Source organism: Caretta caretta, chromosome 5, assembly GCF_965140235.1.
Source record: "Caretta caretta isolate rCarCar2 chromosome 5, rCarCar1.hap1, whole genome shotgun sequence".
Classification (NCBI taxonomy): domain Eukaryota; kingdom Metazoa; phylum Chordata; order Testudines; family Cheloniidae; genus Caretta; species Caretta caretta.
Genome location: NC_134210.1, coordinates 53,337,937 through 53,819,777, shown reverse-complemented (window position 1 = coordinate 53,819,777; position 481,841 = coordinate 53,337,937). Strand labels below are relative to the sequence as shown.

The 481,841-nt window shown below is 41.2% G+C and overlaps 2 protein-coding genes across 7 annotated transcripts; one reads left to right on the top strand and one right to left on the bottom strand.

Annotated features, from left to right (window-relative positions):
- Positions 1-47,486: 47,486 nt before the first annotated feature.
- On the bottom strand, positions 47,487-338,286 carry XRCC4 (X-ray repair cross complementing 4). Of its 5 annotated transcripts, none has more exons than XM_048849577.2 (8): positions 338,035-338,286; positions 299,996-300,145; positions 289,808-289,995; positions 186,917-187,083; positions 178,935-179,087; positions 178,057-178,163; positions 134,804-134,948; positions 47,487-48,415 (listed from the first exon to the last, which is right to left on the bottom strand). In XM_048849577.2, the coding sequence occupies exons 2-8, from the start codon at positions 300,132-300,134 to the stop codon at positions 48,307-48,309; spliced, it is 1,008 nt and encodes a 335-aa protein (XP_048705534.1). In that variant the 5' UTR covers positions 300,135-300,145; positions 338,035-338,286; the 3' UTR covers positions 47,487-48,306. The 5 variants fall into 5 exon arrangements, with proteins under 5 accessions (XP_048705534.1, XP_048705532.1, XP_048705531.1 ...); XM_048849575.2 differs by lacking the exon at positions 338,035-338,286 and adding an exon at positions 337,692-337,779; XM_048849574.2 differs by lacking the exon at positions 338,035-338,286 and adding an exon at positions 337,389-337,665.
- TMEM167A (transmembrane protein 167A) lies at positions 337,870-367,423 on the top strand. Of its 2 annotated transcripts, none has more exons than XM_048849580.2 (4): positions 337,870-337,973; positions 355,947-356,056; positions 360,321-360,355; positions 366,989-367,423. In XM_048849580.2, exons 1-4 carry the CDS (start codon positions 337,971-337,973, stop codon positions 367,057-367,059), a joined length of 219 nt encoding a protein of 72 aa, XP_048705537.1. In that variant the 5' UTR covers positions 337,870-337,970; the 3' UTR covers positions 367,060-367,423. The 2 variants fall into 2 exon arrangements, with proteins under 2 accessions (XP_048705537.1, XP_048705536.1); XM_048849579.2 differs by lacking the exon at positions 337,870-337,973 and adding an exon at positions 354,843-354,914.
- The last annotated feature ends 114,418 nt before the right edge of the window (positions 367,424-481,841 follow it).

Below are 481,841 nucleotides of genomic sequence, written 5' to 3'. Positions count from 1 at the left end.
GTAGTTAAATGGTACTCATTATCTTTACAATTCTGTTCGTAGCAATTCACCCGGGCAATTCAAATATTAACCATGGAGCTAAATTGGGTTATAAATGATCGAATATTATCGAGGTCAGACCACTCTTTATAGTCTAAACTTTTTCTCACCTGCCTGTTTTCGATAGATCTTTACACTGTTGTCTATATTTGTTATACTGTCCTTCCCTGTCCCTAGGGAAGTAGCGCAGGTCTGGGGGGAATGACCAGGTCTGTCTTTTCATCGCCTCTCGACACCATTGCCAACTGAAGATTAAACAATTGCTCTTGGCTGTCAGAGGAACCGAACGGAAGAAACGCCCGGGCACGCCTGCTTTTCTTTTAACTCCTGGCCAGATCTACCCTTTCCAACTGTCCAAGAGCGATCCATTGGGCAGCATGAGGAATTACCCTACTGCAGCCTTTGGCTACGTTTATAGCAAAGGGGGGAAACACACGGAGGGGGAACCACAGCCATTAGGCGAGGCGGGGTCACCCACTACAGCCCAGAAGTAAACGCGCTCTCTGCTTCCCCGCCCATCGCTCCCAGGTCTGAGCTGGCCCGGCGAGGAAATGACCGGGGCAGCTGGAAAGCACGCCATGGCCATGCCCGCCCCACCAGCCTCCCGCGGTGCCCGCGCACTTTGAAGGGACGTCTCGCGAGCGGGGAATCCTGTATGCAAACGGCAGCGCCCCACGTGGGGATTGGGACGCTCAAGCGCTTCATTCATAGTGCCGAAGAAAGCACAGCGCGAGGAGCCGCCCCCTTCCCGGCCCCGGGAATACACTGAGCGGGGCGCCGGGGCCTCCCGCGCCAGCTCGCTCGCTACACCGGGGGGAAAGGGGGGCTAAAGCGGCAGGATCCTCCCCCTGGAGGCGACGGGGCTCACGCAGCCCTCACTCCCTGCATTAGTTACTTACCGAGAGCTAGACCCCAGGAGTTTGCCCCCTGCTTGTGGGGGGAGAAGGGGCTCATTAGACCCTAAGACCTTCCCTTTCCCTGCACGGGCCCTGTAGGAGCAGAGGGGGGCTCGGACTCCTGGGTCCCATCCCCCCCTCCCAGCAGACTAGGGGTGAAGGAGCGGGGTTACTTTTCAGCTCCGTCCATACAAACGTTTCAGCCCTGGCGAGGAGAGTGGCCAGAAAAGCCCCTCTGAAGAACCCGCTCCGTTCCGGTGAGACCCTACTGTAAACACAGGCTCTTTGCTGTGCCCCCCCCCAATCACACCAGAGAGCGCTAAACGCTAAGTGGGGCTCAGCGCTCTGCACGGAGATCGAGGTGCCTGGGACCAGCCCATCCCTGGCGCGGCCACTGGGACGGCAGATTCAGTCCCACCCAACAAGGGAGCCGATTTTCTCTAGAAGGGGATTCCTGGAGCTTTCTGGCGCAGCGGCGCTTGCCGGGGAGCTCGACCAGTCAGAGACGAGAACGTTTCGCTCCTTCCCCCTTTTTACGAAGCCAACACTTGCAGGCGAACTGCACCGCTTCCCCTCACCCACAGGGAGGCTTCCCACTTGCTAGGGCTGGCCCCGCTTCTCAGGGAGTCCTGAAGCGCTCAGGAGTCGGAGCCGGACCCAGACAGAATCCACCCAGGGCCTCCTGAAGTTGCTAAATCAGAACCCGGGCCATAGCCTCGGTACGGGGCCCTGTTAATTGAAGTTTCCCTCTGAACACGAGGAAGCAGCAGAGATCTTAAAACAGAGCGCTACAAAGGCACATCAGAGGGGCATGAGGTTGCACCAGTGGCCTTTTGCTAGCTATGTATTCAATTAAGGCACAGTAGGACTGGGGGGAGAGATTCCCTAATGAAAGGTAATTGCTGCACTGATTACAATAGGAGATTTGACTTTCTGCAGGTTGAGGGAGGGGGATTACAACACAAATCAAATGAACGAGACATTAATATACACAGAACCTAATTTATCCAGGGAACAATGTAAATGCAACAGGCATAACTCCAGTTTTCATCTCAGTAGCAACAGGACTCACAATTATATAGTGAATATTGATAACAGAGAGAGCTTCAGAATCTAGTATAGAAGATCGGAATGGCGGCTTTTAAAAGCAGAACTCTCCCACAAGAGGGTTTGGTGTGCTTTAAATTAACACCATCGACGTGTATTATCCTTAATTGCTAGTAATAAAATATCTTGACTGTGACAGAGCATTCTGTAAATAATATACCCTGATTTTAAAAAAATCAATTAAATATTATAAAGAGGGCTTCTGCCTCTTTGCACCTGCCGCTGTCTTTTCAGCAAGGGAGAAGAAAGTGGCTATAGGGAAATAGTGAAATTGACTATCCAGCGAACGCTATTGAATGCACAAAGAAAGTTTATATCTATCAAGTGTCTCAACTTTCAGTTCCAGTAATTGTAGGTATTATTTACAACTACAGTAGATAGCACATTTTAAACCCGAAATGAGAGTTTGGAGCTGATGTGTCCCTTTAAATTTAAACTGGGACAAAGGAGCTCAGAAGAGTAATATAAGTACCATAGCTTACTCCTGTTTCTTGTTTGCACAGTATACTTCAATCATTCGGTGAAACTTAGGGGGTGGGAGAGGAAGTGATCCACAATTTCGTAAGTCCAAGACGAAAAGAAAACAGAAGAAGGAAACTGATTTACTCTAGAGACCCTCAGGGTTTCTGAGACTGGTGAGCAGTAATGGGAAAGGTGAGGAGTTAGTCTGAATAGAAAAACAAACCTCCTCTACAATCTTTTGGTATTTTAATCCTGCTTTTATTTAGCGAAGTTTTTTTTTTTCTTTGGGGCTTAGTTTTCTGCAACTCAATCAAAAGTCAGCTGAAGAAGGTGACATTTCCCTCACTACGAAACTCTCATTAAACATTCTATATAAATTAGAATGTGGATGTTTTAGATCTCAACTTCTGATGATTTTGTTTGTCCTTCTTGCTGTAAATACTTTAGGAAGATTATAACTGGTGATAGTGAAAGCTACAAATTAGGCTGCTAAATGTTTTCCATTAAAAATCACTGTTTTCAGACGTTCACATGATTTTTGTGACAAATGTTCAGGAAAAGGTCTATACTTTTTCTCAGCCCAAAAGTGACATAAAAGAAGAGTTTGAGAAAAATTCTATTCAGAATTTTGCAGTTATGGGATGGTGAAAAATATTTTTTCTCATTCTAAAAATACTTTAACCACAATTTTTATATCACTGGTTAAAAATGGTAGTCATTTGAACAGGAAGCCATCTATAAATGACCCTTTGTGAGCAGTGTTTATTTTGAAATTAGTTTTGATTGAACAAAGTTGTGATCATGTGAAAATACCAAACTGAGCATGTGCAGAGAAAATATCACCGTGTTTAAATAGGACACTATTAATGTGAAATATAATGAACGAAAGGAAAAATATTAAAAGTAGTTTAATATACTAGATATTGTCCCTGCCAATTTCTATGGTTTTACAACCACATTTTCCTGTTTTAAAAATGCATTTTTTCTATGTTGTTGGGCGTGAAAGACACACAAATCAGGTTTCAGAGTAACAGCCATGTTAGTCTGTATTCGCAAAAAGAGAAGGAGTACTTGTGGCACCTTAGAGACTAACCAATTTATTTGAGCATAAGCTTTCGTGAGCTACAGCTCACTTCATCGGATGCATACTGTGGAAAGTACAGAAGATCTTTTTATACAAATCAGGGAAAGGGGACAGTAAAAATGACTATATAGAAAACAGGGTCAAATGCACAATGCAGGATGCAAAGTCTATTGAAGTCAACGGGCATCTTTCTGTAGATTGAGATAGGCTTTGGATCCCATGACCAAAGTAAACAAACTGGAAAAAGAGAGAAAATACTATGTTCTCAAATCTCTTTTAGGTTTAGTAGTCTTACATTTTGCTTGTAACATTAATAGGTAAAAAATATTCCAGAAAGAAGTGTAATTTTTACGGTTATGTCCTTTTAAAAAATGTGTATGTCCTGATAAATGCATTGTACATGTCTATGCAACTCAGAAAGCACTCACAATTAAATGAATAAAATAAATTAACTGTATCTTGCCCATTAAAGGTTTGGCTTCTGGAGCAAAAGTCTTGCTTACCCTACTCACAAGCAGGCACAGCGAAATCAGGACTACTCCCTTGAGTAAATTTGGATTTGGCCCATAAACTGAAACTCTGCATGCTTAGCCACAACCTGAATGGATATTTTCCTGGAAAGTTTCTAGGTAATATTTTTGGCAATCCTTGAATTACTTGAGCAGATGGGCATGCATTTTTAATGTTTAACTCAAACATGGGTGAAGTGTCATGCTTCAGGCTTGGCACCTGGCTATATCTTAGTGCAGGGATAGACAAACTATGGCCCGGACCAGTCGGGAGCCGGACCACACAGCTCGGCCCTGCTCTGGTCAGGCTGTGTCGGGGGGCCGCACCACGGCCCTGCTCTGGTTCCTACGTGCTCCAATGGGAGCTGCAGGGGTGGTGCCTGCGGATGGGGCAGCATTGAGACCCACCTGGCCATGCCTCCACTTAGGAGCTGGAGCAGGGACATGCCACTGCTTCCTGGAGCCACTTGAGGTAAGCGTTGCTTGGAGCCTGCACCTCCGAGCCTCTCCCCATGCGTCAACCTCCTGCCCCAGCCCTGATCCCCCTCCCGCCCTCCGAACCCCTCCGTCCCAGCCCAGAGCATCCTCCTATACCCCAAACTCCTCATCCCCAGTCCCACTCCAGAGCCCGCACCCCCTCCCACATGCCAACCCCAACTTTGTGAGCATTCCTGGCCCACCATGCAATACAATTTCTATTCCCCGATGTGGCCCTTGGGCCAAAAAGTTTGCCCACCCCTGCCTTAGTGAGAAGTAGCTGCTGCTGTAAATTTGGAAGAACTGAAAGAAAAACAATTAGCAACCGATAATCACTTTGTTGTATTTCCCCTTGTTTTTTCCTAACCCCCTCCCCCCCAGACGTTCTTGTTAAACCCTGGATTTGTGCTGGAAATGGCCCACCTTGATTATCATACACATTGTAAGGACAGTGATCACTTTAGATAAACTATTACCAGCAGGAGAGTGGGGTGGGGGGGAGAGAAAACCTTTTGTAGTGGTAAACACCCATTTTTTCATTTTTGTGTGTATAAAAAGATCTTCTATACTTTCCACAGTATGCATCCGATGAAGTGAGCTGTAGCTCACGAAAGCTTATGCTCAAATAAATTGGTTAGTCTCTAAGGTGCCACAAGTACTCCTTTTCTTTTTGCGAATACAGACTAACACGGCTGTTACTCTGAAATTTGTTGTAGGCACCACTTTCTAGTTACACAATTAGTCCAGTGTACCTGGCAACATGGAAATGAGTTAGACTTTCACAGTGGAGTTTATAGTGCTCAGGGGGGTTTAGAAATTTTTCACACAGACACAAATTCCAAATGTAAACGCACCAAAACTGACATTCCACACCTCATATTCTTACATCCTATAGTTTAAATAATAGAATAAAATATACCTAGCTCTTGTATAGCACCTTTCATCATTAGATCTCAAAGCACTTTACAAAGATGGTCAGTATCATTATCCCCATTTTACAGATGGGGAAACCAAGGCATGGAAAGGTGAATTGACGTCCCCAAGGCCACTCAGCAGGCCAGTGGTGGAGTCAGGAATAGAACCTGGCTCTGCCACTACTAAATAATAGTATTTACATCCTTAGGTATATGCCCATCTTGCATATTACTCATGCATTATGATGTAATCTTTTATTACATGATCATATATTGTTTTCTTCACAGGACCCTGCCTCATTCAGTGTGCGGGCTGGATAGCAAGTGAGGCATTGCTGTGTAGTGAGTGAGGATGGGGCGTGGAGCATGCTGGCCTGTTGGTGCACAGGGGCAAGGTGGTGCAGCCTGCTCCCCCCTATAATGCAACAGACCCACTCAACAGTCCAGTCCAGAGCAGGGCAGGGAGCCTGCAGGACCATGAGCTTGCATAGTTCCCACCACCTGTGGGTTGCCAGATACCCCCCAAGGGCATACCGAGGGAGCAATCCCTGTGTATACTCATAGCATGCTCCAGCAGTCACACAAGAACCTGTCACAGTCTGGACCTTAGATTCTATAATCTTGTAGTCACCCTTTAGGAACCAAAATTCAATTCAGATAGAGCATCAGGAATTACAAAGGTCAGTTCAAGCAAATCAGGGTTCCCTGCGAGGCTATTCAACTTGGCCTCCTGGCTCTATGGCCCACAATTCAGACTGCAGCCCTCTCCTGCCATTGTACTTTCTGCAAACTCCTTTGCAGTGCCAGCTGTGGGGCAGTCATTCCCTGGTACAGAGGGAAATAAGCCAGATTCTCCTTCCAGTTATAGTACTGGTATAATAGTATAGTATTGACCTTGATGGAATTACTCCCAATTCATTCCAGTGAAGGTAAATCAGGTCTCCAGAATCGGTGTAACTGAAAACAGCAAAAACTTTCAAGACAGTAGAACTTTTAAGTATATTCACTGTATGGTTTAATTTTGTTTTCCAATTTTGTGTTTTAAAAAGCCCTCCTTGTTAATGCTGTATTCTAAGCTTTGGCTCAGAACACAGTTTTTACAGCCGAATAAGACACCCTGGGAAATATTCAGGCTTAATAATAGCAGTGCTTATTACAGCCGTCTAAGATGAAAAAACAGATGGCTTATGTTATTGTTCATGTTTCGTGCATGGCAAAATTATTCTTTACCTGTCTATTTTTACTTTGTATTTTATTTGTTGGCACAGAGATCATTAAGTTATGAATGGCATGTTTCATCTGGTAAAACAACAAACCATAACTGATGGTTCACTTTTATTGCTGCATTAAATTTAATGATGCAGACACCAAATTATCTTACACAGATAGTAAGTTTCCAGGACTGAGTTTATCAGGAGGAAGTCTGGGACACTCGGGCTTTACACAGCAATTGTCTATGGCTCAGACCCCTTCAAAGTGATAACTTCCTCAACTGCATGCTGGGGTTTGTTTGAGATTTTTTTTTTTTTTTTTGGTTTATTTCTTGGTACTGTGTTCTGTGCTAAGTCTTCAACTCTGAAGCTAAAGACCAGATGATACTTTTTCTCATGCTGAATAATATTTACTCTGTGAGTAGTCCCTTTGGAATCTGTGGGATTCATGGAGTAAGGTCCCACTCAATGTGAGCAAGGTTATCAGCTTCCGGCCCTGAATTAGGTTTATAAGGCTGCATGCTCGGCCAGATCTGAGTTTTTAAAGAATAGTGGCGTTGTAGTTTATAGGGGGAACCTTTAGAGAGGTTCAATAGGTCACTACTCAGTTCCTTCTTCGCTCTGATTTGAATGAGAACAGAACACAGCACCAAACCGAGGGAGGGAGAGAAACTTGTCAGTATCAAGCGGTCTCAGCCACAGTCAAGTGCTGTGTTAATCCTTACTGTCTCAGACTTCCTCTGATAAACTCCATCCTGGACACACATTATTTTTGTTTTGATAAGTCAGCGTCTGCATCATAATGCTCAATTGTGGTTTTGTTCACTTGCTGTTACCACATGAAATAGCCTTTCATAACTTTTCTTTTTTACGATATGAAGGTACTATCATTGAGGAAGGAATAAACTGTCCAGGTCTGGTTCCACACTGATACGGCCAGCTCTTGAAATGGACTAAAAGAGATTTTCTCAGTACTCTTTTTCCTGAGCCTCTATCAGTCTCTGACTGTCTGGCAAAATGACAACAAATGTGCACTATGGGCCAGACCCAAAGCCCATTGAAGTCAATGGAAAGATTCCCATTGACTTCAGTGAGCTTTGGATCAGGCCCCGTGTCCTTATGTTCACCTCTTCTGTGAGGCATATATGGGGACAGATATCAGTAAAATGGGACAGAAAAGCCCCAAAAGCTATAGAAGAGGGAATCAGAGTCCACGCAGCATTTATCCGATCTCTTGGCAACTATGGAAGTCTCCCCAGTGCACCCCAGCTATTTCCAGGAATTCTGTCTGGCGATAGAGAGAGCAGATCATAATATGAGAGGAGCAATTTGGGTAGCTGTGATTGGAGTTCTCAATGTGATGTAACACTGTAGTTTGTGGTGGCAGGACACAGCAAGGGGAAAACAATGGAGCAAGAGAAGAAATATACATGAAAGGAGTTCATGTCTCCAAGCAGGGCCATAACTAACCAACCAAAAGTGTGCATGTCTGTCTTTAGACTAGACCAGGATGGAGGATCTGAAATAGAGTAAATATTCATAAACAGAGGGGTTTGGCAGGCTTGGCTGCAGAGACATTTTGAAACATTAGGTGCATCTTAGTGGATTTTTAGGCATGTTAAGAAAAAAGATTTTACACACAAGAATCTATGGATTATTTATCTGCCTTGCCCATCCAGAGGGGAGCCAAAGCTCGCAATAGCAGGGAGAGTTTCCTTACCTCCTTCCCTGGTGGACAGATCTCCCTTTGGAGGAGAGCAGACAAATAGGCAACTCCTGGCTTCTCCCAGAAACTGTGACTGCTGCTCCAATGACCACAGGAAGACTGGGAGCATTATAGACTTCCCAGCTAAACACTCACTCCTCTTGCTGCTCTCACACCAGATCCCCCGACACGATGAGAGGAGTGGTGCCAACTATTCCGATTTTACTGCAAGTCTTGTGATTTCTGGTGGGTTTTCTTTAAAGCTCTTGCAACCAGAGTCACAGTACTGCATGTGAACCTCAGCTTTCATTTAAAACAAAGAAGCAAAGACTTTCTAGCCATCATTGTTGTAGAGACTATCCTAAAAATGTGAAGTAAGTGCACCTGAAAGGCACAAACACCAGAAAGCAAAGGGGGAAAATGCACATTTATTAATTTTTTAAAATCTCATTTTAAGCCCATCTTATGATTTGGGGGTGGGCTGGGCTCATGATTTTTGAGCATTTGGGGTTGGCAACAGTGACATGGGGCAGAAATAGCAGCTGATCAGTTCCAGTTTCTGGGAACAACTCTTCTCTGAGGTGCTGCTGACCCACCCATGCCCCTGATAGCACTCCTTTGGAGCCCTCCTAAGCTATGGGTAGACCAGGAGTGTAAACAAGACTCCCCACACACATACACAGAGAAGGGAGGCTTGTCAGGTCTCAGCAGAAGGGAAGAACAGGCAATAACAAGTGCTACAATCCCAGCTCAGTCTGGGGGGAGAGAGGCTCTTCTCCCACCGCATATGGAGAATGTGCTGCTGTTGGCTGCTCAAAGGGCATGGGGGGGGGCAGGGAAGTATGCCCATACACACACACAGAATACTCTTTATCCCAGTGAATGAGGGATCAGTAAAGCAGAGCTACTACCATAGATGCTGACTTTTAGTTTTCCCCTGGGGTGCTCCATCCCCTCTTCACAGCCCTGCCCCCACAGTCCCGCCCTCGCTCTGCCTCTTCCCACCCCCATTCCACCCCTCTCCTGAGGCCCTGCCCTTGCTCCATCTCTTCCCACCCCGCTCCAGCGTCTCCCTGAGACCCCTGCCCACCCGCTGGTCTCCGCCCTCCCCGAGCCGCCAAACACCTGTTTGATGCAGCTGATCAGCAGCGGCTGGTGGGTGCTGAGCACCCACTCTATTTTTTTTCTGTGGCGCACCCATGGAGTTGGTACCCATGGCTACTACTAGGGGGCTGGAGGTACAGAATTCAGCTGGGAGAAGGCACAGGGGAACACGGGAGCAGCCAGCCAGAGGTACAAGAGGGGAGCTGAGGGACAGGACTCCGGCAGCAGCAAGACACACGGTATATTGGAGGCAGCAAGGCAGAAGTGCAAGGAAGAGCCTGAACAATGCATAATGGATGTGGAGGTACAATGTGTTGGGGGCAGTAAAGTTGAGCTGCTGAGGGCAAAGTCATGTCAGAAATGTAACCTTCAAAGAACAGTAAAAGTGTTTTGTTTCCTTACCATCCTCCCCACAATTATACTAGTACTTGAGGGGTGTTAGGGATTTCTAAAAAGAGGGTTTGTTGCTGAGCTGTTGCTGGTGTCCTGCCCCCATTTCTGTCAGAATTTGAGTTCTAAACTGCAGAGTCATCACACTTTGTCCTTTGCCACCACTTATGTTTGAAATTCCTTAAACAGCAAATAACTTTCCTCTCTTTAGTCAGATCCCTCCTTAACCCCCTTCTTTTATTAAGATTTCTATAGTTATTCATAGTGAATAATATTAACAGAATGAAATGAAACTTAAACACCATAACTAACTATATCCAACATCTGCATCTGAACTGCATAGTCTGATTTAGAAGACTGGGAGTTCATTGGGACAGCAGTTTGCCTCTCTGTTTGTTCCGTGACCACCACTGGCATTCAATAAACAAGTAATATATTAGGCTAGTAATGTGGGCTGTGCTAGAAAACTGCATTTGCATATTATAAGATAGCAGAGACCTCAGGCAAAAGAAATTGTACTTCAGATACATCAAGCTCATACAATTAGAGCAATGACAGGATTCTTTTCCACTAGGTGGTGCTTGGATTTCTCTTACATATTATACAGTAATTACACTGTAATTGCATGGTGTTAATAGTTACTGGCTACTTATTTAGGTAGGTTAACGAGATGCCACACCAAACTTTACTACAAAAGGTTTGCACACATTCCTTATCTTAGTCTCCTCGCTTAGCTTTGGCTTAGTTTTTCAGATCTTAAGATCATATTGTGAATTCTTGGCCTCTGCATAGTTACTTAGTTGAAACTAGCCTGCCTCCTACATTATAATGAGGTTTGACTATTTCATTTAGAAAAAAGTTGCTGAATGATATGCAGACAAATTTCACTCTGAGTTTTAGGAAGCACTCAAAATCTTGAGCATTGCTTATTGGGTGTTCTAAAGCCAGAATCCACCAAAACACAATAGCAAGGAAGGAAGAAAGGATGGAAAGATAACAGCATGCTCAGATTAGGTCCTGCCATCAGCCCTTTCCTGCCATCAGCCCACTGGGAGTTTAGCCCCAGTGAAGACTCAAGGATTTCAGCCTAGAAGATCCATACGGTTTCATGGTAAGAAGCTACCAAAGTGATTTAAAATATTTTACCATGCGTTACATGGCATTCATTGAGGTTCAGGTTTTCACAAAGCCCAGTTTCAAACTTAGCTCAGACTGCTGAGTTGTGCTTGATTTCAGGATGAAACTAGGCAACACTCAGAGTTTCGTCTAGCTCTCACTGAAAATATAAAGCAGTCAAGAGGTTCACTTGAGGTTCACGTTTCCTCAATAATCAGGCTCAAGGCAGTGAATCTGACCTGACTTTCACACACACAAAATCAGAAAGCTGCAAGGGTAGGGAAGGGGAAGAGAAAAGAATAAGCATGATTTGTCTTTTCCTTAATTCAGAGGATAGGACCCACAGGCGGTGGGAAATTTTGACAGGCGGTGGCAAAGAATTCTCAGTATTGAGTTTAGATGATATTCAGTGGTTTAGTGCAAGCATGTTAGATACAAATGGAACAGTGATAGGGAAAGATTTAGAAGGATTTTTTTTTAGTGTGTGTGTGAATGCACTGATATTATAGAGCACATGCTGCAGCTAGAAATATATATAACCAGCATAGGTAACCACTGGCCCATATTATTTGTACCTTCATGTGCCATCCCCCTATTTTCCCTTCATCCAACCCCCTTTGTTTATTGCTTTCTTCTGTGGCATCATCCTGCAAAGACTTATACAATATCAGTAATTTTATGCATATGAATAGTCCCAAATGGTTCCCATTAAGTTTAATGGGATTGCAGGAGCAGGGCCTAATATCATGCACTCCTCAGGGTAGGGGCCGTGTGTGTTAAGTGCCTACCACTCTGTTAAATAAATAAATACTCATATTCATAATTTGCCACAGAGAAATCCCATTTTGAATTCGGGGCTGATATATCAGCCACTTATAGATTCAAACAACAAGCGTTTGAATAAATTAGTTTTTCTCAAACATTTTCTCAAACATTTCATCATTCATTAAAAATTGAACAAAAAAAATCAGATTTGTCTTGTAATATGTGTTTTTTGAGGGGTGGGGGGAACTTGAAAGACTGAGACTCTAAGGAGATTCTGTTTCTGAAACAGTTAACTAACATACGTCCTCACTGATTTTCTTCTCTCCTGTTTACAAGCAGTTATTTTCCACTTCGATCCATTCAGAACTTCTGCCTGTGACTCTTCACTAGTCTCCTGGATTACTTAGTTTTGATTTACTAAAATACTTCTCCCCCTCCCCCAGCCTTATTCTGTAGCTTTCAGCATAATGCAGAATGCCTGCCACACACCTCTCTGTGCAACATGATCAATTCCATAGTCACAAACACCAATTACTTGCTGTCAGCATGCACTAGGATGCTTTTCTTGTATGCAGTCCAGCTGTGCAAGATGAACAATGGTGCAGACAACAAGACGAAATGGTGGCTGGATGAAAGGTGAAGGCATTTCCTCCCCTGCCACACACACACACATTTTAGGTATGCAAAGTTGAAAAACCCCAGGATGGGCACATTTGTGAATTCCAGGTCAAATTTGGCCTACAGTGCACTAGCATAAATACAAATGGCTCAAAAGAGAGTTTCAGTGAAATATTTAAGGACAGAATTTGTCCCCTAACAGCAGAGACTACAAACTGTCATTGTACTTGTCACCATGACTGGAGAAATCTTTTCATAGAGTTTGCCTCTTCTTGCAAAGTTTACCTACTATTTTATGTACATGTCTTTCTTGAAAACATGGAGTATCTGTCTTCTTTCCTGGCCCTCTCCTTTCCTTCTACAAACACTTTTTTTTGTTGTGTTGTAAAACCCCCAGAAAAGCCGGATTCTTCATTTCTGTTTGAGTTCCCACACATCAGTGCTTACAATATCCCAGGGCACTCCTGGAGAACAGGATCTTACTCCATGGCAATATCTTTTTTCCACAGGATCCGCCTTCAAAGTCCAAGTGCTAAAGAATAACTGGTTATGTGTTTTGACTTTCTGCCTCACAAGTTCTATTTCTGGAATCATAATCCTTGTAATGCTACCGGCACCTTGGGGAAAACTTGTCAGAGTCAGGAGTGATTGAACTGCAAGTGCTGGTGGCTGCATTACCAATACCTTCTTTAATTGCTTGGTGTTATTGGGCCGTGATCCCTGGACACCACAATAAATAAAATTAGAATGGTGTGAGAAGAAGGAAAAAACTCAGCAAGAACAAGTGTGAAACAAAACAGAAGAGGGAGTCATTTGTGGAAACCAGAGACAGGAGAATTTTACATTCATTGCCCTGTGGCAATTTTTTTCCTCGACACTTCCTTTGAGATGGGACTGGAGCTGATTCCATGACAAACAAAGCAGTCGAGCCTGGCAAGTTCTCATTTTAAAAAGTAGGAGGGTTGAGAGAAAAGAAGTCCATGGGGAAATGTGAAAAAATAAATTAGGTTTTAAAATTTGTTTTCATCCTGCATTGGAACAAAAACCTGAGACGTTTTCATGAGGGGTGGGGGAAAGAGGACAAGACCTCAGAATACCCAGTAGCCTAATGAATCAGGCACAGCAGGAACTAGAATGTAGGTCTCCCACATCCCAGGTGTGTCCCTGACCATCAGGATAGACAGTCAACCTCTCTCAGCCCAACGACTATTATTTATACAAAGTAGAACAAGCTCCTACAGGGGAGATTGAGGGGGATTGAGATTCAAGTTCCTGTGCCAAATCAGGCAGAGCACATACTTTTGAACATGGGTCTCCCCCTTAGGCAAATGTCCAAACCATTGGGCTATTGACTATTCTAGTGTGGAGTGCTCGCTCCATCCCAAGAACCTTCCCAATGAAGGTCTAATCAAAACCAATATGAACTTTCTGACAAAAAAAGTAATGTCGAGGCATTCCCACCCAGCTCTATTCAGCAGACTTCAGGGAGCTGTGGCACCCTTAGCTCTGAATTTCCTGATTCCCAAGGATTTCAGCCAGTTCCTTAATGCTAACTTCTTGTATATTTTTGTCTGAGTCTATATCTCTATCTATATACATATTATCTGTGTACTTTTATTATGTATATATGAAATGCATGCATATTTCAGAAACATCATGAGCCCAATTTTCAAACGGTGTCTTATCAGGGTATCAAAATGTCACATATGAGTATACACTTAAGTGTCCATTTAGAGCCTTAGGCAAAACTTCCATCGACTGCAATGGGCTTAAAGCACCTAAGAGCAGATTTAAAATGCCACACATGAGATTTGGCTGCCCTGATTATTGAAGACCCACATTTGAGAAGCAGGCCAGGTTTAGGAGTCTGTTTATCTATAACATTGAATGCATTCAAATAGAAAAATGTCATTTTGTAGAAAAACCTTTTAAAGGCGGGTACTTATATCTCCCTAAAAGACTGCAGTTGCACCTTACACAATATATTAATTATTTTAATATGGCAGAAGTAATAACGGGGGTGCACTAACATGCACACATGCTGTTACCTACTGGGGAAGTGAATGGCAGTCTCCAGATCTCATTACTCTGTGTATTATTATAGAAAAAAAATACATTAGTATTTGTTGGCAGAGCTTAGTTTTCAACTCTCAGTTTGAAAGTGGAAAGCTGAGCCCTGTGTTAACGTAGAGAAACTATGATGAATGGCAAGATAAGCCAGCATTGATTTAAGGAAACTAGCTGCTCCTTTCATTTAAGGGTGGAGAACTCCCATGGGAAACTGGAGACCACCTGGGTTTTCATCCTATCAACCCAAGGAATCACTGTGTGTACAGCTGCCTATCAGAAAAGGTGAGAGATGTCTTCAAACGATGTGTTTGTAATCTGGTCAGAAATTGCATGGAAGATTGTTTCTTGTGTGAGCTGGTCACTAGGACAGCAGCCAAAATGTGTTTTAAACTAAAAAAAAAAAAAAAAAAAAAAACGAACAACAAAATAGTTTACCAGTACTCCTGGTAAATATAAGCAAATGCAAAGTGTTTTTGTGTGGTGGGGGGGTCTGTAACTTAAGTGCAGGGGCAGTCATTTTAAAATGCAGTCATCACTGAAGTCAGGTGTGGAAATATATACTATAGGGTGAGGTTTCCAAGCACTGAGGTCTAGCGCATTGAGACACATTTACAAACAGCTATAATGGAAGATGCATGACTAAGATCCCTAAATGGATTGAAATGATGCTCAACCATTGCCCTTCTCTAAGAATTGGGTCTGGTAACAGTAAGGCAGGAATTCAGAAGACATGGGTTTAAATCAACCAGGACTGATTCTCATTTGCACTAAGGTCCCTTTATATTGCCAGCATGGTATAGAGAAGCCTTTGTGCAAATAAGCATCAGGCCCACCACATAAGCATCAGGTCCATCCACTCACAGAACTCCTGGGCTCAGATCCCCAAAGGTCGTTCAGACTTGGGTATCTAGGTCCCAGTTTTAAGCTCCACTGTGAATCACAAAGCTCCTGCTTAGCTGCCATCAAACCCCGTAGGCACCTAAACTCACTTGGCACCTAAGATTTTTCAGTAAAAGTACCCTAGGTGTCTAAGTTTCTGCCTCTGGGCATACACACTACTGTCTCCCCCTAGGCATCTAGACACCTATCTCCTGCCTAAGCTCCAGAGAGATCCACAAACTGGGGTGAGATAGATGTTTGGGTGCTGCAGGCAAGATAGGCAGGCGCACTCAGAGGCAAATGGGTAGGGGAGGGAAGGGAAGGGAGAGGTGATGAGAGTGCCCATCTTACAACTTTTAGCCCAGTGGTTAGAGCACTCACTTGGGATGTAGGAGACCCCCCACCTTCCCTCACTTGATGGTGAGAAGTGAATTGAACAGGGGTCTCCCACACCTTTCAGGAGAGTGATCTAACCAGTGAGCTATGAGATATTCTGATGTGGGGCTCGCTTGGTCTCACCTGTTGAAGCTGTTCCACTGTGGATAGAGACTTACAGATTTACTAGGCCAGGGCAAACAAGCAAGCACGAGAATGACTCTGTTGTAGGCTTTTGGTTAGAGCACCCAGCTGGGAGGTAGTCCCTCTATTTCAATGACCTCAATGATTCATCCACCACCACAGGCCATCATGTTTGGAGTGAGGAAGGCACCTAACTCACCCTCACCAAGAATGACTTAGACACCTAAACCACTGCCATTTCCAGTGTGGTGTGCAGTGTGATTCAAAAAAAACAACAAAAAAAAGCTTGCCATAACATTACTTTCTAACCCCACTCCCATACAAATACTCCATGTGCCTAAATTTGTAAGGCAATCTATATAAGGCCAGCTTTCTAGCCAAGTAATAGCTTAGTATAAAATATAAAGTGCAATGACACTAACAAAAGTAACCAAGATTTAAAATATATCTAACCAAACTAATTCACCCCAGTGTAAAGAAGGCAAAGGCTCAGAGTTGGGTTTTTTTAATCTCTCAGCAATATAAGAGCTGATTTTAAATAGCATTATGATCTTAATTTATCATTCTGTTATGATTTTTCAAACAAGGATCAAGAAAAATATCCTTTTGAGATTTAGGGCTGGAGAAGACAAATGCTAAGATGTCTTCGGAGATAGCCCTGTGATATACAGTTTCACTAGGACAGGTTTCAGAGTGGTAGCCGTGTTCATCTGTATCAGCAAAAAGAATGAGGAGTACTTGTGGCACCTTAGAGACTAACAAATTTATAAATTTATTTATTAAATTTATTTATAAAATTTGTTAGTCTCTAAGGTGCCACAAGTACTCCTTGTTCTTTTCACTAGGATAGTAATCTGTTATTCATGTCTCAGTAATAACTTAAAATTGCTTAGAGACTAATCAATTTATTTGAGCATAAGCTTTCATGAGCTACAGCTCACTTCATCGGATGCAGCTGTAGCTCACGAAAGCTTATGCTCAAATAAATTGGTTAGTCTCTAAGGTGCCACAAGTACTCCTTTTCTTTTTGCGAATACAGACTAACACGACTGCTATTCTGAAATCTTAAAATTGCTTATAACTTTCCTGATGAGCTCCAGTTTAAAGAGAAGACTACCATAACAAAAAAAATAATTCTTTAATCTGAAAGTGCTGAATGATGATCAAATGTATCTTTGGAAAGCAAAGCAGAGATGCCTGCTAAATCCCAAGAAGACTGAATCCCCAGTTTTATATTTTTGTATGTGAATGTGTGTGCTAGATGGTTTATGGAATATGGAGACTTTCACCTTTTGATAGCAGGTCAAATGCAGCTCACATCAACTGTAACTAGAGCCTGGGCTGTCCACCCACCCATGCAAAGTGAACTGCTGATTTCAGCCCCATTCTTAGTCGCATCACAAAAACCTTCAGTGCAACTGGCACTAAATCAACCCTTCTTGGGAACTGCACTCAGATATCATGGTGACAGGCATGTTAAAAATAACCAAGGACTCTCAGCAAAAGAGGCCAAGGACTGAATGAAACCGGAAACTGAATTTGGAGGCTCCCACAAGTAAACCCTACAGGTCAGCAAAGAAGCACAGTGGTGGGTCAGGGTAGCATGGTTTCCAGTTGAGCCTTACTTATGCTTGGGTTAACAGAGAGCATGAGTTCTCTGGCTGCCAGTCCAACACCTCTCACATTATTATTTATTTATTTATTTATTTATTGTAGTCAAAGACTAGCTGGCACAAATTGATGATTTACACCCTGGTGCTTTTTAAATAGTGGATTATTGCTGCAGCCAAATATGAGTTTGTCTATACGCCAAGCTGCACCAGTTTAACATAATGCGTGATTTTAAATGACTTAAATCAGTGCAAAAGGCTGTGTATTTCAGTTTAAACTGGCCTTATTTTGGTCTAGGCCTTAATTCCATGGGAAAGTTGCACTGGTTTAATTTAAAATTGGTTCTTAAACAGATATAGTTAGACTGGTGTAAATCTATTTGGGTACTCTTATTTTAGTTTAAAGATGGCTTATTTCAGTTTAACAAGCTTGTTTCTAATCAATTTAAGCTAAATTGAAAAAGGCCATTCTTATGCTAAAAGAAGTGTGACAACAAGGGTTTGCATTGGTTTAGCAATATTGGCTTAAACTCACATTAGATTATACTGGTGCAACTTTCCCATGAAGACAAGGCTTTAGCTTAAAATAGATTAGGAAGAGGTTTAAAATAAAGTGAAATAAGCCATTCTTAAACCAAAATAAGTGTCCTTCCCAGAGTTTCAACCACATACAAGTTTTTGTATTAAACATGTCTACCCAGTAACTTCCTGGAGATTGGTTTGTCCTGATGTAGGAAAAATGGATTATCTTTTACTGTGTCCAGTTAGAACCTGATTTTCAGAATCAGGCATAAAGGACTCAGTACCACAGGAGTCCGAATGGAACTGCAGGCTTGTCTACATGGGGAAGAATCCCACACTAGTGTGCACTAGCTACTGTGCACTTACTCCCCATGTGGACACTGTTATGACACACTCAGGCCTTGTCTACACCACCAGGGTAAGTGGACCTAAGTTACGCTACTTCAGCTATGTGAATAATGTAGCTGCAGTTGATGTAGCTTAGGTTGACTTATTGCGATGTCTACAGCGTGCTGTGCGTCAATAGGAGACGCTCTCTTGTCGACTTACCTTCCTCTTCTTGTTCTGGTGGAGTACTGGAGTCGACTGGAGAACGCTCTACCATCAATTTAGTGGGTCTTCACTACACCCACTAAATCAATCCTGCTGCATTGATCGCAGCAGCGTTGATCCTCGGTAAGTGTAGACATGGCCTTAGCGTGCCTTTGTATACAATAGCTTACTGCCCTTTGGAAGTGAGTTAAGCTAAACCACCCAATGGCACTCTTAGTGCACATGAGGAATTAGGGCGAGTAGCTGATGCACTTTAAATTCACAAAGCTTACTGCACACTAACATCCCCAGGAAGATAAGCCCTGAGACACTGCATCTTGCTCTCCACTGGAATAAGATAAAATCAGATCGCTCCTATGGGAGCAAATTGTTCCCTCGGTTAAACTCACTTAAAGTCACTGCAGTTACATCAAGGATTAATTTAGTCAGGAAATATATACATCACTGAATTTGAATTTCATTTAAATACAGAAGGCCAGCTTTTGCCTCACTTATTCATGTTATGTAGCACTTTATTCAATAAATGGTCTCATTGATTTCACTGGGACTATCCATGGAGTAAGATACTATTAAGCATAACTGGCAGAATTTGGTTCTTAAAGAACAGAGGGTACTTTTCCCAACCCTTATGTTACATATCTTTAGTTTTGTTTTCACCAATCTTTGCAGTGGTTGAAATTTCTGTATATGCTTCTTTCCTTTACTTTATGTTTTATCGCACCATGGTAGTAATGCTAATGTAGAATGTCAAAACAATAAGAAAAAACATCGAAGAATTTAGTAAATACGGTTTGCAAGAATAATTTTGCTGTATTTTTTTACACATATATTTTTCCCTGCTTGAATTGCTAAGGGCAGAACCCTTCATGTGGCAGTACCTTCTGTTGTTAAACCAATTTCTTTCTTTCTTTTTGGAAAGTGAAAAGTGTCAGAGAAACATATCTAGAAACTGGTATTTTAGAAAGAAAAAAAAAGTCTCTTTCCTAGCCTATTTAGGGAAAAACATAAGCCTAGCAACTGTAAACTTTATCTGTATGTGTTCGTTGGAAACAGTGATCTATCTACGATAGCCAATTGCTATTCAGCTGTGATTTTTGAGCCCAAGCTATGATGAAATTGAGGAGTCATTTCACTTATAAATTATGAACTAGCTACTTCCATTGGAAAGTTTTTAGTTTCTTTTATTTTCTCACATGAATATATGTACAGCTGCTAATTAACAATCCCATGTGATCACCTCAACAAATATTATTATATCATTTCAATAAACTGCCAGTGTCCAAAGGATAGTTTTATAAGGCTGCGTTTCTCAAATCCCATTTGTCTCTCTTCCACTGCAAAAAAATCTGAGAATGTAATTGTTTGCCAATGTTTCTGGAATCCATTTTTTCAGATTTTGTAAGGGAACGGTAGCATTTGTCAGCCAGCTTTGCTTGTACGTTCCGCATGATAAAAAACTGTAACAAGATAATAACAATGTCTCTAGATAATAGGGCAGAATTAAAAATAGCATGACCATGATGGCATAATACTTGGATTCTTTCTCCGTTTGGTAGAAAAGGTTTGGTTAAGAGCCAGCCACAGCCTTATAGCTCTGTTCACAATTTCTGAAAAGGTCCAGCTGATGTGCAAGTGAATGGCCCCGTCCAACAGGCCTGCTTATGGGCTGCATTGGCAGATGTTCTCTAGTTATAAATGATATTAACTCCGACCAGCCTTGTACTGTAACTGTTGTGATTGCTCATCCTTATTGTGTATCCTGGTCACAGTCATTTCACCTCATGTTATATGTATGAACATACTTTGTTATTTTTAACACTTTCCAGTCATAATTTAGAATGTTTTTATAATGTTTCAAACTATAACAGCCAACTAAAGGACCACATGAAATATCTTGTTAATACTAATGGGGAAAGAGGTAAAAATTAGAGCAATTGTTTTAAGAATTAGCTCACCTGTGAGGCAAATCCTGCTCTCTCCCCGCCCCCGCCCCCACCCTTCCCTTGTGTATGCAGATGGCTTCACAGACAGAACCAGGAAACAATATGGAAAGCTCACACTTGCCACTGCTTCCCTCAGAGAAAAGCTCAGCATCTCTCATCATGATAGAGATTGTAATAAACTAAGCCAGCATTTGGAAGTCCAGACTGAATTAGGCAATGGAGTAAATAATAAGATTTGATGGCTGGAGGTAGGAACTAGGCAAATTCAGAGTAGAAATAAGGCATATCATAGAATATCGGGGTTGGAAGGGACCTCAGGAGGTCATCTAGTCCAACCCCCTGCTCAAAGCAGGACCAATCCCCAATTAAATCATCCCAGCCAGGGCTTTGTCAAGCCTGACCTTAAAAACTTCTAAGGAAGGAGATTCCACCACCTCCCTAGGTAACGCATTCCAGTGTTTCACCACCCTCCTAGTGAAAAAGTTTTTCCTAATATCCAACCTAAATCTCCCCCACTGCAACTTGAGACCATTACTCCTTGTTCTGTCATCTGCTACCACTGAGAACAGTCTAGAGCCATCCTCTTTGGAACCCCCTTTCAGGTAGTTGAAAGCAGCTATCAAATCCCCCCTCATTCTTCTCTTCCTTAGACTACACATCCCCAGTTCCCTCAGCCTCTCCTCATAACTCATGTGTTCCAGTCCCCTAATAATTTTTGTTGCCTTCCACTGGACTCTCTCCAATTTTTCCACATCCTTCTTGTAGTGTGGGGCCCAAAACTGGACACAGTACTCCAGATGAGGCCTCACCAGTGTCGAATAAAGGGGAACGATCACATCCCTCGATCAGCTGGCATTGCCCCTACTTATACATCCCAAAATGCCATTGGCCTTCTTGGCAACAAGGGCACACTGTTGACTCATATCCAGCTTCTCGTCCACTGTAACCCCTAGGTCCTTTTCTGCAGAACTGCTTCCTAGCCATTCGGTCCCTAGTCTGTAGTGGTGCATTGGATTCTTCCGTCCTAAGTGCAGGACTCTGCACTTGTCCTTGTTCAACCTCTTCAGATTTCTTTTGGCCCAATCCTCCAATTTGTCTAGGTCCCTCTGTATCCTATCCCTACCCTCCAGCATATCTACTTCTCCTCCCAGTTTAGTGTCATCTGCAAACTTGCTGAGGGTGCAATCCACACCATCCTCCAGATCATTTATGAAGATACTGAACAAAACCAGCCCCAGGACCGACCCTTGGGGCACTCCACTTGATACCAGCTGCCAACTAGACATGGAGCCATTGATCACTACCCATTGAGCCCGACAATCTAGCCAGCTTTCTATCCACCTTATAGTCCATTCATCCAGCCCAAACTTCTTTAACTTGCTGGCAAGAATACTGTGGGAGACAGTGTCAAAAGCTTTGCTAAAGTCAAGGAACAACATGTCCACCGTTTTCCCTTCATCCACAGAACCAGTTATCTTGTCATAGAAGGCAATGAGGTTAGTCAGGCATGACTTGCCCTTGGTGAATCCATGCTGACTGTTCCTGATCACTTTCCTCTCCTCTAAGTGCTTCAGAATTGATTCCTTAAGGACCTGCTCCATGATTTTTCCAGGGACTGAGCTGAGGCTGACTGGCCTGTAGTTCCCAGGATCCTCCTTCTTCCCTTTTTTAAAGATGGGCACTACATTAGCCGTTTTCCAGTCGTCCGGGACTTCCCCCGATAGCCATGAGTTTTCAAAAATAGTGGCCAATGGCTCTGCAATCACATCCGCCACTCCTTTAGCACTCTCGGATGCAGCGCATCCGGCCCCATGGACTTGTGCATGTCCAGCTTTTCTAAATAGTCCCTAACCACCTCTATCTCCACAGAGGGCTGGTCACCTCCTCCCCATGCTGTGCTGCCCAGTGCAGTAGTCTGGGAGCTGACCTTGTTCATGAAGACAGAGGCAAAAAAAGCATTGAGTACATTAGCTTTTTCCACATCCTCTGTCACTAGGTTGCCTCCCTCATTCAGTAAGGGGCCCACACTTTCCTTGACTTTCTTCTTGTTGCTAACATACCTGAAGAAACCCTTCTTGTTACTGATAACATCTCTTGCTAGCTGCAACTCCAGGTGTGATTTGGCCTTTCTGATTTCAGTCCTGCATGCCCGAGCAATATTTTTATACTCCTCCCTAGTCATTTGTCCAATCTTCCACTTCTTGTAAGCTTCTTTTTTGTATTTAAGATCAGCAAGGATTTCACTGTTAAGCCAAGCTGGTCACCTGCCATATTTACTATTCTTTCTACACATCGAGATGGTTTGTCCCTGTAACCTCAATAAGGATTCTTTAAAATACAGCCAGCTCTCCTAGACTCCTTTCCCCCTCATGTTATTTTCCCAGGGGATCTTGCCCATCAGTTCCCTGAGGGAGTCAAAGTCTGCTTTTCTGAAGTCCAGGGTCCGTATTCTGCTGCTTTCCTTTCTTCCTTGTGTCAGGATCCTGAACTCGACCATCTCATGGTCACTGCCTCCCAGGTTCCCATCCACTTTTGCTTCCCCTACTAATTCTTCCTGGTTTGTGAGTAGCAGGTCAAGAAGAGCTCTGCCCCTAGTTGGTTCCTCCAGCACTTGCACCAGGAAATTGTCCCCTACATTTTCCAAAAACTTCCTGGATTGTCTGTGCACCGCTGTATTGCTCTCCCAGCAGATATCATACAATTTCAAGAGTGAGAGTAATTAACCATTGGAACAACTTAGGAAAGGTTGTGGTAGATATCCATCACTGGGAATTTTTAAATCAAGGTGGGATGTTTATCTATATGTTCTAGTTCAAACAGTAGTAAATTCAAGAAGTCCTATGGCCTGTGTTATACAGGAGTCTGGACTGGATGATCACAATATGTCCTAATACATTACACAGACCTGCTTGTTTTTATTTTCAGTTACAATTTTAACGAAAGATAAACTTCCTAAGTTGACCTTATGCTATCTTTCCTCTTGTTGAGTTGTGTTCTGTTACCATCCCTGCTGTTTTCAATTCCAATTACTTTATTATCATGGTAACTATGCAAACATAGCCAAAGTTAATAGAGCAAGTGGATAGGAAAAGGTTTAGGGTGGGATTTTCAAAAGCACACTGCAATGGCCTCACTCTGCCTCTTGGCATGTCTTCTGTTGTATGCTGCATTACCCAGTTGATGGCAATGTTGAAGAGGATTGCACACAATACACCTCTGACGTACTCCTGTTTTGACTTCAAAACTGAGCGCACTGTGATCAACACTGCATGTAAAGTTGAAATATAAGTGTAATAGAGCCGGACTCACCCAGCGGCACCTCCTGCTGGTTGTCCTTGGGAATTAGCTCGTCAGCCTCTGGAGCACCCTCTGCTGTCTGGTGATCCTCCTTACCGCTAGTCCCAGTCCCTCCTAGGACCCAGTGCCTCCTCCCACTGAGGTGCTGCCCCCTGGCAGTACCCCAACAATCCCTGAGGGTCTCCCCTCCCCAGGAAACCCCCACCCACTACCCCCACCTTGCCTCAGTCTTGGCTACTGCCAGTCATCGCTTAGCCCCACTCCCCAGGGCAGATTGCAGTGTATCAGCCACTCATCACAGGCGAAGGGGTTTGGACCTGCTGCCTCTGTCTACCCGTGGGCTGCCCCCTCGTAACCCCAGTACATAATAAGCCCTAATCTAGGCCTTGCAGCCCGGGAGTTTCCAGGCCGGAGCTCCCTGCTCCCAAGGCCTTTCCCCATCAGCCCTGCTCCAATCTAGGTTTTCCCTCAGGTCCCTGCAGCCAGGTCCTTCCCTCTCTGAATGCAGAGAGACACTCTGGCTAAGCTTCAGCTTAGCAGCCCCTTTATAGGCCCAGCTGTGGCCTGATTGGAGCATGGCCCAGCTCTGGCCATTTCCCCAATCAGCGTAGCTTTTCTTGCCCTCAGCCCTGGCTCTCTCCCAGGGCTGGTTTTTAAGCCCCACAGGGCAGGAGCGGGTAACCACCCCACTACAAGAAGTTTTTGATGATGTTGATTATACAGAGAGGGATTCCATATGCCCTCAGAATGCGCCATAAGCTGGTCCTGTGAATGTTATCAAAAGCCTTCTCAAAGTCTATGAAGTTTATGTAGATTTGCCATTGCCATTCTAAGCATTGTTCTGTTATGTTTCGTAGAGTGACAATCTGGTTTGTGTATCCATGCCCTTTCCGAAAACCGGCTTGCTCTTTTTTTGAGAACATTATCAACTGCCTCTGATATACGCTGGACAATGATCTTACACAATACTTTGCTTGGCATAGATAAAAGTGTGATACCATGCCAGTTATTACAATCACTGAGAGTTCCTTTCTTTGGTATCTTCTCTATAAACCCATTGGTCCACTCATCTGGCACTTTTTCCCTTTCCCAGACTGGGAACTCTGATGCATGTTAAATATTTGAAGTGTAAATCAGGTGAAAATCTAAGGGTACATCTACACTGGCAAAAAACACCTGCAACAGAAATTCTCGGAGTCCTGATCAGCTGACTCAGGTTTGCGCTACGGGGCTAAAAACAGCAGTGTAGATGTTCACACTTTGACTGGAGCCCGGGCTCTGAGACCTGCCACCCTTGCCAAGTTTCACAACCCAGACTCCAGCCCAGGCGGGAACGCCTACATGGCTATTTTTAGCCCATAGCATGAGCCTGAGTCAGTTGACCCAGGCTTTGAGACTCACTGCCCCGGGTTTTACTTTGCAGTGTAGATATACCCAGTGTGGCTATTCGCACTAGCAGGTAGCTTATTGGCACATACAGTTGTATTAATCTGTGCACACAAATCTTTGCCTGTAATTCTAGTCATTGGTCTGTTTGAAAACCTGACCAAGTGTGTCCATCTTTTATTATTATTTCAAATTCCATGGCACACATTGTGAGGCTGTTTTTGCAGCCACTTTCCTTCTTGCCCAATTTTTTCCATTCATCCTCCTCACTTTTTGATGGGAAATCCTTTATTGTTTCAGAGCTTGTTGCAGTATTTTCCTCCCTTGAATTTTCACTAGGGCTTTAAGGGGGTTTGTGATCACGGCTGATGTGGTAGTTTGGTGAAGGTGAAGCTTTTCTGTAGGGATCTGGAGAAATACAGAATGTATTTATGTTTCCTACTTACTTGTTAAGTGTTATTTGTTTTTTAGTAAGTCTGTTTGTATCCTGGGTCTGAGCGTTCATGTGGTTGAAATCTGGGAGTGATACTAAGCATAGACGCATAGACTGTCGGTCCTTCATCAGTTGAGACTGAGCCGATGACAACACGTCTTCCAATCTTCTCTCGCTCTGGCCATCCTTCGCCATGCTTGTCCATATCTCTTTATTAGGAAGTCATCCCATCTCTTTGGAGGCCGACCGCGTGGTCGTTTCTGTTCTCGCGGATACCACTCGGACATAGTCCATCTGTTGTCACTGAGTCAGGCCACATGTCCTGCCCACCGCATTTTGCTGAGCCTGCTTTTGACAACAACGTCTCACACTCCAGACGGCTGCTTAATTATTTCATTGGGGATGTGATCGTGGAGTGAAATGCCCAAAAATGTTCGTTCCATCGCCCTCTGTGTGACAGATGGTTGATGTTCTTCAATCTTTGTCAGCAACCATGTTTCGCTGCCATATAACTTCACTGGAAGCACAGTCCAGTTAAAAAGATTTGCACAAGTTGTTTTGCTGATCTTTCCTTGGAGGATGTCCTTGATGTCATTGAGTGCTCACCATCCAGCTTTTTTTCTGCGCGACAGTTCACCTTTCTGATCGTGGCACATGTTGACTTCCTGGCCCAAATAAACGTATTTATCAACCTCTTGGATCTGCTCTCCTCCAAGAGTTATTTGGGTTCTTGGCAGAACATCTGATCTCATGTATTTCGTTTTTGACTGGTTCATTTTTAATCTGACTTGACTACTTTTCGCCTTCAGTTCTTTAAGCATTCTCTCAAGCTGGGTTGTATTTTTGGCTATCAGCACTATATCATCTGCAAACCTGAGATGGTTTAGCCACTCACCATTGATATTAATCCCGCCTTTCAAGTCTGCTCATTGAAAAACCAATTCAAGACAGGCTGTGAATAGTTTTGGTGAAACGGTATCTCTGTTTCATACCTTTCTCGATGGGGATTCGGAGGGGAGTATCGAACAGTGATATGTCTGTGCTGCAGCCAGAGTTCACTTCCTTTAGTAATGTGATATATTTCACGCTGATGCCCTGTTCTGAAAGAGCTTCAAGAATGGCGCTAGTCTCTACACTATTGAATGCCTTCTCGTAGTCCATGAAGGCAATGCACAAAGGGAACTTGAATTCCCTTGAACACTCTAGTAGTTGGTTCAGAGTGAAGATGTGGTCTATTGTGCTGTAATTCCTTCGAAAGCTGGCCTGCTCTCTAGGTTGCTGTTCATCCAGGTTTCACAACAGTCGATTAGTTATTATTTTAGTGAACAACTTATAGATATGCAAAAGCAGGCAGATTGAGAAAATCTAAAGAACTATCACCCAATCGCCTTGCTTATGCAGCAAGATGGTATTGGACTCTTTCCAACTGGACAGTATCATCTGGATTTCCAGGTAGCGGTTGAACCTTTGGGCAAGAGCTTTCCAAAGTTCTGACGTCCCACCTTAAACATTTCTGCTGTCAGACTGCCCTTGCCTGGAGCCTTCCCCGCTTTCATTTGATGGACTGCATGACAGACTCCGCTGATGAGAACCGGGAGTATGTGTTCATCAGTTTGCTGAAGTGATGGCATTGGGACATCTATATGGGATGCAAACAACTGGGTATAGAAATCCCTGCAAATTGCCTCCATCTCTGTTCGATCAGTTACTGATTTTCCATCCCTGTTCTTCAAAGCCAATAATGATGACCTGTACAACGCCAGTCCTGTTTGCGTTTTTTGAGACTTTTACGATCTTCAGCAGCCTTTAGGAGCTTTTCGGTTCGAAATTTCTCAAAGTCTTCCTTCAACTTCAGTCGTATGAGTGATACTATATAGAAGCAAAAATGTGTTTTATTAGTAATAAATCAAGATCAGAACTATATTTTTGGATTAAAATTAGATTTAGGTTTTGGGTACAAGGTAAATATCAGGGCTAGGGTTCGGGTTTGGATCTAGATTCAACAGCACCAAATTCTTTCAAGATTTTTGCCTTAAAGGGAAGCAGTCTTCTAAGATCATTTGAACATTTTCACCATTTCAGGCTGAAATCTCACATGTATAAAATGTTTTTGTGAGATTTCAGCTGTCTGAACGAAACCCAGAAAAATAGGCCTCTTCTGTTTTGGATCTCAACCAGAACCCCAGATTATAGATGCATGCTGGATGTGTGAAAATTTGCTGGTCAGGTTTGGGTTTCATAAACCAAAAGTAGAGTGTGGTTAGGATCTGATCTCCATTTTATCTGGATTGCTGCCATTTGTCAGTGCTTTACCTTCTGCCCATCTCTTTTCTATTGTTCTTATCAAATTTGTTTCTGGCCTTCTAGTCTTTGTGAAAGAGGGAGAGACTGTTACTTTGATTAAGATGGTACCATGATCTGTTGACATCATATACATAATAAAATAATAATACCCTTCTCAGCTTGTTAAAGGTATTTGACATAACACAGGAGTTGACAAGTTCCATAACTTTGCATAGTTTTCATTTTAATACAGGAAAGTGGGATTAGAATGCCTATTCTATCTTTTTGTGCAAGCATAAATAGTCAAGACATCTTCTAGTCTAGTCTAATTTGACAAAGAAAATATGTCTGTATATTACGTCCTTAATATATGTAATCTTAGCACAGAAAAACATGGCATTTTTTATATCACATATCTTAAGCCTATTTTTCTCTAAAATAATTCGCAGAATCCTCAAGGAAGTTGTGTTGCAGCATCTAAATATTTTATTTGTCTGGTTTGCTGTGGAAAACTACACATTGTCAGGTCAATGGCTAACGGCCATTCTTTTTACAGCTGCCTCCTCCTGTTTATCTTTATCTGTCAGTAAAGTAAACTGTCTTGTGCTTGTTTAGAAACCGTTGTATCTTACACTGTCCTCTCTCTGTGCTTTTGTGTGTTCATAGGCAAGCAAGGGTTATGCTCAGTTTATATTGGTACTTAAAGAGACCCAATTCTACATGAGTAAGTAAAACTCCCATTGACTTCAATGGGAAAACTTATTGCGCCAAATTCGGAGGCTCTGGTAGATGGCATGGGTAAACCTCCTTTCACCCAGATGGACTACCTTAGACCTGCCTAAAATGTGTAAGGGTGGGAACAATTTAATTTACCCTTTCTTGCACCTTCCTGCTCCACTCCTCTATGCTGGTCCTTCAGCATGTTAGTTACATCGCCACACATTACTCTTATAACCAGTTAGGTTCAGTTGACCGAATTCAGAGGCAATGTGTAACGGAGGGGTGAATTATGTGCTAGTAAGTAGGTGTGAGTCTAAGTGGATCTTACGGCCCAGTTCTTCAACCTTTGCTCACAAAGCATAGAGCTTTGTTGCAGTGAATAGTCCCAGTGAAATGTGCATAGTCCCACTGCTGCTACTCAGGCAAAACTCCCTGCTACAATGGACCAAATCAGAGGGGAGCCTAAGCTGATATTACTCTGAAGGAGACAGGATTGAGAGTCAGATCCTCACGTAAGTCAGTCGAAGGATTTGTCTACACTACGGGGTTACTATGGTTCTAACCCTGTAGCGTAGATGCACACTACAGCAACAGGAATGTCTTTCATCACTGTAGTAACTATCTCCCCAAGCAACAACAGAAGAATGCTTCTGTTGACCTCGCCACATCTACAGTGGGGGTTAGGTTGACTTAACTACACCTCCTGAGCCCTGTAGTTATATCAATGTAAATTTTAAGCGTAGACCAGGCCTTTGTGCATCTAAGTCTAAGGTAGGCCCGAGAGAATCTAGTAACTGTAATTCACCTCTGAACCTGGCACACTAAAGGGGAAAGTTTTGCCTCAGTAGGGGCAAGATCCTATAGTCCCAAGTGTACCCAATTAAAGAGCTTCCTAGTATGCGTATAAATCTCCAACATGACAGCTACACAATAGAAACTGAATGAATTGTCGCTATTCCACTTAATGTGCCATTTGGAGTTTGCGCTTTTGAAATGTGTACACACTGTAAAATTTGGTCTCATGTTTTAAATGTGTATGCAATTGTCTAACGGTGCTTTCTTAGAATATGGAGATATCCAGAAAAGGGGTTATAAATATTATCTTGATGGTAATTGCTCAAATTTGATCCATTTATTAGTCCGAAAATGTTTCTCCAACTTTTAGGCTGCATGGCCAACTTTGTATGTGAACACTGAAGCTGTGTTTGCTTCATAAAATACATCCTCCGCAATGATCAGTTAGTCTCTAAGGTGCCACGAGTACTCCTTTTCTTTTTGCAAAAAGATTCTGGAATCAGAACTCATCAGGCAATTTTGTTTAAGATCCATTAGGAATAACGGATGGCAGCTTGTTCTTCTGAAGATATTGGCTTTATAGTGCTAAAAGAGCATGGGGGGCGGGGCGGGGGGTAAGTCTCCTTTTAAGTAGAACTAGGGAACACATAGGGCCCGGCTGTGATGCTGCTATTGACGTTGAGTAAAACCTTGTTCACAAAGGCCCATTGAGCTCAGTGAGACTACTCATGGAGTAAGGTACTATCCAGTGTGAGAAAAAGGTCTGATGCGGTTTGGCCTCCAGGGAGAGCAGAGGTACAGTTAGCCAGGGACAAAGTCCGTGCTGTCTCTTACCCCTTTTTTGTTCCCTGATTTTGTGCTCCAAAAGCAGCACACACAACAAGTTCAGATTCTGCCCTAAAACTCACATCTCCCACAATGCTTATTATCTACAACCCTCCACTGAAACACACTTCATGTCTACAGTGATATGCTTATATATTTTATAAGTAAACAAAAGCAGTAGCTACCAATGCATCTATGATGCAACCAGCTTTAACCGCTCACTTCTGAAGGGCTGTATTCTTCCTCCTTTTATCTGCCCATGTGCTCTCCCCATATCTGTGTATATGAAGGTACAATCTGTGGTTGCTAGTCCAGATAGAACTGCTGCCATAAAGACATATTCCAGAATAGCTTTAACCCTAGAGCACCCTGGAAGCTGCATTGTAAGCGTCAGCTTCCGGCACCAGAAAAGCAGCAACTATGCTTGTTCCTCATATAAAGAAAGCTCCTTAAAACACATTTAAGCTCACTGTGGGAGAACAATTCTCCTTACATGTATCAAAGAAGAGATTTGTTTGACAGAAAGGTATTTGATTTAAAGTCAGCTCTCTGGATCGTTTTGGCATTTGTCCTCAGAAGAATATTACAGTTATGATGTACACACTACAATATGAAAAGGAGGACTTGTGGCACCTTAAATTGGTTCGTCTCTAAGGTGCCACAAGGACTCCTTTTCTTTTTGTGAATACAGACTAACACGGCTGCTACTTTGAAACCTGTCACACTACAATATGTACATGTACATGAAACTAACAGGCTTTTGGAAGACAAAACACTTTTTGCCACATCCTGAAGCTATAACTCACTTTCTTACTCACTGACTGAAATGAAGTCTTTAGTAAGGTAACATTTTCAAGTTTTGGCCTTGCTCCTGCACTTTAAGGAATAGAGTTTATATCTCAAGACCTCACAAATCCTTACGAAGTCTTCAAAGTCTCAAGCTGAGGACTTTCAGTCTGTAATCAGCGGATGTAGACAGCCACCATCTGGGCATGACTAAGCTAGTTTTACACTGGATAAGCTCAAGCCATATTTAATTTTCATTTCACAATGTGCTCATATTTTAGTATGCTAGTGTGAGATGCAGACAGAAAACTAGCCCTTTTGCCCCTCCCCCCATCTCCCCTAAATTGAGAGGTTTGGTATGCTAATGGACACAGCTAACTATACTCATGTACTGGAGCAATCCTGCTAACAAATTGAGCAAAAAAAGTTGAGAAAGAGATGAGGGGAGGGAACAAGCAGCTTCTGGGGATGTTCCCTGAGCCAATGACTATTATACATTTGTCATGAAATAAAATCATAATAATGGTAGCCTAGGAACACAGACATTACATCATGAAGCACTTTACTAATAAGGTTAAATAACAATTCACTCTGGCCATTAGTGAAATGCAGCTAGTTCTGGGGTAGAACATGACAACTGTTTAACAGTGTATAACACCACACACACGAAACAGGAAGTTAAGATGAAAGCCATTTGGTAGTGAAGCTACAGGGAGGAATTCAGGTAGGCAGAACATAATCTTGCAAGTTAGAATTTGGCCAGAACACTAGGGTTAATCCCCCCCGATCTTGTGAACAAGTAACAAGTATAAAATCTATAGGGCCTGCTTTTAAAAGAAACTGGCTTGAGTTTGTGCCTAACTTGTTACCCAGTGTTTGCACATGCAACTAGTACAACTGTCTGCAAAACTGGCTAGGTAGGCACTTAACTAGTACTTTGCATGCACAAGTGTAATATCTACATTTGCAATAACTGTGCACATATGAAGGCATACAATTGTAAGAACAATTTATCACACAGAGGCTGTCAGCTTTGGTTCTAAATGGCCACAAGTAGTCAGGACCAAAGATTTGCAATTCACCTGAAACACAGCACCTCCAGAAGCACAGTGTCCTCTTAACAGTGGTTAAGTAGAAAGTGATTCAGAGGATGGAACTTGAACAGCCATACTGCCACACCTATTTGTCAGTGGAGATCTCCTGTTTACTCTTCCAACCCTCCTTCTCCTGGGCACTCAGAAGATAACACACAAGCACGGCCTTTGGAAACAATCCATTGATAAAATGCAGTCACTACTTACTGAGCAGCACACTCGTGTTCCGTTACAACCCCCTTCAAACATCACTCTTGTTCTGTCCCAGTTATGTTGCCTCTGTTGATCTGACACCATTAACTTCAGTGGATGCTGGATTGGGCCTCAACATTTCTGCCCTGAACTTTGAAATAACCAGAGACTGCTTCCAGAGAATCCTTCCTGGGGTTTTACTCTGAACCCAGTGCATGCTGGAACAGGGCTATGGGAGTTAGTGCTGTATGGATACTCATGCAAGGCAGACACGATCAATTAAACTCTCAGTTATGGTGCTTCACTGAGTGCCTTGATTTCAGGAGTGCAGTAACTGTGCACATTGTTCATCTTTTCCTGGTTTCTTAGGCAAAAAACTTCACATGTGTGAATATCATGGGAGAAATTGCTGTAAAATATGTTTATACCAAGCTTGGGATAAATGCATCATAGCCAGAATATTCACCACATCCTTCATAATCACCTCCCAGCTGCTCCAGCACGCTGCACCTGGAGCTTGTTGTCCATCTGCTTAGCAGTGGAGACTCCCAATTTCAAATCTATGTGCTCTTAAGAACTTTTTAAAATGCTTGGGTGAAATCCCAGCCCCATTGAAGCCCATGGGAATTTTGTGGTTGACTTCAATACGGTCAGTATTCTACACATTGTCTCTCCTAGTATAAGGCAATAAAATAATTATGGGCTACAATACAAGCCAATTAATTATAAACATGAGCAGACAAATAAATATAGCCCCCAAAAAATTAAAAATGCACTTTTGGCACTAATATTTATTGAAGCATTTTATATTAGTAAGTTTGGAGGCCTTCAAAGTGGTTTTATTTAATGGTTGAATAGCAATTTTCCACTCTAGTTGTAATTGGTAAAGAACTGGGTGTGGAATAATTTCTATTTGGCAACTAGTTCTTTGTGGGAGAAGGGGTATGTGTTATGATTAAATCACATGTAATAAAAGAACAGAAAGCCTCCAGTGAGCCTAAATGAGATATGAACAGCCAATTGCTCAAGTCTTTTCCCCCTGAGCTGAGCAGGGATTCAAACTCATAACATCAGACAGCTGATGGAGGGAGAGACCTCAGATGGGCCTCACTGACTTCAAGTTGGCATGTCTTTTTGGCATCCAAAATGTGTTTGTAAATTAGAGGGGGAAAACGTTATTGTGAAACCGACTGTAAAAATGTAGCTTTGTTCTTCTTGTTTTACTTCCATTTCATTTAACCGTTTACACTGTGTGCTGAAAGTAGAACACCTGACAACATCCATTTGTTTTGGAGTTTCCAGCGGCTGTCATGAATGCTTTGGTGTTAGCAGCATCGTTTCTGGACTCCATTAACACAATGAGACCCAAGTCTGTCCCCAGGCTAAACAAATAGGCTTTGCAGAAGGCAAGTCCATGGGATTCAGAAGATAAAGGGATAAGGGAAGATGGAATATTCCCTTTAAAAGTTGAACTTCACATTCATTATACTCTCCCCTGACGCACATACCCCATGGGTCAGTTCCTCCTCAGTCCAGATGCAGCTGTGGTAAAGAAAGCCTATCTACTTTGTAACTGGGAATGCAGGCCTGTAGTCCACCTATACTGTGACTGAAAACAATCAATATTAGATGCACTAATCAGAGGAAGGTACATAACTCCCATGCTACAGATTGAGCTGGTCCTTTAAGAGACATTAGGCCCGCCTGTCAATTTTGAATCTTTCCTCTGATTGACCTCAGGCTGCCCTTATATTTCCCAGCAGGCCTGGTGCCTGTCACATGCTCCCATTACAACTCATGGGCTGGGAGATGAATTAGTCACAAGCAACCATGAACTTAGGGCTCCCTTAAAGGACCAGCTCACCCGTGAAAGCCCATAATAGATAATTATGAAATAACCAGTTAGTAGTAGTTGGCATATACACGGCAGCATGAGGATTTATGTAGGTTTTTATCCTGTCTGGATAAATGACAAATAAGACTCTAGATCTGTGTTGGATTCTGACCCCCTACTTCTCAGAGTTCAGGTATAGTCGGGGGGATTTGGTGTTTTAGTGGGGGAGCGGCTCTCTGATAGCAAATCCAACATGGGAGTCCCTATATCAGTTCCATGAGCTGCAGTTATTAAAGCAAAACTTGAAAATATGCTACAGCCTGCTACTGTGTATTAAACTAAAAGCAAAGTCACCCTTTAAAAAAACAACAGCTTAGAGTGGGCTTACTACAGCTTATTACTAAGGAGTTACCATAAATCGTAATCGTGTTGGGCTGCTCTCTTCTCGCCTGATTGCTGCTCCAAGCCTAATAAGACTAAACAAAATACTCATATGATTTGTTCGTAGGAGAATTGCCACATCTTCCCAAAGTCCAGCTAAGAAGGAGAGACAGAGCCTGCTGAAAAAGCAGAAAGGGAGGGAAGAGAATATTTTGCTTCCTTCACACTCTTGCAGCACAAGGCTGATTGCCCTAAAGCAGCCCAGATTAGTTTTTCATATATGTTTTTCATATATGTTTCATAAATATCTCAATTGTTCTTGAGAATCCAGTCTTATTTTTCTAGATATTTATTTGTACAACTTGGAGACAGCTGATTTCATTTCCCATTTGTTACTTTGCTGGCTGCGTTGCGGGAAATGCTGTGTCATAAAACTGAAATACACAGATTCAAGAAGCCAGGAGTATGCAGGCGTTTTCCCATCTCATACTTAGATGCGGAACTGTTTGATTAGCAGACTTTATGGACAGGCTATGAGATAGCTGAGGGCTGTGTTTTCGGGTGTTCCTTGCCTACAGACATTCTGCATTCAGTGATAGAAATGAAGCCAAACAAAGTCTTTGGATACATTCATTGAGTTATAGATGCCCTAACACATATTGTATATTAGGGTGTTTTTCTTCCCTCTGAGTCTATGGTGCATATTGTAAACAACAGCATATATAATTCTGTGCCTCTCTAGCGTGTAATCAGGAAAGGATGTTAACATTGTCATATAGTCCATGTCCCCTGTCTCTGATATTAATTCACTGCGTCTTAGCTTCCTGGTGTGTAAATGAGATGGAAAATGACCTTGTAATTGGAGCCAGGGACTGGTTATTCAGAGTCCTGGGCTCTCTTCTATTATGTGGCTGATCTTGGACAAGACACTTAATTGCCTCAGGTTACCCTGTGCAACACTTACCTCTCAGGGATGTCGTGAAGATTAATTTAACAAATGTTTATAAGGGGCTTTGAAATCCCCATATGAAAGGTGCTGTAGATATGCCAATTTTGACTTCAATTTTGAAACATGGGTGCCTAAAATTAGGCCCCTAAATACTTGTATTGGGCTCCTGAGTGCTGATTTAGGCTCCTACCTTTAGATACCCAGGTTTGAGAATTAGTCACATGAGTACACTTGCTATAGTAACACCTAATATAACACTTGTGCTTGGCTTCCGTATAAACTGTAGAAAAGAGGGTGGAGTGAATTTTACTTCAGCATGTCTGGTAACAGTTCCCCACAGACTATATCTAATATATTGTAAGGGTTTGATTTTCCAATATAAACTTAAAGCAACTAATACAGATACAGAATGTTCTCTGTTCAGAACACTTCCCTCACACAAGGAAATCTCACTACCAAGGGGTCTGTTAGCCTTACTCCTGCATGTAGTTTAGTTGCTTACAGTGAGGATTAGATGCACCAGACAGGTGAGCAGGACTGAGCCATATTAGATTTCACAGGGCCGTGTGCTGCTGAACCCCCTAGATGCTACAACTGGTGTGCCTGGTGCACCTCATGCGGGGACATTCATGCACAAAACAGATCATACAGTATGCTGCAGAATGCTATGACTGACACCTTGAAGAGGCTGAGTTAGCAGAACTCTGATCAGTGCACTCCCATGATTGCCAAAACACCTTCCAGTAACAACAGAAGAAAGGGAGAAAAGTGACCTCTTCCCTCCATGGTTAGGGAGCAAGAAATGCTGTGTTGCACCCACTCTCTGAAAATCAGGCCCTTTTAGTGTGTCTCAAAATGGCAGTCTAAAAAGAGAGGTACTCAAAACCACTAGTCACTTTGGAAAATTTTGGCCTAGGACTCCCCTGGGCCATTGTGAGGACATATGGAACTCAGACCTGAAGCTTTCTGCTGATTCACTGTCTATGCACCTGGACTTCTGTGTCTGATTCACGTTCATTAGCCGTTTTGATAAAATCTTCCTGCTTTATGTTTGGATTTACCAGTCTGGCTCTTAGAGAGACAGAATTGAGCAGTGTCTGAAGACAAACAGAAGTATATTTCTATAGTGCCTCAAGATCCTTCATCATGGCCAGAGAAAGTTCATTATATGTCTTGTCTGTTGCAGTTCATGTCATTTAAGAACATGTGCTGTTCATTACATTTATATTACATAATAAACACAATTAGCACCTCTCTGTCCATGTTTAATGCAGGAAAACAGTCTATCAGTCATCCCGCATATAGGCTTTTGTTGTTAACAAGCATTCTATTAAAACAACAAATCACAAATACATTTTAATCCAGAGAAATGGAATCCATTCTCCCAATGCTGTCCCATTAAAGTGTCTGTCCTGATTAACTGCATCCCACTTAAGTGGCTTTGCCTGTACAATGAAATCAATGTTCTTCTATTTGATGCATAGAATTAGGTACGTACGTCCCATTCAATTATCACAAGCTGTTTGTTTTCCCTTTACTTGTTGCCTGTGGAGTTTTGAGCAAAAGGTCCTCATATCTTTGTTAACAAAACATGTTAAAGGTGTCCAGGGCAGCCTTAATTAATTAGGGTGACTGTGTTGGGTATCTGTACTATTCATGAAGACCTGCAGAATTGAGAGCAGGAAATTCACTTTATTTATCAATGGGAAACTGATATTTTCCCCGAGTACAATATGGATTGAGTATTCTTGCATGGAGAACAGAATCTTGTTAGTTTCTTGGGTTAGATGGTGGCAGATCTTGTGTGATTATATTGGGATTGGGCACACAGAGCCTTTTCCTCCTTTGCACCCCTCTGCTCAGTGACTGACCAAATTGCAGCTTTTGTGATCTCCCAAGTGCAATGACTACATAGGTCTACAACCTGAGGCCACTAGCCTCTCCAAAGAGGCCTGGAGGAGGCAAAGCAGAGCTGGCCAGATATGGAGGGGAGTGCACACTGCATTCTCCTCAGACGTGGCATAGCAGCTGCACTCCCCAGGAGCTCCCGGAGGCATTCTTCCTCTTGTGGCACATGGCCTCCCACAGCTCCATACCTTATCGGTACAATCTGGCTGGTTCTCATGTTCTACTCAAGCCAATTCTCTGCACAGCACTGGCAAGAAGATGTACAAGATGATCTAATAATGCAGGTCTTTTCCATCTCCAATTTCTATGATGCATATGACACTGGTTTTCCCTTGCTCCTTTAAAAGACTAACAATATCCAAAAATTCGGAGAAAACCTTAGTAAAAGCTGTGGTTTCCCTCTGTTACGAGCAATGGGAGTTGTGCTGAAATTAATTTATTTGGATAGAGATTTCAATTACTTTCTGGGATAGGTCATCCATACTGACTATATGCCTAATACAGTATCGGAAATATAAATTGCCTCATATATCTTTCACATATTGAGCAAATTGATGTTCATATCTCAGTGAGTACAAAGCCTGAAAGCACAACTGTCTCTGGAAAACTGGTGTGTAATCCCTCATCTTCTTCCATTGTCCTGAAATGCTGCATCAACTGACACAAACACAACTGTGTGCACCTATCTTCCCCTTTTCAGCTTGGAACTCCTGCTCTTGGTGAAAATAAAATTGATCTTTAAAGCTACACTTCAATCACCTTGTTAAATGAAAGAGGACATTGTACTGGCTCCGAAGGCAAAATGGAATCTAAGGGCTACAGGAGAAAATGAGGGTGAATGCTTTGATCAAATCCAGGGTTCACTTTTCAGCAGACGTAATCGGAACCATGTGCTGAAAATGGAAAACAGGATTTTCAGCTGTTCTTTAATTAACTAGAATAAAAATGATCGCTTAACTTCACTTTTTACCCAGCGGCACTTTCCATAGTGCTTACTTTTCATGCTTAATAGTATGCTAAGGAGCACTGTAGAAATAGCCATTACATAAAAATAAAACTAAGTAAAAATACTCAGGACCTGCAAACACTGCTGGAGTTGACCTGCAATCTGTGGACCAAATTCTTCTGTTGGATATTCATATACAATTCCCAGTGAAGTAGACAGGAGGTTTGCATGCATACGCAAAGGTAGATTTTGGCCCTTTGTAATACTACTAGATGATGATCCAGGTGCCTGCATGATAAAACTTTAGAGGCAGTGGGACTTTTACTATTAAATGTTAAAATAATCCATTTATTCCTCAGTTTATTCCCTAACTGCCCCCAGAGGACTCTTTGGCAAGGGTCCTGGGGCTCTATCCCTCATCTATACAAGGCTTGATCCTACAGAGATTTACTCACGCACTTAACTTTACATACTGTGAATAATCCCATTCACTTGGGACTGCTCATAATGCACAAAGTTAAACACATAAATAGATCTTTGCAGCACTGGGACATAAGTAAACCTTACTCATTCAAGTAGTTCCATTGTAGTCAGTGGGACTAATCTCATGAGGAAGGGCTTTGAAGCATTGAGCCATGGCTCTATTAAGTTAAACAAGCAGGAAGTGTGATCAAAAACCACCAGTAGTGGGAGACAAATTGAATTTCACATTCGAAACTCCCAATTATTTTAAAGCCTTTTGGAAGATGTGTATGAATTTTATTCTGTGATCAAGTTAATGGAATCATCTTAAATAGAAGTTTCTTCTAATGTATATTTTTGTTGAAAGCAACATAGAAAATATTTATAATATGAAATGCAATTCCACAGCAAAAATAGAACAGGAATAACAGTAAAAAATGGAAATATATCTATCTTTTCCTGTCACAGAAAGGAAATAACATGTTATTGTTCATCTTCTTTTTTTTCAGGGCATTAGTAAACTACTCACCCAAAATATCACCACATCATAGAATCATAGAATATCAGGGTTGGAAGGGACCCCAGAAGGTCATCTAGTCCAACCCCCTGCTCAAAGCAGGACCAATTCCCAGTTAAATCATCCCAGCCAGGGCTTTGTCAAGCCTGACCTTAAAAACCTCTAAGGAAGGAGATTCTACCACCTCCCTAGGTAACGCATTCCAGTGTTTCACCACCCTCTTAGTGAAAAAGTTTTTCCTAATATCCAATCTAAACCTCCCCCACTGCAACTTGAGACCATTACTCCTCGTTCTGTCATCTGCTACCATTGAGAACAGTCTAGAGCCATCCTCTTTGGATCCCCCTTTCAGGTAGTTGAAAGCAGCTATCAAATCCCCCCTCATTCTTCTCTTCTGCAGGCTAAACAATCCCAGCTCCCTCAGCCTCTCCTCATAACTCATGTGTTCCAGTCCCCTAATCATTTTTGTTGCCCTTCGCTGGACTCTCTCCAATTTATCCACATCCTTCTTGAAGTGTGGGGCCCAAAACTGGACACAGTACTCCAGATGAGGCCTCACCAATGTCGAATAGAGGGGAACGATCACGTCCCTCGATCTGCTCGCTATCCATGCTGTGCAGGCAGCTATGACTTGCTCAGTACGTGGGAGTCATGATAGAATCTGGAAAACTGATAAACTGCAATTTATGGTTACAAACACAACATGCTCCTGGAATATTCATGCTTTCTCTTTCTATAGGCAACATTGTATACCTTGGGTAAACAAGCCCCATCCGCTATGCCTAGGACTCATGGAAAGTAGGCAATCTTTTAGGATTCCTGCATTATTTCCAGTTTTTTCGCGGGGGGGGAGGGAGGAGTTCCCCTCAAAGAAATGAGTTTTCGGGTGTTGGCCTTGAATGGGAGGGTGATCATTTGGGAAATAAGGAAGAGGGAGTGAGGTCCAGATGTTGGCAAGCATTGCATGGAAAAAAGTCTGATGAAGGTTGGAAAGATGCCAAAGGGATATTTAGGAGAAAGGTTTGGTAGAAGCATAGGCAGTGGGAAGGGAGGACAAGAGACCGAAAGCAGAAATATAGTTATTGGCGAGTGGTGCAGAACAACGGAGTTGAGAACAAAAAGGCTGAATGGGAGGGATATAAAAGGTGACAGGAAGTGGAGGAAGGATTCCAACTGAAAAGATGGTCCTAGTTTATGTAGTGTTTTTTTTATGAGGGCAGTCATTTCCTGGCTCTCCTTTTTTAAAGTCCGTTTTGCTCAGAAAAACACTCACAATTGTTGGGGCCCCTGAGTGTGCGCATGTATTTGTATCCACTTTTGTTTTCCTTCCATTTTCATTTCATTTCTTTTCCTCATTTTTCCCCCCTACAGTATGGCTGGCCAAGCCTTTTAAAGGCTGTTTTGCTAAAATTTTGCAGCAACATCAGAATTACCCTGTGTCAAGGCTTTTGAATTTTAGATAACAGGTACTCCCCCTCACCCATCCCTATTGACTAATAGTCTGCTAGGAAGGCAGTAATGCAAAACTGTCTCACTCAACTGGATTGCATTTAGCATTTCAAGAGAGTCGTGTATATACTCAGTAGTTTACATGTTACAAGGTACAAAGCAAGAAGAAATAATATGTTGAGCATCTAGTGTATACATTGGTTTGTATATATTAGAAAGAGTGATGGCTTTTGAGAACAATAATGGGAAAGGCCAAAACATTATCTCAAAATCAAGGTAACCTTTCTTTCTTAAAGGCATATTTTATGCAGCAATCATTCAAGAAAACAGTAACTATTTAGTTTATTACACTTCTCTCTCTCTTTAAAAAATGCTGTAAATCTTTCAAACCTTAAAGATTTGTTGGACAAACCCAGACTTCAAATGATGAATGGTTATGCATAAAAACATATAATCTGAATAAGTAGTTATTTTTAAAGCATAAAACACTGCAGAAGTCCAAAAATTCAATGAAAGAGAGCATGTTTTCCCCACTGTAAAAGAGTTACACATTTTAGCCTGCCTTAATGTACATTTATAAAGTACTGTTTCAACCAAACACTTAATTGGGGAATGAAGGATGGTGTTTGAGCTTTAATCTGAGTTTCTTCACTTTGGTTGCCTTCTTGAAAATTTTCTGTTTTTCTGTTTTTTTAATTAGATTCTCTTGGTGCTGTGTTTTTGTGTAATCCCATACTGCTGCAGAATTTAAACTTTCATTTAAAAATTTATACATCTCTCTCTCTCTATTTGTTGCTAGGCTCTCATCATTGTGAAGAGAAACTGTGGATATAAATTGAAGCAGTGATGACAATGAGATTCCATGCACACAGTGGGAAAGCCCAGTATAGGAATCAAGGGATGTTGTGAAGATCTGTTTGCAGAATTTCATCCTGTCATGGAGTGTAGCATTTTATGGTACCACAAGAAGACTTAGATTTTTTCCATATCTTATTGACAGCTATTACAGAGATCCCTTCTCCCAACCACCACTGATTAGATTGGAACAGCATTTGCTCAGTGTGGACTATAAGACACTGGACGTATTAGATTTACTGCTGTAGCTATAGTGGTGGAAGAGTTTTGAGGATAAATTGGACCTCACAGCCTTTAAGGCCAGAAGGGACAATCATGATCATCTAGTTTGACGTCCTGCACATTGCAAGCCACAGAATCTCATCCACCTACTCCTGTAATAGACCCTAATCTCTGGCTGAGTTACTGAAGTGCTCAAATTATGATTTAAAGGCTTAAAGCTACAGAGAATCCATTTTTACTCTAGTTTAAACCTGCAAGTGGCCCATGCCCTATGCTGCAGTGGAAAGTGAAAACCCCCCCAGGGTCTCTGCCAATCTGACCCAGGGGAAAATTCCTTCCTGACCCCAAATATGGTGATCAGTTAGACCTTGAGTATTTTGGCAAGATCCAAACAGAGGGAAATCTGGGAAAGAATTTTCTGTAGTAACTCAGAGCCCTCCCCATCTAGTGTCCCATAACCAGCCATTTTGCTACTGGCAGTCACAGATCAGCTAAATGCCATTGTAGGCAGTCTCAGCATACCATTGTGACAGTCTGTTTTTTCCCCTATTTTTACCCCTTTTACAAAACTATATTACAATTTGTACCAAGTCTACTGTGTAAGGTATCCTTCAAAAACTCCTTATTTGCTGATCTATACTGTCCTGTAAAACATGTGTGGCAACATTGTAAAAGTTATAAGATTCCACTGTATGATATTACCCAGAATATGTTCCAACATATTCTGGAGGGCAGTCACAAACAAGCTGCCCAGAGACAAAAGGTTAGCCCATGCCTCAGCGAGGTGTCAACAGAATCAAATGGACCACCACCTGATTAAGTGACCACTCTTTGGCAGAACAGAGGTAGGGGGCAAAAGATCTACATTTTGACAAAGAAGCAGCTTAAGGTTCCTGGCCACACCAAATTTCTGTCTGAATATCATCTGTAAGTAAAAGGCGCACGAGGTTTGAGAACTGAGGGGCCATAGCTGTTCATCAGTCCAGATTGTACCCTGGGGAATGTCACAACCATCCCCTCCATAAACTTATTCAGCTCAGTCTTTAAACCAGTTAGTTTTTTTGCCCCTACTGATCCCCTTGGAGGCTGTTCCAGAACTTTACTCCTTGGATGGTTAGAAACCTTTTTGTAATTTCAAGCCTAAATTTGTTGATGGTCAGTTTATACCCATTCATTCTTGAGTCAACATTGGTGTTTAACTTAAATAACTCCTCTCCCTGGTATTTATAGAGAGCAATCACATCTCCCATCAACCCATCAACTTGTTTAGTTAGGCTAAACAAGTGAAGCTCTTTGAGTCTCCTCATGTAAGATAGATTTTCCTCAGATCATCCTAGTAGCCCTTCTCTGCACCTGCTCCAGTTTGACTTCATCTTTCTTAAACATGGGAGACCAGAACTGCACACAGTATTCCAGATGAAGGTTCACCAGTTCTTTCTATAACAGTACTAACAATTCACTGTCTCTCCTGGAAATACCTCACCTGATACATCCTAAGATTGCATTAGCCTTTTTCACAGGTGCATCCATGGAGAGAGACTGATTTGTCCCCACATGGCAGTATCTCCATTGCCCTCATTCAGAGGTTCTGGCAGTGGAAGACAAGCTTTAAATTCTGGCATTACATTTGGTAGAATTTCCAACTTTAAGTTCCATAGAAACCTTACCAGTGGAAGCTGGCCAGGAAAATCACTACCTTCTTCACATCTCTTAAGCTCCACAAAGGAGAGAGCTTCTTTCATGCATCTTCACATGGGCCCCCTGTGGAGACAGATACATAAAGTGTGGACCGGGTGCGGTAACTCACGTGAGTGGAGCACTGTCAGGATGGGTATAAACTGTTCAGGAAGGACAAGTAGGGGAGAAAAGGTGGAGAAGTTGCACTCTATGTAAGAGAGCGGTATGATTGCTTAGAGCTCCAGTATGAAACTGGAGAAAAGCCTGTTGAGAGTCTCTGGGTTAAATTTAGAGGTGAACAACATGGGTAATGTTGTGGTGAGCATCTGCTATAGACCACCAGACAAGGAGGATGAGGTAGATGAGGCTTTCTTCAGACAACTAACAGAAGTTTCCGGATCACAGGCCCTGGTTCTCATGGGGGACTTCAATCACCCTCATATCTGCTGCGAGAGCAATACAGCAGTGCACAGACAATCCAGGAAGTTTTTGGAGAGTCTTGGGGACAACTTCCTGGTGCAAGTGCTGGAGGAACCAATGAGGGGCCATGCTCCTCTTGACGTGCTGCTCACAAACAGGGAAAAATTGGTAGGGGAAGTAGAAATGGGTGGCAACCTGGGCAGCAGTGACCATAAGATGGTTGAGTTCAGGCTCCCAACAAAAGGAAGAAAGGAGAGCAGCAGAATACAGATTCTGGACTTCAGAAAAGCAGACTTAGACTCCCTCAGGGAACTGATGGGCAGGATCCCCTGGGAGGCTAATATGAGGGAGGCAGGACTCCAGGAGAGCTGGCTGTATTTCAAACTGGGCTTAACAAAGAATAAACACAAAAAAGAAGTGGAAACTTGGACAGATGACTAGGGAGGAGTATAAAAATATTGCTCAATCATGCAGGGGTGTAATCAGGAAGGCCAAAGCACAATTGGAGTTGCAGCTAGCAAGGGATGTGACGGGTAACAAGAAGGGTTTCTATAGGTATGTTACCAACAAGAAGGTGGTCAGGGAAATTGTGGGACCCTTACTGAATGAGAAGGCAACCTAGTGACAGATGATGTGGAGAAAGCTGAAGTACTCAATGTTTTTTTTGCCTCGGTCTTCACAGACAAGGTCAGCTCCCAGACTGCTGCACTGAGCAGCACAGTATGGGGAGGAGGTGAGCAGCCATCAGTAAAGAACAGGTTAAGGATTATTTAGAAAAGCTGGACAAGCACAAGTCCATGGGTCCAGATCTAATGCATCCAAGGGTGCTGAGACAGTTGGCTGATGTGATTGCAGAGCCATTGGCCATTAAATTTGAAAACTCATGGCGATCGGGGGAGATCCCGGACAATTGGAAAAAGGAAAATATAGTGCCCAGCTTTAAAAAAGGGAAGAAGAATAATCTGGGAAACTACAGACAAGTCAGCCTCACCTCAGTCCCTAGAAAAATCATGGAGCAGGTCCTCAAGGAATCCATTTTGAAGCTCTTGAAGGAGAGGAAGGTGATCAGGAACAGTCAACATGGATTCACCAAGGGCAAGTCATGCCTGACCAACCCAATTGCCTTCGATGATGAGATAACTGGCTCTGCGGATATGGGGAAAGCAGTGGACGTGATGTACTTTGGTTTTAGCAAAGCTTTTTGATACAGTCTTCCACAATATTCTTGCCAGCAAGTTAAAAAAGTATGGATTGGATGAATGGATTATAAGGAGGATAGAAAGCTGGGTAGATCGTCGGTCTCAATGGGTCCTGATCAACGACTCAATTTCTAGTTGGTAGCTGGTATCAAGCGGAGTGCCCCAAGGGTCAGTCCTGGGGCTGGTTTTGTTCAACATCTTCATTAATGATCTGGATGATGGGATGGATTGCACCCTCAGCAAGTTCATGAATGAAACTAAGCTGGGGCGAGAGGTAGCTACCCTGGAGGGTAGGGATAGGGTCCAGAGTTACTTAGACAAATTGGAGGATTTGGCCAAAAGAAATCTGATGAGGTTCAACAAGGACAAGTGCAGAGTCCTGCACTTAGGATGGAAGAATCCTATGCACTGCTACAGGCTGGGGACCGACTGGCTAAGCAGCAGTTCTGTAGAAAAGGACCTGGGGATTATAGTGGATGAGAAGCTGGATATGAGTCAACAGTGTGCCCTTGTTGCCAAGAAGGCTAATGGCATATTAGGCTGCATTAGTAGGAGCATTGCCAGCAGATCGAGGGAAGTGATTATTCCCCTCTATTTGGCACTGATGAGGCCACATCTGGAGTATTGCATCCTGTTTTGGGGCCCTCACTACAGAAAGGATGTGGACAAATTGAAGAGTCCAGCAGAGGGCAATGAAAATGATCAGGGGGCTGGTGCACATGACTTATGAGGAGAGGCTGAGGAACTGGGCTTATTTAGTCTGCAGAAGAGAAGAGTGAGAGGGGATTTGATAGCAGCCTTCAGCTAACTGAAGGGGGGTTCCAAAGAAGATGGAGCTTGGCTGTTCTCAGTGGTGGCAGATGACAGAACAAGGAGCGATGGTCTCAAGTTGCAGTGGGGGAAGTCTAGGTTGGATATTAGGAAACACTGTTTCATTAGGAGAGTGGAGAAGCACTGTAATGGGTTACCTAGGGAGGTGGTGGAATCTCCATCCTTAGAGATTTTTAAGGCCTGACTTGACAAAGCCCTGGCTGGGATGATTATTTGGTGTTGGTCCTGCTTTGAGCCCTGGGTTGGACTAGGTGACCTCCTGAGGTCTCTTCCAAACATAATCTTCTATGACTCTATGACTGGGGGCAGGGCAGCAAAGGTAAATAGACCTAGAGTCCCAGAAACCAGCATAGAGATGCAGGTACCCATACTGAAAAATGATCAGTGTTCATATAGCACAAGACATGTTCAATGTCACGTTTTTCTGCCCAACTCTCAGCTTGATTCTTCAGACCTTCAACAAGGTAAACATTCTCTAGGGATTTATTACATTTGTCAATTGGCAGCAATAGTTGCTATTTATATAACATTTTATTGGTAGAAACTAACAGCTTCTTGAGAGTGGAATTTTGAATGACATTCAGCTTAGGTTAGCTAATTTTTTTTTTTTTTTTTTTTGCTTCAGGCACAATTAATTCAAGCATTTATATTTCAGGTTAAGTCATGGAACATTTTAAAGTTAAAGTTGAGTCTATATACAAACATTTGCTGCAGCAATCAGTCAGATCAGCAGTGAAAGATTTTAAATCAGGCAATGTCTATGAATGGATGTATGAATGAGCCTTTTGTAGCCCTGTCATTTCTCAGACATAAAACTTTTGTAGCAAGCAAAATATGCTAGCTATTTATGTTTTTACTTTGTGATTTATAACATTGTTCTAAAGCCCATTGTGAGTTTCAAATGTTGTGCCAAAGTTCTTCAAAAATGGGTGCCTTAAGTTAGACTCTTAAACCCTCATTTAGGCTCCAGCGCTGCAAACACTTACACAGGTGATTAACTTTAAGCACATGAGCAATTACTCATGTGCTTATAGTTAAGCACATGCACAAATATTTGCAGGATCAGGGCATGAGTAGCCAGTTTTTCAAAAGTGCTGAGCACCCAACAGTTCCCACTGAAATTTGAAGCAGTGCACAGGCTTCAGTCCAGCAAAGCACTGAATAAGTTCTTAATTTTAATCGTGTGAGTAGTCCTGTTGATTTCAGTGAGACTATGCACATCCTTAAATACTTTGCTGGATTAGAACCTTCCTGGGACAAATGATCTGGTCGCTGTTAACTTAAATGTGAGTTGGAGCAGGCCCTGCCTTTGCAGGCCCAGCTCCTGCAAAAACTGAAGCCCATACTTAACTTTACACACTTGTGTTGGCCCATTGCCATGTAAGCATGCAGGATCAGTAACACAAATGAACTTGGCTTTCTAGGACAGGAAAAGGTCGGCCATTTAACTTTGCCAACTAACCCCTTTACATTTATGGCTCCCAACCTGAAAAATAAAAGCAAGCAAACAAACAAAAAAATCCAGGAAAGGTGTCTTTTTATAAATGCATTTATTCTTTTTAGAAATCACCTTGAGAAAAATCAGTAAAGCATTACATAAATGACTATATTAAAAGGCTATGTCAGTGTCTCAGTACAGAAGAATAATTACTTTGACAATATTCAATATGTTAGAAAAAACAGACAATATCAACTTACAGCCATTTCACTCCCAAAGCCAAAAATACATCTCAGAGTGCATACTGAAGTTATGTTCATGCTAGAAAGGTGGCCTTTGAGCGCTTTAAAGAGCAGCCATAAATTAAACTTATACAGGTGTTTTCCATCACAAAGTACAATTTCTAAACTAATTCTTTTAGAATAAACACCTCAATAATGCAGAGAACAGTCCAGTCCCTGAGCTGTGCTTTGTGCAGCTCGGGAAAGGGGGTGATGGTGAGGCGGGGAGGGCAAGTATAAATTGGCTTTAAGCCACCAGCAGGTCCCCACTGTAATGTAGAGCAGCCAAGGATTGCTGGGGTGTAGAGATCTCTCGGCCATGCCCTCTTTCCCCAAACACACTCCCTACACTGGAGATGGTAGTATAGGGCCTCTGATTTTAAGACCTCACCAGAGTCACACAAATCAATCTAAGGATCAGGTCCAAGAGCTGGAATGTCCGTAGTGAAAGATTTTGACAACTGATGTGATTATACAGATAGGCTAGAATAATTTGCCATCCCCATTTATAAATAACCCTCTCTGAATAAGGGCTTCAACTCAATGTGTAATTAAACTTAATGGTTTAACAGCTAGAGTTGAACAGGAATTTTGTTCTGATAGTTTCTCAGCAAAAACAGAATAAAAAGCCTAGTTAGATGTCATCAAAGAGGTCCTCTGGCTCAGCAGTGTTTTTCTGAGTTTCCAGTGATGACACATCTGACGGGTGCTTGCCTGATGCCTTTGATGGGGCAGGATCAAGTCTGGAAATGTAAAGAAAATAAATTTATTTGAAAGAAATTTAGCTACATAATTAAAAAATCAGATACAAACACATGAAGGGAAGTTAATCCTTTAATAGTCTATTCTAAGACTTTTTGTTAAGACTCAGCACAGGATGAATATATCCTTTGAATGTGTCCTTTGTAAGACATACTAGTAACTTGCTGAGATGTCATTGGCAAAACAAGCCGATGAAATATAATCTTATAATTATTTAATCTCTAATTGGTTTTCTGTTTAATTTGTCATGACACTAAGGACACTGAAAATTACAACTCCATCTGCAGAGCCAACATGAAGAATTTGATAGAGTCAAGAAAGGAAAGAAATATAGAGGCAGCTGTGCAGTATTTATGTCAGTTCCATGATAGGTCTATCGATAGCCATTCCTGCTATCACACAGAACGATGCAGAATTAATTGCTCCCTTCTCATTCCCTAATGTTTGAATTGTGGCTGTTGTCCAAAATGTTGGCATTTAGGAATAACTTTTAGTCCCTGACCTCTACTTGTGTGCATTCCATGTTTGAAGTTTTATGTTAGTATACGGGTGATTAGACTTGTGAGCCATGGGTGCATGGACATTTTGCTCATGCACAGGTGGAAGGTACATAGAGCTCTAGCAGCAAATTTAGGATCAGATTCTCATACTCTTACATTATTCTATTCTACATAGCTTCTTATACTGCCCTCATCATCATAGTATCTCATGACCTCTGATTAGCGCATTAAGTGATGTAAGTAACATCTATGGTTCATTCTCTCTCCACCTCTCCCAGGGGGACAATTGTGTGTGCAATGTAATATTTTGTTTTGGCAGTGTTTTTGTTTGTTTGTTTGTTTGTTTTTAAATGTATACAGTATTATGCCTTTATGTTAGAGAAGACAAGCTCAAAGAATTGCACTTTGCATTTGCAATGGAAGGTAGTGAGGTTTGTGAAGGTACTTAGTTGCTGTGGGAGTTTATTCTCAGCCTCAGACCAGCTCCCTGGGAAAGTTCTGTCTTCCGCACAGATGAGTTTTACCCTTATGGTAGAAAGTTCCATTGTGCCTAAGGAGCAGAATTACTGACACAGTCTTCATCCCAGAATTTCAGGAAAACCCTTAGATAAACTGGGCCCAGGTGATAAGGACCAAAATCGTGTATTGAACTCGATATTCCATGGGAAATCAGCATAGAGAGGGAGGACAGGTTTGATGTGCTCATGGTAGCGAATGTTGCTGAGGAGACATGCTGCGGAGTGCTGTACTTGGAGTTTCCTAAGTGCTGGTGGCTTCATGCCCAGCTATACTTTATTGCTGTAGTCAAGACAGGAGGTGACAAATGTGTGTATAACTGAGGCCAGATCATCATCTGCCAGGATGGGATGAAGTCTTCTAGCCAACTGAAGATGGCATAAAGCATTAAATGCTGGTATGTGAGAGCTTAATGTCAGCAAGGAATCGAAGAGCACTCCTAAATTACAGACTGATTTGACCGATTGTGGGTGTGTGATCTTCAACCAAAGGAGACAAATCCATGGCTGTAAGCTCTTCAAAATATTTTCCTTTACCCACCAGCATCACATCTGTCTTACTCAGATTTAGCTTCAACCAGCTATTCTTCATCCATGAGCTGACCTCATCCAACCATTAGGTTATCTTGATGGTAGTAGTCTGGTCATATGTGGTGAAGGACAGGCAGAGCTGTGTTTCAACAGAAGTCAGTGGAACAAATTGTAGAGGAAGGGCACCAGAATCTGGCTTTTAGCCCATAATCTCTGGCAAGCAGGATCAAGCAGGCAGATTTATTCAGATACCAGTTGTTTCATTAGCAGTCATCCAATTAGTGTTTTATTCTTCTTTATGTACACTGTGATATTCAAGTTTGCCTGTTGAAAATGCACTGTCTTTTCATCAGTGGGTTGGTTTAAACGATTATACCGCTAACTCCAGTACAGGACTGCACACCTGTTGAGTTTGAATCCCTAGCTATCAACTACCCATATCTACTTTACAAATTAATGTAAAGACTACAAGCTTGAAAATAGGCCTTCAGTGTTAATTTCAGCAATAATTTTATGTTCCATATGTAAAGCTAATTGTTTTAGGCATTAAACATAAAATCAGACTTATAAATCCCTTCCAGAAATCTTTACACTCTGCAACAAAGAAAAGTGACATAAATTAGATTAAACAAAATAGATCATGAGATGAAGAACCTGGCTACCGATTAATTTTAAACTTATTGGTGCTACTGATGCCTCTGTGTTTTTGTAACAGTTAAACTGCTGAAATGATAAGACTGGGTCTGTGAAGCTAAGTTTGTAAACTGAAAGCATTAGCCATACAGAGGAAATACATTTCTTACAAGGAAGTCTCATATGGAAAACTGAATTTTGGCTTTAAAACTATGTGATTCATTATATATTGAGATTATTTGTTAAGTGCCTGCAGTATGCTCTGTGCTGGGCACAAAATAAGGACTGGTCCTGCCCCAATCTGACAAAAATGGATATTATAGTGAAGGACAGTCTGCCCAATAACACAATCTAAGGTGTGTAATGCAAAAATCTGAGCAATAACATGGACTGGTTTCTTCTGAAATCAAGCCATGGAGAGATTCTGACAAAGAGCAATTCATCCAGTGCACTGAATGACCCAATAACAACTATGTGGGTGAAATGAGACAATCATTACACTCTCGAATGAGCTCACATAGAAAAATAATAAAAGACAAAAACACCATATCACTTGTGAGTGAACATTTTTCACAAAGTGATCACTCTGTATCTGATCGGTCAGTCCTCGTCCTCAAAGGAAACCTGCACAACACCTTCAAAAGATGAGTCTGGGAGCATAAATTCATAACTTTGCTAGACACAAAAAATAAAGACTTAGAGACACTGGATTTATGGCTTATTACAACAATTTATAACCCACTGACTATCTACTCCCCTACTGCCTTTTTTCTTCCTGCATAGGTGTTAACTAGCCACTTCACCTTGAATGGTCACTTGAAATATTATGTAACTGCTGATGCTAAACAATCCGTTCCATATTGTATTTAGCTTTGAGACTCTGAGGACATTTCCCACACCCTAAGAAGAGCTCTGTATCTCGAAGGCTTGTCTCTCTCATGAACAGAAGTTGGTCCAGTGAAAGATATAACCTCACCCAGCTTGACTCTCTTAATATCCTAGGACCAATACGACTATGACAACATTGCCAAGAGCAACTAAATCAAATTTCAGTATAGTCCTGGATTTATGCAGGGATTAGGGACTATATTTACAACCTTAGGCAACTGGGGACCCTTATGTTTACATGGAGTCCCACTGAAGTCATTGGGTCCTGCATTAGGCACAGGAGTTCTCCTGTGTGGTGACGATTGCAGGACCTGGGCCTTAATTTTCCCAAGTTTCAAAGAGAGTGCGTGCCTGTTGGATCACTTATTGAAGACTTGCCTTTTGGGAAACTTAAACTCCATTAATGCAGCTGGAAAACTGCTAACTCAATGAGATAATTTCATATTTTCTGACATTAAATTCAAACAGGAGGCCAGATCTGCAGAAGGTGTAAATCAGCAGAGCTCTCTTAAAGTCCCTGGAGCTCTGCTGATTTACACCAGCTGAGGTTTGAACCCACAATTTGGAAGAAACTAGTTGAATTACTGGATATTTCTTTCCACAGCTGAGGATGAGCCCCAAGAAAGAGAAGATACAGATGCACTACAATACTTGACACACTAGTGCAGCACTGCATAGCAGGGTGGTACAATGGCATTGTATAACCTGGTGATAAAAGTATTTCCTTCTATGCAATGAGATTCAATACATGCCATTTATTTCAAGTGACTTAACTATTTCTTTGTTCACACAGACCCCCACAGGAGATCCCTGCAACACAATTCCTGATGGAGCATGCAGCCAATTCCATTTTGTAAGATCTCTGAAGGGGGCTGAAACAGAAAAACATTTTTTGTGTGACTGCTCCATTACTAAAAAGAGCTTTCCAGTGGCAAAGGATTAAATATTTTTACTTGCACTGGAATAAAATCAGGTCAAAGGCAGCCAAATTGGCACAACTGCCAATCTTAACATACCATTTGCATATGCTGGGAACATGCAAAGTACTTGTATTTAGCTATGTTGGTTTATCCACCACCAGGGTATGTTGACACGTCTATTGATGGTTTTGTTCTGGCTTCTAACATGGGATTTGAAGCAATAAATATTGCAGTAAATTAATATTTTAAAACTTTTTCCAAAAAAATTAAATCAATTTTGGAGATGTATTTGTGTCCTTGAATCCTCATGTTCTCAGCTTTTCCTTAGGTTATTGTCTTAACTACTTAATGTCAGAAGGTGACATTTTGCTAAGAGAGGAGATGTCTTCCCCAGTCCTCAAGATGTGGGGTTGCATCTCAGACTGGGGCTGAAATCTTCAATTTCAAAGGTTTGGGGATGCCTTTTCTTTGTGTGTGTGTGATGATTCATGACAGTTTTGCATAACATTTTATTTTTTATTGATTGACAAAGAATGGCCTATTAAGGCATAAGAAATTAATAATATTAGAGGAAAATCTGATTTAATATATACTTTCTTTGGAGTCATCATAAAAAGTAGGTGGCAGTAGTAGCCCACAAACAGAAAATTAGTATTCATTTTAATATTCAAGTTTAGACAAAGGTATGAAATCTCAAACAGCCACATTGTAAATGTAAATATAGCCACATTGCATCTAACAGAATAAAAGACAGGAGCAAAATTTGTGTTACAGAGGCAACATTTAGTGCCAAGAGGCAAACTGATTCTTTGATTGATCAACAGGTTCGTGTCTTATTGGTATTAATGGTGGCCTCATAGATGGTCCCCTCTGGGAAAAACTGTCATTACTAAGGAAGGAGCATTAGGAAAGGAGTTTAGAGTAAAGGCATAGGAGAAAGCTGCCCAGCCCTTGTGGCTATGTCTGAGATCCTCAGCCTACAATGACAGAATCTCCCTTTAGTGTAAGTTCTTAGTTAAAGAAAACAGAAGCATCGTATTGATTGCCTGGGGCTATTCACCAAACAGAGAGAAATGCAAAAGTGACAAGGAAAGAAAGACAATGAAGGGAGGTGAAAACATCTTATATAAATACATGCATCTACAGTGCTATGCATAGGACATTTTTTTCCCCATAGCTGAATTCAAAAGTGTAAAGTAGATAAAGTGGAGTTCACATGTGACTTAAATATGATCAGCTGTTCTCCCTGGTATAGGTTCCAATGATTATAAGGTATAAGTCAGTCATTACAATTTTTTATTTTTTTTTTAAAGAAAAACCTCTCGAGAACCCGGTTTAGGTTTTGGCAGCACTAATGATTTCAGCACACTTCCAAGCAGTCATTTTCCAGATTTTGTCTGTTCTGGCATTTAGTTCTGGAAGGAGAGTGTAAACTAAGCCATAAATTTCCAATTGACCTTATAAAGTGAGAAACCCACTCCTGGAGTCCTGAGAAGCTTACTCGTTGAAACCAGCAGCCCCAGAAATTACCGCTGATGAGCTCTCCCCGCAACATGTGTCAGTAAAGAACCTGAACATTAATTCTACAGAGTTCAGTAGTCTTGGATGTAATTTCATCGGCTCAGGGAAAGGATGAACGAACAAGTTGGAAAAAAGCCCCTTTCTGGAAACTGTAGAATGATTAATGTGTTAGTTAAGTCATATGACATTTAAGTTTTAAATAAGATGTTAAAAGCCAAATAATTGATTTCTGCTTAACTTTTACTATGAAAAAGAAGCAAAAAAGTGTATTTGGGGTATAGAAAACATACCAATATGTTTCATTTAAACGTGGACTATCTCTAATTCAATGCAACTTTAAAATGACATTTTAAATGTTTGACTTAGCTTTCCTTTCATTCACACCAGTGTAAATCAGGAGTAATTCCACTGAGATATACTAGTGTTAGCAGAGAATAGCCCCTATATCTAGCTACCTTAGCATTTGTAACACATCCATCGCTAAAAGAAAAGGAGTACTTGTGGCACCTTAGGGACTAACCAATTTATTTGAGCATAAGCTTTCGTGAGCTACAGCTCACTTCATCGGATTTTCTTTGGTTAGTCTCTAAGGTGCCACAAGTACTCCTTTTCTTTTTGCGAATACAGACCAACACGGCTGTTACTCTGAAACATCCATCACTGTAACATCTTGTCAACTGCTGGAAATGGCCCACCTTGATTATCACTACAAAAGGTTCCCCCTCCCCCCACTCCCTGCTGGTAATAGCTCACCTTAAGTGATCACTCTCGTTACAGTGTGTATGGTAACACCCCTTGTTTCATGTTCTCTATGTATATAAATCTCCCCACTGTATTTTCCACTGAATGCATCTGATGAAGTGAGCTGTAGTTCAAGAAAGCTTATGCTCAAATAAATTTGTTAGTCTCTGAGGTGCCACATGTACTCCTTTTCTTTTTGTAACATCAAGGTGACAGGTTTCAGAGTAGCAGCTGTGTTAGTCTGTATTCGCAAAAAGAAAAGGAGAACTTGTGGCACCTTGGAGACTAACCAATTTATTTGAGCATAAGCTTTCGTGAGCTACAGCTCACTTCATCGGATTTTCTTTTTTCATCAAGGTGACAGTAACTCTTAGTAGAGACAAATCACTGGCAAATTTAATTTAAACTGCAGGTATGTGTGTCCACTATAACCAGTTTTTTCCGCAATGGACAAGCCAAATATTGTGGGCTCACTGAGCACCAGGGTTCAGATTGTGTCCAATTCCAATACAACTACACAGGTGAGAGTTCTCCACACCGCCAACACACCACCCAGCAGAGCTGCGATGGCATGGGAAAGTGGAGAGGAGTATGCTTTACTCAAGAAATGGCTACAGCAAAATACTCCCACCCCAAAGAATTATCCATCTCCCTCCAGGAGCACTTCCTGGGGGGAGTGCATCTGCATGTCACCCCATACTTCGTGCACTGAGAAAATATTCCATGTAGTCCCAGCTAAGGTCAGCAGAACAGATTATTATGAACTTGTTGAATTACATGGTTAATGAACAATATATTCAAGGCAGAAACCACAAACCTAATGTTCAGACAGGGAATCAATATCTCTTAATCAGCCTCAACCTTTGGCTGCAAGCCAGACTGTACCTGCATTCATCATAACCACTATGGAGAGTATGATAAATCTGGAAGTTTCCCAACAAAAAAAACCTAAGGCAAGCCCTTGCACGAGCCACTCTTTGTTCCATGAAATGGTAAACTATCAGGAGCTACATTTAAATTATGCACGTAGAATGAACTTTCTATAACTATCCTTGTAAAGGGGGCAGGATGAGTTGGGAATCACTTCAAAATGATGAAAACAGATTTACTGGTTGCTGTAACAGCTAACTGGCACATCCATTACACTAATATGACATTCATATACCTCTTAATTCTTGTCAAGATGGGTTCATACAACATTAATAAGAAGCTATTTCATAATTTAATCTGAAAACATTATAAATGTGTTAAGAACCCTACGAACTCTATACACAAGATTTATTAATTGCTGTTTAGACAACACTTCACCTAAAAGAACAACAATGTCAATGCTTTTTAAAAAGACCGGATCTTGCTTGATGGCAAGATTCCCAATGACTTCACTGGTCCTTACTCAGTATAAACTACAAATTAATAAATATCCAGGGGGTAAAATAAACATAGTGATGGATCTTTTATCTGATCAAACACACTTATGATTCCTTACTAATAAATGCTTGCTTTAAAAACTAAGCAATAGATGTAACAAATAAAAAGCTGAAATCATGTTTGTTTGAGACAAGTAGCATACATTTCTGTGGCTCATTTCTACTTAAAATCCTTTTTACTTAAATAAACTAGACCACACACCTAGTTTGAGAAATATATTTGTAGCCACTGTCTTCAGAGGAAAAAATTAAGAATCCAATTCCTAAGTCATAACCACAAAAGTATACGCTGCAGGAAAATTGTAGTTTTCTTAGGAATTAAGAGCTTTTATAAAACCAGTGAATTATAAATGCATCAGTTTAAATTTTAAAAGTCATTTTATATGATTGGTCCTGTAGTTGGTTTCATCACATTTACATTTATATACTAATAGTAAAGGCCAAATTCTGGCCTAAGATTCCTCCGTGACGCAGAGAAGGAGCTGTTCAGCCTGGCCAGACATAGCACCTGGAAATCCTGAGATGGGGCAGACACAATCCCCTTGAGCAACTGTGTAGCTTCTATGCACTGCTCAAATATTTGCCTTGCTCAAGGGCAGAGTGTATGACCCTGCCTCACTGGGTACTGAGAGGTGATGCCAGGGAAACTATGAACAGACACAGTACTGGTTGGTAGATTTCTGTCTGGCCAATTCACAATCAGCCGTGGAGATGCTTAAAAGGTCCACATGGCCCAAAGATGAAGCTTTTAGCTGAGAACCAGGAAGCACATGCAGGATCTCAAAGGTAAAGAACCGAGGCCAGTTTGAGGAGGATAGAGGAAACGGCAAATTTCAGCACCCTGGTGGGGGTTACTGCAGCAGCAGCCTTCATGCTTCCAGAGCAGTGAAAAAGGGGCAGGATACACAGGCAAAAGGGGCAGGATACACAGGCACTGCTGTTCAGTAGTGGACAGGGACCACATTTATAGGAGACCTCCAGTCCCTCCAAGCCAATCCAGAACATGCACAGATCCACTCCATAACCCTCGCAGAGCAAGCTCAGTTGTCCCCAGAAAGGTCAGTGTGGTGTGTTATTGAATTGTGCGGCAGTGGAAAGCTAGCTAATCCCTGCTACTGAATAGATCAGTACCTGGATTTGGTACTGAAGTATCCTTTACTGTAGGTATTTAATGCCTCATTATCACAGTTCAGCTCCTTACTGGCACAGATAACTTCAGACTGAAATTAATTACTGTTTTGCTGCTGAAATGTCATTATTCACATGGGGCTAGGCCATGACATTTAAGGCACAGGCCTCTGAAGAGACAAAATAGAGACGTGCCCCAGGACTGTGACTGAGTCCGCCTCCATGCACACTGAGGGTGGCCAGTCTGTTCCATAGTGGTGGATGAAATAGTTGCTGCTCTCATTGTGCCAGCCCTACTCCACAGGATAGGGCCATGACCAAGCCTCTTGCCCACCCCTGATTTTGGTGTCCTGATCTGGGGGGAAACAGGAGTCCCTGCACTCCTCAGAGCACAGCGAGAGTCGGGAACAGCCCATGCCCAGCTGTGTGTGGTGAAGGGAAGGTTCACTCCATGCCTATCCGCTCCCATACACCTTCTCAGTGATCACTCACTATCAGGCCCATGTTGTGCACTGCCCAATGTCAACACAACCGGGGGTCATGAGCACTGACCCACCCCACAGGAAAAGTTTTAAAATACATTCTGGTTTTCATTGGGTCTTGAAAACACAGAATACACAGATGGCAGCTACCGCAGTGAAATCATGCCCAGTACAATCAGAGAAATAAAGCTCCCAAAGCTGCAGGAAATCCAGTAATAGGACTAGTTTTGAAATCTAGCCTTGAAACTGCATTTCGTCTTCCATGCCTCAACCTTTTCTACTTTAGTTTGTGCTATTGAATCCCTAACTCAGGAAAGCATTTAAGCACATGTTTAAATCCCATTGACTTCCATGGGAGCTAAGCACATGCTTAAAGTTACACATGTGCTTAAATGCCTTCTTGGATCGAAGCCTTAGACTCTAACTCTTTGGGTAGAAATCATGTCTTCACACTTTCCTCTACAGTACTTAACCTACAGTACTGGAGGAGGGATAGCTCAGTGGTTTGAGCATTGGTCTGCTAAACCCAGCGTTGTGAGTTCAATCCTTGAGGGGGCCATTTAGGGATCTGGGGCAAAAATTGTGGATTGGTCCTGCTTTGAACAGGGGGTTGGACTAGATGACCTTCTGAGGTCCCTTCCAATCCTAATAGTCTAATTGAATACTTTATAAATAATAATTTAAAAAATAAAAATAAATTCCCTTTTAAGAGCAGAGGACCAGTGTTTCTCTGATGTAAGGTCACCTAGTACTGACAGAACAGGGTATCCCTATATCTATTACAAAGTAATGGGTGGCTCAAAATACACCTGCTGTCAGAAGGATGTAAACCCACAAGCTCCTTTAAAAAACAGAATCAAAAGAAAAAAAAGCCACTTTATACACACACAACTGGCATCTGTCCGAAACCTGTTCCTAGGTTAAATAAACCTGCTCATAAGGTTTGAATTAAGAACATAAGAATGGTGATAGTAGTCAGACCAATGGCCCATCAAACCCAGTGGTCTCAGGTGGCGATTTAATGGGTCTGGGGCTCCAGCCGCTGCTACCGCAGTGGAGCCGAGAGCCTTTTAAATCACCGATGGCTCTGGCAGTGGGGCTCCAGTGGCAATTGAAATGGCCCGGGGCTCTGCTGCGGGTAGCGGCGGACGGGAGCACCTGGCCCTTTAAATGACCACTGGAGCCCTCTGCTGCCGCTGCTACCCCAGGACTCCGGTAGCGGGGCTCTGGCGGTGATTTAAAGGGCCCAGAGCTCCACTGTGGCAGTGGCAGCTGGAGCCCAGGGCCCTTTAAATGGCTCCTGAGCCCTGGGGCTCCCAGCTGCCTCCACAGCTGGTAGCTCTGATGGTGATTTAAAGGGCCTGGGGCTCCCCACCGTCTCTACTGCAGCCGGAGCCCCGGGCCCTTTAAATCTTGATTTAAGGGCCCCGGGGTTCTAAAGGCCCCGCCTCTTCCGGTCGAGGCCCCACCCCTTCTGGTCGAGGCCCCGCCCCCTGCTCCGGACTTGGGGGCCTCAGTACGGTTAAGTCCTTTAAGTTACTTTCACCCCTGCCAATGTGATTTATAAACACATTTTTCACCAACACCATTCACCTGGATGCAGAAAGCAGCAGTGCATTCTTAATAAACCTGGAAGCTATTTAACCTGGGAGCAGAACTGATATAAAATACAGTAGTTATATATTTTTACTGGGTCTGAATTCCACCTAGAGTTCTTTTGGCATCCAACAGAATTGTACTTCATCTCTCCCCACTCAAACTCACCCATGCTCTTCCTGCCTTATCTTCAGCTACAGAAATAATTTTTTCAATAGTGGGGAAATCAGACCTTTGATTAATCCTGAAATATGTATGATCATTCCTAGGGAGACTGACATCCTTATGTAAATTTCAGAAGTGAAATGTGATAAAATGGAGCACTGGGAGGGAGAGGAGGGTCAACACCCCACATTCCCCCCCCACCCAAAAAATAAATTACATCCATGGAAAAAATGTAAAATAGATACAAAGCAGCCAGTGGGTGGTGGATAGGAGAATGGAGTAAATAGCTGCTATAATAAGAGGGTGGCTTTTCATCTTCATCACAGTGCCACCTTTTCTTGACATGCCACCTAAGCCAGGGGTAGGAAGAGGGAAGGATAGGAGCAATTTCTACCAGCTCTGCATCAGTTCAGAAATCTCTTCCACCTTTTACATCAGCTGCCAATGGATCATGTCCCCTTCATGCTGCTCAGGTGGTGCAAAGGGGATGGAAGTGGGGTTGAGAATCTAGCTGAGTGTATTTAACCTGTTAATTGCCATAAAGCATTCTTCTTAGAACCTTCTTGTTCTTTGCACGATGTTCCAACGTCTTTCCCTTTAAAAAGTAGACATACTAAAATGCCCATTAGATGGAGGAAGGGACTCATCACAAAGGATTTTCATTTATTTGCATATGGAAAAGCAACTCTCTGGAGTTCCCAGTGCTATACAACAATTATTTGAAAGACATACTATTCCACAGGTCAAAAGGACCACACAAAAAAGACCTCCATTCTCTTCAGAATGATCCACTTCTCTCACTCCAAAACTCTAATTGGCCCTCAGGCCAGTCTTGTTCCCTGTGCTTGCAGCAGGGAAGACAGCTCAAAATCACCAATGACCATTTAACAGAAAAGTTTAACAAAAGACCAAAGAGCTGGGTCATTACTGTTTGGAAGGAGGCTGCAAAGAGTGCTGGACCCTAGGAATTTTAGAAAGGATTGTACCATCTCCATAAACAACAAAACCTCAACTAACCAGGACCATTGTACTTCTTTCATGAATTTCACATAATATATAACAGATTTCTCCCAACTAGCTTCTCTATTACTTCTTTGTAGATGGTCCAAATTCAGAATAAGATTCATTAGCTCTCTCTCTTTCACACACACACACACACACACTTCTTTTCAGTACAGGTATTTCCCCAAAACCTTTATTTATACAGATAGAACGTTAGATGCTCAAGTGGTGTAAATCAACATTGAGTCAGCAGTGTGCCCTTGTTGCCAAGAAGGCCAATGGCATTTTGGGATGTATAAGTAGGGGCATAGCGAGCAGATCGAGGGACGTGATCGTTCCCCTCTATTCGACATTGGTGAGGCCTCATCTGGAGTACTGTGTCCAGTTTTGGGCCCCACACTTCAAGAAGGATGTGGATAAATTGGAGAGAGTCCAGCGAAGGGCAACAAAAATGATTAGGGGACTGGAACACATGAGTTATGAGGAGAGGCTGAGGGAGCTGGGATTGTTTAGCCTGCAGAAGAGAAGAATGAGGGGGGATTTGATAGCTGCTTTCAACTACCTGAAAGGGGGTTCCAAAGAGGATGGCTCTAGACTGTTCTCAATGGTAGCAGATGACAGAACGAGGAGTAATGGTCTCAAGTTGCAGTGGGGGAGGTTTAGATTGGATATTAGGAAAAACTTTTTCACTAAGAGGGTAGTGAAACACTGGAATGCGTTACCTAGGGAGGTGGTAGAATCTCCTTCCTTAGAGGTTTTTAAGGTCAGGCTTGACAAAGCCCTGGCTGGGATGATTTAACTGGGAATTGGTCCTGCTTTGAGCAGGGGGTTGGACTAGATGACCTTCTGGGGTCCCTTCCAACCCTGATATTCTATGATTCTATGATTCTATGAACATAGCCCAATTGATTACAATGCAGTTATGCCAGCTAAGGATCTGTCCCAAAAGATCAAATGGAGGGAACTACAGCATGGGAGCTGGCCAAAACCACCTCAGACTCCATGCTGGCCCTCCGAGATTCTGATGTTTTTACATAGAGTCAACTCTTAGAAGAGGGACAACTTCAGCTTCCAAAGGGTGAGCCATAAACCTTGCTAATGCACATTTTCTAATCCATTTGTAAATAAAATAATTCTGTAATTATACAGAAGCAATAGCCAATGAAAGTATATATTGTGTAAGATTATCTTTACAGGCTTCAAGGAAATTAAAATTTAAGAGCCTTAAAAATATCTCTGAAAATCCTTTTATGTCATTGCTTAAAGTAGTGTTTCCCAAACTTGGGACACCGCTTGTGCAGGGAAAGCCCCTGGCGGGCCCGGCCGGTTTGTTTACCTGCCACGTCCGCAGGTTTGGCCGATTGCAGCTCCCACTGGCCGCGGTTCGCTGTGCACAGCCAATGGTGGTTGCGGGAAGTGGTGCGGGCCGAAGGACATACTGGCCGCCGCTTCCCACAGCCCCCATTGGCTGGGCACAGCGAACTGTGGCCAGTGGGAGCTGTGATTGGCCAAACCTGTGGACGCGGCAGTTAAACAAACTGTCTAGGCCTGCCAGGGGCTTTCTCTGAACAAGCAGCGTCCCAAGTTTGGGAAACACTGGCTTAAAGCATCCTGGATTGAAATTTTGGGCATACTGCAGACAATATATCTACATAGAGTAATTGATTTTACAAGACATGAGTTGATAAGTGTTGCATGCTGGATGACTGCAATAAACTTTATTTTTTAATTATGAATGTTCCTATTATTGATTTTTTCTGTGAATTTAGTGTTCATAAATAGCGCTGGATTGATGGGCCTCAGAGCTAGACTGCAGAGAGAATGGATGCCACAGATGGCAGTAGCTGAAGCTTCTTCAAACTGCAGTGCCAATGTGCATCAATCCTGATTTGGAGAAGTCACAGTACAGATGAGCGGGCAGTTTGGTTTCCATGCCCATTCAGTGTTTAATGTCTCTCTTGTGTTCCAAGATTCAGATATCTGTCACACTTATTTTACACAGGACACCAAACAAACTTCAGTGATTTTGGTCACCGTGACCTCATCCAGATTCAAATTGGTGACCTAGTAGGAAATAGGTAGTGAAAGGAGATCACTTCTCAGGTCAATACGGAATCAAAGCAACAGTACAAAATCATTCCAACACAAAATTAAGGTTGTTTTCCTTACAAAATCTTCTTGGGTCTATGTGTTGAATCAGACTCTGATCTCAGTTATGAAACATCAGTGTAAATCTGGATAGCTTCCCTGAAGTTCACCTGTACTAATTTGATATTAAAATGACAGTTCAAACCACTAACAGCAAAAGTAGTATCGATCTTTCGGAGTCTTTAGCTCCTTGGTGATCAGTAACTGCAGTGCAGGATTACTTACTGCCAAACATGGACTGACTTTCCTTTTTGCAAGCTTCAGCATGGTGTTCTAAAGGACGTTTTGTCTGTACAAGCACGTTAAGGAAGAAGGCAGCAGCACACATCTGTGCAACTGGGACTTTATTAGGAGACTACAGATGTCAATCAAAGTAGAATAATCACAGTGCACATGTGAACCAGATGCTGCCTATGTAAAATAACCCAGGGTGTTATACAGATGAATCATTGAAAACGTAATTACACATCAGTCTTAGGTTATTAGTATCAAGGCCACTTATTTGAAACCCATCTGGTTTCATCAACCCTGCAGTACTGGGAAACAGGAAGAGAGGAACTGAAATTTTTCAAGTACAAGCCCCTCATTTGATGGCTTCACTTTCTTTCTCTGAAGGATAAATAAGTAACAATTGTATGTTCACAGTCCTCCATCTCAGAGTTAGTCCCCATCTGCTGTCTTTAATTAGTTAAGATTGTGTCAATGTTTATATTATGAATCCTGTTTTTGCAGAAATCTATATCTTTATTGAAAAAAAGAAGTGTTCCAAGCTAAACCATGACACACAAGGTCTTGACCCTGGGATGAACTTTGATGCAGAAAAGATTCAGAAAGATCAGTTCAGATATAAATTAATGTAGGTACCTAATAGACTTATGGTTTAAGAAGCATTTTTTTAAAGTACTACTATAAATAAAAATGGCTATTGGAAAAATTAAATTTGGCACTCAGCTTTTTATACAGTGTAATCACTGTTGGCATTTGGGAAAAATACAGAGAGTGGGATTTATAAAAAGGTTCACAGTTGACCTCTCTCTACTATCAATGAATCAACTTGTTTAGGAGCAAGGTTAAGTCAATGCTTACGCACTTCTGAAAAAGAATCCCACCCAGAATTAGCTTTCAGTGGTGGCTTGGGCACATCAGCATTGAGGATTCAGTCCCAGATCCTAAGAGGTATCCAGGGGCCTAACTCCCATTGAAATCCACGTCAGTTTGACCCCTAAGTACCTTTTGAGATTCTGAGCCTCAGCCCAGCAAGGGGCTGAGAGGTCCCATCTCCTATTCATTTCAATGGCAACTGATGGTGCTCAATAGCTCTTTCAGTGAGATTGCCAGCATGTTGCAGCTTCAGTCCTGATGGACTTTTCAAAAAAAAAGTTTTATTACTATTAAGTATTTGAGGCTTAAACAATGTTTAAATACACAAGTAATTTCTACTTACATATTTCCTGCCTGCTGCATTTGGGCCTCATTCAAAGTGCCTTGAAGTCAGTGGGAGACTTTCCATTGACTTCACTAGGCTTTGGCTCCTAAGTACAGAATATACTTACATGAGACTCTCTCAAAGCTCAGGAGGGTGTCAGTGGAGTCAGAGGTACTGGAACTAGGGGTGCTGGGAGTGCTGCTGCACTCCCCTGGTTTGAAGTGGTTTGTATCATATACAGGGTTTACAGTTTTGTTCAATGGCTTTCAGCCCTCCCACTATAAAAGGTGTTCCAGCACCAATGGGTGGAGTGTATTTTTAATCTGTATTTATTTACAGAACACACTTTGCTTTTTCCAAATGTCTGCAGATACACTGACAAGAGAGTGCTGTGAAACTTCTCAAAAGTCAACTGTTGTACATATCAGGGAGATTTTTATCTTTTTAAATAACTGTTAAAATAAAAATAAATAAATCAAACCACCCTTTTTTATGCACTATTAAGACTGTGATACAAACCAGAAGCAAGGAAATTCAGAGTTAAACCCAGGACATTGTATTTAACTCACCCTATCTGGTGAAATTTAAGGATGATCTTTTGGTGTTCACTTTGAGTGTACTTGCTTGTGCTTTGCTGTGTTAGAAATTATAATTATCCGTATATGAATATACAATACCACTCACTATGAAAAGTAATAGAATATACTGATATATACTGAAGGGGGAGAATGTAACCTCTACATCTTCAAAGGCCATAGTCTTTGCCTGGACTGGTAGGGAAAAGGCGAGTGGCTCTTTTAAAAAAAGCTCACGAAAGCTTATGCTCAAATAAATTGGTTAGTCTCTAAGGTGCCACAAGTACTCCTGTTCTTTTTGTGAATACAGACTAACACGGCTGCTACTCTGAAACCTGGCTCTTTTAAGGATCTCCTCTACCCCAGGGCTTGCTGAAAAGGGAGGAAGGCATCACTTGGGCTGGAGGCAGGCCGGTGGGGTTCAGGTAAGTCATTGGCCCCATGCTCTGGGGAGGGTAAATGAACCCTGACCCCCCTCCCCGCCCCCTCCATGCCAGGATTAGAAATGAGATGTGTTCTTAGGAAGCAGTCCCACATAATTGGGTATCAATATGCAAAACTGCAAACTGCAAAATCGAGACACAAGGTCAAAATTTAGTGCGAAGCCCTAAACTGGGAAATATTGAGACTACTTAATAAGCAACATGAGCTTTAATACTAATTTACAATCTAGAGCTAGCCACACACTGTAAGAAAACAAATTCTGTAATACTATATATTGGTAATTGTAATAAGATATGCAGGCAACAGCAATAAAACTCTTCTGAAATCTGGTTGGAACTGCTGAAAGCAATTAAGGAGTGGCTTGGAACTGTCACGCGTCAAGCTTAATGTAATTCTTTTGAGTTTGCATTTTTTTCCACACTCTGAGGAAATCGAGTTCAAGCCATTTTCTGGAGAAAATGCTTCTCAATGAGACCAGGAGAAATTGAATTGTGCAGTCCAGAAACACCATATAACGCACAAATAAAATTATACTCCGTGTCACAGCAATCCTTCAGGAAAAAACCCACATTGTGAGTATCTTTGGTGGAAAATATGTGAGCTTGGTTTATTACACTGATCCAAAAGAGACTTTTACAGTGAGAGCATGAAAATTAACTCCTCAGGTTTGGTGAGCCCATTTTTTTTTTAAATTATATCAATTGTTTTTTGTTTTTCTAAGCTGGAGAAATGCTCCATTTTGGGGGAAACAATGAAAAAATAAAAAATAATGAGTCACTGGCTTCGGCTTGAATACCGTCATTTATTAGCGGAATAGATTCTGGCTAAAGGAGAGCCTACAGCTGAGTTGCCACTTTAGAACTGAGCAGTACTGTAAAGCACACAGGACTTCTCAAGATCCTTGGGAACATGAGCCAAATGACCAGCAAGCACCCCAACAATTACCAAAGCCAGAAATTCATAGTTATGTGCTGATACGACATTGAGATTAAATAAAATATGAACAAACGTGTATTTATGATTTACTATTTAATGGCAACATTGAAAAGAAATTTAAAAATAAAGCAGAATTCCTAAATATTTTTAATGATGATTATTATTTGTACAGATTACACCAAGCCAAATTTTGTTTTATTTATTTAATTAATGCATTTATTTTTAAAGTTCAGCGAAGTACATGGTCATGAAAAGTGCCAAATTATCAGGGTGGAAGACCCAGCCTAATTCCTTTTTTATCAACAGACCAGGTACAACATGGGCAGCACTCGTGACACTGGTCACCTGACAAAGCGCCTGATCCAAAGCCCGCTGAAGTCAGCTGGCATCTTTCCATTGATTTCAGCATGCACTGGATCAGCCCCATAATGCTTAAAGGGACCGTCCCTTCTGGTACCTGTTCAGTCTACAGTCTCTCAACTGAGGCTGCCCACAACAGTGCTAATTAGCACAGTGTTTTCTGAGATGTAGATACCTATCTAGCAGGATCTCAAATGATATAATTTACTTATTTCACATGTGCCAACAACTAGCTATCAGATAACGATGGCTTTCAGGCACCAATGAGTGGGGCTGGATTTGAATGGGTAGCACAGAGGTGAAAGGCTCAATGTCCCAATACCACTGACTCTCTTCCCGCTCCTCCACATGTTGAATTGCCACAGGAAAGGGGAACCTGCATGATCTTCAAAGAAGTCAGCAACAAACAGATTGGAACTATTATACCAAAGTACTTTTCAAAGTCCTGAATGTTCAAGAAATTTCAGATTATATGGATATCAGACTTGATACACAACAGGCTATTTACTCCCAAACTATGGTCTACAGATCACTTACACGTGGTCCATCGAAGGCTGGCCAGTGACATGCTCCTTGCTCTTCCCTAAAGCTACTAAATTACATTCAAGACAGCTATAATATATTTAACACATTCCTAATATTTTTCCAGGTAAACAATTTGTGAACCCTTGCAACAGGCTATATTGCTCTTTAGAGAGTGGAGGGCGGTCTTGTGGTTAAGGCAGTGAACTGGGGTTCTTTCCCCAGCTCTGCCACAGACTTCTTTAGGCAAGTCACTCTAATTTCTCCATGCCTCAATTCCACATCAATAAAATAGGGATGATAAGACTTCACAGGGTTGTTGTGAAGTTTTAGGCGGCACGCAGATATTATAATGATGGGGCTATAGAAGTACCTAGATAGATATAGAGATGGTATACATACGGTAATGGCAGAAGGAAACGCTAGCTCAAATATTAAAAGAGTGTTAATGTGCCTTCTAAACTGTTTATGTCACATCTGTTTGACTGGGGCAAAGAAGACGTGTACAAATTATACATAAATCTGCACAGTATATCAAGCACAAATAGGACTTTCATAAAACTTGCATTAATGGCTTTGGCTGGTGAAGCTGGCAATATTTCTTTTTTTTTTTTTTTTAAACTTCCACTGTTAGCCAAAATGGTGACAAAAAGAGCAATGTACTGATCTGCAGCCTAAGAGACAAGACGCTTAAGGGAATTAATTGAAATGAAGTTGCCAGACAGACTGCAGTGGCTGAATGCACTAAAGAAAAAAACGCAGCTGAGGGGTGCAGTCTCATCTGGACGCACAAGAATTTGATCCCTAAAACTACAATAGAGGATGTTACTGATGGACTCTTTGCAACACAGATGTTGATTATTATAGATGCACACAATGTCATTTTGGAAGCAGCTGTATTACTAACCCCTCTTCCTTCCATTAGGAAGAAAATGTAGTAGAAGGTGGAAGGAAATAGGTGAGTTGGGAGCATACAAGATACATAGAGTAAAACTGTTTTGTTTGGTCAGTAAAGTTACTGTATGTTCTGAAATGAAGGTGGGTAGAAATGCCTGTACTTCTAGACTGAATATGGCCAATAGAATATTATCTTGCTTCTTGCAGGAAATGCAGGCCAATAGTCCAATATTATGATTATTAGGTATGAGCAACCTGAAAAGACTTAGAGTCTGGATTGGGTGTTTATCAGACTCCCCCGGTTCCCAAAAATGGGCTGAAAATCTAGCAAGAATAGATGTTCCTGTGAGATTTCCAGCCTTTGAAAGTGGAGCTTTGATCTAAAAATGAGTAGAGGCTCAGGAGGAGAAGGGGAATTCCTATTTTATCTTCATGAGTTCATCCAGCTCTAATGCAGATCCGTGTGTTTATGAAGGGTATGTCTACAAAGCAATTAAACATCCACTGACTCGGGTTCGTGGGGCTCAGGCTGCGGCGCTGAAACCTGCTGTGTAGAGGTTCAGGCTCAGGTCGGAGCTCTAGGACTCCATGAGGTGGGAGGGTCCCAGAGCCCAGGCTCCAGCCTGAGCCTGAATGTCTACCCAGCAATTTTTAGCCCTGCAAGCCCAAGTCAGCTGATCCAGGCCATTCGCAGCCAGGCTGGGGGTCTTTTAATCCAGTGCAGATGTACCCTAAGTGTCAGCAACCAGAGATAAGCCTAAGGAAGAGTGGTAGAACTTGGCCTATTGTACAAGAAAGCAAGTTGCAAGTGATTGCTCCTTGAAATCACTCTCTAGAGAAAATGTTTAATTTGGTGGTTTATGTGTCTTGTTGCTGTTATGATGTCTCTGTGTGTGTGTTTAATTATTTGGTTAAAAAGATTAAAACTGCAGTGAAAATGTCCCTTGTGAACAACTGAGATAAATATGAGACTAAGGGTGTGAATTAAAATCAATAAAAGGAATAATGAAGCCAAAGCAACTTTCTTTAAATCAAGAACCCAGGTGGCTCAAACTCCCTGGGAGATACTGTCCTGCTTCACTAGTGTGAGTTTACTGATCTATCCAAGTCTGAAATCTGACTTCTCTTTGCCTCACTTTATTGTCTAAAGAACAATGTAGAGACTAATCTGGCCTTGTGTTGCATGGTTGTGCTAATAGGGAAAAAAGAGCTGTAGGGCAGGATTTCAATCTAGTACTTGAAAGTACAGGGATGGAGGACAGGCTTCTCAGCCTTTGTCCCACAGCCCCAAGGATATTCATGGTCTGCCAGCTAGGGGACTGACCAAGGCGTCAGAATCTGGTCCTAAGGATCACTAAAGTAAACCTCCCCAAGAGCATTGTGCCAGCACTCACTTCTCTAAATCAACCAGTTATAACCTATAATTATAAAGAGTAGAAATTGGAGTGCCTGGAAAACCAGGAGAGGGAAAGAAGCACATGGGTCTCCAGAGGACCACCTGAGGCAAAGAAGACATAGACAAATTTACATTTATGGAGAAGATGACATTGGCAGATTGAAGGTAGACACTGAGGAGACATTGACAGATGTGATGCTGTTGTGTAATATAAAGATGTTATTGGCATGTGTTTGGGATAGCCACATTGCACATGTGTCTGAGCCACAAGTGAGTTATGTGGCTTATCTCAACTGAATGCCAATAACACCTCCTTAACCACCATGCCTCATTATGTATTTTGTTTTTTGCTTCCACCCCTGACTTCCAGCAATATAAATGTCAGAATCTATGCACTTGCACTGCCAAAAAGTGGTAAATCTGACTAGACTAGGAGATGGCTGGCATAGATCCAGGGTGGATCCAAGCCAGGAAAGGCCAGGGCCAGGCCAGATGCAGAATAGACAGCCTTTGGTGTCAGCAGCCATAGCCATATGCCATACACTAGCAGAACCTCCAGGGGTGATGTATTGACACCAACCTCTTCCAAGTGTGAACTCCCTTTATCATAGAAATGTACGGCTGGAAGGTACTTCAAGAGGTCATCTAGTCCAGCCTCCTATTCTGAGGTAGGAACATTTATACCTAGACCATCCCTGACAATGTTCATCTAACCTGTTTTTAAAAACTTCCAATGACAGAGACTCCACAACTTCCCCTGGAAGCCTATTCCAGTACTTAATTACTGTTATAGTTAGAAAGTTTTCCCTAATACACAACCTAAATCTTCCTTGCTGCAGATTAGGCAAATTACTTCTTGCTCTACCTTCAGTGGATATGGAGAACCATTGATCACCATCCTCTTTATAACAGCCCTTAACATATTTGTTAAGTCTTCTTTTCACAGGATTAAACATGCCCAGGTTTTTAAATCTTTTCTCATAGGTCAGCTTTTCTAAACCTATCATCATTTTTTTTTGTTTTCTTCTGGATTCACCATAGCCACAGAAGGATTTGCTGAGTTAATAAGCTGTGGGTTTTTTTTTGGGGGGGGGGGGGTCTTTGTTGATAAAGAATGTCTCCTTAAAAATCCTAAAATGAATGAAACAAAAAATACTAAGACACAAAATTCCCAGAGGTATCTGTTGAAAAAACTGAGGAATGTTGTGTTCAGGGTTCTGGTGGGTAAAACAACACTGATAAAAGTGTATATAAGAATATAATGTTAACAAAAATGAAAATGACAACTAGTATACACTGTAGTGACAGGTGTTATGCTAGGCCAAATTCTGTCCCACACCATGCAAAGTCAGAATAAAGTAACCTTAAACAGGTGAGATGAAAATTGAATCTTCCAACATATCTTGCTGCCAGATTACTAAGTAACTGTACAGTCATTCTGTGGTTGCTCTTGCAGTCCCTGGGTTACAGCAATCACCACCTGCACCGGTCTATATCTATATAGTAGATATACACCACCTGCACCAGTAGTCTAGTCAAGGTATACTTCTGCTATACTTTTAAAGTAACCTTAAACAGGTGATATGAAAATGGAATCTTCCAACATATCTTTCTGCTAGGTTGCTAAGTAATTGTACAGTCATTCGGTGGTTGCCCTTGCAGTCCCTGGGCTATAGTAGTCACCACCATATATATACAGATAAGATATACACCTGCACCGGTAGTCTAGTCAAGGTATACTTGTGATGCATGGACCCACCAAGCATGTCTCCTGTGCATTACTTTAGTGAGAACTATAGAGAGAGCTGTGCAGTATGAAAGGTATACTCTAAAGCCTGAAGAAAACAAGCACTTGTGGCACCTTAGAGACTAACAAATTTATCTGGGCATAAGCTTTCGTGAGCTACAACTCACTTCATCGGATGCAACAATGACAATCACATACTATCCAAAATTGGAAGCTATTGAGCAAATTTCTCAAGGATAAGTTATTGCCAACTGTTCCTGGAATAATTAACTTGCATGAGATTACTTAGCTGTGTAGCCAGTAGGGAGTTGCCTAGCCACAGTTTTTACAAATTTTTCAGCCAAAACAGAGATCCATATAAAATATCCATGGCATGGGGATTTCAAGTTGGGGCAGTAGGACTTTGGGTCCATAATCCAATGACCTAATTACACTCATCTACTGTGACAGGGTCGGGCCAGATGGCTATAGGAGAGTAATAGAAGGCAGACATATTAGCCCCAGGCTAAGTAGGTCCCTTTTCTCTGAGTAAGGTAATGGAAGATTCCAGAACAATCAGGAACCTTCTGGAGACAATTAAGACAGGCTGATTAGAACACCTGCAGCCAATCAAGAAGCTGCTAGAATCAATTAAGGCAGGCTAATCAGGACACCTGGGTTTTAAAAAGGAGCTCACTTCAGTTTGTAGTGTGCGTGTGAGGAGCTGGGAGCAAGAGGCACTAGGAGCTGAGAGTGAGAACGCAGACTGTTGGAGGACTGAGGAGTACAAGCATTATCAGACACCAGGAGGAAGGTCCTATGGTGAGGATAAAGAAGGTGTTGGAAGGAGCCCATGGGGAAGTAGCTGTCGCACAGCTGTTTCAAGAGGCACTCTAGACAGCTGCATTCCACAGGGCCCTGGGCTGGAACCCGGAGTAGAGGGCGGGCCCGGGTTCCCCCCAAACCTCCCCACTCCTGGTCAGACATAGGAGGAGTCGACCTGGACTGTGGTTTCAGAAAAACGGCCAAGCTGAGGGCTGCAGTGAAGCTCCAAGGCGAGCAAATCCGCCAATAAGCGCAAGACCCACCAAGGTATAGCAGGAACTTTGTCACACTACATACACCATTTTTCCTATTTGTTACAGGTATAATATGAATAATATTATCTATTCACCTTCCTGAAACCTGTTGTGAAATGTTTCTGTCACAAATGGCTGCTGAATTCCTTCTTAGAGTTGTCTGCATTTCAGTGATGGCTCCCTATACTGCACATATTGTCTGAAAAATACTTCGGGATCACTCAGAATTTAAACTATAAAGTCTGTTTTTTAAAAAAGGGAAAGTACATTTTAAAATGCTTACGAGATGTAATACTATCTGAAACGATTTAACATGCATATTGCACACGTCATATTAATGAATACCCGACATCTTGTGTTCCATGAGCTAATACATATACCTTAGTGGGCCTGAATTTTGAAGTCTACACACAAACGCAGATGCAACTAGGCTCCTAATCTGAATACACAATTAGAGCAGTTGATCATGCAACTGCAATAATAGTACATGCAAAATATGCTCTCATTTGCACCTGTGTTCTTGAAAACTTCCTCCCGTTTGCAAAATCAGGCACATTGTGTCAGATGATATCTGATGATAGATGATGATACCTCTGTGCAACAGGGAGTGTGTGACGTGGAAAATGGACATTTATATTTTCATGTTTTCCACATACAATGTCAGTAGCAAATACCAAACTACAATTTTTATGTAGATTCTTATGAGAGCAAGGCAGAGATTAGCTATTCTATCTGTAGTTATGCAGATAGCCTTGTTATTCTGCTATTTCAATTTCTGTCATACTGTTCAACCCATTACAGTACTTCTGGGCATCTACATTTGATATACTCTGGAGAGTTAACAATAAACTACTAATTGACAGGTGGAGAATGTAAACTTTTTTTGAAGCATTTTCAAATTCAGAGCTAATGGTTTCAATACATTAATCCCACTATGTTAAAGACTGCTGAAAACATCTTTTGGAGAAGGTGCATAAATGAACATGTTAGACTATTAAAAGAACCTAGTAGGGTTGAAGGATCAAATGTCTTCCTCTCTTTCTCTCCAAGGCTAATATTTAAACAAGGACTTTGGTTCACACAGTCATGATTGAACAGTTAAATAGCACTTTTGAAGAAACTAACAGTTTTGAAGAAACTATCAAAACAATGTAAATGTTAAAATACTACTGTACATTTTTATCATACAAATTCACTCAAGTATTATCTCAGGATTTAAATAGCTAGTTTTACAATAGCAAAAGTACAGTATCTCAAGCTAAATATTGGAGACATACACTGTACAGAAAATAATTTCAAATGACAAAACTGATTTTGGAAGATTGACATTCACGGCAGAGTTAACTGTAAGTATTCCTAGGCTTAGCTTTACCGCCATATGATCTGATCCAACCTGAACTATAAACTATTTCTTGGTTTACCAGCTCTATATAATATGAGTTTAACATGGTTGTGTCAAGTATCCCATAGTAAAAGAGCAGGCTGAAGGCATGCCTATTTCCTTAGACTACTAAACAGCCTCTCCCTGTACTGATGTCATTGTGAGAAAAGCAAGACCTTTGACTGAAAGAATTAACACTTCATTGCTTAACAAAAAACACATTTTGGACCCCTCTGCATGCCTACTTTGTGTTAGTCTTAATCTTGCATAATATATACTTGAGGTAGATATTTTGCTTCTACATATTGTATATATGCATCTCATAGCATAGGAAATGATTTTCCCATAGGAAATCTGACTTGCATATAATCCTTATATTTGAGTTTTTGCCTCCTGACACACAACTTGTGATTTTCCTCCTTTCTATCCTGATGAGTTCCTTGGAGATTATATACATCTCGACTAGCACCATGCAGGCCGCTCCCTTAAAAATGTATTCTCCATCTTCACTGTCCCTGGAACTGAGAATCTGAGCCATTCTTACAACCATGCTCTCCACACATCCAATCACCATCACATGCTGTCAGGCTTCACCAACATTAATTTATCAGAAGATAACAGGAAATGATTGATTGATCTTATGTAGATATCTACAAATTACACAACCTTCCTTCCTTCCTTCCCTTTCAGCTTTTGATCCATACTCCTCTCTTCCTACTTCTCTTTACTCTGTCTTTCCCTTTCCACTTCTGTTACTTTCTTTTCCCTTTGCTACAGTTCCTTTACTGTTAATGCACAAACAGCTGAGCCAGGATTTGAAGTTTCTCCTACTTAGTGGTCTGCCAAAGCTTGTGAAAGTCCAGCATGAAGAAGCAGTTCAGTGATCCAAAGTTCCTATTGCCTAATCAGTCCTTTCACCTTAGCCAAGAGGCAGCCGGGCCTCTGCTGTGGTTTTGCAAACAACATGAATTATATGGTTGTACGATGTAATATCAATTACACCCCAACTTTCTGTGCTGCAAATCAAATCCCAAAAAATCCAAAGGATCAAAGGAGGATTGTATGTTGAAAATTCAATTGCTGTATTTTTACTGGAACACAGTTTACTCCTCCTAAAATCTTCCACATTAACACAATACTTCCATGGTCTGGAGTCATTTAAACAAGCCCCCACTTTGCAAATCAATTTTTTCAAGGAAATTAGCCAAGTAACAAGACAAAGCATTTTCTCAGAGTATTTAAAAAGTTTTGTAAATATAACTTTTGACCCTGGAGCCTTAAGCTAAAACACTTTGGAAATCAATCTTGGGTTTTGGGTATTAAAAGACTTTTGCAAGGGATTTTAGACTTAAATGAATGAAAAGCACTATAGAATCTGTTAGGCATTATAAAAGCAATGCAAATAATTTACAGATATGTAAATCCTACCATTTAATTTCTTGTGTATTTGGCCATTGGTATTTAAAAATTAATAACATTTCTAAATAACCCCCCCGCATCAAAACAGGGAGAGATAGGATTTAATTTAACCTGTAGAGCGAAATGTGAATTTAATAAGTCAGCGTAAGGACTGTCTATAACTTTCAGCCACTCCATTTTCATTTTCATATTTTCCACTCAATGTCTTGTTGATTGAAAATCTGACTGTGCATTGTACATATTCCTGGAAGTAGATGAAGTACAAACTTGCAACACTGGTGGCATAGCCAAGATTTAAATACATGAATTTGCTGAGCTCTCCATTTTGTTGAGCTACTTTCCTAGCTTTCACACAAACGCTGAGGTTCAAAATTAAGACTAGAAATGAAAGCCTATTGGGGTCACATTCCAATGAGGTTAACTCTCCGGGACAGATTAAGGCAAGCTGGGGTCCTATACATACCATGACATACATGCGACCTGTGGCTCTGGCCACACAGCCACCTCCCCACCTCACACTCAGAATGGTGGTGACAGAGGGTCCACCCCCCTCCCTTTTTGGATGGGCAGGAGAAGAAGGGGTCCCCCAGCATTTACCCCTTACAGCCAGGGTGTATTTGCTCGGATGGGCAGGCCAAAGTAGCTCCACTCTCTTCCTGTCATACAGAGTGTTCTTCTGGAGTAGAGTTGGTGGGGTCCCCCAGAGTAGTGGGGCTTGGAGATAACACCCCATTAAGAGCATTCTCTCTTTCTAGGCTCTTATTTCAGGCTGTCTGTGAACTCAGACATGGATCACAGTTTCAAGCTTTCCTTCACAACCATGAGGGCTAGAAACTTTCAGTTTGTTTTTTAAGTGAAAGCTGAATTTCTAAAGTAATTACATGGCTCCAGGAGCTGGGGCTCTAGGCATGTGCCTTACTCTGGCCCAGATAACCCTCCCAATAAGAGAGGAGAGGAGAGCGACTGAGTGCTGCCCCCAGCTGACAACAGGGTTGGGGGGGATTAAAGAGACTAATTGCCTTTCCCCCAACATATAGCAGCTGGCAGGAAGGACAGGTAGAGTGCCCCCAAACCAATAGGGACAAGAACTGTTCCTCACCAGCCCACCGAAGAATCTGAGAGAATAGGAGAGATTTGACTAACCCAAAATCTGACCACTTTTAGAATTTGCTATGAGAGTCCCCTTTTCAAAAAAGGTTTTCTTTTAATATTGAATATTAGATACATATACTACAAGCAGAGCTTCCTAGAATCAGGGAAGAGCAATGAGAAGAATCTTCAAGTCTACCATCGGCTTTGCTGTATAGAGCTAATTTGCCTGCATTGCCAGTGATGGGCACTACAGAAAACTGATAGATAAGAATGCCACAGAGGTCTCCTATAAGTATAAGCCCCCTATACGATTAGGGGCTGCATGTGCAGTCCATAAGAGCCTAAAGTATGACTCTTATAAAGCATGCATGGCTAAGTGTCTGAAGTAGGAATTTGATAAAATGCACATTTTATTAGACATTAGAGCTTTTCCCATATTCAGCCAGATGTCCCTTACAGATCTTATATGATATACATGCCTTAAGAGCCATGCTTTGCAGCTCTGACTCTATGCAGAAACCCTAGTAGCACTTCTCTCTGTTGCTGCTTCTAAAAAGGCACACTTGAGAAAGCTCTCGATCACATCTGTTATCTTAGGGGGACCCCAGCAACGCTCTTTCCCCTTCACTTGCTGGTGTGGGGAGATAGGGGACACTCAGACATCCTCCACTTCTTCCACAGGCTGCTGAGTTGCTCCAATATGTTTATGAACTTTAAGCCTTGTGAACGCCGGAAAATATGAGAAGTTTGCGAACCCAAAATTCCATCTGGTTCACCTATTCCTATTTTGTAATGCATGAGAGACATTTAGTGAACTTGCCACAGGGTAACATTTTCAAAATGTACTTAGAACCTTAATCCCATTTTCAAAAGAGACAGGCATTTAGGAGCCTATGTCTCATTGGTTTATTCCCAAGATGCAGTAAATACCTTACTAAATGTAGAAAAAAGTGTGTTTTTCAAAGTCAGCTCATCTCGCTTGAATCCCCCATCCACTTTTCAAAGCCCATGTAGACACAATTTAACACCACTAATGGTACAACTACACTGGAATAAAAGATCTGCGGCACAGCCCTGGCTAGCCCAGGTCAGCTCACTTGGGCTCACGGGCCTCGGGCTGCGGGGCTAAAAATGTCTGTGTAAACATATGGGGTCAGGCTGGAGCTAGGTCTCTGACACCCTCTGCCCAGAGCATCCATGCAGCAATTTTACAGCTCTGCATTCCAAGCTCCCAAGCCCAAGTCAGCTGACCTGGGCCAACCGCGGGGGTTTATTGCTGTGTAGACATACCCTAAGATTATTTCAGCTGGTTGAGTTGTAGCCTCGGTGAGATTATTAAGGGGCATTAATTGGTGGGGAGAAGGTGCTTCAATTGAAATTATTAACTCAGTTGAGCTAAGTCCACTGAAAAACATACCTTTTCTGCCTGTATAAACAGACCCTCAGGGTATGTCTACACTGCAATGTAAGTCCAGGGTTAGCAGAACTCGAATTAGCAGACCCTGGGTTTGTTAACCGATGGCTTGAGCATCTGCACTCACTTGTAACCCCATGTTAGGAATTGCTGAACTCTGGGTTTCAACCTAGAGCTCCCGTGTCTACACTGCATTATTCAGGGCTGAGTTCAACCACCCATATCCCAGACTTCCTACACTCTCCAAAAATGTGGCAACTCTAGTCCTTTGTTTGTGATGCAAGGTGGGAAATTTTCCTGTACATCAAACTTGACTGTGAAGAGGACAAAGAAAGTCAGCCCATGGTATTGTGGGATACTTTTGGAGGACTCCCACAGCATGAGTCCGGTGGAGCTGTGTCTATACTGCAAAGATATACAGCCTAAATCCTGGATCCCATGGGGTCCTGGTCTCTGGGTTAGCACAATTTGTGTATAGACAGAAGGGAGGTAAGGCTTGAGCCTGAGTTCAAACCCTGGTCTTACATTGCAGTGTAGACATACCCTAAGAGAGCAAAGCATGGCTTAAGAACAAGACAGGGAGTCAGGAACTCATGGGGTTAAATCCTGACTCTGCTGAAGTTAATAGGAATTTTCCCACTGACTTGAATGGAGCCAGGACTTCACTCCTGCATTCTAATTCCAGCTCTCACACTGCCTTTCTTGTTGGGCAGGTTACTTAACTTCTCTGTCTACCTCAGTTTTCCCATTCGTAAAATGGGTTTAGAAGAACTTATTCACCTGTGGTTGTAATACCTTGCAAAGGCTTTGTGAAGATGCCTACCCCATACAAATGAAATAGATATATTAAGCCATCTAATCCATATTCTGATAGTGCAGGATTGTTCCCTATTACTACTCAGGGCCAATTTACCCCTTATGCTCCCCTAGGCACAGCATCTTCAGCATTCTACCCTCCCCTGCCTCGCCTACAGCTGACCTTCATGTTGCACAGTTTTAGAAGGTAAGGTGCCCCTACTGTGCCTAATTAGAAATCTGGCTCTGTTACTACTAGTGTTTGTTCAGTGCAATTTTGAATGAAGCAAAGGATGGGGCTTCCTCACTTCACAAGACAACAAATCCACTGTCAAACAATTTCCTGAATATTTAGCCCAAATTTCCTTTTCCTAATATCATCCCATCACTCCTTAGCTATATCCTCTTTTATTATGCTAAGTCCTCTCCCTCCTTGGTGTTTACGCTGTTCAAATATTTCTAGACTATTATCAGGTTTCTCTTTTGTTGTCATTTAGCTGGGCTCCACATGTTTAACTCTTTTAATCATTCCTTGTAAATCAGTCACTCCACCCTGTTAATCATTTTTGCTGCTCTTCAGTGAACTCATCAAAATCCTTCTGCTAATAAGGTTCCCAGATTCCATGTGACACAAGGCCTCTGCTTATTCAGCCTAAATGTGAATCAGTTTTTATTGCTATCATATCACATTCCAAACTCATTTTTAATTTGCTGTGAGCTGCTGCCCCTAAGTCTCTTTTGGCATTACTACTTTCCAATGTTTCTTCCACTCATGGAATATCTGCATCTCAGATTATTTCCCCTCTTCCCCAATACACTTTAACTTAATTAATAAAAAGGAGTGCCACAAGTACTCCTTTTCTTTTTGCAAATACAGACTAACGCGGCTGCTACTCTGAAACGTAATTAATGTTTCTACAACACTTTCAAGATAGAAAATACTATATAAATATTAAGAATTCTTATTTGTAACATGAAGCATGTTCCATTACCCTTATCACATGAGTTTAACGTGTACAGTCCTTGACCATGGACACTTAATTCCCTAAAAACATTTTGAACTGGACAAATTGATAGGAAATGTTTCTTTGCAGAGTATCTGTACACAAGGACTGGAGTATACGTTGCATGTGTTATGCAAACAAAATAAAAATGCAAATGATTCCATCATCTACTACATGTTTATTTAGCAGGAAGAGAAAGTTTAGGCGACTGCGCAGTTGTGTGAGTAATTCAGAAAGAACACAGAGAAATTTAAGACACTTTCATTACACAAGTGTGGGAGTGTGTGTGTGCCAACAGTCTAATAACTGTCTAACTACCAATGACTGGTAAAGGGCATTATTCAATATTTAGTGACATGACATCTTGTAAGTGCGCATGGCATGAATAACTACTCCAATAAATGACATGGCAAAGTCTCACCTTCCAAAAATCCTTACTCTCAATCCCAACCACTTCATTGGTGTCGATTTAAATGAATATCGTTCTAAGTGGTTTATTCCACAAAGACACTCAAAGTACACCACTACCTTTTTACCTTTAATCTGAACGGTACATAAGGAAACTTATCTTCAACTCTCTACTCTGTAAGGTCCAGCTCTCATTAAAGGGAGTTGATGATGCTCACTACCTAACAGGATCAGGCCTTCATGTATTAGTACCTAACGTGCATGTCTGAAAGAGCTGGAGAAATAGACAAAGGAGAGAAACTGGCCCAAATAAATAGTAAATTAAAACCAGAATAAGTCATGTTTATAGGGCTCAGTCTCTTTGACCTTATCCGTTAAGGTGCTTAAGAGTGTCCTTAATTTTAAGCACACAAAGTAATCACTGAAGTCAATGGGATTATTCAGATGCTTAAAGTTAAGCATGTGTTTTGCTGGATCAGGGCCCAGAGTATTCCGCTCCTTGCATGATCAAGCTCATAATTTGCATAATAGGCATTCAGGCTAAATCTTGCAGACTTTGCCAGTTTTAAACAAATAATTTTGGTTTTCATTTTTGCAATTTTTCTGCAAGCCTTTCTTCAAAATCAGGCATATGGCCATCTCTTTCCACCTATATTTCCTTCAACAAACCAAGCTAGGGTGGACAATGCAAAGAATGCAAAGACAATGCAAAGACAATGCAAAGAAAATCTCCATTCATGTTTTAGTGCTCTATTCTCTTTGCAACATTTCAGAGCAGTATCACAGTATAGAATATTCTTGTACATTGCCTCTTTTCTATAGTACAGTGTCCATCTCAAGCTGGGCCAGAGAACAAATGGTAATATTTATTGTTCCTCTAGATCTTGCGAAAGCAGGTCTCATATCTGTTTCTTGAAAATCCATGTAACTATCTCTTGTGCAGTATGGTGTAATACGTAGAATGGCTCTCATTGTGTCTAGATACTGAATAATGTGTACATTGCAATTTATAAATTTCCATTCTTCCCTTCTATGGTTAGTGGTCAATATGTCTACATCATGTTTTCAAAACTGTATTGCAACACACCTTCAGGTGAACTCAGCCAGCAGACTGCTTATTTTGGACATTATTTAGGCAGAACACCACACAGCCAATGCATATGTCATGTTGCCATAGGATCAAAAAAAGGTGTGTTTGCATACCTTATAAAAATGCAAAACAGGGCTCGAAAGTCATATAAAATGTCTAGACTCTATATAAATAGCAACTAAAGCCACTGCTGCTGCTAGTTACTGAATTGCTGTGAAGAGAAAGTGCTGTTATATTCTGATTATTAATATCGTTTATATAGCACTGTCTATTTACACGACATAGTGTTAAGACTTATTCTCAGCCCCAGAGGACTCACAGTCTAAAGCCCCAGTCACGCAACTATATGCTTGTGGGCAGCCCCTTGAACCCCATTGACTTCGGTGGAGCTTTGCAGGGGTCAGCCGGCTTACATCATATTGCTGGACTGGTGCCTTGGAGAGACATGTCAAAAGGTAACAGTTTGGGGTAAGATAAAAAAGGCACCCTAATAGAAGTGTGTTTTATGCACAGATCTGGAAGGAGGAGAGTAAACTTGTGGCTTGATCCTATGCGTTTCTGAAATCCCTTAATTCACATTGACTGTAATGGAAACTGTGAGTGTTGACCACCTTGCTGGATCAGCCCCGGGGTGAACAGGAAGGGAGGTGGGAAGTAAGAATGAAAGAAGAAAAATGAGAGCGGGAGGAGACCAAGGGAGCAGTAAGGGGAGAGGACTGGGGAGAGCAAAAGGATAAGAAGGATCCAGTGCTTTCTTTTATCTCCAATCCAGCTCTTTGCTTCTCTCTCATTCTGTCTCTCTCTCCCAACAGCCTTACAGTTCTGACCATCTGTGTTTTGCCCTGGCAAATTTTCCTCATTCGTTTGACCAGTTCAGTAATTTCTTTCTCTCACTACTCTTTCCTTTCCTCTTCTTAGAAAAAAAAACAATTAATCTTTAATCTCCACAAGCCTTGCCTTCTCATCTCCCAGGGTGAGGACAAAGCAATGCATTCCACTACGCATATACTGTATCTGTATCTACAGCTTTTCTAACTATCGTGAATATAAATTACTTTAATAGTTGAGAAAAACTAGGTCATTGAAGAAAAACAACCTCCCTTTATTGAAACAACTGTTGTGTGTTAATGTAGAGTCCAACATGGCATTAACTCAGGCATTTTGTCAAAGAATGACTTCAGCATTTGTTTATAGGCAGAACATAGATACCCAAAGAAATACCCATATGTTTTCAATGTGCCATCACCTCAGATTGCTAAGTATGATAAAGATGTAATAATTAGCTGCTCCAGTAGATCTCTTTATTGTGCTGTCTTTGGAATTAATACAAAAGTGGGATATTCCTTTGTGAAGGAGGAAAGACTAAAGAGATTCCAAAGGCAGTCACATCACTAGATGCCAAAATACCCAGGTGACATATAGAAAAGAGAAAGTTCGCTGAGCATTGCATATTGCGAGAAAAAGACAGAAGTAGAGGCAGCATTGTCTTAAGTCTGCAAAAGAATAAATGCTTTGTTCCTAACCAGAAATGCTTGCAAATGACGCTTTGTTCATTTAAAAAGAAGACGCTACATAGGACACAAGAGCAAGCTGTCAAAAGCTAGCTGCTGATGTCCTTATGGACAAATGCCAGTGATCAGCTAATGACAAGTTATTCCAAAAGTTTGGAAGCCCCTGCAAACAGATAGCCACTGTTTGGCTTCTGTAGATTGCATCATCTTTGCTGTAGTAGTAAAAGCAGCTGGAATCTGCCAAAAGGAGAATTGTCTCATTTGTCAGTACTTGCCAAGGGACTTAATGTGTATGCGGAAAAGGTATACATTGTCTAGCACCATAGTACCGCGGAGCAACATACTGTGCTGTAAATTTACTGTATGTTATCATGAAGTATCAGCACATCTAGGATGTGCAGTTTACTGCTTTTGACTAATTCTGCAATTATTTTCTGACAATGCGTTTACAGTATATGTTAATAGTTCGACAATAAAAAGATATTTGAATAGGGTAAAGAACCACTTTTTTTTTAAATATGTGGGGCTTGATTGAGAAAGGAGCCTCAACTTGAATTTCTTTAAGTGCCCCTAAAATGACACCCACATATCAAATAGTTAGAATCTGAAAGACATACTTACACCCATACATAATGGCAGGCATTCTGCCGAGGCCACAAATTGCAGGCACAAAAAAAGAAAGAGATGGGTTTTAAAAATCATGCTCTGAAAGATCAACTTTTCAAAGGGCATCATAGATTGCATGTGGGGTATTTGAAGGCACAAAACCTGCATTTGTGAGCACAGGCAGAGGTGTCCATTTATATGTGTAAAAGCAAGTAATTGCAGACACTTTTTAAGAATATAATCTTGGAGGCCCTATGAAATGTTGATATTAAATCCCAATGAGGAAATTTTCAGAAGCACCTAAGTGACTTAGAAGCACAAGTCCCAGTGAAAGTCACTGAAACTTGTGCTCCTAAATCTCCTAAATATTTTTGAAAATATCTGCTCAAATGTTCTGCTGTGAAAAAGGAAAAGCATCAATTTTTAACTCTTCCCTCTCATAGTCAGAACTGCTGAAATTCATCCACAGACTTCAGGATCCTAAAGTAAAATTAAAGTGCAGTTTTTTTCTTTGATATAACTTAAAAAAAAAAGAAGTTGAAAGTCAGGGTAACTGACCCATCTTGATATTTAAAAAGAAAGCAAAACAAAAAACCAAAACAACCGCCCCTCCCAGACTATAATGCTCGGGGTGAGAGAGGCAACTGAATTCATCTTTAACTTCCAAAGAAGCCCTGCTCAGATCATTTAAACATCGTTCGGAGATGGCAAAGTGAAGATGTAGTGGAAGCAATACCTTCCTGAAGGCAAGAGACTGGTACAGCAGCCCAAAGCGGGATTAAGGGAAGATAAAAGAGAATCTACAAGTCTACATCTAACAATCTGGGGAACCCCCATGCCCTTCAAGATAGACAGGGTAGTGGGAGCACCTGTACCCCATCAAAAGATCTGTGGAATCTTCTGTGCCTGTGTTGCTAACTCTTGTTTGTTTCCAGCTCTTACTCATGTGAGCAGTCCTGTTGATTTGTTTTTAAACAGGACCGAGATTAGCTATTTACTCACCCCAACACCAATTTAAAAAAAAAGAGAGAGCCAGTTAGTTTTTATTTTAGATATATTAGTGCACTCCTTAGCAGATTACTGCAGCCAATTGGAGATAGCAGGCCAAATATCCTAGCTATGTCATTAAGGTAATGCCAGGACATATCTGACTTTCTTTCTATACTTGTGTGAATTTGCTACTCATGAATGTGAAGGACTAACAGCACTGGTCAGAGTGTAGACAAGGCCTGAGACAGATACATAGTGGGTATACCTACGCCAGCTTCTCACACACATCTACCAATAAATTCATACTTCCCACACACATAGAGCAGTCCCATCCACTCCAAATGGCAATATCAGAGCTAGCTCCTCACTTGAAAATGACCAGGCTGAATATTATAAAGTTGTGTGGTGGAGTTTTGTGATGTAGATGAATGATCATAGGGAATCTGATAACATCAGATTCATTTTCACTTGGGATGTAAACAAGGATTTGAACTCAGATCACAGTTGTGAGAGGCTAGTGGAGGAATCCGCTTTTCCACTTAACCCTGCTGATATGTTGAGTTTACCAGAAGCACAAGCAGGCATACACAACAGTAAAAATCACTTTGTTTTTATTGCACTGCAAGTCCTTATAAATGGCCAATTTCTCCCCACCACCATTTTAAAGAACAATTTGCTCCTAGTCAAAAATTTCGTATGCCAAATTTCAGCACAGAATGAAATTTTTACATCCAAGTTATACATTTTCGGGAAGTGGGTTCTAGGTACGAACATACCCTTAACTATTGCAATGATAGCAGGTGGTACCATAACAAATGATGTTTAAATTGAATTTAAACATCACAGAACATGCTGAAATACTTTGGAAAGTGCTGCAGCCCACCAACATTTTATATGAAAGAAAAAATAAGTAAAAAATCCCCAACTCCCCTCCCTAACATTTATTTTTTTCCCCCCAGAAGGCAAAGTAAGGAAAACAGACACAAATTCTTTGTAATTAACGGGACTGTGGTTTTACAGCCAGACAAGAGCCAAAATGTGAAAAGTTAACAAATCATTATACAACCTACATTGCACTCTATGAGAACTAAAGCAATCTGCAAAATAACTTAAGATATATGAACATGAGGTCAACTATTTTCAATAGATAATTGCATTTATAAGCATCTTTATCTCAAGGATAAGGCACGAAACATAAGACAGGAACATTCTGACAGTTTCAAAACAACTATGTTTGTCTTCAATGTTGTTTTAACAAATATAGAAAGTAAAGTCACTAATCATATTTATGATCTAAGCAACCTTGAGTAAAACCCTTCAGCTTGCCATTTATTCTTTCTTTTCCTATTACTTCCACTTTTCTGCAAGTCATCATAGTTTCCATAACAGCAATGCTGTTTATAGCATATGGATTGGGGGAAAACGAAGACATTTTCTACCACTAATTTTTTCCCCAAATCTACCAAGGCCCTGATTCAGCAAAGCACTTTAGCAACTCCTTAATGCTAAAAATAAGAGTAGTCCCATGGAAGTCCAAGAGTTTAAGTGCTTTGCTAAATCAGGACCTAAAATACTTGAAGGGGGAGTCGGGGTGTAAACCATTTATTTACCCACAGAATATTCTTAATTTTCTAGAATAGTTTTCCAATTAAGTTTCTTAGGGGACAATTGAACTTAGAACACTCTGTCCAATTTCCACACTAGGAAAGTCCCCCAATATCAATTTAGTGTTATGAATTGAATTGAATTTGGTAGGTGAGACTGTTTTGTTAATATCACTTCATGAAGAAAAGTTTCACATTGTGTTTCAGTACAGTAAAAGGTTCAGCTGCGTTATTGTCAACCAGCATGATCCAGCACCATCTGAAACACTCTTATTGAGTTCAATAGGAGCTGGATGCCACAGGGCAGCTTTATATAGACTTTGTGAGGTAATCAGCTCAATAGTAAGATCCTACAATGCACAGCTTTCTAATCTGCTCAGTGACAAACTGACTTGGATGAAAACTAAAACTCTGATGCTAGGGCAAGTTATGCTGTGCTGAAAACATATTGGGGAATGACTTTTTTTAAAATGAAATTTTATAAAAGTAACAGCTCAGAGATTGAAATAGCATACCTCAAATTAACAATTCAAGTGTACATAATGATCACCGTATCTCAGAACTCCTATGTATCCCAAAGACTTTCATTTTGTGAGCAGACCTATTCATGATTATTGGCCAGGTTTATCATATATTTTACAGTAACTCAGTAATATACACACAAAGGGCCAACACCTGGCAACATGCCCAAAAGCCAACGCAGCTGCATGTAACTGGATACTAATGTGAGGTAAGGCTAGTGCAAGAGAAATTCTGCTACCACAGTGTAGCGTGCCAGTTATTGTGGTGGCTAAATACACTCCATTATGGTATTTTTACTGTATCTCTCTACAGGAACTATGTGCTCATGTCTACTAATTTTCCTCTTGCACTTGCTGTGGATGGCAGCTTATAGTTCACTGTAAACTACGCCTCTCTTTCTTAAGCCACACACACTAGTCAAGATGCACATCCCATCGTCTTAGTGGGGTTATTTGCTAGCACATCCAGGCCTCCAACTACTTGGACATTCACAACATGCACACGCTTGTGCTTACACCTGTAATCATCTCACACTACCCATCTGGGCCTTCATATTTTACCCTGTGTTCACACAGCGTCTCTCATTGAGTTTCAGCCAGTTTCACCCACTGAAGTTATAGTTTCTTTGGGAATTTTGGATTAAGACCTACAATTTTGATCCATGATCCACTTGGCTGCCAAAAAACCAATAAAGCAATATTGGGGGACCAAGTTGCCAGCACCTCTTAAATGAGTAATTCTGAGGCTCTTCATCAAGTAGCCATCTCTTGATATGGACAATATGATCTAGAAAGTACTGTACTATCTGATGGACCACTCTGTTGCCCATTTCCTGCTTCATGTTAAAGACTTAGGGCCTGCTCCAATGCAGCACTTAAGCATATGCTTAACTTTAAGCACACAAACAGTCCTATTGAAAAAAAATGCTTCAGTTAAGCGTAAGACTGAGACATGCACGTCAGTGTTTTGTTAGATTTGGGTTTAAATTGCAGGAAAAATTTCCATTCATACTGTACGATATAAACATCAACCCACGAGCAAGTTTATACATTTGATTTAAAAAGATTTTCTGATAGCCAACCTTTAAAGAAGCTTCAAAGCAGAGCATACAGATTTCCTTCCTTTGAAGGAAACTACTTTTAGCTAGCAATCCACGAATGAAGAGTGACAATCTACTGTAAAGAATGAGTGGTAATTTTTCTGCCAATCATAGCTGCTGTAATGAAACCAAGAACTCCTAGTTAGTTTCAATAAATTAGATGATATTGTTTTGAAATATCTCTATACTCAGATGTGGGTTTTTTTTTAGCTTTTCCTTCATTCATTTTTTCTCCTAATGTGCAGTAATTCATGCCATCAGAATGCTCTAGACCACGCGAATGTCAATATGACTTATACATGTATTAAATCAACTGTGTTTTGCAGTTTATTTTAATATTATTTTTGTGGGAAACTATTATGATTTATATCACCGTCTTCCCCAGTGCATCTATAAAAAGAAACTGAAACTTTATACTGCTATGTTTTGAAAAAAAACTATCCCAAATAAACATTTTAAATGGCAAACAAAAAGAATAAACATGGTAAAATATTTTGTATTTTAGACACTGTGGGCCTCAAGTCAATGAAGTTAACCCAATGTAAATTCAGAGTGAGAGGAAATCATACCCAGTCCGTGAGAAAATATTGTATTGTTTCACTTTAATATCTATTAGGGTGAAATAGCCCTTGGTGTTTTATACTATGATCTCTGACAATGGGCAGTACCTGGAAGCTTCAGAGAAATAGAAAAAACCTGCATAAGGCATGTAACCAATTATGTAATATTGTGTTTCTGTGGCGAAATTCATTCCTAACTCCCTCAGGAGATCCGCTTATGCCCCAAAACATGAGGTTTAATTGTCCATATCATTGTATTTAAATGCATAGTAAAAAACACTGCATTCTTCTGCCTTCACAAAGAATGTTACATTTAATTTCAATGAAAATTTACTTGGCCTGGTTTACGAAGCAAAAAATATGTATGACAGCTATGATTTTACATTTCACTGGCCCACTTTCTTTGAGACAGTGGGTGTCATTAAAAAACAATATTTATGGCACTGAAGTATTTACTTTATCAAGGTATTTGCAATATTTTTTTATGGAGAATAGATAATAAAGTAATTATAAGATGTGACAGGGTCGGACCAGATGGCTACAGGAGAGTAACAGAAGGCAGATATATTAGCCCCAGGTTAATTAGGTCCCTTTTCCCTGGGTAAGGTAACAGGGAAGGTTCCAGAACAATCAGGAACCTTCTGGAGACAATTAAGACAGACAGGCTGATTAGAACACCTGCAGCTAATCAAGAAGCTGCTAGAATCAATTAAGGCAGGCTAATCAGGGCACCTGGGTTTAAAAAGGAGCTCACTTCAGTTTGTGGTGCACGTGTGAGGAGCTGGGAGCAAGAGGCACTAGAAGCTGAGAGTGAGAACGCGGACTGTTGGAGGACTGAGGAGTACAAGCATTATCAGACACCAGGAGGAAGGTCCTATGATGAGAATAAAGAAGGTGTTGGGAGGAGGCCATGGGGAAGTAGCTGTTGCACAGCTGTTCCAGAAGGCACTCTAGACAGCTGCATTCCACAGGGCCCTGGGCTGGAACCCTGAGCAGAGGGTGGGCCTGGGTTCCCCCCAAACCTCCCAACTCCTGGTCAGTCACAGAAGGAGTCGACCTGGACTGTGGGTTCAGAAAAACGGCCAAGCTGAAGGTTGCCGTGAAGCTCCAAGGCAAGCAAATCCACCAATAAGCGCAAGACCCACCAAGGTAGAGGAGGAACTTTGTCACAAAGACGAAAGCCAAATGACAGGCTATTTTTTAAATCACCCTGCACTTTAACTTTTTCTGGCCATTATCATTTAGATTATTATTATTTATCAATGAATAACAGGGTTTTCCCACTTCCCCCGAGACTCGATTAGAATTGAATAATGAAATTGGAGAAGAAAATCACTTAATCACCCATTAAATTATTTTACTAATTGAGGATCTAGCTCCCAGATTGGGGATATATCAGAAATTAAATTGATACTACATTTAATTTTAAGAAACGTTAGACCTTTTATGGCTTAACATGGAATGTGGGTTTGAAGTCAATGGAAGTTTCATGTGTTGAAAGTATGCAGAATCAGAGTATAGCATCTTTAGCATATCAAGATACTTTCAAATGCTTTATTTAGAAGAGAGAGGTGTGACTATACTGGAAATAAAGATCTGCCCCCACGCACCTTGAAACATGGCTCTGGGTATTGCCTATGGAATGCAGACCCAACTCCCTCTTGCACATTTGCCAGTTCAGTATGTGCAGAAATATCACAAGAACTATTTTTCTTATGAGATTTCTTTCATTTTCCATTGAAATTTTGCAAGCATGACTTGCAGGATTTCAGGCCCAATAAAGACTCTGCCCAATTCCTAGTCCACTGTCCACAGACACTGGTCTGTTTTCAGTGGAGCATCAGGATGATGGGGGAGCAGCGAGCATTGTGTGACTCACCTCAGGGGCAGTGATAGAAGAATGTGTGGAGGGAAATACTTATGGGACAAGAAACAAGGTGAGTGTATAACAGAGAGGAAGACATGAGGAATGGTAAGAGAGTGTTTTCCCTGAAGCTGCCAGGAGACAGCTGCCTGTTAGATATGCACTCTAAGAAGCCTCTACCATCCCTCCTCTCTAGCGATTCAGACTCAGTGATATCCATACAGTAACCTGAGATTCAGAAAAACAAAATGAATTGTATTACTATTTATACGCACAGTACTCTGTTCACTCAGTGTGCAGGAAATAAGAGAGATTATCAGCAAAGCACTTTAATTATCAGAATCCATGTATTGAATGGCTCAACTGATTAAAAAAGAATAGAATTTATTTACACATTAGTCTATGTTAGAGAGACCCATCAATAAGCAAAGAGCAGTGTTTTATATGTTTTAATTCATATGGGACCTGTCCATGGAGAGAACCATTACAATATTTTATTAATGTAGGTTCATAGGAGAGCCCTGGACTGGAACTGATTCCATCACCTAAAGAGTTTCTTTATTGTTAAGACACTTCCAGTGATACTGTGATTACACTGTTTATGGCCAGATGTAGGCTGCTAGGTAAGAGATTGAAGTCCGGGACTCCAAGATAGCAATCTCTGAAATGCTTCCAGTTCCATGGGCCGGGTTAGTTAGACAGACAAAAATACAGGGTCTCAACGCATGGATGAGATGATGGTGTTCAGAGTAGGACTGAGGTTTTTTAGAAACTGGGAACCTTTTGGGAAAGGAGGAAGGATGGGCTCCACCTAAACAAAACAGAACCAGCAGTCAAAAAAGCTAATGGAATGTTGAGAAGCATTAGGAAAGAGACAGATAAAACAGGAAATATCACAGCACACTATATAAATCCATGGTGTGCTCACACCTTAAATACTGCATGCAGTTCTGGCTGCCCTATCTAAAAATGATATATTAGAGCTGGAAAAGGTACAAAGAAAGTCAACAAACATGATTAGGGATATGGAACAGCTTTCATATGAGGAGAGATTAAAAAAACCTGTGACTGTTCAGTTTAGAAAGGAGATACTGGGGGAGATATGATACAGATCTGTAAAATCACAAATGGTGTGAAGAACGTGAATAGGGAAGTGTTATTTACCTCTTGAAATGACACAAGAACCAAGGGTCACCCAGTGAAATTAATAGGCAGCGGGGTTTAAAACAAACATAAGGAAGTACTTCTTCACACAACGCACAGTCAACCTGGGATCAAAAAAGAATTAGTTAAGTTCATGGAGGACAAGGCCATCAATGGCTATTAGCCAAGCTGGTCAGGCACACAACTCCATGCTCTGGCTGTCCCTAAACCTCTGACTGCTAGAAGCTGGACAACAGGGGATGGATCACTCAAAATTGTCCTATTCTGTCTGAACCACCTGACACTGGCCTCTGTTGGAAGACAGGATACTGGGCTAAACGGACCATTGGTCTCACCCAGTATGGCCTTTGTTAAATTCTCATCTACTGAATTCATCTCTGTTAGGGATATACAGTATACTGATGCTGTGCTCCCATCATTCCATACCGAGGCCTTTTCTGTTATAAAGTGCTTCTACAGATGCTTTGTTCCCAAGACCTATCCACAAAACCTTCTTTGTTATAAAAGACACTTTCAATCCAGCACTTACACAATGATGCCACTTTTCTTTTGCTTGGATTTAAGTCCATCCGAGGTTTTAAAAGACTGTCATGTCACAGATGTCATTAAAGGGAAATGAAAAAGAGCCACCCAGTCTTTGCTGCCCAGAACTATGGAATCTTCATTTTCAGTTGTAGGTACCAAATCACGAGCACTGAGGACAGTGCAGCCCAACTCCATGCTCCATTGATAAGCTAAAATACAAGCCAATACCCAGGCCCTCCCCAAAAACCACAGCTACACAATGTGGCAACAAGCCAGTGGCAAATAATCAGATTACAGGGAGCAAAGATATTGCCAGAGGTATGAGAGTGAATAAAGAAAGAAAAAAAAACCCTTACTCCACTTTTGCTTAACATACATGTGTTATATCACCAGAGAGTACATGCCAGATGTGTTAGCATCAACACAGACTCTGCATACATTCCTCAGCCTGTCAGAATGAGAGTCTCTCCTCAGGGTCAGCAAGCAATGATGAGGAAAGAGATCCTGTTATTTTCTGTGTGCTTGCAGACAAAACAAAACTAGTGAAAACTAGGAACTTAGGATAGGATTTGCAGAAAGTCCTTGAGGACTTAGGAACACAAGTGATTTAGGTGCTCCTGCCTGAGATGTGAACATGTAAAAGTGCATTGTCACGCTGATGGCACTGGATGCCACTTTCAGTGACAGCAGCAAAACACAGTATTCTGGGGTAAGAGAAAGGCTATCAGCTCTTTCTCTCGACAATACACAGAATGCAGAGATGTTTACCTTAATGTGGAGACACAGAAACTAGAGAGACATCTGCCAGTCACACTCTCATAGTTCATTTATGTTATGACTTGTATTCATCTTCTACAAATGTGTAAGCCTAACAGCCACATGATTGGCTGAGAGTAGCCCCCTACTTTTCTTTCAAATCAGTTAATCATACATCAACTTCCATTCACATTCTTCCGCCATTGTAACAGACTTTAATAAATGTGCATACGGGAGCTTGAAGGAAACTAGGTTTAATGATGATTAGCTGACTTGATGCAGAACACCATTTGTTCAGGGCTACACTGACTGCAAAGTCAGCTTCAGCATCATATCAACTAACTCAACTCTATAGCGTTCAATCATGGTGCCATTTTGAGGCGTAGTCCCATTCTGAGAACAATAATGACAATAACAGAGTTGTGCAAGTTTTCAAAATGGGAAATTCAGCACACAACTTCAATGAACTATAAGAGAACTTGTGCCTTAGCAACCTGTATCCCATGCTGAAAATGTATTCCAATGTGTGACTTAACTGCCATAATTCAGAAGATGCTTCAACCTTCCACCCTTAACTCCACAGTCAGAAGGCAATATTAGAGACTAATCAGGCTTGATAAAGTGAAGGAAAGTTTCCAACTGTTATTTTATCATCTCATTTGTTGAACAAATATTTTCCAATCCTCACTAAAACTACATCATATCGATTCATGCAATAAACCCAGGTGAAAATTCTGTTCTGTTTTCAGTCTTGAGGGTGATTTCAAATTGGGTAAAATAATATAGCTTTAAATAATTGTGTCAAACAACTTGTAACTTCCAGTTCAATAACATGTCTGCACATGTGTGTAGCTGTGAAGCAGTCTAACTACAAAAATAAAATAAAATAAATCAATCAACAATATAGGCAATATTTGCAACAGATCCTTCCCAACAAACTTCAGAAATAAAACCACCCTCCTTCACTTTTTCCATTGGCTGTACTTGGATTAAAATTAGGGCTGTCAAGTGATTAAAAAAATCAATTGTGATTAATTGAGCTGTTAAACAACAATAGAGTACCATTTATTTTAATTATTTTTGGATGTTTACTACATTTTCAAATATACTAATTTCAATTACAACCCAGAATACAAAGTGTACAGTGCTCACTTTATTTCTGATTACAAATGTTTGCACTGTAAAAAACAAAAAATCGTATTTTTCAATTCACCTCACTGCAAGAGTGCAATCTCTTTATCATGAAAGCTGAACTTACAAATGTAGAATTATGTAAAAAAAACTGCATTCAGAAATAAAACTATGTAATAGTTTAGAGCCTACAAGGCCACTCAGTCCTACTTCTTGGTCAGCCAATCACTCAGACAAAAAAAGTTGGTTACAATTTGCAGGAGATAATGCTGCCTGCTTCTTGTTTACCATATCACCTGAATGTGAGAACAGGGCGTTCACATGGCACTGTTGTAGCTGGCGTTGCAAGATATTTATGTGCCAGATGCACTAAAGATTCATATGTCCCTTCATGCTTCAACCACCATTCCAGAGGACATGCTTCCATGCTGATGATGGGTTCTGCTTGAAAACCATCCAAAGCAGTGCAGACTGATGCATGTTTATTTTCATAATCTGAGTCAGATGCCACCAGCAGAAGGTTGATTTTCTTTTTTGGTGGTTCAGGTTCTGTAGTTTCTGCATCAGAGTGTTGCTCTTTTATGACTTCTAAAAGCATGCTTCACACCTCGTCCCTCTCAGATTTTGGATGGCACTTCAGATTCTTAAACCTGGGGTTGAGTGCTGTAGCTATTTTTAGAAATCTTACATCTGTACCTTCTTTGCGTTTTGTCAAATCAGCGGTGAAAGTGTTCTTAAAACGAACATGTGCTGGGTCATCATCCAAGACTGCTATAACATGAAATATATGCAGAATGCGGATAAAAAAGAGCAGAAGACATACAGTTCTCCCCCCAAGGAGTACCGTCACAAATTTAATTGATGCATTATTTTTTTAACGAGTGTCAGCAGCATGGAAGCATGTCCTCTGGAATGGTGGCCGAAGCATGAAGGGGAATACGAATGTTTAGCATATCTGGTATGTAAATACCTCGGAACACTGGCTACAGAAGTGCTATGTGAATGCCTGTTCTCACTTTCAGGTGATGTAAATAAGAAGCAGGCAGTAGTATCTCCCAACAATGTAAACAAATTTGTTTGTCTTAGTGATTGGCGGAATAAGAAGTAGGACTGAGTGGACTTGTAGGCTCTAAAGTTTTACACTGTTTTGTTTTTGAGTGCAGTTATGTAACCAAAAAAAATCTGCATTTGTAAGTTACACTTTCCCGATAAAGAGATTGCACTTCAGTACTTGTATGATGTGAATTGAAAAATACTATTTCTTTTGTTTATCATTTTTACAATGCATATATTTGTAATAAAAATAATAATATAAAGTGAGCACTGTGCATTTTGTATTCTGTGTTGTAATTGAAATCAATATTGAAAATGTAGAAAAACATCCAAAAATATTTAATAAATTTCAATTGGTATTCTATTGTTGTAAGTGCAATTAATTGCGATTTTTTTATCACAATTCATTTTTTTTAGTTAATCGCATGAGTTAACTGTGATTAATTGACAGTCCTAATTAAAATTAAGCACTATAGACTCAAAAGATGAGTGGATTAAATTTACAGCCTTTTTCATAACCTTGCAGTTAAGAAGACAATAAGGAACTGACAGGTTTCAGAGTAGCAGCCGTGTGAGTCTGTATCCGCAAAAAGAAAAGGAGGACTTGTGGCACCTTAGAAACTAACAAATAAATTTGTTAGTCTCTAAGGTGCCACAAGTCCTCCTAATAAGGAACTGAGTCTTTCATGCTTACCCGCATCTGTGCTAATATATATTATTGTGAAAAAAGGGAAAATTATTGAACAAAGAGAGATTGATTAGTACCAGCTATGTTGTGGCAGGGTCTTCATTCATTACATACATTTAATTTGCCATGGACACTAAATTACACTAGCTCAGCTGTACATGCCACATCAATGAAAACTCTTTCCAGCACTGCTATAAACATTTTTGGTGATTTACACTGACAGTGAAAGGACTCTGACAGCTGATTTTTTTATACTTTGATTACACAATGCTAATACTTTTTCAAAGGGGCAGTTTGAAAATTGTTTTTATATTCCTTCACTGGTATCAAAATTGTATTCTATTAGGCAATGGCATCTTACACAGGGGTGCTTGACCAATTTTTACAGAGGGGGTGCTAAAAGTGGAAACCATATATTTGTTCATTATTACTAGTTCAAGCCAGGGGGCTGCTGCTGCACCACCGGCACCCCTAGTTCGAGCACCCCTGATCGTACATTTTTCCATTTTCCCCTCTATAGTATTAACCCCTAAATTCATCACTGTTGTCAATAGATTCATAGATACTAAGGTCAGAAGGGACCATGGTGATCATCTAGTCTGACCTCCTGCACAACGCAGGCCACAGAATTTCACCCACCCACTCCTGCGAAAAACCTCTCACTTATGTCTGAGCTATTGAAGTCCTCAAATTGTGGTTTAAAGACTTCAAGGAGCAGAGAATCCTCCAGCAAGTGACCCGTGCCCCATGCTACAGAGGAAGGTGAAAAACCTCCAGGGCCTCTTCCAATCTGCCCTGGAGGAAAATTCCTTCCCGACCCCAAATATGGCGATCAGCTAAACCCTGAGCATATGAGCAAGATTCACCAGCCAGATACTACAGAAAATTCTTTCCTGGGTAACTCAGATCCCACCCCATCTAATATCCCATCACAGGCCATTGGGCCTATTTACCATGAACATTTAATTACCAAAACCACGTTAACCCATCATACCATCTCCTCCATAAACTTATCGAGTTTAATCTTAAAGCCAGATAGATCTTTTGCCCCCACTGCTTCCCTTGGAAGGCTGTTCCAAAACTTCACTCCTCTGATGGTTCGAAAACTTCGTCTAATTTCAAGTCTAAACTTGGGCTGTGTCATTCAGTTCACTCCCAACATTCTCAGTCACAGAGGGAAATCTAGTATCTGTTTAAGTGTTTTGAACTGGTACCCATCACTGTAACATCTGAGCACCTTCCCGATTAACTAGCTTGGCCTGGCGATATCCCTAATAGACTTCATATAGTCTAGTTCTTCTTCTGCCTTTAGCTCTGCACAGGGTAGGGTTGACTTTGCTTGCTTGCATTTTTATGGTGGTCAGGCAGTTGGAGTAATAAACAATCTTTCTGGTTATCATGCAAAGGTTTTATCAAATGAGAAGATTGTCATGAGGTGGCCATATAAATTCCCATTCACTCGATTATGTTTAAGGCTAAGATTTTGTCACGGATATTTTTAGTAAAAGTCATGGACAGGTCATGGGAAAAAAAGAAAAATTCACGGAAGCCATGACCTGTCCCTGACTTTTACTACAAATATCCGTGACAAAATGGGGCTCTGTGGGGCCCCACATCACCTGAATCAGGGCAACTGCGCAGGGGTTAGGAACTTCCTGCAGCAGCTGGGAGCTACAAGGTGCTCCTGCTGCCCATGGGGGCAGGGAGCTGTAGGGTACCCCCAGCTCTGCTGTCAGATGGGAGCTGTGGGATACCGCCTCTGTCCGCAGCTTCAGGGGCCTGCAGCACCTGGGAGCTTGGGGGTTCCCCTGGGGCTGCTGTGGCTGGGAGCTGTGGGGTGCCCCCATGCCCGTAGGGGCCGGGAGCTCAGGGATTCCCCCACCACCTACGGCGGCTGGGAGCTCGGGGGTTCCCCCACCCACAGCAGCCAGGAGCCCCACCGCCAACGGCAGCCAGGAGCTGTGGGGTATCCTGCCGTCCACGGCAGGTGAAGCTCCGGGGGCTTCCAGAGGCGGTGGGGGTACCCCACAGCTCCCTGCCCCTCAGGGCAGCAGGGGACCCTGAAGCTCCCGAACATGGAAGGCTAAAGTCATGAAGGTTGCTGGAAGTCACAAATTCCATGACTTCTGCAACCTCCATGACTAAATTGTAGCCTTAATTATGCTCTATGTTCAGTCTCAAATTTAAAACAGCAGTGTTTATAATGAATATATACAAATACATGAGTGCACAGATTTATTTCTCATATATTAGAAATATGTATGCTATCTGGTATCATCTATGCTGGAAGTGGAAAGACATTTTTGGTCTTGTTTATAAATGATAATTATTGTGGAAGTAACATTAAAATCAATGTAATAATTGTCAGGCTTCCCATTTCAAGAATTACAGGAACAGTTACGAAATCAGTCTTTAGCAATTTATGCTAAAGATAGGTAAAAATAAAATAGGTGATTTAAATTCTTTATATTATTGTATCATTTATTACAGGTAATGTTAAATATAGGTAAAGAATGCTCTTTTTACACAGAAGGTAAAGAAAAATTTTCTTGCCTCTTTACACCGGTTTTTATTCTTTTTTAAATGTAGCTGCCTTTTTTATGTGCAAATTTTGAGTTAAACCAGTAAAAATACATTTTTAAAAGTGCATTGTTTTCTCCCTCATCCTTCTCCTTCCCATGTTGTAAACTCTTCCTGTCTGTTCTCATCTTAATTTAAGTCCCAGTCTTGCAAACACTTACTCCCCAGGTGTTTTGCTTATTACAATGAGTAATCCCATTGAAATCTGACAGGATTGTTAAAGATAAATGCATCCCAGGAGACCAGTTCAGTAGGAACTAGATGGACATGCTTCTTATAGGGTCCTGTACAATGAATACAATAAAGGCTCATATGAGAGAGGTAGTTCACAATTTATAAATTAATTCTATGGAGTCTTTCACTGGAAAAAGTACGCACACTATTATAAACTAACTCTAAAGTCCTTAGAAAGTGTCAGAGTTATATTTACACTAGTCTATTATTATATTCAAACACTTGTAAATGTAGATTTTGGACTTAGATTTAGGATAAAATTTTTCTATTGTTTTATCCTTACATTTTAGAAGGTCCCATATTTACCAGAATTGAACAATGAAAGATATTCTTGCACAGTTGCACTAAGGAAACCTTATAGAGAGTGTTTCCTATGAAATTAACTGAAAGCTAAAATCCCGAGAGGCCAGATTTTCAAAAGAGCTCTGTGCTAGATTTTCTAGTTCTTAGATTTTCAAACAAAACAAAACAAAAAACAAAACAAACAAAAACCAACCAAACAAACCATCAGCTCCCAGTTAGAATGAAGTGGCCAGATTTTCAAAACTGCTTAGCAGCCAAACTGCTGAGCTCTTCTGAGAATCTGGCCACTTATTTTGGTGCCTAAATGGGAGCTGAGTTTTTCAAAAAATGGGACACCGATTAGGTATACTAAGGATTTATAAAAATGTGGCCCTGACTTTTTACTGCAATTCAGAGGATTAGATTAGCTATTTGTCTCCCATTAAAATCAATGCCCTGTGCACTACTTTGAAAATTAATAACCAAATGGAAACACACTTATTTTAAAAAGAAGAAAAGACAAAAAAAACATGTGACCACATGAATTTATTAGAGTTGGTGGGGGAGGAATACTGCTGCATCAGTAGTCATCATCATAGCAGTGTGAATTGTGGGTGCCGAAAGACAGCTGAGAGTCTCCTGTACAAAATGCCTTTTCTTCCATTTGATGAACCAGTGAGTATTGTACCATGCAGAATAAGAGGAACTGCCTGCGCAGTATCCAAACATGTGTTATCCCACATCAAACAAGTAACTTAACTAAATACTCACACTGCATCACATACAAGTGTAACTGTTATGACTCACTATACTCCATGGAGGATAAGTAAGTGAACAATGTTTCTCTTTCCTTATTAGTTTGTAAGAAAACAAATCACATAGGACATACTATAAGGAAATATAAAGGCAAGGAAACAATTACCCATTAGACAACTATGAAAAAGGACCTTTCTGCTAAAAGGAAGTTTTTCTGAAAATACTTTATTTTACACACTCTCTATTTGTTATTTTAAATGTTACCAGGAATTTTTTTTGTTGTGAATCAAAAACAAATGTACCATAATGTTTTATTTACAGCATCAGAAAAAAAAGACTTCTTAAATGAATGGTCTCAGCATCCTAAAGGTATCTTCTTACAGCAGAATTTCATTTTTTAGCAAATATCTCACAAATGTACCTGTCAAATGTCCTTCATTTTGTAAGTCACTCATTTTAGATGCAAAGTCACCTGAGTTAAACACAAATTTAGTGACCCTGCACTTTTATTATTGAAAATTATTTACATCAGCAATGCAAACTCATAGAATGGAGGTTATACAGAGTTATTTATAATAAAAAAACAACTTGCACAGCATGAAGGATTTTTGCATGAATAACATTTTTGTGCCCATCATTTTGAGTCTTTGTAACACATTGCATCCAATATTTGGCCTTGGCAGGCTGAGAAAAAGACTCACAAACAGCTGTGCAGAATCAGCCTCATCATCTCTTAAGGCAATACAGCTTATGGACTATTTGGAGCATTCTATTTCTACTTTCATTCCTTATAATGTAGAATGCCTCTCTGACCCATTATACTCAGATTCTTTTATGACAAACCATGGACATTTAAATTAGTATTCAGGACTCAACACTGGCCTTTAAGGCTTCCATAACCCACTCTACTCTCCACTTGGATCCAGAGATACATTTCCCCCTTTAAATTAAAGATGGAATTATCCACAAATTCCACACAGTGCCCTGAAATCTAGTGTGTATGTATGAACAAGCTTTGTTGAGAAAAAGGCAGGATCCTAAGAGGCCAGGTGAAATCACAGATATCGACTCAGACTTTTCAAGGGATTCACAGAGTGAAGACGTAATATTAATAATAATCTGTAGGGCAATGATCAAAGAAATAAAGAAGTCCAGGAGAAAGAGGGAGAGAACAAAGAGCTATGTTTTCTCTATTAATGAAGCCGGCAGCATAAAGTTAATTGATCAAATATGTAGCATTATGAAGATATTTTGTCTTTTTATCTGCTTGAAAATTACCATGAACACTGGTGGACCTCTATTAAAATAAATAAATAAAACAAACATAAAAACATTGTGAAAGTATGAAAAATACCAGTCTTGCCAGTTCTTCTTATCTAATTCCCCCAGTCAGTCTCCAATGGTGTTCATCTCTTCTATTGTTAAATTATTTCAAACTATCTTCAGGAAAAACAAAAAACTTAATGGATCAGATCCTCAGTTACGTAAATTGCTGCATTTCTGTTGACTTCACTGTCGCTACAGTGATTAACACCAGCTAAGGATCAGACCAAATCAGTGTGTACGTTCTAAACAAAGTCAGGTTTCAGAGTAGCAGCCGTGTTAGTCTGTATTCGCAAAAAGAAAAGGAGTACTGGTGGCACCTTAGAGACTAACAAATTTATTTGAGCATAAGCTTTCGTGAGCTACAGCTTACGAATGCATCCGATGAAGTGAGCTGTAGCTCATGAAAGCTTATGCTCAAATAAATTTGTTAGTCTCTAAGGTGCCACAAGTACTCCTAAACAAAGTCAGATGTCTTCTGTTTCCACTGTTTCAGCAAAAGATGTTTTGTGTTATCAAAATGGCACTGATAAAATGACAGGAAGTGAAATGCTACACAAATGCCTGACTACTGCATAATGTCACTTACATGCCTTCTTTCAGAGCACCTTGTATCATGTTATTTTTCATCTGATATATGAACATAAGTAACTCTCATTAATACTAACTATTCTATTCTTAATGATTTATTACTCAAAGATTTTTTTAGGATAACGCAGAACTATTTCCACATAAATAATTAGCAAATTAAAAGCCAATTAATCCTGCTAGGGGAAAGAACCTCTCCAGATTCTCCAACTACAATCCAAAACCACGACAAAAACTACAGATCAGAATAGGCTATATAGGCCCTGATCCTACACATACTTATTTAGCTCAATGGGACTGTTCAGGTACATAATATTATACATGTTTTGGAGAGTCAGGCCATAAAAAACCCACTTCTTAGCATGAAGAAGGAAGCTAAATAGAAAACCTTTAAAAAACTGAAGCAAAACATATATTTTTTGTGTCTTCTCAAGCAAGTAATAAAGAGTACTGGACTAAGACTTAGCAGTTTTTACACATACAATCAGATCTGCAATTACTGTCTCAGTCCATCCCAGCAGGTTAGAGAATGAAACTTATTACCTTTTGATTGTTTGGTGGCCTATATGAAATGAACTGATTGTCCCAACCCGAGACCAGTTGGGCAAAACAAAATTCACCATGATAATAGCACTGTGTGGCACACTGCTTGGCAACCTCAGCAGACAAAATCTCAGGTCTGTACAACAATGGGGCAGAGTGGGTAAGATTGTAGTATTGTTGCCCGTGTTGTTCCAGTTCTATGGAGAAACAGAGGATCTCAACCTCTGTCCAGATGGATCCTCTCTCATCATCTCGGATGACGACTGTCCCCAAATCCCTGGACAAAGTAAATGTGTCTTTCAGCAGAAATCATCAGGAGACTATGCATCAAATTATTGTCCTGCATCTTCTGTAGACATTTATACCAATGATAAGTGAATGCAAAGAGATGCATTCTGATCTGGCAGTGTTTTACCCCAATTTGTACTGGTGTGAATGACTACACAATGCACAGGGCAGCAGTGAATTAGGTCTTAGGCAGTTAACAATAGCCATAAGCAATGGGAACATTGTTGGAAAGGTTTCAGTCGTGTCCTTGTGCATAGTTAGCCCAGTCTCTGCTTCCTGTCTTCACTAGAACTCTTTATTTTTGCTAAAATCTGTTCTACTGTGTTAAATTTTTAGAAGAAGTTTGCTGATTACCTTTATTGTAAATGTAGATGCATGTCACAGGTTAGTAATACTTTAGATTTTACACATACTCCTGGTGTATGCAATGAATATTAGTAAAGTGTATCTCCTAACAAATGAAGGATTGCCACTTAAGTTAATACCTTGCCATGTTCTGAAGATTTACACCACTAAAGCCTTAGTGATACTTTCATATGTGCATTTCATCTCTTTTCATTCATCTGTTCCCATCCATTTCCTCCCCATCAATCCTGCTAGCAGGGGTCCAAGTGTTATTGGAAAAAGTGATTAAAAATAGCAAATAAAATGTCAAAACTCTGACCAAATACTCTTTTATTACTGCATTAATTTTGTATCTTGTGCAATTTAATTTATGGTAAGGTTTTAGCTGATATAAATTTAATCTCCAGCCTCAAAGACTTCATCTGCTCTGACTTCTCAGTCTTATTCCTTGGCACTGAAAGAAAACAAAAAAACCCCACTCCTGGATTTGACTGCAGCTTTCCCCCTCATGCTGCTGTGGAATAAGGTGGCAAGTTATTCCCTAGGTGGGCCTAAATCTGTATTTGGAACATGGCTCACAGGGAGAACCCAGATATGATTTAAAACAACAGTAACTTACACCCTCAGGGGAAGCTTATGTAGACTCACTGATAATACCATGTAGAATGACAACACTTTAGAGTAAACATACTGCTTGTCAGTGCATGTCTGCTAAGAGATGTCTTTTCTCATAGTACTATCTTTAGAATAGAATAGAATAGAATAAATAGAATAGAATAGAATATCAGGGTTGGAAGGGACCTCAGGAGGTCATCCAGGAGGCCCACTCCCTGCTCAAAGCAGGACCAATCCCCAACTAAATCATTCCAGCCAGGGCTTTGTCAAGCCTGACCTTAAAAATATCTAAGGAAGGAGATTCTACCACCTCCCTAGGCAAAGCATTCCAGTGTTTCACCACCCTCCTAGTGAAAAAGTTTTTCCCAATATCCAACCTAAACCTCCCCCATGGCAACTTGTGAGCATTACTCCTTGTTCTGTCATCAGCCACCACTGAGAACAGTCTAGATCCATCCTCTTTGGAACCACTTTCGGGTAGTTGAAAGCAGCTATCAAATCCCCCCTCATTCTTCTCTTTCGCAGACTAAACATTCCCAGTTCCCTCAGCCTCTCCTCATAACTCATGTGTTCCAGTCCCCTAATCATTTTTGTTGCCCTCTGCTGGACTCTTTCCAATTTTTCCACATCCTTCCTGTAGTGTGGGGCCCAAAACTGGACACAGTACTCCAGATGAGGCCTCACCCATGTCGAATAGAGGGGAACGATCATGTCCCTCGATCTGCTGGCAATGCTCCTACATATACATCCCAAAATGCCATTGGCCTTCTTGGTAACAAAGGCACACTGTTGACTCATATCCAGCTTCTCGTCCACTGTAACCCCTAGGTCCTTTTCTGCAGAACTGCTGCCAAGCCATTCGGTCCCTAGTCTATAGCGGTGCATGGGATTCTTCCGTCCTAAGTGCAGGACTCTGCACTTGTCCTTGTTGAACCTCATCAGATTTCTTTTGGCCCAATCCTCTAATTTGTCTAGGGCCCTCTGTATCCTCTCCCTACCCTCCAGCATACCTACCTCTCCTCCCAGTTTAGTGTCATCTGCAAACTTTGTATCATGATATTCTCAACCAGCTGAACTGACACAAGTAACTGTATTTTTGTTTTAAACTTTGCCTTTGCTGAACAGTATCAAATAGAGTAATTCACTTTTAAGGTGTGACGATATACTGAAAATGATTAAAAATAGTATTGTGGAACTGAGGGATGAGACAGATTTGTTTAGGACTATTGGTTTCATGTGAGTAAAACTGTCCTAATCTGGGGGCTCCCTTTTTATGTTTGATTACTAATAAAGGGAAATAAAGGAAGCTCTAGTGAGGCAGGACTGACCAGTCTCTTGTAGGTCTGGGTTTCCTCTTTTGGGGGTGAGCCACACCATGACTCAGAGATTTCATGACAGAATATGGGGAGCTGAAGGCCACACAGTCTTATTTTCTCTTCAGACAAGGTGTGTGATCCAGTCCCTGCAGTGCTCTAGTCTTAATCACCAGATGGCTTTAGATATGGAAAACAATTATCCAGATAAAAGAAAAGGAGTACTTGTGGCACCTTAGAGACTAACCAATTTATCTGAGCATAAGCTTTCGTGAGCTACAGCTCACTGCATCCGATGAAGTGAGCTGTATTTCATGAAAGCTTATGCTCAGATAAATTGGTTAGTCTCTAAGGTGCCACAAGTACTCCTTTTCTTTTTGCGAATACAGACTAACATGGCTGTTACTCTGAAACCTGTAATTATCCAGATGTACTAGAGGGATAAAGAGAGCAAGAGACTGCACTGAAGCCACAGGAGAAGGTAAATAATAGGCAGCTTTTTATAGATACATTGGCTGTAATGGCTGATACCTAAGAATAGTTGACACGAAGCATATCTAGAGAAATCTAGTCATGGCCTTTCTGATCCAAAGGTACGATTACTTTTCAGTCTGGGTCATGGTGTACCAGAATATCCTGTGTCTAGAACTTCACCCTGTGGTGAGCATTATATTATTAACCAGGAATTAAGAGCTGGATCCTTACGCTAATCTCTAGAGAAGCATGCCAGGTGTTGGGTATAAATCACTGCTCCTCCATCGTAGACCTCTAATAATTCTGACAATAAAATTGCTTGTGTGGCAAGTAATGTTTCCAATTTTGATGAATCAATTGCAATGTTCCAGGAAGGTGGAGAGGGCAGAATGAATTGCAATGTGCCTCCATCCATGAGCAGATCTCAATAGAATAAAGCCCAACGGAATTACAAGAATGGCCATAAAATCATACTTTTAATAAATGAACACTGTTTGTGTTTTTTTACTTAAAGGTTTGCTTTTAAATCTCTTAGGCTGTCACAAATGGAGACTGTAAAAAATAAGACTAGAGAAATTGAAAACTCATACCAAATAGAGCACTACTACTCATAGGGCTTGTCCTGCGTGACTAATGTTCAGATTTTGGCAAGAAATATGATTACTAATAAAGTGAGGGTTTATGTTGTTCCTGGCAACAGATATCTATTTTTCTGCTGCACCTCAGTTATACCCTTTACCAAAATCCACACTCAACATACATAATTGATGCTTTTCTAAATACAGCATGTACCCAAAATTCAGTTACTGACTTACAAAGATCTCTTTCCAGAACAATATCAGGAAAATAAATAAATATTAACATTTTAGTTCTATGGTGTTACCATAAAAAGACAATACTTTGAGTCCAAATTCCTATGATAAGCATAAATCAAGCAAACAATCTTAAGTTGTGAGGCTGTATGAAATTAACATTTTTTGTCAGTGATACAGCTTTCAACATGCAGCATTCTAGCTTCTATTTGATACCATGTAAATGTGGAAGGAAACTACCACAAACATTATTTAAGGTAACAGAACCTAGAAAGAACCATCTAAGTTTGTCAATAAGATAAGACTATAAATAAATATAAAGCTACATATTAAAACTTTTATAAATTAAATTTAGTTTTGTATTACTGTTATAATTATTGCTTTCATTACTCTTATTAATTTTATCATTAGTAATTAAACTGAAGAGTTCCCAAATTTTACAGCACGCTACTAAATTAAAAACAGTCCACTGTGCAAATACCTAGAAACGAAACCACAGATTTGCCAAAGTGTTTTAACTTATAGAAGTAAATCCAGCTGTTACTTTTCAAAATCCAGTTAAGACTTTGGAGAATATAACCATCCAAGCTTTTCTGACACTTAGAAACTTTGACTAAAGCAAAATAACATTTGTGGTTGTACGAGGTGAAATGACATAATTTTCCATCTAGTGCACAGGATGCTTAGATCAATAGTAATAGCTAGAATGGAAAGGCAAAGGGGTTGAGAAAAACTCAAGAACTGCTATCCTTTGTCTCACTGATAGATACAAACTATTCACCTGAAAAAAAGAAACAAACAAAAATGTGTGAAGATCTCTACAGCCCACGCCAGTGTGTCTAAATAGCAAAAAGGAAAGGAAGGGTAACACAAATGCCGGAAGAAAGGAAATTGTGTATTATCAAAGGACTATTAATTGCTCCCAAAGTAAGAGCAAATTATGATCTTCTTCCTTTATTTACCCAGAGTTTCAGCTGTACAATCAAAGAAACATTGTGTTGGCTGTGTTAAAAGCTGTGGCTTTTGTTTCAGTTATGACCAACAAGAACTTATGAGCTTTCACTTGATTGATTTTATAGCTTGTTACTATAGAAACAAGGAGAATAGAAGACAGCTCACATGGTTAGTAAACAGGAACAGGATTCCAAAGCACCCCACGCAGCTCACTGAGGATTTGTTGGTACTATTGATTGACTAGCCCCTCATGCAAGAATGAAATTTGTCTTGATGGCAACTTCACTGTACTTCGAAATCTGACGTCCAATTTATATTTTTACCTTTAGAGACAAGAGATCAATATAGTAATTCTAAAAGCAAAAGGCTCTCTATTGCCTCCTGGGTGATCAATGGGAGGCTAGGCCTTTAGCGTAGAGGCCATGTGTTTCTGTGCCAAGTCTATGCCTCAGTAGTACAATCCCCGTTCCTTGGCAGAATGGCTTGACTACAACTTTACTGCCAGTGCTCCTTCTGCAGCCAGCAGCTGACCAGGAACACTTAAAGTGGGTTTCCAACTACAAAAAGGGCATGACAGTGGCCTAGGGTGAATTAAATTTCTGTTCTCCTCACTAATGGGTACAAGAGGTGGAGGAGATGGAAAACGATGCACATCTACCTCCTCCTTTTGCCTGCCCAGTCCTGGCCTTCCTTCACGTGGATCTCCAGGTGCACAGACTGTCCTCCACAGTCCTGATGGATTGGAGGAGGGCAGTGAATCCTGCTAGAAGCTGTCTGAGTCCCCATTCCACAAAGGGAGGTGTGAGACCCATGTGAAGGATTGCCTTTGAATGAAGAACAAGGTGCATGATTAGGCTCAAAGGTTCTTTAATGTTTCTGGCACAAAAACACCACTTGAAGATGATTTTTTCTTGAGAAAAGGTTTTACACACACACCCCTTTGCAGATAGGAAAGATGTTCAAAGTGCCGTACAAATAGAGAGCTCCACTACTAATGTGCAGATTCTTCATCTAAATCCGTTCCATGCTGTATTCATAAGCCTTGTTTAACTCGAGAAACGTACCTGTTTCTAACAATGGGTGCCAGCAAAGAACACAGCTGACCTGCACTGAAAAAAACAATACGAGTATTTCCTAGCCTGGACAAGCCTTTATATTTACTTTTATTTCTTTTATAATAAGGACCACATCCATGAGTGGCATTTGGAAGCAAGAGAGTGATGTTTTTATCAAGAGAAAAAAATATTTTTTCCTGATATTGTTTGGGAAATGCAGACCTAAATAGTATACCTTGGGGATTTTTTTGCATCTTTAGGGACTGACCCTAACAGGTCTACATGCCTGCAGTCCGGACACTGGGGTGCTAACTGCAGTGCTCACTAACATGTTGCATTGTGACTGCCCCGTGCAGACCTGTTAGCATGAACTAAAAGGTACCGAGTTCATGTTAATGTAGCGTTGTTTAAAGTGTAGACAAGCCTTGAGATTGCCGTTCGAGGAGCAAACATTTGTATATGATGATGATGATGATACAGTATTTAATTGGTGTATTCTAAGAAGCATTAAGATCAGGAGAAAGAGCAAACAATGGATTTACATGAGGATGGATTAGTGAATTCTGTTGTGCCTAATTAGGTTTAAGAACTAATAATAGCATTTGTACTGTACATATTTATGACTGATCTTCTTTTGAGAGTTAAAATGATCTACCAACATATATATATATCTTTTTAAAACAAAGGGTCCTTTGTGAAGTTCCTCAAATGTTAACATGGGAGCCTCATCTCCCATTTAGTTTCTTAAAGAAACATTTGAGGAAATAATCAATAAATAGTTCTGTGAAGAACTCTATTGACCTAACTTAACCTTGCTTATCTACTGCATTATCTGATTTTTGGGAACTCAGCACAGCGTTTTACCTGGAAGCAGATTACCAACTGTGGTCAGTGACAACATCTGCTGCTACAAAGTGCAGGCTTCTTAGTCATTCTAAAAATATTCTGATTTTTAACCCTCATCAGTTTGTAATCCATCATTTTTGCATTATATCTAGTATTAGATATGTACTTATCAAAAACCATGAAGTTGAACAACCCTGAACTTTGGGAAAATGTGGATCTGAGCCAAAGGATGTACAATATTCGCACTCATGGAGATCTGAGTTTGGTTTAGATTTTCTTGGGGGCATACAATATAATTTCAAGGAACCCCTTGTTGAGTAAGGATTTAAAAAAAATGGATTGACACCTTTTAGGAAAAATAAAGGAAGAGTTACCTAGAAATATAAGGACTATGAATGTTGTCCAGCATGTAAATACACTAAGATCATCAACTAAAGAGGTGGTTAATTTATAGCCTCTGGAGATGAGGAGCACATGACTTTGTGATTGACTAGCTTTTCTAATGTTGCTCTCTCTCAGTTAAAACATAGCCTCAACAAGCTAGGAGAAGTATGCGGAGGAGAAGAGAAAAGTTGACACACTCCTCTGACTGTGGGGTTGAAGGCTGAGAGCCTACATACTAATTCAGAGCTCAATCCTACAAGGTGCTGAACACTGTGGCCCTGATCCAGCAAAGTACGTAATCATGTACTTAATTTTAAGTACATGAATAGTCCCATTGACTTCAAAGGGCCAGAGATGTAGAGGTATTTAGGTGCCTAAAGATCCAGGGAGGTGCCTAATGGGATTTTCAAACATGACTAGGCCTAATTTATTGATTTCAACAGGAGTTAGATGCATAGGCACATTTAAAAATCCCGCTAGGCACCTATCTGCATCTTTAGGCACCTAAATACCTTTACAAATCTTGCCCAAAGCACTTAAAGTTAAGCACAAGCTTAAGTGCTGTGGTAGATCAGGGCCACAGTTCTCAGTACCTTACAGGACTGAACCCTAAACAGGGAAAGATGGACAACTCACGGGGCAGGTTTGGCAGAACAGTTCCACTGCAGGTTCACCAGCTTCTGTTAGTTTACAGCTCAACCCCTGATCTCTCCCAAGGGACGGCTGGTGAGATGAAAGGGGAGTCATCAAGTGCTATAAAAGCCTGACCTAGCTACCAGTGAGGGAGAGAGGCCTTCTGGCTGTAGCTGTAAGGGGAAGCAACTCCTCGAGCCAGGCTCTTCCTCTTTGTGTTTCAAACCTGTCCTGACAAAGGCTACCTAATTATCCTATTTACTTTCTTTTGGGTAGTTTTGTTTGTGTGTTTAATAAACTGGTAATTTTAACTATCACAGTTAGCTCCTCTGAGGAGACCTCCTGCCCCCCACCCCCAAAGTAGCTTGAAAACCATGCACACAATTCACAGATTCCTAGGGTTCAGATAAGTGCAGCCATGCAGAACCCTTCATAATGATTTAGGTACTTTTAAGATAATTTCTCCAACTTTGTTATATAAAGTGTCATGTTAAGTAGTCATACAAATACTATCCTGCAGCTTTAACTACTCCTGGCTAAAGCTACAAGCACGGAGGGTCGGGCAATGGAAATATTAAATAATTCAGATCATCTATTTAGTAGAATGCCAAATAAAGTATCAACCATAAAAGCAGCATTGTACTGTCACAAAATATTGCCAAAAATTAAGTGCAACAGCTCCTGTGATGTTTTTTGTCTGTTTCTGTGCTTAAGATATTTCGGGGAAAAAATTAATATACTTATTTGCTTATTTTTCAGTTAATATATGCACTAAATAGAAAACTGGACCAATTTAATCCTGTACTGAAATAAAACAAATTACAAAAGGGTTGAATTTGACTCACTTAGCTCAGAATTAATGTACTCAAATAGAAGTCTCAAATTCATTAGCTTTCATAGAATCATAGAATATCAGGGTTGGAAGGGAGTCCAACCCACTGCTCAAAGCAGGACCAGTCCCCAACTAAATCATCCCAGCCAGGGCTTTGTCAAGCCTGACCTTAAAATCCTTTAAGGAAGGAGATTCCACCACCTCCCTAGGTAACCCGTTCCAGTGCTTCACCACCCTCCTAGTGAAAAAGTTTTTCCTAATATCCAACCTAAACCTCCCCCACTGCAATTTGAGACTATTACTCCTTGTTCTGTCATCTGCTGTCACTGAGAACAGTCTAGATCCACCCTCTTTGGAACCCCCTTTCAGGTAGTTGCCAGCAGCTATCAAATCCGCCCTCATTCTTTTCTGCAGACTAAATAATCCCAGTTCCCTCAGCCTCTCCTCATAAGTCATGTGCTCCAGCCCCCTAATCATTTTGTTGCCCTCTGCTGGACTCTTTCCAATTTTCCCACAACCTTTTTGTAGTGTGGGGCCCAAAACTGACACAGTACTCCAGATGCAGCCTCACTAATGCTGAATAGAGGGGAATGATCATATCCCTTGATCTGCTGGCAATGCTCCTACTTATACAGCCCAAAATGCTGTTAGCCTTCTTGGCAACAAGGGCACACTGTTGACTCATATCCAGCTTCTCGTCCACTGTAACACCTAGCTCCTTTTCTGCAGAACTGCTGCCTAGCCACTCAGTCCCCAGTCTGTAGCGGTGCATGGGATTCTTCCGTCCTAAGTGCAGGACTCTGCACTTGTCCTTGTTGAACCTCACCAGATTTCTTTTGGCCCAATCCTCGAATTTGTCTAGGTCCCGCTGTATCCTATCCCTACCCTCCATCATATCTACCACTCCTCCCAGTTTAGTGTCATCTGCAAACTTGCTGAAGGTGCAATCCACGCGATCCTCCAGATCATTAATAAAGATATTATTAATTATTGAAGATATTGAACAAAACCGGCCCCAGGACCGACCCTTGGGGCACTACGCTTGATAGCGGCTGCCAACCAGACATGGAGCCATTGATCATTACCTGTTGAGCCCGATTATCTAGCCAGCTTTCTGTCCACCCTGTAGTCCATTCATCCAGCCCATACTTTTTTACCTTGCTGGCAAGAATACTGTGGGAGACTATATCAAAAAGCTTTGCTAAAGTCAAGGAATTCTTTAATTGGCACCTTACTTCTATATCAACATTTACAAATTATCTCCATCTCGCACCAATGAAAAAGTTAAGCAAAGTTATTGAACCCCTGATTCAATAAAAGAGGGAAACATTTTCAAAGGGGTTGGACCACTGAGTAGAGCCTGGAATAAAAGGGCTAAATAGCTGCCTACACTCAGGTGGCTGAAAAACTTTGCAAAACCAAAGAGAAAATATGGAACATATCTATAAATGCTGGTCAAGATTTTCAGAAATGCATATCCAGAGGTAGGCACCTAAATCCATATTTAGTCATCGAAAAAAATCTGAGCACCCACCAACTCCAGCTGACTTCAGTGGTGCTCAATTCTTGAAAATCAATTCTCTTATTTAGGTGCCTAAATATGGATGTAGGGGAGGAGGTTTTCAAAGGCACAAATGAACGTAAGTCAGTCATAGAAGCATAGAATATCAGGGTTGGAAGGGACCTCAGGAGGTCATCTAGTCCAACCCCCTGCTCAAAGCAGGACCAATCCCCAACTAAATCATCCAAGCCAGGGCTTTGTCAAGCCTGATCTTAAGAAACTCTGAAGGAAGGAGATTTCACCATCTCCCTAGGTAACCCATTGGGTTCCTTCACCACCCTCCTAGTGAAAAAGTTTTTCCTAACATCCAACCTCAATCAATGGGAGTTAGGTCCCCAATAGCCATTTGTGCCTTTAAAATTTCCCCCCCATTTTTAAAGCTTTATAGTTGTGAATAATTACATATACACATTTTCACAGAGGTTCACTGATGACCCTCAACTGCTACAGTTAAAACGTTCGATCAGCTCTAACCAGGATGAAATACTTGTTAAAATACAGACGGTAATTTCTGTGTACCTAATGTACTATTTCTCTGCTTCTGCCTAGGCTCACATGTGGTATCTAGGCATTGCCTCTGGCACACTATTTCATTCAAAAAGCTGTGATAAGTTCCTCCTCCTATTAACTGGCCAGTTTTGCAGCACATTACCTCCTGTCAGTTAAGCAGGTGAATGGCCTCCGTGCTAACCTATTGAATTCATTGAGGTCCTGCTCGAACTCTTATTAATGACAATGGGAAGGCTCCTATTGATTTCAATGGGAGCGGTCTCAGGCTCTTCAGGAGCATAAAGCCAAAGAGAGGGAATTTTTGAGCTCAGTATTTTTTCATAGCAGCACAAAGTATTTATTTCTCCTCAGCCCCCCTCCCCCCTGAAGCACCTATCATAGTAGTGTCTAAGGTGCTGATCTTGTAAATTAAAGCAGTGGTTGTGACCTTCATCACTGCACAGAGTCCCATTCAAGCCATTGAAGTCAAGGGAACTTCACATGGGTATCTGAGTCTTCACCAGTGAACCAGCTCACAGAATCTTGTCTTATACACTGTTCCTGAATAAAGCCAGCTGGCTGTTTATTTTTTTAATAATACTTTGTGCCAATTTACACCAGCAGAGAATTTGGCCCATGTTTTAATAGCATAAGAACTTCTTGGCTAGAAACTTCATTTTTTTCAAAATGGCAAATGTTTCCTATAGAACCTGAGGCTTGTAAGAATAGTATGCTCCAGGGATTCTGTGAAGTTTTGCTGAGAAATTACACAAAAGAGCTAATGTTTTCATTTTATATTGTGACTAGACTCTGGCAATCTCTCAGTGAGCCAGGGGTATTTCAAGGCTTTTTGTTTTCCTCTTGCTATCATTCTATTTGAAGGGACTTTATAGGTATTGAACATCAAATTAGATTGCCACCACAGTTATTCTGATTGGGTTAAACCTGCTTCTTTTATGAAATACATCTTCATGAAAGCCCTAATGGGCCATATGACAGCAGAGCCTGAGATTATTAAATATATTTCCTCTTGTTCTTTTGTATTAGAGAACAAAAATGCCTTTATTATTTCCAATGAAAATTTTTTCAGGTTACTTAAAGTCAGAAAATTCTGATGAAACTCTGCCTAAATAGGAAGAGGAGGCTTTAGTTTAGAGATTTCTTTTTCAAAAAGCATAAATATTCTTTGAGAACTGTGAGCTTTCTGGACACAATCCTACTTTCCTTAGCTCAAAAATCTCCCACTGAAATCAATTCCTAAGAAGTGTAAGATCAGAATCTGGTGACGGTTTAACCACATGGATCAAATTCCACTCATTTACTCTGGTCCAGTATGGTTAAGTTAGTGCCTGTTGAAGCCACTGAAGTTAACAGGGTTGCATCCTGATAAAACAGAGAATTAGGTCCCCAATATTTATATTTTTATGTACACTCTATTTTTAATAAAACAAGCGCCAATATTTAAAATTGGTATCTATTCTAGAGCTTTTGATAAACACTGACATTTTAGATATCTTCTGCTAATTAAACTAAAGGAATTTTCATAATTTATTTTATTAAAAATGCGTTAAGCCATTTTCCAGTTTTTCCTTACTTGGACTTCACCATACATGAAAAAACAAAAAATGCAGCATCTATGAAGAAAATGGAATTCAACTCCTATTTAATTGCATGGGAATCAGGGCAAATAGCATCTACCAGAAGAGATGAAAGCAGAAATATGTTGCTGAAACTAATCTGTTTACAGGAAGACAAAGTATACTGATGCAGTATGATTTTTTTTAAAACGAAACAAGCCCTGAGCAAAGCATTCTGGGAACTGCACTGATAACAGAAGTTGTGCATGTAGTGTGATGTATGTGCAAACACATTTGCAAGTGCAAGATAAGTGCCCACATTTGAACAATTTTCACTATCTATATGACTCTGGAAGTCAACACACTAGTTCTACACATGAAAGTAAAATATTTATTTCAAATATGATCGAGAGCTGTGTCTGTCCATTAAATTACAGCAACTATCTATTTGCTATGGATTTTTGTCCCTGAGGTAATTTGAGCCCTTATTTATTGGCCCATCTTTTTTAACCATCCAGGTTCTCTGTCTCCCTATCCATTTTTTTCCTTCTTTTAGGCTGGGATTTGTATGTAATTTAGGTTGGCATTCATATGTAATTTTTCACCTCTAGATGAGAATGGGGAGTGATATAAAACACACCCCAGAATACTTTTAAATCCTACTCACTGTTTCATCTGTACTCATTGACGTGAGCACATCACTTACACAATAATTTTGCAGCCTAGGAACCAAAAATCCATCATTTGAAATCTCAAATGGTTTTCCATTTGATATTTTAGTAAAATATACAGATCTATCAGACTCATCTGGAATCTATAGGACGTATAAGAGAACCAATTCTGCTTTCATTATTTTCCGAATGCAAAGAAAGAACTATAGGTTGCAAACAGCCAACCTTCTGTGATGATTAATAGCTCCAGGGACCAGATGTCATGCATACAATATTTATACATTGTCCTTTAGTTTTCAGAGGCAGGTATATAAAATACCTAAAACAATGTAGCAATTGTCAGACTGGCCTTTGGAGATTTATGTGAAAGAAGACTCTATTGATGGGAATGGTAATATAAATAAAAAACACATGATAGTTTTCATTGATCTAACCCACTGAAAATGTATAACCCATCAGGGTGTTTGAGAACATTTAGATGCCTTGTTTCAACAGCGATCCATGTCTGTCAGCAATTTGAATTTTAAATTCATACACTTGCTTCAGGAAATAGCAGTGGGAGTACTTAGCAGGCTGGAATATGAGGATGAAAAGATACGAAACCCTTATAAAAATCCCCTCACCAAAGACTGTCTATTCCAGTGTATGTACTCTGAATTAATGGACATATCATTGATTATATGCTGAAGAGAAAATGCACAAATATTCCTGTTATGAGGTTTTATCTCCTCAGGTTTAGAAATACATTAAACTATACTCAAGATGGAAAACATTTGTTAGAATTGTTTTCAATCACCTGCTTTATTTTCCATTTTACATAGTATTTTACTGTGGTTTTAAGAATTCAATTCAGACATTCTTTATTTAAGGATAAAACTTCAGATCTCCTTGTCAAAAGCCATAATAATTTTGTTGTGGCCAGTTCCTACCCAATTATTTCCAGTGATTCACAGAATTAATAAATCATTTTTGAGGTGTACAGAACAAAGTTTATTCTGGACTAGGTGCAAGGCTGCATTAATCAAAATATGAAACAACTCAGGGGGGAGGTACAAAGCGTACTATAGGGAAATAAACACTGTTGGCTACAGTGATACTGCATTGTCCCAGTGAGAGCTCCAGGAGGCATTGTGTCTCTTGGATGCACAATGGCTCCTGGAGCTTATTGGTACACAGTAGCAGTGTGCTCATTGCACAACCGCTTATGATGGAGCGGCATGCACTCCCCTCCACAGCAGCTCTGCTTATTGGTCTATGTGTGGTGGCGGACCATTCCATTTTGGTATGACTAACAGACTGGTTCAGTACAGGAACTACAGTTATATCTGTCTTCTGCTTCTGCAGGGGAACTGGGAAAGAAAGGGGGAGGAGGAAGGAAGTCCAAAGACAGAGAAAGAGATCTTATGCACCCAGTCCCCCCATGTACTCTCTAGGACCAGGCAGCTACACATCACACATATTGTATATTAAATGAAATACAGGGAATACATGATGTATTAAGCACTGCACTGACTGGATAGGTTTACAACCTGTAATTCATAATCTACCTAGGAAAGTATCTTCGTATTTATAAGATATAACAGGTGTCTTCTTTCCAATATATTTTGTGGGATCTCTTTCTCTTCATTTTCAGTTGCCTGATATTAGAGATCTCTCTTGCTTTAATTAACAACATGTTTTCACTACAACATGGAATTCACCTCTCCAGAAAATGAGAACTTGTTTAACAAGTACGACCAATTCTGTAGCCACATTATGTGGGAACTCCCATTTAAATTTCAGATACAGTTAAGTCTTCTGTACCCAGTTAAGTCTTCTGTCCACTAGAGAATGCTGCTTTAGGTTAAAACTGCAACAACATACATTTAGCTAAATTTAGGAAGATGATGAAAATCTGGGTATCTATTGCAGGAACTCGGACAGGCAGGCATTGGCCTGCCCAAAACTAAGGGCCCACCCCCTCAACCAAGGGGGATGAAAATCTGGATAGATGTCTCAATCAAACTTTTAATAAAACTTTAACTTGCCAGTTATGTCTTAAAGTTCCCCCGTCATTTCCTGTCTCTCTGTGCAGATTCCCTCTCTGACTTACTAAAATGAATTTAGTGTGGTGTACAAAGGGTGGGCTTTGCAAGACGACTTTTATTTTCTCTTCTAAATAGGATATCAATTTTCAACTATGCCTGAAGGTTTATGAGAAGGATAGTGAAGAAAGAATTTTAATATCAGATGTTAGAACTTAAAATAAAGGCCTTGATTGTGATTTCACATCAGTTTTATTCAGGTGTAATTCCACTTACAGCAGTGTAAGTGAGAAGAAAATCAGGCTTTAGATTGTAATTAAAGGATAGTGTCGTCATTTTTTTGCTACTCATCTTGAACATTTATACCTTTTCTTTCTGAAGTGATTCATCAAAAAGCAATGTCAGGTTGTCATGGTGATTCAACATACTACATTGGTAATATGTCAGTTCTAGCTCAGAGATGCAGTGTTTAAGTCGAAAAGCTAACCCAAACCACTAATAGCATAGTTATGAGGTAGGCCAAGAAAAATCTGTAGACGTGGATTTTCTGATGTTCCTTCTTTTATTTCAGAGCTTTTGTTAGTAAACTTTGCCCTTTCTTCTTGCATCCCTCATTTCTGTTTAAACACATTTCTTAATATAGCAAAATAGTATGTTATCAAATGCACTAGGCACTGATACCTGACTTCCTCTTCCCACCCCCCCTGCTTTCTGCATATTCAATAATCTATGGAGTCACGTTTTTCTCTTGCACACAATAAAGACTGTGTAAAGCATACAGTGTGCTTTTGTAAGATTATACAGTGGAAGAATAAGATCTGAAGATGTCAGATGATGGTGAATCAATTTATAAACAGGTGCACTTTTACGTAGATAATTATGTCAACCTATTCAATCTGACATGAATTCAAAAGTCAAACTACATTCATTTTGCTCAGCCCCACAACTGGAAAGTCCACAAGGTAAGTAGCACTTGTCAGCATGACTCAATGCAGCAATATATTTAAAAACTGAGAACCTAATTACATTTGGTATAGCTGATCCTCCTGGTTGGTGCCCCCGTATCAAAGATGGGACAGCAATTGCGGCATTGCCAATATGGGAGTCCTACCTAAGACTCAGTTTTCTGGATAAATTGAATATGGTTTTAACAATTATAAGAACCATCGGAATGTTTTAAAATTAAATATTACATAATACAATTTTTCTTCTGACTAATATTGGGTTTAAATAAAGAAGTTAGGAAACTGGATTAGACTCAGACAGACTAAGCCCTAACTCACAGCCATGAGAAAAGGTTTGCCTTCAGTCCTAAGTCCAGATGAAATCAAGCAAAATTCAGGGTTATATTTTATCGTCTACAAATGTTAACAGACTGCCCCTGATGTACCCATGTGCCTCAATCAGCACTTCAAACCCCTCAGAGATTCCTTCTAGTGTAGGAAATACTGCCATTAAGTTGATAAGCTGTGAAGCCTAAATATTTCAGGGGAGAATTTTGGTATTTGGCCCTGGGTTCTGACATGAAGGGGAAAAAAAAGATGATTTTGAAAATGCTTTAAAGTGTAATTTAAGAACCAAATGATCCTCACAAGAGTTTTGGGGGGACATCCTCAGAATACCTTTGAGATGGATGGGGATTCACAAGCACTTTTCTTCCTTTTATGAAAGCATATTTTTTGAACCTAGTGATTGTAATAAAACATATTTAATATCTTCCTGTGTAAACATGTATCTTTGTCTCGGTAAGTACTCCAAAGCCCTGTCTTTGGATCAGTTATTTTTTTTAAAAAATCACAAATTGCTTTAGTTCTTTCTTCAGACAGCTTGGTTTTTTCAACAATCCTGTAAGACATTATTTTCCCAGGAAATTTCTGGAGAAACACAAGCTTGGGAATGTCAATTGTTTTATATAAACAAAAGTTCCTTTATCCTAATGCAGAACTCTCCTTTTCACATCTGTATAAATGGCATAAAAAGTATGGAGGAAATATATTTATGCTCTTAAACAATTGTATTTTTTTTTAAAGTAAAACAACTCACATTCAATTAGAGGAATCACCCATTTCTACTCTGGCAGAATTGAATCAGTCTTAGGAAACAAGAGTAGTGATGTTCACATGTATGTTTTTGTGCTTTTAGTAAGTTTATTATTATTATGGCTCTAAAGGTATTGGGTGAAATCCTGGCCCCAATGAAGTCAATGGCAAAACTCTCATTGGGTTTGAGTTTTTCCAGGAGGCAGTGTCATCTGAACCTGTGCATTTACTTTGAATAAGAGCCTCTTTAGGCTCCACGCAGCTTTTCTTTTTATGTCATAGCTATGACTTATTTTCTTTCCTTCCCTTTGAAAACTTACATTGAAAAAATATATGTTTTGCTTTAAGTTTGTCTTTAAAGGTTTTAGCACTTTCATTTCACTTAGGACTCCAGATCAACCTGAGTTTGTAAAAAATTCTAAGCAACTAATACTTGTACTTCATTCCAATTTTATTGTATTTATTTTTGCTTTCCTATTTACTGATTGTATGTGTGTGCCTAAATGATGTGATGTAGGCATGAATATTTTTGTGAATGTGTTTGATTGTTGAACTAAATAAAGAAGGATTTATCTGTTGTTAAATAATCAAGAGAATTCTCTAGCAATATTCCATGTAAACAAGACCTATGTATGTTTAAATCTGTTCTGTTGCAGGTTTTAATAAACCATTGTTTACCCTCAAGGAAGGGAGGTTAAAGTTATTAACATCATTGCACTAAGTTATGAGCATGAACATAATAGTGTAATTTCTCCATGTTTCTGGCATATTTTACATTTTTCTTTAGAAAGTTTGCAAAAAATGGTCTACATTCAATCCTACCGACAGTAGAACATAGCAGGGAAGAAACTGAATACTATCAACCAGAATCTTGACCCCAGTTGACAGAAACAGATGAGTCTTCCCAAAGGCCCATGAAAGTACATTTGTTCATATTGTATGGACTAGTCACGCTAGAAAAGTTTATGAATATTTATCCATATTAACCAGATCTGGAGATTTTCTGAGTATTATTGATGACAATGAAACTATAAGAGACTTAGAAATATTTGATTTATTGCATTCTGGCTCCATCTATAAGAGTAATAGAGAGGCAAAAACACAGTTCAGTGCCTCATACCAACCTTGCCACCATCTGCTATCTACCTGGCTAGATGCCATCTCTGTTCCTTTTCCATGCTGCCTTTTCTATGCAGAATGAATTCCCTGGACTGAAAGCCCCTCTTCGCTTCCCCTTCAAATCCCTTCAAAGGAACCACTTATTTTGTGAGGCTCACACACAAGGAAAAAAAGAAAAAGAACCAAGGATTTAAAAAAAATAATAAAAAAAATCTACAGTCAGGTTTTCCTCGGATCTCCTGGAGGACCTGGTCATGGTATGTTTGTGTTCTAGACTGTAAGCTCTCTGGAACAGGAACTGCCTTAATATTTGTATCCCGTATGGTTTTAAGCACACCATTGGTGTTTAAGGAAAAATATAAGAAATAATGACATTAGTTTAATCAGTTCTTCAACCGCCTTACACATGTATGTCTACAAGCTGTTGGACTCCTAACAGAGTTTTATTTTGATACTCATAAGTAGTTCAGTGAAGAACTGCCATGAGGGAGAGGGGGGAATTTACAAGGGAAAGTGAAGCACTGTTGTCTTAGATACACGTCATTCCTTTAAAGTTATCTACAATTTGATCAAAGGTTACTCTTTGAAAAAAATGACACTGAAATATAATACACTGAACATCTGAGAGCCATCACGTCATATTTAGCTAACATGACATGGAAAGCTTTCATATAAATAGTAATGAAATCCATAGTAATGCTATAACTGAATCTACTCTGTATTATACATTACATGTAGGGACTCACAAAACAGTGCTGGAAGCCATGAAAGAATCTATATCTAAAGATACATTGCACAATCCCGATTCTGTTGTCTTGTGCTGTGAATAGTCATTTTACAACAGTATAAAGAGGGTATGAAATGCTAGTAATTCAGAATGGCAGCATTTTACCCCCACTTTGCACAAATGTAAATGACAACACATGGTACAGGGCAACAGGGCTCTCCCTAGCCATTTTGGTGCCCTATGCAGCTCCACCAGCCTCCACGGGGGCCAGAAGCAGGCTTTGGGAGCAGGGCGGAAACCGCCTCCCAGCACGAGCTGGTGGAACAGAGCGGGTTGGGGCCGGGACGCTGCACCTACCTCCGCTCAGCAAGGCAACTCCCATCATTTCATATGCTGTGTATTTATACCTCTCTACTGTGTTTTCCACTCCAAGCATCTGATGAAGTGGGTTTTAGCCCACGAAAGTTTATGCCCAAATAAATTTGTTAGTCTCTAAGGTGCCACAAGGATTCCTCGATGTTTTTACTGAAATGCAAGTGACCACTAACTGAGTCTCCTTTATCTCAAGCATTTAAATGACTAACCCTCTTGTAATGTGCTGTTTGTCTAGATATCACATCTTTAGATGACTGATATTTTCTGTTACTAGCCAGGATTTTTTCCATGTGAAATATATTAGATTTGATACACTGGGTGCCAGTAAAAGCTAGACATTTCCGAGATGGAGTGATTAAAGCCTCATTCCTCAAGAACATAGTGCATCATTTTCCATCGTGAATCTAGTTAATTGTTAGGGAACTTAGAACATTTTTTGTATGGGTCTTTTTGATGGTTATTTAAAATGACAGAAAAAAATAATATATCAGTAGTGCAATATGACTGAAAAGGTAAATATTTTTGCGCAATGGCTCCAGCACAGCATCATAGGAGCTGACCAGAAGAAAGAGCCTAACAGGAGCATTTTCAACTCTCTGCAAGCGAACCATTAAAAATTTTTTTACAGTTCAAAGTATTTTTTTCATGTAACATTTTACATCCTATAAGATATTTGATCCAGAACACTCACTGAAATCTATATAAAGTTGATAATTTTTAGGTTAGAATGACAATAAAATTACGGGACTTCACTAAAGCATGGTGTTACTGGATTAAATTTTGCACCTAGACTGATCAATCAAAACAGATTTTTTAAAGCTATTTGAAGCAGCTCCATCTCATTAATATATCAAAGCTTTAGTATCAAATTCCTGTATGCTGTCTATTTCAGTATCATGGCTCAGCCACTGGAGCATGGTAGTATAGGCTTTCTGTCAACCTACTCTAATCTCCTGCCAAAGCACATAATGAAAATCATAGGCACCTACATTGCCTGTTTCATCCTATTAGGAGCAATGTGAAAAGAATTCTGCTTGAGTAGCTGTTTTAGAAAATGTAGGTTTAATTAACGGCCATTGTAAAGAGAATTTTATAGAAACCTTTATAAAAATAGCACATATTTCCTGCTGTATACAAGCGTTAGGATGTACAGGAAAGGTTATTAATATGTCTTTCTTTGTTGTTTTTTAATGAGAATTCCTTCTCCCCACCCTTCCCCCCAAAATACTGAAAATATTGCAGTTTGTTCTCCATCCAGTAGCACAGATTAGTTCAACTGCAGAAGGTCTTTCTTCTTTCTTACTTTAATTTACTCTGAAGGGCAGTCCCTTTGCCTGCCACATAAAAATAAACCTACAGGGATCACAGCGTCCAGATGAAATCAACCCATATTGCTATGATTTAAACCACACAAGCCCACTGGTCATTGAACAGCTGGAATACAAATATAAATTGCATATTAATATACAAGTCCTGTTACAAAGGCAAGGAAATGAGACTAATTTGCCGAAGCAGCAGACAGGAGGAAATACTGTTTTAACTTTTTAAGGCTACCTATTACTACTATACTACAGCTACCAACCCCAGTGAAATCCACTATAAATTAACTTTTTGGGCATACAGCTTACCAGATCTATTATAATTGTTCTCGTGATGCACCATGCTATAGAACAGTCCATCAAAAAATGAGCACAATTTTGCCAATCTTACTCATATTGAGTAGTGAGTTACCAGGCAAATAGTCCCACTGAAATCATCTGGAGGGCCACAGAATTAGGCCTGATGTGCAGCAAAAAAACAGCACAGAGAGGCTTTGCTCAGGAATTAATGCAGTCTCAGAGGTGAGGGACATGATGCACATTCTCCCCTGAGCTTTGTCCCCAGCCCTACAACTTCCCTTGCTTGTGGACCCCAGAGAATGGGGGAAACAGAGAAGAAATGGTGCTGCAGAATTGTCTAACACCCTTACGCCTTCTGTGCAGAAGATCCTGGCCATGTAGCTCACCTCCACCCACGGATCCCATGGTGAGAATCCCCTCTAATTATCTACCTTCGGATAAGGCGATGAGGCACTCTGTCAATGACAAGGTGAGAGACTACTGCTGAGTGGAAAGCCAGGGTGCCACAACTTGCCAAGTCCTCAGAGTTATCAGAGTTAGTTATGTCTGCCCGATTTATTGCAGCTGTGTGCAGGACCATTTTAGATTTTGTGCAGCTATGGGGGTTGGGATGGCACCAGACAGCTAAAGCATGATATGCTAATTTTTCTTTTGACCATGCTTCTTCTTAGTTCACCTACAAGTCAAATAACAGGTGGATGAGTACACCTGCCATTTTTCATAACCTTGCATTAAACTAGAAAGACATACACAGGTGAGGTTCGGAAGATGCATGTGTCATAAATATAAAGGGAAGGGTAAACACCTTTAAATCCCTCCTGGCCAGAGGAAAAACCTTTTTACCTGTAAAGGGTTAAGAAGCTAGGATAGCCTCATTGGCACCTGACCAAAATGACCAATGAGGAGACAAGGTACTTTCAAAGCTGGAGGGGAAGGGGGGGAGAAATAAAGGTTCTCTTGGTCTGTGTGTTGCCTTTGCTGGGACCAGAGCAGGTCAGAACTCCTGTAAAGGGTTAATAAGCAATCTAGGTAGATATGCATTAGATTCTGTTTTGTTTAAATGGCCGATAAAATAGGTTGTGCTGAATGGAATGTATATTCCTGTTTTTGTGTCTTTTTGCAACTTAAGGTTTTGCCTAGAGGGATTCTCTATGTTTTGAATCTGATTAGCCTGTAAGGTATTTACCATCCTGATTTTACAGAGGTGATTCTTTTACTTTTTCTTCAATTAAAATTCTTCTTTTAACAACCTGATTGCTTTTTCATTGTTCTTAAGATCCAAGAACCCAAAGTTCGGGTCTGTGTTCACCTATGCAAATTGGTGAAGATTTTTATCCACTCTTCCCCAGGAAAGGGGGTGTAGGATTTGGCAGGATTTGGGGGGGGGGAAGATGTTTCCAAGTGGGCTCTTTCCCCGTTATACATTTGTTAGACTCTTGGTGGTGGCAGCAATAAAGTCCAGGGGCAAAAGGTAAAATAGTTTGTACCTTGGGGAAGTTTTAACCTAAGCTGGTAAAAATAAGCTTAGGGGGTTTTTCATGCAGGTCCCCACATCTGTACCCTAGAGTTCAGAGTGGGGAAGGAACCTTGACAGCATGCCATTTAACCAGACTCCCATTGGGTCACGAAAGATTAGGATATAACTTGGAATGTTTGCATGTTTAGAATTTGACTTTCCAAACAGCGTTCACACTCTGCAATTAGAAATGTATTGTTTCTGGCAAAAGTCTTTGGATAGTTGGTATTTTTTTCACTTCAGCTAAAAATTAAAATCAGCTTAAATTCACCTTAAAATTAGCAGGAATCATTTTATTAAGTGATTAACAGAAATGGGTGAAATCCAGAAGGTTCAGGGCTCACTTCAACTTTTGTACAAACATTTGGGCTGGTTCTTATGTTATATGAATCTACTTGTCCACCTCTAGTGATTTCCTAACCTGCTGATGTTCAAACCTACACGAGTATTTTTGACAGCTTTCTAAAAACTCCATTTTATGTGTTTAATTTGGTAGGAATCATTTTATCATTCTGTTTTACACATGTTACGGCGAACCCTTTGTGAGGTACCAGTAACTGTAGCACTTTGTCACACTATGCAGGACTGTACAAATTCTCTTTCCAATTACATTAAATAAATACATTTAAAGTATAGAAAACTAACATGTTAACATGTGCTTTCAAAAGAAAATAAGATCAATTTTTTTTTAAAAAAAGGGTGACTGTGGTATAAACTTTATACTGTCATTGGGTCATGATAGGTTATGGTATCATTTAAACTGGAATTTAATTTCACGTGGTTACACTTTTATTGGAAAGTATTACTTCATGTGAGAGACAGTAATACTGACGTCTGCATGCCCCTCTGAGAAAGCTGAATTCCAAGATAAACTTATGCTCTTGCTACCTGAGTCACTGGTGGTGGCAAACCACATTTTAAATAAACCTTGTGTTAGAACTTTAAAAATGTGAACCACAAGCTATAAATTAAATAAATGCAGAGACAGTCCCAAGAGGATTCCTGACACACCACAGGCTCTCAGTGTTTTAAAGGAGCAACGGATTATCAAAAGAAGGCTGTCTAGCTACTCACAACATTTTAATATAAAACTAAGCAACATTTTTTTTAACAGAAATGTAGAACTCAAAATGATACCTGCCTATCTAAGGTTTAAAACTCTTTTGAAAGGTACCAGAAGAAAAGATGGTGTGAAGGGGTAAGGCCCATTTTTAGTTACCATGCAACAAACTATATGCCTGATCTCGCAAACAATTACTTGCATGAGCAACTTTAATCAGGCAAGTACTCCCATTGAGTCAGAAATGGGCTCCATGTTTGGGGTTTTTTTGTCCAGAAATTCTTTGAAATTTTGCTTTTGGATCAGATTGTTGCACTACAGATTGTACAAAATATCATACTCCCATTTGTGATGCTTTCAAAAACACAGTTAACATTTTATCAAGAAACAGGATTCTTTTTCCTGACTCTGACTCATTGTGTGACACAGAGTAAATTAGTCTCTGTGGGTTATATTCAGAAAGGGACTTAGGCATTGTGACACTGATTGTTGGAAGACCTCACTTTAAGATGTCTAGAAAATAATGGGAATACACTGTGATTAACAAAGCCTGAGTTAGGTGTATAGGTTGGGAAGGTAAGTGTGGTAATCAGTGGTTTCTTGTATATAGTTGTCGCTAGGGTTCCTTTGTTGATTCCGGCACAGAACTGTTCTAGAGAGATTTTGATGGATGGTTGGCGGTTCTTGAAGTTGTGGTGGAAATCTATGGTAATTGACAGCACTTACTGGAGGAATATCAGGACTCATAGAAACCATTCTCAAACCACTCACCACACAAAGGGCCAGCTTCCTCCAGGGCACAGCAGAATTCCTCCAGAAATTCTGCAACATTAACAACCTCCCTCACAACCCCATGGATGTCACCTCCCTATACATCAACATCCCTCACGACAGCATCGCTGCCTGCCTCAAATATCTACAAGACAATGGACATCACTCAGATATCCATTCCAGACACATCACCAAACTCATCCATTTCATCCTCACCCGTACCAATTTTACATTCAACAACAAACACTTTGTGCAAACCATGGGAACTGCCATAGATACCAGAATGGCTCTCCAATATGCCCACCTCTTCATGGGCCACAATGAGGAAGAACTTCTGGACAAAAACACCACAAAAGCAATGATATACCTAAGAGACATCAATGATGTTTTCATCCTCTGGATAGAGGACCTAAACTCCCTGACAGACTTCCACCAAAACATCAATAACCATCATCCATCCATCACTCTCTAGAACACTCTCGCACGAGCATCAACTTCCTGGATACCACAATCAGCTTCAACAATGCAACCCTATAGACAACTATGTACAAAAACCCGACGGATCAACACACTTACCTTCACAGTAACCACCCCAAACACACCAAGAAATCTGTTATCTACAGCCAGGTCCTCAGATACCACAGAATATGCTCTGAGCAGAATATCCAGGATATATACCTTAACACATTTAAAACCTCCTTCACCAAACAAGGACACTCCATCAGAGAAGTACATCGCAACATGGAACGGGCCACCCAAATATCCTGAGAGAACCTGCTTCAATACAGAAAAAAAAAACCTCTGATAGCACACTCCTAGTTGTCATCTACCACCTAACTCTGGAAGCCATACGAGGTATCAGCAAACAATTACAACCCAAACTCATGGGGTACACACACTGAAAGAAATCATTCCTCCTCTTCTGGCCTTCAAACAATTCCCCAACCTCACCATGCCCATCATCAGAAGCAAGCTCCCCACAGACCAGGACACAACAACTCAAAATGGCACCAGATCCTGCCAGAACAACAGATGCAAAACCTGTAGACAAATCTTAACTGCTACAATGATCAATACCCTGCCCCCCAACACACCTTTCAACATCTAACATCCAATCCAAAGCCTGAGCAACTTAGCTTCACGGGGCCCCCTGAGGTGTGGGGCCCTGGGCAATTGCCCTGCTTGCCTCCCCTTAACACCAGCCCTGAGAATAGGAATAGACTTAGGCTGTGTCTACACTACCACTTTTGTCAGAATAACTTACTATGGGGTGCAAAAAAAAATCATCCCCCCGATCAACATAAGTTACACTGACAGAAGTGACAGTGTGGACAGCGCTATGTTGGTGGGAGAGCTTCTCCTGCTGACATAGCTATCGCCACTCATTGGGGATGGTTTAATTATGTCGATGGGAGAGTTCTCTCCTGTTAGCATAGAGCGACTACATGAGAGATCTTACAGCAGCACAGTTGCATCGGTACAGCTGTGTCATTGTAAGCTCACTAGTGTAGACATGGCCTCAATGTGGAGAAAAACTTAATGGTTGCTGTAGCTTCACTGCCTCCCACAACGACAAGGCTCACAAGTGAAAAACAGGCTCAAATATCACACTGAAATGTAAGTACAATATTTATATTCCAATCGATTTATTTTATAATTATATGGTAAAAATGACAAAGGAGGCAATTATTCAGTAATAGTGTGCTGTGACACTTTTATATTTATAGGTCTGATTTTGTAAGCAAGTAGTTTTTAAGTGAGATGACACTTGGGGAACACAAGATAAATCAGACTCCTGAAAGGGGTACAATAGTCTGGAAAGGTTGAGAATCACTGAGTTACAGAATCTAGCAAACCTAAAAATCTAATACTTAGCTGACCATCCATATATTTCTTTCCTTTTAAAGAACTATCTCAGCACATCATTATATTGGATATTTAAGTGAAATTTTTTTGTGCCATAAATTTCATCTCAGCTGTTGCAAATTCCATTTCCATATCCAACAGTATTTTCTTGTAGTTTAAGAATGTCCCTATCACTTTTTCAGTTTTCCTTAACAGTGTCATTTTATTGACTGGCTATACTGTACATTAACATATGGTAGACAGATGCTTTAAAGGTGATATTCGTTTTGTACTAATTTCCATATCGCTGACACCTTTTCTTCCTGTCCAGCTCCTTCTTTTCAGTCTCCTTGCTCAGGTTTAAAGGTATGTTTTCATTCCAGAAGTCTGGATTGTTACTATATGACCAGTCTCAAAAGCCAGAACCCTAACACAGTTGGTGGAACCAGGATGCTTTCATTTTGCATGTCCACACATTTGTGCTCATGAAAGGCTCTCCCACCTTTAACTTAATTTAAGATAATATAAAATTAAACAATTGACTGGCTGTAGGGCCAGTTCCTCTGGTGGTGTAAACTGGTTGGTGAACAGAGTTACACTGCTGGAGAAACTGGTCTATATTTAATAAAATTTCCAAATTTTCTTAGGGGCTCACATTAAGATCAAACATTCTTACCAAACTTTAAATTTTTTTTATTTTTAGAAATTTCCTTATATACTTATTATCGTGCAATCAAGTAACCAAACATTTCTTGATAATAAGAATTAGGATAAAGTCTCACTATATGATCATAAAGACTGTGACGAAAAATACTATGCTATAGTTCTAAAATTTTTTGAGATTTGGGTTATTTTATTGTGGAAAACATTTTTAAATTTCTGCATCCATTTAAACCAATATTGAAATATTATTTCATGACTTGCATTCTGAAGTCACTGTAATCAAAAGTTTTTTGATATGAATAAAGAAGAATAAGATCAACTCTTTTTTGGCTGTTTTTGTTTGCTTCTTATGTACATAAAGGAAGAAAAATAATGAATTGAGCAGAGGAGCTGGAATGAAAAAAACTGCTCTTTGATTAATGATAAACATGGAGTCACAAATAGCCTTTTATCTTTTCACTTAGTCACTCAACATGTGTTTTTTATTTTGATTTGGGATCTTTCCTGCACCAACTGTCCTATATTATAAAAATTAAGAGGCAATACAAAGCACTTGGTGTGGCATGTATCTACTCGTTAATCGGCTGAGGAACATGAAACATGCATTGATGTGATCATCAAAACTTGTAAATGGAAAAGAGCACTAAATAAACTTTAGTGTACTGGGGATATTAAGGGATTGGGATGGATGGGAAAACAAATTAAAACATTTACCCGTATAACAGCGTGCCAAAATCTTTTAGCTCTGTGAAGTTAGGAGTATGTCACTCATTTGAGGATGACATCACAGTCTCTATGCCAAACATTTGCTCTCCTAATGTTATGTTATCCTCCCAAAACCTGAACATCCTCCATGTTTATGATGGTGCGTCTCCAAAAGGTGATGGAATTTGGAATTCTGAGCAGTTATTTTTAAAAAGGGTTTTATTGCAGAAATAAAACATTCCCATGACAGAGTCTGAAATAAAGATTTGTTGCTAGTTTGGGTTCTATTTCTACAAGATGCCAAGTATCATCAGCTCAAAATGAAGCCTCAAAAAGTGCTTAGCACCATGCAGGGTCAAGCCTGTAGTGAGTATAAATTACAAATGGTGAAGAAGTTTAACAATAATAGATAATGGATCAAATATAATCAGTTATATTGGGAAGCTGGATAATTATATCAAATCTAGGTTTTCACATCTACATTTGGCACACAGAAGAGAAATAAAATTATTACCTGAGCAAGCTGACAGACCATTCAGTCAGCAACCTTATGAAGACTCAAAATGAAGTTCAAAGAAACCAGAACTCATCAGCAGTGACAGCAAGGAAAAGCTTCTCAATAGAATGGAAATTATATTATTACAGTTTTGTTCTTGTACCTCATCAGATATAAAGGTAATATAGAAACATAGTAACTGGGCTACATGATTGAAAACAACAACTCATTTTCAGTTAAGTTAGGGATTCAAATACATAATCTAGCAACAAGGGAGATCATGTGGATTTGTGATACTCACTTTGGGTTCAAAAATAAGCATGTGGAAATGTCATAGAATCATAGAATCATAGAATATAAGGGTTGGAAGGGACCCCAGAAGGTCATCTAGTCCAACCCCCTGCTCAAAGCAGGACCAATTCCCAGTTAAATCATCCCAGCCAGGGCTTTGTCAAGCCTGACCTTAAAAACCTCTAAGGAAGGAGATTCTACCACCTCCCTAGGTAACGCATTCCAGTGTTTCACCACCCTCATAGTGAAAAAGTTTTTCCTAATATCCAATCTAAACCTCCCCCACTGCAGCTTGAGACCATTACTCCTCGTTCTGTCATCTGATACCATTGAGAACAGTCTAGAGCCATCCTCTTTGGAACCCCCTGTCAGGTAGTTGAAAACAGCTATCAAATCCCCCCTCATTCTTCTCTTCTGCAGGCTAAACAATCCCAGCTCCCTCAGCCTCTCCTCATAACTCATGTGTTCCAGACCCCTAATCATTTTTGTTGCCCTTCGCTGGACTCTCTCCAATTTATCCACATCCTTCTTGAAGTGTGGGGCCCAAAACTGGACACAGTACTCCAGATGAGGCCTCACCAATGTCGAATAGAGGGGAACGATCACGTCCCTCGATCTGCTCGCTATGCCCCTACTTATACATCCCAAAATGCCATTGGCCTTCTTGGCAACAAGGGCACACTGCTGACTCATATCCAGCTTCTCGTCCACTGTCACCCCTAGGTCCTTTTCCGCAGAACTGCTGCCTAGCCATTCGGTCCCTAGTCTGTAGCTGTGCATTGGGTTCTTCCGTCCTAAGTGCAGGACCCTGCACTTATCCTTATTGAACCTCATCAGATTTCTTTTGGCCCAATCCTCCAATTTGTCTAGGTCCTTCTGTATCCTATCCCTCCCCTCCAGCGTATCTACCACTCCTCCCAAGTTTAGTATCATCCGCAAATTTGCTGAGAGTGCAATCCACACCATCCTCCAGATCATTTATGAAGATATTGAACAAAACCGGCCCCAGGACCAACCCTTGGGGCACTCCACTTGATACCGGCTGCCAACTAGACATGGAGCCATTGATCACTACCCGTTGAGCCCGACAATCTAGCCAGCTTTCTACCCACCTTTTAGTGCATTCATCCAGCCCATACTTCCTTAACTTGCTGACAAGAATACTGTGGGAGACCGTGTCAAAAGCTTTGCTAAAGTCAAGAAACAATACATCCACTGCTTTCCCTTCATCCACAGAACCAGTAATCTCATCATAGAAGGCGATTAGATTAGTCAGGCATGACCTTCCCTTGGTGAATCCATGCTGGCTGTTCCTGATCACTTTCCTCTCATGCAAGTGCTTCAGGATTGATTCTTTGAGGACCTGCTCCATGATTTTTCCAGGGACTGAAGTGAGGCTGACTGGCCTGTAGTTCCCAGGATCCTCCTTCTTCCCTTTTTTAAAGATTGGCACTACATTAGCCTTTTTCCAGTCATCCGGGACTTCCCCGGTTCGCCACGAGTTTTCAAAGATAATGGCCAATGGCTCTGCAATCACAGCCGCCAGTTCCTTCAGCACTCTCGGATGCAACTCGTCCGGCCCCATGGACTTGTGCACGTCCAGCTTTTCTAAAAAGTCCCTAACCACCTCTATCTCCACAGAGGGCTAGCCATCTCTTCCCCATTTTGTGATGCCCAGCGTCGCAGTCTGGGAGCTGACCTTGTTAGTGAAAACAGAGGCAAAAAAAGCATTGAGTACATTAGCTTTTTCCACATCCTCTGTCACTAGTTTGCCTCCCTCATTCAGTAAGGGGCCCACACATTCCTTGGCTTTCTTCTTGTTGCCAACATACCTGAAGAAACCCTTCTTGTTACTCTTGACATCTCTGGCTAGCTGCAGCTCCAGGTGCGATTTGGCCCTCCTGATAACATTCCTACATGCCCGAGCAATATTTTTATACTCTTCCCTGGTCATATGTCCAACCTTCCACTTCTTGTAAGCTTCTTTTTTATTTTTAAGATCCGCTAAGATTTCACCATTAAGCCAAGCTGGTCGCCTGCCATATTTACTATTCTTTCGACTCATCGGGATGGTTTGTCCCTGTAACCTCAACAGGGATTCCTTGAAATACAGCCAGCTCTCCTGGACTCCTTTCCCCTTCAAGTTAGTCCCCCAGGGGATCCTGGCCATCCGTTCCCTGAGGGAGTCGAAGTCTGCTTTCCTGAAGTCCAGGGTCCGTATCATGCTGCTTACCTTTCTTCCCTGTGTCAGGATCCTGAACTCAACCAACTCATGGTCACTGCCTCCCAGATTCCCATCCACTTTTGCTTCCCCCACTAATTCTACCCGGTTTGTGAGCAGCAGGTCAAGAAAAGCGCCCCCCCCTAGTTGGCTCCTCGAGCACTTGCGCCAGGAAATTGTCCCCTACGCTTTCCAAAAACTTCCTGGATTGTCTATGCACCGCTGTATTGCTCTCCCAGCAGATATCAGGAAAATTAAAGTCACCCATGAGAATCAGGGCATGCGATCCAGTAGCTTCCGTGAGCTGCCGGAAGAAAGCCTCATCTACCTCATCCCCCTGGTCCGGTGGTCTATAGCAGACTCCCACCACTACATCACTCTTGTTGCACACACTTCTAAACTTAATCCAGAGACACTCAGGTTTTTCTGCAGTTTCGTACCGGAGCTCTGAGCAGTCATACTGCTCCCTTACATACAGTGCTACTCCCCCACCTTTTCTGCCCTGCCTGTCCTTCCTGAACAGTTTATAACCATCCATGACAGTACTCCAGTCATGTGAGTTATCCCACCAAGTCTCTGTTATTCCAATCACGTCATAATTCCTTGACATCACCAGGACCTCCAGTTCTCCCTGCTTGTTTCCAAGGCTTTGTGCATTTGTATATAAGCACTTGAGATAACCTGTTGATTGCCCCTCATTCCCAGTATGAGGCAGGAGCCCTCCCCTCACAGACATTCCTGCCTGTGCTTCCTCCCGGTATCCCGCTTTCCCACTTACCTCAGGGCTTTGGTCTCCTTCCCCCGGTGAACCTAGTTTAAAGCCCTCCTCACTAGGTTAGCCAGCCTGCTCGCGAAGATGCTCTTCCCTCTCTTCGTTAAGTGGAGCCCGTCTCTGCCTAGCACTCCTTCTTGGAACACCATCCCATGGTCGAAGAATCCAAAGCCTTCTCTCCGACACCACCTGCGTAGCCATTCGTTGACTTCCACGATTCGACGCTCCCTACCTAGGCCTTTTCCTTCCACGGGGAGGATGGACGAGAACACCACTTGCACCTCCAACTCCTTTATCCTTCTTCCTAGAGCCACGTAGTCCGCATCAGTAGTCATCATCAGGTATACCTATCACACTACTGGCAGACATGCCACATATCAAAATATCCTGCAATCTCTACTGCAAAACAGTTGTACTATAGATGTGCAGATACTATGTGTCCTGTTTCAGAGTAACAGCCGTGTTAGTCTGTATTCACAAAAAGAAAAGGAGTACTTGTGGCACCTTAGAGACTAACCAATTTATTTGAGCATAAGCTTTCGTGAGCTACAGCTCATTTCATCAGATGCATACTGTGGATATACTTTCCACAGTATGTATCCGATGAAGTGAGCTGTAGCTCACGAAAGCTTATGCTCAAATAAATTGGTTAGTCTCTAAGGTGCCACAAGTACTCCTTTTCTTTATGTGTCCTGTATTGCTGAGCTACATTCAACTGGAATTGTAAAAGATAATAAAGGATTGACAGGCAGATATTGGTAAGGAATGAATTGGAACATTTCTTGTCAGGTGATAGCCAAGAAAACTACTCACACAGGTTCATGGAAATCAAAGACCAGATGTCTATCATAACTTGCTCTACAAACACAGTACGCACAGTATGTAACGTCCAAAATCTTTCCCTGTCTGATATTTGTATTTATTAGCTAAAGAATTAAGAATAAATAACATTACAATCATCTCAAACCTTCTCCCCAGGCTTGGCTTTTCTCTTCAGGACTGCTCAGCCCAAACCCTAGATACTCTCTTCCCCAGAGCACTACTCTTCCCCCATTCTTTATATCCAATCACCTACCTCAGGGAGTCCACTTCAACTTTTCCCAGTAGAATCAACACTTGCCAACCGGGAAGGGTGTTTCAGGCAAACACAGCCAGCCTGTTACAATGTCACACTGACTGTGGCTACCACAACTACATACAACTGGCCACCAAAATTATCAACCTATGTACTCAGAACTTCAGAAGAACAGAACAGCAGACTTTGGCTTTGGTGAATATGGCTGCTAAAAATAGTATCTTTTTCCCTAATAAAATAGGATTCTAAATTTAAACAAGCTTGTTGGCATCAAGCCATAGCTCTCTACATCAAGATAGGATATTTGTTGAGTGATTTAAAATAGCAAATCCTCTTTAATAACAGGAAATGTCTTTGTAATGTATTTGTTTCCATATCTGTTTAGACAGTTTATTATTTATTAAATATCACACATGAAAGGAGAAATTAATATTTTCAAAACTAATTTAGCACAGATCTCAAAAGAAGACCAGTTTTTGAAGCAAACAATTCCAAACACTTTCAAAAGCCCTTCCATAAGTCCCATATATAATTTCACCCCCCTTGGATCATGTGAAAATATTTCCACAAGTCAGTATCAATATTTAAGGAAACAAAAACTTTGCTAACTGTTTATATTACAAAATTTGAAATATTATCTTAAAGCATGAATTATTTTTGCAGTGATCATCACTTTGTCAAAGAAAGATCAGTATTAGTTGCAAACCATGCTTGGCCTATTAAAAATTCTATTAATTTTAATTTTTCTTTGTTTCAGAATCACCACTAGTTATCTCAATTTCTTTCTACCAGTTCAGAAGAGTTCTGAGCCCTGCTGTTATGCCTATTTGTCATATGATGTTACCATCAAGGAGAGAGAGCTGAAAGTGAGAAGAAGCCTCCGTGATGACTCCTGCAGAAATCTGCCAGTTGCACTGGTAAAAAAAGGTGTTAGGGGATGCCCACATGCCTCCCAAAGACATTTTCCAGCTAGGAGTCTAGGAATAAGAGATGGGAAATAGAGAGAAACCAGGAAGTGAAGACACATGAGAATAAACAATGGTTTTTTTAAAAAAATGTTAGAAAAGTTTTGGATCATTTGAAAAAGAAAAGTTTTTGTTACTGCTGGTTCTGATCTGATCTAGTGCATCTATCCCTCTTAAACATGTGATACTATAAATACAGTACTAATGCTACTCTTTCCTGTGGTGTCAATTAGTCTGTGTCCCTCACCTTAATTTAATCCTTATTGCTAATGCACTCTTTTTTACTTTCATGGAAATATGGTAATTCATAGATTAAATTTTAGGCTTATTTTGTTTGCTTGACCAAGTGAATGCCTTTCTTTCAATGGCTTCCTGCAAGTTTGACTCTGAAGATTCATCAGACTTAGTAAGTCCTTGGGGCTGATTCTTCACTACCTTGCTCCTTGTGTAGTCATTTACGACCAGTGCAAAATGGGTATAAAAGGCTTCCAAATCAGAATGCCAGCAATTTTACACGCATTTTGCACAGGTGTAAATGACTGCACAAAGTACAAGATGATAGAAATTAGGCATTTGCGATCTTACAGTGCTTGCAATGAATGCAATTAAAAAAGGGAACCTCTATCACTCAGAGAGAGACAGACAGACAGACACAATGTTATATCATTACTTGAATGAACTTTCAAAACTCCCTTACTTTTCCTTTGCCAGTAGCTGGGTCTCATATGTAGCCACCTTAGGTTCCACTCCAGCAGGTTTTTGTATCCTTTGTCTCCGTTTTCTACTTGGTGCAATATCAATGACATCTGGACTATTGAGAAGGGAATCCCTCCTTGGTGGAGCTGCCGAAATGAAAGCAAAAAGACCAAAGCTTGACAAGATGCCCAAAAAGACAACATTTTAAAATAATTTCCCAGTTCTACATCTTTTCTGTGAATACCTCTTTGCTGGTAGCATGTGCTTAGATACCATGTTAATGGGAGCCATGTAAGAACCTAGATAGACAGATAGACAGACGTCAGAGTTACCTACAAAGATGATAGCAAAGGACTCGGAGTCAGGACTTATGCATTCTAATTCTGACTCTGCCACTTACTTGCTGTGTGGCTTTAGGCAAGATATTTAACTTCTCTGTGTCTCAGCATCCCCCTCTGTAAAATGGGATAACAATAGACATCTAGCTCCCAAGGGGGTTCTAAAGATTAATTAGCTACTAGGCTCAACCTTTGAGAGGAGCTCCTTTGCTGACCATGGTCAAGAAGGAACTGACTGGAACTTTCAGAGAGCAGCATTTCTGCTCAACAGAGTTTGATGTGCGATGGTTGATATTCAGCCTGGGTTACATGCCGTCATGCTACCTCTGCCTTCAAGGGTCAAAAACCATAAGAATTAAGGGAGTTCTGCTAATACTGCAGTAAGGAGCTAAGACCCAGACTGAGAATCATGCATAATAGTGTCCTTAGAGAAATAGGTCTTACAACCTCAACAGCAGAAATACACACATGGGGTCAATTCTTGGCCCATGCATCATTGTGGAGATGCAGCATAAACCTGGGCATCAGACTTGGCCCAGAATTTATATGAGAAAATCCCTTAAATTCCTAAAGGATTCATAGAGTTTAAGGCCAAAAGGACCATTACATTGTGTAATCTGATCCCCAACACAGGCGATAGAATGTCACCTAGTTACTGAGGCCAATAAATTGGGTTTGACTCACGCTAAAACTAAAGCTAAAGCCAGGCCCGCCGACATCAATTCCAGGCCCCAAGGCCAGGGCCGTCCCTAGGAAGGTGTGGGACCTGGGGCGGAAATGACCAATTCGTCACTTCCGGGACCGTTCCGCCACTTCTGGGACCGCAGTCCAATAATACAGCATTCCAATAATTTTTGTCTCTGCCCTTTTCTGAGCCCCTTCCCATTTTTTAACATCCTCTTAAAATGTGGAAACCAGAACCAGATGCAGTATTCAATTATCAGTCTCACCGATGCTCTAAACAGAGTAAAATCATCTCCCTATTCCTGTTCACTTCTCCTGTTTATATCTCTGAGGGCTACATTAGCCCTGGCCACAGCATCACACTGAGAGCTCATTTCAACATTTTTGATTAAAGTTTTTTGGAACAAGTAAAAAAAAATATTTTATTTTGTTTTGACTTGACTTAATTGTCGTTCATTCATTTTAGGTCAAATACAAAAGATGATCCCGCCCGCAGCTCCAACAGCTATCTGATTATTTAAAGTATGCATGCGAAGACTCACCTCTATATATACACATCCAATGTGCCCATATTTTTCTGCAAGTCTTCAACAGTCAGCAGCGCACTTTTATTTAACAGGCATATTTTTAATTGTAAAAGCTTTCATCATCTTTAATTTTTAATATAGCACTATCCAGACTAGCATGGTTTTCAAGGGAAATGCAACAAATTACAAGTTGGTGACTGAGAGCAGTGGTGCTAAGGTAACTTTCCCTGGCTGTTATTCCCCCCATTCATCTTCAGAAGAGTTCATTTCTGTGTGGATGAAAGGCATGCTTGAGAATGAAGATTTTTACATGAAATTACACAATTTTTCTTACTTCTTCATGGTGTGATCCTTTCTTCACAAAAACAACATACAAACAAAGGAAACTGGAGAATGGTTTTTACTCCCTTTACTAATCTTGCACAATTTTTTTCATTACTTCTCTCAAAACTATGATCCTGATTCAGCATAGCACTTAAGCACATACTTACATTCAAGTACATGAGTAGTCTTATTGAAGCCAAAGGGGACTACTCACATGCTTAAAATTAAAAGCATGGTGAAGTGTTTTTTTCTGATTCAGGAACTAAAAGCTGAAAACAATCTGCATTTTATTTATTTAAAAGAGACTCACAGGCCTTGTGTAGGTATGAAGCTAATGCGGTAACACGTTTTCAAAGTCTAGTATAGACAAGACACACTGTCTTTAACACATTAAACTGTTTTGAGCTAAAACCAATGCTGCGCCACTCCTCATGCTTTAACTTGAGTAGTTTAGCCCACATATTAAAAGGCAATGTGCCTCCTTTATACTAGACTTTGAAAACCTGTTAGCTAGCATACCAACCTCACATCTTAAATCTTAGTCGTGACAAGGCCCTAGAAATTAACCCTAATAGTAACATGGCAATAAAGCAACAGTAGCATTATTACTATTTACTGATAGTGTGTTCAGAACAGTTCATCCAACACCCATATTAATCCCATCTAGTCCCTCCCAACCTCAGCTGTTAAAAATTATCTCCTTTGCTTACCAATGTGTATAAACAACAATAAAACAGCACACCAGCAAGTCCTGCACATATAGCAACAAACTGGAATCAGGGTAAGCTTATTACTTTAAGCCTTATAGTCTCTGCCGCTGCTATTCCTCCTCCATATTATTTACTCTCACTCTTTTATTCATACCCAATATTGCATCAGGCTAGGGGCCATAGCTTTGTATATCCATTCTGTAATTAATTTTGTACACTTTTGATGTTGTATAAAGAATGCACCTCTGTGTTTACATCTGTGTAACATATAACAGTGAACGGTAAACCTGGGCGTATGCTAAACATTGCTGAACATTTACAGGCAAATCCTGCTTAACCTCGCACAGAAGTCCTGCTAAAGCTTACGTGAGTAAGGTGAACAGAAAATGCACCCATATTACATCTGCCTTTAATTTCAGATTGACAGTAGACCATAGTACTTGTAATTGAATGCAATTGGCACAGACGTTTAAAATTATCTCATTAAAAGAAAATTTGGTTTGAATGACATGTTGAAGCCAAGAAGAGGAAATATTCACCTAATCAATTAATCTGAACATCACACAATGAACAGAAATTCCTCTTCTGAGAAGATTCAATTTCATGACATAAGGAAAAATGTTTCCAATTCAGATGGCACAAAAAATGATCTTATGATAAGCAAAAATAGGCTGGCTTATATCGGATATTACACTAAAGTATGTTTTTAAGCCAAAAATGAACACCTTCATGTTAGAAACATTAACTGAAAAGCTGTAGTATGTTTTGAAGCTCAAAGACTCAACTACCACACCAAAGTCTTCATAATGCATACTCCAGCTGCTCAGAAATGAATTACATTCAGGCGTATGAAATCGTGATTTTTGGCTAAGGGCCAAGCAAAGCACAAGCAGATACATATCTGTTTAGTCCTTGAGAAAAGTGTATGTGGCACAATTGGACTTGGTCTTGAATCTAAAACCCGCTTTCTGGAGATTTGTCAAACTCAGCATTTCCCTCGAGTATTCAGTGCATTGTAATTAATGGGTTCTTTGGGTTCTCTCTGAATGTTACTTCTCAGTCTTAAAAAGTTTTTATTACAAAAGTGGATGAGCATTGCTAGCATTTTGCTAACAGGCACAATTTTGAGCACAGAAAGGATTAATATTTATGAAGAAAATTGCCCAGTTCATCCTGAAAAACAGCTTGTATAAGCTTAGAAAAAAAAGTGTTCCTGATATACAAGATGCAGCTGACATGTCAATTGCTGCAAGTGACACAACTGATTAGAGATCAGGAACATAAAGCCTAGTTCAAGCGATAAGGTAATTTATGTGTAAATAAGATTAAAGATCTTATCAAATATAAATCCTTGCACTCCTAATTTTATCCCTGTGCAAGAGAGCTATCACCGTGTTGTTTTTGTATACAAGCATGGCAGTAAACAGTCAAAAAAAGGACACTGTAGAACAGAACTTAAGGTGAAATCCTGCAGAACCCTCCCTGACTTGGGAGAGCCCAAATTCAAGGAAACCATTGCAGTTCTGAGGTGTGCATGGGCTAGGAAGTAGAAAGGCTACATAGTAGGGATTTCGCAAGCCTCTCCATGTCATGAATCCAAATTCCACAGTGGAATGGGGCATGGTGAGTGGGCCAGGGAAAGGCTAAGGCCTAGTCAGTAGTTCTATGAACTACAGTACATGGATGCAATGGTCATAAAATCCAAGATGGGATGGGTGTCAGCTGATTAGGGGGCTCTATAAAAAGGTCATTCAGCTGGAATGGATACGTTTGATACTGCAGTGAAGTACAAGATAGTCAGTAACCTCAGGATGGAAAAAAATTGAAAACTTGTATCATGTTTAAATTAATAAACATATATTTATTATGCCACATAGGAGCCATCGCTAGGCTGCACAGATGTCCCAACTTTCAGACATGAGAAGGATTCTATTTCCTTAACAGCTATGCTAGTTCCCTGTGCAAAGTTTATTTTGGGGGGCTGTAAGTGGTGTGCATGAACTTCTCCCCTACTTACAAGTATATTCAAACCTCTTAATTTGTTCCTCTAGCAGTGTGATAAATAGCCATAAATGGTCCTATGTACTGCCTTGCATTATTTTTCTCTGTAGTGTTTCTGAAATCAGTTTGCATGAAAGGCACTATACAAAATAAAGCTGTAATGTATTGTAATCTAGGTGTTGGTATGTAAGTGACAGTGTCAAGTGCTCTCATTTTCTTTCATAATTCCTGTCCTGTACTGGTACAAGTAGGTTTTGAAACTGTGTGTTTGTGGAGAGAAATGTAAATTAGAAAACTGTAACAGAATAGCAAAAAGGAAAGATGGTTATTTTCCCTTCTTTCAAGTAAACTTAGCCTGACAATGATGATAAAATATGAAGTGAATGGCAGTATTCACACATGTTTCTGAAATCAGAATTGGACCTTGGGCCTATTTATCAGGGTGGATTTGTTTTAAATCACTAGTCAGGAAGACTCTGTTTAATCATGGATGTCTACATAAAAGTGCATTCTTATTGGTTGTTATAACCTTAATACATATTCTTCACAACTCAGAGATAGTTGTAGGTTTCATTTTTAGAAGGTACACACTATACATTTTTAAGTGATTTATTCTGAAAACTTTTCAGATTAGTTCTACATCTATATCATAAAATGAATTATTGTTGGGTTATTTCATTTACCAAAGGTAATTGAAGCAGATATTTATGAAGTCATTGGGAGATGAACTATCTCCAATTCAACAGGTCAATCATTAATATTTGGAGGATTCTCTTGCCATGCTGTATTAGGAGGAGAACATCACCAGACAGACTTTTAAATGGTTTTATTTAACTAAAACAATGTTACGTATTCTGGATTTTTTTCTTCAACAGCAAATATATATTTTAACAAAACAAGCATATAAATTTTTGAATTTAGTTAAACATTCAAGTTTTTTAAAGTCAGGTTTGTTTTTGTTAAAATTGTTTTTAACTAAAATAGTTAAATGAAATATTAAAAAACAAAAATTAAATTGACTATGTCAGCCAGGTCAACATGAGAAACTTAAAATATTGGCTTCTGCAGTTAACTGAGTTGTCTTCACCTCATTTTCCTGTTTGTTCATAATCTGGAAAAGAAAAATAAGCTTTCCTGCTTTTTCAGGTCCCAAACGATTTCTCAATTTGGAATGAATTAGTCCAAAGGAAGAAAATATTCTTTCTAAACTGGCAGAAGAAGCTACTGCTATTAAAAGTGAGATTATCACTTCAACAGTCTCTGAATCCAAGCGTTTAAGTGACTTCCACCAGTTCACTGGTGACTTTCTTTAAAACATCATCAGGAAACATATATTTCTTGAATGGTTCTTATTCCCAAACTGGATCTCTTTTACGGCCTGCTGCCATTATAGGTTTCCCCTGCTTGTGAGAGAATGGTACGGTAGATCTCAAATCAATGAAGGCTACACTCAGAAAGACATCAAGACTTCTGGAATATGCTGCTCTAATGGTTTCACTTTTGTTTCTACTGCTTGTCCCTCCCGTCTCACATTTATCTCCAGACTTCTTCTCCTTGTCCAGATCTATTCCGCCCCAATAATCTTCTATTCACTGACCTTTTTGAAACTTTGCACTTTTAGAGAGAGGTAAGGGATTGACTTTGTGTACACAAATTTTCAGAGGGACAATAGGGTTGAGGTCTGTTATTTCTCACCTCTATATATTATTTATTTGTTTATTTATTTATTTTTGCTGTTAACAAGCATGTTATCTCTGGAGACACAAATCCACCGTTTGAAAACTGCAAAACTAAGCATCTCTGATGGTATCTTCTAGACTGAGCCCCATTGGGTAGATAGAAAGATTAACCTAAATAATCTATACAGAAGCCCCTGGAACCCCATAAAATTGGGTCCCTAATCCATGAACTATTGGAACTCATTTACAAAATGTTTCTTAAACATTACACAAATATATTGTCTCATATTATAGAATTAGAATTTATAATCCCTATTCCATGATGAGATATCTTTGAGCTGTAATGTATCTTAATTAAAACTATCTTTAGACAGGCTTTTTCCTCAAAAAGCATTTTATCAAAAAAATCAGATTTAAATTAAAAAAATCTGATAAAAAAAATCATTGACTTTTATCCACCTTGTTATTTACACACTGCTATAGCCTCTGTGGAGTCATTAGCCCTTTTGAGAAGGCAGAATACCAACATCTTTCTTGCTATAAAAGTATATTTACTAAAATGAATAAGGGGTAAATTTACCAGCAGTACAAAAATCACATTATATTATATAAATATATATGAAGGGACTGTTGACTCCTTACTAAAACTTCATGGTGTTTTTTTTTTTTTATTAGCCCTCTCCCCATTCCAGGAGAAAGGGGAAGGGCTGAAGAGGAGTCAGGACTCTGGAACTGACAGGGCCTCTGCTGGTATAGCCTCAGTAGGTAAATAAGGGGAAGCAAGTCCTCTAGAGATACTAGTGTCCAACTCCTGCCCACAGACAGGGAACCACACCTCCTAGCCTGTTCCTCTGAGTAACACCAGGGGCAGTGACAGATGGGTTACTTCTTGTCTCACCAAGAAAACTTAGAATAAGATCCCATTTTACAATACTCCCTGGTTCCTAACCCCGTTACACACACACACACACACCATTTATAAAATACATGTTTATACATACATTGAAAGACAATAAAAATGGAATGCCACAATGTAATCTATGTGTAGTTACACTTTAAAACGTTTATTCTCTCTCACTGACTTTTCAATTACATTTGTTTAATTTACAAAGAAAAAAATATGATTTTTTTAAAACTTCCAGCCCTTTAACTCAGCTTTGCATCTGAATATCAGATGTAATTCTTTGCACATCGTCACCTATAATGAAAATTCTACATTTGGAACTTAGTTAACAACTCCATTGATGCTGCACTGGCTCTGTGGTGTTAACGGGAGTAATAAGTAGTAAAAACTTAGCTTGGTCACAAAAGTAAGTAAATATTACTCGGAATATACACAGTGAGCAGATCTTTTGAGTAAGAATGTTCCAAATTTAAATACTCTATTTTCCTACAATAACCACACTTCAGATGTGTAGGATGAGAACTCTCAGTACTTGTATTTCTAGAAGTTGCTGTGCAAGCAAAAAGGAGTAATTTTTTGTGAGATCTGACCAGCAGAGAAAAATGATCATGGAGACATAACTCTTTATTTCCCTTAGTGCTTGTTAAAACATGAAGCCTTAAGGAGTAACCAAAGATAATCACTTTGATGATTTCAGTTAATGCATTCATCTCCAAAACATCTGGTAAAGCTGCCACATGTGCTCCTTTTATATTTAAACAAACTGCCCCTTGTAGAATATGTTTTAGAATATATATTTTAACAAGTATTTACAAATGATCTAAGGCCAAATTTTGTTTTGATTTAAAGACCACTGACTTCTGTGGGAAGGGCATAGTGTAAATGAGCACAGCATATGGTCCCTACTGCTTATTGTTGATAAAAAACAGTACTGTTGTGGATTAGAAAAGGTGTGTTGATTGTGTGTGTATATGTATATTTACTAATATACATATATCATCATCAAACATGAATAGTCCACTGAGGACCATTGCACCAGCAGAGTGACTACGGTTGTTGGCATCATACCAGGCATCATAAAGTGAAGTTCCCAGATCTGGCTTAATTCTGTGAATTCACAAATCTCGGATGGCCTTGGCGGTGATTCCAGGTAGGAAGAAGGCATTCTCCCCGTCTCACATTGATGGACAATTTAAAAGCACAGTGTGCTGGGGTGTTTTTTTGTCCATCCTGGTGACATGGCTGAAAAGCATGCAATGCCACTTTTGAATGTAGTGAGCAACTGGCGGAAGGCCAGATCTATGCGAGACTATGGCATTTCGCACAAAGTTAAACCTCTTTATGCTCAGGATTTGGTACTGACAGGGCATAGGGAATGCCTCGACAAGACAGTCCAGATTTCTGACCCATATGGAAATATGGGCAGTACACAGATTTGACAGGATTGTTTCAGCGTAGAGACATACTTGTGTCCACAACCAAGACTCAGACTTCATGATGGTGGAGGTCATTGGACAGCTGGTTTGCTGAAACTGAGCTCTGTTTGCAGCCTAGGCAGATGAACTTTTCAACATTTTCCACCTGCCTGCACCTGGCGTCCGGTGGCCCAGCTCTAAGATTCTGGACCATGAGCCATTCAACCCTATAGTGTGGGTAGTACCTTGGAAACCTTGAGTGGCAGGGCTGAAATTCTCTGGCTTCTCCACAAGCAAGGCAGCAGCATCAGTATAGTCTTGCTCAGTAAACTTCTTGACCATCCTTGCTTCCAATGTGTGAGTGGAAAGTCATAACATCTAGTCGCTAGCTTGACAGAATAGTAATGGGGTGAGAATGCATTCCTGTTGCACACCTGAGATTCGGTAGACATGTGGCGAAAGGCATGAATCAATATGCACACTAGTGTGAGGATAATGCACCACATTTAGCAGTACATCTGGGACACCAGCTCCCTTCAGTCAGAGCCAAAGTGCTGACCTGTCAACTGAATCAAAAGTTGCTTTGATGTCCATATATGCTATGTGAAGTGGACAGTTAAATTCTCAGTGCAGCTCAGCCAGAAGCCAGAGGGTAATGACAGGGCCCATTGTTGACCATCCAGCAGTGAAACCTGATTGCTGTGGATGACGATGTCAGTTAAGGACTGGCTGCATCCTGCAAAGCAGAATGTGAGCGATAATATTTCCGGGGACCAATAGCAATGAGATCAGCCTATAGTTGCCACACTTGTTATGAGATCATGTTCCCTGTACAGGGATGTTATGATGCCATATTTCCATTCATCTGGTACTCTGCCATATGCCCACACCAATTGATGTGGGCCAATACTCACTAGTTCTAAGGTACCTTTGAGCAGCTTGGGTGGAATACAATCAGGTCCAGCAGCATGTCCATTTCACAAGGTCTGGATGGCCTTTCACACTTTCTCAAGTCACAGAGGATCAGTGTTCATCCCTGGGTCTACAGTTGTATAGTTTGCCAGGTCACATGGCTCTAAACAGTCATCAACAGACGTGTCATTCAGCACACTTTCATAATGTGTTTTTCATATATAGAGAGGGAGTCAGATATTTCTCTTGTAAAAATACCACAATCTAACAATAATTAAATTCAGGGGATTAATCCTGCTATTTACTAATATTTTAGTTCCATTCTAGTCTAGTCGAATACCCTAATAAATAAAACCATTGGGAAGGAAAACATATGCAAATAACTATCATAATCATATAAGACAAATGGTCAATATGCAAAACAATCAAAAAGATATGATAATTCTAAAGCTAATTGACAAGAACAGTTAATTCTGTGGAACAATTAAACTCATTAAGACAATAACCAAATAAAAGTTTCAGAGTAACAGCCGTGTTAGTCTGTATTCACAAAAAGAAAAGGAGTACTTGTGGCACCTTAGAGACTAACCAATTTATTTGAGCATAAGCTTTCGTGAGCTACAGCTCACTTCATCGGACTCATTGCATCCGATGAAGTGAGCTGTAGCTCACGAAAGCTTATGCTCAAATAAATTGGTTAGTCTCTAAGGTGCCACAAGTACTCCTTTTCTTTTTGCAAATAAAAGTTTGTTATTCAATGCCTGTTTTTTGCTCCCGATGAGGAGCTGTAAGATAGAACAAATTCTTGTCTGTCTACAAAAGGCAGGTGCTCTCTTTCTCCTGGATATTTCTATGGGGAAACACTGTGGCAGAAATAGAGATTTATATAGGACACAAACACTTTACAGTCAAGGAAAGGTCAGCTTGGCTCTCTGAATCACCCATTTTAGGGGTACCACAAATGTTTAGAGAGAGTGTTACAAAACCTATTCAGATTTGATAGCTATTGTAAGCTACTGAAGCTCACTTGCTCCTTCCTTCTTTTGGATAATCCAAAGTAGTACAAATGTATTAATGATATTATGGAGACTATTCAGACGATCATCAGATGCACACACTTCAGTCTGCTAAATTTCTCTCCGAGTCTGGCTGTTGACTGATCAGAAGCTTCCAGCTGAACTTGTTACTGTTTAATCTAAACAATGTCTCTTACTCTGTAAAGTTAGTTGACTGCTCTTTCTTCAATGCTCTGCTGTCTTTCTACAATGAGAGACGCTACTTAATTTAAAATAAGTCCCTTGGATAATATTTATTTTTTTCAGTTTGGGGAGCTGTTGTTCAGGAGGTACAATAAATGCTGGCCTATATTTGTTCTGTCATCAATGCACTATAGGCAGTGGTTAAAGTAGATAGAAAGGGACAGAAAACTCTCACTGCCATCATCCAAGGAGTGGAAGCTAGGGGTGAGAGCTGCTCCCCAAGCCAGGGAGAAGAGAGGTGGTTCTCCCTGTGATTTTTGCAGAGGAAAAGGAGTTGAACTCCTCCTTACGTTAATGCTCAATTATAGTATATAACTTAGGTAGCTATATGACAGACATTGGTTTGTAGTCTCAGTCCACTTCCTAATGGACCATTATAGTTGACAATAATTGGTACCTTTGTTGACAATCTCAGTGTGGAGGCTATTAAAGGAATGGGTATGGAAATTCATCTCTCTCTCACTGTTCTAGGCAGTCGCTTTAAATTAGGACTACGGGGTATTAGCAAGGCAATTTAGGAAGTCTGCCATTCTCCACGCTATAGCTGTTCTGCAGATAGATATAAGCACTTCAGCCAGAAATGCCATCAGTCTAGCACTTTTCATGACTGATAAATCCATAAAATCATTCAATGGTCTAAAATAAAACACATATTTATGGCTCATGAATATTCTCCAGTAAAAGTAGCAGAAAGAAGTCTCTATTTTAATTTTAGGAAAATAGTAAGTATCACAGTTCCTTCCTCTTGCCACATTCTCTGACATATTTCATTCTTTGTATAAACACGTACGTACAGTATTGTAATACCCTGGTGTCTAAAGGAGGCTTGAGACTGCTGTATTATAAATTCTGTGACAGTTAATTATTAACATTTATTTTTATAATATCTCCATGGAAAGAGCTTACTAAGACACATGTTAAAAAAGCTGTAGCAAAAAGTTTAGATTCGTCTGTACAAAACTGTATAAATTGTATCCAGTTCAGTAAGGAAGTTTACATTTACACAGTAGTGGACTGTGTTACCATGGCATCATTGGTAATGTGTGCTGAGACATAAGTACTAGCCTCTCAAGTTTGCATAGGCAATGCCTAGTCTTTTTCTGAGGTCACCTTTTTTAAACAATTCTTTATAGAGATGTAAAAATATTTTTATTATAATTAAAACAGCCCATCGACTGCCTTCAACTGGAGGGGAAGGAGATAACCTCAGGGTAAGACAGAAATTTGGTTAAAATGTGTTAAAATAATTTTTCCTCAGCATTTATTTATATAGTGATCATTCCGGTGCCCATCTGCCTCCTTTGTGTTCTTCAAATTGTCTGGTACTCTTGCCAGATAAACTGTTTGGTACCCAAATGAATACTGTGGTTGGGTGAATGGGAAAGAGGTCTTTTCATATATCAGTGGGGCTTCAGAAAGAAAATAAACATCCCTTCACAAATAGTAGCAAAAGGTCCCTGAACCCTGCTTATATATTATATATAAATACAAACTACCAAAGGAGCTCAGCGCTTGAATCCTGGTACCCATGACTTGAAATCCATGTACTGTTACTCTTTTACTCTTTAAAAATAATGCATTGATAATGTGATATTTTCAGTGTCAACAATGCATGCTTCGTTGGGTGAAGTATTCTCTTTCAGTAATCCATAAGAATAATGGCTGTGATTTTTTATTTTACTAATGCCATAATTCCAACAAAGTACACCTATTTCTAACATTTCCATAAATTGTGATTTATAAATATCTAAAAAGGAATCTTAAAAATCCTTGTTGTACGGCGCATGAAGAAATGTCACAAAGTCCCTGGAAGTTAATACCTGCTTTACAATACAACAATGGAAGCTTTATAGTGTGTTCAAAATCCTTCATGACATGGGTCACAGGTAGAGCTCCATTATGAAGCCGGTGAAAGCTAAAAAACGGTAATTTTTGTTATTTGAAACCTATAAACCATTAAAGCTGCTTTCCGTGGTTTATTATTTATAGCTGCTTGACAGAACGGTTGGTAATATTGGTGGCTCAAACATTCTTGTTTTGTTTCTTGACTAGCCAAAAGCAGTTCAATGAACAGTCAGACTGTTCAGCAGCAACATGCTCTAGGCTTTCAGTGTTCTATTGAAAGTCAGATTTATTACCTGCAACCTTTTCCATCTCTGATTTATGAATAATTTCAATAATTCACAATAATGCTATGCTGGTGGAGTTAGTTCACTTCATTGTGCTGTCATCCAGCACACCAGCACATCCAAGTTCAGCAATGACTATGTATTATGAGGTCCTGATCTGAAAGAGGCTCAGATGAGCTCATTGCTCTGAGTGTGACTATTGGCTGCATCATTTTCTGGAACCTGTTGCTGTCTTATTTGGATCCTCCATACCTACCAGGCTGGAGGTAAGAGGATTTATTAGTGGTTTCCTCAGGAGAAACTAAAGGGATTAATATGTATGACAAATAATCAAAAGAAAATTAGAGCTGTCCTAAAATGAGAAACAAACAATCATGGGAATAAAGGAAATGAAGCCAAAAAAATAAAAGCTTTTGGAAATTTTCTTAGGTGCAATCATTCAATTTCATGTTAAGGAAACGTAGCTGAAGTTTCTACAGGTAATATAAAAACAGGCAAATATTAATGCTTAGAACTCATGCTTATTATTGCCACCTTCCAATTTTTATGCCTTGAACTCTTCTGGTAACGGTAGTTTACCTTTCCCAGCCCACCCTGGAGACCCTGCCCCTGACACTGTGAGTGTTGGATTTCCAAAGATCACCTCAAGGGTTATTCTAAATGTCAGGTAGTACTTCTCATTATGTCTAACCTCCAGCTGTGTGGAGTCTGACTTCTGAAAAACAGTCTTAAAGAAGATCTTGCACACTGGTAATTGTATTAATTATTTACAGATTGAAGACCACTAATAGGTTAGTGTGTTGACCCTCTATGCAAGATGGTCATCACCACTGCTATTCATGTTAAGATATGAAATCATGCTTTGAAACTGGACTTCTGGATTAATAATAAAGGAAAGCCTAATGGTTCCTAGGAGAAATTATTATCCTAGATTATTGTTAACCTAGAGTTGGAGTATTAACTCTATCCCAGAAGAATGCATTTAGAAAACTGAAAGCCTGAGGTGGGTAACTACTCGTATGTCAGCTTCTTAGCTCAAAATCATGATAACCCTGACAATGAATACTAACAAAAACAAAAAGGATTTGTAAACAGTAAAGCCTTTTGATTCCTTTACTGGAATAAGTATTTGAACGCCCTTATACTTTAGTAGTCTTATCATTTTGTATGTTGGTTCCTGGAAACCTCTGCCTATTAATTTTAGGACAGCCCTGGAAAACTGCTATTGAATTTTTTTCAATATACTATATTTCTCATTGGCCCCAAGTTTGTGGGTAAGTCACAAAGCCTGAGTAAACAAGAGTCAGTTCAGGAATTCTTTCCTCCCACCCTCCTCTTGAAGTTGGAGCCATGGTGCTGGGCAGGCACCCTTGCAACTAGTCTGTCGCTGCTTTTACCATTATGATCTATTGGCTATAGTAGCAGCCATGGCCTATTGACGTCAGTGGACTTACACTCACGTAAAACCAATATGAGATCAGCATCAGACTCACAGAGTTTCCAGCATATGGATCCATGTTGTTCACAAATCCGCTATGCTATGCTATGGCTATGCTCTTGCTTGCCCACTCCCAGCACTCCTCTCTGAACTCCCATGAAATTAGCCACCACAGAGCTTGACTCCTCGGTGTTCAGAGCACTGAAAAGTCCACCTGCATGACCTTGCTTCATTCTGGCTCCCTCATGGAGTGGATGTAAAGTAAGACCACTGCACTTTGGGACATCTGGAGCCTGGATATATCAAGGATATTTTTTTAAATTCTAGTGAAATCAATAAAACTGAATACATTTACGTTAATAAAAGGCATAGAAACCTGTCCAGAAACACCACATATGGTGATGAGAACAAGCAGATGTTTCACTTGGTCCAGATCTGGCAAAAACATAAATTTTGTCTGACAGTTTTAACTGACTTCATGGCAGAGGCTGAAAGTAACTTTGACAAGCATATGGAGTCATGATCCTGGCATTTTAAAATGGATAAAGTACTGAGCTGTACTTATAACAATATTGTGTACTCTGTACTAAGCTACCCTCACAATTTTTGAATTACATTATAAATACCAAGTTTTCAATATATAATCTTCTGGGCTTTTTTGAATTTTGAGTAAGTGTCTTTCTGGTGCATTCCAACACAGACAGCAGGGTCCAATGGACACTGCACTGGACTAGAAGTCAGGAGACATGGGTTTTATTCTTGGCTGTACCGATGACCTACTGTGTGACCCTGAGACAATCACTTCCCCTTTTCGTGCCGCACTTTCCTCAATTGTAAAGTGGAGCTAACAATACTTATCTTTGTGAAGTACCTTGGGATTTAAGGATCCAAAGCACTAGGAGAGTCTGAGCCAAAGCATGTTAAAGTAACTGGGAGAGACGCCACTAGCCATATCAAGAGCTAGGTGTTCTTATTGTAGGCACTGTTATAATAATTAGGATTTACTAGATCTACTCCAGTTGTGAGCTCATTTGGTGGAAAGTGGGTGAAAGTGTATAAAACATTACAACAACCTATGGCAATCAATGTTGATGGAAAGCATATGAAAAGAAACAGAAAGACTGGAGTAGTGCAAAGAAAACAGAGGCTACTGATAGCACCCACAGTGCTAAGGTTGTGATTTAAAAACAAGATGAAAGTAAAATCAGAAATCAATGGACCAAAATCGGTGTCAGAAATTAGACCTAACTGATGAACAAAATAATGAGGGAATAACCTGTTCTGCCATCATCCCCCCTTTTGGGTCCTTAAAGGGGGCACATTGGGGGGTCAAAATGGCCTAACAAACTCCTGGAGGATTCCCTTGGGAAAAAGCTGACAGGTGTCTGCTTTGCTCCTGAGGCTCAACAATGAAAGACAGAGTCTCTAGCATCATTATGACACCCAGAACTCAGTGCACAGTGGAGATGATTGGCCACCCAGTAGACTAGCAAAGACCCCAAGGTTATACATGCAAGATGCAGCTCTGTCCTCTCTTGCCTTGTGTGTTCCTTTCCATCTCTCATTATCTTCCTTCTCCACCTTTGCCTCCCCTCCAAGCTTTTGACCTAATCCTGAGACCAGCTGCATCACACAGCAGTAGCATAATGAGATAAGGCCCGCTCAGCTCTGCTCAGCCTTAGAAGGACTGTTGAAAGAGAGGAACCTGCCCATGCCTGTCAAATGGGGTCTCAGACTGGGTAAATCAGCCAGGCTCCAGAACAACAGTTGTCATCACCAACTTGCCAGCCCAGAGCATCTATCCATGACTGACCACTTTGTACCCTGAACACATACACAAGAAGCTGTACTTCACCCACTTTTACAAACCTCTCTCTTCTCACTTTGTGTCTATCTGTTTTGTTGAAAACAGGAAAAGTAACCACCAAACTCACAAGGCCCATTCAAAATTCAACCACCAAACTGGCCCTTTGTTTCCCATTACAAAGGATAGTTTGACTCTAACTGATATCCTCTTTGATAAAAAAATGTTGATTATGTTTGTGTTGCATAACTACTCAATTTCAAAATTAGGGCTGTCAATTAATCACAGTTAACTCATATGATTAACTCAAAAAAATTAATCATGGTTACAAAATTAATCACGATTAATTGCACTGTTAAACAATAGAATACCAATTGAAATGTATTAAATATTTTGGTTGTTTTTCTACATTTTCAAATATATTGATTTCTATTACAACACAGAATACAAAGTGTACAGTGCTTACTTTATATTTTTGATTTCAAATATTTGCACTTTAAAAATGATAAAATAAATAATAGTTTTCAATTCACCTCATACAAGTACTGTAGAGCAATCTCTTTATCGTGAAAGTGCAACTTACAAATGTAGATTTTTTTGTCACAGAACTGCATTCAAAAATAAAACAATGTAGAACTTTAGAGTCTACAAGTCCACTCAGTATTACTTCTTGTTCAGCCAATTGCTAAGACAAACAAGTTTGTTTATATTTATGGAGATATTGCTGCCCGCTTCTTATTTAGAATGTCACCTGAAAGTGAGACCAGGCATTCGCGTGGCACTTTTGTATCTGGCATTGCAAGGTATTTACATGCCAGACATGCTAAACATTTGTATGCCCCTTCTTGCTTCGGCCACCATTCCAGAGGACGTGCTTCCATGCTGATGGTGCTCGTTAAAAAATAATGTATTAATTAAATTTGTGACTGAACTCCTTGGGGGAGCATTGTATGTCTCCTCTTCTGTTTTACCCGCATTCTGCCATATATTTCATGTTATAGCAGTCTCAGATGATGATCCAGCACATGTTCATTTTAAGAACGCTTTCACAGCAGATTTGACAAAATGCAAAGAAGGTACCAATGTGAGATTTCTTAAAATAGCTACAGCATTCGACCTAAGGTTTAAGAATCTGAAGTGCCATCCAAAATCTGAGAGGGACGAGGTGTGGAGTATGCTTTAAGAAGTTTTAAAAGAGCAACACTGCGATGTGGAAACTACAGAACCCAAACCATCAAAAAAAGAAAATCAGCCTTCTGCTGGTGCCATCTGACTCAGATGATGAAAATGAACGTGCATCGGTCCACTCTGCTTTGGATTGTTATTGAGCAGAACCCGTCATCAGCATGGACGCACATCCTCTGGAATGGTGGTTGAAGCATGAAAGGACATATGAATCTTTAGCAGATCCGGCACGTAAATATCTTGGGATGCCAGCTAGAATAGTGCCATGCAAATGCCTGTTCTCACATTCAGGTAATATTGTAAACAAGAAGTGGGCAGCACTATCGCCTGCAAATTGTAACCAAGCTTGTTTGTCTGAGTGACTGGTTGAAGTAGGACTGAGTGGACTTCTAGGTTTTACAATGTTTTATTTTTGAATGCAGTTATTTTTTGTATATAATTCTACATTTGTACATTCAACTTTCATGATAAAGAGATTGAACTACAGTACTTGTATTAAGTCAATTGAAAAATACGATTTCTTTTGTTTTTTTACAGTGCAAATATTTTTAATAAAAAATAAATATAAAGTAAGCACTGTACACTTTGTATTTTGTGTTGTAATTGAAATCAATACATTTGAAAATGTAGAAAACATCCAAAATATTCAAATAAATGGTATACTATTATTGTTTAATGACATGATTAATTGTGCGATTAATCATGATTAATTTTTTTAATCGCTTGACATTTTAATCGCTTAAAATTCTTTTTCTCTTGTGTGTCCTAATCAGTACATTTCCAAACTTTGGAATGAATTTCCTAATGTGCTTGCTGTGGCACAAAGCAAGCAATCTTGAAATCATAACCCTGAACCATGTTTCATGGTTTACTGTTGCACAGTAATAGGGTCACTTTGACTCTCTGAGCCCACTTATTCCATCAAAATTAACACAACCCCACTGCTGAACCAAGTGTATACTTAGACTACTTTATAAAAATTTCTATCAGCTACCTACTTTTTTCTGATGTGCAGCGACTTCCAAAAGGCTTTTTATACAGTGAATTTAACGACAGCATTTAAGATGTCATTATGGCATATCTGGGAATATATTGCTGACATTAAGTCTTAATAATGGATTCAAGAGTGATGTACATAGAAGGTGCACGTGTCTTGATCAGACATATGACATTAACACTAATGTTTTTATGGGAGATGTGCTGGCACAATTTCAATCAAAATTACAAGAGAATTTTTCTATGGAAAAAAAATTACAGGTAACTTTGTTCAATCTAAAAGCTTTTTCCCCTGATAATGTAGGTATATAAAGAAAGAAACTTGAAATTATTGTTCTAAATGTTGGAAGAACAAGGGAGCACTATCATTAATAAATATACTTATTGAGCACTGTAAGTATACTGTACCTATCCAGTAAGGTCACAGTTTATAAAGTGTTACGTGGCTAACTGAAACTTTAATAATCAGTTGTTATGGACAATTCAGGTTCAACAGGTCAACAGGATGGTTATAAGTTGGGTTGATAAACATCTATCATACCTTCTAATGATGTGCTTATAACTATCTATACTACAGATTATGTATCCTTTGTGACAGGGTCGGGCCAGATGGCTACAGGAGAGTAATAGAAGGCAGATATATTAGCCCCAGGCTAAGTAGGTCCCTTTTCCCTGGGTAAGGTAACAGGGAAGGTTCCAGAACAATCAGGAACCTTCTGGAGACAATTAAGACAGACAGGCTGATTAGAACACCTGCAGCCAATCAAGAAGCTGCTAGAATCAATTAAGGCAGGCTAATCAGGGCACCTGGGTTTAAAAAGGAGCTCACTTCAGTTTGTGGGGTGCATGTGAGGAGCTGGGAGCAAGAGGCACTAGGAGCTGAGAGTGAGAACACGGACTGTTGGAGGACTGAGGAGTACAAGCATTATCGGACACCAGGAGGAAGGTCCTATGGTGAGGATAAAGAAGGTGTTGGGAGGAGGCCATGGGGAAGTAGCCCAGGGAGTTGTAGCTGTCGCACAGCTGTTCCAGGAGGCACTCTAGACAGCTGCATTCCACAGGGCCCTGGGCTGGAACCCAGAGTACAGGGCGGGCCCGGGTTCCCCCCAAACCTCCCAACTCCTGGTCAGACACAGGAGGAGTTGACCTGGACTGTGGGTTCACAAAAATGGCCAAGCTGAGGGCTGCCATGAAGCTCCAAGGCGAGTAAATCCACCAATAAGCGCAAGACCCACCAAGGTAGAGGAGGAACTTTGTCACATCTTATAATATTTACTAATCATGTATTAACCCTTCATAAATGGAAACTTAATATAAGGTTGAAGCCTGAGGCGTGTACTTTAATCCACCCCTGACCCTTCATCAAGATGACAAGCACAGATCCCTTGTGCAGATGCAGAGTCCCACTGATCTTCAAGGTATATACACTGACCTTTATGGAAATTTACATATGTACAAAGGTCAACATTCGTGGATCAAGATGAAAAATCAGGGCCTGGGACAATAAGATATTTAAGATAAGAGTGCAGATACCAAAATCAGTGAAAAGATCAGATTAGGAACACTTCGTCTATGTCATGGAATTACCTATGAAACCTATTGTCACTGATGAGTTTAAAATCTGTCAACCTTTCAAGACCAATGATGAAAGTAAACTACAAAAGGACTACATCCTGACCCCAAGTTAGTCATATAATAACTGAGTAGTGTTATCAGGATTAAGGGGGAGGCTAAGATTTAAGATTAAGTGCTTCTTTTTAACTAATGACTCCAATAACTGCTGCTACATTTTTAAGGAAAGAGGAATAAACTCCTTATAAATTGCTTAAAAGTAAGAATAAATCAGAGGATTAGAACCAGCAGAAACAATTTAATTCAACAGACTCCTCTATACTGAGGGGAAGGGTGGGGGGAGAAGGACTTTCCCTGGGCACTTGTCTACAGTGAGAAGGAAGGGATGAGTTTCCACAATATAAAGCAGATATTAACTTTAGTGAAAGCATATTATAGAAACTTAATATTCCTAGTGAAAGGATATAATAGGCTCATTCTGTGACATGATTTGCCAGAGAACAAAGACAGTAAGCATCCATTATTTTATAATATTGGAAAAATTTACGAAATGACATTTACTGAAGACCAAAAAGGAAAATGCATATGATACAGGCTGCACATAGATATGTGATAAAGGTTCATTAAAAGTCAGATTGGAATAGAATGCCAAAACTTATTGAGCCATATTCTGGTTTTGATCACAGTACGTGCACTTAGAAACCACTGACTTCATTGGGTGTTGATGTAAAGCCAGAACACGATCCTATGTAAATTGTATGTGCTCAGAAAATATATTGTACCATTTGACTTTAGTCTTTTTCCAAGAAAGGAGAAACCTGTATAAGCAATGCTCAGTAAGTCATTTATTTTCTTCTTGGGCAGAAAGTTGTGGGATGAAGTACTACACAATATTCCAGCTTATACCCAGCACCAAAAAGCACAACCAAGGTCCTGTAACATTAGAACTTTTGTCCTGCAGATAACATGTTAAATCTATATTCTTTCTGTCCATCTTTGATGACTTTCTAAAAAAAATGTTCAAGACCCCATGCCTGACCCTTTTCACTGGACCATATTCTAACAATCCTATCACGCTGAGTAGAACCTTATTTCATGAGTTGGTCCCATTAACTTTAATTGGATCACACATGGAATAAGGTACTATTTAACATGAATAAGGGTATCAAAATCAGGTAGGGAATAGCTCTGAATGTCACACCAACCATATACTCTCCGATAAATGCACTCTGTCTCACTCAATAAAAAAGCACTTTAGTGTCCAAGGCTGAGTGTGAAACATTGCTGTTTGAAAATGCCTTCATGGCACAGGTAGTAGTAAACACATTGGGCCAAATATTAAGCTGCCATAAGTCAGTGTAGCTCCAATGAAATTAATGGAGCTATGCTGATTTACACCAGCTAAAGATCTGGCCCATTGTTTCAAAATACCCCCACTATTAAATGCACTACATGAAAATGTCATGAGAGATTTTAAAGAACAGGTTAGACAAACAGCTATCAGGGATGATCTAGGTATATTTAGTCCTAACATCTGTGTAGGGGCTAGACTAGATGAACATTTGAGGTCCCTTCCAGCTCTACATTTCTATGATTCTATAAAAGCTAATTTTGTTCAGTAGATGAACAGAGATATTTCCTGTTTCCATATTTCCTAAACAAGTAACTCAATAATATGATTACTGTGTAGATTATGCAAAATCATCCTTCCCCCCCCCCCATAAACATTAAGGACTTTCAAACATTTATACTAGTGTGTTAGTAGCTGATTTCTTTTTTCCTGCAGCCTATGAAGTAACAGAGAGGAGGAAAGATTTTCTCTGAATACTATCTCAAACATTCTCTCTTAATTTGTTAATCTTTCAGTAATAAATTCTGTCCATCTCTGAATCTTGTCTATGAGCAGTAAGGAAGATTATGGTGGTTTCTAGATTGCCAGTAACCATACGTTTTCACAGTTATTCCATTTCAGGCAATAAATCTTTTTCAAGCTTGAAAAACGTCAAACTGAGTTGTTTGACCAAACGTTAAAGATCAGTCTTAAGAGGACATTCCCTACTGCTACTAAGGCCTTCCAGTTATTGTAGCTGGTATCTGTTTTTCTGCTAGCCTACATGGTTGCACATGAAGAGATTCATTTTAGAATCTCTTATTTCAGTCATACAAAAAATACTGCATATCCCAATGATTTACTCTCTTACTGGCTCTTTACTACTAAAACACCTGTTATTTTCTCCTAAACTATTTTCACTAATAACAAAACTGTTGATATTGTTACCCAGGGATATCAAAAGATAATAAAACAAACTCTTCTATAACAGGAACCATGTTCAGATTCTCTTGATATAAATCACCATCTAAAGCAAGTAATCTAGCATGATGCTTTCCCTCAGATTAGGATTTAAAATGTGTTGGGTTAATATTTAAAGCAGGCATGATTTACAAATGAATGCTGTTTTAATCATAACAATAGTGGTATGAAATCAGCTTAAGTAATTAGGACAAGCATATGCAATTCAACTTTGTCACACAAGAGTAAGAGGCTGGTAAGAGGCTGTTTTTTATATTTCCTGGCCTTGGTTACATTACATGGGTCAGGGGCTACAAAAGGCTATGCCCTGTCATAAAGCATGGGTCAGTATCCATTGACTCCAGTGGCTACTGTTACAAGCTAGATTTATTTTTTTCTATAACTTCACATTTTAGCAGGAGAAATCCATACAGGGGGAGAGGGGATGGAACAGGGGAAATAGTTCCCAATCTCATTGAAGTGCTATCCACATTTGGTGTTATTTATTCCACTTAGTTTAAACAAAACAAAACAAAACAAGGAAATGTAAAGTTTTTCTCCCTCTTTCAAATCCTTGTTCATAATCCACTTCTTCCACAAAGCTCTGGCAGTGATCTCACCAACAATGGTTCTGTTCCCCTCCGTATCTCATGCATATTTGCCTATATTAAGCTTTAAACGTCTGGGAAGGAGGGACTTTATACTCTTATTGCTTTGACAGTCCATGCCAGCAGAGCTACAACCCCATGGAGTAAAGAGTGAGCGGTCATGCATGGTGAAAGCAGTGAGAGCAGTGCACAGGGAACCCACTGATTCAAGGTTACCCAGCTGCATTGGAAGGTACTGCTGCACACTAACTTTAACTCACCGCAGTAATGTCCTTCAAGGACCTGTGTTAGTGGAGGATTGAACATAGAAGAGGTCCATTCTGCCAGGCCCTCTTCTTCTCTGTCCCACTCACTTCTCTCCACCCTCCTTTGCACAGCTTCCACCCACCTGGACCTTTGGGCTTGGGTGGGGGAGGCAGCAAACCATCCCCTCCTCCCACTAGACTTCTGGGAACTTATGTCCCCTTTACACACCTTCTCAATAGTCTGTAGCAGGAGAGAACATAAGAACAGCCATAGTGGATCAAACCAATGGTCCGTCTAGCCCAATATCCTATCTTTCGACGCTGGCCAATGCCAGGTGCTTCAGAGGGAATGAACAGAACAGGCAAACCTTGAGTAATCCATCCCGTCGTCCACTGCCTGCTTCTGGCAAACAGAGGCTAAAGACAATCAGAGCATGGTGTTGAATCCCTGACCATCTTGGCTAATAGCCATTGATGGAGTCTATCCTCCAGGAATTTATCTAGTTCTTTTTTGAACCCTGTTATAGTTCAAAACATTATTTTGCTTGGCATCCTTCAAATAAAGGTAATTGGCTTTTTCTTTCCTGAAGATATAATGGGAGAGATGACTGCTGCTTTTCCACAAAAGGATGTGTGAATTATCCACCAATTAATTGTACTGATGAATCTTGATCAATATGTATTGACACCTCAAACATAAGCAGACAGTCTTTAGCTATTTTAAACAACTTTGTTACACTCATGTGATTAGGTTCATGGTTTTCTTTGACATAGAAGATCAAAAAGATTAAGTATGTCACCAGTTGAGGAATGAAGCATCCATAGATGTTCAGTAACCCAACAAAGGAGCATAATTCACTCACACAAAGCCTCCACCTATAGCCTTGACCTTACTGACACTTTATGAAGACCAATGACATCAATCTTATGGTCTACATACTCTAAGGAATGCTTGAAAAACTCTTATTGTACTTGAGAATTCTCAGTGATAATGCTCCAACCTTTGTCATGCGTCACAGATGACAGAATCCTGTCTTGACTGATGGCACAAATTTGTATTCGCCTTTTGGTCTGATGATGCAAATATGTCGTTGCCTTGCAACAGTTGGACTGAATGTCCAGCTTAATGATTAGCAGTCTGGTGATGTCTTTCATGCTTAGCATTTGGATTTCAGAGGTAGGCAACTAAGTTCAAGGTCTCCAGTGTCTCCACTTTCAAATCACCTCCACCTCAACCCACAAAGAAGAGGCAAATCTATTCCCTTCATTATTGCTAAAGGTCTTCACCACATCCTGGGTCCCTAGAACCACTTCCCATACTTCTTTGGATGCCAAAAGTCCTAACTGTTCCTCGCACATGTAAACCTTAAGGGCAGGAGCAACAGAGGAAAGAGCTTTTCTACTCCCCTATTGGTGAAAAGGGAAAAGTACTGCCAAAGAGAGATTAATTTGCATAGGCTATCTACCCACAATTCCCATAGTGACACTTGATGAGTCATAACTATACATGAACTCAGATTTTGCAGGGCAATGGAAGGGGAGATTGGAGAGGGGAAAGAGCTCTTGTTTTATGGCAAAGAGCTCATTTCCAAGCAGCCAGGACTCTATTCAAGGGTCCTAAGTGCTCTTGACTCCTCTCCCATGGGAACTTCATTGCAAGAGATAATGTGGACAGAGGACTTTGTTGCAAGAACTGTCACAGAGCTGAGTGGATTTCAGTGAGGCCCTGCCTACTCAGCACCTTAATAAAGATAAATTCCTCAGTTAGGTGGTGGCGGGACCAGACAAGCAGCTCCCGTGGGACTGGAGACCGACCTGCAAAGACACACTTGAACTAATACTACTCACTGATCCAAACTATGAGTGGGGTTTGGGGGATGGTGAGTGGTGTGGCCAAAGGATTATTATCTGTTGCCATTCTCACTGGTGGTTGGAAAGGGAGTCAGAAGGACTACTGTCAAAGCTACTGAAAGGAGTGGGGGATATTTTACTTTTTGCATGCATGTGTATTTTGATGTTATGTTTTCTCAAGCTTATGATTGAGTTCCCTGTCCACTAATAATGATTTTCTTCTTTGTATGCAAATCTCAGAGTGCTTGCAAGTGGGAAAGTGGTGCCTGTTAAGGGCACCCAGGGAGGGTGCCTTCAGTTTTCAGAGGTTTCAGGATGGGGGCTTGAGCTGGTTTAATTATTTGTCAACAAGGACCATAGACATATTGAATCTGGCTGAAGGGTTACACACGGATGCCACTTTTCCCTGACAACTTCCACAGTACATTTATCTTTAGTCAATGCATAGATTTGTGGTACATTTAAAAAAAAAGTGAACAGCATAACATCAAAATCAACACATAGAACACTATACTGATTGCATATGCATTTGTATATTTCAGTTAAAAACCCACAGATTTTTAAATCTACCCACAACTTTACAGTTCATAGTTTTCACCAGAGTACCACGGAAACCAACATGTCTTGCCACAGAATGCAAATTCAGTGTACAACAGAGGGTACAAGGCCTTGTCTATCAAACGATGCATCTGACATAAGTGATACTGCAACTTATGCATCCCATTCATCCAAAGTGGTTGTACTGCCAATAACAAAGGTGTCATAAGGTGATCCCGCACCTGGAGTGCCCTCCTGTGACAGGCCATTTCAAGATCAGTGTGCCTGCCTCAATTTCCCCTCCAATGGTTCCCAGAAAATAGTCTACACAGTCTTTGACTATAAGTAGCTCTTGTGGCATTACTTTATTACAAAAGAAAACCCTGTGTGTATAAACCACACAAAATTAAGTCCCCAACAGTCCATCAATGTACAGTCCATGTGTCTCTCACCAGGCTTAGGCTTTCTTCAGCTCCAACATTTCTCACCATGCCTCATCCCAGCCTTGAGCTATCTCTGGCCCTCTGGTTTCAGCTATCAGGCTCAGAGAACCAGCAGGCATCTCCCTTTACTGCTCTTCAGAGCCTTCAGTCCTCTACAGCATTCTCTGGCCATGGCTCTCTAGCACAAGAAGGTCAGTAGGTATTTCCCTCTGCTGGCTTCCTGGCAATTCCTCCATCTTTCCAGGGAAGCCCTGTAGGGCGTTCTGCATTCTCTGCCACCCCCACCCAAGGTAACTCTCTGATGTTCTTTCTGTTTCCCTCTAGCCCACGTGCCCCCTTTTAAGCCTAATGGGGGGTGCCAGATAACCAGTCACAGGTAGACTAGCTTCTTCCCTCTTAAAGGGCCAGAAGCACCCTGCAATAGTAGTCATTCTTACTGAGAATCTGTAATGAATACTTGGCCTAACATAAAGCCTAATCCAGTCACTTGAAGTCAACAGATTTCTATGGTGGTTGGATTAGGCCTGTAGTAAGACTGTGTGAAGTCATTTCTTCCTCTTCTGTGCTATTGTCTCGGTGTTCCTCCTGGCCCTAATGAAGGGATGTAAACACTTTTTCTTACCATGACATTGTTTTATTATTTTTCTTAACTCAGCTTACCAGTATCAGGCTGTATTGCAGTCCCTTTCTTCCATTTATTGGCATGCCTATGATATCTCTTTTTATCACAACCGCTGTATACCACAATTGTTTCAGAATAAGCCAACTGCCACCTTGGCTCCTGAATAGCTGACATTTTGCTTTTAAGTTCCACTATCTATCTTGTGGACTTCTGTAGGTGTTGAGGACCACATCCTCAGCTGGAATAAGTCAGTATCGCATCATTGTCCAAATTATACCAGCTGAGCATCTGGCCCTAATAATGCTGCCAGGTTCTTAACTTTCACAGTATTGTTGGGTGCTGTAAAATATGATTATAACTAAACATTTAATGATTTTTTTTGTTGAGGGGAGGGCTAATTTATATTAATCAGTATATTCTAGTCAAGGCAATTGTAGATGGCAGAGCTTGAAGGTGGCATCATATAGGTTTAAGGAGCTTTTTGCTACATAAGACCAAAAGAGAAATCAGAAGGATTTGGTAAATAGCTTCACTGGGGGTGGGGACAGCATTTTTAATCTTCTATAAAGTAGGTCATTTCTGCTGAACTACCATACAAATAAAGCAGTGTTGGTTTGTTGGGAGTTTTGGTAAGCACACCTTATTACACATTATAAAATTAGTTAGCACTGGGAATTGTGACTCAGATTTGCTGTTGTAAAATGAAGGAACAGGCAGCCTACAATTAATCATACTTAATGTAATCGGTGAATAAGTGGCAGATTCTAGCCAAGGAGCAAGTAATGAATAGAGTGCTTTTAATACTAATTTGGACCAAACAGCAATGTTTAAATAAGTGTTATGATGACGGTTGATGCACAACAAGCAGCATAAACCACACTTTATAGTGCAAAGATAAGCAGGTGATTTTGCCAAATGCCATAAACTGCTGAGCTCTGTTTAGCACTGTGCAAAAACATAAAATAAACTATTATACATTAAAAGAAAAGGAGGACTTGTGGCACCTTAGAGACTAACCAATTTATTTGAGCATAAGCTTTCGTGAGCTACAGCTTACTTCATCGGATGCATCCGAAGAAGTGAGCTCCGATGAAGTGAGCTGTAGCTCATGAAAGGTTATGCTCAAATAAATTGGATAGTCTCTAAGGTGCCACAAGTCCTCCTGTTCTTTTTGCGAATACAGACTAACACGGCTGCTACTCTGAAACCTGTTATACATTGTTTCTATGTTATGCCAATGAAAGCAGAGTCAGGTAATTACTATAAACATTTGACATTAAAATAATATGCTTTAACTTTTTTGAACACACTGGCAAGTAAAATGATTGTCAAAAAAGCTTCTAGTTCCTATTGTACTTCCAATTCTTCTGTTTCAAATAGACTAAAACTACATGCCAGGTAGTACATTGTCTTACCAATATTTCCTAGGCTAAAGAACTAAGATAATAGTAATCTCACAGTTAAAATTGCTGTTTCTTTGCTTTCTGCTTGTGGAAAAAGTACTTTCATTAATAAAACTAACAGACTATTTGTATTTGATGGTGCAATAAAATAGTTTTCCTCGGCTACAGAAAAGTAGGATTTGAATGAGATAAATTAGACTCTCATTAATGGAGCTCTGTGTTACAGGCTGCCTGAAGGTACTTCCCTTTTCAATCCCTGATAATAGCACAAATTAGATTCGCTGATATAATTTTACGTGCGCTCCTTTAAATGGCGACTAGTTGCTTCATTAACATTTTGTTTGGCTGTCACTTATGCTGATCGGTGATGCAAGAAACTAGCATCTCAGGTCACACGGAGGTGTTCCAGGTCTTCCCCTTTGTGTTGGCAGTGACACATTTCTTTCAAAACACCTTCTGGGAAATGACTTGAGATTTTTATTATACAATTCTTAAAGAGAAAAATAAAAGCTTCAAAGGTATTTCTTACCATCAGAATTAGGAAGTTCTTTTTTAAAATTAAGAGCCACATAGCAATACTTTTATACATTGATATAAATGGGAGTGATAAAGTTACAAGTGAAGTGCTTGGTTAATGATACACATTTTATAAAAACTATGTAAAATAACTGAAGGTTTTATAGATAATTGAAGAAGTTAATATTTGAAGAGGTGTATTGGGAATTCAACTGTTTTTAACAGGGAATAACTGTCAATTTTTATTTATTCATATTTTACCTCTTGGCATTGCTTGGTTTAGTTTTTATGCTTAAAAACCTTAATTAGTTAAGCTTTTTTCTTGATATATGAAAGGAACTGAATACATAAAGATACAAAATTTTGAGGAATAAGTAGCCCCAGTACTGCAATATACTCTTCTGCTAGAATAATTTAAGGTTGAAATGGGTTACATAGGTTGTTTAGACTAATCTGACAACTATATAACTGTTAAAGGGAGCTATTCTTTCATTGGGAAATATTTATTTTACTGTTATTAGAAAATATTCTTACCTTGGAGACACGATAGTTGAGAAATATACATATTACACTCCGAAGTACTAACATATGTAAACGTATATGCCAATTTCTCCCATTTTATTTATATTATGCCCCATGTAATCTTGAGTGCAGTTGATAGACACTGTCTCTCTCTAAAGGGCTTGTCCTGCATTCCTTGAAACCCAAAACTCCCTGGCCAAATTAAAAACAAAACAAAACAGGTACCTAAAGTCACTCCTTATATAGGCACCTCAATAACTGACGAGATTTTCAAAAGTTTTGGGTATCCAACAGCTCACTTAGGTGCCCAACTCTATGTACCTAATTTTTTTTTAAAATCATAGTCCCAGAGATCAGAGTAGCAGCCGTGTTAGTCTGTATTCGCAAAAAGAAAAGGAGTACTTGTGGCACCTTAGAGACTAACGAATTTATTTGAGCATAAGCTTTCATGAGCTACAGCTGCATCCGATGAAGCTCACGAAAGCTTATGCTCAAATAAATTTGTTAGTCTCTAAGGTGCCACAAGTACTGCTTTTCTTAGTCCCAGAGATGTGTCACTGAGTGTTTTGAGTGTCTGAGGAATACAGAATTAAGTCTGAGGGTTTTAGCATCTTGGTTAATCCCAGGTGAGCTAAATCAATCTAATAACTCCTATCTGCAAAAAAAAGAAAAAAACATTTATTAATTTATAATTTTGAATTGAGTAGGGAAAGTGCAGAAAGATGTCTGTAATCATACTTTGCCTTATACCCATCATTCTTCAAGCACAGCTAGGTTCTCAATTTCTAAAGCAGTACTTAGCAATGGTCAGGATGTACAGACCTATATTATCATTATGTCTGACCATATACATGCCAAATGGAGACTTAATTCATCCTTAGTGAAAGATATCCAATTTCTAGAATATATATTATCAAATACCAGGGAATGTTTTGTGATAAATCCAAACTGCCTTTCCACATGTAATTTGTGAAGCTTGGAATCTCATGAATTAACTCTTAGCTATTAATAGAGGCTTTGGACTTGTCACATTGAATATGTGATACTTGAATGAAATAAACAGAACAGAGAAGTAACCATGTATAAATAGGTTTTTGCAACAAAGGGATCCTTTTTTTTCCTCAATATCACGTACCTTTGATTCTGTTTCTCTTTTTGATTTTAAAAAGCAGAATGTGGAGTTTATGATGCTTTTGGTTTGGCTTTGTATCTTTTCTTCCTTTTAATTTATACAGTAAGGCAACGCGCGAATACTAATAAAGCCGCTGCTGCCAACTCCAGTTTTGAAAAGTGCTTCCTTCTTGTAAAGTTACATATCAGTAGATGTTTTTCAAAAGATTTGTTATACGGAAATATAACATGTGATTGCCTGGTACAAAGGTTTTTGAAGAAACAGTTTCTCCTTGGAGCACTTCTGTATATTAGTCAGAAATGCACACCTTAAATATGTCTTATTTACCTTTAGAAACAACTAGGAAATAGCTAGGAGTTTGTATAATAGAAGATGAATTTAGAATGACTTTTACAGAGCAGCAATTTTTGTTGTTATTTATTGCTGTTGGACTGTTTTATTTTAGAACCCCTTTTTCCATCTTTGTTTTACAAAGCTTTGATACCCAACCTCGAGTGTGTGCATGTCATGTTATGCAGATCTAGGGAAAGTGCCCTGTGGAGAGCTTTTCATCATGAAGCTGAAAGAGAGCTTCCAGGCTTTCCAGCATGAAGCTCACTGTACCGGTTTTTCAAAGATAGAAATTGTCTGGTAATGGCAGTTACCAGTGCAGCTTGGCATCATGCCAAACCATTCCTGTGGATTTTTTTCATCACTGAGGACTGACATTAATTAAAGCTTCCTTTTAAAAAATTTAATTTATCTACTTCAGTACTTCACTGTCAACATCTTTCATACTGATGTACATGCTGCTTCTTTGAGGATAAGAACTAATAATCCTTGGGACAAAGAGGGAACTAATTTTATGAGAGAACCTATCATCATGGATGAGAATTTAAATTCAAAAATAGTAAAATGAGCTAAACAGTAAATAGTTGAAGCACATTAATGGATTTTGGGTGTAAGTCAAACCCAAGTGAAGATAAGGGAACATTTCCATTGACTTCTGTGGACTTTGGATCAAGCCCTTAGTATACAACAATTTTCTTTATTATTATTATTGTATGTATTATGGGGCTTTTGAGTTCATATACATTTGAATGAAGTTTTATATATATTGCCTATAGTGCATCACAATACCAACATTTTTCTTTATCGTCATGTTTCTATTATTCTTATTTTTAAAGGGCTTCTACAGCAAATGAACTATAAAAATTGTACTACACTACTTGAGTTAGAAAGAGTGAAACAGATATTTTGAATAAATCACCTTCTTTCAGGTTTCCTACTCATGCACTACATTAGGGAAGATCACAGAATAAACTGACAAATTCAAAAATTCCTATTAATCCTTTGTAGCTCAAAACTTTACAGTTTTGCTTTGCAATTATTGCAATAAGGTAGAAAAAGATAGCAAAACACTTTTCTTTCTTTTTCATTTTTGCATAACTTGCAATCAGACTTTCATCTACCCCAAATCTATGCACAAAGAGGCATAAACTTTCTAGGGTAGTACAATTTGGATATTCATTAAAATAGTCACTAAATTCAAAATTTGAACTACAAATTAGGCGTATACTTCATTTCCCTCCTCAGCTTCTTTCAACTGGCCAGAAGTAAGATACCTATTCCTCTTCCCTATTTTAAGCACTGATCAAAATTCATTAGAAAAAAATCTCCCAAACACTTTTAATTTACTTGACTCAGTAGTAATGCTTGGCATTTATATGGTGTTTCCAACATCCAAAGCACTGTATGAATATTAACTAATAAACCCTCACAACATCCCTGTCAGGTAGGTGGATAAGTATTATACCTTTTTACACATCGGGAAACACACGGAAAGATGGAGTCACTTGTCCAAGGCCAGTACAAATACATAGTAAAAGATTACTAGAACTCAGGACCTCCTGACTTCTAACCCCATACTCTACTCTCAAGCCACCTTATCTGATTCTTTTCTGATCTATTAGCCCCAATGTACAACCCTTCCAAAATTGACAAAAGGGCTTGATTGAACATGACCTTATAGATCAGTTCAAGGAGAGTGTTCTATGCATAAAATATGGTATGTAAGGAAGCACAAAGATGTTTGTTGGATGAGCAGGTAAACTGGTATCAAGGATCAGAAGATCTTGTTTGGAAGAATGACTCAGAGAACCCAAAGTCTGGCCTGGAAGTCATAGAATCATAGAATATCAGGGTTGGAAGGGACCTCAGGAGGTCATCTAGTCCAACCCCCTGCTCAAAGCAGGACCAATCCCCAATTAAATCATCCTAGCCAGGGCTTTGTCAAGCCTGACCTTAAAAACTTCTAAGGAAGGAGATTCTACCACCTCCCTAGGTAACGCATTCCAGTGTTTCACCACCCTCCTAGTGAAGAAGTTTTTCCTAATATCCAACCTAAACCTCCCCCACTGCAACTTGAGACCATTACTCCTTGTCCTGTCCTCTTCTACCACTGAGAATAGTCTAGAACCAACCTCTCTGGAACCACCTCTTAGGTAGTTGAAAGCAGCTATCAAATCCCCTCTCATTCTTCTCTTCTGCAGACTAAACAATCCCAGTTCCCTCAGCCTCTCCTCATCAATTCCCTGGGCTACATCCCCACAGTAGCCCCCACTTCCTCAAGCTCCACTTCACCCTTACCTCAGGGCCTCCTTCCTTGTGCCTGATATGGTGTGTACTGCTCATTCTCTCCAACAGCACAACTTCCTCCCACAGCTCCTGACATGCACACCGGTCTGACTAACTGGGAGGTTTTTAACTAGTTTCAGCCAGTCCCTGATTGGCTTCAGGTGTCCCAATCAACCTAGCGTTCTCCCTGCCTTCTGGAAAGGTCTTAATTGGCCTCAGGTGTCTTATTTGACCTGGAGCAGCTGCCATTTAACTTATCCTGGTACCAGGGATTTGTTTAGCCTGGAGCTAATATATCTATCTCCCACTACTTTTCTATAGCCATCTGGCCTTGTCCCGTCACAAAGGGGAAAGGAAAAGGGAACGGCCAGTGTTTTGCCATGGACGCTGTCAGATTCTGACAGGGAGCCACCCCTTGAACACTTCCCTCCAAGAGACACAGGGCCTGGGTTTAGTTCTTAGCAGAGGAGCAGCCGCCCACAGAAAGCCCTGCTGCAGTGACACTAATTGCCAAGCGAGCAGAGAGGCCAAGGACTGCATGGTCCAGGGAGACTAAACTTCACTGTCAGCAGCACAGGTGGGCCCTTCACATCAGGACTGAGGCCCGTCACTGCGGGGAGTTTACACTGTTGCTGCCCAGCTTGTACGTGTCCAGGAGAAAAACAGAGAGCTTCACTCACTGGGGCCCTCAATCTGGCACCTTCTGCCGGCAAGAAACACTCTCTCCCTCCCGTACATGCACACTAAACAGACAACAACAACATCCCCCTTGGCAGCAGATTTGGTGTTGATGGACACTATGAAAGCAGTCTACAGGCCAGAACCATCCCACCATGAAGGGGACTCGGGAGACAGAGATCATCCTAGGGACTGGGGAGATAGCGATCGAGAGCGGGGACAGAAAAAAGGGGAAATGGGCTCCTGGTCTGTGTCTAGTAATCCTAGCCACTTCGGTAACACAAACAAACAACGATGCTTCCAGGAGCACGGCACCCCTACCACCACACTGGACGCTAGCTCAGTACAGATCCCGAGGGAAGAATGCTTCCTACCAGGTCACCCTCACTACACCCTGCAGCACCCAAGCTGCAGTTGGTGCTCAGCCATCCACGTACTGACCAAATCTGTCATACCTCATAGATATAACGGTACCTAAGAATCCCCTTAGGAACTGCAGCACATCCCGTGTGTGTGTCCTGCATGGGTACAACAGGGAATCTGCAATGTTTTTAACTCCTGGGCTATCACTGGTTCACCTCCACTAGTGCTAGTGGAAACTCTCCTCATTTCTTTGGCTGTTTCGTTAGGAGGAAAGGGGAGCTTGTTATAAGTCATAAACACACCAACATTTGTTATCCGTGCAGAATAAGCAGGCAGAAAAGGGAAAGGTCCAACAGGTTCCATCTCGTCCTTCTCCCTGCCGTGGTCCCTACGGGGATGGAATTAAGATCGACTAGTCTGAGGGAGAGGCAGGAGTCTTGCTGTTGCCACCTAACTGTAACCGCCTCCAGCTGCCATCGCCTCGTGCCTGCGTCACAGGAATCTCTCCCTCTTTTAAGAGCTCACTGGCCCTGAGAGAGGGGACCGCCACTGACTGGGCCGAGCAGCCAGAGGGGCATGCAAGTGCCGGAACATCCAAAAGGCCTGTTCCACTCTGGGCAAGCGAGGGTTAAAAAGTGAAGCACAGCTCCGTGCATCCCACCTGGGAGCTGAGAGGATTCACCCAGCTTCAGCGGCCTCCCGCTGTGGCACAAGAACCTAATCCATAATTCTTCCTTTCAAGTCCTTTACTTTGTGAGATAAATCGGGATAAAAACAAGTGGAAAACACTCATTTCCACAGTCCTCTATCTGAAACAGACTATACCACAAGAGTCATGACAGAGTGCATGCAAAGCATTAACTCTGAAATCTAAAAAGACACCATATCAAGGATTCATGTTAAAAATCATTGTTTTTAAATTTGCAATCAGTTGCAGGCATTATGTTCTTCCACCAAACTATAGTTGAGTGTGCTGCTCTTCAAAATCTTCCCAGATTTCTAGTCTGTGAAATCTAGTCTGGCTTTGTTGATTGCATCTCATATGCAGCCTTCTTCAACAGCTGAAAACAAAGGCGTTATCCAGTTGCTCAGGATTATAGCACCTTGCGATCAGCTCTTCTCAGCAACTCTCTAACTCAAGAACTGATTCTTCCCATTGATGAAAGGATACTCCTGCAAGTGCTAATTCTGACAAAAACTAGAGCTGCTCCCTCCTTCCTTGGAACATGAATCTTGTTCAAGAGTTTACGGTTTTTCAGATCCAAGGTTTTGGTTCAGACCCAGGTCTACTATAAAACAGCCCACTTGGACCAGCACTAGCGCTCAGGAGACACACAGTGGGTCGGTACATTTTCAGTTCAAAATTGTTTGTGAAGTATGACTGACAGCTAGGTCTTTCTGGCTTTATTCTTCCAGGTCACTCTCAAATAGAGTCAACTAGTGCCTAGAAGAGCCATTAGCACTGTTTGTGCATGTGATATGATAAAGGAAAAGGAAAGCTACTGACATAATCTTCCTTCACCCTCCTAAAAACAAAGTTATATTGCTTCTTTATTTGAACTGCTCTTTTATTGTATTTTCATCTTAAAATAGGCAAAATTAAACGTATTCATGGAAGTACATCAGGGTTGGGCGTTAGAATTCAGTGAGTTCATGGTTTTTTCCAAATACAAATGTAAGTGAATGTAAAAATAGATACTGAAATAGAATCTCGGCAACTAGTGCTTTATTAATACACCTGATCCCATAATTTGCATACAAAAATCAATGGCCTCTCCCCAATTTTCTGAAATGTAACAGGGCAGTGCTGTAGTGAAATGCTGGGTCATCACAACAACGTACTAAGCTTTAGAAAAAGAACTACAGAACATTCGCTAATACGAACCAGTGTAGTCACAACTAAACTACAGTTGTCAAATAAAATGCATGTTGTGATTCGCTATTTTGGTTATTTGCTTATTCATAAAATTCAGTAATCCACAATGGTTCTTTCAGTCATCTCTGCAAATTATTGATGTTCTAGTAGATTTATTCAACAGACTGCAATAGCTCATTCAGAGATTAGGACTTTCAATTATACCACAATGTTAATATCAATATAATAAGGAATGTGCAAAAGAAGTGACAGGTGTATGCAGAGTAGGCTGTTTTCAAATGTTAATATAGCTATTCTAGATTAACCCCTTCCCTAATGCAACATTTGGAACAATAGGATTGTGAAAAGAAAAGAACAAGTTTGTGAAAGCAGCACTGTGTCTGCATTTTGAATCAAAGACCTGGTGTACTATGCAGATGGGAAGCAGTTTTACAAATGTAAACCCAAAGTGCCTGCAAAATGTCAGGTTACAGAAGAAAGTAGATTTTCACTACAATTTAAGGGAAATGCATCTAAAATCATAAAAGCAAAAATCTGATTTGTTTCATTTAAAACAAAGAAAAGAAAAGAAAGGACAAAACAATTCCAATTACATCTTTTTTGGGGGGGGAGGGGGATGGGAAGGCATTTCAGCTTGAAATGAATTAAAGTGCCCAAGTTCTAAACTCCTTAAAACAGGCTTTAAGAGAGAAGCCCTGACAGACTGCATTTTAACCGCAGCAGCACAGTTGGGTGCTGTTATAATAGACATTTTTTTAATAACTTGGATCAAAGCTTAAGAGCCAGCAGCATCAAGCCACTAGTGGCTTGGACTACACAAGAGAACTAATTAAATGTAAAGGGCCATAGCCTCAAAAAGGCACAACATGTAATCCCCCAAATGGGAACCTGAGTGAGAGGGCTGAAAACATTTGCACTTCACAACACTGCAAAATGGCAAGAGGCTCGCTATTATTTATTTTGGGCATTAGACTAAGTTTCTTACAACCACCTCCCAATGTGTGCTCATAAGCAAATTCTATAGAAATGTACAGGTGTGGAAAATATGAGGATTCAGTGGATACAGGCTCTTTCCATAGAGCTGGCTGTTTGCTGCAGAATAGAAGCTTCCGTTTAAACATAATTGTAAACCCTGCTCAGAATGTGGAGCAGTTACTCCCATAAGTAGTTTCTCTGATTTCAGTGGTTCCCCAAGGTGAGTAAGGGGTTCGCAATCCAGACCAAAAAAAATATTTAGCCCGTCTAGTGATGGAGATTGTGTTTACACTATAAATCAGTGCACTATTGTTTCGTTTCCTCCACAGCCAGCTAAATAGGATAGCACCATCACAGATCTGAACCTCCCCTTTCCGTTCAAAGGAGTACCTGGCAAGTGGAGAGCGTGGAACAATGTTATGTTGTGCTCTGAATTGTCCATGTCTAGAAGGTGGACTACGGCACCAGGGGTATGTGTACCCCTTGGGGTACGCAGACCTCTTCCGGGGGTACATCAACTCATCTAGATATTTACCTAGTTTTACAACAGGCTACATGAAAAGCACGAGGGAAGTGAGTACAGACTAAAATTTCATAAAGAAAAGGACTTGTTTATACTTCTCTAAATACTATATACTGAAATGTAAGTACAATATTTATATTCCAATTGATTTATTTTATAATTGTATAGTAAGAATGAGAAAGTCACCAATTTTTCAGTACAGCATGCTGTGACACTTTATGACTGATTTTATAAGCAAGTAGTTTTTAAGTGAGGTGAAACTTGGGGGTACACAAGACAAATCAGACTCCTGAAAGGGGTACAGTAGTTTGGAAAGGTTGAGAGCCCACTGGAAAGGGCTGCAGCATCCTTGTGGGCCTACACAGTTAGTCTCTGGTAGAGTGTATGATAATAGTACAACCTGAAGTTGATCACTGTGATCAAGACACTTGGTCCTAATCAGAGAACAAGCATAGTCTCTCGGCAAGCCAAAGATGGGGAAAAAAGCTTTTTTTTTTTTTTTTTTTTTAAATGACTGTTGCTATCTACTAGGAGCACTAATGAGTGCAAAAAGACGCTGAGACTATATCACCTTGTTGATCGTAAGTAAGGCTGTGAGTTTGTCATGGAGCTCACGGAAGTCACAGATTCTGTGACTTCTGCAGCAGCTGGTGCGCCTGGCCTGAGGGCAGCTCAGGCAGGACCTGCACCAGCCGCACCGGCCGCTGCTGGGGCAATCTCAGGCCACTGTGCCCCACCGCCCAGCAGCAGCAGAGTTTGGGTGTGGGGGGACAGGGGATTGGGGTACGGAACAGGGTGAGGCAGACTCTGGGGAGCGCTTACCCAGGGGGCTCCCTGGAAGCGGCGATATCCCCCTCACTCAGCTCCTAGGCGGAGGTGTGGCCGGGCAGCTCTGCATGCTGCCTCTGCTCAGAGTGCCAGCTTCGCAGCTTCCATTGCTCGGTAACCCAAACTCTGCTGCTGCTGGGAGGGGGAAGGTGCGGAGCCAGGTAGGGAGCCTGCTGGCCCCGCCAACATCCCCCACCAGCACCAGCGGGGGTCCCAGGCCACGCGCCACCACCCAGCCCTCTCCCCCAAGTTTTAGTCAGGGGTATATAGTAAAAGTCGTGGACAGGTTACGGGCTGTGAATTTTTGTTTACTGCCCGTGACCTGTCCATGACTTTTACTAAAAATATCCATGACTAAAATGTAGCCTTAGTCATAAGTCCTTTAGAGGACAGAGTCTGAAATATAGCCAACAGCTTAAAGTGTTTCCTTTTTCCAACCAACATCTCTTCTAGTTTACCTTGGCTGAGCTTGCACCATCCATGTACTTACATATTATTATTATTTACTATTTTCATTACCGTGCACTTAGGAACCCTAGTCATGGACCCCATTGTGCTCGGTGCTGTACAAACAGAACCAAAAGGTGGTCCCTGTTAGGACATAGATATTCAGGCCTGTCTGCAAAGGCCTGTACTTTAAGAATTTAGGTGTATTCTTATCACTTGGCTAGTTCCAGAGGTATAAAAGAAAGAATCAAAAACACTGTCTGCCAGTGTAAGGGCCTTCTCTTACTGTGACAGTTTGTGGCCCTGTGCTTAGGCTCAAGCCTTTGGCTAAGCAGCAGAGGCAGCCATAAGCTGGGAAGCGAACAGTCACATCCTCACATCCAAACTAGTCACATTGAAATAAGGTGCTATTGGGCTGTTAGGCACTATTAGGACAGGATTGTATTCCTATCACCTCCAGAGAAAGGGAAGTGCCTAGAAAATGTAAAAGGAAACTTAGTTTGATAGCATCCTGTCTGGCAAGAACTCACTTATCAATAGCTGGGATGTGAAATCCTCACTTCTGTGTTGTCTTGTCATTGTAGTTCCCACTTTGCTATTGTTTGTCTGTATAATCTCTGTCTGGTTCTGTGATTGTTCCTGTCTGCTGTATAATTAATTTTGCTGGGTGTAAACTAATTAAGGTGGTGGGATATAATTAGTTACATAATCATGTTACAATATGTTAGGATTGGTTAGTTAAATTTCAGGAAAATGATTGGTTAAGGTATAGCTAAGCAGAACTCAAGTTTTACTATATAATCTGTAGTCAATGAGGAAGTGACTGGGTGTGGGTGGGGGTGGGCATGTGGGTGTGGAAAATGGGAGCAGGGAATGGGGGTAAGAAAATTGGAATCATGTTTTGCTAAAGGGGGAAATGGGAACAGGGAATGGGAGTAAGGAAGTTGGAATCATGTTTGGCTAAGGGTAGGAATGGGAACAGGGACACAGGTGTAAGGCTCTGTGGTGTCAGAGCTGGGAAGGAGGATACTAAGGAAGGAAACTGGAATCATGCTTGCTGGAAGTTCACCCCAATAAACATCGAATTGTTTGCACCTTTGGACTTCGGGTATTGTTGCTTTCTGTTCATGTGAGAAGGACCAGGGAAGTAAGTGGGTGAAGGAATAAGCCCTCTAACAGTCCCTATCCCAAAGAGCTTACAATCTAAGTATCAGACAAGAGATGGATAGACAGACTGATGTGGGAATACCAGGGAACAATGAGACAACATTGGTCAGCATCATAGGCAGTGGTCTCAGCTTACCAGCAGCCTTAGCACTGGGTCAGTAAGGTGCCAGATTCTCATCGCATTCACTGATACCTAATAGCTTTGTGAGCAATAGCAGTGAAAGTGACCACAATATTGTAAATTTCTCTTGGGAGCAGTTGGAATTCTATGCACTTCAGTAACAGCAAGTAAAACAGAAATTCATTCTTCCACTGCTGGAGTGCTTTGCAATGGAAGGGGAGACTTAAGTCTTTTTCTCCTTCACAGGTAGAGCATTTTGGAGTAGCACCACAGTGAAATTTGCAAGACACTGGTCTGTGTAATACAACTGCTTCTCAAAAGCTATTGAACCCTTATGAAACTGATGATCTTCTTCTCATTTTCTGTCTGCTACATTCACCAACTCCCCAGGTACATTTCCCACTCACCAGGGACAAATGGGTGGATATATTTTTACAGGTCTTGTTTAGCAAGTAACATAGAATATTTTATGAAGCTATACTTCTCAAATATATCTGATGTTTCTTTGTTTGTCTTATATTAATATTCCTTCTAATCCAACTGTAACTGTCACATTTTTAAACACAAAGTATTAACGTAATGGTGTGCAAATTTGAGGAAAAACATTTGGATATTTCTGTTGATGCTGGCCAGGAGCCATGAATTAGGCACTGCAGTTATAAAATATTCTATAGATCATACAGGCTTGCACTGTCCAATATTTTTATTGCAAACAATGGAAAGACCTAAATTTCTACAGGTTATCAAACTGTTGCATGGAAGGGACCCTGACAAAAACCTCACTTGAATTTGTGCACAATCAATACTTCAATCAATATTTTGTGGAAAATACAAGAGCTTGTTTTATTCTGTGATTCTACGTTACCCATGCAATGTTAAATTGCAGATCTAAATGGGAGGAAAATGTAAATAAATAAATAATTGAACAGGATGTAGTAGAGAGACAGAGAGCCTGGAGCACTGGGCCTGGTGCAAAACCTGGTGCCTAAACCACAGGCTGTGAGCCAAAGTCAGGCCACATATTAAAGCAAATGCTTACAAGTTCACCGTCCGATACATAAACTTAGCAAAGTTGCCTCTAGCATTACTAAAATACAGGTGTTCCTAAGAAATACTAGGCACTAGATATTTACATAAATATATTTCAGAAGGCTAGTACAGATACACCCCAATCTGGTACAAGATAAGATGGTTTGACAGAATAATGAATAGGGATGTTTTGTCCAAGATATCAGGACAAGGTACAAGAGAAAGTAACAAACAAATGCTATGAAATATGTAAGGTGCTACATAACTTGTTTATCCCAGTTATTTGTCTCAGTCTGTAAATGACAGTGTACCTTGCCTTAACCCTTTGTGTGGCCGAGTAGACAGCAGAAACTACCACTGCTGACTGTGCCGCTCCTTGCCATGGGGCACTCATGGGTGAATGTACTTGTACAAGTTGTGCAAGTCGCTAGGACTGTGCCTTGAGGGCAATAAACCTGGCTGACTCCCTTTGTCACTGAACCGTGCCTGTGGTCTTTCCCTCGGAGTAACATCGAGGTCTGCTGAATTAGCAGTCTGTGCTCTCTGCTAGTGCTGATAACACAAGAGCTCCAAGGACAGAAGCACTAAGCAGCTGTAACAGCTTAGGAGCCTTGACAGTGTTGCAACAACAACATTCCTCCCCAACTACACAGGAAACATAAAAGCAATGTTATTAAAAAAAAATCGTAGGTGTTGTTTGCTCCAAGGAGTGAGTGCTACAAGGAGAAGCTAATACAGTCTGGGACGGAATCATCTTTTAGGCCTAAGGTCTGTGGAGCCTGAAGGTGGACTGTGTGCATCTTCCCCTTCTCTCCCCAAACCTCATCCCTGAACCACTCACCTCCTCCCCAAGGTTCATTCAGTCCCCACCCATCCCCCAGCATCGATCCTTGGAAAAGTGAACAGGCCTGAGTAGGGCACTGGGAAAGGAGAGCAGTACTGCAGAGGCATATGTACACTTCTTCCTTGTGGGAAGGGAAGACTATTTTATGGAGGAAACCTGTTGTGCCCAGAACCAGGAAGTATTATCTGGCCCCAACTTCACTACATGTTTAGTGCCACAGAGTTAACATTACTATAAAAAACTTGACTTTTTAAACACATTACTTTGGAACAGTTTGTCTGTTACCTGAACATCACGTTCATGTTATTTTCTCTGATAGTCACAGAAAGCAATTCTGAACATATCTGACTCTCACAGGCAAGTGGAGTAAACATGTTTCATAGCTAAAAGATTATGCACGTGCTTTTCTCCCTACAAATTCAGGCATCAAGTTCAGTCTCTCATGCTAGGCAGTTAAAGGAAATGCTACACAGATGTCTGTCATAAAAATGCTATCTAGCAGCTTAATTATTACTGGATCTAGCAAAAAGTTGATAATTGAAGTTATCCCTTCTCCGTGCCATTTTACTAAATGGAGTATTTCTCAAGACATTGTTTGTGCCACTGATGAAATACAGATTGAAAGCAAAGAATTATCAACTAAACAGATACTTTACCACTACCAGTTTGTCAACAGAAAATTATTTCTTTGGATAGTGTCTGCACTTCACATTCTTTCTTCACTTAAATGCATGCTACAAGGCTGGCTACTTTCTAAATCTATTACCTATGTCAATTGTGTTAGAAGGTCTTCAGCAAACCCATACACTCGCACTACAGAGTTGGAGACTAATTACACTATGGTGCTGAGAACCTCAGCTCCCACTGAAGACAACAAGCATGTCAGTTATCTGCTTATATCTTTCTTTGATTATCTTACCCTATAGTAGAGATAAATGGCTCAGGTGAGAGAAACCATACAAAATCAATAATCCTGAAGGGAAATCCTTAAGTATGTGGTAGCTGTCAGTGTAAGGCAGTTTTTATGCCCTGACAGCATTCCCTCTACAGAGATTTGCACACACAGCATTTGACACACCAAGCTGAAAATTCGTATGATGTGAAGTTTTATAGAGTGTATTGTGAAATGGGTAATCCCTATACGATGTACTCCCACTTCTCCAGTTTTAGGCGGATTAATCAACTTAATTTTCACACTCAACTACCTGCGGCTAAGAGCATCCCAGTAAATTTCAATGAATTCTGCTGGATGTTATAAAAATAGTTTTGCTCCATTTGTGCACTACAAAAATAGAGCAAAAAACTCTCCTGATTGCAGTTAAAGCCTTTTTTTATTTTTTACTACAGACTATGAACTGTCAACAATTACATTTTAAATCCCAGCAATCTTTACGTGTACATAATGATTCCTGGAACTTAAAATGTAATTGACAGTTCACATACTGTAAAAAAGGTTCAGATACTGTAAAATGGCTATTGGTTATGCAAAGTATGTAATTTGTCATTTCATAAACAATGACATTTCCTTCATTTACGCTACATGTTTTTTAATACTTCCTTTAATTTGAAATGTCAGCATTATACTCTGCTTCAATAGAGGGCTTTTTTTTTAAAATGCTTGTAAATTGGCTTGTCACAAAGCAATTTGTCAGGTAGTGTTTTGTCGTCATTATAGTTTATTCATGTAACATAATTGGCCTGCTCGCAATATCGCCAATGAGAACAACATATTCTGTCTTACCTGATGCTAATGTAGAAGGCTGTGTTAAATTTTCACATTCCTCATCTGTGCTGCCATCATAATCTCTTTCTCTTTCAACAGCAGTTTGGACTGTAGCCATGCTATCCCTAGAACAACAGAAAGGTAATTTTCCATCTGTTAGCTGCTATTTCTACAGCACTTTACAGACAGAGGTCAATACTAGGTCCCTATCCTGAAGACTTCACAACTTAGATAAACAAACTAGATAGATAATGTCCTAAAAGGAAGTGGGGTCAGACCAGATTAAAACAATGTCATTGATTTAACGTGTGTCTCTTGGCAGTTCCATGATTTTTTTTTGGTTTGGATTTTTTTTTTTCTAAGTAAATGTTATTTGCTTCTTAAGTAAATATTTCCAATCACCTCACTATTAACACTTCTTTCAGGAGGAAAGGCATTTTGGAAGAAGAGAGTTTTTAAGAGGCACTTGAGGAACTAGTGAAGGCAGGTTGGAATTGGTCTAGGGATCAATTGTACTCTGACACAAAACACTATCCATTTCCACCCCCTGCTCCCCGCCCAAGAAATAATTTGAAATATTTCAGGAAACATTTACAGTTAAGTAAATCTCTGTATTCAATTTTAATTAAACACCTTTCATTGAAGCCATACCACTCAGAAACTTAGCCCTGGTCAGTGCTTATATAAGAGACATTCAGTGACACCTCAGGTAGTGGCTAATTTACTCTTCCTTTTGAGTCTGTATTTAACAAAGCACCTCATAACATATTATGATTTATTAATTGTTATTACATTGAAACAATGATTACACTACCATCTATTAAAACTTAGTAAATACAAATGAAACCTATGTATGTGTCAGGCACAACAAATAACTTGAGCAAATTAACAAATACCTTGCATGTGTTGTATCCTCTGCAGGTTCCTGAGCTTCTTTTAACAACTTTTGTAAATTTCTTATCTTTGCTTTCTTTTCATTGAGCACAAGAATAAATCTTTTGTAAAGATCTGCCTCCAGTTCTTCTTTAGCTTCCACACATTTTTCCAGCCTAAAATATAACAATAGTTAATATCTTCACATTTTACTAACAATGTTCTATAGTAATACCAGCCCTCCTAAAATATAATTAGGAAGAGAGGTACATAGGAATTGCCATTATGGATCACACCAACTGTCCATCAAGTCCAGCGTTTTGTCCCCAGAAAGGTCAATAGAAGCTGCTTCAGAGGAACATGAAAAAAGTCCTACAGGAGGCAGTTATATAATAATCTGCCCATAGGGAAAGTTTCTCCCTAACCCGTTTCTTAGAGGTTAGCTTATGTGTATACTATACAGACAGCTACATGTTAGATATCAGAGTTATTTAGATTCAATGGTGAATTCAGCATAGCGTGTATAATTTAGAAGGATACACTTACTGAGATTATAAATAGAGAGTTATGGTCAAATTCCATGGGCCCAAAATTTAAGCCTATTCATTCTGATTTGCATTTTTAATGTATATTTATATACAGGAAAAAAACAAGCCCTCCAAATGTGTTGAAACTATCTTAAAATTCCAGCTGATGTTCCTGGCAACTCATGCAAAACCACTTAATTTTTATCAGGATTCCAGAAGCAGGTGTGTATGGTACATGAACATTTGCCCACTTATTGTCCCTTTCATCCTCTGAAGTCTTTGTTCCTCTGGTGCAGCAGGATATTGAAACTGATTCAGCAGAATCACTGAAGCAGGATTTGTGACAATTTCAATTTCCTACTGGAATACAAACAACTACAATGCTAACAAATCCTATGTTGTGCTGTTTGTTTTATTTGAGTTGTACAGCGAGACAGCTGAGATTTTTAAGACACTCGCAGCCCTAATTCTGGAGAGTAAATGACTTTTTTTCTGTATCTAATGTAAACTACTTTTTAGAGGGATACCTAATTCTATATGTAAAAATCTTAAGAGTTCTGCTGAATGACATCTTGGAATAGGGTCAACCTCAAGTTTTTATACGATATCTAAATATAAGGGGGTTAGTTTGTTTTGGTTTTTAAATAAAAAATGGATTGACCTTAAATTTCAACCAAGAATCTAAAATCAACAAAATAAATAGTGTATAAATAAATATATAGTGTCCAGTAAATAAGGAATGGGGCCACAATATGAATAAAAAAGTCCTGTGCATTGAATGAAGCAGAGGTCCTGTGAAAAACATGGTAATCTAACAGGCAACTTTAATGCTGGTATTTCCTAGTTTTTTAGTTCTTGACTTTGCAACCTTAAGTGTTTTTAATGTAGATTTGTGTGTGTAATATATAAATAAATATACAAGCTAGTAATGATCTTACTGCTCATTGCAGACTTCAGAACATAGACATGGTAGGTAAAATAATAAAGCAAATGATGATTAAATACCACAAATGTATGGACAATATCAGAACAATGTCAGAGATGGTTCAGGTGTCCTTAATCCTGCTTTTGGGGAGTGGGGGGCGGAGGCTGGACTAGATGGACTCTTGAGATCCCTCCCAGACCTACATTTCTATGATTCTATCTTCCATTGGACTAATATATAAGAGAGTTGTGATGAAGAGGCTGATTCTGGAAGACATGCCATTTTTCACAGTTAGAACATTCAAAAGCATTGTTCAAAAATTTGTGGGTTTTTATTCAATAGCTATTGAAAAACTACTGGTAAGTTATAAAAACGGAAGTGTCAACACTGTAATAGCATTATTTTTTTCAATGTGTATTTAAAACAAGTATTGGTTATTTCATCATTTTTATATGAAATGCCTATAAAATGAAAAAGACAAAAGAAAGGAATCTTATGAAGTATTAACTTAGTCTGCTGTGACATGCTTTTGGGATATGTTTGATAGTTGATAAATAATTCATCTAATTTAAATGCAAATCATGCTGAACATCATTACCATATAGATCGGTTCAATAATTCTTAAAAGAAACATCATATGTACTAATCAACTACCAGGAGACTTTCCATCTATAAATGGGAATTTTAACCGTTTAATGGAACAATATACACCAAAATGTTAAAGCACAGTACAAAGAGTCACAAGCCCTAGCAGTGACATCTTTATCCAGTTTTGGGGTGGATGGAGAGTGCCAAAACCCACTACCTGATTAAATAAAGATTCAGCATAAAAGCAAGATGGTTTAAAATGCCAAGCCAAATTAATCCTTGGTGTAATATCATTGACTTCAACAGGGTTGAAATTAACCATTATCTCCATTTACATATATGAACTGCATATACAAGTGTAGGTTTCAGAGTAACAGCCGTGTTAGTCTGTATTCGCAAAAAGAAAAGGAGTACTTGTGGTACCTTAGAGACTAACCAATTTATCTGAGCATAAGCTTTCGTGAGCTACAGCTCACTTCATCGGATGCATACTACGGAAAGTGTAGAAGATCTTTTTATACACACAAGGCATGAAAAAATACCTCCCTCCACCCCACTCTCCTGCTGGTAATAGCTTATCTAAAGTGATCACTCTCCTTACAATGTGTATGATAATCAAGTTGGGCCATTTCCAGCACAAATCCAGGTTTTCTCTCCCCCCCCACACACACAAACTCACTCTCCTGTTGGTAATAGCTATTTCTAAAGTGATCACTCTCCTTACAATGTGTATAATAATCAAGGTGGGCCATTTCCAGCACAAATCCAGGGTTTAACAAGAACGTCTGGGGGGGGGGGGAAGGGTTAGGAAAAAACAAGGGGAAATAGGCTTGAATAGAGACTGGGAGTGGCTAAGTCATTATGCAAGGTAACCTAAGTTAATTGTATCCAATTTGCAAATGAATTCCAATTCAACAGTCTCTCGCTGGAGTCTGGATTTGAAGTTTTTTTGCTGTAATATCGCAACTTTCATGTCTGTAATCGCGTGACCAGAGAGATTGAAGTGTTCTCCGACTGGTTTATGAATGTTATAATTCTTGACATCTGATTTGTGTCCATTTATTCTTTTACATAGAGACTGTCCAGTTTGACCAATGTACGTGGCAGAGGGGCATTGCTGGCACATGATGGCATATATCACATTGGTGGATGTGCAGGTGAACGAGCCTCTGATAGTGTGTCTGATGTTATTAGGCCCTGTGATGGTGTCCCCTGAATAGATATGTGGGCACAGCTGGCAACGGGCTTTGTTGCAAGGATAGGTTCCTGGGTTAGTGGTTCTGTTGTGTGGTATGTGGTTGCTGGTGAGTATTTGCTTCAGGTTGGGGGGCTGTCTGTAGGCAAGGACTGGCCTGTCTCCCAAGATTTGTGAGAGTGTTGGGTCATCCTTCAGGATAGGTTGTAGATCCTTAATAATGTGTTGGAGGGGTTTTAGTTGGGGGCTGAAGGTGACGGCTAGTGGCGTTCTGTTATTTTCTTTGTTAGACCTGTCCTGTAGTAGGTGACTTCTGGGAACTCTTCTGGCTCTATCAATCTGTTTCTTCACTTCTGCAGGTGGGTATTGTAGTTGTAAGAATGCTTGATAGAGATCTTGTAGGTGTTTGTCTCTGTCTGGGGGGTTGGAGCAAATGTGGTTGTATCGCAGAGCTTGGCTGTAGACAATGGATCGTGTGGTGTGGTCAGGGTGAAAGCTGGAGGCATGTAGGTAGGAATAGCGGTCAGTAGGTTTCCGGTATAGGGTGGTGTTTAAGTGACCATCGTTTATTAGCACTGTAGTGTCCAGGAAGTGGATCTCTTGTGTGGACTGGACCAGGCTGAGGTTGATGGTGGGATGGAAATTGTTGAAATCATGGTGGAATTCCTCAAGGGCTTCTTTTCCATGGGTCCAGATGATGAAGATGTCATCAATATAGAACAAGAAGAGTAGGGGCGTTAGGGGACGAGAGCTGAGGAAGCGTCGTTCTAAGTCAGCCATAAAATGTTGGCATACTGTGGGGCCATGCAGGTACCCAAAGCAGTGCCGCTGACTTGAAGGTATACATTGTCCTCAAATGTAAAATAGTTATGAGTAAGGACAAAGTCACAAAGTTCAGCCACCAGGTTAGTCGTGACATTATCGGGGATAGTGTTCTTGACGGCTTGTAGTCCATCTTTATGTGGAATGTTGGTGTAGAGGGCTTCTACATCCATTAAACCCTGGATTTCTGCTGGAAATGGCCCACCTTGATTATCATACACACTGTAAGGAGAGTGGTCACTTTAGATAAGCTATTACCAACAGGAGAGTGGGTTTGGGGGGGGGGGCAGGAGAAAACCTGGATTTGTGCTGGAAATGGCCCAAATTGATTATCATACACATTGTAAGGAGAGTGATCACTTTAGATAAGCTATTACCAGCAGGAGAGTGGGGTGGAGGGAGGTATTTTTTCATGCTTTGTGTGTATAAAAAGATCTTCTACACTTTCCACAGTATGCATCCGATGAAGTGAGCTGTAGCTCACGAAAGCTTATGCTCAAATAAATTGGTTAGTCTCTAAGGTGCCACAAGTACTCCTTTTCTTTTTGCATATACAAGTGTAAAATATGATATTAAGTGTATCAAATCCTTCAGTGAGGAAAAAGAAGACTCCCTTCCCGCAATGGGAATAGTAACCAAATAAAGGGTAAATCAAAACAACACTAGTCAACAAAAACTAATGTTGTTTGGTACCATAGCCTTCAGATCATCTGATTTATTCAATTTACTAGTAGCAGTCTCCTGATTTAACCAAAGGCGGGTTGCATGCAATGCAATTTCAGTGAAGGACCCTTGACTCTGGAAATCACTTTCCCCCTTAATATGGCAAGAACCAAAGGGCCCAATCCTGCAAAAAGTTCTACTTGTGCAGACCCTTACACCTGTGAGAACTAAGCAAAGGATTAAACTTCAGTATTTCACCAGCTACAAACGCAACCTTTCATTGCAATTTGTCACCCACTGGTGCCTATATGGGATTTGTTTCACAGAAGTCACATCTCCACAGGCCCATGTACATAAGCTACTCATCTCAAACAAAGCTTTTAAATTTAATAAAAAAGTGAAATCACAAGTGAAAAAAGCTAATGGCCATAGACATTTTTATTAGTCTTATTTGCACGTGCTTTTCGAGTTCCATAATCAAAGCGATCTTGGAGTTAATAGAAGCATGATACTTTTAATATGTCAAGTTGGGATGATAGTAGTCAAAACACAACCACAACCTACTGAAAACAACTGGTGTTAGTAATGGTTGCCATTTGAAGACAAGTAATACTGGTGACCTAAATCAAGGATTAACTGTCCATTTCTCAACCTCTTCCATTTCTGAAGAGGGACACAGGTATAACACAAACTAAAGAACTTGTGGCAATTATACGTGTGGGGGTTTTGTATCCAAAGCCTGGCTGAAAATGTAATCTTATATGTATAAGGTTGTCTGTGTCTTAGAATGGTTCTGGCATTTACATCATCTCCTTCTTACATTTTAGCTGCATCCGATTCCCTTTTTGTTCTATAGCAGTGGTGTTGAATGCTGGCAAGCTAATGTTGATGAGTCATTTTCAAGTGATTTATTTATATACTAAAACACCAAACACTCATTTTTATGCGTAATTTATGGTTCCGATTTTCTGCCACTACATTTGACCATAATATAAATTGACAGTTTACTTGACTATAACTCCTCTATATTAATTTTACCTGGTTAGTATAAAAGACACACTACATACAAAACAGAAATTTATCTTTATTTTCCAGGATTAAGGAAACTTTTCTATTAAAGATGCTTAGTATTGCTCTATATTTACCAATGTAATAATCTTTATAAAACAAAAACATTGTCTATTCTAGTTTGATATTTTAACTCACCTGCCCAGTGTGTGTGTTTGTATACTCATGCACAAAGGATATTCAAGATAATCCTTACTGAATTTTCTATGTATGTTAAAACACAAGGAAACTGAACAAATTCATATTTAAAAAACAAATGTTAACTAGATTCCAAAGTTATTATGTAGCTAAAAGCAGTTAGGTGGCAAGAACTCAGTTCAGTCCAGCACCTAATTAATGGCAATGGTTTCCATGGCGTTCATCTCTATATGTGGATATTGCCGATTAATGACTCGGGGTAGCAGTATTTTATTTATTTATTTTTTGAAAAAAATTAGTGCAACAGTTCAAACTTGTAAACTATAATTTCTCAACTGCTTTCAGCATATTCAACTGTAAACTAGATAGGTTTGTTGATTAATTTTAATATAAGAAGCCTTGCAATGACACCATCTATATCATACCTCTAAAACAGGAAAACTGCTTTACAGTTGAATCCTGCACTTAGCTGTTGGCAAGTAGAAGACAGTTGACTAGATGGGAATCGAGGACACCCAGCTCCTCACTGGAGATGCTCAGCACATTTTGTATGCTATATAATTGTGACTAGGTATTTAAATATTTTATTTATTTATTTTAAGGTCAGGCTTGACAAAGCCCTGGCTGGGATGATTTAGTTGGGATTGGTCCTGTTCTGGGCAGGGGGTTGGACTAGATGGCCTCCAGAGGTCCCTTCCAACTCTGTTATTCTATGATTCTATGAAATAGTTTAAAGTTAAGATGTAATAATCACTGTTTTTGGAGGGAAACCCCTCCTGTGAGTTTGTTGTGGAATTATCAATTACAAGTGCCACAGCACTACACAAAACAAAATGGCATTTAATGCAGTGCAACACATTAATTATACAAAGTTATTGTTTACTACGCTGTTAAACTATTAAGTAGTCAAACACTACTAGTGAGGCTGTATATTTGTCAGGTTTCAGAGTAACAGCCGTGTTAGTCTGTATTCGCAAAAAGAAAAGGAGTACTTGTGGCACCTTAGAGACTAACCAATTTATTTGAGCATGAGCTTTCGTGAGCTACAGCTCACTTCATCGGATGCATACCGTGGAAACTGCAGCAGACTTTATATACACACAGAGATCATAAAACAATACCTCCTCCCACCCCACTGTCCTGCTGGTAATAGCTTATCTAAAGTGATCATCAAGTTGGGCCATTTCCAGCACAGTGGGGTGGGAGGAGGTATTGTTTTATGATCTCTGTGTGTATATAAAGTCTGCTGCAGTTTCCACAGTATGCATCCGATGAAGTGAGCTGTAGCTCACGAAAGCTGTTGCTCAAATAAATTGGTTAGTCTCTAAGGTGCCACAAGTACTCCTTTTCTTTTTGTATATTTGTAAGACAAAACTTTCAGGACAAACTCTGTGACCATTTTTTATTCTTCTTTTTTAAAAAAAGATATGGCCTTTGTCGCCCTACCCAGCACACCACTGAGTTAATTTCTTCCATGAGTATTTCTAAATTTGGCACTCTATTGACAAATACAAATATCTTGCTTAAAATAATGTGATCGTGTGCAATTTTTTTTTTAAATTTGTGTCTTCCTCCCCGCTCCCCTGCAAGACATTCACGACCCTTCTGATACTTTGACAATATAGCTGGCTTTAATTACTGTCAAATTACATTCTCTCCCCCTCTTGCCCCCCATGGCCCCAGGAATAATCTAGTTTAAAATGTAAATCACAACTAAAATAGAAATCAAGACAGGCAAAATAATACTCATCATTAAGGGACCTATGCAGAAGAAAACGCACACTGCATTCTGCAGGAGGGGGAAAGGGCGAGTGAAGATATTTCTGGCTACATAAAGCTACAATCAGCATTATATGTTAGCAACTCAGGTGTTGCCTGCCACCTTGAAATAAGAAGAAGCCTCTACAGCTGAGTAACCTATAAGCTGTTACGGCCCAAAACACTATCAATAGGTGCATTTCATTTTGCAAATATCTTAAATATATAGTGCCCATCAGTATAACCTACATTTTGTTGCATAGGTAAACTGCAAACACATAGTATATGAAGAATATCTTATTGATGCATTTTTCAACCTACAGTCCTTGCATGTCATTCCAATCACTTAGAAGCCTTTCATTTTCCTTTTGCAGATGCTCCTTTTCGGCATGTAGTTCTGCTACACAGTCGAGGCAGTGGCAAATCAGCTCTTTGATGACTTCAGTTGGACTTGAGACTTTTTGTAGCTTCAGTGATCCAAGTCTAAACTGGGACACAAGGAAAAACTGAGTTACTTTGCTGGATCTAAAAAGGTCAAAAAACCCAGCTTCAATCAACTCCAGACATGCGCTTAACAAGCATCAGCAATTGTACAATTACAATCCCTTGAATACTTTCCTGTTAAAATTACAACAGAATGGCAACAAAAATAAGCCTCTTGAGTAAGAATGTGGCAAGTGGGATAAAGCACCATTTGCTTATATGTCTAATTTATCTACATTTGTATACAGTCTTAGGTGCATATAGGGTATCCATTACCACAGTATCTACACACTGATAAATCAGTACCAAGAGAGCCGAGTATACGCTACACTAACAATCTGCTCCCTAACGAAGAGAAAAAATTAACTGCAGGAAGATGCAACAAGATGTCTCAGGTGCTGAGCAAAAGGCAGTTTTAATGTAGTACAGAGCTATAGGAAAAGAATTCTGTAAGGCATTTATAACATTATTCTTATTATACTAACTGATGAAATATCTAGAAAGCTATTTGCCACCTATTGCAAGAACCAGAACAGCCATAGGACAACAGAAATATGAAGAAGTCCAATGAGCATTATGTAAATTCATAATAAAGACCTCTGGGTTTAATATAGCACCACAGGTTTCTTTGGTGCTTTAAAGACCTATAAGAAGGGAAGAAGCCCATCCCAGGAGCTTTCCCTCCAGGGACCCTCTCCAACAAACCCTTAATCATGCAAGTAGTCCTTTATTCATGCAGACAGTCCCAATTACTTCAAATGGGATGACTCACATAAGTAAAGATTTACAAGATAGGGCATTTTGGCAGCAGTGAAGTTTCTTTGCTGTTGAAGATGCTATCGAAAATGTAGAAATGGTGTTGTAGAAAGGAATGGTTGAAAATGTAGAACAATTCTTACTAATGTGAATGTTCCAATATAGAACAAATTATTAGTTTTTTTATTTTAAAGTAAACTATTTTATTTTATATTTGGACTCATTGTCCTGTGGAGAATCCTGACCTCTATAGGATGCAAGTGATTCTGGTATGGCTAGCAGTTGCAACTGTGGTGAAATGACCTGAACTAGATGAAGTTTGGCTGGACAAAATTTCATTCAGATCTGACAAGTCCTTCTGAGCTTTTTCTAGAAACTCACCAAAAAGTTTTACCCAGAAGTTGGGTCTGCATCTGGAGCCCACAGCCACATATTTCTCCATGCAACGGTGTTGCACCGGAGAGATCAAGCAGAGAATCTAATGATGTCTCAAAAAGTATCATAGATGAAGACTAATCCTTTTGTACGGGAGTTTTTGAAAGAAATCAGCTTTTTCTTATTAGTGCTCTCCTAGTCTTATGGGACCTCTTCTGAGAGTGCAAGACAAACTTCCCCAAAATAATTCCTACAGCAGGTCCTTCAGGAAAACATCCAACCTTGATTTACAAACTGTCAGTAAGGAAGAATCCACCATGACTCTGGGTAAGTTATTCCAGTGGTTAATGACCATCTCTTTTAAAAAATGTACACCTTATTTTCAGTCTGAATTTGTCTAGCTTCAACTTCCAGCCATTGGATCGTGTTATACCTTTCTCTGCTAGATCGAAGAGCCCATTATTAAATATTTGTTCCTGATGTAGATATTTATAGACTGTGATTGAGTAACCTCAACGTCACTTTGAGGTAGCTGGTATGAGGAAATGTGAGCCATCTTAGGAGGTGAAAGGTGCCCACTACTGGGAGCATCCATATGACTTACCTTTGTATAGGCATGGCCCAAAGGGATAGTAAAGTCAGCCAAGGATATCTGCAAAGAGTGTAGACTCTGCCTAGTCTCTTGGAATCCTTAAAAGATTCACAAGACTGTTTTGGTATTTTGTGACATTATTAATTAACAGTCCTCTTTTACAGCATAAGGAAAAATAAAAACAACAGGTCTTCAGAAAACACCGGCAATTTTACATGCCAAGGAAGGGTTTAGTCTGCACAGCATATCTTGCTGCACAAAGAAAACAAGACTTTAAGAGGGGTAGGTCATCCTGTCTATCCCATTCTCACTTTTCCTCTGTTTTCTCTCTACTCTACTCCACCTTAATCAGGAAAGGCTGGCAGGTAATATAAAAACAGTCAAAGGGGAAAACTGACAACAGCATTATATTAATTCTTCAGTCTAGATTTAACTTTTATTTAATTAATCATTTCAGTTGTGCAACTTACTGCAAACAAGCAATGAAACTATCATAAAATCACTGTCTTTAGTAAGCAGAGATCATCAGGAAATGTGTTGAAAATGAAGGTTTAGTCTAGCACTGAGCATGTAAACCTGTTCTAAATGTAAATGTACACTTCACAATACACAAGTTTCCTTCATGTTGTACAAAACTGCTATTTAAGGTTAAATAGAACAGATGACAGGATGAGTTTTATTTATTTTTAGAAGTTAGATTACATTATCAGTAACCCGCCAAGTGACATTGTATTCCCTGGATATCCGACTTGCCCGACAACATTAACAAAGATAGACTTGTGTAAAGGAAACTGTTTTTCATCACTTGCAAGTCACACCAGGCCAAATGGATAAAGAATTCATGCCACACTGATACTAGACAAAGATGTAAAAATATAGTAGCACAGATAAATGAAATGCAACCTTTCTGCCCTCTTAACTTTGATTAGAGAGAAAAGATCTAGAAAGTTTAAAAGCTTTTGCCATGTAAATTACCTGGAATATAATGAATTCAGACAAATTAAATTAAAATGTTTATTCAGAACAATGAAATGTGGTGCATCTTACAGTTTACTTTCTGTTGTTACATGTTATGTAATGAATTCTGATTACAAGACTAACAGGAAATGAAATTTATTTCTACAAAGCAGACCAATAATGAAATATTTTATTTGTAAGATTTCAAGATAGCAAATACGATGTGATTACACTGATGTAGCATCACTCTCACCCATATTTTTCATGAACTATGTAATCCCACCCTGACTAGTGCAGTGAGGTAGAGATGAGATTCAGCCAGGTACCTCCTTTCCTTCAGGTATTCTACCTGCTATGGAAGGGTTCCTCAGGGCAGACAGGGGAGGTCACACTGCAGAAAACAGTAGAGGAGCAATATTCAACCTAATGAGCTAATCAGCTAGGACAGGGTGCTAGACATATCTCCTGAGGTGCATATTGCAGCTACTTGGAGATGAAGTGCATTAGCTAGAGCACTAGCTGGCTATCTCTTTTTAAGTGGTTTTTTTTTTAATGCTATGGGAGATTCTGCCGTGTTCTTTGAATGAGGGTGCGGGAAGTGAAAAAAACTCTCTACATCCCTTTCCCTGCTGTAAACCAGTGCAGTAAAGGGCAGGATTTAGCTGTATCACTTTAATAGGAACTGCTCATCATGGTAAAAGCAATGGGTATTGTGTATCTTCTTACATAAAACAAGCTTAAGACAGAGTAAAGCATAATAAATAAAAAATTATATCATATCATCTATATCCTTTTTCTTCAGCTAAGTGTTAGATAGCAGGGTGGTAAGAACATTCATCCGGTCTACATTACAGCTTCCCCTACGCCTACCATCAATAGAGATGCAGCAGTTAAGAAAACACTATCAAGTTTTTCTAGAGTACATATGGCCCCAGTGAGATAAAAATGTCACGACAGTGACTATATATATGCCTTTGGTTAGATTAAGGCAAGTAAACCTTCTTCTTACAGACACATACACCAAATATGCTGAAGAGAGCTCTTATTGTGTTTCCTGAATATAAAACTATTTGGTTCAATGAGCCATCGTACTGTCAATTTAACAAACATAGAAAATGTTAACATGCACTATCAATAGTAACACTATTATCTAATTAAGATACAAACTGGTTTCATTTCTCTCTTGTAAGGAGGCTAGTGCTGAGAGACTGATAAGTAATTCATAAAGAGTGATAAAACTGCTAGATTAGTTAAAATGTTCATCCCTCATTTCTAGCCATTTGTTTTCACGCAAACTACTGACTTTTCACAAGAGAATAGAGAGAGAGAGAATAAAATCTCAAGCCAGTTGTACTCTGAGGTCATATTTATTGTACAGTCACTGAATCTCAAACTGGAAAGCAAACAGCTGAAAGTACATAGACGTAAAAAAAAGCCACGAAGACGGAAGTTCAAAGAACTTGAAAATAAAAGTGCAGTTATAGACTAGAATACTCATTACATATTTATACTGCTGTATCTTTCAGAAGCTCCATTGTAGTGGGCTTTCCACAAATACATAGTAGGAGCTAGTCCCCGCCTGAAGGAGTTTACAATCTATCCATTTAGGGGCTGCACTGCCCTCTCCCATGCAGGAGAAGGATAAGAGGAGAAAACTCAAACCTTGCAGATCTCAAGTGATCCACAGAAGCCAAGGCTGTCCACAGAGCGGCCTTTGCATCTATAACAGCTCTGGAACTCATCTCTGGGGTAAACTGAGGGATAGTGCCACAGAACCATCCCCATTTTTGCAATCCAGATATTTCAACACTCTGCTGGTGCATCAGAACCAGAAACTAAACAGCTAGACACAATCCATAAAAGTGAAATCAACTAGTTTGTTTTCATTATTGATGGTGAGAAAAGTACAATCAAATGTGAATATAAAGTGAAAAGTAATTTCAATTCTCAAATTTCTGGCAATGTTGAACATTTAAGGCCCAAATCCTGCAAAGATTTACACACATCACTTTACTCACATGAGTGGTCCCAATGGGATCAATAAGACATTTGTGTGAGTAAAGTTAAACATGCAGCACTCCAGCAATCAGCTGCAACACAGGAGCTTAAGTGTGCACAGAATCAGAACCTGTTACTGTAATACAGAGACCAAATTAAAAACAAAACAAATGATTTTTAAGCTGACATTGATCCTTTACATTCATATATATTTTTTCACCACCTATGTAAAATATTGGTATATGATATATCTTAAAACTATTTCAATTATTACTATTCTTAATTATTGGTAGCACACAAAGCCCTTAATTGATTGAGGCCTCAACAAGCTAGATACTGACAAACACACAGTAAGACATAGGGCCTGTCCTAGAGAGTTTACAATCTAAATAGACAATACAGAAACAAAGGCACAAAGTGATTAAAGCACTTGCCAAAGCTGCAAAACTCAGATTAGAACAGGAGAGTTGGAGGTTTTGCCATTGATTTCAGTGGAGCCAGGATTTCACTCCAGGCATCCTCATTCCCAGCCCAATGCCCCAAACCCTGCTGCTTCCTGACATTTATTTTAAAATGTTGCTGAATCCAAAGCAAAAAGAAACAGAAAGAAACTAGTTCTATTACTAAGAGAGGCGAGGACAAAATCATTGATAGCTGTAAATTGGATGAGATTATGGACTGATATTTTTTCAAATCTGATTTAAATATGGAAGTTGGGACCTTGCAAAACTAGCTAATGATTAAAAAATGGGAAAGCAAATATGTGGAAAATATGCAGAAGCATCTTTATACAAAGAAAAGGAGGAATTAGTCTCTCTGAGAATAACTATGGTGAGACCACAGTGGAGTAAGTAGTTCAGACCTTTGCTCTTCATTGCCAGAAAGACAGCAAAGCTGAAGAGAGTTCTTGGAAGATCAACCGAAGTGATTAAAGGGCAAAAATGTGCATACAAATATGGAAGCTGGGGTAAGATCTCACTATAAATCATGTCCTGAACTTTCTGACTAGTGTGTGATTGAAAGCTCAACTTTAACCCTGTATTAATGCAGTTTTGCATGGCTTGGATCAATTTTCCCCTTAAGAGTATAGGTTTCATTTTACCACATTAAATCTCACTTGCTAATTTCTGCATATTATTGAAGTCATAGAATCATAGAATATCAGGGTTGGAAGGGACCTCAAGAGGTCATCTAGTCCAACCCCCTGCTCAAAGCAGGACCAATCCCCAATTTTTGCCCCAGATCCCTAAATGGCCTCTCTAGATCAATTTGTATTTTCTTGCTATCATTCCAGCTGGTTGCAGTTCTAGCTTTGTATCATCTGCAGATGTAATTAACTCACTTTCTACTTCCTCTTTCAGATCATTCATGAAAATATTAAATAAAAAAAGGACTCAGCATTGAACCATTAAGCACTTCACTCAACCAGGGACTGACCAGAACTGCTGAAGGTCCCAACAGACAATGAATTGCCTGTTGCTGATCCATCATTTCTGTCATCACCCTCTGTCTTTGGTGGTGGCGCTGGTTTTTATTTCAGAGACAGAGTGACAGAGAGTGAGAACTCTTTAAGAACATGCCACCTCAGCTTCTCATGAAATTATGCTCAGCCCCAGACCAATATCTTCAAGTCTATTAGAAACTTAAGAGTGACACTTTTCAGAGTAACAGCCGTGTTAGTCTGTATTCGCAAAAAGAAAAGGAGTACTTGTGGCACCTTAGAGACTAACCAATTTATTTGAGCATAAGCTTTCGTGAGCTGCAGCTCACTTCATCGGATGCGTACTATGGAAAGTGTAGAAGATCTTTTTATATACACACAAAGCATGAAAAAATACCTCCTCCCACCCCACTCTCCTGCTGGTAATAGCTTATCTAAAGTGATCACTCTCCTTACAATGTGTATGATAATCAAGTTGGGCCATTTCCAGCACAAATCCAGGTTTTCTCACCAACACCACCCCCCACACCCCCGACACACACACACACACACACAAACCCACTCTCCTGCTGGTAATAGCTTATCTAAAGTGACCACTCTCCTTACAATGTGTATGATAATCAAGAAGAAAAGGAGTACTTGTAGCACCTTAGAGACTAACCAATTTATTTGAGCATGAGCTTTCGTGAGCTACAGCTCACTTCATCAGATGCATACCGTGGAAACTGCAGCAGACTTTATATATACACAGAGAATATGAAACAATACCTCCTCCCACCCCACTGTCCTGCTGGTAATAGCTTATCTAAAGTGATCATCAGGTGGGCCATTTCCAGCACAAATCCAGGTTTTCTCACCCTCCACCCCCCCACACAAATTCACTGAATTTGTGTGGGGGGGTGGAGGGTGAGAAAACCTGGATTTGTGCTGGAAATGGCCCACCTGTTGATCACTTTAGATAAGCTATTACCAGCAGGACAGTGGGGTGGGAGGAGGTATTGTTTCATATTCTCTGTGTATATATAAAGTCTGCTGCAGTTTCCACGGTATGCATCTGATGAAGTGAGCTGTAGCTCACGAAAGCTCATGCTCAAATAAATTGGTTAGTCTCTAAGGTGCTACAAGTACTCCTTTTCTTTTTGCGAATACAGACTAACACGGCTGTTACTCTGAAACATGATAATCAAGGTGGGCCATTTCCAGCACAAATCCAGGGTTTAACAAGAACGTCTTGGGGGGGGGGGGGGGTAGGAAAAAACAAGGGGAAATAGGTTACCTTGCATAATGACTTAGCCACTCCCAGTCTCTATTCAAGCCTAAGTTAATTGTATCCAATTTTCAAATGAATTCCAATTCAACAGTCTCTCGCTGGTGTCTGGATTTGAAGTTTTTTTGTTGTAATATAGCAACTTTCATGTCTGTAATCACGTGACCAGAGAGATTGAAGTGTTCTCCGACTGGTTTATGAATGTTATAATTCTTGACATCTGGTTTGTGTCCATTTATTCTTTTACGTAGAGACTGTCCAGTTTGACCAATGTACATGGCAGAGGGGCATTGCTGGCACATGATGGCATATATCACATTGGTGGATGTGCAGGTGAACGAGCCTCTGATAGTGTGTCTGATGTTATTAGGCCCTGTGATGGTGTCCCCTGAATAGATATGTGGGCACAGCTGGCAACGGGCTTTGTTGCAAGGATAGGTTCCTGGGTTAGTGGTTCTGTTGTGTGGTATGTGGTTGCTGGTGAGTATTTGCTTCAGGTTGGGGGGCTGTCTGTAGGCAAGGACTGGCCTGTCTCCCAAGATTTGTGAGAGTGTTGGGTCATCCTTCAGGATAGGTTGTAGATCCTTAATAATGCGTTGGAGGGGTTTTAGTTGGGGGCTGAAGGTGACGGCTAGTGGCGTTGTTATTTTCTTTGTTAGGCCTGTCCTGTAGTAGGTGACTTCTGGGAACTCTTCTGGCTCTATCAATCTGTTTCTTCACTTCTGCAGGTGGGTATTGTAGTTGTAAGAATGCTTGATAGAGATCTTGTAGGTGTTTGTCTCTGTCTGGGGGGTTGGAGCAAATGCGGTTGTATCGCAGAGCTTGGCTGTAGACAATGGATCGTGTGGTGTGGTCAGGGTGAAAGCTGGAGGCATGTAGGTAGGAATAGCGGTCAGTAGGTTTCCGGTATAGGGTGGTGTTTATGTGACCATCGTTTATTAGCACTGTAGTGTCCAGGAAGTGGATCTCTTGTGTGGACTGGACCAGGCTGAGGTTGATGGTGGGATGGAAATTGTTGAAATCATGGTGGAATTCCTCAAGGGCTTCTTTTCCATGGATCCAGATGATGAAGATGTCATCAATATAGAACAAGAAGAGTAGGGGCATTAGGGGACGAGAGCTGAGGAAGCGTTGTTCTAAGTCAGCCATAAAAATGTTGGCATACTGTGGGGCCATGCGGGTACCCATAGCAGTGCCGCTGATCTGAAGGTATACATTGTCCTCAAATGTAAAATAATTATGGGTAAGGACAAAGTCACAAAGTTCAGCCACCAGGTTAGCAGTGACATTATCGGGGATAGTGTTCTTGACGGCTTGTAGTCCATCTTTGTGTGGAATGTTGGTGTAGAGGGCTTCTATCAAGCATTCTTACAACTACAATACCCACCTGCGGAAGTGAAGAAACAGATTGATAGAGCCAGAAGAGTTCCCAGAAGTCACCTACTACAGGACAGGCCTAACAAAGAAAATAACAGAACACCACTAGCTGTCACCTTCAGCCCCCATCTAAAACCCCTCCAACGCATTATTAAGGATCTACAACCTATCCTGAAGGATGACCCAACACTCTCACAAATCTTGGGAGACAGGCCAGTCCTTGCCTACAGACAGCCCCCCAACCTGAAGTAAATACTCACCAGCAACCACATACCACACAACAGAACCACTAACCCAGGAACCTATCCTTGCAACAAAGCCCGTTGCCAACTGTGCCCACATATCTATTCAGGGGATACCAGCACAGGGTAATAACATCAGACACACTATCAGAGGCTCGTTCACCTGCACATCCACCAATGTGATATATGCCATCATGTGCCAGCAATGCCCCTCTGCCATGTACATTGGTCAAACTGCTCAGTCTCTACGTAAAAGAATAAATGGACACAAATCAGATGTCAAGAATTATAACATTCATAAACCAGTCGGAGAACACTTCAATCTCTCTGGTCACGCGATTACAGACATGAAAGTTGCTATATTACAACAAAAAAAACTTCAAATCCAGACTCCAGCGAGAAACTGTTGAATTAGAATTCTTTTGAAAATTGGATACAATTAACTTAGGCTTGAATAGAGACTGGGAATGGCTAAGTCATTATGCAAGGTAACCTATTTCCCCTTGTTTTTTCCTACCCCTCCCCCCAGACGTTCTTGTTAAACCCTGGATTTGTGCTGGAAATGGCCCACCTTGATTATCATACACATTGTAACGAGAGTGATCAAGCTCATGCTCAAATAAATTGGTTAGTCTCTAAGGTGCCACAAGTACTCCTTTTCTTTTTGCGAATACAGACTAACACGGCTGTTCCTCTGAAACCTTTAGATAAGCTATTACCAGCAGGAGAGTGGGGTGGGAGGAGGTATTTTTTCATGCTTTGTGTGTATATAAAAAGATCTACACTTTCCACAGTATGCATCCGATGAAGTGAGCTGTAGCTCACGAAAGCTTATGCTCAAATAAATTGGATAGTCTCTAAGGTGCCACAAGTACTCCTTTTCTTTTTAAGAGTGACACTGTCATTTCTCTCATACTTCCCCCCCACCCGCCCAAATCTCTCTTCTGATTTACTGATGACAGAAATTCTGCTATTAGCTAACTGTAATGGTGTAGTACGGATACAGGCTATCCTTTCAAGTAAGCTAGATAGTTTACAAATATTTCATCCAACTTTCTTTTAAGTAAATTCTTTCTAAATTACTGGATATTCAAGGGACTACATTCATTTGAGGCAATATCTCACACGTCAGTTAAGTATGATGAATTGCATCTTTGGATGAAAAATTTGCAAAATTGCAGAATCCTATGATTCTCTAATTGTCCTGGGATTAATTCTTATGTGAACTTTAAAGAGATACTAATTAGTATATCAGGATGAAAATTTGCCATTGTTGGAAATTACCTTGAACAGTTGAGGTGGCTACAGTAATCCATGCATTCATCGTTTCTAGGCTCAACCAGCTCCTATCAAGGCGAGGAAGAACAGTTTGGGTTTGTCCACTCCCATTGCTATGGTTCCCACCATTAGGCACCTCTGCTTCTGTGCTTGAACCCTAAAGTAATAAGACTTAGATCGCTATAAAATACTACACCTCTCTCTATCTGGCCTGGACTAGAAATTTATTGAAGAAGCTACAACTGGTACACAATGTGTTATACCAATAAAATAAAAACCATCAGGATCTTATTAAAGGGGAAAAGGCAAAATGCCACATTTATTGTGAATACAGAAAGAATCATAGTAAGCAGTTAGTTATAGCTATAACATTCCATTCAATTTCATATTTATTCACACATTCATTCATACACACACACATACACAGGTTCTGCAAGGTTGTTATCATAAGTTACCAGCCTTAGAGTTGCTCATGCCAAGCCACTGGCCAGATGGCCTGGACATGAGGAGGGAGCAGGGCCTTGTCAGATGCTCATCTGATGTTCCTGGAAGTTGGTTTGCAGAATCAGACCCCAAAGTTCCCACTTTCTAGAGTCCATTTTTATAGGAATTTCTTCCTATGCCAGTCTATGGGAATTGCTTCATCATGCTGTTGCTGAATCAATCAGCAGATGGCACATTCCTGATGGCTCCATGCTGCCAGATGTTATCTTGTTCTTTGGTTCTCCCATTCTTGAGGCTGTTGGGTGGATTCCAGTGTGCCCTCCGGGGGTCCTCTGGTTATTTCCACTTGACGCCTTCTTCAGCCGATGGACACTGGATTCTTAGGCTGGCACCTCCCTGATCATTCAGTTATTATCCACACCAAGCATCCATCCACATACATCCTCTATCTCTATTTTAATACAATTGTTAACATAGCAAGATGAATACAACAAAAGGGCGGGGAGTCTCTGGGTGCTGTTTCTGTTGTTACAGAGTATTGCTTTGAGTCTCTCTCTGTGTGAGTAGTTGTTGTTACAAAGAATTGCTTTGAGAACAGACTATGTCTCCGAATGTACTAACACAATTAGCAGCTTGCAAGTTTCACACATAGAGGGAGAGAAACAGTACCAAAAGCCAAGAGACCTCTTAATTAGTAATACCCTGGAATTTAAACTATGGGGAAACAAATTCATTTTTGATTTTAATACAGAACATCTTTAACATGATCCAACAAATGCAGTAGCCCATCTCCTGAGTAGAAGGATTCAAAAAGCACATATCACACCAGTACTCAAGAGCCTGCACCGGTTCCGCATGCACTGCTGCATCCAAGTCATGGCTCCAGTACTGATGTATAAAGCATTCAATGGGATTGGCCCACATTACCTCAAAGCAGTGATGAGCTACCAAAATCTAAACAACCGGTTCCCTATAAAAAGTTCTGATTTAAGGGATGTGCCCCAGTATGTATTTTTTGTACCAACATGGTTACCATACGTCCATATTTTCCTGGGAGGAATTTTTAAATTTTAAAAATTCCTCCCGGACGGCGATTTAAGAACCAAAAAGCCTGACCTGCCTGGGAAAATACGGATGTATGTTAACTCTGCCTAAAGTTTTTTTTTAAAAAGATGGGCCTGAACTAGAAATGAGCTCTGTTTCACATGTGTGGGTCCCCACCACTCCCTGGGGGTGTGCTAGGGTGACCAGATATCCTGATTTTATAGGGATAGTCCCGATTTTGGGGTCTTTTTCTTATATAGGCTCCTATTACCCCTCTACTTCCTGTCCTGATTTTTCACACTTGCTGTCTGGTCACCCTAGGGTGTGCATATGTGTGGGTCCCAGCTGCTCCCTGCCCCCCATCATTGAAGCAGGTGTGCAGGGTTACTGCCCTGGGAACTGCAGGGCACCAGTGGACATGGGGTCAGCTGCAGACAGGGGCGTGGGGCAGGGCTAGCTGGAGGCAGGGGGTACAGGGCTGGCTGCGGGCAGGGGGTGCAGGGCTGGCTGGAAACAGGGCAGGGGGTCTGTGCGGCAGGGCCTGGTTGCACGCAGGGCAGGGGGTGCGGCAGGGGCTGGCTGCGGGCAGGGCAGAGGGTGTGGGGGTGGCTGGAGACAGGGAATGGCTGCAGGCAGGCGGTACAGCAGGGGCTGGCTGGAGGCAGGGGGTGCGAGGATGGCTGGAGGCAGGGCAGGGGGTGGCTAGAGACGGGGGCGGCTAGAGACGGGGGCTGACTGCGGGCAAGGTGGTGGGTACTCACAGGGAGAGCAGCAAGATGCAGCCCAGGCCCAGCAGAGCAGCCGGGGACCCACCAGGCAGCATCAGGAGCCCCGGGGCCAGGGGAGCAGCAGCAGCAGGGCTTGTGCCCAGGGCCAGGTGGCAGCCCACATGGCTCCCGCAGCACAGCGCCCCCGGCGGCCGGAGGAGGAATTACATCACTTCCCAGCCGGAGCCCATCAAAGCCTCAGCGCCCCCTGCAGGGAAGCAGGTTAACAACCGGTTCTAAAACTGCTTCAAAATTTAACAAGCGGTTCACGCGAACCGGCTCCAGCTCACCACTCCTCAAAGACTGTCCTTCTTCACACTATCACCACCAGGCACAATACATTTACAAGAACCTAGACACATACTCAAGAGGCAGAAACAAGAGGCAGAACCTTCTCAACAGAAAGCCTAAGAATGGGGAAAAGCCCTCCAAAGGAGAAACCCTACCCTTGTCATCTTCAGGTCACACTGTAAGAAAGATGACCTTTTCAGAGCATCCCTCCCACAACCAGAACAGAAGAACACTTGATAGCACATTCAAAAGTAATAAAATGATAAAACCAAGAATAGGACAGAGCAGGAAGATAAAAGACCTGCTTACAATTATAGTAAACAGAACACACACACAAATTCTCACTGATCCAAATTCTCTTCTGATATTACTCTATTGAAGCCAGTGGAGTTAAACCAGCAGAGAATTTGGCCCACTATGATTTTCAATATTTGTATAGAACTCAGATGCTGTAGAGACAAGCATTCAGAAACACTGACAACTGAACAGACAAATGGACAAGAATATTAGAGAGATTATTGTTATTGATGAGGAATTATATCAATATACTTGTTTGCAGTGTTGTATATTGTGGGACCAATACAGCTACAACAAGGGAATATATTTTACCGAATCGACTTCTGTTGGTGGAAGAGATGTTTTTGAGCTCCACAGAGCTCTTCTTCAGGTCTGAAGAACAGCTTTGTGGAGCTCAAAAGCTTGTCTCACTCATTAATATAGTTATTAGTTCATGATCACTGGTGTCAAGATTTTATTATACATTATATCCCATTATTAAGAAGTAAATGTAGGATCCTTTTGTTGGGTCTGAATTTTTGGCTATGATTTTCTCCACATTACTTAAGCATCTACTTGACAATCCTTTTTAGCAGTATTTGTTGCAGAAAATCTGTTTAGGGAGTTAAAATCTCCCATGAGCACAATATCATATGAGGAGGATCTTTTATACTTGGTTCAGAAACTCAGTTCTTGCTCTCTTTCAGTACTGATGGTCTACAGCAGCTGCATACTGCGGTTTCTCTTTTGTATGCTGTAATCTTAAAACTTGACCCACACTGTTGTTGATGCCGTCTCCATTTTGAAACCGCATCTGGCTCCATAGGTGCTGCGACTTGGAGTGTGTGGATTGATGCCGCACCCCCTGGCTTGAATAGGTTTCCATTATATGCAGGGTTTACGGTTTGGTTCAATGGCTCTCAGCACCCCCACTATAAAAATTTGTTCCAGCTCCCCTGTCTGTCTGCTTTTGAAATCATTCTCACATACATTTCTCCACCTCTGTCTCTTCCTCTCCGATAAGGATTATACCCATCAATATTAACATTCTAGTTGTGTGAATGATTCCATCAAGTTTAAATTACATGAGCTAAACTGTATTTCTCTATGATGTAGAATTACCTTAAGTTCATCTTGCTTGTTTCCCCTTTTCTTTCTTGCATCTGGAAATGAGTGATTTCTTTTATCACACTCCTTTTCTTTTTACAAGAAAAGGAGGACTTGTGGCACCTTAGAGACTCACAAATTTATTTGACCATAAGCTTTTGTGAGCTACAGCTCACTTCATCGGATGCATTCGATGAAGTGAGCTGTAGCTCACGAAAGCTTATGCTCAAATAAATTTGTTAGTCTCTAAGGTGCCACAAATCCTCCTTTTCTTTTTGTGGATACAGACTAACATGACTGCTACTCTGAAACCTTTTCTTGTAGTTACTTCTGAGTTGAGCTTCTGGAGACCCCTAATTTCTTCTTTATTTCTAGCAAAATCCTCGTATTTCGAAACTGCTAACAATTGGCTTTGTTAGCATCATTCATAATTTTTGTACACTTGGGGACAAATGTTGCCTTCCGCCATGTAACGTCTGAATAAATATCCTTTTCCCAGGGAAATATCAGAGGGGATGTGAAGGATGCAATCCTATACTCCAGACCACCAGCTTTGCATGCAACAACTGTACAAGCTCTCCACTATCTGTATTATATCACATGGTCTGTAATCGCAGGTGCAGCCCCTAGATTTCCCCCTGCAAGGAGGACTTTTCACTTCCAGATCCTTTTGTCACTGCCCCAACCCCACTCTCCATCTACATTGCCATGGAGAGAGCCACTATAACACCGACAGACTCTGGTAGTTGGCAGGTGGGATCGAACCTGGGGCCTCTGGAGCTTAGTGTATTAGCCTCTACTGCATGAGCTAAAAGCCAAGTGGCTGTTAGCTCAGGCTGTAGACCACATTCAATCTCTCTCTCTCCAAGTGGTCTCAGTGCCACTAGATCGGACAGAACACTACACTCAGGAGGTGTGTGGGTTACACCACCACCACCAAGAATACCAGTAGTGCCAGTTCCAATGCATTTTGGTCTTTGGGCACCCTCCAAGGGGGTGAACTACATTTAGGCAGTTATCAGTAGTCTGAAATCTTACATAAATATAGCAATTGTCCAAAAAAGCTGAAAAAGGAATCTTGGTCAGGAAACTGCCCGGCCAAGAGAAGAAATACTTTAGAAAGCAGCAAATATATGCAATTAAACTAAGAAAGAATCCACATACATAGGAATTCCAGTATTCTGTATTCACTAACAGACACAAAATAACTTCCATTTGGAGCTGTCTGATTTAACACCATACCCAAATTTATTTTCAAACTCATTTGTAATGTTTACATTACATGAACATCTATACCTAGAATTTTTTACTGGGATAAGGTATTGAAAATTTGTCAGTACCAAACAAGCTTTCCCTCTTATTGCCTTTAGAAGGGGAGGACCTTCACTGGACAGCTGGGGAATAAGAGAAATCCAAACACTTCCATGGCAGGAAGGAGGATGTTCCTTCACCCAAACCTTTGATTCTTCGATTCTCTGCTTGGCCATTGTCTGGGTAAAGCAGGATGGGGCCAGGTAGGGGACTGCTGCGTGCTCCCCTTGCCTATCTGAGCTAAGCTTGGGCTTTGCACTCCTGATATGTGAGAGCTAGGGTAGACAATGTAGTGATCCCTTCCAAGGTAAATTAATTAAAATTGTGGTTTGCCATTTAAACCCATCTCATCTGTCTGTCAATCCTTCAGCTACTTATTCTGGTCAATGATCTTAGCTATAACTGGCCCAAAAAATAATTCCATAAAAGAAGCTTACAGAGAAAGTGGTGACTAAAAACTGGTGCCAATTAAGTTAGGCAGCCTATGACAGACTCAGGGTGGAAAGAGCTGCCATTCAGGTTTGAGCTGTGACATCCCTATCCAAGTCATTCGAAGTTTGTGAAAATACAAGTCCTCCAGTAAAAAAAGACCCACTAGTTATCATTTATAAAACAACATGGAAAATGCCTATTTTGAAAAAAATGTTGTAGCCAGCATTATGCATTAGAAAGGAAAAACAAAGGCTACCAACTTTTTTCCCTTTGCAACTCACCTTTCACCTTTTTTACAGTACAATTTATATCAGCAAAATTATGTCCTAAAGCCAGTTAGCATTTTTATTTCATTAAAGTGGAGGGAAATTTATCAGACAACTTAGATCTTAAAAGAGAAATGTTCCCCTTTGGTTGAAATAGATTTAACACATTCTTCTAAACCAAGCATTTTGGTGATCAGAAGATGGAAAAGCACAGTCCTATGGTAAAGGGCTCCAGTCAGAGTGGATCTTGAATACTGGATATTTGCCTTCAGCCATTTTAAGGTTTTATGTGTGGGGGGAGGAGGGGAGTGTTCCTAGCCCCGGGTGTGTGTGTGTGTGTGTGCAGGCTGGCAGACACACTATCAATGTCCTGCTGTTTTCATAGGGAGCTTCTATCTAAATGTATCTCTTTTAACACCAAGAGGTGTGCTAACTAACTATTAACAAGGAGTTAGAGCAACAATAGCTAAGAAATCTCTTGTGGATTGACAGGTTTCAGAGGAACAGCCGTGTTAGTCTGTATTCGCAAAAAGAAAAGGAGTACTTGTGGCACCTTAGAGACTAACCAATTTATTTGAGCATGAGCTTTCGTGAGCTACAGCTCACTTCATCATGTGGATTGAAGAGATGCAGATATCACAGGGTTCTGTCTCGCAGCCATGGGTGGTAAAGCACTGAGAGTTAATTGAAGCTGCCCCACACTTTCTACCCTCAGCTATGGAGATTGTGATGGATTCCCAGGTACAGGCATGGCCTCAACAGATACGGCTATTCAGAAGAGAATCTGAGCTTGTGTACAAGGAGCACACACATACCAAGAGTGAAATCTGTGTGGACAATCATTCCAAAAAGAACATTTATTTATGCGCATCAGAACCTGAAGCATTCTTCCACTCATATTATACATTACAATGTGCTTTTTTTTTTTTATGGACACAACCACATCCATATTTTAATGCTTTAAGTGCAGAGTAGAGAGGGAGCACTATTAAATAAAAAGTAAAGGTATGTAATGTGACCAGCCTAAACTAATTTTAAAATTAGCCATTTGTAAATTGATCAGAAATCATTCCTATTCCAGAAATGTAAGGAGTATTGAAATAATTTCCACAGACAGAGGTGTTTTTTAAACAGACTTTATTTTATTTATTCAAATCCCATAGGAATATTTTCTGTAGCTGTTAAAAGACAAGACGCTTATTTTTTCAGGACTGAGTATACCGAGGGGATTGTATCAGACTTCTTTGACAAAACCGCTCTCAGAATACATTAAACTTGCTCCAGATACTCCAGACAGAAAATAATACTATACCTCCACTATCTTGCTTATTATCATCATTGTTTATTAAATTCCAGCAATGTACCCTATGTTGGATATGGTGCAAATATAAAGACAGTCGCTCTGTAATGTAGAAAAATTAGACTTTAATCAAGTAAAGATTTTCACAATCAAGATTCAAAGGGATTAAAGAGATTTAAAAGCAGAAAATGTTAATAAAAAGGCATCTCGTGGGTTAAAGAACATGAACCTACAAATGAATGATGATGACACTTAGCTCCTTATATAAAGAAAGTATTGTTCTTACAAATTTGGATCTGGAAAGCATTATACCATTTTATTTCCTAAATCCATCAGCTAGTGGTCTTGATTTTTTAAAGCCGTGCCATCACTATCTCCAGGGAAATCATTCAGCAGTAACCATGACATCTGTAGGTGGGGCAAAGAACCAGTAATAGCCAGAAAACTAAGCTGTTTACATCAGTCAATATAAAAAATATGATTGAGAGTAATTAAATCACATTTTTGAGACGATTTACACCTTCCTCCTTTTTTTTTTTTTTTTTGAAAGAACATTTGTAAGGAGAAGCATTGTATTATCTTCCTGTTTGACACAGAACACTTTCCCAATTGACAAAAACATATTGCACATTTACCCTGCAGAAGTTTGACCATTCTGCTGACACAAATTACTACCCCATTTCAGTTTTGCTAGAAATTAAAGAAGCTTTCAGCATAAATTGCACTCACATTTGCTGCACATCAATTTAATTAGTGAAGTTACATCTGGTTTCATTATACTGGATGACATTATACTCTTCAAACACTGTTCTTCTATTGAGCCTGGGAAACTGTTTGTGATACCATGAGCTTTATTCTCATCCCAGAGGTGGAGCATCAGATATCACTTCCTTTGTAAAAGGAAAAAAACCCACCAACATTACTTCGATGATTGCCTTTAAGTTTCTAGTTGATACCCACCTATAGTTGTAAAATTTGTCCAGATAGAGTGAATGCCCTTAAAAGGTGAATTTCAGCTTTAGAGGTCAAACTGGTGCCAGCAGTATTTCCTATTTTAAGAGGAGGGAATAGTGCTGGAATTGATATTTCTAAAACTGAAATGAACTATTTAAGTGTGACAGGTTTCAGAGGAAAAGCCGTGTTAGTCTGTATTCGCAAAAAGAAAAGGAGTACTTGTGGCACCTTAGAGACTAACCAATTTATTTGAGCATGAGCTTTCGTGAGCTACAGCTCACTTCATCAGATGTTTACCGTGGAAACTGCAGCAGACTTTATATACACACAGAGAATATGAAACAATACCTCCTCCCACCCCACTGTCCTGCTGGTAATAGCTTATCTAAAGTGATCAACAGGTGGGCCATTTCCAGCACAAATCCAGGTTTTCTCACCCTCCACCCCCCCACACAAATTCACTCTCCTGCTGGTGCTAGCCCATCCAAAGTGACAACTCTTTACATAATCAAGTCGGGCTATTTCCTGCATAGATCCAGGTTTTCTCACATCCCCCCCACCCCCATACACACACAAACTCACTCTCCTGCTGGTAATAGCTCATCTAAACTGACCACTCTCCAAGTTTAAATCCAAGTTAAACCAGAACATCTGGGGGGGGGGGGGTAGGAAAAAACAAGAGGAAACAGGCTACCTTGCATAATGACTTAGCCACTCCCAGTCTCTATTTAAGCCTAAATTAATAGTATCCAATTTGCAAATGAATTCCAATTCAGCAGTTTCTCGCTGGAGTCTGGATTTGAAGTTTTTTTGTTTTAAGATAGCGACCTTCATGTCTGTGATTGCGTGAGCAGAGAGATTGAAGTGTTCTCCGACTGGTTTATGAATGTTATAATTCTTGACATCTGATTTGTGTCCATTTATTCTTTTACGTAGAGACTGTCCAGTTTGACCAATGTACATGGCAGAGGGGCATTGCTGGCATTTAAGTGTGACCACTGTATGATAAAGAGCACCTACTACCATGCATGACTTACCGTAGGAAAGCTTACCTTTTAGTGGGTATTTGAATTTTTTTAAAAATGTATTTTACTCAATACTGGGAGCAGCAAAACATATGGACTTTGTTATAAATCTGTCACCTGCTCTTCACAGGAAGACTCTGTGCCTGCATGGAGTCCTGTTGATTTCAAAGAGGCTCCCATATGGGCACTGGGGTCTGCCCACACAGTATAATTTGCAGGACGGGGTCTTATTTTTGAAGTGCTTGTGAAAGGGTCTGGAGTGACATCCCTGAAGGCTGAAGCACGCTATCTTCCCACAGGAGAAGTATGATACATGCAACAAAAAAATTGACTTCCTCATCACTGTGCCTCTTCCTCATCACTGTGCCTAGCCATTGTTCTAGAGGTATCACTTCTATTCCTTAGCCCCTGCTGACATTACTGAAACTGATTCCAATTAGTTTCACTAGGCACTGGACTGAGAACGCAACTCACCTCACACAGACCACAAAAATGCTATCACATGACCGTAATTTTTAGATACTAACAGCCTAAATTCATTTAAATTCATTAACTTTACCTATACCACACACTAAGCATATTACTTATTTAGACATTACTCTATTACACTCTAATTACCAGAGCTGTGCACAGGGGAGACCTCTCTCCTGGAATCATGTGGCCCCATACCCTCCCTAACAATGTGGACTCAGGGAAGGGAGAAACTCCCAGCAAAGAGCTAGCCAACTTGTCTCAAGGAGCAGATGCAGCTGGAGAAGCAGCTTCACCTCCACTGGGGATGCTGATGTGGATTAGAACACATCTTCTTCAGTTTCAATTCTAGACATACTTTCCCCTAGGATGATTGGCTGTTTGCTGCAATGTCCTCATGTCTCCTGTTTTACAGTCACTTCTCTTCTGCCCTCCAGGCCCCTCTTCTTCCCTCTGCTTTCCTCTCCTATCCCATTTCCCTCCTTCCTCTTTCCTTTTAGGGAATCCCCTTTTACCTTCCTCCTCTAACCACCCTTGCCTTACTATAAAATTTATATTACATAATAAATAAAGTAAAATAAACAGAAATCCATAGGGAAAAATCATGCAACTAAAGTGACATTTGCAAATCATCACTGCTCGCTCTGTCCGTTACTTCACTTTCTCCCATCTTTTATCTGTCTTGTCTCCTTAGATTGTAAATCTTTGGGGCAGGGACCACTTCAGCTCTTAGCATAATGGGGCCCCTGTTCTGAATTGCATTGTCTAGCTGTATTTGGAATACAAATAGTATATAATAATTACAATATTACCTGAAATATGTCGTTGATATATATATATATATAACAAAATTTAGCAACCAAACAAGGTAATAAAACTAGTTCTGTGCGTTAGCTAAAATGATGGCCTGCCAATGAATTATTTGTAGTTTAATCCCAATGCTGCTGAAGTGACTACATTTTGACTACTGTATGATCATTTGGACAAGCTCTAGCCAGGCTATGATTCACAATCTTAATGTGGTCTATAATCATTTTGCTAGAATCATACTAACAAACACATTTTTTTCCATCTACAGTAAAATAAACCAGTTTCCTGTGAGAGATTACATGATTATATCATAATCTTGAAATATTTCTCTAATTTGGCATCCTTGTACTGCAGAGAAAGACTGAAGCCCAACTTATGGCTTTACTTTTGAAACTAGATCTATTTCTAATTTGAAATGCACTGAGCACAGCTATGAAATAATTATGGCAAGTCAGTGTTTGCTTTTTGTACTGCTAAACTACAAAATATATTCCCACTTCTTCTCAAACTATTTGTATCCTCCTCATCACCCATTTGAATATTTTCCAGTTAAAATCATCATGCACCATAATGTTCTGGCAAAAGCAAGATTCTGTATTTGTAACATTAACATTAAACATTTGTTGAAATTTGCAGTTATTTTCCAATGAACATTATATGTAACATTCTGCTAAATAAACCAATAACAATTTGACAGTGGTTAGGCTGGTGAGTTGAGAGCACTGCCTAACATGCTGACCAGTGTTGTCACACTGTTTCCTTGTCACACTGTTTCTTCCATTTAGCTAAATCCATCTGCTGTCTATTTTCTTATACATCTCTACCCCAATATAACGCGACCCGATAGAACACGAATTTGGATATAACGCGGTAAAGCAGTGCTTCGGGGGGGGGGGGCAGGGCTGCACACTCCAGTGGATCAAAGCAAGTTTGCTATAATGCAGTTTCACCTATAACGCGGTAAGATTTTTTGGCTTCCCGAGGACAGTTATATCGGGGTAGAGGTGTACTTAGATTGTACATTGTTTCGGGCAGAGACTGTCTTTTTGTTCAGCTCCTAGCACAATAGAGCCTTGGTCCATTACTAGGGCTCCTAGGCACTATGGTTGGTAGGTAGGTAGATAGAAAGAAACATCAGTGGAGTAGTTGCAGCAAAACACCCAAAAGCAAAGCTGAAAGGTTAACACTGTTGTTAATACTTTTTTAAAAAGAAAGAACTTAGGGTAAAATTTTCAAAAGCCCCATAAGTGAGTTAACAGCTTAAGCCTATTTTCAAAAGTCACTTAGTCCCATGACTTGCTCTTCAAATAAACTAAGCAACTTTTGAAAATGGGATTTAGGCGCTTCTGAAAATTTTATCTCCACATCATTTATTTTTCTACCCTTCTGGTATACATTAAAAATTGAGTTTTGGTTCCTAGCATTAGTGTCATAGAGATGCACTATATCATTACTGGTTTCATTAAAGATGACAGGCAATACTAGTGTCACTCATCTCCTAATTCTGCTTCTAATAAAAGTAAGATTTTTTGATGAAAGTTCAGTTATGTTTGTTGTTATTAACTGAATGATAAATATAGAATAAACAGGGAACTTCGAAATATGGGGTTATGATTCCATACACAGGAAATTCTACCAACATAAATCATAAATTCATGACCATGAGAATAAAAAGTGTGAATGGTTTACATAGTCACCAGTATTTCAGAGGAAGTTACAATCCCAAAATTCCCAGTTTGCCTGGTTTATATTTTATTCATACACCCAATATTTTTATACCCTTTATACTTTTCCTGTTTGTTCTTTCATGAAACTGCTACCATTTTTGAAGTACCACCAAAATGGCTGAAGTACCTCTGGAATAACTTTTCAAAGGCTGCTGAAGTGGCTCAGCCCCAGAGTGGTTTTTTCTCATTGGCTCAACAGCTCTATGAACAATCAGCTATGTTTAGACCTCATTTCATAAACCCCCTCATTTCTGCATGTTTTAAAAGGCCTCTTGATTAATTAAGTAATTGGATTAACTTTAAAATCCACTAGATTTTTTTTTATACTGAACTTTCTATAGTCGTTAACTCACTGTAAATACAACATATGGGCTTCAGCCATAACCTTCAGGTCTGGATTTTGTACTCCCAAAATAGAAAAGTGTTCAGATCTTGGGTTTTGGTTTGCTCTATCAGAATTAGTTATGAAGGAATTTGGATTTGGGTTTAGATTTTGAACCCCCTACAATTTATTTTAGACTTTAACTGATTTTAGAAAAATCTTTGGCTGGAAAAGTAAAGATATATTGGTGGTCAATAATACTAACCTGCAATATAGTTTGAATGCTTTCATTTAACACCAAAAAAAGTATGAAACCCTTTTGCTGACCTCTAGAAAGTTTCAGCAATGTTATGAATTGTTACAGATCCAGATAAATGTGCTTTTAGCCTAGATCCTCAATATAAAAGCAAGGCCTACCAGAGTGATGGTGATATTACTGTCAGTACAAGTTACAAGTTAGCAAAGTATGAATGATTAACATTTTCAGCTTTAAAAAAAACCCACCATATTATGGGCTAGCTGCTACATAATGGGAGCATTTTAAAACTACCTCTCAATTGATCATATTCATACAAGTGAAACCCAGACTAAGAGGTTTTTTTTAACCTTAATAAAACATAACTGAAATGTCTAGAGTAATAAATGTCAGATATGAAGAGAACTTGTCTTGGGAGCTACTTCCCTTCAAGTGTTGACCTTTACGTTTGGGAAGTAATGGAAACTATAAAGTGCTTCTTGAATACACCCTTGGAACTAACATACCAAGAATATGCAGTAATTTAAGACTGCCTCCCCTTGAACATGCAGTACTCTGAGGGTTAAAGTCTCAATGATTGTGCTTTAGATTTTCTAGCTTGGAAAGTAAGTGTACACCCACGTGAATAAGCATGAGATAATGCCTAGACTGAGGCAAAATATAAAAGTGTTCCCAAACTAAGCACTACAAACAATTTTCCAGTATGAGTAATAACACAGGATACATTTAGAACAACCATAGGCTGTTTTGACTGTGTTTTCTTCTTTGTTTACAACATCCTTTTAGCATCTCAACAGCATCTTGCTGAGACCTCTTTAAGATCTAAATAACTTACCAATAATAAAACTTCACAAGATGTACATTTTATATATAAACATAAATTATGTTAGCCCACTTTGGTAAATTAGAAACCTGCCTTTGAACTAAATTCATCTCCCTGAACTGCACTATGAACATCAGCAGTTATTGTGTTCTCCCTAAATACATGAAACCCCTCTGGCATCAAGGTGTGAATCCCATAAATGGACCTAAACCATAACAAATTCCCATGCCAAATCAACACAGTGCTAACTATGGGGGAAGAAGCAGAAATTTATCCAATAGAACGGAAAACACTAGCTAAAAGACTAAGGTTTCAAAAATAAGAACCAATTCATTGGGAGATGTGGGGTGCATTTTGAAAATCAGGCAAGTGCCTAAATATGGAGTTATTAGCCTATGTTTAGGATCCTACATTTGAAAATCTTTGCCTAAGAAGAATTCAGTTCAAATACTTAAGAACTATTAACATTTTCAAATGTAAGCAATTCATGTAAAAAACATTTTAAAGAAGGTGTCCAACTGTGAACTTTATTTTAGAAAGTTTTGAACTCTAAAACTATTTTTATTATTATACTTTGAGATCATTCTATACCAGTGCTAACTGTGTTACTTGGACCTCTGCCTTTTGAATGATTACATGCACTATACAGTAAATGAGATACCACACACCATAATGCAACATTTAGGAAACTTTCCATTTTCAAATGTCACCTAATTAAATATCATTTTGTTGAGGCTGGACAGCACATACAGTCTCTTTTCATCCAAAGTATATATTATATATAAAAATGGTACCAGGACATGCAGTTTTCATAACATTCTAGACTCTCCTTTAACAGAAAAACAAAATGAATTGTGAATAAAATAAAATTTCTCCAATCAATTAATTCGTTATTTCCCTCCCACCCCCCGTCAGTCTCTCCAGCTATGGTCTGTAGAGCAGTTGCTTGTGATCCCAGGACAGCTGACTGCTTACATGGTGCTGGATCTCTTTCTTGTGTCCAGTTTTTATAGATTGCATTATTTACAAATATTAGTTTTCCATTCAAGCAAATGCATGTACGTTACTAGAAACATGCGTGTTACTATTGTGAATGAGAGGTGAGGTGCCCCCACGCAATCATGCAGGACAAGGGAGGAGACTTATGAAACGCTCTCAAGACAGAATCCCAACTACGATCAAAGAGACATCTAAAGTTAAGCTTGTAGGACTGGAGTTCCAAGAAGGGGGAGTCTGAGGAATTTTGTGGGTCAATGTTATCTTGTATGGCGATCCCATGTGCATTACAGGGTGAAACTCACTATTTTCCTTATTAAAATTTGCACGTTTGGCTGCAGTTTGCAAAGATCCCAAACTCAATATTTAAACTCAGGGAATGCAAACTCCAGTAAGACAAACTCATTGATGTTGGTGGGCTGGTACTCTGCACAGAAATCATGCACAGCTCTAACCAATATCTCTTCCCTTTAAATGAAAATAGCACAAAGAATACATTTAATATTTGACAGATGTCTATTATGTACCTTCTGGTTTCACTGACACTTTTTCCCCCTTTTGGTTATATTCATGAGTTTCTGAAAATTCACATTCAAATACAAAAGAGTTTGTTTACATCTTAATATAAAATTTTAAAAAGAAAGATCATATTGAACATAATTATATAAACTTTAATTAGCAAAAGTGAATTGATTTAATCAGAAAAGTTCTGAAAAACTTTTTCCTCTCACTGGAAAGGAAGTTTCTGCTAAGGGATTCAAAAGTGGGTTGGCTTTATTTAATTGAAAACACTTTCCCTGATTTTCATATGATCCCATCTGCAAAAGAAACGTGGTTAACAGATACAGTATTTTAGACTAAGACCGGGTTGCTAGCAACACAAACAAAACATTTACTTTTTTCCACATAATAAAATTATTTTCAGAAGTTGCTATAAGACTATTTAATGAATCATGGGTTTGGAAGTCCTCAGCAAGACAATCAGGAGGGATGGGAATTTTTTCCCTCATAATTAGAATTCTATAAAAGTATGATTGATTATTTAAAGGGACTGTGTTTTAATGTACATTACTGGCCTGTTTGCTGAAACTACAGAGTTTCAATACACTAAAAACTGTGTCTAGACTTGCCTTGCAAAAATTCTACTCACTCACATGCCTAGAAAATGTAATTTTTATTTTTAATGAGTACATTTTTCCCCATTATCATCAGAGCAAAGAGAAGGCAAATAGGTTTTGTGTTGAGGCTGATCAATTTTCATGAGCGTTTGCAAGACAGAAACCATTAGAAAAATATGTATTAGCTGTGAATGAGAATGCAATCTGACTGGCTTAATAAAGTTCCAACCCATCTTACTATAGTTCCAAGGTTACTATAACAACCTATTTTTCTGTAACTCTAAAAGTTAATTATATCACTTTCAGCATAACATCATAAATCAATCACATGCTGTCACCTGGAATACTGGGTTCAGTCCTGGTCACCCTATCTCAAGAGAATTAGCAGAAGTAGAAGGGGTTCAGGAAAGTGCAGCAAAATTATTAAGAGGCACCAAAAGACGTCCATAGGACAGGAGTTTGTAAAATTTGAGACTACCGTTTAGATACAAGACATGTAAAAGGGATATAATGGAGATATACAAAATAATGAATGGTAAAGGGAAAATAAAGGTAAAGCTCCTTTTTTGCCTCTTATAATACAAAAAAAAGGGGACATTCCATGAAACTGAAAAATAACGTATTTAAAACTGATAAAAGGTAATACTGTTTTACACAGTGCATTAACCACCCATGGAACTTAGTGCCACAAAATATCTTTAAACCAACAATTTAGCAGAAGGAAAGAAAAGATTATACCTTTACATGATAATGAGAGCATCTACAGTTACATTAGACAGAATAAAAGATGTAAAACCTTTGAATCTCAGCAAAGCATGAGATCTATCGTCTTTCAATTTTTGACTGATATCAGCTCATAACAAAAACTCTTGGACAACTGGTTTAAATATATGTAAAATAGTATTATTTATTACTTAGTTTAGGCATATGTGGTAGGGCAGTGGGGATTTCAAGTACTAGAGTGAATACCAAAGTGAAATAGTCTGAATAGCTGAGAGGTGAGTGGTAGGTGACTAAATCAGCCCACACAAAAGGCAGTCTACACTTAAAATGCTGCATCAGAATAGCTGCACCGATGCAGCTGTGCTGCTGTAGTGCTTAAATGAATATGCTCCTACAGTGACAGAAGAGAGCTCTCCCGTCGGTGTAGTTAATCTACCTCCCTGAGAGGCGGTAGCTATGTCAACAGGAGAAGCCCTCCCATCAACACTGCGCTGTCTACACGGGAAGTTAAAGTCGATATAACTACACCACTCAGGTGTGTGGATTAAACCAACATAGGTCTGTAGTGTAGACCAGATCAAAGAATAGTTAGGGATGAACCATAGTGACACAGCAGATTAACATGGCTCTCAACAGCTGCCCAACCCAAGGGAGCAAAAATTCACAAGAGAAACCAAAATGAACCCATATAATTTATTTGCAATCTGAAGTTCACACCAGAAATATTCTCCATTCATGAACCCAAATCCCATGTATGTGCTTCAAAACACAGCATAAGATAGTAAGAAACTTACAAGAAAACACCCCAGACAGGGAATGTCAATGTTGCTCTATATTTGCCAATTAGGGAATATTATTTTGCAGTGTTCAGTGTGGTAGGGTTAAAAAAAGAACTAGATACATTCTAGATGGAATTCTGGATGGATAGATCCATCAATGGCTATTATCCAGGATGGGCAAGGATGGTGTCCCTAGCCTCTATTTTCTGGAAGCTGGGAATGGGCAAAAGGGGATGGATCACTTGACAATTACCTGTTTTGTTCATTCCCTCGGAGGCACATGGCATTGGCCACTGTCAGAAGACAGGACACTTGCCTAGATGGACCTTTGGTCTGACCTAGTATGGCCGTTCTTATGTAGTATTACCACTCTGTAGTCAGTGACCAACTCCTCTCAGTGGTCTCTTATTTTTTGGCAGATCTGCAAACTCAGCAACAAACCCTATTTTAAAACCTGGTTTAACAATCATTAAAATAGCTAATGCTCAAACACAATGTTGCAATATTTAACAGTAAAGTTTGTTATCTCATATTAAACCAGTAGAAACTAATGACCCACACTACAACTAATCTTGTCAGGTGCTCGCCAAACTTCCAAGGCACTTCAAAGAACATGAGCAGACATGATAACTGCCTTGTATATTATTGTTGTAATACAGAATATGTGTCAAGGTGCCTAGAGATTTGCATATGAATTTTTTTATTATTTATATTGAAATAAATGAATATACAAGCACTTGAAGAGACTAGAAATCAAAGAGAGAGAAGAATTGTTTAGGGTGGGGCTAAGGTAATTAACTAAGAATAATAGAATGAAAATTCTTAAAAAGGAAAATTTAAGCTGAATAGAAGGAAAAACTTCCTAATGCTGGAGGTCCAATAGACGGTGGACCAATCTTCCCAAAAAAAGCAGCATAAACGTCATTGCTTGAGATTTAAAAATAGGCTGGAAAATTACTTGCATATACATATTGTAAGCAATAATTCTCTACTAGATGCGGAGAGGATCTGTTGATCTAATAAATTTTCACACCTCTGATTTCTATGTTGTCATGAATATTCACCTTAAATGTCCAAAGTTAATTAACTGATTCTTTCTAAATTCCAATTGCCAGTGAGGCATCTTGACCCCAGCTTTACAGAAAGATAAGTTTAGTGAACTGGCCCACTGTGCCACCTAGCCCTTGGTATACATCTGCTTTTCTTGACCACAGAGATTCAAATGACTTGTATCAACATGACCATGAACTACAGTTGTAATTATCTTCAAAACAAAATCCCCCCCGCAAAAAAGTTAATCCCAAAATGTAAAGGTCACGATGAACTCACATAGAACATAAGAATGGCCATACTGGGTCAGACCAAAGGCCCATCTAGCCCAGTATCCTGTCTTCCGGCAGTGGCCAATGCCAGGTGTCCCAGAGGAATGAACAGAACAGGTAATCATCAAGTGATCCATCCCCTGTTGCCCCTTCCCAACTTCTGGCAAACAGAGGCTAGGGACACCATCCCTGCCCATCCTGGCTAATAGCCATTGATGAACCTATCCTCCATGAATTTATCTAGTTCTTTTTTGAACCCTGTTATAGTTTTGGCCTTCACAACATCCTCTGGCAATGAGTTCCACAGGTTGACTGTGTGTTGTGTGAAAAAATACTTCCTTTTGTTTGTTTTAAACCCGCTGCCTATTAATTTCATTTGGTGGCCCCTACTTCTTGTGTTATGGGAAAGAGTAAATAACACTTCCTTATTTACTTTCTCCACACTAGTCATGATTTTACAGACCTCTATCATATCCTCGCTTAGTTGTCTCTTTTTCAAGCCGAAAAGTCCCAGTCTTATTCTCTCCTCATACGGCAGTCGTTCCATACCCCTAATAATTTTTGTTGCCCTTTTCTGATCCTTTTCCAAGTCCAATATATCTTTTTTGAGATGACAAGACCACATCTTCACACAGTATTCAAGATGTAGGCATACCATGGATTTATATAGTGGCAATATGATATTTTCTGTCTTATTATCTATCCCTTTCTTAATGATTCCCTACATTCTGTTCATTTTTTTGACTGCCGCTGCATATTGAGTAGATGTTTTCAGAGAATATCCACAATGACTCCAAGATCTCTTTCTTGAGTGGTAACAGCTAATTTAGACCCCATCATTTTATATGTACAGTATGGATTATGTTTTCCAATGTGCATTACTTTGCATTTATCAACATTGAATTTCATCTGTCATTTTGTTGCCCAGTCACCCAGTTTTGAGAGATCCTTTTGTAGCTCTTCGCAGTCTGCCTGGGACTTAACTATCTTGAGTAATTTTGTAGCATCTTCAAATTTTGCCAACTCATTTTTGTTTATCCTTTTTTCCAGATCATTTGTGAATATGTTAAATAGGAGTGGGCCCAGTACAGACCACTGGGGGACATCACTCTTCATCTCTCTCCATTCTGAAAACTGACCATTTATTCCTACCCTTTGTTTCCTGTCTTTTAACCAGTTACCAATCCATGCAAGAACCTTCCCTATTATCCCATGACTGCTTACTTTGCTTAAGAACCTTTGGTGAGGGACCTTGTCAAAGGCTTTCTGAAAATCTAAATACACTATATCCACTGGATCCCCCTTGTCCACATGCTTGTCGACCCCCGCAAAGAATTCTAGTAGATTGGTGAGACATAATTTCCCTTTAGAAAAAACATGTTGAATATTCCCTAACAAATTATGTTCATCTATGTGTCTGACAATTTTATTCTTTACTATAGTTTCAACCAGTTTGCCCGGTACTGAAGTCAAACTTACCGGCCTGTAATTGCCAGGGTCTCCTCTGGAGCACTTTTTAAAAATTGGTGTCACATTAGCTATTCTCCAGTCATTTGGTACAGAAGCTGATTTAAATGATAGGTTACAGATGGTAGTTAGTAGTCCTGCAATTTCACATTTGAGTTCCTTCAGAACTCTTGGGTGAATTCCATCTGGTGACTTATTACTGTTTAGTTTATCAATTTGTTCCAAAACATCTTCTAATGACACCTCAACCAGGGACGGTTCCTCAGATTTGTCACTTAAAAAGAATGGCTCAGGTTTGGGAATCTCCCTCACATCCTCAGCCGTGAAGACCAATGCAAAGAATTCATTTAGCTTCTCCGCAATGGCCTTCTCATCCTTGAGTGCTCCTTTAGCACCTCGATTGTCCAGTGGCCCCACTGGTTGTTTAGCAGGCTTCCTGCTTCTAATGTACTTAAAAAAAAAATTGCTATTATTCTTTGAGTCTTTGGCTAGCTGTTCTTCACATTCTTTTTTCGCCTTCCTAATTATATTTTTATACTTCATTTGCCAGAGTTTATGCTTCTTTCTATTTTCCTGATTAGGATTTAACTTCTACTTTTTAAAGGATGCCTTTTTGCCTCTCACTGCTTCTTTTACTTTGTTGGTTAGCCATGGTGGCTCTTTTTTGGTTCTCTTACTATGTTTTTTTAATTTGGGGTATATATTTAAGTTGAGCCTCTATTATGGGGTCTTTAAAAAGTTTCCATGCAGCTTGCAGGGATTTTACTTTTGGTGCTATACCTTTTAATTTCTGTTTAACTAACCTCCTCATTTTTGTGTAGTTCCCCTTTCTGAAATTAAATGCTACAGTATTGGGCTACTGTGGTGTTTTCCCTGCCACAAGGATGTCAAATTGAATTGTATTATGGTCACTATTACCTAGCAGTCCAGCTTTACTCACCTCTTGGACCTGATCATTTGCTTCACTTAGGACTAAATCAAGAATGGTCTCTTTTCTTGTGGGTTCCAGGACTAGCTGCTCCAAGAAGTAGTCTTTTAAGGTGTCAAGAAACTTTATCTCTGCATCCCTTCCTGAGGTGACATGTACCCAGTCAATATGGGGATAGTTGAAATCCCCCCCATTATTATTGAATTTTTTATTTTAATAGCCTCTCTAATCTCCCTGAACATTTCACAGTATTACTGTGTCCCACTGATTATCCTCATTCCACCAACTTTCTGTGATGCCTATTATATCAATAGCCTCATTTAATATGAGGCACTCTAGTTCACCCATCTTATTATTTAGACTTCTAGCATTGGTATATAAGAACTTTAAAAACTTGCCACTTTTTAGCTGCCTGCCATTACATGATGTCATTGAATGGGACTTTTTTTATTTGACTGAAAGATTCTGTCTTTCTACCTCTATGTTTTTATACCATTGCCAACACCATATATTGCAGCTAATATATGTGAGCTCACACGATCAGAACATACAAATTATGCCATAAAAAAAATGACTCTACCCCGGCAGCAAATATAGCTGGCTAATCAAGAAGGGTTTCCGCAGTCAGTAATGAAGCAGCTAAGGAAGAACACGTATCTGTGTTTTTAAATATCTGAGTATATTATGTTCTACATCCCCCTGTTCCGTTTGGAAATGGCTATTAGTTTTTTCATTAATCTTGATAAAGAAATTTACATTTGTGGATCAACAATAAGAATACTATGTATATGGTTTATAAGAGTAATAATATACATTTTTAACTGGTCAAATAAAACTGAACTACAAAAGTTAAGGAGCCTCTGCACTGTATTTGAACTGCTTATTATCTAATCAGGATTGATACCACACAGAATGGTGCAGTCTCCTTCATCACTCATCTTCATGAGTGTGGAAGCTTGTAACAGGGTGCTGGCCAGGAGGTCCTGACCCAGGCCCCTGTTAGTCCAGCTCCAATTAAGTAGTATTAGCCAGGGGACTATATAAGGCTGGCAGGAAGAAAGGGGGGGGGGGGGAGAATGGAAGAGGAAGGAAAGGGAGGAGCCAAAGGCTGTGTAACCCTGCTGGCTCTCCAAGGTTGCTGGTTTGGAGCACACTGTAAATAGAAGGTGGTGGGAGCTGACACTGAAAATAAAAAGCACTGGTGACTGCACTCAGAAGGGGTCTCTGGCTGATTTGTTGCGAGGGCCTCATTACAAAGCCTCTAAATGCAATGCAGCTGCCATAATTCTGAACATGACGGAGGTAGCAGGGAATCTTAACATGGTCTATGAGCCATTAAGTAATGTTCCACAGCAGCATGATGAGGTCTCTTGAAGGTGGACCAGGGTGCAGATTTGACTAGTAGGCCGGAAACTAAATGGATATACTGCCCCAAACTCAACAAATTAGTAGGTACAACAGCTGTGAAGCAGTTCAGGAAGATATTCAGTGGTGCTCCATTACATGAGGGAGGATACTTTGCCCCCTCTAAGTATCAGTGGAGGTCCCCTGCACCAAAGCCCTTCATATCTGGAATTACCAGAGAATCATAGAAATGTATGGATGGAAGGGACCTCAAGATATCATCTAGTTCAGCCTTTCCCCCCAGCCCCATTTTGAGGCAGGACCAAGTAAACCTAGACCATTCTCTGACAAGTGTCTATCTAACCTGTTCTTAGAAACTGCCAATGACAGAGATATCACAACCTCCCTTTGAAGCCTGTTCAATCTCTAATTTGATCTCATGTTTCTGAAAGTATGGTGCCCAAACCTCGACACAGCACATAAGCTGAGGCTTCTCCAATGCCAAGAAGAATGGGACAATTACCTCCCGGGTCTTATATATGACAACCCTTTTAGACCCTATACCCTACATCACAACTGCATCACATGGTTGACGCATATTCAATTTGTGATCCACTCTAACTCCCACATCCTTTTCTGCAGTTGTATTGTCTAGCCGGTTATTCACCATTTTGTAGGTGTGCATTTGATTTTTGCTTCCTACATGTAGCACTTTGCACTTTTCATTACTAAATTTTATCTTGTTGATTTGAGACAAAGTTTCCAATTTGTCAAGGTCATTTTGAATTCTAATCCTGTTCTCCAAAGTGCTTGCAATTCCTTCCTTGTAAAAAGACTCAGAATTGCATAGTTATGCTCTGATCAGCAATGAATTCCAGTGTGATCAGGGTGGTTCTATTAAAACATACATTTTCTGGCAGTTACAACCACAGTCTTAGCCTTTTTAAACAGATGTATTTTTAACAAACATTTTCTGCATTCCTCTACTCTAATTTTACTCATTACTTTTTTGTAGCAGGTAGGTGTCGCTTCCCTACCACTCAAAACTGTTTTATAATCTGTCCAGCTCTGTATCTTAAGCATTTCTAATGCTCCCAATTCCTCAGTATGAAGGCATCATTGCTAGACCTGGATACTGTATTTTGACCTCTGGAATAAGTTACTATCTAGTTGAAGATGCCAGTTATCTTAACTTTAAGAAATGCCTAGGCAATATATCTTACAGCACCTGTTTCTCTAGAAACTCATCATGTTGCCAGCTTTGCCCATTACTTTGGGGTATGTTTATTTATTAAGGTTACTCTTTTTTTTGGGGGGGGGGGTCTGTACTCCTATCAATGTACTGCTTGTGTCACTTGTGTTCTCATATGGAGCTCTACTTCTCCCAGCTGCAAGTTCCCTCCCAATGGAACTATCCTGCAGGACCTAGGTTCCCCAGGGCTGGGTTCTTCCAGCCCCAGAATCAGATGAACACACACACACACACACACTAACAGAGTACATCTGAGAGGATCGGGTTAATCAGCACTCCCAAGCTGACCTATTATATGTCCCTGGACTCAGTAGGCTTGGTCGAGCAGCACTTCCAAGCTGTCACCCTCTTATGCCATGGGCACTGCACCGGAATAGAGCATGCCTGAGCAGACTGGGTCGAGCAGCACTTCCAAGTTGCCACCCGCATATGTCCCTGGACTCAGCACGTCTCTATCCCCACGTTCACGTTACTACCAGAACAAGTGTAACCCAATTGAAGAGCAAACCCCACATGACTTTGGGGCCCTGCAGGGATCTTTTAGCTTAGGTACGAGAAGCGCTGCTGCAGAGCTAATGAGGAAACCAAAAAAACACCCGTGGGGGTAGGGGAGGGGAGAGAGAGAGAGAGAGAGGGAGAGAAGCAACCAGCTTAATCGTGAAAGTTATTTATTGCCAAATAATAACCATAGGGGAACCAAACAAACAAAACAGTTATAATATTAAACTTAAATTGGATTATAAAAGGCAGGTTTACAAAACTATAACTGCTCAAACAAGTCAGGATCAGAAGCCTATACTGAGAGTGAGAGAGAGAGAGAGAGAGCTGGGTTCTCACCACTCCATGAAGCTTAAATTAATCAGGGATCCCAGGTGGTGGTGGAAGCTGAGGGTCCAGAGTGCTGGACTCAGGCAGAGCCCCCAGCACCATCAGTCAGGAGAAGATGAAGTCCCAGTGGAACTGATACGGATTTTGGATCCAGGCATCAGAACACTTACTTGAGCATAGGTAGGGGTTTTTGTAGAGAAACAACAATGGTTCAAGGGAGAACACTAGGTTTGTTTATGTGTAAACAAGGGACAATACGAAAGTTGTTTTGTTCAATCTAGACATGGGAACTGATCATTCCTGGCTTTGGGCAGTGTTCCTTGGAGGGAACTCACAATGCAATTAGGGAGCTTCACTATTTTGGATACAAATAAAGGATTTATTACTAGAATTGGTCTGATACCTACTGAGCTGGGTGTGTGCAGGTGTGGGTTCATTAACATCTGGAGCAGAGATTCCCCCATCATGCAGTGCTTCCCTGCTTTTCTGGTTCCAGAATTCCGTGCAGTTCTTGCCTTGGAATCTCTGTTCTCCATTCTGTTTGCTAATGGAGATGCCTCCTTGTCCCATCTTCGATGCAAATAAGGCTAGGGGAGTTTCCTTAATTCTGTCATCCTTATCCCAAGGGTTTAGGTGTGTCTCCCACTGCCTTTTCATTGCTTTTTGTAAATCTTTCTTCTGATGCAGATTTGGTTCAAGCAGAGGCCGGGAGGGCGGTCTTTCGTGAGTCAGACAGGCTAGGTACTGCGTCCTGGTTCCCCAAGAACACAGAGCTGCTTGGTAACAACCATGATGCTGCCATTAACTTAGGAGAACTTGTGTGTCTGATTCACTGTCAAGTAGCTGAGAAATACTTTGTCTCCTGCATTCAGACTCAAGGAGGCACAACTCTTTGCATTTATAACAAAAAGAAAAGGAGGACTTGTGGCACCTTAGAGACTAACCAATTTATTTGAGCATGAGCTTTTGTGAGCTACAGCTCACTTCATCGGATGCATACCGATGAAGTGAGCTGTAGCTCACGAAAGCTCATGCTCAAATAAATTGGTTAGTCTCTAAGGTGCCACAAGTACTCCTTTTCTTTTTGCGAATACAGACTAACACGGCTGTTACTCTGAAACCTGCATTTATAACGTCATTCTTCTAAACGTGAGGATGGACTTAGTCCCCTAAAAAGGCAACAGTCAAGGATGTCTGTGCACTGCCTGAATGAGCATTATGCAGCTGATTCCAAGGGAGAGGTGATAATCCACTCTGAATTGGGTGCAGCATCCGCAGTTGCACAGCCTGTGCAGATTAAAGAGTATCTTTGGGGAGCTGCCAAAACGGCTGTTTTCTTCTAGATAAAGCCTTTAGCATAGGGAAGTTACTTATGACGTTCTGAAAGTACATCACACAATAGAATGCTCTACAGTAGTATTCTCTGAAGCCATAGAACAGCCACTTAAAATTGTGCAGTTACAAAATAGTTTTTAGGGACATAAATCACTCGCCCCTATATTATGAGACAGCTCTCATCATAGAGAACATGACACTTTTGTCAAAACTCTCCAGAGGAAAAATAGCTCTTCCCTGGAAAACTGGACATTTCATTTTAAATCTGGAAGAAATCCTAGTTACTATGTAAACAAATTCTGTATCTCAAACCCCACTGGGCTGAGCTTGTTGTGCAAGAAGCCTGAAAAATTGTTTGCTTATTATGACTTAAAAAGTCTTGACCAAGAGCAAAGGGTAGTTTATAACAATGAGATCACATCTCTCTCACTATAACTATTCTTTCTTTGTACAACAATTAAAAAGGACTCATTTTAAAGTCTGTTTTATCTTCCATTGGTTCTTTCAAAACAAAAAACAAAAAAGCAATGACTGAGAAATAAAATCCAAGGAGCAACAAATTTTCTCTGATTTTTCTCTTTGCAGGATTAGAAGCAGCAGATTTAGCTATTCAAATAAAGTTTAAGAACAGCAAGAAATGAGTGAAATAATTAAATGTAGTAATCCAAACATCTGGAAAGCAATCATTTTCTGAAACATTAGAGGCCAAATTGTGGCCTGGTTAGCAAGGCAGTGCAAGAATATAATGAGGCAGAAAACCACCCCTCAGAAGACAGTTCTGGCTACTTCCATCCTGGATTGCATTGTGGAGGGAAAATAGGCTCCAGACAGCTGCTGCATCCCATCCTTGTACAGGTGGTAGGAGGAGATAGCATGGAGACTGGGTGAAGCCTTGGTAATAACACGCCATACCTAAATCAGGGCTCCAGTACAGTAAATCTGTGATCCCTGAACCAGAGAGAAAGCAAACACCACACAATACAGTTTCGCTATAAACCTGTGCCCGATATTTGTGTGATTCTGCAAGAATTCCCACATGGGTGGGCCCTTGTGCCTTTGTAGAGCCCAAATGACTTCAGTAGCTTTCCATACAGGTGCAGGCATCTACCCATGTGGAGCACCTGGCAGCACCAAGTTAAGTGAATCTTTATAAGTTAAAGAGATGAACTTGCTGGATGAGGAAAATAGTTTATTACTTTATAAAATGATAGGAAGATGGGTTAGGGCTTTGAAGAGGGAATTTTGGAGGGGAGACTTATTTGGGCAAAGAAAACATTGCTATCATAGCAATTCCAACGCCTTTAAAATTAACAGGCTATTTACAGTTGGGGTATAGAAAAACACATAATAGGTAAGGAAATACTAGCATTAGATGACTTCAAGTAATGGGTTGAGACTACAATCTATAGGCAAAATTCACTAACAGAAATACTAACTTCCTACGTATGAATTTCCTACTCTGCAGTCATTGTAATCTATAATCCTTACACAAAACAGGGAATCAGGATAACATGTTATTATCTAATTCTAACCGTCGAATCTCTGTTTTCTTATTTGATTGACTACAACATGAAAAACTCTCAATGACTTCTGTGGGCTTTGGATCAGGCCCATAATGTATTATCAAAGAGAAAGATTCCAGATTCCACAAGTTCTGAACACAGCACAGAAATTTACTATGGGTTTTTATTCTTGTATTTAATTAGCATCTCTTCAATTGCATTAGTTTCATGTCCCAGCTGATAAAATATATTTGCAGATAAAAAACTATTTGGTATCCCTTAAATGAGTTCCCTAAAGCCTGAAGATTACAATGAGATGATCAAATTTTGGGAAAAAATATACCCACAAATATTTTCTTCAACTTTAAAGAGAAAATAAATATAAAGATGGACATAGAACATAATCTATGTTGAGAAAACGTAGAGGTATAGAGTTAAGTACTCAAAAGTCATGATAAACCAAAATTAAGGCTGCATAGATAGCCTTCTACTCTCCCCTTATATTTATGCATTATGATACAATCTAATTTACATTTTTTTTGACAACCTTAGATGTTCTTTGACCTTTCCCTCTCTCTCTCCTCCCTCCCCCGCAACTAACTTTGTTGTTGTAACATCCACTATAATTTCATTGTGTTTTTACACACATTTGCTTTTAAACTAATTTAGTAAGCAGCCCCGTCAATCCATTTTTAGCCTAATTTTCTGAGGTATTGAGCTTCTGCAGCTCCCATTTACTTTATCTAGATTTGTGGGTGCTCAGCACTTCCACAAATCAAACCCTAGTTGTCTCATATTAGGCCACCCAAAAAATCAGAGGCCATTTTTGAAAATATGGACTATGACCCCTTTTATTTAGAACTATAGTTCATGCAATGTAGGAATCCTTTGGCCCATCAATGAAATGCAGCCTTCTCTATGGTAGAATACAGAAAATGTTTAACAGCAACACCCACAATAGTTAACCACCCAAAGTGCAGGATAAAATATTTAGGCTGCTGGGTTGGTATGAAGAAGTGAATTACCAAAAAAGGGAATTTGGGCTTGATGTTTTGACTAATACCCTTACTCTTTTAAAAGTGACATGAGACTTTTAATCATCGCAAGTTGTCAGGCTTCTATTTTTTTTTAAGTTTCATACAAGAAGAGCACCTCCACCCATAATACCATGCTAAGGTCCTGCTTCAGTATTGACTCAGACAAAAGAGTGCCACATATTTCATCACGAACACCAAGAGTTCCTGAGAAGTCTGTTCAAATGCAGACCCTGCTTCACTGTCCAGCTTGTGAGATCAGATGCAATCATAGTCTGGCAGGAGATAATGCAGTAAGTGTGTGTGTGGGGAAGGGAGTCAGGGACATGAGGAGATACATGATCACTGTTTTTAAATATGTAAAAAGTTATTATAAATAGGACAGTGATCAGTTGTTCTCCATGGCCACAGAGCATAGGCTAGAAGTAATTGGCTTTGTTTGCAACAAGAGAAATTCAGGTTAGATATTAAGAAAAGTTGTATAATTATAAGGATAGTTAAGCACTGGAACAGGTTACCTAGGTAGGTTGTGGAATCCCTGCCATCAGTGGTTTTTAAAAACAGGGGAGACAAACACCTGTCAGAGATGGTCTTGACCCAATGTGGGAAGATGGACTGGCTGGTCTCCTTTCCAGCCCTACATTTCTGTGACTTTTTCCTATGGATTTTTCTAAATCACTTTGTCACCACTGTTTTAAAAAGGTCACTACATAGTGATATTCTATGTGGTATTTTGTTATAATCATGTAAATAACTTGTGACACTTACAGAGTACCTGGCTGTTAAGCAAACACAAAACCCCTCCCACAAAAGACTCATTCAAGTTTTGTACAATATCAATCACTTCTACAGAACACACTGTATAGAATTCCACCTACGATAACTTCAACCAATTTATGGTTCTCAGAGTCATTCTTGTTTCAGAAAGTTTGTATGTTTACAACACCTTACAATAATACCCCAGCCATAGAAGAGTTTCTGATGTCAAGGGATCCATTATATTTTTGGGTGCAAGTTCAATGACAACAGCTGTTCCAAATTTAATAAAGGTGGTACTCAAGGGACAGACATTTCCTTGATTTATTTATGGGAGCTTATACAAAATGTTCAATATGTACCAAAATATACATTGTTCAGAAACGTTCATGCCTGACAGTGAAACTCCCAAGGTTTGATTCATAATGACTATTTCATGAGGACTTACAGGAAATAGAACTGTTTGTTTTAACTGCATATAGCAAAAGGTTAGAACAGAAAGATTTATGTTCCCCCAGCTACAGTGAATGTTTTGGATTGGATGGTCATGGTTACCATGTACATAGCATAAACACAGGAATAATATTTCTACAACTTTACTCAGATTTTCAGATAACATAAGAACTTGTATCATCAAGTACATAGGGCCTGATTTTTTTTTAAATTTTCATCTAATGTGTCAACATTTATGTATACCCCATATCCCAGTTTAGTTGGAAGGGTTTTTATTTGTTTTGTTTTTATTAAAGTTCCCCACTAAGAGGAAATAAGAACAAACAATAAGAATACAAGGATTCGTTTTTAAGTGGTTTCTAGCTGCACCTTTAAAATCAAAGCAGTGAATTTCCTCAGGATAGTGTGATGCAGCAGGAGAGTGTTAGAATGGAGCCTTATTCCCTGTAGAGGGAAGAAAGTTTGCTATAAATTAATTAAAGCACCTGAAGCCAATCACATGATAAAAACCCCCATGCTTCAACCAGACAGGAGGAGGAGTTGAAACAGAGTGGGTTGGTGTTTGAGCAGACAGCAGTTTGGAAGATTTGAAACAGATTGGATTGGTGTTGGAGCAGAGAGCAGTTTGGAGGGAAGCAGAGGAGAGCTTGGAGAAGTGCTGTGGTGGGCTAAGAAGACCAAGACCCTAGGTAAAGGGACACCTGGTTTGTGCAGAGGGAGGGCAGGAAGCCCCACAAGTTGAAGGGCAGGAGAGGGAAGTAGCCCAGGGGAAGGAACCGCTAGTTCTAGTGGTTTACCGCTATCCCTAGGACCCTGGGCTGGGAACCGGAATAGAGGGCGGGCCCGTCCTCTAGGACACTAGTGGGGCAGTTAATACTCCAGGTCAGGGGCAAGAAACGGTGCCCTGAACCCCCACCCAAGAAGAGAAAGCATGAGACCCATCATAGTAGTGCTGTCAATTTGCCACAGGTGGTGTTAGCAGTGGGATCTACACACTGGGGACTTAAACCAGGTTAGCTGAAACCCACCCATCCCTAAGATGTACGACGTGGTCAAGGCCCTAATACAAGTCACCGCAGCCCAGCAGGAGGCTACCCGGGTCCAAACAACCGCCCAACAGGAGGCAACTCAGATGCAGCAAGAGACTAATCATCTGTTGATGAGTCAGGCTGCCCAGGACCGAACCCTGCTGCAAGAGCTGGTGAACCAGATGAAGGCCCTTATGGAGCTGAACCGCAACTGCAATGGGACCTGGACCATACGGGCCAGCCACTGCCTATAGAAAATGACATGGGAGGATGATGTGGAGGCATACCTCCCGGCTTTTGAAAGAGCAGCCCTGTGGGAGGCCTGGCCCTAAGATCAGTGGTCTGGTATCCTCGCCCCGTTCCTGTGTGGGGAGGCCCAGAAGGTCTACTACGATATGGCCATGGAAACTGTGGCAGATTACCCCCAGCTGAAGGCAGAGATCCTGGCCAGAGCCGGAGTAACGACGGCGTTGCGAGCCCAGAGGTTCCATGAGTGGCAGTATACAGAGGACAAGACACCCCGACTGCAATTGTTTGACCTGATCCACCTGACAGAAATGGCTGCACCCTGAGGCCCTCAGCTCTGAGAAGATGATGGAGCTCCTGGAACTGGACCGGTATATGAGGGGGCTACCACCAGGCCTCCAGGCTTGGGTTGGCCAGAATGACCCCTTCACCTATGATGAGTTCATCTCCCTCGTGGAAAAACAGCTGGCAGCCCGCGAACTGTTCCAGACCCCGGGGGTGGAGACATGCCAAACCAGGAAGCCAGTCCCAAACCCAAGGCCCCGGCCTGTCGAGAACCAGGAGAATCATAACTGGGAGGAAAGACACTGAGGAATGGCCTGAGGCCAAGAAGCAACCTGGGGGTTTGGGAAGAGAGGACTTGGGGGGAAGGGGGCGACCAAATAGCCCCAGGCAGAAGGTGGCAACTGGAATAAGGGAGCGGTGTTATGAGTGTGGGGAATTGGGGCATATAGCAGCCCAATGCCCCAACGGGAAGAGCCTATGCAATGTAATCTAGGGGATCATGGGGAGCAATGTGGCCTAATCGGCCTGGTAGGGGTCGCAAAGACCTCGCATGGGTATACAAGATCAGTAAAAATGAATGGTATTGAAACCATGGCATTAATAGATTCTGGGACTGCTGTCACTCTGGTCGCGGGGAAGTTGGTGGGGCAACTAACCCAGGCCAAAAACCCAGGGGAAACGTGCATACATGGCACCATAAATTTCTACCCCACAATCCCGGTATGGATTGAGATCCAGGGGAATACTACCAGGGTGACTGCAGGGGTGGTCCCCAGGCTCCCCTACCCTGTCTTAATTGGTAGGGACTTCCCCGGGTTTGAGAGCTTACTCCCCCAAGTAGAGCCAGGGGAGAGTAGCAACCCCGGGTTGAGACGGAGGCACCTACAGATAGCCTCACCCCAATGTTTGCTGAATTTGCCCCAGAGTTATTCTCATCCCCCAGAAAACCCCGAAAGTCTAGGCGGGAAAGGAGGGCAGATAAAAGATTGGGGACCAGGATTTCAGCAGAGAACCAGAAAACCTCCCTTGTTGGTAGGCGAACCTGTTCAGGAGGCCAGGAGATAATTCAGGCCAGTGAGGACTCGGAGGCGGTTCCTAGCCCAAGTAGGGGCAACCCAGAAGGCAGAGTAGAAACAGGCCCCCTGGAATTAGGTCAGATTGGTACTGCACGTGAGAATTTCGGGCAGGACCAAGCCAATGACCTATATGCGAATGTAAGGGAGGAGGTAGTGGAAGTAAATGGCTTACCCGTGGAAAGAAAGACCAAAGACCCCAGGCCATATTATGTACTCAAACGCGATCTGTTGTACAGGATAGCGCAAATACGAGGGAAAGAAGTAGAGCAACTCTTAGTCCTGCCCTTGTGTGTTTCTGCAGGACTAGAGTTAGCTCACAGTCATCTATTTGGGGGACATCTTGGAGTAGACAAGACACTGGATAGAGTCCTAAGAAGGTTTTATTGGCCAGGAATACGAGCAGAGGTTCAGTGCTATTGCGCCCCCTGCCCGGAATGCCAGTTGCATAGCCCCCGACCTCACTTGCGGGTCCCAATAGTACCTTTGCCTATTATTGAAGTCCCTTTCGAGAGGACAGCCATGGACACAGTTGGCCCACTGGAAAGATCGGCATGGGGCCACCGAAACTACGTGACTACGCCATGCGGTATCCAGAAGCCATTCCTTTAAGAAACCACACAGCCAAGGCAATAGCAAAAGAACTACTCCAGGTTTTTGCCAGAGTGGGCATCCCTAAGGAGATCCTGACAGACCAAGGAACCCCTTTCATGTCAAAATTAATGAAAGACTTATGTACCCTACTCCACATCCAGGCCATACGGACTTCAGTCTACCATCCACAAACAGATGGACTGGTCGAGCGGTTTAACCATACCCTTAAAAGTATGATCCGGAAGGTGGTAGCTCAGGATGGAAAAGACTGGGATACCCTTCTACCATATCTAATGTCTGCTATACAGGAAGTTCCCCAGCTGTCCACTGGTTTCTCTCCCTTTGAACTACTATACGGACACCACCCACGCAGAACATTAGATATTGCCAAGAAAGATTGGGAAGAACAACCCAACCCAGGAAAGAATGTCATTGAGCACGTGACACAGATGAGAGATCGAATAACTCGAGTAACTCCTATAGTACGAGAACACTTGGAAAAAGCACAAGAGGCCCAGCAGACATATTACAACCGTCGGGCAAAAGTACGGAGATTTCAGACGGGGGAACGGGTGATGGTGCTAGTGCCGACAGCAGAAAGCAAACACCTAGCCAGCTGGCATGGATCATATGAGATAGTGGAAGCCATTGCGGAGGTGGACTATAAGGTCAGACAACCAGACTGCCGAAGGCCAGAGCAAATCGACCACATTAACTTACTGAAGCCCTGGCGTGACCAAGAGATGTGCCTGGTCATTTGGGGAACTCCACCCCAGACAGACGACCCACAGGGGCAGGTGACGATATCTCCTGAGTTAACTCCAGAACAACGAACAGAGGTCATTGATATGATCCAATGGAACCAGGACATGTTCTGTACACAGCCGGGCCGTACGACACTGGTCCAACACCATATTGTCACCAGGCCCGGAGAAATGTGACAATAAGACCGTACCAGATACCGGAAGCTAAAAAGGGAAGAAATTAGGACAGAAGTGAAGAAGATGCTGGAACTCGGGGTTATTGAAGAATCCCACAGCCAGTGGTCCAGCCCTATCGTCCTAGTCCCCAAGCCTGATGGCACCCTGAGGTTTTGCAACGACTTCCGGAAGTTGAATGAAGTATCTCAATTCGATGCCTATCCGATACCACGCATTGGCGAGCTAGTTGATCAGTTAGGCAAGGCCCGATACCTAACCACCCTGGACTTGACCAAAGGATATTGGCAAATTCCACTGGCCGAGAATGCCAAGGAAAAGACTGCCTTCTCTACATCCGATGGCCTGTTCCAATAACTGTCCTCCCTTTCAGACTCCATGGATCCCCTGCAACATTCCAACGACTTATGGACAAATTGCTGCGACCCTATGCCAAGTATGCCGCCGCCTATCTAGACGACATAGTCATCCATAGCCCTGACTAGGAAACGCACCTAGGAAAAGTAGAAGTGGTGCTAGATACCCTGCGGAAGTCCAGCCTCACTGCCAACCCTCTCAAGTGCGTGATAGGACTAGCTGAGGCCAGATACCTCGGGTATGTAGTAGGGAGAGGTTTGGTGAAACCCCAGTGGAATAAAGTGGCGGCAATACAAGGTTGGCCTCGACCAGTCCGCAAAAAGCAGGTCAGAGCATTTCTAGGGATAGTAGGATACTATCGGAGATTCATCCCTCATTTCACCACAACAGCAGGGCCATTGACGGATCTGATAAAGGCTCGGGGCCCCGAGATAGTGAAGTGGACTGATGCGGCAGAAGGAGCATTTGCAGATTTAAGGACAGCCCTTTGCTGCCATCCAATACTCATAGCCCCAGACTTCGAGAAGGAATTCATCCTACAAACAGATGCCTCGGAGGTAGGGCTAGGAACCGTCCTTTCGCAGATGGTAGAGGAGGAGGAACACCCAATCTTGTACTTCAGCCGGAAACTCCTCCCCAGGGAACAAAAGTACATCGTTGAAAAGGAATGTCTGGCGGTAAAATGGGCTATCGAGACTCTCCGCTACTACCTACTGGGGCGACGGTTTACTCTCGTGACAGACCACGTCCCACTCCACTGGATGCACAGAAACAAGGAGAAGAACGCAAGAGTGACTAGGTGGTTCCTATCCCTTCTATTTCCGGGTACACCATAAGGCCGGAAGCCAACACGGCTGATGGCCTATCACGACAGCACTGCCTCTCATCCCAAGTAGCCCAACCCCATGGTGTTGAGCAAGCGGGGGGTGGGATATGTGATACAGCATGGCCAGAGGGCAGCAGGAGGGTGTTAGAAGGGAGCCTTATTCCCTGTGGAGGGAAGAAAGTTTGCTATAAATTAATTAAAGCACCTGAAGCCAATTAAGACACCTGAAACCAGTCACATAATAAAAAAACCCCTGCTTCAATCAGACAGGAGGAGGAGTTGAAGCAGAGTGGATTGGTGTTGGAGCAGAGAGCAGTTTGGAGAAGTGCTGCAGTGGGCTAAGAAGACCAAGACCCTAGGTAAAGGGACACCTGGTTTGTGCAGAGGGAAGGCAGGAAGCCCCACAAGTTGAAGGGCAGGAGAGGGAAGTAGCCCAGGGGAAGGAACCGCTAGTTCTAGTGGTTTACCGCTATCCCTAGGGCCCCTGGGCTTGGACCCGGAGTAGAGGATGGGCCTGGATCCCTCCCTCTCCACTCCCCTCCTCTAGGGCACTAGTGGGGCAGTTAATACCCCAGTTCATGGGCAAGAAACGGTGCCCTGAACCCCCACCCAAGAAGAGAAAGTGCGAGACCCATCATAGTAGTGCCGGCAATTTGCCACAATAGGTATACTTTTATTAATTTTTCTGTCTAATTTTTATGTATGTCTATTTTAATTGTTATAATAAAGTATTCTCAGAAAACAGCTAATCTTATTTATCTTATTTAATATGTATTATATTTCCCCATTTAATACATATCTTCAACTCTTCTTAGTTAATGTGTGTACACTGTTTTGAGATACTTTGATGAAATGTAGAAGTACACACCATTAACAATGTTAGTGGAATCTGTGCACATGAACCAAGAGAATACACAGTATTTATTTCTAAATATCTTAGGATGTGTCTACAAGGCAGTGGGGGGAGAGAGAGCTAATCCAGAGCATCAAGTAACTCACAGTATGCAGTTAACACCAACAGCATGCATATGGAACACCTGTTCGATTTTCAATTTGCATTGCATGAACATATGGCAGTGCTTTGCTGTGAAGTGAAGGTGTAGCATTTGCAGGGAGTCTCCTATGGTCCTTTGCTTGGTTGCTGAGCAGCGTGCATCCTGGTATTGTTTTTGCTGTGAATTGTGGGAAGCTAAGTCGGTTGAAGTTTTTAAAAAATCCCTCGTTTCTGGTCTCTCTTTCCCTTTCTGGATGGCTCAGGCCATCTTCGAGTTGCTGTCTGCCAACATGGACCCAGAAATGCACCATGCCACTATCGTGGCAAGGGCAAATAGGCACAGTCTGCTTGAGTGGTATTAGAGCAGTCAAAACCGGACACATTTGGGATTGGATTTCCCCCATTGCACTACTGAGCAGATGATGCAGGTGCAGAAGAACATCCTACAGCAGCAGCAAAACACTTTGCGGCAGTGGCAGCAGGTCAAAGAGGAAAAACAGGAACATGCCAAGCTGTTTGAACAAGAGGACTGGGTCCTGGAACACCTACATGGCATTTAGTGCCATTTCTGGGCCTGGAAAACATGTGTGAATTGGTGGGAGAGGATCTTTCTGCAGACCTGGGATGACCAGCAGTGGCGAGAGTATTTTCTGTGCAGAACTGACCCTGGACCTTCAGCAACAGTGTACCACACCCATGAGGAAACAGGTCTTCATTGCCATCTGGAAGCTGGTCACCTCAGAACATTACCAGTCTGTAGCCCACCAGTTCAGCTTGGGGAAATCAACTCTTGGGGCCATTCTCATGTAGGTCTCCTATGACATTGATAAGGTGTTGTTTAACAGGGTCATAAAGCTGGGAAAGGCTCAGGAGATTCGTGGTAGCTTTGGGCACATAGGTTCCATAAATTACCCCAATAAAGTTTGGGAACCCCATGTGCCTATCATTTGCCTCCCCTGCAGGGTGCAGCATTTATAAACACAATGGGGTAATTCTCCAGGGTGGTTCAAGAAGTGGTTGATGACCATGAGAAGTTTACAGATGTAAATGCAGGATGGTGTGGAAGGGTGCATGATGCTACAATCTTTTGGAACGGAGTTCTATTTAGATTAATGGAAAAAGGACTGTTTGCCCCCAGACCACAGTGGACATTAACAATGTGGAGGTTGGTCTGGTTATTCTGGGAGACCTGGCTTATCCACTGATGCCTGGCTAATGGAGTCATACACAGATCGCTTGGACAGAAGGAAGGAACATTATAAATATTGTCTTAGAAGTTGCAAAATGGTAGTGGAGTGTGCTTTTGGGTGCTTGACAGGCAGATGGCACTATTTATGGAAAAGGTTGGAGCAGCGGGGGGAAAAACATAACATGCAGTTGTAATGGCTGTAATGTTCTACACAGTATTTGTGAGAACTGGAGAGAGAGCCTTACTGATAGATGGGAGGCCAAGGTGCAGAGATTAGCTCAGTGATTCAAGCAGTCTGCTAGGCACCTCATAGAAGACACTAACACCAGGAGGATTGTTGCCAGGGATGCATGTTGTTCATATTTTGAGTCTCATGCCTGAACACGTTAGTCCATGGAGGGGAGTGCTGGCACAGAAACACTGAGCACACTTGGGTACTGTGTATGAATAGTGGAAGTGGAATGTTCCCCACGGACTTTTGTGAAACCCTATGAATTACTTCAGCTTTATTTAAAGGTACTTGCGGTAAATGCAATAACTCAAAATTGACGCTTTGTAAACGGTTTTTATTATAAAGAACCATAAAAACAACAGTAAGAACATTGCAAATAGAACAATCTGGGCGTTGGAGGTGCGGGAGTGCTTAAAGTTACAGCCACATATACAATTTCTCTCTAGCTTTTCCTGTCCACATGGGTTCTGAGGTGAAGCGCCGTGGCTCAAAATTGTCAGGGGCATTGCAGGGCTCAAAAGAGATGAGCTCCCAGGTGGCAGTGTTCTCAGTGCCCAGAGGTTGGCTCTGAGAGGGGAATGGCTGCAGGGAGCACTAGTGCAGGGGTACAGTAGCAGGAGCTGCTGCTGTTCCCAGTACCAACTATTGTGCAGGGACTGAAGGACACAGCTAGGTCCCAGATTACAGGACTGCAGGCCAAACAGAAGCACGTTTTGGAGGAGGGTATTGTGACTCAGGAGAGCATCCATGAGTTGCCTCTACATCTCCCTTTTTCCATGTTCTCTTTGGTCCTGGTGATGTTGTCATTGGTCACATCCACCCTGTCCCTTGCCATTGCAACATTATCTTTGGCCACTGCCACGAGCTTGGGAGAGCTGCATTTCTTTCTCCTTCTGGGTCCTCAGGTATAGCCTCCACCTCTCAGTCAGTGTGGATTTCCTCTGGCAAGTTGGGAAAACATCTTGCCCCAAGTCAGGCTGGCTAGCCTCCCAGCAGTAGATAGAGGCCCTGTGCTTGATGGTCTGGCAGTTGTAAGTGCTGTGGCTATGGCAGTATTGGGGGGAAAGTCACAGACTGTCCATATTTCACTCAGTCACATATACATATGTAAAAAATGCTATCATGGCCTACCTGCCTGCAACTCTTTTCATTCTTTGGGAATCTCTGAGATGGTAAATGGTCTGCGTGTGAGGACACCACTGGGTGCACTCAGATTTCTGTCTGCGGTATATGCTGTTTTTTGGGGGAAGGGGAGTGCTGGAATTATGTTCAGGTTTTGGTGTACAGTTTTGTTTATGTGTTTGAGGCACTTCTGTGGTATTGGGACAAATAAGGGTGGCATCAGGATCTGGAGAGTAATCTCCTCTATATGCCCTTTAGGCTGTCCTGACTCTTGATGAAGTTACACTGGCGGGAGGAGGGAAGAAGGGTGACTAGGAGGCAGAGATTGGTCCTATCAAAAAAGGCAAAGGGCAGACCAGCAAGATAAGTTGTGAAGTTATTCACCAGGAGAGTCCCTCCCAGAAGTGCTGCAGTAGTGGAAGGGGTTTGCAAGATATAAGAAAGGGGGGTGGGGGGTGATGGGTGCACGGATTAATGTGCGAAACAAACAAGGAAACAAAAATTGAGAAAATTCTGTCTTAATTTCTGCTGTATGGCATAGAGAATACACTTATAAAGTTTGTGGACGATACCAAACTGGGAGGGGTTGCAAGTGTTTTGGAGGATAGGATTAAAATTCAAAATGATCTGAACAAACTGGAGAAATGATCTAAAGTAAATAGGATGAAATTCAATGAGGACAAATGCAAAGTACTCCACTTAGGAAGGAACAATCAGTTGCACACATTACATTCCCCATTACAAAATGGGAAATGACAGCCTAGGAAGGAGTATTGTGGAAAGGGATCTGGGGGTCATAGTGACCACATGCTAAATATGAGTCAACAGTATTACACGATTGCAAAAAAAAGCAGACATCATTCTGGGATGTATTAGCAGGAGTGTTGTAAGTAAGTCATTCTTCTGCTCTACTCCGTGTTGATTAGGCCTCAGGTGGAGTATTGTGTCCAGTTCTGGGCATCACATTTCAGGAAAGATGAAATTGAAGAAATTAAAGAAAGTCCAGAGAACAGCAACAAAATTATTAAAGGTCTAGAAAACATAACCTATGAGGGAAGATTGAAAAAAACTGGGTTTGTTTAGTCTGGAGAAGAGAAGACAGAGGGGACATAAAAGTTTTCAAGTACATAAAAGGTTATTACAAGGAGGAGGAAGAAAAATTGTTCTCCTTAACATCTGAGGATAGGACAAGAAACAATGGACTTAAATTGCAGCAAGGGCGGTTTAGTTTGGACATTAGGAAAAACTTCCTGTCAGGGTGGTTAATCACTGGAATAAATTGCTTAGGGAGGTTGTGGAATCACTATCATTGGAGATTTTTAAGAACAGGCTAGACAAACACCTGTCAGGGATGGTCTAGATCAGTGCTTCTCAAGCTATGTGATGTGGGGGACCGGCAATTTTTTTTTCCAATGTGCGTGCAGACCGGCAGCCGATGGCTCGTGGACCTGCACCGGTCCACAGACCACCACTTTGAGTAGCAATGGTCTATATAATACTTAGTCATGCCATGAATGCAGGGGACTGGACTAGATGACCTCCCAAAGTCCCCTCCAGTCCTATGATTATATACAAGCATTTTCAAACTGAATTTACTCAGTTTGATCTGATTTAAAACCCCTTTGTAGACAAGCCAACGAGTTATTAACACCATGCTCCATCCACAACTTCTGTAATTTTATCCTTGCTGGAACCTAGATCTGAAATGTTTAGCATATATTTTGACAGCATTTTGTTTTTAACAACACAGTCAAAAACCCTGTGTGAGAGACTGCAGAGACACTATCTGGCCCCCAAGGTCCAGGTATTGAATCACCTTTCCTTTCCTCTAAAGTGTAGGGCCAGCAGCTGAAAGGACAGTAAGAGAAAAATCTTGCCAACTATCACAATATTTGATGTTTTATTTAAAGACCTTAGTCCTGGAAACAAGAGATTATGTGAGAATCTCAGCTTCTATTAAAAAAATGAAAGTTTCTAGTCCACATCTTTGCAGAGAAAAGCTTGAACATATGACCCAAGTGGCTCAAAAATTAGAAAAGAAATAAAAGGATCCCAACTAGTATTTTTTAAAATGTCATGATTTTTAAGCCACTCATGATTTTGGGGGTCATGATTTTTGAATTTCTGGGGTTGACAATAGTGGGAGAATACCTGGTGGAAGTCAGAGCTCACTGCTCCAGCCACAAGGGTTGGATTGATTTCCATACTGGGGAACTATTTTTGTTTGTTACTCTATTTGCTTATTTACCTTCTTCTGATTCAAGATTATAAAGACTCTGTGACATTTCTTGGGGCACCAGGAACATGAGTCACCTTGTTACTCCCTGCCTCCAGCACGAGGGAGTCTTGCCTGTGCCTGGCTGAGTATCAGCTTCCTAGCACCACTAGCCTTTTCACCACTCACATACTCTCCTCTGGGCTATGCCAGCCCTGTCTTCAGCTTGCAGGTTAACAGGAGGTGCAACCCAGTCTCTCTTGAATTGTTCCCTTGTCACAGCCAGCCCCTGACACTGGCTACTCATGAGGATTCCAGATCCTCTGCCCTCCCCCCATCCCAAGGGTGCAGTGTCCAGATTTACCTTAAACCACCACTCGTAAACCACACAGCACTTGGGAGCACTTTCATAAAACAAAAGTAAGTTTATTTAAGAAAGAATAACCAATTTATTTGAGCATAAGCTTCCGTGAGCTACAGCTCGCTTCATCGGATGCATCCGATGAAGCGAGCTGTAGCTCACGGAAGCTTATGCTCAAATAAATTGGTTAGTCTCTAAGGTGCCACAAGTACTCCTTTTCTTTTTGCGAATACAGACTAACATGGCTGTTACTCTGAAACCTTAAGAAAGAATAAAGATTTAACTAGAAGTGAAATGTAAACAGGTTACAACATAAAACAAAATCATAAAACAGAACCCTGGGCCAGCACATATTAGCAGTTAGCCTACTTTATTAGATAAGAAAGGTTTCTCTCCAGAGTTCAATCCATTGCAGAGCTAGCTAGCTTCACAAGAACCAGGATCCACACATTCATGAAAGCATCCCTCTTTACGGGGTTTCCTCAGTGAATGGATACAAAATGCTTCTCCCTCTTCTGTGTTATATTGAAAACATAACCTTTTGTTTTTCTTTACATGTAGGGCGAACTCCTGTGTTGTAAAGCTCCTTTTTCACCTCCAAGTGGTTTTGATCGTGGTCACTGTCTCTGATGGTTTTCCATTAATAGTCTTGAGAGGGAACAAGGCTAGACAACTGAGCCTTGCATTACCCCATTGGGTAAATAGGGAGGAGAGACAACTCCTCCTTGCCTGAATGGGCCACACTACCAAGACATGTTAGCATTGGTGACCAATTTTTATTCTAAGTCCATAAAGCATATTTTCAATTCCTTAAATATTACTTGCAATGATTATGAATCTAACAAGTTATGAGGTTTCTGTAAATACTTTACATATTACTCTTTGTGGATAATTATCCTGTAAGACATGTGTTTGGTGTGGTGAGTTTGTCAGGTCTGAGGTGAGAGAGCTGTTGGCAAAGAACAGGAAACCCTTTTGCCAAGGAGTCTCAGTGTCACATCCTCCCACGAGTCAAACTTTACTGACTATTCCTCGGCTTTGTTTCTGCTTGGTCATTTTCCCAGTTTATACCCTGATTATGAAAAATTAGGTTATTAGAGATGTCTTCTGTTTGGCTAACAGCTGATTCCAAACCTACTTCTTCATATTCTAAACTGCCAGCTTCTGCTTTTAACAAAAAGAATGACAGATTTTCCCATTAAGGCAAAATGCAAGCACTACGACAATTCAATGCAGCATAATTTCCAACAATTAAATCTGCAACAGTATTCGTAAATACTAAGAATAAACAAGTGAAAAGCATTTATTAGTAGTAAATATTTATCATACTGTAAGTTTTAGTTTTACATCTGCTCTTTAACGACCAGGAAACCACTAGCTAAACTACAATTCAAGACATTTGATTCCTGTGCTTAATTGATACACCCCTGATTAATACTCTTTTTTGAACAACAGCCTCTATCATTAGATGTTGCACCACCCAATGTAGCGACTCAGGGCATTAGCTAGTAGCAGTGAGTCACTTGGTTTTTACCGGAACTTTCATGGTGTGGCTGATATTTTTGCTAAGGTTTTTCTACCACTCCCAGTGTGCCATTTGCCTGATGTAGCAAAACACCGCTTCTCTATCAGAAGTGTCCACAGCCACTCCTCAGAAGCACCCACCTGCTAATAAGATAGGACAAAGCACTGTCTTGATCCATTTAAATTCAGATTCTTTACCAGCCAATAGGTGGTCATTATTGTAGATTTGCAAGGTTCACCTTTCCAACCCCTTGCTCTTGAAGGGCTTATCTTCATTGAAAAATTAACTCGAGTTATTACTTAAGTGCTGACCCTAACTCAAGTTTAGGTTATCCTAATATCAAGTATGGTGGTGCTTTTAACTCAAATTGGCTGGTCCATTTTGGTATAGACTGAGGCTCCGGTTCGTACAACTCATAAGCTGCTAACATGACTACTCTGAGTGCAGACACAAGCTAGCTTCATTCAAGTACCACTAATCCTCCAGTGCCTTCCCACAATTGCCCAGTGTGCCCACAAAAAACAGACAAGTTCTCCCACAATTCATTGGTAAAGAATTCATAGAGTAGCTCTTCTTACTGCAAAGAACCAGAGGATATATCCCCCAAAAGTTTTACTTCACCTATGAATCTGTGCAATGCTAGTTTGGACACAGTAGCTCGAGTATTATTTTTTGGTGTGGCCACGCCCATTCGAGGTAGGCTAACTCAAAAGAAGTAACTCCAGTGTAGATAACTTAGTTAATTCTGCAGAGAAGATGTACCCTAATTCTGAAAGGAGACAGAGCTCATTGAAGCATACTCAATGAAGCTCTTTACAATATTCACGGTGCTGTTTCTGCATATAAAATCTGCTGTATTTAAAATGGTGCTTTTCCACTAATGATATAAATACACAATACAATTTATGGATGGAAGAGAGTTGTGGTTTAAACTGGATCTTTTACCTCTTGAGAAATGCTTACACGGTATGGTGTGTGGATACTTAGAGACAGAGCATAGTATTCTCTCTCTGTTCTTTAAAGTCTGAGAGCCAAGAAAGAAAGAAAATTTACTTTATACGGAATCATGATTCCCTGGGTCACAAGTTTAAAGGAAACCTCTTTTGACAATGTAATAACTTTTAACAAGACATCTCTCTTCAGCAACAACAAAAAATAATTGCCTGTTTGTGGAAGACATAATTAGAAAGAACAAAAGTTAAAGCAAATGAAATGTAGGCCACATTCACAAATATATTTAAAAAATCATAAAAATAATCAGGAAGATCCAAACTACCAGCTTCCATGGTGCAGAGCCTGCAGGAGATCCAGGGAATGCAGTGGGGACAGGAGGCAGAGGCTGCCAGCTGAGGCTGCCACCCAATACACAAATGTCCAAAATCCCTACCTGACTGACTTCTTTCATTCACTTGTATTACTTATGAAGAAATAAACAATGACAGCTGATGTAACTGCCACAGAGCTGATCAGCGTTTGTGTCCAAGTTTTGTCCCTCAGTGCCAGGATGAACAGGGAGGTTTGTGTTGCTCTGGGAGGTTTGTGTTGCTCTGGAGCCATCCTCTAAAGCCATTCCAGAAATGGCAGACATGAAAGCTGTATCTGCCCTTTTAAATCAGAAAAACAGGTTGGTCAATGCAGCACCTTGAATGGGAGAATGAAGGAACACTTCCTATTCCTAAAGTAAAATAAAATAAAAAATAATGGAATAGGGACCATGAATAGGTAATAAACATAAAGAGAAAACTATAAAATTTTGTTTTAGCAACTTAAGTTAAAATGATACTCTGAATCCATAAAAGAAAAAGGAACAATGATACATATTACAATATGGAATCAGAGTTGGTTCTGTGGCCTTATGATGGCTGAAAAAAAGAAGTACAAAAAGAAGTCCTTATAATTCAAAAGTGTTGTGAAGACAGCAATGATGCAAGCTTTTCCATTGTTATTGTCCAGTCAGTGAGTGACCTAGAGGAACCACCCTGTCTTGGACTAAGCAGAAGCCTTCACGCCAGTTAAGTCACAAGCTTCTTTTCAGCAGTAACAACCAATTGCAGTTGCAGAATGTTTAAGGTAGACAAGTCCATTATAAACTGAGTTTACAGCTGTCTGGTGGTAAAAAGAAAAGGCATCAGTTTTTTTCTGGCAGGATTCTAAAACTGTGATTGCGTAAGTAAATCGTGAGGGTGGCAATCATTTTAGTTTTCATGTTATAATCCAATAAGCATTGTTCCATTATACCACTGAAAGACAAAGTCTGGAAATATCAGAGAACAGGGACATTTTTATAAATATTTAGGGCTGTGGTAAAACAATCGTTATACTTTGCAGAAGATAATCCTCTTAAATGAACTAACTACTCATATGATAGATTTTAGAAAGATCTTTTTTCAATGTTGTTTACTGTCTGGTTTCCATAGCAATACACAGCCTGTTTGTTAAATATTACCGGCTGAGTACATTAATAGAAGGCACTTTTCCCCTCAGCTTTATACTGTACATCTACTAATTGTTCCAAGCCAAACTGAACACAAGAGGTTGAATGCATAAAAAACTAAAATGATCCAAAATGAACTCTAGCCAATCCCCAGCACAGAAATGTCAAACTACAGCTGTTGCAGCTTAACGCAGGGATGCACATCCCTCTTCAGCCCAGCGTTTCCCTGCCTTTCCCTAGAGCGGAAAGAAGTCCATGACCTAATGTCAGCTTTGCTCATTAATGTATATATGTTAACAAGAAGTATGACCTGCTTTACATCTTGGTTCCCTCTTATAATCTACTTCTCTCTCTTAGCCAACAAAATGCACAATAGTCCTCTTGGGAACAAAAGTCTCATACACATCTTTCAAAGACTTTGAAGAATTGTTCATTAAATTAGTATAATATATAGAAAATAACATCCTAGAAAATTGACATTCTTTGTAAAATAGAACTGTCCACAAAATGTGCACTATATGGAAGTGAAATCTAATTTCTTAATCGTGTATTAGTTTGTCCTTTTGTCTTTTAAATTTTAACATAAAATTCTCACCATTGGGCAATAAAAATAATATTACATATTTAAAAAGAATGGCCAAAGTTCAAATAAATAATGGCAAAAATAATGGCCGTTTATATTGTGACTGTTTTAAAAGTAAATCCTAAATGTAATTTCCCATACAGAAAGTTCAATCACACAAGTAGATTGAGAACGACTGATGCAACAGAGCTTTGTAAATGGGATTTGTAAATGTCTGAAAGTCTTTCAATATTGCTCTCTTCATGCAATACATTATGTGATGCTATACATTAGTATAGATTCTAAAAAGCTAAAATCTTGAACAGATTTTTTATTGTTTTTGGACATTTCATTTGTCCTCCCAGACTCAGTGCAAGCACAGCATTATTTGGGTCTCCTCACAATGTTTGCCATCCTAAAGGAATTTGGTGCACTGGTCCTACAGAATTTGAAACCTAGCATGACAAAGATTTTAAGGCTACATTTAAATCAGTCTCAACGTGGCTGGTTTGAGTGTATCCAGAACGGTTGACTATGTTACTGAAACTCATTTCTTCCTAATAAAATAAACTAACTCTTTCAAAAGGTCAAAATTGTCAAGACAAAATATTCTCTTCCACTAACGATCTTTTAAACCCTTAAATAGTATTTTAATTAAGTTATCTTAAAATTCCATTTTACATTTTCTCACAGCTTTAGAGAGTCAGACTTACTTTCTTAATACAACAGAGCATGTCACTCGTACACATACACTTTAAAACGTCAGAGTAAGAGTTTTGTAAAGTTCACCTAGAAAGAAATTAAACCATGTTTAGACCATTAGGGGTGAAAAAACTGTGGTTCCATCTCGACAAAACATCATATAGAGTACCCCGGAACCAATGTCACACACAGTAAAGTGCATGGACCTTGAAAGTACATACTAAAATTATTATACAAACCATTGTTAATCATTCAACTCTTAATAAAATCCATGGGCATTGCACAGATAAAAGAGAATACAATCCTTTGAAAATGCACCCCTGTGTGTTGGCCCATTCCAACATAAAGAAAGAGGCCAGCATTAAATGAGCCCAGTTGTGGGAAGCCAGGAAGGATGCTTCAGAAAAGTCAGATATACTCTAACTGGAAATTTTTCATTATTACTTAAAATACTGGGGGAGAAAACTATCATTTAGTCTCAGAGATCCAAGCCTCCCAGAGTAATACAATAAAAAAAGTTGGGAACAAGCCCAGAAACTACCTGAAATATACTTTTGAGAGCTGAATTTGACCATTGATAAAGTGATTATGGACTGGATGCTTTGTGGAGGCATTATATTCAAACCACCCGGGGCGGGGTGGGGGATGGGACCTTGCAATATTTGATTGGTTGCCTGGTTTTGGGAGGAGTATGGGAAAGGCATACTCCTCCCAAAACCAGGACAAAGCACAGATGACTTCAATACTGAACAAACTAGCCATACCCTAGGATCCTTAGGCTACTAGACCAGAACCAGCTCAGGGAGCTGCCTGCATTTCTTGTGGCTATGCCCAGGACGAGAGGGTGATTTCCCTTTCCCTCTCAGAACTTCCTCACTACTTCCCCTTTTCTATTCCCATCTATGTCAAAGTAATCACATTTGTGGATCGCTCCCTTTCTAGCTGGCAGGATAAGCAACTCCTCTGGTGCAGAGCAGTCACTCTAATGGGTTGTCTTGGAAGCCAATTCATGCTCTCCCTGGTATAGGGTAGGGTATGTTCATCTCATCACACTTAGATTGACACTTCTACCATGCCACCTACAAGAATAAGCCACCTAGCGATGGCTCATTCTGAAACAAAACTCAGCGTGTTTGAATGATTCAGAACCCTCAAGTTGTTCATATAACTGCAACCAAGAGAACTGTTACCGACCTTATCCTCATTCCAATTTGCCATATCTTGTCTCAAATTAGACCATAAACTAAACTCATAAACTGTAGCTCACGAAAGCTTATGCTCAAATAAATTTGTTAGTCTCTAAGATGCCAGAAGTCCTCCTTTTCTTTAAACTAGGGATGGTTTCTTCCTAGGTGTTTCAACAGTGCCCAGCCCAATGGAGTCTTTATTGGACTTTATGGGTGATACCCACAATATAAACAACAGCAATGTTGTTGAACTAAGTCAGTACTTGGGTGAAAGATCTCCAGGGAACATAAGGTGCTGCAGGCAAGTGTTCTTTGCTCAGTCAGTACTAAGCCAGTGGTAGGGGAGACCGTACAGAAGGTGCTGCCTCTCAGATGAGACATAAAACTGAGGTCCTGTCCACTTGACTGAGGTCCTGACCTCTTGTAGTTAAGGATTCCATAACACTTGACAAAAAAGAGTAGAGATGTTAGTCCCAGTACCCTGGTCAAAGTTCAATTTCCGTAATTACATTTTATCTATCTACTGTCTGATTTTCCCCAGAATAAAAGTGTTTTCATTTTCTGTCCAAAAAATGTTGAAGCGTTTGTGCTGTTAAACATTTGACACATTTCACCCGGTATTGGCAATACTTGACAGGTGGATTATGTGATCTGTGTGCATAGTTTTGTTTACTTTAATCAATCTGCAAACATTTTGGGACTTTAGGCATGAAAAGCATATAAGTATGATTATGCTGCTGCAAATAAAAAATGTAAATATGGTGATATTAGAACTCCTATTACATTTTAATATTTTACTGCACAAATGCTTTCAAACTGCTAGTTTGCCCTTCACAATTCTCTCTATCTGTTCAATTTCAGATATTTTGCATAATGCATATGTAGGACACAATTACTGCACCAAGTTTTAAATATTGCTCAGATATTTCTTAAGTGATCAAATAATTTAACTGGTTTCCATATAAAGTAAATGGCTCACCAGTTTCCTCATGATAACCCACTGCCCTCTCCACCATTCACAAAAGTATACTTATGCACCTCTTAACCTTGCATGTCAACACAAGTGATTCTGCATTACTTCACTTTGTAGCTGATAAACAAACCTTGCAAAGACATATGAATGTAGAGTGAAATCATTTCTTAAGGCATTGAAATGTGTGGTTTCCAGTGTATTGCATATCACAGGTCTTCCATTACTAGCATTTCTTTACAAAGCATAAACTTCTATGGCTTGTCATTCATGGAAAAATAATAATCACTTTGTGCATACTATGTGTGAGAGGTTATATGAGTATTTACAGTACTGCAGGAGGGTGAAATCCTGCAAAAGGACGGCTAAAAACAAACAAACAATCAGTGGAGTGACTTTCTGGGACAGCCTTCGAAGGGAGCAGTGGGAGCAAAAAATCTAACTTGTTTAAAGACTAAGCTTGTTAAATTTTTGGAGGGGATAGTATGCTGAGATTCCCTACAGTGGCACATGGCCCATCCACAACTACTATTATCAAATATCTCCTGTGGCCAGAGATGGGACACTAGATGAGGAGGGCTCTGAGTTACCACAGGTGTTTAATTTGTAGATTTTGCCCACATGCTCAGGGTCTAACTGGTCACCATATATGTGGTCAGGAAGGATTTTTCCTCCAGGTCAAACTGGCAGAGAGACTGGGCAGATTTCACCTTTCTCTGTAGTGCAGTTCTTAAATCAAGATTTGTGGACTTCAGGGTCTCAGCCAGACGTTATGTGCCTATTAGAGTAAAGGGTGGGTGAGGATCTGTGACCTGCAATGAGCAGGAGGTCAGACTAGATTATCATGATGGTCCTTTCTGGCCTTAAAGTCTATGAGGAAGTATTAAAAACTTGATGGTGAGGATGCTATGGCTTATTATCTCTGAACAGCTCCTGGTAAATCAGGAACAGGGACTAAAATGCATGGCTGTGTGTGAGAAGGAGGTGGGAACAAAGGAGAGGGGCACAAAATTCACAGATGTTCATTAGATCATCTAGTCTAATCTCCTGCACGTCACAGACAATTAAAATACACCCAGTTACTTTTCTATTGAGCCCAATTACTTGTGTTTTGACCGAACCATATCTTCCAGAAATGCATTCAGTCTTATCATCCTCATGTGATCTGAGTACATCATACTGCTTCTTTTTCAAATACAGAACAGAGATATATTTTATTTTGTATCATTACTAACAATTTTATCATCTCCATATGATGGACCTATACTATTATTAGGAGTTCTCTTGTTCCTAATATACTTAAACAACTCCATATTGTCTTTAGTACTGCTAGCTGTGGATTTTCCCCTGAAATCTTTATCAATCTTCTACCCTTTATAACTTCTAATATTTATTACCATTTCCCCTTCTCCCTGCCCCCACTTTAATAATAATAAAAAAAACCTATTTAAATTTTTCCTCACAAAAATATTAGAACCTTATTTGTTTCTTCAGATTTTCCCAAATCTAGTTCGAGGATAGACTACTTGTCTCCCAGAAAGTGTGTGAATAATATCTGAAATCTCAGAATTGTGTATTGAGAAGAAATACAGCACCTCACTCTAACTTCTTTCTGACTAAATCTGTCTGTCTATCCTACTGAGGTATTTATATGGCCCTTATCACCTAAGTTACTGAGCCTTTAAGAAAAAAGAAAAGGAGGACTTGTGGCACCTTATAGACTAACAAATAAGTCCTCCTTTTCTTTTTGCAGATACAGACTAACACAGCTGCTACTCTGAAACCTGAGCCTTTAAGCAATCAACTTTTCTGACAGCAGTATTACATAAGGATCATCTAGGATTCTAATTTATGCACACAAAGTTTCTACTAATTTTTACATAAAATTACAATCCTTATGATCATTCAAGGGGGGAAAAGAGGGGAAAAGTGGATTTCAATGAAGAGTATTACAATCTAATTAAAGATAAAGTCCACACATGCAATATGGATTGTATTTCTTTGCTCCTATTTGATTATACAGTATTTAGAACTTTAGTAACTTTTTTTCACAGTCACAAAAAGAGAAATTCCAAAAGTTCTAGAATGAGCCATGAATAAAGACAGAAGATTAACTCTGAAGTTGAGAGTCCCCCATGCATCAAAACATGCTGAAAAAGCATACTGCAAAAGGCTACAGATGTACCCACATGAGCTGCTAAAACTTGATCATGAGGGATACAATCAAAGTTCTTTGGTCACAATGCAATCACGTAATTCTAAGGTGCAATGTGCATCTGTTCTATATTTATTTAGGTATTTATTTAAAGTAGTAACTTCAGAGATATCTAAACAAAGGAGTGTCTACTATAAAAAGCATAGGGGAAGAACTCCAAAAAAACAAGGGGAATAAAAAACCATAGGGTGACAACAAAAGCAAGATGGTGAGAATTATACATGGTTTGAGGAAAATATAAAAAGGTGTTTCTGCTGTCATTCACCTTGAAATCACACTTTCATTTTAATGATGGAATTATATATTTCATCATTAAATCCATAATCCTAGTTGTAACAAGGTGAGATTTTAGCAAGAATAGGAAGAGAGGCCTTCTTCTAGTCTCAGTTACTCCACTTCAAATTCAGAATACTCGCCCAGACTTCCAGGTTTATATCAGAATGAATTTCTCTCCTCTTTTTATTACTACTTGAGAGGCTGTCTGCAGAATGTGCTGAAAACTAGCTTTCACAGCACTGCTTAATTTCATGTGACCAGTTCAGCAGGAGATGGAAATCCATTTGGGTTAAGTCATTGCGAAGGAGAGGTGTAGAATCTTTATGGTGCAAGTGCAAAGCTATACTGAAACACAGACTAGTTGGCCCAGTAGCCATTGTGAGGCTCTCCATTATCATATGCAGGAAACAGGTTCAGTCTTAATTCCTGACTTTTTCAGTTTTCAATAAGCAACAAAGTGTTTTGAGCCTTAGATTCACATTAAGTAGCTCAATTCCAATAGCATGTCAGAATTCAGAAACTTCATCAGAAAAAGGTTGAGGTGGAATTGTATTTGATGGCATCCAAAAAAAAAAAAACACCCAACAAAAAAAAATCTAACACTTTTTAAGAAAACTCAAACATTATAATTTCTTCAAGTAAACAGCTAAGGGATCCAGGCTGCTCCACGCTGTCATTTAATCTTTTATAACTCACAGTTCACTGATATTCACTCAGTTCACAGCTGACCATCCAAACTTAACCTTGTCAGCTAACATCTGCAAAAATATACACAAAGGTCAAAACAACAAAAACACCGAATAGTAGGGTTCAGATTTTCAAAGCAGACTATGGGATTCAGTCACACAACCTCCACTGAAATTAAAGAGAGTTGTGTGGCTAAACCTACTAGTCAACTTTAAAAATTATTGTTATAAACAGATCCCTTGACCTGGAAATGGGATTTATACTCTCCTAGTTCCACACCATAACAATTTCCAGTGAAAAAAAGAGATTTTACTCTTAGCTACATAATTTCAAACTGATCTGCCTGTAAATAACACTATTGTTCAACGATGTGCTAAATGCCTTAATATTTCAGTCAATAACTACTGCCATTGCTGGCAGTTACTTCTTTGCATGAAGTAGAATGAAGTGAGACTGTTTTCAATTATTTGTCAGAATAAGCACATACTTAAAGGCATTTATTTTCTAGCAAATGTTCTAAAATTAGTTTCCTTGTTAATAGGAAAGAATTGAAGGAAAAAGTCAAGATCTGTCTTCTGTAGGTGTCAAATTGATAATGAATGGAAATTTTAAACACTTGATATGCAACCAGCTATTCCCCAAATACAAGTGCTGAAGAAAACCAGATCTTCTCTCTCAAGCAAACCTCCTTGATCAATGCCAATCACTACTGAAAATAGCACTTCTTTAGAATTGTGACTGACAAAGGAATGTTTATTATACAAGATCAACTTAAAAACCTGATTTGATAGGAGGTACAAAAAGTTCATTCATCTTGACCAGAGCATGAGAAGACAATGGAAGCTGAAGTATAGGGGTATAAGCATGACCCTGTCTCATTTACAACATTAGATAAAACATCTTTCAAAACTATTTAAACATGTTAGTATTTTAAAACACAAAGTGGATATTAAAGGAAAGAATGGCTGTTACATAAAATGGATGTGTACAATGCTGGCAACCTTATGATAGGTTTTTAAATTATTTAATTTTCTTTTTCAGAAGTTTTAACATATCCATACAGATATCAAATGCAATGACAAAGAAAACACAGCAGAAGTATGGATTTAACAAAAACAAGGTATGCAATATTAATAGATAAATATTCCTGACCATTATAAGATAAATAATTCCCTAACAAGCATCAGAAGCCCAATCCATCCAATCCCAATTTGTAATGCTCTCATGAAAGACCAAGTATCTCCATAACTGGATCTTGTGTCTTTATAGACTGTCAGTTTTTCCATGTGGGCAGTGTTGGTTAGCTCAGTTAGACAATCCAAGACTGTGGGGAAAATAGCAGACTTCCATTTTTGCAAAATGACTCTTTTGACCATTATAAGTGGTGCAGTAATCTGTTTCCCGGCTTTGCTCAAACAGGGCAGATCTTCTAGAATGCCCAAAACACAAAGGCTTGGCATGAGGGAAACCCCTAAACCGGTCACCTGATAAAGAGCACCACACGCTTCCTTCCAAAACATAGATATCTTTTGACACTCAAAGACTATATGAGGTAGGTTTGCAGTGGAGTTTGCAGTGGAGCCACTCCATTTACTATGTGGGGCGAGTCCAACTTTATGAAATTCAGGAGTCCAATAATATCTATTTAAAATTTTGTTAAGAAACACAAAAACAGAGAACTGTATGTTCTGCGTATGTTGAGCTAAACATGATCTCACCTGTCAGAGGAAATGGAGATGGTTAGCTCCTTTCCCATTTTTCTTTTATAGTATAGTAGGCTAAATCAAGGAATTCAGCCATTAGTATGTCACCACAAAATGTGGTGGAGTGTTAACAAGTGGAGTGTTATTCCCCAGCTCTTTTAGAATTTTGAGTCAAAGCTTATTGCAGAAAGGACCTTGCTCAATTGGCAGCTGATATTTATCATGATGATATGTGAAGGAAGCTAAAGTTGTCCATTCAATAATATCTTTTATAGTTAATAAGCCCCTGGTAAACCACACAAGTTTTAATCTATTAGTAAATTTAAATAGGGAATTATTCCTGATTAGCATGGAAGAGGTTGGTTGGTGAGGTTAGATATGGTAATTAACTTGATTTTCTGAAGAACACTCCAAGAGGATGTAAATATTGTTTTTTCTTAAAGGTGCAGGCAACCGTTTTAAAAATGGAAATGCACAGAGAGCGCCAAAGGGATTAACACTCTAATTTTTCTTCAATCTCAAACCACCCTGAGGTTTGGGAAGAGTTAGTGGGAGAGAACAATTGTATTTCTCATTAAAAATCTTAATTGAAGTGATATAAATACAAGTCAGATAATCCTATCCCCCATATTCCATAAGAATTGTACAGTAACTCCTCGCTTAATGTTGTAGTTATGTTCCTGAAAAATGCGACTCTAAGCGAAACGATGTTAAGCGAATCCAATTTCCCATAAGAATTAATGTAAATGGGGGGGGGGGGAGCTAGGTTCCAGGGAAATTTTTTTCACCAGAAAAAAAGACATACTATATATATATATATATGTATATATATACACAGACACTATAAGTTTTAAACAAACAATGTAATACTGGTACACAGCAATGATGATTGTGAAGCTTGGTTGAGGTGGTGATGTCAGAGGGTGGAAGAGGGTGGGATATTTCCCAGGGAATGCCTTACTGCTAAATGATGAACTAGCAATTGACTGAGCCCTCAAGGTTTAACTCACTGTTGTTAATGTAGCCTCACACGCTACAAGGCAACACAGATGGAGGAAGGGGAGAGAGCATGGCAGACAGAGAGCAGAGACATACACCGTGTGTGTAAGAGAGAGAGATGCGCATTGCCCCTTTACGTACACTGACCCCACTCTAAGTATACTGCCTTGTTAAGCAGATCAGCAAGCTGAGAAGGCAGTGGCTGCTAGGAATCTCCCTCTGTCCTGAGCCCTGTCATGTAACCCCCCTGCTCTATGGAAGATGGGGTAAGCGGGGTGCAGGAGCACGGGGGAAGGGGACACCCTGACATTAGCTCCCCTCTTTCCCGCCCCCTCACAGCAAGCAGGAGGCTCCCAGGAGCAGCTCATGGGGAGGGGCAGCTGAACTGCTGGCAATTGATAGCCTGCTGGGCAGCTGCTGCACAGGGAACTGGTCCACCCTGGTTCCAAGCCCCCCCCAGCTAGCTGCACCAGGATGCTCTTCCTGAAAGCAGTGGACAAAGCAGGCAGCTACCAAATGACGTTCTCAGGGAGCATTGCACAACTTTAAACGAGCATGTTCCCTAATTGATCAGCAAAGTAACAACGTTAACCAGGACAACTTTAGGTGAGGAGTTACTGTACAACTATTTATTCTTGTGAAAGTTGAAGCAGGAAATTTAAATGGCATTAAGCTAAATATACACATTAATCTTAGTCCTATATTAATTTTAATAGCTTCTACCTTTCCCAGTAAAGTCATTGGTAGTGAATGCCATTTCTCCATGTCTTTTGTCCCTTCTCCGAGTAGGACATCCATGTTTGCAGATATTATCTTTGATCAATCAGAGCATATTCTGATGCCAAGGTAATCTCATTGCATGAAAGGAGAATGATTGTATTTGAGATGGATTTGGTCTACAAGAAATATCCAGTCACCTGAGACTTGTTCCAGTTTATCCCAAATCTCGATATCTCACAGAAGTAGTTCACTGTAAATAGTGGCAGTGGAATAGTAGACAAAGGATTTTTGACAGTGAGCAGAGTATCATCTGTGGATAGACTAATCTTGTACTCCTTCCTGCACGGTAATTCCTTCAATGGAGGATGTCTGGCTAATATATGCTGCTACAGGTTCCATGGCTATGTCAAATAGTAGAAGTTGCCAAGATCGTCGGGCTCAACAGGTAGCGATCAATGGCTCCATGTCTAATTGGCAGCCGCTATCAAGCGGAGTGCCCCAAGGGTCGGTCCTCGGGCCGGTTTTGTTCAATATCTTCATTAATGATCTGGAGGATGGCACGGATTGCACCCTCAGCAAGTTTGCAGATGACACTAAACTGGGAGGAGTGGTAGATATGGTGGAGGGTAGGGATAGGATACAGAGGGCCCTAGACAAATTGGAGGATTGGGCCAAAAGAAATCTGATGAGGTTCAACAAGGACAAGTGCAGAGTCCTGCACTTAGGACGGAAGAATCCCATGCACTGCTACAGACTAGGGACCAAATGGCAGTTCTGCAGAAGAAGACGTAGTGGTTACAGTGGACGAGAAGCTGGATATGAGTCAACAGTGTGCTCTTGTTGCCAAGAAGGCTAACGGCATTGTGGGATGTATATGTAGGGGCAATGCCAGCAGACCGAGGGACATGATCGTTCCCCTCTATTGGACATTGGTGAGGCCTCATCTGGAGTAGTGTGTCCAGTTTTGTGCCCCACACTACAAGAAGGATGTGGGAAAATTGGAAAGAGTCCAGCAGAGGGCAACAAAAATGAGGGTTGGAGGGGGCTGGAGCACATGACTTTTGAGAAGAGGCTGAGGGAAGTGGAATTGTTTAGTCTGCGGAAGAGAAGAATGAGGGGGGATTTGATAGCTGCTTTCAACTATCTGAAAGGGGGTTCCAAAGAGGATGGATCTAGACTTTTCTCAGTGGTACCAGATGATAGAACCAGGCGTAATGGTCTCAAGTTGCAGTAGGGGAGGTTTAGGTTGGATATTAGGAAAAAGAATTTCACCAGGAGGGTGGTGAAACACTGGAATAGGTTAGGGGAGGTGGTGGAATCTCCTTCCTTAGAGGTTTTTAAGGCCTTGACAAAGCCCTGGCTGGAATGATTTAGTTGGGGATTGGTCCTGCTTTGAGCAAGGGGTTGGACTAGATGACTTCCTGAGGTCCCTTCCAACCCTGATATTCTTTGATTCTACAAATGACAGAGGGCACCACTGAAACATTCATCTATTTAACTGAAAAGCAGAGGAGATAACATCATTTGTCAGAACAGAGGCAAGGGGTAATTTGTAATTAATATCAATCCAGGTCAGAAATTTAGATCCAAATCCTAATTTTCTCAGGATCACTTGTGGGTATGGCCATTCCATTGGATTGAAGACTTTTTCAGCATCTCACGATAAAATAGCAGCTAAAGCATCAGTTGTTTGTGCCTGGTGGATTAAGTGGAATATCTTTTGAGTACTGTCTACCACTAATCTGTGCGAATAAAACTCACCTGATCTGCAAGAATGATTGATGGAGCAACGTTGTTTAAGTGTGAATCTTTGTCAGAATTTATAGTGTACAACAGAGAAACGGGGCAGTAATTGCTACACCAGCCTTGTTTTTTTTTTTTTTTAAGAGTTGGGTAATTACCACCATCCTCATGTCTTTTGTAAACATTATTTACATTATTTTCTTTTGTAAACATTTCATTATAGACTTCTGCCGGTATAAGTACTAATTGATTGATAAATGTCTTATAAAATACTGCTGGAAAGTCATTTCACTCAGGTGCTTTGCCTGAGTTAAGTGAGACAATTACCTGCTTAACTTCTAGTCGAGAGGTATCTTCCTCCACGTAACCAGTTTGAGATAGCAAAAATGTATTTAGGTTAGTCACTCCTTGAAGTGGTTAAATAGATTGGAACTGAATTCACCAGGAGAGGAATAAAAGGATTGTCTGTTAATTGTACCAGGTTCCAGTACGGAAAGACTTCCTATAGCAGAAAGGATATACACTTATTGGATGAAGCCATTTTAATTTTCCACTCTAGGACTTTGCCTGCTTTATTTCCCCATTCATAATGCCTCTGTTTAACTCTATTAAGCATGAATCGATCTGGGTGGACACATTCACTTTATTTTATTTTGAGGTAATGTGTGGAAAAGCTCATTATTCTGAGTAATTTTTTTTTCCAATGTAGCAAACATTCTTTGCCAAAGTATTAAGCATTTTTTCCTTTCTTCTTTTCAGATGAGAATGTTATGCATTCGTTCCTTAATGTAGCCTTTAAAGCCTCTCATAAAGTTGTAGTAGAGGAGACAGTATCTGTATTTTCCTTTAAGAAGCTGGCAATGAATGTTTCAGTCATCTGAAGAAATTTAGGTAGATGTGTTTTAACTTCCATCTTGTAGATCTTGTAGCACTGTTACCAGTATCTCTGTGAAGAGAAATTTGAGCATGATCAGAGATGGTGATATTACTGACTTCTGCCTCCAGAGATGCTTAGCAGGTGCAGGACAGTGGTGGAATGTGCATAAGTTGGCTGAAGGCAAGATGGTGTTGCCTACAAAATCATCTGGGTCTCAGTGTCGCCAGTGCCATCCATATGATTACAGCCTGCTATGCTCTGCACAACATCTGGTAAAGGTGAGTATTTTCACTTGGAGTGGGCTCATTACACTGCTGGTTTGTAGCCCTAGGACAGGTAACCAGAAAGTGCACCAATCACACCAGCACTGGGTCCAAGTGGGCAAGGGAAATAAGGGATGCTGTGTGGTGCATGAACATAAGACTGCTGCAACTTTTAGCATCTTTGGAATGTCTAGATCTCTCATTTGTGGAATCATCTGTTCAGAAGTTGCTTGCTGCAAATGTTGTAAGACCAGAGACACATTATGATAAGAATAATTTAACAGTCATTACATTTTTTTTTATTTGGGCCTGGCTGAGCAGGGATATGGGGATGATGGAGAGGGGCAGTTAAAGTCCTACCAAGGACTCTGTTACCAGTTTTGGTTATAATGTTTTTTCAGGCTGGCAAACCCCTTGAAAATATAGATCTCTTACAAGTACCAGATGGAAAAGAAATGTAGCATTTCAAGCCAGTGGTGAAGTTCCATGAGAGTGGGGTTCCATTTCCAAAGGAAATTTTGAGGCATTTTTTGGTTGAACAGCATATCACTGAATGGAGAGATTTGGTTAGATGGTACGAGCAAGTATGCCCTCCCCATTAATCTGCTTGACCAACTAGGATTCCTGCTCAATGAATAATTTGCAAGCATAACCAACCAGGAGAGGAAGAAAATTAGGAGGAACATCAACAGAATGCTGAACTAGGATGTAGAGGACAGAAAACTGTGGAGTTCAAATACACTCCCCCACCAAGCTCTTTCAGCTTCCCAAGAATGAACAGACCGAGAAGTAGCAAGGATGATGTCAAACCAAACTAGTAGCTTTCTTTGACAAGGTAACAAGCATTGTGGATGTGGGGAAGCAGTGGATGTGGCAAATCTTGACTTTAGTGAGACTTCTGATACTGTCTCACATGACCTCATAATCAAACTAGGGAAATACAACCTAGATGGAGCTACTATAAGGTGAGTGCATAACTGGTTGGAAAAACGTTCCCAGAGAGTAGTTATCAGTGGTTCAGTCAAGCTGGAAGGGCATGTTAAGTGAGGTTCCACTGGGATCAGCTCTGGGTCCAGTTCTGTTCAATATCTATGAATGATTTAGATAATGGCATAGAGAGTACACTTATAAAGTTTCAGAGTAACAGCCGTGTTAGTCTGTATTCGCAAAAAGAAAAGGAGTACTTGTGGCACCTTAGAGACTAACAAATTTATTTGAGCATAAGCTTTCGTGAGCTACAGCTCACTTCATCAGATTCATCCATCATGGCAAAACCCACTTGATCTGAAAATAATACCATCCAGGTTGAGGATAATACCATGGATGATGGTGGTAGGCTCTGACATGGAGACATTGGAAAGCACCCAGTCAGGAGTCTCACAGCAAGGGCACATGGAGCAGCATATTGCCAGTTTCTACCCATGGCTCTGTGTTACAGGTGCTTCAGATGCTTTATCTGTTCCTGGCACTGCAGACCAGTCTTTCAGTCTCTCCCCAATTTGCCTGTTTAAAGGCTTTGACTGTAGCCAGTGGGGTCAGGTTGGGCACCTCCAAATGTCTCAACACACAAAGAGCCTGCAGCACAGACATAAGATCTGGAATAGTCTCAGGTGTTTGGTATACACCCAAGGCCAAGAATAGAGTGAGAAATGCAAATTGCTTCATAATTTTAATCAAAAGGTGAAAAATTCTAACAGCTCTCATTGGTGAAAATGGCTTTTGGGGGGGAGGACTAAAAAAACCTATATCCACTTCTAAAAAGTTAGTTAACTAAGCCACCAACAACCTCATGGTCCCACTCAAGTCAGTCAAAAGATTTTTCTGCTTCCATTCAGACCAAACTACGAATGTCACCTTGGTACATCAGTTTCATCCTGATCAATGAGGAAGGGCTGGATTACTTTCTGGTTCAAAGGGAAACAGTGTGGTTTATGCACAGCTCTCAGGATTTTTGGAGAAGGGAGAGACCATCAAGATTTCATGAGTGGTTGAGAAAGAACTCTCAAAAAAGGACTGGCTGGATACATTTTTAAAGTCATAGATGTAACCTGTTGTACCAAAAGCTTGTAAAAAATATTTCTGTTATTCATACTGACTTATGACCTTACCAGAATTCTGCAGAAAGGCAACAGCAATTTTCTTCAACCAGTCTGACTAATCCAATTTCCCCCTACCTCCATCCTCACCCCCCCACCCAGACTCCGTAGGATTCATTCAATCTGATAAATTCAAAAAATACGAACACTGCTGTATTGTCAGTGGTTGCCTAAGAATTATGGGAAAATTCTGAACACCTTTGTGTGTGTCATTTATTACTTGTGCCATCAGGACCTTTGCATTGTTGAAATCAATTTTTGACCGTATCCAAGTAAGGACTCATTTTCTAGATTCATTAATTTTTAAAAGTTATGATTAACAGTAAAATGATGCTCCTGAGATTCTTTCTTCGAAAGTGGACTTTTAAAGCCAACTTTATTTGTGAGAAATCTTTGGAAACTTGGCTTTTGCCTCGCTAGCAATAAACATTGTGATGGGGTGGATCACGGAAACCCCCTTGAGACTGCCAACTGATGAGCTGAGATTACCTCTAAGCCCATTTTCCCTGGAAGCTTGGGACTTCAGTACCCTGCCTGGTTGTGACAGACATGCTTGCCTGCTACAAACACAGACCCAGGTCTGAACCACATCCCCCAAAGCTGAAGGCTTAACTTAAAACAGCTTAAGAAGTGCTCCTGTCTCCAACACTCAAGTACCCAACTCCCAATGGGGTTCAAACCCCAAATAAATCTGTTTTACCCTGTATAAAGCTTATACAGGATAAACTCGTAAATTGTTTGCCCTCTGTAACACTAATAGAGAGATATGCACAGCTGTCCCCCACCCCTCCAGGTATTAATACATACTCTGGGTTAATTAATAAGTAAAAAGTGATTTTATTAAATACAAAAAGTAGGATTTAAGTGGTTCCAAGTAATAACAGACAGAAAAGTGAATTACCAAGCAAAATAAAATAAAACATTCAAGTCTAAGCCTAATACAGTAAGAAAGTGATTACAGATGACATCTCACCCTCAAAGATGTTCCAGTAAGCTTGTTTTACAGACTAGCCTCCTTCTAGTCTGGGTCCAGCAATCACTAACACCCCTTTGGTTAGTGTCCTTTGTTCCAGTTTCTTTCAGGTAGCCTCTCGGGGTGGAGAGGCTATCTCTTGAGCCAGCTGAACACAAAATAGAGGGGTTTTTCCAGGGGCTTATATAGTTTCTCTCTTGTGGGTAGAAACCTCCCTCCCTCTATGTAGAATCCAACTACAAAATGGAGTTGTGGAGTCACATGGGCAAGTCACATGTCCATTCATGACTCAGTTTTCTGCAGGACTTCCCAGGAAAGCTCAGATGTGGATTGGTGTCTATTAAAGTCCATTGTTGCCAAATACTCCCAATTACTTGAATAACCCCTTGTCATAAATATAAAGGGAAGGGTAAACACCTTTAAAATCCCTCCTGGCCAGAGGAAAAACCCTTTCGCCTGTAAAGGGTTAAGAAGCTAGGATAACCTCACTGGCACCTGACCAAATGACCAATGAGGAGACAAGATATTTTCAAAGCTGGAGGGGAGGAGAAACAAAGGCTCTGTCTGTCTGTGTGATGCTTTTGCCAGGAATAGAACAGGAATGGAGTCTTAGAACTTAGTAAGTAATCTAGCTAGATATGCTTTAGATTCTATTTGTTTAAATGGCTGAGAAAATAAGCTGTGCTGAATGGAAAGGATATTCCTGTTTTTGTTTTGTTTTTTGTTTTTTCAGGTTCTTAAAAGAAGAATTTTAATTCAAGAAAAAGTAAAAGAATCACCTCTGTAAAATCAGGATGGTAGATACCTTACAGGCTAATCAGATTCAAAACATAGAGAATCCCTCTTGGCAAAACCTTAAGTTACAAAAACACACAACAACAGGAATATCCATTCCATTCAGCACAGCTTATTTTCTCAGCCATTTAAACAAACAGAACCTAACGCATATCTAGCTAGATTACTTACTAAGTTCTAAGACTCCATTCCTGTTCTGTTCCCGGCAAAAGCATCACACAGACAGACAGAGCCTTTGTTTCTCCTCCCCTCCAGCTTTGAAAATATCTTGTCTCCTCATTGGTCATTTGGTCAGGTGCCAGCGAGGTTATCCTAGCTTCTTAACCCTTTACAGGTGAAAGGGTTTTTCCTCTGGCCAGGAGGGATTTTAAAGGTGTTTACCCTTCCCTTTATATTTATGACACCCCTTCACACTATGTTGACTACATCTGCCTTAGGTGCTTTCTACAGCAAACACTTTAAATACAAGCATAGAGCCAACACTCATGACTTTAGATATAAAAATGATACATGTATACAAATAGGATGAATACATGCAGAATAACATAAGCTTTGTAATGATACCTTACAAGAGACCTTTTGTAGGAAGTATATTCCAGTTGCATCATATTTACACTCATAAGCATATTTCTATAAAGCATTATGGTGTACAATGTCACAAACATAACCTCTAAAAGCCTCTGATTGAGTTTATTCCACAGGTAGGCATGATCATCCCTATAAAACAAATCTTGATGGCTTCCCAGAAAAGTTGTGGGTTAATGTTTGAGTCTCTTTAAACTATTTTTAGTGGCATACTGGCCTTCTAAACTAGAAGACTGTTTTTAGGAGACCCAGTATCAGCCCTGCAGAATCCTGAGACTATTTTTAGGAAGCATTTTGTCCTGGTTTTAAGCACACTGTCTAAATCCATATAACACCATCCTAATTAGTTCTAACAAGGTTTGGGCAACTAGACCCATAGTTAACCTTAGTTAATGAATACATGAGCACAAAAAATAGTTGAAAAGTGAAAATCATGCTTCTTTAGATGTAACTGTCTCTAGACAGCTATTAGAGAAAGCACTCTAGTCTTTGAAATGGCCTATCATGGGGTACTGCCCTCCAGCATACATTCATAGATTCTATGAATGCCTATTTGTGACCCCTTGTAGCCCTTCAAGTGCACTGCACCCAGCGCCTCTTGGGTTCTTTCAATTGACTATCGAGACGTAGGCTGCTCCAAAACACATGCCTCCTTGTGGGATCTGATTTATTAAGTCATTCTACAAAGTTTAACTCACTCTGTTAGTTGCTCCAAGTCACCCCACTCTAAGTCCATATAAGAGTTCTGGGCCACTCTCATCCCAGTTCAGAAGACACACCCCGCATCCCCACCCAACACCCTTCCTAAAGCAGGAGTAGTGCTTGCTCAGAACAGGAGTCCCTCAGCTCTCCTCTTTGGAGCTGGGTTGTATGATCATCAGCGCTAAGCCTCTAGCCAGCTTCTGCCTCAGCTAGCCCCTTTTCCGCAATTAGTCTCAGGTTCAGGGGGTTCTGCAGGCCCATCTTCTCTTGCTGGTGTCTGCCCTGCTATGAGGGAGGAGGCAGCATTTATGCTGGTCCCCTTCTCCCAGCTCATCTCAAACTGCTTCGGTGAGAAGGAAGCCTTGCCCCACCCTCTCCACAAGGCTCCTGGCCCTGGGTCCTGAAAGACACAGTGATGGGATTTCCTCCCAAGCACTACTTATTCCCAAGATCGCTTCCCCTCTATCAATACGTTTTAGGTCTTTGTATGCGTGTATATAGCTATCTCTACCTACCTCAGACATTTCAAAAACTCAAAGGGCCACACCAGAATGGGTTGGGGTGACCACTAGGCACCACTACTCTGAAGGAGGAAAACTACATCAGCACAGGGCTTAAGTAGGCAACTCTTGGAATAGAAGATGTATAAAAATTAGGAATTATGACACAAAATCTCTCACACACATTCACAGAGTGTCCTACAACTGTATAATGAAAAAGTAGTGATTTGACTCTGTTGGGGAGTGGTGGGGGGGAAGCAATCCCTAATCTATGCTTTTGGGGGCCTTCACAGTGGATCTAGGGTCTATCAAAATTAACAAAAGAAATGTTAAAGAGTCACATCTAACTATCTCTGTGTCCAGCAAACTCCCAGGCTGAGTGTATTCAGCCAGAGGACATGAGCTAACTCCTATAAAAGGAACAATGGTATAGAGCAAAATCAATCACCATATTAAATCTAAAGAAACAAAAATATCACTGGTGACAGAAACATGATGGGGAAATCCCCCCCCCCCCCGATAATTATGAAATAACACACGTGACCTTCCCCCCCAAAATGATCCAAGATTTGTGTATAAATGTGAATGAAACCTTACCGTCTTGGGTTAACACCTGAGAGATAGATGCCAGGCCAGGAGGGATATGTCTGAATATGTAAACTAGCCCAATCCAAAGGATTTACAGTGAGTCCTGGACAGAGGAAGAGTTTACTTGATATTTGGACACAAGTCAGAGGAGAAAAATGTTTTCATGAGATGCAAGCAACTGATTTTTCTTTCATTCTCTGTAACTAAGCTGAAGAGCGCTTACCCAGTTTAGTTTATGCAAAGCGCAAATTTAGATATGTTAAGCAACTTGCTTCTTTTCTTTTAATTCCAATTGTGTTTTTAGTTCCATTTGTGTTCCATAAATCTTGGTTTTTGTAAGGATCCCTGTTGTATGTAGACACCCCTGGAAAACAGAGAACCTCATAACTTCTAAGGAGAGGTCCAGAGGGGTAAAAAGCCTTCTGGAACATAGATCCCCTCTCAATCTTGGTCAAAGAGCTTGGACAGACAGACAAGTCAGCTCTCAGACAACTGTGTTGCCATCAGCCTGTGAAAGGCAAACTAGGGTGACTATGGACACCTGGTCGAAAAGGGATCCTGGCGGCTCTGGTCAGCACTGCTGACCAGGCCGTTGACTGTCTGGTTGGCGGCGCCATGCAGCAGGGCTGGCAGGCTCCCTGCTAGCCTCCGTGCTGCTTGGCTCCCGGGGATAAGGGCAGCCAGGAGATTCTGCACACTGTCCCCACCCCAAGCGCCACCCTCACTGTTCCCATTAACCAGGAATTGCAGCCAATGGGAGCTGCAGGGGCAGCACCTGTGGTCAGGTTAGTGCGCAGAGTCGCCTGGCCGCACCTCCATGTAGGAGCCGAAGCGGGACATGCCGCTGCTTCTGGGAGCTGCTTGAGGTAAGCGCTGAGCAGAGCCTACACTTCTGACCCCCTCCCGGGACCCAACCTCCTGACCCAGCCCCGATCCCCCTCCTGCCCTCTGAATCCACACAGACACACCCCTGGAACCCCGACCTGGGATATTCTATCTACTACCCAAGATCCATAAACCTGGAAATCCTGGGCACCCCATCATCTCAGGCATTGGCACCCTGACAGCAGGATTGTCTGGCTATGTAGACTCCCTCCTCAGGCCCTATGCTACTAGCACTCCCAGCTACCTTCAAGACACCACTGACTTCCTGAGGAAACTACAGTTCATCGGTGATCTTCTTGATAACACCATCCTGGCCACTATGGATGTAGAAGCCCTCTACACCAACATTCCACACAAAGATGGACTACAAGCCGTCAAGAACACTATCCCCGATAATGTCACTGCTAACCTGGTGGCTGAACTTTGTGACTTTGTCCTTACCCATAAGTATTTTACATTTGGGGACAATGTATACCTTCAGATCAGCGGCACTGCTATGGGTACCCGCATGGCCCCACAGTATGCCAACATTTTTATGGCTGACTTAGAACAACGCTTCCTCAGCTCTCGTCCTCTAACGCCCCAACTCTACTTGTGCTATATTGATGACATCTTCATCATCTGGACCCATGGAAAAGAAGCCCTTGAGGAATTCCACCATGATTTCAACAACTTCCATCCCACCATAACCTCAGCCTGGTCCAGTCCACACAAGAGGTCCACTTCCTGGACACTACAGTGCTAATAAACTCTTCTGGCTCTATCAATCTGTTTCTTTACTTCTGCAGGTGGGTATTGTAGTTGTAAGAAAGCTTGACAGAGATCTTGTAGGTGTTTGTCTCTGTCTGAGGGGTTTGTCTCTGTCTCTGTCCCACCACCAACCTCAGCCTGGTCCAGTCCACACAAGAGATCCACTTCCTGGACACTACAGTGCTAATAAACAATGGCCACATAAACACCACCCTATACCGGAAACCTACTGACCGCTATTCCTACCTGCATGCCTCCAGCTTTCACCCTGACCACACCACACGATCCATCGTCTACAGCCAAGCTCTGCGATACAACCGCATTTGCTCCAACCCCTCAGACAGAGACAAACACCTACAAGATCTCTGTCAAGCTTTCTTACAACTACAATACCCACCTGCAGAAGTGAAGAAACAGATTGATAGAGCCAGAAGAGTTCCCAGAAATCACCTACTACAGGACAGGCCTAACAAAGAAAATAACAGAACGCCACTAGCCGTCACCTTCAGCCCCCAACTAAAACCCCTCCAACGTATTATTAAGGATCTACAACCTATCCTGAAGGATGACCCAACACTCTCACAAATCTTGGGAGACAGACCAGTCCTTGCCTACAGACAGCCCCCCAACCTGAAGCAAATACTCACCAGCAACCACATACCACACAACAGAACCACTAACCCAGGAACCTATCCTTGCAAAAAAGCCCGTTGCCAGCTGTGCCCACATATCTATTCAGGGGACACCATCACAGGGCCTAATAACATCAGCCACACTATCAGAGGCTCGTTCACCTGCACATCCACCAATGTGATATATGCCATCATGTGCCAGCAATGCCCCTCTGCCATGTACATTGGTCAAACTGGACAGTCTCTATGTAAAAGAATAAATGGACACAAATCAGATATCAAGAATTATAACATTCATAAACCAGTCGGAGAACACTTCAATCTCTCTGGTCACGCGATTATAGACACGAAAGTTGCTATATTACAACAAAAAAACTTCAAATCCAGACTCCAGCGAGAAACTGTTGAATTGGAATTCATTTGCAAATTGGATACAATTAACTTAGGCTTGAATAGAGACTGGGAGTGGCTAAGTCATTATGCAAGGTAACCTATTTCCCCTTGTTTTTTCCTAACCCCCCCCCCCTCCCCCCAAGACGCTTTTGTTAAACCCTGGATTTGTGCTGGAAATGGCCCACCTTGATTATCATGCACATGGTAAGGAGAGTGGTCACTTTAGATAAGCTATTACCAGCAGGAGAGTGGGTTTGTCTGTGGGGGGGGTGGGGAATGAGAAAACCTGGATTTGTGCTGGAAATGGCCCAACTTGATTATCATACACATTGCGAGGAGAGTGATCACTTTAGATAAGCTATTACCAGCAGAAGAGTGGGGTGGGGGGAGGTATTTTTTCATGCTTTGTGTTTATAAAAAGATCTTCTACACTTTCCACAGTATGCATCCGATGAAGTGAGCTGTAGCTCACGAAAGCTTATGCTCAAATAAATTGGTTAGTCTCTAAGGTGCCACAAGTACTCCTTTTCTTTTTGCGAATACAGACTAACACAGCTGTTACTCTGAAACCAGTAAATAAAATGTTCTTTAAAATGATCAACCTTAAATGCTAATTGATATATGTATGAAGGAAACAGATAGCTCTAAGAATGCAAACTTCATTTCTGCTGGAGCTCTTTGGATGTGTATTTCACTGCCTCAAAAATGTATGGACCATTGAACTATAACAAAAGGAAACTTAAAAAAGGTGAAAATACTCTACTTCAGTATATCGTAAAAGAATGTATTGTGAGCACTGAACAGAAGTTAGCTCAAATGAAAATAATTGTCCAGATAATATACAAACTCTGAAATCAATTTGATAGACCCAAGAGCATATATCAAAATGAAAATTCAAATAGTTTCCACGGTGCCATTGATAAACACACATTTTGCCTCATCCTACAGAAGGATGGTACACGAAGTAAGTGTGCTTAACCTTGAACTAACCATCAAGTTTGAAAAGCTTTTGTGCCACCATCCAAAAGTTGCTTGGACTACCCTTGAAGGGGGATAAATTCAAAGAGTAAGGTGGGCCTCCTTTCTAAGATAAGTAGTATGCATCCAATATTTACCTTGATTTTTAAGAAGGATATCGTAGCAGTAAAAGAAAAGCATGTCTCTTTTATGCAGAGGCAAGATTTTGTTCTGTTCTATCTCCCACATGGGGCCAAATCCTGCTCACCTTACTCACACAACCAGTCCCATTGGAATCAACAGGACTATTCACCTGAGTTAGGCAAACAGTTTGACCCATTTTCTCCCTTACACTCGTCATCACCATAGTTGCTGGAACTAGGGGTGTGCAGCTTGAAGTAGTAATACCAACCCAAATACATGGTTTCCGCTTTCAGCACCTCCACTATAGAAATTATTCCAGCACCACTGCTCACCACACGCCATAGACAATAGAAACATAATTCACTAAGTTATCAGATTTGGAATACCATACTTTACAAATTAAAAACTAAATCATGGACCTGGAATAATAGATGTTAATTAAGTGGAAAATCTTGATTCCAAGTGTTAGCTATATGAATGCTGCCTCTATAAAGATTTGTACTGCAAGTCAATAAGAATATAACTGTTCACCATGTATTTTACTAAAAATTGCAAGCAGAAGGATCAAGACTCAGTATACTTTTGTCAGATGGTAATTGAAACCTAAGCAAAATATATCTTTTTCTTCTTGAGATCAAGGTATATTTCATGAAGCTAATGATGAAATCTACTTGAGATCAGAGAGATCTTAAATAAAATCTGATTCTTCTTGGATTTATTTCATGTACAAAGCTTTCTATGCTGTTCTGTCTCATGAAAATAAAGAAATGGGACATGTGTTGAAGCTAACTACCTCTCTACCAACCTTTTTCCTTATCACATGCCCTGAAAACAGACACAAAGGTGACAATATCTGCTGCCAGCCAGACCACTTATGTGTTACAACTTTTATCCTTCAATTACAGATAAATACATACAAATTTAAGCATTTTACAAATATTAGTAAAATCTTTACCACATGGAAATGAATTTCCTTCCAAACTTGCAGTCCTAATTAAATTGAAGTTGTAGTTTAATGGAAAATGTTTGCATATTGCAAACTTCACATGTTAAGGAGTGCAACCTGAAATGTAGACTTTTTAAAAATGTAGCTCACTATTATTAAATTAAAAACATCATCTTTTCTGACCAAATGCTCAGTAGCAGTACAAATACCACTTCTATTCATATACATCACTGTTTTGTTATCTTACAAAAAAGAAATATGATGGATGCAACAGTGATTGTTGCATTTTATGGATTATTATTTGATGGTAAAAAGAGAATAGAAGTTATTCTTTAAGGTCCAAACACAAAATTGTCCCGCAGAACAATTCCTGTCAGTGTTTAGGGACCACCACGGAGAAAACCACAGAGACTGGGAAACAAACTTAGAAAGAACTTGGTCATATTAAGGACTTGATTGTGGATTAAAGCCACAGAGTGTGCTAAAGGGAAGCGCAGAGAGGCCATTCTACATTTGGAGCACATGCTGCAGGGGCAGCTCTGCCACATTGAGAGTACTTAAACAAACAAACAAACAAAAAATACCACCTACTAAAGCTGCCCTGACTCTGCTTTTGAGGAGGCTAACTCAGCTGTGCACAATCCCACATTATGGTATTTGTATGATCTTTGTGGAAAGGCCTCCTTGTAGCTTCTCCTCCCCTATATGCATCTAGGGGGCCAGCCGCCATCTACCTGTATACTTTCTGAAAAGTGCATGTTTTGCTACATTCAAACAACACAGGACTGACATTAATACCTGGAAACACCAGACTGATAAAGAGTTTGAAAATATCCACATTTTGGACAAGTTCTGCGATAGCTAATGAAAAAGATGGCTTTTGTGAGAACCATAGGCAACAGTTAACTTAATATGTTTTGTCAACTTCTAAATTTGAGGGACAGCCAAGAAAAGAACATCCAATGAATATAATAAGGTAGGATTGTGAAATCCTCAAGCCCATCCATGAAAGGAAGAGAAATGCATTAAGGTGTGTGTGGCTAGATCCCTGGATAGATACCTGGCAAAAAGACCTGCCATTGAGTCAGTTTCAAGCTTCTCTTCCAGCAAAGAAATGGCAAAATCTCTGAGAAACCATTGTGAGAGATTATGGATATATTTGGAAGCATCCAGGCTGGGACAACTAGCCTTTGACCAGCCTTCAGATCAAACAAGGCAAAGAGAAGAAAAGCATTTCCCAAAGCAACCATTTCCAATAAGGAAAGAGGCCAAAGGAAGATACCCAAGCCAACTCTGGGGATACTTGGACAATGAGTTTGTACTGTGTCGAGTAATGTCAAAGAGCTCAAAAAGATTAAATAGTTTTCTCTTGCCATTGGACAACTGAGCTTCAAAATGACTGACTTGGCAATGCAAGTGGTATTGTTAGAGCAGAACATTTTTATTTTGTGTATAAAATGACTTTTCACACTATGTATTATTCTTATCGGCATTTGAATGTTAGCAGCACACCATTTCCTACTCAGTTTGGTTTAACTCATTTAGGCATACTAAATATTGTGACTACACTAACATTTCCCCCGTTTTTTTGGAATCTTGTATTTATAGCAAATTGTAGGTGGCAAGACCGCTCCTCATTCATGACACAGAATTATAGTTTCACATCTCTAAGCGAATTATGTATTCCTGCTCCTTGAGTTTCATGTACAGACACAAGTATTTTCTGATTACTAATAGGGGACTCAAATCCCAGTTCCTCATAGATGAGCTAATACTGTAACTTAAAATAGTTAGCATTCTTTCAATATTATTTGAATATCTGTTCTATGTATCAGGTCATGCACTGTGATCCAATTAAGAAACTATTACAAAAGGAGAGGAATAAAAGCTTGTTCTTTGATAAAACCAATCTTGGGTACACATCAACTGTGAATCAATTTTACGGATGCTGCTTTTGAAACACTGGATCTCATTTTCCTATTCTGAAACTTTATATTGAGAGCAATGCAAAGCGCAGGAAAACAAAATATACTATCCAGCTCATCCAAAAGCAATAAAAGTTCTCAGTGACGACTGTGGGTCCTTTAATCAGAGATGCCGACTCTGTGAATTCCCAGGAGGTGCTTGACCGTTGCTTCACCCCAGGCCCTGCCCGCACTCCACACCTTCCCCGAAGCCTCCACCCTGCCTCTTCTCTTCCCATTCCACCCCCTCCCCAATGCCTCCTGCATGCCACTGAACAGCTGATCATGGCTGGGGGAGGTGCTGGGAGAGAAGGGAAGGAGCTGATCGGTGGGGCCTGCTGGTGAACAGGAAGCACTGGGGGTGGGGGAGGGGGTGGAGTTGGAGCTGATCCGCAGGGCTGCCGGTGGATGCTGAGCACCTAGTATTTTTTTCCCCATGAGTGCTCCAGACCTGGAGCACCCATGGAGTTGGCGCCTATGACTTTAATGTTTGAGGCTCTGACCAAAATATACAGGAAGTTAAAGTTAGTATAAGCAAGGCCCGGATCTAAAATAGACCTAGCAGCACCCTATGAAATCAGTTTGTTAGGGTTAGGAAAATATATGTATAATTCTAAGTCTGGCATCCTACCAATTTTGTATACTGATATTTCTAGCCTTTCCATAATAGCGGCCTTGATTCAAACCCATTGCTCATGAAAGGAAATACATGCATTTCCAGATGGCATAAATGTGCTACAATGGCTAAACAACATTTGATGAATACATGCAGTCCTGGCGAAATGCCAGAAACAAACCTTTGTGTTATATAAATACTGTCTGGGAAATCTGAGATAGATTTACATCCATATGCCTGTAGGCATCCCCAGGTTTAGCCCATCCGCACTCCTACCTCTAAACTACAAAAAACGGTTTGGCACTAAGGGTCAAACAGAGTATAACAACAGAATTCACTTAAAAGGGTAGGACAAATTATTCAAGACATCACTTTAACTTCTCCGAGAAAAATCTTCACTGCTTGAGAGAAATGAGCCTGAATCCTGATGCCTATTTCTGATCAAGCATTTTAAATTATTAGCTTACAACAAGGCAAGACGTTGCCTGCTTTATATTTTCTGGATGCTGTTTTAACTTTTCATCTCAAAAACTTGGAAAAATATTTTTAAAAACTGAGCGAAAGTGAATTTTGCAGCTTGTTCTCCCTTCAGTCAATAGATCTGATTTATTAAGTAGGCATACTGGCCAGTGACTGGAATAGCACAAAGAAGTCCAGTCTTTTTAATGGTAAAGGTAGCTCACTATATGCTGTGACTTTTTTCACAACCAAAACTTTTACTCAGTCAGTGGACTGTCTTTATTTTAATCTTTGATGAGTCCCACACAATCTAATACACTCCTGCAATTCTTAGCCCAGGTCTACACTACAAGTTTAGGTTGAATTTAGCAGCATTAGATCGATTTAACCCTGCACCCGTCCACACAAGAAGCCATTTTTGTCAACTTAAAGGGCTCTTAAATTCAATTTCTGTACTCCTCCCCGACGAGGGGATTAGCGCTAAAATCGACATCGCTGGGTTGAATTTGGGGGTACAGTGGACGCAATTCGACGGTATTGGCCTCTGGGAGATATCCCAGACTGCTCCATTGTGACCGCTCTGGACAGCACTCTCAACTCAGATGCACTGGCCAGGTAGAGAGGAAAAGCCCTGCGAACTTTTGAATTTCATTTTCTGTTTGGCCAGCATGGCAATCTGATCAGCACAGGTAACCATGCAGAGTTCATCAGCACAGGTGACCATGGAGTCCCAGAATCGCAAAAAAGCTCCAGCATGGACCGAACGGGAGGTACTGGATCTGATTGCTGCAGGGGAGATGAATCCATGCTATCAGAACTCCATTCCAAAAGACGAAATGCCAAAATATTTGAAAAAAATCTCCAAGGGCATGAAGGACAGAGGCTATAACAGGGACCCGCAGCAGTGACGCGTGAAAATTAAGACGCTCAGGCAAGCCTACCAAAAAACCAAAGAGCCAATTGGCCACTCCGGGTCAGACCCCCAGACATGCCACTTCTATGATGCATGCAATTCTAGGGGGTGCCCCTACAACTACCCCACCCCTGTATGTGGACTCCTGCAAGAGAGTCTCACACCACAAGGATGAGGATTTTGGGGACAAGGAAGATGATGAGGAGGAGGAGGTTGTAGATAGCGCACAGCAGGCAAGTGGAGAAATCCTTCTCCCCGACAGCCAGGAACGGTTTATCACCCAGAAGCCAAGACCTTCCCAACCCAGGCTTCCCGGACCTTCAAGGTGGAGAAGGCACCTCTGGTGAGTGTACCTTTGTAAATATAATACATGGTTTAAAAGCAAGCGTGTTTAATGATTAATTTGCCCTCAAAGACTTGGGATGCATTCGCAGCCAGTACAGCTACTGGAAAAGTCTGTAACGTGTCTGGGGATGGAGCGGAAAACCTCCAGGGACATCTCCATGAAGCTCTCCTGGAGGTATTCCCAAAGTCTTTGCAAAAGGTTTCTGGGGAGGGCAGCCTTATTGCCTCCTCCATGGTAGGACACTTTACCACGCCAGGCCAATAGCACGTAGTATGGAATCACTGCATAAGAAAGCATGGTAGTGAATGGTCCCGGTGTGTGTTGCCATTCAAGCAACATCTGTTTTTTATCTCTCTGTGTTATCCTCAGGAGAGTGATATCCTTCATGGTCACCTGGTTGAAACAGGAGAATTTTATTAAGGGGACATTCAGAAGTGGCCGTTCTTGCTGGCCTGTGTGTCTGTAGCTGAAAAGAAATCATCCCCGCTGTTAGCCACGCAGCGGGGAAAGGGGTGAAGTGATCATCCCAGAGAACTGGGTGTGAGGGGGGGTTTAGTTGGGTTTGTGCTGCATGTTAACCCGAAAACTGCAGCCCCTCCTTTTAAATTGCCAACCCATTTTAAAGGGTCAACCAATGGGTGCTTGGTATGGTAAATGAGGGTGCTGCTGTTTGAAACCACTCCCACATGTTATGAAGGTTAAAGAAGCCAAAAGACTGTGACGTACCATGGCCACCTACAAGCCGAAGTCTGTTGCCCGGCCCTGCGTGTGTGATATCTCACACCAAACCAGCAGGCCCTCAATATAAGAGGCAAAATATGACCTTATAAAGAAAGCACATGTGCTTCCCTCCTCCCCCACCCCTCCCGGGCTACCTTGGCAGTTATCCCCCTATTTGTGTGACAAATTAATAAAGAATGCATGAATTTGAAACAATGACTTTATTGCCTCTGCAAGAGGTGATCAAAGGCGGGAGAAGAGGGGAGGGTGGTTGGCTTACAGGGAAGTAGAGTGAACTGGGGGGGGGGGGGGAGGATTCATCAAGGAGAAACAAACAGAACTTTCACACCGTAGCCTGGCCAGTCATGAGACTGGTTTTCAAAGCTTCTCTGATGCGCAGTGTGCCCTGCTGTGCTCTTCTAACCGCCCTGGTGTCGGGCTGCGCATAATCAGCGGCCAGGCAATTTGCCTCAACCTCCCACCCCACCATAAACGTCTCCCCCTTACTCTCACAGATATTGTGCAGCACACAGCAAGCCGTAATAACAATGGGAATATTGGTTTCACTGAGGTCTAACTGAGTCAGTAAACTGCACCACTGCACTTTTAAACATCCAAAGGCTACCACCATTATGCACTTGCTCAGCCTATAGTTGAACAGCTCCTGACTATTGTCCAGGGTGCCTGTGTATGGCTTCATGAGCCCTGGCATTAATGGGTAGGCTGGGTCCAAAGGATAACTATAGACATTTCAACATCCCCAATGGTTATTTTCTGGTCTGGAAAGTAAGTCCCTTGCTGCAGCCGTTCAGACAGACCAGAGTTGCTGAAGATGCAAGCATCATGTACCTTTCCCACGTTGATGTTGGTGAAATGTCCCTTATGATTCACCAGTGCTTGCAGTACCATCGAAAAGTACCCCTTGTGGTTTATGTACTGGCTGCCTTGGTGCTCCGGTCCCAAGATAGGGATATGCGTTCCGTCTATAGTTCCCTGTTAGGGAATCCCATTACAGCAAAGCCATCCACTATGACCTGCACATTTCCCAGAATCACTACCCTTGATAGGAGCAGCTTAGTGATTGCTTTGGCTTCTCCAAATTGATTCCCGACTGACCGGTAGCTATCTGGCGTTGCAAGCTTCCAGAGGGCTATTGCCACTTACTTGTGAACCGTGAGGGCTGCTCTCATCTTCGTATTCTTGCGCTTCAGGGCAGGGGAAAGTTCCATGAAAGTGCCCTTACGCATGCAAAACTTTCGCAGCCACTGGGAATCATCCAAAACCTACAATACTATGCCGTGCCACAAGTCTGTGCTTGTTTCCCAGGCCCAGAATCGGCATTCAACGGCATGAACCTGCCCCATTACGACCATGATGTCCAAATTGCCAGGGCCTGTGCTTTGAGAAAAGTATGCGTCCATGTCCTCATCACTCTTGTCACCACACTGCTGTCGCCTTCTCGCCTGCTTTTGCAGGTTCTGGTGCTGCATATACTGCAGGATAATGCGCAAGGTGTTTACTGTACTCATAACTGCCGTGGTGATCTGAGAGGGCTCCATGCTTGCTGTGGTATGGCGTCTGCAGGAGAGCAGAGTGGCAACAGAAGCGGTTGTTCGATGATGATGGTTTGCAGCCCTTCTGCACCATCTGCTGCCAGCAGCACCCAGAACACAATAGCGGCGGCTGAGCTGAGTGGGCTGCATGCTTGCCATGGTATGTCATCTGCACGGAAAAAAGGTTTGAAAAGATTGTCTACCGTTGCTCTCACGGAGTGAGAGGCGACTGACAGCATGTACCCAAAACCACCCGTGACAATGTTTTTGTCCCATCAGGCATTGGGAGCTCAACCCAGAATTCCAATGAGTGGCAGAGACTGCGGGAGCTGTGGGATAGCTACCCACAGTGCAATGCTCCGAAAGTCGACGCTAGCCTCGGTACTGTGGAAGCACTCCGCCAGCTTAAAGCACTTAGTGGGGACACACACAATCGACTGTATAAAATCGCTTCCTAAAAAATCGACTTTTATAAATTCGACCTAATTTCATAGTGTAGTGGAATTGCAAGAGCTTTATGAGAAAAACAGACAGAAGAATTTATTAGAAAAAGAAAACCATATTAGTGTTGTCAGTACTAACATGTTTGCAATATGGGCTAAGGACACCAATAGGATCTAAAATCTGACAATGTATGTAAGGAGTTCATTGCAGTCACACCAAGCGTTCACCTAACTTGGTATTCTCTTACAGTCAAATCCATGGATCTCCTGCTTCTCATACATCTTGCATTTGTTTTAGAACATTTTATCGAGCTAGGTATTATCAAAACAATTCATAGAATACCTTCAGAAAAAAGCATCTGGTGGGAATAATTTTGCATAAATTAAGGACAACTTTAGTTGAAATACATTTGGACTGTTTAGAACACACTGCTGTTAAGTCACTAAGGAACTGTCTGACTGAATGTGTATGTTTCACATCTGTCAGCTAAATCAGAATTCCAGATGCAAAAAACTACCACTAAGGAACACTATCTGAATTTGTGTCATTCCCTGGACGACTTTTGATCCACACACCAAAGAATGGATTCTAGCAAGACAAATATAAACACCAAGAATGGAAAGGAATTGTTTGGGTTGTCTAAGGAGCGTAAATAAAAGTAGAGGATGAAACTGAACCAAACAAAAAATTTAACTACAGTGAAAACTGTTAAACTGTGGAATAATATTCCCATTGCTGAAGTCACCTGAAACTGAACAGGACAAACTCAAGAATATATTTATATCAATCAATCCTGAATGGTTGGAGATGTGTCATTACTGATACCAATTCAGGTATATGTGTTACATTAAACATATATAAAAGGCATGTTATTGTCAGGTCTGGGCAAATCTGTGAAAATTTCACAATTGTTTTGTTAGCCAATTCACAACATTACTCAAATTTTACATTGAAGTCAGTGGAATAAACACAACAGTGAATGCCTTTATGTTTAGATGTCAAATCCTTCAAACAGGTGCCAAGGCAACACTGTTTCAACTACTTAAGTGGGTCTGGGAAAGCGTGATATGAAAACAATTCACTTCTTTAATTGCTAAGCAGGAAAACCTTTAAAAAGAATCAGACGTCTATGGGTTATTAAAAAAGGAAACATTCAGAAAATATTTTCTTACAACGCAAGATTACTCAATGATTCAGACTGGTCCACGGGATATTTTTATTTCTATTTTAAATGTGTTTAATATTATTTTTATCTGGCTTAAATATTTCAGTTCTGAACCATAGAATAATATTTATATTTTTAAAAGGCTAGATTATCTCATGGATTTCCCCCCAAATATAGGTTGAGAGATTTCAGTAAAAGTCTACAAACTATTAGAATCATAGAATATCAGGGTTGGAAGGGACCCCTGAAGGTCATCTAGTCCAACCCCCTGCTCGAAGCAGGACCAATTCCCAGTTAAATCATCCCAGCCAGGGCTTTGTCAAGCCTGACCTTAAAAACCTCTAAGGAAGGAGATTCTACCACCTCCCTAGGTAACGCATTCCAGTGTTTCACCACCCTCTTAGTGAAAAAGTTTTTCCTAATATCCAATCTAAACCTCCCCCACTGCAACTTGAGACCATTACTCCTCGTTCTGTCATCTGCTACCATTGAGAACAGTCTAGAGCCATCCTCTTTGGAACCCCCTTTCAGGTAGTTGAAAGCAGCTATCAAATCCCCCCTCATTCTTCTCTTCTGCAGGCTAAACAATCCCAGCTCCCTCAGCCTCTCCTCATAAGTCATGTGTTCTAGACCCCTAATCATTTTTGTTGCCCTTCGCTGGACTCTCTCCAATTTATCCACATCCTTCTTGCAGTGTGGGGCCCAAAACTGGACACAGTACTCCAGATGGAGTACTCCACAGTACCCCAGGCCTCACCAATGTTGAATAGAGGGGAACGATCACGTCCCTCGATCTGCTCGCTATGCCCCTACTTATACATCCCAAAATGCCATTGGCCTTCTTGGCAACAAGGGCACACTGCTGACTCATATCCAGCTTCTCGTCCACTGTCACCCCTAGGTCCTTTTCCGCAGAACTGCTGCCTAGCCATTCGGTCCCTAGTCTGTAGCTGTACATTGGGTTCTTCCGTCCTAAGTGCAGGACCCTGCACTTATCCTTATTGAACCTCATCAGATTTCTTTTGGCCCAATCCTCCAATTTGTCTAGGTCCTTCTGTATCCTATCCCTCCCCTCCAGCGTATCTACCACTCCTCCCAGTTTAGTATCATCCGCAAATTTGCTGAGAGTGCAATCCACACCATCCTCCAGATCATTTATGAAGATATTGAACAAAACCGGCCCCAGGACCGACCCTTGGGGCATTCCACTTGATACCGGCTGCCAACTAGACATGGAGCCATTGATCACTACCCGTTGAGCCCGACAATCTAGCCAGCTTTCTACCCACCTTATAGTGCATTCATCCAGCCCATACTTCCTTAACTTGCTGACAAGAATACTGTGGGAGACCGTGTCAAAAGCTTTGCTAAAGTCAAGAAACAATACATCCACTGCTTTCCCTTCATCCACAGAACCAGTAATCTCATCATAAAAGGCGATTAGATTAGTCAGGCATGACCTTCCCTTGGTGAATCCATGCTGGCTGTTCCTGATCACTTTCCTCTCATGCAAGTGCTTCAGGATTGATTCTTTGAGGACCTGCTCCATGATTTTTCCAGGGACTGAGGTGAGGCTGACTGGCCTGTAGTTCCCAGGATCCTCCTTCTTCCCTTTTTTAAAGATTGGCACTACATTAGCCTTTTTCCAGTCATCCGGGACTTCCCCCGTTCGCCACGAGTTTTCAAAGATAATGGCCAATGGCTCTGCAATCACAGCCGCCAATTCCTTCAGCACTCTCGGATGCAACTCGTCCGGCCCCATGGACTTGTGCACGTCCAGCTTTTCTAAATAGTCCCTAACCACCTCTATCTCCACAGAGGGCTGGCCATCTCTTCCCCATTTTGTGATGCCCAGCGCAGCAGTCTGGGAGCTGACCTTGTTAGTGAAGACAGAGGCAAAAAAAGCATTGAGTACATTAGCTTTTTCCACATCCTCTGTCACTAGGTTGCCTCCCTCATTCAGTAAGGGGCCCACACTTTCCTTGGCTTTCTTCTTGTTGCCAACATACCTGAAGAAACCCTTCTTGTTACTCTTGACATCTCTTGCTAGCTGCAGCTCCAGGTGCGATTTGGCCCTCCTGATATCATTCCTACATGCCCGAGCAATATTTTTATACTCTTCCCTGGTCATATGTCCAAACTTCCACTTCTTGTAAGCTTCTTTTTTATGTTTAAGATCCGCTAGGATTTCACCATTAAGCAAAGCTGGTCGCCTGCCATATTTACTATTCTTTCGACTCATCGGGATGGTTTGTCCCTGTAACCTCAATAGGGATTCCTTGAAATACAGCCAGCTCTCCTGGACTCCTTTCCCCTTCAAGTTAGTCCCCCAGGGGATCCTGGCCATCCGTTCCCTGAGGGAGTCGAAGTCTGCTTTCCTGAAGTCCAGGGTCCGTATCCTGCTGCTTACCTTTCTTCCCTGAGTCAGGATCCTGAACTCAACCAACTCATGGTCACTGCCTCCCAGATTCCCATCCACTTTTGCTTCCCCCACTAATTCTACCCGGTCTGTGAGCAGCAGGTCAAGAAAAGCGCCCCCCCCTAGTTGGCTCCTCTAGCACTTGCATCAGGAAATTGTCCCCTACGCTTTCCAAAAACTTCCTGGATTGTCTATGCAACTTCCTGGTTTGTCTATGCAAGGGTTAGACACTAAGACATTTTCCAGACTAGAGTTTTTGGTATTGTTGTAACTTGAGTTAATTGACTACCAACTAAATCAACTAACAAGGCTGTGAATGCTAAACTAGACACTTCACAAACTTTTTTCCTGGCCATGATTCAGAACTTGTCTACAGGAGGACACTCAGGAAAATTAAGGCAAATTAGTTAATGGTGTGGCATTAATTAACATAAATTAACCCTCCCACCCCCCATGTGGATGCTTTCATTCAGGGATAAAGCAATCAGAGGCTATGTCTATACTGCCCCAAAGTTCAGACCAGAGGAGGGGGGGGAAATAGGAGAGCACAACAAAGTGCTGTGCTGTAACTCCCCTGCATGGACGCTGTGGGCACGAATTAAAAAATGTGTGGTTTGCATTAATATAATGTAGTCTGCTTTGAAGAAGACTAAACACAAACTAGGAACCTTTTGGTTTGTGCTTGCAGCATCCACACGGGGGAGTTACAGTGCATCACTTTGGTCCACACTGCTATTTAGACCCCACAGTCTGAACCATTCACCGAAGCCCTTAGATTGCTGTAACTTAATCCATATCCAATTTAAAAGAAATCACAATTCTATGTATATGTTGTTCCTGGGGTGGCACAGATAAGCACTATCCTATACTCGGGGCTCAGAGTCTCCTCTCAATCTAGCTATAAGTGAGTAGCAACAAATATGCATGCATAGGGCACTAAGGTGATTTTCCACTGTCTTCCAACTTGTGTAACCGTTCAATAAATGCACAGAAAGAGGGTGTAAAATGCTACCATTTCCTCAACTACAGTTTTGCTATCCTCAAATGTTGAAAAAAAAATCATAAATCAGGATGTTTTAAGAGGACTATTTTAAACAAGATAAGATTTTTTTAAAGTCATATATTTAGGGCTTGTTTAAAATTTGTCTTATGTTTTTGATCCTTAGGGTTCACATTTTCAAACTTTGCCCTGCAACATTAAGTCTAGAAATGAATCTTTTTTTTTTTAAATGAAAGCAGAGTTTCTCACATAACAAGACTCCAGGAGTTGGGGCTTTAAAAAATAATCACATGTACCATTTTATTCCCAATTTGATTGTAACCATCCATCTAAAAAGACAAGGACGTAAGTACCAAGGCAATTGTTACTATGTGTCATGCTGTAGCATAAAGAGTGGCTAAAGAAATCCAAATTTCAAGCACCAGTCCTTGCCACAGAGCATGCAGGCATATGGTGCAGGGCCAGTAAATGAAAACTGGTGCATCTAATCAAATTTAAGGGACCTTATTTTTCCACTGCCTCACTCCCTGTGCCATCATGTAAATGGAAAAATCAGGCCCCTTAAAATCTGATTAGACTTTAAAAAAATCCATTTCTTCAAATTTCAACTTTAGTAAATTTGAAGTGTGTTCCTAGCTCCACAGAAACTCCCTTTCTGACTGCTCTGCCCAGGAACATAGCATGTGCATTTTCAAGCTATGGAGCTCCTAAAGAATGAAAAATAGCTACTCCATCCTGCAGCCCACTAAAATGCACAAAAGGGGACCTGAACCCCACTTGGACACATTCACAAATGATGTACTTTCCAAAGCTGATGAGCTCCTATGATTCAAAGAAGAGGAGCTCCATGCTGCTGACCAGGAGTGTAATATCAGGAAGTTTTGTTGATATTTCCAGCTTTTAAAATTTATACTTGCTGTTTGCAAGTTTTTTGCAAGCCAACAAATTTCTAAAACTTAGATAGTGAAGCTATTTTTTTCCTTGTATCCCCAAATTTACTCTTTTTAAAAACTAGACAATTGCATACAGAGATTGTAGAAACTATACTACAGTGCAGTAGTTAAACAGTATGTGATCATGTGATTTCAGTGGGACTGCTTATTGATTTTGATCCTATTTGGTGAGTAAGGGTGGCACAATCTATTTCTATATTAACAGAAAATTAAGGATGCATGGTTAACCTCTCAAGTCATAAAATATTCAAATATATATTGCATCTATGCCCTTAAGTCTACATTTTGTGCATATATATGGTACAACTTTTATATCCTATTACATGAAAAAATATATTAAAAACGTTAACATTGCAGACCCAGCAGACCCAGAATGGCATATGCTCAATCCCTCTCTGGAGACTCTGCTTGCACAGTCTGGCCTAGTCTAAATGTAGGAGCTGTGACTAGTTGGTGTATGCTCAGTGCTGATGGAATCTTCAAAGAATTAAACTGCAAGACTACCAAGTCTACCAAACATGTATGAACTGAGATTTTCACAAAGGTTTATAACTTGGCCAAATTTGGGGAATTTCTTTCATGTGAATAAGAAAATAACATCATTGTTACTCCCTGGCAAATTTCAAGCCTCTGCTCCAACACATGGAGTCACTAAAGCTTTTAAAGAATAGTAATACAACCAATTTGTTAATATTGGCAAAACAACTTATTTTACCCTAATCTCATTCTCAGAAATGAATGAAACATTTGTACAGAAACATTAAAATATAAATATATAAAATTAGTCTGAAGCACACAGCCAGCATGGAAATTTTTAGCCTGAATGCTTAAAGTTTGGGAAAGTAATAATCAATTGAAAACGGGGTCTTATAATGGAATCACCTTCACTACAGACATTGTTACCTGTGCCACATATAATGATCACATAATATTTATTAATTTCCACAATATTGTATAAAAATAATTTCTACAATCTTTGAGCCTGTTCCCACTGAAGTCACAGAATTTTGCCTGTGGCATCACTGGAAGTAGAACTGAACCTACAAATACATGTGTAACATTTTTTAGTATTATATGCTACTGTGTATATGCCAGGCAGAGTAAAAATTTTCTGGTATTATCAGGTATTAGGCCAGCATATATGTCAGACAGAGTGAAGTTTTCTGGTATATACAGGCCACCTAAAGCTGCCAATCCGACAAAGACTTATGCACCTGTTTTACTTTACACATGAATGATCCTATTGAATTCAATGCGTAAAGTCAATACAGAATTGGCACATGAATAAGTTTTTGAAGGATAGGGGACTTCGTGATTGTAAACTATTTGAGGCTGAGACTGTTTTTCCCTTGTGTACGGGGTGTATGAGTGGCACTAATTCCCAGATGGGGCTTCTAAATATTACTCCAATGCAAATAATAAACTAATTGACAGTTAACTACAAAGCTAGCAGTTTCATTCCCTGTATAGCAACTAATGAAGACTGCTCAAAGTCTGTATTTATCGCCTTGTTTTCTCATCTGTTTCAAAACACATTTTACAAATAATTAAAGACAATCCTAATTTTATTTTGATATATTGTACAGCTTTACTGTTCTTATTGACTAGTCAATAGCTCTACTAAACATTTATTTTGAACCCCTGTTTTTTTAAAAAAGTAATAAATTATAAACATTCTCTCTAGCAGGCCTTGAGCTCCAGACTGAACAGTAAACAAGTATATTTTTCTGTGTTTTTCCAGCTCTTAGTTATTTCATTAATTTTTCAGGGGGTTCTAGGGTTGCCACCATGACAGGCACCAACCGCCTTCAGGCTACAGCTTTTCGTGGCTGTCTCAACAATTGAGGCCCTGAACATGGTCCACTCACACTCCATGTCCAAGATCTCATCCAGAACACAAGAAAAGTTCTTCTAGAGGTGGGAATTGAAGTCTTTACACACAGGGTTTCCAGGTGACTCACACTGATTGTTTGGGCTTCCCATATCTATCTGCCTGGCATCCTGTGCATTGGATCCAACTGACCACTAAGTGGCGATCGGTTGCCAGCTCGGCAACTCTTTTAACTTGAATGTCCAGAACATATGGCCTTAGATCTGACGAGACAACTATGAAGTCAGTCATCGACCTTCAGTTCAAGATGCTCTGGTACCAAGTACATTTATGAGTAACCTTGTGTTCGAACATGGTATTTGTTATGGATACTCCATGACTAACACAGAAGTTCAAAAACAATTCACCTCTTATGGTCCAGACCAAAGAGGCGTTTCCTCTTAATCACTCCCCTCCAGGTAACTCCATCATTCCCCATGTGAGCATTGGAGTTCCCCAGTAGAATTACAGAATCTGTAAGTGGCACTCTATTGAGCACTGATCCCACCGTCTCTAGAAAGGCCAAGTACTCTGAACTGCTATTAGGCGCACAGGCACAAACAACAGTTGGGGTTTACCTCTCTGAAGCCCGAAGTCTCATTGAGGCAACACTCTCATCTACTGGGACAAACTCTCAACTGTGCAGCCCCCAGCCAGGCACTTGTTAGTATCCCCACACCCACCCAGGGCCTCTCATGCGGGGCCACTCCTGAATAGGAAATAAACCACCCTCAGTTGATAAGTTTGTTCCCAGAGCCAGTGCTATGCGTGGAGGTGAGGCCAACTATATCTAGTTGGTACCGCCCCACTTCTTCCACCAACTCTGGCTCCTTCCCCGCCAACAAAGTGACAGTCCATGTCCCCAGAGCCAGTTTCCATTGAGGAGGGCCAGTCCATTATGGTCCATCCCTCCTACCACCATTATGGCATCTCACCCAATCTTCACCCTTCGCCTCATTCACGTTATACAAGATTTATTTATATGAAACAATCCTAACTCCCTTACTTCTATTATTTTAGAAGTACAGAAGTAAGGGTCTTACGACAACATTAACTTGGCCACGTTGCACATATTTCTATCCCTGTTTATCTTTTTAAACACACCATCTATCTATCTAATTATTAACAGAAATATATTAAATAACATTTCTATAGAGAAAAAGAAATAGAAATGTGTACAACATGGCAATGTTCTGGTAGAAGCATTAATTTACATTATCTCCTTTATTGTTATTTAAGCACCATAGAAGCTTGATACTCCAAAAATTCACAGAACTGAACAATGCTGTTATCACTAAACATCTGTCTGTTAAGTGTACAAGATCTTTAAAATGAAATCTAAAGGAATTTGTCTTAAGCAAAGGTATACCACAGAGTTATTCAAAATATAAAACAATATTTTTACTAAGTTACACAGAACATGCACAACAGTAATTGGGTATGCAAGTCATGTATTTTATAATTACTTTTAAAATTATATGGCATGGTGACAGGCAAGTTTTTCTGTAAATGTAGAAACACTACAATATCTCAGGAAAGCTTCAGGTATACAAGTATAGCATAACTGCCACAAATTGCATTAACCTAAAAAAAAATCATTCATCAAACTTTTAGAGAGCGAAAACATGTCAACTGAGAATTTAAAACTAGTACAGACTTTACTTTAGTGAAAGCAAAAGTTTGCAGCACATTATTATTTTGAGCTTTAGGGGGTTCCTGCATCTGCTGAGGTAGGAAGACAAATACCTAGAGCTGTGAAATCCTTGCAGAAGAGAAACGTAGATAAGATACTTGCTGTTCTGCAGGTTTAGACTGTTATGCTTCCTTATGAAGGATATGGGAATAGATTTTTGTGGTAGAATTAAAAAAAACCCACTCAGTAATCTCTTTTGCAGAACATCTACTGTCTCCAATCTTTTTCTAGGGAAACCAAGACTTGTCAATAGACAGTGATTTAAAGTTTTGCCTCTTCAAAGGAAAGTGATTCTAACTCAGCAGTACAAGTAAAAGTAAACCTTGATTTCTATACAAAGAAATGCACAGCACATATTCCAAAATGGGAAAATCGGAAATGCAATAATAAATAAAATAAATAATAAAATAAAAATAATAATAATAATCTCACAGACAATTAATATTACCAGTGAGAAAAGGACCACAGGCAGGAGATAATGCTGATTTGAGAGTTTTATATATTTTACTGTTCTTAATGTATATTTAAAAGTGCTATGCTTTTCTAATAATAGATCCATTTCACATCCATGGAAAGACATCTAGAAATTACAATCTCTAAAGATATTGTACAGTTTGGGCATATCAGGTGTAATCAGTGTTCAGAATTTTTTTTTTCCCACCCTAGTGCAGCAGTCATGACAAGTAGGGAGTGGGTGGAGGAGAATTTATTAATGCCAACCTTTTATAAAATGCTTTTCCTTTTTGCCGTGCAACCTCCCCTTTTTCAAAAACGTATTTTATTGGTATTTAAAATCTCCTTTATGAAAGCAAAAATATATTACATGACAACAGTTAAAAAAAGAAAATGTCACCTTCTGTGAAATAATAAGTTTTGTGTTTTTTGTGTGCCTTCAAATACAGCAAAAAGGACTCTTAAAACTTCAAAACCAAACGAAAATAAAGCTTTTATGATTCAGGTCTGGAAAGATGACTTACACTTATATTCACATCATGCAGGACTACTTTAAACTTCATAAAGTAAGTGTTGGGGAGCGGAGGGGGGAGGAAAGAATCCTGTATTACACAGAAGTCTTTCAGCAGGCAAGCAACATCTATGTTTGTCTCAGGCACAGTACAGTAGTAAAATATTCCTAAACCAGATGTCTTGGAAAAAATAATTCAGATACGTTCTCTTATACTCAGAAGTATGTAGTTAAGAGTAATATAAAGTAAATTACCTTTACACTGACTTACCAGTTCATCTTCTTGTCTTTGTGCAAGATTTCTTCTTTTCCCTTTCCATTTTTAATTAATTAGTTAAATTGCCTGGGAAACTATCTGAACTCTGAATGACCTTTGTTACCCAAACAATGTATCTTCAACCATTAGAGCTAAGCACCTATTCAAACCTTGGACCAAGACTTCAACATTTGGGAAACTTTTAGAACCATACCAATTCTGCTTAATTCACTCAACACATTATGATAAGTTATATTTCATGCACATATGTCAAGGTACTTTAACCATAATGAAATTACAATGATCTCAGATTCCCTGCACTATATTTTAGAACGCACTGTAGAAATGTTGCCATGGAAAACTAGAGAGACAAATAATAGCATTTCTTTCATCAGCCCAATTAGTAATGGAGTTTTGTACCTAGTGCTGAAACTTCTTAGGCTAACATCTTGCCTATTTACTAATTTTCCTAATAAGCAAGGAACAAATATAATACCTGCCACATTATTGTAAAAAAGTTTGCTAGCCCTCCAATGTTGTTTATCAAAGGCTATTTAATCAATTTAATTGCCAGTTTCAAAAAGAGAATCTTGCAGGAATTCCATTATTTATCATATGTGGAGTTACTAGCTAAAGTACTTGAAAAGATTTACTTGCAAGTGGTCACCTACTTAGATCAAGCGCTAAATCACTGACTCTGTGATGATGTTTGTTTAGGTGGCAGCAGTTTAGCTGGCCAAGTCTCAATGGCTCCTTACTGAGCTCTGTGTGTGTGGCCCATTTTGCATTGCAGCTGGCTTGACACACAAGTCCCACTGTATACCAAACGTATTGTTATTTTAATGTGACTCTTAACAGTCTCCTTTGCCCTTACCACCCTAAAAACAGCTCCTAAGGGCAGTGTGTTCAATACCCTGTGGCAAACCACCTGTCATAAAGAAAATAAATTGTATAAATTTAAATTAACTGGCACAATTATCAGGCTGAGATGCAGCTAAGACAAATATTTCCAATATTTTGAGACAAACACATCTTCTTTGATCACTGTTTCAAAAGACTAACAACAAAGAACATAGAAATAGTTCCGTATGACAGACCTTTTTAAAGTTTTTCCTTTTGTCTAAATAAATTATATTCCTTATTTAGAAAACTGCTTTCAATCATCATCATGCTACTATGAAATTGTAACACGAATGTGTCTATATTAGAAGTAAAAAGAAAAGGCGCACTTGTGGCACCTTAGAGACTAACCAATTTATTTGAGCATAAGCTTTCGTGAGCTACAGCTCACTTCATCGGATGCATAGCTGTAGCTCACGAAAGCTTATGCTCAAATAAATTGGTTAGTCTCTAAGGTGCCACAAGTACTCCTTTTCTTTTTGCGAATATAGACTAACACGGCCGTTACTCTGAAACCTATATTAGAAGTGTTTCCTAAGACTGAGAAATGAAATATTTGGGACAACGGGAAGCTTTCCCCCCCTGCATATAAAAATTTAGGATATAAGTGGCACAGCCCCTACTAAGGAAACCTTCTACCTTACAATGAAGAGGCAGGGTCAAGGCAAACCCACTGCCCCCAATCCCTCCACGTTGCCTGCAGTAGGAGACTAAGCCATACCGCAGAAAGGGATGTCACACTGGGTTTACTGTACAGGAGCAGAATACTTTCCTGCACTCCCTCTGGGTTGATTTGGCTCCCTCACAGTCTTCAAGGGAGGGCTGTACCTAAATAGTGTCATTGAACCCTTAGTGATTTGGCATAAAAGTTGAAAAGTGTAACATTTCTAATGATCTTCTGACAAATTAATTGTTTTAAAAATTAACCTCTGTCCAGAAATGAATGTAATTTAAGTTTACTCCCATATACAAATCAAGGACCAGGTGGGATTATTCTTCCCTATCAGTTAGAAAATGCAAACCAAGCTGATCTAAAACAGCTTGTTTTTAACTTCCCCTTGGCCAGAGGATGTTTACAATTCTGATTGATTTTTTTTTTTTTTGTAGACGTGGAGACTCATCTGTCAGATTTACCACTGTCAAACATTCCATCTAGACACCAAAAGGCAACATGAGCCCTGAACAAACAACCTAGGGCATCTAAAAGGGAAGGGCAATCCTATTTTCATGCAGTGACTTGTAAAACCTATTTTATCCTTTCCACCACTTTCCAGACTTCTAAGTGCGGTTTTAGGATGTGGATATTACTTCTCTAGAAAAGTTTAGGATGATCAATGTACTGCTCTCTGGATGACTTTTATGTCAAAGATGTTCTACCTACGCAACGAGAGCATCAGACTTTTGAGATGGAAAACGCCTATTAGGTCAGCCAGCGTACCCCACTACCAATGCAGGATTGTTTACTAAAGTGTATTTTCAATTGCTTTGTCCAGTCAAGTTTTAAATGACTCAAGGAATGGAGTTACCACCATTTCCCTCGGCAAAACACACACTTCCACAATCAAACAGATTTCACTATTAGAAAATGTTTACTGATAATGAGCCTATATTTTCCTTTTCTTAAGTTGATCCCATTATTTCTGCATGTACTTCTCTGGACCATTCTACACCAGTCATGCTTTGGCATATGATACATTTGAGTTAATTATATTAACCAGGGTTTCCTTAGTAAGATTCAAAAAGGTAAATATTGCCATTAAAATACTTCAGAACACACTATTAGGAATCTGAATTTTGCTTTTGGCTATAGAATCCACATGCTTTCAAGTTTGGGTTTTTATTAAATCACTACTCTGAACCACCACTCCAATAGTACATGAGAATGCATTCTTTCTGCTCTAGTGGCATTATGCTACTCTCACAGAAGTCAACAACAAAACTCCCACTGATGTCACTGGGCATAGCACCGGGCACCAAATGTACAAACTTTCAAACAGAACACCACAGAAACTCTTGAAAACAAATAATAGCATTTTAAGGTTTCCAAACTCCTTTAAATCTATGAATATTCACAAACAGAAACCACCCCTAACAACTAGAAACCATGTTGGTACTGAAACTAACATTTAATTCTCAGTTAAAGCAGTCAGAATATGTTCAACAGTTTTAGAAAATACACCTGCATCATTTTAAAAGTCAACATTCAGTTCTTTTGCCATTGAAAGTGTGTTTTCCCTGTCCCTTACGGGTGTGTGTGTGGGGGGGGTGAACAAGACCCAAGTGAGTGGCTTATATTATTTATGATAATTAAGACAGTTCATTAAGGACCCAATTCTGCATGCAATGAGACTTCTCATGTACATAATGCTAGTCAAGTGAATAAATTTTTACAGAATTGGGGCTTAAGGGCTTGTCGATTTAGATTGCAAGCTCTTTGAGGAAGGGAGAGTCTTTTGTTCTGTAGTTGTACAGCACCTAGCACAGTGGGGTCAATGACTAGTGATCCAAGGTGCTACAGTAATACAAATAAATAATATTATACAGAAAAAAATAGGGAATAAGATATGCCAAAAAGTCACTTAAATGCTACATAAGGGTGTCCACAGGGGTAGTTCTACTGACATAGCTATAGCAGTACAATTATAACTCTATAGTTCTGCTGGCCAATTTCCCTGGGTGGGCAAGCCCTTAGATCAATAAAGCAAAATAACAATTAGAAAGCAATCAGAGTACTATCATCATCATCTCCTGTTAATTCAAAAATGTCATTCTATTTCTGAAGAAAGTCAATGGAGACACTTCAATAATCAGATATACACACAAAAATTTAAAAGCATGGATTTTTCTGAGTAATGACAGAGACGGAAGGGTTAAATAAAAAAAGTGAATGTTGATAATTTAAAAAGCATTCTTGGAAAAACACCTCATTCTGATGAGCACCATCCATGCCTCTATTGCTTACTGTATAAACAAAGAAAGTCATCTCTCTGTGGTCACAAGCAACACACAGCATGAAAGAATGAAAGCAGAAAAGTAAAACAAACACTGTAACAATATTATTAGTGCCTTAATTAACTGCTATTTTAACCAAGTTGTCACTCTTCCTGTTTGTGCCCACAATTGATTTCATTTGGGCTATACTGATGTTAGAAAAATATATATCCAAGTTCTGAGCAAGTTTTCATGAAACAATGGTAAAAGCACCTGAGCCCCGTCTACAATAGTAAAAAGAAAAGGAGTACTTGTGGCACCTTAGAGACTAACAAATTTATTAGAGCATAAGCTTCCGTGAGCTACAGCTCACTTCACCGGATGCGTAGCTCACGAAAGCTTATGCTCCAATAAATTTGTTAGTCTCTAAGGTGCCACAAGTACTCCTTTTCTTTTTGAGAATACAAACTAACACGGCTGCTACTCTGAAACCTGTCAGTCTACAATAGTATTTACACTACTTGCCGAAAGGCTGCACCTTCAATGTAGATAGAATAGATACTAATTTTCCTAGTGTATGCAAGGTATGTTAGACATGTAGGCGTGACCAAAACTTGTATTTGCATGAGCAAACTAGGTACCTGTGTACCTAAGCAGCCATTTTATACCACTTAAAAACTGTATTCTGTCTAGTAACTCATATTTGTACATAAGACATACAAGTGAGATGACTAGCATGGTTGTTTTTAATTTGTGCTAAAGTAATACTCTCCGTGTAGTCACATCTTCCAAAAACAAAGGAAAAAATAAACATTTCTGGCCTGTATGTTGAAGCTGATGGATTTAGCTGAACACTGCTTTTCAGCATTTTCAATTTAATGAAAAAATCTCCGAGTAATCTTGCTCCTATTTAATGCTTTAGGATAGGACTTTCAAAGCACTCAGCATCGGCTTAATTCTGGTTCCCCCGTAAGTCAATGGGAGTTAAGCCAAGAAAATCCCACCATAATTTATAGCGAAAAAAAGATGCAAGTACCAACTCCTTTTTCCAAGTTTGTGTAACAAAGCAATCGTTACCACACTTCTCTAGGAAATTAAAGCAAATTTGACAGCCAAGCACCAAAGGAAAAACATCTTAATGTTTAGGCATGTTTCTGTAATGATTTTGCTACTCATCAAATCGTAAAACTGCATTGAATTAATAAAAGTAATCCTATAATTGTTCTCAGTAATTTACTGGATTTTTCTCAAATGGTGATGATTGATTACATAATGGGGAGTGGGCGTTTTAGAAGCAGTGGATTTACACAAAGCATACTATGTAGCATTATCATTACTGGAACTCATCACTTCCTTTAATTGAACCTATATTTTAAAATAAAAACAGCCATGCCAAAACTTCTCTCTTTTGCTGGAAGGAATACATTTAACTAAAGAACTATGAAATACTTTTATTACACACCAAAGAACTGATCTCCCCAAAAGTGAAAATGATGAGAAAGATTTCAATATATACAGTAGAACCTTCAAATTACAAACACCTTGGGAATGGAGGTTGTTTGTAACTCTGAAATATTCGTAACTCTGAACAAAATGTTATGGATGTTCTTTCAAAAATTCACAACTGAACACTGACTTCATACAGTTTGAAACTTTACTATGCAGAAGAAATATGCTGATTTCTTTTTATTTTTTTAGTAGTTTACATTTAACACAGTACTGTACAGTATTTGCTTTTTTTCCCTCCTCTGCTGCTGCCTGATTGCATACTTCTGGTTTCAAATGAGGTGTGTGGTTGACTGGTCAGTTCTTAACTCCGGTGTTCATAACTCTGAGGTTCTACCGTATAGCAGATGTACATACACAATCTTTTTAGAGGGAATAAAGATATATAAATACACATTTCACAGTAATTACAATATTGACACACAGCAATAAGTTCCAAACACGTACTACCACAGGGGTGGGTACCATAGAAAAAAGAATGTAATCCTCAACCTCTCCTTATGTGAAAATAAATAAAGCATACGTATTGTTTCAGTACGAGACTGAACTGCAAGAGCAATCTGAACCGATCCTGTGCTTATGGAAAACATACAATTACTAAACTTTTAGAACAAGTTATTAGAGGAACACACAAAGGAAACAGTAATCAAATTAACAAAATAGGGTTTTGATCCTACAGCTGTTACATACTCAAGACTCAAATTGCAGCCAATGGGACTTCCAAGAAGGGAGAGGCGACCATATCAGCCTCAAGGCCCCAGTCCTTTTCCAAAAAGAATTTTAAAAGGTCCTGGAAACGATTCTGTTTTTCGTAAGTTTTGTGAAAACTTATTTTTACAAAATCTTAATATTTTGGGCCATACTGGAGTTGACAGTATCTATTTAACTCAAGGTTTTTGTTACAACTTATAAAAAGTACTGGCCATGTTTTTAAAAAGAAAAATTTATTAAACTGAGGGATGTGCTCAGCAAAAGGCCCTTTTTCATATGTATTGCACCAGATATAACTTTTTACAACATGTAGTGTTACAGAAATACTTACGGAAACATCTTTCAGATTTTTTTCATATGAGAAATTACAGCTTTCCACATTTTCTTCATCTTTAGAAACATCAAAGTTGTACATATTGGCTGGGCCTGCTCCCAATAGTGCTTTCCTCAGTTCTTTAACATACTTCTCTCTTTCCATTTCCATGTCATCGGCCTCCTTAGAAATCTCAGCTTCAGCCACTGGGGAGGGAGGAGGAAATTGGAGAAGTCTAAAAAAAAATACACTTTAATTCTGGAAATATATACTAATATTAAAGGAAGGTTACTAAAAACTATTTAAAAAGGTAAATCTAAATTACTATTTTTAACTAAAACTAAACTAAACTTAACTAAAACACATCTCTGAATGTGGTTTATTACCACTTTATCCCAACACTTTTGCTTAGCCAGAGTAATGATAGATTAACTTCTCAACAACAAAAGAGAGCTCTGAATAACTTTGTATGTTGTCTTGTATCTCACAATTTTCCTTGGGGGGTTTCTTCCAAACTCCTAAGAGATAGTGGCCTTCGCTACACTTATTTCCTACCCTCACAAGTTACTTATTACCTTCTCCAAGTTTAAAGACCACCCTACCCTCTGGTTATTCCCCTCTTCTGTCTTCAAAATCCATTGCAGGCTGCAGTTGACTCTCTATTGGACTCCAGCACTTCCCACAGTGAATTCTCTCACACCCTTGAGCTTTAACCATCCCCAATTTCATTCCATGCTAAAATGTGACAGAAAGGATTACGGAGGCATTGAACATGATGCGCCTCGTGTGAGGTTTCAGGCACAAATGTTTTGGGTTTTTAAAAATATTGCAAATAATTATTGTAAATCTCATTGCTATGTGAGTGTAACTGACTCTCCATAATGGGAAGCTCTCCCCAGAGTCCTGCTGCCAGCAGAGAAGGAATATGCACAGACCTCTGCTCCAATTGTCATGAAGTTATTACGGGTATTCAGAATTTTTCTTGAAACAAAAATCTATGTATGTGGCTGTTTAGAAACAATAAAGCTTTCCTTAAATGATTCACATCATCTCTGTCCTCATAAAATATGCATGTTTTCTCTTAGTTTTCCATTTCTCACTTGTTAGCATCTCCCTTCAGCATCAGTAATAGTGGGATCCAAGCCTCTTTGCAGTTCATATGAAAATAATTCAGATTTTATAAAATTCTATTCAAAAATGTTTTGCAGACTAATTTAATCACATATTAATAGTCTGATTTGAGTTCTAATAGTCTAATTGTTATTGGAGTGCAAGATCTATTGTTGAGCCAGATTTCACTGTACTCTATTGTATGAGAATGTATAAGGACTCAAATGGAAGAGAAAAAAAATGCACTACACTTTTTTTAAAAAGTATTCCACCTGGGTCAGATCTAGCCTTATTCTATAGGCTATCAATGCTCTATGCTCTTTATTGGGTTCATAAGTGTTTCACTTTCCAGTTATAGCACCAATCTTCTGCAGAACATGATAGACAGTCATTTTTCTCTATTTGGGACTGAAGGACTACCCAACATTTGAGCCAGTGAGGGGGAAGAGAAGAGCCATAACTTGTGTCAGACTGAAATAAGCTCTTAACAGCGAAGTGAACTCCCAACTGAAAAATGTCTCACATAGTACTTTAGTTAGCTGTATTTCTTCTTTTCACAAATCTCGTCTTGACGACTGTTTCACCTCAAGAGATACACTTGCATACATATCCTGATCATGCAGATGAAAACAGAAGAGCTTCCAAGCAAGGAAACCATGTTGTAATTGCCTCATTCGTCTCTTATTTATATTATTGACAGCATAGATAATCTGGTATTGCAATGGAAGCACTACTCGTCAAATCATCAGTCATCCAAATGTATAACAGTGGGGTGAATGGGCAATTATTTGCTACACACAGAGGTAGACATATCTTCTCCCACAATTATTTTTAAGCAGTTTTGCACATCATCTTTTTTTTAATCAGCATTGATAAACATGAGATCACATCCTTCACAGCTAGTTTCAGTATTTTCTCTGTGGCTTTTTTAAATGCACACACATACACACACAAACTCCCTTGTAAAGGTGGTAACTATACCTATTCATGCACTTTGACAGAATATGGAAAATATGTGGACACTATACATTTTTAAAAATTTTAAATCACACAATGGATCATGTTTTCAGACAGAAAGTAGTAATGCATTTGCACAGGTATGAATGCACTAATCAGTGATTTGCATACAAAAAAACTAGATAGGGACCTATTTGCCAGATGTGCAAATCAGTCATTTTTGCATGCATATGCATTTGTTCGTGAATATTTGCACAAATAAAGCAATGACCAATTTCTGACTGAAAATCAGATGCAAAAATATTTGCAAAAGCTTTAAAAAAATTATTAAACCCAAGATGACTAATAACAGTAATGTGTTTCTTTCTTTTGGAATTGTAATGGGTTAACTCCATGACCTACAGAAGCTACTATCTGTTTAAACAGAGTAAATTTGTAAATTCTGCTTGGACACAGGAAAAGAAAGATAAAACACATCAAAGTTCAGAGACAGCAGAGGAGGGACTGCCTAGGTTCTGTTTTGCTCAGTATGTCCTGAACAAAACGTAATTGAGGAATTACAGAATTTTAAACTTTTAGTAAGGTCCAAGTAATAACGCAAGGACCTTTCAACACTAAGCTTATAGAAGGAACCTCACTGGGACAATCATGTGGGCATGGGGAATAGTTGATATCATGGTAGTCTCAATAAGGTGGAGTTTGCCCACCATTTTAGGAAAACTTCTAATATAAGTCTATAGCACCATTTTATGCTCGTAAAATCTGGTATAAGGCAGGTCAGCCATTAAAGCCGAAATCCGTGCTGCAATCTGAGGGACACACAAAAATAGTGGAAGGATGGGGAACCAGGACTGAGACTGTATTAGTGCTACAGCTGCACTGAATGGGACATAAAAGTAGTGGGGAAGAGGGAAAGGAAACACATCATCCTTATTCCCTCTGGTGGTTGCACCTGTGACATGAAGCTAACTCTCTTTACTGGCTGAAGTCCCCTGCACAAGGAAAAGTTATCTGTTCTTTATGAAGCTTGAACTCACAGGTATACAATTGGTCAAAAATACCCTTCATCAGGCTATCCTGGATCATATTAAATATCCTTTAGTACCATGGGTCTTCCAATAAGTGTTTCAAATGTGTTACGCCCTACATGAACCTGACAGCAAGGGGCCACAGAGACATCGGTCTATCTTTGACCGGTTCATAAAATAAAATAGCTACCAAATAAACAGGGATGGAATTAGTCTCAAGTAAAACAAATAAGAAGGTAGCCAAACAATGCTTGTGGAGGCATTTAAAGAGCTCCATGTGGGTCTTCTGGTATCACACTACTCACCTTAGCATGACAGGAGATCCCTTCTCTCTTACACTGGAGAAACAAGACTCAAAACTGAGAATCCTTAAGTGATGGTATCTTTAAAGAATTCCATACAGATATTATATACACCATCTTTACTTACAGTCAAGGACAAGGGCAGACTATAGTATTTTATAAGCATTGCAGCACTACAGGAAACACAATCAGATACTACAATGGAGAGTACTATAGGTATGTCTATAAATATGCAAAGCAATGCTGTGAAGCATGTATGGCAAAGAACTGGGAGTAAAATAAAAAGTTAAACTTTTGAATTCAGTTTTGGTGAATTGAAAAAGGAAGACAAGCTTAGATTTTCTAGATATGAAAAAAGCAAAAAGGAAAGAAAACAGAATGAAACAGGATAGAGCTCAATATCCCTACAGATTTTAAGGCACAATAAAATAAATTTGATTAATCAAAATTCCTGTGATGGATATTGTGTTCTGTTGCCTATTACAGCACAATTAACAGCTAATAAGACATGATGAAGTTGACTAGGTTTTTCACTGAACCTCTTAGCTGAGCTAAATTAAAATAATATACACTGTTGTAAAAGTGACAAGATCTGTATTTGTACCTCAGCATACAAGACCTTCTGGCAACACAATTTTTTTTGTTTTACTTGGCCTATGTTTTTTGCAACAGCAACAAAATTCAATTTTTTTGTTTGTTTTACAACCTATTGATAGAGACATTAATGTACAGAAAAAGACACATCATAGTGCCATATACAAAGTTGAATAAAAAAGTCCTTTGTGTGCCAGAGTACATTTGAGAGACAGAGACAGAAACAAACATGCTGGGAAAGAAGGGGGGAAAAATCCTTCTCCCAATTCAGGGGAAGAAATTGGTGCAACTGCACAGGTGGGCATAGCCAGTGCAACCCAGTACCCATAGCGATAGTCCAGTGGATCCACGCAGTACACTGGATATGCCTCCAATACTGTCCTGTCTTGCCTGCAAACCACCCACCTCCATGTTCCATTCGATACCTAAAGGAACCAAAATACATACAAATGGCTTTGTATCCCGGATAATGAATTGCAAGTGTTTTTTCCAGATTTTTTAAAGGCATGTTTTAACCACATTGAGAACATAATTATAAGGTCACTAGGAACTAGGAAACATTTTAACAGTTACTTTTTTCCCAAAAAAGGTTTTGTACGATGTAAACACCATTTCTAATGTTCATAGTAGCAACTGCTACAGTTAGTTTATATATGAAATTCTGTTATAACCCTCTTTTTCAACTGTTCTACATTTTTTTCAAAATCCTGTTTTATATTAAGGTAGCAGTCACAATATGCTAGGCATTATACACACTAAGGCCCAATCCTACAATGACTAACTTTGCACATGTGAGTAGTTCTACTGAAGTCAATGGAACTACTCATGCATTACATGAAGCACGTGTAAATTTTTGTAGGATCAGGGATATATAGCAATACAGTCTTCACCCCACGAAGCTCAAAATTAAATACAAATGGCAAGCAAAGGATATGGGGAAAGGGATAATATTTACAATCCAAAATTGTTTTTTAGTTTTAAATTGTACGCAACAGCCCACAACCTAGCCATTATTAGCTAGCTGCTTTCTTATAGATATTGCAGTGGAAGTGGGTCTTGATGACGAATTTAAAGGAGGAGAGGGTAGTGGCCTCACATGTTTGTTCAGGATGGACAAGAGACAGTATGGAAGAAGGTCTGGACATGTCTCTGGGCACATCAAAAACAGGAGCCGAGTGCTTGTCACCATTGGCAGAGTGTTCGGGGGAGTGATGCCACAAGAGACAAGCAGGATAAGCAGAGAGGGGCAAGAAAGAAAAAATAGGTAAAGAAATTTTGTTTTCAACTTTAAAGTGGCTATTTAAAATAATGATTTGAAGATTGAGGAAACAAGTTACCGTATTATTGAAGAATAAGTCAACACCAAGAACATAAAATCATTATTTGTGGGCTATAATAAAGGGATCAAGGGGATTTTCTTTTTGTAGGTGTTTGAGTACGTATGTCAAACATGCTAGATTTGTATGTCAGAGCTATAAAAGCAACAGGAAATCAAAGTTTTTTCAGAGAAACCTAAGTTATAAATGGAAAGTCTCTATAGATCAGTGGTTCTCAAACTTATTTGATTGTGCCCCTCTTTTTTGTGTCTGTAGTTGCTTATTCCCCGCCTGCCCCCAAATACATATACCACTGCCCAGCTCCGAAGGCAGAGTGAAGAGCAGCAGCTGGTAGTGGGCATCCAGCTCTGAAGGCAGCACCGTATCAGCAGCAGCGCAGCAGTAAGGATGGCAATGTGAAATATTTGTCAAGTCTTCTATGAAAAGTGGTATTAACGCCCCATTGCCACCCTTACTTCTGCGCTGCTGCTGCTGCTGTCGTCAACCCAGAGCTGACAGCTGGAGTCCCGCCGCTGCCTCCCAGCAGTGCCGGATTTACAATGGCACCAGTGGTGCCATGGAGCCGAGCCCATGCTCAGAAGGGGCCCTGTCCTGCTCTGTGCCGCGATCTCGCCAACCCCTGGCTTCCCCCCGCCGCCCACCACTTCCTCCTCTCGGCCTGCCCTCCAGTCGGCTGAAGGCTCCTCTTCACATCCTGACCTCACCCTCTGGCTTCTCGCTGCCTCCTGGATAGACCCCAGTGCACCTCCGGCTCCGGACAGTCTCTGCTTCCTGCCACCTGAGGGGCCCCGTCTGTCCTGGAGCTGAGCCACCCGGGACTGGTGCAGAACCCTGGCCAGCTCAGTCAGTTTTTTGGGGGGTGCAGTGTGGGGCGCTTGGCTGGGCCCCTCCAGGCAAGTGGGTCCTGAGAGAGCCCGGCCGGGGCAGGTGCTGGCCTGGCTGATCGCACCACTCCCGAGGGGCCGGAGCAATTCCCCGCCCTGGGACTAGCCCTGGCTGCGCTGCCAGCTCAGCCTGGTAGACAGCTGCCTCCCAGCAGGGCTGCTGAGTGCGGCCGGGTGGCAGACCTTGGGGGAGTGGGTCTCTGGAGGGCCTGGGCAGGAGGGTGCTGGGCTGTGAGAGGCCAGGAAAGATGTGTGGTGGGGCACTAGGGAGTGGGGGTTCTGTGTAGGGTACTGGGCAGTTGTCGTGGGGCTGTGGGCATGTAAGCGCTGGGCAGTGGTGGTGGTATGCAGGGCACTGTGCATTTGTGGCAGGGTCGGGGGGGTGCTGGGCACAGCAGGTCTGGGGGGGCTCTGGCCATAGGGAATTGGGGGGGCAGTGTTCCGGTGTTGGAGGATGTGTGGCGCAGCATGGGGCAGACCACTGTGCATCTGGCAACTGCCAGTTTGTAAATAGTGCCCTCGTACTGGGCTGGGCAGAGCAGGACCGCCTCTGCCATGCCATTGCCCCTGGAAGGCCCCTCACTCCGGGGACTGACCCCCTGACGCCATGCTCCATTGCCCCTATAGGGGCCCAAAAATATGTTTGGCACTGGGCCCACAAAAGATTAATCCGGCCCTGCCTCCCAGTGGTGGATTGGGAAGGGTGAGAGATGTAGAGTCTGGGCAGCAGGGCTTTCTGGCTGTTAGCCCCATGGTGGCGGGGCTCCGGCTGTCCCCTTTATCCCATCCCCCCAACTCCTGGGTATGCACATTTTTCTGAACAAGCCCCAGCCACCCAGGACTGACAACCAGAGCTCTCTAAAAAAAAAAAAAAAAATACACACAGTTCGCAGCTGGGAGGCCCACCCCGTAGTTTGAGAACCACTGATATAGATCCTTTTGTCCGCCTTCAAAAGTCAATACAATATTGGGTCATACAGTACATTTTGTAGGACTTTTGTCAAGTTTTTCTATGGTTTTACATTTCTTAAACAGTGAGGCTTCCACCACTTTTCATCATCACACTAGATCCATAAGAACTAGAAAAGACAAATCCTTCAGCAACTCTTACTCATTTCCTGACCTGGTTTGCCATGCACAATATCCCACAACATGAGAAACTGAAGGGATTTCCCACTGTTTAACAAAACAAAACCTAACTACTGCTTTCTCCCTCAAGCAAATAGCTCCAAAACAGCTGAAATCTGAAACTTCAAAGTTGAGATGTGAAAAGCTTGAATATGCTTCACTCACTTTGAAAAATGGTCTTAAAACAGTTATGAATTTCTGAAAATGAAGGACTAAGTACGTGTAGTAGAAAAATCTTACGCTGTTAACTGTGCACTTAAAGAGAAAGATCGTGCACATGCACTTAACCGTGCTATTTAGTTAAGGGAAGTTTCAAGCTCAACTGTTGAAGCAAAAGAACACTGAAATCTTGAGAGGTTTAAAACAAAACAAAGCGTGTTGTTGCTTGTTTCTTCAGCAAACAGCTTAGCTCTGGAATAAGAATAACACAGCCACATTCATAGCTACGCAAAACAACTCATTCTAGAGCAAAGGGATGATAAGCTCAGCTAGTGTAATCAGGTTTCAGAGTAGCAGCCACGTTAGTCTGTATCCACAAAAAGAAAAGGAGTACTTGTGGCACCTTAGCGACTAACCAATTTATTTGAGCATAAATAAATTGGTTAGTCTCTAAGGTGCCACAGATACTCCTTTTCTTTCTAGTGTAGTCAGTGGATCTTGTAATATGAACAAGATAAAGTTTTCTGGATTTCTCCTTGTTGTCCACTTTTTTTCCTACAACAAACCAGGAAAACTAATTGCAAAAAGCTAGCCTCAGGGCAAACAGATTGTAAAACTAGGCTGCTGTTGTAACAGAGGTAGTTCCACCTAATCCCATCCAATTGACACAACAGCACAAGGAGTTCAATTCAGCTCCCTTTCAACTTAGTGAAGGGACTAGAAAGTTAATAGGAGTCAATATGAATTGGATTGGCCTTAGGAGAGGAGGTCAAAGACCACTCCCCCCTTTGTTTTTCTGGTGCTGATGCTGGACTGTGTTTTTTTCTTCCTTTGAGATAGTGATGTCCATGATCCCATCCTTTGTGAAGTGCCTATACAACAGGTCTGTCAGATGAAAAATGTTAAATTGAAAACAAAGGGATAGAAATGTTCTTCTATATTCTCTTTCTATTGTAGGGATGCTAGGTTTTACTTAGAACAACAGTAGGTGAACATAAATACAAGCGTGACTTTAAGTTGGTAGTCTCCCTTAACATAAAACAAATTTCAAAAGCCTGCAGCCAAAAATATTGAAACAATCACCAAATACCTAATTAACAACAACAAAACAAAGCAAAAATACATTGATATATTTTGGCCACCCTTGCAGGCAAGAGAAAGCTTTCACATGTAATCAGTATGCATAACCAGTCACAATGTTGGCAAATATTGCCTTTTTAACCTGTACAACAACTTCTAATTATGTTCAAAATATATTTGAAACATTTCATATTTCAACAGAGGATTTAATTAAATGAAGATAAACATTAAAATAAGCCTGGTTTCATATGTCTAGAGTATTATAATTTAGTTTGAAATGAAGAAAAGAGTCAGAAAAATAGTATTAAAGGAGAATACTAATTAAGTATGAGTATTAACTTGTTCATGATGGAAGAGCCAAATGGACCCACAATGGAATTAAAAAGGCCAAATAAGAACAACATAAACAGATCGAAAGAAAGTCTAAATGGAACACACACAAACACTGTCCGAAACTCACTGCCACAGTACATCACCGAGTTATATAGCTTAATAAGATTTCCAAAAGGATTAACCACATAATTTGTATAGCCAAATTTTTCATAGATTTCCACTGAGTTTTGGTGCATTGGTTTTTGGGAGCCCAACTTGAGATACCTTAGATGTGATTGTCAGACAAGTTGAGCATCCACAAATCCAACTTTAGTGAATAAGAGCTGAGAGTGCTCAGCACTTCTAAAAATACAGTCCAAAGTGTTTCAAGATGGTCAGCCAAACACTGAGGCCCCCAAAACCAGTAGTCACTTTTGACAGTTTGGTTATATATAAATAACAGAAGCCAATGCAGTAATATCAGTTAGAAAAAAATGGCATGGGTATCAGTTCTAATGAATCAGGACAAAGGGTTAGGAAACACTTTTCCCGGGATATACTATCCACCTTTATGAGCTCTTCACCTGCACATCCCCCACTGCCTCTCTCCAAGACATGTTTACTGCTAACAGAAATGCTCTTGATCAGTTAAATGATGTGCAGTTCTTCAGGAAAACACCAATATTTTCTTCTCTCACTGTGCATAAATGAAAGTAGCGTGCCCTTCTTAAGGAACGGACACCTCTCATTTGGGTTTCTGGGCAGAACAAACACAAAGCTATTTTTTTCCTCACAGATCAACTCCAGGAAAAGCAATAATGTACATTTTATTCATTTCCTATGCCTTTCCCCTCTTCTACATATATTGTGACTACTGCATTCAACTACATTTAATAACTAATAGCTTTAATAGATCATCTGAAAGGACTAACACAGATAGTTCATGAACTTTATAATTCACAGATGAAATTAGCTTGTCACATTTGTTCAAAGAGATTGAGAAGTTGCAGAGTCCTGGGGTAATATCACAGGAAATTATATTACTGTGAAAAATATATACAACTATTGCATAGCCATATGTTAAATTAATTAGTATTTGTTTTGACAGTTGAGTCTTTACATGGATTTCAAAGATAGATTTGAACAAGTCCTGTGACCATCTTTCCTTCCTGGCTAGATGGAGGGGGAATCAGGAAGCTTTCTTCTAATGTAACATGGGGTCACAGAAAAAGTCAAGAATCACTGCTCAAAAGCCAATGGAAAAGAGTGTATAATTAAAAAAAAACATCTTTTCATCTTTTGTTTTCAATATTACCTGTCCCAGTCCATGCTGACTGACCATCACTAAGTGTTATAATAAAGCCAGTGCCTAGGTCTTTTTCCCAAGTGACTTGTAGAAAATATATTGTGCTTGGCTCAGAAACTGGATAAATCCTGCTCACTTTTTTCTCCATTCTTTAGTGACCTGTTTTGGAAACAAAAGAAAGTAATCTTGTTTTTATTCCATCTCACAACAGATGAATTCCCAGTTGCCCATTGAGGGCAGCTTAAAGACCACCTTATAGCACCAGAATAGCACAAAGGAAATTTAGAAGGGGTGAGGAATTGGCCTTTAAAGTTTAAGGGCACACGAGGTTCCAGATGAGTGTTTGCCTTGGATTCGTGTCTGTGTTGCCAGGGAAGCCTTGGACATGGAGCAGTAAAAAGGGTGGCAGTGGGCTAAAGGAGAAGAAACCAAAGCAAAGGAGACAAGATTAGAAAGTGCCTCCAAGAATAGGACTCAGGTCCATTTCTCTTTGGTCCAGGTTGTTCCCAGTAAAATAAAACCACAAAACTCTAGACCAACCCCAAGTTCAGTTTGGCACTTCACTGGGAAAGGTTCTTTTCTTTGGATCCAGACTTCTCCCTTATGCCCCTTTGGCCCCTCAGGTCCATTATCACCAGGCACTAGCCTAACATACCCCAAAACAAGCCACTTGCATTTGCACAGCCCAACAGATTATGGTGACCAGGTGTCCAGTTTTCAACGGGAAGACCCAGTCGAAAAGGATCCTGGTGTCTCCAGTCAGCACCACTGACTGGGTCATTGACTGTCTGGTTGGTGGTCCATGCAGCAGGGCTGGCAGGCACCCTGCTAGCTTTTACGCTGCGCGAATCCCGGGAAGCAGCCGGCATGTCCCCCCTTAGGTTCCTATGTGTAGGGGCAGCCTGGGGGCTCCGCAAGCTGCCCCAGCCCCAAGCACCGCCCCCGCAACTCCCATTGGCCGGGAACTGCATCCATGGGAATTGTGGGGGCGGCACCTGCAGACGGGGCAGCGCGCAGAGCCACCTGGCCATACCTCTGCATAGGAGCAAGAGCGGGACATGCCACCACTTCTGGGAGCTGCTTGAGGTAAGCACCACCCGGAGCCTGCACTCCTGACCCTCTCCTGGGCCCTAACCGCTTGCCCCAACCCCAGCCCTGATCCCCCTCCCGCCCTTCGAACCCCTCAGTCCCAGCCCACAGCACCCTCCTGCAACCCAAACCCCTCATCCCCAGTCCCACCCCAGAGCCACCACCCCCAGCCGGAACCCTCAATCCCCCACCCTGTGCCCCAGCCCTGATCCCCCTCCTGCACTCTGAACTCCTCATTTCTGGCCCACCCAGGAGTCCACACCCCCAAGTGGAGCCATAACCCACTCTTGCATCCCAGCCCTGTGTCAGCCCGGTGAAAATGAGCAAGTGAGTGAGAGTGGGGAGAGCGAGCGACAGCGGGAGTGGGGAATGGAGTGAGCAGGGTGCGGGGCCTCGGAGAAGGGGTGGAGCAAGGGTGTTCAATTTTGTGCAAGTAGAAAGTTGGCAACCGTACATTAGATGCCAGAGAAATCTGCCAAAGGTAGCCATGAAATCTTGGTCACTTATACTTTAAAACCAAAGTTTTCTAAACATGGATGCAGCTAGCCAATAAAGTTTTTTGTGCCAACTTTCAGGGCCCCTCATATTTAAGACCTATGAAATTTCCACAGAGAAAACTTGTTTAAAATAATTAAAGTTGAAAGGATCCTAAGATTTACTGCAACCAACATACAACCAAAAACATTTAAATCTTCCGACCATAAAAAGAAAAAAACATCAAGTGTGAAAAAGTCTGGAAATGCAGTGTTAAGATATATAGGCAATTCCCCACTGCCATATAATAACTGAACATTCACTGTCACCCAAATGTACATCATCTGGAATACGATCACTGAAGAGCCAGTGTGCTATTGGATGGAATATTGCCATTTAAAAGAATGCTATCAAGCTCCACTGCAAACTGAAGTTACCGTGGATACCAGCAACAGCAAAGGGAATTAAAAAATGAAACTGGAGGCTGAAGCTGCAGCTTCAGGAAACTGACTTTATGATACTGTGGTGGGTTTTACAGCCCAAAACAAGAACAATCTAGTAGTCTGCACTTTACTTGAGACCTTTTAAATTTTACATTTATTTATATATTGTTGAAATACAGGTCTTTACTATTTCTCAGTTGCTTGGTACATTAAGTATAGCGTTTAGGCTTGCTACACATACTTTCATAAAACTGATGAAAGTTTCCTACCAAAGGGACCAGACTCAGGCCTTACTAATTTTGTGATTATATAGACATTCATTAACATTGCAAAAGCCATGGAGCCATGTAACAAGTCAGTGGCACTATGTAGCACAGCAGTTCTCAACCTGCGGTCCAATCATCACACAGCTGCAGCCCATATGACATCCTCAGGGCCATACAGATAGCATTGGATGCAGCCCACAATGGTAAAAAGGTTGAGAACCCCTGATGTAGAGCCTACCCCCACAACACAAATTATACCTGCAGGTAATGGGAGCAGTCTGCACGAGATGCGGAATGGCTGCACCAGGGACGTTGTATGTGCTAAAATGCTCTATCAAGCTTTCAGTTTTAGGTGTTACAAGAAGTTATTGTGGTTGATTGCAGCTTAGTCCCCCAGGGGACTGTATTCTACATTAGAAACCCCACAAAAGATGTGGAATATAGTCTTTGATCAGAGGTTCAGACCTAAATTTGAACTGAGATTTAATCACTACTCTGACTCTGCAGAAGGACAACCTGACAGGAAGTAGGGGGTAGTTTTAACTCCAGTTGCCTGCACTGTATCTGACCTTTGTTCAAGTATGTGTCTTAAAGCAGCTAGAAATGCCATTCCCTTGTCCTAACAAGCGTAAAGTGTTCATAGAAAAACGAAACACAGGAATCTTGGATTCATCACTGGCGCATAAACAAGTATTAATACCTAGAAAACAATCCCCTTGCCAATAACGTACTTTGCCAATAACCTACCTTTCCACACCTGCTAAGACTGAGTAGTTGATCTTCAGAGTCCTTAACTCATTAATTTGAATACCAAATATTTCCAAGAGCTAATCAAACTATGATACATACACAGATACTTAGCTAAATCAATTAAATATTATTTTCAGTTGTTTATATTTTCTCTACACAGCAATAAGACAATACACTGTAAAAATGTTTTGTATAGCACCTGATACGAATTCCTTGTTGAATTTTGGTTGAAAGCCTAGAATTGTTTATAATTTCTGACAACACTTTTGAATATCCGGTAAGTGAATATCTTTTTAAAATATCTCATAGAATGAGCTAAGTTTATTTTCTTCAGTTTAAAATGTAAACATGTGTCTTTAGCAAACTAAAGAGGTATTTCTCTGCTTTTGCAAATAGAGGAATAAAAAAAGAAATCCAAAACCAGAACTTATAAATAGGGTGACCATAGGTCCTGTTTTGGCCGGGACAGTCCCTTTTTTAAGCTTTTTGTCCAGGTCATCCCGACTTTTTTTCTTTTTTTTTGCGCAAAACTGGGCATTTGTCCCATATTCTCTTGCCAACCGATGATCAGTTAGCAAGAGAAAAATGGGAGAAATGCCCAGTTTTGCAAAAAAAAAGAGGGGGGGGAAGGTGCAGCCCCTACTGGGGTGCGGAGGAAGTGCTGGGGGAGGGGAAGTGGCAACACCTGCCCTGCGTGGGAGGGAGGACTAGGGAGAGTGGGTTGGGCCGTGACAGCCGTGCGCAGGGCGAAGAGGTGAGCCTTGGCCTGGCCCCGTGTGCAGGCGGGCAGAGGGAGGTGGGGTCGCACAGAGGAGGGGGGACGCATGGGCCGGCACCATGCAGTGTTATGTTTTCCCTTTGGGAAAATATGGTCATCTTACTAAATAGCCTAGAAATGTCAACACTGTGACTAGGTTGAGAGGAATAAGCAATTTATACACACTAGATGCCATAAATTCTCTTCATCTTCAACAAACAACGACAATGTCATTACTGTCTTCAGCTGTAAACTACCACTACTTGTATTACTATAAATGGCTGTATTGTGAAAGGTACACAGAAGCTCAAGGCTCAATTCACACTGAAAGAATGCCGAGGGCAGAGAGGTTACTTAAAACTGATAGTATAAATCACGGTTGAATTCATCAGTCTAAACCAGATTCTTTTATATTCCATTCCAGATTTTAAAAGATCAATATTTCACTCCTGAAAGTGTACAAAAACCTATAATACACTGTACCACCCCCACACGCCAAGCAGCAAAAAACAAAAAGGTAGGGCATTGAGGTCTGTAGCAAGTCACTTGAAATTACTGGTTTATCAGGGAAATTCTTGTTTTAAATATTTGTGATCCAATATCTGCCCAGACGGGGCAATGAAAAGCATGCGACAGGAAATACTGGTCAGTGTGTGGGGTGTATATGAACGAATGGGATTCCTCCCTTCCCCCAACTTTTGCCTGCCACAGATTTTTCCTTTTCTTTTTCTGGTTGTCCTAGAGTGAGCCAGAAACCTGCAAATCTTACCCAGTGGCAGAAAGCATTCTTGATAAAAAGAGATTTAAAAGGGCACTGTACCTTTGAGAGGACTTTGGAATTTAGGAGCTGTTTATTTCCTCTGATGATGAAAGAATAATTAAAAGGCTGATTGTTAAAACCTAGAGAGAGTAGTTGTGCAACATATCGAAATATGCATTAATAGATACCTTTTGTTGTTTGCATTTTTGATTGTTGCTGCATAAGCAAACATGCGGGTCAGTGAAAATTATCAACACTGCATGCATTCCTTTCAATTTGGAGTTTCCTAGGCTATGTCTACACTACAGCTTATGCCAGCAGAATTTGGGTGAATAAACCACCCCCCGAGTGACATAATTACACTGACATAAGGGCCAGTGTGGACAGTGCTATGTCAGCAAGAGAGATTCTCCTGCCAATATAGCTTCTGCCGCTCACAAAGGTCGTTTTATTAGGCCAACAGGAGAGCTCTCTCCCGTCTGCATAGAGCATCTTTACCAGACACGCTGTACGTGTAGACATGCCCTTATAATGGAAGCAAAGTTAGGGACTGGGGCCAGGTCCATACCACAGATTTCTGCTGTCAGAGCTATGTTGGTCAGCAGCATGAAGAGGAGTAACCCCTGGTTAACATAGCTGTGTCTGCAGAAGTCTCTATGCTTTTACCAGTACAGCTTGTTAAGTTAAGGATGGTTCTACTACACCAGTACAAAGCACACCTTTGACAGTATAGTTGTGTCCTCACTAGGAGCGTCTGCCAGTATTGCATACCAGTATTACTGTCCCGGTGAAGCACTTTTCGTATAAAAAGCCTCAGGCATGTCTATACTAGAAGATAGCCTGAACTCTGATCTTAAGTCCTATGGCCCTCAGGAAAAATCTAGTTGAATAACTGTTTGGGAACTTTATTCAATATAACTGATTACCAAGAAAAAAACCTTGAAACAATGTGGTATTACTAAGAAAATTACATAATCTGGGTAGAGTCAGATCAGTAAAATGTGGTTAGTTCAGACTGCAGAAAACAAGTGTGGGCGGAAAATGTGCCCTCTGATATAAACCATTGAAGACCCTCTGCCCTTCCCCAGCAGCTCAGACATCGTTTATTTTTCCTTCTACATCCCCCTTTCTCTCAGTGCGCCACAGAGATAAGCCCAATAGAAATATATATGGTGAAATTGTGGCCTAACTAAAGTCAATGGCAAAACTTCCACTGACTTAAATGACACCAAGATGTCACTTATAGACTGCCTGGCTAGCTCAGTCGGTAGAGCATCAGACTTTTAATCAGAGGTTCCAGAGTTCAAGTCCCTAATGAGGCAGTGTGCCTTTCCCCCTGTTGCATGTCCCAGCAGTTATAAATGCTCTCTCTACTGAGTCTTCCTTAACATTACTAGTTTGCCAGAGCCTGGAGTGGGCAGCAGGGGATGGATCACTTGGTAATTTCCTATTCTGTCTGGGGCACCTGGCAATGGCCACTCTTGGAAGACAGGATACTGGGCTAGATGGATCTTTGGTCTGACCCAGTATGGCCAGTTTTATGTTCTTACACCAGATTATTACACTATTTATTTATTATTACCATTACCATTATTACCATTTACATCATTATTTAATGTAGTCTAGAGATTTCCATAGGGGTTACACCTGCTGGTAAAAGATCTGAATTTCACCCATTTCTATCTGTTTGGTTCAGTATAAGTAAATCCCCAGTACAGTTCCACTGATGGTAGCCATTCATTGCTCTGGCCTTCTTATGGTAAACATATTTTATATTTAAATTGAAAACGGTTACCCATTCAGCAGTCCAATTGCTGTTTCACAATTCTTCATTTTGAAAATTCCAGCATGCTAATACAGTGAGCAACTAAATGTAGCATATTAGTTTTTACAATAATTTGCATTCAAAGACAATTGATAAGGTTTACAATTAATCATGAATATTTTTAGCCACGAGATTTCCTGTGCAGATCCACACAGATCACAAGTGGGAAAAAAAAAAGTGGGCAGACTTTAGTCATTGATGGAATTTTGGTATTTGTGCTATAGACTAGTCAAGAGAATCTGTTACTGCCGTAAAAAATGAGACACATTTGCAAAATAATGAGGAAGCTTCCGCAGTGTTTATCTGCCCTCTGCCAAAATATTACCTCAAAAAACAAAACAAAAACCAAACAACATAAGAGTGTTCAGTTAGGAAGAGTGGTGGTTTGGGGAGGAGGGACAGTCTAGTGGTTCATTAACCACACTGGGATTTAGGAGATCCAAATACAACTTCTGATTCTGCCACAAATTACATTGGGTGACTTTGAGTAAGTCACTGAATGTGTCTTTGCCTGAGTTCTCCAACTGTAATAAAGTGAGGACAATACTACTACTTTTTTCCCAGCCTGTGTCTAGCCCTGATCTTGGCTGGGGTCTCTAGGCACTATTGAAATACAATTAATAATAAATAGATAAAACATAGATTTCTTGACTCTATATAAATCAAGGCCAATTTCCATTCTCTTTAAACCCTTGCCACTATTTCTGAGAAGATTGATTCCTTCACACAAAGGCCAATAAGCTTGAGCTATGTAGTATATTCACCACTACAGAGTTAAAAATCAAAGTAAATGTTGTGGCTCTTTATTTTATAGCAAAGAGTAGTCCATACGCTATGTAGCTAAGATTACCATTGCAGATTGCTTAACTTTGCAAAGGAGCAAAAGCACCAGTCTTGCATTGAGCTCCTCATGGGCAAAAGTGTGCCCAAATGAAGCCCCACTACCAGAGCAAGGGTCTGCCCACCCAGAGCTGATTGCATGAGTGGGACCTATGAGCAGATAAAAAAAAGAAATCAAGGTGAATTGCAGAGTATATTTCCCTCCCACTCTTCTTTTTACACATGTAGAATACCGGTAACAATACAATGTATTGTACTGTAGCTAATGCACTGTGGTAGATTTTGTAAAAATAATCAAGTCTTAATATGAGCAAAATGCAGGTAATTAGGTCTATTACAGATTTGCTGCAAAGTAGAAAACGACTGCAATGATTTAGTTAGAATTATTAGGTTTGCACATTAGTAAAGTGAGAATTAATTAGATTGATTTTTGTACATTAATAGATAAAGAATATGACTATATGGCACATACTGAATGACTATCAACATCTAATCACCCAGTTACTAACTATGATCCTAACCATAAAGAGAAAAACAGACAAAAACTAGGTTTGCCAGAATATTCTGTCTGTCTTTCTTGCTCTTTCCTTTCCTCTGAGCCAAGCACACAGACAATTGTATACTACCTCAGCTGACCTATAAAGCTGTAATTTACTGGAACCAATAATTCAGGGAGAGGAAGCTTCAAAAGTCTGCAGCTGTGTACCTAACTGCCTGAATCTTATGAATTAGCTTGATACTCACGGGGCCACAGAATTGTCTCCTTGACTACCCTAAAACAGTGCAAAGCCCATTTTTACTTGGTGTAAAAACAAATTAAAATCCCCCTTCCTAGACAAAATATCTCTTAACCCCAATCTCTCTTATCTCCTTACTGTATTACCTCATCACCTAACATCCTTCCACATAGCAAGCCTAGGTCTCACTTCACACATCTGTTACATCCTCTAATCTGAAGGAGGTACCTACCAAGTCCTTGCTAGAGCTTCTGCCCAATGAGTATCAGTGTGTGAAAGCAGGGTATGTTGCTGAGGGCTGGGGCTCTGAGAAGGGAAGATTCTCCCAAGGATATTCTTATTTTAACTGATTAAAATAAAAAGGCTGTAAATATTTCAATTTAACTGCAAGTCATTGTGCTTGCTCCGAAAGTACAAAAAGGGCAACCATATTTCCTACGTTTGATTGATCTCCCTTGTTTTGCGCTGACATAGACCTTGATCCTGCAATCATCTCCATGTAGTCAAATCCCCCGCACCTGCATGGAAATGTAGGCTTGGGGCCACAGTGCACTAATTTTTCCATTATTGTTACCTTCCATTGCCATAAGTGCAGCAAATATAGGAGAATGGTTTTTTGTTTTGTTTTTTAATTCTTTGGTTAGCACTAATCTTGCTGAAATCATTCAGTCAGAAGACAATTTCTTATGATTTATAATTAGAATTGGGTGACATTTTCTGGCCTAAACTTTTTTTATTTTAAATATGCACATTCAGATCAACCAAACCATGTGTCCAATTCGCTGAATTGTTCAGTTGAAAACAAAACAAAATCTGAAAACAATCAGAACATTTCATCTAGACATTTTCAAACAGAAGTGTTTCATTTTAAAATGAGCTTTTGTTTCGAATTTTACTTCAATTTTTTTTAAAGGAAAAGTTTAAAAACATCAAAACTAAGAACCCCAACATTTTGTTCTTGGTTAAATAAAATGTTTTTTTTTTAAACTCATAATGATTTTTTTAAACCTCAATTTTTCAGTTCAGCCAGCAAAAGAAAAAAAAAAAAATCACAGCTCCTTTCCCAACAGATCCCTTTGCCAGTCATGAAGAGATCTTGGGTACTGATTTTTAAAAAAAAAAAAAATTTGGGAGGAGGGGCATTCTTTTTTAAAGCACCCTTTATTTAAAAAAAAATCATTTCAAAATTAAAGTATTTCTACTTCCCAGCTGTGTTTAAGTGTCTGTGAGCAACAAGCCCAAAACACGCTTAGCCCCACCCCGCCTTCCCCCTTTCCTTTCTCTCTATAAACATGCCTGCCTGCTGTCTCTTCAGTTGCACTTTCAGATTTGTTGCTACCGTTACTGTTAAACACTTTCTTTTAGAGATAAGAGAAGACAAGAGATTCATATGAGCACCCCTCACAGCAGGATACTGATGACCAACGAAACAAAGATGGCTGTCCAATGCACACAAACGAACAGGAAAAAAATATTACAAATCCAATCATCGTAAGGGTTACTTGTAACAATGATAGGTTCAAAATGTTCAGATGGAAATGTGATTTTCAATTTGACAGGTTCTCTTTAAGTGTCCCAAGTGATGGGATACCCACTTTTTGCCTGGAGACTATACCGAGATCTACTGGATCTCTTCAGGATCAGGACGTTTTCCCCTTTTATTCTGCTTAAAATGTTTTTTTAGTATCCTCCTGCTTCTCCTTCACAACATTCTATTTATTGCTGTTAGTGTTTTTCCATCTTCGAAGTGTTTTTCAAATATCTAACTCAACAATATAAGTTAATAACCATTACAAGATTCAGCCATTAACTGCCAGACTCAGGCTCTCTTTAAGTATCTTTAAAAAAATCATGTTACTCCTGCCATAACCCTCCACTGTAACTAAACTATTTTGTAGTTTGCTACTTTTTCATTGTACAATAGAAAATCATTATAGGCCCCAATCCTGCAAACGCTTACGTGTGTCTTTAACTTTATGCATATAAGTCAGGGGCGGACAAACTTTTTGGCCTGAGGGCAACATCGGGATTCCAAAATTGTATGGAGGGCCAGTTAGGGGAAGCTGTGCCTCCCTAAACAGCCAGGCATGGCCCAGCCCCTGACCCCTATCCAACCCCCACCTCCTTCTTGCCCCCTGATGGCCCCCTTGGGAATCCTGCCCAATCCACCACTCCCTGGCCCCTGACCGCCCCTAGCGTGACCAGATAGCAAGTGTGAAAAATAGGGACATGGGGGGGGGGGGGGGGTAATAGGTGCCTATATAAGAGAAAGCCCCAAATATTGGGACTGTCCCTATAAAATTGGGACATCTGGTCACCCTACCGCCCCCAGATCCCCTGCCCCTGACTGTCCCCTGTCACCCGATCCAACCCCTCCTCTCATTCCTGACTCCTCCCCCCCCCGGGACCTCTGCCCCCATTCAACCCCCCTGTTCCTCACCCTCTGACTGCCCCGACCCCTCTCCACACCCCTGCCCCCTCACCACCCTACGAACTCCCCTGTCCTCTATCCAACCCCCCCCCCGCCCCCTTACCACGCTGTTTGGAGCACTGGTGGCTGGCGGCACTACAGCCAAACCGCCCGGCTGGAGGCAGCCACACCTGCGCAGCACAGAGCGCCGGGTCAGGCCAAGCTCTGCAGCTGCACTGCCCCAGGAGCTCGCAGCCCCGCTGCCCAGAGCATTGCACCAGCAGCACAGTGAGATGAGGCTGCGGGGGAGGGGGAACAGCAGGGAAGGGGCCGGGGGCTAGCCTCCCGGGCCAGGAGCTCAGGGGCCAGGCAGGAGGGTCCCATGGGCTGGACATGGCCCACAGTTTGCCCACGTCTGATATAAGTAGTCCCTTTAGATACATGAGTAGTCCTTAAAGGCATTCTAAGGTACTCATTTCTGGCAATAACTAACTTAGATGCTAATTGTACCTCATAATAAGAGTCTGTAGCAATTATGAGATCACACATACCACCACAATTTCTACACATGCAGGGCAAGACACTCAGCCAGTGCAAATAATCGTAAATCCACTGACTTCAGTGGGGCAGAGTGATTTGCAGCAGCTAAGGATCTCTTTCTGTGACTTCCAGGAAACTATTTACATGAGCAAATGTAAGCAAATGCTTAAGTGTTTGTAAGAACAAAGCCTTAGCTATTCATTTATTATTTAAAATTCTTAATTATATGTGTCACCTATACTTTAATACCGAAATAAACACTTTGGGGACAATGGTTTAAAAATTTTTAAGAGGCAGCGTAGTGAGAATTGAACTGTCAAAACCAGTTTCACCTTTCAGTTCTTCATATGTACAGAGAGATAATAATACTGTTTCAAATGCTTAATATTCCTGGCACACTGGTCAGCTGAACAGTGAACTTTTGTACCTTCACAGCTTGATATTGTACTATCCATTGACACCTCTGAGAAATCGTTTCATAAAAATATACCGTTTTACCATGCCACTTCAGTTTAAGTTACTGAAATCATCCCTTTACTATGCAGTATAATAAACATCTATAAGATAATTACACCAGAACGGAGTATCTTGGAATGCCTTTAAAGATTCAATAACATTGCCCCTGTAGTCTCTCTGAATTCACTAGCTCGGTAAAATGAGAACAGTCCATCTTCTTTTTTCTCCCATGATTGCTAGAAAGAAAAGCTTCAGAAGAACTGATTGATTAGGGCTATAAGAAAGCCAGGGTTTTGTTCCTAAGGGCACAGAAGGTCGCACTACATCTCAGCACCTCACCATGTAATAGCCAAGGAGCTGAGACAAGCCTGCAGGTGGGGACAGTTGAGTCCCACCCCAAATTTGTACATCAGTAGTTTTATTGAGGCCAGAACAGTTGAGGATTGAGCTGTTTATCTTTAGCACTTTGTGTCTTTGGTGTTTGGCTTCTATGAGCTATATTAGGCAATGTTTCTTCCTAAGGAAAAAAATCAGCTGTTGGCTGGTTTGCAATTGGATTGGGGTCTACTTTCTGAACAAACACTGTACACAGTTGCTTCTAAATAAACAAGACACCTTTTAAATTAGTTTACAAAGAATTTTGTATGATGTTTTGGATAACAGTAGGGCATGGAGAAGAAGCCAACTCTCTTAAGTCTGTTCCAGCTATCTACAACAGTGTCACAGATAACATTTTGAACTTTGAGCTTTTTATTTTAATTTATGCAGAGCTGGGGCTTCCCTCACTCCCCTAAATTGTTTTTGCTGCAGGTGTTTCGAACTGCAGCAGCTATGCATGGAAAGCTACCTACAGATTAGAAAGAGCTACTGTACATTCCTAATAGAGCAATTAACTTAAGTGCTTTCTTGTTAAGAAAAATAGGCCACTATCTGAAGTGATTTCAGAATAAAAGATTAGCACACAGAGCACACTGCTATTGAATTCAGTTTGATCCCTGGTGTCACAGTTCAATTTGACCATGGTAGAAAATGAGAGCCTGGATCTGAAATGGGGGAGGTGAGAAACCCTACCACGAGAGGAAGAGAAGCCACAATAAAGGGAATATAACGTACATTTATAAATACACTCTTTGGCATTTAAACCAGGAAAGAAAAGCATGTCGATTGCTTGCAATAATCATTTATTTGTGTCATGCTGGTCTTCTGACAGAAAGAAGGGTTTTTATGATTTTGCAGCACAAGTATTTCTACTGCTTTTAGTCAAAGCTTATTTCTTCCATGTTAAACTAGAGGTGATGAATAGAATATAAGGTTTTAAATGGAAAAGCAGAACAAAGGCATAACAAAAAAATCTGTAATTACAATATCTCAATTGATTTACAAAACTTCCCCATGTCATTAGCAAACAGTTTAAGATATTATTAGCCTAAAGCAAGAGGAAATTCTTACTTCATGTAAAGTGGCTGGGCCTATAAGTGTCAATAAGAGTAGAGCATTCTTGAAGTATCATCTCTCACAAAACAAGCCCTTCATGCTTTCAGGCAGGATATTGGTTCTGTTTGAAACTCTCTTCAGCTCCAATTACAGACCTTCAAGTGGAATTGAAACATACTTTTCACAACCAAAGAAGAGATTTTAAATGCCAAGATTCCTTATTCTTTAGACTAAAAGAATTGATAGATTGATAGATTTGATAGATTTAATTGATAGATTTCAAATTATACTGAACTTAGTCAAAACTGAACAGTCCCTCATTTTTACACGGTTCCATATTAAAAGAGCAAAGGGTTTCTTGATTAGTCAATAATTTAAAACACCTCTGCAAATAAAAGGAGTAAGAGTCAAACGAGATAAAATGTTGGCTGAACGATTTACTAACCTAGCAGAAGATTTGATTGCTACCATCTAAGGCTTTGATTCTGCAAGTTAATCTGTATCAACAGAATTACTTTAATGGTGTTCTGTGCAAGCCCAAGACTCTGCCTACCTGGATGCAACTGCAGGATTGAAGCTTTAGACAGAGGCAGATTAGGGATTTGTGGGGCCCTGGGCCAAAGCAAGTGGGGGCTCCTCCCCACCCCTTCGTCCCCCCCTTCCCACGCTGCTGCCAGAAAAATGCGGTCAGGGCACAGGGACTAGCCCTTCTTCCCCCCCCCCCCCCCCCCAGTACTCCTGGCAGGGAACAGGGTCAGGGTGCAGGGGGTTCCCCCACTCCCCGGCAGGAGTGCAGCAAGCCCCTGCACCCCGACCCCACTTCCCCCAGGAGTACCAGGTGGGGGGAGGGAGGACGGGGCAGGGGCAAGCCTCCATGCCCTGACCCCATTTCCAATTTTCTACTTGGGTGGAGCAGGTTGGGACACAGGGGTGCCCATTTTTCCAGGGGCCCCCAACTGACCAGGGCCCATGGGCATGTGCCCATAGGCCCAGTGGCTAATCCGCCAATGGCCTTAGATAGTACCAGCTATTATCAGATGGGTCACTGAGGGATCATAAACACACACACAGTTTTGCACAACTGTCCAGGTAAAGTATTTTGTTTTTTTACCTTCCCTTGAAATATGAGGCATAAGCCAAAACCAAAATACCAGACTTCATGAGCTAACATGATATGCAAAATTTCCTATAACAGATTTCTAATTTTCTAAACAGCAATTTCCCCTAAATAAGGGTTCAGTAACCCTGATAAAGATTGTATTGCCTCCACAGTTCTTTGTTGCTCCTCCTCTCTTTAGGGTAGGAGTAGTGAGAGCATGCCTGTGTAGTGCAATGGTCCTAGTCACGTGAGGGGAGGTGTGGGATTGATCATGGGTTTAAGAGTCAGATGAAGTCAATTACAAAATAGAAAACTTCTTGAAAATCTGCAATACTCATACCACAATCTTTGTACAAGTGTTTCTATAACACTGACCCACATTCTGTAAACAAGGGAGAGTCAACATCAGTTACAGCCTAAAATGGGCCTATTTAAAACAAATATTTCCAGGGCTTTTGAGGGGCTACTAGGGAGCCCCTCCTCTGCCTCAAAAGAGCTCCTTCTCAGCCCTGGTCTGCACAACAAACTTATGTCGGTATAACTATGTCGCCCAGGGGTGTGGAAAATCCCTGACCATCGCGCTATGTCCATGGGATGGCTTCTCCCATCGACATAATTATCACCCATAATTATCACCTCTCCTGTTAGCATATGTAGTGTCTTCACTAAACGCTAGAGTGGCATAGCTGCACCACTGCAGTCCTGTAAGTGTAGACAAGCCCTCAGACATAATCTGAGGGAAAGATAGCAGAAGTTAACCCAGCTGTGGAATGTGAAGCTTTTTAGATGCTTTAGGGAAAGGGGAGCAGGCCAATTCCCATCCACCCCACCCCCCCCGCAACCTTCCCCCCTGCAGCCAGCAGAAGTACTGGGGAAAGATCAAACAACCCCATTCCTCATTATTAAGAAAGGATCAGTGTTTCACACCCTTGAGGTAGACAGCATACAGACATTTTGTATCACAGCAGATATTGCAAAAAACTAAAGCAACCTTCTCTCTTCAGAAACAGAATGCTGCAGTCACCAGGGGAAGATAAAATAGGGGGAAGCAGTGCAAACCACAGCCAGTCCAGCACTCCAGCCAATGGGAACTTTACCACCCAGGCTTTGATCATCCCTGCAGCCTGGAGGCAAGGTCATCCTGCTGCTTCTCTCTTCGCTTTGAAGCATCAGGTCCATCCCACTCAGATACTGCTGGATAGATAGGTGGGAGCCAAACAATTGGCTGAATCTGCCCAATTCCCCTCTTATGGCTTGTCTAAACAAAGAAATTATACAAGCATAAGACAGGGTGTGAATTTAAAGAACTACAGTCAGACTTGGATAACTCTCCTTGTGGACACTTCTTCCAGGATATGAGGATGGTTTTTTTAATTTACTTTAGGCATTTTGGAAGCAGCTCAAGCTAAACCAAAAAAGACATTCTTATTCCGGAAAGGGTCCACATGGTGAAATTAAACCACTATAGTTATATTGGTGTAAGGGTATTACTCCCATGTAGACAAGCCCTTCTTCCCACACTCCCAGAAGGAGAAGCCCTTTAAAGTACTCTTCCCAGATTGCATTCTCCAGAGGAAAAAGACAGATCTGCCAGGAAGGCACTACAGAAACAGAAAGCACATAGAAAAGGAGTACTTAGATCAGAGCCCAGCCAGCTGGTCCCAAGTAGCAGCTAAATGGCCGCAGCTCTTCCCTGGTGACTGAGTGAGGAACAGGGAATATGAATACAAGGTATTTTTAGACGGATTGCCCAATTGCCAGCTGCTGTATCCTAAATTAGCCCAGACAAATTTATATACAAATCTAATGCCATGTCCACACTACCTTATCTCGGCAAAATTTATGTTGCTCAAGGGTGTGAAAAAAACACTGCGCAAAGCAACATAAATTTTGCTGGCATAAGTGGTAGTGTTCACAGCACTCTGTCAGCAGGAAAGCTTCTCCCACGGACATAGCTACCGATGCCCGCGGAGGTGGTTTTATTATGTCAATGGCAGAGCTCTCTTCCATCGGATTAGAGAGGCTACATGAGCAATCTTACAGCAGCCTAGCTGCACTGGTACGCTTGTGGGTATCACTCAAAACACAAATTCTGGAAGTTTGTCCCAGAAATAGAATACGTTAAGTAAATTCTGACTACCTGGAAAGAGAGTAAAATTAAGTCAGTTCATACAACTGAAATCTTTGCAGATGAAAAACAAAAGCAGTTACTTCATTTGAGAACAATTTGGCTGCCTTACAAGCTTAAAAAGAGTGATTATTCCCCTATAATACCCTAAAAAGACAAAATCTGAAAGGATGATTTTTAGGAAATGAGAAAAAAAAAAAGAAACAGTGCTGTATTGTATTAACAGGAAAAGTAAAGGGGAAGCTCTGTCATACAGATCTATTAAGCCTGCATATAGCATAGACTGAGAAAGGCAAGGGCTGAAGCCACGAATTCCTGAGATCTAGTCACATTTCTGACAATCCCTCCATGGCACTGGAACACTCCTCCATTTCCCCATGCCCAAAGAGGTGTTATAAAGATTAAAAAATTGAACAGACTTTGGAAAATTAAACAGTACTAATTATGTATTAATAGTATGCTATGTTTTCTTCTGTGTTTATTTGGCTTCCCAAACACAGCTTTCTACTGGATGAAATGTTATCGTCAGACCTGATCAAGTGCTTGTGTGTAGGCTTGGTAGAATTCTTTTTTTATATATGATTTTGATGGATAATAATGTTTATTGTTAAGCTTTTTCTTTGTCAATTTAAATTTTTTACAGTTGTGCAAAGTTCTGGGGTCAGACAATTATTGAATGACAGTAGATGTTGAGATTCAAAAAGTTAAAGCTTTATAACTTTTAAAACACAAACTGTCAACATCAAATGTCAAAATATACAAAGTAAATATCCTTACACAAAAACTAGTAAGTTCTAAACAGCATTTTTCTTACTTTGTTTATCTGTAAACTTCAATTATCATTGGAAATATTTTTTCATCAATGTGTGTGTGTGTGTAAATCAATGTTTACCAACATTTACCAATAAAAATCTAATCTTTCCAAGACTAAGTATGTGTGATAAGCCCTAAGAGGTAGCAGGAGAGAAAGGGAGGAGAGATTTAGAGGTTGGAAAAGGCAAGGGGAAGAAGAGAATAGATAAAAAGAGGGGAGGAGAAAAAGTATCAAATCTGGTGGAATCTATTAGATTCTAATACCATTGTCAAGCATGGTGCTGGCTGACTGCAAATGGCATTCTTCATCTGCCAGACATCAAATTAAGGAGACGCCAGCTTTTTCAAAGAATAACATGTGCAAAAGCACCTAAAGAGCCTGACTTTCAATGGACCTTAGAACTCAAAGGGTACGTCTACACTGCACCCTAAGTCCAAGCTCTGACTCAGGTTTGAGCCCAAGCCCCCTTCCATCAACACACAACTCAGTCTGACTCAGGTCAGAAAACACTAAGGATTCAGATCCTAGCAGGCTGGTAGAGGATAGCTCAGAGCATGAGTCCTGCTTTGATTCGGGTCCAAGCAGCAGACCCAAGTCAGAAGGTCTGCAGTGCAGTATGAACACATTAGCACAGCTGAAAGACCTGAGGCCAGCAACAGTAAGACTGAGTTTACAATGCAGTGTGGACTCTCAAGCACAAGCTTGGAAACACTGCATCCACAAGCCCAGGGCCCAGAGATGTAGGTTAGCAATGCAGTGTAGACATACCCTAAGGCCTCATCTACACTACAAAGTTAGGTCAATGGAAGCCATGTTAAGTCCATCTAATAATATGTCTACACTACTGAGTCCCTTCTGTCGACCTAAGTTGCCTGTAAAGTTGGCTTCTGTACTCCACCTCTGCAAGAAGCATAGCACTTGATTCGACATCCACGGGTCGACATGGGGATAGTGTAGACACTGCATTGTGTAATTCGAATGAATTGGCCTCCAGTAGGGTATCCCACAGTGCTCCACTCTGACTGCTCTGAAGAGCACTTTCAACTCCACTGCACAGCAGCCAGGTACACAGGAAACAGCTCCTCCCCTGCTAAAGCTCTGTGAACTTTGGAATTTTCATTTCCTGTTTGATCAGCGTGGAGAGCTCACCAGCACAGCTGATCATGGAGACTCAAGGCCACAAACACGCTCCAGCATGGAGTACACAGGAGGTGGTGAATCTTATTGCTGAGTGGGGAAGAGAGTGTGTGCAGGCAGAGCTCTGATCCAGCGGAAGAATCACTGACATCTATGCCAACATCACGCATGGCATGAGGGAGAAGGGCTACACCAGGGACATTGAGCAGTGCCACATGAAAATAAAGGCGCTTTGGCAAGAATACCAGAAGACAAGGGAGGCAAACGGTTGTTCTGGTTCTGCCCCACAGATATGTCGCTTTTACGAGGAGCTGTATGCGATTCTCGGTGGCAACCCCACCACTAACCCAAAAGGCAGCATGGATACCTCCCAGGAATCCCGGGCCACCTTGGGCAACAACAAGGAGAACATTGTTGACACGGAAGAGGAAGAGGAGAAGGAGAATGGAAGGCAGACAAGCGGAGGATCCATTCTCCCCAACAGCCAAGAACTGCTTTTAACCCTGGAGCCCATCCCTTCAAAGAACCAGGTAGCGACCAAGTGTGATCAAAGGCACCTCTGGTGAGTACACATTTCCAATCAAACTTTAGGGGTTACATGCTATTATTTTTTATGTATGATATGAACAAAAAAGGAGGTATAGTGGGTATCTGCTTCCCCGTGGCCACTCCAGCTATGCAGAGGGTGCTCTCCCAAAACGACTGTTCCATGGGGATGGCCCTGGAATCCTCCATGGAGATCTCTAGGAAGCTTTCATGGAGGTACTCTACAATCCTTTGCAGAAGCTTTCTGGAAAGGGCTGCCTTATCTCTTCTACCACAATAGGACACTTTCCCATGCCACTCCAGTATTAACTCTGCTGGCATCATTGCAGCACACAGCACAAGGACCAGGTCTGTACCCAGACGCTTGCAACATCTGCTCCACTGCCACCTCTGTTACCCTCAATTAATTTTTGTAATCGAGTTAATCGCTTGAATTAACTGTGATTAATTGACAGCCCTAATAATAAATAAAATAAGCCTGGATTTTAGACTGTTTTATCTTACTAAATGGTTTCCTAAGGCATCTGCTTTGAAAAGCATACCTACATTTTACACACACACACACACACACACACACACTCTCCCTCAGCTTTGTTATAGTTTTCTTTCCATTTTACCTTTAGAAACTGGAAGAGATTGCCACTGATTTTTCCAATAAAACGTATTTGCTACTTTAACGTACTAATTTTGCTTTATACAGCCTACACGGAAAAATTATTTGTATAGAACTTTAGCTGTGATATTCATGTGCTTTGCAAAATGGCAACAAACGTGATAGACTTACGTATGATAAAGAAATTAAGAATCTCATGGCTGGCAGAAGTTTGTCTGGTTTGTCACCTAATACATTAATCAGCAAGATTTGAGTCCAATAGAGCATTAATGCCCCAATTCTGCAATGAGCACTGATTTCAGTGGGGCTCTGTGTACGTATAGGGGCCTGCCCTTGTGGCACACAGTGCAGGCAGGAATGGGGCCTTATACCATAATATCATTCACTTCAGTGGGTATTGGATCAGGCCTCTGCAGTATCAATTAAAACAGCCAAAGGGGAGTCTCTGTTCCTGTGCCATACTGCTGGTACCTCAGATCTGGTCAACTTGATGTCTACTTATTGTGCGCACTGGAAAGGGGGGAAGGGGAGGAGATGAAGAGGGGAGAGAAGAGGGTCTTCAGGAAAAATAAGACATTTGTATAAATTTTCAATCTTTGTTAAAGCTCTGCATGCAACTCACTGTTTTTCAGTAAATGTCAGCTCACTGTTTTGCTAATTAATTTTTCTGACACTTTCAAAGCTTTTTTTATAAAAAAAAAAGAAGAAGAAGAAACTTTTAATCCCCCCAGACACTGGATACCAAGCAAGGGGTAGTATTTAAGGAACTTGGCTCTTCAATATTAGTTTTTCTTTACAAGCATTAAGGTATGTTGGATTACACTGCAGTGAAAAGAAAGTTGCAGTCCAACAATTGTATCAAAGACACAGCACGGGCATATCAAAGGAAAACTGCTATTTTGCTTGAACAGAGAGGGTGGCTAGGTACTCATTAGGAAAGCATAGCACAAGATTGCTTCAATATTCTATCAGCTATGAGTTATAATAATTTATCCTTTCCAATCTCTAAACAAGGCAATTATATTGAGCACTGGCATCTAGTTCTGAAAGTGTTTGTTTAATGACAAGGTCACTGTTTTCACGTATATTATGTGACCAGTAAAGAGATGATAGCATAGAAAATTGAGCAGAAAAAGGTGAGAAAATCGGGAGGGATTTTTGTTAGTTTGCATTTTTCTTTTTAAAAAAGCAATTTTGCCACTTTTCCATAACATTTTAGAGACCTCATATATTATACAAGTAAAATCATGTTAGAGTAGCAACTCCTAAACTTGCATTTTAGAGTCTTTCTAAACCAAATGGCATGCATCTCTATCACTAAATTAATTGGATATTATTGTAAAGTATGTTTTGTCAAGCAAAGTCTTATCAGTATCTGTTTATAGTATTTAACTGTTAGCAAATTACTTATTTAGAAAAAGGCCTTGCAGTCATTAGTGCACAGTTCTTTTATATGTGCTTTTACTATGTATGTACTGAATAAAGAAAAATGAAAAGCTGCAAAAAGTTCAATTAATTTTTCGGTGATTTTTGCCCTAAAACTGAACTATTCAATATATCACTAACCTTATACTACTGGACACTGAAAGGATATTTACTGAGCCTTGAAAAGTAGAGTGCAGATATCATTCTTCCTGGACATTAGTTAAACGTTTGCAGTGCATTCAACATTACCAAAAAGCTTTTTGTCCCAGTTTTTGTAAACCCCTGCTAACACTAGCTGACTCAGGCCTTGTCTACACTACGGAGTTTTGTCGACAAAAGTTATGCTGATGTACAGCCACTGCTTTAATTAAACCACTGTTGCATGTCCATACTATGCACCTGCACATCTACCAATGTGATATATGCCATCATGTGCCAGCAATGCCCCTCTGCCATGTACATTGGCCAAACCGGACAGTCTCTACGCAAAAGAATAAATGGACACAAATCTGACATCAGGAATCATAACATTCAAAAACCAGTAGGAGAACACTTCAACCTCTCTGGCCACTCAGTAAAAGACTTAAGGGTGGCAATTTTGCAACAGAAAAGCTTCAAAAACAGACTCCAAGGAGAAACTGCTGAGCTTGAATTAATATGCAAACTAGATAACATTAACTTGGGTCTGAATAGAGACTGGGAGTGGCTGGGTCATTACATATATTGAATCTATTTCCCCATGTTAAGTATCCTCACACCTTCTTGTCAACTGTCTAAATGGGCCATCTTGATTATCACTACAGAAGTTTTTTTCTCCTGCTGATAACAGCTCATCTTAATTAATTAGCCTCTTACAGTTCCTATGGCAACTTCCACCTTCTCTGTATGTATGTATGTATCTTCTTAGTGTATGTTCTATTCTATGCATCCAATGAAGTGGGCTGTAGCTCACGAAAGCTCATGCTCAAATAAATGTGTTCGTCTCTAAGGTGCCACAAGTACTCCTGTTCTTTTTGTGGATACAGACTAACACGGCTGCTACTCTGAAACCTGTCACTGTGCTCCTTGTGTCAGCAGAGCGCATCCACACTAGCAGCTATTCCACTGTGCAACTGGCTGCAGGGTGCTTTGGGAAGGGTTTGCAATGCCTCATGCAGCAGGTAGTGTCACATGATGCAGGTTTCTCAATTCCATCGTTCCATGGGCATCCTACTAGATTGCCAGCTGCTTTTCCACTGAAGTATGTGGGGGAGAGTGTGTGACAGGGAATGTGGGGGGTGGGGAGTGTGTACGTGAGAGACAGTGTGTATTAGGGAAGTGTTGGTGTTGGGGAAGAGTGAGTGTGTCGGCATGCTGTCTCTTTAAGTTCACACAGCAGTCGGAATCAACCAGTCCTGAGACAGGGGGAGGGAGGGCCCAGTACCAGGTTTACCATGGCGCCAGGCCCAGAGTCAGAAGGCCAGCTCGATCCCCCGGCTGGCTGAACCAGCCAGAAAGGCTGCCCCCGCCCCTGCTCCTCCCCCACCCTGCTTCTTCCCACTCAGGCTAGGCTCCGCCCCATCCCCACCCCCACCCCACCCCTTCTCCTGAGCAACGTCCCGGGCGACTGCAGGAGGGGGTCAGGCGCTCCCTACACTCACCAGGCGGTACAAAGTGGAGTGGCCCAGCCCGCTCCGAACTGCTGGGGGGCAGTTCCCCATTGCCCCCCAGTCCCAAGGCTAGGAGCCAGGGGAGCAGAGCGAAGCAGGCTGGGGCCAGGTCACTCCAATTCCCGCCACACCATGAGTGCGGGATCGGGACCACCCTGCAATCACCAGGCGACCCAGCCCCAGCCTGCTCCATTGGCTCGTGCTGGGGGGTGGTTTCCGCCTTGCCCCCCAAGCCTGGGGAGGAGATGGAGTGGTGGGAAAGAGGCATGGGATGGGGAAGGGGGAAGCAGAGTCAGGGGGAAAGAGGCAGTGGGGAAGGAAGAGGGTGGGATGGGGAGGAGATGGAATGGTGGGGAAGGGACATGGGGTGGGGAAGAGAAGGGGATGGGGAAAGCGGGGGCCCAGCATGTGGATCCCCTTGGCAGCAGCTGGGGCTCCCCCGTTAAGCAGCCCTATCAAACCCTCACAAGCCCCACCTCCCCTGTATCTGTACCACCCCAACGAGCCACCCCAGACACACTCCTCACTGAGCCCCAACCACCTACACCCACCAAAATGAACCCCACCTCCTCTGTACCCAGACCCTCTCCCCACTGAGCTCCAATCACTTTCACTTGGTTCCCCCTGCAGACTCCCATTGCCCCTGCACCTGGAACCTCCCTGTGCATCCAGATCCCCCACTGAGCTGTCTGCAACCAGACTGCCCAACACAGACCCTCTTGCCCCCATCTGGATCCCCACACACTAAGTCCCTCTGCACTTGGATCCTGCTGCCAGACTAAGCCTCCCTGCCCACATCTGGTGTGCCTGGCGCAAAAGGGGCAGGACCCCAGGGTGTTTCTGTGGCAGGCATGGCCCTTGTGCTGCGTCAGGTTCAGCCTCACTGCCAAGTCCCTGTCCCGGAGTGGGGGGGCAGGGGAGAGGAGAGGAGGCTGAAGGGTATTCTCCCACCTCCATTCAGCCAGTGCTCCCCGCTGCCATGGTGGAGCTTCCACATTTATTTATTGTAAAAATAGAAAATTGCAGAATTTTAAAATTCTATGCACAGAATTTGATGCAGAATTCCCTCAGAAATATGGGGCGCTGTACAGCTGTGATGGTGAGACTGTGAAGGGGGTGCTGGACAGTAAGGGATCTGTGGGTGGGGGAGCTGGGCAGGGGGTATGGTGTGCAGGGTGCTGTGCAGTTGTGGTGGGAGGTCAGCGGGAGGAGTCTCTGGGCAGGGGGTGCTGGGCAAAGCAGGTCTGGGGGCATTGGGCATAGGGATCTGTGGGAAATCTTTGGGTGAGCATGTGCTAGGCATAAGGGCAGGGCACTGGACAGGGGGCAGTGTGGAAGGGGCATGCTGGTAGCGCAGGGCTGGGCGGGCCAGTGTACATCTAGCAGTTGTGGGTTTGTAAACAGTGCCCTTGTGCTGGGCCTGCGATCTGCCTCATTGCCTCCAACCGGCTCCTCGCTCTGCACCCCCCATCACATGCCCTACTTCCCCAATGTGGGCCCACAAATATGATTGGCACTGGGCTCACAAAAAGTTAATCCGGTGCCGAGAGGGCCACCAACCCCAACATCAGCCCCCGCTTCCCTTCCTGTCTCTGCACATCACAGCAGTCCCCGCCTCGCAGCAGCAGCAGCCTGAGTGCCAGAAAGCAGGATTCCACCTTAATGATTTGCATTTTGCTGCCAGAATGGAGTGACATACTCAGTTGTCAGAACTTCCAAGAGCTCTGAAAGGGGAAGGGTGCATGCCTGTGTAACATGCCTGTGCCTGCAGGGCAGCAAAGTTCAAAACAGTGAGCAGAGCAGTCACAGCAGGCATTGTGGGATACTGGGGAAGGCCTGTTATAGCGACATAATGAACAGCAGCATCTACACTGACACTTTGTTGTTTTAACTTTGCCACAAAAAGTTTTATGCCTCTTGTCAAGGTGGTTTTATTTTGCCGACAAAAGTAGCATTGCAGTGTGTACATCTCCGCTATTTTGCTCACAAAACCGTGGTGTAGACAAGGCTTGAGCTGGTAAAGCTGTCAGCACGCTGCAGTGCTGAGTGCACGTGGGTTTAAAGGGAACAGTTTCAACAGGCCTGGTGCTATGTCCTAGCCCTTTCCCTACTAGCAAGGCCTTCTGGTGATCCCAGCTACGGTTGCCAACTTTCTATGCACAAAACCAAACATCCTTGCCCCACCCCCTACCCGAGGCTCCACCCCTTCTCTGAGCCCCCCCCCCCCCCACTCACTCCATCCCTCCCCCCAGTCACTCGCTCTCCCCCTGTCCCCCTAAACTTTCACTGGGCTGGGACCGGGGGTTGGGGTGCAGGAGGGGGTGAGGGCTCCAGCTGGGGGTGCAGGCTCTGGGGTGGGGTAGGGGTAGGGGATGAGAGGTTAATCAGTGCAGGAGAGGGCTCCAGGCTGGAGCTGAGAGGTTTGGAGTGTGGGAGCGGGCTCAGAGCTGGGGCAGGGGTTGGGAGGGAGTGAGGGCTGGCTGGGGGGGGCAGGCTCTGGGGTGGGGCAGAGGTATGAGAGGTTTGGGGGGCAGGAAGGGGCTCAGTGCTGGGGGCTGGGATGTGGGAGGGGTTGCAGGGTCCAGGAGGGAGTCTGGGTGAGGGAGGGAGCTCAGGGCTGGGGCAGAGGGTTGGGGTGTGGGCTCTGGGAGGGAGTTAGGGTGCAGGAGGGGGTTCCAACCTGGGGCCAGAGGTTGGGGTGCAGGAGTGGGTTCGGGGTGCAGGCTCCAGTCAAGCAGCGCTTACCTCAGGGGGTTCCCAGTTGGCGTCACAGCGGGGCTAATGCAGGCTCCCTGCCTGCCCTGGCTCTGCACGACTCCCAGAAGCGGCCAACATGTCTGTCTCCTAGGCGCCAGGGCGACCAGGCAGCTCTGTGTCCGCAGTTCCTGGCCAATAGGAGCTGTGGAGCCGAAGCTTCCCTGATTGCCACTGCGCCTAGAGGCCACAGGGATCTGACAGCCACTTCTGGGAGCTACGCAGAGCCAGGACAGGCAGGGAGACTGCCTTGGCCCTGCTGCACCGCCAACCAGACTTGTAACAGCCTGGTCAGTGGTGCTGACCAGAGCAACCTGGGTCCCTTTTCAACCAGGCGTTCCAGTCAAAAACTGGATGCCTGGCAACCCTAATCCCACCTCCAGATAAGACTTCAAAAGCTGCCCCTACCCTGTGTATAATCAGATACAATTGGAGTCAGACTCTGGGCTGTCCTGAAAGTTATGAGCCTACAAGCAGTTCAATTACTTCACCACGATGTACAGACAGTGACCCAGCCTGAGCACAGTAATGTTTTGACACCATGAAATGATTTTGTTTCTTGCATGATTATAAACCATAGACAGTAGATAAGATGCAGTCAGATGACTGACTGATGCGGTCAACTGCATTTATTAATGCAGGATTGGTTTCTAAAAATAACTGCACCACAACCAACCATACAGATTTCTCTAAGATGTAACTGCTATACCTATTCTTAGGGCTCGTCTACACAGCAACACTCAGGAGAGTTAAGGCAAACTAACTAAAGCTGTGAAAATTAAGACAAGTAATTAAAAGCATACACGCTGTGTAAATGTTCTCTTTCAGAAGTAGTGTGGCCTGAACAGTTCTACCTAGGCAAGCCCTTAAACAGAACTTGCAAGGCTAACACTGCTGAGTCACCAGAGGCACCAGTAAATTACAACACTTCTTATCTCCTCTCATCAGAAATAATCACTCAATTGTGCCAAGGCACAGGGTGGAAAAAAGGAAGCCCGTGTGTAAGGCCTTGTCTGCATTGGGTTTTGTGCACTGGCATAGGTACACCAGTGCAAACCGCTAGCGTACACACTAAAAATTGACTTACGATGGTGCAGCTGACCCTGGTTTTAAAACAATGTTTGTCATCTAGACAGACTGGTGTAAGATTTTTGGTGGTGGTTTTCTTTTTTTCTTTTAAATACTGTGAAGCAGTGAATCTACACTAGAGTTTGCACGGTGTAGCTACGCTAGTGCAAAAACTAATGTAGCCAAGCCTTAGTCGGGGGGAGATGAGACAAAGGACTATGGGTATATCTATACAATAAAACAAAAGTGTGATTGTAGTGTGGGTAGGTATACCCATGCTATCTTTAATCTAGCTAATGACTTCAGCACAGGCTAGCAATCCAAGTTCATACCAAGGGTCTCTGGCAGGCTTGTACTAGGATTACTAGCTGAGCAGAACCCTCTGCCCCCACCTCTTCATTACTCATTACCCGTGCTGGATAGATTTAAAGCAGTGTAGGTATGCCTTTCTGTTTACAATCACACCTTTGTTGTACAGACATACCTGAAAATGTATGGAAGAAAGAAAAGTCTGGGGGAGGGTGAGAAAGCAAGACAAGAGACAGAGAATAAAGACGGAATGGGGTATGATCTAACAGCAGTGAAGGATGTGTTTGGTTTTTTAAAATTCTTCTACTCAGGTTTATTTTCTCAGACTGCTGTACATTTAAATGGTCCTAGCTACACTTTAAATAGAATTAGCTAGACTTTAACACCTGACTGAACTGAATAGGTGATCTACTTCATACTTTTCCTGCTGTTACAGTTTTTATGGAGAGACTTTTTCCATTACATTGTATTATATTAACCTAGCAAAATCTCATGTACAAAAGACTCTTTCCACAACAAGTAATTATTAGGAATGGGTATTTTAAAAAAGTGAAGGAAAGCGTAGATTCTGTAAAAAAGATAAAACTACAGAAAGACAACGTAGCCTATTTTCCCACTGCTCCAACTAATGATACTATTAAGTATGAAGAGGGATAAACTTCGATAATATTGATTTTATGTTTACATTTGGGTTACAAGTCAGTAACTAACCTAGCTTTGGTGATCATTCAATATTCTTCAGCTGTGTTTCTGATTTTAAATTAATGAATTTGTAATAACACAACTGTTAATCTGTCTTGCTTAGAGGTGAGGTCTGATATACTTGGGTTATTCAAAGACCAGAAAGTCTATCCCATAAAAGCAAAAAAAGTAAGCATTAATCCTTCGAATGTTACTACTTTAAGAGTCCAGTTCGGTAAGTCAATGTGTTACAAGGACATCCTGAAAACGCTCAAGAGCAACATAAAGATATCTAAAGAAGACAAGAGAGTGTGTGTGTCATTTAAGATAGTGAGTTGAGTTAAACCAATAGATAGGAAACAACAAGATGGTTAATACTCTGGTATAGGATTTAAGTATTTTGGCTCTTGAACACTTTGCCAGTTACCCAAGGAAAGAGAGAGGTTGGAAGGTTCTTGGGAAAATTTTATTAACGTGAAAACAAGATTTTAATTAAAAAATAGTAGTTACACACCTACTCCTACTCCCCTCACAGACATGCACTATGGGAGGGAAAAAACACATTATCTTATGTAATTTGAGACGTAAACACAAGAGGTTATTTTAGGCCCTGATCCTGCAAACCTTATGCATATCCTTAACTTTGGACACAGTGAATAGCCCCATTGTTTTCAACTGAACTTTTCATACTGCATGCAGTTAAACATCTGCAGAACTGGAGCCTTGGACTGTAAACTCTGTAGGGCAGGGAACATATCTGTATATCTGTACAAAGTCTATGCAGCAGAGCGCTGAACCTGGTCAGGCCTTCTAAGCATTTTATCAAGAAAGTAAAATAATTCAAAATAGCGACCAACCATGGAATGTTTGAAACTAAACTAATTTTAAACTGAACCAGGGACTCTATTACCACATAGGTGCTATAATCCCTTTAAAAAATTCTGTTTAATTGCTACTACCTATATTGCTTTATTCTCAGCAATCTTCACTTTTTAACAGTATTAGGGCCCATTCTTGAGCAAGCAGAGTCATTCTCTTCAATGGGAACATTCATGGTAAAGACCATGTAATGCTTCATCTAGGCTAGGATTTAAGGTGTGACATTATTGGGTTAGTTAACTAACGTGCTAACGTCACACCTTAAATCATAGCCTAGACAAGGCCTCAGTGTTTTCAAGACTGGGTCCTTAATTTTCAGTGTACTCTTCACTTAAGCACTAAATATACCATACACAGAAAAAACAATTTTTCAATCTGTGCAATCAATTCCTGTTTAGTTTGCAGTTACTACCCTACCATGACGTTTCAAATGTTATTAATACTATATAGCTCTCTAGTGTTATGCATTGCCCACTGCATTGTTAAGCATGTTCATGTAAAGCTAAAAATCAACTTTTATTTGGTTTGCATCAAGCAGACGAAATCATGATAAAACTCCAACTAAAATAATGTATGTTGTAAGCCATGGTGGAAAAGTCTTAGGAAAAAATCCAGTATTGCCAGTTGTCAAGATTTTATCACTAGTCTCATGGTATTTAAAGCAGCAGCTCCTTGAGTCCTCTGATTATACGAGCAGCTCAGTTTGCATTTACCCAAAAAAAGTAAGTTTCTAGCCATCATGTTTGCAGAGAAAAGCTGGAAGATATGACTCAAGTGTAACATAAAGGCTCAAAAATCAATGATGATTTGAATCAAATGATTCAATCAATCAAATGATTTTGGAGGTCTGGGTCATGCTTTTATAATACTTGGGGTTGGTGATAATGAAATCCTTAGTGTAGACAAGATCTAAGAAAGGTATTTCCCTATATTTAAAATATATATTTTTTTTACCTGTGCATGAAGAAATGTAGTTTCTTGACTAAGGATAAGGGAAAACAAGCTCTCTTGTTCTCTCTAAAGGTGTGTTCAAGAGGCTACCAAAACTGAGTCTCCTGTCTTGAGAATTCTCTTTGCCATCTATCCTAGTGGTACTCCAGTGAAAAAACTGTTGATGATATTGGGAGAGGGAGGGAGGGAGAAAGGAGAAGCAAGTGACAAATTTTGCTCTCTGATGTGCATCCATGTCTCTCATTGAAATTAATGCTTCAGCCCAGACAGTCCTCATTGCATCCATGGGCATTTTAAGTAATACTCCCAATATTACTTTTTTATTTCAAGATTAATTTTCATGTGGTGAAATTTAATATAAATCCACACAATACAATTTGCTTCTAGCAACTTTCTAAACTGTTTTAATTTGTCCAGATACAAAAACCTTAGGAAAGATTCACTAAAAAACTTCCTCCATAAGCTGAACACAGCTGACTGCATATAGAAACCCCTGTGCTCCCTCTATCCTGTCCAGTTACTATATTGAAAACAGTGGCCTGTAAGATCCTTTTGTAGACATATAAACAAACAATCCCTTTCATAATTATTTGCCTTATTTGTAAAAACAAATGCAGCTTGTGATAGGATAGACAGCCTCACTTTACTCTTACATTAATTTTTTTCTTCTGATATAAACAAATGATTTGGCTAAATTTTTGTCCTTATGCAAAGTTATCATTCCCGCTGTCATTGTGTGAGTGAACCAATTACAGCTAAAGATCAGACTTCCCCCTCCCCCCATCTCTGATCTATCCATCTGGTCTGTTTGAGGACACCCATTCACACAATGCTAGACTGAAAACTCATCTACAAGTCTGTGTAGCAGATGTAGGATTGTTTGTATTATTCCAATGATATAATTCCCAAAACTTTCAATCCCTCAGTACCTTTTATCAAACAATCTTTTGTAAGGTTACTAGGACGTCTCTGAAGGGAGTAACCTTGGTGGTCTCTGCTTATTCATTTGATGAAAATACTTTATTGTGTAAGTCAGAAGTTATCTCCTCATGTTGAGTTAATATTCCTTAAAACCTATTGCGTTATATTAGCAAACTACAGTAACTTTTTAATAATTCTCTTTTGAATGTCTCCTAAACTCACATCAATTTGCTGTCACAAATAATCCAGTAGTATCTCACGACAGAAGGAAAAAAGGCCTATATCATAGTAATAGCTTTAACATTTAATTCTAGGAATAATCTTTGCACACACAGGGCCTTTCCTCCAAGGAACCCAAAAAAACACTTTAGAAAACTACATATTGTCTCAATTGCAGAGTTGGGGGATGGGGTAGGGAGTGGGGAGAAGCTAAGTAACTTGCACAAGGCCACAAAAGTCAGTATCAGAGTAAGGAACAGAACTTTTTTAGTGCAAAATTTTCTACCTTTTCAGATAATTTTAACCTTTTTCCTAAAAGGCAAAAACAATTTGAAAGATAATGTAACAAAAGATTCAGAGTTTTCAAAAAGTAATGTGCCTTTCTGCTAAATTGCTTTACTCTATTATTTTTTTTTCTTCTAGAATGATGCTCTTTGGGATGGTCTGCACTGGACTTCAAAGAGCATGCTGAAGCTGTTTAAATATATGGCTTGTGATACCATTATTGTCTATTTTAGAAATAGCCTTCTAACCTAGTTGTGTAGTGGGACATAGTCTAGGGCATGATTAGTCCTTATTTATGTGCTTTATTTTATTCTTCTATCTTTTTCCTAGTAACTACAACTACCATGGTCCATTCTTTGCCAGATGTACAGCTGAGGAAGTCAACTGAACCTTATTACCCACACAGATATTCATACCAGCTCAAGATAGAATTTGTGCATAAATTTAGCTGATTTTACCTACCTTTCCAGAAGTAGGACATCCCTGAATCTGGCTAAATCTTGTTCCCCTTATTCATGCAAAACTCTCATTGGCCAATAGCAAGATCTGGCATCTATTTCCCACATGCCAGAAAAATCCCTCAAGGAAAGTAATTTAAATTGAAATTTCTTTACTAGTTTGACAGATTAGGCTTATGAGGTTCAATACCCACAAAATATAGGTTAAGGAGTACATTTTAGTTAATGTCTTACTTAGAATCTGCCACCCAGAACAGATGCAAATACAACCATCAAAAGTCAGTCACATCCAAATGGCACAGAAACACGTGTATGCTATGAGAAGGCATCCAGACAGAATGATGTATGATCCAGTGAGGCTCACATCATGGATACAATGGAACAAAATGAAATGCAATGGTCAAGGTTGTTCATTTAAGAGAACATAAGAAAGGCCATACTGGGTCAGACCAAAGGTCCATCCAGCCCAGTATCCTGTGTACCGACAGCAGCCAATGCCAGGTGCCCCAGAGGGAGTGAACCTAACAGGTAATGATCTAGTGATCTCTCTCCTGAAATCCATCTCCACCCTCTGACAAACAGAGGATAGGTAAGTCATCACTCGTTTCAATCCTCTGTTAAACAATGTCCAACACTCTAGGTGCTTTGTTCAAATTATGAGGTCTGAAGCAATATAATGCCTTCGGGCCAGATTTTTCAAGGTATTTAGACGTCTAAAGATAGCACAGGTACCTGTGACATTTTCAGAATCTCACTGGGCACCTATCTTCATTTTTAGGCACCTAAACAGCTGAGAAATCCAGCCCTTTGAGACTTTATGCCTGGTACTGAAATACAACTATGAGGGGTGCACTAGAAGCGTATTTATTATATATCATATCCCTTTGGAAACTGCACAAACTGATGTATAGCATATCTGGCTACTACCTGTGTGTACATGTGCTAGAAAGTCTCAGACATATTTGAATAGCATTTTCTATTGGGAAAAGGCCTACCTAATGTTGTAAGGAATATGGCATCTGCTGTTCCAAACAGCATCATTCATACAGCCATTAAACATGTCATTGCAACTTTCTTTGACATATAGTTCTGTGCCCCTATATATGCTGAGGTATTGTATTGTGCTCAAGAGTCAAGACTGCAATACATATTGCTGCACTGCTGTGATAATAATGCATAGCTATTGTCTGAATCTCTCTCTTATGGTATATCAACGTACAATGTACTTGCCATATGTCATTGCAAATTTTTGTTCTTCGAGCTGTCCTGAATTCAACAATTTATTGACCAAGCTAGGTAGGAAACACCTAGCTATTTTTGCAGTAAACCTTATGACAGACCTCAGCACAGCTGCCCTCTTCTGACACCATCTGTGATGTCCTTAACTGTTGCGACCTCACTATTAAACTCTCATGAAGAAATGATGCCACGTGTGGTCCCACCTGCTGGCCACTGACGGTCACTCGCACATCCAGCCATCACAATCTCCATTGTGCCTTTAACATTCTCATCAAAACCCTATCTGAGACAGGTACACCAGCTATTTATGTCATTCACAGAATACCATGCTACTGACACTGGGTGTTGATTTGCATGGGCCTTGTGATTTGTCATTCTACAAAACATGACACTTCACCTTGAATGGTCTCTTGAAATGTCAACTATTTACATTAAACAATCTATCACAGCTAAATACAATGTGGAACACACAGATTACATTTCTCAGACCTGAAGAAGAGCTCTGTGTAAGCTTGTCTCTCTCACCAACAGAAGTTGGTCCAACAAAAGATATTACCTCATCCACCTTGTCATTCTACGAAATAAGCAGTTTAAGGGAGGAAGGGAGAAATCAATGTTACACACATGACTCCTGGTCATAAAATTGAGGACACTGTCTGAAGCAAACAGTTCTAATCAGGTGTGTAGTCACACTACTAGCCTTACACACACCCCATGTGTATTCCTATAGCAGAAGTGGCAGAAGTATGTTTTTTCTGGCTCAGAATAAATTTTGTCCCCTATATTCTATTCATCGATTTATAATTATAATTTGAAATTGCGGCAAGCTACATGAACACGTTTTTTATGCATTTCAGGACTTATTTTAAGGCAATAAAAACTAGCAATGGATGTGGTATAAAAATATGAACTGATTTAAATAAATCACACCCTTATTCCCAGCTTTAGACTTGCTCATGTAAAACTTGCAGGGTTCCACACCATGTCTCAGGATGCACTGCTTTATCAGTATGCAAAATGATTGTTCTGCCCTTATGTATATGCAATCGTTTTCTAGAGCACATGCACATGTATCTGTCATGTCAAAACACCATGGTATTTTTCACTAGAGTCTCATTTTAGTTACTATTAATCTAAAACAGCTCTTCTCCCTCTCAAGATCCTGTTAACCTTTATGAAAGGAGAAGAAAATGCCAGGAGCTAAAAAAACTACATCATGTACAACTTGACACGCATTACTCAGGATTGTGTGTGCATTTTACGGCAACCTAAAACCTTATTCTATAGACACTTTTCAGCAAATTCATTGATATGCTCTATCGCTTAAACAATTCAAATGGAACACAGAGCAAGCCCTTCACTTTCAGCTGTATTTGACAGTACAACTAACAGAAGAGTTTCTGCTGCTTATTTTTTATTACAAAACAGAAACCAAACACTACTCATTAAAACTGGTTTATTTCACTCTTTAAAAAAAAAAAAAAAAACAGGCAGCTGGTATCTTTTATGCCTGCATTTGGATCAAAGACTGCAATCTCACCAGATGTCTCCATCCTAAGCTAGACACAGTGAATATTTGGATGGGAAAACGTTGAGGAAAACTATTGCAGGATGTGGTGTTGGTAGTTCATAAGTGGCACTCTTCAAATCTGCATTGAACCTATACCATAGCACCAACCTAAGGGGCATTGTGCTGTTGGAGATGTCAGTTTTCAAATGAGATATTACTGGAATCCTCAGCATCCAGGATTATTAATGATCCCATGGCACTTTATCTACAAGAGCAGAGATGTTAAGCCTAATATTCTAGTCAAATTCCAGTTTAGGTATTTACAACCTACATTTCCTCTGCAATTTCCAATTAAACTGAAGACAATATTCTACTTTTCCTATAGACTCTAAGCTGTATGCGGTAGTGATTATCTCTTAAAAGTGAAATTCTGTGTTTAGTGATGTTGAAAAAAGTTCCAAATCATTTCAATGCATTGCAATTTTGGTTATAGTGAATTGCCACTGAAAGCCAAGTTGTTCTTTGGGGGGGAGAAAAAAAAGATTGCACTGTCAGGGCAACTTATTTGTTTAAATGTAAAAGCTGCTGAATACGTTTGTTTCACTGGCCCATAAATCTCTATAAATTATATTGCCATGTTCTGACTTCCTAAAGCAACATTTCACAGGAAATCAACTGATATCCAGGTGGGGTAGAATTATTCTTCCTTTTTTTCCAGTGATAGAAGAATACTGTCACAAGATTCTGTATTGCATGAAGACTCCCACCGTCTTTAGACTGACGCCACTAGGAAGTCCAACACTTGAAGTATGAACCTTAAAAAAGAGAGGCCCCAAATCAAGACTATCATTCTTGAACTGGTGCTTTTAAAGTTATTTAAGCACCAGCAAACTTGAAAGTGGGAAAATGATGTTCAGTTCTTTAATAAACTTTCAGAAAACAGATCAGTGGTGACAGCAACATCCAGTCATCTTAATGTAAATAGAATATTCATGATAAAGCTCTTCCACCAAAATTGACATTCACACATATAGTCTTGTCTTACTGAAATTCCTCAGAGGATCAAAGCTACCTGCTTACAAAACAAATACACACCACATCAGTTTCATTGTGAGGCAGCAAATTAAATCCTGTCCACTACAAAGACCCTGGAGGTAGATGTAGACCCTCTTCAAAATCAGGTGCCAGATGAAAGAGTTACTATGGATTTCATAATCTAACAGGCTTCCTAATGCATATAATGATTTCAGGGAGCCAACAACCTAAAACAGCACACTGAGCAATTAAAAAATTAAGAGGTTTTAATTAATGTGTGCCTTTTAATAGTTAGTTGTGAGAAAACGTGTTGTAGCCCTGACACACATAAATATTATCTTTATTCAAGCATTTCCAAGTTGACCTCAAGTCTGGCACATAAACTTAAAACCCCCACCAAGGTAGCATTTCCACAAAAGAAAGGAAGATAAGGAAATGAGCAATCACACAGGAGCCGCAGTAAGACCTGAACAGGGGTGACTGATCGATGATGAATCTACCTCTTTTTTTCTTTCTAAGTCTACTCTGCTGTCACATGTACTTCCAGTAGTGAACAATGAGGATCATTCTAAATATACCTGCAAAACCAAACCAGTTGTTAAAATATCCTTCTTTTTTGTGCTTCATTAAAACAATTCCTTGCTTTATCACATTTTACAATAAAACTATAAGTCCCACTGTTGATGAATTCATTAAGGCTGTGTCTACAAAGCCATCTTCAGCACTTAAACTTTAGTCGTTCAGGGGGTGAAAAAACACCCCCGAACGACAAAAGTTTTAGCACTGAAAAGTGCCAGTATAGACAGCGCTTTATTGCCGGGAGCTGTGCTCCCGGCAATAAAGCTACCACCCCTCGTTCAGGGAATTTATTTTTTATCGCCAGGAGAGCTCCGGCCACACTGTAATGTGGGAAGTGTAGACATACCCTAAATAAAACAAGTAGAAGATGACGTTACCTCAGCACTGAAGTTCTCCATTTCTGAGTCACGGTTATAAAGAAATTATTTCACTTTACGCACTTCACACAACAAGAAGTAACCATGCAAGGGTTCACAAATACTAGAAAATATTTTAAGTACCGTATCATGGTCATGGCACAAAGCATGATAAATTAAATCTTTACAGGTTCCCTTGTCTTCTACAGGATACCAAGCAGTTCTACTATGAATTAGAAAACAAATCAAGGGAAAATCAGATGCATCCTTTAAATCAGAAACGTTCACAAAAATGTATTAGAGCTGCCCCTATTTTTTCAAAGAGACAGGTGGGGTTTTAATCGCATGATTCCCAATTACAGTTCTTGGATTTTGTATCTATAGCTTGTTCTGTCTGAAGTGAAACAACAACAAGATGTTCTAGGATAGGTCTCTCATGTATGAAAAAAAAGCAGATATTTATTTAGAGAATGGGAGCTGGTGATATATATTCTTACAGATGAGGATAAAAAGATGACAAATATTCCATTACAATGGTAGTTTACAGCTGTTAAATTAAATGGAATATCATTTGCCAGTAAAGACCTGCATCTGTATATATGAATCTTTGCTTGTTAACTTTAGAAACAATTTGCCCAGCATTGAACAGCAAGAAAAACTCTTCATTTACAGGTACTCAGTGACAATAAAAAGGAGAGATTCATTCTTCATCCCAGCAGCTTTTATCTTAAGAGGGCAAAAGGAGGCCAAGTCTGATGCATGTACACCAAGTGCACTCATACCGTTAACGTAAAAGCAGACATCTGAGCCAATGAACGGAGCAGGGCTACCAACTGTGGCGCTTCAGTGTAGACACTACTTATGCTGACAGGAGGGGTTCTCCCACTGCTGTAGTTAATCCACCTCCCAGAGAGGCAAAAGAATTCTATCAACCTAGCACTGTCTACCCCAGGGGCTAGGTCAGCATAGCAATGTCATTCAAGGATGTGGACACAGTAACTCCTCACTTAACATTGTAGTTATGTTCCTGAAAAATGCGACTTTAAGTGAAACGATGTTAAGCACATCCAATTTCCCCATAAGAATGAATGTAAATGGTTGGGGTTAGGCTCCAGGGAAATTTTTTTTGCCATACAGTACAGTACTATCGTTGGAAGGTGCCCCTGCCTTACCCCACACAGGCACAGCCCGCTGGAGACAATAAGGCAGGCAAGGAAGCTGAATGTGCTGTAGGTTAGCAGAAGCAGGTTGCGCAGCAGCAGCTTCCCTTACTCTGCAAGCATGGGTGGGGGGCCTCAACCCTCGGCCCGCCCACTCTACCCCTTCCCTCCAAGCCCCCCCCTTTACTCTGCAGGCTATGTCCTGGCTCCTCCCCCCTCCCCGCAGCAATCAGCTGGTTTGTGCATGGAGTCCTTGCTCCTCCCCCCTTCCCTCCTGAACATTGCAAGCCAGCTGATTGCTGCGTGCAGGAGGCGGGGGAAGGCGCTGATCTGTGGGGTTTGCAGGCGGGCAGGAGGCACTGTGGGGGGTGTATGTAGGGGAGCTGATGGGGGGCTGCCAGCTGTGGACAAAGCATGCAGCACACAACGTTATAGCGAAGCATTGCACAACTTTAAATGGACCATGTTCTGTAATTGAGCAGGGATGTAAGCTGGAAACAACGTTAAGCAAGGAGTTACTGTATTTCACACCCCTGATCTATGCCAATGCATAGATGGACCAGTCTAGAGGATAAGGAAGAAAAAACCATCCTACCAGGGCTTGAAATGCTACCACACACACGCCTGCTAGAGCGGGGCACAGCGTCCCAGCCACTGCCCCACAACCCAAGCATTGCTTCTGGAATTACCCCCACGCTGCTACCCCTAGACCCTGCTCAGGCGGGGTGAGAGAGGTAAGGCCCCGGCACTCCGCTCCCACCCCCAGAAATCCCCCCGTCGCTGGTGGAGAAAAAGGTGCCCATTACCCCACAGCTCTGATAGCCCCTGGGAGGCCCCTGCCCTTCCCCTGCTTCAGTTATATGCCCCCGCCCCGGCAGACCAAGGCGGCAGCGCGGACGCAGTGAATCGGTTGCTTCGCAGTTTCTCCGCTGCCCCGGGGGGCGCCGCCAGCGCTACGACCCGAGCAGGACGCGACCCGCAACTCGTTGGCCAGCCCAACAGCAGGGCCCGGGGCCGCCTGCCCGCAGGCTCAGGCAGAAAGTCGGCCCGGCCTCCCCGTCCCGCTCCCGCGGACAGTACCCAGCCCCGTGCGCGCCTCACTTCCCTACCTCACTGCCACAGCCCGCTTCCGCGTTCCCGAGTCCCGAAGAGGAGGGGCCTTGCTGCAGCCAATCAAAACCGCCAGCTGCCGCGCGCCGACACAGTCGTGACCTCCTAGCCCCACCCCCTCTGGCGGCCACCTCCAATCAGAGCGCGCAGCGGCTTCAATGATGTCTGTCAGTCACGTACCGGCACTTCCCTGACCAACCAGGAGAAAGCTAAGCACCGTCCCTTCCGGCTCCGCCCCCTCGCTCCCGGAAGTGTGATGTGGCTGGAAGCGGGGAGCTATGGTAAGCACGGAGGGTGCTTGTCCGTCTTGCTGTCCGCGCGCGGCTGAGCTCCCCTCCTTACCTGCCCTTCTCCCCCAGGCTATGCGGGGCTCCGACCGCAGGAGCTCGCGGCCGGCCGGTCTTTGCGAGTGACGCGCTCGGCTTGTGGCGCCTGCCCGGGGCCCCCTCCCACTTCAGCAGCCGAGCTGGAGGCTCAGTCTCGTGGCCGGGGCGGCCGCGCTGTAGGCTAGGGGCGGCTGCTCCTCACCCCTCCCTGCTCGGCGCGCGGAGCATCCCGCGAGCCTGTCCCGGTTCGGTCGCCAACGCCTGGTTTGAAAAATTAGCTAAGAGCGTGCCGGTGACGTCATTCAGCAACCCAGACCGGAGCAGGGGAAAGACGGGAGAAATCTGTCCCTGGCCCCCTTAACTAGCACGTGATGTATGTCAGATTCTGTGGTTCTCACCCAAGAGCCTCAGCTCTGACCCATGGCCTGGCGTCTTTGACATTTGTACCTTGGCTTCATTTCTTTAAAGGGCTAAATATACTTAACCCACTTTTCCTATTTGTCAGCTGGCAGTTTGATTCTTGATAACACACCAGTGACTGACTGATGTTTCTTGAAAATAATGAGGGTCGTTAGAAAAGAATGACTATATATGTGGACTTACACGTGAGGCTAATCAATAAGTGTTATTAATTACTTCTGATTCAGAAGGATTTTTTGTGTTTACATTTTAAGAATATGGGCATAAATATTAGTATTTATTTTGGGGTCAGAGTTAAGGTTGTTACAGTTCGATAAAATATTCATTTTCTGTGCTGGATAAGGATAAAATGTTTGAACAGTGTAAGATTAATGATCTAATTACTTCTTTCCTTGCTTTTAAGCGTTTGATGTTAATGTGAGTCACGTAAGAAAGTAATTCATCAAAATAAATCTTCATGCTTATGATGCCTTCTGAGTTACTGAAGTACAAGTTGACTAGTCTCATCTTCGTGAGTTTTTGTCAGGCTGTAGTTCCCGACTGTGATAAGGTATCGCTTTCTGTCCGCAGCCCTGCTTTATGGTTCAACAGAACCTTAATCCTGCTTTGAAAAAGGGGGGTAAAAGACCTAAAGAGGGTTTCCAGTCTGTGGATCATGACCCCAGTAAAGAGCCACTAGTAGTTGCTTTTGTAAGCATTCCTTGGCAGATCTTTCTGATGAGCTGTGTCTTGTAGGCAGAGTGGGTAAAGTGTCAGACAAAGCAGTTATCTGCCTGATGTGTTGCATGGTCTCTGAAAATACACGGACATTATGGAGGATGAGCATAAGTAAAGTTTTCCCTTTTCACCAGAAGCCTGGGAGAGCTATAGAACTTTGGTGTCTCTATGACTTTTCCAATGGCACTTTGAAGGATTTGAGGATGTAGGATCATAGTAGGAAAAAAACTGAAAATTCCTGCCTAAAACATAAACTAAGATAACCACATTGATCAAGGAGTCATTTAATTAGTTAAATTTGGCTCTTTAAGTGCAAAATTGGAGAACAATTTGGGGGTCTATATCTACCGTGAGATAAATTTTTCTGAAAAAGCAATATAAGTCCAAGTAAGGGCATGTTTTGCATAGAGCAACTACCTAGAAAAACAGTGTTCTGACCAATGAAACATACTGCTCTGAAAAAGTTGGGCTAGGTGTTCCAAGGGGCCTAAAGGAAACTGGGGGGCTTACTTTGTGATTTCCTCATGCTTCACAACAAAGGAAAGGGATTGGGGGCAGTTCAGGCAGGTGATAAGAACTGCAAATCACTGGGAGCCCTAGACTCTTAATGGGAAGTCAGGCTCCATTATGGCAGATCCTAGGACTAATTAAATAGGAAGCTGGCCCTTCTGTGGTGCTTACCTCTGGTAGCATGACTGTGAAGAACTATGCTATTGCATGTTGCTCATCTGTGAAGATCATCCTGTGGAGCTAGAAGAAATGGGCCAAGTTTCATGTTAGCGTGATGAGCATTATCTTCCTCCTATCTTTAACTGCTGCAGTATAGTGGGGAGGTGCTGGAGCTTTTCCCCAGAGCTGCAGCCTTTTCCAACTGCTTGTGTGTATAGAGAGCCATGTACAGTACATACATTAAAGGTTCAGGCGTGTGTTTACTCGCCGAAGCCATGCCTCATGGTCTAGACTGCTATTTATGCCCATGCTACAGGGGTGAGAAGCGCACATACGTTACCCATTGCTGTAAGGAATGTGCAGTATAGACATACCCTTAGTGTGAACTGGGGAGAGTAGAATGGTCAGAACCACTTACATTCTACAATTCTGTCAAATTTTGCCACAAAACTGTACAGCCCAGAAACTAAGATGTTAGTAAAAGCCAAAAATTAAGTTTCTAACTTTTGTGACTGGGGGGAGGAGGAAGACATTGCAAATATGATTTTGAGTGTAAACTTAATTCATTATGGTCTTCCTGAAACTGCAGATATCTTTAAACAGTAGTTCTGTGAGGTGTGAACTGCTCCCATCCATCTCAGTATTACTGTTGACTTTGAAGTCTTATTAATGATTGCCTTTTAAATGCCAACATTAACATTTTAGCAGAAGCAGTCAGATAATGTGCTTGATCATAGTTACTGGCTGCAGTGATAAATGTAGATGTGGGGGGCCGCAGGTCGGATGCTGACTTGAGTTGCTGATGTGGGAATCTTGGGGTTCAAACCCACCAAAAAATTTCAAATTTTTACCCTGTTCACAACAGGGGCGTGAAAGAAGAGGGGCATCCTATTCCATTGCCAGATGTCTCACCTGCCTCTTAGGTGCTAAAAATCCAAACCACCAAATCTTCCCAGTGCTTCTACCTGACAGCTTCTACATTGCAGTCATATATTGTCGATACAAAAAACTGTTGTAAACGGAAAACCTCTAAGTTTGGATGCAGTGTAGAATCAATGCAATTTTAGAATAAATAACACAAGGCTCCAGCTTCTCAGCTGTGCCAGGGTGATTGTTGCTGCTCTTGGGATCAGGATAATGTAGGTATTTTGATACACCTTTATGCTCCCCGATCCCCAGGGCTGCTAGAGGCTATTCTGGCACTTAGCCTGTTTTGTAGGATCCTCAGGGCTGCTCTAAATTCCACACACGTACAGTGGTTCCACAGGGCTATTCCAAGAATTGTCAAAGCAAAGCACAGTTTGGCCATGTCCCCAGCTGTGCTTCATAGGAGATCCTTTATGCTAGGGGAATCCTTAACCAGATGTTGAATCTGCTTTGTGCTGATGGTGCTGTGCTAATCAGGCGGGGATGTAGGCAGGATCAAGTCCAAGGAATTCCATACTTGTTTTCATGGAAATACTGAACTAATTCATTTTCATATGTTCAGTAAATATCTCACATTTTTAAAATTTACTTTAAGCTGCTGCAAAACGTCCAGTTTGCTACAGAATTGTGCACAACACTGGTTTAAAAATCAAGGGCCTTAACACAGAATAGGCAAGGCTTTGTCTGTGGCAGTTGGTGCACATTGTAGTCTTTAATTCTGGGACGTTCCCCCTTCCTCCAGGGATGTGGTGAGAAGGGTTTAATCAGTGGCAAGTGTGAAAGTCGTCATTATTTGCCTGTGGTCATAAAAGTGGTGTGTATTTCTGAAATTGGGGTATATTTAATATTTATGCAACTTGTGATGAATTCAAAAGTAGCAGTAGTTTTGGAAAATACTGACACAATTCTTTGGAGCTATCTGTTTTACACAATCACTGGATCAGATGTTTACCAGTTTTTTTCATAACTTCTTGGGCCAGTATGGTTCATCCTGACAAGAACATTTTATTATTTTCATGTTTCACATGTTAAAGGAAATGTCTTTAATATTTAAGAAGAACTGGATGCCATAATGTAAGGTAAATATTATTCATCCTTAATTTATTAAAATAGAAAGTTTCTTAACATAATTCTTGGGGAATGTAAATCATTTGTTCCTTTTAAAAATGTGAAGCACACCTAAAATTACTTTTGGCTTAATAGTTAGGCTGTGTGTTGGTGAAATGGAAGAAAGATCTCTTTACATTATCCAAATTTATTGCCATAGTGAAATTTTCCTGTGTAGTTCTCTTTACACTTAACAAAAGTTTAGCATCATGTTAATAGAAATTATACATTATACCCTTATTCAATTTCTGATTAGTTGCAGAATATAATAATTGTGTTTGGGTCTGCATTATGTAATCTTGTAGATGACTATCTTCCAGGGGAATGCAGACAGCCAGAAGATTTGAGTACTTTGCTATTGAGTTATGGAGCAAATCTCTGATCTATTCCTGGTTCTCAACTGTAAATTTGTCAAGATAGCAAAATTTTCACCATAGTCCTTTTCTTTGAGAGCCCAATTTATCAAATATCTAGTGTTAATACAGTGATTTTCAAGTATGTCAGTATGTGGGTAAATATTGAGTATAACCAAGCAATGTCTACTCCTGGGGGAATTTTGCATCACTGCACGGGACCAGAATTCATGGCTCCCGCAGATTTCTTTGCTTCCCCGCAGACAAATGACTTCTAACAGGGAAGCAAAGGGAAGCCACAAGAGCGATCATGCACCCCTCCCTGGCAGTGCAGACAGGTCAGTTTGGGTGCCCCGAGCAGCCGGTAGAGACATAAATCACCTCCGGGCGGAGTAGAGGGGGGCTGGTCAGTCGTGTGTGTGAGAGAAAGAGAAACTCTGTCCATCTTGCTTGCTATTGCCGCACGTTCGGCCTGGAAGGGCAGGGTTTTGGGGTGTTTCTGAGGAGATAGGTGCAGGGCAGACTCTGTTCCCTCAGGCAGAACAGAATGTAGTAGCCTGCCTGCTTAGTGAATTATTCCTATTGTTCTTATAGTGAATTCCCCCGGGGGTATAAAACAGTTGTAAAAATTTTAAGGCTCCTTTACATTGCCAGAGTGGTGTAAAGGAGTCTTATTGTAAAGGACATCGTGGCCTTATAAATGCTTATGGTGCTTTAGTGATTAGAACTGGTCTAAATTTTTGGACTGAAAAAATTTCCTATATAAATGTCCTCCATGAACTGTGTGCTACTGACGTTTCTGTAGATGGTCAGTAGCCAATATAAATTGTGAGTTTGAGTCCCCAGCCCTCACTTGTTCTTTGGTTGCATATGAGGTAACACTGAGTGTATGGCTACATATATTTGCTGACTAATAGCTAGAAGTAAAGGGTCAATACTAGCTACATTAGATGGAGAGAGGGGTGTTGGGGATTTCCTCCAATGCTCCCCACTCCCATTCTCTATCCATTGTATTGTAGTTTAAATAAATTACCAAAATAATTGAAACCAGCATGATTATATTGCCTTATTTTGACAAATAAAATATGCTGAATTTTGCAGTATTTTAAAATAAAATATAATAAAATATGCAGAATTTTTAATTTTTTCATTTATAATTCCCTGGGAGTAAATGCCATTTTAATCTCGACCTTTTTAAGAATTTTAGCTATTTCATACAGAGTCATCCTGAAAACTTGTAGTACTTTCTACCATTATACACAAGTCAACCTTTCACTCAAACCATTTTGGATGCTTTATTAGGGTAAGAATATCATAAAGCTATTTTCACATCAATTGTACTCCAGGACAACTTAATTCTGCCACATATCCATGAAGTTTCTGTAACACATTTTGAGTAGAGAGAAGAAACTTGAAGCGATATAACTTGCAAACCTGTGTAGCTCAAAATATAAAAAGTGTACCATCCTCTGTTGTTGAGGAGTCCTGGATCCAAGAATCTCCCTTGATAAACAGCAGTGATACAAAGAAATAATAATAACAACCTGGATTGCCCTACTGATCTGCAAGAAAAAGGAAAGACAAGATTACTCATCATGGAGTAATATCTCTTTCTTTTCCCAAGGAGAACTTCTGTCTGCTCATATTGCAAAACAATTATCAGTTTCTTTTTATGAGATTCCCAGGACAGACACAGCAAAGGAGTTCCAGATCAAGATTTAAGTGCATCGGAAGAGTTATGTGGCAATGACTGAACATCCCCTGCCCTAATGACTGGTTCCAACAAGTACTATTAATCCGTTATTACCAAGAACATCATCTTTGGTTCGAGCCTCAAAAAAAAAAAAAAAAAAGTCCTGGGAATAGTTCACGTTTTGAGGAAAAAAATTATGGAAAAATTAGAATAAATTCTATTTGTTATATAATACATGCAGAGTAGTACCAAAGGTATCTTTAAATTTTACTAATATGTCTGGCAACAGAATGTGTTAGATTGATGAATGTAGACATGGAAAAATAAAAGCTCTGCTTAACAAAGCATAGTGAGGTATTAGGCTTTCTTTACTGAATTTTTTACTTGTTTGCAAGTGTAACTTTAGATAAGCTATTACCAGCAGGACAGTGGGGTGGGAGGAGGTATTGTTTCATATTCTCTGTGTATATATAAAGTCTGCTGCAGTTTCCACAGTATGCATCCGATGAAGTGAGCTGTAGCTCACGAAAGCTCATGCTCAAATAAATTGGTTAGTCTTTAAGGTGCCACAAGTACTCCTTTTCTTATTGTACATCTGCTAGCTCTTGGCACTAAAAGAAGAGCTATGAGATTGTGTCTATCGTATATCCAGAATTGATGTGTGAGTGAATAAATATGATGGTAAAGAATTGAAGTGAAGCATAATATTTCAGATTTGTGACCTTAAGAATCTCATGGAGTTATCTATATTTTTAGTACAAACTGAAGTATTTTACAACCAAAGGCAAGTTTTATAGATTGTCTTATTGATTTAAAATCATGCAGTTATGCTTTAAAACAGGATGTGCAAAAGAGATATTGCTCTTAGTTGGCTTGTAAGCATATCAGTTGTTTCTCATGCTATGTATTTATTATTGTATCTATAGACAATATTGTTCCTCCAGTTTTTGCAGAAAATTCCTCCAGTTTTTGTTAGGTTCTTTGAAAATTAAAGCATTTATTACAGTCATCCGTCCATTTACATCTCCGCCAGTGCTCAGCAGTCCTGGCCACTTTTATGCCCATGTAAAACATTTACAGGCTTTGTTAGAGGAACAATGCACAGTGCTCTTTAAAAGAAAATCCTTATTCACAATGCGGCAGCAAAGTGTGCCGTAGTGTTCAAAAACTTTTTTCAAACTTCAAACCTCTTTTCAACACAGGTGTTTGCATAGTTTAGTTCATTAGTGTGGACAATGGTTTACTAATGGCTTGTCTCCACTTACCGTGGATCAATGCTGCAGCGATCGATCCACTGGGGTCTAGTAAAGACCCGCTAAATCGACTGCCGATCGCTCTCCCGTTGACTACGGTACTTCACCGGAGTGAGAAGCATAAGCTAAGTTGATGGGAGAGACCCAGCGTGGTGTAGACATTGCAATAGGTCAATTTAAGGTATGTTGACTGCAGCTACGTTATTCACGTAGTTGCGTAACTTAGGTCGAGTTAGCCCCGTAGTGTAGACCTGCCCTCAATGACCACATAAAATTTACACAAGTAACCAGAATACAAAGTTTGTATGTTAACCCATTGACCCTAATTTCTTAGAAAAGGACTTTTCTCTGAATACTTCCCTACTTGAAATATATTAATCCCTTCTCCATTCTTATTTTCCTGTTCTGAAGTAGCATGCTTTCCATTCGGCGTTCAAAAAGAAATGGTTAAAGATTAATTATATTTTTAAACAAATTCGGAAAATTATCTTTGGGAGTAAAATACACCAAAAGCAAGGGCATTCATAGAATCATAGAATATCAGGGTTGGAAGGGACCCCAGAAGGTCATCTAGTCCAACCCCCTGCTCGAAGCAGGACCAATTCCCAGTTAAATCATCCCAGCCAGGGCTTTGTCCTTGTAGTGTGGGGCCCAAAACTGGCTTTGCTAAAGTCAAGAAACAATACATCCACTGCTTTCCCTTCATCCACAGAACCAGTAATCTCATCATAAAAGGCGATTAGATTAGTCAGGCATGACCTTCCTTTGGTGAATCCATGCTGGCTGTTCCTGATCACTTTCCTCTCATGCAAGTGCTTCAGGATTGATTCTTTGAGGACCTGCTCCATGATTTTTCCAGGGACTGAGGTGAGGCTGACTGGCCTGTAGTTCCCAGGATCCTCCTTCTTCCCTTTTTTAAAGATTGGCACTACATTAGCCTTTTTCCAGTCATCCGGGACTTCCCCCGTTCGCCACGAGTTTTCAAAGATAATGGCCAATGGCTCTGCAATCACAGCCGCCAATTCCTTCAGCACTCTCGGATGCAACTCGTCCGGCCCCATGGACTTGTGCACGTCCAGCTTTTCTAAATAGTCCCTAACCACCTCTATCTCCACAGAGGGCTGGCCATCTCTTCCCCATTTTGTGATGCCCAGCGCAGCAGTCTGGGAGCTGACTTTGTTAGTGAAGACAGAGGCAAAAAAAGCATTGAGTACATTAGCTTTTTCCACATCCTCTGTCACTAGGTTGCCTCCCTCATTCAGTAAGGGGCCCACACTTTCCTTGGCTTTCTTCTTGTTGCCAACATACCTGAAGAAACCCTTCTTGTTACTCTTGACATCTCTTGCTAGCTGCAGCTCCAGGTGCGATTTGGCCCTCCTGATATCATTCCTACATGCCCGAGCAATATTTTTATACTCTTCCCTGGTCATATGTCCAACCTTCCACTTCTTGTAAGCTTCTTTTTTATGTTTAAGATCCGCTAGGATTTCACCATTAAGCCAAGCTGGTCGCCTGCCATATTTACTATTCTTTCGACTCATCGGGATGGTTTGTCCCTGTAACCTCAACAGGGATTCCTTGAAATACAGCCAGCTCTCCTGGACTCCTTTCCCCTTCAAGTTAGTCCCCCAGGGGATCCTGGCCATCCGTTCCCTGAGGGAGTCGAAGTCTGCTTTCCTGAAGTCCAGGGTCCGTATCCTGCTGCTTACCTTTCTTCCCTGCGTCAGGATCCTGAACTCAATCAACTCATGGTCACTGCCTCCCAGATTCCCATCCACTTTTGCTTCCCCCACTAATTCTACCCGGTTTGTGAGCAGCAGGTCAAGAAAAGCGCCCCTCCTAGTTGGCTTCTCTAGCACTTGCACCAGGAAATTGTCCCCTACGCTTTCCAAAAACTTCCTGGATTGTCTATGCACCGCTGTATTGCTCTCCCAGCAGATATCAGGAAAATTAAAGTCACCCATGAGAATCAGGGCATGTGATCTAGTAGCTTCCGTGAGCTGCCGGAAGAAAGCCTCATCTACCTCATCCCCCTGGTCCGGTGGTCTATAGCAGACTCCAACCACTACATCACTCTTGTTGCACACACTTCTAAACTTAATCCAGAGACACTCAGGTTTTTCTGCAGTTTCGTACCGGAGCTCTGAGCAGTCATACTGCTCCCTTACATACAGTGCTACTCCCCCACCTTTTCTGCCCTGCCTGTCCTTCCTGAACAGTTTATAACCATCCATGACAGTACTCCAGTCATGTGAGTTATCCCACCAAGTCTCTGTTATTCCGATCACGTCATAGTTCCTTGACATCACCAGGACCTCCAGAACATTATTAACTTTAGACTAGTTTTCAAATTTATTAATTTCTGCTCCCCAAAAAATCATAATCAGTCTCCGTTCCTTCTCAGAAGCCATATCATATACCCATGAATATAAATATTTTAAATCAATTAGCAAAATAGGATCATGCTATAATATGTGCTGGATCCGTAGTCCCGCTGGAGACATTGTTGCATAGCTGTAACATGACCTCTAACAATGCATTATTATGTGAAAATAGACCTTACTGATGTAACTTTGGGGGAGCTCAGGTGGAGAAAAAATCAATTTGAAATTAGTTGAATTGAATTCCCCTCGTATTATTGATATTTGGGTCATTTTGCACAATATATATATAATGCAATTTATTATTAATCTTTGTGAAAAAACTGCTGTATGGGAAAGGGAAAAGAAGTTCCTCCAACATGTATTTCAGAGTAGATTAGAGAAATGTAGAATTCGTTGCACGTATTTATTCATTATTTCCAGCAGTGATTTTAATAGGGTTTTTTTTTATTATTCTCATAATGGGAATAGTTTCTATATATTAATTTCCTGTTAGAGTTTTAGGGGTAAAACATTGGAAGTTTACTGTTAGTTTTAAAACTAACTGCTTTTTTCCCCCCCTTTCAAAGAGTCACTCTTCCCAATGGAGAGCTCTGAAATAACGTGGATCCTTTTTAGCCCCTTCACAAAGGTTCTGTTTATTAAAATTTTATGTGGGTTGATTTCACCTTTTTATATGATTGAGACTGTAAATTGTACTTCTGAGTCACACACATTTTACTGTGGATTTTTTTAGGACCGTGTGGGTACATTTTAACCGCTGCTGCTGTTTGATTAGATATCTAATATGGGCCAGGAAAAACATCCAATATAAGGTCTAATCACTCAAACAGAAACTGGGATTTATCAGTTTTGTTCAAACAATCACCATCATTCTTCCCTTTTAGCTTTTCTCAAGATAAAATAATAGTATCATAGCATGTGATCCCACACACACACACGTAAGGTTTCCTTTGTACCCTTTGTCATTTAAGCGTAAGCTTTAACTGTCTTTTTATTACAAAAATGGTCTTATAAAATTTCTGTGCAACAATCCATTTTTGTAGTTATGTCCGTTTAAGCAAATTGTTGGTAGTTTGACAAGTCATAGTAATTTTGGGGAAAATTTGCTTGATGGCACTGCAGTGGCCTCTCATTGACAAGAGGACCAAACTGTGAGACTGACCCCTTAACTCATAGGGTAAAAGTCAATACATAATTCCCATTGACTTCAGTAGGGCCAGATTTCACCCCTACTTCCGAAGAGTGAACATTGAACGTTTTCTTGAAATAATATTGTTACTCTACCCATTAGGGTGCCGCTTACAATGGAGAAGCATTCACAGCAAGTTACAGCAAAAGAACGTCTGTGTTAGTGTTGAGGCCTAAGGTGTACCATGTTAAGCTGGTCTGAATCTAAGTTCTGCAATAAGATCCTTTGATTCTGCAGCATTCGTGTGGAAATTTTCCATCAATTTCCAAAAAATTTATAAAAATTAGATTTTCATTAAATTAAATATAATTGAGTAATTCCATCCACAGAGTACCCCCCGTGTTGTTTATTTTGCTAGTGCAAGAATCTGAATTTAATATCTCCACCTTTTCAGTTTTTTATATGCCACAGTATTTTGTATTGATAACGCACAACTACATTGTAAAAGTCAGGGAATTAGGAGGTTTTGGTATCTGGGGAGGTCTGGGAGGCAACTGGTTCAGCTTCACCAGAGGTAACAATAATTGGAACATTAGAGTAGATGGGGCTCCCAGCAGATAACACCATCTTATCTGTCTTGATGTACACCTTCCTTTAGTGCAATGGTGGGCAACCTGCAGCCCATCAGGGTAATCTATTGGCAGGCCACCGGACAGTTTGTTTACATTTGCACGGCCGCCTGCAGCTCCCATTGGCCGAGATTTGCCATTCCCGGCCAATGGGAGCTTTTTCTAGTTCAGCTGAGGCAGCTGGTGCATCAGGATCCCTTGTTCTGTCTTGGGGCTTTGATGTGCCCCAGTGTCCTCAGGGCTGGCTGCCATGGTGTTTACATAAGGACTCTGATATGAATAAATTTGAAACCTTTAAATTACAATGTATTTTATCTTAACTATTGTATATATTCATCTGAGTATCTCTAATGTCTCACTCAGTAGTGTGGCACCTGAGTGCAAACAGATTTGCCTAAAGCAGGCAATCAGTTAGAAAGATTTTCTTTCTGTATGTTTTCCTTGTGTGGTATGCTGCGGTATGCTATGGATTTCTTAACTATTATTGTATTACTTGATTTGTTCAGGGAAGTAATGCTAGGCCATTTTTCTGGCTATCGTTTTGGGAAAATTACTTCAAAGACCGCTGTCTTGCATGTGGCTCATAAAACGTTAAGATATTTGGTCATTTTGATTTCCAAGGAAAGTATTCTACAGCTGTGGGCCAGCCATTGGAAAAACCCTTGCTCTTGCAAATTTCACCTAAAGCATTAACAGCCTCATTGCCCTAGATGTGATAACAGTCCACAAATATTTAGAGACAATCACAAGGAGAGAGGAATAATTTAGCGTAGTACAAGAGAGTATATTCTGTATTGTGAATTTGCTCCGATTCCTGTAAATGCTTACCAGCCACAGATGTACAAAACCCAAGCACAGACAAGGAAAGCCACAATGTGCACTGGTTGAGCTTTTCCTTGTTTAAAATCAGGATAAGCTCTACCAGACCAAATTCCTTGTCTACCAGTGCAGCTGTATCCATGGCTCGCCATCAGTTAGGACTGTGCCTTCAATCCTGCATTGTAGACAAGGCCTAGGAGTAATGTTACAGCACCAGTTCTTCCCTTCTGAGTTTCCGTTATAATAGGACACAGGCTCATGTGACCCTATATAAGCCAGTTACTAGCATGTGAAGTTTTAAAGGTAGGGCAGTATTTTAGGTCACATGACCCCAATTCAGCCAATTAGATTTAGTAATCCCAACATATATGTAATAAATGCAATATTAAAAATATATAGTTCAGCTATTTGGAAAAGGAATCCCAAGTAATATGTGTTTTGTTATAGTAGCTTTTAATTATACCAATGTCAGCACTTGTATTTAAAATTCCCTTTTCTATTAGTTTGACTTAGCCATAAAAATTCCTTCAGAGCTGAAACGTGAAACTCCAGGGATGAATTTTCATTTCCAGTTTTTAAGAAGAGTTATGACTTCTTAAAAGTCAGCATGGATTCACCAAGGGAAGGTTATGCCTGACTAATCTAATCGCCTTCTATGATGAGATTACTGGTTCTGTTGATTAAGGGAAAGCAGTGGATGTATTGTTTCTTGACTTTAGCAAAGCTTTTGACACGTCTCCCACAGTATTCTTGTCAGCAAGTTAAAGAAGTATGGGCTGGATGAATGCACTATAAGGTGGGTAGAAAGTTGGCTAGATTGTTGGGCTCAACGGGTAGTGATCAATGGCTCCATGTCTAGTTGGCAGCCGGTGTCAAGTGGAGTGCCCCAGGGGTCGGTCCTGGGGCTGGTTTTGTTCAATATCTTCATAAATGATCTGGAGGATGGTGTGGATTGCACTCTCAGCAAATTTGCGGATGATGCTAAACTGGGAGGAGTGGTAGATACGCTGGAGGGCAGGCATAGGATACAGCGGGACCTAGACAAATTGGAGGATTGGGCCAAAAGAAATCTGATGAGGTTCAATAAGGATAAGTGCAGGGTCCTGCACTTAGGATGGAAGAACCCAATGCACAGCTACAGACTAGGGACCGAATGGCTAGGCAGCAGTTCTGCGGAAAAGGACCTAGGGGTGACAGTGGACGAGAAGCTGGATATGAGTCAGCAGTGTGCCCTTGTTGCCAAGAAGGCCAATGGCATTTTGGGATGTATAAGTAGGGGCATAGCGAGCAGATCGAGGGACGTGATTGTCCCCCTCTATTCGACATTGGTGAGGCCTCATCTGGAGTACTGTGTCCAGTTTTGGGCCCCACACTACAAGAAGGATGTGGAAAAATTGGAGCGAGTCCAGCGAAGGGCAACAAAAATGATTAGGGGTCTGGAACACATGACTTATGAGGAGAGGCTGAGGGAACTGGGATTGTTTAGTCTGCAGAAGAGAAGAATGAGGGGGGATTTGATAGCTGCTTTCAACTACCTGAGAGGTGGTTCCAGAGAGGATGGTTCTAGACTATTCTCAGTGGTAGAAGAGGACACGACAAGGAGTAATGGTCTCAAGTTGCAGTGGGGGAGGTTTAGGTTGGATATTAGGAAAAACTTTTTCACTAAGAGGGTGGTGAAACACTGGAATGCGTTACCTAGGGAGGTGGTATAATCTCCTTCCTTAGAAGTTTTTAAGGTCAGGCTTGACAAAGCCCTGGCTGGGATGATTTAATTGGGGATTGGCCCTGCTTTTGAGCAGGGGGTTGGACTAGATGACCTCCTGAGGTCCTTTCCAACCCTGATATTCTGTGATTCTATGACTTTTTAAAATTGTACAGTAATGTTTTTAAAATGTGCGTATTTGTCATTTTAAGTCATGTATGTATTTATAACTCAAAGCCTTTTTTAAAATGGAATTTTTGTAGTATTTAATCATATTAGTGCTTTAAGCTATTAACATGGGGAACAATTTAAAAGTTCCACAGCTGAGGCCTCAATATGAGCTACTGCACCTCTTCATTGATTATTGGCAATTAAAATGCTATGAGCAATATAAATGTAAACTAGGATAAATTGTGGACAATGAACCAAATCTGAATACCCGGGTTTGATGCATAGAGATTTCACAGGGGCTGAAGGAAGGAATTCCTCCTTCCAAACTGTAGAGCATCAACTGAGCCACGCTGCTGGAATCTCTCCCCTAAACATGTGAATGATTAGTACGTACCTGAGGATGCACCTAGCTTGACCTAAAAAGCTATTCTGTGGAGAATCACAGGTAACCTCTCACAGCGCTGAGCCTTGGCTTTCAGATTTTTCTTTCTGCTGAATCCTGGTCCTTCTACTCTTGCAGGGTCAGGATTAGCTTTAGTGTTCATTTGTGGTAGCCTTAATAATAATACAGTCTGTAGCAAGGACTAACTGTTTATCACAATTGGGGGAAATGATAAATGGCAAAAATGTCAAGTTTCAGAATTTAATAAAAAAATTAATTGTTGGACAAGATTTCTTCTACTCTACATTTTTAAAATGTGTTTCTCCACATAGTTTTCATTCTGAACTTCTAAATCATGTTTCAGCCCTGTCAGTTTTTTTGGGTGTGGTACAGTTTTTCCTCTTGTTGTTTGTACAGATTTTATAGATACTGTCAAATCCCTATCTACTTATGATACCTAAAACCTCAACAAATTATCATAAAAGTTTATTGACTTCTTTTTGAATCATTTCATTTGTAACCATAAAACTCCCCTGCCTTGCTCTCCAGCTAAGTCACTATTGTACAATATGAACATTTTTTTCATTTCACGTAGTTCAGAAGGGTTTGTGATTCCTGATCTGTTTCTCCCTCAGCCAGGTAGAGATGAGAATTGAGCAGCGGTAGAACATGTATGTCTTTGTATACTCCTGTGGGAGTTCTGCTCATGCACAGAATTCATGTCCCCTGCAGATTTTTCTCCCCCTGCAGAATAATACATTCTGCTGGGGAGGCATTGCAATTACAATTTTCGCCCACCAGGGACTGATGTGGTGCCAGAAGAGAGGGCAGCCCACTCAAGGTTGGAGCAGCCAGCCAGGGAGAGGGAGGGAAAGAGGCTGCCTTCCTCACAGCGCGCTGCCTGCAGGGCCAGGTGAGGAGGCACGGGATATGTGGGGGAGGGATGGACAGAACAGGCTACATGTTGTTGCTGGGGGTCACATAGACAGTGGTTCAGAAGGGCTAGTGGTGGGGGGACAGACTGGGGTGGGGGCACAGGAGCTAGTGGAGGACAGGTTTGAACCAGGGGCTGAATGGGTATGGGGGTGCATGGAAACATGGGGATGGAGGAGAGGGTGCAAAGACACATGGGGACAGGGACAGATGTGCCTGACTGAATGAGAGAGGCTGGGGTCAGCCAGGGTCTGCATGGGGAGATTCCTCAACTCCCTAACCATCCTTCCACTGCTAAAAAAAACCTCTCTTCCATACTCCTCCAGCCCATACCCAACTACCCACCAGGTTCACTCCCAGGCTCCCACCCAGCAATTACTTCCGTCTCCCTCAACTCCTCCTTTACCCCTTACTCCCTAAATCCTTTGCACTGCTTCTGAGAGGTGCAGGAAATACTTTTCTGTATTGTTGTTTAAATGAATTATTACTCAAAATTGTGTATTAATATGCCTTGTAAGGAATCTATTTGTCAAAAAACATTTCCTGAATCTTTTCTGCTGTCTGTACTGTTACAGACATACTTGCTGACAGGTATTTTGAAATAAATTACCAAAATAATTGAAACTGGTGTGAGTATATTGTTATTTTGAAAATTAAGATATGCCATATGTTACAGAATTTTAAAATATTGTGTGCAGAATTTATCATTTTTTGGCACAGAATTACCCCAGGAGTACTTGTGGCAGTGGAAAGAAAGTGCCATGGCAGTTCGTGACCCCATGGCCTTTTTAATAGTAGCACTGATGAGGTCTTAATGAATCCCATCCAGTTCTCTGCTAGAAGATTGAGACTGCATCATGAAGGCACACAATAAGTGTTGAGTACATACAGATACAGTATTAACTAGTCTTTTATAATGAAGCCTCCTGGGTCCAACAGGAGGAAAAACAGGTATTCAGACAGCAATCTTTCAGGGACCTAAAACCCCAGAAGGAAGGAAAAACTTAATTCTTTACTTGTTTTGTCCTTTCTGGAGTTGAGAATAAATAAGAATTTAGAGCATAAAGAAAATAAGGCAATTAGCAGTTGTCTAATATACTTCCCACAGTTAGCTTCAGTGAAGCATAATATGCTATTGAGTTAATCCAAATACTAGCTGAGCAATATTAAGTAGGAAGCAATAAAACTACAGTCTCAGATAGGTGAAACATTTGCACATTGTAAAAAGAAGTTAAATAATTTGAATCTGACACTATGAATCACAAGCAAGAGGCTGACTAACGTCTTTTTAGAAAATGTAACTTCCTGTGAGCCCACTACAAAGAAAAGTGCACCACAGAGATTGCTAGTGTTTTATTAATTGAAATAATGGCTTGGCACTTACAGCAAATTAGCATCAGTATAGATAATGTGCTTGCTAATGGAAATATAGAAAGTCATAACTGAAGGTTTGTTTTCCCTGCATAGCATCTGCAGTTTCATAAAGGATGCTATATATCTCATGCCAGCAATGGTAGTCACAGTCTCTGGTTTGTGAATAGATAACACAATGTCCAGACAACATACTGAAATTAAGTGCACAAGATGAATTTGCTGCGTCTTATCAATGTAAGTCAGACTAATAAACTTGGTAATTTTATATTTCATTGTTTGTTTGTTTTTTTTAACCTATAGTAAATGGTTTTAAAATAAATATTTCCCAGAGACAAGAACAGATTCTCAAGAATCATTCCGGGTTCTTATGGCCTTTAGGCAGTTAATTAAAATCCCGACCAAGTGTTAGATGTTTACATTCCAGTAGCTTAATTAAAATACTGTACCTTATTTGTGCAATATTTACGATACAATGAATGCCTTGAGATGTGTTGTTTATATGAACGCCACCTTTTGAGTTTCAGAGAAAAAGATAATTTGAAAATGGTAACTGATTAACACTGATATGGCTTTAAAAGACCACAACTGAGTAATGCTTTTAGTTTATTTTATGGGGTTTTTTAAATGATTGGATTAATGTAAATTAATTGTATCTATTCTGCAGAAGATCTTTTGTAGGTAGACTGCTGATCTTGATAAAATAATATATGAAAATTTTAATGGCTGAATGGTTCTGTTTTTCTTAGCGGCAAATCCCTATTTTGATGCCCTTCCACATAATTTGTGCCTTTTATTCTGGGGCTATCACTGCTTTAATTGTCAGTCTTTTTCCCCTCTTTCATCACCTACTGATGCAAATCACAGTTTCATTTACTTTTTGGCTGAGAGAGGACAGTATCTGTATTCTTTAAATCTGAGGATGCAATTTAGGGGTTTCTCTGAAGCAGCTTGGAAACAGGTGTTGGAGCAAAAAAGTAAAGTATACCCGCCCCCCACACCATACCAAATGAGTGTGAATAAATGCTGAGTTAGGAACTAAAAATCTTGACATCACTTAGGCATTGTACATTGCATATGGCTGATACAATCCCAGTGAACCAGACTTGTTTAGAAGAGCACCCATTTTTTAAATGAGTATTGTCTCCTTGCTCTCTGGTGTGTGTGTGTGTGTGTGTGTGTGTGTGTGTGTTTAGAAGAGGTAGTGGGAGACTTTGAAATGGCTTGTAATGCAAAAGTGTAATTGTTTTTTTTAACTTTCTTTTTTAGTCTGCGATCTTCAACTTTCAGAGCCTACTGACAGTAATCTTGCTGCTCATATGTACCTGTGCTTATATCAGATCCTTGGCTCCCAGCTTACTCGACAAAAATAAAACTGGGTATGTTATTAAGTCTAGTTGCTTCTAAAAAAGTTTTATAGATTGTCTACTCACTTTGTTATGAACTGTGTATATAATTTGTGTTTTCACACAAGATGTTTAAGAGAGATTGAAATTTTGGTACTAGGCATTTAAATAATTTTTACATACTTCAGAATGTAAGTCAACAGTGTTGTAGTTTGCTCATCCTTACAGAAGATTTTTCTCATCTTAAAATTAAAAATGCTGCTGACATAAATGGGTATCTCCTAAAATGAAGAGGATGAAATGGCATTTGCAAGTGACCATGGAATTTTATAGTCGAGATTTTTATTATATAAAATAAACCCCAGCAAATCTTGCCGGTAGAACTATTCTGTAGATTTTTAGCTTTCTGCCTGAACCGGTGCTTATTAACTTCAACTCTCAGAAATTCGCTATAGAAAAAAACTTATTTGGTCATCTACCAATTTTTCTACTTCCATTTATTCTCACAGATGTGCATGTATTATGTCTGTGTGGTTTTTAAGGTGGGGATGGAAAGAAAGGGGGAGAACCTTTTATTATAGTTCTATTAAATTAAGTCTTTGAGGGTACAAGTATTAAGGAAAATAGTACCACAGATAGTTAAACATTTAACTAGGAATTCAGATTAAAATGAATTTTCAAAATATCGAACAAAGCCTCATTATCTCCATAGAAGTGAGTAGTTTCATCATGCCGTTTTAATATTTTTCAATGATAAGGAACTTGCCTTAGAACCAGTGTTACCTCTAAGCTGCGCACCTGGATGGCTGTACAAGAGTCAGGCACTTGATTAGTAGAGCCGCGCACATCCAGCGACTTATGTTCAGGTGCCCTTCCCCCGTTGCTGTTCGGCTGCACTGCTCCTGCCCTCTGCCTTGGAGCCCTTGGCCAGCTGCTCCCAGGACCCTCCTGCTGCTGTGCAGAGGGGGAGGGGCGCTGATGTCAGGGTGTCCCCCTCCCCCACCCATGTACCCCATCTCTGAAGAGCAGGGGTGAGGGGACAGGACTTGGGAGTTAGAGCCGCTGGCAGCCGCTGCACTCTGAATGAGCCTTCAGACTGGTGAGTGCGGCTGTGCTTAAAGAGACAGTGCATGGTCTTTCATGCACTTCCCCAGCAGCCCCCCCACACACACACACACGCACACTGCCCCTCCTCTTCCCCCCCTCTCTCTCTCACGCACACAGTCTCTGTCTTGCATGCACGCGCACACATACTGTCTCGCGCACACATACTGTCTGTGTGTCACACACACACACCCCTTCCAACATAAACTTGTGTTGTTGTTACTTCTTGGTACTTCCTGCAATGCACCTATATTCTCTGTAGTTTTACTCTTGCAAAGTGCCGTTATTTTTGTTTTTTGGCTGGTCTATGCATTTCATCATTTTATTTCTCTCTTATGCTTAAATTTAATTCTTTGAGTAGTGAGTTCAAAAATGCCTAACCTGTCCTGGCTGGAGTAATTATCCCTATTATAACTTTTAAAAATATATATATTATGTCTAGGTTTTTTGTTTCTTCTGGTGGCACATATCCGCACATAACCTCGATATTGGTGCACATAACAAAATTCACTCCGCACAAGGATGGAAAAAAATAGAGGGAACATTGCTTAGAATAACTTTAGAAATTTCCTACTCTCCAAACATACAATTGGATTTTGCTGTTTTTGTCCTCCTTTGGCTGCCAACATGGTATTGTCCACTTTGAGTCTTAAAGTCTGGTTCTATTCTGGAAAATGACAGTTTGAAAAGGGCACTAACCTATTCAACAAATTTTCTCCATCTGTGTACTCAGTCATATCAGTATTTATATTAGTATTTATTACTTATTTCTGTTAATATTGCTGGGCCAACCGTTGTGGGAAAATGAGCTGGATTCTGTTCTGGTTGCTTCTCAACAGAATGGTAAATGAGGTACCAATTGCTGGGCTAAATCCTGCCCTCGTTTACACACGTGCAACCCCATTCATCAATTATGTTTGAGCCAGGAAGAGTAGAGCTTGATATTTAGATCCCATATTGAGTTTGCAGGGCTGTCATTTAAAAATACCATCTTTTTGCTTGAAAATACAGCCAATTTGATCTGGAAGCCTTTGAGAACAATAACTATATATTATCCTGCTGTTTCTACATTTACTTTTTAGAACAGACCATTTTTTAACTAATTCTTTACTAAGAGAATTGTATTTGTAAAATCCTTAAGAATGATTTACTCTGCAATGCATCCGATGAAGTGAGCTGTAGCTCGCGAAAGCTTATGCTCAAATAAATTTGTTAGTCTCTAAGGTGCCAGAAGTTGTCCTTTTCTTATCACACTGGGGTTTTCTTTTAACTTGTATTTGAATGTCTATATAAGAAGATGCACTAGCTTTTTCCATTTATCTGTCCTCACACAAGAAAATCATACCATTACCATTGAGATGAGGTTCTTGACATTAATAAAGAAGGGAAGACATGAAGATTTACTGAAAGATTTTATTTTTTATCTGAGTTTCTGCTAATGGAGGATAAGACAATAGTCAATGAGGTGAACACAGTAAAAAGTTAGAATATTTATTTTACTGATTAAAATTCTAGTGCTGTTTTTGGCATGTAATACTTCCTTTAATCTGGAGCTACTATGTTTACTCTTGAAGCAAATCTCTCTCAAGTACAATAGAGCTGTCTTTATATCCCAGGAATGTTTTCAAAGGGTGCTATCACAGTGGATGACTTAAGCATTTGATCTGTAGGGTTATATTTACATAGATGTTGGAAGTGCCATTTTATTTTTGTTATATAAAATATTGAATACTTTGTACTAGAAAATGAAATGTCATTGCTTCCAGGCCAACACTTAGTTTCCTGAAAGTTAGATATTTACAAAGAACTAATATACTGTAAAACCCCTGTCCCTTAGTGCTAGAATATTCCATGCTTAGTTGGGAAAGTCTAGACATACTGGATAAAATGAATTCTAGTGATATTTCATCTTACCACAGAAAAGTAGGTACCTCATTATGCCTGCTCCAAATTAGGACCAGCAAAGTAATACTATTTCCTGTTCACTACTCTTTAGAAATGATCAACAGTAATATTCATTAGCTACATTTCTGTACTAAGAAAGAAAATTTGCATATGTTGAGTGTCTGTTACTTTAAATACAATCTCATCTTTGATGGATGGGAGATGATACAGCAAAGTGATATAATATACCCCCATAGCCTTTAAGAAGCCCCTTGTATTTTCTGCTGGCTTTTCTCTTTGCCAAAATAGTATTGAACTGTATCTAGCTACCACCGCAAAACAAACTTTTTAAAACCTTTTCTGACTCTGAAGTATTTTGAGTAGTCCCATGTGCTATATCCTTCCTGTACAATGGTCTTTCTGATATCATTTGGGATGATGGGATGGAAAAAATTCAGGAGTTTTAAGCCTCTGAAAATGAAGCAATTTGTTTTCATCTGCAAACTTTTTAATAACAAACAGCTCTGTCATTTCAATTGAGTACAGTACATTCTTCCCCTCAAGTCATCAGTTTTAAGTGATATCTTACTTGCGATGCCAAAGCTTTTAAATTGTGTGTCACCTATACTCTGCTACTCTTCTGAACATGCCTCTGGACATATTGTTAAATCACAGTTCAGTAAAAAAGTAAAGGAAAAGCCTGTAAAAGGCTTAACTTAAAGGAACCCTGTCAAGGTAAAATTTGGCCCCGTATCTAGATTTTCAGAAAAGTTTTTGGAAAACACCACCAATAATAATGCTTCCATGATCAATTAATTTCCAACGAAAACTGATTTGTTTAAATGTAAACTTTCCTCTCTTGTGTGTGCAACACAAAATGTGTAGCATTGTTACATATGAACCTCAGAAAGATACTTTCTCTACTTTTATTGCCTAACCTGAGAGGAATGCAGAGTAAAGAACATAAATAGTGAAAACAATTAGATATCAAAAAACCATTAGGAGATGGTTATGAGAGCAAATACCGTGTAAGTTTCCCCTCACAGGTTGGCAGAGCACCACTTCTACCCTGGCACTTTGTTGGCAGAGACTGCCATTTGTGTTTGGTGTTTTGGGAGGGCAAGCAAAGGATGAGTTGATCAAATTAAACATTTGAAGTCTTCAGAGGTGAAAAGTTAGTGCTCTAATGCACTGTTTCCATATGGAGAAAAAACTTAAATAGTACATCATGCATCAAATGTCATTTAAATTATTTTTAAATTATCATATTAAATGTAGAACTTTAACAACTTTTTATATATCTATACAGATTATTGGGCATATTCTGGAAGTGTGCCAGGATTGGTAAGTGTGTTTTTTCTCCTTGGCTCTGATAGCTAGCTCAAACTCTTTCCATAATATACAATATTATTACAGTGATTATAGCTGTATGTAGACATGAAAAATATATATTCATATATCAGCTTAAAAATGCAGGATGGTATGAGATCCTGTGGGATTTTGCAGGACTGGTTTTGTAATTGCAGGTTTCTCTAGTGCTAAGTGGACTTGTTACTGAGTGCTTATTAATTGTTAAATTTACAAAATCCTTTGGACTAGGCCTTATTAATTCCTTATATTACATATTATTTCTTTTGATTTATAATAAATGTGTGCAAAAATTACCTATATTGTTAAGAGTTATTGCCCATTAGAAATTCTAACTATAAATGTCTGGCTTTGGGCAGTAATTTCTCATCATAATAAAGGGACCTGGAATTTTTCATGTAGTAAAGTTCTATTTCATCATAAATAACCTTTTTCATTCCCCTTCTTGGTTAGCTTCTCTACTCTTTTCAGCTACTCTTGAAAAGCCATTGGTGCCAAATGGCAAGTATAAAGAGCTTGGTCAGCTGTTTTTATGACCTAGAGGGAAATTTCCACTTTAATTGAAGTCATAATTAATTTAGCCTTCCATGATGCCAGTTGTGGTTAACTTTATATTTCAAATGTCTTTTGGGGAAATGGTACAGCTCAGTGGCAGTTCTGTGTGGGTGTGCTAAGTAAAGAACAATCAGGTATACTTTTCTTCTGTGAATAAAGTGTTTAAAAGAAAAATGAAATGCTAAAGTTTAGATTGTACAATATGCATATAGCCAACATATACTTATTTGTGTAGTTCTTGCTAGTTGCCACTCAAACTTAAATGAAAACTAATTGTTCCCATTTTTCTTTGTCTAGTTATTTAAATGGTAAGACTTATTTCTCACTATAAACAAAGTGCTGGTGTTGTCTATCTTGCCTAAATGAGAGGTCAATTGTGATACTGACATCAGGGAACTCAGTGTCGGAGACTGCAAACAATTTTCTTTTCTAATTCAACACAGTGGAACACTTGCAATCAAAACTTGAATCATTAAAATATTTGGTTGAAATATTTTTCTGCAGCCGAGTGTCTTCCACAATTCTGAACCTGTGGATTGCTCTCCTCTCTCTGCAGCTCATGGAGGTGGAACAGTGTCTTGGTGTCGTTCAGTCGGGCCACACCCAGTTTGCTCCTACTTGCTGCAGTTTCTCTGCCTCCACAGCAGCAGACAGTGGTGATTTCTTTTTGCTCCCACCCTTACTCCTATTTTAATGTCTCTGCCCTGTTTTCTGGGCAATGGGGAACAGTGTTCTCCCACCTTGACGTTCCTCTTGCCTGGGTTGGTTAACCTGTTGGGATATAACCCTTCCTGAGCCTCCACTGCAACATCGACCTGCAGGCTCTTCTTTGCCTGATAGGCATGGCAGAACAGCCAAGAAATCACCAGGTCAAATCCAAGCATTGCTCTATATATGAGGCAGCTTTCCCATGCTCAGCAGATGGCGAGTTGTGCTCAGCCTGGACCCAGCCTTCATCCTTACCTCCATTAGGTTGTGGGGCTCCGAGTCAGCAGACAGGTGGAGACTCCTACCCACCAGGGCATCCAAAACTCCAGCAAAACAAAAATGGACTAGCAACCCCAGCACAGAGCAGGGAGAGGCTCCAAAAGCAAGGAGGATCTGGAGCACTCAATTCAGGGGGTAACTCCTAAGAGTGCCCTGCAGTACAAAGAAGTTAGGTTTGTGGGGCCGCCAGTTCCTTCCCTCCCTGTAAGTTTCAAAGTGGATCTTGAGTGCCCTTGACAAAGAAGCAGAGCTTCTAATCAGTCTCCCTCCCTCCCAAGCAGATCAGGAGGGCTCTGACAACAAATTCCCCCCTTGCTGTGGGAATGGGACCCAGTGTGGGAGGATTTTGAGACAGACCTCTTGAGAGGTCACCAGGGCTGTATGGAAGCCAAGCTGTCAAAGGCCTCACCAAAGTAACAGCAGAGCATCTGCGCTCCCAATGTGCGCTAAAAAGCTTTAAAAAAAAATGTAAAAGGTTAAAATTCTCCTTCTCCTCTGACGAAGGTGAGATTTCTGAGTCTGATACCTGAACAGACCACTGAGGATAAGCCTCAGTAAATTCCTCCCTTGAGGTTGCGATACCTCTTCAGTCTTCCTTCGATGAATAAGCCTAATAAGAGCAAGTTTGGGGAAAACAAAAGTGACCTCAGACTCTATAATATTCGAGAACCAAAGGGCTCTATTGCTGAGACACCGAAGGTTGATGCCATTGTGGCATCCCTCACTAGGGATATGGTTATCCCCTCAGAAGAGGAATCCTGTCCTAAGGAACCCACGGATTGAAAGATGGAGTCCACTCTCAAAAAAGGGCTCTGAAGCCGCCTCCTCCACCCTCTGAGCCTCCCTGGCAGTTAGCTGTTTTTGCAGGAGTATCTATTTCCTGGCTGGAAGATCTTAAAGCCCTTAATGAGAGAGATCATCCTGACCTTTTCTCCACTTTAAAGAAAGTCTCCCTAGCAACAGCATTTGTAGCTGATGCCTCAATAGATGCAGTGAGGTTCTTAGCCCAAGCCACAACTTTCACCTCAGCAGCCAGGCATCACCTATGGCTGTGTCCCTGGAAGGTAGATACGTGTTCTAACTAGGCCTGGTGGTTGGCCAGGTTTACAGGCTTCTTCCTTTTGGGCAAAAAGCTGGATAAGGTGTTGGCTGACAATACAGCAAAATCCAGATGGTGTCCCCCTTCCCCACTAAGGACTCTCAGAATAGAATATAGATAGTGCTTCAGAGAGAGCCACTCTTTTCGCTCCTCTTCCTCTAGAGGTACCAGAAAAGGGACAACAGATTCCCCAAGGAAAAACAGTAGAATCGAGATCCAAAGGGAAAGTCCAGAGGGACCTGGCACCCTAATACACTTTATGACAAAGGTCACATAGGCTTCTGCCTAATGCTGAAGCGAGGCAGGATTTTCCATTTCCTAGAGAAATAGTTTTCATTGAGCACAGACAAGTGGGTCAGGGAAATAGTGAGCCAGGGATATTCCTTCAGGCTGAGTCACCAGCCCATCCATTCTTCATCCAGTCACTCATTTCCAACAACCCATAAAACACAGACTGATCCAGAACAAAATATCTCATCTTCCAGATATGGGAGAGATAGTGTTCCCTCAAAAGAAAGTTTCTCCAGGTTCTACTCCATTGCCTTCATTGTACAGAAGTGCATGAGGGATATCAGGAAGTATTCTCAACCTCAAAAGGCTCAATAAGTAGATGAAGAAAATTAAATTTTGGATGGAGACCTTGACCTCTACTGAGACATACCTGTCTCAGGAGGACTTCTTCATTTCAGTATATCTAGTAGACACATATCTCTATATCCCCATCAGACTGCAATCACAGACTTCTGAGGCTTGCCTGTGGCAGGAAACATTATCAGTTTCAGACATTCCTGTTTGGCCTCACACGGCCCCCAGGTTTTTTTTACAAAGAGTTTGGTGGTGATAACATCCAGACTCAGGTTTCACACAACTCACCTGTATCCTTTCCTGGATGACATCCTGATCAGAGCTCCATTGCAGTCAGCAGCACACAGGGCCATGTCTCAGACATTGAATATCCTCCATGCACACAGCTTCATCTTCAGTGCCAAGAAAAGTTCTCTGATTCTATCCAGGAATTTATTTTCTTGTGCCAAAGCAGCAGAGCCTATCATACACTATGCCTCCAACTGCAAGGGACTCCTGATGGTGTGCGTAGGGATCACTTCATCAACACAGTCACCCATCAGGAGTTTCATGACTTCATACTAAAGATGTGGGACCACTCCCCAGAGCACATGAAAGATAAAGAATGGTTACGACACAGATGTGCATCTATCTGTACGTACAGTGTGGGCTCAGACATTGGTTTTTTGGTCTCATGCAAGATTTTATATTTCTTTTGTCTGAGAAAAATAGGTTAATAAAACATTTCAGCATGTTCACTGCGTGGTTTGGTTTGGTTTGATTTCCTTCCCTTGGATTATGTTTCCTGACATGGTAGGTTGCATCTTGGCATTTCTGCTGTTCACCCCCTCCCCTCTTCTATGACGTCATGACATACTCAGTGTAGGAAAATGGCTTTGGAGATGTTTATATACTATTCTTATCAAATAAAATGTTAGAAGACTTGCACAAATACTTCTACCAAAATGACAGGTTTCAGAGTAGCAGCCGTGTTAGTCTGTATCTGCAAAAAGAAAAGGAGTACTTGTGGCATCCTAGAGACTAACAAATTTATTTGAGCATGAGCTTTCGTGAGCTACAGCTCACTTCATCGGATGCATGTAGTGGAAAATACAGTGGGGAGATTTTATATACACAGAGAACATGAAACAATTGGTGTTACCATACACACTGTAATAAGAGTGATCAGGTAAGGTGAGCTATTACCAGCGGGGGGGGGAGGGGGAAGGGGGGACTTTTGTAGTGATAATCACGGTGGGCCATTTCTAGCACTTGACAAGAACGTATGAGGGGAGGTGGGGGGATAAACATGAGGAAATAGCTTTACTTTGTGTAATGACACATTGACTCCCAGTCTTTATTCAAGCCTAAGTTAATTGTATCCAGTTTGCAAATTAATTCCAATTCAGCAGTCTCTCACTGGAGTCTGTTTTTGAAGTTTTTTTGTTGAAGAATTCGTGAGCTACAGCTCACTTCATCGGATGCATGTAGTGGAAAATACAGTGGGGAGATTTTATATACACAGAGAACATGAAACAATTGGTGTTACCATACACACTGTAATAAGAGTGATCAGGTAAGGTGAGCTATTACCAGCGGGGGGGGGAGGGGGAAGGGGGGACTTTTGTAGTGATAATCACGGTGGGCCATTTCTAGCACTTGACAAGAACGTATGAGGGGGGGTGGGGGGATAAACATGAGGAAATAGCTTTACTTTGTGTAATGACACATTGACTCCCAGTCTTTATTCAAGCCTAAGTTAATTGTATCCAGTTTGCAAATTAATTCCAATTCAGCAGTCTCTCACTGGAGTCTGTTTTTGAAGTTTTTTTGTTGAAGAATTGCCACTTTTAGGTCTGTAATCAAGTGACCAAAGAGATTGAAGTGTTCTCCGACCGGTTTTTGAATGTTATAACTCTTGACGTCTGATTTGTGTTCATTTATTCTTTTATGTAGAGACTGTCCAGTTTGGCCAAAGTACATGGCAGAGGGGCATTGCTGGCACATGATGGCATATATCACATTGGTAGATGTGCGGCTGATGTGATTAGGCCCAATGATGATGTCCCCTGAATAGATATGTGAACACAGTTGGCAACGGGCTTTGTTGCAAGGATAGGTTCCTGGGTTAGCGTTTTTGTTGTGTGCTGTGTGGTTTACTGGGTTTACAACAACCCAGGAACGAGTCTGTGGGTGGAGGCCCTGGGGCAGAGCAGTAACTAGGAATTTTGGCACCTGGGGCAAGAAAGCATATTTGCGTCCCCTACCAGAGGCAATGCATGGGCGAGGGGGGCACATGGGGTCACTCCACTCACTTCTTTTTGGTTGCAGCCCCCCAACCCAGATAGACTGGGTGGCCTGCTGAGGTGAGTCAGGGGGTGTAGGTGGTGCTCCCTTCCTGAATCCCACTGTGCTACGCTGCCTGATGTCACTGCCCCGAGCCCTGACGCACTCGGCCTGCTCTGGTTAAGAGCATGCCCTAGGGGTGGTTTCAGTCAGATCCTGCCCCATGGGGTGAGAAGGGCAGTTTGAGTCCTGCCTGGCATTCACCCCACAGTGGCGGCTCCTGCAGTTCTTATGCTGTGGGGCTGGCGGGGCTTGGCTCTCTGCTGTGGGCCTTGCAACCTTCAGGCTTGCAGCGCTGCTCAGTTTTGGCCCTGCCCCCCTGACTGGACCAAATGTGTGAGAGTGGAGTTGTGACCTGGCTCATGGGGTTGCAGTGCCACTCACTCAAATTTGGCCTACCCAGATTCCTGGCAACATGACGACTGGGCCAAACCTGAATGGTGCTGGGACACCAGAGGTTGCAGTGCCTGGACCAGGGAGGTGAGCCCAGCCAGCCCTGTGGGACCAGGAGCTGCCACATGGCCCTTTAAAACGTTCTGGTGACCCAATTTTTGGGCCGACCCACAGGTTGAGCAACGCTGATGTAGAGGGTGTAATGGGAGGGAGCATGGCCAAGCACTGATGAGCTACATCTATTCTTAACGGCTATAGAGCAGCTCAACGGCTATAGGGAGCTGTTTTAAGCTAAACTGTGCTGGGACAGAGCTAGGCAGAGATTTGGGGAACCATAACTGGCTTCTTGCTGACCTCCTCTCTGTTTTACCAAGTGGACTTTGGATGCAGCAGCAAATCTGCCTCTATCTTTTACTTATAATTTTCCCCTTCTCCACCCTCTCTTCCACCTTCCTTCAACATCCTAAAGTAGCTACATTCACATCCTTACAATCTTTCAACTATTGCATATAATTTTCTATTTTACTAATTTAAACAGGATTGTACTCCTTATATCATACATTATATATCAATATATTCTATTAAGCCAGAACCAGTTAGATATAATGTCTGCCTGCTCCTGTGGTGACATCTGGTCAGTAATTCACTTTAATTCTTTCCACCAGGTGAACGGAAGAGTCCATATGTAGCTGTGTGCTGTATAGTGATGGCTTTCAGCATTCTGTTCGCACAGTAGCAACTGAAGAATGTCAAGAATATCTTGCTATCAAGCTAGTGGCTTAACGGACTTTGGGCAGCAAAAAAGATAAAAAGCATATTCTAACCCCTCTATCTCCTTGTTGCGTGTACTGGATGGGCCATACTTTTGGCAAGCATTTCCTTTTTTATTTTTGTTAGTGGACCATGGTGTACAGTTTAACAAAATGTAATTTTGGAATTGAAGACCTGTATTTTGATTACGTAACGTTAATTTAGTAGTATTGATACTGATGTGTTAAATTCTGCAAAAGTCATTGACATGCATTGTATATTGGATTTCAAAGTGGTTATTTTTAAGCCATGCAGTTGAAAACGAAGTTAATAAATATAAATCAGTTTGAGAGGTCTTTTTCTGTGTGTTTAAAAAGATATTCTTAGAACAGGAAGACCTGATAGGAATAAAAAATCCACATGATCATAGAGTATGGTTACAGAAATGCATTCAGTTCACTATTAATTCATTTAATGAATTCCTGTATATTTCATGGCCCACACATTTATGTACACTAATCATAATACCTCTGGTTTAAATGACATCTGCAACTTTTAATACTTTTTTAAAAAAAATTCCTATACAAATATGCAGTAATAGTCGATACAGGTCTTACCAAATTTAAAAAGAAGCTTTCTACAGTTAAAGATCATAATCATTGCAAATCATGTAGCTTTGCATCTAACTACCTGATTAGAATACACAAAGCTCAAACCAGTAGGTGTATAAACTGTACATGTACACTTTTAGAAGGTAAAGTTCTCCAAATATTTTCAATACTGTACCACAAAGGAATTCTAATGACTGTACAGTTGAGTATTTGTTAATGAGCTGTTTAGTACATCAACTCTTTCTAAACTGAAGATTTTATGTAATCTAGCCATTCATTTAACTGTTTCAGCAGCCTTGTAAGTGCCAGTGTTCTAAAGCAGAGGTGGGCAAACTACAGCCCGTGGACTGTCCTGACCAGGCCTTGAGCTCCTGACTGAGGAGGGTAGCCCCCCTCCGCCGTAGCCATGCTGCCATGCAGGTAGTGCAGCTGGCTCTGGCAGGGCGTTGCGGCTGCTGTCAGGACGGGGAACAGGGGTTGGATAGGCGTGGGAGTCCCGGGGGCCTGTCGGGGGTGGGGGTGTGGATAGGGGTTGGGGCGGTCAGAGAAGAGGGGGGGGTTGGATGGGTTGGAGGTTCTGAGGGGGCGGGAAGTGGGAGGGGGCGTATAGGGGGGTGGGACCAGACTGTTTGGGGAGGCACAGCCTTCCTTACCCGGCCCTCCATACACTTTCGTAACCTCGATGTGGCCCTTAGGCCAAAAAGTTTGCCCACCCCGTTCTAAGGGATAAGAAAAGCTACTGTAATTAAATTAACTGCTGTATATTAATGCATGCATTTTGGGTTTATTCCAAAGTTTTAGTCTTTAAAAAACTATCTAGTAACTTATTTTGATAGCATGCCTGAAAGGCATATTTATACTTCGTGACATTTTTGCCTGCATCTGAGAGTTGTCACTGTCACTGTTGAGATTTTGAAAAGCTAAGCTGTGTAATCAGAATGAGCAAGGTGGCAATAAAACAAACTGGAAGATGTACAGAAGTCACTGATTCTTGTTAGAAAAATACATTTCAGTTCCTACAGATGCCTAAGTTACATTGAATGCAAATTGTTTTACATCTCAGAGAAGAAGTGACTTCTATAACCCATTAACTGTTATAGAAGCAGGCCATAGGTATAGCCCAACTGATGCTATCATGCAGTTCTGAATACTAAGATTCATTTTTCTAGCTCCAAAATACAAATATAAGTAAGACTGAGCAGTTGAGAATGGGTCACATTTTTGGCTGCCGTTTGCTCAACTTATGCCAAGCAGTTGGTTCGGTATGCAGCAAGCTAAGATCAGAAGATTACAGAGGTGAACTTTATGACCATTTCACATGCATGCGCACACATGCCCTGACCTGTGCTTTGTGTGTTTTGTCTCTGGTCCCCAAGATTTGGTCCTATGTTTAAATTTGGGCTCCAATAAGCACTTTCAAAGTTACGTGGTTACAGGTTTCCTTTTCCAGAAGATTTTTAGAAACAAAGAAAAAACATATTGTTGCCTTTGTCACATGTAAATTATGCATCCCAAACAAAGAATTATTTGATAAAGCAACTACTGCATGTCTCCTTACGTTAAGAGATTCATGTTTAGTTGTATTTACAGAATTCCAATTTTTTTTAATATTCATGTATAGCCCCACCTCATCTATGGAATTACCCATTTAAACATATTAGTTCCTAATATTCCCTTCTATTCCAAGCCACAGGTTTAACCATATGGTGAAGCAATCCAGTGTTTGTTTTTGCATGCTCAAGTATCCAGAAACATAGCAACTAATACTTTAAAAGAGCTCTCTGGAAAAACCTTTATTTTTCCTTTTCAAAACAGTTGTTACAGGCCAACAAATTCAAAAATAAAAACTTCCTTGGACTATGCATAGTATTGCTTCATTTTAAAACGTTTGATACTTTATGCCTACAAATCTAATTAATTTAACATTCTTGCTGTACAAAATACTTCTGCATATTAACTATGCCTACATCCATCTGTATCCACACTGCAGATGCATCTGCGAATTCTTGACATTGGTTCCCCCGGTGTTTTATAGGAAGCACCACTGAAATCAGTTTCCAGAGTAGCAGCTGTGTTAGTCTGTATTCGCAAAAAGAACAGGAGTACTTGTGGCACCTTAGAGACTAACCAATTTATTTGAGCATAAGCTTTCGTGAGCTACAGCTCACTTCATCGGATGGATTTCCAATGAGGTGAGCTGTAGCTCACAAAAGCTTATGCTCAAATAAATTGGTTAGTCTCTAAGGTGCCACAAGTACTCCTTTTCTTTTTGTGAAATCAGTTGTCGTTGTTGGGACATTGCTTCTATGCTAGCTACCTGTTGGCTGAGCAGTCCTGCTTCTGCAACAAAACGAGAGAAATATAATTAATGGCTAGCTAGTTGCTAACAATGTACACATTAAGAACCAGTAGGGTATCCACATAGCACAGTTTGTTGTGCTGTGCAGTGAATAGTGCCACCTATTCTTAAGGTTGACCATTTCTTCCCACTGTAAGACCTTGTTTCCAGCTCCTTTTAACTTTGCCAGTCTTTAACAATTGAGGTTGAAATTTGCTCTAACAGGCTGATTTTCTGGGGCAAGTTTCAGCCAAAACAGTTCAGTTCTCTCAGAGAACAAGGGTAGCAGAAAATGTTTTTAAAGAAAATATCCATTTTGTTGAGAAGCTTTAACACTGTCCTGTGTTCTGAAGCCCCACCCTTCCCCCATTAGGCAACCTGCAGGAGAAAGGATCTTGACTCAAATGCAGAGGGGAAGGAGTAGATTTGGGCATGGAGGTGGCAGAGGGAGAGACTTGAGATTGGCTAATCAAGTTGACCACAACTGGGAGCTAGGGAACGGGAGGACTGGGAACTACTGAGAGAGGAGATGAGCAGGTGGGGGAAAACTGATCTGATGAGCTGCATTTTGGGGGCAGAACAGGGACTAATTGGGCAAAGACACTGTGATCCACTGATTGAGAGAGAGAACTTCTGGCTGGAGTGTGTGGTGAGTACTGGAGTTAGGAAATGCTTGACTTAAGGTTGCCTGTAAACGTTTATTTGGACCTCTTGTGCATATGTATTATGCTACAGTCTATAATTACATGATCACATAACCATTTTTTTTTCCTATAAGACCCCTGTTTCATTCAGTGCACAGGATTTGACCAGCTTTGGCTTCTTACAACTATCTTAAATGAAAGGTGGTGGTTTTGCTCAACCCATAACAAAAACATTGTTTACAAGTGACATCAGCACTTCTGTAAAGCCCTAGATTAATGAACCCTGAAGAGATTCGTGCTCTTTAGCAGTAGGTCAGATGAAGCACTGAAAATTGTAAACTGCGTTCTTTAAACTAGACTAATTGCCTTGTCGGTAAAAATGTTTTCTTCAAGTCCATGTCATCTTCAGTCGAGCTCTCTGAGACTGTCATGAGAGCATTTGTGTCAATATAGGTAAAATGGGGACTTGTCTCCTAGGAACAGGATTAAAACCACCAAATAAATTTCACATAGGCCACCAAAGTGCTCTTAGATGATATCCTACTGTTCATTACTGAGCTAAATTGAATTAGTGGTTGCCTCTTAAGGGTGAAAGACTATCCCATTACCAGTCAACACTATCTTGTTTCCTTTTAGACCAAAACGTTATTTGATGGTAAAGGCTCACATTTCTGAGCCTTTCCTCTGATTCTCTGTCCAACCATGGGATGCAGATGTGAATATTTTCTCCTCATTTTGGAAGACTGAAGGAGAGGAATGGTGTAAGTTAGGATGCACCAGAGATTCCTGTCAAGAAACTAGTTTTTCTATAGATTTCCAAAGATAAAAAATAGTTTTTTTTTAGAAGCTACTTTCTTCTCAGTATTCTGTTTTGCAATGGGATTGTTAACCTCTTATTGTTAATCATCCCTTATATTTGATGGGTAGGACAGTGCACAGAGTGCTATTTCCAAAGCACTTGTGGGGGACTAAGCACCAGAAACAAAATTAGAGTTTATTTATTTATTTATTTTTTAAATGAAAAGCCTAATGCAGTTTTCAAATTCTTTGCAATGTTTATTTTAGCAATATCCAAAATGATCTGTGAGGCAGATAGTGCTGGTCACCTGGTGCTAATGGCTATTCTTTGCTTCGGTGACCATCCTAACTCGTCACAACAAACATTTTTTCAAAAATGACAATACTTGTTAAAGATGCATGCCAATTTTTCTTCTATTACCATATCAGGTGAACAATTACTGTTGCCACATGGCTATTGAAAGACACTGAGAAACAGTCTGTTCCTGACATACACCAGGCTATGCTTTTTATACTTATTGCTGATAGAAACACTGTGGTTGTTTTAACTGTGGGTGCTTTTACAAAGGAAAACAATGTCCACTGAAAAGGTCCAGATTAGAAATTACTCAGAGATTGCAAACCAATAAAAAGCATTTTGGTATTTGTTCTAATTGTCTCTGCCAAACGAAGGCTGCTTTGAATTGTTTTGTCAGGTAATTAGCCTTAAAGTAACCATGTTGGAGAGTCTCTGTGTAGAGCAGGGGTCGGAAACCTTTCAGAAGTGGTGTGCCGAGTCTTCATTTATTCACTTTAATTTAAGGTTTCACGTGCCAGTAATACATTTTAATGTTTTCTAGAAGGTCTCTCGCTAAAAGTCTATATATTATATAACTAAACTATTATATGTAAACAAGGTTTTCAAAATGTTTAAGAAGCTTCATTTAAAATTAAATTAAAATGCTGATCTTACACTGCCGGCCCAGGGTTCCATTCACCTAGGCCGGCAGCAGGCTGAGCGGGGCCTGTGGCCAGGACCCCGGCTGGCAAGGGGCCAGCAGCCAGAAATCCAGACCGGCAGCAGGCTGAGCAGGACTGGCGGCCGGGACCCCAGACCAGCAGTGGGCTGAGCGGCTCAGCCCACTGAGGGTCCGTCCGCCGGCTCCTGCCAGCCAGGGTCCCGGCTGCCGGCCCCGCTCAGCCCCGCTGCCTGTCTGGAGTCCCGGCCCTGTCCACATAGAGTGGGTACCTACCTTCTCCCTGGTTCTAGCCATTCTCTTCCTCTCTCTGCACTGAGATGAGTGTGGGAGTGCGCTGAGGACAGGGCTGGGGGTGAAGGAGCAGGCTGGGGGTTGGGGTGCAGTTGTCTGGCCAGGAGCTAGAATGAGGGAGGGGGCTCACGGTTGGGGCAGGAGGTTTGGGTGTGGAGAGCTTACCTGGGCAGCTCCCATTTGGTGTGAGGGGTACAGGTGGGAATGTGGGTGTGTGTGTGTGTGTGTGTGTTCAGGAGCTCCCGTTTGGTGCTCAGGGTGGGGATGCGGGGGGTGCAAGAGTCAGGGCATGGGGTGGGGGGGCTGGGTATGTGTGGGGGTGCAGGAGTAAGGGCAGGGGGCGTGTGAGTAGGGTGCAGGAGTCAGGGCTGGGGGGGGGGCTGGGTATTTGTGGGGGGTGCCGGAGTCAGGGCTGGGGTTGTGGGGGGGGTGCAGGGGTCAGGGCACGGGGCTAGGATGTGTGGGAGGGTGCAGGGGTCAGGGAAGAGGGCTGAGTGTGTGGGAGGGGGGTGCAGGAGTCAGGGCAGAGGGCTGGGGGTGTGGGCTGGGGTCGTGGGGGTGCTCCCAGCCCCCTTCCCTGAGCAGCTCACGGCAGGGGGCTGGAGGGGATATGATGATTCCACCCCTTTCCCCCAGGTTCCCGGAGCAAAGAGCACGCTGCGGCTCCGCTTTTCCCTCTCCCCCTCTGTAGCAAGGGCCGTCAGCTGTTCAGCCACAGGGAGGAAGAGAAGGAGGGGCAGGAACCTAGCAGTCTGGGGGAAGAGGCAGGGGGAGGGGGAAGCTTGCCTGCCCTGCAAGGAGAGAGCGGTGGAAGGGGGGTGGAGAAGAGCAGGCCAGGCCGGGCAGGATTTTTAGTGGCACACTGCTGTCTGCCGGGGTCCCCGCGGATAGTACCATGCCATTAAAAATTGGCTCATGTGCCGTCTTTTGCACGAGTGCCATAGTTGCCAACCCCTGGTGTAGAGTCAGATGCATTCAAGTGTTTTCAGTACATACACTGAAAACTTTTTCCCCCCTATTGAAAACATTCAGTGGTTCTGAAACATGCAAAATGTATGGGGGTGGGGGGCGGCGGGGAAGAAGAGTGGGGGGAGTGGAGAGGTTTGGGAGGAAAGGTCAGGAGTTCAGTTTTAGCTATATTAAACTTAAGCTGGCAACAAGGCATCCAGGAACTGTCAGAGAAACAAGATGAGATATGTAGGTTTGGATAGAGGGAGACAGGTCAGGACTGGAAAGGCAAATGTGTGTGGAATTAGCATGAAGATAGTAAGTGAAGCCAGGATAGCCAATAAGATCACCTACAGAAAGGATGTAGAGAAAGGAGTAAGGCAAGGACAGGATCTGAGAGTCACTCAGTGGAGGATGGAAATATGTGGACCCATAGAAGGAAATGCAAAAAGCAATGCCCTGACAGTCAGGAGAACCAGAAGAGGCTGGAGTTGTTAATACCAAGGGAGGACAAGATTTCAAAGAGGGTATGACAGACCATTAAAAACAGTAGGAAAGTCAGGGAAGATGAGGATGAAAGAGAAGCTCTGAATTTTGGCCATTAATAGGTCACACAACATCTGTGTGAGAAGTTTAGAAGAATGGAGATGATGAAAGCCTGCCAGAGGGAATCCGGAGTGGATTAGAGAAGAGGAACTTAAATCAATGGCTGTAGGTGATGTATGCTTAGATGTGAAGGGAGAAAGGAAGATGATATGGTAGCTTAGGAGGCAGGTGGGGTCAAGTATGGACTTGTTGTTTTTTTTAAAGGGGGAGTCAGATCAGCATATGCTTATATTGTGATGGGAAAAAAATCACAAAGAGATGGGGCTGAGAGTGGAGATAAGGGAATGGTTGGTCTCACTAGAGTAGATGGAGGGAACTAATAGGAGGAGAGCAGACAAGAATCCATATTGGTAAAAGTAGGCGTAGAAGGACAGGCGAGGTGGGAGGTCAGGTCATGTCTTGTTAATCTCTTTGAAAAAGTCAATAAAATACTGTGTGGGGACAGAGGCGTTTGCAGCAGGTGAAAGCCACGGTGACAGCTAGATGACTGAGCTTGGGCACAGTATTGTTCTGTGAAGGTGAGTAGAAAAGTAGCACTATTTGACAAAAAAGGTGGTGGCAATGAAGGAGATAGGACCACATCTGTAGTGGAAGACGTTCACCTGGTCATGAGATTAATTCCATTCAGGCAGCAGAATGAAAGCTGTTTTTAGTCACTAGGCAATTTTGTTTGCATTACATCAACCATAATAAGTCCATTTGTGATGAAATACATATTTAAATTGGGATAAAAAGAGCAACGTATTGCAATAAGGCAACTTTATTTCTTCATGGTAAAACAGCCCATGGTCTGAGCTGGGCTAAGGATATGAAGCCAAACTGAGACTCTGCTGACAATTTGGGCTGGTCTACACTGATAAATTACATTGGCTTAGCTACCTCTCTCAGGGTTGTGAAAAAATCCACACTCCTGAGAGATGTAGTTAAGCCGATGTAAACCCTCGTGTAGACCTGCCCAAATTGTCAGCATGCCTGTAGGATTAGGCCCTGCATAAAAGACCGTAGGGGCTGAGGGAGAGATCCATTAGTCCCAGTGTACCCAGTGGCTCAGACACTCACCTAAGATTTGGGAGACCCAAGTTTGGGACTTGAGGCCAGGTCTCCCACATCCAAGCAAGCATCCTAACCACCAGGCTATTCGGTATTCTGAGATGGGTCTCTACCTGCTTTTTTTTGCAAGGAAGGGCTCATCTAGCTTAGGAGACGGTTCATGCTCAGAGTCTCATGCAGAGGGAAGTGCCTATCCAGTTGGCACCTGACTCCCAGATCAATGGGAGTTAGATACCTAAGTGCCTTTGTAAATATGGGCCCTAAACTCTGCATTTCACTCCTGACTAACTTAGGTGAGTCCCTGCACTGCTTGCTGGCTTTTGAGAATCCGTTTCTTAGGCACTTATCTTTCCCTCTACAATGATTGGGGAGCCTTGGCACCTAACTTGGGGCTGGGAATTCCACTAGGCAACAGCGCACTAGGGGTTAGGCATTGCAACCTTTGTGAATCTGGCCCTAGTCTCCTAAATCCCATTCATTTTCATTGGGAAGAGTCAATGGGACTTGGTAACATAAATCACTTAGGGTAAAATTGTCAAAAGCACCTATGAATAATGGAGTCGCAGAGTTAATTTTTCTCAGATGCTGTGGGTTTTCTTTTTGAAAGAAGTATTGTCTAGGAAGAGAGAGAAATGTTTTTAAGCTGAGTTTGAAATGGAGAATCAAGCAGACAGAGAAATACAGGTAAATTCTTCCAGATTAGCATTTTATGCTGCAAAGGAGAAGGCTCCTCACCACCTATGACAAACCTACACTCAGGGAAGAAGAGGGGTCAAGTGTTACGTGAGCAGAGGGAACGAGGTAGGGAACGCGATCTTGTGGTTGACGCCAGACAGACTTAGATCTGGGTTCATTCACCAGCTCTGCCTTAGATCTCATGTGTTGTTTTTAGGCATTTTGCACATAGCAAAACTGAGGCACTGAGAGGTTAAGTAATTCAACCAGCGTGTCAGAGGAATTCTGTGACAAACGAGACTGAAACCCAGATTTATTCTTCTACAAGCCCACTACCCTGCTCGACATAATGCACACAGGTGAGCATGTCACAGTTTGGAAGCTGGACTAGACACATGATAATACTGTTTCTATAGTTCAGTTTAAACTCAGTGCTTAGTGGTGCAATACACTTGTGATATCATGCAAAGATTTCATCTCACAGGTAAAATCCTGACAGATGGCATGTCATTTTTTGGATAAGCAAAAGTCTTTGCATCCTTCCCCAAATCCAAAACATACGAATATTAACTTTTGTGCATAGCAACACTTTAAATTCAAAGTAGTGATTTTGGAAGGTTGTGAAAGAGGAAATTGCAATAGTCAAGCTGGGAAATGAATAAGGCATGAAGAAGAATTTCACCAGACAGGGTCAAGATAAGGATTTAGTCTGACAATGTTCTGGAGAGACTGATAAGCTAATACGCAGACAAGGGAGATGCAGGAGGAAAATGTCAAGTTTGTGACCAAGAATGATTCCAAGATTTCTGGCCTTGAAACAAAGTTACAGTTTTGTGAATGCATTTACTACATTATTAACTAGAACGAGTGTGAGCAAATGGAGTTATGTTGTAGCCAAGAGGTGAAATTACAGTATGGTAGAGGAAACAACTATTCTATTGTTAGTGCTGTAAAGCATTTACTTTTCCAAATAGTTCACAAATTGCGTAAATTCAGGGAGACTGAAGTTCTGTGAGGTACAGTACTGTATTTAATTCTAATTACTATTGTACAGCACATTTGTGTCAGATACAATCTCCAATATTATGAAAATTGGATTGTTTCATCTTCAGAAATGAAGTCTGAAGGTAATTCAGGTGTGAGTAATAACACTGGCCAAAAGGCTAGATTTGTCAATAGATAGTGGTCCATTAGGTTGGCTCTTCAAGGAGGAAGCTACAGAATGGGAAATCCTCTGTGGAGATTGACAGTGAGGATGTAATCTGCTGCCACTTCAAGATGTTGTCCTGGCATGACATGTTTCCACTACATAGAAGCAACCTGCAGTACTCCTTGTAAAACAAATTACAGCAAATCCCCTGGAAACTCTAGTGGAGTTATGCTTCTGTTGGAGTTTCTATTCAAAATCTTTTTTCTAGCATTTCAAAACTCAGTTGTTAATATGTGCTATAGGCTAAACTCTGATGAATATTTTTCCCTAATCTCCTTAGCAATTAAAATCCTGTTTAAAATTTGGCAAGGACTTTTACGGTTATTTTTTCAGTGTGATGATCACTACCTTCCCCCACAGCTCCCATTAACAATAAAAATAAGGTGGCTGGATCTTAAAGCAATGAATACACTTTAGAGTGCACTTCAGAGACTGAGCAGCATGCAATTCCTGGCAACCAGATGGTGTTCCACTGAAGTGAATTAGAGCTTTGCAATTGCAGGATCCGACACAATAAAAGCACGAAAAGACATAGTAATGAAAATGGGCTTCTTCTTTTTCTTTGTGCTTTAACCTTTTTGGAAATAGAAAAGTAACTGATCTTCCTAATAATATTTTAAAACATTATGGTTGCAACAAAATAACAAAAGCCAGGAAAGTCTGATAGAAGCCTGCAGCATTGTATACTTAAGGAGTCCTTTGCATTATCTGGTCAAAACATTTCCAGTGAAGGTAGGCGTTTCAGTCTTAGATCTGATTTTCTTGGCCTTTGTCTAGTTAAGGCAGAAAACTACATTTTTACTTCAACATGGTCAGTCGTTTAATTCATGGACTTTGTGACAAAGTGCTGGGAACCAACAGATGAGCCAGCACCCTGGTCATTTAAGCAGCAATTAATTCCCCCCAGGATGGACCTGACATGGCCTAATTAGTGGATTAGAATGGGCTGGGGGACAAATGACAAGCAAATTGGCCGATTAACACAGGAGGTATCCGGCAGCACAGGAAGGCAGTGCAAAGACAGATGCAGGTTAGAAGAGCGAAAGCCAAGAAGGATCTCTGGGTAGAGAGATTGTTTCCCTCTCCTCAGCAGAGAACTGAGGAGAAACTGAAGCTTGAATAACTATGGTATATGGCTCATTAAGGCGGTGGGAAGAGCAAATGTAAATAAATTGCACTGGGGTGTTTAACAACCCAAGGTCTTGGAATCTGTGTCAACAGGGCAGAAGACAGGAGCAGGACTTCACCCTGCCACAGACCTACACGCAGTAGGTTTCATACAGTTCTGTTTGTGTGTTTGACTTAAGTATTATTTGTAATGTGTGTGCTTTATCAAATGAGGAAAAAGCACTTTTTTCTCTTGTGCTTTTGTAGAAATTTAGGTACTGATTATGGGCATGGCAGGAACACCTAGGCAATAGAACTGAAAACGTAGCCTATAATGTTTGGCTGTTTGAAAATAATTTGAGTGAGTTTTATACTAGGTTCTTACATATAGTTATATAGTATGAGAATGTAATCTCCAAGAAGCAAGCCGTTGCTTTACTCTCCTCTAAACAGTTCAGTATACACCATTTCTTAATGTAAAATTAAAGGAAATTTAAGTGAAAAGTCAGTTAGAAACAAAGTTTTTTCCCTTTTTAAAAAAAAAAACCACTGGAAAAACTGACAAATTCATTACATGTTTTGGTGTCACAGAATCTTCATTATTCACCAAAAAATATTTGTCCAAAAACTTTTGCCGAGCTCTAATTTGATACTTGCAAGGGGAGTTTTGGAGGTCAGAGGCTCAGTAGTTCTACCAGGTGAGCAGAAAGGGGATTTCCTCTCCCTCAAATCCAGCTGAGTCAGTTGTTGCTCTGCACAGCTTCTCTCAGATATAAGTCACTATGTGTACCTTGAAGCTACATCCTGACTTCAGTCAATTCACCCATATCTGGGTAGCTCATAGTTTGGGGCCTAATTCAGATCCAGCAGGACAACTTCACTGGCTTCTAGCTTGATCTAGCAGCTAATTTAAAACTGAAACTCAGTGTGCTTGATTTGTCATTATTCTGTACCTTTTGTTGTCATTTCCACCACTGCAAAGTGAATGGAAAATGCTACCAAATCAGCATAGTGTCTACCATATCACTACAACATGTGAAATGCCGAGATTTGCTCTTCAGCATATACAATTACTAGTATATACGATGCTCATCTAAAAGAACACTTGAAGAAAGAGTTAGTGAATATGATTTTAATGACCAAATGTCCGATTGCATTTTTAAAAAAAATACCAAAAAACAAAACCCCCAAACGTTTGTTTCTAAAAATACAAGATTTTTTTAAAAAACAAAGTCAGGCCCAAATGTAGAAATATTCCTTTTCGTTCTAAAGTCTTCACAGCTGGACTTTCCCACATCCAAACACATAAATAGCCTTCCAGTGGTGCATCAGGGCTGAAGAAATGTCCAGTAAGATCATAAATGTGTTTGGACACCACAAGCATCATCCCCAGTGGAGTTATAAGGACATAAATAGTCATTTAAAGGCACTGGCAAGATGCTCTTCTAAATATGTAGTACCACCAGCATATTTTAAATATGTATCACTGCCCTGAATAAGTCAGGCTAGACATGTGCATTAACAAGGCAGATTCTCTTAATGGTTTTACTTCCTATTAAGACCACATGCTGCTTTTCCTCCCCACCACCCTTTTAATTGGTAAAGTAGACCAAGGGAATGCACTGATCTGAGTTCTACAGGAAGTCCCTTCAGTTTACTCAGACTAGTAGGACTTTTGGGAGCAGGAGGAGATCTCCTTTTATAGTAAGGTACCATTTTTGGTATTGAACTATGCATAACTTATTACAGACAAAATATCAATAGCTGAGATGGCATTTAGGACTATTATTATTCGTATCAGCATTGGCTAACACCAGTGATGTACGTGGAGTTTTACAAAGCACAAAATGCAGACAATCCTTGCAATGGAATCTAAGCAAGGGTTCACAAACACTGTACACTATCCTTCTACCTCCTGCTGTTCTTCGCCCTCTTCCCTGAAACTCTTCCTCACGCAGAACTTGAATCTCTCAGTGCTGAGACCAATCCATCAAAAATATTCCTAAATCTATTATTATTCATTAGACCTGAATTCGGGAAAAGACCTTGCTCTTTTGTCCTAGGGTGAATCATGGAAGTAATACAGCCTGTCTCTCCCCCCTGAAAAAGAGAGGAAAGAAACACAAGCGCAAGGTCTCTGGGCACAGCTACCTTTGTGCCTGTGGGTAAATCCTTTTTTCCAAGAATTTCCAAGAAATCCTCTTTTCTATAATTCCCTTCCAAATCTGGCCCCTTCTTCCAAAATCTGATCTTTTCCTTCGGTCCGCCCTTGGGGCTCATCATTTCATATCTTGATTAACATAGCCTCCTCCTTCTCTCCAGCTTCCCAACAGCCATGCCATTCTAACCCCCACAATCCATTCAAAATGCATCTGTCGCAAATCAATAGCCTGACCTGTTGCTCTAACCACATTGTTCCCCTCTTCAAATCCTGCTACTAGTTTCTTGCTTTTCCCTACCTCAAATACTTCTCCTTACTTTCAAGGCTTTTCACAACTGTGCCCTCATATACTCAACCACTCTCACCAGTCATCTCCACCAATGATGCCAGACTTGAATGTCAATTTGCCTACTTCTCCCAGTAAACATCTCTGTGCTTTTTCCCATGCATGAAATGCTCTGACTGAACTGATGTATGAGGCACATCTCTCTCTATTTCCTCAAACTCATTGTTAAAAACCATTCGTGAAATGGCACCTGCAGGAAATAAGCTAACCAATAATGGATGACTGAATGGTTATCTGGGACAGACAGATTTGATTTATTCACAAAACAGCAGGGAAAAGCTTTTGAATTATTTGGAGCTATCTCAGTTAACCTCTGTACCCATGTGATCTTATTCAGTAACTCTTCCTTTCTGCTCCTTGTCACACTCCTTCATTGCATTTTGTTTCAAATTAGGTAGTAAACAACTCCTGTGTGTTTGCTTAATGCCCAAGCACAGTGGGAGTCTGAACCTGAGTGGTGCCTTTGGGTGCTATCACACTATAAATTGAGAGTAAATACAACAGAAATTGAGGCATTAATAGGCAGCAGGTTTAACACAAATATAAGGAAGTTCTTCTCACACAATGACTAGTCAACCTGTGAAACCCATTGCCAGAGGATGTTGTGGAGGCCAAAATTATAACTGGATTAAAAAAGAATTAGACAAATTTTTGGAGGATAGGTCCACTAATGGCTTTTAGCCAAGATGGGCAGGAATGCAACCTCATGTTCCAGATGTCCCTAAACCTTCGACTGCCAGAAGCTGGGACGGGATGACAGGGGATGGATCATTTAAGATTACCTTATTCTGGTAATTTCTTCTGAAGCAGCAGGCACTGGCTGCTGTTGAAAGACATGATACTGGGCTAGATGCACCATTAGTCTGACGCAGTATGGTCATTCTTATGCTCTTAGGAGAGCTGACTGTGATGTTCATTGTTGTTTTCATTTTTATGCTGCTTTCCTCCCCCCCCCCCCCCCCCCCCATTTCATCCTCATGGCTTGTCAATTTTAAGGCACTCTATATGGTGGAGTAATGTGCTGTATGGGGGGGTTGCAAATTCTAAAGCACTCTGTGTTTGTGCATTAATTGGTTTGTAAAGACCCTGCTGGCGTGTTCTAATGTTGCGCTGTTTGAAACAGTACTACATTAAAGCACACTAGGGAACTTCTAGTGCTCACCAGCAGGGTCTACATGGTCCAATTAATGTGCATCACATTAGTGTATTTTAGAAATCACACCCCTATAGATCACTTGAGCCCACCGTGTTGAATGTTGTACCAACTTTCTATGGCTAGAAGCTGCTTAAGACCAAATGTGCTTGAGACTCTCCTCACAAGCCTAACAACATAATTCAGGGACCTCTTCAGTCTTTTTTGATTATGGAAGTGGAGGTTAGTGTAAGCCCAGATGGAAAGGTATCAACCAGAAATGCATTGTGCATCCAGCAAGCCACCTGGCAGCTAATCTCTATCCTCAAGCGCCAGAATAGTTACTATTACTCACATGCAGCAGTCTTTCAATTAAATATAGAACTACACACTGCCAATACCTGAGCTGACCATCTGCCCAACCCTGGCAGGGGAGAATGCGCACCAGCAGAGGATGGAGAGAAAGTATAGCATTACCTGAGGATGATTAAATGAAAGTTTAGGCCCTTAGGTTTTTCCCCTACCTCCCCTAGTCTCTTTTCTATGTCTCTTACTCGTTTGGATCCAAGACTGCCACACTTCTGCAGCTGCTTCCTACCCCCAGCCTGTAATGACCACTGTGATCCACATCTTGCTTTTCCATGTTTATTCCCCTTCATGTGGTGGGGTAATGACCTGGCTGGTTTGCAAACCTTGCAACTTGGTAGAATGATTCAATATGTGTTCACAGAAATCTTAGCCGAACAGGCTATTCCTTGACTTCATTCAGTCTACTCGCCTCACGCTTGGAACATATATTTGAGAAGGAAAGCAGGTCACACACCACAAAAGTGCTGCCTCAGACAAGTGTATTCTATTGATTTAGTATGCCTTGGTGAGGCTCTGCATTGAGTGTATACAAACAATCTTCATCTTTTCCTGTCATAATAATGTACAATGTAACATATAGCCTAGTGTTCCAGTGCTGTGACCTATGTACTCGGAATAGAAACATGGTACTCCCTGATTCCATTACCAAGTAATTCACTATTCTTGGAGGATCATTCATCAACTCTTTGCTGAGCTAGCAGCCTGTCTTAACAAGCCCAACAGCAGCACCTGCCCTTTATCAGTCTCTAGGTTCAGACTCCAGATGGAGAAGCAGGAATACAAAGAGCCTTTTAAGCCTAGTTTTAACCCCACCAGCTAGTAACATCTGAAGGTCTAATGTATGCCTACTGTGGTCCTTGTCTCACAAATGATTGACTTCGTTATTTGTTTGATTAGACTAGAGACTTCCCTAACTTGAGCTTTTTTCTTTTCTTTTTTTTTTTTGGTAACTATCCCTGCAGAAACAAGTTCATACTTACCTGGGGACTGACTAACTTATTTTGAATCCACTCAATCAATTGAAGATTATTGAACATTAATAATGGTGTTCATTCCTCTCAGAGAGTTTGAAAAAAGGAGCAGAAATGGGACAGAGAGGAAACACCCAATGAAAAACAGTGTGAGGAACGGTCAGAAAGCAAGCAAAATGAGAAGCAAATTGTGTTGGCTAGCTCCTGGCCCTTATTATGGGCCATTTGTGAGGTTTCATCATGCAAAAAGGCTATCAAACAAGTTTAATTAGCTACCTTGGAACTGCCCAAAACAAGGGGAAATTCTCACTGGAGATTCTCCGTGTCATTCAGTATCTGAATATATTACACACAAAAATTAAGTTAAAAGAACATTAAATGTATAAAGTCAAACACTCAAACATTAGGAAATGCCAGAATTAAGGTTGTCTGTGCAATCTTAATTTGGCCCCCTTTTGTGTATGCGTTATTTAATTACTTTTACTTTTCCACAGGATTCCTGCCTTATTCAGTGCACAGGATGGATTATACTGACTCGATGAGTAACTATTCGATGTTTGTTTTATCTATATTGTTCAATGTGTTGTCCTCAGCCTTATTCACTGCACACTCTTCAAGCCCTTTCCTGATTGCACAATTATTCATTTCCTTGTGGGATTCTCTATCGTACTCGTCACTGTAGTATCTTAATTTTTCAGAAACATTAATGAATTTATTTTCACAACTCCCCTGCGAGGGGAGGGAGTGATATTATCTCATTGTACAGATGGGAAATGAGGTACAGAAGGATTAAGGTCAAGAGAGCCCACTAACTTTGGGAGCCCAATTCAAAACACCTAGGACCTGATTTTTTTCAGAGTACTTGGCATTATATAGAACTTTTTATGTTTAAAGCACTGTTCCCTTTGACTTCAGCTGTGCTGAAGCGCTTAGCACTTCTGCAAATCAGACCTGAGGGGCTCAAGCTGGGTACTCGAAGTGAGGAATACACAGAGAGCCACCTGTGAAAATACATACCTGCTCATTTATGTATATTCGCACTAGCAGTGTAGTGGCAGCAGAAGCCCACCTGAGCTTTCAGGCAGGTTTGTACTTGGCCTGGTTCAGCTGTGCTTCTATGCTTGCTACCATGGCTATACCACTGTTTATACATGCGGTAGCATGCATATGTGTACATAAGCAGGGGAACACACCCCTAGCTCATAGTGTGGATGTAGCCTTGGCCATGAGTCCATGCTTTCTCTTCCTGCATCCCCTTCCTCATTCACTACACACCTTCCAACTTCTGCAACAACTGAGTCAGGGTCCTACAGACGACAGTCTCCTTTACTACATAATCCTGATTCACCCCAAAGCTGGTCCATTCTGTGCACTGAATGAGGCGGGATCCTGTGGAAAATACAATATGTGATCATGTGATTGAAAACTTAATATATGCTCGAAAGGTCCAAATTGACTACCGAGGAGATTGACACTGCTGCAATCGATGCAGCAGGCGTCTATTTAGCAGGTCTAGTGAAGACCCACTAAAACCTGCAGATCATCCTTCTAGTTATCTCCCACTTGAATAGTGGGCTAACATACGGCTTTGGCCCTGGTGTGCTCAGAAGTACAATGACCTTAGCTTCTCTCCAAACATGGGGGATTTCACCAGTCTTAAGGATGCTGGTGAAAACCTGCATCATCCGTTTGTGCGCCAGTGGACAAAGTTATATAGGAACTCAGGATAGATACCATCTTTTCCTGTTGCTTTTCCCAAATTCATGGTTACATCAGTCTCCTTACTTGTGAAAGGTCCAGACCATTGGGACACTGGAGTGCATGTGGACATCACCTGCTGAAGTTGATGCTGGACTTGTCTGCAATTTGTCCACTGGCTGTTTTGATGCCCACAAAAGTTTAGCTGTGATAGCATTGGCTTCTGTTTGTGACTAGTGGCATGTGTGGGATTTGCAGCCCCCAGGTGTCTCTGCAGGTTCCAGGCACATCTGCTCGAGGTGTAAAGATTAGACCTTATATGCATTCAAGCCACCATTTCCACCTTGCTGCAGTGATGCCAGGAAAGCTTTCCAGTTTCTGGGTTTCTACACTCATCATATCTATGGAGGAGCTCTTGGCTCTCTGCAGTCCAGCAAGGAGTGTACAATGACCTGTGTCCCCAGGGGATATTCTTCTTTGTGGCGCTGATTAGAAGGGCAGTAAAATAGTCAAAAATCTTTGCTGTTGGGGGCATTTGGGAGACTGTTGAAGGCTTTTTGGAAGTTTTAGCATGGCGCTGGTTTTGAGTAGAGAACTAGGATTTGAATGCCAATATGGATCAGTACTGGTCAGTGCTGGCTGTTTGGGAAGTCATCAAGGATGATTTGTGATATAGGCACACAGATACCTGCATCATCCTTACAGATGAACGTCAGGCCAGGGCAGTATCCTCTGCCCCATCTTGCAGAATGGAAAGTGAAATGCTGTTTCACATCAAAAAGGAGGTGCATATTATTTGCTGATACCAAGTGTGTCAGTTCTTCATCTGCAATGTTGTTTTCTGTATAGCCCCATTGTGTGTGGGGAATATTGGTCTCCCACAAATACAGCATCCTGTGCGTTCTGCAGAGCTTGTTGAGGCCATTGTGCACCAGACGGGTTGTATACTTTAATGACGGTTAGCTTGCTGACGTGCAGAGATTGTAGTTGTTTCTTTGTGAGCTATAGGGGCTAGGACCACATTTGTTGATCTGCTTTATGTAAACTGCCAGCCCATATTCTGGGGGGTAATTGCTGGCTGTGAGGTTGTAGCCATTGATTTTGTAGCACAGGGCTTTTTCTTCGTTTGTGACATGGGTCTCCGGGGACATCAATGTTAGTCTTCAGCATTTTCTCCAGTACTTCACACTTGAACTGTGAGAGGCTTCAACATTCAGTTGGCAGATCTTTACCCCAGAACTGATCTGCCTCGTACGTTGGCCCTGAGAAAGCAGGCTTATTCTGTTGCCCTTTTGACTGGGAGGTCGACAGTCGACTAATGTCACCAAATCAGCAACAGAACGTCAACTGTCGATCTCCTGGTCAAAAGAGCAATAAAATAAGCCTAAGCCTCTGGTTTAAGTGAAATAATGGCCAATATATATCTGTGTGAACAGCTTCTGAGCCAGATGACATCAATTAAAGTTTGGTTTGCCAGTGTTTGTGGTAACCTGCATTTCTAGACCTCGAGTAATGGTAAGTAGTGTCTGATCAGTATTAGCTTGACTAAGATTCAGCATTTATAGTACTGTAGTTTAACAACAGATTTGTTGTGCTGTTTCCATTTTATCCCAGCAAGTCCAATTCTGGAAATCGCATTGCAACATTTGATTTGAATTGTGCAAATGAGTGCAGAGTTTCTATTAGGTTATTCTTAATATCATATTTGAGTAGGATCTTACTTTCCTATCAGGATCCTAAAGCACTTTAGAAACATTCAGTAAACCTCAAAATATGCCTATTTAATAGGTATTATCCCAGTTTTACAGACTGGGAAGCTGAGGCACAGAGAGGTTGAATGATTTGCCCCAAGTCACACAACACATTGTGGCAAAGAATAAAGACACACTTGTCTGATTCCCAAACTAGTGCTCTAATCACTGGCTATATTCCTCTCATACCTGGAAGTGGTAATTTTGATCTTGTGGCTAAATTACAGAACAGAAATCAGAATATCAGTGTTCTTTTCCTGCTCTGCTGTGACCTTGCACAAGTCTCCCAAGGCCAGATTTTCAGAAGTCTTTAGGTTTGTAAAGATGCAAATAGGTACAGACAGCTATTTTTGTATTTAAATCCCACTGTTTTCAATATAGGTTAGGCACCTAAATAACTTGGAGGAGTTGGGCCCTAGTGGGATTTTTAAAATTGGAGTTGAGTCTAGGGCATCCGGAGGCCCTAAATTCTTTTAAAAATCTGGCCTTTAATCTCTCTCTTCCTCAACTTCCCCATGTGTAAAAGTGGGATAATAATGCCCCTACTTCACATGGTTGTTCTGAGGTTTGATTCATTAGTGTTTGGAAAGTGCTTTGACTTCCTGGGATGGACGGTCCTGTAGAAATGCAAAATATTATTGTGACGGTCAGCTCTTCAGACCAGCAGCTGTGCCTTCCTTTTGTCTTGCACAGCCCTGATAACCTAACCAGCAATTAACAGTAAGCAGCACTGCAGCCTCATTTGTGTTAGGCTGACTCATAGGCTCATTTCTCTCACAACCTTTACACAAAAGGGGTATGATTTGGGCTATAAACAACTAGTACTAAAATGCTAACCACCAACAGCCATGGGCATTTCAGATGAAATTGTTAATATTAGCTTTTGCATAAGTTACTGGACATTGGACTAAAGACCATTCAGCACAGTAGCTGAAAGTGAGAAATAAGAAGCTCAATGGATATATTAGAAGAAATATATACTAAGACAATCATTAGTGGTAAATTGGAAAATGGTAGAGAAGTGCACTAAGAAAGATGTACCTCTTATATTAGGTTTCAGAGGAACAGCCGTGTTAGTCTGTATTCGCAAAAAGAAAAGGAGGACTTGTGGCACCTTAGAGACTAACCAATTCATTTGAGCATGAGCTTTCGTGAGCTACAGCTCACTTCTGAAGTGAGCTGTAGCTCACGAAAGCTCATGCTCAAATAAATTGGTTAGTCTCTAAGGTGCCACAAGTCCTCCTTCTCTTATATTAGGTGCTGGGTCAGGTACTCATGCAAATGACAAGTGTTAAACATCCCATGTTTAAGACAAACCAGGTAACTATGTTTCTGCTCTGTGACATTTAGCCTTGCAACCTTAAAAAGGGAAATAACCTTAACGGTTAGTAATAAGTTACCTTACTGTGGCACCTTACACCGTTGCCTGAGCTATTGGTGGTACATGGATAATATGACTGATTTAACGTTCCCCATTTAGCACGCTGCAGTTTGGTAGGTTCTTGTCTCAAGATCAGGCCCAGTTTTATCAGGATTATTGCTTTGGGAGCCCCTGAATCAGGTTAAGCCATGACAACACCACACACACTCTGGGAAGATTTTTTTTTTTAATTGCAAAAGTTTTATTATGACCATGATTAGTCCTAACACCCCACACAAGTAAAGTGAGCTAATACAACCCTGTTTATATGTCCTGCACCATTACACATGTACACTCACCCTCTCCCTCAGAAGAGCTTGAAAGGTTGAGACAGATCCTCGTCGACATGCTGGAGGTAGACTAAGAACTCCGGCAGCTTTATCCAAGGCCAGATGTTTTGTAGGCCTTGATGATCCTTAAGCATATATATGAATAGCACCACCCTCCTATGCCATATCTTAACTTTCTCATCCTCATAATGTTATCCTATATGTTCGTATATTAGGTTAAGCTTGTTCGCATATACATCAATCACATTTCGATGGTTACCTGCAGCTAGACATCTGCTAATCTTCCCCTCTAAAAAACACATTACACTGGCACAAACTGCCTTCTTGTGGTTACCCGTCTGCAGTTTTCTTTAATTCCAGCACTTGTGATTATTACAAAATAAAGTCTGATGCCATCTTATGACTTAAGGTCATTGTTAGTTTGCTTACTTATGACGACTTACTAAACAACCACTTCTACTCAGGCTATAAGGCCTTGCACTTATGCTAACTGCTTAAGCTGTTGTTTTAGGTCTCGGCCTATAGATCTCATGCGTTGCTATTATGTTTACTTAACAACCAACCTGTGGGTTACATCATGTTAAAATGCTTTACACACTGTGGGCCAAACTCTGGCAGGTCAAAGAGTACAGAGTAGCCCCAACAAGACACCTGGGGAGTCCCCACAGAAAGGCAAACATCCTTGGATGATGTAAAGTTACCATAGATGGATTCATGTCATCCACTTACTCTACTCTGCCACCACCAGGCATTCGGGAATTCCTGGGCAGGCTGGATGCATATCTAACTGGGACAATTACTGTGTCTTGTTTTGAATGTCTAATACAGTGTTGTTATTAAATTCTCTATTAAGTAATAGTTTCTTCACTCAAAATAAGTGTTTAAATGATTGATTTTTGTGGGAGAAAGCAACACTGATTTAATTTCCAAATTTTTAGGAATATATGAATCAAAACAAGTTAAAAATCAATCATTTATGCCTTTAGTTTTAGAGCAATTTTATGCATACATTTTTGAGGACTTGACCCTGAATGTAGTATCTTTGGCTCACTGAACTTACACATGACTTGCACTGGTCACTAGTGAACTGATTCAACAGAATTACTGCCTCAGTAAGGAGATTCTTTTCACACAAAAATCCCTGAAACACACTTGGGGGGGGGGAACCACTTACATTGTTGGTAGCCTTAAAGAGTGATGATTCTCTTGCAAAAATTTATGTCCTTAAAAATTGCCTTTCACAAATGTGTCCTATGTTACCACAGAACACACATAAGGAAGTGCAATAAAAAGAATACCCAATCGAATACTTTATTTTTCTCCAAAAGTGCTAACTAATCTTAAACTGTTCTTGTGATTTACAACGGTTTTAATGGCAGGTTTATTGCCCTGTGCTCCTGTGTATGAAAGAGACAGATCATAGCTTCACACAGGAACTTATGTATGCAATGAATCCTTAATAGCATGGAATTTGCACCAGGGGGGGAAAAAAAACAAAAAACAATTTTATCAGCCAAGAATGTTGGCAGGAACATTTTGTATGCAAATGTAATTAGAATTGGAGTCCCTAATCCTCTGGAGTTTTATTTGTTTGCATTTTAAGATTTTTTGACTATCTTGTGGCAAGTATCTGAAGCATGTTCTCTTCTTGTGAGAATGGAGTTAGCAGCAACTTTTGATATTTGAAGTTTTATTACTGGTCATATATCATCAGTCTGTACAAGACGCAAGTAGTTTTGCTTTGAGTCACAGCTGTTTGGCCAGATCCTCTGCTGCTGTAAATTCCTCCACTGAAGTTAGAGATGGGCAGATTTAAACCTGCTGAGGTTCTTAGCTGTTCTATTTAGTGAAATCATTTACACAGACCAGACTGTTTTGTGAGACCAACACCCCATTATTTCTATTTTTCGGGGGGTGGGGGAACCCATCTCTTCACCCTCAGTTCCATTTTCCTGGCATTTCTTTGTTCTCAGGTGTTTGACTATAAAGCTGCTGACCCCTTAGGAAGGGGACAACAACTTGTATATCCAGGTATCCATGGTATTTTTACTGAACTTGCTAACTTATCATTAGATTTGGCCCACCATTTTCCTCTTATTTTATCTCACATACCAAAGAGCATTTCAGCCTCATCTGGAAATAACAATCCTGTCTGTAAGAGCAATGAGGACCTGGCCAAAATGTTGCAAGTCTTCTCATGTCAAGAGCAGGATGCAGGAGCCTAGTGGCACAGAGCAGAACTGCTGGGCTATGGTGTCACTCCTTCCAAATAACGTATAAAAGGCCTTCAAATAAAAAAGGACCCATGATTTTTAAACAGGTTATATTTAAGGTATTGTTTTGCTTGAACACACCCCCATTCAGTCTGGTGCTCTGCCCTGCCTCCATGGGTGGCTGGGTCACATATAGTTGATAAGCCTACTGCAACCTTGGTTAACATACCTGGATTTCTTCACTCAACAGTACAGGCTCGTGCTTTTAGATCCCTGCTCCTGGGTGGGGTGTTGGCAGCAGAGTTCAACAAGTGGTGGCCTGAATGGGAATTTGAGCTGGGTGAATGGATGAAGCTCAGGAGGAGCTTACCCAGCCAAGAGGACTGTGTAATCCAGACCCACTCAGTGTAGCTCTGTCCCCCGGTTATCCTGTACCCCTGGGTGGGTCATTAACAGCAAGGATCTAACTTGGGACTTCTGGATCTTAAAATGGGATCTTCTATTGCCCAACCTGTGAGAGGAAACTCAGACCTATGTTCCCTTGAGCAAGACAATGAGACCAAGATTTTTCAGAGATGGGTGCTTAAACTTAGGCACCTAAATCCATATTGAGGCACATAAATAAATGGCCTTATTTTCTGACAGTATGAAGATACATGATTCCTATCAAAGAACTCACTAATTAAATCAATGCTGTTTTGCTAGTGCTAATTGCTTGCAGCAAAGACATTGGCCTCAGTTTCCAAGGATGTACTTTTGTTTGTCTTACTCCTTTGTTTCCTACGAACAGCCTTCAAGAAGGATTCCATGAAAACTGGGAGGCCATTAGGGAAATAAATGGCATAATTACAAACGACACAAACAGTAAATGAAAGCCGTTCCTTCCTCCAGTCCTTTACATTCCTAATGACTCAGATGAGTGAAGTGCCAGAATACATTAAATTCAACAGCAATTAATTCTTCAGAGGTTAACCAGTTCTGTGTTTGTACAGGCTGAAACATAAGAAACCGCCACCAGCTAATAAGGGAACAATATTTCTCCTCACCATTATACCTGGTAGAAAATGTCATCATGTTTATTTCTAAGCAGGCATGAAAAGGGAGATGAAAGGGGGAAATCTTTCCTGTTAAAGAATGAGACTTTTGTTTATGCTTAGGGATGGGAAAAAATGCAACAATAAATTTGCTTCTAAGATGCACAAATATCTTTGCTTCTTGGTAAAGCAAATGATCAAAAAAAAATCAAAAAGTGAGATAAATATTTGCCCATCCCTGATCAGGGGCTGCTTGCAGGAGAAAGACAAACAATCAGCCAGCTATGCCAAGGATTAGGTAAGGTTTCTCCTGAGTTTATAGACCGTATCTCCTTGCTTCCCATCTCAGAGGGAAGGGTGTAGAGGAACACCCAACTATTTAATTCTCCCATGATAAAAACCATGAAGCGAGGGGGAGGAAAAAAATATGAGTGAAGGGCCTTTCTAGCAAACGCTAACCAATATTCCTAATTCCCATCCTAGTTTAGTTGAAGTTTCATGGGGCTGCCTCCTCAATCCCAGAAGTATGTACCCATTCTCCTCCAACCGCTTCATGGAATGTAGTTTTCCATCTTTCCTAACTCTTTACAGGGTAGCAAGCTGGCTGCCAGTATCACTTTGTGCATTGTAAGGGGCAGAAAGCCAGAGCTACTGTTCATCCACGTTTACATGAAGGTACCTTGGCTTGCTTTCTCCCTGTCCTGCAGCAGCAGGAATGGAAGCTACCTTGCCCCCATTGCTTCAACTTCCAGTCATTGGAGCATGTTATACCTTTCTCTGCTAGACTGAAGACTATTATTAAATATTATAAATTAATTTCCCATGCATCTGAAGAAGTGGGTTTTTTACCCACGAAAGTTTATGCCCAAATAAATCTGTTAGTCTTTAAGGTGCCACTGGACTCTTTGTTTTTGTGGATACAGACTAACATGGCTACCCCCTGATATCTGTTCCCCATATAGATATTTATAGGCTATAATTGAGTTACCCTGTAACTTGATCTTGGTTAGGCTAAATGGATTGAGCTCTTCGAGCCTATTACCATAAGGCATGTTTTCTAATTCTTTAATCATTCTCATTGCTCTCTCTGAACCCCACCAATTTATCAACACTCTTCCTGAATTACAGGCACCAGAACTGGATATGGTATTCCAGCAATAAATCACACCAGTGCCAAATACAGAGGTACTATTACCACTATTCCTACTCGATATTCCCCTATTTATGTATCCCAGGATCACATTAGCTCTTTTGGCCACAGCATCACATCGCAAGCTCACATTTGAGCTGATTGTCCACCACCCCCACCCAAATCTTTTTCAGAGTCACTGCTTTCTGGGGATGGAGTCACCCATTCTGTAAGTATGGCCTACATTCATTGTTCCTAAATTTATACATTTACTTTTAGCCGTATTAAAATGCATAGTGTTTGCTTGAGCCCAGTTTACCAAGGGATCCAGATCACACTGAATCAGTGACCTGTCCTCTTCATTATTCACCTCTTACCCAATTTTGGTTATGATTGTTTTCTTCCAAGTCATTGATAAAAATGTTAATGAGAATAGGGCTAAAAACCAATCCTTGCAGGGTGCTACTGGAAACACACCCAGTCAATGATGATTCCCCATTTACAATCATATCTTGAGATCAATTAGCCAGTTTAGTCCAATTTGATGTATGCAGTATTAATTTTATGTTCTAGGTTTGTTTTTAATCAAAATTCACGTGGTACCGAGTTTCCTTCTGAATCATCTTAGCTGTTTGTAATAGCTTTGGTAATACTGGCTTTTCATATAAAACCCAAATGGGCTTTTAATATTTTTGTATTTTGTCTCCTAGGCTTTTTGGAATATTGTGCCTCCCTTTTATATTTTTGTGCTTAAAACACTCTAAAATTCCAGGAAGTTTCTATTTGTCTTTTTAAGCTTTCATCACTTCCAGCAGAATACCAAAACAACAGAAAGTACTGTTTAACAGCGTCAGATCACCAGCACAACCTCAGAAAAATCAAGAGTCTTTTCAACTGTCTCACAGAAAACACATGTATATAGATATGTACTGCAGTAATATTTACATGTAAGCTGTAAGAAAGTTTGTCTGCATGTGAATGTAGAAACAGTGCTCTAAGAGAACCAGATCCAAGCACTAGTTTAAAATCCCATACCATCATAATTAAGCTGACAGTTTGAATAAAGCCTAGTCAAATGTTTATATTTTAATTTTGTCAGAGACTGATGTGTGCTTAATCATTGTTGCACCATTAACTGCAAGTTGAGAGCACATACAATTATATTTAATTTTATTTCTTTTTTGATTTACTTTAAAATACACCTACCTGGAGATCTGGAAAATGGTACAAAAATACCACATACAACATGCCTGAGGTACATAGGGCCTAAGCCATTTAGAGCTTTATAGGTTAAAATCAATATCCCTAGAAATAGAAGCCAGTATCGATCATGGAACATACCTGTAAATTTGGACAAGTGGAAACTGCCTAGGGGAGCAAGTCAGGAATAAGTCAAAGACTTCTCAAAGCCGAAGTGAGAATATGCAAAAGCACTGAAGCCTTGTCTGGATTAGAGGTGAAGACATAGCCCCACTGAAGACAATAGCAAAACTCCCATTAACTTCAACCGGGTAAGAATTTCATCTCAGGTCACTAAGCCTGAGTTTGATTTCACACCAGTTTTACACTGCAGTTAACTCCACTAACTAGTTGAATTACTTCCAATTCACCTGACAACAGAATCAGACCCTCCGAGCTTAGAGTCCTAAAGAAAATTGACAACGGGACCTCCCTGTCTCTGGTTTTGAATGTAATAATTAAAGTTGAAAAGAGTTCAAGCCAAGGGAAGCACCCAGCCAAAACTAGAGTACTCCATACACCAGGAAAAATTACCAATAGCTGACAAATGGTGTCAGTAAGCATAGATGAGAAATAGTTGCTTTCAGCACCATTTGCGACACCATAATTAAAGCCTCCCAGGCCCTGTCTATGCTATATGGAATTTTAGGGAAACATCCCCACCAGTGCTACCTCAGATTCAGCTGAGCTGGTGTTCGCACCAATGGGAGCCTTAATGTAGATGAGGTTCTTGTGGCCAAAGCCATTTCTACCACCGTGTCAATTAAACCTGCTGCTCAACAGCTTTACTAGCATTTTTAAGTGCCAGAAGCAGCTAGAGTTGTGTATACTGAGCTCTCCCTGTTGCTATCCCAAGTCAATAATTCAGTGGCAACATCAGTGAGAATTCTTTTCTAAAATTCCCTAGTGCAGATGTAACCCATTGGTGAGTGTGTGTTACAGCCATAGCTAGAGGAGTTTGAGGTTTTTAGCTTATGTTGCAACAGCTCATGCTTTTAGCTCTGGAGGTCCCTGGTTCATTCAGTCTCTGGTATGGCGGGTATCACACAGTGCCCAAGCATCTGCTAGAACTGTAGGCTAATAGTGGGATTTGCAAAAGCACCTACATGCCTATGAGTTACAGATATGCATTTCAGTCTCTGCACATGTATACCTTTTATAGATTTAGATATTTTAAGGGTAGACGAGATGATAATTTAGTACGACTTTCTGATCAGAGGCTATATAAAATTTCACTCCGTTCTGTATTGAAACCAACCGTATCAGTGTGCAGTTTAAGAAATCTTAAGGATGCTTAAGTCTCTCTTGGACTGTTCCCCACTTACCATTTAGGACCCTCATTGTCCTCCCCACCTCTTTGTGTTTAAGGATTTTTTTGGTCAAATTTAATTTTTCCAAGGCCTTTTATAAATCTTAGGTATCTAAAGCAGATTTCCAGCTTTAGATCAATTTCAGCTGCATTAGACACTTTAAGGCCTTACTCAGAGCAGAAATCATTTGAGTTAACAAGGCATCAGGAGGCTGGCCATGGTCTGACAGAATGCAGGTGCTGATTAAAGCTGTAAGGGAACTGGAATATTTGTCCCATGGAAATGGTGCATTTCCAAAATGGTTGTCCTGAATTGGAACAAAAAGTCAAATGCAAAATTTTCCATAGGATGGAATTTTTTTAAAAAAAAGATTCTGAGCAGGGAGCCAGCTGCCTGGCGAGACAGGGAACCAGGCAGCCTGCCCACCTGTCTGCCAATAGGGCACCCTAGGGAGCCCCTTACCAGCCTGTTGAAACTTGACAGAATTGACACATTCCTGCAGAATGTTTCAATTCCACCAAATCAGCATTTTCCAACAGAAAACTGTTCCACTGGAAAATTTATGATCAGCTCTAGTTATGCTGCAGCAGCTGAGCTAAGCACAACTGTTGCCTTCTGGTGAGATTTGAAAAGAGAACATGCCCAAGTTTCATTTCTCTGTAGCATGGGCCTGATTCATATTTACATGTACTCCCAAAGCAGTGAGGAGGGGGCTTTAAGGGATCTTAATGTGAGTGGGAATGGAATTTATTCCCACTTTATGGTCCCTTTACACTGCCCCCTTACACAGCGGGCAAAGAAAGTCATATACTATATCTTTCTTTACCTGTTCACCTTCTGATTTGGGTTGGGACCCTGCTCCCTTTGACGTTAATGGCAAAAGAGATTCAGGCACTTGGGCCTGGATCCACAGAAGAACTTAAGTGCTCTGATGCTGAGAATTGCAAGACCCCACTTTTAGGCACTTAGGAAGCCACTGGAACAATAATGGGATCCACAAAGCCTGAGTTAGGTCCCTAGGCTCCCTGTAAGATGAATGGGGAGAGGTAGGTGCCTTAGAATGCCATCCACAAAAGCCAGCACACTAGGCAGGAAGCTGTCTATGCTACCAAATGGGAGATGTTGAGGAAAGCAGTGTGTCTTAAGTCCCACCCATCTCACAAAGAGAGAAAGCTAAATCCAGGCAGCAGGCAGGCACCTATCTCGGCTTGTGATGCACAACTAGGAGCCTCTCTTCTGCAGTCCGGTGGCTCAGGCACCTAAGTCTTTACAAGTTAGAAAGAGTTAAGCGCCTGCCTCACTCCACACAAAATGGCATGAGGATGAGGCCATGCTCATTTTAAGAAGTTTTAGCCCAGTCATTAGAGCGCTTGCCTGGAACATAGAAGACCCAGGTTCAATTTCCCTCTCTGCCTGACAGGAGAAACGTAGCAGACCCCTATTCAAAGCCTCTCCCGCACATCAGGGAGTGGGGTGACCTGACCCCCGGTCTCACACTCCAGTGAGTGCGCTAACCCCTGGGATGGAAATTAGAAGGTGGATAGTGCCATTGCCACCACATCCTCCTAGATTTTGAATGGGACTCAATCTGGTAGGTATGCTCAGAGCCACCTACTAGATGCATCTTTCCTGGGTGGATTGCATTGGGGCTTAGGCAGGAGATACTCGGGGTATCTACACCCCGAGTAAGAAAGCAGTGTGCATGCCCAGCTGCAGAAAATTAGGCATTTGGGGAACTTTTAGAGTGGAAATTTAGACAATAAGTGAGTTTAGGTGGCTACAGGGCTAGGTGGTAGCCAAGCAGTAGTGGTGGCTCCTAAAACGAGGACTTAGATGCTTAGATGCACTTTTTGTGCAGCCAGGCTCTAGTGACTAAAAATTTAGTGTGAATGCATAATATACAAGTAGCAAATGCTTATAAAGTTCTAAAATTAAAACCAATTTTCTTTCAATCCAGTCATCAATAGAGAATGTCCAAAGCTTGAGTTTCAACTTCCAAACTTTAGCAGGGCTCTGTCAAAAACAGCTAAATATATGGGACGAGGATACATTAAAGAACAAATATTTCCCACTCTCTCATAACTCAAATAGTTGAAGGAATTTTGCTCAAAAATGTTCCAAAAAGAGCTCTCCCTTGCAAAGAGACTGACCAAGGACAGGAAATCTCGACCACAGTGGTGAATATTTCAAAGTTATGAACATGTTAAAAGGAATTTTAATGAAAAGCATTCGCCGTCTGAACTGGTGTAGTCACCACCAGCTTGACCACTGTAATTAATCCTCTGTCTCTTTTTATGTGATTAAACACAAGGAAGGTTATATAATGGCCAGCAGGTGTTGGGAGAGTGGTCCCCAGTATTGAGTGTAAAGACAGTATGACATCTGGTGCTGAAGTCTAGGACACTAGTGATTTTTCAAGATATAGTTAACATGCAATTGGGAATATTAGCAATATAAGCATAGATTAATTTTTAAAATAAATAACAAACCAACCTTGTAGTATGCTGGGAAGTTCCTTGCTTGCTCCCAAATTCTGGACGGTACTAGAAAGGGGAAGATCCCACCCTCAAAGTTGTCTTTCCAGTGGGCTCAGAGCATACTTGAACACCACTTCGGGAGTTGGTCAGGACTTTGTAGACCGCTGTACAGCATAGACATGCTTGTCAAAATTGTTATATTGTAAGTACTAGTTGAGATTTACAAAACTGGACTAGTGGATTCAGCCGCACAACTGCTATGCATTTCAGTGGGAGCTGTGTGGCTCAATCCTTGAGCAGGTTTTGAAAACCTCTACCACGGTGGCTTTTTGGAACCCAGTCCTGCAAAGTGCCAAGTATACCTCATTTCCATTAGCTCAAACAGCAGCTGAAGGCACTGATTCCCCCTTATAGGCCATTAGTGTATATTAATACAAGGAGATTACAGGAACCTGTGACACCATTAAAAAAATTTGCATAGATGCGAATATCTGAAGTCAACTAATACGGACATTAGGGGAAATTAGGGACTGATCTTTGATCCCTATTAAAATTCAGAGCTAGACAGGTTTTTTCTAAGGAACAGAATGGGGAAAGAGCAGAATAACTGCTAGTGATATCAGTTCCTCAAGGTGGCATAAATCAGTGCATTGCTACATGATGGACCAATGCCGAGGACTAGCCCGCCTAGTTAGTAGTTTGCACAAGAGACCTTTCATTAAAGAATGAATCCAAATCCCTACCCCAATTGAAACATGGAACTGGTAGGAAATTCCAACTACTGAATTGGCTAAAATCAATAGTTTCTCAGCTGAAAGCTGCCATTCTGAATAAGAATTGCATGATGCAGTGGTGGTAAATTTTAAGTACAGAAATCAGCTGAGGTCCAAATGCCTCTTTTTACCAAGGAAACTCAGGTCAGATTCTGAGCTCATGTATGCGGATTATAACACAGCATAACTCCAGTGAGACACTCCTGACTTAGAAGAAAGCAAGACTGGTATCAATTTACCATAATGTTTTTTATTTATTAGTTTGGTGTGTACAAGACAAGCCTGATGTTGTACTCGTGTGTATAGAGATGAGACTGAGAACCAAAGATAGGAGCAAACACTGAAATCATCTGAGACATAGAGCATGAAGGATCAAATGTTTGCAGTGTAAGCCTGACTGCTGCAAACATTTCATATTTAGAATGATTTAAGCTTTCGTGGTTCTTGTTGTGAAATGAGTGGGGTTGTTTTGGTTTTTTTTTAAGGGGTGGGGGGAAGCTTGCTCATCTGATGGACTTGCCCAAATTCTTCCAGTTCTACTACTAACATTTCTTGAAGGAGTTTCTCTTGGACCCCATTTGTAATACTATTCCCTGCATGATATTTCTACATCAATATACAGCATACAATTCCAAATAGTATGTAAGGGAAGACGTGAACATAAGAACAGCCATACTGGGTCAGACCAAAGGTCCATCCAGCCCAGTATCTTGTCTACTGACAGTGGCCAATGCCAGGTGCCCTAGAGGGAGTGAACCTAACAGGTAATCATCAAGTGATCTCTCTCCTGCCATCCATTTCCACCCTCTGACAAACAGAGGCTAGGGACACCATTCCTTACCTATCCTGGCTAATAGCCATTAATAGACTTAACCTCCATGAATTTATACAGTTCTCTTTTAAACCCTGTTATAGTCCTAGTCTTCACAACCTCCTCAGGCAAGGAGTTCCACAGGTTGACTGTGCACTGAGTGAAGAACTACTTCCTTTTATTTGTTTTAAACCTGCTGCCCATTAATTTCATTTGGTGGCCCCTAGTTCTTACATTATGGGAACAAGTAAATAACTTTTCCTTATTCACTTTCTCCACGCCATTCATGATTTTATATATCTCTATCATATCCTCCCTTAGTCTCCTCTTTTCCAAGATGAAAAGACCTAGCCTCTTTAATCTCTCCTCATAGGGGACCCGTTCCAAACCCCTAATCATTTGAGTTGCCCTTTTCTGAACCTTTTCTAATGCCAGTATATCTTTCTTGAGATGAGGGGACCACATCTGTACGCAGTATTCAAGATGTGGGCATACCATGGATTTATATAAGGGCAATCAGATATTCTCCATCTTATTCTCTATCCCCTTTTTAATGATTCCTAACATCCCGTTTGCTTTTTTTTGACTGCTGCTGCACACTGCGTGGACATCTTCAGAGAACTATCCATGATGACTCCAAGATCTTTCTCCTGATTAGTTGTAGCTAAATTAGCCCCCCATCATATTGTATGTATAGTTGGGGTTATTTTGCCCCATATGCATTACTTTACATTTATACACATTAAATTTCATTTGCCATTTTCTTGCCCAGTTACTTAGTTTTGTGAGATCTTTTTGAAGTTCTTCGCAGTCTGCTTTGGTCTTAACTATCTTGAGCAGTTTAGTATCATCTGCAAACTTTGCCACCTCACTGTTTACCACTTTCTCCAGATCATTTATGAATAAGTTGAATAGGACTGGTCCTAGGACTGACCCTTGGGGAAAATCACTAGTTACCTCTCTCCATTCTGAAAATTTACCATTTATTCCTACCCTTTGTTCCCTGTCTTTTAACCAGTTATCAATCCATGAAAGGATCTTCCCTCTTATCCCATGACAACTTAATTTATGTAAGAGCCTTTGGTGAGGGACCTTGTCAAAGGCTTTCTGGAAATCTAAGTACACTATGTCCACTGGATCCTCCTTGTCCACATGTTTGCTGACTCCCTCAAAGAAATCTAATAGATTAGTAAGATGCAATCTCCCTTTACAGAAGCCATGTTGACTTTTGCAAACAATTTATGTTCTTCTTTGTGTCTGACAATTTTATTCTTTACTATTGTTTCAACTAATTTGCCCGGTACTGACATTAGACTTACTGGTCTGTAATTGCCAGGATCACCGCTACAGCCCTTCTTAAATATTGGTGTTACATTAGCTATCTTCCAGTCATTGGGTACGGTAGCTGATTTAAAGGACAGGTTACAAACCATAGTTAATAGTTCTGCAATTTCACATTTGAGTTCTTTCAGAACTGTTGGGTGAATGCCATCTGGTCCCGGTGACTCGTTACTGTTAAGTTTCTCAATTAATTCCAAAACCTCCTCTAGTGACACTTCAATCTGTGACAATTCCTCAGAAGTGAATACGAAGTTACAGCAAGATAGAAATCTTCAGCATGGTTCACAAGAAAGCCCAGTTAGCATCTGCCACTGATCGAGGAGATATTTGAGAAGATGCTTTCTTAAAGCCCCTACAGACTAGAAGTAGAATTGCACACTAGAATGGTGACCTGCCATGATCATAAGCAAACTAGAGTAATATATACTACATTAAGTTAAGTGTGCAGCTGGTGGAAAAACTGTATTCAAGGTGTAGTTACCAACTGCTCACTGTCAAACTGGGAAGATATATCAAGTGGGACCTTCCAGGGTCTATGACGAGTCAGTATTAAGGACTGGGAAATGGGGTTGAGAAAAATCCTTGTTAACTTTCGATCACTTCTCCAATTTAACAAGATGAAATTCAATAGGGACAAGTGCAAAGCACTACACCCATGAAGGGGGGCGGGGGAGGGGAAATAGATCAAATGCAGACACAATAGGTTATAACTGGCTAAGCAGCAGTACTGTATGAAAGGATATGGGGGGGTGTTAGAATGGCTTGCAAATTGATTGAGCTAAAAATGTTATGTGTTAACGAAAAAAGGCTAATATTGCAGTGGGTATTAAGAAGAAAGTTGTATGGGGACATGGGAGGTGGTAGTCCCACTCTGCTCAACACCAATGGGGCCTCAGATGGAATACTGTATCCAGGTCTGGGCACCACATTTTAAGAAAGATGTGAACAAACTGAAGAGTGTCCCAAGGAGAACAATCTGACGTATGAGGAAAGACTTTTAAAAATGGGGGAGGGGAGGAAGGGGGTATTTAATCTTGAAAAGAGAAGATGGGGGGACTTGAAATCTTCAAACATGTTACGAGCTGTTAGAGACACTGATCAATTGTTTTTTGTCCTACCCTCAGTGGACATCAACTAATTGGCTTTGTGTGTTTAAAAAAAAACAAAAAACAAAACACTACTCAGATTTAGGTTACATATTAGGGGGAAAACAAAAACAAAAAAACCCTTCCTAACTATAAGCGTACTTAATTCCAGAATAGGCTTCCAAGGGAGCTTGTGGAATCCCTGGGTCACTGGAGGTTAAAAATGCATTAAGCAAACAAATGTAAGGGTTGGTCGAGATATACTGGGCCCCACCTCAATATGGGGGGGCTGGACTAAGTGACCTCAAGGACCCTTCCAGCCCTACATTTTTATGATCAGGGGTATCCATCTTAAACATTTGAGTGCTAGTTAGGAGTAAACAGCATGATGCTATTACAACACTTGCTTTCATGGTTACATCTTTATGAAAAACCGACTGGTGTCACGGTAAACCCTTAATTATCAACAAACTACATACATAAATGGAGGTAACAAAGCTACACTGCAGCTATGGCCTTTGACTGCTTGTCCTGGGTGTCTTCCTTTCTTCTCCCTGGTAGGAAGTGTGTCACAGGACATGAGACTGCATCTAGAATGCACAAGAAGTGTGGCATTCCTACACTTTGGGGGCGGGGAGGAGGGAGATGAAACTTATTTTATAGTCTGTCAGCCCTTTTTTTGATCCATAAGTTTCCTGAAAGAACTAAAAAACATAATTAAACTAAAAGTATAACAAATACAATAACTGACTTAATCCTTTAAGATTGTGTTAAAGCAATCTAAAGTGCCTCAGTCAGTCATAGGGCACTTGAGTAATCTTCCCACTCTGCTGAACTGCAAACCTTCCTTAGGCAAGGTTTTGTCTGCAAGAGATGGTTCAGTGTGGGACTTGTTTTAAACTTGTAGGTTTGTTCACTTTACTTGTCTCAGCCAAGTTCTTGTGGCTCTTGAGCAGATACAGATGATTCCTTTGTAAGATTTTGGCCTTTATCTGTGATTGCTGCAAATGAACAATGTGACTTTCTGATCATCGTAGCTCTGACTGGCAAATGCCTATCTTGCCAAATTCTCACTGGTAATGTTTAACTGTGGAAGAGATCTTGCTCTCAATGTACCTTTGTCTGGATTGTACTTCTCCAGGCCTTTCCTCACTATCAGACTCCTTAGTTATCCTTTGTCCCATATCAGGTAATTGAGTATTTATACTTCTGTCATAGAAGTGACTTTCCACATTGCAAAAGTGTAGTTTCACAGCTGAGTAGTGCTAAATATGGATCTTCTCTTGCCTCCTTTGTTTTTTTTAGGACATTTATTCACCATACATACTACATTCAGCTAATCCATTTGTTTGAGGATACCTGGGACTAGATGGCTCATGATGAAAATCATATTTTAGCAGAGTCCAGGAATTCCCTGTTCTTGAACTGCAGTCCATGGTTGCTTATTACTGTTCATGAAGATTTAAATGTGCTTCACAACTGTTACTGCTATGGTATCTTCAAGTGTAAATACTTCTGGAAGACTGGTAAAATAGTTCATCATAAACCAGATAATTTGTCATCCAAGACTGAACATATAAATTTCCCACTTCGTCACATGGAATTGTCAGTTCTTGCAGTATCAATGGTTCTTTCTGCTGGGAATCATCATCATGGAACACTAATGTAGGGCTTGAAAGGACCTCGAGATGTTATCTAGTCCACTCTCTGCATGGAGGCAGGGATGGTGTGAGTACATTTGGTCCTAACAGGAATTTGTGCAACCTGTTTTAAAAACCTCTAGTGAGAAGGATTCCACAACCTCCCATGGAAGCCTATTCCAGTATTTAACTAATCCTTATAGTTGGAAAGTTTTCACTAATATCTTCTCTTTTGCAGATCACTTTCAGTGATTAGAGAACAATTGATCACCATCCTCTGCATAACAGCTGTTAACATATTTGAAGACTTATTGGGTTCCCCCTCAAATGTAAACATGCAATTATCTCAGTGTCCTCAAAGGTCAGGTTTTCCAGTCTTTTTGTTGCTTTGGAATCTCTCCAGTTTTTCCATATGTTTCGTAAAGTGTGGTGCCCAAAACTGGACACTACTCCAACTGAGGCCTCACCAATCCAGAGTAGAGTGGTACCATTGCTTCTCATGTCCTACATACAACACTTCTTAGTACACCTCAGAATGATTAGCCTTTTTGCAACTGCACCACATTTGTGAGCCACAACACTCTCCCCCACTCCCCCACCCTTTCTACTGCCTAGCCAGTTATTCCCTGTTTTGCATTTGACTGTTTTCTTCTTTGGCATTGTACTGTGCATGTGTCTATCTAATTTCATAATGTTGATTTCAGACACTCCAATTTATCAAAGTCATTTTTGAATCCTGTCCTCTAAAGTGTTTGCAATTGTTCTCAGTTCTTTGTACATCTGAGTCTACACCTGCTCACAATTTCTTTGAAGTCAAATTCATGTGTCCAGAATACTGCTTCTCTAGATCTCCTTTTTTGATTTCATCATTCCCAGATGCCTTTTGTGGATTTGTTCGAAGATTTTCCTTCCTCACCAGGATCAGTGTTCCCTGCAAGAGCACTCCTGAAATCACTGAAAGCTCATTTTTCTAGTGGGAGCATGAAGATGGAAAGTGCTAATTTTCCTCTTCCTTTACTTATAGCTTGTATTACTGATTCCAGCATTAGCTATTTGTCATGTACTGTATCTGCAGACATATGGGATGATTGAAGACATCATCATTAGGGCTGTCAATTAATTGCAGTTAACTTGTGATTAACTAAAACATTACTTGCGATTTATCAGTTTTAATCACACTGTTAAACAATACCATTTGAAATTAAATATTTTGGATGTTTTTCTACATTTTCATATATATTGTATTCTGTGTTGTAACTGAAATGAAAGTGTATTTTTATTACAAATATTTGCACTTTAAAAATGATATTTTTTCAATTCACCTCATTCAAGTACTGTAGTGCAATCTTTGTTGTGAAAGTGCAATTTAAAAATGTAGATTGTTTTGAGTGAAGTTATGTAACAATGAAAAACTTCAGACCCTACAAGTCCACTCAGTCTTACTTCTTGTTCAGCCAATGGCTAAGACAAACAAGTGTGTTTACATTTATAGGAGATAATGCTGCCCTCTTCTTATTTACAATGTCACCTGAAAGTGAGAACAGATGTTCACATGGCACTTTTTTAGCCGGCATTGAAAAAGTATTTACGTGCCAGATATGCTAAACATATGCCCCTTCATGCTTTGGCCACCATTCCAGAGGACATGCTTCCATGCTGATGCTTTTATTTATTTTAATATAAAAACAAGCATTAATTAAATTTGTGACTGAACTCCTTGGGGGACAACTGTATGTTCCCTGCTGTTTTATCTACATTCTACCATATATTTCATGTTTAGCAGTCTCGGATGATAATCCAGCACATGTTCATTTTAAGAACACTTTCACTGCAGATTTGACAAAATGCAAAGAAGGTACCAATGTGAGATTTCTAAAGATAGCTACAGCACTTGACTCAAGGTTTTAGAATCTGAAGTGCCTTCCAAAATCTGAGAGGGACGAGGTGGGGAGCATGCTTTCAGAAGTCTTAGAGCGACAGAAACTACAGAACCTGAACCACCAAAAAAGAAATTCAACCTTCTGCTAGTGGCATCTGACTCAGATAATGAAAGTGAACATGTGTCAGTCCACACTACTTTGGATTGTCATCAGCATGGACTCATGTCTCCTGGAATGGTGGTTGAAGCATGAAGGGACATATGAATCTTTAGCGCATCTGGCATGTAAATATTTTGCAAGGGTGCCATGAGAATGTCTGTTCTCACTTTCAGGTGACATTATAAACAATAAGTGGGCAGCGTTAACTCTGCAAATGTAAACAGACTTGTTTGAGTGATTGGCTGAACAAGAAGTAGGACTCAGTGGACTTGCAAGGCTCTGAAGTTTTTCATTGTTACATAACTGCACTCAAACAAAAACAATCTTTTTTAAGTTGCACTTTCGCAACAAAGATTGCACTACAGTACTTGTATGAGGTGAACTGAAAAATACTATTTTTTTTTACAGTGCAAATACTTGTAATCAAAAATATAAAATGAGCACTGTATACTTGGTATTCTTTGTTGTAATTGAAATCAATATTTGACAATATAGAAAACATCAAAAAATATTTAAATGGTATTCTATTGATCACACGCTTAATTTGTTTAATTGTGGGACAGCCCTAATTATGTTCACAGGTATGTTTTCTGCTTGTTCCAGATCACATTGTATATGGACAGATTGAGCATAGGCTCTTGAGGGGTTGGATCTCTAGGGTCACATCATACTTCTATATTCTTTAGAATACAGACTTTGTCCTTGCTGGTGCTTCTCCAAATCCCTTTTTAGGAGCAGTAATTTGTGATCAGTTTCTGCTTTGAAGCTACAGCCATAGAGAAAAACATTAGTCCTGAACATCCATGTGTCTTTTTCAATTTGTGCATACATCTTTTCTGTGGCTATCATAGCCCTAGATGTATATGCAACTGGCAACCACTCCGTTCATGATGCCCAAATAGTGCTACTTCCAGCTCTTCTTCAAGGCTGGGAGTCAAAATATTGCAGTCTGGAGCAAATGTAGCAAAATGCTTTAAATCATTGAACTCTTTCATGCTCTGGCATCCAGGCCCATTCAGTGTCCTTGTGCTCACCTAGGTGAGTTGGGTGAGCAGTGGAGTCATGTTGAATGACGATAGTATGTCCGTACCTCTCTAGCAGCCTTTTAATTCCCTTTATCTTCAGGTCTTGATATATTCAGTATTCCCTGAATCTTTGATTCATTGTGCAAGATTCCTTTGGGGGCCAGTCTCTCTAATAAAACTGTTATTTCCATTGTTCGTAATTTGACATTTGGCCTGGTTCAGTTCAAGGTTATTAGCTCTTGCAATTTCCAATACTCTCCTCAGTCATTCTTGATGTTCAGTGGACGTGTTGCCCAAGTTGTATCAATGTACACTTTCACACCTGTTAGACCATCTGGCTCATTGTACAGTGTAATACTTCTGGAGCCAAACATTCAAAAGGCACTAATAGCATTTGGCAGATAGGGCTCCAAGATCTGCACTGAGTGCCCAAGAGGATCCGTCAAAATCTAGCTGCTGCATCTAGTTTGCTGAAGAATCTGACTCTTGCTGTCTCAGACAAGAGTTCACTCCTTATGGCAAATGGAAGTGTTCTTATGTTTTTGTTCAGCTTCTTATACAGTTGTAGTCTTCTCTCCCCTCCCCCGAGTAACTACTAAGGCATGAATGCAGTCTATTGACTCTTCTATTCTCCAGGTAATACCATTTGAGGTCATGTTTTGCAGCTCTTCTTCTAGCTTGTTTAAGGCTTATGGAACTTTTCATGCACCACACGTTCTGCATCTTCTGTTAACGGTATCTTGCCTGTTATTAGGAAGCACCCATTTCCAGTGACTACATTTTCATATGATGCCCCAAGGCTGGTTGCTTTCCGCTGCGCACTACTACAAACTCTTGTTTTATCAATCTCCCTTTGTACTTAAGCGTCAGTGCACGCTTTCCCAACTCTAATTGTCTGCGCATTATAGCTACATCTGCACTGCATGCATCTTCTGGTTGGATGCAGAGTACATACGCATATAGCCCCCAGCACACGTATAAATAGCAGTGTAGTAGAGGCATAGCTTAGGCAAGTAAAGACCCATCTGAAGGGTGTAGGTATAATATGAGCACATACCCTGCATGCTCTATACTCATCCAAACCATGCCTCCCCACCTTCCCTGCTATTTTTAGCAGTTCAGTGTCCCACTCCTGCCCTGCTGGAGTCTTTCCCTGTGGAATGGAAAGGGTCTAACAGAGGAACCGGGCTCAACGGGTAGTGATCAATGGCTCCATGTCTAATTGGCAGCCAGTATCAAGTGGAGTGCCCCAAGGGTCGGTCCTCAGGCCGGTTTTGTTCGATATCTTCATTAATGATCTGGAGGATGGCGTGGATTGCACCCTCAGCAAGTTTGCAGATCACACTAAGCTGGGGGGAGAGGTAGATACGCTTGAGGGTAGGGATAGGATACAGAGGGACCTAGACAAATTAGAGGATTGGGCCACAAGAAATCTGATGAGGTTCAACAAGGACAAGTGCAGAGTCCTGCACTTAGGATGGAAGAATCCCATTCACCGCTACAGACTAGGGACCGAATGGCTAGGAAACAGTTCTGCAGAAAAGGACCTAGGGGTTACAGTGGACGAGAAGCTGGATATGAGTCAACAGTGTGCCCTTGTTGCCAAGAAGGCCATGTATAAGGGATGTATAAGTAGAGGCATTGCCAGCAGATCGAGGGACGTGGAAAATTGGAAAACGTCCAGCAGAGGGCAACAAAAATGAGGAAGGGACTGGAATACATGATTTATGAGGAGAGGCTGAGGGAACTGGGATTGTTTAGTCTGCGGAAGAGAAGAATGAGCAGCGATTACCTGAAAGGGGGTTCCAAAGAGGATGGATCTAGACTGTTCTCAGTGGTAGCAGATGAGAGAACGAGGAGTAATGGTCTCAAGTTGCAGTGGGGGAGGTTTAGGTTGGATATTAGGAAAAACTTTTTCACCAGGAGGGTGGTGAAGCACTGGAATGCGTTACCTAGGGAGGTGGTGAAATCTCCTTCATTAGAAGTTTTTAAGGTCAGGCTTGACAAAGCCCTGGCTGGGATGATTTAATTGGGGATTGGTCCTGCTTTGAGCAGGGGGTTGGACTAGATGACCTCCTGAGGTCCCTTCCAACCCTGATATTCTATGATTCTATGAAAGGCAGCAAGGAAAGGCTTGGGCAGCTCCCATTTACTGAAGCCCTTCCCCAGAATAGGGGAAGACTCCAGTAGCTGAGGGGTAGTGGTTGAAGATTCCACCACCTCCTAGAGACTTTCCCCTCTGCCGGGACAGTCGGCTTTCCCAGCTGCCTCCTCCCGCCCCCCATTGGAGCCTTGCCTCGTCCCCAATGAAAGGACTCAACATCAGGTAACAGCTGAAGCTTTTACCTGCTGTTTCTTTCCTTCCAGAGCCTTTCTCTGACACTTGTAGCTACTCACCCTAGCGAGGACAGCGGCTGCTCTTCACTGCAATGTGTAGCTACAAATACCCTAACATGCCACCACTGCCAGTGTGTAGCATAGACTTAGCCTCTGACACTTGATCTGTCAACCTTTAAGTGCTCCTTACATTTCAGTTTGTTACTATATTTACCTGTGGCCCACTGTCTGTTTCACAAGTGCCATCTGTGTACATTTTAATTAGCCAATTATGAGTTTTCAGCCTCCTCCATCATTGTGCTTAAAATAGCTCTTCAGGTGATGAGTCCTTGTGTGCTTACTACACGAACCTTCCTACTTTCTGTGCTCAGTTTAGCATAAAAGGCAGGTTTATTATAGCTTCTAATTACCAGAATGCTGCACATTGTGTACTCATGTTGGTTGCCTCATGGTTGATGGTGTTTCCTGTGTTCTATATTTCTGACAGGGGCACCATTTCAGATTTTTTGGGGGGAAGGGAGGTGAAGAGGAGAGTGGAGGGGGGAGACTTAACCATGATCCCCAGGGCTACTTAGGCACCTGAAAACTCTAGTGTGAGGTTTATGCTTTTTTTTTTTTTGGCACAGATAAGTGACTTGACACAAGTTAAGGGACACTGGTTAAGTTTAAAATTAATGTATATTCTTACTTTAAACTCACGGGCCCTTGCCCTAGTAGGATGTTTCCAAAAGTTAAATGATCTATTCCAAGCTTGGTGAACTGACAAAACAAAACAAAACAAAACAAAACAAGTGTGATGTAGAAAGATCTAGATTACTTTCTAATTGTTTCAGTTATATTCAAGAGTTATACTGCAGCTGCCTGGGCTTCTAAGGGTATTAGACTAGACACTGACCTTAAAACAGGAGTGAAACTGACACTTTCAAATCACTTTCATAGCATTGCCAACCCCAAATTTTTCAAAAGTCATGAATCAGGCTCACCAAATTTTTTTACATAATCTCATGATTTATTTGCCTTCTGCTTTGAGCCTTTACGGTGCACTGGTCTCACATTTTGAAGCTTTCACCACAGCCACAAGGGCTAGAAACATAATTTTTCTTTAAGAATAAAGGCTGAAATCATCATATCCACTTGACTCCAGGAGCTGGGGCTTTAAGGAAAATCATCATCATGAGAGTTGGCAACACTGCAAAAGTTTCATTTCTGTTTAACGCCTATTTACTTTCCCGAAAGCTCTTAAATATAAGACTACAGTGACTGTGGTTCAGATCTTAGAGGGAATAGTTAAAACCAAACACCAAGAAAATTCCATATTTTCAATTTTTTTCCCTCAGCTTTAGACTTCTGATGTCTATCAGGGCCACTGCAGGCAGAAAAAAGAAAGTAACAGGGGCTCTGGGCAGCTCTTCCTCTTGGAAAAAAAGCTGAAGGGTTAAATCTCCTAGTCCTTAATAAAATAAAACTTCTATTGCCATTAGCACCTCCACTCTCATATATTAGCATGTGCTCAATAACTATATACTTCGTACTTAAATATCTGAGCCATCTTATCTAGGGCTACACATCTTATATACATTGACTCAGGAACTACATTTTCTCAATAGTGCTGAGCACACAGGTTGTGTCCAGTGAATAATACAAATCATGACAATAATTGTTGACTTTATGGACTCTTTGGATGCAATTTGTTTTGTTCTGGAATAGGCCTGGATACAGCTGAAACCTTAATAATTTGAGCATAAACATCGGTTACTCATTCCTTCCTTTTCTTGACCTCAGAACAAAAAAACAAAACAAAAATGGTTCTCTGTCAAAATGTAAAATTGCACAGCAGCTATTGCTCTACAACCCAAGCTGGGGCAGAACCTGCCCCCTTTTGGGGTTAAGTGATCTCATATAATCATAGAAGATTAGGGGTGGAAAAGACCTCAGGAGGTCACCTAGTCCAACCCCCTGCTCAAAGCAGGACCAACCCCAACTAAATCATCCCAGAGCGGGCTTTGTCAAGCCAGGCCTTAAAAACCTCTAAGGATAGAGATTCTACCACCTCCCTAGGTAACCCATTCCAGTGTTTCACCACCCTCCTAGTAAAATAGTGTTTCCTAATATCCAACCTAGACCTCCCCCACTGCACTTGAGACCATTGCTTCTTGTTCTGTCATCTGCCACCACTGAGAACAGCCGAGCTCGATCCTCTTTGGAACCCCCCTTCAGGTAGTTGAAGACTGCTATCAAATCCCCCCTCACTTCTCTTCTTCAGATTAAATAAGCCCAGTTCCCTCAGCCTCTCCTCAGAACTCATATGCCCAAGCATTTTCGTTGCCCTCCGCTGGACTCTCTCCAATTTGTCCACATCCTTTCTGTAGTGGGGGAGGCCCAAAACTGGATGCAATACTCCAGATGTGTCCTCACCAGTGCCAAAGAGAGGGGAATAATCACTTCCCTCAATCTAATGGCAATGCTCCTCTCATCTGACACTCATTCTCTCTAGTCTTCCTGACCTCTGTGCTGCTTTTCATGCTGTTAGTCATGAGATCCTCCCCAATCCCCTTAGCCTACTTGCTGGAGTCTCAGAACTGGTCTTGGTTCTCCCCAACCCTTAGCAGCATACAGCAGAGAGAGGCTGGTCCAGTGGCCATGAAAGCCCTGAATTCTACTTCCTCCAGGGGGAAAAAGACTGATAGATGGGAGCAAAACTAAGACCAGATCTCCATGATCTCAGGCCAGTGCCCTAGGGACAGAGTTTTAAAGGTTTTTAGGCACCCAAAGATCCCACTAGATGCCTAGCTGTGTCAGGAGTGCAAGTAGGCAGTACCCTCCAGTGTGCAGTACCGGCAAGAAATTTTTAGCAGGAATGGGGTACCGGAAAAACTTGGGGCTAGCTCCCCCTCCAGAGAGGGTGGGGTGGGGCTGCGCTCTGGTCTTTAAAGGAACAGAACATGGCTAGGGAGGGCATTCATTCTTTATATGGCTTTAACAGCACAATACTATGCTAACAAAACAAAGGCTTTGTTTAGGTTTGTTAGCATCTGTATTGTGCTGTTACTTTGGTCAGGAGTCCTCAAGAGGGGAGCCGGGGGACAGAAGGTGTTTAAACACTGTTTTTGATTCTGTTTATACCCATTGGTCTGAATTATCCATGACATCCATACTGCATCACTTCAAGTCCAAATCACTAGAGGAATGCCTCTGCTTGCACTGACCAGAGGATGTTTGGATTCTGATGTCAGCCCAGTTCTGCAGCCTGATGGGAATCAGGTGTTGTCCCCAGTGTACATAGAATTCTTCTTTGCAGCCAAACTAGTCTAACATGCATTTTGTTAATTGGAGCAGCAAAGCAAATAAAACAAATGCCTCATTTTCCAGCTTTGTGGGTGAGAGAACTATACGTGAAGATTGTAATGCCGGACACTGATAGCCTTGAACCAGCTTCCTCAGGAATCTGCCAAGAACTTTGCTGAAAATATGTTCCTCATTTTAGTAACGGAGCTAAGACTTATCACAATCTGCCCACCTTTATTCAAATGAAGCTCCTTTTGATCTGACAGCTCAGGCATTGTCAGTTTCATCCAGAACAATTTATAAACTTGGAACCTAATCCTGTAAACCCTTAATCATTTGATCAATCCCACTGAAGATAATGGGACTATTTGCATGACTATGGACCTCTTTTGTGGACTGGTAAGAGTCTCAGGAGTCTGTTCCTATAAAGGAAGTTGAATCCCCCATTGCAATGAAATGTTTGGGTACAATGCCATAAAGCAATTTAAGATACAGTTCTACTTAAAATTTGTCTTTTAAAAAGTCATAACATATGCTGAAATGGCTCTTCACCCAACTCCTATATTCCATATAAACAGACTGAATACTAAATATTTGGGAGGAAAGTGAGTAGTTAAGCATGCTGATGTTTCTATATACAAAGGGGGAGTGTCGGAGGTGACAGGGCAGGGACCAGTCACATGGAGGGTCATGTGCCCCCCCCCTTGTGTCTCTCCCATGAGTGCATTACCAGCAAGAAATGATTTCTACTTGCACCACTGAGTGGGGTTTACAAAGCACCTAACCTTCTAGGAACTTTTGAAAAATCCCACTAGGTGCCTAAATACCTTTGAGACAGAGAGATTAAGGGCCAGAGTTTCATTGCCCCATCTGTACAATGGATACTCGACCCCAGAGAGGCTGTAAGGATAAATAAGTTAATAGTGTGTGGCACCATCTCCATAAGTAGCACAGGTAGAGTGGGAACTTGTCTATCCCATTACTATCCCTTTCCTGGGTTTTAAAGTCCGTTCTTTTCAGACTGGTTTCAGAGGAACAGCCGTGTTAGTCTGTATTCGCAAAAAGAAAAGGAGTACTTGTGGCACCTTAGAGACTAACCAATTTATTTGAGCATGAGCTTTCGTGAGCTACAGCTTTTCAGACTGTAACCTTGGCTCAGAGGGCTTGGCTGTATTTCTTCTGAGTCCCCTGAATTCTCTCAATGCCCCCCACACCCCACAGATTCCTGTTTCACAGGCTCATCTGACTTCCAGATCCATAATGAAATTACCAGCCCTTTCTTATCTTAATCACCCTGCCTCTGTTTGTAAACAAAATAGGGACTCCCTGCCCCAGGGGCACATGCTGGGAGCAGCATCTCTCCTCTGCAGAACTCCCATTCCACACTAATGTTGTGCTGCAGTTAAGAGCTCCACCTGGGAGCACACCACCTGTATGAAACTGGGGGCGGGGGGGGGGCAGGAGCCCCCTCATACCCTCCCCCACATGGCACCCCTGGTTTCTGGCCCTGGCCAGAATAATTTCTATGAATTTTTCCCTTTCTGGTTTAGCTATAGTGCTCAGTCATGTATTCTGTGCCTCTCTAGGCTTTTTGTCGGTCAATTGCCATATACTAATCTCCCTTAGTAAGCTGGTCATTATGAAAGAGGGTCTTAATATTCTGTATTCAGAAGACTGATTTGTTTTAAGTATGACAGACAGACCCCTCTGTTCCCCCTTCATTCTATATTCTGCTCCTAATCATCTTTTGAAAGAGATCCTCAAACATTTCCATTTTTGCAAAGTTTTCCCACCTCTCTTCTCCCCCCGCCCCCGGCTGTACAGCATGCACTGTAGACATCTAGGGTTTCTTCTACCCTCCACTGGGAAAAGCAGAACAATCTTTTGCTCATCTTTCAGTCTGTTTGCCCCTAGGGCTTTCATACACAGTTCAATTTGCTGTTTGAAAATTTTCCAGACACAGTCAGCAGTTTCCTCTTATTCTTGGGGGGAGTTAGCCTGTGCAACTGCACTCTGTAGCTATCATTGCAATGTTACCTCTTCCACAGGATCTTTCACTATGCTGTGCCCCAGTGCTGGTACTCGATAATATCTTGTTGATGATCACACCATGACAAGACAAACCCTTTCTTATGAACAGGAACTATATACAGAGTGAGGTAACAAAGCTTTCTACCATAGGCGCCAACTTTCCCCAGCCCTGGTGGGTGCTTGTGCCCCCCGAGCCCCGCCCCAACTCCATCCTTTTCCCGCCCTGGCCCTGCCCCCATTCCAACCCCTTCCCCCTAAAGTCCCCGCCCCAACTCCGCCCCCTCCCCGCCCATATTGGACCCCTCCCCAAATCCCTGCCCTGGCCCTGCCTCTTCTGAGCATGCCGCATTCTCCCTCTGCTCCCCGCCACGCAAAACAGCTGTTTTGTGGCGCAAGAGCTGGGAGCTCCAGGGAAAAAGCAGGCACATGGCACACTCATGGGGGAGGCGGAGGCGAGGTGAGCTGGAGTGGGGAGCTGCCAGTGGATACAGAGCACCCACCAATTTTTCTCCGTAGGTGCTTCAGCCTATGCTCCAGCCTATGTGGAATCAGCGCCTATGCTTCCTACTACTTTCTGTAGCTGCAGCCTGTGACTGCCATGTCCTGAGCTGCTTTGTTTCTGTCCTAGCAGGAAGTGTGGGGTCACAGGAAACCAAAGTATACAGGATATGAGTCTACATATCCTGGAGGACTTCTATGGCACAGTTATAACCTAGACCCAGGGAATGAAAAGTGTTTGTAAGCACTTTCTCCACACACATCCCATCTCCCTCATTCATCCAGTTCTAAGTATAAATTCAAGCCCCAAAATGAAGTTTGAACAAAAAACAAGCTTATGGTTAAGAGACAAAAATGCAATCACTGGACCAACACACAAACCACAAATACACTTCAGGTATTTTAGTCTACTGAAGTGGGATTCATAAGTGCCATTTCTGTCTTTTTGGCACTTGTGCTTTACAAATAAAAGGTGTTTTTTAATAGTCTTTCCAAAATTGCAATGTGTGTTTCTATAAGCAACTGTTGGTATTGTGCAGACATGCTGCATCTATAAATCTGTCTGAGTGTTCCAAAGGGCTACATCAAAAAATGAATCCTAAGTTCAAACATGTCTATAGTCTGATGTTACCTACTGTGCTAAGAAAAATCTTCTTAAGAATATATATCTAAATACAAAACTGGCCCCTCCCTGTAAGAGGGAATCTGAAAGCACAGCCAGTTATGCAGACAGTAGCATTGAAATCTGGTAACAGTTTCATATTAATATGGACTTAAATTCTTTACTCACTAATCCTGAGTCAATCTTAGACATGGGGGTAGGGAGTGTTCTCTCTTCAGGTGGCTATGAATGCTAAGAGTTTAACAGGCTGCATGTAGTATATTCAAGTTGGGAGGCCTGTATTAAACACAATATAACCCCAAATGTTAATGGTGTGAACCATGAGGAAGTACTCTATTTTCTCAGCAGAGACACAGCTTTGTTAGGTTTCAGAGGAACAGCCGTGTTAGTCTGTATTCGCAAAAAGAAAAGGAGTACTTGTGGCACCTTAGAGACTAACCAATTTATTTGAGCATGAGCTTTCGTGAGCCACAGCTCACTTCATCAGATGTTTCCACGGTAAACATCTGATGAAGTGAGCTGTGGCTCACGAAAGCTCATGCTCAAATAAATTGGTTAGTCTCTAAGGTGCCACAAGTACTCCTTTTCTTTTTACAGCTTTGTTAGTCATCTATTAAACATTGTTAGTAATTTACCATACGGTATTGATGGAAACAGTTAGCACCATATTCTTTACTGAATGTTTTCCAAATGGCTGATTTACACTTTAACATCTGGCCTGCAGTAAGGGTTTCAGCCAGTTGCATCATTACTGTGGCAGTCTGGTCAATCGTATGAGGGGAAACATTCTTAAAGCACAAAATAAACCTAAGGTTTAATACCTTAGACAGGATTGTCAAGTGTGGACCCTATACCGGGGAATGTTAGGATACCTCTACTACATTAATTCATATCTATGTTTACTGAAATGTACACAGTCCCTTGATACAACAGCAAAAACTGTAAAACCCTATAAATGTGGAACAGACAAGCTTACATGCATTAGAGACAACTGAGAACAAGTACAGCAAAGACTGACTTTTTGCTAGCTATCAAATTGATAATGCTATTTTTTAAAAAAGCAGCAAATACACACAATGCAAGTGATGTGATAGGAGCAAATCAGAATGTCTTCTGTGGAGGATGAGTGCCCCTTTACTCTCTCTAGTAGAAGTGTGCCTACAAAATAGTGCCTAGAAGAACAAGCTGACAATATGGACTTTCAAAAGGACATCACAGGAGGCTATTAACAAACCTAAGTAATAATGGGTGAGAGGTTAAAAAAAGAAAACGGTCATGCATCAAACTGGCTCAGACACAGAAAGTAGGAGGAATAGGCACAAAGCAAAAGGTTAATAATGGGAATCCCAAATGCTCTGTGCTAGAATAGTGGGGTGGCAATATTTGCAGTAATACATGTATTTAGGTTAGTCAAAACTAGAGAAGACTGAGGGACTTCTGAACAATAAATAATCCTTAAGTCTTTGCTTAACATGTATTGGGGCCTTCTGAACATGAAATAAGATATTCTGGAAGGCATAATTTGGACTACTCTAGGTTCTAAGGTCCGGATCACATCCAATCCCATTATACACAGGAGTGAAAAGATTCTACATACATGGATCTTCCCTTCTCCATATGGAAACGGATTTTGGGTGCCTCCATAGCACCATCCCTTCCATCTCCCCAGACCCTGCAAAAGATTCTCCCCACTATGCCTGGGCTCCAAGTTAATTGGATCTCTTATGCAGTAAGAGACTCATGAATAGTGTGGGCATCATATCTAAACTGAAGTGAATGCTTAGAAATACATTCACAGTGACCATCAGTTTTCAAAGTGATTCACAAATATAAATAAATTTTTGGGGTTACTGTGTTTGTGCTATCATGCAGCAGCTTTAGATTCTGTAGTTGGGTGGGGATCAAGTTATCTAGATAGCTCATTTGGGCCAGCCTCCCCTCCTCCCGCTTCCTCATTATTGGCCCTTGCCCACTGTCTCAGCAAGCATTATAAATGTACAGCAAAAGAAATCCAGCTGGCTGAATAAAAAGTTTACATAAATTAACAAAATCATGACAACTTTTCAACTAAATGTGTACACAAGTCTGAATAGAATAAGACCTTGTGTGTTCAGGCTTCCATCAGACGATTCCCTAGAGGCATCTACTGTTGTGTATCTGGCAGGGATTCTACAAGTGTAACAATGCATCTACCAATCTCTTCTTTTTTCTCAATACAGAAGATATTAGAGTTTAAGACTATGGCTATTCAGTATTCAACATATGACCTACATGTCCTAAAAGAAAACTGAAATATGCAAAAAACCACAAGATCTGGAAATAATGGGGGACTTTAGCTATGCAGATATCTGTTGGAAAAGTTAGATGACAAACAAGTGTCCAATAGGTTCTTGAAATGTATTAGGGAACATTTTGTTTCAAAAAGTGAAGGGAGTAGCCAGAGGAACAGCCATTTTAGACTTCATTCTGACTAGCTTTGCTACCACTTCCTTCCTGTTGAAGGCAGAAGGCACTCTGGATTAAAGCAATTATGAAGTGATAGTTTTCATGATTCTAAGGAAGGGAAGAAATAAGAGCAGCAGAAAAAGGAAGATATACTAAAAAAAGTAGATTAAGACTCAGAACTGATAGATAAGGTCTCATGGGAAGAAAAATATCTAAGGTATAAAGGAGTTCACAAGAGTCGGCAGTTTGAGAGACAGTATTAAAAAGGCATAATTACAAACTATCCCAATGCAAAGGAAAGATAGGAAGACTAGTAAGAGGCCAATAGGAGTCCATCAGGAGCTATTTAATGACCTGAAAAATCAAAATGGAATCCTAAAAGTAGTGGAAACATGCCCAAATTGCTAAGGAGGAATATAAAAGGATACCAAAAGCATGTAGGGACAAAAAATCAGAAAGGCAAAGGTGCAACATAAGTTACACCTAGCAAGGGACATAAAAGGCTATGAGAGGATTCCATAAATTCTTTGTCCCTTGCTCTTAATGTAAAGTGTAGGTCCTCTACTTAGTGGGTAGGAGAGCTAACACATCAAGAAGGCTGAGGTGGTTAATGCCTACTTTGCTCCAGTTGTCACTGAAAAGATTAACTGTGATCAGATATTCATCACAATGTTAACAAAAAGGGGGAAGGATAGCAAGCCAAGACAGGAAAAGATGTTAAAGAATATATAGATAAGTTGAATGTACTCAAGGCAGTAGGGCCTGATGAAATTCATCCTTGAGTACTTAAATTACCTGAAGCAATCTCAGAACTGTTAGCCGTTATCTTTGAGAACTCATGGAGGACAGGTGAGATCCCAGAGGATTGGAGAAGGGAAAAAGATACCTGTCTTTAAAAATGGGAACAAAGATGACCTGGGGAGTTATCAAAGTTAGGCTGAGTCTAGCCAGGGAGCCATGCAGTGGTCCCTCCACTTGGCCAGTGTGGGGGGCCCGTAGCAGCCCCCAGCCCATGTCCCTGCCCCATGGCCCCCCGTCCATTGCAGGTGGAGGGTCCATAGCTCCCCATGTGATTCTGACCAAAGCCAGGCTGCACCCACCTCTACCAGAGCCAGGTCAAAGTAAGAGCACGCAGGCAGCTGGGGCCCAAGGGGCAGGGACACAGGCAGGGGGCTGCTCTGAGCTCCTCCACCCTGGTCAAATGGAGGGTCCGCAGCTCTCAGCCCCCTCCAGCTTTCAGCTTGGAAGGGAGCGGGGCCTTGGGCAGAAAAGGAGGGAACCCGTGCCCCCCCCACCACCACACACTTTTGGGAAGGTTCCACTGCCTCTGCCCTGCTCCTGACACACTATACCAGCACTCGCAAGGGAATATGCAAAGATCATCTCGTGGTCATCTGCCTCATCATTGTCTATGCCAGGGGAATTCTCCCCAATCTGTAACCAGGGGTTCAGCTCCCCTCTATGCAGCTCCAGCCTCTCTATCTGTAAAATGGCCAGAGCAGGGGGTGAGAATATCACTCATTAAAGCCAATGTGAGATTCGCTTTAATAGGAACTGCAACCTTTGGCTCAAATGGCTTAGAAATGTCTTTCTTGCTACTATGTAAGTAATGAATTTTTGTGATAATTGCTGAGATAGAAGGAAGAAAGTTGAGGCAAAGTGATACCTGAACCAATTATGTGAATATTGCAGAGATAAACCTGTCCTTCCATGCTGTGTTAATTTTTTTCCTTGTCGATGTGAAAATGGAACGCACACTTTAAACTGATGAGTGTTTTAAGATGGATAATAAAGAAAAATGTTGAGTGGTTCTAACTTTGTCATCTTAAAATCCAAGTCAAAGAGGAGCTAGATGCTGAAATCCCAATGAATGCAGGGGATTTTCATGGCCTACAGAGTTAACATGACTAAATCCCCATCTATGTATTGTGACAGGGTCGGGCCAGCTGGCTACAGGAGAGTGATTTTTTTTTTGATTGATCCTTAGTCTACGGAGGCCCTGGACCTTTCAAACGCCTAAGGGCATGTCTACACTGCCCCACAGTTTGGACTAAGGGGGTGTGAATAACCGTGAATAGTAGTCAAAGAGGACTACACTAGTGTGAGCTTGGGATCTGTAAGTTCATGTCTGTAGTATCCGCATGGGGGAATTACAGGCAAGCACTGCTCTTCATACTCCCTTAGTCCAAACTGCGGGACAGTATAGACATGCCGCTAGTGAATAGCACAATTGTTATCAATATCAATTTTTCCTTTCTTAACACACACACAAGGTATAATACAATTGTTGAGGTAGAAACAGAGCGTTATGGCCAAACTTCACTCTGTCAAGGGGAATCAGAAGCAGAGCTGGCCAAAGAACTAATGTCTTATGAGTCTCAGTCTGTTGCCCAACATCACATGCACCTGAAGCAGTGCAATGAATGCAGTTTCCTGAACTGTTTTTGATGTTGTTCATCAACCATTGAAAGAGACACACCTGATCTCAAGTCCTGACAAGTAAAAAGCCTTTTCATTTCACAGTTAGGACTATACGTTGAAATGAACAAACCAAGATTACTCGCGTGAAAATGCACATACACTTGTGCTTTTTATAATGCCCATATTTGATCATTTGCTTGTGTAATTCAAGCTCTTGTGATCTTAACTACCTAATTTGTGTGGATAAATGTCTGGTTTTCCAGACACAACAGCTGCCCCTGCTTGGAAACTTGGTGGTACATGTTTGATAGCTATCAGATGAGGTATCGTCTTCAAGGGGTTGGTCAATTCACTAACCTCCTTTGAAGAAATTAGACAAGCTCGAGGAAAGCTCACAGCTACATAAGCAACTCCAGATCTTTTTCTAAGTTACAGAGCTGTCCCTCTGACATGAATGGTCTGAAAAGCATTTGACCCCTCAGGGTTAACAATTTTATCACCTTTGCTTCGTCTTCTAAATACACTTCATCAGTAACACTTTTCTAATAATTAATTGTTATTAATTCAGTAAGTCGCTTTTTAAATGTAAAGAGGTAGATATTTCGTAAGAAAGGCTATCACAATCTTGCCCAAACTCCAGAGTAGTACCTTACTCCATAGTGGATCTGCTCATGGAATAAGGTATTAATGTGCCTGAATCTGGCCCATAGTTATTTGTGTGTGTAGATTTCTCTGTTACATTGGGTCGGATCTAGCACTCCTTGTACAAGAAATTCAAGTGAATTTAAGTCCATGGGAAATTTTGTTTCAGAAGGAGCACTGAATTAGGTTCACACAGTATAGTAGTTAATCCCAAGTGATATATCTGAATAATGAACAGATATTTAATTCATAATCTCTGTCTCTCACACACACTCACATGAATCACTTTTGCTTCCAGGCATTGAAACATGCTGCTGTGCATTCAGTGCTATGTAGTGATCACAATAACACAATCACTATAGCTATTGTGACAGGAACAGGCCAGATGGCTATAGGAGAGTAATCCTATTGGGATCCGGGAAGTGGCCGGGCAAAGCCCGCCCACTGTTAAAGGATCCCCCCCCCCCCAGCCAAAGAGGGGGATCCACAGAACCTGGACACCAAATAAATACAGGGGACAACTAATGAAATAACAGGGACAGGAGTGTGGTCAAAGGGTCAAATGAAGGGAACCAGACAGGGACACTGAACAGAGAACCCCAGACAGCACCCACTGCCCCTTAAAGGCATCAAGGGAGTCAGTGGATGCTGCCCAGAGGAACTCTGCCCGGATATGTGAACGGACTACAGGAGAGTGACAGAAGGCAGATATATTAGCCCCAGGTTGAGTAGGTCCCTTTTCCCTGGGTAAGGTAACAGGGAAGGTTCCAGAACAATCAGGAACTTTCTTGAAACAATTAAAACAGACAGGCTGATTAGAACACCTGCAGCCAATCAAGAAGCTGCTAGAATCTATTAAGGCTGACTAATCAGGGCACCTAAGTTTAAAAAGGACCTCACTTCAGTTTGTGGGGCATGTGTGAGGAACTGGGAGCAAGAGGCACTAGGAGCTGAGAGTGAGAACACGGACTGCTGGAGAACTGAGGAGTACAAGCATTATCAGACACCAGGAGGAAGGTCCTATGGTGAGGATAAAGAAGGTGTTGGGAAGGCCATGGGGAAGTAGCCCAGGGAGTTGTAGCTGACACACAGCTGTTCCAGGAGGCACTCTAGACAGCTGCATTCCACAGGGCCCTGGGCTGGAACTCGGAGTAGAGGGTGGGCCCGGGTTCCCCGCAAACCTTCCAACTCCTGATCAGACACAGGAGGAGTTGACCTGGACTGTGGGTTCATGAAAACAGCCAAACTGAGGGCTGCCATGAATCTCCGAGGCGAGCAAATCCGCTAATAAGCGTAAGACCCACCAAGGTAGAGGAGGAACTTTGTCACAGTATCCACATCTTTGTGGTGAACTAAGGACCTGATCATGTTGGCTGAACGAATTCAACTTATTGTGCCATGAACAAACTACTTAACTGGTTTATAACAAAGTGCTCTTCACATCCAATTTTAAATGTACATTCATGAATTCTGAGGGATCACTGAGCCCCACTGTCTACGGACCAAATTCTACTCTAAGACATAGTACACATTTGTGTAAAGACAGAATTTTGCCAGATTTGGTGGCCGGCCAGCAATATTTAGCCTACCTTTTCAGGCCCACAACAGTAGCCATTGATTACCTGTTTTCTACCTGTTTGGCCAGCAGATATTCTGAACATTCAAGCATGATTGGACCTTCTCACCTTGGATGAAGTGCAAATCGTAACTTCAGAAAGGGTGAAATCCTAGCCCTGCTGAAGTCAATGGCAATACTCAAATGCATAATATTTGTCAATGCCTCAGTTTTCAGAGGTAATTTATTGTTTGAAATTCTTCAGTGAAGTTTTCCGCCTCCCCCATTTTTTAATGTATGGATTGATTAGAAATAGCTCTTTGAGCATGGGTGTTTCATATAAGAAACAATCTGCTTAATTGTGCTTGGTCAGAACTCACATGGTATTGTTCGTTCTGATTGGATCAGTGCTCAAACTTTCAATATTCAAGTACAGATTGAGAATTCACTTTCCACTCAGAAAGTGAGCTCAGTTATTCATGAACAGTTGTATTACTAAGTCTCAGTGACACAAAAGATCAAACCAAAGGGGTGGGATCATGGGTGAAGCAAAGTCTTTTTAAAAAAGAACAAAATATGTGTTTGCAATATTGGTCTGGTTCTGCTACCTGTTCTGCTAGCTGAACTGTTCATGCAAACCAATATGCTTATGTTTACTGGACTAGATTAAGCATTGATGGGACTGCCACTCCACTTATTTAGTGGAGGACTATAGTGTGGTTATCTGTTTGTTCACTGTATACAAATCTGCAGAATACAAGTATGCTATCGTGTCTGCAAGTTGACACCTGGAGACAATTTGGCCCTCCTTTTCTTACAGGTCCAAATGGTCACTGAATTGGAAACGACTCTCTCCAGGGCTTGTGTCTCATCAACCCCAAGGTGCTCATTAGGGTTTGAAAGCTAATGTATCTTCTAGATCTGAAGATATAAGTATGCATGTGTAAGAGGATGTTTGTTAGCACAACATCTGCAAATGGAATAATTACCACACCATATTCTTGTCTTTTTAAAATTATGGATGTACAAAGGTTTTGTATGGCTCTCACTAGGCATAACAGGAAGATTTCTCTGTAGTTTGGCTGCATTTCACAGTACAGTACTATTCTGAATGACAGAGAGATGGAACAGCATGCTAGCATGGAAGGATGTATGTACTGCTTCTTTTATTTACTCTATAATAAGGATCCAGGCAGAAAAGGGTCTGGGAAAAACAGTGAAAGGAAAAAACAGTGAAGCAGAGAGACTGAGCAGCTTCAGGAATAATACTGTGATGATCTCCTTATGCTAACAACATTTCCTTGTTCAGGATTAGAAGAAAGTGACTCTTTACCCTTGTCTCATAGCAAGGTCTTGACACACAAGCTCCATGTACCTATAACACTTGACAGCTTACAAGTGTTAAATAATTCAGTAATGATAATAGTATACCGAAGGGTGACTCACCAGCCAGCATTCCTCTCCTCATGGTTTGGCATAACCTATGTAAGCGGGGGAATAGTCCCGCTCTTGTGGGGAACTTTCCTGGCTTCTGCACTACCCCAATGAAGTGGGCTAGAGAAAGGATCTGAGTCCTCGCTCCCACTTCCTTTACCCAGTGGCCTCCCTGCCCTTAAGGACTCCCCTTCCACTCTCCTGTCTGGCAGAGTCCTCGTAACCCCAACAAGGCTGGGCCCAGGATTCCTGGGGGGCTCGACCCCCAACCCTGCTGCGGTCACCTAGGACAGGGGCTAGGGTGTCCCCACTCCGGCGTACTCTCTCTGCACTGAGCACTTCTCTGACCCACTGATTATTACATACAATTTGAAGCAAATGCAAGTTATTTAATCAACAATTAATTTTAAAAAGAATAAGGGGAAATGGGAAAGGTTAAAGGAAACACATCAACCCACTCTGTGGCAGGGAACATCACAAACAGCGTCTCTGGAATGTCAGGGCAGTTCAGTCTGTTCCTTGTAAGTTCCAGGCCTTCTTCTCAGGCTCTGGCTGTGCTGCAGGGATGCTGTGGGTTGGACACTCGCTCTGGTGGTGGCCACAGGCTCTAGGTGGCAGGGCCCTTCCTCCCAGTGTTGCCCCCGCCCTGTCGGAGTTACCAATCCCCCTTAGAGTCTGGCCTGCAGAGCCTCCTGGCTGAGGCATCTCCCTATGTTGGGCCCACTGCCCAGGGTCCCCCCTCGCTCTCCCTAGCTGCTCACAACACCCGGCTCCCGACTGCTCCAGCCCCAGCTCCAGCGCCACTCTGTCTTAGCTCCAGCTCCACTCTACCTCAGCACGGCTGCTGCTCTGCCTCCAGCTCCCTGAGCTGCTTCTCTGGCCCCTCTGGCTCTGGTTGCTACAGCTCTTCTCCCAGGACAGGTCTGCTCTGCAGGCTGCTTCTGTGACTCTACTACCAGCACTGACCTGCTTTGTGGGCTGGTTTTCTGGCCCCTCTAGCTCTGGTTGCTGCAGCTCCGCTCCCAGGGCAAGTCTGCTCTCTCTGGGCTGTGCCTCTGACTTTGGGGCTGCAGCTCTGCTCCCAGGGCAAGTCTCCTCTCTCTGGGCTGTGGCTCTGACTTTGGGGCTGCAGCTCTGCTCCCAGGACAGGGTCTGCTCTCTCTGGATCTGGCACAGCTCTGCTCCACAGCTCAGCTCAGGCCCCTGCTTTCTCCTTAGCTCGGCCCCACTCTGTCTGACCCAGGCAATTCCAGCTCACACGGAGGACAGGACCTCCCTGGCCTCCTGACTCCCTGGTTAGCCTGCCCGCCCTGTCATTCAGGCTGACCTGGAACATTGGCCTCTCCCCTTTGTTCCTGGGGACTGTCAGTCTCAGGGTCCTGATTCCCCATCAACCCTTCCCCTTTGAGTACTGGAAGCTAGCAACTAAAACACCCCCACTGAATGTTAGTAAGGGGGCAACAGTCCCCTTACACATAGGCCGGCTCTCCTCTTCAGGCATCCCTGTTGGCAGCTGCTCCAGCCATTCAGCAGTTTACTTCTTTTGTAACTCACCCTCTGGCCATGTCATGTTCAGTCTCAACCCTTCAAGATGAAAGGAGAATCCCACAAACAGTCATCCAATGACCTTAGACCAAATCTTCAGCCTCTAGGCCCAAGCAGAGGAACCCAGGCCACTCCCTTCCACTGTCCTGAAGTCATTCACGTTATCTCCTTAGTTGTCCTGCATTATTATTAGGAATCCTGGACCTGTGGATCCTTCCCTTTGGCTGTGGGGGGAAGTCCTTTAGCCTTATTGGGATCCAGAAAGTGGGCGGGCTGCTAAAGGATCCCCCCCAGCCTAAGGGGGGGTCCACAGGACCGGGAAAACCAATTAATTATGGGGGACAAATAATGAACAACAGGGACAGGAGTGCGGTCAAAAGGTTAAATTAAGGGAACCTGATGGTGACAGCGAGCAGAGAACCCCGGACAGCGCCCACTGCTCCTCAAAGGCGTCAAGGGAGTCAGTGGATGCCGCCCAGAGGAACTCTGCCCGGAGGCGTGAATGGACAGAGGATCGGAAATAGGCCCCACAGTCGCAGGAGACTCCATCGGCCAACCTCCTCACCCTGGTTTTATAGATGGCCACTTTAGCCAGGGCCAGGAGGAGGTTGACCAGGAGGTCCCGCGACTTAGTGGGGCCACGGACAGAGAGTGCATAGATAAGGAGGTGAGGGGAAAAGTGCAACCAAAATCTTAACAAAATATTCGTGAGGAGCCGGAATAGGGGCTGCAGCCTGGTGCACTCCAGGTAGACGTGCTCCAGGGTTTCTCTCACGCCGCAAAAGGGGCAGGTGTCCGGGATTGGGGTGAACTGCACCAAGAACACGCCCGTGCTCACGGCCCCGTGAAGGAGCCGCCAACTGATATCCCAGGCGGGCCTCAGGACTAAGGTGGAATAGAGGCTGGCCCATCGGGGCTCCTCACCCTTTAGCAGTGGGCAGGCTTCCTTCCACCTACCCACCCACTTCTTGGATCCCAACAGGACTGTCTTGAATTCCTTTATTAGTACTGCACTCCTTACAGCTGAGACATACTTCATTCAGTCACCAAGCTCCTCTCCAGCTAGCCTGAATCCTAAATTGGGCATGGCTAATGCTCCAGGTATAACTAGGGAGTAGGTGTACTAATTGCTATCTGCCTCTAATTCATTCTCTAGGGCAATGTGGGTATATGCTTCAGCACATATGAGCACACCAAACATCAGTTTCCTCCAATGCACAACTGATCTTGCTTAGCTAGTGAAAAGCTCTGTGACAGAGCAGCACTGGATTTATTGAAGGAAGCCTTAGTCTCCATACTTTAATTCAGAATAACCAATATAATGAAGTATTCTAATATCCACTTTAAAGTTGCAATGTAGCAAATGTAGCAAAGATTGCAATTGCAATGTAGCAAAGATTGACCCATATTTGTTCTCTCTTTCCTTTAGGAAATGTTAATAGGAAACATTTATACTTAGAGACAGTAAACCCATGACCCAGCAGTATTTGCAAAACGAGCTTATAAAGCAATCTGTGTCTCCTCTCCCATTCCTAGCTGTTAATACACAAAGGAACAAGAAGCCTGGATGAGAGTCCTGTAAATGTTAGCTGTATAAAGCCAACCATATGCAAAAGAGATTAACTGTGAAATCCACATAAGCATTTAGGCTACGTTTAGAATAGGAAATGGAGTCTCTCACAGAATACATTGAGGGATGGGCAGCACACCTCAGACAAAGAAAAGTATTTGTTATAACAAATAGATCTCTCTCTATAGAGATTAATCTGTAATTTATTCAAACCAGCACAAATGGAATTGAATTTTTGGCAATCAAATCATGTGAACCAATCTGGCAGATGAAGAGCCATATCTGGTCCTAATTTCCCAATCCAATACCAGATGTTGTTTTGAAGTTACATTGTCCTGCAAGACTACTCAACTATAAAACAATAAAGCAGACATTTCAGCTTCTATGTTTCGGCACCTCATCGTGGTTATTACCAAATATTGAGGCAGATTTCATATCTGTAACATTGCCAAGGATTCTTATGGTGGCCAAAAGGGGATTTGCAGTAGGGTTAAATTATGGCTGTAAACCACAGCCCTTTGTGGGATTAGGGCAGCTCCTAGAGACTGTGTGTCTGACGCAGGCACAACATATGTAGGAGCATGGACCAGGATGACTCCTGATACACTTTTTGAAATGGTGAAGCACATACTCTGCCCAGAGAAGGCTACTTGTGCTGAGTATGCAGGGAGGTGATGGGCAAGATCATGACGCTCTCCTCTTTTCTTCCTACCCTTTGGGAAAGATGTACTGCTGACAGCTCTAGCCTCCATCTGTCCTGTGCTCACAGGGCCAGATCACTGTGCTCACAGGTGCCAAGAGCCCTCATTTCCCATAGAAATGAACGGGAGTCCCACATTCTCAGCTCTGCAGAATCAGCTCTGTGGATCATGAGGACTTTGGTTGTGACTAGCCCTGGGGCAGGTACACAAAGGGAAAACTTCTTGTGCAATCACAGCTCCATATACCGGCACTGAGCTAATTCCAAGGTAGCACTTAACCCTCTTACATGTATTCTTAACTTCTTCTCTACAAAGAAGTTTAAGTTAACCCTACTGAATAAGCTGTATCTTATGGATGGTAATGCAATGTTAACACACACACACAATGCTAATATATATTTGTTACTTCATAGCTTCTGGGGAAAAGGGAAGACTTTCACAAAAGCCTAGTGTAATGTCATTACTCACTCAGCCTTTCTCCTAAAAGGGAGTTGCTGCTGGCCTGCTTTCAGATCTGAATGCTGAGGATGGAGCTTCAACTGCTGATTAGCTCTTTCAACTACAAAGATACCAGGGAAAAGATGATGATTGAATGCTTAACTAAACCCACTTACCTCTTAAAAGGTCTAGGCTTCACTCTGAAGGTTCCAAGTTTCCCTTCTGATCAATGCAAACAAGTTATTTTTGCCCTACACAGCTAAAGTTACAATGACCACAAGTTACCTCTATTCTGTTTCCCAGAAGAATGGAATGAATAATTGATTGTCATTGTTAGGTCAGACTAACAATACACAGAAGTGTGAACCTACAGGAGACTAGCTACTACTATAATGGTCTGTTTAACAGCTACTTTGTATTCTGCCTGTGGCGGTTCAGTACATTTGAGTTTAAACGTAACAGAGCCATAATGGAGTTTAAACTTCACTGTAAACTACAATGGAGTTAAAATTGGTGACAGGGGATGGATCACTTGAAAATTACCTGTTCCATTCATTCCCTCTGGGCACTTAGCATTGGTCACTGTTGGAAAACAGAAAAGGAGTACTTGTGGCACCTTAGAGACTAACCAATTTATTTGAGCATGAGCTTTCGTGAGCTACAGCTCACTTCATCAGATGAAGTGAGCTGTAGCTCACGAAAGCTCATGCTCAAATAAATTGGTTAGTCTCTAAGGTGCCACAAGTACTCCTTTTCTTTTTGCGAATACAGACTAACACGGCTGTTCCTCTGAAACCTGTTGGAAAACAGGATACTGGGCTAGATGGACCTTTGGTCTGACCCAGTATGGCTGTTCTTATGTTCTTTATATGATATAGAGTCTGAAATGTCTTCTATGTAGTAGTGAAATCAACATTTCCTTCATATTCTCCTATGGTCTAACAGCTTAGACAGTCTGTGTATTCTTCTCAATAAGTAGTTGGTGTAAAATTCTGTTCTCTAAGTGATGCCTGAACTATTAAAAAAAAAATCACACAGCTTGTATTTTACACTTATCAGGATTCTCTCTACTTCCACTTTCCACTTTTACTGCTGACAAGAGGTTAGGTTTGGATCCTGCGATCACTGAAGTTAGTGGGACAAGTGTATAAAACAAGGAAAGTCCCTGCTCACAGTGTAGGATTAAAACAAGATGCAACAGTGGAAAAAACACACAAACAAGAGTGGGGTGAAGCTGAGAACAGCAATGGTAAAGACAGATGATGGCACAAATGAATCATCTCACCTGATCCAAGCAATCAGGTCTATAGCATCTTTTGCCCTATAGGATCCCATTTCTAGGTGGGAAGAGAGCAAGGTGGATGCTTCCCTGAGATTCAGTGCCCTTCATGCTTCAGTAACATCTGAGATGGCCCCATACAGTAGTGAAATCTTTGGGGAAGGGTCCCCCTTATATGTGGGTGGCCTGTAACAGTAAGCTTTGGAGGCCTCAAAGCCAGTCCTGGGTGCCTGGAGGAGATTAATAACCCATGAATTTTAAGAAAAACCATCATGACAAGTTTTACACTTTTAATATTTGCATTACAGTAGCCCCTAGAAGCCTGAATCCACTGTGATCGGTGCTATAAAAACAGACAATCCCTGCCCTGAAGATTTTACAGGATGAGTTCACATTTACAGTTATTCTTTCAACAAAAGACTAGAGAGTATGTTTTAAATGAAAGCTAAGAGGATTAGCATAAACATTTTAAGGGTCCTCTAAATGGGGAACCCATAGCATGGATGAGTGTTCATAAAGCCCAAAGACTAACTCTAGATTCAGTACTTGTCAAGAGGAAAAAGTTCCATTTACTGAGCCACCAACATTCCAGGTGATTAAAAGTGTCACTTAATAAAGAGGACTGTTTATTCCTCATAGATTCCATGGCCAGAAGGGACCATTGTGATCACCTAGTCTGACCTCCTGTGTAACAGGCCCTAGATAGAACTCCCTCCAAAATAATTCCTAGAGCACAATCCTTGGTCAATCATTCCAATGCCTAATTAACCTCCCTGTTAAAAGTGTCCAGTTTAAATCAGAACAAACAGTCACATTTGTACTATTTCCCTTATGTAATATACTAAAAGCTTTTGTGTTCAACAAGGTCAGCAGTGTTGTCAGTCAACATTCCAACCACCAATCTTTGTGCCCCCTCTGAGGTGCTATCGGATTCGGTGCTACAGAGGCAGCATGATCCAATGGGCAGAGCACTAGAATAGCACATCATTTCACCGTTCTGTTTCCTGTCCTGTCCTGTGTCTGTTTAGATGATGTATAAATTATACATTGTGGTCCAGGTAAGAAGAAGATGACGACAGACATATTAAGCAAAGAACTGCACAAATATTGTGGAAAAGCAGAATATGTCAGTAAATGCCCTGCCATTTCATTGTGCAGCTTTGAGAATATTTCTAAACATTTTGCTAAAAATATGACAATTGCCTGTTCTGTATCACTGATCCGTATACCTCAGTTATCTGTGAAGAGAAGAATACTTCCTTTAACTGTTTGTGACTGTGAGGGAAGGGAAGTCCAAGGGACTGTAGGGGAAGAAGAGCATTTCTAATCTCCTAAAAGAAAGAGAAAAAGGAAAGCACAATATGCTGATCAATGGAGGAACAGGTTAAAAAGAGATGACTAAGGAAAGAAGACAAAGTACTCCTCTGAAGAGATAATCATTATTTATTTCAGTAGCAGCTCTGATTGGCACACCATGGTGCTAGGCTGTCAGGATCCAGTCAGTGTCAAGGGTCAGAGCAGGGGCAAATTTGAGACTGGGATTAGCAGAGAAGTTCATAGTCAGGTCCAGGCAAGGGTCAATGCCAATGGTCAGAGTCCAAGTCAAGTTTCAGGGTCCTAGTTAGGAGGCAAAATCCAAATCAAGCCAGGAATTCAAGAGCAATCACAGCAGATACAGAAAATCTACACTGTTACCTGAGCACTTCCTGGAATGCCCCCTTGGGTTTATATAGGTCAGGGAAGCCAATCAGAAGCTATGGGGCTGCTGTCTGTCATGCCCTAGAGGCGGAATGTCACATGATCTGTGTTCACACAGGAACTGGAGCACAGGGTGGTTACAGTTGCTGCTGGGTAGCAGCCTGGAGGTATCAGCTGCCTAGTAGACAGGCCCTGGGTTCTAGACCTCTGGGGCCTTATGTTGGTACTGTACAAACACACGTGTGAGGCACTCCCTGTGCTAAGGAATTTACAGTCTAAATAGATTAGAAGGGGAAACAAATAAGTGAAGTGTCTTTTCGGAGGTCATGCAGCCAGTCAGTGGCAGAGCTGGGAATAGAACCTGTGTTTCCTGAACCCCCAAACCATCTAGGCCAATAAAAGCAGCAGCAATGGCACGTTTTTTTCCTTGCCATTGTACATTCCTCCTTAGGGAACCCATCATCTCCTGTCTTCTGTGTATTCATGCTTATATTTATATCACTAACTTCTTTGCTATGCTCTGTGATGCGTGGAAAGAATGCTGTGTTTTGTTGCATGTTGCAGCTGATACCACACAAGCCCAAATGTGCCAGCAGTGGTTTGTTTTGCTGGTTTATTGGGGGTAAGGATGGCCCTTGGGGATCACATTCATTCATTCCTGTTACATCTCTTCCTTTACAACTTTGTTTTGGTTTCAAAAACCCTCTGGGCTGCATGTAGCCCTTCCCTGTTCTATGCTCCTATGGTTGAACTCTGTTTATTTACTTCTGTCTCATCTCTGATGTTTGTGCTTGGCCTCCATGCCAGTGGGCAGATTTTCTTGCAGACCTGCACTCAATCACCATGGGTGTCAGCATCAACAAGATCAAGAAGGTGGACACACAAATTATTTCCTAGCCTATGCACTGTGTCTCACTCTTATACGTTGTTGCTTTAGGTTTTACCACTGCAGGTCTCTCTGCTCCTCTCATTTCTTTTCCAGTCAACACTACCTAGTGAATAATATTTCTTGCTCTATGAGCTCCCGCATTCCTGCACTCGTGTAGCCCCTGTCACCATAGCCTCTGAGTGTCTCACAATCATTAACATATTAATCCTGGCAACAGCTCTGTGAGGTAGCATACTATTATTATCCCCATTTTATAGATGGGGAACTGACGCTCAGCGAGATGAAGTGACCCATCCAAGGTCAAACAAGCAGTCTGTCGCAAAGAAAAGAACTGATCCCAAGTGTCCTGGTCCCAGGCCAGTGTCTAGACTATTCGATCTCTCAGCTACCTTCTTGTACAAAGTAGAGAAACCTTCTCATCCTGTTAATTGGGAGTTTTGCGTAAGAACAGATTTAGGCATTAGGCTGTGAATGTGCTATGCCGATGATGTAAAACTAAGCGCAGAAATATTTAAATTTACAGAAAAAGGGAGGCAAGTTACTTCAGTAGGTCAGGCATAGAAATGGGAGTTGTGAGGCGTGGGCTCTAGGCCCTTTTTGGACACAGACAGGCTTTAACCTTGGGCAAATCACTTAGCCTGGCTTTAGCTCCGTTTCTCCACCTGTAAAATGCTGCTGCTGCTATTTAGCCCCTTCTGCAAGGCACTTTCAGATCTATAGGTGAGATAGGGCTAATTCTGAAGTGTTGTTAACCCTTTCCTAACTGACCTGTTGTACAGAGCAAGTGCACAGGCTGTTTTATCCCTTGTAACGTTCCAGCCTGCTCCCTGCAATGTGCTGGGTGCAAAGGGGGTGGCAAGGCCACAAATCCACTTTCTGACCACACCTCTCCAGCCCCTTATGGTGTGCTATTCCCCTCCGCCCCTATGGAGTGTGTTTGGAGCAATCATGTTCCCTCAAGGGCAGGGACTGCAATTGCAAGTACAGGGACTGTGGGTTCTCACCTGGGTTGTACAAGAGATAAGGGACGCCTTCTGCCTTCACACACTCATGTGAGAAGGAGCCACAATCCAGGCCAAAATGAGTAATCTATGGAAAAGCTTTTAAACTAATTGAAAATATAACAGGATCTTTGGGACAAGTATATTGTTTGAAAAAGCAGCCAAACATGTAATCTTTGGTGAAAGACTCTTGTTTAAATATTTTGCCCTCTCCACCTTGATGGTTTGATTCAGTCCAGATGTGTTTACTGTATCACTGGTGTGTATTTCCTTTCTGCCTCTAGCCCTACTCCAGAAACCACTCCAGACAAGATCCTTGGATTTCCCCCCTTCTTTCTGTCTGAGATCATTTAAATCTGTTTTTTCCCAATCTGTTTGATCACATTACCCCTAGAAATAGGAAAACCAGAGCAGGTATGGTAATTGAGCTTGGATAAGCACGCAAAGTTTGGTCTCTTAGCCAAAATTAACCCAAATATCCAAAGTTTTTTCATTTGCATATTTGGGCTGGAATATAACAATAGCAGTCTTTCAGCTTCCGGTTTTGCTAAATAAACTCTGAGAACAGCTTTTTTGTGACACTTTGCCTCTGATCTCATCCAGAATCAGGAAGTGCAGAGGTGCGCGGAAATAAAAAATCATTTAAATAAACAAGTGAACCAAACTTTTGAACCGCAGAAAAAAATTGGTTTGGACTTTGGCCAGAGATTTGGGAATGATTCGTGTTTTATCCAAGTCAGCATATTTAACTACATATTATTGCCTTTGTTTTCTGTGCACAGTACCCTTAAATTCTTAAAGACTCTACTGTCTCCCCATACAAACAGGCACTTTGTATCCAGTACAGTGCAGACTGTCACAGAGAAGATGCACACAAAGTATACTCTCTCATGAGGCCTCTACTTTTGTTATTCCTTCTTTGTTCTCATAATATAAAAGATAAAGGTCATTCTGGCTGAAAGTTAGTGGTTGCTCTTTATATAATGAAAAATGTAACACGTATTGACTCCTTGCAGGTGGGGTGGGATGCACAGCCCTTTCTGGCACTGCACCAATGCATTCCTTAAGCTGGACAATAGGGGATATTTGCAAACAGATGTAGTTTGTCCTCTTACGCCAGGACCTGAACATAGTTTCTCTGTGACATGTCCATTCTTTACAAGCAGAGGCAGGGCAGAATTAAGAGAGCTGTCACATCTGAGTGCTCACTGCATGCTGTTGACAGGCCACCAGCTCAGAGGCATGAATCTAAAAATGTTTTGTGTCTCTGAACACAGAGCACATTTACACTCTTATACAGTAGAACCTCAGAGTTATGAACACCTTAGAATTATGGTTGTTCTTTCAAAAGTTTACAACTGAACCCTGACTGAATACAACTTTGAAACTTTACTACGCAGAAGAAAAATGCTCCTTTCTCCTCCCCCTTATTTTTAGTATACGTTTAACATAGTACATAGTATTTGCTTTCCCCTCCCCCCCTCTACTCAGAGGCAGATTAGTGGGTTGTGGGACCCTAGGCCAGCACAAGTGGGGTCTCCTCCCCACCCATTCTGCCAACTTACATTTTGATGTTTCAAAAGCACTAGCCTCATGTAGGAAAGACAGGAAAGTGAAATGGTGAACAAATAAGCTGATTAGCCTTATTCATTTCAAATGCCATGTCTACACTGCCGAGTTTTGACACCAAAAGTTATGCCTCTTTAAGTAAAGCATTTTAATTAAACCGCTGTTGCATGTCTACACTATGCTCCTTGTGTCAGTAGAGCACTAGCAGCAGCTCTTGTATCGACACAGAGAGCAGTGCACTGTGGGTAGCTATCCCACTGTGCAGCTGGCTCAGGGTGCTTTGGAAAGGGTTTGCAATGCCTCATGCTGCAGATATAGTGTCATGTGATGCAGGTTTCTCAATCCCATTGTTCCAGGGGCATCCTACAAGATTGACAGCCACTTTTCAACTGAATTGTGGGGGTGAAGGGGGGAAGAGTGTATGACAGGGAGTGTGGGAGGGGGAGAGACAGATTGTGTGTTGTGGGGGAAAGTGACAGTGTCAGGATGCTGTCTCTAAGTTCAGACAGCTGGCTAAAGCAACCAGTCCTGAGGCGGGGGATGGGGATGCCCCCAACATCAGCCCTCGCCTCCCTCCCTGGCTCTGCACAGCACAGCAATCTCTCTCTCTCTCTCTCTCATACACACACACATCCACCCCTGCTTGCCTCTGTGTTCAGAGTGCGGAAGAGAGAAACATTCCACCTTAAGGATTTGTTCTTTGTTGGTAGAGCAGAGCAGCAAACTCAGCTGTCAGAGCTTCTCCGAGCTTTGAAAGGGAAGGGTGCATGCCTGCAGGGCAGCCAAGTTCAAAACAGTGAGCAGAACACTCATGGCAGGCATTTTGGGATATTGGGGGAGTCCAGCTATGGCGATATAATGAACGGCAGCGTTTACACTGATGCTTTGTCGCTTTAAGTTTGCTACAAAAAGCTTTATGCCTCTCATCGAGGTGGTTTTATTTTGTTGCTGAAACTGAAGAGTTTTGTCGCCAAAAGTAGCACTGCAATGTGTACACCTCCACTCTTTTGTCACCAAAAGCTGCCTCAACCAGCTCACTTAGATGGAGTTTCAACTAGTGTAAATGGTAGATTCTCTGTAACATGAAGTATTTAATTCATGATTTGAGGACTTCGGTAACTCAGCCAGAAATTATGGATCTATTTCAGGAGTGGGTGGGTGAGGTTCTGTGGCCTGCAATGAGCTGGAGGTCAGACTAGATGATCATGATGGTCCCTTCTGACCTTAAAGTCTATGAGGGATGAATTTAGCCCATTGTGACCATATTAGTGGAAGAGAAAAACAGGAACAACTTTCTTAAAATCTTATGTTGTCACATTAGGAATGAGAGGATTGTGAAGAAGGGAAGAGTAAAAGCAGAGGATGCCCTAGTTCTGATGAGATGAATCATGGCCCTTACATTACACTTTGGGTTTGACTCTCCACTTAAGCACAGTGTAGTGGGGAGAATGAGAGGGAACTGGTCACAACTTCCTGATTCTCAGCCACCAGGCTCTGGCATAAGGTAAAGCAGCAAGGGACCAAGTTTAACTTGAGGATTCTTGAGGAATCTTGCGCCAGTGGAGAATCAAACATAGTAGCGTCACACTCCGCCCTAACATCCCACTCCCTCCTTAAACAAAGAAAGGGATTCCAGTGAACGAAGGGGTGGAGCCACCTCTGCCACCAGTACACCAATGGAAATTCCTCTTACACAAGGGTAATACTTCAGGGGCAATCTCCAGCCCCATTCAAAGGCACAAAGTGAAGTTGGCAGACTGGAGAATCTGGTGGTCGGTGCATAGTTTAAGATACTATTTGACAGTGAAGAATAGGTTAGTAGGATATTGAATAAGGACAGAGGGGAATGTACTGCACCTCTGAAACTAATGATTTGAAAATTACAGCCCCTGCCAGAAAATGGGAAAAGATATATACGGGTCTAGATGGAAAATTAGGGATTTATAGACATTTTTTTTTTTTTTTGCTTTCAAAGACATTGCACATATGGATTGTGGTTGGTTACTGAGGCAGGGAAGAGCTGAAGTTAAGTGGAATAGCACTCTGCAGCTGACAGCATGAAGGCAAACTGGAAAATGAATACAGAGGAAAAATGGAAAATGTGTGTGTACTGAACAGATTAAGACAGAATAATGGGGTTGGTGAAGAAGAGGCTGCTTAAATAGTATGGTCCCTACCCCAAGAAAAGGCAAAAAGATAGAAAATTAGAGTCATATCCAGTGTGCTTGAAATGAGCTTGGTGCACTTGAGAGGGTGGGGGATAGGTAACTTTTTGCCATCTTCCCCCACCCCTGAGTCTTGGGGCAGTTAGGGACTCATTCTGCCCAGGAGCAAGTTCAAGCAGTTTTAGGGTTGCTCTAACTTCAAAGGCCCCCTAATCGTCATTCCGTTGGACCCAAGTGTTCCAGCAATCCCATCTCCTATCCCTGACCCATGCCCAAAATATGCCTATGCTCTGGAGTGGAAGGGGGAAGAATAAGTGCCAGGCAGCTGGCTATGTGGTTTTAGGGGGAATCCCTGACTACTCTTTAAGCCATATTTCCATCATCTTTACGCTGGCAGTGGCCAGAGCAGCACAGAGGGATTGTAGTGGAGACCAGTTTTAAAAATGAAGGCTGTTATATTGATGTTCAGTCATTAGAAGTACTGCAAAGAGTATAGCTCAGAGGTCTTGTGAGAACTGCAGTGATTTTCTCCCACATTGTGCTGGTTGGCCCTTTGTTTCTTCTCCAGTTTTTGCATGTACACAACTGTGGCTTTTGTTTTGTTTTTTTAATCCAAGCATCTATTCACTGAATTACTCTTTTGTAAATTGAGAGAGCTAAGGTAGGTGAGGTAATATCTTTTATAGCATCAGGTTTCAGAGTAACAGCCGTGTTAGTCTGTATTTGCAAAAAGAAAAGGAATACTTGTGGCACCTTAGAGAAGCTCACGAAAGCTTATGCTCAAATAAATTGGTTAGTCTCTAAGGTGCCACAAGTACTCCTTTTCTTTATAGCATCAGCTTCTGTTGGTGGAAGGTACAAGCTTTTGAGCTACACAAATCTCTTCTTCAGGTCTGGGGAAGGAAATTAGAGTGTCTGAGCTAAATACAAGTTGGGACAGACTGTTAAGTATAAAATTGTTAGATCTAGCCCTCAACTGCCCACTTCATTTCAAGTGACCACCTACAACATGTTACTCCTTGTGCTTAACAGTCTGTCCCAACTTGCACTTAGCTCAGACACGCTGATTTCCTTCCCCAGACATAAAGACGAGCTCTGTGTGGAACCAAAGGATTCTTGTTTCTTGCAAATGGCTCATTGATCCACAGAATGGAGGCATGGAGTGGGAAGAGTTAATATGTTGCAAACTCTCAATACTATGCTGCAGGAAGGAACATTATTAGAGCCTTGGCACTGTGTAGTGACTTTCTCAATGTTATCTTCAATTGGAAATACACATTTTTCTCACATGATATGATAGTATTTTCTGGCTTGCACTCATATCCTTTGGATTTTATGTGAACTGAAAACATAAATCTGTTTCTCATTTGACTATAGCTTTTCATATATATATATATATATATATATATATATATATATATATATATATGACAGTGAAGTTCATGCTTATTAATGAAGATGGGATCCAGCCAAAACCCCAGGCTCAAATGTTCCTTAACTTTGGGACAGTTTGAAATCCAAACCCCGATCCTGATCTGCATTGTTTTTCAAATGGCCCCTATCTTTGTAATAGGCCAAATGAAACCCCTAAATCTGAAAACCTCTGTACTTCTGGGGGAGTTGAAATCTGGATCAATACCCTAATTTCACAGTATGAGCCCATCTGTACTTACCAAAAGGAAGGAACTAGCTAGATTCAGGCATAGTACAGGCAAGCCCTTTGTAGGTTTCCCAACATACCTCTGCTAATATCTCTGAATCCTAAATTTCAACACGCTCTCCCCTTCTAGTTCAGTGTCCCTTTTCAGCAGATAGGCTGCCAGTTGTGGCAATCTACTTGGTGGCTTCTGAAGACAATATGCAAGGATTAGAGACTCCCCCACTTGCATTTTTACTTGTGAACAGATTCAGGAGAAATTGAACTCAGGTTTTGGGAGGTGAAAGATTAATGCAATAACTTACATGCAATCCATGGGCAGAATCTGGCTTCAGGGAAAGTGTGCATCTAATTTCTCATGACTGGCAAAACCCAAACATTATGGAGGCTTTGTTTCTGCTAAGCATCCCAAAGTTTGCATAGACATTTGCAGGGATGGATTAACCTTTTGTGAATCTGGTGCCAAACCAGATTTGTGGGCCCCCATTGAGGCAATGGAGCATGGCGCGAGGAGGTCAGTCCCAGACTGAGAGACCAGCCAGGGGCATGGCATGGCAGGGGCGGCCCTGTTTCGCTCAGCCCAGTGCAAGGGCCTTATTTACAAACCGGCAGTTGCCAGATGCAGAGTGGCCCTTTGATGCCAGCATATCCCTCCCCTTCGTGGGGCGGGCCCATGCCACACCATAGAACCCCCTGCCCAACACCTCCCCTGACTCCTTATGACCAGAGACCCTCCCAGACCCACTATGCCCAGCACCCCCCAGACCTCCCCCAGAAATGCACAGCGCCCTGCACAACACCACCCCTTCCCAGCACTCCCCTGCCCACAGCCCCGTCATAACTCAGAATTCCCACTCTCTATTGCCCCAACACACACATCTTCCCCCCCCTTCACAGCACCCTCCTCCTTCAAACTTCTCAGAGACCCACTCCCCCATGTCCTGCCTCCCGGATGCACTCACCAGCCCCGCTGGGAGGTGACTGTGTCTGCTGGGCTGAGCTGGCAGCTCAGCCAGGGCTGGTCCAGGGGCCGGTCCCAGGGCCGGGAATTGCTCTATCTCTTCAGGAAGGTGCGATCAGCCAGGCCAAGGCCTGCCCCAGCCAGGTTCCCTCAAGATGCATTTGCCTGGAGGGGCCCAGGCAACCCTCCACACTGTCCGCCCCCTAGGCTGAGACTGGCCAGGTTTCTGCACCAGTCCCAGGCGGCTCAGCTCCAGGGAGACAGGCGGTGCCCCACGGGCCTGGAGCCAGAGGTGCACTGGGGTCCTGCCAGGGGGCAGAGAGAAGCAGAGGGGTGGGGCCAGGGGGCATAGAGGAGGTCTCAGCCAGCCGGCAGGCAGGCTGAGAGGAGCAAGTGGTGGCCGGGGGGAGGAGCGGGGTCTTGGGGCGTAGTGCAAGTGGAGTAGGCCAGGGCCCCTTGTGATCATGGGCCCGGCTCCATGGAGCCACTGGCTCCATTGTAAACCTGGCACTGGACATTTGAACTTCTCTCGCCCCAAATAGTGCCCTGGCTCCACCGTCTCCAGCAGGGCACTGGTTGGCTCAGTCACTCATCAAATGTTGTTACCGAGTTGCTTTATGAAGCAGGCACTGCACTGATTGGTCACTCCTAATTTTCCTCTCGCTCTCTCACTGAGTGTTTTGTACCTTTGATGATGTGATGGTGCAGCCCACCTGCCTTTCTAGGCCTCTTTGCTCTTTTATTTAAAATTTGGTGCTACTCTGAAGTTTCTGTTTGTGATGCTCCCCCAGAAGTCCATGGTGCACTCTGGGAAGCATGAGCAGGTACTAGATAGTGCTTTCTGTGTAGAACCACTAATCTAATAGGGAAGCAGGGAACTTGCATGATCTGAGTCTTCTCAGAGGTGCAGCATACACTCTGGAGGACAATTCCTAGGTGAAGAGTTATGCCATCTTTAAAACAAAGCAGAAACAAAGCCCAGCAGAGAGACTGGTATTGTTATTTATATGACCTTCACCCCTGTGCCACATCTTGAAAGGTAAAGTGGGCAAGTGAGGAAATGAACAGTGGATTTGTTTGGTACATGTTGTGTCTTTTGACCTTTACACAACAATGATAGTATGAAAACACTATGTGGGTACAGTTGGGTCCAAATAACCATGTTTACTAGCTACACACATTATACAAGTCATAGCTACATACACGCACTGCTGCTCTGGAAACTGCTAGAACACAGAACATGGTGAGCACCACTAGAGGGCTCACAAATTATTTAGAGGAATAGTACCGTATTCATCCTATACCGTGCAGGTTACTTATCTGAATTGATCCACACCTAAACATCATTTTTGCTTCAGATAAGGCGAATGGATGTAAACTTTGGTAAATTCATGGGTTGCATTCATCTCTAATATTTTCAAAAATCTTAAATTTGTATTATTATTATTAATATATAGTGCAACTCTAAAAGTAACCTGAGCATAGTTATGAGAAAGATAAAAAATTAATTGGAATCACATTTCAAATATTCTCAGTAATTTTACTTTTTGAAATATTCCATAACATGTTTTAGCTGCCAATAGAGAAATGTGGACTATTTTCATCATTGTTTTTTATAAAATCCTCATCTAAGAAAAGGATATTTTGAATCACTGGTCTGTACCTCTCCCAATTATGGAATCCCAAAGCACCTAGTCAGGGAAGGATTGCCAAAGGGAATGTTAGGATGAAAGAGTGTTTGGGTCCCATGTTCCCTAGAGGGAGGTGGAAACTCAGTAGGTTTCAAATTGTGGCATTTCTCGTGCATTCTTCATTTAGGGAAGGAGTTTGTCCCCTTTCATGACAAAAAGGGTCCCCCAAATGTATGGATTCCCCATAACCCATGGTCTGGGCTGCTGTGTGGGGAATCTACTAAGAGGGAAGCGCTGTCTACAAAGAGGCTCTGTGCTCTGCACTGCTCCTTGGCCCTAATGGCTCTCTGAAGATACAGACACTTGTTAGCATGGCTCCAAAGAAATTCTTTTGCTTAGTACTTTCCTGACTGATGCCCCCAGGATGCACACAGCCTAGGCAAATTGCTACAGGTACTTTGGTTAGATTAGTTCAGCAGTAACTTGTGCCTACAGCTGGTTGAAATTTTGCTTTTCTTTTTTTGGTCAGAAATGGGGGTTTGATGACAATTTCTAATTTTTTCATGATGACATTTTGTTTTTAAAAAATCAAGTTTATTTAATTTTTTTGAAATGGTAGAGAAAATACCACTTTTAACTCCCCTCCCCCATTATTTTCCCATGGGAATAATTAAAGGTGAGAGAAAGTGTTTTACCCTCTGCTTTCTCTCATTTTTTAAAGCTCTCCCTTACCTTTTTCCATTGGAAAAAAGAAAAAAAAGGTTCTAAAAATAAGAAAAAGTGGGATTTTTTTCCACCAAAACAACACATTTTGAATGATTCTGTGAAATATCTCACATGAAATGGAAAATCTTCCTTTTTCCCCCTAATCTTTGTGTGACTCACACTCCCCTTTCTTTGGCCATCTCTACTTGTGCCACTTTGCCCTGTAGGCTTGGTAAGAAGAGTCTGTAACACAGAGCTCCCAGCTTTCTCCCTAGTCTTTCCTGCTCTTACTCTCTTCCCCCTTGTGACCGGAGGCCCAGGGGGAGCCAGCTGAGGTCTCTCAATTAGGGTGAACTGCAAAGAATAGGGCAGACAATCCTCAAAGCTAGTGGATATTTCAATTCTTAGATTTACCAAGCCAGCACTAAGCAGCTTGTGTTATACCTTACTAGTTACTCAGAAGTCCAAAACACAGTTCCCTTACAGTAACCCAGCCTCAGGCCTCCATCCAGATACCTAAGTCAAGAATGATGACGATTAATGAAAATCTTATTTCATTGTATAAAAGAAAAGGTTGTACCAATCCCAAAAGATCAGACACATTACTTCCCAGGTTAATGAAATATTCCAGATCTTACCCAAATACATGCTTACAGCCAATTCTTATTAACTAGACTAAAATTTATTTAAAAGGAAGAGAGAGAATGGTTAAAAGATCAATATACATATAGACATGAGTTCAATTCTTAAGGTTCAGATTTATAGCAGAGATGGTGAGCTTTGTAGTTGTAAAGAGTTCTTTTCAAATTTAGTCCATAAGTTATAGTCCAATGTCCAATATAATATTCAGGCTGTACCAGCTTATCTGGGATCTCATCTTGTGACTCAAACTTCCCCTGATGAAGCTTAAGCAGATCTGAGATGACAGGATCAGGACCAAGGATCTTTTATACAGTTTTGCTTGACCATACAGTCCTGGGTAAACAATAGGCCTTTGATGTAACCTTCTGTTTCCTAAACACCACCAGTAATTAGTTACCCAAATTAACATAGGGCAATTAATCCATTATGCAGTTTATCATAAACTTTAAAGGGACATATAGACAATGACATTATTGCTCCCCAGATTAATCTAAATGTTAATATTTCCTTATGATCTCTGAATTACTAGTTATAGTGACAGACTGGAACTGTCTGTTTCCATGCCTAACATTTATGAATACACATATACAACTGTAATCACTTCTAACTTCTAACAACATAGGTTTGCATTTCAGAGTTCTAGCCTATCTACCATAAATGGCCCAATTACCATTCAGATACCTTTCTAACATGACTTTAAAGGTTGGCTTTGGGTCATTCATTTGGGTCATTTGCAAGCTGTTTAACCCTTTCTGGCCATGAGTTATATTTTGTATAAGATTTGCTGCAATTATATAGCAGCGTTAGCAACAGTGGTTTGCATAATTATATCTTAAACAGACAACGTCACACTCCACAGATCTGGTTCTACAAGAATAGGCTTCTACAGTCTAAAACACAGAAGAAGGAGGATGTATGGCTGGCATTCCCAATCTCCTTCCACACACCCCTAGCCCAGATGTATGGGTTCGGGTTCCCCTCCATTTATGGAAGTAAAGGGAAGCATGGGCTCATTAATGTTTTCATCATTCCCTGACCTGTAAAGATGGTCAGTGAATGAGTTTTACCTTGCTAGGAAAGTGGCCTCTCCAACAGCATTGTATAAGATTGGTGTGAAATGCATGTATAAAAAAATGCATTTCATTTTATCATCATAGAAAGGTTATATGCAGATCTACCAGTATTATTTAATTGTAGCTTTATAAGGGAAATAGATGAATCAAATAAGCAGTATCTTTTATTATTTACACACTTCTCTTTATCAAATATTCAACTGAAGTGGAAGTCTGTAAGCAAAACAAACTCTTTAATCGCAGAATGACCTCTTGAATGTCTTAAAATAACACATTGTTAAAAACACTTTTTAAACACTTATAACATTAGTTACCATTTATAGCCAAACAAATGTGTCTGATTAAATGCTTCCTGCAAAAGACACATGAACTGCAAAAAACCTTCAGCTATAATATTCAAACTTAAACTGATCTATTTTGCATTACTGGTCCTGCCACTTATGCTAATCATCAGTGATGGCTGAGTTGGACTTGAACTTGATTTTGTAGTGAACTCAAATTGTATGGCTACACTCAAGTAAGTAGTCCTTACACATGCAAAAGAAGTCTCGCTGAAGTTAGTGGCACTGCTCATGTGATGAAGAAATGCTCATGCGTGTAAGGGTTTTCAAACTGAATCCTTGAAAAAGCAATGTGTTCTACTTAAGTGCCTGTCAACCTTTCCAGACTACGGTACCCCTTTCAGGAGTCAGATTGTCTTGCATACCCTCAAGTTACACCTCACTTAAACACTACTTGCTTAAAAAAATCAGCCATAAAAATACAAAAGTGTCACAGCACACTATTAGTGAAAAATTGCTGACTTTCTCAATTTTTACCCTATAATTATAAAATAAATCAACTGAAATATAAATATTGTACTTACATTTCACTGTATAGTATATAGAGCAGTATAAACAAGTCATTGTCTGTATGAAATTTTAGTATTTACTGACTTAACTAGTGCTTTTTATGTAGCCTTTTGTAAAACTAAGCAAATATCTGGATGAGTTGATGTACCTGCTGGAAGAGCTCTGCGTACTCCCAGAGGTACATGTACCCCTGGTTGAGAACCACTGGTCTACTGAATGGAACATAGAAGCCTAGACCTCCTGTATTCTAACCTGGCTTCACCACATTTGGCAAATCAGTTAGGTCAACACTTTCAGACTTGAGTTTTTTTTAGTTAGTCATATTCAGAATTCATATTCAGCCATGTAAATAAATGGCTTTGACTCAGTCCCATGGAAGCTGGAGGTGCTCAGCATCTTTGAAAATTAGGCAATTTCGTTAATTTCCAATACATGGATTAAAGTGCCTAACTTTCCGCTCAAAATATTAAAATGTGGGCCTTAACTATCTGCCTCAGTTTCCTTGTCTCTTTTAGATCATGATAATAATGCCAACCTCAAAAGGACTAATCCAGCCAAAGTGAGTTTAAGAGGGCCCAGAATCTTGGTCTGTTTTCACTGCGTGGCAGTTCTTCATATGTGCTGAAGGCAGAGGGCTGACTGCTGACAGTTACAGCAATGCAACTCCATTAATTGCCATGATTCCATATACTTCCAGAGAAATGGTGTTGGATCATCTCATCTTATATGTCATTTTGGCAAAAGGTGTGGAAGTGTCTATCCTCTTTGACCATGAAAATATTTATGAAAACACAAATGTTTTCACTATTCAGGGGGAATATAGTAAGTTGCACAAATAAATTGAGTCACGTTATCATACTGTTAATTTCCTGCTTTAACAAAAACAGATCCTTTTCATGTTTTAAATGTTCTCCCCCTTATGACCACACCTTGCCTTCATGCACATATAGCAATATTTTTATAAAAACGTAGCATAGTTTAATGACATTCACTGTGTGTTTTAAACAGCAACTTTATATGAAAACATCCCTATAGACAAATAGCCATTGTTCAAGTCTTCTTAATTAAATCCACACTGGTGGCAACATGGGAAACTTTGGCAGAATAGAGATAACTGAATCAGGAGTAAATGGGATGGTGATCTTGGCCCGCCCTCAGAAGTGGAGGGTGAAAGAAGCCATTGCCCACCTGGAGTGACCCACGTAAGGGTCAGGCAGAACTGAAGTCCCTACTCAGCTAGGGGCATGCAGCACCTGTGCCACAAGAGAAATATAGGACCATAGCTCTGGCTCTCTTTCCCCATTTTCCCCCCACTCCCAAACACACCTGCATACACATGCACACAGGAGCTGGTCAGATGCATGAAGAATTATAAACTACACCCTAGATAGAAGCTCTGAGAAGCCTCTGCGCCCAGGAAATGAGAAGTGTTCTGACTCTCGGTGCTCCCCATGGGGGCGGGACGGACGTGGCTCCTCACTTCCTTTGATACAGGCTGCTCCCTAAATCTCCACCTGGTACTCGCCTCACTCTGTCCTTACCCCTCCGTGCATAACTGAGAAACATTCCTGAAAGTAATAAGTGGCTCCCTGCTATTCTGCTGATTTGCTCTTCAGCACCAGGGCATAACAGTTGAACTATTGCCCCCAGGGCTAAGCATGATTCAAAGCAAATTCTAGAGACCACCAGCAATTTCCTCTCCCTCCACTTTTTGATCATAGTCTCTTGTTGCACATTCCTCCTTTTTTCCCTCTAGCTCTGCCTCCTCGTACTGACTGCGAACAATCGAATGGGAAAGCACATCAAATCCCCCATTGGTGAAAATCAACTGACTTTGGCTAATCCATTTAATTTTCAACAGCCTGCCTATTGATGACAGCATGAGATCTGACATTTGCCAATAGACGTTCTAAACTAAGCGAAAATCCCTGTATAGTAGAATTAGGGTGCTTTTTAGAACTAAGCAATCCGGGAAGTGTTCTGTTGATTTTTTTGCAACCGAGACGGAAAAAATTGTTACAAAGTCCCACTTTCGTATATAAAATTTAAAACTAATATATTTTAAAGACTTGTATGGAACACGGCTCTTCAGCACCCAGATTTCCTGCTCACTCTGTTTGCACTAAGTCTCTGTGGAGGCGTTTCTGAAGCCCTGTTAGCACCACCACCTGCAGCTAATTGTGCTGGAATGAAAACCAGTTTTCTGGGCTTGAAAAAAATAAATAACAACCTTTAGTCCAGGAACGGGGCCAATTTATTCCTAATCAATATAATATTGTTCAAAATAACACACTGCAAATGTTCTCTCCTCTGCCCACTTTTTAAATAAAAATGTTTTGCAGTGATTATACAATTATGTCCATTAATATTATGACGTTAGCAAGCTTAGAGGTTTATTCATATGTGCTCCTGCAATATGTTTCTTCTGGCAAAATGAATAAGAGCATGATCCTGAAAAGTGGCACGCATGTAAGTCAGCCTCACTCACACAACAGGGCTCGGTCCTGAGCTTCAAACACTGTGGATTTCAATGGAAGAGGAGGGTTCTCCACAATATCTTGGCTCAAGTCCTATATAAGCAGTGATGAGCTGACAAAATCTTAACAACCGGTTCCCTCCTTACCCCACGAGGGGGTCGTGGCCCACCCCTGCCCCCCGGGGACTCCTGCCCCATCCAACCCCCTCTCCTATCCCCTGACTGCCCCCAGAACTGGGCAGGAGCCAGAGGGACCTGCTTGGGGGCGAGGTGGGGAGTCCCGGTGGTGCTTAGCTGGGGCAGCTCCCAGGAAGCATCCGGCAGGTCCCTCTGGCTCCTAGGGGCAGGGGAGTGTAGCTGGGGGGGAGCTGGGGGAGCGGCCACTCCCCCCACTGATCACATCAAAAGTGGTGCCTTAGGTGCTGACTCCGTGGGTGCTCTGGGGCTGGAGCACCCATGGGGAAAATTTGCTGGGTACAGAGCACCCACCGGCAGCTCCGCGCCCGGCCCAGCTCACCTCACCTCCGCTCCGCCTCCTCCCCTGAACGCGCTGCCCCGCTCTGCTTCTCCCCCCTCCCCCCCCCGGCTTCCCGTGAATCAGCTGTTCGCGTGGGAAGCCTGGGAGGGCTGAGAAACAGGCGGCGGCTTCGCGCTCAGGCCCAGGGAGGTTGTTAAATTGGCTGGTTGTTAAATTGAGAAGCCCTTTTAGAACCGGTTGTCCCTCGCGGGACAACAGGTTCTAATAGGGCTTCTAAATTTAACAACTAGTTCTAGCAAACCGGTGTGAACCGGCTCCAGCTCACCACTGTCTAGAAGTAGTTTTGCTGAAGTCCCTCATATTAGTAACGCTTTACACCATTGGACCCTTTGATTTTCGGTACGTTATCTTTGGCTTCTTTAAGAGAGTAATGCTGTTTTACTGTAAACTTTATCATTGGCTTGATTTTATCACCCTTACTGAAGCTGAGTTTATACCTCACTACAGGCAGAATCCCATTCACTTCAGTGGTAGCACACTACTGTATTAACCTGAGAGATTGTAAAGACTTTTAAGTAGTTTTCTGGATGCTGGTTTTGTATAATGTTCATTATTGGTTGAAGTAGGGAGTCTCTGTTTATTACTGTAATTTTAAAATGTGTCATGGAGCATCTATAACAAAGGATAGATGCTCCTTTCTATTGAAGGAGTATATGAAAAAAAATAAACAAAAATAATCTGTGTAGATAAATGTGGCAGAATTGGACCTATAAGTAGTATAATGAAAGTCAATAAGCAATCCCATGTGTAGTAATCAATGGGACTACCCATAGAGTTAAGATAGTAGTCCTTGTAAATAAGGGTAGCAAAATCAGGTCCTAAATAAGAGTAATCTAGATCTAAGCAATGACATTAAGGTGAATTATTACAGCAAGAGAAACCCTGACAACACGAGAGGCACAACAATATAAAGATATTGGCTAAATTCTGCCTTCAAAAGCACATCTCACTCCCATTGATTTAAATCAGAGGCCCATGTATGTATGTGGGGACAGAATTGGGCCCCATGGCTTTTAAAGTTGGGTGTCTTTAATGCATTGTGATTTAAGAGAGGTTTAATTCTGTGCATTCTTGAATTGCGTGAACCACAGCAAAACAATTTGTTGTAAATTTGATGATCTTTGTAGACTACTACAAATTATCGAGTCCCAAAGCTACTGCCACTTGAAATATAAAAACAAGCAGAATAAATTAGAAGGATTAAAGTAAGAAACCTGTACTGTCGATCTCATTAACATTACTGCATAAACAGATGGAACATATTTTGTTTTTTAATGTACTTGCACGATCTGCTGTGGGTGTGCTGTTCAATGCACAGCAAAAACTGGCACAACATTTAGGGCAATAGGGAAAATTCCAGAAGAAAATGAAGAAAAATCTTTGGAGGGTTTGACTGCTGCATTAGATGGTCTAGACGATGATGTCAAGCAAGGGGTGGTGCATAAGTTTCACCATTCTAGGAGTAGCCGTGGGAGACAACCCTCTGAGTCATAATTCCTCCCCTACTTACTCCTTGCTCTGGAATGAACCAGCCGCAAATAATGACTTTCACACATTAGTTCAGATGTGCTGGCCAGCAGTTAAGGGAGTGAACCCGAGGTTCAACCCATTTCTCGCCTCTCCCTTGTCCACTCCCTACCCACCTGGCCAAAAGGGGTATAAGTGGGTGTGCAGCGCCCATTTTTTTCTACGCTCTTGGACTGAAGGTCTCATAGCTCCCACAGGTTTTAGTGAGCTTCTTAGCCTCACCCCTCATGTACTTGTGCAGGTACTTAGGCCCAGATCCTTGAAGGTGTTTAGGCTTTCAGTGGAAGTTAGGAGCCTAAACACCTTTGAAGATCTGCGTCTTAGTCCATTCAAAATCACAGTCTAACCCTCTGCAAAAAAGCAAGCACAATTTTAGACCTTTTTACTTCAGCTTGGCAGCTTCATGTTGACCGGGAAAACAAAGTCGTACCTCTTTTGTGCCTACCTTCAACTCTTTGAAACACGATGTCAAATTAAATGGAATGAGCTTTTCAGGAGGAAAGACATTATTACCTTAAGTTTCCACAGCTGCCACAATTCTAGAGGTACTGAACTTGCAAAGGTATTCAGAGCCTCTTGGGAAGTGTTGATAGCACCCTCCTCTCCCAGGGAGGGTGCTCAGCATGTTACAGTCTCAGCCCAGAAGAAATATCAAGCAACTCCCTAACATTGTTCAATGTGATTAATCAGAAAACTAGATAGAACAGAAGAAAAACAGGGGGTCAGGGAAAAACAAAAGTCTAGGGAATGTGATTTGGATGGCCCAAACCTTCATTACTGTCAGGAGCAACTACAAATTCCACAGTCAAACCTTAAAAAGAGACAAAGGAAGTCTCTTCAGATTAATAAAGAAAGAATAAAAATTCTAGCTGTGACATCTAATAACCATCAAAAAGCTCTAAACCAGATTAATATCAGGAGAAGACCCAGCCTTGACTCCAAACAATTCACTGCATGAGAACAGGAAGCAATAAAAGTTTAGTAGGGCTAGCATACAAGGGAGTGTTATAACTTTTATCAGCCTGTGTGATTAAGGGAAAATTAAGGCCAAATACTCCTAGAGTTATAGCGTTACTAACCAATAAGATCTGATGCCTATTCCATTGTTTTATAAGTATTTTTAGGTTACAAAACCCTTTGTCAATTTTCCATCATGAATCCTTCTGCAAGAGTTTTGATTGCATTTCAGGTCCTTTCATTAATTATACTAGGACAGTAGATAAAGCATTAAAAGAATATTTTCCTGCCTTCATTATTTGGTTTGACTTATAAATGGAGAGGACATGCAAATTAAAAAGATTAAAAAGCTTTCCCCCTCATACTTCAAATAAATATTTCTCTACAGACCAGCATCCAAACATGAATCTTAATAATGACTTTCAGTAAATGCATTGGTATCATTATTTAGAGGGACAGATGTTGCCATTCTTACTCACACTGAGTAGTCCTTTACTCTGTGAGTAGTACTATGTATTTCAAAAGGACCATTAGTGTATGTATCACTATATGTTTTATAGTGCTTAACACACTGGGAATCTGTCCTAGATGTTCTCACAATATAAATGGTGAATAATAATGATAATTTATAATGGAGTAAAATACTACACAGAATGAGTAATTTAACTCAGAGAATGAGGGCTGAGGAGGGGAGAGAGAGAACTGTCAGAAGTTAAAGTTTTACCAACAAAGCAGAATAAACCAATAATATTCTAATTTTACATTGTCTTTGAAAGGTTTTGCTTTGCTTGTACAACTTTAAATTAATTGTTCTGCACCATATATAGCCATTTAAACCATTGCAAATTGAGTGCAGAGTAGAGTTGCCAATCCTCCAGGATTGCCCTGGACCTCCAGGAATTAAAGATTAATCTTTAATTAAAGATTATGTCATGTAATGAAACCTCCAGGAATATGTCCAACCAAAATTGGCAACCCTAGTTGGGTTTAAAACATCACCATTCTGATCTGGTTGCATTTTGCAGCTACTTTGTACAGGTGGAAATGACTATACTAGAGAATATAGATATATTTTGTAAGAAGATGTAAAACCAGAATTGTTTTCTTCACTATATATTTATTTAGATTCCAGTAATATTTGGGCTATTTCTCTTCCTGAAACAGTTGGTCTAAACCCTAACAGGAAAATATAATTCTGATGGAACATTTTCCTACCAGAAATCTTGCAGGTCTTGCACTTAAACAAACTATTATTTGTGTGACAACAGGAACTAAGCCAGCAGGACAGGGCTATTTTATTGTGTAAGAAGGATACACAGACCACTGCACACTTAAATGATATATAGGGTCAACACAAAGGTTTTAAGTGCTGTGTGAAGTATTACAACTATCTTAAAATTTGAGTAATAAAAAAATTAACTTGCCTCTAACAAAAACCTCTGAAAATAGAAGGGAAGTTCAAAATAAGCTAGCCAGAGGCATTTTGTTACATAGGGAGTATTGTCTCCTTTGAAAACAGAAAACCCACTTTCAAATGTCCTGTGGGCTAAGGATTTGTTTCTGATGTCAACAGAAGGAAAGAAAGTTTCCTTCTCATTCTTTGGAGACACATAGTTCATCACTGTCTTATCTGAAATGCAGTCATTACGCTTTTTAAGTCAATCTATAGCTCCATGGGAGGTGCTCAGCAGAATTCTTGCCCTAGAATAAAAGCATCTTTCCTAGGAAAGTATGGAATTTATGGTCCCCTGGAGACATCTCATTCTGGAAATGACTTCAGTAGGACCATCCCAGTGCTTGCCTAATTGAAGCTGAATCCAGATTGCACAATGAATGTTTGCAGTTTCCTGTGTGAGTTTGATCAGCAAACCTTTTGAAACACTGCACACTAATTTCTCAGAACTTTGCTCCTTTTTTAAAACACCAAAACCATTCACTTTATTTTGGGTTCACAGTGTCTGAACTGGATTTGCAAACCAGATAAAGAATATTAGTTGACCCGTCAACTGGGAAGCTCCTTCTAGTTTACTCCAGCTAATAATGTGGATTATTCTTTTTTGGCTGAATGAATTAGACTTGGTAAAGCTTTTGAACTATGAAATCATATGTTAAAAGTGGCTTTGGCTTGAACTGACAAAAGTCTGTGTGAGCACAAGCAAAAATGTCAGCCTATTACCATGGAGATGAAGCTGAGAAGTCATTTTTCTCCTCTTGTTCATTGTTTGAACTGATGTTCAAACTGATTGTTTGAACTGCAACAGTAACAAGCTGGCTATATCTTGGATGTTGAAAGAATAGGTAGTCAGCCAGTCTGATAAACTGCTAGTTTTTAATCCCTAAACCAGTGTTAATGGGTTCCCTGTGATTTAAAGAAAGGATGCACCCCCTCTACCATGCACCAGCCCCTCACTGCAATATCTAAGGAAAAAGGCACGTCCCCTAGGACAAAGTACATGCCTGTGAAGGCTACATAGTTCCCTAGAGCCGCTGAAGGACCAAATTGATATCCTCACTTTGCAGGCTAAGGGTGTTATCTTTGCTGCTAATCTCTTGCTCTTTGAAAATCTTTTTCATGCTCTTTTCCCCCTCTGAAGCTGTTGACAATGTTGGGTGCTTATAGGGAAGACGAGAATACAAGATACATCATCATTTGACAGGCTTGTCAGGCTTATTCTAGTCACAAGGGATCAGGTCTCACCTTAAAATGTTTTTGGTGGTAATAGCACAATTATATGTCATCATCTTTTTCTCTTTAAATCAAAGAATCTTAGTTGCTGCTTAATGGGTAGAATTGGGGGATTTGGATCCTATACAGTAAGTGACTGCAGAAAGATGAGTACTTGCAGCAATACTTAAATATACTGTGAAATAATAGGCTGATTATATCTACCTTGATGGGACACTGACCAATAAAGTAGGTTTCAGTTCAGGAACAACTTCTTGGATAATGTCTACTAATACTGTATCTTTATTGGGCCTGATTCTTCTCTTACATACGCTGATGGGGTGCCATTGACTTCCATGGAATTATTACTGTTGTGCATGATATTAGAGTGGAATCAGACTTTTTACACTGAAGTTAGACTATGTATCTGTCTCTCTGAATGGCTTCTGTGAATCAGTAACAGTTGTCCACTAAAATAAATCTTTGAAAGGAAAACAAAATTGCATTGTTTAACTATAAACTGTCACCGTGGAAGTAAATAAGCATGATTTATGTTTTGCCTTAAACCCATCTGGTTTCTTATGCAGGAAAAACCTGGACTATATCTATTGTTCAGATGAAATGTGATAATAATACAAATAGCTATAGAGGAGGTTGTTTATACAAGTCCCTTTCCACCATTATTGCCTTCCCCTCTTCCTCTCCCAATATTTATTTTAAATGCTAGTCTAAATGGCTCAGACTTCATTCATGATCAGACCATGACTGAATGTTGCCACCCTGTCAGCTCCTGGCTATAGTTCATCAAAATAAGCTGTTTCCCTCCCCTTTTACCTTCTATATTAGTACTCACAAACTTGCCAAAATATACCTTTTAAAAATGGTTAAAAAAGGCATTATGGCATTCTGATGCAAAGGTTGACACAGGGGACATTTTAACCAAAGTTCAGCGAGCATATTAAACACAAAAAGAACATTATTGAGGTTGCAAAGTCAAACGCTCAAAAGGTATAAAATACCACAATAAAGGATGCCTGTGGAACCTTAATTTTCCCCTCACCTTGTGTGTATACATTGTGATATAGTCTTTCATTATATGGTCACATACTATTTTGTCCCACAGAATCTCATTCAATGGACAGGATGGTTGGTGCTCCCTTAATAATAAGCAGCAATTCAATATTTTGTTTTCTTCTTGTCCAATGTGTGGCCCCACACTATTAAAATCCTGATCTGCAGACAGAATTATTAATTTCCTCATGGGCTTTTCTATGGGTGCCCATCATTGAGTTCTTCACAAATAATAAATGTATTTTCACAACATCTCTATGAGATGAGAGGTTATTATCTCCATTTTACAGAGGGAGAGCTGAGGCAAAGAGATATTAAAGTCAAAAGTATCCAATAATTATTGGTGCTCAGTTTGGGAGCCTTAGGATTTTTCAAAGTTCTTACTATTATATAGCATCAGAGCACAGTTCCCATTGATTTAATTGCAGCTCTGGGAGCTCAGCACTCCCACAAATCTGACCTCAGGTTCTCAAGTAGGCACCCAGAAAACCAGGAACACACCATTCATCACACCTGTGAAAAGTTTGGTGTAAGTGACATACCTGTTATCACATAGGAACTCTGTGGCAGAGGCAGGGATAGAATCCAGTTCTCCATGGAACATTTTGCCAGTGGGTTTCATAGGTATTTGCTGACAACCTAGAATGGTGACAACAGCAAATTTAGGATTCCATTCCAGACTCTGGAAAGGAATGTATTCTAGTGGGCACAGATCCTTCTGCCCACTACCCCTAAACTTGACGCCCTCTATCCTATCCCTCCAGCCTGTCTCTGTTCTGTCTGTTCCCTACCCCAGGCTCCTTGTCCAGATCCATTCTCTTTACCTAGTCAGTCCCAGGTTCCTTCCCCAGCAAATCCTAACTTTACCTCTCCAGTCTCCCCATCCCAAGCTCTTTCCCCACTTGTCCCCAAACTCTTTGCCCAGTGAGGCCCAGTTCACCAACTCCCAACTCAGCTGATCTATCTCCCTCCCCCTGATTCCAGTTGCCTGCCCCCCATTTCCCCATCCCCACGGACTCCCAGTCTCCTTCACTATTCTCATGTCCACTCTCAGTGCTCTTCCATCTCTGTGTCAAGGTCTCATTGCTCAGCCAATCCCAGTTCTCCCCCTGCATTCCTTCTCCTTGGCCAATCTCTCTCTCCTCCCTTCCCATGCCTCACTTGTTTCCAGTTTACTTCCACAGCCTGTCCCAGCTTCTACTCCCAGCTCCTCATTCTCCCTCATTCTCCCTCTCCCACTCACTGCCTCCCACTTCCTCATTCCCTGACTCCCAGTCCCAGTCTCCTTGCAAGCCAGTCCCAGTCGCCTCCCTCACTCCCTCTCCCAGTCTCTATCCTGGATTCCAGTTCTCCTTTCCTTTTACAGCCACTCCCAGTCTCCTCAACTCCCAGTCCCAGCTTTCCTTCACCACCTCATCAGCCTCTAGTTCCAATCTTCACCTCCAGGCTCTGTGCAAACCTACTCCACCTGTCCCCTCAATTCCTGACTCCAGTTCTTGTCCCCTCTGCGTTTGAACCAGGCAGCCTCCTGCTCCAGGCTGCCTGTGCCCAGCAGTGGGACAGGTCATTGAGAGACAGGCTTCCTGCTTTCACTTCCAGTTGTCAGCCCTGACCCAGCCTGCAGAAGCTCACAACCGCAGTGGCAAGGAAAGTCCTGCTCAACACCAGGCTGGAGCATGCTTAGTGTAGATAGAATCTCCAAGGAATTCACCTGTGATGCACTAACAAGTCTCTACTGAACATGTACAAATGTTGATTTTTCAGAGGTTTACACCTTTGCCAAATTTGGGCAGCTTTGCGTGGGGACAGCAAAGGGCACATTCCTGACACAAAGGCCAATTTCCCATCCCCTGCCAAATGTCAAGTGCCTGCTCCAAAGCGTGGAACACTAGAGGATTTGAAAGAAAAGGCTGGCAGAATTTAAAGTGGGCAAACCCCCACCACCACACCCATCTTTTTCCCTAGTCTTTTTCTTGGAAAAAGCAAACGTGTATAAGCTGAAATCCTCCCCCCACACACCCATAAATTAAAATAATAATAATAAAAAATCAGCCTGAGACAGACACCTGGCATGGACAATTTCCACTTGAATGGTTAAAATTTGGCAGAGTAATAACCGACTTAAAACAGACTGTTACAATGAGTGTCAGGCAACTTCAAGAATAGGCGGGGCTATCAGCCCCACATATCATGCTAACTATTCGCTAGTCTTTTAACCTTTTGACGTCTAAATGTAGAGTATTCTTCTGTGGGTTTCAGATAAAGCGCCATTGGCAGAACTGTCTGTCCCTGGGTTTGATTCAAATTTTTATGATTCAGCTACTTAAACATGAGATGCATTTGAACCCATTGCAAAATCCCTGTGGAGATGCCATCCTTTTTTCTCCTGAATATACTATAGCTCCTTTGGCCTGGAAAGATTTTGTTTCTCTGGAAATGAAGAATTTGCCTAACCCTGCCTATAGGGTTTATGGCATGACACTTGAATCTTTAAAGATATTGTTATGAGCTGGGTGAAACCTTACAATGGACTGAGTTAAAACCTCACTGAGACCGATGGGTGTGAACTCACACTTCAAGTAGCATAACAGTAAGGATAAGTTCATCACAAGCCCTCACCTAAGATAAAAGGGTTATACGACTCCACCAAGGCAGAACACAGAAGACCAAGGAGACATACAGGCAACCTGCAGGGGCTGCTGAAAGCATTGTGTATGATCATGGATGTAACCTGTGGAGAGGTGTTTGGGTCAGGGCTGCAGGCTGAAAAGACTGCTCTTTGGTGCTGTGAGCAAATGAAGCTTTTTGCTGCTATTTGATTCCTTCTTTATTCAGAGATGCAGGACTTTGTACATTCTTTGTAAATAAACAAAACTGCATCAAAGAAATACCTATCACTAATTTCTCCTCCTGTCTGGAATAACCTACTATACCTCACATTTTTGGCTACCTTATCAGGTCAAAAAGGGGCAACACGGTATTTTTCATTCTTATTTAAATATAACAGGAAGCTATTTTCATTCTTATTTAAATATAACAGGAAGCTGTCATTAGAAACACAGGACCCAGTGAAGCTACACTGAGGTACATCAGCTGGGTCTCTGGCCTGTAAACTAGTCCTAAAGCATAGAGGAGGGAATAGCAGAGTGTTTTTAAAGCAGCTGTGCAAGGCAAGAGAACAAGTCATAGCTCCCCAGCTTTAGCTTCTCCTTATTTCTTTTCTCAGTAGGTGCAAATGGATGCACCAGAGCAGAGGAGAAGTGGAGGAGGATTATTGTATTAAGAATCTATTTACACCTTGGGAAGCAGGAAAAGCTATCTGAGATGGGGTATACACCCCACACTAGCCTGCTAGAGTTAAGGAAGGTCTGGGAGGCCAGTTAAGTTACCTGGTGTCACCTCAGAGAGGGAAGGTACAGTGGCATGAAGGAAGCCAGCCCCCATTAATTCTGATGTGAAGGTCCTCATGCCCTCACCCCTTCCAGTACCATATCTATTAGAGACTAAAAAAGCTGAGATTGATGCTAGTAGGATTTTGGGTATTGACCTTTTGGCCACAGGTGAGAATCTCTGACACTGATTAGAATAAATAACTTTGGCAGAGTACTTAAGCCCCTTGACCAATTCTACAAAGTAAACAGGCCATATTAACTTCAGTGCTGCTACAAGATTTTTCATATCTTATGAAAAATCATGTCAAACTTCATAGGGATTAAACCAATATGGTTCTATAAATATTACTCTTAACATCTATAGAGTCTTATAAAAATACTAACTTTTCTACTTTTGACCCACTTATAGAATTTGATGGGCATGGTTAAAATTCTCTAAATTCTATGGGTTGATTAGGAAAAAAACTATAGAAAGGTTGTTATGGTCTATTAAATACTGTAGGACTTTCATACTTATTAAATAATGTAACAATTATTACTTATTACATTAAAGTAATACTTTCACAGAGGGTCACAAATAGTCTCACTGCCACTTTTATCTTCTAAATAGATTTATTTATTGGGGGGATTAGATTGGGGGTTTTTTTAGGTAAGGAAATATAATGATTACTAAGGAAAAAGTAGGAAAACTCAAAGTCTATTATAAATATCCAGTAAATATATTGAATGAACTCCTGGCTCACTGAAATCAATGGCAAAACACCAATTGACTTCACTGGGGCCAAGCTTTCACCCATTATCCTTCATCTGAGCATAGAAATACCATTGGTATAAGTGGGAATTTAGTACACGGCTCAAATCTCCTTGATCAAAATGCTCTGTAGCAGATGCTGAAATGAAACAGCAGTAGCGGCAAATATGCTGTGGCCATTGAACAAAGATAGAAGGCTCTCTGTTGTGAACTACATCTCCTAATCCAGCATGGCTAAAAATGGAAAGAAGGAAATGGAAAGTTAAGCTCAAAATCTTCAACACATTCCGTTAAGACTCTATAACAAATCTGGCTAAAAACCCTTCTGACAATAGTATGCTTGACTGGCTTCCCTTCATTTCTCAATCCTGGAGATTGTGATGCCTTCTGAGTGTGGTAAATGATAATATCCAACAAACCTCTGAGAAGACTCCTTAAATTTCACAAACAGAATAGACTGAAAATATAGTGAAGCCTGTCTTAAATGTTAAAATAAGGGACCAATGAATGCCCTTTTTGCTAATGGAGGCGATGCCTTTAACTAAAGATCCAACAAATTTTTACAGGGATACTTTATGGTATGGTTCTACTGTGACAAGTGACTCTGGGAAAATGACATCTTATTCAACAAATCTGCCCCCGTGTGTATTCAGAGTCATATCTGATTACTTTAGTGCCAAAACATATTTGTTACTATTTGTAACTCCTATTAGTCCTGCAGGAGACCACACAGCTAAGGGAAACTGAGGGGGATTCCACAACTTTTCTTTTTTGCACCATCAACAGATTACATGTTCATCAAGGACTTGTTACAAACCTTATTGAAGTCAATGGGAGTCTTTCACTGTGCTATGCTTCAGCCCCAAGCTCCAGTCAGTTTCAGTCACATATTTTAAAGACATAGGAGTTGTATTGATGAACCAATGGCCTGAACTGTCTGCAGGACTTCACCTATTGTTGAGTGATGGTGAATGGGAAAGAAAAAATCCAGCTTGACTCTGAAATCCAGATTGTATTTGTAGGGCTCACAAACAGAAAAAAGCTGCTTTTTACATGCAAATTGAGCACACTTAATATGCAAATCACAGAAAGATAATAAATGGAGAAGTCACACTGCCATTTTTTATATTATAAGCTTTCAGAGCAGAACTGCAAAGATTGCTTAGCATGAGGAATTTGCTAGAGGATGTAGTCTTTGTAGGTTTCACTGTACCTATTCTTGAACTCTGGAATGAAGGGGTTACCTAACATCTGAGTTGATTTGTTTGACTTATTATTTGGAAGCTCATCTGCTCCTGAGTTTTTTCACTATGGAGACTGTCCCATACAATTGTATCTGATAAACCCATCACCACTGATACAAAGTAGTACAGAGCAGGGCCGGATTAACTCTCCCGTGGGCCTGGGGCTATTAGATTGTGTGCAGCCCCTGTATACAAATCTTTTTCCTGGGCAGACGTTTGATGCAGGAGGGGGCTGGGACAAGGGATTGGGGTGCAGGAGGAGATGCGGGGTCCAGCAGGGAGTTTGGGTGCAGAAGTGGGATTCTGATCCGGTGCAAGGGGCTGGGGTGGAGATGGGGGTGCGAGGTGCAGCCTCCAGCCAGGAGGCACTTACCATGGGTGGTTCCCGGCCAGCAGCACAGCAGGGCTCAGGCAAGCTCCCTGCCTGCCTGCCATAGTGCCACACTGCTCCGGGAAGCGGCTGGCTGCTAGCACATCTCTGTGGCCTCTGGAACCTGGAACCAGCCAATGGGAGCTGCGGGGACGGTGCTGGGGGCGGGGGCAGCATGCGGAGCCACTTCCCCCCCCCCATCCACCAGGGGCCGCAGAGACATGCTAGCAGCCTGCCACATCTGGGAGCAGTGTGGGGCTATGGCAGGCAGGCAGGCAGGCTGCTCCACGGGACTTTTAGTAGCCCATAGTTGGAGATCTCTGCCTGTGATTTATTTTTGTTGGGCCCCCCTTGAGCCAGGGCCCTGGGCTGCAGCCCCTAAAGCCCCTGCCTTAATCCGGCCCGGGTTCTGAGAAATGAACATAAATGTTCTTCTTGAGTTGAGGGCCTGAGCAAGGTGGCAAAAGTAGTTCTACACACTTCAGGGGTCAAATCCCGATTCCACTTAAAGTCAACTGCAAAAATTCTGTTAACTTCAGTGATAGCAATTACCCCCTTGCAATCCAGTTTTGAATTATGCCCCACCATCTGAGAAGTCCTGATATAATGAACTGCTTAGTATCCCATCGGTAAAGGTGGGACAAGATTAAAAAATAGATGTTTAAAAAACTGAAATTCAATTCACTTAATTTTGTTTTACAAAACTCTTTGGATCAACTTAGTTCTGTGTCCAGCAACACATAGCAGAGATTGAGTCCTGGTCTTATTGAAGTTGATGAGAGGTTTGCCATTGACTTTAAAGTGAGCAGGCTTGGACTAAAGTTTTTAATGGACTTTGGAATCTAACTCTGCAGACTGGTGTAAACCAATTCTTCTGAAAAAATAACAAGTTCTCTGTCTCAGAGAACAGATGCTGTCTGTGGAGAAGCACTGGTGTAATGTGAGCTCACCAATTTGGGTTACCTATATATTGGACCAAAGGAAGCTGGTGAATACTGGGCTAGATGAAGCTTTTTCGTGGGGTCATGGTGAATTTCAGGTACCAGACAGTGTGTAACAGTGGTTTAGCCTGATGGTAATGAAAGCATGGATAACTATGGCTAAACCTATATTGGAGAAGGAGGGGCACAAGTCTCCTGGTAATCCAAAAATGGAACAAGGTATTTCTCTCTGGCTGCTATTTGAGTGTCAAGAAGCAGGTCCAATAGGATCCTTAGAGTGTAGCTCATCCCATCTTTGGCTAAAATTTAAGTGCATGAGGAAACTCCTACTTGTACAGCATATAGCTTCTCACTAATTGATCAATAAGGGTAGAGGTGAATGAATCACATTGGTTCTTCCTGAGGTCCAGAAGATCCTTACACATTTCTGGACTGAATTAGAAGTCTGAGACTTCATCTGCAAGTCCCTATAATGGCTGGGACCCAACTTTCTCAGAGATCTCTTATGCAGCCATTATCCACCAAGACTACTGTGTCTACAGGAGTGCTGCAGCTAGGAACTCCCAGGATAAGACCTGCAAGGCACTGGTAGTGGAGCATTTTCCATGTCATTTATCTGGCTATGGAGTGCCTTACCAAAGGACATCTGACTGATCTAAACACGTTCAGATCTAAATGCAAGATCCACTCTTCCATAAGAACTTCCCCCTAAACCATCACCCCTTTAAAAGGAATTCTGAGGAGAGAGGGAGGAGGAAAAAAACATCTGAAGCATGGAGAGATGAGAGCTTGAGCCTCCATGGGCAGAATTATGTTAATTCTATTTCAAAGGTTCTCAAACTGGGGGTCATGACCCCTCAGGGAGTCGCAAGGTGGTTACATGGGGGGTCACAAGCTGTCAGCTCTGTGTGGCTGACAGCCCCAAGGCCCTGTTAAAGTAAATTAACCCCCCATTTTTAATGTATAAGGGGGGGGGTCACACTGAGAGGCTTGCTGTGTGTGAAAGGGGTCACTAATACAAAAAGTTTGAGAACCACTTTTCTATTTGTTGGGTACATCATGGTACATATTTAGTAATGCTGTAGAAGTTCTAAGCTGTTGCTCTCATGTTAAACTGACATATGTGGTCAGTGAAGCAAGGTGATCTATCAAGGCAATGAGGGAGAAGGAAGCATTTAAGTACCATTCCATCAGTGGCCGTGCACAGTAGATGTCAATAGTGATTTACCAGTCCATTAGTGCATTAATCTTGCATCAGGGAACTCTGGAATCTCCATGGATTCCAAGTTTCTGGGAAAGATCAACAGTCCACACATCTTCTGCGTAAAAGGGTAGGAAAGTTCTGACCTCTGCCTGGAGGAGATGAGGCTGGACTAGATGGGAGTGAAGTTATGTCCTATGCATCATGACTAGATTGAAGATTAAGTTCCATCTGTGATACTTCATGGTAGAAGAAAGTGAGATGGGAGCACAGAATTTCTCACAATAAATTGTACCTAGTGTGTTTTAATGCCTTTGTTCTGACCACAGTAAGCATCACAAATTTGTGAGAAGTCATGCATTTATAGAGAAGCAATAAGATTTTTTTCAGCTGTTTTACAGATAGCAGAAGTACTGGAAATCATGGTGTCCATAAACAATTTAGTTCTTACACATAATCTTCTTGTGCTGGAAAAGTTCTGTTCTCCTGATAAACTAATCCTCCATGAATGTAATGTCTTAATCATTCCTGACATCATCCTATGATTTTGGGTGAATAAGGAGCAGAAACAGAAACTTAGTAAATGCCAAACAAGTGAAAAGATCCAGAAATTCATGATGCAGAAGGAGAAATATTTCTTAATATATTGTCAGAAGCTCTTTGAATAACCTTAAGGCTGTAAAACAAATTCACAAGTATGGCAATTCAAAAGTTAAAAGCTAAAAGTTAGGCTGAGCCTCTCTTTGACTCCCTGACACTGTCCTTTGCTTGCTATCTTGTGCCTCTTAACCTGCTGTCTCTGAAAGGAATTTGTGATATTACGTACCAATTTCAGTTCTCAGTTACACCCCTGCAACTCCAGTGAAATCATGTGTATAGAGTTGCATGGGTGTAACTGAGAGGAGAACTTGATCCAGTCTGTGCTACACCCAGTAGTAGAATTCAGCTGCCACAACAAAAAGGCCAAATTTCAATCTGTCTGATTTCTCATCATTAGGGTTCATGGGAATCCTTGAACTACCAAGGACTCAGCTCTGACAAACCACGACATAATTCCCACAACACTCACAAAGGGTGAATAATAAGGATAATAAGCAGGATTTAAATGCTTTATTTTTAAAACAAAAAGTACAATTCAAATGTAATACATTCCCATTTCTTTTGTGAAGTATTATATGATGCATGCAGATATGGATATACTTTTATATCACTCTTCTAAAATGTAGCTTCAGTGCTAAGATGGAGAAATCTAGCACTCAAAAGTCAGAAAATGTTAAGGATATGCAGAATTAGGTTAGAAATATCAACTTAACTCTGCTCCTTGTTACCAGCTTTGCCCATTACTTTGGGGTATGCTCAATTATTAGGGTTACTCTTCCAGGGAGCAGGGTGTGTGTGTCCTGTACTTCTAGTGTCAGATGGAGCTCTACTTCTCCCTGCTGCAAGTTCCCTCCCAATGGAGCTATCCTGCAGGACCTAGGTTCCCCAGGGCTGGGTTCTTCCAGCCCCAGAAGCAGACGAACACACACACGCACATTAACAGAGCACATCTGAGAGGATTGGGTTAATCAGTACTCCCAAGCTGACGCCTTATATGTCCCTGGACTCAGTAGGCTAGGTCGAACAGCACTTCCAAGTTATCACCCTCCTATGCCATGGGTACTGCACCGGAATAGAGCACGCCTGAGCAGACTGGGTCGAGCAGCACTTCCAAGCTGCCACCCTCATATGTCCATGGACTCAGCACATCCCTATCCCCACTTTCACGTTACAGTTGTTCTGGTAGTAACCCACTTGATGAGCAAATCCTACAGGATTTTTGGGCACTGCAGGGATCTTTTAGCTTAGGTACGAGAAGCATTGCTGCAGAGCGAATGAGGAAACCAAAAAACACCCATGAGGGGGAAAGCAAGAGAGAGAGAAGCAACCAGCTTAATTATGAAAGTTATTTATTGCCAGGTAATAACCACAGGGGAGTCAAACAAACAGAACAGTTATAATATTAAATCTAACTTAAACTTGATTATAAAAGTCAGGTTTAGAAAACTATACCTGATTACACAAGACAGGGTCAGAAGGCTATATCTAGAGAGAGAGAGAGAGAGCTGGGTTCTCACCACTCTGTAAAGTTTGAATCAATCGGGGGCTATAGGTGGTAGTGGTAGCTGAGGGTCCGGAGTGCTGGAGACAGCATGATCAGTCAAGAGAAGATGAAGTCCCAATGGAACTGGTGCAGAGTTGGAATCCAGGCATCAAAACACTACTTGTGCATAGAATCATAGAATCATAGAATATCAGGGTTGGAAGGGACCCCAGAAGGTCATCTAGTCCAACCCCCTGCTTGAAGCAGGACCAATTCCCAGTTAAATCATCCCAGCCAGGGCTTTGTCAAGCCTGACCTTAAAAACCTCTAAGGAAGGAGATTCTACCACCTCCCTAGGTAACGCATTCCAGATAGGTAGGGGTTTTTGTAGCAAAACAACAATGGTTCAAGGGAGAACACTAGATTTCTTTATATGTAAACTGATGGCTCAAGGGAGTATACCAAAGTTGTTTTGTTCAGGCTAGACAATGGGAGCTGATCATTCCTGGCTATGGGCAGTGTTCCTTGGAGGGAACTCACAATGCAATTAGGGAGCTTCACTATTTTGGATACCAATAAAGGATTTATAACTAGAATTGGTCTGATAACTACTGAGCTGGGTGTGTGTTCATTAACATCTGGAGCAGAGATTCCCCCATCATGCAGTGCTTCCTTGCTTTTCTGGTCCCAGAGTTCTGTGCAGTTCTTGCCTTGGAATCTCTGTTCTCCATTCTGTATGCTAATAGAGATGTCTTCGATGCATATGAGGCTAGGGGAGTTTCCTTAATCCTGTCATCCTTATCCCGGTGGTTTAGGTGTGTCTCCCACTGCCTTTTCATTGCTTTTTGTAAGTCCTTCTTCTGATGCAGATTTGGTTCAAGCAGAGGCTGGGGGTTGGGTGAGGGGGAAGGTCTTTTGTGAGTCAGACAGGCTGGGTACTGCACCCTGATTCCCCAAGCACACAGAGCTCCTAGGTAACATCCCTTATGGTTTGCCTTGAAAAAGTGATGTCTCTATATTGCATTAACTGACAAACAAGCCATAGTAACATACAATAAAATAAGCTAGAATTTCTCATACAGCTTTCAGAGTAACAGCCGTGTTCATCTGTATTCGCAAAAAGAAAAGGAGTACTTGTGGCACCTTAGAGACTAACCAATTTATTTGAGCATAAGCTTTCGTGAGCTACAGCTCACTTCATCGGATGCATACTGTGGAAACTGCAGAAGACATTATATACACAGAGACCATGAAACAATACCTCCTCCCATCCCACTCTCCTGCTGGTAATAGCTTATCTAAAGTGATCACTCTCCTTACAATGTGTATGATAATCAAGTTGGGCCATTTCCAGCACAAATCCAGGTTTTCTCACCCTCCGCCCCCCCCCCCACACACACACACAAACTCACTCTCCTGCTGGTAATAGCCCATCCAAAGTGACCACTCTCTTTACAATGTGGATGATAATCAAGTTGGGCCATTTCCAGCACAAATCCAGGTTTTCTCACTCCCCTTCCAAAAACCACACACACAAACTCAAATAAATTGGTTAGTCTCTAAGGTGCCACAAGTACTCCTTTTCATACAGCTTTGCAGATAGTGAAAGTACAGTGCAGATATACAAGGAGTGATATGTAAAAAGCATTGGCCTAACTCTGCTTCTGTGGAAGTCAGCCGTTAAACTCCTACTGACTGAATCCAACAATGAGCACTTTTGAAAATCTCACCTACATTATTCGTACTTTGCTTGATTTTTTTTAAGTACCATTGAAATCAATATTACAAGTCAATATGGAAGAAAATTTTTTCTGTAATTTTAAAGTTATACATGTAGAATGTCAGTAAGTTGAAACTTTTCACATTGTTTTATTTTCTAAAAGATTTGAAAAAAAGAGGGGGTTGTCAAGCAGTTTGTTTGACTCAGTCACACACCTATTTCAGAAGCTACAGAATTCGGGAAGCCTAGATGTTTAGGGTTACTGGGAAGGAAAGATGGCTTCTATTTAAGGAAGGGAACTAGAAGCTATTTAAGCATTTGCAAGGGCCTTAGATATTGACATAATCTCTGGAGTCGAAGGCAGCAGCCAACTGATGAGCAACAGGATATTGCATGCACGTTGTGGGGGGTGAGGGAAAATTTTGAACCATGACACTAGGGCAAAACAATGAGGTAAGGATAGGAATGCCAGTCCATTATCTATCCCAATTCTAGGACAGAGATGGGGGTATTTTTCTGGGACCTGCAGTTTTAATTCACTTGTGGAAAGAAGTGCTTCAAGGCTGAGTATAGACTGGAGCAGCTCTTGTATTGGCCTTTATCCCTTGGGTCAGGGAAATGTCGGTGGATGGAGGGGTTATGGCAGAACTTGATTCATTATGTATTACATTAAGTGATGATGGATTGGCTGGGGATGGGGGACTGAGGCAATCCCCACTCATATGTGGTAACCATGGTGGGCTATTAGTGATAAGAACAGGTTTAAACATTTTATTAAGATGATGTTAAAATAAAAAGAAAACGGTACAGAGTTTAAGCACAGAAGTTTCTGCTTATCGGCGAATAACATACAGATTATCAAGGGGTGCGAAGTTCGGTGTAGGATCGGATGACGTAAGGAATACATAACCTGCAATATCCCCAATTGGGGGTAAAAGGTTAATGGGTCAAAGTACAGACATTGAGCTATGAGGGTATGTTGTTCATATAATGGTTATGTTCAGGTGTGGAGTATAATGAGTGGATACGCTGATGAGGATGGATTTACCCTCATTTGGGGAGATTTTACTACACTGGATCTAGTCTACTGCCAGGCTGATGCCTTACTAACCCTGTCTTCTTCCCCAGTTCTGTGAAAGCAGCTAATTGTTTTATACAAGTTCCTGCCTACACTTAAACCATATGTTTCATTCCCCTGTAGTGTATAAACATATGTTTTCAAATGCGTACTAATTTTAAAATTTTGTATTATGTACTATAATGTTTTGGGGATCACCCAGAAGTAATAAGGATGTCACCACATGCCTTGTAATTTTGGGTGTCTTAATGCTATGCTGCTATAGTTCAGTGATCTGATGCCAGTAGCCAGCCTACAAGCATAAAGTCCCATCCTGCTTCCACCAGCCTAGTTACTTCTTGAAGGGTGACCTCAACAATTGCTTCTAGTCCTGAGTCCCCCAAATCCATCTCCTGAGTTCTTAACTACCAGACACTCAGACTTCCACTCTGGTTTATCACCCCCGCAGGCATGAAACGTGCCCCCAGTTATCAGTTCATTTTGACACACACTCCACATGGTTTGCACAACAGAGATCTGCTTAAGGTAAAAATAAAGTTTATTTAATAGAAAAATCATAGATTCAAAGATGAAATAGTAAAGAAAATTCTCCTCTCTAAGGCCTTGTCTACACTGTAGAATTTTATTGGCAAAAGGCAGCTTTTGGTGGCAAAACTTTTAAGTTTTGGTGGTAAAATAAAACCACCTCGACGAGAGACATGGGGCTTTTTGCGCAAAAATTTTGTTGACTAAGTGCCAGTGTAGATACTGCCGTTTGTTATGTTGACATAACTGGCCTCCCCCAGTATCCCACAATGCCTGCCATGACTCCTCTGCTCGCTGTTTTGAACTTGGCTGCCTTGCAGGCATACACCCCTCCCCTTTTAAAGCTCCAGGAAGCTTTGGCATTCCTCAGCCTGGAGAGCTCACAGAGCTGCTCAGGATGCCCTGGTAGCTGAAGAGGCTGTGGGAGAACTCAGAGGGACTCACAGAACCATAGACAGGCAGGCAGAGCGGGCAGCTGCTCCAGGGGTAAATGGGGGAGAGATTGCTGTGCTGTGCAGAGCTGGGGGCTGATGTGGGGGGGGTGTCCCCCTCCCCCAGGATTGGTTATTCAGGCTGCTGTCTGAACTTAAAGAGACAGCATGCTGATAGGGTTGCCAACTTTCTAATAGCACAAAACCGAACACCCCTTCCCTGCCCATGCCCCACCCCTTCCCCGTCGCCCTGCGCATGCTCGCCCCTTCTCCGAGGCCCCACCCACCACTCACTCCATCCCTTCTCCCTCTGTCACTCACTTTCTCCCACCCTCACTCACTTTCACCAGGCTGGGGGTTGGAGTGTGGGGGGGAGCATGAGGGCTCTGGCTGGGGGTGCAGGCTATGGGTTGTGGCCAGGGATGAGGGGTTTGGGGTGCAGAAGGGTGCTCCAGGCTGGGACTGAGGGTTCGGAGGGCAGGATCAGGGCTGGGGCAGGGGGTTGGGGTGTGTTTGGAGGAGAGAGAGGGCTCCAGTTGGGGGTGCAAGCTCTGGGGTGGGACAGGGGATGATGGGTTTGGGATGCAGAAGGGTGCTCCAGGCTGGGATCAAGGGGTTTGGAGGGTGGCATGAGGATCAGGGCTGGGGCAGGGGGTTGGGGCCTGGGAGGGGGTTAGGGGTGCAGGATCCTGGCAGCGCTTACCTCCAGCAGCTCCCAGAAGCAGTGGTATGTCCCCACTCCAGCTCCTATGCGGAGTCATGGCCAGGTGGCTCTCCGTGCTGCCCCCGCAGCTCCCATTGGCCATGGTGTAGGCTTGTTCTTCTTACAACTATGCTCTTATATACAGACTCCCCTAAGCTGTGACTATGGACCACCAAATACAGGAATAGGTTGTTTCTGTAGTTTTGGAGCAGTCTGTGAGGAAGAATATGGAGCAAGCAGGGAATGAATGAGAAGGACCTTTACATTGGCAATTAAAACATTAAAGTTAGAGCTTCCACTGACACACTCTGCAATACCACCAAAACTAATTCCTTGCAATCTCTAAATAAATGCTATAAAGTGAACAGCATTATTTTGAGCTCAATGATTAGGAGCCCACTCCTAATTTTAGTTCCTGCACCATTACTGCCCTCTGTCATAGCCACTCTTCTAAAGCTTCCATCTCAAAGGAGATATTTTCAATTGCCTTTTTTGGCTACCAATGCAAAGTCATGTTTCATTAATCTGTGTCATTGTCTGTGTTTGGGCCAGCATTGCAAATGCAGGCACTTAAATTGTACCTGTAGAAATGCACACAGACCCACCACATGCAACCCGCATTAACGTGCACAAAATGTGGAATAGCACACTGAAGTAGAAGTTTAATCATTCAGCTAAGTTTTGCATGTGTAAAGCCATTCATTAGCGGTATTATGATTATACAGTTTATGTACTCAGACATCTCCCACTTAGGAAGGATTGTGGAGAGGGATAAAACATCAATCAAGTGTGTGTATACACGGTTTTTTCTTAATAAATTTCAGCTATCAACTGCCCCTCTTCAGGGCCATGAATAGTTAGCTAACGTCTTGGCTGTGTCACAGTAGAAGTGGGTCATGCTAAGGAGAGTAAGGTAGAGGCTATAAGGATTAGCTCAGAGAAGGTGTTCCCTGTGTCAGAGTCAACATGGAAGAAAACAAATCTTAGGCATTAAAAGTCAGGACCTCTGTGTGAGTGTGCCAGGCTTGAATGATCTGTCTACCCATTTCTCTGCAGTGTTTCTTTAAAATTACCACTTTTTCCTGGGCAGCCACAAGATGAATATTAAGTTGTCAGGTGACACTTTACTCAAACCAGAGAAAAGAGTCGCAGGCAAAGCTATGAAGAGATGTGGAGATAGTATCACTGAACTACAGGCTCTATCCTAACCTTTTATACAAAGGTGACCATTGCTTCCTATCTTGTAGAAACAGTGAATGTCCTTGATCAGTAACTAATAGTACAAAATATGCGGTGTTGCATACCTTCAACCCCTACATTTTACACATTTTAGCCCCCAACTCAGTAAATGACAGCTATAGTTCTACCAGATTACATTCTGAGAATTATGCTAACCAATTTAGAAATATAGACTATTAGAGTAAAACTCTCCTGGTGACTGCATTATTTTTGAACTATAATAAATTTAGGCAGATACCAGCCTAAAACTACACTTCAGGATGTTTTACCACATTATTACCACAATACCTAGAATTTGAATCTAGTGTTCCTGTAGTCATGACAGATTTACTGTATTTTTCACTTAATAAACTAAACTTGTATGATAACATCTGTATAGTTGCTAGAATTTTACTGCATTAACTGTAATTTAACCATAGCTTTATGATTAAAAAAATATGGGTTTGAGCCAGTGTTTTATTAGGTTGCTTTGCTTGAATGTGCTCTCCATAGGAAAGTAGTCAGAGCTATGTCTATTCCAGTGCCTGGAACTGTAACACGAACAGGAAATACTACATTTAGTTACAACCACACAGGGCAGAGAGCCAGCAGCTTGTCTGTTCTCTCTTTCTCTAGAGTCCAGTCCACTGAAAGGTGAATCTGCTTATCTTACATATGGTCCAGACAGCCACAGTGATACTTAGTAGGCAGGCTTTGCTCCCAAGAAACAGAAAAAGGTTTCGAGTCTGGAGCTGCCTTGGCTAATTTTCAGGTTTCTTACAGTTGCATCATCTTAAAGAAACTCTGCAGCAGAATATGAAGTATTAAAAGCTGCGTATAAAGAGTCCTATCTGCCAAAAACAAAAATATACAGATTTGGAGCAGACATTTAAGATCATCAAAACCAGATGTTTCTTTTCACTCTTCAGGCCTGTTCACCATTCCACCTGCATCTCATGCTGAGGGAGGTATTCATTTATATGGATATCTCTTCAACGGCTTCAGGGGTGTATTCTGTCTTTCCAGTGCATGTATTATGATGTGCAGCTATATAACTGTATGTAATGGGTGGTTCAGTCATGCTACATTTCACTACCAATTTCACATACAGGCATTAGGTGACAGCTACTGTTTGCCTAGTAAGTGAAAAGTAGAAATGCATGTGTGCAATTGAAATGAGCCCTTATGCTGTTGCTCCGTATGTCTTGCATGCCAGAGGAAAACAAGAGCACTCTCTCAGGATGTTTTCAGGGCCAAGTAGAATCCCATTAGGAATTGCTACATGACTCAGTTCTTTGTGGTCACACGAACACATTGAGATCCTTTTCCTGCCCTTCAGCAGGGGTGTTTATGCTGTGGCTGCCTTGGTGGATCCAGGCAATTGATACAAGCCAACCAGGGGAGAGGGCATGTGTCAAGGTTCCTCCCCCACTCTGAACTCTAGGGTATAGATGTGGGGACCTGCATGAAAAACCTCCTAAGCTTATCTTTACCAGCTTAGGTCAAAACTTCCCCAAGGTACAAAATATTCCACCCGTTGTCCTTGGACTGGCCGCTACCACCACCAAACTAATACTGGTTACTGGGGAAGAGCTGTTTGGACGCATCCTTCCCCCCAAAATACTTCCCAAAACCTTGCACCCCACTTCCTGGACAAGGTTTGGTAAAAAGCCTCACCAATTTGCCTAGGTGACTACAGACCCAGACCCTTGGATCTTAAGAACAATGAACAATCCTCCCAACACTTGCACCCCCCCTTTCCTGGGAAATGTTGGATAAAAAGCCTCACCAATTTGGATAGGTGACCACAGACCCAAATCCTTGGATCTGAGAACAATGAAAAAGCATTCAGTTTTTTACAAGAAGACTTTTAATAAAAAATAGAAGTAAATAGAAATAAAGAAATCCCCCCTGTAAAATCAGGATGGTAGATATCTTACAGGGTAATTAGATTCAAAAACATAGAGAACCCCTCTAGGCAAAACCTTAAGTTACAAAAAAGATACACAGACAGAAATAGTTATTCTATTCAGCACAATTCTTTTCTCAGCCATTTAAAGAAATCAGAATCTAACACATACCTAGCTAGATTACTTACTAAAAGTTCTAAGATTCCATTCCTGGTCTATCCCCGGCAAAGACCCAGCATACAGACAGACACAGACCCTTTGTTTCTCTCCCTCCTCCCAGCTTTTGAAAGTATCTTGTCTCCTCATTGGTCATTTTGGTCAGGTGCCAGCGAGGTTACCTTTAGCTTCTTAACCCTTTACAGGTGAGAGGAGCTTTCCCCTGGCCAGGAGGGATTTCAAAGGGGTTTACCCTTCCCTTTATATTTATGACAGCATGTCATGTGGTTAAAGCACAGAAGTGTGAGTCAGGAAGGATGGTCTGGCAGTTAGGGCACTAACCTGGGACTTTGGTTCAATTCCCTGCTCTGCAACAGCCTTCATGTGTGCTATATTGGACAAGTCATGGTGTCTCTGTGCCTCAGTTTCCCCACCTAAAAATGGAGATAACAAGGCTTTGGGTGAGAGAGGTTCAATTCACACAGAGACAACAAGGAATGGACTTGTAACTTCAACCTTTCCTCCTTGACAGTTTGCTGTGTGGAGTAACAGTTTCAGTCCTGCTGCATCCTTTGTGGGATCTGGTAGGTCTATTAGATCTCTGCAGTCATGGTTCCCATTGCTTTCCCACACTATCCTATGCAGGACTGGTGCAGAGGCCTTCTTTGTAGTGTACAGGAGTAGCAAGGTCATACCTTTGGAAGGATGACTTAAATGGTAACCCCAAACCAGCCATATACCCTCTGCCACCAGAGCCCAGTAGCCTTGATTGTAATCTGTAAATGTGAGGGACACCTTAATGTAAAGTGAATGTGGCCCTTTCTTTAGTCACACATAATTTGATTTATAACAGAATAACAGTTTTCATTGTGTATCTGTTAATTCTTACACAGCAGACTGCAATATTTATGAACTGTAAGTATGGTGTTGTGTGGACTTTCCCTTCACTGTTGGTAATTTGTTCAGTGTGAGAGGAGCTACACAAATACTATGGGGATGGGCAGAATAGAACATCCCTAACAGAGATAAAACACCAATGTCAAACTGACAGTGGGCTCTTTGATGAATATTCATCTGGAGAAGAAAGCTACTATATTTTTATTAAGACTGCAAAAGGAAAATAGTTTAAAATATGAGTGGAAGAAATGGGCCAGATAACCTAGTTTAATCCACAAGTGAAGAATGCTGTCAATCCCAAAGAGCTGTTAATGTTTCATGAGAATGTATTTTTATAACAGTTGAGAAACCTTAATTTAAAGTGTTAGTTATACCTAGTTCTGCCCTCAGACAGATGTGTGCCAAAGTCAGTGGGAGGGGCATATGTGTATCTGAGAGCAGAGTTTAAAACCAAATTCATCTCTTGTGAAATCGATAGAGTTATAGCAGGAATGATTATGTACATAGTACTAAAATGTGCTTGGTATATTGGGATTAATTTAACCCAGTATAACCTGTGGACCTAGTACCTCCTGGGTATAACTGAGCACAACTCAGTGGAGTCGTCTATTTATGAAATGGGCAAATTTGACACATTGAGTAAAATTTCTCCTCCTGGTACCTCCAGTAAGTCAGGGCTCTTACACTACAGTTGATTTTGGCCTGCAACTGTTCACTAGTCTAGGCCAACACTTTAAAATGTGGATGTCACAGTTTAGGGCAGCTGCACCTGCATTTCCCCTCAGTGGTCCACCAAGGGCACCAACTCTCTGACTTCCAGCTCCCCAGCCATTGGCTTTCTTGGATGGAACCCACGTCTCACGCTCTTCTGACTGGGGTATTTCCATGCTGCATAGTTCCCTGCCTTCACTGTGTTGTTCTCAGTAGAGACAGGCTGCCCATGACATCTGCTCGCTTTCTTTTCAGAGACTGATCAGAGTTATTGTCAACAATTATAGGTACCACACAGATCTTTTTATGCAAGCCTATTTTATTCTTAAGGTAAAAGCACTGTGCTAAAAACAATAAAGAAACTAAATATGCTAATAAGCTTACCAGAGATCACTGGAAACCTAATGTGGGCTCTGGCAGGAGCAGTCTGTCAATACCCCACCCAAAGGGCTTCCTTGTGGTTTCAAGTTCATCACACCTTCAGCTCAGAACAAGCACCCAGTCTTATGGGGCCTCAGAAGCTCCAGTTCTTCCAAACATTCCCTAAGGACTGGGGCCCTCTGTGGATACAGGGGTCCCCTCTGTTTTCTAGACCAAGAAGCGGAATCTGAGCCTGTTTAAAACCAGGCTATTTATCCAAAAATCCTACCCCTGTCTGTTGGTCCCTGAAGAATCTAGTCTGAACTAGTATATGTGAACCTCTCCTGTGGGTTGGCTTCAAAGGGGTTGATAACCAGAGGAATTACATTAGCATCCCCCTCCTACTAAAGGAGTTACATACAATTCCACAACAAATACACAATTGCATTTTTAATAAAATGTTCTCCAAGGGTATTAAACCTAATTCAATAAGGTTTAATTTAATTCAATAAAGTTAATCTTAATTCCACAAGGTTTGTCCATAATATGGCAGGATATTGTCAGTCTGCCACAATGGGTACCTAATGTTAGGCACTCAAATCCATATTAGAGCATCTATTCGTAATTTTGTAGCTATTTGTATTACCATAGCACCTAGGAGCCCCCGTCATGGACCAGAGCCCATTGTGCTAGGTGCTGTACAAACTCAGAACAAAAAGACAGTCCCTGCCCCAAAGAGTTGCCAATCTACATATATGAAAAGAGACAACAGATGACCACAGACAGGCCAACAGGAGAGTACAAGGAAACAATGAGACAGTATTGGTCAGCATGATAGGCAGTAGTCTCAGCACACCAGCAGCCTAACAATTGTCAAGCTTTTTGTAGGCTTCATAGCAAAGGAGGCTTTGAAGGAGGTTTTTGAAGGGAAACAAGGAATTAATTTGGAGGATGTATATAGGGAGTTCCACCCAATCCTGAGGGACAGCATGTGAGAAAGCATGAACATGCTTATTTGAAAAGTTGACAAAGGGGTAACGGAGGCTGACCTGGGCCAATCAGAGGTGGGAGTGAACTTTTTGACACTGAATGAGAGATGATGAGTAGGATGGGGAAGGTAGGGTGACCAGATAGCAAGTGTGAAAAATCAGGGTGCGGGTGCAGGGGTGGGGGGGGCGGTAGTAGGCGCCTATATCAGACAAAGTCCTGAATATGGGGACTGTCCCTATAAAATCGGGACATCTGGTCACCCTAGGGCTAGGTCATGAAAGGCCTTGAAAATGAAGACCGGTAGCTTGTGTTTTATACAATAGAGAAGTGGGAGCCGGGGAAGGAATGCAAAGAGAGGGACAAAATGGTCAAAGCAACAAACTAGGAAAATGATCTCTGCAGCAGAACTCTGAATGGCTATCAGTGGGGCAAGACGGCATTCGTCAAGACCAGAGAAAAGGAAGTTTGTAGCAGTCAAAACATGAGATGATGAGAGCCTGGCTGAGTTTCAGCTAAGTGAATGGATAGGAAAGGCCATATCTTAGAGATGTTATACAGGAAGAATCTGCAAGGCTTAGACATAGCCTGGAAATGAGGACTAGAGAAAGGTCTGAGTTGAAGATGACATCTAGGTTAGGGGTCTGAATGAGAAGGCAGGATCACAGATACATAGATTCTGAAGCCAGAGGGACCATTGCAATCATCCAGTCTGACCTCCTGTCAGAGATGAAAGTGGGCCAGTATGGCATACCGGTAAGAAGTGGCTATCGGTATTGGCCGGTATACATCCAACATTAAAGTGCTGCCATGGCAAGGTTTAAACCTCGCTGCCCCTTTTGCCCCCACCCCTCCACCAGGGCCACTGTCGGGGGAGGCAAAAGGGGCAGCTGTCCCGGGGCCCGGTGATTTAAAAGAGCCCCGGGCTCCCAGCCGCCACTGCTACTACCGCAGCAGTGGTCGGAGCCCTCGGCCCTTTTAAATCACTGCCGGAGTCCCGGGCCCACCCCTTCTGCCTGAGACCCCACCCCTTCCAGGGGACTGGAGGCAGGCCCTGGTACCAATAAGCCTTTTTTGTTACTTTCACCCCTGCCTCCTGTACAACACAGGCCATAGAGCTTCCAAAAAATAATTCCTGCAGCAGATCTGTTCGAAGAACATCCAATCTTGATTTAAAAACTGTCAGTGATGGAGAATCCACCACAACCCCTCATAAATTGTTCCAATGGTTACTTACTTTCACCATTAAAAATCGTCACCCCTTAAAAGAAAACCCACCTGCCAAGACAGCTAACAAGGACAATGTTCACAGTGATTTGAGAAGGGATGTAGTGGGGAGGGCTTGATGGGTGGGGGAAGATTAAGATCTCTGATTTAGCTACATTGAGCTTGAGCTGACAGCTAGACATCTGTGAGAAGATTTTTCAGAGAACAGGCTGAGATTTTAGTTTGGACAAAAAGACAGGTCTGGAGTAAAGAGGCATATGTGAATTGTCCACAAAGAGAGGTGAGGAATTTGTTTATGGATAACATTACTCAGAGATAAGGTATAGAAGGAGAAAAGACAGGGACCAACAACAAAGCACTGTGGAACCCCCACAGAAAACTGGAGGGCTGATGAAGATAATCTTCCAAAGAATATGCTGAAAGAGCAATTAGAGATGTAGGAGGAAAACAGAATAGCACAGAGTCACAGAAGCCAAGGGAAGATAAGATTTCAAAAAGATCATGGCTGATTATGTCAAAGGTGGCTGGCAGGTGAAGGATTATGAAGCTGGAGTACTGGTCCTGAGATTTGGCTAAGAAGAGCTCATTAGAGACTTTGGTGAGAGCAAATGAGTGGAAGAACTGGTAGTCAGATTGGAGAAGATCTAGGATGGAAGGGGAGGAAAGGAACTCCAGACAGTGATGGTAAACAGTGCATTCAATGAGCTTAGAGATGAAAGGGGGAAGAGAGATAGGGTGGTTGCTGGAGAGGCAAGTGGGGTCAATGAGCAGTCGAATTAGACTGATTTTTTAAAAGGCCCTGGGCACCTAGACTTCCCATTGCTTTTAGTGGAATCAGCACCTCTGAAGATTGGTTCACTCATTTAGGTATCTAAGTATGGATTTAGGTGCTTAGATTCAGGCACTCATATTTGAAAATGTTGGCCCTAGTAACTTTCATCTAGGTTTTCTTCCAAAGTGAATCTTTATTTTGTGTGACCAAATAAATAATAAACAAATGGTAATTATCATTCCAGCTTCAGCTCAGCACCACATTGTGCCATCAGACATACTGTTTGGAGAGACTGCTGCCAGTAGTAGCTTTACTATTAGGCTCCTACTGACAGGTCTACAGTAAAGGTTTGCCCTAAAAGTTGCTATGACCCCAACAGCAATTAAAACTTTGTCAACGTTTCCCTTAGAAATGCTGATTCTTTCCATTGCGTGCTGATACAATTTATTTGTCCTTGTGTTTTAAGCCAAATTTGATGTCAGGTCATTCACCCATGCTTAGGATTGCAAAAGAAGTTTGTGGTTTTCGGGTGAATGTTTGTGATGCACAACCCAAAAAACATTTTAGGTCACGTGTTTAGATCACAAACCAGATTAAGGATGGTTAGAGAAGCTGCCCATCAGCCCTGGGTGAAATCCCTCATACCTGCTTTCACCCTTGTACTCCAAGTACAGGGGCCAGAGGGGCATAAAGGAGCTCTAAAAGCTCCCTTTCTGGTGGCACTGGAGAGGACAGCGGTGAAGCTGCCTTTCAACGATCCCCTCTAAAATCCTGGTGTAGTAGGCATGCCACAGGGAGAGATGTGTTGGGGCAGGGCGGCAACATGCAGTACTGCAGAGAGCAGACTGAGGAGGCTGTCCTACCTTAGGCAGGCGGCCAAGAACTGTCTAAATTACACCCAAGGCCACTCCAGCACCCAGAGCAGAACAGTGGCAGAAGGATTAAAAAAAATGGGTGAAAGGCACATTACTTCCCTATCTCCTCAGGCTATAAGTTCTGTCCTGCATCGCTTAGGGCTTGTCTTCACCACTGAGCTAACTAGGGCTCTGTTTCCCTTGGAGAGTTAGGCCTGGTCGACACTGGCGGGGGATCGATCTAAGTTATGCAACTTCAGTTACGTGAATAACGTAGCTGAAGTCGATGTACTTAGATCTACTTACTGTGGTGTCTTCACTGCGGTGAGTCGACTACTGCCGCTGCCCCATTGATTCTGCCTGCACCCCAGTGGAGTACCAGAGTCAAAGGGAGAGCGCTTGGCGGTTGATTTATCACGTCTAGACTAGACACGATAAATCGACCCCCGCTGGCTCAATCGCTGCCCGTCAGTCCAGCGGGTAATGTAGACAAGCCCTTTGTCAGTATCTTCTTTTCTTGGGGTCTTCCATATAGTTCCAAAAATACAAAAATTGGCAGAGGAACCAAAGGACAGGTGTAGTACCTGAAACTATTGTTAACTCACTATTTTGAAAATTAACTAGTTAGTGCTTAATTAAAAAATTGAGCAGAGTAGCATTCATTACAACTATTATATCTCTGATTGTTTACCATATGGGAAAAATGACACCCATCTGTTTGTTCTAGATGGGCTCAAACCAAAGCCTTTTCTCCAAACACTCCTAAACTGTAAACGAGTAAACTGTAAACGAGTAAACGAGGGACTCCCTAGCAGTGAAGTATTCCCATCATTAATGGGAACCAACCCTGTAAATACTAATGAATTAAAGACAGCTAAGAGCTGTCACTCCTTTCAGAATGTATCTTCTTTTAAAATGTGATCTCCCCATAAAAAGAAAACAGCCTAGAGGGAAAATCAAGATGTCGATGTTAACTTCTGTTTAGCAATGCAATGTTTTTTATTTTGCAGTCAGCTCCAGCAGAGCCATAGTGATATAATTAACAATTATAAAAAATCCAGTATATAAATTCATTCTTTCTTAGGCATTTAAAACTACAGGCTTTGCTACTGTTCCCTTGTCTATTTCCTGAAGATTCTTCCTGGATATAAGAGCTGAACTAATAATCCTATTTGTGAGGCTGTCTTTTGATCTTTCTGAAGACTCTCTTTGAGCCAGATTCATGCCCAAACTCTGCATAAGTGCCTTATTGACTTTCACAAACCACAGAGTTCACACTTTGAAGGATCTCCATGGTGGAGGGATGTTCTGGGATGGGTCCTGGGACAGGGTGTGCTCTATGTACATCATACATGCTCCTCTGCTGGGATTACTCATGTACTTGGCACAAACAGCTGTATGAGGGTTGTGTGGGCATTCCTTAGATGGCCATAACATGGCTGAAAAACAACACTATTTGAGAGGAAGCATGGTTCAGTGGATAGGGCAGTGAGACTTGGATTCTGTTCTCAGGTTCTGTCCCTGTTTCAGTATGTGACCTAGGGCAAGCCTTTTTGTGCCTCAGTTTCCCCATCTGTAAAATGGGGATTAATATGTATTACCCACTTTTATACAAAATAAAAGAATTTGGAGACCCTTTGGTGCGAAGTATTTTTATTTTGCACCCATTTGGGGGCACAGTAACAACAAGGTCCTGAAATTGACCTCCTCCTTTTTAATAATATAAGCAGACAGTTGTTACATTGCAATTCATGCTCCATCAAAGTTCAGTGGCCTTATTTGCTGTTAAGAATAACTGACTCAAATTAATCCTTGAGGTATCTTCACTGAGGGTGAAAACTGGCTGTTTCCTGCCACTTAAGAATTGTAATCAACTACTCATCTAGAAGATTCCCTCTGCACTTCCAAAACAAGAAGCACAAAATGAATGTACCAAAAGAAAATGTTTAAGGAGGTGCAAAAAAGCTATTACAGAACTTTAACACAGTGTGCTGTCCTGGAACAACTAGTGTGAAACACTCACTCTAATGAAGTCAGTGGCAAAACTCCCATTGACTTCAGTGGGGCAAGTATTTTATTCATACACTTTTGTACTCCTTCACACCTCCCTTTTTGAATGTTTCAAAGTAATATGACTTGACCTTGTGTAATAAGAAGCTTGGGTCTATACATGCTGACCTTGAGTTCACCCTTCCCAAGGTCAAAATTCCCTCTCACAACTAGACAGAGCAAGAGAGAAAGTAGTAATTGTTAAATTTCCTGGATAAATTTTTTTTATCTGACATTCTGAGAAGCAACTCAATCCTCACACTTTAAAATGAACAAATTTCATTAAATCATGAAGCCCTAGTATGACTAAAAAGGATAATCACAATTTGTGTTTATGGATATTGGTGAAGTCATCTGGTATATTAGTAATAAATGTTTAACAAGTCAAGCTTTTCAAAGAATCTTCTGTGTTCTGTCTAGGAGGGTTTCAGTTTGTGCTGCCACTGTGCCTCTTAAACTGCATGAAACACACACAACAGAGATCCTAAATCTTTCCTAGTTTATGACCCATTTGAGAACCTGAATACTTTTTTTTCTTTTCTTGCTGGAGCTTCCCCATCTGAAGCTTAACATTGCTCAATAGAAAGAAAATTGAATTTCTATTAAAATGATAAGGTTCTTTTAGGTACAGTGGTCACCATAATAAGTCAACATTTACCTACAGTTATCATACACTGTTGCCTGAAATAGTTCCATGTATATGGAAAAATAAGTTATCTAAGATTTCACTGTGAAATGGCAATTGTTGACAAACATGAAATCTTTAATAGAGTTTGTCCAGTGATCATGTCATTGTAATGTTGCATGAAACATTTAAAATTGGGTCAGAATGATTTTGTTGAGTTATCCTCAAAAATAACTTTACAGAGGAAATGGGTAAAAAACAACACCTTTTTCCAAAGCAAGCTGAGATTCCATTACAGAATGAGTCTGTTGACACAGTCTAATACCTTGATGTCATTCCTGGTATGAGCTATAGTGATAATGAAAAACAAAGTGGTGGTGGTGCTCATTGGTTTGAGTTACAACCAGGTGGCAAAATACTCAGGTCAATGGATTCTGCAAAGGTGTAGGGAGTGGCAGTAGTAGTGATTTCAGATTCAGTGTCTGTTAGCAAAATATTTTGCTCTTAAATTAGTCTGTTCCTCCTGTTCCATTCATCCAGCAATGTCCCTATATATATTGTTGATGAGATCACAGCTCAGCCAGGATGATGAATTTTGATACCACGAGTATCCAGAAGGCAGGATGCTTATCTGTACCTTTTGAGACCTCCTTCTGGACATTCCAAAACAACCCCATTCAAGTTCTTTCCTTTACCAGCTCCACACTATATGCAGCCTTACCTTGGATGATCTGATGATAAGGGGATATTTATTGGTACCCATAAGGATCCCTCCCATTTCTTGGGAGTGGGTTTACAGAGGCAGGATCCTCAGTGGCAGTTCTTTTGGGGGCCTATGCCTCTGCTGGTAGAGATTAACCCGACTCAGGGTGGGGGAGCCTGCACTGTCTCTGCTGAGCCCCTTTGATATTTATTTTAAATTGTGCCCTGTTTTAAGTCTTCTGCTTTAGTTATAAAGCTGAAGTTTGCAGAATGTACCTTGGAAGCTGCAAATCATGCAAGATTAGGGCTCTGCCTTCAAGATGACTTCTGCGGGACTACTCACATGCTTACTTTAATCATGTGCACCTGGGTTTAGCTGGATCTGAGGTAAAGTGCTTGCAGGATTGATCCCTGAGAATCATCCCAGCGCATAAATCAATGAGGCAACCACAGCAGGCAGAGAAACTGAAACAGCAGCATCAGGACTCAGAAGAAAGGCTGCCAGCCTTTTTGGGCCCCCACTTCCAGGATAAATAGGAGTTGACAGGATCTAAACTCAAAGGGCTGTAGACAGCACACTCTGGGCCTCATTATAAACAGGAAAGAGACATGGGTCTAAATTTTCAAAAGTGCCCACTGATTTTGGATGCCCAACTTCAGACACCTGAGTGTCTCCCTTTGGACACCTCAAAACTGATGAGCACATAGTGGACACATGGTAGGCCTTAGATTCTGAATTATTTGCAATGTTGTTTTTAATCTGATTAAAAAAGAACCAAGCTTCATTTCAATATTTTGTCTAATCCATTTAGTTAATAACTAATCCCCAGTTAATAACTTTGTCATATGAACCTATAAATAATATTTGACAATGCATCGTTTTCACAGACATTTCTGATGTCAATGGTGGAGTGGTTCCCAAACTGGGGTTCGTGAACCCTTGGGGGTTTGCGAAATGTATCAGGATGTTTTCAGAAAAAAATCTGTAATGGCAGACAGAGCTGTCCCTAAGAACCCCGGGCATGTGGGGGCAGCAATTGGGACCCAGGAGTGCAGGGCTGCAGCTGGAGTCCTGGAGACAGTGGAGTATGGGCTGGCAGCCAGGACCCCAGGCGGCAGCTGGGACCCTGTCCCTGGCAAACAGGGGAAGTTGGGCAGCATAAGGGGCAGAGTGGAATGGGGAGCCACGCTGTACCTGGGAGGCTGTCCAGGCTAATTTGTTCCTGGCCCCACATCGCCCTGGTGGCGGAAGAAAAAGTGTTTGCGTGCCAAAGCAGCTGGAACCAAGGTCATTGTAGCCAACGTGGTGGTAATGACGCTCAGTTAGTCCATACTCAGTCATTCTCTGTAGCGTGCCGTTTTGCACCAATGAGACGTGAGTGAATCTTCTCATCTTTACTAGTTTGTTCGTTTGTTAGCATTCTCAGTGTGTTATTTTTATTTGAACTGTTGTACATGGACAAGTGGCTGAAAACGTAAAGTGTAAAGACA

Excerpts from the sequence above, each read along its gene's own strand:
- TMEM167A (XM_048849579.2), top strand. The coding sequence starts at position 354,891 with ATGAATTTGCTGCGTCTTATCAAT. Across the intron at positions 356,057-360,320 it reads CTCGACAAAAATAAAACTGG|ATTATTGGGCATATTCTGGA; the intron begins GTATGTTATTAA and ends ATATCTATACAG. Across the intron at positions 360,356-366,988 it reads CTGGAAGTGTGCCAGGATTG|GTGAACGGAAGAGTCCATAT; the intron begins GTAAGTGTGTTT and ends TCTTTCCACCAG.
- XRCC4 (XM_048849577.2), bottom strand. The coding sequence starts at position 300,134 with ATGGAGAAAAAAGTGAGCAGGATTTATCCAGTTTCTGAGCCAAGCACA. Across the intron at positions 289,996-299,995 it reads GTCAGCATGGACTGGGACAG|TGGCTGAAGCTGAGATTTCT; the intron begins GTAATATTGAAA and ends CTCCCTCCCCAG. Across the intron at positions 187,084-289,807 it reads AAAATCTGAAAGATGTTTCC|TTTAGACTTGGATCACTGAA; the intron begins GTAAGTATTTCT and ends CTTGTGTCCCAG.